The sequence below is a fragment of the Drosophila subpulchrella genome, chromosome 3L, assembly GCF_014743375.2.
Source record: "Drosophila subpulchrella strain 33 F10 #4 breed RU33 chromosome 3L, RU_Dsub_v1.1 Primary Assembly, whole genome shotgun sequence".
In the NCBI taxonomy this organism is placed as follows: domain Eukaryota; kingdom Metazoa; phylum Arthropoda; class Insecta; order Diptera; family Drosophilidae; genus Drosophila; species Drosophila subpulchrella.
This window is the reverse complement of record NC_050612.1, coordinates 9,515,193-10,000,000: the sequence shown is the minus strand read 5'-3', so window position 1 is coordinate 10,000,000 and position 484,808 is coordinate 9,515,193. Positions and strand designations below refer to the sequence as shown.

General features: G+C 41.3%; 83 protein-coding genes, 2 long non-coding RNA genes, 1 other non-coding gene and 1 pseudogene across 148 annotated transcripts; 40 read left to right on the top strand and 47 right to left on the bottom strand.

Annotated features, from left to right (window-relative positions):
• Positions 1–18,188: 18,188 nt before the first annotated feature.
• On the bottom strand, positions 18,189–19,138 carry LOC119554263. Its single transcript, XR_005219809.1, has 3 exons — positions 19,084–19,138; positions 18,408–19,023; positions 18,189–18,345 (listed from the first exon to the last, which is right to left on the bottom strand). It is a non-coding gene; the product is annotated as an uncharacterized LOC119554263 (long non-coding RNA).
• A 1,865-nt stretch (positions 19,139–21,003) lies between these two features.
• Positions 21,004–21,528, bottom strand: LOC119554415. Its single transcript, XR_005219822.1, has 3 exons — positions 21,514–21,528; positions 21,289–21,456; positions 21,004–21,224 (listed from the first exon to the last, which is right to left on the bottom strand). It is a non-coding gene; the product is annotated as an uncharacterized LOC119554415 (long non-coding RNA).
• A 2,523-nt stretch (positions 21,529–24,051) lies between these two features.
• LOC119554675 (iduronate 2-sulfatase) lies at positions 24,052–26,636 on the bottom strand. 2 transcript variants are annotated; one of them, XM_037865678.1, is made up of 4 exons: positions 26,068–26,636; positions 24,963–25,944; positions 24,690–24,863; positions 24,052–24,271 (listed from the first exon to the last, which is right to left on the bottom strand). In XM_037865678.1, the coding sequence occupies exons 1-4, from the start codon at positions 26,275–26,277 to the stop codon at positions 24,132–24,134; spliced, it is 1,506 nt and encodes a 501-aa protein (XP_037721606.1). In that variant the 5' UTR covers positions 26,278–26,636; the 3' UTR covers positions 24,052–24,131. The 2 variants fall into 2 exon arrangements, with proteins under 2 accessions (XP_037721606.1, XP_037721605.1); XM_037865677.1 differs by having other exon boundaries at positions 24,061–24,271; positions 24,924–25,944.
• A 376-nt stretch (positions 26,637–27,012) lies between these two features.
• LOC119554676 (brain protein I3) lies at positions 27,013–27,936 on the bottom strand. Its single transcript, XM_037865679.1, has 2 exons — positions 27,743–27,936; positions 27,013–27,689 (listed from the first exon to the last, which is right to left on the bottom strand). The coding sequence occupies exons 1-2, from the start codon at positions 27,807–27,809 to the stop codon at positions 27,388–27,390; spliced, it is 369 nt and encodes a 122-aa protein (XP_037721607.1). The 5' UTR covers positions 27,810–27,936; the 3' UTR covers positions 27,013–27,387.
• A 237-nt stretch (positions 27,937–28,173) lies between these two features.
• Positions 28,174–30,491, bottom strand: LOC119555095 (cell division control protein 48 homolog B). The gene is made up of 3 exons (XM_037866313.1): positions 29,610–30,491; positions 28,749–29,549; positions 28,174–28,684 (listed from the first exon to the last, which is right to left on the bottom strand). Exons 1-3 carry the CDS (start codon positions 30,463–30,465, stop codon positions 28,188–28,190), a joined length of 2,154 nt encoding a protein of 717 aa, XP_037722241.1. The 5' UTR covers positions 30,466–30,491; the 3' UTR covers positions 28,174–28,187.
• Positions 30,492–30,807: 316 nt separating this feature from the next.
• LOC119553697 (YTH domain-containing protein 1) lies at positions 30,808–33,985 on the top strand. The gene is made up of 3 exons (XM_037864253.1): positions 30,808–30,973; positions 31,135–32,037; positions 32,370–33,985. The coding sequence occupies exons 1-3, from the start codon at positions 30,958–30,960 to the stop codon at positions 33,605–33,607; spliced, it is 2,157 nt and encodes a 718-aa protein (XP_037720181.1). The 5' UTR covers positions 30,808–30,957; the 3' UTR covers positions 33,608–33,985.
• A 4,941-nt stretch (positions 33,986–38,926) lies between these two features.
• Positions 38,927–42,953, top strand: LOC119555286 (uncharacterized protein KIAA1841 homolog). The gene is made up of 5 exons (XM_037866595.1): positions 38,927–39,855; positions 40,241–41,180; positions 41,840–42,077; positions 42,130–42,355; positions 42,414–42,953. The coding sequence occupies exons 1-5, from the start codon at positions 38,927–38,929 to the stop codon at positions 42,763–42,765; spliced, it is 2,685 nt and encodes an 894-aa protein (XP_037722523.1). The 3' UTR covers positions 42,766–42,953.
• Positions 42,954–43,287: 334 nt separating this feature from the next.
• Positions 43,288–45,648, bottom strand: LOC119555291 (ubiquitin-conjugating enzyme E2-22 kDa). Its single transcript, XM_037866607.1, has 3 exons — positions 45,210–45,648; positions 44,815–44,967; positions 43,288–44,073 (listed from the first exon to the last, which is right to left on the bottom strand). The coding sequence occupies exons 1-3, from the start codon at positions 45,270–45,272 to the stop codon at positions 43,690–43,692; spliced, it is 600 nt and encodes a 199-aa protein (XP_037722535.1). The 5' UTR covers positions 45,273–45,648; the 3' UTR covers positions 43,288–43,689.
• Positions 45,649–45,996: 348 nt separating this feature from the next.
• On the bottom strand, positions 45,997–47,751 carry LOC119555289 (phospholipid scramblase 2-like). 2 transcript variants are annotated; one of them, XM_037866604.1, is made up of 3 exons: positions 47,610–47,711; positions 46,550–47,329; positions 45,997–46,484 (listed from the first exon to the last, which is right to left on the bottom strand). In XM_037866604.1, exons 2-3 carry the CDS (start codon positions 47,300–47,302, stop codon positions 46,245–46,247), a joined length of 993 nt encoding a protein of 330 aa, XP_037722532.1. In that variant the 5' UTR covers positions 47,303–47,329; positions 47,610–47,711; the 3' UTR covers positions 45,997–46,244. The 2 variants fall into 2 exon arrangements, with proteins under 2 accessions (XP_037722532.1, XP_037722531.1); XM_037866603.1 differs by having other exon boundaries at positions 45,998–46,484; positions 47,614–47,751.
• Positions 47,752–48,830: 1,079 nt separating this feature from the next.
• On the top strand, positions 48,831–65,676 carry LOC119555287 (ribose-phosphate pyrophosphokinase 2). 7 transcript variants are annotated; one of them, XM_037866598.1, is made up of 9 exons: positions 48,831–48,967; positions 52,615–52,843; positions 58,710–58,893; positions 59,563–59,631; positions 61,428–61,538; positions 63,730–63,854; positions 63,915–64,113; positions 64,173–64,307; positions 64,942–65,676. In XM_037866598.1, the coding sequence occupies exons 2-9, from the start codon at positions 52,623–52,625 to the stop codon at positions 65,032–65,034; spliced, it is 1,137 nt and encodes a 378-aa protein (XP_037722526.1). In that variant the 5' UTR covers positions 48,831–48,967; positions 52,615–52,622; the 3' UTR covers positions 65,035–65,676. The 7 variants fall into 7 exon arrangements, with proteins under 7 accessions (XP_037722526.1, XP_037722524.1, XP_037722529.1 ...); XM_037866596.1 differs by lacking the exon at positions 48,831–48,967 and adding an exon at positions 50,616–50,787; XM_037866601.1 differs by lacking the exons at positions 48,831–48,967; positions 59,563–59,631 and adding exons at positions 50,618–50,787; positions 60,730–60,753 and having other exon boundaries at positions 61,440–61,538.
• LOC119555290 lies at positions 62,471–63,662 on the bottom strand. The gene has a single exon (XM_037866606.1). It carries the CDS (start codon positions 63,535–63,537, stop codon positions 62,689–62,691), a length of 849 nt encoding a protein of 282 aa, XP_037722534.1. The 5' UTR covers positions 63,538–63,662; the 3' UTR covers positions 62,471–62,688.
• Positions 65,677–66,263: 587 nt separating the features above from the next.
• LOC119554444 (tubulin alpha-4 chain) lies at positions 66,264–68,363 on the bottom strand. Its single transcript, XM_037865356.1, has 2 exons — positions 68,207–68,363; positions 66,264–67,729 (listed from the first exon to the last, which is right to left on the bottom strand). Exons 1-2 carry the CDS (start codon positions 68,207–68,209, stop codon positions 66,344–66,346), a joined length of 1,389 nt encoding a protein of 462 aa, XP_037721284.1. The 5' UTR covers positions 68,210–68,363; the 3' UTR covers positions 66,264–66,343.
• Positions 68,364–68,719: 356 nt separating this feature from the next.
• Positions 68,720–70,921, bottom strand: LOC119555086 (metallophosphoesterase domain-containing protein 1). Its single transcript, XM_037866302.1, has 2 exons — positions 70,678–70,921; positions 68,720–70,048 (listed from the first exon to the last, which is right to left on the bottom strand). The coding sequence occupies exon 2, from the start codon at positions 70,036–70,038 to the stop codon at positions 69,130–69,132; it is 909 nt and encodes a 302-aa protein (XP_037722230.1). The 5' UTR covers positions 70,039–70,048; positions 70,678–70,921; the 3' UTR covers positions 68,720–69,129.
• A 134-nt stretch (positions 70,922–71,055) lies between these two features.
• LOC119553101 (protein furry) lies at positions 71,056–124,483 on the top strand. Of its 13 annotated transcripts, none has more exons than XM_037863260.1 (29): positions 71,056–71,353; positions 78,895–80,552; positions 80,616–80,956; positions 81,029–82,416; positions 82,480–82,711; positions 82,775–82,957; positions 84,606–84,749; positions 86,006–86,173; positions 86,242–86,391; positions 86,910–87,079; positions 87,172–87,326; positions 87,793–87,903; positions 87,967–88,121; positions 90,230–90,393; positions 111,407–111,526; positions 111,822–111,955; positions 112,039–112,137; positions 112,206–112,340; positions 112,409–112,580; positions 112,697–112,802; positions 112,865–113,200; positions 118,426–120,010; positions 120,073–120,579; positions 120,973–121,599; positions 122,226–122,273; positions 122,369–123,325; positions 123,389–123,634; positions 123,694–124,060; positions 124,125–124,483. In XM_037863260.1, exons 1-29 carry the CDS (start codon positions 71,308–71,310, stop codon positions 124,307–124,309), a joined length of 10,689 nt encoding a protein of 3,562 aa, XP_037719188.1. In that variant the 5' UTR covers positions 71,056–71,307; the 3' UTR covers positions 124,310–124,483. The 13 variants fall into 13 exon arrangements, with proteins under 13 accessions (XP_037719188.1, XP_037719187.1, XP_037719186.1 ...); XM_037863259.1 differs by having other exon boundaries at positions 71,056–71,362; positions 124,128–124,483; XM_037863258.1 differs by having other exon boundaries at positions 71,056–71,362.
• Positions 91,876–110,825, bottom strand: LOC119553103 (neuromedin-U receptor 1). 3 transcript variants are annotated; one of them, XM_037863273.1, is made up of 8 exons: positions 110,415–110,825; positions 109,400–110,312; positions 103,826–103,968; positions 101,055–101,293; positions 100,511–100,632; positions 98,405–98,523; positions 98,223–98,293; positions 91,876–92,469 (listed from the first exon to the last, which is right to left on the bottom strand). In XM_037863273.1, the coding sequence occupies exons 2-8, from the start codon at positions 110,069–110,071 to the stop codon at positions 92,372–92,374; spliced, it is 1,464 nt and encodes a 487-aa protein (XP_037719201.1). In that variant the 5' UTR covers positions 110,072–110,312; positions 110,415–110,825; the 3' UTR covers positions 91,876–92,371. The 3 variants fall into 3 exon arrangements, with proteins under 3 accessions (XP_037719201.1, XP_037719200.1, XP_037719202.1); XM_037863272.1 differs by having other exon boundaries at positions 109,400–110,825; XM_037863274.1 differs by lacking the exon at positions 109,400–110,312.
• Positions 114,298–115,152, bottom strand: LOC119553106 (serine protease 1). The gene has a single exon (XM_037863276.1). The coding sequence runs from the start codon at positions 115,150–115,152 to the stop codon at positions 114,343–114,345; it is 810 nt and encodes a 269-aa protein (XP_037719204.1). The 3' UTR covers positions 114,298–114,342.
• On the bottom strand, positions 115,571–116,391 carry LOC119553108 (serine protease 1-like). The gene has a single exon (XM_037863279.1). It carries the CDS (start codon positions 116,389–116,391, stop codon positions 115,618–115,620), a length of 774 nt encoding a protein of 257 aa, XP_037719207.1. The 3' UTR covers positions 115,571–115,617.
• LOC119553107 (serine protease 1) lies at positions 117,077–117,903 on the bottom strand. The gene has a single exon (XM_037863277.1). The coding sequence runs from the start codon at positions 117,900–117,902 to the stop codon at positions 117,126–117,128; it is 777 nt and encodes a 258-aa protein (XP_037719205.1). The 5' UTR covers position 117,903; the 3' UTR covers positions 117,077–117,125.
• Positions 124,484–124,547: 64 nt separating the features above from the next.
• On the bottom strand, positions 124,548–126,279 carry LOC119553105 (peptidyl-prolyl cis-trans isomerase D). Its single transcript, XM_037863275.1, has 4 exons — positions 126,087–126,279; positions 125,770–126,014; positions 125,237–125,557; positions 124,548–125,168 (listed from the first exon to the last, which is right to left on the bottom strand). Exons 1-4 carry the CDS (start codon positions 126,166–126,168, stop codon positions 124,665–124,667), a joined length of 1,152 nt encoding a protein of 383 aa, XP_037719203.1. The 5' UTR covers positions 126,169–126,279; the 3' UTR covers positions 124,548–124,664.
• A 1,086-nt stretch (positions 126,280–127,365) lies between these two features.
• On the top strand, positions 127,366–129,227 carry LOC119552887 (odorant receptor 67b). Its single transcript, XM_037862794.1, has 10 exons — positions 127,366–127,502; positions 127,564–127,663; positions 127,737–127,875; positions 127,930–128,121; positions 128,180–128,284; positions 128,336–128,504; positions 128,555–128,660; positions 128,722–128,823; positions 128,883–129,038; positions 129,095–129,227. The coding sequence occupies exons 1-10, from the start codon at positions 127,366–127,368 to the stop codon at positions 129,149–129,151; spliced, it is 1,263 nt and encodes a 420-aa protein (XP_037718722.1). The 3' UTR covers positions 129,152–129,227.
• On the bottom strand, positions 129,167–139,425 carry LOC119552886 (laminin subunit gamma-1). The gene is made up of 10 exons (XM_037862792.1): positions 139,339–139,425; positions 136,874–137,244; positions 136,135–136,268; positions 135,951–136,078; positions 135,271–135,885; positions 134,061–134,472; positions 130,849–133,434; positions 130,447–130,783; positions 130,005–130,305; positions 129,167–129,942 (listed from the first exon to the last, which is right to left on the bottom strand). Exons 2-10 carry the CDS (start codon positions 137,066–137,068, stop codon positions 129,731–129,733), a joined length of 4,920 nt encoding a protein of 1,639 aa, XP_037718720.1. The 5' UTR covers positions 137,069–137,244; positions 139,339–139,425; the 3' UTR covers positions 129,167–129,730.
• A 1,394-nt stretch (positions 139,426–140,819) lies between these two features.
• LOC119554527 lies at positions 140,820–158,153 on the bottom strand. The gene is made up of 19 exons (XM_037865473.1): positions 158,053–158,153; positions 151,718–151,854; positions 151,608–151,648; positions 150,669–150,980; positions 150,326–150,453; positions 149,937–150,041; positions 149,464–149,652; positions 149,243–149,373; positions 148,387–148,497; positions 147,680–147,774; positions 147,512–147,608; positions 147,359–147,451; positions 146,810–146,965; positions 144,903–146,748; positions 143,464–143,568; positions 143,227–143,408; positions 142,982–143,158; positions 142,536–142,858; positions 140,820–142,477 (listed from the first exon to the last, which is right to left on the bottom strand). The coding sequence occupies exons 2-19, from the start codon at positions 151,771–151,773 to the stop codon at positions 140,904–140,906; spliced, it is 5,721 nt and encodes a 1,906-aa protein (XP_037721401.1). The 5' UTR covers positions 151,774–151,854; positions 158,053–158,153; the 3' UTR covers positions 140,820–140,903.
• LOC119554525 (MORN repeat-containing protein 5) lies at positions 153,113–154,150 on the bottom strand. The gene has a single exon (XM_037865471.1). The coding sequence runs from the start codon at positions 154,053–154,055 to the stop codon at positions 153,186–153,188; it is 870 nt and encodes a 289-aa protein (XP_037721399.1). The 5' UTR covers positions 154,056–154,150; the 3' UTR covers positions 153,113–153,185.
• On the top strand, positions 154,331–155,155 carry LOC119554526 (serine protease 1). The gene has a single exon (XM_037865472.1). The coding sequence runs from the start codon at positions 154,345–154,347 to the stop codon at positions 155,110–155,112; it is 768 nt and encodes a 255-aa protein (XP_037721400.1). The 5' UTR covers positions 154,331–154,344; the 3' UTR covers positions 155,113–155,155.
• On the bottom strand, positions 155,495–156,831 carry LOC119554524. The gene has a single exon (XM_037865470.1). It carries the CDS (start codon positions 156,713–156,715, stop codon positions 155,573–155,575), a length of 1,143 nt encoding a protein of 380 aa, XP_037721398.1. The 5' UTR covers positions 156,716–156,831; the 3' UTR covers positions 155,495–155,572.
• On the top strand, positions 157,474–158,373 carry LOC119555246 (annotated as a pseudogene).
• A 1,505-nt stretch (positions 158,374–159,878) lies between these two features.
• Positions 159,879–210,780, bottom strand: LOC119553017 (capon-like protein). Of its 6 annotated transcripts, none has more exons than XM_037863068.1 (10): positions 210,539–210,780; positions 202,502–203,096; positions 176,045–176,116; positions 175,311–175,406; positions 175,072–175,239; positions 168,135–168,339; positions 165,364–165,476; positions 164,138–164,308; positions 163,945–164,067; positions 159,879–161,603 (listed from the first exon to the last, which is right to left on the bottom strand). In XM_037863068.1, the coding sequence occupies exons 2-10, from the start codon at positions 202,601–202,603 to the stop codon at positions 161,322–161,324; spliced, it is 1,332 nt and encodes a 443-aa protein (XP_037718996.1). In that variant the 5' UTR covers positions 202,604–203,096; positions 210,539–210,780; the 3' UTR covers positions 159,879–161,321. The 6 variants fall into 6 exon arrangements, with proteins under 6 accessions (XP_037718996.1, XP_037718995.1, XP_037718993.1 ...); XM_037863065.1 differs by lacking the exon at positions 159,879–161,603 and adding an exon at positions 161,994–163,693; XM_037863066.1 differs by lacking the exons at positions 159,879–161,603; positions 210,539–210,780 and adding exons at positions 161,994–163,693; positions 208,689–209,062.
• Positions 210,781–214,625: 3,845 nt separating this feature from the next.
• On the top strand, positions 214,626–216,353 carry LOC119555239. The gene has a single exon (XM_037866518.1). It carries the CDS (start codon positions 214,626–214,628, stop codon positions 216,351–216,353), a length of 1,728 nt encoding a protein of 575 aa, XP_037722446.1.
• Positions 216,354–231,949: 15,596 nt separating this feature from the next.
• On the top strand, positions 231,950–232,021 carry Trnap-ugg. Its single transcript has one exon. It is a non-coding gene; the product is annotated as a tRNA-Pro (tRNA).
• A 4,793-nt stretch (positions 232,022–236,814) lies between these two features.
• LOC119555218 lies at positions 236,815–237,439 on the top strand. The gene is made up of 2 exons (XM_037866481.1): positions 236,815–237,189; positions 237,290–237,439. Exons 1-2 carry the CDS (start codon positions 236,815–236,817, stop codon positions 237,437–237,439), a joined length of 525 nt encoding a protein of 174 aa, XP_037722409.1.
• A 237-nt stretch (positions 237,440–237,676) lies between these two features.
• Positions 237,677–238,293, top strand: LOC119555236. Its single transcript, XM_037866516.1, has 2 exons — positions 237,677–238,054; positions 238,147–238,293. Exons 1-2 carry the CDS (start codon positions 237,677–237,679, stop codon positions 238,291–238,293), a joined length of 525 nt encoding a protein of 174 aa, XP_037722444.1.
• A 514-nt stretch (positions 238,294–238,807) lies between these two features.
• On the top strand, positions 238,808–239,400 carry LOC119555407. Its single transcript, XM_037866764.1, has 2 exons — positions 238,808–239,191; positions 239,245–239,400. The coding sequence occupies exons 1-2, from the start codon at positions 238,808–238,810 to the stop codon at positions 239,398–239,400; spliced, it is 540 nt and encodes a 179-aa protein (XP_037722692.1).
• A 140-nt stretch (positions 239,401–239,540) lies between these two features.
• On the top strand, positions 239,541–240,190 carry LOC119555359. The gene is made up of 3 exons (XM_037866697.1): positions 239,541–239,756; positions 239,808–239,975; positions 240,029–240,190. Exons 1-3 carry the CDS (start codon positions 239,541–239,543, stop codon positions 240,188–240,190), a joined length of 546 nt encoding a protein of 181 aa, XP_037722625.1.
• Positions 240,191–240,692: 502 nt separating this feature from the next.
• Positions 240,693–242,231, top strand: LOC119554902 (40S ribosomal protein S9). Its single transcript, XM_037866004.1, has 4 exons — positions 240,693–240,766; positions 240,977–241,222; positions 241,487–241,673; positions 241,971–242,231. Exons 2-4 carry the CDS (start codon positions 241,000–241,002, stop codon positions 242,146–242,148), a joined length of 588 nt encoding a protein of 195 aa, XP_037721932.1. The 5' UTR covers positions 240,693–240,766; positions 240,977–240,999; the 3' UTR covers positions 242,149–242,231.
• Positions 242,232–242,638: 407 nt separating this feature from the next.
• Positions 242,639–243,842, top strand: LOC119553671. The gene is made up of 3 exons (XM_037864184.1): positions 242,639–243,061; positions 243,140–243,222; positions 243,281–243,842. Exons 1-3 carry the CDS (start codon positions 242,671–242,673, stop codon positions 243,605–243,607), a joined length of 801 nt encoding a protein of 266 aa, XP_037720112.1. The 5' UTR covers positions 242,639–242,670; the 3' UTR covers positions 243,608–243,842.
• Positions 243,843–244,177: 335 nt separating this feature from the next.
• Positions 244,178–247,193, top strand: LOC119555016 (leucine-rich repeat-containing protein 59). The gene is made up of 4 exons (XM_037866159.1): positions 244,178–244,452; positions 245,407–245,466; positions 245,541–245,807; positions 245,907–247,193. The coding sequence occupies exons 1-4, from the start codon at positions 244,339–244,341 to the stop codon at positions 246,462–246,464; spliced, it is 999 nt and encodes a 332-aa protein (XP_037722087.1). The 5' UTR covers positions 244,178–244,338; the 3' UTR covers positions 246,465–247,193.
• A 1,885-nt stretch (positions 247,194–249,078) lies between these two features.
• Positions 249,079–259,918, top strand: LOC119552978 (proton-coupled amino acid transporter-like protein pathetic). 3 transcript variants are annotated; one of them, XM_037862994.1, is made up of 7 exons: positions 249,079–249,259; positions 255,070–255,124; positions 255,196–255,260; positions 257,277–257,372; positions 257,437–257,587; positions 257,912–258,826; positions 258,902–259,918. In XM_037862994.1, exons 2-7 carry the CDS (start codon positions 255,110–255,112, stop codon positions 259,052–259,054), a joined length of 1,395 nt encoding a protein of 464 aa, XP_037718922.1. In that variant the 5' UTR covers positions 249,079–249,259; positions 255,070–255,109; the 3' UTR covers positions 259,055–259,918. The 3 variants fall into 3 exon arrangements, with proteins under 3 accessions (XP_037718922.1, XP_037718923.1, XP_037718921.1); XM_037862995.1 differs by having other exon boundaries at positions 249,079–249,269; XM_037862993.1 differs by lacking the exons at positions 249,079–249,259; positions 255,070–255,124; positions 255,196–255,260 and adding an exon at positions 257,145–257,202.
• Positions 259,919–262,503: 2,585 nt separating this feature from the next.
• On the top strand, positions 262,504–265,005 carry LOC119553603. Its single transcript, XM_037864061.1, has 5 exons — positions 262,504–262,933; positions 263,005–263,157; positions 264,069–264,318; positions 264,390–264,574; positions 264,635–265,005. The coding sequence occupies exons 1-5, from the start codon at positions 262,826–262,828 to the stop codon at positions 264,701–264,703; spliced, it is 765 nt and encodes a 254-aa protein (XP_037719989.1). The 5' UTR covers positions 262,504–262,825; the 3' UTR covers positions 264,704–265,005.
• Positions 265,006–265,733: 728 nt separating this feature from the next.
• Positions 265,734–266,752, top strand: LOC119553604. The gene is made up of 3 exons (XM_037864062.1): positions 265,734–265,903; positions 266,176–266,513; positions 266,571–266,752. The coding sequence occupies exons 1-3, from the start codon at positions 265,826–265,828 to the stop codon at positions 266,677–266,679; spliced, it is 525 nt and encodes a 174-aa protein (XP_037719990.1). The 5' UTR covers positions 265,734–265,825; the 3' UTR covers positions 266,680–266,752.
• Positions 266,753–267,066: 314 nt separating this feature from the next.
• LOC119555596 (F-box only protein 28) lies at positions 267,067–268,411 on the top strand. The gene is made up of 3 exons (XM_037867086.1): positions 267,067–267,217; positions 267,289–267,416; positions 267,488–268,411. Exons 1-3 carry the CDS (start codon positions 267,134–267,136, stop codon positions 268,221–268,223), a joined length of 948 nt encoding a protein of 315 aa, XP_037723014.1. The 5' UTR covers positions 267,067–267,133; the 3' UTR covers positions 268,224–268,411.
• On the bottom strand, positions 268,323–278,077 carry LOC119555595 (serine/arginine repetitive matrix protein 2). Its single transcript, XM_037867085.1, has 4 exons — positions 277,500–278,077; positions 269,877–276,363; positions 269,659–269,817; positions 268,323–269,582 (listed from the first exon to the last, which is right to left on the bottom strand). The coding sequence occupies exons 1-4, from the start codon at positions 277,643–277,645 to the stop codon at positions 269,271–269,273; spliced, it is 7,104 nt and encodes a 2,367-aa protein (XP_037723013.1). The 5' UTR covers positions 277,646–278,077; the 3' UTR covers positions 268,323–269,270.
• A 103-nt stretch (positions 278,078–278,180) lies between these two features.
• LOC119555711 (ubiquitin carboxyl-terminal hydrolase isozyme L5) lies at positions 278,181–279,655 on the top strand. Its single transcript, XM_037867389.1, has 2 exons — positions 278,181–278,358; positions 278,441–279,655. Exons 1-2 carry the CDS (start codon positions 278,283–278,285, stop codon positions 279,337–279,339), a joined length of 975 nt encoding a protein of 324 aa, XP_037723317.1. The 5' UTR covers positions 278,181–278,282; the 3' UTR covers positions 279,340–279,655.
• A 716-nt stretch (positions 279,656–280,371) lies between these two features.
• LOC119555710 lies at positions 280,372–295,556 on the bottom strand. 3 transcript variants are annotated; one of them, XM_037867386.1, is made up of 8 exons: positions 295,133–295,556; positions 291,907–294,812; positions 284,728–284,897; positions 284,543–284,616; positions 281,602–282,125; positions 281,171–281,340; positions 281,032–281,111; positions 280,372–280,791 (listed from the first exon to the last, which is right to left on the bottom strand). In XM_037867386.1, exons 2-8 carry the CDS (start codon positions 293,206–293,208, stop codon positions 280,616–280,618), a joined length of 2,496 nt encoding a protein of 831 aa, XP_037723314.1. In that variant the 5' UTR covers positions 293,209–294,812; positions 295,133–295,556; the 3' UTR covers positions 280,372–280,615. The 3 variants fall into 3 exon arrangements, 2 of the variants coding, with proteins under 2 accessions (XP_037723314.1, XP_037723315.1); XR_005219915.1 differs by lacking the exon at positions 280,372–280,791 and having other exon boundaries at positions 281,687–282,125; XM_037867387.1 differs by lacking the exons at positions 280,372–280,791; positions 281,032–281,111; positions 281,171–281,340; positions 281,602–282,125 and adding an exon at positions 282,531–284,050 and having other exon boundaries at positions 295,133–295,555.
• A 407-nt stretch (positions 295,557–295,963) lies between these two features.
• LOC119554595 (queuine tRNA-ribosyltransferase accessory subunit 2) lies at positions 295,964–297,396 on the top strand. The gene is made up of 2 exons (XM_037865579.1): positions 295,964–297,109; positions 297,166–297,396. Exons 1-2 carry the CDS (start codon positions 296,046–296,048, stop codon positions 297,356–297,358), a joined length of 1,257 nt encoding a protein of 418 aa, XP_037721507.1. The 5' UTR covers positions 295,964–296,045; the 3' UTR covers positions 297,359–297,396.
• Positions 297,385–298,870, bottom strand: LOC119554597 (GDP-D-glucose phosphorylase 1). The gene is made up of 3 exons (XM_037865580.1): positions 298,394–298,870; positions 297,635–298,340; positions 297,385–297,577 (listed from the first exon to the last, which is right to left on the bottom strand). Exons 1-3 carry the CDS (start codon positions 298,772–298,774, stop codon positions 297,426–297,428), a joined length of 1,239 nt encoding a protein of 412 aa, XP_037721508.1. The 5' UTR covers positions 298,775–298,870; the 3' UTR covers positions 297,385–297,425.
• A 229-nt stretch (positions 298,871–299,099) lies between these two features.
• On the top strand, positions 299,100–300,538 carry LOC119552510 (SAC3 domain-containing protein 1). Its single transcript, XM_037862128.1, has 4 exons — positions 299,100–299,303; positions 299,366–299,539; positions 299,599–300,135; positions 300,193–300,538. The coding sequence occupies exons 1-4, from the start codon at positions 299,248–299,250 to the stop codon at positions 300,473–300,475; spliced, it is 1,050 nt and encodes a 349-aa protein (XP_037718056.1). The 5' UTR covers positions 299,100–299,247; the 3' UTR covers positions 300,476–300,538.
• Positions 300,539–300,620: 82 nt separating this feature from the next.
• On the top strand, positions 300,621–304,116 carry LOC119552508 (neurotrophin receptor-interacting factor homolog). Its single transcript, XM_037862122.1, has 2 exons — positions 300,621–301,144; positions 301,232–304,116. Exon 2 carries the CDS (start codon positions 301,342–301,344, stop codon positions 303,397–303,399), a length of 2,058 nt encoding a protein of 685 aa, XP_037718050.1. The 5' UTR covers positions 300,621–301,144; positions 301,232–301,341; the 3' UTR covers positions 303,400–304,116.
• A 47-nt stretch (positions 304,117–304,163) lies between these two features.
• Positions 304,164–305,068, bottom strand: LOC119552513. Its single transcript, XM_037862130.1, has 3 exons — positions 304,884–305,068; positions 304,738–304,783; positions 304,164–304,611 (listed from the first exon to the last, which is right to left on the bottom strand). Exons 1-3 carry the CDS (start codon positions 304,935–304,937, stop codon positions 304,469–304,471), a joined length of 243 nt encoding a protein of 80 aa, XP_037718058.1. The 5' UTR covers positions 304,938–305,068; the 3' UTR covers positions 304,164–304,468.
• Positions 305,069–305,188: 120 nt separating this feature from the next.
• LOC119552512 lies at positions 305,189–306,302 on the top strand. Its single transcript, XM_037862129.1, has 2 exons — positions 305,189–305,317; positions 305,376–306,302. The coding sequence occupies exon 2, from the start codon at positions 305,432–305,434 to the stop codon at positions 306,134–306,136; it is 705 nt and encodes a 234-aa protein (XP_037718057.1). The 5' UTR covers positions 305,189–305,317; positions 305,376–305,431; the 3' UTR covers positions 306,137–306,302.
• On the bottom strand, positions 306,169–310,359 carry LOC119552509 (TOM1-like protein 2). 4 transcript variants are annotated; one of them, XM_037862124.1, is made up of 6 exons: positions 310,163–310,359; positions 308,150–308,601; positions 307,360–308,087; positions 307,172–307,301; positions 306,924–306,974; positions 306,169–306,751 (listed from the first exon to the last, which is right to left on the bottom strand). In XM_037862124.1, exons 1-6 carry the CDS (start codon positions 310,227–310,229, stop codon positions 306,551–306,553), a joined length of 1,629 nt encoding a protein of 542 aa, XP_037718052.1. In that variant the 5' UTR covers positions 310,230–310,359; the 3' UTR covers positions 306,169–306,550. The 4 variants fall into 4 exon arrangements, with proteins under 4 accessions (XP_037718052.1, XP_037718051.1, XP_037718054.1 ...); XM_037862123.1 differs by having other exon boundaries at positions 307,163–307,301; positions 310,163–310,358; XM_037862126.1 differs by lacking the exon at positions 310,163–310,359 and adding an exon at positions 309,165–309,306 and having other exon boundaries at positions 307,163–307,301.
• A 330-nt stretch (positions 310,360–310,689) lies between these two features.
• Positions 310,690–312,853, top strand: LOC119552504 (nuclear transcription factor Y subunit alpha). The gene is made up of 2 exons (XM_037862114.1): positions 310,690–310,827; positions 310,986–312,853. The coding sequence occupies exon 2, from the start codon at positions 311,061–311,063 to the stop codon at positions 312,267–312,269; it is 1,209 nt and encodes a 402-aa protein (XP_037718042.1). The 5' UTR covers positions 310,690–310,827; positions 310,986–311,060; the 3' UTR covers positions 312,270–312,853.
• LOC119552506 (trafficking protein particle complex subunit 3) lies at positions 310,704–313,990 on the top strand. Its single transcript, XM_037862116.1, has 3 exons — positions 310,704–310,827; positions 312,997–313,407; positions 313,507–313,990. The coding sequence occupies exons 1-3, from the start codon at positions 310,789–310,791 to the stop codon at positions 313,591–313,593; spliced, it is 537 nt and encodes a 178-aa protein (XP_037718044.1). The 5' UTR covers positions 310,704–310,788; the 3' UTR covers positions 313,594–313,990.
• On the bottom strand, positions 313,402–322,664 carry LOC119552503 (transcriptional activator cubitus interruptus). Of its 3 annotated transcripts, XM_037862112.1 has the most exons (6): positions 321,666–322,664; positions 318,849–318,999; positions 318,395–318,497; positions 316,577–316,727; positions 315,238–316,462; positions 313,402–313,579 (listed from the first exon to the last, which is right to left on the bottom strand). In XM_037862112.1, the coding sequence occupies exons 1-6, from the start codon at positions 322,466–322,468 to the stop codon at positions 313,571–313,573; spliced, it is 2,442 nt and encodes an 813-aa protein (XP_037718040.1). In that variant the 5' UTR covers positions 322,469–322,664; the 3' UTR covers positions 313,402–313,570. The 3 variants fall into 3 exon arrangements, with proteins under 3 accessions (XP_037718040.1, XP_037718039.1, XP_037718041.1); XM_037862111.1 differs by lacking the exon at positions 313,402–313,579 and having other exon boundaries at positions 313,846–316,462; XM_037862113.1 differs by lacking the exons at positions 313,402–313,579; positions 318,849–318,999 and having other exon boundaries at positions 313,846–316,462; positions 322,151–322,664.
• LOC119552505 (transcription factor Adf-1) lies at positions 317,411–318,389 on the top strand. The gene is made up of 3 exons (XM_037862115.1): positions 317,411–317,637; positions 317,701–317,836; positions 317,890–318,389. Exons 1-3 carry the CDS (start codon positions 317,499–317,501, stop codon positions 318,353–318,355), a joined length of 741 nt encoding a protein of 246 aa, XP_037718043.1. The 5' UTR covers positions 317,411–317,498; the 3' UTR covers positions 318,356–318,389.
• Positions 322,665–323,352: 688 nt separating the features above from the next.
• LOC119554312 (40S ribosomal protein S17) lies at positions 323,353–324,304 on the top strand. The gene is made up of 3 exons (XM_037865172.1): positions 323,353–323,454; positions 323,826–323,977; positions 324,042–324,304. Exons 1-3 carry the CDS (start codon positions 323,452–323,454, stop codon positions 324,280–324,282), a joined length of 396 nt encoding a protein of 131 aa, XP_037721100.1. The 5' UTR covers positions 323,353–323,451; the 3' UTR covers positions 324,283–324,304.
• A 340-nt stretch (positions 324,305–324,644) lies between these two features.
• LOC119554311 (SHC-transforming protein 2) lies at positions 324,645–326,250 on the bottom strand. The gene is made up of 2 exons (XM_037865171.1): positions 325,941–326,250; positions 324,645–325,879 (listed from the first exon to the last, which is right to left on the bottom strand). The coding sequence occupies exons 1-2, from the start codon at positions 326,120–326,122 to the stop codon at positions 324,829–324,831; spliced, it is 1,233 nt and encodes a 410-aa protein (XP_037721099.1). The 5' UTR covers positions 326,123–326,250; the 3' UTR covers positions 324,645–324,828.
• A 403-nt stretch (positions 326,251–326,653) lies between these two features.
• LOC119555388 (alpha-tubulin N-acetyltransferase 1) lies at positions 326,654–344,550 on the top strand. 2 transcript variants are annotated; one of them, XM_037866732.1, is made up of 7 exons: positions 326,654–327,205; positions 336,719–336,905; positions 336,995–337,150; positions 337,686–338,081; positions 338,632–338,794; positions 341,344–341,402; positions 343,451–344,550. In XM_037866732.1, the coding sequence occupies exons 2-7, from the start codon at positions 336,799–336,801 to the stop codon at positions 343,953–343,955; spliced, it is 1,386 nt and encodes a 461-aa protein (XP_037722660.1). In that variant the 5' UTR covers positions 326,654–327,205; positions 336,719–336,798; the 3' UTR covers positions 343,956–344,550. The 2 variants fall into 2 exon arrangements, with proteins under 2 accessions (XP_037722660.1, XP_037722662.1); XM_037866734.1 differs by lacking the exon at positions 343,451–344,550 and adding an exon at positions 341,513–341,571 and having other exon boundaries at positions 326,657–327,205.
• On the bottom strand, positions 330,276–331,548 carry LOC119555391 (phosphoserine phosphatase). Its single transcript, XM_037866737.1, has one exon. It carries the CDS (start codon positions 331,267–331,269, stop codon positions 330,454–330,456), a length of 816 nt encoding a protein of 271 aa, XP_037722665.1. The 5' UTR covers positions 331,270–331,548; the 3' UTR covers positions 330,276–330,453.
• On the top strand, positions 339,460–341,059 carry LOC119555389 (mediator of RNA polymerase II transcription subunit 15). The gene is made up of 4 exons (XM_037866735.1): positions 339,460–339,725; positions 339,785–339,874; positions 339,931–340,557; positions 340,619–341,059. The coding sequence occupies exons 1-4, from the start codon at positions 339,636–339,638 to the stop codon at positions 340,877–340,879; spliced, it is 1,068 nt and encodes a 355-aa protein (XP_037722663.1). The 5' UTR covers positions 339,460–339,635; the 3' UTR covers positions 340,880–341,059.
• LOC119555390 (E3 SUMO-protein ligase ZBED1-like) lies at positions 341,935–343,001 on the bottom strand. Its single transcript, XM_037866736.1, has 2 exons — positions 342,394–343,001; positions 341,935–342,340 (listed from the first exon to the last, which is right to left on the bottom strand). Exons 1-2 carry the CDS (start codon positions 342,805–342,807, stop codon positions 342,149–342,151), a joined length of 606 nt encoding a protein of 201 aa, XP_037722664.1. The 5' UTR covers positions 342,808–343,001; the 3' UTR covers positions 341,935–342,148.
• LOC119555392 (cleavage and polyadenylation specificity factor subunit 5) lies at positions 344,551–347,527 on the bottom strand. 2 transcript variants are annotated; one of them, XM_037866738.1, is made up of 5 exons: positions 347,161–347,527; positions 346,836–347,100; positions 346,157–346,322; positions 344,823–344,937; positions 344,551–344,759 (listed from the first exon to the last, which is right to left on the bottom strand). In XM_037866738.1, the coding sequence occupies exons 1-5, from the start codon at positions 347,304–347,306 to the stop codon at positions 344,738–344,740; spliced, it is 714 nt and encodes a 237-aa protein (XP_037722666.1). In that variant the 5' UTR covers positions 347,307–347,527; the 3' UTR covers positions 344,551–344,737. The 2 variants fall into 2 exon arrangements, with proteins under 2 accessions (XP_037722666.1, XP_037722667.1); XM_037866739.1 differs by lacking the exons at positions 344,551–344,759; positions 344,823–344,937 and adding an exon at positions 344,987–345,974.
• Positions 347,528–347,794: 267 nt separating this feature from the next.
• On the top strand, positions 347,795–352,691 carry LOC119553208 (actin cytoskeleton-regulatory complex protein PAN1). Of its 4 annotated transcripts, XM_037863465.1 has the most exons (5): positions 347,971–348,075; positions 348,168–349,038; positions 349,432–349,601; positions 349,719–350,754; positions 350,940–352,691. In XM_037863465.1, exons 2-4 carry the CDS (start codon positions 348,589–348,591, stop codon positions 350,707–350,709), a joined length of 1,611 nt encoding a protein of 536 aa, XP_037719393.1. In that variant the 5' UTR covers positions 347,971–348,075; positions 348,168–348,588; the 3' UTR covers positions 350,710–350,754; positions 350,940–352,691. The 4 variants fall into 4 exon arrangements, with proteins under 4 accessions (XP_037719391.1, XP_037719392.1, XP_037719393.1 ...); XM_037863463.1 differs by lacking the exon at positions 347,971–348,075 and adding an exon at positions 347,795–347,969 and having other exon boundaries at positions 349,719–352,691; XM_037863464.1 differs by lacking the exon at positions 347,971–348,075 and adding an exon at positions 347,805–347,937 and having other exon boundaries at positions 349,719–352,691.
• Positions 352,692–352,742: 51 nt separating this feature from the next.
• LOC119553209 lies at positions 352,743–354,122 on the bottom strand. Its single transcript, XM_037863466.1, has 2 exons — positions 353,970–354,122; positions 352,743–353,640 (listed from the first exon to the last, which is right to left on the bottom strand). The coding sequence occupies exons 1-2, from the start codon at positions 354,000–354,002 to the stop codon at positions 352,891–352,893; spliced, it is 783 nt and encodes a 260-aa protein (XP_037719394.1). The 5' UTR covers positions 354,003–354,122; the 3' UTR covers positions 352,743–352,890.
• A 2,469-nt stretch (positions 354,123–356,591) lies between these two features.
• On the top strand, positions 356,592–359,518 carry LOC119554484 (eukaryotic translation initiation factor 4E1). 3 transcript variants are annotated; one of them, XM_037865412.1, is made up of 6 exons: positions 356,612–356,766; positions 357,750–358,067; positions 358,162–358,544; positions 358,610–358,709; positions 358,968–359,055; positions 359,117–359,518. In XM_037865412.1, exons 2-6 carry the CDS (start codon positions 358,011–358,013, stop codon positions 359,278–359,280), a joined length of 792 nt encoding a protein of 263 aa, XP_037721340.1. In that variant the 5' UTR covers positions 356,612–356,766; positions 357,750–358,010; the 3' UTR covers positions 359,281–359,518. The 3 variants fall into 3 exon arrangements, with proteins under 3 accessions (XP_037721341.1, XP_037721340.1, XP_037721339.1); XM_037865411.1 differs by having other exon boundaries at positions 356,613–356,766; positions 357,526–358,067; XM_037865413.1 differs by lacking the exon at positions 357,750–358,067 and having other exon boundaries at positions 356,592–356,766.
• A 340-nt stretch (positions 359,519–359,858) lies between these two features.
• LOC119553649 lies at positions 359,859–370,884 on the top strand. 3 transcript variants are annotated; one of them, XM_037864135.1, is made up of 7 exons: positions 359,967–359,984; positions 360,043–360,599; positions 366,514–366,745; positions 366,884–367,037; positions 367,195–367,315; positions 368,587–369,263; positions 369,323–370,884. In XM_037864135.1, the coding sequence occupies exons 2-7, from the start codon at positions 360,520–360,522 to the stop codon at positions 369,934–369,936; spliced, it is 1,878 nt and encodes a 625-aa protein (XP_037720063.1). In that variant the 5' UTR covers positions 359,967–359,984; positions 360,043–360,519; the 3' UTR covers positions 369,937–370,884. The 3 variants fall into 3 exon arrangements, with proteins under 3 accessions (XP_037720062.1, XP_037720064.1, XP_037720063.1); XM_037864134.1 differs by having other exon boundaries at positions 359,859–360,599; XM_037864136.1 differs by having other exon boundaries at positions 359,860–360,599; positions 366,884–367,028.
• A 422-nt stretch (positions 370,885–371,306) lies between these two features.
• LOC119553014 (heat shock protein 27) lies at positions 371,307–372,447 on the bottom strand. The gene has a single exon (XM_037863059.1). The coding sequence runs from the start codon at positions 372,338–372,340 to the stop codon at positions 371,699–371,701; it is 642 nt and encodes a 213-aa protein (XP_037718987.1). The 5' UTR covers positions 372,341–372,447; the 3' UTR covers positions 371,307–371,698.
• Positions 372,448–373,883: 1,436 nt separating this feature from the next.
• Positions 373,884–374,915, bottom strand: LOC119553015 (heat shock protein 23-like). The gene has a single exon (XM_037863060.1). The coding sequence runs from the start codon at positions 374,659–374,661 to the stop codon at positions 374,101–374,103; it is 561 nt and encodes a 186-aa protein (XP_037718988.1). The 5' UTR covers positions 374,662–374,915; the 3' UTR covers positions 373,884–374,100.
• Positions 374,916–376,089: 1,174 nt separating this feature from the next.
• On the bottom strand, positions 376,090–377,114 carry LOC119553016 (heat shock protein 23). Its single transcript, XM_037863061.1, has one exon. It carries the CDS (start codon positions 376,867–376,869, stop codon positions 376,309–376,311), a length of 561 nt encoding a protein of 186 aa, XP_037718989.1. The 5' UTR covers positions 376,870–377,114; the 3' UTR covers positions 376,090–376,308.
• A 2,487-nt stretch (positions 377,115–379,601) lies between these two features.
• Positions 379,602–381,438, top strand: LOC119552995 (heat shock protein 67B1). The gene has a single exon (XM_037863014.1). It carries the CDS (start codon positions 379,724–379,726, stop codon positions 381,134–381,136), a length of 1,413 nt encoding a protein of 470 aa, XP_037718942.1. The 5' UTR covers positions 379,602–379,723; the 3' UTR covers positions 381,137–381,438.
• Positions 381,439–381,906: 468 nt separating this feature from the next.
• LOC119552996 (heat shock protein 26) lies at positions 381,907–382,943 on the top strand. The gene has a single exon (XM_037863015.1). It carries the CDS (start codon positions 382,106–382,108, stop codon positions 382,745–382,747), a length of 642 nt encoding a protein of 213 aa, XP_037718943.1. The 5' UTR covers positions 381,907–382,105; the 3' UTR covers positions 382,748–382,943.
• Positions 382,944–383,347: 404 nt separating this feature from the next.
• LOC119552997 (heat shock protein 27) lies at positions 383,348–384,211 on the bottom strand. Its single transcript, XM_037863016.1, has one exon. It carries the CDS (start codon positions 384,138–384,140, stop codon positions 383,538–383,540), a length of 603 nt encoding a protein of 200 aa, XP_037718944.1. The 5' UTR covers positions 384,141–384,211; the 3' UTR covers positions 383,348–383,537.
• Positions 384,212–384,786: 575 nt separating this feature from the next.
• Positions 384,787–385,726, bottom strand: LOC119553181 (heat shock protein 22). The gene has a single exon (XM_037863422.1). The coding sequence runs from the start codon at positions 385,474–385,476 to the stop codon at positions 384,952–384,954; it is 525 nt and encodes a 174-aa protein (XP_037719350.1). The 5' UTR covers positions 385,477–385,726; the 3' UTR covers positions 384,787–384,951.
• A 635-nt stretch (positions 385,727–386,361) lies between these two features.
• On the bottom strand, positions 386,362–387,190 carry LOC119553174 (rhodanese domain-containing protein CG4456). Its single transcript, XM_037863413.1, has 3 exons — positions 386,771–387,190; positions 386,550–386,709; positions 386,362–386,489 (listed from the first exon to the last, which is right to left on the bottom strand). Exons 1-3 carry the CDS (start codon positions 386,970–386,972, stop codon positions 386,429–386,431), a joined length of 423 nt encoding a protein of 140 aa, XP_037719341.1. The 5' UTR covers positions 386,973–387,190; the 3' UTR covers positions 386,362–386,428.
• A 618-nt stretch (positions 387,191–387,808) lies between these two features.
• On the top strand, positions 387,809–388,876 carry LOC119553173 (heat shock protein 67B3). Its single transcript, XM_037863412.1, has one exon. The coding sequence runs from the start codon at positions 388,074–388,076 to the stop codon at positions 388,671–388,673; it is 600 nt and encodes a 199-aa protein (XP_037719340.1). The 5' UTR covers positions 387,809–388,073; the 3' UTR covers positions 388,674–388,876.
• A 508-nt stretch (positions 388,877–389,384) lies between these two features.
• On the top strand, positions 389,385–390,151 carry LOC119554641 (adrenodoxin-like protein 1, mitochondrial). The gene is made up of 3 exons (XM_037865640.1): positions 389,385–389,540; positions 389,628–389,679; positions 389,744–390,151. The coding sequence occupies exons 1-3, from the start codon at positions 389,426–389,428 to the stop codon at positions 390,093–390,095; spliced, it is 519 nt and encodes a 172-aa protein (XP_037721568.1). The 5' UTR covers positions 389,385–389,425; the 3' UTR covers positions 390,096–390,151.
• On the bottom strand, positions 390,147–393,160 carry LOC119554640 (protein FAM76A). Of its 3 annotated transcripts, XM_037865636.1 has the most exons (6): positions 392,949–393,158; positions 392,546–392,610; positions 392,353–392,466; positions 391,904–391,997; positions 391,250–391,666; positions 390,147–390,902 (listed from the first exon to the last, which is right to left on the bottom strand). In XM_037865636.1, exons 1-6 carry the CDS (start codon positions 393,033–393,035, stop codon positions 390,510–390,512), a joined length of 1,170 nt encoding a protein of 389 aa, XP_037721564.1. In that variant the 5' UTR covers positions 393,036–393,158; the 3' UTR covers positions 390,147–390,509. The 3 variants fall into 3 exon arrangements, with proteins under 3 accessions (XP_037721564.1, XP_037721565.1, XP_037721566.1); XM_037865637.1 differs by lacking the exon at positions 391,904–391,997 and having other exon boundaries at positions 392,949–393,090; XM_037865638.1 differs by lacking the exons at positions 390,147–390,902; positions 391,904–391,997 and having other exon boundaries at positions 391,318–391,666; positions 392,949–393,160.
• Positions 393,161–393,512: 352 nt separating this feature from the next.
• On the top strand, positions 393,513–398,001 carry LOC119554287 (kinesin-like protein KIF18A). Its single transcript, XM_037865144.1, has 5 exons — positions 393,513–394,083; positions 394,145–395,225; positions 396,442–397,228; positions 397,446–397,577; positions 397,638–398,001. The coding sequence occupies exons 1-5, from the start codon at positions 393,779–393,781 to the stop codon at positions 397,742–397,744; spliced, it is 2,412 nt and encodes an 803-aa protein (XP_037721072.1). The 5' UTR covers positions 393,513–393,778; the 3' UTR covers positions 397,745–398,001.
• LOC119554288 (ribosome-recycling factor, mitochondrial) lies at positions 395,248–396,136 on the bottom strand. The gene has a single exon (XM_037865145.1). It carries the CDS (start codon positions 396,073–396,075, stop codon positions 395,311–395,313), a length of 765 nt encoding a protein of 254 aa, XP_037721073.1. The 5' UTR covers positions 396,076–396,136; the 3' UTR covers positions 395,248–395,310.
• LOC119554289 lies at positions 397,978–398,517 on the bottom strand. Its single transcript, XM_037865146.1, has one exon. It carries the CDS (start codon positions 398,499–398,501, stop codon positions 397,992–397,994), a length of 510 nt encoding a protein of 169 aa, XP_037721074.1. The 5' UTR covers positions 398,502–398,517; the 3' UTR covers positions 397,978–397,991.
• A 205-nt stretch (positions 398,518–398,722) lies between these two features.
• LOC119554980 (pyridoxal kinase) lies at positions 398,723–400,536 on the bottom strand. Its single transcript, XM_037866112.1, has 3 exons — positions 400,140–400,536; positions 399,967–400,066; positions 398,723–399,659 (listed from the first exon to the last, which is right to left on the bottom strand). The coding sequence occupies exons 1-3, from the start codon at positions 400,239–400,241 to the stop codon at positions 398,947–398,949; spliced, it is 915 nt and encodes a 304-aa protein (XP_037722040.1). The 5' UTR covers positions 400,242–400,536; the 3' UTR covers positions 398,723–398,946.
• A 511-nt stretch (positions 400,537–401,047) lies between these two features.
• LOC119552569 (small VCP/p97-interacting protein) lies at positions 401,048–401,969 on the bottom strand. Its single transcript, XM_037862193.1, has 3 exons — positions 401,797–401,969; positions 401,553–401,723; positions 401,048–401,488 (listed from the first exon to the last, which is right to left on the bottom strand). The coding sequence occupies exons 1-3, from the start codon at positions 401,857–401,859 to the stop codon at positions 401,474–401,476; spliced, it is 249 nt and encodes an 82-aa protein (XP_037718121.1). The 5' UTR covers positions 401,860–401,969; the 3' UTR covers positions 401,048–401,473.
• A 187-nt stretch (positions 401,970–402,156) lies between these two features.
• LOC119552564 (UTP--glucose-1-phosphate uridylyltransferase) lies at positions 402,157–410,421 on the top strand. 4 transcript variants are annotated; one of them, XM_037862187.1, is made up of 9 exons: positions 402,157–402,385; positions 407,723–407,909; positions 407,970–408,061; positions 408,293–408,298; positions 408,632–408,978; positions 409,050–409,275; positions 409,339–409,477; positions 409,544–409,953; positions 410,018–410,421. In XM_037862187.1, exons 1-9 carry the CDS (start codon positions 402,359–402,361, stop codon positions 410,123–410,125), a joined length of 1,542 nt encoding a protein of 513 aa, XP_037718115.1. In that variant the 5' UTR covers positions 402,157–402,358; the 3' UTR covers positions 410,126–410,421. The 4 variants fall into 4 exon arrangements, with proteins under 4 accessions (XP_037718115.1, XP_037718116.1, XP_037718113.1 ...); XM_037862185.1 differs by lacking the exon at positions 402,157–402,385 and adding an exon at positions 403,216–403,429; XM_037862188.1 differs by lacking the exon at positions 408,293–408,298 and having other exon boundaries at positions 402,159–402,385.
• LOC119552567 lies at positions 406,297–407,482 on the bottom strand. The gene is made up of 2 exons (XM_037862190.1): positions 407,028–407,482; positions 406,297–406,973 (listed from the first exon to the last, which is right to left on the bottom strand). The coding sequence occupies exons 1-2, from the start codon at positions 407,472–407,474 to the stop codon at positions 406,491–406,493; spliced, it is 930 nt and encodes a 309-aa protein (XP_037718118.1). The 5' UTR covers positions 407,475–407,482; the 3' UTR covers positions 406,297–406,490.
• LOC119552566 (peptidoglycan-recognition protein LF-like) lies at positions 410,305–412,600 on the bottom strand. Its single transcript, XM_037862189.1, has 4 exons — positions 412,382–412,600; positions 412,161–412,312; positions 411,060–411,444; positions 410,305–411,000 (listed from the first exon to the last, which is right to left on the bottom strand). The coding sequence occupies exons 1-4, from the start codon at positions 412,518–412,520 to the stop codon at positions 410,552–410,554; spliced, it is 1,125 nt and encodes a 374-aa protein (XP_037718117.1). The 5' UTR covers positions 412,521–412,600; the 3' UTR covers positions 410,305–410,551.
• A 606-nt stretch (positions 412,601–413,206) lies between these two features.
• On the bottom strand, positions 413,207–414,131 carry LOC119552568 (peptidoglycan-recognition protein LF-like). The gene is made up of 3 exons (XM_037862192.1): positions 413,943–414,131; positions 413,760–413,893; positions 413,207–413,708 (listed from the first exon to the last, which is right to left on the bottom strand). Exons 1-3 carry the CDS (start codon positions 414,070–414,072, stop codon positions 413,316–413,318), a joined length of 657 nt encoding a protein of 218 aa, XP_037718120.1. The 5' UTR covers positions 414,073–414,131; the 3' UTR covers positions 413,207–413,315.
• Positions 414,132–415,135: 1,004 nt separating this feature from the next.
• On the bottom strand, positions 415,136–424,023 carry LOC119552634 (peptidoglycan-recognition protein LC). Of its 11 annotated transcripts, none has more exons than XM_037862313.1 (6): positions 423,871–424,023; positions 421,231–422,209; positions 418,648–418,815; positions 416,696–416,850; positions 416,269–416,633; positions 415,557–415,830 (listed from the first exon to the last, which is right to left on the bottom strand). In XM_037862313.1, the coding sequence occupies exons 2-6, from the start codon at positions 422,039–422,041 to the stop codon at positions 415,692–415,694; spliced, it is 1,638 nt and encodes a 545-aa protein (XP_037718241.1). In that variant the 5' UTR covers positions 422,042–422,209; positions 423,871–424,023; the 3' UTR covers positions 415,557–415,691. The 11 variants fall into 11 exon arrangements, with proteins under 11 accessions (XP_037718244.1, XP_037718248.1, XP_037718252.1 ...); XM_037862314.1 differs by lacking the exon at positions 423,871–424,023 and adding an exon at positions 423,463–423,830; XM_037862315.1 differs by lacking the exon at positions 423,871–424,023 and adding an exon at positions 422,808–423,390.
• Positions 424,024–426,385: 2,362 nt separating this feature from the next.
• On the bottom strand, positions 426,386–430,776 carry LOC119552636 (peptidoglycan-recognition protein LA). Of its 3 annotated transcripts, XM_037862325.1 has the most exons (6): positions 430,646–430,770; positions 429,970–430,275; positions 427,623–427,838; positions 427,335–427,570; positions 426,653–426,859; positions 426,386–426,598 (listed from the first exon to the last, which is right to left on the bottom strand). In XM_037862325.1, exons 2-6 carry the CDS (start codon positions 430,265–430,267, stop codon positions 426,455–426,457), a joined length of 1,101 nt encoding a protein of 366 aa, XP_037718253.1. In that variant the 5' UTR covers positions 430,268–430,275; positions 430,646–430,770; the 3' UTR covers positions 426,386–426,454. The 3 variants fall into 3 exon arrangements, with proteins under 3 accessions (XP_037718253.1, XP_037718254.1, XP_037718255.1); XM_037862326.1 differs by lacking the exons at positions 429,970–430,275; positions 430,646–430,770 and adding an exon at positions 428,426–428,802; XM_037862327.1 differs by lacking the exons at positions 426,386–426,598; positions 426,653–426,859 and having other exon boundaries at positions 427,417–427,558; positions 430,646–430,776.
• Between the last annotated feature and the right edge of the window lie 54,032 nt (positions 430,777–484,808).

Sequence of the window (484,808 nt, the reverse complement as noted above, 5' to 3'; positions counted from 1 at the left end):
TATTAGGACTTATATTATAATTTAGATTATTTATTATAATATCATCTTCTGGAACTATTAGGACTTATATTATAATTTAAATTATTTATTATAATATCATCTCCTGGAACTAAGTTTTTTTCTCCGTGTAGCGAATGAATGAAGCAACAGCACTGAACTCGAACTCGAATACTCGCCGGCAGAAAGAGTCGCAAGATGCACTGCCTCTGATTGAAGTGTGCTATATTTAACGAGCGAGCTGATTGCGTGCAATGCAATTCTGCCAATTCGAGTAACTCCCTCCCAAGGAGAACCCCCATACCATCCCATCTCCCTGGCCATTTCGGGGCTGCTCAGACTGACAGTTGCTCTAATGAATGAAGTTGATAAGGGAGCGCTGCCGACCCAATGGGAAATGAAATGCACTGGCCACGGGCAGCCATCGCTATCTCCCATTGATCATTAGATTTCCGAATAAACTATTATTATGCACGCCGGCATTTCCATTTCCATTTCCCTTACCTCAACCTCCCCCGCTTTTCCATGCCGTATCGATATCGCCTTTCGGGCGAATTCCTTTGAAGATTCTCTCATTCATTGCACGCAATGAATCAACTTTCGATCAGTTTTGCGATATCTCTGAACGGCATGTGCATACAGTGATCGCTCGCTAATTAGTAGGATACCATTGGGATTTTCAAATGGCTGGCTAATTTTTGAAACATTTTAAAGTATTTTTATTGACACCTCTTTATATATAATCCGTATTTAAAATTCTGAAAGACAAGTGGACAGATAAGCATAAAATATATTATATTTTGTATATCATACTGGCAATAAAATATTAATAAATTTCTATAAATTGGGAATCGTTAATTGAACTTCATTTTTGGGAATCCTTTCCAAATAGATCCTTAAGTCCTTTGGCGGAATGTAGGAATGGTTAAATATCCGCAAATCCCTGAGCCTTTTAGGCGTTTCCCGATGGGTGATGTGGCCAAATGGAGTGGCCATGGGGGCTTCTCCAGGAGCTCCTCCTGTCCATCCGGGCATCCGCCCATCTGGCTGTCACTAGTCGCACTGTCACTGGCTGAAGGTGAATCTCTCGGATTGCCGGAGGAGAATCACTGATACGATTGCCAGCGGAGCTGCCCTAATGAGCAAGGAAACGGCGTTGATAAGCTATCAGTGTCCGTATCAGCAGGCCAGTGTACAAACACACAGGCATAGCTCCTTGCACACATGACCATAGTTTCATAGGCGGTGCAAGATTCGCATGCAGACATGCTGGAAGCTGAGTGCCGCAGCTCTTGAATGACAGATCAATGAAATCATTATGAATTCGCTGAAACCGAAAACTGCACACACAGCGTCGAAAATCGCGGAAAAAATGCCAACTCACGGCAGCTTTCGGGGAATCGAATGGATGGGCCTGGCAATGGCATCTTGCATCCGATGGAATGGAATGGGAACAGGTTCGAGATCCTCCAGCTCTCAGGTTCTCAGATCCTGCGGCGGCGGAAGTCGCTTGTGGTTTTGTATTTGTATGCATCGCTTGTTGCTCCTTTTGTCCCTGCACAGGAAAAAAAATATTTAATTTTATATCTTTATTTAATTGACAAAATTGATAAAAAGATCCTAAAGGAATAAGCTTGTTCAAAAAATCGTTTTTATTTATTAGGAAATATAAAACACCATTGTTTTAGGTGTAAGAAAAGCACGTTCTTAGAAACATTAAGTATATGTTGATATTTTTTGGATGTAAGACTTTTTTTAATTGGTGCTAAAGACAGTCTTTTCTTAATATAATAGCATGATCATCTTTACGTTATTTCCCATTTTTTCGGGGATTACTTATCAATTTTTTCCTGTGCGCCTTAATGTTTACTCCTTGACTGCTGCCGAGGTGCAACAGGTGCAAAAATCACAACAAATACTCACATCCGCTGCGAGCTGTTTTCTGGTTTTTACTGGGTCTCCGTCTCCAAAAGGGAACGGAAGCACCTGTGATATGGACGCGGATCGCACGTGATTTCCTTGGCCTTCCGATGGAAGCCCTACCCCCCCCCCCCCTCTCTTCCTTCTTGCTGAACAATTAAATTTGTTTTTATGGCCCAAGTGCTGTACATGTCCGGAGAGTTCGGGTTCGAGACCCAGTCGCCCCCTCCGATCTGACAAATTCATTTGACACTTTGCCAGCCTTATCGTTCCTCGATGTTGCTGCCGTAATTGTTGTTGTTGTTGTTGTTGTTGTCGAGTACCCCATAGATCTATGGAGCTATGGAGCTACAGAGCTATAGAGACTATGAAGCTATAGCTTCGGCTATAAAGCCCCAGCTAAAGCTGAAGTTGGAAACTTGTTTCGGCTTTCGGGGCTTTTGGAGTCGCATTCTCAACATGTTTGCCATGTTGTCTATGTTGCTCGCGTGTAGTTGTTGCTGCTGTTGCTGCTTGAAGCACATAATTACCGCAGCGCGTATTTAATCCGACAAATGGTTTCAACCTTAGTTGAACTTTGTCTATGGGCCACACTCAACCCCTTGTAGTTGCTGCTTGCTGGTGTTGCTGTTGCTAGTGTTGCTGTTGCCAGTGTTGCTGCTATGATGTTGCTGCTGCTGCCTGGCATTTCTAATATTCCATGACAGCCGCTTGAAGCTGAAGCCAAAGCGATTTCTGTGGTTACAATGTAATAAACCTTGACAAGCTTCAGATGGGTTTTTTGTTGGTCGCCGGAAGGGGAGCTTAGCCAAAAATCTTAACTCGCATGTTGGATGATGTCAAGTGCTTGCGGTGCTTAAATCTAAGTGTTCTAGGGGCATGCAATTTTAAGCTATTAAAATAAAAAAAACAATATTATTATGGGTTTCTGTAGGCAGACATAGACGTTGTAGTCTTTGCCAATGCTATAACAAATAATATTTTATTTTAGGTTCTCCAAATAACATCAAAACTGGCACTCCAGACCCTGTTTACCTAAAATCCAGAGAGTTTCTTTAAAACATTTCGATTTTTCCACTCTTTGAACTGCCAGACTCCACACCTGTCAAACCCCATCCCAAAATTGTAGACCCAATCCCATCCCAGAAGCAACATTGCAACATGGCCAAAAGATTCCCTCCCGATGATCCCAGCGCAATTTGCAACTGCAACTGTGTGTTGTACGCCACCCGAGATACTTTATCTTTTCCGCCCATCTATCTGCATAAATAGAGAGGAAGAAGATGCTGCCGCCGCTCCACATGTTGCTTCATTCATTCCCGATCCGAATCCGAATCCCAATCCCAAACTGACGGACTATGATAAATAAAGTAAAGTGCATTTCCGTCAAAACAAGTTTGTTCTATTAATATTTTCAATACTTCGAATTCAGACAGAGATGTTGTCGGCGGTTGTTGTTGTTGCTGCCGTTGTTGCCGTTGCTGTTGCCGCTGATGTTGCTGCCGTGCTGTTGTTGCTGTTGCCGCCGCAGTCGCGAGCAACTTTCACTGCAGACTCGACCGAAGATCACTAGAATCATTTTCTGGGGGCACTGGAAGAAATGCTGAGATTTTGAGGATAAAATTTCGAATTTTCAAAATCCTCCGGAAACAATAAAACATAAATCAGTTAGTTTTGTATAGAACATTTCCTTAAAAATTTTAAAAGGTATATTTCTGAAATGTTTTCTACCTTACACTTGATACTATTTTCCAGCAAATGTTCTGAAGCTTTTCAAGTTCTAGAAATATGATAACCGCAATATATTAAAAAAGTTATTGGTTCCCAAAATACTTAAAAATTATTTCTCCGTAGAATATCATTATTCAATTATTCATTAGATCTTCAAAAAAAGAGGTTACTGAATATTGGTCTCTCTAAATAACATAACTTTAAGAACTATTTTATTTTTTATTGGTTCCCAAAATATTTGAAAATTACTTCTCAGTAGAATATCATTATTCAATTATTCATTAGTTCCTCAAAAAAAGAGGGTACTGAATATTGGTCTCTCTAAATAACATAACTTTAAGAACTTTTTTTTTTTATGCCTAATTAAAATCACATTTAATTTAAGTCAATATTTCTCCCTGTGTATGTTTTGTGTGCGTTGATTTGTAGGGGGCGACGACGTGCTGGCATCGTTTTAATTTGGCCGATCTCCCCCTTTCGGAAAAGTGCACCGTATTTAAAGTTATTTTTATTGGAGCCAAGCAGCGCGACAATTCATCCATCATTTTCTGTTATGATTTTGAATATTCCCCCTTGGCTCGGCTTAACCCATGGCAGCCCCCTTGCCACATGGCACACGGACCCCCCCCCCCCCCCCCTACCCCCTCTGTATTTTTTTTTGGCATCTGCACTGAGAGGGGGGCACTTGTCGGCTGCCCCTGGCCCCTCTTAAAAACCCCGCCCCTGTTCCACTGAACAGCATCCGGTAATTATGCGACACGCTGATTAAAATGCGTTAAACGCACACCAACACACCGAGGGGCACATGTGGCTCTGTGTGTGTATGGGTGAGGTGGGTCTGGAGTCCAAGTGAAATCTTCGCCTGCATTAACGAGTTTTCCGTGACGCGTCGCTCCTCGCTTTCCTCAGCTTCTTCCTCTTCCTCTTCTGCTTCTCGTTTTCTTTGAGCCCGCTGCTCTTATTCTTTGGCCTCCACCTTTCCTTTCCTTTCCTTTCCACTGCTTTGCCTTGCTACACTTGATTTCCACAAACCCACAAACACATAAGCAGGTGCACTGGAAAAAACTCTGATGACAGTGCTAGAAATCTCCAAAATATTATTTATTTTTTTAAATAAATATTGAGTTTTAGACGATTCCTTTTAAAAACGGATTTTACGCAAAGTTAATTTTGCACATATCTTGTTGTTCATAAAGCAAAATAATTTGTATTTTGAAATCAGAAGGGATGTATTTTAAAATTTAATTTTAAGAAAATTAGAGCAGTACAATATATTTTTTTGAAATCAGAAGGGTTGTATTTTAAAATTTAATTTAGAGAAAATTAGGGCATAATATAAAATTTCAATGTTAAAATTATACAAAATACCAATGCTTTCTTCCGTTGAAAAATATAAAATTATTTATTATCGCACAAATATTTTTTAATGCAAATGTATTTAAACAGAGATCCCATTTCTTTTCAGTGTACCCCAAGAAGAGACTGCGTCTCCTGATATGCTGGCTCCGGCTTCTCTTCTCGTTCTCCGTTCTGTTTCTTCTGTTTTGTGGCGATCAGGTTACCTGCTTGAGAGGGGGGGGGAGGGGAAAGGAGTGGGGTGCGGTGATCAGGGGGCGGGGTAAAGGCGAGGGGCCGGGGCAGGGGCAGGTGGCCAGCAGAGGTTTTCGTTCGGTTCTGCGGCTGTTACCTTGCCGGTTGCATGGTTTTATCTGCAGTCGCTGCTCTTGTGTTTGTTGTTGTTTGCATACCCTAGAAAAACCGGCAGAAAGGGTCATGGGGTATATTCGTTATATACAAATCACAAATCATGTCAACAAAATGTTATTCTGCACTTAAAAAAGTGGTTATAATATAATTTAAATCCTTTTTATTCGGGTTTTATTAAACTACTTAAATATATCGGATTACAAAATATTTAAGTTAATGGAATTCTTCATTATTCTTAATACATCTTCACAGAAAAATGAAAATAAATAAATATGCACATTTAATAAGTACTCGGATGGTCCTTTCTCCTCTCTTCTTCTTGTTGTCGTCATCGTTTTCTTTGGCCTTTTTCTTTCACTGTGCACGTTGAGCTGTTGTTGCTTTTGGTTGCTCTTCCTCTGTTTTGTTTGTTGTTGTGTTTTTCTGCTATTGCACTGCACACGGCATTCGTCCTCCAACAAAAAGCGAGGCAAAGTGGTAAACAGAACAACAACACCCCTTCACCGCCCACCGCCCCGCCTCTTTCTTCAACACTTTCCCCCCCTTCTACACAGAAAGAAACTCAGGTCGATTGGCTTGTTCAAAAATATATTTTTGTTTAGTATACTTTCGAATCCATAGTTAATATTTGCTAAGCTAACAAGTAAATTAAGTTAAATCAATAATAATGAAAGGGGTTCTTATTTTAATGTTTAAATGTTTGATACCAAGTCCTTGGGCATTTCCTGTCTAAAATATTATAAAAAAAACATAACAATTGATTGAGGACACCTTGATAGCTTTTTCTTTCTGTGCACTTTCTGGAAGAACTCCCCGGTAATATAAAAGTTCTTGGGTTGCTTCGTCTCTGTTTTTTTATCGTAATTCTTCTAACTCGTCGTCGTCGTTGTGCGTGTATGTTGTTGTTGATTTTGTGTGTTGTTGTTGTTGTTGGTGTTGTTTTTGTTGTTGCTGGTGTAGTTCTTTATGTTGTTGTTGTCGTTTAGTATGGTTGTTGGTGTATTTGTTGGTGTATTTCCCTGTTGTTGTTGTTGTAGTGATCGTTGGTGTTGTTGTTGTTTCTGCTTGTCTCGTTTATTGATCGTGTTGCTGCACACACACACACACACACGCACGCACACACTGAGAAAGAGGTACTAACACACACAGTTGCAGTCACATACGCAATTCAATGAAGAAATGCTTCAAGTCAATGACCCGGAAATTGTGTCTAAAAAGCAAAACAACAGCAACAACAACAACAACAACAGCAGCAACAACAGCAGCAGCAGCAGCAACATCAGCAACACCAACAGCAACATAGAACTTTTACCTAGACATCGGCGCATGCGACTGACGTTGCAAGTTGCAAGTTGACTGCGCCAGTCCAATGAACCGACTGCAATTCGCAATTCGCAGCCCGCAGCTTTTTGCAACAATTGCACGCAGAGCGACAACAGCAACATCAACGGCAACAGCAACAGCAACAGCAACAGCACAGCAGCAACATCAACAACCAGCGATGACAATCAACGCAATTAATGCTCATCCGGCCAGCAGAGTAGTGATGCTGCTTGGACTTCCTTCTCCATCCTGTTTAACTAATATATCCACAGCCCTTGGAAATTGTCCACAGGTTTTAAGCCCATCCAAAAAAAAAGTTGCAGCACTAATTTATGGATTATTTTCTTCGGGGGAAATGCATATTATATGTAAGACTTTCGGTTAAGACTGTTTGATATCACAAATGAGACTCCATCGATTGTATACCTTTATCCGTAAATCAAGAACGGTTTCTACAAATCTTAAATTGTTCTTAAAATGTACACTATAATAACTCATGGAACTCCTTATAAAAGGAATAAATAACACAATTTGGTTTAGGTATGGGGTGACTTCAACCGAACCCACATAACTTAAGATATATTCTTTGTAACCACACCTACAGGTACACAGGTCAACTGATGGAAAACCCCAACCCCGATCGACATCCCCTGGAAAAGTCCCAACCCATCCCCTTTGGCCATTCTCAATTTATTGCATATCGAAAAAATTAAGCACAAAAGTTCAGTGCCATAGGCCAAGTCGTTGTCATCGTCATCGTTCCCACTTGTAATGAGAATTTATGTGCCGACAAGATGTGCATAAGTTCCCAAAGTGGGCAAATCGGGGGTAGAGACGAGGTCTAGCGGACCGAAAGTGCCGGCAAACATGCAAACTGCAATTAGATTTGGGGGCAAGTGTTGTGAGTTCTCCGGCGATGGCTATTTGGAGCAGGGCAATTGAGGCAGGAATATTGGAAGATATATGTATATGGAGTGCATCTCAAGAACCCCCTAAATAGATTTATTTTAAAATTCTCTAAAAAAAAGATCGTGTTTTTAAATTGCAGTAATTTGTAGATATCATTTAAGATGAAAATAATCCCCAAGTCCTTATCCATGTCCGTCCAATTTTCCCAGGAGTTTCCAGACCCAATCACCCGTAACCAAATGATGCGTGCAATATTGAATCACTTGGCCATCGAAGGGGGTCAAAGTTGCTGCAAGTCTCACGACACAATTCGCATATGGAGCAGACCGGGGAGACTTGGGCCCCTCAAGATCGGAACAGAACCGCCAGAAGAACCAGAGATGAGATTCGATTCTCCCCCTGTGGAGAATGGAGATGGAGAAATGAGAGAACGAGCTGAGAGATGCGTGCTCGACTTTACGTTTCGCATTTAATGCAATTAACCTCAAACTAAATGGCAATCACTTTAATTTGCTTTAATTAAGCTTTATATGCCTATGGAGGGGGCTCAATTCTCCGTCGGTGGAAGAGGAGGAGGTAGCCAAAAACGACGCCTACATCGGATGACGGTTCTTTAATTAATTACAGGGAAAGAGATGGAGATGGAGATGGCGATGGGTATGGAAGCACTGGCACTTGTCTTCCCCCTCCAAAACTCGACGCCCACTGGTAACTAGGCATGTTTCCTGTTCTCCTCGGCTCGGTTCAAGTGCCCGCCTTATAAGCCCTCCAGGATATGCCCCGGCATATGCAATACGCTATATGTGGTACTACTCCCATCCCATCTGAGCCGATCTGATCCGATCCCATCCCTGGTTCGGTGGAATCGACAAAAGAGCTCCACGCATGCGCACACTTAACGAACGCTTAACGGATGTTTCGGCTTCCCCTCCCCCTAGTTTTAAAAAGAATCCCTCATTGTGGGCCGACACTTGTAACACAAGCAACCCATGGGCATGAGTCCCGATCTGGGCCTGAGTTTGGGCCTGACATTTGTTTCCTACACTGAGGGAAACCGGAGCGAATGTAGGGCTATTCTATAAGCCCTATATAAAGCTTTAATGATATTTACGGAAGATCCAGATAACCTGGAAAATAAATGTACAATATCATGGTGAAAACATCTTTGTAAACATATATAAAGTTTAGAATCGCAATTCCAATTCTATGGTTAACAAAGAACATTTACATCTTGGAACTAAGAAGTGTCATGGGCCCAAACTTTCTTTGTTTTCTAAAAACCTTAAGATACATTTTAGAGCTATACATTTTTCTTTTACTTTTTAAAGTTTTTGAGATCGTCTTTTCGAGCAATATAGATAAATTTTTACTATTCTGAATCCATCATAATACTTTATAGACTTGCTTAAATCTTTGGATTATTTCTTTTAGTGCCCAGTTTTCCTGTCTCTGTTGCTGTTCGACGTCCTCCTCCTCCAGCTGCATCTCCATCTCCGGCTACTCCTACTCCACTTGAGATTCTCGTACGTGCCCAGATGCGTGGGAATGACGAGATGTCTGGAGAACTCCGCCAGAGAAAGAGAGAAAAGCCAGAGGGGGGGGTTGGAGTGGAATGGAGTGGGACTAGGGCAGTTGCTCATAACTCAACGCCAGGCGAAATTCGAGACTTGTTAATGCGCCAAATAATATGCGGCGACAGCTAGCCATCCGGCAATATACTATAAAAAGGGGATATCGACAAAAAGGCAAGGAATATGGGGACACTGCTCAAAAACAATTAACAAAAATCATTAATTTGTTGCCTAGTGTAGGGGCAAATTGAAAAGTCGAAGGAAGCATCGCGTCCATAAGAAATACGCCATGAACACGCCAACCGAAAGCGATCCTCGATGCGAATTTATGAATGTATCTTTCGGTTTCTTTCACGAGAACGGGCACGCAATGCAATCGCTGAAGGATCGCGTCTGGAATGTGGCTTAAATTATGACTTAAATGGCGTTGGCAGTTTATGCGGCTGCCCGTCTTGTGTAGAAGATGATCATGATCATGGCCATGATCATTATTATAAGGCCGAAGACGAAGACTTGGCGTTTTTGAGCGGAAACGGCGCTCTCGAGCTGCCGAGACTCTTAAGTTGGCTTTTAAGCCGTTTCGCTGGCTTTCTTTTTTAATGCTGTTTCGCCCATTCTTAAGAGCTTCTCTGCAATCTTCCCCTCTGGAAACCCACTCCATTCTCTGCACTCCACACTCCACCATCCATACTCCAAACTCCATCCTCCACTTTCTTGACTGAGTCTCCAGTTGTGTTTGCTTTATTTGGCTGACGTGAGGTTTCTTCTGCCCGGTTTCTTCGGCTTTATTTTTTCTCGTTTTTGGTCGTGGCTCGCATTCTTGGTCACATCCTTCACAAGGTCATGCCAAACACATGATGGGGAATATTCTCCATCCATGAGGTACTTCACATCTAGCATAGATGATATGCCTATGGCCCAGCATATCCACATCCACACACATGAATCGTATTTAAGCAAAGTAATCTCTGGACAAATAATTGTAGACGGTATGCGGTTTCTGTTGGCATTTCCATTTCCCCTGGCCTGGAGATCCGTCCTCATCAGTCCACAAACCGCCTGCTCCGCCCCTGGAATACTGAAATACTGAATACTGAAATGTTCCCCGATGTTTGCACAAATTGTTAGCGACTGCCGCAGAGATACGGTTTGTTTTGGTTGTTCTTGTTGCTTGGCTCGCTTTTCAACGCTCTGGCCCCGCGGTTGTGTACAGAAAAATTTAGGGAAAACGTCCACAAAAATCCACATAAATAAATAGCATTAAAAACATTGTATTTTAATGCTGGGTTTCAATGAGGGAAATGAAGATGCTGGCGATGAGTCGATGGTAATGTTGGTTGACCAAGCGGATTATGCTCGAATTCTACCGGTGAAAGTTGAGAATTAATAGATCTCACTATTTCATTGTAACGACGATGGTTCACTTATTTGATTTAATGAAATAGTAATAATAATATGAAGAGTGGTAATAAGTATAATATATTTAAAGGAAACAAAAGACTATAACAAATACAATATTATCAGTTTTAAATAGTTTATAATATCGGTGTGACACATTTTCGAACCGCTCCCAAGTGCCTTCTCTCTTCCGAATCTACCTACTCGCAAACCCAGCGAAACCCATCACCTTCCAACTATTCCAAGTATGACACCCCGAGATGACATCGACATGTTTTTCTTTATTTTGTGTTTAGGTTCTGTTCGCAGTGGTGCGCTTCACCTTTTCAGCTGTGGGGTGTTAATAAGATATCAAATATGCATGTGGCTGCGCACCCATCGAGAGACCCGGCCCAGACCCAATCCCATTCCGAATCCGAATCCCAATCCCAGTCCCAAAGACCGGAGACCAGAGACCAGACCCAGTTGAGACTTTGGCCCGTGGCCGGCGCGAGATCTCGCTAACGAGGCGCGTTTGAAAATGCAGCATATAAAAAATAAATAACCCAACGAAAATCGAAGAAACGTCAGCACCGAATCTTTGCGTTCCCTTTAGCTTCCTTGAGAAGAACTCTTATAGACATTGTTTTTACCACAGTAAAATATCATAACTTTAAGTGATTATTTATTTGAAATATATAACAGTCTAGGGTTTATATTCAAAATTCCATTCCATTCCAACTTTTGGAAATAATTTCTTCTATAGTTCTAGTTCAATCTAAACATCTAAATAATATTATATTAATACCGCCTTCAAGAGTATTTTGCAAACGGTAGCAGTCGAAAAGCCCGACCCAGCCGGCGTTGAATGTGCCCTGAAGTTTTGTTTATTTTCGGAGATAAAAAAAAAGAAAAATAATAAATCGACAGAGGCAGCGATTCGACTGGGACAGCTCCATAATAAATGCCCCAAAGCACTCAAAGCTTTTCTTATTTATTTTTTTTTCGCGCATACAGATACGACGTCGGATTTCTTTATTATACGATTTTGATTCGAAAATAATTCAAACGAATTTCGGGGCTGCCTGGCTTTTGAGAGCGCGTGCGCAACGGGCAGGCGGACAAAGGAAAACCCGCTGCGGATTTTCGACCAGTGTAGGCCACATAAAGCGTAGCACGGTAGCCGAGCTACAGGTTCGAGTGCGCCAGTGTGTTTGTGTGTGTGTGTATGGACGATGACGCTGGTAAAAAAATAATGAATAAAAGAAAACCTGTACACAAAAAACCAGACAAATAAACCAAATACAAAAGCCTTCTCCTCGAGGTCCGTCGTCTTGGTCTTTGGCTCGGTTTTAGTGCGTGCGGCTTAACTGCAGCGTGGCAAACTGGTCCGCCGATTGTTTATCCCCCGGGCCCCCTCCCCAGATCCCAAGCAGCCCCAAGCCCCCCCCTCCGGCCGCCTCCCAAATCGCAGAACCCAGATCCCAGCTCACTGAGTGGTGCTGCACAGTAGCCGCATGCTGGCTAAAGTTCTCCCTCCGCTCCTCCATCCATCCGCAGCCTCCATCCACAACACGATCGTGCACTCAGAAAAATTTCAAGCACCTAATGCAAATAATAAAATTACAAAATTGGATTAAAAAAAAGATTTTTTGTAGTTAAGATACTAAAAGTAATTATACATTTTCTAAGCCTACATTGTAGATTTTTTTTATATAGCAATTTTTATTTAAAGGAACCTTAATCCTTAGTATTAATATGCTTCTTTTGGAATTAAGAAAATAATTTTTAAAACTTGTCTTAGTACTTTAACCAATAATTAAAATCATAACCAGTTTGAAAATGTTACAATGTTTGGAAGAAATTAAAATTATATTTCTACCTTTATAAGGTTGGTCAACTTTTTTCTATGTTATTGAAGGCTTATATTTTTCAATTTTTTCTGGAAACTAAGATGGTAATGTGTATTTTTCTAAAATTTTAAGGATTTTAAAAATATTATTAATTTTTTATTTCTAACTCATGTTTTTAGCAACATATAGAAGGTATGAAGTTCTTAAAAATGGTTTTAACATAAGTGACGATTTTTTTCGCAGTGCTTGTTGTAGCTCCGTTTGCAATTCTCCTCTGCAGATTGTGACTCCGAGTCTGCGGCTCGTCAGCGATCGCAGCCTCCTGCGAGAGGCCTTCACGGCCCCAGAAACATTATGGCTAATAGTTGCCCCGATCCCTGATCCCCCGCCCCCTAGCAGCCCCTCAAAGCCCCCAAAAGGAGGCGTGGCTGCACTTATTATTATGCGCTGGGCTCTGTTTTTGTTTGGGTTTCTTGCGTTTTTCGTTGCGTTTTTTTTTCTGTCTGCGTCTGCTTTGCGTTTTCCAGAGAAATCTGGCCAGAACTTTTCCTCGTACGTCCTTTAAGGTCATTAAACGAGCCCTGCTTGTTAGGGACCCCAACCCATGGCGATGATCATGCCTTGGGACTGACTCATATTTTCATTTCCTTTCTTTTTCGCCAAGCTGATTGGCTTAATCATCGCTCAAGTTCGGCGTCAAAGGTCGCGGAAGTTTGTGAAAAAATTTAATGACATCGTTTTTGAAAAGTGCCAATGCGCCGACACTCGAAAAGGGTTGCGCTTTAATTAATTAATCAAATCGACAGTAAAAATTCCTTACTGATCTGACTCACGATCTTTTGAATGGGAACGAGAAGATTACACCTCCCCCGAGCCGCTGTTTTCTTTTTTTTTTCTTTTTTTATGTATGATGGTTTATGGTCAAGGGGTCAATTTGTAAGTCAACGTTGGGTACACTCACTTCTCCGAATTTTTTCCATTTTCATTCCTCTCCATGAATATCAACTTAATTAACTGTTAACTGCAAAGCCGTATAAAAATACCAAAAAAAAAAAAAAAAGAAGCGGACGAGCGGAAATGATTGCATATACGGACGGCTCTCCGAAAGCCCATGTCCAAAGTTAATTCCAAGTCGTATGTAATAATTATGTTGATGGAATATTCATAACAGGAAATCCCTTTTACAGTGCGACTGCGAGTGCGAGTGTTGTGATTAAAATTACATAGAGTCATGCACAATCAATGCAAATGGGAATGTAAATGTTGAATAAAAATTGTACGCAGCCCATTCACAATAGGCGTTGTTGTTGTTTATTGTTGTTGTTGTGGCGCAGTTGCTCACTGAATATCAAATTACTGGGCTTGGATTTTTGAAGAGGAACTCCAAGAGTGCACTATGGGCTACACTTGAACTGAAAAGGGGGATGAGAGGTTCGGCTAGAAAAGTTTATTTCATTGTGAGGGCACCATTATCCAAAAGGGGGAACCTAAAGATATCTTTAGGCATTGTTCGTTTATAGGTCATGTTTTTATGGTAAATATCATATCAGACATTTGGAGATTCAATTTAAATAGGATGGAATATAATACTAAGCGATTCTAATATATAACTTCCTTAAAAAAGCTTACATATATTATAATCGGATTTTGTATTGTTCTTAATCTAATAATATAATAAGAACTAATTATTTAAGTGTTGGTTTATCTTTTCCATTGTACCATTAAAAGTTATTAGCTCAATTAATATCTCTAGGTGCCGTTTCTGTGTAGCTGCATGGATTAATTTAAATAACCATTAATCAAAAGCCACTGGCTTACTCAACTTAAGCCATTAATATTTGAATAGAGCTACACCCAATGGCAAAATACGCGACTCCGGGGAGGTGTAAGCCGCATTGCTGCCTTGCACAGTAGTTATCGCATAAGCACATGCACATCAAATGCGATTTATTTATTAGCACCCCACAACATCGGGCCATAGTCGCCGGGCTATTACTTTATACAATGCCGCTGCTTATTTGGATAAACATAAAACCCCCAAAGAGCATTAAGCCTGAGCGATCCATGCGAGGGCCACACACACACAGCCCAACCACTCATATCCATCCAGTCAGTCAGTCATTCATCCAGCGATCCATGCCATATAGCCGTATAGCCATCCCATATCCCATCCAATCTCATACCATACCATACCATTCCATCCCATCCGCTGTTGGGCTCATTCACAGGCACTCGGCGTCGTCGCTTGCCTATTTCTGTATGCGTAACGCAATCTATTCATAAAATAAAATTAAATAAAATAAAAAACAGAGGAAAAACAACAGCGACCGAGGCGGCGGCGGCGGCGGCGGCGGCAGAAAAATACATATTTTCATTTACAAGACCGGAAGAGCACTTCCTCCCTGATGTGCTGGCTGTAGGCTGTACCATCATCATCAATCGCGGCACCCGCACCAAGATATAGTGGAAACCAAAGCGACGACAACGCACTGCCCCATGTTGATGTTGCTGCTGTGTTGTTGCTGTTGCCGCCGTGCTATTGCCGCTGTCGTATGCTAAATACTAAATACTAAATGTATGGCCTGGCCCGTGTCCGCCGTTTGAATATGCAACTTTGACTGGGGGCCACCGCCATATCCACACATCCACACATCCACAGCCATCCCATCCCCAGCCCCATCAGATCCAATGTGTTTAGTTCATGTTGGACTAGTCCGCTCGTCCGTCCCCCTGTCCGTAAGTCCGTTTGTCCGTATGTCCGCTCGTCCGCTTGTCCGGCGGTTCCGTTGTCCGCTCATTGGAAATGCAATGCCATGTGTGTGATTTTTATTGAAGCACATCCAGATATAAAACAAGATTTATGCGAAATGAATATATTCATGTTTGGCCGGGCCAATGAGCTGGTTAGATCTCTTTTGGAAAAACTTCCATATCCATTGGGAAAATCATTGTAAACAGGGCTATCAAATAGTTATTGACTTAAAAATAAACTTAACTTGAGATCTATGTTCGTAGTATTATAATTTAAGCCACGATCTGAAATTAAAGTAAGTTCGAGTAACAAAGTACTCAATCTTACAATTTATTTTAACTGTATTTCAATTTATTTGGAAAATATAAACAGATCAACCACATATTTAAATTTCTTAATTACTTTTGATATTTATTATTATCTTTATATTTAGTTAATTTATTTAGAAAAGAGTTCTTCAGCCAAGCATTCTTTGTTATCAACCCTTTCCAAATACATTCTCCATGCTACAACTTATTTAAACATTTCCCTCGATCCAGAATCCAATTAGAAATTTTCCAAACGTAGCTGGGAAAATATTTGAAATAACATTTAGCACAAAACTGGCGCCTTTGCTTTCGCGAATTGCCTTCGACTAAACCGAAGTGCTCATTAAATCGTGGCGTAAAAATTTTCGGGGGAAAATTCGACTAGAAATGTTGGTCAGTTCGCGAGGTGTGCGGAAAAGTCGAGAGGAAAATGGCGAGTGGGGCGAAAATAAATTCAAATTGGAAACCATGGCCATGAGGATATATTTACGGCATTCGATATTTATAGTTTGAACTCAAACAGGTGTAAACCGTAAAATGGCAAAACATTGTTTAAATCATTTCATTGTAAGCTCCGCGCTCCCCGTCTTAATTTTTGTTTTCGTTTTTTTTTTTTCAGTTGTCCAAAAGTGTAAACAAAAGTGCAAACAAATCGCCGAGGAGAGAATGGAGGTTCCAGGAAAAGGCAGAAATCCGGGGAATAAGAGGGATCCAAAGGGGGTGCCTCGTTCTCATTTATAATGTGTGTAGTTCATCAAAATTTTTTGGCACGCGGCCCCTTGCGGTGGCATTGTTCTGGTGTTGAGATATCCAGCCGCAGATACCGATACTCGCGGATACATCTTATATATATATATATATAAATTCATATATCTATATATACCAGATACTCCATACACGCTCACGGATCGCAGGCTTAATTTGAATTATTTGGCCGTAAATAAAGCACAATGGGAGCGGGAAATGGGATTTTTATTTCGCTGTCCGTCTTTGAATTGGTCGCCGTCTCCCCGACTGACAGAGCCCAGAAAAAGCATAAATATTTATTATCATAAGAAGCAGCAGCCCCGCCACTCCTCATCCCAGCAACGGCAGCAGCATCAGCAGCATCACTGAAAAGGAAAACGATTTCTCAATGTCTTTTATATCGCAGCCAGTCCAGAGCGCTGCGTTTCAGTCTCAGTTTCCATTGCCGGTTCTCAACCTTTTGTGCCACAACCAAAAAAAATAAGAAAAGATCAGCTCGCAAAGAACTCTGATCTGGCCAGGACTAACAGATACCTTATAAAGATTCTTGGAGTCAAATACCGAACCCAGAAAATATTGAATATTATCATTGATAACAACTTATCCAACCAGGATTTTAATTTTAATTTCATATTGTGACAAAACAAAAAGAATAGATCGTTTTTATGTTGACGGATAAGGAATATTTTTTTTACGACCCCAATGACCCTTATTACTTATATAAAAAGTCGAATTAATAATAATATTAATATCTTAGACAATAGAATATTTTTAACGCAGGTCCCAAAAGTATGCCACAAAATGTGCCTGGTTTTTAGAACAGAGAACCTATAATCCAACTGTTAGGAATTTCTTACACTAAATACCCATATACCTTCTTGATCGTTTTATATACAGGGTATTTGGCCAAGACAAAAGACAAAGACGCGCTCTTGGAACCGATCGAGAAACTTGTTTAGCACGCGTTACAGCGGCTGCCTGTTTTTCAGAGCGGGGGCTTTCAAACCGTTTGCGGTCGGTCACTCTTCAGAAAGCCCCCCACCCCCGCTCAAAAACCCCCACGATATCCCCGCAAGACCCCAACCCCGCCCACTTGGTTCCCATATATAGTGGAAGTGCAGGGGCTTTGAGTATATAACTTTACATATATTTGCTTATGCCAGCAAAGACGGCTCTCGGCTTAATCCGTTCGGCTAAACGTTGATTACTCCGATCCGGAATCCCCCCCTCCCATATACCGTATACCCCATCATAGCCCCCCTATACCATCTTAGCCCCCCGAAAGGCATCCCTGCGTGGGCTCATTGTGGAATTTCTACACTCATTCTTGATTGTTTCGTTTCGTTTTACGCTCTGGGCCAAAATGTGCTGTGCTCGGGCCTGCATTCCAGCTGAATTGGTTTTGCCCGCGACCGAAAAATCTCTTTCGACCTGGCCAAGCCCGATTTTGGATGGTCTCCAGCGGGACGGAGGGGGAAGATAATAAATTTGAATTTCAATAAATTATTTTGTTGCTACAAGACAGCCAGCAGAAGACCCTCTTTTCCACTTCATTTTGTATGCCATTCCCTTCTGAATGGTCAAAAGTCCGATCTTGCGTGAATTTCATTCAACAAAAAATTTTCTGTTTAGCAATTTCTTTCTGACTTTGTCATCTTCTTTTTCATTTTTATTTTTATTTAATTTTTTTCATTATTTGCCCCGCTATTGTTGGTCAAGATTGATTGCGGCAGCAGAGGGGTTACTTATCCGAAATTCACCGTAGTTATGGTCTGATGAAGTGATCAGGCCTTGACATTGATCAAATGCCAAGAGCACACAGATGCTGTGGGCGTAGGAAACACAATGTTTGTAGCTTACTTTAAAACAAAAATGTTGTATATGGTTTTATGAATCGAATAACTGCCTCTTCTGAGATCCCATTTCTACTTGATATGAAAAATGTTGTATTTAAAAAATATAATTAAAGGAAGTGACAATCCATAAACAAACATTCGTAAAAAATACTTTTTATTTGAAAAGTTTACAATAGCTTATCAGATGGGTAAACTATTAACTATATCCAATTTAGGAAAAAAACTAGGACTATAATGAAGGAGGCCTGTTACAATGTGGTTGACCTGGTGGACATTCTGCAAGAAAAACAATCACTAAGAAGACGAAAGGTAAGTGTTATGTTAAGAAAGTTTTTCATATATTACAAAGGTCTTACCGCACAGCTTAATAAGGGTTGCCAAGACCATAATGATTGGATTTCAGGAGTTGCTCTTAGATTGGATTCTTCTGTTTAAGTCCCCGCTTTTTATAGATTGAACAAATTAGTGCCGGAAACATTTTTAAATATGATTATGCGACACAAATTAGCTATTTATAGTGGGAGTTCTAAAAATGTCACATCTGTTAAATGTCAGTTGCATATTTCAAGGTTTTCTATAAGATTTTAAAATAATTTAAAATATGAACATACTTAAAATTAAAAGGTATTTAATTTTACTCCCTACTGCATAAGCTCTATTTTTAAAACAACCAGAGGCTGTGGACATACATAAACAAAAAATTTTGTATAGAATTTTACCCAAGTCGGCGGTAGGCTTGAGCCCGCTAACACACTAATTTGCTTTTCCGAAACCCCATTCTTACTTATTATAAAAAACTTTTGTATTAATAAAATGTATATATTAGGAGCGACAGTCAATAAACAAACATTCGATGGCAATTCTTTTTATTTGAAAAGGTTTACAAGATTATAACCATTTATGTAATAAATTGGGATTACTTTGCAGGAGGTCTATCACAATAAGGGTGACATTTTTGCAATAAAAAAATTACTAGGAATAAGAAAGAACAAATTTTATTAAGTACATTTTCATATATTACAAAGTTCTTACCGCACAAGTTGATAAGGATGGCAAAGCTCATAATGATTGGATTTCAAGAGTTGCTTTAAGATTGAATTCTTCTGTTTCGGTCACCGCTTTTTATAGATCAAGCCAATTAGTGCCGGAAACATTTACAAACATTATTAAGCGAAGCAAATTAGTTTTTTAAATGTCAATTGCATATTTAAATGTTTTCTTTAATAATTTTCTTATTAAATTTATATTTGTTAGTCCTTAAATTATGAACATATTTAAAATTGAAAAGTATTTATAAGTATTTATTAAAAACAAATAAACGTCAGTGAAATGAAACTACTGATCACGAGATCCATTACCTTCTCATCGCCAACATTTCTCCACACTATACTTAAAAGACCACTGGCTAAAATATGTTATACTTAAAGACCACTGGCTAAAATATGTTAGTAGCCATCTGCAATACCATCACTTCTTAAATTATTCATTTTATATAATTATTATGGTTTTGTTAGCTTCATGAATAACTACAAGACCGAATAATCAAATTAATATTGGGTTAATGAATGAATCTCCAGCTCGATCTTTGGTAACCTTGTTATCTGACCAAAAAATCAACTGTTCGGCTCAAGCTACTGAATTGGATTTCATTCTCAATCAAGTAAAGATCGTTTAGAGGGGCAAATTTTGTGAAAGATTCCTGTTTGCCACAGCTTGAGATCTGCTTCAGCCTCCGACTTTATATCGGTATATAGCCATATATAAGGCACACAAGTGCCGGACACCTGAGGAGCGGCATAATCCGGCAGCGGTATTAATTCATGGAAATTCCGTCAAAAGAAATTTTGAACCCCTCACTCCTCCAAACTCTCCTCCATCGCCATCCGTATTACTCTATCGCACACATGGTAACCAGTTTTAAGTCTCCTCTTCTATTTTTACTCTTTTTTTTGGCAACGGCGTCAAGTCAACTGACAAAGCTAACAAACAACCTTCGTCATTAGCCAAACTATGGCATGTCAACGAAAATTAGCATTTTTACAGCGGGAGGCCGGCAGCAACAACTATGTCTAAGAGTACAACTACACTTTGAAAAGAATATGTTTTTAAAGCTTAGTATATGTTTTAATTTCAAAATAAGGATTGCGGTGCTTATTTTGTTTAAAAAGAAGATTTGTTTCTGACATAATGTATTCCTCTTATAACTGGTTTATAAAAGGGGCTTAAGCTTTGGATATCAGTGCGATGTTTTTCTATATTGAAAGTATTTATTTTAAGTTTATTCTATTTTTAAAATTTATTGACCCATTCCTTACATTTAAATATTTAAAAGAATAAGTTTTCTCCGATTTTTTCCATCAACAAGTTAATTGATAATCCGTTTTAAGAAGACTACCAAATTCTAAACAATTTCTCCCGTTAAATTTTGTTTCCTTATGGGCATTAATATTTTTTCTGAGTGCACGAGAAGTATGTAGGGGGCCTAGAGAACCCGATTTACACTTGGATCTGAGCGCTATGAGATGTGAGCTGTTCGAGCATCGTCAGATGCGTAGGTAAAACGCCGACTTCAGACCGCTTGATGAACTATATCCACTTTGTACACATTTTCTAGTTGTTGTTGTCGCATTTTTGCCGCTCGGCCGACCGCCGCTGCCTCTGCCGACGCCTCTGCCGGCGTCTCTGCCGCTGCCTACGCATCTTTTGCAATTTCGTTTCAGCCGCCCACGCATTTGAGTTTGCTTAGAAATAAACGGCAAAGCAGCCTACAAATTCAAATTAAAGTTGTATTCGCATTATTCGCTATATTTTGTGACTACACTTGAAAAATATATTTACACTAATAACATATACAACTTGAAATTAAGTACATTATGTCATTAGTAACCATTATAAAAATTTCTTGGATTAAAAAAAAAATGTTATTTCTAAAACTCCCCGAGTAAACACACATTTTGGAATACTACATATTTTTAATTGTTTACAAGGTCTTACAAAACGTGTAGATCATACCAAACTAAAGCATAAGTTATGCTCGAAAACAGATATGTGGTTTGAAAACGCAGCCTAAAAAGTATTCCAATACCGTTGTGCCCTGCTCTAATATGAAGAAATAGTTGAATGGCATTTACCGCAATGTGGGGGAGGTGGACTTCCCGCAATAAAAACGATAGCTACTAGGATGAACAGTAAACATTTTAAAAAATAAGATTTTTTATTACTTTATCTAGGTCTTACCGCAAATTTTAATAAGGCTTGCCAAGCTCATAGTGATAGGATCTCAAGACTTCCTCTTAAGTTGTATTCTTCTGGTTCTGGTCCTTGCTTTTTATAGATCGTACAAATTAGTTCCGGAACATTTTTCATTTTTGTTTATGCGACGCAAATTAGTTAGGGAAATGTGAACTATTAAAAATGTCAGATTATGTATTATATAGTAAAATTTCTAATCCTGATTGTTACCTCGTTTAATTTCCCTAAAATGGTAGTTCGGTCGACTGGACCAAAATATGATCATTTTTTCCCCTGTGTATATGCCAGTCGAAATCAGCTCTCGTGGGCTTTATGGCCATAGATATATAATACAGTTTAGAGCCAGCCCGCCCGAGTGTCTGCCACATTTACCACGGCTCCCAGCCGGTATCCGAGTATCCGACTATCTGGGTATCTGGCCATGCTATCCATCTAAGCCAGCCTATCTGGAACTGTATCTCTATCTCTACTTCCATCTGTATCTGTGGCTGTATCTATCCGGCCATCGGTTAAACCTCTAAAGTGCCATAGATTATTATAACACACGCGCTATGCGACTGTGCTGCGGTTAGCCGCAAAACTCAAAACCGAAACAGACACTCCAAGCCAAAGGCCCCACACGAGCTATATGGCCATGTTATATGCAACTTTGCCGCCCCACTCCCCTCCCCCTCCCCCCCTGGCTGCATTATGCATAGCCAAATTGGGGTAAAAGGGAAATGGAGTGGAGACCCACCCCTTGGGAGGAGGACCACTAGCGCGAATTAAAGAAAAAGGCTGTCAACAAAGCAACGGTAAAGAAAATGAATGAGAGGAAAGCCCACAACGGAAATGGCAATGTAAAAATAAGTTATGGTAGGTGGATGTGGTAAATAATATTGCCCAGGGGTGGGGGACGGCAGGCAGATGGAGGGGTAAACACACCTTAAGTAGTTCTATTACCAACAGAGCTTTTAGTCATCTGCCTACCTCATATACCTATTTTAATATCTCTTGTACTTTATGGTTTACAAATATTTCATAAACAAAAACCCTTTACCTATTTAAATCCACACATCTAATAAAAAAATATATTTATTTTTGTTTTTGAAACGTTTTTAAAATATTTATAGCTAGTCATAATATATATTATGATATATCCAGTTTTTCGTTAAATTCGGTTTATTTGAAAACTTCAATATAGAAACTTTATAATGAATGTTTAAGCTTTTTAATTTAAACTTATCTAAAAGTATGAATTTATTGTTTTCCAATTTTATTAACAAATAAAATTACAAGAAATCAATGGCAATAAACTACAGTTTTCTTCGCAAAAAAATTGTACCACAATCAACCAAATTTAGTGAATGGAATTGTAAAAGCCACAAACTCTCGAGAAATATGACAAAAATCATAAAGCTGAAATGACCACGCCTTCTTTGGGACACATATTTTTCGAAATGCGCCGGCGCAAGTGTGTGTGCTTGAAAGTGCTGCCAAAATGCAGTTTAATCACCTCCAGAAAGACAGCCCACATGGCGAACCCAAAACGCAGCCCACACCAAATATGCACATTAGAGAGCACGTAGAGAAAGAGTGGGTTAAAGGCGGGGGTTGGGGAGGCGGTCCGCAGGGGAGGGGGGATCACATCGATCAAGCAGCGGGCTGCAGATTTAATTACCAGACTGGGAAATGCACAGAGAAAAATGTATTGTTATTTTGGGCCTGCTATTGTAAAGGAGATACTTGATCTTAGATAAAAAATCTTCATCATACACAATTCGGATATCTTATTCAAAAATAATATTTCTATTTCAAAAAGTATTGAAAATACTGTTTAAAATAAAATAATTCTTATATCTGAGAACATAAAATATAATTTTCATATGATAACAAACTATATTAGTTATTGGTAATGACTTTTTTTAAACTGTATTATAAAAAGTTTTTTTGGGCATTCCCATGATGATGATATATGATCTCCAATCATTGATTCATGATCTCCAATCATCATCATGCGAATGCCCCAAAAACCTTTTTATAATAAAGCTTTTAAAAAGTCATTACCAATAACTAATATAGCTTATTATCATAACAAAATAATATTTTATGTTCTCAGATTTAGGAACTATTTAACTTTAAACGGTATTTTCAATACTTTTTGAGATAAAAATATTTTGTTGCCTACTTTCAGGCACCTTATATTTTATTTCGAAAATTTGGAAGCATTTTTTATGTATCAGAATAGATCTTAATTTTTGTAGAAATGTCTTATAACTACCATGAAAATTTCTTTCTGTGCTTTGGTTTTCACTCGCCTGGCAACAAACCAAAGCGAAAATGAAAGCTCAAAAAGAGCTACGTCGCCAACGTAGCCCCCTCCTCTATGGCCCCACTCTCCTCTCCCCATCCTCTCTCGATTTGGGCGTCGACGTCGCTGCCGACGCCAACGCAGCGAGACGCGCGCCGCCAACGTTGAATGAAATTTCATTCACAAAAATTCACAAAAACGAAGCCAAAAAGGCAATGGACACCAGTCACGCATGCGCGGATCGGCGTGGATCGGATTGTATATTGTGTATGGGCTGGTGGGCAGGGAGCAGGGAGCAGGGGGCAGGAAGGCGGCCTCCAAGACGGGGGCATCGCAGAAATTACAGCGAAAAATATGCAGCATGTCTGGGCGTCTCGCAAGCGTTGTTGCCCAACCGGAAGTATTAAATTCCAATTATGGCGACAAGATATTTCGCCGTCTCGAGATCGTTTGTCGCGCTGCCTTTATTGCTTATGAATTTATTCAAAATCAGAGAGAGATTCCCCGAGGGGGGGGAGTGGAGGATCTCCGATCTCCACTAGCTGCCCACGACCTCCATCAAACGCCGGCGCAGTCGCTGGCGCACATCATCGAACTCGGGCAGCGGCACCAGGTTCAACTCCTCTCCAGAATCCAGGCGATGGTCGTACAACTCCTCGCCATACACATCGTGCCAGTCTGAAAAAATAAATACATAAAAAATTTATGTAAAGAAAAATTACATGAATAAACTTATAAACCACGAAATATTGTGTTTTAAACTATTTCTTGGAAAATATAATTTAAAACTTTTTTTTTAATTTTAGTCTTTTTTTCGAGAAAAATTATAAGGTTGAGGTAGAAACGTTTTATTTCAATCGACTCAATAGGATCTGTAACATTAAAATGATTGTTAATAAGTAACACTAATACGATTGAAACATTTTTTAACTAAAAAAAAATTTGCACAAAGTGTTAACTATGAAGATATTACAAAATAAATAATAAAATAAAATTAACGGTAAGTTAAAATGAGAAAAAAAATTGTGCTTGTTAGATTGGCCAGCTCTTTTATATTTCCTAATCCTAAACATTCTTTAATCAATCTCTAACTCACCTCTGCTAAAGTTCTGGGCATGAAATCTCACCCACAAGGTATACCTATAGATATCGGTTCTAAGGCTATAGCCCATGATTTTGATATTCCTCAGCTTGGGCTTGTCGCTATTTGGGTGTTTTGTGGGCAGCATTCCGGGTCGAGGATACTGACTGAGGGCCACATGCTCATCAGCTAAAAGGTAATTAGATATTTATCATAAAGAAATTAAATAAAATCTAAACACAAACTAACCTCTACCCAGACCCATAAGCTGGAAGTAAAGACTCTTACCCTCGCCGCAGGTCAACTCCTGGGAATTCTGGCAAGAAGGCAATTTAGGTAATCCCGCCAGATCCACTAAAGTGGGGAACACATCCAAGAGTTCTGTGATCGCATGGTAGTACTTCGTTTGGGTTAAGGGAAACTGCGGCGTTCTAATGATCAGTGGAACCCTGAGAGCCACCTCGAAGTTGCTGTACTTGGCCCATTCGGCGTGTTCGCCCAAGGACCAGCCATGATCCCCCAGCACCACCACCACCGTCTCATCTAGATTCAGTCCACCAATCAACTTGCCAAACAGATCATCCACATAGGCCACCGAGGCGTAGTATCCCTGTCTTATCTGAGCGGCCTGATGCCGGGATATCGGTCCATAGGGAAAGGATATATTGGAGTGCTTGAAGTCATCCCTAGCACGAACATCCGTATAGGGATTCCAGGCCACCGCCGGCATATCCGGTGGTTTTAAACTATCCTCCGTGTAATTGTAAAACTGCGAGAGTTTAAATCTTGACAGAAATTGCCGTGGAAACCGAAAGTTTATGTGGGGCTTGTGGAAACCCATGGCCAGAAAGAAGGGCTCTCGGTTGTTATTCTTCCGGGATTCAACAAAGCGTAAAGCCTCCGCCACGGACTCGATATCTGGAAGAGTCTTGTACGGCTGCGTTTGCAGCTCCACGGGACAGATGAGATTCTTCCGGAGAATTCCCTCCTTATCTGGACACACCGGCGAGTTCATAAACTGCTCGGTTCTAGGACGAAATGCAGGAGCTGACCAGCTGAGGGGATAGTCATCCGTGTTGTTGGAGGACAGGCCAGGATGGAATACCTTTCCGCAGCTGTAGGTGTAGTATCCGTGCTCCTTGAAGTACTGCGGCAAAGTGGTAAAGTTTCCGGTGAAAGTGCGCCAGTAACTGTAGAAATCATACAGATGCAAAGTATCCGGTCTTCGACCTGTGAGCAGGGAATTCCGACTGGGTGCACACAGAGATTGCTGTTAAATATTTAAAGAAAGTAAGTATCATACTATCATACTTTTAAAAGTATTATAAAGAAATATTAAACATATATGGTATTGTTAGTAAAGTATAGGTAAGTAGTAATTTTAAAACCCCACCTGACTATAAACCCTTGTGAAGACATGACTTCCCCGGGCAAAATCATCTAAATACGGAGTGCTGGCCAGCGGATCGCCATAGGCGCCAATTACTGGACGCAGATCGTCGAAGATCACCATCACCACATTGGGTCGCCGTGGAGGTGGAGGAGCAACTGCGTCCAGCAGCACTGGAAGTAACAGCGGGAACAGGAGACGAACACTGGTCATGTCCACGGCAAAGAAAATTCACGACTGTTGACTCGAAGATGCCGACACGGCGGATGTGGATGCCGGCGAATTTGTTGTGATACCCTGTGCCCATGAAATCCGATAGAGGGGTATATCCAATTTGGATTTATTCATAACATCTTGTATTCAATCTTTTAGACAACGAACATCGAGCTGCGAAAATATATCAAATCTTATAGTATATGACATTGAATATTTGATGATATAAAAGTAATACAATTCGCAAGTATATTTAAGGGTATATATGGGTCGATCTGACTTCCATTTAAAGCACTACACTTGTTTACAGTATGGAGAATGTGGACAGGCGGCGTAATTCAAAACCGCCCCCCATTATATTTCAATTGAATTTAACGGAAGCGCGCCTCGACGACGCTTGCAGTGCACAATATATACGTAGATACAGTAATCATCCAGAACTTTTATGAATGGAGCTTTCTATGAGTCAAACCTAACCACAACTGTAAAATGTAAAAATTCTATTAACTGAATATTTTTAAATGTGGGATGTTTTGCCCATAACTTTTATTTTACATTCGATTAAAACATGCTTGGCTTCGCTTTTAATAAAACAGTGCCTTTATATGATTGGAATTTAAAACTTATAGTTAAAATCAATTTCGCTTTTTCTTAAAAAACATTTTCGTAATTTACAATAATATATGAATCTTTTTCTGATAACTCGTTTATAAAATCACCTTTTGGAGGTTTGGGTTAAGCGGATTCTACTGTACATGACCAATCTCTTTATAAGCAATCGCCTGACAGTGACTGGAAATCGGGGGCACATCGCAAACAGCCAGGAATAATATTTACACATAACATTTAATGATTTGTGAGCTAACGATTAACAATAATAAAAGTATTGGAGCTTTGTGATATCAAAAGAAACAGTCATTATAAGGAATTGTAACTGGTGCCGACCCCGAAAGCCAAAGGGGGGATGTATGTATGTGTGATTTTAATGGAAAATCCCCTATAGAAGACCTTTCTGCAGCTGGAGCATACGACATCTCCCATGATTTTTGATGAAGACCACGCCGAAAGCGAAGTGGGATGTATTTTTGGGTGATTTCTGGGGAATTCCCTCTAGAAGACCGTTCCGCAATTGGTACAGCGTTTCTCGCGCATGGCCAAGCAGCAGAGGATTCCCAGCGGAAAGAAGAAGATGGCGCAGCACACGCCGCAGGCGGAGAAGGTATCCTCCAGGTAGCCAATGCGACAGGCAGGGCATCCCCCAATCACAATGATCTCCGTGGGCATGGCGACCGGAGTGGGCTGAATCACCACGCTGACCGGCGTCGTCTCGAATGCTCCGTAGGTGGGCATGTGCATGTTGGGGGGCGGAGCACTAGGTGCCCCCTGGTGTACGCCCGCTATCAACCGGGAATCTGGAATAAAACCGGGCTAAGGACACCTGATCTTTGGAGTACTCATTACCTACCTTGCGAGGGACTGTTCATGACCTCTTCGTAGCTCGGCGGCGCGGCGTCTTTACGGGTATCTGCCATTGTGGCCGGAAAGCTTTTTCCCGTGACTCACTGCCTATGTGTTTTGGCGATAATCTAGGCTTTTTTACTACGCTTAATTGTGTTAACTTTTTCTCTGTTTTTCTTTGTTTTGCTGCTGCACAGAGCTATCGCTGCAACAGCTGACAGCGATAACTGCTATCGATTTATCAGGGTGGGCGCGAAAATATTACTTACGGTTAAATTTTAAATTAAATAAGAATTATGAGTCTTTTGGACCTCTAACAATTCTATAAAATTATAATTGCAAACATGTAAATGAAGAAGATTTAATAGTAGTTAATAAAAAATCCTTATTTATTTAAGCAAAAGTAACAAAGTAACCAGCTACTACATCAATTTTACCTGCAAAAAATCGTTTTACAAAAACCTATAAGCAAACTTATAGTAGCCATCTATTTGACTTTGGGTGAGCGAGGATTTCTGCTTGGTCAGGACCTTCTCAAAGTCCTGAAGCTCAATTTCAGTGGCCTCAAAGTCACGCTGGAAAGCCTCAATTGCCGCCTCGTTGCAGAGATTACACAGGTCAGCTCCGGAATATCGATCAGTACGGGAGGCAATCTCCTCAAGCACCACATTCTCATGGAAAGGCATTCGTTGGGCGTGGAGTTTCAGCAGCGCCAGGCGGGAGTCCACATCCGGAGCTGGTACATGGATAAGCTTGTCGAAGCGCCCAGGTCGCAGCAGGGCATCATCAATCATATCCGGACGATTGGTGGCCGCCACCACGAGTATGTGCTGCTGACTGCCACCACCCACAATGCCATCCATTTCGGTGAGCAGTGTGGAGAGAATCCTCAGCTGAACTTGACCACCACCGCCGCCACTTGAGACTGTCCTTCTGCCAACCAGGGAATCTATGAAATGTATGAAATACATATTAGGGTCACATATAATTCCCATGAATCGCCTGAGACTTACCAATCTCATCCAGGAAAATCAGGCAAGGTGCATTCTTTCGCGCTGTGTCAAATATCCTCGAAATAAATCTTTCTCCGCATCCCACGTAGGGCGAGTAAACCTCCGCCGCCGAAGTAGCAATAAAGGTCATGTCAGCCTCTTTGGCCAGGCACTTGGCAATGGTGGTCTTGGCACATCCGGGAGGTCCATAGAGCAGCACTCCCTTGGGCAGACTCAATCCAAATCGGGCAAAGGCAGCACTCTGCCTTAAACCCGCTAGGACGGAGACTTGCAAGGTGCGTTTCAGTGATTCCATTCCTCCGATAACCTCGAAACCAGCCGTCATTTTTGACACCAGCACATCCGTGGACCGCGAGGCACTCGGTTGAGTTCGGAGCAGCGACTGACGGAAGATTTGATCCACATTGGATCCATTTTTGGTCATCAGTTCCTGTTGCACGCGGCGCGTGAGGAGTGTTAAATCCGCCATTACAAAACCTTGTGTATTCCTGGCTATGTGATCGAGTGAAGACTCCGTGAGTTCCAGATCATGTGCTTGGCAGAGATCCTCTACGAGCCGTTTGCGCTGCTCTTCGGTAGGCATCTCGATGGACACCTCGCGTACAAAACGCCTGCGCGCGTGTTCATGTAGAGAGTCTGGAGCTCCCGAAGTGGCCACACAAACAATGCCCTGAGGCAGTGCATCAATCAGTTTGTAGAGTTGCGCTGAAATGCGGAGGGAACTGCTGGAGTTCTTGGCATCTGTAACACTCGATGAGGGGCAAAGCAGCTCCAGATCCTCTATGAGTATCACAATGGTCACTAAAAATGGATATAATAATTAGTTATTTCATGAAATGTACGGAAGTCTTTAAGCCTTACATAGAGGTTGCAGTTGCTCCCTAAAAGTTTCAGCAGCCTTGAAGATTCTCCTCAGCTCCTCTTCTGTTTCTCCCGGATAAGATCGCAGCACTTGGCTGGCTGTGATGTAGAAGCAGTTGCAGTTGTGACGATGCAGGAACTCTCCGAGGAGGCGACTCTTTCCACAACCCACAGGTCCCACAACCAACGCGGTAGTAGGGAATCTGTACGAGAAACCACTCCTAGAGGCTTCCAGAAGTTGCTCCAAGTCCTCCATGGGCTGTTCGAAGCTGTATGGCAGGTACTTTAATTTGGAAATCAAAGGATAGGGCATTCCCAATCGGGTGTCCACCAGGAGCAGTTCAGCATCTCGGGATATTTCAAAACATTCGTCACCAGCAACCCCTGGAGCTTCGATTATTTCCACACTGGCGATGCCCAATTGGGCTAGACGTCTGTGCTGCACGGAGCATCCTTTGGTCAGCTTCAGGTGGCGCAGGAAGACTCGCACATCGTCTTCCAGATCCTCCAGAGAGACCTGAGGGCGTTGGAGCAGCTCCTGGGTAACTGTGACAACGCAGGGAATCCTTGCCAGGCAGGAAACCAGCTTCAGTGGCTCCAGAAGCACCAAACGCTGATTGGTGGGTGAGAATTGGGACGAAGAGGTTACCATGCCATCCAGGAAGCAACAAGTTTCACTGCCGGCACGCGGAGTAACCCAACAAACTGCGTAACTGCCATCGGAAAGGTGACAGCGACACCATCCCGTCCCTGGAGGATCCCCCACCGCGGGAACATAGCATCTCTGCGGCTCCAGATCGCTGTCGTCCAGCAGGGAAAGCGGAAAAGCCGGAAAATCCAACTGGTTCTGGTGCATTTTGTTTACCTCGCTTCGACTGCAACGATAACTTAATCGATAATAGCATTGCTGGGCACTCGAATGCTTGATAGCTAGATCTGGCTATTTTTTTAAAATTGAATTTGCAAATTTACATTTAATAAATGCAAGTCACACCATTAATATAGTACCCCAATAACTTAAAAATTAAATTATATTAAGACAAATATTACTAAGATAACATTTAATAAAACATAAAAGCCAAATCACTGGCCACCAATAAGTAGCTACATTTAGCTACTTTTCTTGTTGCAGATGCCCTGCATCCGCCTATCGATAGAAACCGCGATTGGCCGCTTGCAGCACATATAGTCGCACTCTTCTGACGCCATCGCCAATTCGTCGCCGCGCCGCTGACGCAGAATTTGTGTGTAAAACCTTGTAAAATTTGTGCAATTTCGCGTTCCAAATCCGAATTATTGCGGTGGAAAGTGGAAAGGAAGTGGCGCTACACCGGTGTCCACACAATTAATGCCGAGGGCAGCCAGTGAGTGTTGATTCAGCCGGATTTTGGCGACCGTATCTCACCTTGCCGATCGATCGGCGTTTTTTCTCTATATTTTTCTTGCTTTGTGTCTGTGTGTCTGTGTGCGTGGGTGCTCCATTCATCTGCGGCACTCCGATTTCCGATTACCGATTGCGGAGCAGGTAAACAAAAGCTGCCGATGCGCGAGATGGCGGACTTGGATGCAGTGCACCTGGGCCTGGACGAGAACGAGGCGGACATTGCCGAGGAGCTGCAGGACTTTGAGTTCAACACAAGGAGCGAGGCGTCGGAGTCGAATGGTGGAGACTCCACGGACTCGGAGCCCAGTATCAGCTCGGTGAGCACTGCCACATCCTCGCTGGTGGGCAGTGGCAAGCGGAAGACCAAGAAGCTGGCCAAGGAGAGCCCCCAGCCTACGGTGGAGGCCAAGTCTTCGAAGTCCTCCTCCTCCAAAAACAAAGGCAAACGGGAGCCCACGCCCGAGGATCTGAATGGTGGCAAGAAAAAGAAACGCACAGGCAGTGAGTCCAAGAAATCCACTTCCTCCGAGTCCCCCGAAAAAGTCAAGGCCAAGTCCCCGCCTGCCGAGGAGCGCCAGCCGGCGGCCAAGAAGTCGCGCACCAAGAAACCCTCAAATTTGAACGATTCCGTGGGCCACAAGAGCGATGCCAGCGAGGCGGAGGACGAGAAACCAGCTCTTCCAGCCCTGGAGTCCGATAGCGAGTCCTCCGACTCGGATTCGGGCACCCAGCACAAGAGGAACGGAGGCAATGGTGGCGGCAATGGCCGGGGTAAGCCCAATTCCAAGAGCTCCACGCCAGAAAAGGATTCGGGCGGTGTTGGCTCGCAGCCACATTCACAGAAGGGCTACGACTACATGACCAAGCTGAACTACCTGTTCCGGGACACGCGCTTCTTCCTCATCAAGTCCAACAATAGCGACAACGTCCAGCTGTCCAAGAGCAAGAGCGTGTGGGCCACGCTGCCGCAGAACGACGCCAATCTTAACCAGGCCTTCAAGGAGGCCAGAAATGTGCTGCTCATCTTCTCGGTGAACGAGAGTGGTAGGTTACAGTTTGGGTTTCCTAGTAGTTTTTGGTGAAACTAGCTGTCTTTGGTGAGGAAGTCTGTTCATTTCATATTTTATGTTTCTCATTTGTTATATTTGTATATCTTTATAAAAATATAATTATTTTTTAGTCATTCGTCTTTAAAAAACAGTTGAAAAGCTATGTTTCCTATCAAATGTGTATTACCAAATGTGACTTATGTTACCTTGATCTTTAATCAATTTCTTAGTAGTTTATACTTACCATTTTATGTTAATACTTGTAAGATATAGAAACCCACACACAATTCCAACACAAACATCATTGCAATCTTGTTTTCCATGCAGGTAAATTTGCAGGCTTTGCCCGGATGGCGGCTCCCTCCCGGCGAGACATTCCCCAGGTGGCCTGGGTACTGCCGCCCAGTATTTCGTCCAAGGCGCTGGGCGGCGTCATCGAGCTTGACTGGATCTGCCGCAAGGAGTTGTCCTTCAACGCCACCCTCCATCTGCACAACACCTGGAACGAGGGCAAGCCGGTGAAGATCGGTCGCGACGGCCAGGAGATTGAGCCCAAGATCGGCGGCGAACTGTGCCGCCTCTTCCCCGAGGACGAGCAAATCGAACTCACCCCAATACTCAAGAAATCCAAGGAGACGGCTCGAGTAATGCGGGAAAAGGGCATCCACGTGATCTACAAGCCGCCCAGGAGTCTCTCTTCGCGTGGCCACGGCGGAGGAGGAGGCCGCGGCGGTGGCAGAGGAGCCAGTCACGACCAGCTGGGTCCTATGCGTCACAAGAGGAGCTACCACGGACCACCACACCATCGCCCGTACCGTCACCATCATGGCATGGGCCTCCCACCGGGCGGTGGCTTCAAGAGAAGCGGTTCTCCCTACCGCCAGATGGGCAGTGGAGGAGGAGCACCACCCGGTGGACCGGGTGACATGGCTATGCCGTCGTGGGAGCGTTACATGTCGTCCGCGGCAGCTGCTGAAGCCTATGTGGCGGACTACATGCGCAACATGCATGGTCAACTACCGCCGTTGCCCTTCGTTCCTCCGTTCGCCCAGCTGCCGATGCCAGGAGCAGGGGCCGGAGCAGCTGGTGCCCTGCCACCGGGAGCGGCTGCCATGTACGAGCAGCTGCCGCCACCGGTGCGGTACTACGATGGACCGGGTGCACCACCACTGCCGGATTATCCGCCTCCACAACGGCCACCACCACCGGGCTTCGATAAGGCGCCGAGCTACGAGGAGTTTGCCGCCTGGAAGAACGCTGGCCTGCCCACAGTGCCACCGCCAGGCTTTCCCGTCTACGGCGGACCAGCCAATGGCGGTAGCAATGGAGCTGGCGGGGTAGCTGCAGCCCAGGCGGCTGCCGGCGGAAGCATGGGAGGTGGAGGATCCGGCGGCGGAATGGGTGGACCCGGTGGCTATCGGAATCGGGACGGCAACAACGGCTCCGCGGGCGCTCGTCGACGGGAGTACGGAAATCGCAGCGGTGGATCTTCGCGGGATTCGCGACCGTTTCGCGAGCGTGGCGGTGGCGGCGGCCAGCGAAACTATCGGGACAACAGGCGCTAGGCCGCATCGAAATCGATGTCGAGATCGAGATCGAGATCGAGATCGTGCTGCTGGCCTCGCTAGAATCGGAAAGTGTAATCCTAATCCTCTCGCGTGTGAAAATTCAAAGATAAATATTGAATGCGTTACGGTATAAGCGAAAAGTTAATATGATAAAACCGAAAAATCCTAGACCTACGAAAACCGGCTATCGTCTAAAGTCGATACAACTCTCTTTCCCCCTTTCTCTCTGTCCCGGTCACCAAACACCCCCCACCACCCACACTAAGATTTAAACAAACTTACGACTTAAGCAAATTTCAAAACAGCAGAGATCTTAATGCTAATTAAATATTTTAAACCACAAAAAGAAAAAAAATACAAAATGAAAGAGAGAAATTGTGAACTTTATTTACCCAAAACCAAAACCAAAACCAAAATATAAAGAGCGAGAGAAAGAGACTTTAAAGAGACGCCCAACAACAACAACCACAACCAACAACAATACCATGAACGAACTTAAGTTAACATGAGAGCAGTGATCAAACAGTGATGTGTGTATCGTGTGTGCCAAACCCCACAAAGCCCCCATTCTCCACCCTCAACCCCATAAAGTTCCAAAAACGAGAGTTGGACACAACAAAAGCAAGCTGAAAATCAAAGGGGTGCTACCAATTATGCCCCACAAAGACTTCCAAAGACCTAAACGGAGCCTAGCTCCCAATTGGGGATTATAATAGTTATTATCACTGCTACCTAACTTCAAAGTCGAGGGTCCAGTCGTTTCGATCCGATCCCAGCTTCCTTATACGTAGTATAAAACTAATGCAATCATTTTTAACACTTACATGTCTTGACAGAAGACCAAATATCCCAGAAACAGACACACATCCGCCTACATTTTGGCCCGGAGATCATCGCTCCGGGTCCCTTTGGCCCCATAGCAATCCGAACCGTAGCAATCCGAACTGTTTGACCCATTAGATGGTCACCATTCCCCATCGATTCCACTCAATGACTGCCACATTTTCACGCTTTACCCGAAGCTCTGACCGCCGACCAACACTCAAACACATTCCCGGACAGACCTAGGGAGTTTTTTCTGTTTACTTGCAGGATCTGAACCCATATCACTGGACCTGGAACCTGGAAGGATTTGGGAACCCTATACGTGCACAGAGGAAAGTTTGAGAGAGACTCTTAGAAAGACTGATGGCAAATAAAAACTTGAGCTGATTACAAATTTAATAAAACTTTGTACTTTATTGCGGTGTCATCATAAAACTAAGGTTTGAAAAAGGGTTTGGGGCAATTTAAAAGCTGTCTAAGCTCACTAAGATAACTGTTTTCATTTCGTGTAGGTACATATCTTACATGTTTATATATATTTTTTTGCAAATCTAATGACTGCTAACTTTAACTTTACATTTTTGTGTACTTAGTTTTTCCAGTTTACGTTTCCAGAGTATTTAACAATAATCAATGGGCGACTTGCACTTGAACTTGGATCTCTTAATGACTTAGCCTTATCTCGTGTAAATATTAAGGAGTTAAATAAAATAAATAAGAAATTCCTTTTACCTCGACAACAATCGAAGGCGTATGTAGGTCCGGGAGACATTTCCCAAGTATTATTATTATAAAAATGTTCGACTATAATGTAAAATTTACAGGCGAACTTAAATTAAGCTATAGCTACGTGGCCTTAAGCTTAAAAACTAGATAACAAATTTCAATATTCATTTCATAACATCATTTATCTATAAGTTAACAAGCTTATTAAATTTCATTAATTATATTATTAGAACTAAGGAATTTTTTTATTTGTGGTGCGCTGGGTATAAATATGGATTGTAAGGGGTTTTTGGAACTGAAGAGAGACAATCTTATGGAATCGAGATAGGAACATTCTATTAGGATGTGTCGAGGTGTTCTTATTTCGTTGTTGCATAGGGGGCAAAAGGGTATTGTGGGAGGGCGAGTAAAAAGATGGCTATGGGTTAAGTTAGTGTGTCCTAACCGAAGACGTACAATTTTTGTAAAGGTATGACGTGGGATGAATAGGTCGGCTTGGAGTCGACCATAACTGTACAAGGTGAGTTCCAAAGTAAACAGGACTTTTTGAATCTAGCGCCCTCTAGTGGCGCCATCTATATGTCAACTGGTGCGTTAGAATCTGCTATCGTTTATCGACTTCCAGTAAAAATTTCATGACATTTCATCTATTGGAAGTGAGGTTATTGCGTTTTAAGTGTCAGTATGTTTTTGTCATCGGTGCGAAAATTAGCTTCAAACAAAGAGCCAACATTAAGTTTTGTTTTAAAATTGGTAAAAATCAATTGATGAAACAAGTTTATGGCGATGATTGCCTATCCCGTAGCAGAGTGCACGAGTGGTTTCAACGTTTTCAAAGTGGTCGTGAGGACATAAATGACGATGAACATGTGGGCCAACCAAAATCCGTGATCACCGAAAATTCCATCGAAACTGTGCGTAAATTCATAAAAAATCAGCCGAAATCATCATTGAAATTCATGAAAACATCGATTTATCGCATTTTGACCGAACATTTGGGCTTACAAAAGGTGTGTTCACGGTTTGTTCCGCACAAATTGACTGACGTCCAAAAATTGCTCAGAATTCAACATTTGAAGGACATCATTAAAGAGGCAAAAAAAGACCCGAACTTCCTTTACAATAATTTTCAATATGATCCCGAAACGAAACGCCAGAGTGCTGAATGGAAGGCGCCGGACGAGCCGAAACCCAAAATCGCGCCTGGAGAAGTCAAAAGTGAAGACAATGCTGATTTGTTTTTATGATTCCAAGGGTGTTGTCCACAAAGAATTTGTTCCACCCGGCCAAAACGTTAATGCGGTATTCTACCTTGGAGTTTTGAAGCGTTTACTGCGCCGTATTCGACGTGTTCGGCCCGAATATCGCGAAGATGGAAGTTGGCGTTTGTGGCACGATAATGCGCCGTCTCATCGATCGACGCTTGTGTCCGACTATTTGACCAAAAATCACATTTTAACCATCAACCACTCCCCGTATTCACCTGATATGGCACCGTGCGACTTCTACCTTTTCGAAAAAAAGCATTTCCGATGAAAGCAAAGCGTTATGCAGACGTAGAGGTCATTCAAAAGGCTTGCACCGGCATAGTGGCGGCCATACCGGGCAACGAGCTAAAACACTCGTTCGACATGCTTTTGGACCGTGAAAAACGCTGTATTAAAGCAGAAGGAGACTATTTTGAATAAAATAAATTGATTTTGCCGAAAAAACTATGTTCTGTGCTTTTTCTTAAAGTCCTGTTTACTTTGGAACTCACCTTGTAAATGGTCCAAGCCTCGCGGTTGTTTACTTTTTGTATGGCCTTGATTGCCTGGATTTCCTTGTAGGTGATAAGGACGGGACATACCATCTCTGGCATGGTGATTGTTGTTGGGGTATTTTCTGTCCGTGCAGTTGATGCAACTTAAGTTGTTGGTGCATGACTCTCCCAGTTCGAGATTGAGGTGGGCTGGTTGACTGCAAGAAAGGCATAGTTCGGCGTTTTTGCAGTGCTTGGATGGGTGTCCGGAATCGCAGGCAGTTAAAGCAACGCATTACCGGTGGAATGTAAGTGCGTACCTTAACACGTTCGTAACCGACGTAAATAAATTCCGGGATATTTTGTAGCGAAAAAGTTATTCTTAATAATCCAGTGTCAGTTGGTTTGCGTTGTATATACTTGGTAATTTTTCTTATTTCGACTACTTTTTGGGATTTTAAGTTATCCAGGATTTCCTCGGTATCGATTCCATTTAGGTCTGGGCAGTATATTACTCCTTTGCAGGTGTTTAACGATCGATGTTCTGAGACTGTTACAGTGATGTCGCCGGGGATCATTTTTAAATTAAAGAGTTTGTCCGTTTGGGTCTGGTTTTTGGTTTTGATCAAAATATTTCCATCTCTAAGTTTCTTGCATTCTTCAACTACTCCTCCAACGGTTACGTCAATGATTTTTATACCCGTTACTCGTAGAGTAAAAGGGTATACTAGATTCGTCGGAAAGTATGTAACAGGCAGAAGGAAGCGTTTCCGACCCCATAAAGTATATATATTCTTGATCAGGATCACAAGCCGAGTCGATCTAGCCATGTCCGTCTGTCCGTCTGTCCGTATGAACGCTGAGATCTCGGAAACTATAAGAGCTACAATACTGGGATTAGGCATGCAGATTCCTGAGATTCCTGCGCAGCGCAAGTTTGTTTCAGAAGAGTGCCACGCCCACTCTAACGCCCACAAACCGCCCAAAACTGTGGCTCCTACAGTTTTGATGCTAGAACAAAAATTTTAACAGAAATGTATTGTTCTTATTAATACCTACCGATCGACCTAAAAAAAAGTTTGCCACGCCCACTTTAACGCCCACAAACTTCAAAAAATCGTAAGTATGAACGCGGATATCTCGGAAAACATCAAAGATAGAGAAACGGGACTTCAGATTTAGATTCCGTAGGCTTGAGCGCAGCGCAAGTTTGTTACCCGAATATGCCACGCCCACTCTAACGCCCACAAGCCGCCCAAGCCTGTGGCGCCCACAATTTTCGTGCCAGATAAAAAATTTTAACTGAAATGTATTGGTCTCATCAATACCTATCGATTGATCTAAAAAAAACTTTGCCACGCCCACTCTATCGCCCACAACGCTTAAATTTGTCTACCGCCGATAGGTGGCGCCTTTCAATCTCGCTTTGCTGCTTGCATATCTCCATTTTCCTTTGGTCCCTTTAGCTGAGTAACGGGTATCTGATAGTCGAGGTACTCGACTAAAGCGTTCTTCCTTGTTTTCAATGTAAACGGCGTGACCTTTGCTAGGGAACCGTCGTTGTTGTTGTCGGATCGAGCGATAATTAGGTACTTCCCGTCAGGTGCGGGGGGTCGTTTCCAGGGGGGTCAAGCATTTTTTCGTCTTCAGTTGACTACGCGACGGTTTTTGGCGACGAAGACAGTAGTTGCTGATTTGAATTGCTGATAAGAAATCAATAGGTAGGCGCGGGGTCGCGGGGGGTGGTTCAATTCGGAAGATTGAAGGTTTATTACTTGAGAGAACACAAGAATGGCACAACCGTTCGTATCGACTGCCGAAAAATTAATGTTATATTAATGTTATTAGTGAAGTAATAGACAAGAGTTCAAAGTTCGATGGTATAAATGCATTTGAAAAATCAATTGGAGTCACCAGTTGCATTGTTTTTTCCATTTTGTTTATTCTGAACTGCACTGTTGTTAAGAGCAACGGACAAATCAATCAATAGTGGCCAATTCCCATTGATTTGTGCATTGGCCAGGATGCAGAAATCGGGCTCCGACGAGGGAGCCTCCTCGGCTGGCCAGCCGGAGGAAACGCCACCGGCTCCCGCCCAGAAATCCATCGATTCGGGGAATGGCGCCGAGTTTCAAATCAGTTTGAACGAGTTTTTAGAGTTTTTAAAACTGTCCTGTCATGTGAACGATATGATAGCGAAGGCTACTTCCGACATGGGGAAACCACACACTAGGGAGCCGGTGCCGCCGATGGACGGCAATGCTCCTGCGAACGCAACCAAGAGGAATTCCAAAAAGGACGAGTTCGACTTTGCCCAACTGGCGGACAATCCGCTGGTCAACTCACTGCTGGGACTACGACGTCCCGCCCGGAATACCAGTATTCGCCACACGGACGAGAGTCGTTTGCTGCAGGAGGCGAAATCCAGTGTCCTGCGTTCGGGACACAGTCACCAAAGCCGCCCATCCCGTCTAGAGTCCACCTATCGGGGATTGCATCCCAAACTGGGCGAGCGACTGGATGCGGTCATCAATGAGGGTGTCCTGGATTCGGTGTTGGCCTTCATTTGCCCAGTTCCCTTGCCCACACAGCTGCAGAATGGCAAGAATAAACCCAAGCAGCTCCAGCCACCCAAGGAGCTTCCCACCCCGACATCGCCCACTCCCACTTCGAATCCAATTCCCCCGGCGGCTCCTCTTCCCTCAGGAATATCCAAATCTTTAATGGAGCTGGGCCACTCACATGGTCCCTTGCCGGCAGCTACTCCTTCGGCTCCCTGCTTGCAGCAGGCTCATCACGGAGGAGATGCACTGCATCCAGATCAGGCCACCAATAGTATGATGCGGGCAATGATCAAGGAGCCAATTCCCAAGCCAGTTGGTTTGAACGCCGGCAGACGCAAATCTCTGCTGCTGGTAAAGGACAGCAAGCATGCTAGGCAGGAGAGAAAGGAGTAAGTATCCTAGATCTGTGGAGAATCTGTTAGACAATCCTTTTTAAATATTTTGTTTACATATATTTAATTTAATTAAACATTAAACGAGTGGTTCAAATAAATACTTAAGTCTTTTAAAGAGGTAGTTAGTATTCTCAAGAATTTTCGGCTCCTTTACTTCCCATCTTCCATCCCAAAGCACTCTCCTAAAGAATTCGCGGTTCATTTTTTCTCATCCTCGGGTCTTATACATTTATAAGAGAAAATCCTTTAAATAAATAAAATAATCATTTTTCTCATCCTCGGGTCTTATACATTTATAAGAGAAAATCCTTTAAATAAATAAAATAATCATTTTAAATTGATACATTATTAACTAAGCTTATACAATTTCCTATGCCAGACCGGAAGTGGTGATCCACGTCTGTGACGAGGTGAAGAACACCTCCAAGGACTTCACCTGCCCGCAACACCTGCTGGTGACCAAGATGGGCTACTTTGCCGACGTGACTGCGGGTCAAAGGCTGGAGGAGATGGACATTTCGGTGCACTGCGACATTCTCATCTTCGACTGGCTGATGAAGTGGATCAAGCACAGTGCCCAGAGCCAGGATCTGCCAGTTCCCAACCAGAGCCCCGGACCCCAGTTGGATGGCAATAATGTGGTGCCCATTTTGGTGTCCGCCAGTTTTTTGCAGATGGAACCTCTGCTGCTCGAGTGCCTGGCCTTCTGTCATGCCCATCTCAGCGAGGTGGTTCGCACATCCACGAATCTCTCGTGCCTCAATGATGCCCTAGTCACCCGACTGGCGGCCATGTTCACCAATCTGGAGCTGGAGATGGTGAGGGATAAGAAGGAAAGAGTGACGCCTCGTCTGTGGACCAAGTTGATTCAGTCCCTCAGCGAACCAGATCCGGAAGCCCTGAGGGGTCACTTCTACAGCATGTCCGGGTTGTTTCGATGCTCGCGATGCTTCAATTGCGTGACCAACACCATGAAATCCTATGTGAGCTGTGTGCCCAGCAATATCCGGCTGAATCGCTGGGGCCAACTGATGAGCCACCATGTGCGGGATGCCAACTGGGATCTAAGCGTGTACATTGTTCAGCTGTTCAAGGAGCTCAAGTCCTGGAGGAAGGTGTACTGGAAGTTGTGGGGTCACTGTCACTATCTCTATTGCTGCACTTGCGAGGCTCACTTTCCGGTCTACCAGATGCACTGGTGCCGCTTCCATCCGGAGACACCCAACTTCCTGGGTCCCGTGGGCAATGCCGGACCCGCCGGACGCTTCTCCTGCTGCGGACAGCAAGCTTTTCGCTATGAGACCCTGCCGGGACCAAATGTTTGTATAAATTTAATTACAATATATATTTAGGACCTATGATTAAGGTCGGATTCTTCAATGTCATGTTAAAATTGATTTTATGATTAACTTTTTAACCAGAGGTTATACGCTTTGGTTATATTTAAAAGCAACGACAAAGGTGCGATTTCATCTAATTTTAATGATTGATAATACTTATCCCTAGTTCCCTATTATTGGTTAAATCAACAAAACAATAAATAGCTTTACTTTCTATCACAGATTACAAACTTACACATTAACATGACATTGAGCAATAAGGTTATAAGCTTTGGATATATTTAAAAGCAACGACAAAGGTCAGATTTTCTCTGATTTTAATGATTGATAATACTTATCCCTAGTTCCCTATTATTGGTTAAATCAACAAAACAATAAATGTCTTTAGTTTCTATCACAGATTACAAACTAAAACATTAACATGACATTGAGCAATAAGGTTATAAGCTTTGGATATATTTAAAAGCAACGACAGAGGTCAGATTTCCTCTGATTTTAATGATTGATAATACTTATCCCTAGTTCCCTATTATTGGTTAAATCAAAAAAACAATAAATACCTTTAGTTTCTATCACAGATTAAGAACTAAAAACATTGAGCAATCACACCTAATAGTTAATTTTGTACTTTTTTTTAGGGCTGTCAGTTCCGTGAGCACAGTGTCCTGGTGGAGACGGATCGTGAGCGCGCCATCCTGGCCATAGCCCAATTGGTGGGCGAGAACTATGCCTTGTGTGAGCAGCCACCGTTGAGGATCCAGGAACTGGCAGCCGCCGGCGAGATCAGTCCCAGTTGGCAGGGAATCTCCCTGACTCCCCAGAGATGTCGTCAAGGTCTCCTACCGCAGCTCTGCATGGACAGTGTGCTAAAGAGAGGTGGGTAGTTAGCTTCCAGAAGATATCTAAGGATACGATCTCTATTTCCCAGTCACCAACCACCGGGTGAGCCGTCGGATGCGCGGATCGCGCTACCAAATGGACACCAGCACCGATTCCGAGACGACTTCCACCAGCGAGGACGATGCCCGTTGTCTGCGTCCACGCATGCGCAATGTTCGCGATGATGATGAGGATTACAGCTCCAGCAGCGATGGTTGCGAGTCGGAGCATCGTCCTCCACCCAGGAAAACACGTGGGAAAAAATCAAGAAAGCGGTAAGATAAACAGGATTCAGATATTAATATACCATAATTACCTGAACTAACTGAGCAGTCCCACCGATGTGTCGGGTCGTTTTTGGTCCGGCGAGCTGTCGGCCCGCAGCAACCAGGATCACCAGCGAGATTTTGAGGAGAAGATCATGAAGCAGGTTGCCAACTATGTGACCAAAAAGACCGGAACGGATCAGTGCCTGGTGCAGAATGCCCAACCGCTTGGTGGCTCCTATGTGCGGCTGGAGTCCGAGTGGAAGGAGATGCTCAAGCAGCGGCACAGCCATCACAACATCCAGGGACCGAATGCCACTGGTCTCTCCTTGCCCCAAAGCAGCAACACCTGTCTGGGATCCGCAATTACAACCGGTGGATCCTCCGTTTCCGTCATGTCCAAGCAAAAGCACAAGTAGAAATCCATTTTTGAGTAGATGTTAATTGCATTCGCCGGCAACGATCGTAGACGAAATATTTAGTCACAGATAACTAGTCAAATATTTAGCGCAAATCATAAATATTCATATGCAAATGTAGAACAAATTAAATTATTGAAAATGTTGAAAAATATATAAACAATTGTATTGCATCCTAACAATGCGTTCCTGGTTGTATATTCATGATTAGCACAAATTTCGTTGATAATTTACAATGCATTGGGATTTATTTAGATTTGGCATTTGAGCCATAAATAAATTAGACGTGAATTATATTAATTTACATTTCTCAAGCTAGGGTAAATTACATTTTCCTTTCTTCAGTCTAGGCATGTCTTACAATAAACCGATTTTAGGTATTCAGTCTCTCCACAAACGAAATCATAACTTCTCATTAAGCATTTCTTAATATTTGTTTATTTATTTATTAACTTAACGCAATTTACAAAGACTTCGATTTGTTATACACTTCTCTTTTTCACATTTAATTTTTGTAAATTATTTTTTTTTTGTAATATAAATTATGGTTGAAATGGAAAAAAACAGTATTATTTAAGAAGGGGCCAGCAAATAAATGCGACTGCACGTAAGGAAATGAAACAGAACCCTGGGTTCGATTGCATAACACATGCTTGATAGGGCGCGGGCATGGCCTTAGGCTCAACCTTTCGGTGACCCACCCAGCGGCAAAATGTGCACAATAATAGAGCAAAAAACAAACAATTGGTATAGTTACAAGACAATGCCATTTTGTGGACATAAATTTACGAAAATGATTTTGTGTGGGTGTGGGTACTAGAATTTAGAGTGATTGCCGATCTGAAGGTTTGATGCTGAAGTTGCCGGTGTTCCTGGTGTTGCCGCCGCCGTAAATGGTACTGATGATCGTGTGGCTGGGGCAAGCTAACTGAACAGGCCCTCCGTGGCCTTCTCCAGGTTCCAGTTCTCCTTGGAGAGCACGGCGCGCGCCTCATGCTCGTCAATGCCCATGTCCTTGAGACGTTGGATCTTTGAATCACAATCGGGAAAGGTGTGCGGTCCGCCCGCATAGGCGTTCGTCCAGTGCTTGGCCGTCAGCAGGAACAGGTCGTACTTGTCCTTGAACTGATAGGCCACCACAGCGTCCTGCGGGTCATCTGGCTCGGCGGCGGCCAGGAGCGCCTGCAGGGACAGCAGTACGGTGCGCAGTGTCATCGCCGCGGCCCAGTTGTCCTTCAAGATGTCCAGGCAAATGGCGCCCGTCACCGACGAAATGTTCGGGTGCCATATGCGCGTTATAAAGCGAACCTGAGGAGTTAAAAGGATTGTCAGCGGTGTGTTTATTAAAAATCTTATAAACTAATGGTTTTTATTACTGTTCATGGTTTGTTCTACAGAAAATTGTGAGTCACATCTTTTAGTCTGTTTCTAAATCCAGTTGAATTATTCAGTACTTCAAAATCTACTCTTTTTTTCATGTTTCCAGATTTATCTATTAACACAAATTTGTAGTGCTGAGTGTTATTAATATAAATATTTCTATTATAATCTAATTATATATTTTCAGTTTATAGTTTCCTCCTTGTTTTTAAAATGTATAAATGTCTGTTGAATCATTGAGTATTTAAAAATCTACTCTTTTTTAGGATCCCATTTTTATCTATAAACACAAATTTGTATTTATCACAATAAATATTTTCAGTTTATAGTTTCCTCCAGTTTTTCAAAATGTATAGTAAAAAGGTGTTGATCTGGGGCTATATTCAACATTAATAGATCGCAATGCTTGCTCAAAGTTTGATTGTCTCTAGTAATAACTCTTGATGAACTAGCTTTGCATCCTATATATAGGAATCCTTTGATAAAATATTATAATAGAACATTTTTTAAAAAGAATAATTCGTTTTGCATGATTTCAGAGGATCAAATATAATTGAAATGCATCACTTGATCGAATGATCTTTCTGTTATATTGTACATTTTTGAATTAGGTATGATGTAGATAGATCTCGAAATGGTACTCTTCGCCCTGTAGTAGCGCCCACTCACCTTTGGCGGATTGAAGGGATATGTCTCGGGCACCTTGATCTCCAGGACGAACTTGCCGCCCTCGTAGGGCGTGTCGGGCGGACCGGCGATCTCGCCGCGCAGCTCTGTCCAACTGTCGTTGACCAGTTCGATTTTGATGGAACACTGGACGATCTGTCAGGGAGTACAAAACAATGTATTAAAAATACAAATCGGTGCGGAACGGGTGTTTACATATCACAACTCAATATCTAGAGAATCAAACACGAAACCAAGAAGCGCGCCAAAAACTGGAACCAAAGTCCGTGGACATGGACCCCACCCCCTGCAGCCCGGTTAGGGGTGGTGCAGTTGGCGATGCCCAGGGAGCGGGTAAGTGGCCCTCGTCCTTCGTCCTTGGTCCTCGGAACACTCACCTCCTCGCTGCGCATCACCTCCTTGAACTCCCGCTTGATCCGCGACACTGCCATGTTCGCCATGATGATTCTTCTGTTTCTCGGGCTCTCTCTTCTCTCCTCTTCTCCACCACTCTCTTCGCTGTTCTCTCCGTTCTACGTTCTACGTTCTCCTTTCGCCGCCTTTCCTCTTCTCCTCGCTGTTCTATTCTCCCACTGTTTTTGTTGTTGGCCCCTGTGCAATTTTGCGGATTTTGATTTTGTGTTGCGTTGCGTAAATTACGACTGGCTGGTGGCCTCCAAGGTCGCTCCTCTCGATCGGTTGTGGGGACTGTCGAAGCAACGAGCTCGACCAGCACACAATAAATAACAAACTCGATATCGATATCCTAAATTTCTGAAAAATGACTTTTTACAGCGCTCAGCACGACTATTTTGCCTGTGCTATTTTTTTTTTGTTTTTTAGTGTGACCGCCGCGCCGCATGCCAAAAATTCTGAAAGCTCTCCTATCGATAGGCCTATCGATGGAGGCTCTGCAAATTGGCGCGAAAAATCGAAATCGACTTGGGAATAAAAAAAAATTTGAATATGTTTGGGGAATTTGATATATCCGTCATTTTAAAAACATTTTAACAGTTTTGGGATACTAAAAATTATCAGGAAGTGTTATTTTTTTATAAGTGAATATTTCTGATCAATCTTTCTTCGAAATTATACATTTACTTACCTTTTGAGTTCATTCATTTGCACAATCCGGACATAATTAAACTAACTAAATATCTTCAAAAACTGTTTCTATATAATTCTCTTTATTTTAACAAGCTTTTACTTGGATTAGACCTATTCTATATGAACATGACAAAATTCAACAATATCAATGAAATATAACAAATACTGATATACATTATACATTTATAAATTTCCTGCCAGCGCGACAATAAATATTGCTATAAGTTTATAAACAAAGCTCACAGATAAACTTCGACTCAAGTTTCAGTCTTCCGAGGTTTCAGTCTCATCATTAGATAAGCGAGTTTCTCCACAATGAACACCATTTAAGTATTATTAAGGCAATTGAGACAGCAATCTGCAAACTTGAGACAACATTCACAAGATTTTTCGAAGAACATAAAATCTATTAGAAATGTTGCACCCAGTAGAACTGCCTTTAGGTTTATGTCCAAGTCCATTGGAAAGGTGAGCCCGAACATGTCTGCATCGGTGAACCATTCACGGCCAAGACCCGACCACTGTTTCGAGATCCTGCCTACCTTTTCACCATCAAGAGATATTACCTGATGAAAAATTTAAATAAATGTTGAAAGGAAAATATGAAAATTAAGGGAAAGACCAAACCCACATTAAAGTTGACATTGCGGCACATGGAGCAAAAACAAGCGGGTCCTTCGATGCGCAAAACTAGATCTCCACTTGGGTTTAGGATACGAAAACAGGGTCTGCAAATGGACCACTCCTCCTGGATTTTACCGATCACCATTCCAGGTGGTGCTGATATCTCAATGCTGTGCAGACAGCAGGGACAACAGATAGATGAGCAGCCCAGAGGACGATGCATGTGGATAACCTCGTTCTTGAGATACGTATCAAAGATCTTCATGTGGAAGGGTCTTTCGGGACAGCAGTTACGGGTGCAACAGTTGGTGTCCTCCACTGCATAGAACACCTTTTGTCCCAGGGCATTTTGGATGGAGTACCGGTTGTTGGTCTCGAATCCAGTGAGGGCCTCGAAAACTTCAACCTTCTGCTTAACCAGAAGCTGATCGACATTGGCCAGGTACTCCAATCCGCGTGGGCAGTGGGGTATTACAGTCTTGGATAATCCATCTGGTGGCATTCCGGCTCCTATTCCAGGTTGAGTGACTATGGGTTGATGTCCTGGTAAATAGGGATATTGCGCAAATTCCGAGGGATATCCATTGCTAGGTTGAAGTTCTTTAAAAGATTGGACTGGATAACATTTGACTGTTTCTGACGGGGGTGCTCTCAGACCATCTCCCACTTGGTTTGGTTTTCCAGACTCTTCTGGCGATGACACCTGGGAATCTGGGTCACTGGCCCCAGGAATCTGTACCGTCGCAGGGTTGGAATCCATGAAAATTCCAGTTTAAAGAACTGGGTTCTGAAATCAAATGGAATGGCACATTAAAAATGCAGCAAGAATCAACACCCGATTGCTAGATCAGGTTTTCAACATATAATCATTGAATATTATAAGATTCGATATAGATTTGGGATCAAAATCCGCCGCCCAGTAACCCCTATACCATCGCATCAATCAGCCGCAGCTTTTCATTGGCACATAACTAAGGTTATTTTCCACTACGTCTCTGATCTTGAACGCAGAATTCATAAAAATCGATGTTCTTGTGACCTCAGTGGTATGGTTCTATTACGCTCACCTACCTTGTCAGCGGTCGGAAATTCGAAACTAGTTTTGCCTCTTATAAACAAAAATAAGAAGTTTATTTTCTAAGGCGTAGGCCTCCCCTGGCAACAGACCGAAAATAATAGACAAGCATTAATTATGCGCAATACGATGTATGAGGAGTACCCAGGGTAAAAAGGGGTATATGTGGTGTAACAGATTGAAAATGATAGTTCTTAATTGGTAGTAAGCCATTCTATCAGAACTACATGTATTATATGTTTATGATATCATCATTTAAATTTGAACCAAATATTTTTCAGCCTACTACTCCAAACGTAGATATTTAGATATTATAAAAGATTTGCTGGAGATCTGAAGACCTACTTATAGGGTATGCTCTGCGTTTGGAAACCTGTAACTTATCATTCCCTTTTACTGCCGAAATTCACGTTTCGAGAAAAATAAAACGTGTCAGCAAAAGCAAAAGCAAAAGCAAAAGCAAAAGCAAAAGCGTGTGGGGAAGTTCTGAAACCAACACAGCAACAATTTTTGGATAAGAAACATAACCCAGTGAACATTTGGAGACTACATATATTAAAACAAGAGAGTTTAGAGATTCTTGGTCTCTTTGCCTTTTGCCTGTTGGCCACACGTGCTTGTGCTCCCCTTTTTGCGCCGCTCTTTCGTTTCGCCCCCCAAAACAAAACGAGTGACCGATGCAAACAAAAAATGCCGGTTCTCTCTTTCTCTCCATATGCAATGCTCTTCCACTCGCCTGCTCTCCTTGAATATACTCTTTCAAAGGATACCGTAATTATGATAAGAAGTATCTTAAAAAAAAGATATTCGATCTTAATAAAAGGAAATTAGTTATAAATTAAATTGAAAAAAATTAGTTTGATAATCCATATTTTCGTTATTTCTAAAGTGTCTTAGCTAAAGTTTTCAATAGGAAATCTTGAAATTCGATTAAAATATGACCCCTATATAATCTAAAAAAAATTGTTGGTTGTAAAATAAATATTTTTTTATATATTATATATATTATAATATAAAATTAATACAATTTTTATTCATTATGTATCTTTTAGTAATTGTTTAAGGGTGTATTACCATCGACTTGTGGAAGCTACCCCTACTTCTCGTTATCTCTTTCTCTCGCAGTCTGCAACTCCAAAAACCGAACTTCCCTCGCTCGAATTCAAATCGAAAGCATTCTGTGATTCATTCAGCTTTTGCATTTTCTGAGTGGCGGCTGCATGCAAGCGGAATCGAAAACTACAATCGTCACTATTTTTTTTTACCAACGTGTCCCAATCGCATGGCATAGTGATTAATAGTTTATAGTTTGTAACTGATTGCGACACTTTTCTGCTGCACATGTCTCAAGTAAGTCCTGAGTATTGTATTATTCCCGGTTTTCTCTACAATATCGTGTGTGCGTGCCCTTGTTTTCGTCTCGACTCAAAACGTGCGTCGCATTCGGCACGTGGTTTCCGCCCCTCCCCACTTTCATTATTTTTGTACGTACTGCCCACTTGCAACGCCATTTGCGTCAGTTTTTAGGGATAAAACACGGAGAAGAGTACGTCAGCATTTGGCATTAGTTCATTTATATTTAGACAATGGCACGCAAAAACAATTTAACAAATCGCTGTGGCTTTTCAGCGACGTTCTTTTGTTCAGCATCCCCAGGTACAGTTGCACAAACAACAAGATACATATAGCATCTCAGGGGCAGGAAAAAAAACAGAGACGAGCCCCCGTGGAATGAAAAGAAAAAAGTGTACTCGGGGTCTGGGACCTTGGCAGTCTAGAAAACAAAACATTCCTGGTGATATCATTGGAATAATTGTTTGCAGAGCAACAAAGGTTCCAGAACCAATTGAAATCCGTAAAAGGTTTAGGTGCACAGAGAAAAATTATGGCTACTTTTATGTATATTTTACATATGTACGCAAAATCATATTATATAATTATTGAAAATGGGAAAATATTATTATTAGTTATTGTCTTAGATCTTGACCAAAAAAAAAAGATTTTTATACTATGTATACACAAGAAAACAATATTGGCATTGACATTTTTATGAGACCTTGAAAATCTATAAACAAGTTAATAGTATCATTAAAAATACATTTCATATGTATCTTTCATTTCTGGCGTATCTGTTAAATGTTTTGCTAAAATAATTGACATTTTTGTCAATTTTTTCCTTTGTGAAGTACTAAATAAATTTTAAAATATGCCATACCATGAACTAAGATAAGGTGACCTAGAAGTTTGTTTTTATTCTAATTCGGCAATTCAAATAGTTACATTTTTGATTTTTAATGGTTTTTCAAAAACTATCCATGTAATTATTGTTTTTACATTTTCTTTCGACCAGTACATTGTACGTACATTTCACATTCTTCTTTAATTTCTGGTGTATCTGTAAAATGTTTTGTTAGAGTTCCTTTATATATTTGTCTATTTTTCCCTCTGTGAAGTACATACTTAACAAATTTTAAAATATGCCATACCACGAACTAAAATAAGGCGACCTAGAAGTTTGCTTTTATTCTGTTTTGCAATTCTTATATTTAATTTTTCTATTTTTAATAGTTTTTTGAAAACTATCCATAAATTTAATATTTTTTTTAATAAATCCTCCATTTTTGACTTGTGTATCAGTCAATAGGGATTTTTAAGATCCAAAACTGCAATATGACGTATTTAAATTTCAATGGAAATTAGCCATCCGCAAACAGCTGATTCATAGAAAGAGAGAACAAAAGCGCAGTTGCGGCATCCCAAAAGCTTTTTGGTGGCATCTGCGCATCATCCTTGGCGCTCTTTGGCGCTCTCTCTCCTGCTCTTTCCACGCGAGTGTGTGTGTGCACCCGGTGCGTATGTGTGATGGACGCATACGCCATGTTGTACGGCGCTCAGTTCCATTCGCTCGCTCAATTTCGCCAGATGCGGCGCTCTGCGGCTGCTAATCTCAATCTCCAATAGTCGCTAAAAAAAAAAAGCAGTGCACTTTTCCGTTAGCCTGGGCAAAAAACAGCTGTGAGTGCGACTTGTTGTTAAGCAGGCAGCTAGAAAAAGAAAAAAAATCAGTACTCCTTTTCAGTCGCCGCTCACCTGTCGCAGCAGCAATTTGATCTCGGGATTTGCGTAGTGAATAATGCCCGATAGGAAATGCAGCGAGAACGAGCAGAATGGTGCGTAGACTATGTCCTAGAACTTGAACTCACTTTCCCTGCTTTCCACTGTCCCTGAGTGTGTGTGTGTGTGTGTGATTTTCATGGCCAACTTGGAAAACCCGTGGAACAGCTGTTTGGCCCGTCTCAAAAGCTTTTCCTTTGGCGCGCGCCTGTTGGCATGCCAGCATATTTTCTATGTTCAAAAAAAAACCACATTTATAGATTGCCCGGGGTGATAATTAGACTTTTGTCTATCTAATAGAGTCAGTGAAAAAGTGTCACACAGTATTTATTACAAAGAGGTCTATATTATTGATCGGCTAAATATTAACTACTCGTTTTTATTCCTATTTTATAATATATAATATTGAATATTGCAAAAATTTGCCAAGATCCTAACATTACAATTGTTTTTCTTAGTTACAAAGTTGAAATAATATTTAATATTTACATAATATTTATAATTTTACATTCCTATTAGTTTTTTTTTTTTTAACTACTCGTTTTTATTCCTATTTTATAATATATAATATCCAATATTGCAAAAATTTGCTAAGATCCTAACATTACAATTGTTTTTCTTAGTTACAAAGTAGAAATATTATTTAATATTTACATAATATTTATAATTTTACATTCCTATTAGTTTTTTTTTTTAATAATAGATCGCAGAAACCTTATGTAACCTACTAATATTAAAAATACTAAAGTATTAACTCTTCTCTTTTATTCGTATTTCATAATATGTAATATTAAATATTGCATAAATATGCCGAGATCCCAACATTTTTCTGTGTTACAAAATTAAAAAAATATTTGATATTTTGAAAAATATTTTATTTAACAAAAAATGTACAATTACATATTTTTTATTAGTTTTCTTTTTTTTAATAAAAGATAGCAGAAACCTTAAGTAACCTGCTCTTAATTAGTAGGATACCTAAGGTTCCGACGATCTTTTAAAAAAAAAAATTTTTCTTATTTAAAGTGAAAGAAAATATTATTACACTTTAAATTCAAATTAAAAATTGTAGTACTAAAAACTTAAGCAAATACTACAATAAAAATACAAAATCGTGATTTATTAATTAATTTTTTTTTTATTATAGATCGCAGAAACCTTAAGTAACCTACAAATATTAAAAATATTAAAATATGAACTCTTCTTTTATTCGTATTTCATAATATGTAATGTTTAATATTGCATAAATATGCCGAGATCCCAACATTAAAATGGTTTTTCTGTGTTACAAAATTTTAAAAATATTTAATACTTTCCTTCTCTCATTTAACAAAAAATGTATAATTTGACATTCTTTATTAGTTTTTTTTATAAAATATTGCAGAAACCTTACGTAACCTGTTTTTATTTAGTAGGTTACCTAACGTTTCTGCGATCTTTAATAAAAAAATTTTTTTCTTCTGATTTTAAGTGAAAAAAAATATTATTTTACTTGAACTTCAAATTAAAAATATTCGCATTCAAAATTTAAACAAAAACTACAATCAAAAGCCAAAATCTTAGTTTATTAAACTTAAGAAATGAATAGCTCATTTAAATTATGAAAACATATACCGCTCTAGAAGACCGAAATCGACATCGATAGCTTTTCGGTTGCCTGGAGAAATACCACGTAGAAAATCACATGGTCTGCGGTTGAGATTGGGGTGGCTTTCCGCCAAAGAGAGAGAGAGAGAGAGGGAGCGGGCGAAAGAGCGCGATGCGCAGCGGGGCGCTCTCTTAGAGAGCGAGCGTACGCTCACGCGAGCACACACCGATAAGGCGGCGACGTCGCTGCCCGCGTTTTGGCGAAAAAAATTTATAATAAAAACTTCTACTCGTAGATTGTGTGATGCCAGTCGTTCGCTCTGCTAATCCGATACGCGCTAGAAGTTTGATCCGAGACAATTTGGAGAAACAGGCTGGTTGTCTAAATTTAATCCACTCCAGAATGCCGAACATCAAAGTGTTTTCGGGCACCTCGCATCCGGATTTGGCCCAGCGGATCGTCGATCGCCTGGGAATCGATCTCGGCAAGGTGGTCACGAAGAAGTTTAGCAATTTGGAGACCTGGTGAGTAGAGAGTCCTGCGATCCTGCGATCCTGTCATCCTGCGAGAGAATCGTATGGGATTCCCTCGACTGTGCGACCAACAAGTGTTAATCAAAGTGTTTCTCAAAAGTGTGCTAATTGGGTTTTCGAAAACCGTGTTTCTTCTGAAACACATGTGCTCAGTGGGTCCTTGACATTCGCTGAAGGTTGCCTGCCCTTTTGGGGCCGCAATCAAACTCGCAAATCAATGACCATTTCGATTAGCCTAAACTGGAGGATTTTTCCCCAATCTTGTGGGCCACCTTTGGCTTGATTTCTTTTTATTTTTATTGATTTAACAAGTGGACTGTACACCGTCTTTGTCGCTATGGCCCTGCGTTCGTGTGTGTGTGTGTGTAGTGCGGTGTGCTGGTATGAGTGAGAGTAACACACACGCACACAGCCACACAAAGCTCGGCCAATGTCGCGTGCAATTTTCACCGAAATTAAATTTAATTTAAAAAACTTAAAAAAGATCTAAAGTGAGGACTGAAAATTATTTTCATTTTATATTTTTAATTAAATTAGCAGCTGTGTGTAAGTGTGTATGTTTGTATGTCTAGACTTGCGGCTTGCACGCTTTTTGCTTCCCTCTCTCTTTCTCGCTATCTCTCTCTTTCGCTGCCAGTCAGCTGCTGATGCAACAACAACAACAAATAATAAATAAAGGCGCCCATGGTTTTCCCCATCCATTCCACCCAGCTATTCGTTATCAACTTTTCTTAGTTTTTTGTTTTTAATAAAATTAAACAAAAGCCACATTGGCAAACAATTAGAGGCAGTGTAAAGGTGAAAAAACGAGGCAAACGAGGAAGAAACCGAAACGAAAATAGAGGTTATAATACGCGCTAAGCTTTTTGACATGATACGCGCTCTGTCGGTGTGCGTGTGTTTTTGTTATGCTCGCGCACACACACCAAGGTACGAGGCGGCGGAAGGAACAAAAAGAGAGGTCTGAACGAAGTGCGAATACCCTATCGCAATTACTGGGTCTCCTTTATTTTGTATTAAATGTTAAGTGTTTAAGTGAAAAACTGAAAATCGATTCATGGGATGATACTAGGTTTTGATTTTAATAAGTCTAGCTTAAAAAATAATTGTTCATTCGGTTTTACATACATATAAATTTAAAACGAAAACCGAAATTTTGAAAACAATTCATGCGATCATTAAAACAACGTTTTATTTTGTGTAAACCCTCTTTCAAATCTGGCTTACCCCATTGCAGGGTATTAAATGCCTGCGAGTAGAGAACCACAACACGACGCTGTCACGTTTTTCATTTGCTGGCTGGGGCTGAGAGTGGGAGAACGCTCTCTTTAGGTGAGAATGAAGGGAGAGCGCCACATCAAGAGTCGGCAGACGTTGCGACGTCGACGCCGGACGTCGACTGCGGCAGTGACGCCCCCGCATATTGTGCATTGGGGCTCTCTTTAGAGCCCCATCTCTCTCTCTCTCTCTCTCTCTCTCTCTCTCTGGCTCTCGCCAAACGTCAGACCCCCACGTGTGCATAGTGGTTGTTGCTCCACTTTTGTTGTTGTTTCAATATTTCTGTTTGCACTTGTCGGCTTTGTTTTTGTTGGCGTCTTTCTCTCCCTCTCTGGCTTTTTCTGGTATTCTCTCGAACAGCAGCCAGAAAATCTTATTGACAGTTAAATGCGCTCTTTTTGCTCCAATTTACACTAGTTGTTGTTGTTATTGTTGGTGCTGGTGTAACGGTTCAACCTTTGCTTTTATTTTCTTCTTACTTTGTCTTGATTGCCTTTATTGATAGTAGCGAAACGATTCTGTTGTTGTTGGGGCGTCTGGGCCAGAGATCAAGCTTAGTCAAGATTATACTCAATTGAAGGGCGCCCAGATGATATCACCAAAAATTATACGAATGAGCACTGATTTTGTGCGCATTTCGGTGATAATGGAAGATAAGAGCATGACAATGAGGAACAAAAATATATAATAATAGAAACTAGAAAAATCGTGCTATTCACGTTTTTAGGTCACAAGTGATTCAATTGGGTAATATTATTATAAGTACCAATGATTAGAATTTCTTAAAACTCAACGTGGTAATACGATTTTCGGATCTGCTGGGATTTCATTTCAATTTCTAGTAATTTTTCAAAAAAAAAAAAATATACAATTATTAAATTGTGGGTTGTTAAGGTTGCTCTAATAATATTGGGAATTATTGTACTTTATAGTATATTGCACCCATTAACCAATTAAGTACTTAATGCGAATGCCATAAAAAGCATAAAGTATCTACCGATTTTTATGACTGCCAACTTAGAGAACCCACAAATGACCTTTGCCAAAAGGCCACGTCCAATTCCAGTGGCAATTCATAATTTTTTTTCAATAACCCCAAAGTGGGCTTTAATTTCCAATTTCGAAGGCTTTGCCACACGCAATTCTAAGCGGTTTTTCGCCACCCCCTCGACAACACACAACCCTCAACCCACAACCCACTGAAAAAGTCAATTACTAAGCGTTTTTTTTTTTGGTCGACTCTAAAGTTTGATCGATAAGGAATTTGCGTGTTTGTCTTGTGGGGTCGTTGGGTATCAACGAGCTTTTGAAAGGGGCCCGAGTTAAAAGTGATAAGGAACGTAATATGGTATAAGTACATACCATAAATCAACAGAAACCAGCAGAAACCAAGCGAAAGCGATTTAGATTCCGCCTAGACAGAGATAAGCTTAGTGGGAGACAATTGGCAACAGTTTTTATTTTCTTAGTAGGGTTTTTATGTACTAATCTTTCATAAACGTGTTTTAAATAAAACGTATTTTGGAACTTTTCTAGGCTAGGAAATCTGTACTAAAAACAACTTTTAAACACTTAAACTAATTTTACTTTGGGCCTTCATTAGCACTTAAAGTTATATGATATGATAACAGTTTTTATTTTCTTAGTAGGGTTTTTATAATCTAATCTTTTATAAACGTGTTTTAAATAAAACGTGTTATGGGACATTTCATTTGGAACTTTTCTAGGCAAGGAAATCTGTACTAAAAACAACTTTTAAACACTTAAACTAATTTTACTTAAGGCCTTTATTAGGACTTAAAGTTATATGATATGGGTGATATTTATTCTAGCTTAGTTCCATGATTTCCATATGATAACAGTTTTTATTTTCTTAGTAGGGTTTTTATGATCTAATCTTTTATAAACGTGTTTTAAATAAAACGTGTTTTGGAACATTTCATTTGGAACTTTTCTAGGCTAGAAAATCTGTACTAAAAACAACTTTTAAACACTTAAACTAATTTTATTTAAGCCCTTCATTAGGACTTAAAGTTATATGATATGGGTGATATTTATTCTAGCTTAGTTCCATGAATTCCATATGATAACAGAAGTATAAAAGAGAAAAAAAAATGTTCTAAACAAACAACTATGGATATAAGCAAACGAAATACAAAAAAGTGTGAAACTGGTGATCTCAATTAGAGAAGTTGAACTGTTTTTGGGTTTATTTTCCCCTTTTTTTCGGTTTACATTATCACATGAGCAGACAGAACTGCAAACGAGAAAAGAGATAAAAATACGTAAAAAACAAAGGAAAACAAAATGAATTTTTGCAAAAATGTTCTAAATGACTATGTATTTGATTTGGCCGAATAAAACAGCTGCTGAACTGTTGCTAGCTGTTTGGCAATGCGGCGGTTTTTTGGCCAAATGCCAACTGTCGGCCTTTCCACCGGGCTTCCCTTTGGTTTTCCGAAGATTTCCCGGCATTCTAACAATGTCATGGTGGCGAACGGTGAAAGTGTTTTCACTTGCAGCCCCGGCAATCTGTTCACAAATGCATGATTTAATGCCAAAATGCATCCGGCCAAGGTTGATGAAATCGCCGCTGCATTCAGTCGGTCATCTAGAGTTCGAGTTAAGAAATAAATAATAAACCTCCAAGTACCATCCCCATCAATAGAATTTTTGCTTATTTTTTATTATTGATAAGCCTCTGCAGAAATAGGTTGTACTATACTACGAAAACGTGCCACGCAATTGGCAGCAAGCGTGCTTTCCACGAATTTCTATCTGACAAAGATAACCCCTAAATATTGGACAAATTAATTACTGGCCACATTGGCGCAGGTCGCTCAATCGATAGTCGGTTGAGGGCCGATGCTCGAAACGCCATGTAATTGAATTAACCTTCAATGGAAAAACAAAACCCAAAATAACCATGAGAATACAAAGAAAAACAGCGTAGTACAAAGTGAGAACTAGTTGAACCAGTGTTTTTATTGAGTGAAATTGGTTGCTTTATGGAAGTAAACTTTTGAGCAGGGAAAAGTTTTGGTTGAGTTTTAGGAAATTCCTTTAAGACATAATATTACTTAGTAGGCTTTCATTTTCAAAATTAAAATTTTTTTTTTATATTTATAAATCCCATTTGGAAACAAGTTTACTTGAGATGTAATATACATTATTTACGTATGTTCTGGATTATTTATTTCCGCCTTTGTAATGCTGATTGAGCCACCCATTTTCCATCAAGGGTATCGAAAACCTATAGTCCAAGTTCCTAACTGAGTTCGGAACTCGAACCGAAACCAAAACAAAACCAAATGTAAACAAAATAATAAACGAAGCCGCGTCGGCGTCAGTGCTCAGTGCACATATTGCGCATACGCCATGTGTGTGCTCAAGAGAATTATTTTTTTTTCGATTAGATTGCAGTTTCTTTTGGGCTTCGACAAAGGTCAAAATTGTGGGCGTAGCAAGTGAGAGCCAGACTGGTTTAGAATATCAATATTTAAAAGGGAGGGAGGCGAACAGGATACTTTGAGCGAATTTGCCAAGACATTCGAGCTTGAGACAAGCAATGGAAAATTCCTTACACTCTTAGGGAGTGAAATTAATACTGACACATTGTTTACAAACAAGAAATTTATATTTTTTGATAACCTATTTAAAGATTTATTAGGTTTAATAATATTTTAGGTATTTAAACACAGAGACGAAATTTTTATAATCGGATGCTCTTTATATCATTATACTTAGATGATATTATCAATATTTTAGGTATTAGAGCACAGAAACTAAACCCTTGTAACCGAATAGGTTATCTTTTAAAATATAATAGAGTAATCCTTTTTAACCGAATGGGTTCTCTCATAAGATCTTATCATTATATCCAAATGATATTTTTATTTTATAAATATTTTAGGTATTTGAATACAGAAAGTAAACCTTTATAATCGAAGGATCTCTTATAGGATCTTATATCATTATAAATAAATTCAATTTATTTCTGATGGATTGTAATGGTTTGACAGTTCTTTAATCTTTCTCTTATAAGATCTTATATCATTATATGTGAATGATATTATTTTATAATATTTTAGGTATTTGAATACAGAAAGTACACCTTAATAATCGAAGGATCTCTTATAGGATCTTATATCATTATATATAAATTCAATTTATTTCTGATGGATTGCAATGGTTTGACAGTTCTTTAATCTTTATAACCGAATAGGTTCTCTTTTAAGATCTAATATTTTAAGTTGGAGCACAGAGAGTAATCCTTTATAATCGAATGGGTTCTCTTATAAGATCTTATATCATTATATCTGAATGATATTATTTTATAATATTTTAGGTATTTGAATACAGAAAGTAAACCTTAATAATCGAAGGATCTCTTATAGGATCTTATATCATTATATATAAATTTATTTGATTTCTGATGGATTGCTATGGTTTAATAGTTATTTAATCTGATGGTTCGAAAAGCTATACAATATTTGGTCAAACCCAGCTGATATTTTCCCACAGTGCACCCCCCACCATCCTGCCTTTCAACTGACCCCCGCTCTCTGTTTTTTTCCAGTGTGGAAATTGGGGAATCGGTGCGCGGCGAGGATGTGTACATCGTGCAGTCGGGATCCGGCGAGATCAACGACAACTTGATGGAGCTGCTGATCATGATCAATGCGTGCAAAATCGCCTCAGCCTCTCGTGTTACAGCTGTGATTCCTTGCTTTCCATATGCCCGCCAAGACAAAAAAGACAAGGTAGGTTTGCCTCAACACGATCCGGCCGCCAAAAAATCACACGGTATTATTATATTCGAAGGATCCTTTTTTCGGGATCCTAGCGTGCAAAGAAAAAAGCAATGTAAACAATTAATTCTAGATAATCCGATTATTACTCCAACTCAAAGCCCACACACTGTTTTTATTGGGGAAAAGTGGAATCGAAAAAGCGTAAACTTTTCCCCCCAAAATGTTTTTCCCCAACGTTTCAGCTCGATTGTTAAATGCTATATAACCGATTAATTTATCCTATATATACTTCTCTTTTTTCTGTGTGTGTCTGTGTGTTTCTAATGCATTTTGTTAGTCAAGTTAAATTTGATTTTCTTTTTCAAACAAAAAAAAAACAAAACAAAAACTGTTTGCAAAGAAGCTAAGCTGGAGAAAAATCAAAAAATAAAAACGCACGCAATTGGAAAATGTGGAAAATTTTTATAAATAATTTTGTGATATACATTTATCTATATTTTGCTTTGTGATTAAATACGTTTATAATTATTATTTATTCCCATGTGCCATGCTCGCTATCTCTATCTCGCCCTCCTACAACTATCTCCCTCTAACCGCGCGTGTGTGTGTGCCTTGGTGTTATTCTCTCTCTCTCTCCGTTTCTCTATCGATCTCTGTCTCTCCTCTTTCTCCGTGAAGTTGGCAGGCGGTGAGGAAAGTGCGGAAAGCAAGAAACTAGCCAAGAAAAACTACGATTGGAAATTTAGGGTATTTACCTTGTATCTTTTTCAACTACAACTAAACTCTCACCTAATTCACACTTTATGTTCTTCTATATATATCTAATGGGAAATTCTTTATTAATTTTCTTTCGATCAAAAAAAAATAAAATCACTAAAAACTGGAAGGGAATATCAGAATGGCAAACTCATCCTCGGAAACTCATACCACACAAAGGAATTTTTTGGCGTCTGGCTTAACAAGTTTCTCGTATCTCTAGAGAAAAGTTGCTTTTTGTCTATCTTGCATGTCCCTCCCTATAAACCCCGATCCCCATTCCCTGCTCATAAACTAATAATAAGAAAATCGGTAAAAATGCAATGATTACTAATTGGTGATAAATTATAAAAATAAAAATTTTCCACATATTTTTGTTGTCTGTGTTTGTTTTGTTTCGGCGGCTCTTCATTGCAAAAAAAAAATAAAAAGCTAAATATAAAATTTACATTAATCTATTATAATAAACCCCTAATAAATATTATTGTTTGTGTTGTTTCGACTGCTGTTTGTTTGTGTTGACTGTTGTCGTCTTGCACTTTTTTCTAGTCTTATCGGGACCCGACAACAGCCTCCTTTCGGGGGCTTAAAAATTGTTTTTCAATCCACTTGATTAAGTTTTTCCGTTGCTAGATAATCCTCATGTGACGTCAGACGATCGGATCGGCAATGGGGGGTACATACGTACATATAGACGATGAACCCTGGGGGTCAAGCGTGCAAAATGCACAAATATTTTTTCATTTCTGTAATCTGTACATGGGTTTCTTGACCTTCAAGATAATCAGCTGAAATGCAAGGAAAATATATAGTATAATTATTGGCACTGCAACCTGATTTGAATTGAGTCCTACCTCCACCTTGACTAACACCCTTCTTTTGAAACACGGATTACGACTTTGTTAACTTTTACTTATGTGATATACACTGTGACCCCCACTCCCACATTAATTTTATTTTTAAACTCTCAATTATTCTGAACTTTTTGTTTTCTTCTTTTTCTTTTTATACTCTTTGTCTCTCTATTGCAACAAATTACCCCAAAAAAAAAATATAAAACAAACAAAATTCGAATTCTGTTGAGCTTAGGAGTTTTCAGCCAAACAATATACTGTGAGTAGTTCGGTTAGTTCCTGTATCCCAGGCATTATTATATTTAATGCTGCTGCGGGACTAAAAAAAAAAGAATCTGCTTTAGATTATTTTTGTCTTAAGCCTTTTGCTTTGTTGCGTTCTTTAATGTTTTCTTTTGAGTTGATGAAACCAGGCGATGATCGTATCCCTATTTTTCTATCCGACCGATGTTTTGCATGCCTTGTTATCCGTTCAGTTTGGAATCCAAATAAACCATCTAAAACCAATCCCAAACAATTGAGAAAAATGGAAAATTTTCTTTGCACTTGTTTGCGTATTAACCGAACTATCTGTACTTGTTTATCTCTAACTGGCGTTGCACCTTATCACCTGGGTATACATCTATTTCATTCTCGCCCTCTCGCGATCTCAATTCATTATCTCTGGGGTGCTGCACCAAATCACATATGTCCTTTGTGTTGTCGCAACTGAATCTCTCTTCTTTTTTCTGTCTATGAATTATGTATCTCCATATGCAATCTATTGGAACGTTAACCTCTTTGTTGATTTCTGTCTATACATATGTGTGTCCATGTTCGATTTTGATTTCCATGGTTTACTCCTCATAAAATGCCTAGCCTTAAGAACTGAACCGATAACCTAACTACTAGTTGCGCTAATGGAAATCTTTCCTTGCCTCTCTTTCTACGCTGGCCAATGCACAGAGTCGCGCGCCCATCTCGGCCAAATTGGTGGCCAACATGCTGTCCGTGGCTGGAGCGGATCACATCATAACCATGGATCTGCACGCCTCACAGATTCAGGTAAGTCTGCCCTAGACTTAGGTATATGATAATTAAAATATTTAAGAGCGAAATAGCTTATCGATTTTCTGAAATAGGTTTGAGTTAGTTATTTTTTTATAGGTAAATGGACATTTGCGAGGTTTTATTAATAATAATAAAATGATCATAAACAAGAAAGGAAGTTAACTTCGGCAAGCCGAAGTTTGTATACCCTTGCAGCTATAATTATTAAATTTAAAAATACAAATAATGATATTCCCAATAGTATAAGATAATATGTCAAAAAACACCGAAGCTAATATTTGTTTCATATTATTTTCCAACCAATTTTCCGATCGTTCCAATGGCAGCTATATGATATAGTCGTCCGATTTTGATAAAATTGAATTCGAAATTCAAAACTAATAAAAAAATGTAATTTCCAAGCTTAGAAGGTTATATGTTAAGAAACACCAAATATTATTCCTATGGGAGCTATAATATATATACTATATACTTATATACTACCTGCAAAAGATATTAGACTTTTGGGAAAGTTTCAACCCGATAGCTTTAAAACTGAGAGACTAGTTTGCGTAGAAACGGACGGACAGACGGACATGGCTAGATCGACTCGTCTAGTCATGCTGATCAAGAATATATATACTTTATGGGGTTGGAAAAGTCTCCTTCACTGCGTTGCAAACTTCTGACTGAAATCAATATACCCTCTGCAAGGGTATAAAAACTAGAAAGACATCATCTTTAACCAACTACTTGGTAAAAAGTGCATAAGTGCCTTCTACAAAACTTCTTAGGCCACAAAAAAACCATATCTCATAAGAAAACAAATACCTTTTATAGTTATCTCTGATATCATTACATTTGCAAAGCCTTCAGTGCGTTTTTCCTATCGCACTTCGATTTTATTTATCAGCCAACTAATTACGATAAAGAAAATGTGATATGTCTTCTGAACAACGTAACAATTTCGCGTTCTTTAATGAGAAAATCAAATTAAAATACAAAATATATAGGCTACAGATATATCCGATAACATGCAGGTTTTGTTATGTTGGTGTGAAAAGTTATTTTTGATTAGAAGGATCGAACGGAACATCGAGCTTGAGTTTTGAGATTACGCATTGGGTTGGGATCTCGCCGGGCTGGGATTCTCCACATCGCTAGGCTAGTTGGAGTACTCGAAGTAGGGCTCTGAGGCGTTGTTAATATGGGTATGGGAATTTATACTGATCCTAGTATCGTCATCGTTATCGCTGAGCGTGGGTCGCATGGAAAGAATGCTCACCGACAGTTTTCCCAGTTGATCCATTAGCTCAGATATACGCTCCTCCTTTACCGCAATAATACTCTGCAAATAGTCGGCCTTTTGGAGGATTGAGGTTATGTAGTTGGATTTCTCGGTACTCTTCTTAACAACCTTCGCATAGTGGTCGTACTCTACTAGTTTCTTGGCCACCTTCTTGATGTGTCCATTAACCAGGACATCCACGTTCATGGTCAGAACTTTGGGTAGCTTATCACTCGAGGAGGTGCGTTCGATTATTTGGGTGAGGGAGCGATTGAGAGTGCGTTTAATGGAATCCTTATTGGCCACCCTGCCAACTACCTCGCTTTTGTGAGAAGGCGTTGGCGAAACACTGCGCATGGGACTCGGCCTGGGGCTACCACACTTGGTCACTGCAATCAGTTCCAGGAACAGCGTTTCTATGGCTCCTGGTGCGGCCGAAGCAAGTTGCTCCAGGCCAGAACGAGGCATATGGATGCCCAACTTCTTCAGAACCTTGTGGCTGAAGGTCTCCCAACCCTGGAGCTTCAGAGCCACACTACACTTGGGCGTATAGTTGTGCAGATCCACCAGACGCGGATGGCATCGCTTGATAATCTTGGCCACTGGCAAAACATCGGAGAAAAAACGACGAGTTCGCATGTCCAATACGATGCGCTGCTCCTTAAGCCATTGTTTCAGGTCGTCCTGCTGTTCAACCGCGCGATTAGGGGATTGGGATTGTGACATTTTGTAAAAATATATAACTTTTGGTTTTGGGATTTTATCTGCTCTTTTAAATTAATTTTAGGTAGATTCGATTTCGTATATGTTCAAAACAGTAATGTTCGATATACGATTTCTTAGTGTCTGACAAATATTTCACAACCGGCAATGACTACTTGATATTTAACTAATTAATGGAAAAATCTCCTTTCCCAGGGTTTCTTTGATATACCAGTTGATAATCTCTATGCCGAGCCAGCGGTACTGAAGTGGATCAAGGAGAACATTCCCGAGTGGAAGAACTCGATCATTGTGTCGCCCGATGCTGGCGGTGCCAAGCGGTAAGTTAAAATCTCCCTTTGATATCATATAAAATCTTAAATTAAATGTAATTTTTTCAGTGTAACCTCGATTGCCGATCGCCTGAATGTGGAGTTCGCCCTGATACACAAGGAGCGCAAGAAGGCCAACGAGGTGGCCTCCATGGTTCTGGTGGGAGATGTCAAGGACAAGATTGCCATCCTGGTCGATGATATGGCCGACACATGCGGCACGATTGTGCATGCTGCGGATCGTTTGGTGGAGGCTGGCGCCACCAAGGTGGGTTTGGGCTATTTCCTAATTAAATGTTCTTTTTTAACAATACATTTGTTGATCAGGTTTATGCCATTCTGACGCATGGCATTTTCTCGGGTCCGGCGATTTCGCGGATCAACAATGCCTGTTTCGAGGCAGTGGTGGTGACCAATACCATACCACAGGATGGACACATGCGTGATTGCCCCAAAATCCAGGTGGGTCTTAAGTTTTTAGATGCCAAAATGGTAGTTCTATTTAATTTCTGTTACTATATATTAGAATTAAACGATTTTTATTGTTTTAGTATGAGGTCATGTATCTTTTAAGTAAAGTATTAGACAAATTTTTGAAACATGATAAGCTGAAGATGACTTTATACTTTTCAAAACAATCTAATAGTTTCCACCTAGTCTTTGCTATTATTTATTGGCATTTAGAGAATTTTAACGTTTTAATGTGAGTTCTGCTAACCTTTATGTAAATAATGGACAAATCCTGGGAATATGATAACTGGAAGAGGACTTAATATTTTTCAAACGATCTAATGGTTTTCAACTAGTTTTAGTTATTATTTATTAAAACTTAGAGAATTTTAATGTTTTAGTGTGGCCCTTAATTAAATAATGGTAAATTTCTGGGAATATAATAACCGGAAGAGGACTTTATATTTTTCAAAACGATCTAATGGATTTCAACTAGTTTTAGTTATTATCTATTAAAACTTAGGGAATTGAAATGTTTTAGTGTGGCCTTTAATTAAATAATGGTAAAATTCTGGGTATATAATAACCGGAAGAGGTCTTTATGTTTTTCAAAACGATCTAATGGTTCCTTTATTTCCTCCCCCAGTGCATTGATGTCTCGATGATGTTCGCCGAGGCCGTCAGACGGACACACAACGGCGAGAGTGTCTCGTATCTCTTCTCAAATGTTCCATATTAAAGCGACAGGGTGGCAGTCGAACCAGCAAACGTTTAGAACAGCAACCAGAACACCGTTAGCAAGCTACCGCAGAACCCAACTTTAACAGCAATTTGTAATGCAACCCCCACAACCAACAACCACAAACACAACAATTTGAAAAAACAACATAATTTGCCATCATCATCGTTATATATTTTTTATTGATTAACTATTGTAATTAAAGCAAATGCAAACTCAGTAGATGGGAAATCGTCATTATGTAATTATACTAAATAGGAAACTAAAGATATACACTAAACAACACACACAAAAAAACAAAACAAAAAGTACACAAATGCAATGCCTTTCCTTTGTATATTAGGATCTTTGTTTAAACTAAACTAAACTTTTGCCGTTTTCTGATTTTACAAGTTAACACGAACGATAATTCCCAGTTGATTGGTGTAAACATTGGCCTGCTCTTAGAGAGAAATTTAGATTTATAGACTAACACCGTAGACGATATACACGTAAACCCAAAACCCGCGCATATACACACCTAAAAAAAAAACACCCAAACATACACTCACAAAAAACAAAAATTGTAATTTTACACTGTGCAACAACTTTTTGATGATTCTTTATTGTAAGTTCATGAAGAAAAAAAAAACGCAAAATACTTGCAAGTTCAAAATAAAATCTAGTAAAATTAAGTAAAACAAAAAATACAATTGAAAAGAACATAGCGAATAGGCGTTAAAAAATAATAAACAACAAACACAACAACAAAAAACGAAAGAAAAAATACAAAAAAATAATACAGAAAACTAATGCTAATATGTGGTTTTATTTTAAATCTTTGTTGATATTTTTTTTATTTTAGGTGTACCTTCAGTGGATTATATGGAAATTGGATAATTTTGTTTCCCTCTTAAAAACAAGAGCTTATCTGTTCTTTATTATGCAAATATTGACTCTTCCTGCGGGCTTTGTTAATAAAATTAATCTAGAATAGTTATTTCTAACTGATTTTGCTCTTATTGGGATCTTAATGTTCCAAGAACTGTTCTAAGTTCTGTTTTCGATCCTAAACTTCTATTAGATCGTTAATTTTTTGGAATCCTTTTAAAAATATGCCTCAATTATATTCCTTACAATATAATCGTAAGTTTTAATAGTGCTTTGATCATCATTATGTAATAAAGTGATATTATATCATTATCATATCATAAGAAAGAGATTCCCAACCCAATTAAACTCATGGAAGGTTAAACGCTTTGTTGATTTATTATTTACATATATTGATTGGATATTGAAGTGACTGGGCCTGGGGAATTAGTATGTGATCTCAAAACTCATCGAGATCTTCAGAACCGTCCTCGTCGGCATTGTCCAGACCGACATCCTCGAAGTCCCGCTCCAGGACGGCGATATTCTCCCGCGCCTCCGTGAACTCGCCCTCCTCCATGCCCTCGCCCACATACCAATGGACGAAGGCCCGCTTCTTGAACATCAGATCGAACTTGTAGGACAGATTCGAGAAGGCCACCGAAATGGCGGTGGTATTGGACAGCATGCAGCAGGCCCTCGAGGTCTTGGCCAAATCCCCATCCGGCACAAAGGCGGGCCGCTCATAGTTGATGCCAATCTTAAAGCCAGTGGGACACCAGTCCACGAATTGGATGTGCCGCTTGGACTTGATGGCCGAGACAGCTGCATTCACATCCTTGGGCACCACATCACCCCTGTAGAGCATACAGCAGGCCATAAACTTGCCCGCACGAGGATCACACTTGACCATCATGTTGGAGGACTCGAAACAGGCATTGGTCAAGGTGGTAATGGCATGCTGTTCGTGGGCCGACCTCTCGGCGGACATCAGCGGAGCATAGGCCACCAGGGGGAAGTGGATCCTGGGGAAGGGCACCAGGTTCGTCTGGAACTCGTTGAGATCCACATTCATCGAGCCACTGAAACGCAAGGAGGCCGTTGTGGAACTCACTATTTGGGCAATCAACCGGTTCAGATTCATATAGGCTGGCCTGTCCACACCCAAGCTATTGTTACATATATCATAGATGGCCTCGTTGTCCACCATGAACACACAGTCCGAGTGGTCCATCGTGGAGTGGGTGGTCAACAGGGCATTGTAGGGCTCCACCACGGCAGTGGACACCTTGGGCGAGGGATAGACGGCAAAGTCCAGCTTGCACTTCTTGCTATAATCGGTGGATAAACGCTCGACCAACAGGGAGGTGAATCCCGAGCCAGTTCCTCCGCCCAACGAGTGGAAGATGAGGAATCCCTGCAAGCTATCGCACTGCTCGGCGATCTTCTGCAGCCTTGAGGTCACCCTATCGATCACCTCCTTGCCAATGGAGTAGCGACCTCGGGCATAGTTGTTCGCCGCATCCTCCTTGCCGGAAATCAATTGCTCCGGATGGTAGAGCTCCCTCATGCAGCCATTCCTCACATCATCGATGACCGTCGGTTCCAGATCCACGAAAATGGAGCGGGGCACTTGTTTCCCGTTTCCGGTCTCCGTGAAAAAGGTCCGTGCATCATTGGCGGAGGTGTCGTGACCCACACTGGCACTGCTCCCGCTGGCCGTTAGCTCCTCCTTGGTCTTCAGACTCCCGTCCAGATTGATCCCGTGCTCCAGCAGATAGAGTTCCCAGCAGGCATTGCCGATCTGGATGCCGCACTGGCCAATCTGGATGGAGACCACTTCGCGCTGTCAGGGAGCATAGAAAAAAGAAATTAGTTGTAAATTCGCCATTGTTTTAGGTTAGGTTAGGTTGCATTTTCATTATACAAAAAATAATATCCCTACTCAAAAAACACATAGTTTTACTAATTATTAATTTAAATTTAAGTTTTTTTTATATTTTTGAATATTCAATATTTTTTAGATCCTAAAAACATTAAAACCTATATTTTTGCCCACAAGTCTAAAGAAACAGCAAAAGGTAAAATGGTTCTTGAGACACCAATAAGCTACAGCACACCCACCAAGTTTTTTAAAAGAATTTGAATCTTAAGATTTATTTTACTTGTTAATACAAGGCAGATTCTGATAAAACTTAAATAATATTTTAAGATACGGTTTTAATTTTTTCCTATTCTCCGTATTCTCTTTTATTAATTTTCACCATCCACTCTCCATACTTCTTAAAACTTAACCAACAGAAACGTATTTTTCCAATCTCACCATTTTATTTGTGTGCTTTCTTGCTGATCTAAAATTGGGGTATACAAATTAAAATCTTTCACGGGACCTTTATTTTAAATATTTTTTGGTCTCGCCACGCGAAAAGTGCAGCTTCAGGTTGGAAGGTTGGAGAGTCACTGGAAAAGCGCCGTTACAGGGCGCCAAAGAGAAATGTCAAACTGGATGACAGGGTTGTAGTCCAGTCCAGTAGTCTTTATTCCAGGGATTTCCAGGCCTCTGGCGGCTTATCGATACAAATTCAAATACATTTTATTTTAAGAATATAACTCTGTAATATACTTTAACTGTATATAAATCAAGGAAAAACACCTATCTATATGTATAAATGAATTAAAATGTGACGATCACGTTTTTAGTAAACTTATGTTCTCATAAATATTTTATTATACAGTTCTTATTAAAAAATCAAATCAGTCAAAAGTGGAAAAACCATTTCGAAATAAAATAGTATATACTTGTTTGAATCCAGGCATAACCAAAATATAGTTCTTAAATATGTTTTATTTATTACGTTTTATTTTACACCACAAAATATTAATGTGAAATTGGGGCACAAGATTGCAGAGAACACAAACTTTTGTTTCAAGTATTTTTTTTTAGAAAAATGCTAGTTCTATGAGGGTGTTCTAAAAACATACATGGACTTCTTTAATCCTAAAATCTCTTAAATTTGTGACAATTGTATGTAAGCTTCTACAAATCGGTGCAGTGTCTTAACTATTGTATGGCATCTTAATTATGATTTTAAGTGGGTTTGTAGAGAATGGTATCTCCATATTCAGAACACCAAATTCGTGCTTTCCAACTTCTGTAGACAAAATATCTTAATATAAACGTAAGGGGGGACAAAACTAAATTCATTGAACCGGCAACAAATGCGAGTAAATATCAATCTAGGCATTCTAGTCCTTGCGAAAGCCCGGGGGCAGCGTCACATCGAAAACGATGGGGGCATTGTTGGGTAGGTAATTGATGTCACAGGTGGAGGCGTTCACAAAGATGATCCTGCCATCGCTGGTGATGCCATAGCCTTCGTGTACGTGACCGAAAACATGATATTTCGGGCGCACCCGTTGCTGAACTGTGCTAAGGAGCTCCACGCATCCGGCTCTCACGCCGGAACAGCAAAGATCTCCATGACCCACGGGTGGCGTGTGGGTGACCAGAATATCGATGCCTTCGGGGACTTGATTCCATTTCTCCAAACAGGCTGTTCCTCGCGGGACATTGAAGGCCCAGCGGCAAAACTCAGGCTGCCAGGGTGAACCATAAATGCGAATGCCCCAAATCTCCAGTAGCTCATCCTCCAGATAGCGACAGTTGGTCAGTACATCTCGAACATTCTGCGTCTGCACGGCGCTCTCCAAATTCTCCTTGGCATTGCCCAAAGTGGGCAGATCATCGAGGATGGACATGCCAGTGTGTTTGCTGCTCGAAGCATGGCCTTTGGCCTGATTTTTCTGAAAAGGATGGGTGAACGTTTGGTCGAAGCTCAGCTCATGATTGCCGGCAATCACGATCTTGTGGCGATGGGGCAGTGCTCCAATCCACGTGTTGAACTCCTCCACCTCCTCCAGCTGGCCGCATTTGGTGAAGTCCCCCGCATGGATGAATATATCACCATCAGGTATGTCGAACTTTATGTAGGGGGTTAGGGAGTGGGTATCCGACATGCAGACCACTCGGGCCTTGTTGGGAGCCACCGTGGTGGTGGGTGGCTTCATGGTCACCTTGATCACCCGCTGCGTCTTGCTGATCTCCCTCCAAGCGGCCGTGGGATCCTGGCTAAGTGGATGTACTGGCACCTCCATTTTGGGATATCTGAAATTGTACACAGTGATCAAACTTCAAAATGGTACATATATTCATGGAACTTCTTTAATTTCAATTTTGTCAGCTTTAAAAAAATCTTGAAAACCTCGATTCATGTAAAGATAAAAACTGTCTTAAACTAATATACCAGCCAGTATTTTTCAGAACCCTCAAATGTGATATATCAAACATGTTTACCTTAATGTAGGCTCAAAACGTTAAGCTTCTTTATGTTTTCATAGTTAAAAACCAACTTTTAGTTTAACATTGGACAAGAAGTCGTCCCCTAAATGGGTAAATCAGTTTTTATAAGGTAGCACAAGCTTTTAAACGTGGTTATAAACGTTATCTTACTACTGTACTTATAGAGATGTTAAAATACTGAACTTTAATGATCGCACTCTGGTTAAAAATGATTAGATCTTAACTAATGAAGTTGGATTTTTAGAATAAGGACTGCAATTGGAAAATGGCAAAATAAACGTGGTCGTAAACCCCATGTTACTAGGGACCTGAAGATGTTGCAGTTCTGATAGCCAAACAATAGATACTTTGGTATAGCTAGACATAAAGTGAAGTCGATACCACTCAAAGAAGTTAATAAACTAAAATATATACTGCGCATTCCGTTTACTCACTGTTTTTGTTTAATATTATCAGAAATTCTCCTAGCTTCTTTGCGCCCCGTCGGTTTTTGATTGTTTTCCCATTGTATTAGGCCTTTAACCACTCAGTGCAATCGCCGGCGACATGGTCGTCCACTGATTATCACGCATTTACTTATGTTTAGTCAAGTATTTGCAGATAAATGCGATACTAATTTGATAATACCAATCAAAATACGCGAAATTGCCTGTCAATGTGTGACGTCATTGCCGGGGAACAGCTGATTGGCGATAGTAAAACGTAACGAAACGTTACGTCAAATAGCCTATCGATAGGCAGCGATAACACCAAGCCCTGGTCAAAACAAAAATCAGCTGCTTGATATTTCTCTGCTTCTTCACTACGTGTAAATTTTTTCGTTCAACATTTGCAACAAGAAAACCGTCTAAAAATTGCATAAATCAAATAGGAAAGTGTTTTTATAGTGTGCAAGTGTGTTAGAACACAAGCAAAGTGTTTTCTGGGTGTTTAGGGAACCGCAAAGTGGTTACCTGGTGAAATTCTACGCTTGGCTAGCGAAAAAATGGCCGCAGCTGCAACTTTCGCAGACGCGTCGTGTTTTTAGCCATTAATAATAAATCAGGGATTTGTAATTGCAAATAATGGATCAATTGGAGCTGCAGGAGGATTTGTTTGCCTTGGAGGCAGGTGCAGCAGGTGAGTTTTGACCTCCTTTTTTTTTACTTGGCAGCTGGGCTATTTTTGGGTCTTAAAAAGCCTTCGGTTTTTTTTTGTGTTTCTTGTGTTTTTTACTGGGCGCAGCTCTTGCCATTAATTGAACTTTTGTTTTTTAAATGTTTTTTTATTGCTAATTGTTTACGCCCACTTATTGTTTGTTTGTGTGCGTTTGCGTGCGTGCGTTATCTCATTGCATTTCACTCACTCCTATCGCTCTTTTGTTCTCCCCTCCCTCTCCCACCCACTCACACCTTCAGATCATTTGCATCTGTTTATCCGTTATCCGTTTGTTTGTTTTCTTTGTCTTCCTCATTTGCCAAGTGATGATTCACTTTGATTGCCGGTCAGTCTCTCTCCCTCTCTCACGCACACTTGCGCACCTAATCAAATCGAGTAATTTATGGTTTTGATTCACTGTACCCTCCACAGTGGAGCCAATTCCCATTGAAACGGATACGGTTTGTTTACTTTCGAGAACTCCTAAACTTAAGAGCCCAAAGTGTTTATATCTTCACAAAGAACCGCCGGTCTGTTTGGTTATCTTCAAAATTATTTACCTCTGCTCCCGTTTAAGATGAAAGTAAGATTTTCCATCAACAATACATTTTGGTTTGAAACTTTTGCCTTTAATCAGAGTTGTACAATGCTCGCTAAGGGACTTTGTCGCTAAGGAGACATTATTATAAATGGGAAGCACTTTTTATAGTCGGTAGGAGTTAGGAAGTCTGGGGAATAAAAGTTACTTTCGTTACTTAAAAATGAATTTTAATAATGAAAGGTTCCTCTATTTAGGAAAAGTTTTAATGACCAGCTTAACTTAACTTAAAAACTCCAATAAAGATACAATCTTTTTATAATAAGAATGTTTTCTGGTATTTAGGTTTTCTTTTTAATAATTTAAATCAGTTCTCTGGCATTTTTAGTCTTTAAAAAGAAAACAGTCTTGTAAGTTTAAGGATTTAATTAAAGATTTTTTAAAGTTGTATATTTAACTAAATGTTTAGTATAGAAAAATATCTAAACAATTTTTTAAATGATATAAGTTCTATCAAATAATAAAGACATAAATAATATAGGTAGTATTTGCCGCTGGACAAATGCACCATTACCCACAGTTGACATAATGCAGCTCAGATCTCTCCCTTTGTCTTCTTTAATTTATTGACTCAACTTTTCTCTTTTTTCTGGCGCACAGCAGTTTTTCATTATATTTCGAGGTTGATTTACCGCCACGTTAAGCCGGGACACGAACCAATGGGCCCTATCTCAGCGACCCCCAAAACACACACCCCCGAAAATCAACCCACCCACTCATTTGTACGCTTTTCATTCACAATCCCAACAAAAAAGGCGGGAAAAAGAGTGCCAAATAAACCTTGATAATGACATTCAGCTCGGAAAGAGGAAGAAAAACAAAACAAATGTCTGGGCGTCAATGGGTGGGTTGGATTTTAGCTGTGTTTCGGGTTTTCTATGCCACCACCTGGCAGTTATCCAACGGATTTTGTAGCGCAGTGTGGCAAAATTAGAAAATTCCGCCAGCCATCCAAAGTCAAATGTCGAGTCGTCGTTACCATCACCTGTGCGAAATTGCATAAGTTCGGGCTCCAAACGCTCGTACATCAGCCCATTTTCATTTTCATTCTCATTCCCATTCACCGTTCTCATTTGTTTGCCCGCCGTCGAGCCACAAAGTACCAGGGGGATCGAAAAAAAAAAATTATAATACAATAAATCCGCCGTCGAGAATAGTCCTATAGCCCCACTTAAGCCCCGAAAATCAAGTGCGTTCCCAAGTGTTTTTTAGCGGGTGTAAAGTGCGTTCCGGTCGCGTGTTTACCTTCTCGAATCGCGTGACTGTCCATCATTCAGTAGTACCCCAGTACCAACTCCTAGTTATGCGGTGGGCGTGATGTAATTTGCAATAAAAGCAGTTAACTAATTCGCCAAACCAATATTTAACCGATGGAAAGTGCTTGTGCTGTTGTGCTAGCCAAGTGCTAATTTTTCGTACATGCATTTCAACTGTATGGCAAACAATCTGGACGCGTTCATAATCAATTTAACTGTTTGTCGTTACAAAATGCCCCTCGGCTTTGTTTTCCATTTATTTGTTTATATATTTATTGTGTTGGTGAGACCAATTCGCGCACAGTTTGTTTAGAAATCAGCCAAGGCAGTTGGCAATTTCTGTAATGGAAAATACTTAGGTACGGTCAGGAAAGTGAATTAAACACAGTCGAACTTCGGTGGTACGAACCTTTTTCATGTCGATTTCTATAGGGTAAGTATATGAAACACTTCTAAAAACTTGGAAAATAAAAAATTTTTTCAATTTATGTTGAAATATTTTTGGATAAAGTTAGTTAATATACATCTTTTGTGATATTTTAAGATATATATTTTAAATTACAACTACAATGAAAGAAATTCATGGATATGGCTTAAAAATCCCTCTAGTACCTGTTATTTTTTATTTAAGTTAAAATTATAATATTCCTATAAATATGAATTCCTAGTTTGAATCCATAAAAACATTAATAAGAACTCATGAGATCTATTAATACATATGAGATGGTTAATACATATATTAAGATTTCTTAAAAAGTTCTATATTTTTCCGAAGTTATAATAAAACCCCTTTAAGACATTTTTGCGTTCGATCCAAAATCATATTTATAATATTGATATCTTAAATTTTATTCGAGAACACATAAATAGATAATATATATAATGATTAATTCATCTGTTTAGTGTTCCTATGAAGTCACCAAATATTAGTATTACATGACTATTTAGAGATAATTGATTACATTTGTTATTTTATTCCACCGTGAAGGTAAAAACTATTTTTATTTTCGATTGATAGTTCGATTTAAAGAAGTTCGACTGTGAATTTGAATCCCTTCATATAATCCCTCCTAGCCTTGAAATAAATTTCCGCGGTTTCGTAGCACACGGAATTCGGGTTAAGGACGTCCTTTAGAAGTGTTGCAGTTGTAGCTTAGCTCCAGCCTTGGCTGCTCTGCGGGTTTTCCACGGCGAGGGCGGAAAGTTTTCCACTTAGCACTTCTCTGCGGGATGGCACTGCCATGGTTCCCCCACAAATTGAAGCTAATGCGACAGATATACATATGAAATATATCCACTAGCCGTGCTAATCAGTTAGAATCAGCTAGAAACCAAGGAGAGCACGCAAATAAGTAAACAAACAGATGGTCTTAATCATCTCTCATTTCGTATCGTTTCGTACAACGCGGCGTATGGGTGTTGTTTTGAAAACAACTCAGCTGATTTTCAATTCGCCGCAGTAGGAAAACAGCTGTTCGCAGTCTTTCTCTCTCTCTCTTTCTCTCTCTTTGGCAATTGTTAATCATAATTTTAAATAGACAATAATCGTTTGTTTTGATTTCGGGCTTCCAATTTGCGAGCGTGCGCGAGTTGCTCACTTTTTGTTGATTTTTGTTGGTTTTTTTCCCGATATTTTTTCATTCTGCTGCCATTGACGTCGCTCGCTCTTTTTTTTTTCTGTAGCTCGTCCGTTTTTTTCGGTTCGTTTTCGCCGCAGTCGAAATTCGTCGTCGTCGCCGCCGTTTGCCTCGCATTTTGCACTTTGCGGTCCGCTCGAAATATTTATTTTGGATTTAACGTGTGCTACTCTTCTATATATACCCCTATATATAATATCCGTCTATATATGTGCTAGCACATATCGAGAAATCGCTTCTATCGGTACCCACAAATAATTGGTTTCAAATTGCCAACGTAATTTGACATCAGCCAATAAATAATATGAAATAATCAAAAGGTGTATAAGTTTCAAAACGCTGAGCTCATTATTTCTAGCTAATTAGCATAAAAATCGTAAAAGCTCTAACAGGGTTGTAAAAAATATGATTCTCTTCGATTATCACTAATACCCCGCGTAATTTAAAGTGAAATAAACCTGAAAAGTGACCCAGTGACATAGTTGAAAGCATCTTATCAGCAGCCGTATTTCAAATCGAATCAAATACAATCTCTAATACAATACAATAAACAATTGAAACTGCTACAATTAATAAATATTATTCGAGGGCTGTGTGGCAAGACCAAATCACGTGCCTCTAATTGCAATACTTGTTCGCGTTAATTAGTGTTAAATACACTCGCTATCGCTTTTGTTTTCTAGTCGGGCAGAACAATTGTAAATCTGCCCGAATATCATTTTCCCAGCTGCGATTCCCTTACAAATATATGCTCCACTTTCATGTTATGGAATTTTCAATGGAATCCAAAAAAACTAAAAGGTTGGTTATGCGTTTTTCAACTCCAGAACATTTTTTTGGTACTGAGAAAGAGATTAAAAAAAATAAAAAAATGGGGTGACAAAACTTGTAGGCAGGAAATGTTTGGTTTACAGACGATAAAAATTAAATGTGATAAACGATTTGAAGGTTTCGACTGTTTGTCGAAGTTCAAGTTTATGTGAACGGACTGAAGAACCACAAAACCTTACATGGTTTTGCTTTATAAACTTATCTTATCGGGGTGATTACGAAGTTCTTATAATTTTCATTGTTTTTCCAGTAATTTGCTCGCAGATAAACGAAATAAAAATTGATAGAAAAAAAACTTTAAAAGGGTTCAAGGACGTAAGTTGATGGATTAATGGTTTAGATAAGATACAAATTTGATAATCAATAACAAGTTGATTTATGGTTCCCATCGTTTCGCTAGCGAATGGTACGTTCTTTAAAATATATTTTGAAAGTAGCCAAAAATCGGTGTTTCCCCCAGATATATAAGTAGCTTTGAATTTATCTTGGGATTTCGCCAAATTCTCGGAATATTTTTCTTTAATTCTACAACGCCAATATAATGAGTTATTATTCTATACTTATCACCTCCTTGTTCTTAGCATTCATGCCAAAAGTCATTGTTTATTATTTTAACTCGTTTTTATTATGGTTCTTATCATTCCCATTGTTTTTTAATTTAAGCCTGCTTTCCTATCAATTAATCATAAATCAACCGATTTGCGTCGATTTATTTAAATGCGATCTGTTAAACCGTTTTTCAAAGCTTTTCCTGAACCCCTAACCTTTTTTCTGATATCCTCATAAATAAAAAGAACATTCTTCAAAAGGGGAAGGCAACAAGCCAAAATGTATGGCATACTTAAAGTGTTCAACAACGACGGAAAAAAAGCATCTTATAGATGTATTTGTATTTATTTCCAGCGAAATGTTAATAGTATAGAAGTTATAGGAAAACAAATAGGGCTATACTTTGTAAGGTATACTTGCAGAGTGTTTAAGTCGAAAAAAGTTGATTACCATCAACAAAGAAGTGGTCACCTCACTTTGTATTTCCATGAAATTCCTTTCTTGCTATTATTCAAATTCCAAAAAACCATAACTAACGGGTATCATTGGGTCGAATCCCTGTAAATCTGTATATTAGCCTTATTTTCCTGCCTCTGTTGCAGTTTTTATTTAAAACTTTTTACGTTTTATTTCGGATTTGTGTTGGCCCAGTGCGATGGATTAATCTGTTGGCAGAGAGATATTTGTTCGGGTTCGTCGAACATCTTATAAGTGGCGTGGAATCGAGTTGTTTGCGTTTTTGTTGCTGTTGCTATATGACACATCCAGAGAGCTTTTATAAGACGTACGTTTCGTTCGGGAATACGATTTGGGTGAGCGTGTTAATACGGTATTAATAATAGGGGTGTATATGTATGATGTACATATGTTTTCGCACTTTATTGTAGATTTCCTTTGGAATTTTTTGCTCTTCTTCACACACATGTGTTTAGTGAAATGTCAAACATTTCCCAAGCCATTTTCGTATTCCATTTGCTTGCCTGAGCTTCGCTGTCCTTTAGGCGGTTTCCTTGAAGAAGATTTCACGGCTTTTGCCACAAATTCAGGAATCAACCTTTGCTGTCCCCCATGTGCCTACCAAATTGCCTTGTACTTCAACTCTATCAATTATTTACGGAAAGCGGCGACGGTAACTATTACCCTGAACTTTAACAGACCTTCGACCGGAGCTCAAACAGCTGACTGCGATGCATGACACATGGCATATCGTTTGGATTACGTTTGCTAGCGATATCTATTATTTACAAGAGTACTTGACTTGGTCACAAAGGACACTGGCAATCGTGTCTTGGTCTATTGATTGAATTCGATTTTAAAGGCATTCTGGTTCGGACATTTTTCCAGGAATAAGTCATGAAAATTGTCCTAAATAATAGATCGAGGTTTTTGGTTTGGCAATCGACGGGTAACCTTTGTTCGGTAGCTTCTTATAGTTAATGGTATATTTTACATAGGAGTAAGGAGCTCCCCATGTGTGTTTATAAATAAAAGTAACTAAAAGTCTTATAGAACTTAATACTTTTCATGTTAACTGTTGACACAATAAAATATAAAAAAATACTACAAATTTCTATCACTCATTTTTCAGTTTTATTTTTTTCTGGGAAAGGAATTTCTTTAAATTTAAAGAAAATTCCCATCTACCCCTATATTATTTTCCCAGAATAGCAATGCCAGCAACATACATAGTTCTGAGAAACTTTCATTACGCACTCCGAGTCAACTTCCTTGGCGGGAATTTGATTTTTGCTCTTATCGCCGTACACCGATAAAAAGATATGGGGGGTGCCAGTGGAAAAACAAATTTATCAATTGTAATTATTATTTTGCATATTCTGCAGACTGCTTTTGACAGATGGTCGATGGCATTCCATCCAATCATCAGGCCATGTGGCAAAAATAAGTTTACAGGTTTTTCCAGGCAATTAAGATATAAAACCAACTTATTGAATGATAACTCGACACGATACAGTCCCAAAGTCCAGAATTGGGCCCATAAAGGGAGTTCGTTTCGGCTTCTCTTCCTAATTTGAGTTTATGTTTTGGGGCGTGTTCTTGCCACACCTCCACACTTGATGATGATTAAATTGTTGATGGTTGCTGATGATAATTTCTATTTACAGATTTCGTTTTATAGGCGTGTCCTAGAACCAAGGTTGGGTAAACAAATAAAACTACAGATCACAAATCAAAAACTCATACAGTATATGTCGCGTATAGCTAAATTCTAGAATGCCAAAACAATTCATAAATGTCATATGGTATATACTCGTATATCTTTACTTTATTGAATACAAAGCCAATTTTTTAATTTTAGTTCACAAAGTTGGCATGTGTTCATTTATGGTTTATTTATGGGAACTAAAAGAAATTCTTTGTTTATTATTTTTGAAAAAGTATCTAAGATTATATTTTTGGGGAGTTCGGTTTTTAAACATGGTACATTTAACTGATATATACTGTTATTCTTAGACAAGGGACAGGTTTTCTTTATGTTTTGAAACATACTTGTAGAATGATTCATTTTTGCGACTCGTCCGGCTATCTGAACATGTAACTCCATACCTATAAATAACTGATAAGTGTAATCCGTTTAATCATAAAAGCGATAATGATAATGGTTTTTGTTCTTTTTTTAACCAGGCACAAATCAAAACCCAAATGAGCAGCACCTGAGCGATCCGGCTGGCTCGCCCTCCACCGCCAGTCCCAGCAACAACAACAGCAGCAGCAACAACGCGATCGCCGCAGCAGCAACAGCAACAGCAGCAACAACAACAACAACAGGAACTGCAGCGGTGGGTGGAGCGGGAGGAGGCGGAGTGGGCGTGGTCGTGGTGACACCAACAAAGAGCCCCCAGCGTAACGCTTTCCAGGAAGATGCTTATCAGCAGGCCAACTTGGCTGGCGGCGATAGCGTCGATAACGTGGAATCGGCTCAACTGGATGGCAATCCGAGTGGTGGATCGCCGGGACAGCGTCACTCGATAAACTCGGCGGAATACACATCCACGCCGAAGACCAGTCGGAAGGGTCCGAGTAGCACCAATGCCAGTGGGACAACATCGCCAATTAATTACCAGCTGCCCGGCGATGACTATCCGTATGGCATAGAGTATGAGTCACAGCAACTGCAATACCAACAGCAGCAGCAGCAGCAACAGCCACAGCAACAGCAACAGCAACAGCAACAGCTACAGCTACAGCAGCAACAACAGCCGCAACAGCAGCAGCAGCAGCAACAGCAACATTTGCCAGTAAGCGGAGTGGAGCAATCGCCAGCAACGATTACCTACCAAAGTTTGCCGGCCAGTCGCCAGAGTTACGCTTCACCGCCAGCTCTGGTGATTCCCCAGCGGCAGTCGTTGCTTCCCTGGGGTGCTCACTCAAGGAGCTCGATCATCAACGTCCTGCCCAGTTATACCCAAGCCGAGATGCATGCCCTCGCGGCCAGCGTGGCCAGCGTGGAGATCTCGGCTCCACGACCTGGCGAGATTGTGATGCGCAATCTGTTCAGCGATTTTACCGCTCAGGCTGAGAAGAAGATCGAGCTGGTGATGCTGGAGAGTGCCGATAAGAATCTATCCAAGCTGCTGCAACGCGGTGAGGATCAGCAATTCGATCAATTGCTATCTGCTCTGGGTTCCGTTGCCGAGCACTGCCTGCCATCGTTGCTTCACACTTTGCTGGCCTGGCATCGTCGTCAGTTGTCCGATATGGAAATCAAGAATGACCTCAAGAAACCAGCTCCGAGTGGTGGCAGTTCCCAGGCGTCGAGCAATAAACCCACTGTGGACTTGGATTTTCAACTGCAGCGAAGGGAGGCAGCCGTGGAGTTCATTTTCTGCCTGGCTCTGATCGAGATACTCAAGCAGCTGCCCTATCATCCGGGTCACGAGGATCTGGTGCGCAGCATCGAGAATCTGGCCTTTAAGCACTTTAAGTACAAGGATGGACTGCAGAACAATCCGAATGCCCTGAATATCCACATGATCGCCGACCTGTATGCGGAGGTTATTGGGGTATTGGCCCAAAGTCGATTTGCCTCGGTGCGCAAGCGCTTCATGAGTGAGCTGAAGGAGCTGCGCGGCAAGGAGGTGTCGCCCACCACCACCCAGAGCATCATCAGTCTGCTGATGGGCATGAAGTTCTTTCGGGTCAAGATGGTGCCCATCGAGGAGTTCGAGGCCTCGTTTCAATTCATGCACGAGTGTGGTCAGTACTTTTTGGAAGTGAAGGATAAGGATATCAAGCATGCGTTGGCAGGACTGTTTGTGGAGATCCTGGTGCCTGTGGCGGCGGTGAGTTGGAAAAGAAACAAATTAAACAAATACGTAAGTAACATCCGTATTATTCTCTCATAGGCCGTGAAAAACGAGGTGAATGTACCCTGTGTGAAGAACTTTGTAGAGCTGCTTTATGTGCAGACTTTGGATGCCTCTACGAAATCTAAGCATCGTTTGGCTCTTTTTCCGCTCGTCACCTGCTTGCTCTGTGTCTCGCAGAAGACCTTCTTCCTCACCAACTGGCACTACTTCCTGGCCATGTGTTTGAGTAATCTGAAAAACCGCGATGCTAAAATGAGCCGCGTGGGCCTGGAGTCGCTGTTTCGTCTACTTTGGGTGTACATGATCCGCATCAAGTGCGAGTCCAACTCGGCCACGCACTCCCGCCTCCAGAGCATTGTGAACTCCCTGTTTCCCAAGTGAGTTGAGATGGTTTATAGCTGACTCTTTGACTTTTGCTAATATTTTCCTATTTAATATCTACCTTCCAGGGGCTCCAAAGGAGTTGTGCCACGCGACACTCCGCTGAACATCTTCGTGAAGATCATCCAGTTCATTGCCCAGGAGCGTTTAGACTTCGCCATGCGCGAGATCGTCTACGATCTGCTGTGCGTGGGTCGTTCCATCAAGCTGATCCTCAATCCGGAACGCATGAGCATCGGACTGCGAGCCTTCTTGGTCGTCGCCGACTCACTGCAGCAGAAGGCGGGTGAGCCGCCGATGCCCAGGACGGTTCCAGCCCTGCCATCTGGTAACACACTGCGCGTCAAGAAGACGTACATAAACAAGATGTTAACAGATGATACCGCGCGAAGTATTGGAATGTCTACGTATTTCCCACATGTACGCAGGGTTTTTGTTGATATTTTGAGAGCCTTGGATGTTCACTATGGTCGTCCATTGATGATGACAAATACGCAGAACCAAAACAAGGAACCGGATGAGATGCTGTCCGGTGAAAGAAAGCCGCGCATCGATCTGTTTAGAACGTGCGTGGCCGCCGTGCCACGATTGATACCCGATACAATGACTGCTCACGAGCTGGTGGACTTGCTGTCCAGACTGACGGTTCACATGGACGAGGAGCTGCGAATTCTAACCCACCAGTCGCTTACGACGTTGGTCATAGATTTTCCGGATTGGCGTCAGGATGTCGTGCACGGATACACTCAGTTTCTGGTGCGCGACGTCACCGACACCTATCCGCAGCTGCTGGAGAACTGCACGCGCATCCTGTTCAACTTCCTCAACATCTGGCGTTGTGCCATTAATGTAAATGGGAATAACACCACCATAACTCCAAGTGGCGGTACAAATGTGGCCAATACAGGACAACCCAAATTGACCACAGTCACTGCCACGGCCACGGTGACGGTGGTTCAGGGTACAGTGGTGCAGGCTGCAGCAGCTCCGGCACAGGACACCGCCAGCAGTCAGTTGTCCAAGCAGCAGCATCTGAATACGGCCAGCAGTGCGGCCTCCAGCATCACCACCTCCAGCGGCATGTCGAGCATCACGCAACACACTGTGCTGAACATGGCCAGTGATGTGGCCAAAAAGAATGAGATTCCACTGGCCACCACTCTTCATTTTGTCGAAGGCTTTGCCTTGGTGCTGCTCTGCAACTATCGCCCGTATCTGCGCAAGCTGGCCGCCATGATACTCAAGGAGGTGAAGAATCTAATGCGGGCATTGGGCATACCAGAAACAGAGCCACCGCTCATCGATGTCATGGATCGCTGTGTGCCGGCTATCGTGGAGAAGTGCCTGCCTATGCTGCCGCAGACGGAGAAGACTGCCATACTGAATGCTAATTGCATTGACCTGCAGTGGATAGCCGAGAGGTCCAGTGGAGTGTGGCTGGCCGGTCTAACAGATGGTGGAGTCCATATAAATCTATTCTTTTTATAGAGAAAACTAACATTATTCGCATTTCTTGCAGACAACTCAAAGTCATCCACCTCCACGCTCAACCTGTCACAGTCAAGTTCAACGGCAAATGCCTCGGCCACGGTGGCCAGCTCCCCACAACCTCCGTTTGATCCCTGGGCCACTTGTTTGTTTGGACTGCTGGAAAGGCAGCGCATCTTGCAGCAGTGTCCATCAGCAGTGGCACAGGCCTGGCCGATTTGTTTCACGCGCCTGAATGCGCTCTACAGTGTCATAGATCCCACGTAGGTTGAAAGAAGCTTACAAATGTAAATCTATATAAAAATGAATTATTATCTATTATGCAGCCCCGTGAGCGACAATCGAGCTTCATTGCTTAGAAGTTCGGCACCCACGAAGAAAGTGCCCACCGAGAGTCAAAAGGATTCCTACCTACGTCTTTGGAGAAATCAGGTGGCATGTGCCATGCGATTGGTGCCACAAATTCCTAGTGTTGCCGTTCGCTGCGCCTCACCTGATTTGAGTTTGAGGTGAGTAGGGGGAAACTAAAGGCATTTAACATTCATTTTCACAGAGAAAGAAATAACATAACATTCAAATGGTCATAGAATTTGTTTTTGTATCAATTGGTATTTTGAAATCATTTCAATGTTGTGTCGTTTTCTCTGTGCATTTATTGATTTATTTCACTAACGCCGCCCCGAAATTCAAAACAAACAAGACACTTCATTACTTCTGTTTGACTAATACTTCGCATTCAATTTCATTCGGCACGAATTTGCATGTGGTGTTTATATATACCAAAGTTGACCCGAGTGCTTTGTTATTAGAAATAGGTGTAAAATTGAAAAATCAAGTTTCACATGCAAATTAATTTTATGTTTTGTATTTGTCAAACTAACATTTCATTGCATTCTGTGGATACCACAACATACGGACATAAATGTATATGTTGGAATTTGAAAATGTGTTTTGTCTAACTCCATTTGCATTTTAATTGTGAATGCATATCGGCTTTAATATGTAATTATCTGTTATTGCTTTATCTGCGTTACTCACACGACACGTTGTATGTTTAGCTGGATTGCTTTACATGCGTGCACTCGATTGAATTTTGTAGAAATCATCTGTGAATTTATATAAAATTTTGCATATGGAAAATAATGCTGTACATCAGCCTGCTTAAACAGAAACAGTAGGACACCTTTGTCAATATTTGGCCACCCCATCCAAGCGCGTTATTAGTCTGTTTATTATTTTAGTGCCAAAGGTTAAAGGGTAGGGTTGAAGTTGAAAGCTTGGGATTTATGCTGTCGGAAGCTGTTAAGAACAAATCGAATTTAAAGTGTTTTGAATACATAAATCAAACTGCACTTAAGCCACTTACGATTTCAATGTAAATATTGCAATTTATTCATTGTAGGAATTTCAAGGGGGCTTACTTAAAATTTTAGAGGAAAGTGTTGAATAGGAATAAGAGTAAAGGGAAAGGAGTTTACTAAATAACATTAAAAAAGGGGCCTTTATTAAAGTAGATACAATGCGAAATAAATAAGTGTATTTAATCTAAATGGATGATCATTTAATTTTACCAAAGAGTTAATAATATAATTGTGTATATTGTCAGTGTGTCATCCTTTTCATTAATATTGAACATTTATAGCTACTTTTTGTTACAGAATGTTTAAATTTATATCTTGCTGCCACTTTTTCCACGTAGTATATCATTGTTAATCCACTTTGGGGCACCGTTCGTTGAAAATTTAACTAGACTTAACTGAATTACAATGCGAAATATTGGAACCCACCGCACACATGCAAAAAACCCCCCACAATACATTTCCATCACATCAGTGTGTAAATGTTGGCCGATGGAAAATGTCAATAAAATCGGGAATTTCACAAAAAGTCCACGACAACTGCCTGCCGCCCACACAAACCACTTTGCACCCATGTCCCCTTGAAGGTTATAGTCCATGTCCACACCAACAGAACTCATCCCGTGGGGAGCTGGGCATACAGATTGGCCAACTATTTGCCAAGATGGAATCTCTTTGTGCAAATGCGTACATTAAATATTGATCACATAAATCGTAATCGAATCATCACAAGTCGTTCAGCAAAAAAACCCATACACCCTTGATAAACAGATATCTATATATGGATTGTAATTTATAGTTTACAAGATCAGTCGGACTCGCGTTCGCTGTCCGATTCCCTGGACAATATACCATCCAATGTGTTTGGGCCCGAGGGAATCGTCACGCGTTTCACGCTGCCACTCTCCTATGGACGCAAAGAGGCGCGCCAGAAACGACTTGGGTAAAGCAAATAATACCAAATACCAAATCAAAGCCAAAACCAACTAATAATGCAACAAAATATTTGCAAACTCTATTTACGCAACATTTTTTTTTACAATTATCTAACTACGTTCTGTATGCAAAATGAGAATCTTTCTGTATTTATTATATTTTCTGTTGCCTGTCTGTGTTTTTTGTGTGATTAGCTTTGGCATGTTATTAAAAATGTCTTGAATTATTTTCAAAAGTTATGATCCTTGCCTACCAATTTGCATTCTTGATTTTGAGAAATTATAGTTTTTCACATATCAAATTGCACAGTACCTTTATGTTCAAATATTTTTCTTTGGTCACCATGTTTGTTATATACCCTTTATTTTATTTAACAAAAATACTTTTTAGATTTTTTATGTTTTCTTTACTTAGGAATACTTTTAAATATTTAAAATTACCTCCAATAAAACTCAATAAGTCAAATAGAGTATTTATTGCTCCTACCATTCAACGCATTTATGAATATTATTATGAATTTTATTTTACTTTGATTTGCCAATATATTTTCCCATTTGCATCAGCTTCGGTTTTCCTTGAGTTAGTTGTTGCCGTTTAGATTGGCAAGCAGTTTTCCTCACCTCCTTCCACTTTATTTTGTGCAACACGATTCCGAAATGGTCACTCCGCCTTGTTTGCAGTGTGCTGAAAATAATTTGAAGACAAGTTTGTTTATTTTTCATATAGCGCATGTCAGCCAGTACCGCACAATTCCCAAAAAACCACCCAAAACCCGCAAAAGCTTGATTTGGCTTCGTGTTCGCTTTTCAGCAGCAAAAAAAATTTGTATATAAAATTGTTATTTGCTTGCTGTAATTTATTATTATTCGTTCCGACCAACCCTCGCAAAGGGAAAGGGTCAGTTCAGAACGAACAACAAAAAATGTGGGTTTTAATTGAAAGAAGATTTCAAATTTAAAATTCATAATGTTTATCGTTGCACTGCTGAAAAAAAAATGAGGGACTGTGCAGCAGGGACCGTAACCCTGTGAATGTAAAGTAATTTCTGCAAATACGAATTGACAGGTTAGAGAGAATTTTTACAGACCCGTTTAAAACGCAGTAAACTTTATGGACTCTCGCTAAATAACGATGACCTTGCCAAGGCAGCAAAAAAAAAAAAAAAAACACCCACAGCCAGAAAAGCAACATTAAGAGAAATTACTGCCCCCGGAGCGTTCGCTGTTTGACACTAAAATCCATGGCCGTAAATTTGTTTTACAGCTCATCGCCGGACTCCCTGAACGCCGATCGCAGTGACAAGTCGGCGATGGGTAGTGCCTCACCGCATGCCCTCTACAAACTGGTGGTGCCCCTGCTCCGCTGCGAGGTGGTGGATGTGCGGGATGCCGCCGTGAATGCCCTGGGCCTGATAAACCACGATGCGCTCAAGTAAGTCTCTAAGCTAACAGCCAAACTTGATGTATCCCCTCTGACACAATGCGTATGTGTTCTGGCAGGGATTTGATGGAGGAGCTGGTGGTGTACATCCGCGAGGCGGTGGATCGCAAGCAGGAGAACATGCGCAGGAGGAGGAGACGGGATGCCCTGCGCCTGCAGGTGGTGCGAGTGCTGGAGAAGATTGCCGAGAATGGAACGTTCGGTGTGAGGTAAGGAATACATAAATCTTAATGTTTACTTAAAAGTAAATTAGGCCCGATCTCTCAATATCAGGTTAACGGTTTACCTATCTGTCAGGTTCTAGGTCCGGTTTCTTAATGTTATGTTAACGTTCCAGTTTGTTATCTCTCAGATATTTAGGTCCGATTTCTCAATATCAGGTTAAGCTTCTAGCTAGTTATCTGTCAGAGAGAGTTAACATGAAGTTAATCTTACATAATTGCTAACTCAAAAATGATTGAGGTCCATTTTCTCAATATAGTGTTAAGGTACTGGTTTGTTATCTCTCAGATATTTAGGTCCAAAGAAGGTTAAATTTAATATATTATATAATCGGGACCACAAGTTTGTATTCACTAACATGGTAACAGATTCTTTCCGATAAAGCAGTTCAACTCAATGTCAAGAATTAACATGACATTGAGAAATGGGCCCTAAGTAGGTTGTGTTTTCCATGCTTCGCATATTGTTTCTAATTATTCCGAAACTTTTCTTCAACCATTTGCAGCACCTGTGTCCTGGAACGCGATACAATGTCGCTGCATCCCACCTTCGTGGAGTACATCGAGGGCGCCGTGGCCTATCTAATGTCTGAGACGGACAAGGACAACCTGAGCATACGCGAAGTGAAGGCGCACTTTTGCAATTTCATACGCAAGATGATTAAGAACTTCTCACGTAAGTCTAGCGAGACCTCGAAGAGCTGTCATCGCCACAACTTTGGCGGCGCATCCTCCTGCTTTAACTGATTGCCCGTTCATTTCTCTCAGTCGAGTCCTGTGCCACGCTGCTGTCCCGGGTCCTCAAGCGTAATCTGTTCAATTTGTTTGCCGCTTGGTGTGGCAGCTTCTCTAAGCCGCTAGGCATTACCGTGCAGATTGGCCAGACCCTCGAGGAGGAGAAACTGCAGTTCAGCGCCCTGCAGGCAAGTATATAAAGAAAACCGCAAAATGGGTCTGTCTTAGCCAGGTTATTTTGCACCTAGAAAAGTTTTTTGAATTGGATCTTCAAATTACAATATTTTCTGTAATGAAACCACAAACATACCATTTTATTTCTATTATTTTTTCAAGCATTTGATATTTTTGTAGTTATTTATAATTTTTCAGGAGACCTACCAAATTTCTAACATCCAACTCGATAAAAAAAAGAAACAATTTTAAATGTACAGTTAGTAGTAGTAATACTACTACTTTATAGTTTTTACAATAAATGTATAGTATTAGCCTTTTCAGTTTCAATTTAATTTTCATTTTTATATTAATGTGAATACAATTTTACTAGGCTTACAGTAAATTTTCTTTTTTAAATATTTAATATTTAATTTTAAAAACATTTTAAGTAGTAGGTATCTAACTCTTTTCTCTGTATGTTCGTCTTTCCTCCCCTAGGCCATGTCAGCCTTGCTCTGTTGCGGTCACATCTTCTACACACCTCATCTGCAAGACGAAGGCATCATATACAAGTGGCTGGATCTGCTGCTGACCTCCAAGGACGAAAAGGTAAAGCGCCGCCCACTTATCCCACCACTTGAACCGCAATTAACGCTGAAGTCACTCCCATAGATTTACCAACTAGCGCGAGATACTGTGGTGCTGCTGCTGGAATCGAATCCGGATATGGGACAACTTCTGGAGTGGGTGATAGATCGGTGTTATACGTCGACCCCTCGCGAGGCAGATGCCTGTTTTCTGGCCCTGGCCTCGATCTTTAGCGCCAAGTGAGTGAGAAAGGAAATGGCACTTTAAACATAAGAACACGGTTGCCCCTTAATACGTAATCGCCTTACGTTGCTGGCTTTTAATTTGTTTCAACTTGTTCGACAGTCATGAACTCACTTTTCTCCCCACCTGCTGCCGTAATCGGTTGGCCCACATAGCGAGGTGGGGGATTGTGGCATGAAGGACCTGAATCCCGCTTACTTAAGTAGCATTTCACGTGTGTCTGCCAACAATGGGGTGCTCTTTAAATTTACGAACACACACATGAGTGGCTGACAGCCTATTTGTTCAGGCCAAGCACGTTTTTTATTTCCGCTACCTGTTCCGTTTTTTTTTTACTCATAATGGTAGCCTTTTCCGTATATATTGCTAGTTAAACAGTTGGGGACATAAAGCATAGCTTGCATGCCTCATTGCATTTAATGCAATTGTAGTCGGTAGGCAAATGTGTCACAGGCGATTTCATAAATAAATTAAACATAATTACTAGTTAAATACTGCATTTAACATTATAATATAATTTTTTTATAGTGCCATTACTATTTGCGTTAAATCATCGCTTTTGATGTCATTGTCATCATTTTAGCATATTTGCACAGCCGTCTGTCTGGCTAATGGGAAAAGCACATAGGTGCCAAATAATTCTGGTGGTTTGTTTACAAAGTTCTAATGGCAACGAATTACCTATGCTAGAACTCAGACCCACTGTCTCACCACATTTTAAGCTCTCCATTTGCAGTTTGTCGACATTTGTCGATGTCAAAGCTATTATAGCCAGAAGCTGTAGTAACGAGAGCCCCCTAGTTTGCGGTTCATCCCAGGTGGGGTCTGTGATTTTGTGGTTTTTCCCCAAAACCGAAAATCAAAGCCATGATAGAAGGCATCTTAACCACTTGACCCGACCATGTTTTCTTTGTCGGCTGGACAGACTTTTGGAGCATTGCATGTCTGAAGGTTCTTGGTTTTTCATACCTAGTAATGGGATTTTTAAGAAAAGAGGGAAAAGTGTTAGAACTATGTTTGATTATTATGATTAAAGATTTGCTATTTTAAATTCGAATACAATAAACTTTAAGTACTTTAAAACCCTAAAGGTATGGTATGGTATATGTTACCACATAAATATTAAAGTATTTAATGTTTAAAGTGAAGCAAAGAATACCTATAAAAACAATTTATTAACTTAATGCAAATTTCTTTTAACATGGTCATGATACTAGGTATCTCATAGTCGACTCTTGGGTCTAAAGAATTCACCTTTGTTTTTTTCTAGTGCTACCCACCCACATGCTGCATCGGTTCAGCGCGTGGCATTCCCAACTTTATTTTCCGCTTGTCCGGATTTTTTGTGTCAGGTGGTGTTGGCATGCTGTTGGCACATCGAAGCGAATACCATTTTAATTTTAATGGGCAGTGTGATAAATTCTTTAAATTCCTGACCAGATTAAAGGTGTCCAAAAAAGAGCAAAAGAGCCGACAAAGGAACTTGGCCGACAAATTGATTGATTGTATCTAAACGGTTTTGGGTCTCGGTTGCTTATCGCAGGCAATTTGCGGCGGAGAATTCACATTATTTGAATAGCCAGCCATTTGTCCTTGAACTTTGGTCCTTATGACCATGAAAAGCTCTAAATTATACGCATACAAGTTCTGCATTTTCCTTATTCTTTCAAAACCAGGGAAAATTAAAACCACAGCTAACTTTGTAGCGCCGAAGTCTTCTTGTGTTTGCGGTGATGCAAAGCGAAAATCGATTTGCGTAAATTATTCAATTCAGTTCAGAAGCAAGTGGGAGGTCCTGTCCGAAAGTGTTATTCCGCACCCTGGGGTAACAAAAAATAAAAAGAATGTATGCGGATGCATGTGTGCAAACAAGTGGGCTACGACATTTTAATGGATCTGTCGGGAATTGGATGGGGTGATGAAGGCTTTTCTGTTTTCCTGGCAGGTGGAGCAGCAACTGTTGATTCTTGGCATGTTGAACAATTTCCATCGTTATTTTGAATCCACAACCGCAGAACCACAAGCCAACAACCTCATTAGGTTACTTTGTAAGCCCGTGTCTTGTATTAAAGCCATTGTTTTTTGCATTTCCTTTTAATTACAGGGAGTATCCGTGCGACCATTACACATCGGTGATAACCGTAACCCTCCTGATGACGGGCTGTCCTCGGGTGGAGGTCCATGCCACGGCGTTGCAACTGCTGCAGATCCTGGACAAGCGATTCTTTGGCAGCGTGGTGGGCACTCTGCACAGCGACAACGAGAAAGGTATGAGTTTTTCATTCTGAAACGACAACTAACGCGGGGTAATGGCAATAAAGTGGAACTTAAGTGACAAGGAGAAGTTTTCAGTGGAATGGGCCATCTCCAGATGGAGATTCTCATATTTTGCAATAATCTGGAGAGCAGTTTTATTGCTCTGAGTCGTTTACTAGAACTATAATGGGAAAAACTGCAGTCCCAAGTAAATTTGCACTACCTTTTGTTGAAAATTCGAAATAATATGGTATCTTATATATTAAAGTTGAATGTTGAATCATGTGAATGTTGAATGTGGAATCATAGACCTCTAAGTGTATCTATAGATTATGTGGGTTACCCACAATGCTACTCTTAAGTCATTCATCATTCAAATCTTGAGTTTAAGATGAAATTATAGACCTATAGGAGTCTGAAAAATGTTGATCTAACCAATTTCTGGATTATGGCTTACCCACTATGAATAACCATTAGGTAATGAAACTCTTTTGAGGGAAAATATACCTGATATATATTATGATCCCCATTGTTGTGGCAATCTGTCAGAGGTTGAGCTACTTATAAAAGGACGAAAAGAAGCTCTCATGTCACTCGCACTCGTTTTTTTCACATTTCGTTATGAATCCCTCAAGGGGGGATCCCATTTTCATTCGTTAAATTTCCCAATGCGGAAAGTGTTATTTATTCTCCTTGTTCGTTGGTGCTTGAATTTTGCATTTTAATTTCATATGCGTACCCATCCTGTTGTTTTATTACCCAGAGTGTGGGTGTGGAATTTTTATTGCATTACATAAGAAGCTTTAAGCGGCTTTGTTTGCACAAATCGCTCGCATATTCGATGTTTTCCGATTATGTTAAGTTTGTTTATATTTAACGTTGGAGCGAGGGCCTTTTCGTTGCTTATGTGGGTATCTTTTTAAATACCCTAGAGCTTATGGCTAATCTCCGAAGGTATTTGTCTACCAAATTGAACCTGCAAAATGTTGCTTTTCACTAAATTTTCTTGGAAGTGCTGCGGATACTTTACTATTTTCGTAATTACGCCAATTTCAATGCTTGCACTGAACTTATTTTGCTGCTTTTTTGCGAAGCTGAAGCTGTTTACCCAAAAATATTACCCACCCACATAAAAATCCAGCACCTTTGACCTTTTTTTTTGCCTTTGCTGTATAAGCTGATGAAGTTTGTGTTGCCTTTTGTCCAGGATGCTGCAATATAAGCTTAGTCCTGTTGGGTTTAAAAGATAATATTAAGTCCCCGACATTGGGTCAGCAGAGAAATACGCTGAGCAGGTCGGGATTTAGCCATCAATGTGAACATTCAATTGCTTTAAGCTGCCAAATTTTGTAAATATAATAAACTAAATCAAATTAGGTTAAGTCAATTGAAAAATTATTTAAATGATTCTTTTGCGGCGAAATGGGGAATCCAATCAAAACTCCCTCTGGTCGGATTTTCATTTAACGAAATTAACATTTATTACTTGTACACATTTTCGTGTTGGTTGGTTAGACAGAAATACGTTTTTATTAATCTAATCTATTGGGTTTTACGTTTGACGTTTTCAAATTGCGTTTCTGTGGTTAGGTTTCAATTAGTTTAGCGTGCGGATTTGAATTGGATTGGTTTTTCTTATCTAACAGCTTTCTAAATATGCGTACAGTTACGGAAGCAAAACAAAAGTTAACTATGTTATTAGTACATGGTTAGTTAAACACTTAAATAGATATAATTCGGTGTATACATTCTAAAGTTTGATTCTCATTTAATTTTGCTTGGCCTTGACATCACAAACAAATATTTGCGTTTTTAATTCTTGACTGTGTAAACTAATTTTTACCTTCTCTTGCGCTTATATTATGTTTGCTGAAATCTAATTAAAAACGAAATTCCTGCTTATCCCGCGGCGTATTTCGCAATTTCCCATTTTTCATTGGCCTTTGGAGCCTCTTTGTTTATTATTATATTATGCTGTAAGCTCTGCAATTCACTTTAGTGGATGCAACTCGTGCATTTCGTTCCAACAATGCTGCGTCATCATTCGTCGACGGGTGGATGTTCCGGTGTTACGACAATATTCAGAAACTGAAAAGAAAAGCGCGGGGTAAATATATGAAAATGTAGTAAATTAATTTGCGGGAAATTCTTTGAAAAAGCATGCGTGTTTATATTAATTTGGTTTCACATCTTGGCTTTCGAATTGCCATAGCAATTGTTGATTTCTAAATTGACTTTTGGTGCGTAATGTTGGCGTGCAAAGCAGAAGTTAAATAATGAAATTTAATTATGAATTTTAAAGCAATAGTTAGGTTTGCTCATAGTTCTTTTTAGTACAACACAAGTAACTGCAGGGTATTTTAAAGTGTTCATTTTTCTATACTCTATATTTAAAGAGCTTTGCATTTCGGCATTTAATGCTAAATGCTTGATGAGATTATGTTCTTAAAAAATAAAAAACATTTCATAACATTTTCGTATTTTATAGTAATAATACCATTTTTTTAATCAACGGAAATTATAAAGCATTAGTTATTTTACTAAATCCTGATTTACAAATGTTTTTTTTGTCATCCAAGCGTTTCTGTTTCTACCCTATTATACCTGACATAAAAAGAGTTGCGATTTATGTTGTCAGCCGAATCAAAAGCCCAGCAGGGCGCACAAAAGTAGACTATAAATTCGGTACTTTGGGGTTTTCAATGGCTGCTCAACTGGCTTTTTGGCTTATTTGGGGTGCAATTTATTGGCCAGACGATAGAACGAAATGTCAAGACTCGAATACTAAACAAATCGGATTTTAAATCCCCTGTAAGCCAAGCGAGTCGAAAGTATTCATTGGGTTATTGTTAGCTAATTTAACAGAGAGAACAGCACATAGCATATTCATTTCGTGAAAATCCGAAATATTGTGTTTCATGGCAATCTGAGCTAATCAATCATCCGTGTGCAAAAGCACACAAAGCCGGGAAAAAGTGCCAATAAATTCAGTCCAGTGGCATTTTCCAATGAACACGATTGTTTGCCTTTCTGTCTTGTTTACATTTGTTCCTTTATGATCTTTGCGCTGGGTAATTATGGTTATCCTTCAAAGGCAATTGTATTTCCCAAACCCATTCAAATTCACCTCAGAATTACACTTTTATTCATACGCCTGGCACACTTTGTTTCCTTTTAATTATCTTAAATGTCTCTGCGGCCAGTCAACAAGGAAGATATATGTATAAATAGCATTTTGCCTCTTGAGAAGGATTCCATTCTCCTTGGCTTTTGCCTCAAAATTTTTTGTTGATTGCCATGTGTGTGGATATTTGTGGCCCGGCAAGATTAATGATGACGTTCCTCGAAAGTCCTTGAAGCCTGTCTGATGATTCCACGGCTTTTGTGTCACGCTTCTTTTTTTTTGTATTGCTTTTCCAGTAAGTTATTAAATAAATTATACAGTCAACCACAAAGGAACAGAATCTCCACGTCATCCCAAGTCTTTTCACTGCCATTTTTCAACGAATACGGAAGCCATCGAAATCATAAGTGAATTCTTGTGTTCTGTTGTTTTCTCAATGAATAGACGGGCTGGCAAAATTTGTTAGATTTGAGTCCTTTTTGGGGCCAGCCATTTGATATTCTGACCCAGCACAATCATTTTCCGGCCAAACTCAAGCCTCAACTAAGATAAATCGTTATAAATGAGTCCAGTTAACACACACTTTAGTGAAAGGTCAAGCGAAGATGATAGTCGTTAGTTTTCGGAGCTGAAGACGTGAGGAAAAACTTATTCCCCTTAAAAAATTCTGAACAGAGCTTAATTTATTATACTAATTTTATATGTCGATAGTGTGGACAAGCCTCTTCTTTTAGTATTTTTACCAGATACTTGAGTTAGTCTTAGCCAAGTACAAAAATATTTCAAATAAACCTACATACGAGTATACCACACAAAAAGCTACCCTTAAAACAATGTAAAATATAATCTTTATGAAAGAAGACCAGAAGAGAAAGTTTGAATTTTAATATTATTATGTTAGCCTTATAGACACACAAAAGTTGCCTTTTCTTCTGGCAATTAGCCATTAATTTTAATTTAAGCCTGAAAATACCTCTGGGTTCATTCGAATTTTACACACCTTTATGAGCAAGCTTCCCATCTAAATCACTTTAAAGCCAAGTAAGGTGCATTTCTAGTTATTTTTCGATGCTTGAATGGAGAAAGATAGCAAATGGCACTGTTTTCTCCAGAGAAAAGCGCTGATTGACTCGCCAAGGAAATAACCGGAGGGTATAGGGATTGGCATCCTGAGAAAGCGTGACTGGATGAGTTGGTAATTTATGGCCAATAAGCAACACCGTAATGAGGGCGCAGCGGGCGGATCCCGAGAGGCACGCCAATTGCCATTGCATTCAGCACACGTACCACATTGCGTATGAGTAATGCCGCGCGAAAAAGGAAAATGTATTTGCGAAACTAAGGCCTTCGCACTTGCCGCAGGCCGTGATTATACGCGGATTGGCTGCGAATCCAATGTGCGAACGGAACGATTTCCTCATTAGCTGCCGGTGTTTGATTTTTGGATTATCCTGACCTGTTTTCGATTTCAGCGATAGAATTTTGAACAGGGAAACTGGATCGATCAATTAAGTTCGACTTCATGAAATTAAAATTGAAAACGTATACTTAGTTTGAAAGAAAACAAATTCTTAGAGGTGTTATACAAAAGTGTAGTATGTTAACTTTTAAGATTCATCTTCTTTTAAACTTCAGCAAAAGTGTTGGGATTTTTCTTCTTTCAAACTTAAAAAAAAACATTTGGTTGATGAAAAGCAAGAAATTGTAGAAATTAAGTTGAAATAACCTACACAAACTGTTTTTGTAGTAACATTGTCAATATCTTTGATACGCCTTTCCATTCTGTTTGAAAGACTTTAATTAAAGTGCCACTTGCAGGCTAATTTGCGCGGGGAAAAAAGCAGAGAAATAAAAAACAAATAGAAATCATTTTAAGCATCTGTTCCATTGCGACAGTGTTAAATGTAATTTCAATTGTTGCAAATGCGAAAATCTTTCCCTTCCTGTTTTTACCCTCCAGGCGTGCAAACAAAACAAGGACACCTCGTGTATTTGCATGGTGTCAATATTTGCATGGAGCACACTCCTTTATCCCGTTTGATCCTTTTTGCCTCGCAGCTTCTGCCAGAAGATCCTTCGCTTTCCCTTTCACTTTCCCCCAGTTTTCCTTTTCATTTACATTCCCGTTTGAATTGTACTTTAGCCCTGGCTCTTTTTCTTCGCCGCGTTGACAGGATTTGGTGTGGCACAGTTTCTGAAGCTGACTTTAATTTTCCGGCTGCCCTATTCCCCGCTTTTAACGAATTGGCAAACACTTTTAATTAACAAGTGGAAAACCATACTGTAAAAGAAATATGCACCTTGACATTTTTATGGCTTTCAATATGCCACCGGAGGGGGCCAAAGGAAGATAGCTGTTCAAAAATGCTCTTGGCTTTAGTAAGAAATTAAAAATTTATGCTCACCGAAGGTAAGCCGGAAAATCGTAAAACTAAATTTTACGGCAGATGAATGAGGGTTGAGTGAAAATTTCGGGGTGGGTCGAATCCTCTTGAGGGAAACCCAGCTCAAGCCATAAAAAAAATTAATTTAAATTTATATGGAATCCATATTAAGGCACAAAACTATACAACATTGTTGGCCGACTTCGCATCGTTCAAAATTAATACCCATTGTACAATAATATTCATGAATTATTTCCAAACAAAGATAATACGATTAATTTAATGCCATTGAGTGAATTATAGTCAAACTGATGTATATAAACTTTTTAAGGAAAGGCTCTTAGTTTGCTGACCTGAGGGCATTTGTTGAAGATTTCCTTGAATGCATGAAGAAGTTCGAAGAAAGCTCTGAAGCGTAATGGAAAATCATTTAGCACTCGATTAGCATTTGCCCCAGTTTATTCTCTTGTTCTTGTCTGCAAAATTGCATACTTCAATTGCTTTGCCTTCGGGTTCGAAACAAAACTGAGCAATTAAATTACGATTTGCATTCATCGCTTAATGGGCTTCTAGTCCAGGGAAAATGTTGTTCATCTTTTGAGATGGCTTGTTAATTATTTAAGCTAAATATTAAATATAATTATATATTTATTATAAATATGATACATTTTTTCCCCGTGCACCCAATAAACCTTTTTCATTCCCGATTATCGCTTAAATCCAGCTTCTTTTGACCCTCCGATTTTTCCCCCTCCTGTGGGTTTTCCCCGGTGACATTGCTGACCGCTTTTCATTAACAGAAATCTCGGCGTCAGATGCTGATTTGTTTGCCCCCACTGTCAGAGCGTTTATAGGAAAAGTTTTACCCCCGGCTCTGGGCCAAAAGCAGCAACAAAACAACAATTAGTGTTCCGGCTTTTGGCAGAAGGAAAATGCATTGCTGGCTGGAATTTAATTTCAGAGAAGAAAGTTGAGTGGTCACTTTAAGCCCTAGCAATTTCTGCTGCAGACATCTGTTTGTGCCGGGTTGAGCTGAGTTTATCTGGGTTTTTGTTGGGCCCAAAAGAGTCAGCCTTGGAAATCGAGCGTTAAAAATGTTTATTCTGCATCTGCATAGCTTCTCTTTTCAGCAAGGCGCCGGAATTAATTGGGCAACATGCCAAAACTAACTAAACATTAAAAATATTGTATTATAAACAGGGCTGTGAACGCATATCATTTTGGCATTGGTTCGGATCGGGCATCGAACCTAAACGATTTATAAGGTTCCGGCTTGTAAAGCGGTTCGTCGATATACTGGTACACGATTCAGGCTTAAAACAGGCTGAACATTTATTGTTTTCCACTAATATAAAAAAATCTAGTATAACACATAATATTAAATGTTTGTCAATTCGTAGAAAAATAAAAAAAGGACTATATTTTTTTTTAGCCCGAACAGAATTTTCAAAATGTTCCGGTACACTTACATATTAAATCGACGATCCTGATAATGGTTCGGTTCGTTTTCTAAAAATATCTGATCCACTTCGGTTCTAGAGTTAAACAGCCCTGATTATAAATAAATTTTAATTGGTAACCTTATATCAGACCGAAGATCTAGCAACTGTAAATAAGTTCAAAATATTAATGGAACCGCGATGCGTAATTTTTTTCCAAGTGCATATGTCAAGTGCAGCTAAAGAAACCGCAGCCCTGTTGGCATTTTCAGCGGGATTTAACCAGCTTTAACTCTACAATAAAGTTTTGTTAAGAACACTAAAGTTTTGGATTTTTTGCTACTGCTGGCAGGAAGGAGCCAGTGAAGTTGCAAAGTTTTACACTTAACCTGGGGGGAACTCCCGTCTTTGTGTCTTCAAAATAAATATCTTACATATTTTCAGGCGAAATTTAAAGCTTTTCAAGAAAAGTTGAATTAAAAATGAATCTTTGTTGATGTATAAAGTAAGGCTTTTGGTAAACCAATTATATTTATATACTATTTTAATCCCAGCTTAGTGTGAAATATTTGGACACACATAACACTTTTCTTTCCATTCATTCAAAAAGTCTTATTGGAGCTTTTAGTTTTTGGTATAGTAAATTTATAAAAAGCAAGTTATCTAAGTTGCCTCAAAATATTATAAGGACTGCAAAGGATTAAATTATTTTGTATAGCAATCCATGCTCACCGTTTATGGTTATTAAATGTACTAGGACATTTTTTCCAAGACAACAAATTAAATTTAGAAGCTTTTATAGCACACAAAATCGCATTTGTCATATGAAATTTCCACATGCTTCTTTGAATGCATTATGTGCCTTCATTATTTGAGAAAAAATCGCCCACTCACCTGTAACTTGGGTGTTTCCCGCCTCCCGTTGGGTGGATGAAACCCTCCTGAAAATGCTCAATACGGCTTTGCTGTAAATTCGTGGAAAAAAAGGAGAATAATGGAAAAATGTATTTAAATATTGTTAAAAGACAGCCATATAAACATGAGTTATTGGGGTAATTTTGAGAACGATTTCTTACCGGAAATTCTGTCCGCTGACGCAGTAAAGCACGAAATTTATGCCGAAGTTGGTGATGAAGAAAGCGTGAAAAATATATTGAAGTGCAAGTGTCGAGTTCTCGTTTCTGGCCGATTCCGTCTGTGGATGTGTAAATACCAAGAAAGGAAATATCATTAATGGGAATTTTGTCAGCCAATTAGAAAGATGTGCGTTGCCGAGGTAATCCTTGGCATTAACAGCTTGTCCTGGGCCTTTGAGTTCTTAGTATGAGTTTCGATACTATTGAGACAAAATTTTACATAACACACTAATGGCTAAATCATTTCTGGAATAAATCATTACTCTTTCTCCCCCAAAGAACTCAAATGTTTTTGGCACGTGCCGCCCTTGTTGACCTGTTGATCCCAAAGAGAAAAGGACGAATAATAATTCAGCTCTTGGCTGTCCGTCTGCTGTCCTTACTTTTCCACTCAATTAATTTTGTGTCGCAATCAAAGTTGGTTTTTCAAATTGACAAGTGAACTTGGGTGTAAAAATCAATTTCTATGCCCTAACCGCATATGCATAAATCAACTAGGATTCAATGTTTAAGTTTTTGTGGGTTACATTCAGTGATGTGAATGAAGAGAAATATTAAGCTCAGCATATTATTAAAATGCTAAACCAAAGTGCTTCTCGTGATGTTCTCTGGGTCTTTTTATAGCTGGCATTTTCTTTTTTCTATTTATTTATATGCCAACTCCGACAAATCGTCTGGTATACAAAAAATTGCGAATCTGCTTTGACAACAGATGGCATGTATTAAATTCTCAGTAATTTAGAACGCCTCCATTTCGCGGAAAGCTCTAGTAATGCAAAAGGATAAACTTAAAAAAACGAAAGGGTAAACGACTACTGTCACTAGCATTATTAAAAAGCATCCTGACTGGATAAAAGCAAATTTAATTAACTTAAAAGAGCCCATGTTTTTCATTTGGAAAATGCATGCCATTTTCAGTAGTCAGCTTAATTAAACGGCATTTAATTTCATTTCAAATGTAAATTCATTTTTATAGTTTCCCTTTATTGGTATGATGAAATTACAAAACGGCTGATATTTTGCGATGACTATTTTGTGATTACCATTGCAGTTGGTACCCTGAGGTATTTATTGTAACAAGAAACTGATTTTATTTTTACGATTTGCCTCCGAAGTGCACAAACTAATTAAAGCCTAATTAACACCTATGTGTCTTTCGCCATGCCAACCAGTCGGTGCTCACTTGGCGAGGATATTAAAATGTTTTGCCCTTTGAAGTATGTTTATATGATGTGATATATGTATGTAAGCGAGTAAAAAGTCGAAGGATTTGAATTGGAAGCAGGGAGTTTCCCCCTTGGGCAGAAGCATCCGAAATAGTTTATGTTGCCATGGGAACTTTACGACTGTTGTTCTGCTTAGTTAAGATATGAGAGGGGTCAGAAATACAGCCGAGATTCACTGCCGTTTCTCGCATTTGTGGTCAGATAATTAGTAACGGACAGCTGACGACCAAGCCATAAGACTACTTATTCCGCATTGTTTTGGGCAGGCATTAGGGAAGCTTGCACTGGGAAAAAATATTAGGGAAATACGAAAAGCAAAAAAAAAAATTTTAGCATATGGTGTATAAAAAAAGTTGCATTGAATATAAAAATTCACTTTTCAAAAGATAGAATAGAATCTAGTTATAATATGATACTATTTATTTTAATTCAATTTATATCTCTATAAAATTCAAAGAATCAGTGCAATATATCATACAAATCAATATTTTTGCCCAACATTCTATCTATAGTAAGTGTTTTAGCTTAGAACTGTGTTTACCACAAGTTATCCTTAATAACCTAATATTTAAAAACCCCCTGCCATTAAGAACCAGATTTTTTCTTTGTGTACCTTCCCTGTCTACTTGTCTAACAGCACTAAATTTAGAAGCTTGCCCACGGCTGCTGATCCAATTATTAGGGTCAAACCAAAGGAGAGCCCCATCTTTGTCCTGGCAACCCACTATACTGTCTTTGTTTGGGCCTCCATATAATGGAGGCGGGGCCTCAACTTGACTGATTGGCCGAGAAGGGGGGCCATTATGTTTGCATCACTTACCTCCCAATAGGCTTCGATGCGCAGAAGGCAGCTGGGCAAATTGAGGCAGACGAAAACCGTTGAGACAATTAGCAGCATTTTGGTTACCTTGATCTGCGATGAGTTTTGCACCTTGCGACGAGCTAAAAGTAAAAATAATAAAACAAATTACAGGCAAGGAGTTAACTCAAGATTTTCTTCATACTCCTGCAGACTTCATAATTAGTTGCTTATTATATATATATATATAATAGTTGGCAAATTGTTTGACAATTTGTCAGTGTCACAAACTTGGAAAAAGACTGCAGATGTCGGAAAGTTCTTCATACATTTTCCCCCCAGCTTTCATCATCTTTTGTTTTATGATTTTTAATGTCAGGCGCGGCTGCAAAATGGTTGCAAACAAATTCACAAAATCACAAGCGAACTTAAATGGCTTTGGAAAAAGTTGTAGCCCTTTGCTTGTGCCAAGTTTCCAGCAAATGTCACCAGAACGACGAGTTTCTTAGAACTGACGTTTTCCAAATGAAAAACCAACCAACCGGGTTCTCGGGAGGATTCTCACCTGGTTTCTGTGTAATCTCGCCATGGTGTTGGCAATTGTTTATCTGATGTTGTTGCTGCTGTGGCTGCTGTTGTTCCTGCTCATCCGTCTGTCTGTTGGCCACATTGTGCTGTCCGCTTGGATGCGTTCCCGTCGACTTCTGGCGCTTCAGGGATGCCGAAAGGCGGTACGAGGCCACTGCAGACGCTCCGCCGGATGAGTTCGACGAGTTCGACGGCATGCTGTTCGCTTGGGGCTTCCTGGTTAGAGAAAAAAATCCAACCATATAATGCATTTGGGGCAAAGGTTGAACAAACATCAGGTTGCATTACATTTATGGCTTCATTAACAAAGAAAAAAACATAACGTAGCTTTTAGAAAAATCCCTAACTCCATTCTGTTCTATTCTCTACTTATATTTAACATATATACTCAGTGTTTGCAATTACTACTCCGTAGCAGCGAGATGAATACAAATACTGCTATGCTATTGCTATCGCTCCCTTTTTGACGAGAGCCGTAGCAGAGCCATAGCAGGACAACGAGAAAGTATGTGCTCTGCTCTGGTAGCAGTTTTGTCGCTTGAGAAACTGTAGCAATAGCGGTAGCAGAAAATAAAGTTCTGTGCTCTGCGTAGCAGTAACGGTAGCAAAAAAATTGGTAGCGAGATGAGAGCAGAGCACATGCTATTTTTTCATGTGCTACGGCTCTCGCTTGTGTTATTTTTTTTTTTTTTTCTGCACCTTTCTTATGCACCGATTTTCTTTTACTCGTCACTTTGTTGTTTAAAGAAAATAATTTGGCACTTTTGAGTTTTGATTGACTGCGTAAACATGATACCGGCAAAAAAAGTATCAACATTTTAAAATATTACGAGGAGATAGATTCCGACCACGTTAAATGCAAAACATGTTTCCGAGTTATAAAAAACGACCGTGTTTTTAATTTAAAGAAACATTTACAATTGCATGACATCCGACCTGAGCAGCAAGAAAATGATTCTGGTTGCATGCAGACCAAAAAAACCGTGAAACCTCAAGTAATTAAAGTTAAAATCAATAAAAAAAATTTAATACATTGGTCTTGTCGGAATCTATCTCCTTGTAATATTTTAAAATGTTGATACTTTTCTTTGCCGGTATCATGTTTACGCAGTCAATCAAAACTCAAAAGTGCCAAATTATTTTCTTTAAACAACAAAGTGACGAGTAAAAGAAAATCGGTGCATAAGAAAAGTGCAGAAAAAAAAAAAAAATAACACAAGCGAGAGCCGTAGCACATGAAAAAATAGCATGTGCTCTGCTCTCATCTCGCTACCAATTTTTTTGCTACCGTTACTGCTACGCAGAGCACAGAACTTTATTTTCTGCTACCGCTATTGCTACAGTTTCTCAAGCGACAAAACTGCTACCAGAGCAGAGCACATACTTTCTCGTTGTCCTGCTATGGCTCTGCTACGGCTCTCGTCAAAAAGGGAGCGATAGCAATAGCAAAACGAAATACTACGAGAGTAGCGTAGCTTTTCAAACGCTGTATATACTTCAAAATGAAAACAAGCAATTTGTTATGTTTATTAAGGGGGTATTCTAGTCTAGAGGCTCTAGTTTCGAGCCTTTTTTAACAATTAATTAAAACTAAACAATTGATATTTTTAATGTCGGGTTTTTTATCATTTGTTTATTTAACTTAGAAGAGTACATAAAATAAAATTTACAAAAAAAAAATTTTTTTTTCATCGAGTTATGCGTTCTTGAAGTAGAGGGGGAAAAAAAAGGACGTGTCCTCGTCGCCATGATTTCTACCCTTGTGGTCATCTTAAAAATAAAAAAAAAAAGATTCTTAATCAGTACGAATGTCGCTATGTCATGAACCAGCAAAACTAAAAAAAAAATTTTTTTTCATATAATGGCGGCCACTCAAAAAAAAGGTCGATTTTTTACTAATTTTTTAATTTTATCGAATTTTTTAAAAATATTACAAATTTTAAATTCTTATTTTTTGTTGGTTCATGCGATAGAGAGATATTAAAAGAATATTCATGCCAAATTTTAAGTAAATCGGCTGATTAGAACTTGAAATATTATGGCTACCGTATCAGAAAAAGTAGTTTGGAGAAAAACGCGTTTAAAGTTTTACGTTAAATTTCAGGCAGTGTAACTGATAGAATATCACGTATAACTTACATTCTCTTAATCAGCCATAATATTAAAAATAATTTGAATTTTGAAAAATCCGTTAAGGGAGATATTTTTGAATATCTAAACTATCGAATTATGAAAAAAAAATTTTAGAATCAAATTTCTAGACTAGAATACCCCCTTAAGTGCGCAAAGAAGCTTGAAAAAATGTTCTAAAAATTGTTTGTGCTTCAAAAATGTATGTAATTGGCTAAAAAAAGGTTTTTCTTTTACTCTGATATTTTTAATTTTCTTATCAACCACGAAAACTTTTTTCTAAGCGATTTAACTAAAATACGTTCTACTCTAAACGTTTCATACTATATATGAAATATTCCATAACAATGGTTTAGTAGTTCTTTAAATAGGAAAAATATAACTAGCCCTTTCCCTACTTTATTACACAAACTAAATTTACTGACTTTGAAGTTAACAAGTGTTTTCATATGTTCCAATCTTATAGACATGTGTGGCGATTGCAATGTAATCCCACATCAACTTAGACCAATAATGAAAATGTTTCTCAAGGGCGTGTCATGCAGATCGCTCTAACGGCCTTTCAGCCCAAAGGTCAATAACTAGAACAACAACTATCCATTACAGTACAGTACTCACATCTTGTGCATGGTCAGCGTTCGGCGAACGGTGGCGAATTTCCAGACCGTGCAACCTGTACAGGTGTTCAGAACGGCGATGGTGGTAAAGGGCACCGCATAGACGACAATCGAGTCCCAGTAGTTGAAGAGGGCCAGTTGTTCCTGCAAATAAAAGGAAAATGTTTTTTTTATTATCATTGCGGTGCTTGCAATTCGATTGGTTTTTTGTGCGGTTACGCCAACGGGGCGTATACGCAAACAGTGTTCCAAATTGAGTATACGCCACGTATACGTAATTTGGCTTTTGCCAACCCCAACTAGCTTTAATCTTGTTTCGTTTCAATTCAATTTGGTTGGGTTTTTTTGTTGTCTAAGCAAAGCCAAAACTCTAAGCCAAAAGTAGAAAGTAATTAAATTTGAAACGAAATGTGCAAAAAATCAGACATAATCCATTTGCATGTCACGCAAAGCGCAGTGGGAAATTAGTTGTGGAGTCGACTATTTCTGAAAATAAAATAAACTTTCTTTTTAACCGCCAGTGCAACCTAAAACCTCATTTTCTCGAGATAATAAAATCTATGGTTTAGTACAGAGAATCCCGTTTTAATTTGCATAATTTGCTTGGCCAAGAAATTTAATGGAATTATTTCAAGCTGAACCGATAAGTTTATGCTCTGAACAACAAAAGTTTGACCTTCTGGCCTGTTTCTTTAATCTCGGCTTACTTCCCGGAATTTTCTGCTCGGCCGAACTCTTTTCCCCCGGGACTCTTTTTGAAGGGGTAAACTATTTTCACTTCGTCCTGTGAATTTATATTCCACTTTCCCTTGGGTTAAGAGCTTTTCAGCAGGCAAATTCCTGCCTGCCTGCATATTTTCATGTCCGAAATGTTCAATCTGAAATCTTTCAGGACGCCCGAAATAATCTTTGCGAACAGATGTGGGCAGCCTTTGGCCTGTCTAATTTTGGGCCAAGCAACCTCATGTGTTTCAATCACAATTAACCAAAAATGGAAGTCCATAAGCGCATTATCATCCATTAAGGCCCATCCAACTGTTCACCCGTATATTACTCCAATCAAGCCAGCTGCTGGCCAGCCAGGAACTCAAGTTCAAAGTACTTTAAAGCACGAGTGTAATTCCCACTCCACACATCTTTAGATATGCAATCATGATCAGTGGGTTTTCTTGTAATTTCTAGCGGCTGCTTACAATTTACATAATTTGAAGTGTTGGCATTCATCAACTTGTGTTGCACAACCATTGAAATTATGTAAATCACCAACTGACAAAATCAAAATTGTTCATCAAGTAATTCAATGGCCAGAGTTTTCATTTGCAGAACAGAATCAGTGCCCAAGAATGTTTCCGAAAATAAATTTAAATTTTCCGCCATCGGCGCACATTTTACGCCCACACTAAAGTTAGGGACTTGATTACATTTTCAATTTTCCCCCTTATCGGTTTTAGAAAAGGAAGGGCTGGATGATGTATTGTTTCCCAACTTATTTTATATATACTCTTTAGTTATATTTGTTGCCCAAGGAGAAACCCTAATCTATTGATGGGACATTTAATTTGTCGACTGGCCACCTGGGTCAGATGGTTTTGGTCCGTAAACACCTCAGGGAAGCGCCCTGGAAAATCCCCCAAATGTTCGTCATAACCGTAAAAGCTGTCCTGCCTGACCCAACCATTCAATTTATTTGCTCTTGCTATTTACTTTCTATTCCCAGCTCAATTTTTTTCGTGGGTTTTGGCGCCTGTGTGTGTCAAGTGGATCAAAGTGTAATAGCTCGTAAATTTTCAATCAACTCACGATGATGAAGTCTGCTCTTTGTTGCTTCTAATACACGAAATTGTCATGAAAGTATAATTAATTCTTGGGGAAATGTCATTGCCGTTTGTTTTTATCCTTTAAAGCGTATTAAAGAATTATACGAGTATCTTATCGAATGTTTTAATGTTACTATTGAAACATGTTAAATTTTTCACTAGAACAAAAAGAATTTCCATGAAACCTAACAAATAAAAGGAAAAGAAACCCTGGAAAAGTTGCATAAATCGAATTTAAATTCGAACCCAAGAATATGTAACATTTTAAAGTGAAATCTAGTTTAATACGGAGCTTTTGTAAATGTTATGCCCGGCGGCATCCTTTTGCAAAATCCATTTCCATGCATATGGTATTTGCACTTTACTATTTCTTGGACACTTCCTGCCGCATGGAGATTTTCATGAGCTTAGTCGATTCCATTTGACATCACATCTGCTGCCAAGTTACATCAAAGGGTGCCTTCTTTATTGATGACTGCCGGCCATAATATCGAACTTAATTAATTATCAAGAAGAGCTTTAACAGAATGCTCTTAGAATAGAGAATTTAAGATATCCCAACGGCCCAATTGGGGTTCCCAATTTCAACGAATGCCACAAAGTAGGTATTACTTTTGCCGCAATTTGTCTATTCATTAGAAGTGTGCAGACTTGCAAAGCTTCCCGAGGAGCATCTGGCCACCTTTTTAGAGAACTGGGTGGCTCTTTCCCCCTCATCCAAAAGGCTATTACACAATGATTTGTTTCTTTCAATATGCCAACCGCCAAGTACATAACGTCTATTTACAGCTTAGAACTGTTGTCTGTTTCAAAATTTATGTCGTCTTCCCCCTCGAAACTGTGTTTTGCTGCCGTTTTGCAATATTGTTCACCGCACGTTGCAGCATCTATATATTCCGCTCCCCTCTAAATCATTCGGCTTTCAGGCGCATGGTTGCCTGCGGTATTCGTGCATAATTTCTAGCCGCTCGCCATCTGTGCCATCTGTTGACTGGCATTGGCATCAACGTCGTGGCTCCCATCGCTCAAACGAAATTGCTGACAACTCAAAGGTACACTTGGAAAAAAGTGTTGATATATTGGATAATATCGACAGGATTGATATTTCGATGTTTCATTAGATCTGAAGGTTTCTGCGGGGTATAATTCGAGTGTTTCCATTTTAAGAGCTGATTTCTAGTCCGCATTTTAAACTAAAAGTAGGTTTTAAACTGAAAATTTCCATACCCTTTCTAGGATTAAAATTTAATTTAAGCTAAGCATGCGTACGATAAATATTCCAAATTCCACTTAAATTATATGTTCTCATTTTAACTAAAAATAGGTTTTAAGCTCAAAATGTCCATATCCTTACTAGGCTTAAAACCTACCTATAGTTTAAAATAGTTTAAATCGGTTCTAAAAAGGAAAAAATTACAATCCGCCTGTTAAACTAATTGTAAGAAAGTAACATGCGGATGATAAACTAAAAGTAGGTGTTTTTTTAAAGTTTCCATACGTTAAACAGGTTTAAAACCTACTTTTAATTTAACAAGCTAGCCATAAAGTATTAAAATATTTACTAGCTATGTATTTTTTGCCTTATAAAAATGTAACACCTTTAAAGACAAAAAGTGTATATTTAAAAAAAAATTAGTTAACATTTTTGTTTCTCAGTGTAAGCTCGGCTGATTGAAAGCGGGTTTTTGCCGTTTGAGTTCCATCCATCATTCTACCAATCGAATGGAGAAACACACGTAGGCGCGACACTTTATGCTTCATTGGGGCCAATTTGGCTAATAGGCTGGCTGTCTGAAAGAGCCAGGCTTAACTAGCTGTCTAATTCACCTGACATTCTGTTTGCATTGCATAGTGTAAAATTAGCATTGAATTTCAGGCCGAAAAAGCTTCTACCACTAAGCGAAAGGTAAACAGTTGAAAAGCAAGTGAAATATGAGATTTATTGGGGCCTGAGAATTGGCATTGTCATCCTTGAGACGAACAGGACACACCCAGTCGGTCCGCGTGGCTAGCGGTGGGTTCGATGTTTTTTTTTAATAGCTTGTCCTTTTGTCCTGTTTGTGCTGCGGGCCCAGAAAAAATATTTGCTTTGGTTTACGAGTCGGCAGTGTCCTTTTGTTTTTTAGTCATCGTTGTTTGCACAACGCGTAGAAAGAGTACTACAGGCTTGTCTTTTATTTTGCAACGCATTTAACGCTATGGATTTCACCAACAACCCAATTATATGGATTTTATTTATTAGAAAAAAAGGAACAATTTTTTCCCTTACAGCCATAGGACACTTGCTTAAAATTCGGTTGACTGACTGTATTGATTTACAAAAGTTATAAAAACCTAAATATAAATTCAAAAAATGTTTTTAAACTATAGTCCTTTTATTCTCTATTTGGACATGACTTATTTAAATTTTTAATTTAAGAAATTAGTTAGTCGAATTTAAGTTAGGGTCATTGGCCATTCATTTAAGAATTTGGAAAACTATTAAACAATTTCTTGAATAACTTGGAGTTTATAATTTACAACCTTCATGACTGTAAATTCTATAAATTGTTATTGTATTTCTCATGTAAGAGCATTTAGTTCTTATACCTTGTACATCCAACATTCTGTCCTTTTTTTCTGGTTAACCTTGTTGCCATTTTTAGCTTCCTACTGTTATTTTTTGGGCAGTTCCTTGACCCATTCGTTAGCCAATTTGAGGCGGCCTTTTTTTTTGTCGTGGCCAATAAATGCCTAATTTGCTCGGTTAACCCACACAGCGGTTGGCAATCCGTCTTTTGGGAACCAATTAATTCCCTAATTGCTTTAGTTGTGGCCAAATTAGCGGCTACTTCGTCTCGGCATAACTTGGCGGTATTTATTGGGCTTAATTGACAAAGTGTCAATACCAAGTCTAGTAAAAGTGACGAAGGATTCGCGAACTCAAGAGCTGTCAAGTCAAAGGTTACATGGGAAACGGCTGTAAATGCCGGTGACAGATTCTTCAGATAATCCCTCATCCTCTAAGCTTGTCTTCATCTTTATCGCTTGCCTTAACTCAGTCAAAATCATGAGCTTTAAACATATTTATGAGATATTTGACAACAATTTTGCTGGCCATTTGCCAACACAAATGTACAATGCCATTCAAATTCCAATAACAATGTGAATGGCAGACAGAAATTCAGAAATACCAGCACATCCACGTATGGGTTACCTTTCAAGAAACCGAACATACTCGTAGGTGCGGGAAATGGTAAACAAAATTTCCGTTGTGTCGTTACCAGAGGCAACCGAAATGAAAAATTCGAGGCACTGGCAGAATGCGTTTGATGAAGTTGGATTTTGATGTGTGACAGGGATGAGACTGTTACAACTACCAAACACTACAAATTTTGAAAATTCAAGGAAGTTTTCGCTGTTTTTGGGGAAAGTATAAATTTACTTTCATCCCTTTTGAAGCTTTAAATACTAACGATGATAGGGCATTTTATTTGCTAGCCAAACAACTGTTAAAACAAAACCCCTTTTTGGTAACCGCATTTGGGATAATAGTTATATTCTGGAGCTAATAAAGAATTTTGCGTACTAACCACACACCCGTTAACACAAATCCCATTCATATTTGGCTAAAGGCATTTAAGAGAATATTTTTTTCTCAGAACTTTAGGAGGTCTATATTAATAACGAAAAATATTTGTTTAGAATACCGCAACGTTCAAATAAATTTCACTCTTTGTGGGGCAATGGTCTATTATACTATTTTCGAGCACACTCACTTTGTATTCCGGGTTAATATCGCAGATGGTTGCGTTTAGTTTGTGCGCAAACACCGGCTTGGCAATCACTATATAGGGCAGACAGTGCAGACAACCGACGAGGGTCAGGAAGAACAGCACGATCTTGGCCCGGCGAACGGTGCACATGGTTTGGCGTTTCAGTGGATAGATGACCGCTATAAAGCGCTCCACGGTGAAGGCCACCACAAACCAGACGGAGCAGAAGCTGGCCAAATAGCTAAAGAAGGTGAAGAACTGGCAGAAGTAGTTCCTATTGTAGACATTCAAGTCGAGGAAGTTCAGCCACTGGACGAAGAGTCCGGCCAAAAAGCATGTATCACTCACGGCCAGGGCGGCCAGGTAAAAACTGGAGGATAATTTCCTTAACTTGGTCCTGAAGAAGACAAACACGGAGAGGATATTCCCAATGCTGCCCGTGCAGCAGACTACGGGGATATAGTATTGGTGTACAAAGTCCCCTATAAAGAAAGCTATCCTCAGCATCTCCTCGTCCTCGCCAACCGTGTCATTCGTATCCATATGGGTTGCATCACCACTCGCATTATAATCCATAGTATTGCCTTCTCCTGAAGTTGGGGTAAAATCCGCGTCCGTTGTCGCTGATATATTGCCCATAAAGTCCATATCCATATTTGCAGTTGTTAAAGTCATTTTTTGTATTCTGTATTATTTCCAACACACTGTATACTCCAATTTTGCACGTTTTTTTCCCACTATTTCAATTATTCAATGGCATATATTGATTGCATTGCTTTTGACAATTGTTTAGACATTTCACAGGAAAGGTAATAAGTTTTCATATATATTTTTTGTTGGCCCACCAAACTATTTCACTCGACCAATGTCAATCATCCAGGGTTTCAATTGATTGTTGAGTTTTTCACACGAATGCCTGTTTCCGCGTAACTTAAAGTTAATTTAAATTTTTATTTTCAATACTTCCTACCGAAGTGTTCTTTCGGCAAACCTATTGGAACTCCCGTTGACTGCTCACCTAGGTGTTTTAAGTTCATTATCGGCCAAACATTTTTTGCCCACGATTCGTAATGATGTAAGCAAAGAATAAAGGCCAGGTAAATTCAAAAAACTTTTGCCACACATAAAAAGTTTTTTTTTCCGAAAAACTTCTAAGGGGTCTTGTTTTCACAAAGCACACTTTATTTGCGGTCTAGTTTTGTTTTTGAATTTTTTTTCGCAAGCCCATATTTTATGTGATTGCTTTCTGAATGGAAGCAATATTTTCTTCGATTAATTAGTTATACTCGGAACAGAATTCGATTGTTTACTCTGGAGAGGCGCTAGTTCAATTGATTTAGAAACAAATATTTTTGTAATATCCCGCCGGTTTTCGAATGCCCTGGTGAACTTGGCAGCAGATTGTGAGGCTGTTCTTTTTCTATTTTGGCCAGTTCGTCCAACCAACAGGACAATGAGCGCGCAACTAAGCCGAGACAATGGACGTGGCAGCCTTTTAAACCACTTTCATTTACCTCTTGGAAGGCGGCAAGTGAAAGCTTTTCCACTGCCACTGCGCCGGCGCAGGTTCATTCATAAAATCAACAGGTGACAAGGTCAGGGTTGACAGGAATGGCAACAAGTGTTCCTTTGGACCGTCGAGGGATTAGCCCAGCAGGATTCGCAGGAGGAGAACAACGCCACTGGGTCGTAGACAATGGGCCGCTAAACAGTCATTCTCCCACGGAATTTTAGCGGTCACATTGTCTTTGGGGGGGGCAGTAATGAAAACAATAACAAACCAACGCGCTTTTCCAGTTGCCGGAAAAGCTTCTTTCATTTGGCATTGGAAAGGCCAACGCCATGAGCGAAGGTTATACTTTATTCACAGTCCTCATTGGGACTTGCTCCGGAACGGAGCTTCAGAATGGGAACCCAGATTCGGGGTACGATTTCTGGTTGGATTTGAAAATTGCGTAAATTCTTACGAGTCATTTTATTAAATTGCCCTTTGGTTTCTAATCTTTTTAGAGGATGACAAGGTGGGCACCCTGGATGTCCTGCTGAGCAGCGCTTACTGTCGATCCCAGCGCTTCCTGTCCAAGCAACTGGCCCAGCTGCGACCGGAACTTACCATGTCCATCTTCTCAGGTGAGTAACTTAGTCTTTTAGAACCTATAAAGCACATACCACCGTTTATTATGATTTCTTTTTTAAACATTTAATTGAATTAATTCAACGAAAATATCCCGATTACATTTGATTTAAAGTATAAGTAATGTGCCTTTAAGAACATCTGTTGAAAGTTGATGATGTGCGAAAAAAGAAGGCACTTTATTAAAGATATCTTAAAATGGGCTTTCAACTTAAGCAGCTGTTTATAGTACATTGCAATAAGAGAGAGCCAATTAATATATGTTTTATTGAAATTGTTTCCATTTCGCAGAAATTACCCATCGCTTTCAGAGCGCCAGGGAGGATGTGCGCGCCCTGCTGCTGCAGTGCCTCCTGCCCTGGCTGCAGAACATGGAGCTGGTGGCCACCAGTGTGCCGCCCGCCACGCCCCTTTCCTACATTATGGTAAGCAGCGATGCATGAAATAGCCTTCTCATTTATTCCGGCGACTGACTGAAACCTTTTGGCTTTGCCCATTCCTTCCGCAGTATTTTCCGGATTCAGGGACGCGGGGACGACGCGAGGGTACCGGTTCAACAGAGGCAACGGAAATGATTCTCAACAACCTCTTCTACATCACGGCCAAGGTAAAGGGATATAACAGGGGATTGTAAAGCGGATGGACTTAAATATTTAATTTATATTTCCACTGCAGTTCTCCGACGCTCATCCACGCGACATCGAGGAGTTGTGGGGCACACTCTGCCAGTTTTGGCCCAATAATCTCAAGGTTATCCTCCGTTACTTGGTAATCATGAGTGGCATGGCACCTACCGAACTGCTGCCCTATGTAAGTGTTGGATTACAATGGTTAGCTGCTAGTACTACTAATGGTTTCTGCAATCCACTTTATGGCAGGCCAAGCGGGTGGCTCTTTATCTGGTGCGCAGCTGTCCGGATCGATTACTGGATGAGCTAATGGCTGAGCTGCAGACTGTGGAGACGCTCAACTGTCTGATTGAGCGCACGGAGACGCCACCATTTTATCGATTGACCAGCATGCGAAAGGCCTCCAGTCACAGTGCCGATGGTGGGTGCCAAAACTAAGCCATTAAAAATCTTTATAATTGAGTTTGTGAAGATTTCTTTAGAAGGCTAGCTCAGTAAACCAATTTAAATTATATTTGATTAATTATCTTGTGACAGGCCAAGCTGTTGGCGGGATTAATGACTCCAGGATTCAGGACTTGGCTGTTGAAAAGGGCACCATTCATACGAAACGGCACAGCGGCGAAGACCCCATTAAAATCGGGTAAGTCTGTGTAAAAAGTTTTTCTTTCTAAGAGCTTATATTAATGTTTATTTATCCCCCAGAACCTGCAAATCGGACAGTGGTATTAGGGCATATACCCACGCAGCCGCTGCTGCTGCCGCCGCTGCAGTTACTCCAGGTTCGAGTGGCAATCGTCCACCCCGAGGAGCCGATAAGATTCGAGCCGCCTCAGGACCTTCCATACTGCCCCGGCCGGAAGATATACTCATCAACGATCCAGAGCTGCGGCAGGAGGAGAATGTTGAGCTACGCGGAGCATCGGATGCCCCGCCAAATGCCCATCCGCATCCACTGCCTATGCCGGAATATGGTGGCTACTTTGCTCCGCTCACCGAGTTCCTACCGGATGTCAGCTTGCCCATCAGCGGATTTCACAGGTGAGTTTACGGCCTTATAACACCATCTTATCGCACGCATTCTCTCGAACCCCCTTTCTAATCGCTTGTTTTGAATTTGGCACCTCAGGGGGGATTATGCCACTCCACATCACGGTTATCGGTACAAGTCGGAAATGCAAAATATACTGGGTCTCATAGGGCCCTATAAATCAATCGTACCTCTTGAGTACCATGTATGGATAAGAATCCAGCCACTGATCAATAAATTAGTCCATTATAGAGCCCACTGTCAGCTCGCTAAAATAATATGGTAAACTTTCGCTAGCCAAGATGGGAGCAACAACATTAGAAAACAAGTCGTATCTTTTCATTTCTTTGGATTTAATAGTAACTTGAACAAATAAACTTGTTAGTTTATTTAAAGGGATTTCACTAGCATTGGTATTTTACTTATACGAGTGTATTACTTGGCTAAAACTATCACGACTTTCATTATCTATAGGCCACTCTAAGAAGTACTCAAACATTTGTTAATTTATTTAATTGCCTAGTGCTTCAAAATAAATTGAAACTAAATTGTACTTTAGAATGCGTGAAGAAATCGTAAAGATATGGGATCAAACATAAATGACAGACATAGCGTACAAATATTTGTAAAACAGCTAATAAAACTCTTAGCGAAAAGTTAACTAAATAGTAGAGCTATGAGGATGCAGATACTATGTCCTATTACACTGATAATTATGATGGTATTACACTCTAATAATTTTACTAAAGTAAAACAATAAAAAAGACTGTTTTCTCCATTTCATGTTTGGCCACGTTTTAAACTCTAAATTTAGAAAACAAGTGAACCAACCTAAGTCGTTTATAACAGCTTGTAATCTTGGCTTTGGACCCTAGTAAAAAGTTTAAAAATTCCATGCAGTAAAATTCCTTATTGCAAACTCTCTTGCGATTGTGCCAAATGTTTTGAGTTATTAAATTGCTCTTATTATTGGGTTACCCGATAAAAATGAACTTCTGAATTTTGTATCTTTAAAGTTTTGTAAAGTAACATGTTGATATCCCAGTTTCCCTTGATCGATTAGCTCGTATATGGTATAGTTAAAGAAAATTACAACTCTGTTTGCATTTTTCAATAGACTTTATTAGGAAAAGGAAAGGAATCCTCAAGGGATTTAGTAGGAGATGCCGGTGTGGTCGCGGATCCATCCCAGGTAGTCGGAGACGCGGGTGCCGCCGGACGGACCGCTGTGGCAGTCAGAAGAGCCGAAGGTGATCACACCCACCAGACGGGCGTTGTCGTGGGTAACCATGGGTCCACCGGAGTCGCCGCCGCAGGTTCCCTTGCCGTCGGAGTGGCGGGTGCACAGGTCGGTGCTGGCGACCGATCCGTAGGACTGCTCGCACTCGCTGTTGCTGATGATCTGGACGTCCATGCACTGCAGCCAATCGGCCAGGTTTCCGTTGTCCATGCCACCCCATCCGCACTCAACGACCCAGGTGTCCTGGTAGCGTTCGTTCTGCTCGTTCATGCTTGGCAGGGCAACCTTGTTGATCAGGCCGGTGAACTCCACACGGGGAGTGCGGATCAGACCGATGTCGGTGCCGCCACGGCTGGGCCAGTCGGGGTGGCTGATGAAATTGTCGCGGCGGACGGTCTGCCTGTAGGCGCCGTTCCAGCCCCAGTTGGATCCGTAGTGGATCTCGGCGTAGTCGGTGGTCAGGCAATGGGCGGCGGTCAGGATCCAATCGTTGGCAATGATGGTACCAGCACCAACAGCACCGCTGTTGCTGCCATCGTTCAAGAGGAACAGACCCACGATGTAGGGAGCCTTGCCCTCAGGTGCCGGGTAGCCGTTGACGATGCGACCCTCGGGACCCTCGGAGAAGGTCACCTGGTGGAGCAGGCTGGTGCGGTTGAGGCGGGCCGGGGAGCCAGCCACCAGGGCCAAGGCCACGGAAAGAGTTAGTAGGAACAGTTTCATGATTGGGAAACAACTGAATCAATCTTTTGCAAGCTCTTGCCTTTATACGATCCGCCGTCATATCGACATCATATCGCTATCACCTTTAAAAGTCCACTTTCATTCTGATTTATAATAGATTCACAAGTTTGCTATCAACTCGAGGAATTTTCTTGTCGAGAACCATTATAAACAATTAATTTATTTCTTAATGAAATTTTTAGTTCAAACTTTTTATCTGTCATGAATGAAAGCTAGAAGCGAAGTTTCTGTGGAAATAAATCAGATACAGCTATACGTTTGTATACTCCTCAATTTAATTCGAGCAACTAGATTGCTACCTGAAAGGCTTTAATGAAACTTAACTATAAAAGCTTTACACCTTTTTTTTTTACCATTATTGGCCTTTGGAGATACAGAGAGAATAGTTCAATAACTATTATTTTGCAGTTCATTAGGAATATATTTTGTGTACATTTTTCCAACTTAGTAATAAGCAACTCCCGACTTTTCCTGGATCCAGTCCAGGTGGTCAGTGACACGGGTATAACCAGATGGGCCGCCCTGGCAGCTGGCGGCGGAGAAAGCAATTACGCCCACTTGGATTTTGTTGTCATGGGTGACTAGTGCCCCTCCGTAATCGCCACCGCACACGGATTTTCCGTCAATTGGACTGGTGCACATACTGGAGTCGGCCACAGATCCATAGGTCTTGATGCACTCGCTGTTGCTAATGACCTGCACATCGATGCACTGCAGCCAGTCGGCCAGTTTTCCACTGCCAGTTCCTCCCCAGCCGCAGGCCACAGCCCACGAGTTCTCGAAACGTTCACCCTTTTGGCTGAGATTGGGTAGTGAGACCTTGTTGATAAAGAAGGAGAAACCCACGTAGGGAGTACGTATGAGTCCGATATCATGGCCACCGACATCGGGATATCCAGGATGACGGAAGAAATCCTCCCGCGTCACAGTGTGCTTGATCCTACCATTATCAACCCGAATGGCACCGTAGTGGATCTCCACCGAGTCGGTGGTCAGGCATTGGGCAGCTGTCAGGATCCAATTGTTGTGGATTACGGATCCTCCGCACCTGGCTCCGTTGCTCAGCCGGAGGCCCACGACGTAGGGCACCTTGCTCGGATAGGCGAAATAGCCGTTAACAATGATGTCTTTAGTACCATCGTGATGAGCTGCCGTTCGATTCCTGTGGGCACAGGCTGTGGTCACAAACAAAAGCAATACCAATAGCTTCATGGTCATGTTACTAATTGAATGTACCTTGCATTGGTTTCCTCTTTTTATGGTGCAAATGTTGCATAACGGTAGCAAATAGGTGTAATTAGTTACATAATATCTGTGTAATTATCAGGGATCCCGATATTTAATGGATGGTGTCATTAGCTAAGATATTCTTGGGGATTTTGCTGGGTGCTTTGGTTGATGATATTGTAATTTTGGATAGATGTTCTAACTTGTTCTATGAGTGCAAACTGTGCATATCGCTTAAGCTGGATTTATGAATCTATTTAAAAATATATATTTGTTTGCCTGAAATTATATAAATTCTTTCAAGAATGACAAATTAATAATATGCAGATTAATAAAGGTTTTATTAAATACCTTTGTTTGTCTATATTGATCACCTGATTCCAGGTTCTTCCAAAACTAATAACATAGATTAACTTTGAATATCTCACGAATGCCATTAAGAAAATCTTTCCATAATTTAATTATTAAACATTTCTAAAACTTCAGGGTATACAAATTTTATACTTTTTTTAAATTGTTTTAGTTTTCTGAGGTTTGTAGGTAACGTCACCAAAATTCTTAAAAAGACAATGAAGTTAAAAGTAACGAAAAGAGTTTAACAATCATTTTTTGCAGCATTCAGTAGAAATATATTCACATAATATATAGTTGTGGATCTGAATATATGTATAGGACATAGGCTAGATAAAGATTTTATTTCTATTTAGCCATAGTCAATTTCGAAGTTAGTAATAGGCAATTCCCGACTTTTCCCGGATCCAGTCCAAGTGATCGGCGACACGGGTGTATCCCGATGGCCCAGATTTACAGCCGCTGGAAGCGAACACGATGACGCCCACTTGGATGGCGTTGTCATGTGTGACCAGTGCTCCTCCAGAGTCGCCTCCACACACAGACTTTCCATCGGCAGCCCGGGTGCACATATCGGTGGAGGCCACCGATCCATAGGACCTCTCACATTCGCTGTTGCTGATGATCTGCACGTCCATGCACTGCAGCCAGTCGGCCAGCTTTCCGTTGCCCAATCCTCCCCAGCCGCAGGCCACGCACCACCAGTTCTCGAACCGCTCCCTTTGCTGGCTGAACTTGGGCAGCGCTACCTTGTTGATCAAGTTGGTGAAGCCCACGTAGGGCGTCTTAATCAGTCCGATGTCATGGCCAGCGCTGTTTCCAAATCCAGGGTGAAGGATGAACTTATCCTTGTTCACCGTATGCTGGATCTTACCGTTCCAGCCCAGATTTGAGCCGTAGTGGATGGTCACAGAGTCGGTGGTCAGGCAGTGGGCGGCGGTCAGGACCCAGGTGTTGGCTATAATGGATCCTCCGCCCACCGCTCCATTGCTAAGTCGGAGACCAACGGTATAAGGTGCCTTGCCCTCGTACGCCGGATACCCATTAACAATGATATCTTCGAGATCATCGTGATGAGCAGTGCGATTTCGATTCCTGTGGGCACATGCGGTAGCCACGAATAGTACTAACAACAGAACCTTTATGAGCATGTTGGGGAATAAATTGAAATCGTTAAGATTTTTCCGTTTTATAGAAGATTTACTGCAGAGGGTAATTAGTTTCCCAACTTCAGAGAGCTATCAGAACCTTAGACACCTAATGAGTCCCGTAATTAGCTGAGATATTCTTCCAAGGGTCAGATTTCTCCGTCTTTCCAATGGCTTTCCGAAAGGCAACCCAAACTGCACTTCTAGATTCCATAACTTGAGTAATTGGATTCCGATTTAGACGTGGGATACATCTATGAGTTTGTGGATGAATTCTCTAATATTATACATCAAATGTTTTCTTTAAATCGAGGGTCAAATTTTAAACTTATTTTCATGTTGGATTTTTTCGAATTTCCAATAGTTTTCATAATTGGGACCCAAAACTGTACTCCTACATTTAATAACTTCAGTTATTGGAGTCCGATTTAGTCGTGGGATTTAACGTTAACAATTTTACGTTAACAATTTTCTTTTAAACGAGGGCCATTGTTTTAACCAATTTTAATGTTCGATTTCCTTGCAGATGCAACGTGGCCGTTATGCTGCTCACAGACATTGTGGTGGATGGAATTCCTGGGATCGACTGGACCCTACATCTTCCGCTGATGCTGCACATCCTGTTCCTTGGACTGGACCACACGCGCATTATTGTGCGGGAGCATTGCAAGCAGCTGTGCGTGAATCTGCTGATCGTGCTGGCGGAGCACAATGACCACCTGACGGTGGCCCGAATTCTGCTGAACAGCGAGACCAGTAAACTGGACTTGGGACTCACGGTTCCAGCTCTGCCCGTGATTGATAACAATTTCACAGAGTTGCACCAGCAGTTCGACAGCTATCTGATGCACGTTAGTCCCCAGGCGGCGGCCTATGCCTTGCAGCATAATCTCTCCAGTTCCGCGATCATAGCGGCGCATCAGCAGAATCTTTCGCAAACCCCACAGAATCAGCAGCAAGCGGGTTCCCAGAGCGGACAGAATACCACGCCTCCTGGCTTGACAGCCACCCCAGCTGCTCTGCAAATAAATCCGAATAACTCGGAGAACTCAGAGGTGCCGCTGATCCATCCCGATGAGCATGCTCCTCCACAACCAGGCCCCAGTATGCCCATTGCCCATGTGATCAAGAGCCTGCTGAAGTTCCTCGCCCAGGACACATGCCAGCCACTGTGGAACTACGAGGATATTACGGCAAAAGTGTGGGCCGTAAAGTCTGCAGAGCAACTGAGCTGCTTCCTCAAGCACATGGTCAAGGTCTTCGCGGATAGTTATCCCCAAGCTCGCATTGCTGAGCGCTGGGCGCAGACTGCCCTCCAGTTGGGACTATCCTGCTCATCTCGCCATTATGCAGGACGATGCCTGCAGATCTTCAGGGCGTTGAATGTGCCGATCAACTCAAGGATGCTGTCTGATATACTCTCCAGATTGGTGGAAACTGTGGCCGAGCAGGGCGAGGACATGCAGGGATATGTTACGGAACTGCTGCTTACCTTAGAGGCTGCTGTGGATAGCCTGGACTCGGACTTCCGACCCCTGGACGTGATGAAGGATATATTTAAGAGTACTCCAAATCTGAATAACAAAGATGGCGGACCCAACTCTATTTTACCTGGCAAGAAATCCCCATCTGGCATGACACCACAATCCTCGAACTACTCAATACCCAGTCATGGAAGGAGCACCAGCTACTCGGTGTCTTACTGTGGTCGAAAGGCCAATAACTCTCCGTGTGACAAGCAGGTGGAGCTGAGAAACCGATCTTCGGGAATAGATCTGGAACGCAGCGTCGTTTGTAAGTTTGGTGTAGGCGGTGGGGGCGTGGGAGCTGGATCAGCGCTTTCCCGTTCCCGGAGCGCCCAGAGCCTCAAGATGCTGGGAGATACGGCCACGCAGGACGACAAGATGACCATATTGGCGCAGCTTTTCTGGCTCTCCGTTTCCCTGCTGGAATCAGATTACGAGCATGAGTTTATGTTGGCGCTACGCCTGCTGACCAGGGTGCTGCACCGCCTGCCCCTGGATCGCCCGGATGCGCGGGACAAGGTGGAGAAGCTACAGCAGCAGCTCAAATGGAATGCCTATCCGGGTGTGCATGCACTGCTCCTAAAGGTAGGTTTTTAAATTTCCATTAAAGATATCCAGATTAACGTTTTTTGCTTTCCCTCTTTTAGGGCTGCACCCACAGTGCCACCTATGAACCTACCATCACCCTGCTCTCTCAGTTTGCCCCTTTGCTGACCCTGCCCGTCTGTGATCCCACCCAGAGCTGCGCCTTCCCCATGAATGTGATCGCCCTGCTGCCGTACATGTTGCTACACTACGAGGACGCCAATGAGATCTGCATTCGCAGTGCGGAGAACATAGCTCAGGTATCTACGGAGCTCGGAGCAAAGCTGGAGAACTTGGGCACTGTGATGACCCTCTACAGCCGGAAGACCTTCTGCAAGGAGTCCTTCCAGTGGACCAAGTGTGTGGTCAAGTATCTGCATGACACCTATGCCCACATGGGCCTCCATATGGTGGCGTTCCTGATCGAAGTCCTGGAGAAGGGACCACAACAGGTGCAGGTGCCCGTTTTGAATGTGATTCACTGCATGCTGCACTACGTGGATTTGTCGGCTCCGCAGGCTCAGACCATCAATGCAGATTTGTTGAGGGCCATTGGAAAGTATCTGGATGTAAGTTGCAAATTTAAGTTTAGCAAATGGGTTTTCCCTCGGAAGTGCCTGCAAAAAGGTATCTTTTTCAAAGCTATCTGTTTGAAACTTTAAAACAGTTCCTATTATCATGTCATATATCTGCCAATCGAACGATAAAGATACTTGATTTTTGTTTATTCTAATTTTATTAGTCCAGTCACTCAATCTGTTTGGGTACGAATCTAATCTAAACAACCGAAAATATAATCAAATCAGTTGCTTATATATTTATTGCAATATTTATGTTGATAGAATATAAATAGAAATTTTATGTTGATATTAAATTTTATTACTTGAACCAATATTTATTTTATATAACTAAAAATATTTAAGTATATATTAAATGAAATCAATTTGTCTCTTTGTTTCTAGACGGTTAACTGGAAGGATTCGCTGAAGATTCTGAAGCTGATCGTGACCCGGAGCTCGTCCCTGCAGGTGGTGCCACCCAGTGACGGCAGCAGCGCCGGCTTATCGTTCTCTTTCTATGGCGCATATCCGGACTCGGATATGTTCTGTAAAAAGGAACTGGCCGGTCGCACCATGGAGTTCACCTTCGATGTCTCGCAAACGCCTCTGATCGGTCGTCGCATCCTGTTGAAGACGGAGGAGCCGGTGGCCACCGGTGCCGCCTCCACCACGGGCAGCTCCTCCTTGAATTCCACTTTGACGAATGCCACCACAGTGACGGTGGCGCCAAGTGCTGTCCAACAGCAGGCCAATGCCCAGATGCAGCAGCAGCGATCGCACACCAATGTGGCGGCCATGGCAGCCGCAGCAGCGGCACAGCATCAGCAGCAGCAACATGCCATCGGAGCCGGGAGCAGCGTGGTCGGAACACCCAACTCACCACGACGCAGTGCCAGCCTGTCGCCGGCGGATACGGTGCCGCTGAGTGGATGGAAACGACCCTGGATGTCGCAGTGTCGTGTGCGTGAGTGCCTGGTCAATCTGCTGACCACCTGCGGGCAGCGTGTCGGCCTGCCCAAATCGCCCTCGGTAAGTGATGCCCAAGATCCTCCCAGCCGGCCGCTTGTACATAGCCAGGTGCATGCCTTAGGCTCCCCTAGAGCTCTCCCCTCTTCTCATGCATTTTTGCAATTATTTACCTCTAACTCTTTTTCTTTCATGTATACAATACCAAATACCAATACCAAATCCAATATCAAACCAAACCAAAAACTAACACGCATTATCATCATTAACCAATCAATCCGATACCAAAATCGAAACATATCTAGGACGATTTCATAAACTCAATTTGCTCAAAGGTAAAGGACACGTTTCTATGTGCCGCGTCTAGTTTTGCTTTATGTGATTTAGGTTCTCGCATGTAGTAGCTTTTCTGAAATAAAATTTGATCATTTTGAACTTGATATTCACAGATCTTCAATTTGTATATCTGTCCTTATGAATATTTAGTAAGATAGTGTTAGTGTCAAGTTCAATTTGATATGAAAATTATTATAATCATCATTTTTGGTTGGCCTATGTTTCATTCCACACATTCCAGTCACACAAAAATACCGCCATTTGCTTTCCCTTTTCCGTTGTTCCGTTTGCATGTCGCATGTTTTGTTACAAACTGTACTTTTCGTTTATACTCTTTATGCGAACACATTTAGTCGTTGAGCACGTCACTACTAACCGGATCGATTGCGACCAGACAAAGCGTAAGCTTTATCTCTAATACTCTTCTATATAATCATCTGAATGTTTATCATAAGTTATTGTGAAATTTAACTAATCTTGTGAACTGTACGTATAGGTGATCTTCAGCCAATCTTCGGATCTGATGGAGCGCCAGTCCTCGGCAGCTTCTTCGACAGAAGAGACCTCGGGTCCTCAGGGCGATCTGAGCAGTGGTTCGAGGCGCGACGATGGTCAACCCGATTTCACCGTCTTCAAGGACTTTGATTTCCTCGAGTACGAGGACAGTATTGCTGGCGAGTCCACGGACAACTTTAATTGGGGAGTTCGGCGCCACCATGTCTTCGAGGGCGATGAGGATCGCTTGAATTGCGGCAGTGGCATTGGTGGCTCCATCAAGGGAGGTCACTCATCAGCCCTGGAGGACAGCTTCAGTGATAAGACTCCCATCTTAAGCAAGAGGAAGCGACAGATTGCAGATGATTCTTCGGATGAGGAGGCCGAATCCGAGTCACCATTGGATGAGGATCATCGTCAGTCGTTCTTGAAGTCTGGCTATAGTGCAGTGCCGCCCACTTCGCTGAGTCTCAGGGAGCGAAGGCGCCGAAATTCGGTGTCGAGGAGCGATACAAGTGGATCAAGTGCTGGAGATTTGGGTGACCTCACACCCTGCAATGCCTCGCCTCATCTACCCGGCATAATTCGTTTTGCAGCCATACGCGATGAGGCGGAGGAAAACTGGCGTCTCCAGTTGCAGGCTATGTTGGTCAATCAACCCTCGGCCCACACCTCGGAACTGCTGCAACAGTTATACAGGCTGATCAAGGAGCTTACCTTCAAGACTATTAACATTTCCAAGGAAGCCAAGAAATTCTTCACCGGCATTGGCTCACAGCTGGGCAATAGGATCTCCCTTTTCACGGATCTCCTAAGTTCTCGGGCGGATCCTCCCCAGGTTTGGTGCAGTGAGCTGCAGGCGACGACTCCCAAGCTCTTTGAAACGCTGCGTTTCAATGTTCTGGAAGTGCAAGAGCATCTAGAGACCTTCTTTGATCGCAAAGATCAGGTTTTGGAGGTATAGTTAATCAACTATAAAAAGGCGTCAGTCCTTAAATTTAAATTGCTTTTTTATGTTTAGTGTCTGGATGCCGTGAAGACCAGTTGTAAACTGTCTCTCTTCAACGAGGCAGATGTTGCTGCTTCTGGCCTGGAGTTGCCCAGCTCCTCCAGCGTAGCCTACATGCCCTTCGATCCAGCCTCAACTGAGGTGGTCCTCGACTTGGGCCGTTCCCTTTACAAGCTGATGTTCCAGCTGCTTCTGCTTATCGAATCTAATCACAAAATATCCTCGAATGTGGTGAATCATTTCCGTATCAACGAAGACGTGAGTGAAAAGATGGAATTTGAGTTTGAAACACCTTACTCTAATATATTGCTTTTCAGATGCATGACATATCCGATCTCTATGCCCTGGTTCGCGATGCCCTGGTGCGCTACACCTGCGAGGCCGAACTGGATTGCTTGGAATCCTCCACCTCAACGGAGGGCGAGCACACGCCGACGCCTTCTCCCGGCTTGCCGATGACCCACGAGGAGTTTGAGGCTGCCCTGAACGAACACATCGATCTGCAGAGGTGGCCCAGCGCTATAGCTCATGTGCGTCAGTATCGACGAATTTCGACGCTCAACGCCAGCGGTGATCAAAACCTGACCATATTTAGTTATAGCAGCCTGGACAATCGCCAGAAATGCGATGATATGTCCGTGATACTGAATGCATATGCGCATGGTATTATGAAGGATCGCACAGGTAATTATAGAAGAGCTTTAAATTATTAAAGATATGATATATAGAAATGTTCCTACTCTTTCAGCAGAAGCCTTTATAGTGTCCAAATCCGACTCGGAACTGTTTGAGATTTATGCCATTCTCTCGGAGAACTTATATCACGTATCCAGCGCCCTGACTAACATGGAGATCAGCATGAAGAGTTATTCGGCAGGCAGCGTATCAGGCAATTTGCATCGCAGCGAACAGGACATTGTGACAAATCTTTAAATTAATCTGTAGACTAAGCTATTCGCAGATCTAAGCTCCCTTTTATATGTAATCTTTTAGTATGTAAGCTGCATACTAGACACTTTGGTGTACGTAAGCGATCATTATTATTGAATGCGAAAACAAATGTGAGTTAGGTACGATCCAATATATTTATCAATTACAGCACAATAAGTCTATTCTCTCCTTCTAAAATGAATCATCTTGGTAATTACCTTTCTTGTGGAAAACCACTGACTGTTGGTAAAACAACAATATTTATTAATAATTATTTACATTCAATGAAGCCATTCAGGTCCGTATTAAACTAAAAACAAATTCAAAACGATCCAAGTAAATGGTGACTCGCTGCCAGCTAGGCAAATAGATTTTTAAGCGCATTTCGTTGCTGTCGGTTGTACTGGGCCAGGAGTTGCTTGGTGCTATTCAGTTCATTTAGGATCTGTTTGTTCTCGGGCAGAAGATTGTGCGCCTTCTTCAGATCATTGATGGCCTCCTCGTAGTTGCGCAAACCACGCTGTGCCTGGCCACGCCGGTAGAAAGCCTTGCTGCATTTGGGATCCAGACGAATCGCCTCGGTGCAATCATTCCTGGCACTAATATAGTTGCCCAGTTTCAGGTCAACGGCGGCTGAGTTTATGTTGTTCACCACGTAGAAGCCGTCTATTTTTTGCAGATCCGTATCGACGAGGTGCTTTTTAAACGGGTTAAGTTGTTGCCAGCCGAACTGTTTGCTAAGGTAATGATAGTATCGATTGGCCTTGCGATACTTTGCACGGGCCTCATGATAGCGGCCGAGACTGTAGAAGTGATTGCCCGATTGCCGAATGACCGTGAGCAGCTCCACCGCTGCGTCTGCCTGAAGTGGGGGTATTGGAATTGGGTCAGTAGTGCAGCTATGAAATGGAAAATCTTATCTTCACTCACTGTGAACTTGCCGAACTTGCGGGGCCAGTCCTGCGGATAGTGGGGCAGCTTGTCCGCCGTCTCGTCGCTGCACTCAAGGCCCCAATCCTCGCCAGAAGCTATCTCCCCGCAGTCCCGTATCACAATCTCCGCCGTGGGATCGCCCTCGTCATTGCAGTTTTGTTCCATTTCAGCTACAATACCCAGGCCGCGTAGGACACGACCTACGACTACGTTGGTTCCATTCAGATTCTCACAGCCGACGGCCGAGATGAAAAACTGTGAGTTGGTGGAGTTGGGCTTGCCGTAGTTGGCCATGCTGACTACGCCTTCTTCGTTGTGCTGGGGATGATTTATTAGTTATAGTATGGGTACAAAAGAGAATCTCTTTTAAGAAGGTATTAGACACCTTCAAGGTCTTTTAAGATTTTAAATCACTTGAAAAGGCTCTGGTAGAGGATAGAACCATCAAATTGGGGTCCATATTAATGGAACCTTTAAATGATTAGTAATCTTTGGAGACCTAGTTCGCCCCTGCTTTAAATTCGACCCACCGTGAGTTCAAAGTTCTCATCCTCAAATACTGGACCGTAGATGCTCTCCCCGCTGGTTCCATCGTTATTGACCACATCCCCGCTCTGGACGGCAAAGACGCGCTTGACCTTGTGGAATCGGGTGCCCTTGTAATGGAGTGGTTTGCCCATGGTACCGATGCCACATTCGCCCGTGCAAAGAGCACGGAAATTTTCCGCTGTCTTCGGCACAACATCCTTGCGCAGTTCAATTATCATGCGACCCGCTGCGAGATTAATACAGAAGATTCAACTGGTTGGCATGGCAATGGCCTCAATCTCGGTCAGAATCCACTCACCATCCTCCTTGCCAATGGAAATGTCCAGGTAAACCAGCGGATTGGTGGGTTTCACTGCCCGGAGCAGCTTGCGTTCGTCCATGTTCGCCCTGAGGGGCGGGCTCTGAGTTATGTGACTTATCACTGCCCGCCAACTAGACCAGGCTGGTCAAAATTATCACCCGATTACTAAGTTGCGAATAAATTTGTTTACCTTATTTTAATAATGTGGCTGTGGTAGGGAAATCCCAAAACACCTGCAGCTGCTCACGACTTATAGCCTCTGCACACTGACGCTTAATACAAATGTAGTCACTAATTATCATAAACAATTCTTTAATGGTAAAACTTTTATGGTAAATTATTCGGAATTTTGAAGTTTTGAAATAATTTCTTTTGTTTAAGTTGAAAAAAAAGATACTTTATCCATTGTGTAGCGGCGTTTAGCAAGTACACCCTCATAACCTACCAGCTTAATTTACATTGTAGATCTATTTACACAACAGCATGTTAGGTGTAGAATCCATGTATATAACTTTTAGTAGTTTGGTGGGTAGGTTAAGGGGAGCTTGGAGGTCATTTCATCTGTGTCGTCTGCTTTTTCGTTTCCTGCTATTCCTACACTTATGACTAGGGATCCAGATGAGGCAAATTTTGGGGAAGTGTTTGGTGATAAAGTTTCTAACAGATGTGGCGTAGTAGGAGTGGTTATTGTGATTGGTAGGAAACGAGACTCAGGAAAGAAAATCGGTACATATCACATCTTTGGCTGGAATTTTCAGGGTATTTCACTATCATCTCAACAAATTAAAGTATTGTATATTTATTCCGTTTTAAACGTTGGGCAACTTGTTGGCACATAATAATAACAGACTACCATTATAAATATTTTTCTTAAATTTTATATTCAAACTTTGAAGAAACTTTCAGCTTTAATTACTATACAAATTGTTGTTGTTTAAAGTGATGCTTGCTTCCTTTGTTCGGTTATCGTAAAAACTCCTTCCTACGATGTCTGACTTTGATTTCATTAAAGCCATTAAACACATATTATTGTGTCTTTGTTAGCCATACCCCTTCGATGAGGTCTAAATTTTTAATGCGTTTGAGATACGCCCATCCAATTCAGTTAATTATTTGTGTCCTGTGCCGAGTTGCACAATAACCACAACTTAAAACAAATTATTCCACTGGAACCGTATAATTTGGGCCACTAATTGAGACCAAAAAGCCGTTGCAAATGCCTTAAAAACATAGGATACGGGTTGTCTTTAAACAGTCTTAGAATAAACTACAAGGAATGCAGGACCAACTGGATCAGGAACTCGATCGCATCGACCATATTCCCAAATTGGGGCTTCTGTGGGTGGAGTACAGTGCCTACGCGCTGGGTGTTAATATTGCACCCAGGAAGCGTAGCTCGAAATACTGTCGATTGTAAGCAGTACTGTTCTATCCTTGCCTAGATTGATGTACTAACTATATCGTTCTAACCTAGAACTCGCATTGTGGTCTTGATTGTTAACCTGAGTATCATATACAGCCTCATCGCTTTCATAATGGAAAACTACATGATCTCTTTTGAGACCTATGTTGAGGTTTGCTTGAGATACTTATGTTATTTGCTGTGTTGTTTATTCCTTAATTTTTATCTATCCTATGTTCTATCAGGCGGTTTTACTCACCTTTCAACTGAGCGTTGGCGTGGTTAAGATGTTTCACTTTCAGAGTAAGGTGGATTCTTGTTCCAAGCTGGTGTTTTCTACAGAGACAGGTCAGGTCTTAAAGTCTCTGGGGCTCTTTGAATTGGGTAAGACAGTAAAATAGTTTAGAGGTATTAACTTTATCAAATAAATATTCACAGACTTGCCCAAAAAACAGGAGCTCCTGAGAGCAGTCAGCTTGATCTTGCTGGACAACTGGCGTATCATTGATAAGCAGGTTATGTTCTTCTTCAAGATCGTCTGCATGCCTGTGATTTACTACACAATGAGACCCTATTTTCAGTATATGTACGATTGCTATATTGTTAAGGAAACCTGTGAAATGACCCTGAGTATGTGAAATGTTGGAAAGATCTTTACTTTTGTTTTACCTTATTTTTAACATTTCAGCTTACCCAGCCATTGTTCCATATGTACAACTGGGAAAGTTTGAATTTCCATCTTATGTGATTCGCTTCTTTCTTCTGCAATCTGGTCCGTTTTGGTGCTTTTTTGGTAAGGAACTATTAATCTTTTTATTTCAAATCTTATTTGAGCATTTTTTAGCGGTGTTTGGCTTCAACAGTTTATTTGTGGTCCTCACTAGATATGAGTCTGGTCTTATAAAAGTCTTACGGTTTCTTATTCAAAATTCTACCTCGGATGTCCTGGTTCCCAGGCATCTAAGAGTTAAATATCTTCAGTGTTGCGTAAGGCTCTTTTCTCGCATATCAAAGTAAAACAGCTTCCTCTTTTATAAGCCTATTTTAACCAAATTTATTTTAGCCATCATGATCAAATTGAGAACCTCTTCAAGTATATTATCCTGGTTCAGTGCTCTGTAAGCAGTATTTTGATCTGCATGTTACTTTACAAGATAAGCACTGTGTTGGTAGGTTGATTGATTAGCTATATAATTTATGAATCCTTTAAGATCTTAACTCTTTTTATAGGAAGTTGGCTGGGTGTGGATGGGCATGATTATGGTCTACTTTGTCACAATAGCTTTGGAGATCACCCTGTACAACGTGAGTGCACAGAAAGTTGAGACCCAGGTGAGTTATATGAATATTATTATTATTAATTATTCTGTGGAGGAAATATCATATTTCAGAGTGAACTACTGTTCTATGATTGGTACAACTGTGGCTGGTACAATGAGTCCAAGGAATTCAAGTTCATGATCAAAATGATGATCCTGTTCTCACGTCGAACTTTCGTGTTGAGTGTGGGTGGATTTACCAGTCTCTCCCACAAATTCCTGGTGCAGGTATTGTATTTAAAATTGCTAATGTTGACTATAAAATAGTCAAAAACCCATTTCAGGTCTTTCGTCTCAGCGCCAACTTCTTTTTGCTACTGCGAAACATGAACAACAAGTAAATCAATCTAAACTTCTACAAAATTACAACGTTGGAAAAGTTATATTTTGAAGGGAAACTCTTTAAGCGACTTATACACAAAGATACATGGTAGTTGTATTGGCACATTAAACGTAGATGACAAATATGTTAAAATATAAGTGTTTAGTATAGGTTTCAGGTGGAGCTACGGCAGAGATAGAGATATGCGATTGGATTATCGGATTGGAGTACAAGGTCTTGTGTTTTTCATTTTCGTTTAGTTATTCTTTAACATATAATACAGTTCGTTGCTGGCTTGAAACTGGCGAAGCACAGTTGGCAGTTGGTTCTCGACGGGGGCATCCTCTTGTATCATTATGGTATATGGCATACAGTATGCGAACGATGATGCGTTAAAGCTTAACGTTGCTCAGTTGATCTCCTTGGTGGAACCTTGTCTGGTCACTAAACAGAATATTTCGGCTAAGGCACTAAAATTACATAATTTCATTCAACGACTACGTTCTATCATAAATCTGATTTGTTCGTCTCGTTCTGATCTGATCCTCGTTTATCGTACTTAGTTTTAATTGAAGTAGTTGTTATTGGGAGTGGACCTCTAGGGTTCCAGGCGGTTGCGACTGAAGCAGCCTTCGGGGAGAGCCTGGGAAATAAGGCCAATATTCTGGACCTCATCTTTGAGCTCCCTTAACTCGGCGTCGTACTTATCGATCAGATTCTTCTGTTTTGTGCGCTGTTCCCGGTACTTTTCAATGCGTCCTGTCAGGTTGACACGATTGATCTCACCCTCCACAGTGGCCAAACGATTCTCTGCGGGATTGGTTACATTATTTTTATCAAGTGTTCGATGTAAAGAGGATTCTTTAACCTACCCAATTTATCCAAATCGCCCGTGTTGATGTCCTTCAGGTTCTCCAGCTCATCCTTGATGGCCGTCAGCTCGGCATTGGCCTTTTCGATCTGCTTCTGGGCCTCTTGGGTATCGGCCTTGGCCTGACCCACCTTTCGCTTGGCGTCGTCCACCAGATTGTCGTCTTTGGTTGAGCTCTCCTCCAGCTTGAAGATGTCCATTTCGGTGAGCTTCACCCGGTGATTTAGTTGGTCGGCCTCATCTCGCAGATTGCGGGCGGCCACCTTGGTCTCATTGGCCTTGCGACGAATCAGCTCGGCATCCTGTAGAAAAATTTTAAAAAATTAGAAATGAATTTCTTTAGAACAGATGGACCCAACATGAATCATAATAACACATTAGTCAGTCAAGAAAATGAGAACGCGAATTCTTCAGAACAAGAGAAACACTGCTTAGACACCTACCTTTGAAGCCTGTTCGGCGTACTTCAATTGCGCCTCCTGGGCGTTCTTCTTGGCCTCGTTGGCATTCTTGTTGGCTCCGTCCAGGGCCTCCTCCGCCTGGCTGATTAGGCTCTTGGCATTCTGGATATCCTTCTCGATGTTGGGCACAGTCTGCAGGGCCTGCTCCGCACTCTCCGAAGTTCGCTGGACTTCCGACTGGAAGCCGGCCAGCTTTTCGTAGGTATTATTGGCCTCCTTGAGGGTGTTGTCACCCTGCTCCACTGCCTTGGTGGCCTTGTCATGGGCAGCCTTGGCCCGCGCCAGCAGATCGGAGTCTTCCTGCTGCTGCTGTTCAGCTCTGGAAGTTAGGATAAGGATTAGTTACAAAAGATCTAATAGAGGAAGTCCTCCCAGTGAACCCACCTCTTCAACAGCGTTTCCGTCAGTTCCTGCTCCGTTTCGAAATCCGCAAAGAGTTCGCCGTTGCTGTTGGACAAATCGTTGATCTGCTGGAGCAGCTCATCCGCTCGCTCGTTGGCCGCCACTGCATCCTTCTTCAGCTGACTGATATCGATTTCCGGTTGGGTCTGACGGTTGACATCGTTCAGAAGGGTCAAGGCGGTTTCGTAAACCTCGTTGGCCTTGCGCAAAGCCTCCTTGGAGGTCTGGATGACGGTGCCCAGCGACTGTTTGACATGACTCAGCTCTAAACCCACTTCGGTCTGCAGTTCCGTGCCGATCTTCTCCTGCAGCTCGATGGCACTCTTGGCCAGCTGATGGGCCTTCTCTACGGCATCCTTGGCATCCTTGGCGTTCTTCAGATCAAACTGAGCCTCCGAATCCAGTTTGATGGACAAGGCACGTGCCTCGCGCGAGATGTCCGAGATTAGCTCGGATTGCTGGCCAAACTGCACGGATTTCTCCTTGGCTTTGGCCAAGGCCTGGGCACCCTCGTCGCTCAGAAGATCGAGAGCCTGCTGAAGTTCCTTCTTGGCATTCTCGGTGATCTGGTCCAGAATTGTGTAGTTCAGCCGGGCCTTATCAATCTCGGCATTGGCATCCGACTGGAACTTGTCCGCACTCTGCAGGTGCTCCCTCACGGTGTCCAAATGCTTGTGCAGATCATCGATGACCTCGACGTAGGTCTTACCACCCTCACCGGAGTTCTCGCGAGCATCCTGGTCCAAGACGGCCACCTTCTCCTGGACCGCCTTCAGCTTGGCCTCGAACTCATCGTCATTGGTCACCGGGGTGCGGGCAATCTCGTCCAGCGTTTGGCTGAGATTGAACAACTTGGCGCGATGCAGATCGGCGGCATCTTGGACGAGGTTATAGCAATCGGGGCAATCGATGCAGCCCCGATGCCTGTCGTACTTGTTCTCCTTGCAGCGATCGCAGCGACGACCCTCGACATTGTCATTGCAAGGACACTGGCCATTCTGGTCGCACTGGAATCCCTTGGAGCCGCTCTCGTCGCATTCACATGGCTTGCAGCCCTCGCTGGAGAAGCCATAGAAGTAGTTCTCGCACTGATCACATCGCTGACCAGTGACTCCTGGTCGGCAGTGGCATTGCCCAGTGTACCGATCGCAGGTGGAGTTGAAGCTGCCCACCGGATCGCACAGACAGTTCTCGCAACCATTGCCCGAACGGATGTTGAAGTAACCCGGCTGACACTCTCCACAATCCCGGCCAATCACATTCGGTTTGCAGTGACACTGACCCGTGACCTGGTCACATCGCGTGATGCTCTGCTCGTCCTGCTCGGTTCCGGCCTCGTAGCAACTGCAGCGATCACATCGTCCATGGGGCAGGGCCAGGGGATCTCCAAAGTGTCCCGACAAACACTGATCGCAGTGCTCCCCGGCCGTATTGTGGATGCACTTCAGGCACTCACCCGTCGTCCTATTGCAATTGCCCACAGCATTGGGATCCACATTGCCATTGCAGTCGCAACTCTTGCAGGTCTGCACTTCGCCCAGGAGACCCGTGGGATCGCCATAGAAGCCATCGCTACACTGCTCGCAACGGGAACCAAAGTAGCCCTTGGGACACTCCGTACAAATAACCGTATCCTCGTTGATCTGCAGGCAGGCTCCATCATTGGGACAGGGACACCGCTTACAGTCGTTGGGAGTTCCACCCAACGCATTGCCATAGAATCCCTTGGCACACTGATCGCAATTATCCCCATGGGTATTGTGCTGGCAGATGCACCTGCCCGTCTCCGAGTCACAGATATCCGCATGGCCATGACAATCGCAGGGGATGCAGGGCATGAAGGGTCCTCCGCGGGCGGGACTGTGCCGGTAACCGGGGGCGCAGGACTCACAGAACTGGCCCAGGTAACCCTCCGGGCAGGTACATTGTTCAATCCAGGTGGCCGGATGACCAGCTGCGCCACGATGCGCCGTTTGTAGCTCCACATCGTCCAGGATGGCTTCACCCTGCACCGAGTACGTGGCCCTGATCTTGATGGCCGTCAGGTTGGACAGAATCGAGAGGAATCCACGGGCAGACTGGCTGGGCTGCCATTGGTAATCATGATGCTCGTGCAGCCGGAAGGTGTATTCCTTTACACCCTGATCGGGTATTCCATTGCCCTGGGCGAAAATGGGCAGCGAGATGCGGCTGCCGGCTCCCTCCAAAATCACATCACTCACTCCGGTATTGACCACCTGGCCAACTAGCTGCAGCTTGAACTTCAGATCCCTGTTGTAGGAGGCACGTTGATCCCCGAGGAAGCGATCCGGTGCCTGGAAGTACACGTGCTCGTTGCCCTGGGCAGTGGTTCCAATGCTCCGGCTGTATTGGTTGTACTTGATGTCCACCTCGCGTTGGTTCAAATCGGCGGCCGTCCAGCGTTCCTTGAACTTGTTGAAGTTGGAGGTCACCGAGACAATGGAGTAACCCGGTGCCGTCATGCACTCCGAGGTATGTCCGTAGCAGAAGCAGGGGGTGCAGCCAAATCGGTTGGTCTTGTCCAGGTTGAAGAAGCCGGGCTTGCATCTACGGGGGAGAATGGGAATATTATAGAGGGGTATATAGGAAGGTTTCTTAGGCCTGATTTCAATATGTCAGGTTAAAGTTCTCTTTAGTTATCTATCAGACAATTTTTGGATGTTCGGAAAGATAGGTTTATTTTATCAACGTGATGTTACAAGTAGTTTTACGAACGATGTTTCCGAAGTTTCTAACAACCTATTTCTTAAAGTCATGGTAAAGTTCTGGTGGTTATTTTTAATGGGAAAAATATTAAGTTAAGTTGTTCGGGATGCGAGTTCGAAAGAGGATTCCCAAGTCTTTGTTTCTTAATGTCATGTTAATGTTTTAAAAGATTCACAGAAAGTTAACATTAAGTTAAGTTGTTAGGTAAGACAAATTCATTTTCTTTATGCAATGTTAGTTTACGAGCTAAACATCGGTTGAAAGAGTAGACAAACTTTTGGTTTTCAGCTTGGTGAAATAAACACTAACATGATGTAGAGAAACTTATTATTTCCAAACACTCAATTTAACACAAAGACTAAAGTTAACATGACTTTGAGGAATCGGGTTAAAAGAGACTATGGGCTTATTAAGAAAAAGTGGATCAAAGATAAGGCAGAGCTATCTTATAGATTGCAACCACTCACTCATTGCAGCGCCTTCCCTCCACGTTGCCCTTGCAGAAACAGATTCCGGTCTCCGCATCGCAGGCGGGGGTGTTCTCGTGGGATCCCCGACTGTCGCAGCCGCACTGCTGGCATCCATGGGGTCCGAACTGGTAGTAGTTGTTCTCGCACCGATCGCACTTGTCGCCCGTCACTCCCGGCTTGCACTGGCACTTGCCGTGGCTGTTGCACTGCAGCGATCTGGAGCCCACGGGATCGCAGGCGCAGTTGATGCAGTAGCCATCTTCGCGCATGTAGAAGTTCTCCTTGCAGCGTTCGCAGTTGGGGCCATCGCGGTTCTCCCGGCAGTCCAGACAGTGACCTCCATGACCCGTCAGGTTGAAGAGCTGTGCGTCGAAGAAGCACTTGTCCGCCAGTCCATTGCAGTTGCAGGCTACGGAGATATAGTATATTTTATTGGTTTTCCTTTTGCTTACCCTACATTATTTATACAGTTAATCAGGTACCAATTCGGCACTCCTGGCCCTATAAGATTCGTCTCTAGACTGTAATCACTTAACCAGCCTTGGACAAAAGCCAGTGGTAATAAGAAGACTGCAGGCAAGCAAGGCACAAACATGACTGATGGGCTGTCTTCACTGCTCTTAACTTAGACTGCCTCTAACGGCAAAGTGGTCTGTCCTTATATAGACTGTTTAGACTGGACACTGTGTCCAGCTGATTTGAAAACCTGAAAACTCATCTCTTCACCCCAGGAAAATTGCAGTTAGAAAAAACAAGTTTACGTAACTTTTGTGCTGTAGGATATTCACTTTAAATTACATCATCATTTTAATTTATTCACATTTTTTTTCTTTAACAATTAAACCCCCTCCGAAAAAACCTTTAGTTTTAAAGTATATATTCATAACAAACTGTTTTTCAGTATGTCTTGTAAGAAAACCTTGGGTTCCAACCTATTCTTCTCTTATCCTTATCAAAACTCATTTAGGTTTTAAAAAGTGTTTTAAACTACTTTTAAAAACTATTTTTTATGCCATTAATATTATTATATTAATCTTTAAATATTAAAATGTTTTAATATATTACTATTTGTCCACGTGCTTGTTTTTTTATCGCTTTTGTCAGTCCTCAGTATAATTGTTAAGTTTTTCCAAAATTTTTGATTAGATGTTCAGGTTTTGTAAACATATAGAGATTCCCCAATTATTTTTACCTATACAGCACCTACCTTTGCACTCGTTGACTTTCGTTGAGGTGGACCTCTTCCATTTGAGGTCGTTGTAGAGCGGCAGGCAGCGGTCGCAGTCGGGTCCGTCGGTGTTGTGACGGCACTCGCAGACCACGGTCCTCTCGCCATGCATTCCCGTGCTGTGGACACACTTGCTGGCATGACCATTGCACTTGCAACGGGCACCCACAGAAATGTCACTGATGGCATAGAAGTAGGACTGCAGCACCTGGGGATCCCCGAAGACCTCGTCACCGAAGGTGTTCAGGCGGTCCAAGGTGATCCGGATATCTGTGGCCGTGACCCATTCCTGCAGCTCCGCACTGCGCTCGAAGTTGATGCCACTGGGACGACCCTCCAGCGTGGAGAAGACAATACCTCCGTCCCTCAATGGCGAGATATCACTGTACTCGCTGGTGCAGAAGGCATGGGCCTCGCCCTCCCCCTTGCGAATGGCCCTCGAGTCGGGCAAGGAGTACGTGTCTCGACAGGTGGCACTGTAGAACTGGTAGGGAATCCAGGGTCCAGTCTGCGAGGTCCTCTTGTAAATGGTAAAGGACTCGGGACGAGGCGACCGGAACAGAATGCTCACATACGTGATATCGTAGGATTTGCCTGGGGTTCAGGATAATTATTATAAGGATCGGTTTTTATAATATCAACCTTTGTATAAGTCCTACCTAGGTTCAAGGTAAGATTCACGTAGCTGGGGTGCTGGATGCCCTCGTACATGGTCTCCGACTGCCACCAGGTGGAGTTTTCCGCTTTATGCTTATCCGTCAGGAAGGTAGTATTGTGATCATTGAGTCTAGAATCAGGAAGGTTTTCATTTATTGATTTATATATATTATATCCTACACTCACCTGCAAAACTCGCAGCTTTTGTGATTTTGATTCATCGTTTGAACGCAAAAGTGGGTGTCCTTTGGCTCACCACAGGTATTAGTTGACTCGATGGGCAGTTGAAAGGCAGCATTGATGAACTCAGGCAGACATTTCTAAAGGACAATAACATTAAGAATGTTTTATTACTGATTTTTCATCTGTATCCTAAATAACCAACAAAAGTTCAGTTCCATTCATTCATTCATTGACAAATAAGAAAAGTTGATAGATAGAATTTACAAGTACTATAACATTTTCTAATACAATAGTTATGTAACTTCTAAATTAATAGTAAAACAACTATAAAACTACTACGTATTTTGTTGTTGTGAGAGTAACTATTTCTTTGGTCAAACTGAAAATTCCATAAGTTAATTTAACTACCATAAAAGTACATTTGACCCAAAACATTAGCGAGGTAAAGTTTAATTTATATCGTATATTACTCATTCCTAAAAGTCCATTAATATCAAGTAGTAAATTAATTTGAATGTTATTTTTCAATAATATATCGTTAGAGATCATTGTTTTAATGGCAGATTCCCAGAACTTCCTCTAATTTGTTCCATTCCCCGAAACTGTCGCTTTGTATGGCTCAATTAATTTGCATCTCTCGCTCGAATTGACCCAACCCAAAAGCAGAATGTCCAACCACTAATTCTCAATTCTCCACAATTGGTTTGTGGACAAACAAAGCGGGTAAGTTCCGCCCCCTTACCTGCGGTCTGCCATATGGATCGTAGCACTCCAGGGCGGGCAAGTATTCCACTCCCCGCAGCTCGTGGCCTCCGACGGAGTTGATGGGTGGACGTTGGGCGGCCAGGATGATGGTGGAACAGCAGGCGATCAGGACTCCAATGAGCAAAGGACGCGCCGTGGAGGAGCCACTGTGGCTCCACCGGTTGCGCTTCATGGTGGGTTTGGTTTTTGGGTGGCTCTTTAGCTACAGGTGGGTGTATTTCGCTGGGATATCTACAAGTTCTAAGACTATTTGGTTTTCTTCGTAGCTTCGAGGTTCCTTCTTCTCGTTTCGCTCTTCAATTCATTACGGATTATTTCCTACTGATGGTGCCTGAGCGACTTCATATGCTGGAAAATGCATGAGATTATATGATTATGAATCAGTTTAGATACCGCCGAAAATTTTGAAAACATGTGTGGTACATATTGCTCCGGAGACTGGGGCCGATTTTTAATTAGTTCGCCGAGCAAATCGCTCGAAAAATAAACTTTACTGTCCGCGGACCGGCAATGAGTTCATTTGCTTTTGGGTAAACAAAACGAAAACTCGAAAGGCAAAAACTGCAAATGAAAATTTCAAACAACAAGCAGCCGTGTGAGCTACAGAGACATAAATAAACTCTCGAGCATGAGTTCCAGTTGTACTGCCCACCGCCATGTGTATTTTGCTATTCGGGAACTTGAAGTAATTCTATGCGATGATTTCATCTACTCCTCTACATCTACTCATTCCCATTCTCAATTTCGAGCTGCAACCGCAACAATTGCGGCAGCTGCCTTTCAGTAATGAGGATTCTAATGTCTTAGTATATAGACTGCACTGGCTGCAAGGTTGGATCAATTTAGATTTTGCAGATCCAAGATTAATGTGTTTCTTTTTTATGAATTCAGTAGAGCAGAGGCACTAATTAGCAAATATTTACTTAGTATTTGCGGGAAGATGATATCACATCCTCGGAAACAGAATGCAATATGAGAGGAAAGCTGAAAGATTCCCTTGGGGATACAGGAAAATACCAGTTCACGTGGGTGAGATGCGGAATTCCAGGGTGTATCGTATACAGCTGAAAGGGCTTATAAAGAAATACTCCTCTGGAATTTCATTCAGTGAAACCAATATCACGGCTCTCATTCCAAATTTGAATTCCTAGAAGCGCCGGCTCGTTCTATTCCAAAAATATTTTCAGCTCGAAGTTCGGATTGGGGTTTTATTATATTTGTATACTATACACACACACAGTCCACAACCGAGATTTATTTGTCTAAAAACTGTTTGTTTGCACATAAATTCTAATTATAATCACTATATATTTTTATCAATGGCACCCATTTATTTCCTCTCCCGAGATCCCGTTTTACTTCATTGTCTTGGCTTATCAGGCGCTGAGTTCTTTACGGATCGTAACTACTCGAAATCTGTTGTCAGGCCGCCCGACTTTCAGATGAACCCTTTGCGAAGAGTTCAGGCGAGGCCAAGACACAGCCCACATAACACTGATACTGGAACTACACACTCCGCACACACATACTATATATAATATATGGTCGGAACGAACATCTACATCCGCTCCATTCAGATTTGAGATTCCCGTATTGCATATATAGAGGAGTGTAATGTACACTTATGTATTGACTGGGTCTTGAGCTGCGACGAGATACGCTCCTATGAAACCGAACACGAGTTCCTTTGGCGATAAGAATTTGGGGCTACGAACTAGATGATATCACACTCTATATAAAAACTACAGCTCTATGGCGAGTACGTTTCTGTTTTCCATTAGGCTTAAATGCGTTTTTGTTTGCACCTTTTGGGCTGTATCTTTATTGCTCGGTTTGTTTTTATCCACTGGTTTAGCCGCACGCACACTCACGAAAACAGCAGGTAGAGGGAAATCGAAGGAAAGCACTCAAAAAACACACTCAGATACTTTTACGAACTCCGTTTCGTATCTCACGGATGCACAGAGGGCGCAGCAACTGCGTTATTTTCGTTTATTTATCGGCTATATTTATATGGTAGATACATTTTCCGCAGCAACACATGGCACTTTTCGGTGATTTCCATAAAACATTTTCCAATTATTATTCATAGGACTGGCACCTTGGCACCTTTCGATGAACTGCAGTTATCCATCCACAATTGTGTGCACACTTTTCTGCCTTGTTGCATTTCTGCTGACTGGCTTTTTGAGTTGGGATTCTGTTGCCTCGTTTTTCGTGTAATTGTATCGGCACCTCGAAGGCAAGAACCTCACGGGTAAACACACCGTACACATGCGAGATACTTTTTATCTAGAGGGGCAGTGCTTTTCCTCTTGCGTTTTCTGTCTGACCTGGCCGACAGCGAAGTGAACGAAAAACAAACTAAAAGGTGACCCGAGAAAACTTGAGACTCCGAGTGGGCTCCGTTCCACTAGATGCACCACTGGCGGCAGCACTTACTTCGTCGCTCAGAAGACGCTGGCAACCGCTATCGAGGACGTCCAATGCTCAACTGACTCTCGAGGAATGCGAGACCCAACGGATCCGATTGCTCGATCTCCGCTCGTTGAGTGAAACTCTCTGCTCGCCGCTCAGTATCTGTATCTGCGGCTGTATTATTATACATATATTGTATCTGCAACTGTGAGAGAGCAGACGGATCTGGTTGGAGTGGTACTTGTGGTCGGGAGTTGGTCTGAACCTAAGCTCTCCAGTTGCGGTGATCTTCCCCATGGACGTACTTCTGTTTAATTGCCTCTCTCCTCGCCAAACAGCACACGAATTCCATTATTTGTTCATTTAGGCGGGCAAATATTTAAACTGTGTTCATCTTATGGGTTTTGTCTCACAGTAATTGCCAGAATATTTGCTTTGGATGCTGGCACGGAATGTTCTCTGCTCTACTTTCCGGCTAGTTTGTAGTTGGCAGGTTATCGCCTTCCGTGCTGATAAGAAGGTTAGCGACGTCGCACTTTCTGTTTCATTCAAGAAGCATTGGAAATGTAAAATGTTGTAGTTTTTAAACCTTTGGATTACTATAGTTGGAGTTTTTATATGTAAATAATATGCAATAAAACTTAAATATGCTAGGATTAATATTTTATTCGATGGTCTAGTCAAAACAAATTATGGTTCCAGTTTACTAACAAGGTCTTTGACATCTCATTTGTTTAAATCCGATAAGGCTTATCAAGAAATAGGAATTTAAGAATCTTTACAAAATAAAAATTTTTTCTGTTAGGCCTGATTCTTATCAGATGCAAAAAGTCAAGGAAACAAAACGTTCCGTACAACAATGAGAGACTGAACCTTTTTTTGAACCAAATTTTGTATGCTTTTATATTGAAGTGAGTACTAGGATTAAACTTAAGCTCTCTACAATTTTCTTATGTACAAAGATTTTCTTAACAAAGCCATTGGGCTGAGTACCTACTTTTTGGAATCAGAATAATATTTGTGTTGGTGGAAAATTTTAAAATTTCTTTGGTTGTTTATATAATAATAAACTATGATATTATATTATTATATATTAGAAGCTTTAAAGACATTTTATGTTTTCTTTATTCTTTAAAATTTATATTCAAAATAAGTGGCGCCACAAAAAGGCTGTTCTTGGAACTTGTATTATACTGCTTGAACTGCTTGCTTTCGTTAACCAACACTAATGTATTGGCGGGATTTTTAAATTCAACTAGTCCGTTGGCATTGCATTTAAGGTAAATTTATTAAATAAACCCTTGAAGAAAGGGGTACGTAGCACCAACACTTTAAATGATTTCAGTCACCATCAAATCCCCAGAATAAAAAACAATTTTAATTTAGTGCAATATAGAGTGGTTTATTATTATTTCGAAGGGAAATAAACTAATGGATCAAATAACTTATGATTTATAGACCGACAGAGTTTTATCCAAAAAGCCGAAGAACAAGATTCAAGCCAAGTTTTTAGTAGAGTAGGAAAAATGCTAATCTATTTAATTAAGAAGACAATCTGGCGATAAGGCACTTCTTCGGTAGGCGCTTCATTACTCCTCCTCCTTCTCAATGTCAATCTTTATAATTTTGACCGTGGGTCCCGGCGAACTACTTCTTGATTCGGGAAGTCCATTTTGGGAATTAGCTGCAGCTGCGTCCACAATGCACTCATCGCTGCCGGTGGTGCTGATCGTGATGGTGGGTATATTATCCGACCAAACGGAACTCTGCGAATCCTGTCGCATAGTGCGTCGCCGATGGGAATCGCTGCGTTTGGGGAAGGTAATGGGACCGGCCATGTCCAGTTCCTCCAGATCATCATCCATGGTGGCCGTGGGAGCAGTGGTGCTCGGGGGAACCACTGGAGGCTTGGGTGGCTTGGGTGGCTTGGTCGGCGGTCGGGAGGAGGTGATGCTACTTCCAAAATGCAGTGGTGCACTGGGCGTGGGAGATTCCGGCTCTGGAGTGGGTGGCATTTCCAGGGCAGTAGAACTGGACACACTGGACAATACTGATGGAGGCGGTGGTGGGGTGTAGGCCAAGTAAGTGGGCGTGGTGGGTCCGGGAGACTCATCGGAGACCTGCTGCTCCGCATCGTCCTTCTTGAGATTCACTGCCTCGCGAACCAGGGCTAAGAGATTGCCTATCTTCTTGCGACCCTGTCGAGAAAGAACCGACAATTGCCGCTGATGGTGACCCTGACTTTGACCCTGGCTGGGCGTGGGCGAGGGCAGACTCCTCTCCTGCTGGTCCTCCTCGCTGGTCAGGTGCTCCGGTGCACCAGGAGTGACCGGCAGATCCGTGCTTCTTTCCACACTTCGCTCATCGAACTTGAACACCTCGGGCTCTGGTTTCGGCACCACATTATTTGACTTGTTTTTGTGCTTGCGGAACTTGAACTTGCCCAGGCTACCGCCTCCTCCTCCTCCGCCACTTTCTTTAGATGTTGGCAAGGGTTTATCTTCCGCCTCCTGCGGCGGTTTTTTCTCGTCAACTATGTGGAATTTGGGGGTAACGGTTGTGGATTCCTCGGCATTTTGTTCCACTGATTCCACTGGCACAGTGGGTGTTGTTGGAGCCTCTGGTGTGGTGGGTGACTCCTCCTCCTGATTCTCCCCCTGCTCCTTGTGCCGCCTCAGCAAACTGGCGCGCCGCTCACTGACTATCCTGGAATTCGTATCCGGATCATGTTCATTGTCCTTGGGCGATTCATAGGGCGGCGGCTGTGGCTGCGTCGACTGCCTGTGTTTGGTGTCCTTTTTCTCCTTCATGCTGCCCCTATCCTTGCGCTCGTGTTTCTCCACCTTGAAGCGGCTCTTGGGATGGGTCTCCTTGGGAGGGAAGTTGCCAGCTCCACCCGAGCTAGTCCCGGCCACAATGGAACCAGCTCGAGCCCTTTCCTGCTTGGCAATCTGGACGATGTCTACGAGGGAGGGTTTGCGTGTCCGGCGGATTTGCTGCAATCGCGTCAGTCCAAATCGCTTGTCCTTGGCCTCCTCGTCGTGGGGCAGAGAGTCCTGGTGCTCGGTGTCCGTGTCATCGTCATCGCGCCGCACAAATGAATCCTCATCGGAGGTGGCGGATCCCTTGCGCAACGCCTTCTTCATGATGCGTGAGATTAGCTCTGAAAGAGGAAACAAATGACTTGTGAACTTTAAGTATCTCCTCCGCACTTGACTTACCTTTACGGGCTTGATTCTTGTACTCCTCCGTGTCGAAATCCGGCGGTTGGGTGGGCGTAACCGGAGAGCTGGCCTCCAGGACCTTCCTCCAGCGATTCGTCAGCGTGGTGGCCGTTGGTTCCGCCTGCTTGACCTCCGGCACCTTGAAGATCTTCTTGCGCTCCTCCTCGCGTTCCTTTTGCAGCTGGGTGCGCAAATCCTGGTTGGCCTCTCGCAGAGCTCCTGTCAGGGAGATCAGGTAGTATATGATGAGGATGAGCAGCAGGAGCAGGGGAATCACAGTGCTCGAGGAGGTCAGATAGTCCAGGGGTTCGTGGAGTTGCCTGAATGGTATTAAATTATATAATTTAGATATAAACGGACTGATAGTAATTCTTTAAGTTAACTATATCTGTTGAAAGTGCAAAAAAAATATATATTTTTTATAGTTCAATTTAAAAACTCACTTTGGCAGAGCATTCCTGGTGGTGTTTGTGATAAACTCGGCTATCCTGTTGTACTCCGAGAAGGGTCCACAATGCCAGGAAGGACGCAGCCACACAATGGCATAACCCACTGGCAGAACACAAAGGAATAACATGGTCAACAGGAGGGATAGATAGAAGTTGTTCGATTTAGAGGCCCTGCAAGGATTAGAGACAAAGGATTACATTGGGCCATGTACCATCATCAACCAGATGAGACCACTCACTTGAACACCACCTCATGCGGCACATTGCAGGTGAGGACTATCCAGGAGCGGAAGTACATCATGATCATCAATTTGACCAGGTTGATGAGCACCAGACCGGGTGAGAAGAATATGCCCATCCACACTTGGCCCTGGTTATTAATCAACGTCAGGATGTTCTCGGCTATCTTGAAGTCGCCATACTGAAAACAAAGCCTCGCATTAGTCACCCGAAACCGGAAGGAGTCCTCGACTCACCTGGGGAAAGGTCTTCTCCATGTCCCAGCACCAGTTTTGATTGACATACCGCACGAAGAGGGCGCGCAGAAAGTCAATGCAGAGAGGCGCCACAATGGACATCAGCTATTTTGAGGGGGTGGCATGGGTTAGGGTCGAAAAAGAGGGGTTTAATAAGCGCTTTGTAATGAACTTGGGGGCCAGGAAAACGGAATCTGCCGCTTAAAAGTTGCCACACGTAACCCAGACTCGTTGCATCTTGAATCCTAGTTTACGGCTGATTCTGTGGTCCCAATTCATGCACGAACACGTGCCCCAAGTTTGAATCGAAAACCAAACAAGATATAGATGTGGCTGGTATGGGAATACCCCTTGCAAGCCCAAACCGCACATGACCAAACTCAATTCCCCATTTCCGAAGCACTTTGTTATGCGTAAAGCATAAATGCGTTTAAGCCCTGCCCCGTAACTTGCCTAATTTATGTGCTCAAATCGTTTAATAGAGATTATGTACGCCATGTCAGGGGGGCATAATCAAATCGGGCACGAGACCCATGTCTCCATTTTTTTCGTGATTTTTTTTTGCCAGACCCTACGGCCTACACACAGTTTACACGAATGTCGGACAAATGTTAAGTACGAAATAAAAGGGCAAGTAATCCCTGGATTGAGATGCCTCAGCGGTTGTCTACGACCAATAGGGTTATTGACTCGACCGGATATCCTATCTCAGGAACATCGAAAAGTGCCAGACTGACCTTGAGAACTTAGGCAATTCCTTGAATTTGTTTACGATTAGAGGAAAAGTTCACAGCTATCCTCCCAATGGGAGGCCAATCCATACTCGACGTGGCAAATGGCCAAATAAAAGTTGGCATTCGGAGGGCCAAAGTTCACAATCATGCTTATGGCTTATGTAAATTTTTGACTGGAAATCGAAAAGTGCGGCCCAAGTTCCTGCTTCCTTTTTCCGGCTACCAGCTGCGTTTCACTTTCAATGGGCAAAAGGACTCCCGAGAGCGATTATTATGATAAAATGCTACCATTGCTCCTCTTTCTTTTTGGGAATCGTTTGGCCTTTTAAGTCAAGTGGATTTTGGTTTTGCTAGACGAGCGCAAAAATTTGATTTTCAAAATCCCCAAACCCTCCCAGAAAAGAAAAAGAAAAAAAGAAGGAAGACAAAGAGCCAAAGCGGAAGACAAATTTTGCATTAAATTTTCCGGATAATTTAGCTAAACGGGCTCTCACGCCCAGAAAGCTCACAGCTACTTCCTTTTGAGTTCAATCATATTTAAGGCTAAATAGATTTTGATACAGAAGCAGTTGCTTCCTGAGCTGGAAGCCGAGGGAAATTGATAGCAGCTCATGGTGATAAATTTGCTTTTAAACTGCGGCAACTTTGGCAGAGTTTATAGGAGCTGAAAACCAGAAACCTCCACCCCTCCCCAACCAAACTCACCCCATCGAAGACGATGACTTTGGAGAGCTCCTGGCCCAAGGAGGTTTCCCAGCACATGGTGGTCAGATTGGTTTGTATCTGCTTAATCGCCAGCTGCACTTCCTTAAGACGCTTCTGCTTCCGCTCCAAAGGAGTGAGTTTCACAGTGGTTAGCTGCTTGGAGTCGCTGCTTTGGGTGGTGCCATCCGGACTTTCGGTGGTGCTGCCGAAGATGTTGTTTCCATTGGGACATATGGTCACCACACAGTCCTCCAGGAACTCGCTGTCTATATAGGTAGTGCTACCTATCTCCGACATATCCACTATGCCCATGTAGTAAGGGGTCTTTGGATGTGAATCTGTAGTGGTGTACTCATCATCTTCCTCGGTGGTGCTACTGCTGGAGTCATAAGCATTGGTGGTGCTCTCTGAGGTGGAAGAATCCGTAGAACTCTCCGTTGTGGAGGTTTCCTCCTCCTCTGTGGTACTAGTATTTTCTGTAGTTGAGGTACGAAATCTTCTTCGGGGTCTTCTAGTGGTTGTAGTACTGGTAGTAGTACTAGTGGAAGAGGATTGCCTGCTCCTCAGACGCCTGAGATTCTCCCACTCCTCTTTGCTGAGAATTCCATTCAGGGGTCTTTTGGTCGGCGGTGTGGTTTGCCTAAAGGTTGGCCAATTATTGGGCCATCGACTGGGTATGGCATTTACCGCCTCGGTGGTTTCTCCTGGTTGACCACCAGTGACTGCAGAATCATTGCGATGTCTCCTACTGTACTTACTGGTGAAGAAAGGTGAGTCCGCCAATGCCCTTTTACTGCGAACTTTCGATTCTTCTTCGTCTACTTGCTCCAAAACTTTGGCCAGTGGATCGTTCGCTTGATCCGTACTATTCTGATCTTCATAATCTTCTCCATCTGAAGGTCCCGAAGAGTAGTCTGTTATGTCGGAGTAGTTATTACCTTCTGGAGGCTCTGATGTTCCATCTGAAGATGGTTCCTCGCTGCCATAGTCGTAGGATCCCTCTTCATCACCTGAGGTGTAGGAAAAGTTATCTTCTATCTGGGGTTTTTCAGTGGTTGTGGTTGTGGTTGTCGTTAGTTTGGTGGTACTGCTGGATGGTAAAACAGTGGTGTTTATAGTGGTTGCTACTGTGCTCGTAGTTTCAACATTAGTTGTTGAGTTGGGAATTGCAGTACTGGTTGGTGCTTCGGTAGTTAAGGGTATTGTAGTATTGGCAGTGGTGGCTAGTAAAGTGGTTGTCGTTAGCATTTCCGTGGTTGTAGTGGATCTTTCAGTCGTCGTAGTGGTTTCCTCAGTGGTTTTTATCGTTGGCGGTAGAGTTGTCCAAGGCGAGGTTGTTGTCGTGGTGGTTGCCTCCGTGGTTGTCCAAACACTTGAAGTCGTGGGTATTGTGGTGGGCAAGGTGGTCGGAATCATGGCTGGCGTTGTCAGGTTAAGAACCATTAAGGTTTTGGCCAAGTTCTTGGCACTAAGAAAGTTGCCTCTTATTTTTGGACACTTCATAGTCATATTATAGCATTTAAAACGCTGCACAGTGGTGGAGATTAAAGTGGCGGCTGCAGCTGTGGTCGAAAAGAGACCACCGGTGGAGCTTCCATTTTCCTCGCCCCAAGCTGCACTCGAGGTGGAGTCATCAAAAAAGCCATCCGATGTACTTTCACTATAGAGTGAAGTCGTGGGAGTCATGGCCCTTAGAGCCTCAATTGAACTGAGAAGATTCTTTAGCTCCATGGTATTTGTTTCGTTCTCCAATTTTAGTAATTGCAGTGGCTTTTCCTTACTGTTGATCTTGTAGATGAAGGAGAACATCAGCGAGTACAAATTCAACATGTTCAGTATCATAATGCTGCAAGGTAAGAGGGTTTCAGTTATGTTTAGCCATTTGCCATTAGCCCTGGTTATCTCACCGAGCCAATTGAAGGCGCAGCTGCTGCCTGGGATGCCAGTTCTCGAACAGTCCCAGGGCCTCGAATATCATGGGCAGGAAGAAGGAGAGCAGGGTCATGGTCACGTTCACCGCATTGCGACTCAGCCAGTTGTCGTGTTTGGCCAAATCCTCAGAGCTGTGGATACAGGGAATTACACGGAGAAAAATGCAGGATATTAAAATTTATTGTTATTCATAACAAAATTTTCTTAAAATAATAATACCTAATTCAAAAAATTGTAAATAATAGTAATTACGTTTTAAAATATTTGATTTATATAATAAAGGTTTTCCTGTGGATTTTCTTTCATTTACATTTGCATTAAGATTTATGTCAAATTGAATATCTTATTTATAAAATTCGTTGCTTAATTATGAATTATTAATGAATATTTATTATTTATCTTTTGAAAAGTAATCATTATTTTTCTATGAATTGCATTATGAATATTTTAAATTCAAATATTCACTGGTCCCTTAAATCAGGATGTTTTCCCCGCATTAATTCCCATTTCCCCGATCCACTTACTGATTGACCAGCAGCACCACCGTGGCCCCCGACAGAATCAGCAGTCCCATCACCAGGATATTGACCAGTATCCTCTGGAGTATCACACGCCAGCTGAAAGGACACGGAGCATCGATTATGGTAAGTAAATAGCTTCAGTTGGCCGCGGCTTACTTGCGATTATCCTTCTTCTTCTCGGCCTCCTCGAGCAGGGCTTCCTTAAAGCCCACCACCACGGATGCGATGCGATTGTGGGCTGTTTCAGCGTGTCCTGTGGGAAAAGATGGTGAAGATGCAAAAGTTGTGACAGCATCGCATGACGGAACTGGCTTGGCCACTTACCAATCATAAAGTCCCAGCCGGTAAAGAGCTTCCACGAGAAGACGCACTCGTCGTCCTTCGAGGAAAGTTTCGAGTTGCGCGAGTTTTCCGCCATTCTGTTGGCAGATCGAGAAAAGTTTTAGCCAAATCCCAACCAGCCATAATTTGTTCCTGCTCAGATTCCGGCAATCCCCGTTTCGAATCCCGGATAGCATTTGCAATTGGATTGAAATGATTCACGCACTCGAAGCACGTGCCACGTAAAAGTGGCAAAAGCGGAAAGGTCAGTGCCGGCTGCTCACTGTTGACATTGCTACTTTGTTCAATTACGAAATCAACATAATGCCGACAAAGCCATTAAAGCCAGACCCAGCCGCCCAGCGGTCAAAATGGCGTTTTGCCATTTCCGTTTCCTGTCCCACGCCCCCCGTCCACGCCCCTTTTCCACGTTTGTCTGGTCGTGTGCGTGCGTAAATCATAATGGCCAATGCTTTTTCGCATCCATTTTCTTTCGCCTTCAAAAGGGGGTCTGAAAGTTTTTCGGGCCCCCAGACACGCCCCGTGCCAAGATTTGTATTATTTAATCAGCGCTTCAGTGTTGTTTAATTAATTAACGAGCATTCTGACAGTTAGTTTGCTTTTTGCGGCTTCGATGGCCTGGGATTTAATGAAGTGCCTGACCAACACTGGGCCCCATGACCCCTTGACCCTTATTTACTTATACTCACTTTCTCAGCGTGGCCACAAAGCTGTAGATATAGACCAGAACGGCGGTGAGGAAATAGGCTAAGGGCAGCTTATATCCGGACGTGCTGATGCCGGATGTGCTTGAATAGTAGCTGGGGAAAGAAAACATGGGGAAGGATGATATGAGCATATTGCCAGCAATTAATAGAGTTCTCTTTTCCCGTTCTGAGAATTACAATAAAATAATTCTACACTTAAAAAAAAAACTATTAAATCCAAAGATTTAATACTATATTTAAGAATTTATCTCTATCATTGAAATGGATGTACATTTCAATTTAAAGAAATTATGAATGTGACATTGTTAGTTAAATTAAATTATGTTTTTATTGACATAATAAAGGACGTGTTGTCAATCGCATGTTAAAGTAAAATTAGTATATAAACCTATTAGACATATGCCAGTAAACGCACTTTTATTTTAACATGGGGACATAAAAACGGCCTTAAGTGCATTAAATTCATAAAGTAAATATTTATGTAATATTATACGTTGTTTTAAATATTTTAATATTAAATTATGCAATTTAAATATGTTTTAAACTATGAAATTTGTATATATAATGTACTGATTTCTCTATTTAATTTAAATATATAATTTCTTCCGTTCTTCTCAGTTAGAAAGGCAATTCAAATTTGTATATATAATATACTGATTTCTCTCTATTTAATTTAAATATATAATTTCTTCGGTTCTTCTCAGTTAGGAAGGCAACTCAAATTTGTATATATAATATGATGATTTCTCTCTATTTAATTTAAATATATAATTTCTTCGGTTCTTCTCAGTTAGAAAGGCAATTCAAGATTTAATTTTATCCAAAGAGGTCAGCTTACCCATAAAACATTGGTGAGTACTTCAGGTACCCCTCGAACTCCCAGAAGGTGAAGAGATTGCCGGCCACTCGGGCCTCCGGGTCGGACATCCTTTTCCTGGGATCCGTTTCGCCGTGTTTCGTGGCAAAGTACTGGTAATGGTAAAGCCGAGTCGATTCGATTCAAGTAAGCGGAAACATAAATGCGTGTAAAACGAATTGGCTACTCATGAGGACACTCACCTCGGGTCCGATGACAAAGGCGACCAGCGGAATGGCAATCATGATGTTGACCCACATAAGCCAGCGCAGGAATGTAAAGTAGGAGGCCACGCCGGAACCAAAGTGGGATTCGATTTCCTTGATGCGCAGCTCCCAGGGGATGAGGACGGTGAGGAAGCTGGTGGTCTCCCGTTTCCAGTGTCGCCATCGCTGGGGAGAGAAAAAAGGATTTATGTCTCCGAGGAATTGCCGCCTGCAAGTACGTATTTTAATTGGTTTTCCCCGGACAACCCAGCACCCAAGCGAACTCACATAACTCTGTGAATTATGCGAGTGCGGATTTATTGAATGTCCGTCCCGGTCGGAAAGTGGCCCATAAATTGTGCAAACATAAATATTTCTTATGCATGGCTTTGCCTTGGGCTTGTTGCATTCCACTTTTCGCATTCTGCAGGCGTTTCCGGCTGGGGGAAGGGGGTTCTTAAATCACTTACTGCCGCCATTAAAATTTTAAACCTCGCCCACAAGTCCCTGGTGCTGCGTGACATGGCGAATCGCTCCTGGAGCGCGCCCTCGTGGCGTGCCACATATGTTTTGGCCTGTCAACACATCCAAAAGGGCCGCCAGATCCGCCAAAGTCCAAACATCATTAAAAATGCCAGGGTGTAGCGATAGATGGGAGATAAAGAGTGGTGGTGTGAATGAAATCGAAAAGTTTTCGGATGGATAGTCGGGTGGGGGGGAGTAGGTCGTAACATTCTCAACGACCTGACAAGCGGCGTGAAAATGAACGCGCCCAGTTTTGGGCCCGAACTCCTCCCCCCCGATTTCACGCCCCTCTTAAAGAGATGGCTTTATAGAACCATCAACCAACCCAACCCACCTGCCGAACCAACTTGAGCTTCTTGCGGATGGGCCATGGCTGTAGCTTCACCGACTGTATGACCTCCTTGTGCAGGCGAATGTTCTCAAAGATTTGCTCTTGCGTGGACTCCTGATTGGTGCCCTCCTCTGCAAAAGGCACACAGATTACACATCACACATACGACCAGTATGCCGCCACGCCATCAAAACGGTCCGCACGTAGCATGAAAAATTACGAAAAACAGGCCCCCAGACGTTGATTAGCTGCCTCTGGAGGACCGAGACCCAGGAACCGCCCCCATCTCGTCCGCTCGTTAACTAAGCGAAATCTGTTCTGGACACTTATGGAGCCACACACTTGCCTGAACTTGTCGTATAGACACTGGAGCGCCGCCGCTCCACACTATCCAGCACGTGATCCATGGGACTGGATGCCCGTCGCGAACTCCGGCTGCCACGTTTGCCCCGATAGCCCCGCACACTGGCACGTCTCTGCATTATCGCCGATACGGAAATTGTGTAGCTCTCCTCATCGTCGATGTCGCCTCCGCCGCCGCCATCCTCGAATCCGACTCCGATTCCGGGTCCGACACCAACTCCCGGCGGATGCTGGCCAAAGTGGGGCTCCTGGTGGCAGCTCTCGGCGTCGCTGCTTTGATTTTGCAATGGGAAGTCTGTATGAGGGTAGAGCAGGTCATTAAGGTTTTACTTTGTATACAGCAATCAAAGAAAATCTATTATAACCAAAGAAAATTATATTCTGGCTGATTAAAATCATGGATTTTATATAAACGACTCCTGAATTGAAACCTTATTTTGATAATGTTTATTCTGTAAAAATATAAACATACATTTTTAAATAATTCCTAAAGGATCAAAATGTATTCTCGAACACTTTCGTTATTATCTTCTACTAAATGTTAATATTAATCAAAACATCTTTAAATATTTCACAAATAACACTTTTTTGTAAGGGCAAATCACGTATCAAAATGTAGTATTAAACATATATGTATACCCATTTATTAAATCGGATATTTTTTCAAAAGAGCACCTACTTTCAATAGTTATATTTTGAGGTAAAGATTAAAATTTTAAGAATATAACATATTTTAATTTAAAATTATTTGTGAAAAGAAGTAGTGGGAAACATTACTTAAAAATGTATTAAATATGATAATATTTCAATCGAGGTAAGGCTATGATTTTATTTTTACTGTCAAAAAACATAAAACATTTTTTTTGAATATTTGAATAGTTAAAACTGAGGATAAATTTATTTTAAGAGCGTTCAGACATACCGTTCAGTTCGTAGGACCTGTGCTCCTCCTGCGATGCAGCTCTTTAATAGGGGTTTAAAGAGAAATCATGTTCCATGGTCTTTAATTATCCTCTAGGCCGTGGCACTCACCTCCTGCCCCTTTGTCCTTTGTAGAATTCCCTCTTGGCATCGGCGCTGCTCTGCATCTGCCAGCCACCTCTATTCAAGTCGCATGGCGGTGCCCAGGTCACAGATAGTTGATGGGGCGAAGTGACTCCCGAGTTGTTCTACGAATTGATGGTGAAGGCTGTACTACCATATATTTTCAAGTGCTGTCCCGCGACAGCTAATTACTCAAATCACACTGGCACCCCAAGCGTGTAACCTTCACTCCTAATTGCTTGTTTATTAATTTCACTGGTGCGTAGACGATTAAGGGTAACTCTTGGTTTCTCAAAGAAAATCTTTTTTTTGTGGTTAAGTCCTGATTTGGCTAGTTAGCCGCTGAAGCGCTTTGGAGCAGCCTTGTGCGCAGACTGAACGGCTTAACGCGGTGGCCAGGCCAGCAAGGCGCAAAAGACCATCCTCCAAAAGGACAGCGACCAACACCAGCGCCCAAGGACCTCACACACAGACAGGTGGAACGTTAAATTTCTCTAATAATGAATGAATATGAATGGAGAACGGACAGGAGAGAACGGAGGAGCAGCCAACTTATCAAAGCCAAAACGTGCCCAAAACCCACACACACACACTCAATGTGGCGCCAAGGAATTTACATGGACGTGGGGGCCAGGACATCGGTGGGGGGATTGGGACAGGACCTGACTTCCTCGCCCAGTTGAAACGAAGACGAATGAGTGTAAAAATCGCCAGCGGCATGTGATAACAACGCCGTATCCGGGCGTAACCAGCCAGGACTTCGAATGTCCATTTAGATGGCATCGTGGGCGAGTGTGTATATATACATGTATCCCTTGATATTGAGTCACCTTGTATTCTTGGCCCGGCCATGTAAATGAAAATCAAACATGCAAGGGTTGATAAAAGAAAATCGCGAAATTCCTGGGTTTTACCCGGTTATCCTCTTTGCCTTTTTTTCTGTTGTCAGGGGAGTGCCCACTATTGAAATATATACGTTTTTACGCTCTCCTCTGTGTTTTGGGTTTCGCTTTCTCTGATTTCACTTTCGTTCCTATTTCTTTTTTTAATTAAATGAAGTTCTCGGCCGGCTTTAATTAACATCAAATTTATCTCGACGCCCAACGCGCACGTGTAACGATATTTTTCGGCGATTATGGGTTCATTACCCGCTGTGCCAGTGGCCTAGGCCTAAATCCAAATGAGAAATTTGAGTTTTCCAGGTTCAGGTTTTGCAAACTTGAAGCCAAAGTTCAATGCCGCTTTATGATGACCTAGTAAAGAAGCCACTAAAAACCCACGCCTTTGTTTAGGCCTAAGTGAGTTTCCATGTTCGACTGCAGTTTTCCCGATTTCGCCATAAATCTTGGGCCCTAACTTGGCCAAACCCAAATGTGGGTCAACTTGTACACAATATATTTTAATTTGAAGCCACATAGAAAGTAGAACCGAATATATAACGAAGATTAAAAGATCCTCAGTTGATGCGGCACACGCTGCTCTCACTCTTGGATCGCCTCCATTTGCTGCGGAACTCCCGATGACGCAACCGCATGGCCTGGACCTCCGAGGAGGTGGAGTCCGTGGTGCTGGCCAGGTGGAGTCGCTCCGAACCGAAGCTATCCAAGCTGCTAGAGCGTTGGCAGATGTGCAACTTGGGCATGTAGTGCTTTCGGCTGCAACCGGCATTCTCCTGGTTATTCCGGATGATCTCCCTGGCAAAACGGGCCATCATCTTCTGTTTATGATGACGGTTCCACAAGGGACCATGGGCACAGTTCTCCCGGATCCAACGACGTGCCTCCCGACATCCCACATATAAACTCTGATGACTATAAGTCTTCGTGTCCAACATAAAACCACGATTGCCCAGCAGACCAAAACCAAGGTCGAAAACATTACGCGACAAGACCGGGGGATCGGGTCCATCTTTGGTCTTGAACTTATTTGGCCCTACGGGTTCCATGGGTCCCTTGGTCTCCTGGTAGAAGCGACGATCCTCAGCAGTGCAATAGGGCCAGGATTCGAAACTCATCGAGCCATTATCCTTCATCTCAAAGTCCACGGGCAGCGAGTCATTAAACTTCATTTGATCGATCGCTATCAGTTTGCCATGTCTATGGGTCACTTGGTAAGTAACGCCCGAGGGATCTGGCACTTGAATGGAACCCCTTCCATGGAAACGATTGTTTCGGAACTCTCCTGTGTACCTGCTGCCATCCGGATAAATGTAGACACCAAAGTTCTGCATGCCCAAGTCATCGCTGGTTCCAATATATTGGGATCCAGTCATTAGGATGTCCACTTGCGTGATGGTCGAGGCTTTCGTTGTCCTCTGATACGACATTTTCACTTTAACAACTTGGATAATTTTTCTACTCAAAAGTAATGTACAAAAATAGGGTTTGCCCTTTAAGGCTGGGGAAAGTTGAGTGATTATTCAACGAAATATAGTTCGGAATATGTTATCAAATTTTGGTATCTCTCTAAATTTACACAAGTACCTTCCTCAACTTACTAGATAAGCCAACATGTCACGCTAATGCCCCACTAAAATTTGCCTAATTACCCCGTCGAGGTTTTTACTATATAAATAACCCAGTTAAACTAGAGATTAACAAAGTTTTTTTGGAGTCATGAAGCTGTTAGCTCTTCTTTTCTTGGCCTTGGCTGTCGCCGTTGCAGAAGCTAAGGAGCCCAAGAAGAAACACGAAGATCCTGATCACATAATCACCAATGGAAGTCCCGCCTACGAGGGACAGGCGCCCTTTGTGGTGGGCATGGCCTTTGGCCAGAGCAACCTGTGGTGCAGTGGCACCATTATTGGCGACACCTGGATCCTCACATCCGCTCAGTGTTTATCGGGCAGTTCCGGGGTGACCATCTACTTTGGAGCTACGCGACTAAGTCAGGCCCAATTCGCCCTTACAGTGGGTACTAGTGAGTATGTTACTGGAAGTCAGCATCTCGCTCTGGTAAGGATTCCCAGGATTGGCTTCAGCAGCCGGGTCAACAAGGTGGCTCTTCCATCGCTGAGCGCCAGATCCCAGCGTTACGAGAACTGGTGGGGCAATGTCTGTGGATGGGGAGTGACTACCTTCAATAATGGCCTGACCGACGCGCTGCAGTGCGTCGACCTCCAGATAATGCCCAACTCCGAGTGCGTCGCCTATTACGGATCCACCACGGTCTCCGATCAGATCCTCTGCACCCGTACTCCCAACGGCAGATCCCCCTGCTTCGGCGATGCCGGCAGTCCGCTGGTCACCAAACAGGGATCCACATTGGTGGGCATTTCCGCCTTTGTGGCCTCCAATGGTTGCACCTTGGGATTGCCTGCTGGCTTCGCCAGGGTCACCAGCGCATTGGATTGGATCCGTCAGAGGACGGGCATTTCCTACTAAAAGGGTCAACATAAAATAAAGATGCCCTATACCTGCACAGAAATTGTATGATTGTATTCTTAGATCTATCTGATTCAGGTTTTTAAGCCACAAATTTGTACAAAAACGTATTAGTAAACGTTTTGTAAATGGGACCAACGGATAATTAATATTTTTCGGCTAAATTTGAAGAATAGGGATATATTCTTGGTGTCCTATTTTAGGACTATTAATTGCATTCATTTTTACATATCTTTTGCTGGGAAAGGTCAAAAATAAACAACTTTTTATACTGGCGAAAGGCTTAGAATTTATCGAAACTCCTCTGTATTGTTGCACTTGATGCAATGAAAAAAATAATAATACATTTTCCTATTTTTGTTTATAACATACAACGTGAATTAATTTATTCCTCCCTACAGTGCGGAGTTAACTAAAATTTAAAACTGAAAACTACATAAACAGATACGATCTACAAGATCTACAACTCAAAAATGGAACGCGTCATGTCGAGGTAACTATTGTGGCGTATGAGATTGGACTGCACCACGTTGATGTTGTCCGCCACCCGCTTCTGCATCATGGCTCTGACGGATCGGTAGGTCTCCATGACGTCGAGGGGCAGTGAGTCCTCCCCGATGCTGTACGACTGGCAGCTGGAGGCGCCACCCGACTCCGGATTGCGCACATCCGAGGTACTCGTCCATTGGCGGGGCCTGTCCACCTTCTGCAACTCGGCGCAAGGATGCAGTTTGCGGTACTCCTCTTGATCCTGCTGCCGCTTGTCCAGCATCCTGCCGTAGGCACGCACACACATCTCCGTCTCCCAGGCGGGATCATTGTGCGGCATGTAGCGCCTTCGAGCCATTTGCAGAGGCTTCTCCTTGGTATGACCCCGCTTCTTGGTCAGCTTGTGGTAGTACCGCTCCCGATGGACTTCTCCATTGGGAGCATATATGGCAGTCTTTCGTATATGGTTCCTCTCCGTGGCCAAATTGTTGGCTATGATGCGGCGGCAGAAGTCCGAAGGTGGCTCAATCACCCGCGAGGTTCTAGCCTTCCTACAGTGTCGCTTGATGAAATCCTTATCCTGCTGACAGCCCACGTACATTCGGCTGCGAAGGGGACCCGGTCGGTCCGTCATCCAGCAGGTCTTACTGTTGAACAGGCCCTCCTCCACATCGTAGCAGTGCTGCGGGACCTCCCTGGGCAGCATTTTGGCCGTGATGAAGGCAGTGGGTCCCACCGGCTGTTGGCCATAACGCCGCTCGGCATGGTAGCGTCGATCTGCGGGCGTCAAATAGTCCCAATTGTCGCACTCCAGCTTCATGTCGCGGAACCTTCCCTCGACATGGAGGCCATCGGAGAACCACATGTCCTCCACCGTGACCAAGCGCCCATTCTCGAACTCACCTTTGACCGTAAAGCGATACGGTTGGGCCAGGCGCAGATGTCCAAAGCCATGGAACTGCCCCTGTTGGAACCTGCCACGGTACTCGCTTCCATCCGGATAGCGATAGCTCCCAAATCCGTCCATCACATTGACCAGCCTGTCCCAGGCTCCCTCGTAGCTGCTCCGCGTGACGAAGTGCCTCTGCTGGGCCTCCGCGTTCAGCTGCGACATTGTATTAGGGGTTTTTTGGGACTCTTCTATTCTTTTTTTTTTTTTGGACAAGGGTAGGGAATTTAGTGTGTAGTCGAAGCAACCAAACCAAAACTTGAACGTGCCAAATGACAAGCTCCTCCTGACCCACTCGAATTGGCCTGGCTTGTTGAGATTACGCATCAGCTTTATGACTAAGTAAATGTTTGGCCCACACACTCGACCTACTGCACACTCCCCAAAACCACTGGCCAAATGGAGAGAATGTGTCCTGGGTGTGTCTACCGCATCCACATCCCCACACCCAAACCCAAACCCATCCACCTCGACTCGGTTTTGGCCACTGTCGCATGTCTGGCCTAATGAACACTGGGATACCCGTTGTGCCCTGCAGAAGTTTGCTGTGTGATTTGCAGCTACCTGCTGCTTAAATAGCCCAGTGATTTAACTTGTTTATTAACTCCCATAAACCAGAGACCTCCAGTCATCTGAGATTTTGAAGGCCTATTTCGAGTTTAACGTGTAGAGTAAGCTTGTGAAATTATTTTAATTAGCTTAAAGTTTAACTGGGATAACTAAAGCCACTCTTGATCTAAGATTAGTTAATTGCGAGCATTTACTAGTCACGATAGATTAGTATCTTGGCTTGGTAAAATTGGGTTACAGCTAAAACAGACTTTTATATTTACATTAAATGGATTTTGAAACATGGTTTTGGTAAGAAAATTCTATATTATAAAATTGAGAGATATTAATTGTAATTTTTACAATATCACACAATGTATGCCAAAATACTAGTAAGTTAAATATTAAATACTTTTTGTTTTTGATTGAAACTATAAATTTTAAATGCTTGCATTGATTTTTGATATTGTATCCTACCAAGAATACATTTTGGCTAATTTTTAGAAACCTTGTGGTGAAAACACTTACGAATAATATAACTAATTCTGGCAGATAACAAACTAGAACTTTAACGTGACATTGAGAAATCGGCTGGCCAAAGTTTTTAAAATTACATGTTTTGAAAAACCTTTAGTTATATAAGGTTTTAGGTTAATTTCCTTCTTCAGGCAACCCTACAAGCGCATTCTGCGTTCACCTTGGCCAAAAGAAAACCTCTACCTGTCTACTGACGGCTGTGAAAAATGATTTTAACAGCCAACCTGGTCTGGCTGCATTGCTTGACCGGGCCAAAAGCGAACGGCAGTTAAGTGCGATTGGTGTTTATGGCTATTGGCAGTGTCAGTATCCTCTCCCATTCCTTGGCTACAGAACACAGCCATTCCGGAGGCCATGTCGTTGGCCAGGCCAAATCGTAAGCACTCCCGGGTGGGCCGTAAATCAAGCTCACTTACCTCACTGTTGGCGCCGGTGGCCACGTTGCTGTTGTTCCCGCTGCTGCTGCTGCCCACGCAGCGAAAATCGACGGAACCACCTGATGAGCGTCGCGGTTTGCCGATGTCCAGGCGCAGGATTCCCGGCTTGGGTCGCCGGGGAGCTGCTGCCGGGGGAGCCCCAGCTCCAGCTCCAGATGGCTCCTCGTCGTTCTGCATGTAGAGTGGAGTGCCAGGAGTACCGAGTACCGTGAACGAAACGCGATTATTCACCGCGCACACGTCCGCCGTGCAGCGCCAACGCGAACTGACTACATCCGTGTCCTTTGGCCAGGACTTTGAAGCAACAATTACGCGCGCAGCCACGGGCACTGGAAATAAAATGTGAATTAAACGCGCCAGCCACGCGATAAGTGTCAATGGCTGTGCCATGCGAATGTGTGTCCTGCCTGCCAGTTGGCCAGGAGGATGATGACGTTGGACAGGGCACAGGACACAGGACACAGGACACAGGACACAGCACATAGGACTCGGGACACAGGACACGCGGCACTTTCAACTGCTTCTCCTGGCTGTCACCGACTCACCGGGGCTCACATGACACAAAGTGAACTTCCTGCTTTCAGGGTCAGCGCGGCCTACCTCTGTGTAATTATGTCTGCCGCTGCCCCAAAAAGTGTCAACAGCTCGGCCCCGAAAACGCGACAAAATATCGCATGTCGCGTTCGCCATGTGAAAAATACAATGCCATTTTTCATTTTCACTTTCACTTTTCATTTTTATATTTTGCGCCTTCCATTAGTGCGATGCGTTGGCTTGTGTCCTTAATTATGAGCGCACAAAAGGTGGCCTCACGTTGCTTTCTAATTGTGATACCCCGCATTGATGGGGTGTATGGGTTTGGGGCAAGGAATGTTCATGGTATGAACTTTATACTAAATGAAATGTATCTAACGAGACAGCTGATCTATATTTGTTAGAATTTTGTATCTCTAAATCAAATTAAAAATCCTAAGAAGTGTCAGAAATAATCTTTAAAAAAATAATTCAAAATTGTATGATTTCATTTGGAAAATCCTGGAAAGTAATGGTCAAAATATAGAATATCTTACCTTGTTCAACTCGCATTGAAAATTATAAACAATCGGCTATTAAATATAAATATTTGTATTACTTACCCATTCTTACATAAACTGGTAAGTAAACCATTTTAAAAACATTCTAAAGTTAACCAAAAACCCCACTTCTTGAAAACCGCCGAAAAAAGATGCGTTTAACAAGTTGTGGTCCATCTAGCAATTATTTTCTCTTTAATTTCGGTTTTCGGTGGAATAAGAATGCATTTTAACGTACAATTACTTTAAATATTATATATTTTGTATATACTACCATTTATTAGTTGCGTAACGGAATAGCTATATTTAAGCTGTAACTCCCTAGTCAATTGACAGCCATAAATACTTTCGCCCCACCAGAGAATTTTCCATGGAAAACTCCCCATAAATACTTGCGAAAGCTGAAAATATGGGTGGCCTCCCTCCCAGTGGGGGGTATTACCAAGTCGAACCCATTCGGCTGCACACACAGATGGTATCTCCGCCACGACGATCCCACTTGTGCAGAATGCGCTTGTTGGCTGCCAAGCCCACCTGCTGGGCTGTGGGCTCCTCTTGCGGCATGTCCTCGCACATCCTCGCATATCCTTGCATATCCGTGCCCATGTCCTGCATGTCCTGCCCCTGCTGATATGCAATGCCTTTCTATTACATGCAAAGCGCGTTAAATTAATTGAACTGTAAAGTGTCAGCGGCAGGAGCCAGGATAAGGACATCTAGCAGCCCAGCATGTTGCATTTAATTTTTATTATTTTCACTTTATTCTATTGCGTTGAACCGGCGAGCAACTAATATTAATTCAACTTGGGTAAAGTAGCTTATAAAAAAGTTTTCCTATTTGTCGCAAATGTTCATGGAATGCATATATGCAAGTGTTTATATGTGTGTGTGATGTGACGTGTGCGTGTGTTTGTGTGGCCTGGTTTTTATGCTTAGTACAAATTTCAGTTTCAGTCTCAAAAATCGTTTGCATAAATTAACTAAAACCATTTTACGTAAATTAATTTGTGTTTTTTTCCTTGCATCTATAAATTTCGTACCTAAATGGCAAAAATGCCATAAAATCGTTTTGGAAAACCGTCTTTTCATTGTGATGCCGGGGCAATAAACGGAAAAGCTACCAAATAATGCAATAAAAACACGACAGAGTTTTTGATGATGATTGAAAACCATTTGGGCGGCTTTAACTCCACTCAAATTTGAATTGCAAAATTTCGCTTTCACCCCTCGAAACGATTGAAATGATGATTGTCACAGTGTTTTTGCATGTGTTTCTGCAGATTCAACTAACCTTAAGTTATCTGGTTTTACTAACCCTAACTTAACCCATCAAAGTGAAAGTACAATCTGCTGTACAACACCTTCGTTGCTGGCTAACTAGTGTCTAGCAACCCCGTTTTTTATAGCCAGCAAATCCCCATAAATTTCGAGTAAATCGCTTATACGCCACGTATGCCGCAAGTTCGGTTTGCACTTCCCCACGGAAGTTGACTTAAATTTATAGAGTTACCCGAATAAAACGGGAAAAAAGGAAGGAAAAGGGACCGCCAAGCGTAAAAGTAGAATCGATTTATGCATAAAAACGGTGAAGCTGGCAAAAATTTATGAATATCAAACATTTTGATCTTTTTGGTCCTGGAAAAGCCACCGCCTGCGTCTCCTGCTTTTCCTGCATTTCCGGTTTTTCCCGTTTTCCCTGCTTTTTGCCGTTGTTTGCTTAGCTTAATAACCAGTTTTTCTCGTACACGAAAAGTTGGTCAAGTTAAGCAGTACATGCTCTTTTGCCTTCTGGCTTCTGGCAGTAGGTGTGTGTGTTTTTGGCTGGCCGGGCTACGTGGCGTATGATTAATGTGCGTGGCTTGTACGCCTAATGAATTGGCCACATAGAACTATCTCACGATAACTGGCCCAAAATACTACCATTCAGTTAATACTTAAATACACATTGAGCTTACTTCTGTTGCCCGCTAATTGACTTATATCCTATGCCTGTTGCATGGCAACTCAATGATGAGCATGTCGTTCGTTCCGCTTCGTTTGGGTTAATTTGGTCCTTTAGTCTATTGGTCGTCCTAGGCCTAGGGGGAATTTATCAAGCCTACACTTAGGGCTATGCTAAAAACTCACTTAACAGCTAATAAACGCACACATTACGCACAAAATGCGGGGGCAACCTCAGAACGTTGTCACTTTGCCCAGCCGCATGCCGAGCAATTTACGACGCTTTTTGGCGCTCAGCTTTGTCCAAATGGTGCTGCTGCCCTCCACCAGCAGAAATTCATCGCATAAATCATCCGTCTCCTTGGTCTGGATGACGCCCCCGCCATAGAAATGATCCTCCTGGTACTTCTCCGAACGTGAGTCGCCGGATACAAAGCCGCTTTCCGGTCGGGACAAGGAGGCGGTGTGCCAGGGAAGCTGCTGGAACCATCGGGCCACTTTCGCCGTCGACGAGAGCTGCGGGAAATGGAAAATCGGTGGAAACGCGGGGCGAGTAAGTAAAGTCAGTGTGTAAATTTATGCAAATGAGTTATGTGCGCAAATTGCTGCCCACCAGCGGAATAAAAAAGTATACAGAAAACCAACTACCGAGTGGAGTGAAAAATGGCGACACTTGTTTTTGCTGCTGCTTTTCCTTCAGCCGACGGCAGCGTTTTTCATTTATCCAGGGGGCGAAATTTATACACTGACCGTGGTCCCACGGGGCGGATACTTAATGCGCTTAAAAGTATGCTGCATGTTTTTGTCGGAAAAGTCATTAGGGAAATTGCCCAGCCGGGCGTTAACTTTCAATTATTAACGACAATATATAAGTATATTTAAAAGGGGATAGAAAGGGAACCCCACTTGTTTGTACATAATTATTCGATTTTTATTATTATTTCTTTGTTGTCTGCCTGTACTTGAAATTGCAATTTACATTTACATATAACTCTTGGCCTGGCAAACTAATTAATGCAACTTTTGCAGGGAAAAGCCTATGCGGGTCACGCATAAATTCAATTAAAATACAACAATTTACAAAAATAACAGTATCGAACTTAAACAGTTTAGTTTAGACTAGACTCATTAGCTTAAACACTAGGCGTAGGTATAGATATAGATTTCATTTAGGGGAGAGAAAATACTTTCAAACGATTTATGGCGAACTTGAGTAAGTTACTTCGTTGCTGATATGCTAAGATTATGTTTCACAAATACTTTTACCTAAGTAAACCAAACTCGAACGAGTTGTGAACTTTGACTTTGGCACACTTTTGAGCTAGAGGCTAATGCTAAGTAGATATATAATATATATTTTACACTTATTAAGACGTTGAGCTGGGCAAATAATTGGCACATTACAGGCCAGCAATGCTAGGACACCTAAAATGCAAAACTAAAGTAGGGGCTTTTCTCCTAAATTAATACTGTTCCACCCACTCATTCACTCGATCCAGCCACTCGCTCTTTCCCTTTCTCTCTCTCTGGATGGTTTAACCTATGACCTGGTCCTATTTGGTGGTATGCCTGGCCCAGGTGGTCCGCTGCACCTGGCTCATCATCTGGCTGCGATTTGGAACCTTCTCGCTGGTGCTCCGGGTGATGAAACTGGGCGTGGCCGATAGCTTCCTCTGGTGACCCGCCTCATCGGTGACCCTCAGCAAAACCGTATTGAATCGTGTCTCCCGACTGCTGCTACCATTGCTGTTGCCATTATTGTTCTGATTCTGGTTGGGATGCTGGCTGCCATTGCTGCTCCCGGCACTTATGTTGTTATTGCTGCTCCTCAGCCGCGGTGAGGAGGGCGAGTCCAGGGTGGAGGAACTGCGACTGGTGTCCCTAGTGCTAGTGGATCCCCCACAGGCCAGCCCAGCCAGATTGCCATTCGACACAGCCGCCTTGAGTTGCTCCTCCAGGTTATTCAGATTCTGCTCGATGCTCAGGCGGATGTCCTCATTTAAAGAGGAGCTCCCGGCAAAGGAGTTCCTATTCATGGAGCCTAGTGGTGAGGGCGTCAGCGTTCCCGTGGCCGCCGGCGAGGTGAGGAAATTGAATCCTCCAGCTCCTGCGCCGGCATTGTTATTCGGCGTGGCCGGTGTGCAGGACAAGGGATTCACATAGAAGAAGGAGTTGTGCCCGGAGGCCGTGGGCGTCTGCTGACTCTGGCCAGGATTGGCATTCAGATTCAGGGACTGCAAGCGATTCAGCAGCTCCTGATTCACCTGGAACAGATCCTTGGACAGGGCATCCTGTTGCTGCTGCTGCTGTTGCTGTTGCAATTGATTGCTGATACTCTGGAGGGCACTCATCGAGGGATATGGACTACTGCCCCCCGCCATGGGAGGGGGCGTGGCCGGATTGGGCACCGCCGACTGCGATTGTTGTTGCTGCTGCTGCTGTTGCAAGTTCTGGAGATGCTGGCTCTGCTGATTGAGACCACTTAGCTGATGACTCAGCGAGGTCAACTGCTGATTGATGCTGCCCAAATTGCTGATCTGCTGATTGATCGTGGCCAGATTGTTGTTGTTGCTGGTGGCCTGCAGCAGCATTTGCAGCTGCGATTGCTAATCGAAGGGGGGCGAAAGGTCACAGGGCATTAAGTTCCACAGTTCTCTCAATCACGAAGAACAACAACGAGAACACACTATACTATAAACACTCGTGCAAAAACAAATGGCAGCCAAGATAAAACAGAAAACAAATAACATGCAACATGAACGCACAGATAGGATAGGCTCAAATTTACGATCGCATAACTCAAAAGCTTATAGAGCATATAGTAGGTAGTATATAGTATTTAGGGCAAGACCCTCACCTGTGGCGCCATTCCAATATTGGCCGACGTGAGACCCGCACTCTGCTGTTCGTTGTAGGCCCCCAGGGAAGCCAGGTGCTCCAGAAGCTCCCGGTTCTGCTGCAGCAGTTGTTGGGTGCGCGCCTGCAATGGGATATTATCCAAAAGTTAGCATGATATCATGATGATTTCCTTGGGGAGTTGGGGCACCCACCTGAGCCTCGATGCGCGCATTGGTCTCCGAGATGAGCTGCTCCCGCACCAGCATCAGCTGGCCCAGAGCCTGGCGCGTTTGCAGAGCCTGTGCCTCCAGCTGATCCTTCAGCTGGGTGATCTCAGAACGCGGAGAGGAGGGTGAGACTGGAGACTTGTCGTCCACATCGCACTGCAAGGAGATAGATATGATACAAAATAATATATTAATAATATAAAATACATTTCGTTAAGGGGGGATTATAGTTATAATAAACATTTTAAATTTTAGAAAAAAAATTCTTTCATTTAGTACATTTTCTTTATTAGAATAAAATATATTAAAGATTGGATAATGTTTCTAGTTGATAAAAAAAATATTAAAATAAATAAATTCATGTTTCTTATATTCTAGTTGAATATTTTGTAAGTATTAATGTATATTTATACAGAAAGACATCTAAACTTTGAGGACTAAGAAAAACTGTGGACTATAGAAAATTGTTTAATTACTTCTTATTTTAGACAACAAATTTGTCACAGCACTATTTAAATTTCAACTGGCTTAAAATAAGGTCATACACTCAATTAAATGGTGCATGTTGTCTAGAAGAACAAAGACGGTTCAAATGTGTTTTTGAAAATATAATAAACATTTTAATACATTTTAAGAAAACGTCTGGCAATTCTAGACAGTTTTTGCTAAATGTATTTATGAGTCTAAACTTTCGATTAATAGCCGCATTTCAGTGTCGCCTTTTTGAAGCCATAAAAATTTTAAACTTGTCTCCGACATACGGAATGTCATTAGAATATTTTATTGTAAAATGGCTATTAAAATGACACATTTAACAATCAAAACTGGGCAATTTTGCCCCTTTACAACCGAAATGTCTTTCTTTTATTCGCCGTCTAGCCTTGACAGTTCTCAGGGGCAACTGGAAATGTTATTGAATCCGAATATTATTGTTTCCCAAAATGTTTACCCTCTTCTGACCGCGTTGTTAGGTAAACAAATGGGAAATATTATTTTATACATTATGACCTAAACAGAAACACCAGCGATGGGGCCACATTGTATTTGATTTCATTTTCGGAGATTTCGGCTAATTAAAATTCGCCAGCGCCGGCATTTTAATTGCCCAAGGAGGATATGGCTGTGATTTCGGTTATTATTGGCGGGCCATTGGGCAGAATGATTATGATTATGATGGACATAAGTTACTCATATGTGGGTACTATACTCACCAGCAGGCTGTTCGATTTGCGTAGACTCGAATGCGATGGCATTAGCTCCAAGTGGCTGGGGCGCTGCGGCTGCGTGTGGTTCAGGTTCAGATCGGGTGTTATGGCCAAGTGCTCTATAAATAAGTAGAGGAGAATCGGATTTGCGAATTAGCTACCTGACTAGCTGGCTGGTTGGTAATCAAGTGGGCCGTGTAAGGCCGCCTGGGCCGACCGCCCCCCAATTTGTCAAGGTCGCGGGACACCCACGCGGCCCACCTGGCGGCCACTTTCGCGCTTAATTTCCCATTAATTACACCGTCTAGAGTTCAATTTTTTTGTTTTGATTATGCTCGCCTGTCCAATTAATAATGCTACAATTATCTAGAACCTCGCACGATCTCTATGAAGATAATCGAATAGGATAATGAAGATTGGGGCGTGCAAAGTTCGTCTGAAATTTCAGTTTGATTTGTTGGCAAATATTTAAAAAATTTCTTCTCAGAACCCAGGGATCGTGCGCCTTAAATGTGTATTTATTTTTATATAGCCAGTCAGTTTCGTTTCGCACCTGAGGCACGTGTTAATTGCCAATGAAGTGCTTCGAGTGCTGTAAAAATCCTTCACAGCATGTAAATTAATTTGGCGTTTCATATGGTTTTGGCAAATAATTGTTGGAATTCGCCTGCCTATGCACTGCAAAAAATATTGAACAAGGATTCCTCCCCCATCTGAAACACATGTTCTTTTTGGCTAAATTTAGACCACCATCTTTTGTATAATTTTTACAACCCAAATGACCCATTTCGCGGAACACATCATACTCAATTAGAAAGCTCGGCAAAACAGCTGCAAAGCTATTCTGTGACATGGAACAACAATTAGTAATCCAAATGTTCAGTTTTTGCCTATATCCAATCTATATTATATTGGCTGTTGGATATATTTTTGCAATTCGGCTAGCCAAAGACAATAAACGAGGTGTTGATTAACGTAATGGCGTGCTTATTACATATAAGACCAGCGGTCGCGGTCGAAAATAATAAACAATTTGTTTCTATATATATATACAGTTATATATGTATATACAGTTTTGGGGCTTAATTCTAATTTGTTTAGTGCTATTTAGTAAAATAAAGAAAAGTTTACATTGTTAAACAATCCAACAAAATAAAGATTTGCATATAAGGGTGACCTATTCTGAAGTTAAAATAGTTTCTTAAATAAATAAAATCCTTAAAACAAAAGTTACACAGTTAAAGGAAATTAAGCTTAGTATATAAGGATTTACTTTTTTGAAGTTCAACAAGTTCTTTAAATAATTGAAATCCTCGAGTATCTCTGAACGAAGGGAAAAACTAAGATTTCCTAAGGGAATTTCCCAACCCACTGTTAATAATAGCATACTTTTTGGCGCCTAGGCTAGGGTATTCAACTTTGAACCTCCCTAAACTGATATTCCCAATCTCAGAGGCATTTCGCCCAGACATAGACAAACACCCGTGCTCATAATTCATTATTTCTGTGCCGAATCGCTGGTTTGGCTACTCAAAAGTCAGCCAGCGCAGGCGGGAAATTACTATATAGCGAAAATTACAAGACCACAGACTCTGTGGATGAGATATTGGGATAAATAAATTATTTTTGGCACACTTCAGGGCACTCGCCCACACATTTTATGCCAATCCACCACGTGTGTGTTACGTAGTCTCGAGTGTCGCCTGGTAACAAATGCGGCTTCGGTTTTCCCCGAATGATGCCATGGTTATGATGAAATCTATCAGCAAATAATCCATCTCCGATAAGTAGCTACCTAGCGCACCACCACCTTTCCACTTGCTCGTTATTTATATTTATATTCTCAGAATTTCTTGCGAATGATGTCGCTGGTGGGTTTTAGACAAAAGATTGCAAAAAGAATTGCTTTTCTCGTGAGTTTCTTTAATATTTTGCTTTTTTCCATCTTATTTTTGGCAGCAGCAACGCGTTGATGACGTCAAACTACGCCTTGCCTGTGTAAAAGTGACTGGGGGGGGGGCTTTGGCAAGATGGAAAACCGCACGAAGATTATTGAAAATTGAAGCAATATGTGGAAATTGCTTAACAGCGACGAAGTGTATGTCGAAAGCTTCTGCCTCTGTTCTCGGTACTTTTATTTTTATTTTTATTTTATTTTTTAATATTTCCTTCTCATATGCGCAGTCATCTTTTGTATTGTATTTTTTTCTCTAGCAGGGTGTATTGCAAATTGTGTGTATACAGGAATATATGTACAGCACGTCTGCAGTTGCATTTTGTATATTTACGGAAATAAGGAGAAGAAAACAGTGTAAAATGTTAAACCAAATAAACAAGTTGCGATAATACACTATCCTTTTCCAAATAATAAACTATAACCCAATAAACATCTTTCGATTTCCAATGAAAATTAAACTTTTTTGCTGCCAATGTTAAAGACCTAGCCATTAAAATCACTCCCTTTGCTGGACAAACCACCCCGGGAGAATAAAATGCAATTTAAATGCAAATTCAAATGCCGTGCTCGCCGCATCGAACTGAATTCGAAATTAAAGGGCAGCCATTTGCATGGGAATGCAGAAATGAATAGAAAACTAATGCGACCAGTGGCCAGGCTCCAGAGTATCCAGATTCTGGGGGAATCAACCAGGAAGCAGCTGACGGCGACGACAGCCAGGGATTTTCATTTATTTATTGGCCAGGCAGCGACCCAACGTGGATTTTCTCCCCATTTTTTCCCATTTTCCAAGCGTGTGAATTATTTTCACGACACTCACCTTTCTTGGGCGTCTCGATGTCGCCGCCACCGCGTTCTCCATCTTCGCTCAGCTGCTGCTCGCTGATTTGCTCCACATCCAGGAGCTCCAAGGAGGATATGTCGGAGCGTTCGTCATTGGGTTCCAGGGAATTCTTATGAAGATTAAATTTGTGGCACACTTCAAAGGCTTGGCCCACGGTGCGAACGATGCGCATGGCCTGGGACTGCAAGAGGCGTAGAAGAGAAAGGGGATTAAGTTAATTGCATTATGGTGGCATCAAACAGGAGCCCAACCCCCAACCCCCAACCCCCTTAAGACATAGCCCGCCCCTCCCATTGACAGCAATTAAGCCGCCACTGAAAAGTGCACATTGCATATTACGCATACGCCCCGTTTGCCGCAATTGAACCCACCTCCGGATCGCTCGTCGCACAGCCGCAGGAAATTGCATCCTTTGTGCGATTATTGCATAAATTATCACAGTCCTCTCCCGTTGCTAAGCCCCCTCTGGCGCGCTCTAGGGGGGAGCTGCGACGCCTCTGCCTCGCCAATCGCTGTTCGTTGAGGATGAGTGGTAGTATTTGGTCTCCGGCTATGATGGGCTCCCTGAAGGATAGCTTCTTGCGTGGCTTATCGGTTTTGGGTCGTTCCAGCATAATGCTGCCGTTGGCACTGCCCCCTCCACCGCCGCCACTGCTCAGACTAGAGCTGCTCTGCTGATCGCTGAGACTTTTGCGCCTTTGCAGCTGATGACGCTGCTCGGATCGCTGGTGCAGCAGATGAGCTCTTCGCAGGGCCTCTGGCGAAGCCTCATAATGATCGCCGGGTAGACGTTTCAGCTTCAGTCGGGCCTTCAGGACATCTCCATTGGTTTGGCCTGCAGAGGATGAGGAATTGCTAACCTTATGACTGGACTTGGCCACAGGTTGCTCTTTCTTTATGATATACACCGTATTCTCATCGTCATTGAAAAGTATGTGTTTAGGCTTGTGATCTATATAGGTATCGTCTATGAAGCGAGGTGGCTGACTTATGGGTCCACCTCCTGTTAAAGGAACCATTTCCCTTTCCACACAACCTATGAGTTCCCTTATATCCAAGCTTTTGTTCCTGGACAAATGCTTCTGTTTCTTTTTGTGTGAGGGAACTGGGGATTGCGGTGGCTTGTTCTTGAGCTCCAGATGCTTATCCCCAACCAGGATATCCCGGATGAGGCCTCCCCCGCTGCGGAAGATGTTCTTGTGATAGTGCACCTCCGAGGACTTTTCCACCGAAGATACAGAGGCCTGCTGATCCACCGGCTGATTGGGGCTTTGATTCTGATTCTGGACCTTGGCCATGTTGACCTTGCTGCGACTCCGCGACCAGGGGAGAAAGTCAAAGGCCTTGGTGATGGGACTTCTGGGAACGTGGGCGGAGCTATCCGCGAGATGCGGATGGCGCTGCTTGTGCGGAGCAGCCATGACGAGGGTCTTCTCGTGCTTCATGGCCACCAGCAGCCTGGCCAGAGTTCGCTGATCTGCGAAAAGTATCCGCAATCCGCAATCCGCAATCGGCAATCGGCTATCCGCAAGGTCGTTAGCTCGCCAATTTGTCACTGCTCACTTCAAAGTTCAATGCTGTTCGCTGCTCACTGTTTTTCGCCGTTTTCAATCGGCCAATTAGTTGGCTATTAATTTCATAATTGCTTAGGGTTCTCTGGGTGGCTCCCTTGATCCAGGTTGTTCACACACAGCCGCCGATGCGCCATTTTTCACACCTGCCAGGTGCTATATATATTGTTTATGTTTCTCTTTCGCCCCTGGGCTGTTGTTTTTGCTGCTGCTGCTGCTGCTGCTGTTTCTTTTGCGCGTTTGTATTATTTTTGTATCGAATTATTTGCAACTCTTCATGTTGACTACATATTGGAAAAATATATATATTTTTCGGTTATTTTCCGAATATTTCTGCCGCCTGCATGCCCGTTATTTCTCGCTTTCACCCCTCAGCAAAAAAAAAATGAAAACTGTCAATCTGATGTGGGTATTGTTATGGTTCGCCATCAGGCGAAATTTATGTCAATCAGCAAGCGAATGATTTGCATGGGTTTGCTGTCAGTGAATCAGCGTGGTAGTTGCATTTTCATAAGCATTGAAATTTCGAAGGCCTCGCGTTGTAAATATTTTTAAAGGAATATTAAGCTCTGGTTTTATTTTATCGACCTATTTTTCCTTTAGCGTTAGCATGCCAATAAACTCTGCCAATTTTTGGGTAAGTCTGTTTATACAATTTTGAAATAATTGGGTTACAAAATGTTTTTTGTTATTTTCCGATTAGCAAATATCAAAAAATTATTATTAATATTTTGATTTTTTTCTTGTTTTTTGTGTATTTTTGTTACGTCAGTTCTAAACTAATATGTGACCTAGATACATACAAATAATTTAAAGGTAAACAACTTCTGTATGTTTATAAGTTAAATGAATGTTTTATACCAAATTAATGGCGCTTCAATCATATTAGGATATGTTTTTGGAAGTTTTTAGGTTCAGAAGGTTCTTGTTGAAAACTTAAATGAGCTAAGACAAAATCTCTCTTTAATACACAACTTAAACTGGTTATTTATATTTATCATACTCTCTAATTCTCAATTTTCTGAGCATTTAAAAGTTAATGAATTAAATGAAATAAGAAATAGGTCCCATATTTAACTGATAACCATTCCTATATATTCTCAGCATACAAAATTTAAATAAATCATTGCACAAGAAAAAACATCCCCAAAATTGCGGAACACTTTCCCACTACTAATTAGGGTTAGGCTGGCGAATAACTTTGTGGTTTCCCCTTTCAGGGGACTCTCGGGCAGAACTTGGCCAGCACTCAAGCACTTTGAAGGGCTACTTCAGTGGCGGCAGGTTGAGCACTCGCCCGAACGACATTAACAACACATCAATTTGAATTATTTTGACAAGCAATGACAGCACTTGTTGCGCAAGTTGGCTAACAAAATGGGAGAGTGAGGGAAAGCATGCTTGAAGCATGCTTACAACATGTTCACTTTTTGAGTATTTTGGGATAGGCAACTAACTCAACTATTTAACAGTTCTTTCAAAGTGCTTTTACAAGTGGCGTCGAATCGTCTCACTCGGCCATTTTATCAGCCAGTTCAACGTTCCAGCGTTGCGCATACGCCACGTGCGCCCAGAAAATCCGTCCTAACAAAGGTGCCAACTGATTGTCTATCTCAACTGAGTCTCCACAAATATTTATATCTCCCTCGTGTGGCTTGTGCAATTTCGCATAAATCAAATTGAAAACTATAAAAAGTAAACGGATAAAGTGTGTGGCAATTTACATTCGTTACAGCAAAGCCGAAATGAAAACTTAAATAAATAAGAACGAGAGGGAAAAGAAAATTGCGTGGCATTTCGTGGAAAACTACTTGAAAATTTATGGCGTTAAGAATGACTTTGTTAGCTTTGTTTTATGTATTTATTTGAATTTTAATTTTCATTCTACTCTGCAGCCCAGCAATCAAATCTGGCTGTTTGTTTGTTGTTCTTGTCCCCGCGCTGTCATAAGGGAAAATTTGTACAGGAAAATCTTTTGTGTCTGGTGGGTTCTGGCTTTTTAGCACCGTTTTTAATGGCACTGGCACTGGCATTGCCCCTGGCATCTGGCCGGTGTTTACAGTGGCCATAAGTCGTCGGTGGTCACGATGCCACATTCGCAGCATTCGCTGTTTACCGCAGAAGCCACTTCCGCAGCTGCAGTTCACCACTGGTGACCACAGTTGGCCACTGGGCAAACTGCAGATCGTAAATTCTGCACATTGTCACGTGGTCAGGATGGGTGTTATAAGGCCGCCCCTGCTAATGAAGTTCTCATCAGTCATGCAGGCTGCGGCACTTGAGAATTCAATTTAAATTTTTGCCTTAAAACACACAACCACAACCGAAGAATATAAAGTATTTAAATATTTAAGTTCCCCTCTCGAATAAAACGAAACACCTGCCCGCACTACCTGCCTCTTTTTCCTCTGCATTGTTCGATTTCAGAAATACTTTAAAGTAGGCTATAAAAATAATGGATCTATTTTGGCTTGAAGTACAGAAAATAAAATTAAATCAAATAAAACACAAAACAAAGCGAAACGAAACGAAACGAATGTCGAAGAGGGCAGGCAACCATTTTTGGCAATATGAAAATTGCTACGAGGAGGGGTTTTTGCGGTTTTTCCCGAGGCCTTGGCTTTGCCAGGTAAATGAGAAATATTTTCCCATTTCCTATGAACTATTCGAAAAACTTGAGAACAAAGTTATGTCCATGAAAATATTTCTACCAATATCTTATGTTTATTTGGCATTTTTCAGCTGTCAAATTAGCTTTAGCTTGTGTTTATCGTATATATATTGATATATAGATATAAATAAATAAGCTTAGCAGAAACAAGTCGTAAATATTTCAACCATAATATCACGTGTGCGTTCCAGTTATTGACCATAATTCTATTTATTTATGCCAGCCTCCTCCTTATTTCCGTGGACCCCCCCTGGCGGCGAGTAGCTCATTAACAATTAATATGCATAAACAGTGGATCTTGTGTACGTCACCGAGATAAGTTTGGCCAAAAAATGAATGAATTTACTGTGCCCCAAGGCAGCACACACAAAATGGTTCTTTCACAAAAAAACAAAAAAAATGGGGAAGTGAAAACACTCTAATTTCTGGTTTACTAAAGTCGTATTACTGTCCGCACTTTGCAAACTTTTTTCAAGTGGTTTGTGCTGCGGCTTTTCTCTGGTAATTAATTTTCCAGTCAATTTTCTGCTCTCGTGGCTCATTATTCAATCCTTAGCATTGTTTAAAAGTATTAAAGTTGTTCTTTTTTGTACTGGCCACAAGCATTTAATGGCGTCAGCAGTCCAAATGGCTAGAAAAACCCAATGACAAAACACTTTTGTGATTCGATTTTTTTCTTTCACATGTTGAAACATTTAATTTAATTTCTCGCCTCGCTGGGAATGATGATCTATGGGTGCGTTGGCATATTTTCTGAATTTATTTATTTTGCTGATAGCAGATGAACTTGAGTTTTATTTATCGTAGGCGTTGTTTTGCAGGTGGCAGAAATATCAAACTAAATTAAATTAAATTATTCTGTTTGGTTTCTTTTTCAGTGTGATTGGTTTGAGAACACTTCACTTCACGGACACTCACGCACACGTTGCATAATTCTTGGTTATTGGTTCTGTATCTTTGTATCTTTTGATCGCCACACGTCCGCAAAGGCGCGCCGTCTAGAACGCACTGGACAAAGACCGAAATGAGAGAGGAGATGGCCAATCGATCTGCTAGCCGGCTAAATGGAAAAGCTTTTCCCAGAGCTTTTTTCCGCTTTTCCGCTCAGCTGTTGGCACGATCTTTGGCTACATGCTGCATTTGTTTTGGTTCGGCTTGCCTTTCCAACGAAGATATATACTTATAATATAGATATAAGCCCCCTGAAGCCGGTTCAACTTGGCGAATGCGTGATTGCAGCTACTGTTGTGACGTCATTGCTTTGTGTTTCGCGGAAGTAAACAAAGTGGGCTCTTTGCATGTTTCGGCCATTTTCCGTTTGGGTTTCTTTGGCTTTTCTTGGCTCTCCTGCTTAGCCATTAATCATATATCTTTCATCGCTTTGTCTGGCCATGTTTGTGTTCATTTCGCTTCCAAATTGCGTTGCATTTGGTTGCTTCTTGTATGACTTGTATAACTAATGCCCGAATGATACTTGTATATCCCATGCCTCAGGTGCAACGCAGCTTTCCGCTGACGCACACGGCGTATGCGCGATTTTCAACACGTGCAGGCGCCGTGTGGCAGATAAAGCCCCCTATAAGTTCCACACCCCTTAACCTTAATTCCTTATGTCACTTGTCAGACATTTCGACAGGCCACAAACATTGACTTCTGCCTTCTGATGTATTGGAATTTTTTCCCCCGAAATCCACTTGGTAATTAGATGAGAAAAAATAGAAATGCCAACTTGACATTGTCTACCGACTGAAGTTGAAGGCCAGACAATTATAAAAAGAAATGGTATTTTAAAAATATAAATTTGAAACATTTGTGACTTGGAATTAATCAAAAACCGCATTGGGTACGAAATCAAAGGCGAATGCATTTCCCCCCGGGCGACCAAAACGACAAAGTAAAATCTGATTTATTTATTTGGCAAATCTCGGCAATAGCTTAATGGGGGCTATGTCGCCTATGAGAACGGGAGAATCTGGTCCATATAACACGGAAATGGATGTGCCGGCTGGCCGAACGACTGATGGACAGTTGCGCCTTACTTTTCGCCGGGTTTGTTTAGATCCATTCCCAGGCGCTGTAATGGCCAATGAAAAATTGGTCTAGACTCAACCGAATTGACAATGAAAAATAACCATGGAATCATTGGTTCAATAAACAGAAACCAAATGGGAAACATTATAAGGAAAGTGACTCAGCTAAGGATTAAAAATAAATGTTCTTTAAATAGGATTTCCACTTGGTCGATAAGTCGCTGTACCTAGAAAAACCTCTTTTCTCATTTATACTATTTAATTCAAACAGCATTTTGATCCCCATTCTAAGTAAATTACCCCTTTGTACAAAAATTAGCTTTTACAGCTAATTCTATAATATTGGATACCAGATCAAATAGATCGCAATATTGGCCCATCTAATAAACTGCACTTCGCTCTTTATGACGTGCATATTTTTTTGTTTATTTGCTAGTTGTTTTCGTTTCGGTTTTCCAATGCTGGATACTCGCCAAAATTATGCATACGAGTAGACATTTTGCACAAGACCAGAGTTTATATTTTTAGACATGGAATGGGTAATGTCAAGTAAGTCACATGTAGCCTGCATTATGCGAATTGCGGTCATAAACATTTCATTGGCCGAAGTAAAAGGCAAACATTCGAATTTGGAATCTCACCTTTTTGTGACTTTTGAAGACGGAACACTTGAACGTATCCGTGCTGGCATCGCGCGCTATATAGCTGAATATCTTGAGATCGCTGCTGTCGTGGGACACGTAGAATATTCTATAGATGGGATGATTGAGCAACTCGATTTCCTCGGGGTCATTGGTCCAGTTCTTTTTCTAAACAATAAATAAGTAAATTAGTTTTGAGATAAATAGATATCATAGTGTATAGACCGGCATTGACTTACTTTTCGACGACGCTTTTTGAGCACAACGCGTACGCCATTTACCGATATGTGGATGGTGACCTTTCGCTTCTTCAGATTCTGCACTTTGCACTCGTACTGTGGGTGGGAAAAATATCTACATAAGTTTTCTGGTTTTTAGAAGCTATATGAAAGGAAGCCAAAGTGGGGCCACGTAATTCCAGAATTTTCAATTAACATCTGACTGCCAGTGACGGCTCGCCTAATGGCAAAGACATGACAATAACAAGCGCCAAATTTACCACGTCTCGCCTAACAGACAGGGCTAATACACAATAACCACCCACGAGAACTCACACACACGACCAAGTCGACAGGGCTAACACGGTTTAAGCCAGGGCACGCACGACTTCTCCGAACGGAACGAAGGAAAAGGGAATGAATAAACAAGCCTCGTTACTTTTTATGCTACTAGAATGGTTTTTCTTTTTAGCCAGCTTCCCTTTTGCCTTTTGGCCATATAGGGGAATTTAAGGGAACTGTAATCAAAGTATGTGACGCTGGCAAACAGGGAGTGCTGCCTGCTTTTTGGGGATGGAAGATTGGGAAATTTAAAACCGCCTTCAGCCCGGATAAAAATAAAAGTTTCTTTAATTGGCAGCCGGAGATGCGAGTATCCTACGCTCTGGGATGTGGGCGAGGAAATCTGTTAACTTTTCAACTCGCCGGGATTCGAAATTCATTTGCGTACCACGCGGCGTATGCTTAATACTCACCCTTATGCGCCGCATGGCCTGGACGATCTCGGCTCGAGTGTTGGGTCGTGGCACCTCCTCCCAGCCAACAAACTGCAATGGAAAAATGTAAATTATTGGTTTTTGTTGATTGCTCAATTAAAAAAATTAACAATTTAGTTGCAGCACAAATTGTGCCTTTACGAATTCCCCAAAATATATGCCAAAAATGTGCTGCAACAAAATAAATTTAAATACATGTAGTAACCACAAGCGTTTCTGTTGCCAACAGCCTCGACACAGTAAGCTGCATTCCTATTTTTAGTTGGTTTTATTTTCTAAATTTAAGCGACGATCTGCCCTTTGCCAAGTTCTTCAAGGGGAACGCAGATGATCCATCAATTACCAAACTAAAACCTATTTTTCATCTCGCCGTCAGTCAACAAAATATAAAACTTGGTGGATTTGTGAAAATTTATGGCCAAAAATGAATGCAAACTGCGGCGACAGCAATTGTATGAAAATAAAAATTGCATTTTTGATGCACAATATTTGTCTTGTTTGCATTTTTGTTGTTTTTTTTTTTCCATTTTGTATTTGTTTTACGGCGAATGCAGCTCAAGGATAACAAATGCGTAGATATGGACCTAGATTTGAGAATTTTATTACAGTGACAACAACAATTTAAATGCAAAATGACATGACAACAACCACAATATGGCGAGAGTGAAAGAGACGCTGATGATGCCATCGTCGACTGACAGTGACAAAATGTGCAGGAGATAGCTGCCACGCCCCCATCGCCCCCCCAAATTCCACCATTTATATACGAACGTGTATGTGCGAATACACACTTTACACTTTTCCGAACAATAAAAGTAAATATACTGTGAAGAGGGTTCATTTTTCGCCTCGCCGCATATCCTTTTGGAGAAAGAATTTTAAAATATTTCTCCAGAAAGGGGGTATCTATTTATAGGATCCATATGTCTATTCTCTATGATCTATGTCAAATTATGGTAAACAAATCGAAAGTTTTTGCGCCACATTGCGTTTGTGTTTCTGCGAATGCTAATTCATGGGATGATTAATGTTCTGCCTTGTGGATATAAGGGATATGGCGTGTGCCGAATCCATATTTTTCTCAAATCAAGCCAAAAATAGCCCAAGTCAAATGTTGGATTTCAGCAGAAAATAGATTTTCGCATATTAATTCAGAAAATTATTAGAAAAAAGAAGAAAAACGTAGGTAAGGCCAGCGGTAATTGATTTCCACCTACAGCCTGATGAAGGCCATGTGCCCTAAATGTCTGGAAAGCAGTTCATTAGTCAGAACGGCAAATGTTTACTTCTCCCGAATACACTTATAATCATATAGGATTATGCAGATGTTAAAAAATATTTCTGAAGTATACAACCAACGTTGTCAGGACATATAAATAGATATTTGCATGCCATTACCATTGAAAAGGTTATGAAACGGGGCTTTAAATTTAACACAAAAGCCATCCGGCAGTAAGCCCATAAAAAGCCATTTACAAAGCGGAAAGCAGCCGAAGATGTAGCAGAAAATAAGGAAAAAGAAAGGGGAGTGAAATGGTGATGGTGGAAAAAGGAAAAAAGGCTGAAGCGAAACTCTCACTCTCGCCCACAAATATTTGGATTGCATTAAATTCATGCAAACACAAAGGATAAAGGATACACAGGGCGCTTATCCTCTCCAGCTAGACAAATCCCCGCGCAAATAAAATAAAGAAAACCAACTTCAGACTCCCTCTGAGCTGGCAAAACGTTTCGCTCACTCTTTTTCCTCGCTTTCCCCATTTCCCTATTTCCCATTTCCCTTTCCGATTTCCCCGCCCAATGCCATTCGCATCCTTTTTTTCACTTAAAAACCATTTCAGTGCGACGGCTCTATGCAAATAGCCGCTGGACTTTGTTCGTCGCTTCGTTTAAATTCATTTACTTTGATTAAAACCCTGGCCAAGAGTGGACCCACCCACTGGAGTAGTAAACTTTTATATTTCTTTCCAGGGGGCTAGACGCCTTTACGCACAGCCGAGTTAATACTGTATTTTAAGCCATAACTTTACCTGTGTACACAACAAAATATGTGGATTCGTTTCAACCATTTGCACTGCTAAATTTTTAATATTTTATGGCAAAAAATCTGTGTTTTTTCGACGTTATTCTGTCAAACAAAAAGCCACATACAAAAAAAATACTGTTTTGTTCAACTAACAACTTATTGATTTAAAAAAAAAAAAAAATTTCGTCGAATTTTGGAATTTTTTTACAAGGGGTCACATCACAATTTTTTTGTAAAATTGGGTCCAAAATTAAAATTTTCAGGCTTAAACGTTAATCGATGTGTAATTTTCTTACGAATTCAACGACATATCACATTCTATTTTTGGACAACTGGGTACAATATTACGAATAAAATACTGTTCATTTTTTGTGCCAAATTGGGATGTAGGACTTTATAAAAAATCTGAAATTCTTAACTGTGTATTTCGTCAAAATTATTTAGATAAATAGAAAAATAGAATAGAAAAATGATAAATTAGTGATATTTACTATAAGTTTAAGCACCGTTTTTTTTATTTTATAGTAGTAATTATATTCCCTCCATATTGTAATTTATGCTTTTTTAATATTTCGTGTTTGCTTTAAATATTTATTTAAATTGGCAAAGTACGGTGTTGTTTTCTTTATAAACATCTAGTTGTTTAAGACTTTTTTTCTCTGTGTAAACATTTTAGGGCTTCAAAGGTTTATGACCCGCATTACGTTTATTGGTCAATGTTGGAGATTCTGTTTTGATTATGAGTTTTATAAAACAACTCACGTTTTTTCTCCCACTTTCTGGTCCGTTTTTCCCTTCGATTAATTGCGAGCATTGAAATCGATTTTCCCCACTTCGAGTTCTATTTTCATGCATTTGTTTATTTATACTTGATCGGACGGGCGAAAGACAAGTGAAAAGTCAAAAGCTGGCCACGTTTGTTCGACTTCACCGTGTGACGTCAGTGGACGCCCAAGGTGTTCCTGGTAATATATAACCTGCCATTTGTCCCGGCAGAAAAGCAATTAAGCTTCGTTTAAAGTCATCCTTTAAATCCCGACTAAGATCATCAAGTAATAAAATGTTGAATTAAAAGATTCAAAGGGGGTGCAACCAGGAAAAATGAGATGGATTTCAAATGGGTTGTGGACCACGTTTAGCCCACGGCCAACGACAAACAGATTAGAACAGCTTAGTTGACCGGCAAAAAAATATACGAAAAATGAATAAAAGAAAGCCCCTTGGCGGAGCATAAAAAATCAGAAAAAGGATTTGGTTTTTGGCTCGCCTTTCAGCCTTTCGCCAGCGTTTCGGCCACGGCTAATGGCGCTTCGGGCCGGGCCGGCTTTCATGTTCAGCCCCTCATTGCCCCTTTTGCTCTTTTGGATTTGCCTTTCAACAATGCGAAACATTCGTTTGCACAGCGTTTTTTTCCCCAAGCAACGGCGTTGAAAACATAATTTTTCTCGGTTTATTTACAAAAAAAATAAAAATACACTTGTGTGTACACATGACCCCTGACCCTGCAGGCGCATAAATGCCGCAAGTTTTTGTCGCAATGCTGTCGGGTATTACAATTTGTATTTTTCCTTGTTTTTATGTTGGTCCACTAAAGGGTTTGAACAATAGAACTTAAGAAGCAAAGCATTATACTTTAAATTAATTCAAAAGGTAACTTTTATTTTGGACTTGCACACAGATTTTCAGAGATCAAAGGATAAGAATTATATTATTATTTTCGAATTATTTACCCATTACAATAAAATACTAAAAGTAAATGTACCTTACACTTTACACTACATTAACCCTTTTTATAAAGCCTACTTTCAGGCTGCCAATGCCATTAAAAGCTTTTGAAACACCCACAAGTAACACCTCGCCATAGTGAGAATTTTTAATTTTATGAAACTTCACTATTCACTTACTCATTTGCAACATTTGCAATACACATGTTTAAAAATAAAATAAATAAACATTGCATAGTTTTCAGGGCACATAAAACAATCGGGAAATGAAAAGAGGAAAAGTATGGTAAAGCTTTTTCTACCCCTCCCATCTTGTTGGCCACTAATTCAACATGTGTAAGAAATTTAAAAAATTTATTGGGAAAATGGAAAGAAAAATGTAAAGCTAAATGAAATGTGGAAGACACAACGAAAATAGATCAAGTCGTATAGCATTTATAAGCAGTAAACTGACGCTGTTTATTGAAACATTTAATTGGCCACTTTGAAAACTCTTCAATGGAAATTCGTTTTAAAATTGTTGATTGAAAATTTGATGTTTTCATTTGTTTATCGATGCGGGATGGCTAGAATAAATGAGTGTGTGCATAGGAATTTTTCTGATGAATGTTAGTCATTTTGAGTTCAAGTTGAAAAACATAAAATACCATACTTCCTCCAAGATTTTTTGAACTTAAAGTTTTTGTGATCAATATTTAAGTTATTAGTTTATATAAACTAAACTAATTTTAACCAACTCTTGAGATCTTGATTGTACTGTAGTTGCCTAAAACAAATGATGTTCAGATAAGCCACTTTTACTGCCTGAGAACGTAATACAGTCTTAAAGAAAAGCTAGCTGAAAACATTTAAAGAAGACACTCAACAGGCCAAAGTTAAACGTAAAACTGCAGAAACGAGGGGAGGAGGGGAGGAGGGCGGCCCTAAGAATTTTCGCTAATAATGTTAATTCCATTGCCACCCCCTCCACTTTCTCCACCTTCTCCACCCACCACCCACCAGCCACTTGAGCCAACTCCCACGAAACCACCGCAGATAATCAGCATCTCTGGCCTGTTCTGCACTTCCTTTTGCTTTTGTTTTGCTTTCATCTCGGGTTTTAGTTTTGTGCTGTCTTGGCCATCCTGTGTTCCTTCCTTCCTTTCTGGCTGTTGCGCAACTCGACTTCCTTTGGGTTTTCCCCACCCCAAAACAACCACCCAACCAGCCACCCATCAGCCCTCTTTTCAGGCCATTTCATTAGCATCATCCAGCCAGGAGCCAACTTAATGAGATGGCGGTCCAAAACTTTCAGCTGTCTTTCTGGTCTCTGTGTTATGCATAACTTTGGGCATTTGGCTTGTGCTTAATTTAAAACAATTATTTGACGAGCTGTAAGTGGCCAAGACCGCAGGCCAACTTGGCTCAAACCGAATCAAAGGTTGACCCAACCTGCAAAATAAGCAAGGCGAAACGTAAAGTTTGGCTTGAAGAGTTTTTCACCATCATCATCATCTCCAAATTGCAGTTGGCCAAAATGCAAATCGTTTGGCCAATAGCACGCCCATCCCTATTATATCTCAACTATGATAATTTGCTGGCCGTTAAGCGGGGCGAAATGCGCAGCTCGAATGCAAACTGCAAACAAATGAGTTTGTCTGGTCGAATAAATCATGTCGTGGGATTTGGGGTTAGAAGTGCCCCTTCTGCCCCCCCAAAAGTCCCTCCTTATCGAGTTTAGCTACTCTAAAGCAAAGTGCAAAGTCAGGCTGCCCAAGTGGCGTGAAGTGAAATGCTTTCTTTTAGCCAACACTCGCGGCAACAAGTTAAGTGCAAGTTAAATCAACATCTGAATTTCCACCGTGCTGGAAAACAGAAAAAAGAAGAAGCAGCTCAGAAGGTGCAAATGAAATGAGCGAAAGGGTGCACTGCAAAAAACTAGATATACTAAAATGCATTCTAACACAGAGAAAACTACCAAAAGTTTTAGGTGCAAGAACAGGGCTGAAACGTTTTAAAAAGTAAAATGTTTTATACACTCTTTTTTACTTATGCTATCTAAAATGCTTTATTTTACTTTTTAAAATATTTTGACCCTATATTGACACCTAATAATAATTTTCTCTGTGTATTTTAAAAGAGCATTAAATTCACTATTAAAGTCAGTTCTGGCAAACAAAAATGGACAGAATAATAAATAATAAATAAAATGGAAAAAAGAGAAACAATCATTTATTTGACAAAAAACAGAATAAATAAACAGATCTGGAAATTGTGAGTTAAACATAGTTTTTAAAAATAGATAGAATTAAATAATAAAACATCTTCTCTGAAAAAGGCCTTATTACTGTTTATTTGCGCTTAATATCTTCTATTGGGTACAAACCAATTTATTATCATACAAGTCTTCTTAATTTTCCAGTGTATACTCTTTATAAGATAGAAAACAGGGCATTTTAAAATTTTTAGTCTTACAGAGTTTTTCTAATTAGATGTAAATTAAAAATTAAAGATCTTTCCTAAAAAATATTCGATATTGGAGACTTGGGGTACAAGCTTGTTTATTATCATAAAAGTATTTCTTAATTTTTTCCAGTGCATACTGTTTCTACACTTTATTCTCTCCTTGTGGCCATAAGCCTGCAAGCATGTGTGTGTGTGTCTAGCCCCCAGATGGTTAAATAAAAAACCAAAGACTTGCTTTCTTCTGCATTTGCATAAGCCGGGAATCGCCTCTTTGATTGGCCCCTGCCAAAGTCTGTGATTGGATATGCAGGCATTACTCACCTAATCCATCAATGCCTAACTCAGGTAATAGTCAGTTTCCGGTGAAAAACACGCATAGAAATTATGCCTTGTGCTTTATGCACTTCACACTCCGAAAGCCATAAAACTCTAAGCTAATAATAAACGATGCGAAAGAAAAATGTTGAACCAAAGAAACACTGGAAAAGCGATAAACTATTATCTGTGGGGAGATAATAATAAAGAAAAGAGGGGGACAGTTGCATTCTTTGTTTGTTCTTTGTTACGACTTTCGCCTCACTTCATTAACTCCCCTCGCTCAATTGTGGAGTGTCAAGTTTTATTGGCCCCATAGTTCAGTTCAGTTCAGTTCGGTTCGGTTCATATCGGGGACCTACGGGAAAGTAAAACTTTCTGCTGTCCAGCGTTGACCCATATATACATATATTGCTGTATCCAACAGATATTTCGGTTCTCTTTAAACAAAGCGAGTCGAAACGAAATGCATTATGCAAATGCGGCTGCCACACCACAGCGGGCAAGAAATGCATCATGATGCGAGTATTTATATTATGATGAGGCAACCATGTCGGGAGCTATCTATCTGAAATATGTGTGTGTTGTGGGTAAGTGAAATGTTTTGTTCGAGCATAGGGGAATACAAGGGAATACACACAATGGACATGCCTTGTTCTCCACATGTAATTGCAAATCAAATGAGCCGAGATTAGACAAGCGTATCGTGTGGAGATACGAAACATCTTCATCTTTTGATTTATATGTATGTGCTCTAGCTGCGGCTTAGCTCAGCTGGAATAACATCTCCTCCGAAGTTTGGCCCCCATAACTCTTCCCAAAGTTTTCAAAAGGAAGTGCGGGAACCTCAGTGGCGGCAAAGTTCCCGAGTCAAAGGTAAAATCAATAAACAAGTTACCGTTTGGGCAGTGGGTTCTGGGTGTAGCTACCCAAGTTACCAACAACCCTCGAAACTGGCCATAAACAATTGTGAGTGCGAGTTCTGGGGGGCGACAAAGCGTATACAAGTGGAACAATAATAACAAAGCAGAAAATCAATTGGAAGTACTTAAGCAAACAATGGACCAAAGTAATGAAAGAACAGGCTAACGGCCAAAAAAAGAGGAAAACAATAAAGGCCTCTTCCACAGCCCACTTGCTTTCATTGAGTAATAAGTGCCCCGATTTAGCACAAGAAGATTACTTTGAGATCAGCCTTGGGTGAAGCTTGAACAACAACGGTAATTACCATTGTGAAAAATATAAATATTAATAACAACACTTAGATGTAATTCGATATTTTAATAGAAAAGCTTTCATGTTAGATTTAAAAAACATTTTTCCAACAGATATTTTATATATTTTTATTCTTCAAATTAACTAAAGTTCTAGTGAAACAAACCTGTGTGCTTAAATAACTAATGATTAATCCATCTTGTATTATATCAAATTAAAATGTGTTTCAACAAATGAAATATTAAAGTAAAATTAAGTCAGAAGCCTGTTTAACTTAAAGTAGGACAAATTTATGTTTTTAAAAAGCTAGTAATTTACATCTCCAAAGTGAAAGTTGTATTTTATAACGTTTATACTTTTTTCACCAAACAAGAAATTAAACTAAATTTATTAATAAACCAGTTATAAAACTTTACATATCTGCAAACAAAGAGTGTTTAATTTTTACTAATATTATATGATTAGTAAATAATTTTTCATCAAATTAAAGGTAAACCCAAAGCTAAATAATAAACCAGTTATAATAGTTTACATTTCAGCAAACAAAAAGAGTTTAATTTTTAAGGGATTACCAAAGTGTTCGAGCATGAGCTCTACGAGGCAAAAATAAAGCCAAAGCGCAAACAGAAATTAAAACAAGGGAGAACGCTATAGTCGAGTACCTCGACTATCAGATACCCGTTACTCAGCGACCAAAGGGAAATGGAGATATGCAAGCAGCAAAGCGAGATTTAAATGCGCCACCTACCGGCGGAAGACAGATTTAAGCGTTGTGTGCGTTAGGGTAGGCGTGACAAATTCATTATTCAATAGAATAAGTTAGCCGCGCACTTTGCTCTCTCTGAGCGCCGGCAGTGCTTTTCTCTTTGCCGCTAAGTTCGGCCGGCAACTATTTACATACACACACATACACGCGTAAAAACATTTCGCATTGTCTGGCTCTGACGTCATAGCTTTTTTTCTTGGGAGGTTTGTGGGCGTTAGAGTGGGCGTAGAAAATTTTTTTTGGGTCAATCGATAGGTATGGACAAGACTAATACATTTCAGTTAAAATTTTCTATCTAACATCAAAACTGTAGGAGCCACAGTTTTGGGCGGTTTGTGGGCGTTAGAGTGGGCGTGGCAGTCTACTGAAACAAACTTGCGCTGCGTAAGAAGCTCAGGAATCTGAACGCCAAATCTCAATAGCCTAGCTCTCATAGTTTCCGAGATCTCAGCGTTCATCCGGACAGACGGACAGACGGACAGACGGACATGGCTAGATCGACTCGGCTAGTGATCCTGATCAAGAATATATATACTTTATGGGGTCGGAAACGCTTCCTTCTGCCTGTTACATACTTTCCGACGAATCTAGTATACCCTTTTACTCTACGAGTAACGGGTATAATAAATAAATTGCGTGCCCCACACTCACACGCAAACGCAAACGCGAAATATGCGAAAAGCACGGGGCGTATGAGTAATGCGTCACAGCAACTAAACGAGCGGAAGCGTTTAATTAGCAGCTTTAATAATTCAATCAGCGTTATGTGTTCCCCCACCCCACCTTTTTTAATCCCCCCTTTGGTGCGTGAGTGCTGACCACTAATTTTTATACATCAATTTAACCATGTTATTATTATTTCTCGCCTCTTATTTGGCCGGTGTAAATTTCACAAGCAAGTGCTAAACAGACTTAAATGCTTGGCGCCATCAATTATTCCCATCTCAATTTCTAGGGATTTACTTTCTGGCTGGTCACACACTTTATTGAACGACCTTATTACTGGGTGGATGTGGGTGGTTGGTGACTTGCGGCAGCCTTTGAAATGAATCGTGTGGCTTTCTGGGGGTGGCTTTTTGGCCATTTGGGGAGCAGTGGAGCTCTTACTAAGCCAGTGGTTTCTGTTTTGCCACCTGCTGGGTTGCCAGGGCTCGGGGTTAATGAACTTCCCCTTAATTAGGTTAACGGTTAGCGGTTAGCTCGACCAAAAATACTACTTACAAAATGCAAATTAGTCAGTACATTATTGGTTTTATGCTGCTCACACCGCACACCGCACACCCAGTGAAATCTCCTTGGTCCTGTTGGCAATTTTAAAGCGTCAGCTTGGCAATACACGTCGCACGTATAAGGCAAAAATTGCATCGCAATAAATTTGCAATGACCACGGCAAATGGTCAGCAGCCGGAGGAAAGCCAGAGGAAAGCCGGAGGAAAGCCGGAGGAAAGGCGCCGAGAGTGTTTGACGCGACTGCTTAATGAAAAAGCAGCCAGGGCAGCCAGCAAAAACTGGCAAAGGCAAGGCAGGCCTGGTCAATTGCCATTGATGTCCGAGAACAGACAAACATATAGCTAGATGGAGAGCTACACTGAGCGAAGAAACGTTTAAATGAAACAGGATGTCATGAAATTTCATATAATGCTAATTATATAAAGCTCTCTTTATAGTTCTGAGAATCAATTCAGAGCTCACTCTCGTAAAGCTGCAGCTACCAAATTTTTTCTCGATATGCTAACTTTAGTAGAACTAATTTCCAATTAGGAAAACAAATAACTTATGAAAAGAATACTTTTTTGTGACAATAAAAAATTCTTCGCTTTGATGCGAATATTATCTTAGGCCAACAACTTTTTAAAAGAAACTGGAAATCTTAAAATACCATATATTGCTATATATTTAAAGCTCTCTTTATAATTTTAAGCATCAATACAGAGCTCAAACTTGCAACTATGCTCAATTTAGATAAGGTTTTGATTTTGAACTAATTGTTTTTTAAACGAATAATTTTTTAGGAAACAATTTTTATGGAAAAATAAATAATTCTCCACTTGGAAAACAAATACTATGTAAAAGAAATCCAAAAAATATTTAAAGACTATATTCTTTTTTATATTTTAAAAATTTTTTATTATGCAATTGTTATGACTTTTTAATTTCAATTTAAATATGAATTATATTTTATATACTTTAGAAAATATTTTTTAAAGAACAGTATAGTAACAGGAACCACCGAATAATTCTTCTGTTAATCTAAATGTTGCTTCTTAGACTTTTTCTCTGTGTCCGCAAATAGGAAAGACAGACAGCCAGAAATAGCTAGACGAAGTCGCAGTTGGAGGCTGTGTAAAAAGCATCAAAGCCAGCGCCAAATGTTGGCCTAAGCCAGCGACATGGCCATGTCCAATGTGCGTGCATCTTGGCTTTTTCTACCTGCAACGCCGCTGACTGACTTTTGCCCACTCCGCCCCACAGCGGGGCCATTCAATCCATGTCCAAATCGACGCTGCAGCTGAGCTTTGATTTGATGGCCGTGTGTCCCGTGTTCGCTTTCTGTTTCGCCTCCATCTCCATTTCTGCCACCATTTCCATTTCCATCGAGCATTTCACTTTGTGTCGCTTGCGAACGAGGGAAATCCAGAAACGTGGCCTCCGTCTCCGTGTCTGGAAATCGGTGGATCAGCCTAAATGACTGCATCCGCCGTGTGAGTGAAGAATCTGCTATGAAGTAATTTCATGCCATTTCAGATAGCCTAAGCGAAGTGGACCGCAATTATAATCAATTCTAGACGGGATTACACAGCACGAAAAAGGGGAACCGCCCATGTCTTAAACAAGAAAATGTATAAGGTTCATTTAAAATTTACTATATTAAATAATATTATATAAATTTGAAAATAAATGAAAATAAATATTTCAATAACATATCATTTCAAATTAATAGAATTTTAATTTGCTTTAGAAATATTTTTCTATATCAAGTAAAGATCTTTTTCTGCCCTAATATATAAACATAATGTTATTTGAAATTGATAATTGATATTTGAAATCATTCTTTACTCTATGCACTATTTTAATTAAATATTATTTGCAATTGACATGGCTTCAATTTATTTTAGGAATATTTTTAGACATGTTTTTATGATTTTTCACCAGTGCAATTCTGGATTCAAGTGTAAAACTAATTTCAGCAACGATGCCGAAATGATAGCAAACACACAGCTCCGATTCCGATCCAGTTTCGTTATTGTTCCGAGTCAGAAGCGTCAATTGCCCAACTAGAACAATAGCATCTGTGGTGCATCGGGCACAGAAGCTCTCTCGTGCAGTCGCCTTTCCCATTAGCAGAGCAAATATAATTACTAACTGGGCTAACTGGGGCAACAAAAATGCATGGAAATGCCAGGAAAAACCCGGAAAAGCCAAGCCCGGGCCAGCTTGAGCTCTTGGAAGGCTGTGTGGAGCGCATAAATGCATGTTAAAGTCAATTTATGCAGGCCAGACAATGCGGCTTAGAGATCCTCATGGCATCCACTTTTGTGCCAGGTACAGATTGCACACAAACACGTCGGCTAACATGGCTAACACACACACACACACAACAGCACATTCCCAAGGGGCCCAGGACACGTGCTTGTTAGCGTAATATGAACACCCCAGATTTGCCCGTTTGAATATGTTAAGTGGCCGCCGGGATGACAGTGCGTATGAGCGATATATGCATTCCAACAGCTCACAAAGGCATGCAATTTGCCATATCCCATACCCATGGCTCAAACCTAGCAATTAATTTCGGCTTTATTCCCCTGCTGCTGCTGCTGCTGCTGCAACAAAAGAAAGTCGGCTTAGCGAACCCAAAAATCTATGACAAATGGCCCGAACATATATCCACTCCCAAAGACAGAAGTTGCAAGACGAATGTGCAGCTTTTTCTCAAATTTGACAGCTGCCGACATGTGAAGGCAAGTCTACGGGGCAATGTTCAATTTTCCATCAAACTTTGGGTGTGAAATGGTTCGAAGAAAAGCGTTTTTCAGCGGGAAAGTTTCGGAAAAAATTTGTTGTTTCCAACTAAAAATTTTCCACTTCAATTGTCACCAGCCAAGACTTTAATTTACCTAACACAAAAATGTAGACAAAAATCAATATGCCTAACACGTGGCCGCCGGCGGAAATGTTTCAGGTCGTAAAAGAAATATTAAAATGGGTAATATTTTATTTTTTTTTTGGGGACAATGCCTAATGACACGCAACATGGGAGCTATGAGCAGAGGGCAGGAAAAAGGGTGTGGTCGCAAAAGAACTGGAAAACATTGGGCAAAGCTAGGTGAAAAGCCAAAAAGAAAATGTAGCCGCGATATCTGCCTCCCTGTAGCGATCTGTTAATGATACTTTCCCGGTGAAAATCGCAAGAAAAATGGCAAAGAAACGTAACGAACTCGAAACGAGGACACGCACATTATATAGCAATTTGTGAGCTCTGGAAAAATACAACAAAAAATACAAAAAACAAAGTAAACTTCGCCCGACTTTCGCGACTGAAAGGCAAAAAGTTTAAAAGCAATTTGGATTTGGGAATGGGGGGCCAGTTTTTAGCCACCTCACGCAACTTGAATTCCCCCATAAGGACATTGCAACAATTGTTTTTAGCCAGTTGTTCGTGAGAAAAGCCAATGTCAAGGTGTACGGAACAATTTTCTATTAATACCTGTCGACGAGCTATTTATTTTCGATTTAGTTTCCGAATGCTGGCATTGTGCATTCGATTGCCTGCTGTTGATTGTTTACTACTCATTAATAATTTATAAGACATACCTCGACGGAATGCCATGATTCACAAACCGAATAGCTGAAAACTTTTGACGCTGCACCAAAGTTCCTTTGCTAATTCGATTGTTCTGTAACATGAGCTAAATTGTTTGAGAGCTCGTCTCGAATGCGCCAGCACTTTGTGCCATTTTTAAATTAATTTTTGCACCCAACCTACGAAAGAGCATTTTTAGTCCTTTGCCAGCCAGCAGCAGCTATTTCAAAATGTCTGTCCATTTCTTTTTTAATTGACAAAATTGATTAAAATGTTGCTTAACATTTTGCACCAAACTGACATTTATCTTAATTGCTGGGAAAATGTCGTTTGGAAAATAGAAAAAGCCCGAAATGAAGACCAAAACCAATGAAAAGGGACACAGATCCGAGAGATGGAGCTCTTAATTAGATAATGGTTGTCAGGACAGTTTGCAAATTCAATTTGCTGGAGACAAAAGGAAACCAAAGGGATGTCAACAGGATAGGGTAGCTTTTATATTAAAAAAAAAGGTACTGCAGTGTAGAATTTATTCCGCTTAAGTGCGAAATTTGAATACTTTTCATTTGCCTTTTTAGCAATTTAATATCCCATTTGTTACACCGAATTTCTCGTTCATTCTGATGAACTAGCCCACCCGGAATACGTAATATCTTTCGCAACATTTTCATGGCACCATTGTCCATGGATTTAGTGGCCAAAGCTTTATTTTTAACAGCGAATATTGAAAGATTTTTGTGGCATTGCCAGAAAATATGATTTAGCTCTTTATTTATTTATGTGCCTCGGCTGCCATTGAGCGACTGCTGACACGCCATCCCCGCCCATTCGATATGAAGGTGTCATTTGTTTATCATGTTATTCGGCTCGGCTGTTCATATTTCTCTTAAATATTTCATTTTGCGGCACATTAAAGCGTATTTAAGAATTTATGAGCTGGGCGGGCCGGGCAATATGGGGCAACTACTTCCGCTGGATGTCGAGCATGTGGCAGACAAATGTTGTTCCACTCGACCAATAGTCTTTGGACCCCTTTGGCTCTGCACTGCATTGCACTTGACACGTTTTCAAGGAGCATTCCTAAGGACTTTGGACACTTTCCAAGGAGAAATGGAAAAATCGTTGCGGAAAATCCTGAGAGATTGCCGAGTGTGACTGGCGTTTTTATAGGCTGCAGTTGAATTATCGACACATTTCCTATTTCACTTTCTGCCATCTCCTTTGGAGATGGTGCCTGGCCTCTATTGACTTTTCCATCGCCTGAACCGCACACTCATTTAACTAATCAAAAGTAATTTTAATCAAAGGAAAACCCTCGCCGCAGGCCAAGGCACAGATAGCGGCAGGCAGACGGAGCGAAAGCAATTAAAGCCACGTGCAAAGTTTGCCAAAGGTTCCCCGGAAAACTTCTTCTAGGCTCCAAGGTGGGCGACTTCAAGAAGGATTGCTGCTCGATTTTTTCCCCATTTTCCGTATTTGTCTTGCCAAAGATCAGAGGGAAAAGTCCTGGCCTTTGCGAAAGTGGCCCGGGGACCTGGATTGGCAATCCTGGGGATTGCTGAATGGTGCGGGGATGTTGGGTTAAGCAAACTTAATTAATAAGGAAAGACGCAGCTGAAAGGCAGCTGATTGAAGGCAGGCACTGGGAGAAAAAGTGGTTGCTAAATTAGAATCTATTTCTGTACAACCACAAGTCAACATTAATTTATTTTTAATAAAATGTTAAATATTTAAAAATTTATTATGTAACATTTTAGAATCCTTTTTTTACACAGAAAATATTTTTTTTTATGATTACTCCTGTCTTTTAAATAATAAAACATATTTTGTGGTGTAACATTTTCTGAACATTTTTATTTTTACACTCACATTCAACACATTTTTATATGACTTACCATTTTAGGATTTTATAGTCAGTACAATAGAACTTTAAAGAGGGCTTTAAATGAAGAATTTTATAAAATACCTATTCACAGTGAAGTAAATTCTTGTTGGTGTGTTAGATTCCTGTGTCCTGTGTGCAATGAATCGAAACTCATTAAAAACTTTCGCTGTGGTTTCATAAAAGGCAGCAGCTGCCACGCCTCCCCATCGCCTCCTCATTGTCTTCTATTAATATGTCAAGGCCTGGGCAAAAACGCACACATTGTGCCGACAAATAAATTTGAATAATTAAAAGGCCCACAGAGAAAAACACACGCAAGGAGGTGTGTTAAGGAGGCTGAAATAGATGCGGAGCAGCTGTCCTTTTATTTTTGGTAAATGCCAGAACAAGCTGTGGCCCACTCAGAGTATTTAGAAAGGGGGAGAAGAAAGGAGAAAGCCAGTGGAACAGACAAATAAAACAGAGATAATCGGGCTGGCAAAGTGCACCACCCACGCAGAAAATACAATAGAATAGACCAAAGCGACAGCTTGACAAACTAATAACAAAAGGCAAGCCGACTGACAAACGCACTCGACTGGCCAAGGGTAAAAAGAGCTGGCCTGGCCAAGATCCCAGCTGCCAGATACCCAAAGATACCCCGCAGAAGACCCAGGGGCCGGGAAGAGTACTCCCTATCCCCAGGGCTTTCGGTTAGCTCATTAAAAATGAGAGCCACTGTTTTCCGTATGCCAACAAGTGCCAAAGTCACAATTTTAATTTACCCTAGACAAGAATGGCGGGAATCCTCCTCAAATGTTTGTCATGGTCAGGAGTGAGTTGTAGTTGTAGTCCTTGCTCTCTGTTTGCATAATCCTCCGCTCAAGTACCCTCATCCATCCATCCCAAAAACAGCTCAGCAACTCCTTGTCGGGCACACCCACATTACCAGCCAATTATGAGGCGGCTTACGGCCTCAAAAAGTTCACCAACTTTAAGCGACAGCTGAGAAAATGTATTTTAATTAAAATTCAAAGAAAAAATCCAGGGACAAGTTCTGGCAAAACGCAAATTTAATTGAGCGAGCCGAGGACAAGGCAGGATACATTTTCTTCACGCCTTATAAACTCGTAAATAAGCAGATTCCGATGTGGTTCTCATACCCATTAAGGAATGTAACCAGAAGCCCAAGAGATTCTTAAAGATTAAAAAAGATTTCTGCATACATGCATATTTTAAAGTGTTTTAGGTTTATTTTACTTACGTTAGGTAACAAATAATTTATTGGTTTCTTTCTTGGGATCTCTTAAAGATTTCTTTTTTACAGAGCTTATTTTCTGGTACAAATTCTAAATAATCAAAAGCAACCAAACACACTTCACATTTCCTTAATATTTTATTTATAGTAAAACAAGTTTTGACATTCCTATATATTTATGAAGTCACCACTAGTTACAAAAAATCAATACTTCTCATAATTTAGTTTCTTTAATATTGATAGCCCCACGAAGTTCCTGATTTCTCTTTGTCTTAACTGGCAATACTATTTAAAAGTCTATAAGAAAAAAGCCAAGCAGCAGAAATCTTTTAAAGTATTTTGCGGGAAATAATTTTCGATGAGAATGCAAATGAATTGGTGGCTAATTGAAAAAGCTTTCAGCACGCGCGCCCCGTCCGCCGAAAAGGTCAAAAGAGCGCAAAGGCGAAGAAAACACAAACATTGCGTATACGCGGTGTGGGTCGCACGCCTTTTCCTATTTGCAACAATTAGGCGCCAATCGCGGGTAATTATTAATTTAGCTTGGCTTTCAATTAAGCAATTTGGCGCCACATCCCCGCACTAAAAACGTTGATTGTTCCACAAGTTGATTTCTGGGCAAAGGGGATGACGAACAAACCCTGATGTTTTACGGTTAGGGAAAACTTGGCGGAACAAAAGGCGGAAGGCGCTATGAAAATTGGTCCATTTATGGTACCGTGTGTGTGCAATTTCTTACATTTTACGATTGGCAGGCGGCAAGAGCCAAAAATGCCAAAGTGCTGAACCCCCACCATTCCGCCAAAAACTTTTATGCTAATTTCCACCCACCGAAGCGGGGAGGCTGGAAAATGGGTGGAACTGAATCCCCAGCATCAAGTGGAAAACTTTCACAGTATCCAACGTCGACACAGTGTCGAAGAAATGTTTGTTTAGAATTTGGCAGAGCGTTATTTATGGCCCAATAACTTTTAACTTCACATGCGGCCCCTCTTGGCTGGGAAATGCAAATTAGTTGCCATTTGGCCAAGACTCACGTAGAGACGAGCGAGCGCGCACAATGGGGTCAAATAAATTTAATTGAAAAGCCAGGCGACCAGGTAAAAACTCCAGGCCAACCTCCTCCAAGAATGTCAATCGAATCGATCGACCACAGGCAGCAGACTTGCCAGTCAAAGTGCTTAATTAATGCCTAAATAATTGACAGCAGCCGGTATTTTCATTAATGTGAAAACCCCTCCTTCAGCTTTTCTCATTTCCCTCTTTATTGTCTGAAATGTCCACTCTGAAGGTTAAGTTCACCCCCACGCAGTTAGTCAAACATTTTCTCAGCTGTCTTTTTGATCATTTTCTAGGGCACACAATTAATCTCTCAACAGTGCTGCAAACATATCTGTTAGAACATCTTTTTGTATACCAAAAGATATTTTTGTTATATTTATAAAATATTTTTTAAATAAACACAAAAGCAGTTCGTTGAAACAATTACCTAAAAAAAAGTATTTTAAAAGCGTGTTTTTTGGTGAGAAATTAATGTTACAAAAATGGTTTTGTAAATATTTACAGATGTGAATAAAATAATTGTATTGTGGGAAAAAATGTGGATGTACTATAAAAAGACTAAAAATACTATGTTTTGGATCATTTTTAGTTTCTGTTCTACCTTTTCTCACATAATAAACTCTATAATTTTTAGGATAGGTTGGGAATCTTTGTTGATTAAACACTACCAGCAGTTAACAGAAGTCCCTTCTTGACATAACTTGATTTAAAAGCCATTTTTTTAACCAAAACTCAGTAGTACTTCCCCAAAGCTAATTATTGGCCATAAAGTTGATTTAAGCAGTTGACTGGCTTGCCACAAAAAAGCCATTCAGCTGTGCCCTTCAGCCGTTCTCTTTGAGTCCGCAATCCTCAATCGCTGCGCTGCATCTCTGCCCCATGTCGCCAGTCTCTTTGTGTGTCTTTGGCGGCAATGTCAAAGGTCGCTGTGAATGGTGGCACATAATTGCACTTGACAGCAAAACGACAGCAGCAGCAGTAGCAGTATCTGCACCCAGTAGCCGTCGACAGTCACCGAGATAAGGAAAAGTCAAAGCCCAGGGAAAACTGTGAAAGATCGCATAGCGAAATGAATTCAATTGCAGTTTTTCCGATGGCTGCAGCTCTCGTTGCTTGCCACTGATTAGACTGGGGAGAAGAGCTCTCCAGCTCCCGGCGCTTTTGATGCAGCGGCACAGATAATTTTCCATCTTTTTTACCCCGAGAATGAATGAAACGTGAGCGGCGGCAGTTAACGAGACTCTGGTGGAACCCTTTTTCGATTTGCTTTTGCTCGAATGGGAAAATTGGCAGAAAATGATCAGCGATCGCTTGTCATTACCAAAAATAACAAAATACGGGAGGGAAAGATAACGAAGAGTTTCTCGACTATAAAACCCCCTGTTTTCAGAAAATAAAGTGCGTTGTTATACGTAAACATATTTTATTTTCTAGATTGTTACCAATACTTAAATGTATAGACATAGTCTAATGGACATAGCCAAATGGCTAACCGTTAGATTTTATATGTGCTCTCTTGAACGGACAAATTAAAAAAGGCTCCACGTACACAAATATAACATTATCTAATTTGATGTAAGTTGAAGCAATGGCATAGACATTAACAAATTCTTAAAATATATGTTCGTGCTATATACTGTGTTTATGCGATGCCGAATTCACGCTTTCATTTCGCGATTTCAGCCGATTCGTGTGTGCATAAACGCCATTTCGTGAATTCGGCAACACACGAAAGTTGACTATGAATTCAACCTCAAAGCGTGAATTGGTGACAATTAAACTCCGGTAACTCTATATAATTATCGGAGTTGCCACATCGATATAAATACATAAAAACACCTTACATTTAACAAATTATTTGTTCATTTAGTGCCAATGGAAACTAGTTTTCATCTTTTATTTTGACGGTAAAAAGATGTTATACTGGCTTGCACATACTTTATCTTTAATACTAGCAAGTTTATTTCATGCGAATCGAGAAAAAATAATCGGTTTAATAATCGCTAACACCTTTTTCCACCGGTCCGGCACCTCTGTCAGCTGAGATTGATAGAATGCATGAATTCGGCGGTGTTGCATAAACAGGAGCAAATTTTATTTCACGCTTTTAAGAAATCATGAAACCCTTAGCATAAACATAGTAATAGACCTTTTAACTTTAAATGTTCTCTCTTGAACGGACAAATTAACGGACAACTGGATACCACGTGCAAGATAGTATATACTGTATTTAAATGGATGTCAACTTGGTTATAGTCTTTAATTTTATACTTAGAAAATCGATTATTCAGCCTACCCAATATATCCATCTTTTGTAAGGGTAGCGGATGTCAAAATATTGAACCCAAACTGCATTCGATTGTGCTGCTTCATTTGCTTTGTTTGGGCCAGGGCCAAGCCCAGTTGGCCAGCGAACAGCTGTCATCGGCCTGGGAAAGGGTTTGTAGTCAGCGGTCACTGGTGGTTATGGGCCTGGTTTAGAAAACGCTAGCAAAGAGCGTGCCACAGCAGCTGGCGTTGCAACTTCCGCAATTGAGCGCTTCGCTAGGCACCCACAATAACAACAGTCAGTATGCTGACCAGGCCAAAAGTTTGCACATTTGCGTGTGCTACCAATTTTGGCCAAAAACAGGGATGGCTGTCTAGTTTGTTTCGCGGGAAGTGGGTGAGAAAGCAATATTTTCTCCAGCGTTTTCGAGAGCCTGCGCGGCTGCCTCCCTGACTCATTCATTGGCAGTCATTGGAACCCGTTTGCTCCAGGTGCACTGTGCCAGGTGTAATTGCGAAATGTGAGCCAATTTGCAACAGAAAATTGTGTAATAGATAATAAATGAGCTGGTGCGGAGTGGAGCATGTGCCGCATTCATGGCCCAGTGATCAGCGATTGAATGAATCATCATTCAATGAGCTGGCAAGCTAACACCCTATATTAGATAAGCCCAACCAAAGTCCAAGTAATGGCCACTTAATCCTTGACGACCAGCATTAATGTGGCACTTGACACACATTAAACGCGAATACAGCCGAGAATTATGGCCCAAAGAAGCTCAAGTAGGTGGCCACTAATGTCCCTATCTACTGCTGAGCTAAGCCAAAGTGGAATAACCTAACCAAGAACGGTTATGGAGGGATAAAAACAAGAAAAATCGATTAGCCCAGCCAAGCAATCAGCCAGAAATGAGCGGAATGAATCTGTAATAATCGAACCGAATTGAAAGAGGAATTGGGTGAAGAAGAAAAAAAGTGAGGTACTCCGCACTCCAGTGAATTCAAATGAATCCCCCAGTCTATCGTAGCCACCAAATGGAAACCATTTCCGTTCTCTCACACACTCACATCGTAGAATATCCCTTTAGAGGGGACCGGAATCAAGCCATAAAAGCATTTAGCCGATAATTTGCCCTGAATATGATAACCTCCAAAAGCCATTCGGTGGGATTCGCCCACCGCCAAAAGAAAATTACATTTTCCCCATTGGCCTTTATATTATTTTCGTAATACTTTTAAGTAACTGCAAAATATTGAATTTTTTTTATTGGATTTCAGCCGCAGAGCGATGATGGGCAAAAGAAGAGATGCCATTAAATATTTATTGAACTTTATACCGTATGCATAAAGTCCAATATCAATGGCGACGGCTTGTTTGTTTGCATTATGCCCAATGTTATAGCCGGCAAATGCAGTTTTCGCAACCACAAGAATAATCAAAAATTTTTAAATGGAATGAGGGGATACAGGTCCCAACGATGCCATAGCATGTCCCACAGATGAGCTGCGAATTGAGCAAAAGTGTTGGCCATAAAATTCGGGCGGCGGTGAGGCGTGTTAATTATCCCATGTAAACCCAAATAACACACACGCGAGGATCTTTTCGTTGGCAATGGAAAATCCAGCTAAAACAAATGTTTATCAAGATATTAACGTGCAAATTGAACTTTACACAAAAGGTTAAGGCGAACACGAAACTGAAACGGAAATAGAATAAAAGTAAAAGAAAATCTGGAGAAAAGAACTCTTTAGGAAAGCACATAAAAGGACTCTCGAGTTTTATTTGCATTTTATGACTCATTTTTCACGCCTTTTTCTGGAGGGCCTGCTGCTGTCAGTTGCGGCTGATAAAAGCCAGGACCAAGAACCAAGGACCCAAGTTGAGTTGCAGGCCGCATAATCCTTTTCGGGACGTCCCTTTTGTCGTTGCCAATAATTTAAATATATATATATATTTGTTTCGGAAAATGCTTTTGAAATGCTTCCAGCCTCAAAACGGAAATGCCAGATAATTGAAATTGATATATGATGAGGCCAGAACCGAAGTTGTCCTCTTTTTGGTACTTCTAAAACAAAACAAGGTCTGCCTTTGCAGATAAACAAAGAGCCTGGAACAGCGGGATGTACATACACCGAAAAAAAAAACAGTCAAGGAAAAGCAACTACTGTTACATTCATTCTTCTCTATTGAGTATCGACTTGTCGTCATTAAGATGAGTATTAATTTAATAAATATCAAAGTACTGAGATTGGCTTAAAAATCATTCAGAAATTCAAATGCTACAATCTTTAATATAGAAAATAAAACGTTAAGTATAGACCTTGTCTGGAATCTTTACTTTAATTTCCTTACTCTCCTTAAATCTTAACTTTCCTCATCTTTTTTTTTGAGTGTTCTGCATAGATGTGGGCAGGGCGGCTATATTGCGTATACGCCTGAACAGCATTCATAATTTTGCGTACACACGGAAAATGGGTAAACACAACAGAGAAGCAGCAAAGCAGAGTGGAAAACCGAGGAAAACTGAGGAAAATCCAAGGCACACACACACTTTCGCAGCACGTGGACCACAGGCATGTGTGTGTGGCCGTCTCCGTTTTATTTGTTTTTTAATATTTTTACGTGCCCCCGTAATTTTCTTTTCTTTCGATTTATTTTTCGCCTCAATATTCTTTCGGTTGTGTGGAAAATTGGAACATATGCGCCTCACCTTCGCCTTAATTAATATTATTTTGTAAATAATAATTAATTTTACCTCGAGCGTAGAAATTTTCATTCCAAAAATAAATACAAATTTTCCAAGCAAGATAAAAATGATTTTATAGCAATTTTTTTCTGAGAGACCAGCGAACGAACTGGTAATTAACATGATTTCTATATAGACCGGAAATGGGTTTTATTTTCTGGAATGAAAATATACTCCTTTCTGGTTATTTTAAGCGGAAATGTCTGTTGGGCAGGCAGCACCCACTAAATAAATAAACTTTCGCCCCAAAATTTGAAAAAAAAATCGACTGGATTTGATCCAAACCATCAGCGGCAATCCACTTGACTCAAATAATTGATGAACCAAAGGGCAATAAATTCCCCATACGCAAGTCGGAAGTTGTTAAGCCCAAATAAATCCACTTGAATCGGATGCAATGGCATAAATATTTGATAGAGCGGCGTGTATCCTGAATAGCAAAATTGGCGAAATCTCGGGGCGAAAAACCAGTGTTAAGCATACGCCGTGTTGCCAGGCAAACAAAAATCAAATATAAAGGTAGGCACACGGAAGTGCGAAGAAAATATTTTTCGGCGCCAGGCGTTTTGCGTGAGCAAGTAATTTATACACCTTTTGAAAGATTTATGGGCCATGGCTTTGGGGCCCCGTCAATTCGCGAAATCAAAGCGTGAAATTCAATTAATCTAAGCAGTAAAGCCCTGCCAGTATCTGGAATTAAATGTGCTTCAGGACACTCTCGTTTGCTCTGCTGCACTCCTGGTGATTCATAACTCGCATAATTCCCACTCTGGACAATCTGACAGATGAATCAGATGAAGTTTATTCGCTGCTGACACAGCAGAAAAAGTGAGGATATTTTTATTGGGAAAACGCAGTGGGCTGGGCTTCGTTGTTCATCTTATTTGGGTTAGCCATCGAATGTATATGGCACATCGGTACGCTAACGGTACGGCTATTCACCGTTCTCGTCTCTTTGGCCAAAAGCCTGCGACTCGCCAAAAGCCAAAACAAACAAATAAACAAACAAACAAACAAAAAAACGACTGAAGCTGCAGCTGAAGCAAAAGCACAAACAAAGCGAGAACTGCAAAAGCATAACAAAGTGCAAAACTTTTTTTTCACTTGTTTTGTTTTGCTTATGGAAAATGCAAATAATAGTAAACTTGCTGGCGGGGAGGGTGGAAGTTGGGCGGGGGGTAACTAAGAGCACGTGCATGAAAACGCCAAGGAAAAACTTCACCACACAGGAAAAATATTCAAATGTTGTCACTCTAGTTGAATTTTGTGCCAATTTTTGTGCATTTCGTATAAATTTAAATTTGTATCTGAATATTTTAGTTTGCTATCTTCATGAGAAACAGAAAATAGAAGTTATGTACATATATTAACTTATTTAAACAAGCCAAATCACAAGTCAAATTTTAAATATTAATCTAAATAATTTAGATACTTTTATGACAATTTTAAGAGCGCTCTTATAAAATTAAAATAAAAACATAAATGCATTGTTTTTATTTTCACTTGCTTACTTATTTTTAAAAAATATTTTTAGTTAACAAATTTAGAATTGTTTAAGCTCTTTTCACCAGTATTAAAAATTAACAGCAGCTTATATTTTGTAAATTTCATTTTTTACAAACCTATTTTTAAGCAAAGCAAGAAAACAAGTAAGGAATACTTAAGATACATTTTCTGATCACTAACATAATTTAACTGCAATTTATTTGTTGTACATTTTTTGATTTGTTTTTACAAATTCTTTTAAAAGGAAACAAGTATGGATTCCTAAGGATTGGTTTTCTGGCCATACAAATTGCAGCGTACTTTTAAATTTCATTAATTTTTAGTGTTGTAAGGAAAAGGTTTTCAAAACAAAGGCTAGGCAATTAATCAAAAATCTAGTTTTCTTCCGTGTAAAACTTCAACGATTGTCAAAGCAGAAATGTTCGTTGTTTTTTTCGCTCACTCCACAATTCGACATAGAAAATTGACTGCATTTAATTGGCATTGCAACTGCCACAGGCCGATGCAACTGCAACTCCAAGTGCAATGCCTTGCCACAGAAAACAAAATTATGCAAAATGCTAGAGAGACTGTGAGTCGAAACAATGTTGCCTGGGATACGTGAGAATGATGCGGCTAATGTTCGAATGATTTGCATACAAAGTTGGGCAGGCCGAGGGACAAAGTCAATGGCCAGGAAAAGGCAGTCATGAACTTGCCACAACGGCCCACATGATTGGAATATTCCATGGGCCATATACCATGCACAGGCCTTTTCCCTTTGGACCAGGCTCATCAATCTTGCAGGCAAAATTAATTGAAATTTTGGTCAACCGCATGTAACTGATCGAATCAAAATCAAAATCAAAAGAACAATAACAGCAACAAAAACAAAAACAGTAGCAAACAGCAGGGCAGACAAACAATTTCCAAACATTGAACAGAAATAATAAACAAAAGCAGAAAGCAAAACATTGGAGGCAAATACAGCGGCAGGGAAAAAACGCATATAAAACTAAACAAATGCTCAAAATGCGATGCTGAATAATGGAGCTCGATACCCGGGCAATCGCACAGAAATGGAAATTTTGTTTACAATTTTTACTCCCCTAAAGGGAAAATATGTGTATATCAGCATATAAAACAAAAACAACCAGCCCCGGGTAATTGTGACAGTTGACTAACTCTTTCTGTTAGCGTGGAAAACTCTTTATTTGCCGTTTCCGTCAACCGCAGCAGCAATGAAAATAAATTAAACCCATGACCCCAGAGCAGCTGCAGAATTGGCCAAACACATTTAATTGCATTTACAAATTGTTTAGAACAGTTTATTCGCTCAAGTACACCAAATATAATATTGAAAATGCGAAATGATTGAAGTGCTGTTTGAGCAGAAACAATGACAAACACAATTTCAGGGCTTAAATATCCAATGAATATTATCTATCTTCACAAATTCGGATGACTAATGCAGCGGAGATTCCAGTTTACACATCAAGTATTTCACATCGGAATGTAAACAATTCGGCAGAAGAATGTTCCACACAAACAGATATAACTTATAAAGAAAGTGAAATATTTAAACTTTTGTATCCTCTAACAAACAAATATACTTATGAGAAAGCAAACCTTTAAAACTTAACTATTTAATTATTGGTTTAAAGTGAACACTTTTTTTGTTATCAATGATACTTCATTTAATTTAAGAGCGACCAATTAAACTTGGAGTTAATTAGCAGGCCACAAAATAAAAATAAATGAAAATGATTGCCATATAGGTTTTTACAAACTATTTTCGTTAATTACAATTAAATATCTCAATTAGAGATGAATGTCTATCAACTTTCACCAATAATTTTAAATTTGATTCGACATACAAACATACAAAATTTGGTTCGATAAAAAACGATGTGAGACCTTTTAAAACGATATAAAAGTAATTATTATTTTTTAAAAAAGGTATATTTAAAAGAAAAACGTAAGCTATTTGAAAAATATTTTCAACTGATTAAGTTAAATGGTAATATGATACATTTTTACACGATCTTTAACCAGTTATACATTTTATATTGATGTATTTGCAGGAAAAACTCAGCTATTCCTTAAATATTTTCAACAATTTGTATAAAACCCCAATCAAAGAAAAAAAAGTGTTTTTCCCTTTGTAAAACATGTTTTAAAGGTCATTGGCCTTGTTTACATTTCCGTAGAACAGCTGAGGATAATTGCGGAATCAATATTTAAAAGAAAATTGGCGTGTTTACCAAGCCTGCCAGTGGTTCCCATAAGATTAAACCATTGAAATATTTTATTGCTAATTTATTGGAACACAAAAACACAATTAATGGAGATGGATCTCTTAGGGAATGGAATGCTCGCAAGATGCCCAGAGAGATAAAAGACCCAAGAACTCCCCTGAAAATAAATAGAACATGGATATCTAAAGATTTAATGACTCACCTTGGCCTGAAAGGTGATGCCGTGGAAGAAGGCCTGCTCGGCGTGGAGCGGGACCCGCAGATCCTGGTCATCCTGGACCAGATCGTACGGCGTCGACGGCATTCTCAGATAGTTCAATAGCACCGATTCGGACCACTTGTAGTATCATGAAATGGTTTTCATCTTCCTAGTGCTACGCTTGTGCAGCTGATGGCGCAATTGCCATAAAACGCCACTTGGTCGACGCTTTTGATTTTGGCTTTGATTTTGATTTTGATTTTGGTTGGGATGATGGCCCTGTATCTGAATCTGTGTCGGCTGATTCAAATTCGAAGTCGGTTCCTGGCGCTGGCTGCTCCCGAGTTGGCTCATGCAAATTGTGGTGGGGCGACTAGCGCTCTGTGTGATTGATTTCCAATTGCCGTTGCTGTTGGCCAAAACCCCCCTCTCTTTGGCCCCTTTTGGCCACGTTGAGCTCTTGCTTAATCTCAATTTATGAGCTTGCGGTCGCTGGCAAATTGAATTGCGTCAGTTGGATTCTTTGGCCGTACTGCTCTTACGTTTTATTATGAAATCGGCCCATTCACTGCCAATTTGCGCTCTTTCTGCGGTGTATCTGCAAGTGGAAAGAAAACGAATCAGCCATTGAGAAAAAAAATAGTAGTTAATGCTGACAGAGTGGAAAGAGTAGAAAGTCATTACTTCAGCTCTCGAATCTGCGGGTTATATTCTGTAATCCATCGATCTGTCTATTAAAGTGAGTCATTAAGTCTATGGGTTTGAGTCAGCTTTGGATTCGCTGGAAAGCCGAATGCTAATCACGAGCTTTAATTGACTCACAGACTAGGCAAGCTCGTAGTGCGATGACACCGTTGCCAATCGAATTTTGAATTGGTTTTCGATTCGCATTGGAACTTGAACCCCAACGCCCACCGCCCAACGCCCACGTGTCGCGTTCGAGTTTTGAATTCGTAATTCAAATCGTTGTTTAGGAAGCGTCTGCACTTTAATTGAGCTGGATGGTTGAAATACAATATCGTTTATTTTCACTTGGTTATTGGTTATTGTCTCATGAAGACAAAACAAAAAGGCAGCCACAGTGCGCACTCGAAGTAGGAAACGCTCTTCTATTAGGAACATCTTTTCAAAAATTGAAAATATTTATTTAAAATATAGTAAGTTAATTATGATGACAATAATTCAGATCATTTAATGGGAACAAGTCGTAAAAATCCACTTAATAAAATCCACATATTGAGTACTGACTGTCCAAAGACGCAGACAAACTTTAAGCTCATTTACTATTTTGCCATTCTTGTCTCTTTTTTCGTCTCTCTACTTTGATTTAATAATTCACAAAGAGTCTGCAAATTCATTGAGATCGACTTAAGAATCAAATATGTATAAATAAAAGATGACTTTTGCATAATTTTTGCCAGTTTGCCACTCTCTTTATTAAAGTTTTACGTCAGTTCTTATTCTTTTATTCTTTTTATAATTATTCAGAATAGTCTGTACTTTCTTTGGGTTGCGGTTTCAATATATTTTTCACTCGACTTAAACATTTTTGATTTGAAAAATGAATGGTCAAACTACTTGCAAACTTAAACGTTTTTAAAACAAATTTAAACATAAATTTTCATTTAACAAAAGCTGCTCAGCATTTAACTCTTTGGCTCTTTTCTGTTTCTCTACTTATGCTCATCCAAATGATATTAAAATTCGTTCCATAAATTTGCTTTGCATTGACCCCATAAATTTTGCACAGATTCAAATTTGCTGTGTTGTTGCTTAAGGCTGATATAGAAAATAAATGTCAGAATGTGCATAAATATTTATATTTAAGGACAATAAATAAACGTGGGAAAACAATGTGTTATCTACAAAGTGATTGTTGATTGTTAAATAAGGCTATTATTTTGTTTTATTGGAATTTAATAAAGCTCAACTTTTCCTTTTCGATATTCAATATTGTGGATTTTCTCATGCTCTGCTTGAGCTGCTTAACAAGTTGATGGGGCCCGAAACAAAAGTTTGAACTTAACGTCAACAGCTGGTTAGCATCCCCGTCTCTTTCTCGCTGTTGCTAGCCATCTCTTTCGTTCGCTGTCTTTCGCTCTTTGTGCCGTCTTTGTCTTTTGGAGCCTCCGAGTTGGCGGAGTCATTTGAAAGCCGGGCCAGAGGGTCACGGACGTTTACGCGTGTAAATGACAAGGCAGCCAAAGCGCAGCTCCAATAACAACAACAACAAAAGCAAAAACAACTACAGAAATTACAAAAAAAAAATTACAAAGAAAAATAGCAACAAACACAGGGTACAGAGATGACTTTAGTTGTTGCCTCGTTTGTTTATCTGCCTCCTTTTTTTATTTTTCCTTTCGGGAGGCTCGAATTGCTTGGCACTGTCTCCCCAGTGAATAAATATGCTGAGCCAACTTTTTAAAGGCCCCGCCGAAACCCCCGATCTCCCCATCTCTTTCACTTTGCACATTGCCTCTTTGTCTCGCATTAAGTTATCAATTTGGGTGTCGATTGAGTTCAAATTGCCAGCAGCTGATACCGCTGAAACTCGGATTGGATATTGGGTCTCGAATGGAGGGCATTGGGTTGAGGTTGGCCGCCAGTTGACACTTTTCGGGGAGCGACATAAATCAGCTTTGTTTTGAGGTCAGCCTGCACTCAAACGGGGATTAGGGAGGTGCTTGTATCTTGACCCGAAGAGTTTAGCCTAATGGGTGCTTCTGTTGGGAAATCGCTTGGACTTGGATTGGTTTTAGCGGGGGAATACTTTGTGAGGTGAATACATTAAAGAGTAACGAAGGATTTTATTTGATCTTAAGTGTTACTTGGATGATAAAAGAAGTATTGAAAAATATTCTTTTTATTATTTAGCAAAAGATTTATAGATTTAAAATGGAATATCTTGGAACTATTAAGAAGCGAACAGAAAAGATATTTCTAGGTTTAATAGGGCCAACCAAGCTCCTTCTTTACAACACTATTCTTAGAATGTTTCCTTTTCTTATAATAAGTAGATGCCCAAGAGTTCTGCGAAAACTCTTAAGATATCTCCCAAAGTTCTTTTGAAGTTTTTCACCTCCATGAACATGTTCTTTGTAGCCCTTTGCCTTGCTCTATATATTTTCTCCTTGCTTCCCGACCAGAGTTCAATGTTCGTTCGCCCACAACCATATATCATCGTGTTGGGAGCTAAAGCTACCTTAGCTCCGTCGCCATTTTGTGGCCACCAGCACACACACTCCTACCTATATGGACAATAAGGTTCAAGTACCTCAGGAAAGCGGGCTGCACATGCGTCGTACTAGACGAAAAGCCAGCCAGCGAGAGGTACGAGACGGCACTTCAGTTGCCCAGCACTTAACACCCACCTCCGGCTGCCACTCCCCTTCCGCCCACCGGTGGTGCAACTACCAAAACCCGTACCTCCATGCTACGCACGTCGCCTCTTGGATTCTTCCATCTTCTGGTCTACGGGCAACTATCGGTTTCGCATTGTTCGGTGACTCGTGCTTCTTTCAACTGCACTTGGAAAAATATTTATGAATTTAAAATAAACAAAAAAAATTATATAAAATTTTTGTTTTCCCAAATTAAATATCAGCTTAAGATAGAACCATTAGAAATACATACTTAGAAGACATCCAGTGCACTTGGAAACATATTCATGACTTTTAAGTGAACAAAAAAAATTATTAAAAAAAAATTTTTTTCCCAAATTTAAAATCAGCTTATGATAAAACCATTAAAAAGCCATTTTTATAAAACCATAAGTTAACAATAATTCTGAATTTTATTGAGCTTATTGAATTAATTTATCCTAATCAAACTTTTTTTTTCATAAACTTCTTCCGAATTAATCTGGTTTATCAAATTTCCTAAGAATATCATATAAATATTTCAAGACCATTCTAATTTATATGACCTTTAAGTTGGTTTTATAAAAAGGAGTATAAGAACAAGGAAATAAAATTATGCAAAGTGCGCTTTAACTGCTTTCAAAATTGACTATTCAAATGAAACATGTGCCTACGTAAACAGTCTCTAAAATTACCATAAGTCTTTACTAAAGAAGACTTATAAAAAATTCGTCTGATGCAATAACATGTTTACCAGTAGCTAATTTTGGCAAGTGTACAGCAACTTCGTTTTGTTCTTGCGCCCGCGCTTGGTGGCAGCAAATGCAACTGCAACTGCAACCTAAACTGCCACTGCGGCTGCGCAGCCAGCAGAAAATGAAGAAAAAACAGAGAAACAGAAACCAGAGCCACAAACTCGAATATCGAATTGGCTGCAAGTGAATGACTTGGCGAGCCCTGAAAGGCGTGCTTCTTGGAAAAGAAGCATTCGAGATCAAACCGGTTCTCGACTGGGAGTCAAAGTCTTGGTAACTTACACGCTCACTTCCTTTCCGGTTCTTGCATACTCAAAGATATATATACACCGATATATAATGGCTAACAGCGAGTGCAAGCGGGATGGCCAGAAAACAAAGCCCCAACTGCAGTCAGCTGCAATTTGTGGCTCGTATCTGTTGGCCGTTTTTCAAGTTTTGCGCTCGAACTTGCAATTACGTATGGCAGCGAATGAAGCGAATCGCTTGCCAGCTTTTGTCATGCCCGAAACGAAAGAAAAAAGAAAAAAAACTAAAAGATATTTACTGCGCAGCCGCAGCAGCCTCCGCGGTTGCAGTTGCACTTGCCGCAAGCTGTTGCCGTGCAGATTATGCAAGAAAAAACGAAACTGGTCGCCAACTGATTGGTATTTTGAGTATTTTTTCGGAAAAAATAACTCAGCGCCTTACGCGGGAAAAGTTGAAAGGAAAAATTGCCAAGTTCCCGGGCGGCTTCACTGTATTTAAGTATTTTTCTCCCCATTCCCTCGAAATAAACACACACATGTATCTACGAACAACGGCAATTAAACAGATACAAAATGTGGCTAACAAAAGGCAGACGGAGCAGCTGCGTTGTCTCCTTTTTGGCCAAGAAAGTCCGGTTGTTAGGCATCAATCTTGTTTTCGATTTCACAGAAACTAACTGCCTGGCATGAAAAGGCAACTTGCTTCGCCTTAGAAGCCGGGAAGATGGCCAGAAGATCCCGATCTGCCGACTGGGTCTGGGTTCTGTGTGTCTCGCCATTGTCGCATGGCCACATATATTTATGAGGCAGACAATCCAGACATATAGCCAATGGTGGGGGAACACGGCTGGGCGATGCAAAACTTTTTGCCTGTGTATCTATAAGATACATTTTGTTCAAAGAGCGAATGAATGTGTGTATGTTTGTTGAGCACCTATAAATAGCAGCGGGCGGCCACTCAGCCTGTGTCTGCTCAACCAGCCCAACCTCAGCCCCCAACTACCCTCTATCTCAACGCACCTCACTAAAATTTTGGTCTAAACCGAAACACCGAAAAAAAAAACACAAACATAAATCTGTTGGGCAAAACAGCGATTGCCAAATCAACTGGGAGGAGGGTCCAGCATTGATTTTTACTTTTTTCGGGAAAACTGCTCAAACATTCATTCACCAGGGGATCATTAGCTAAGCGGTTTAAGGCCCCTAGATACAAAAAAATATAGTTCTAGAGGCTAGAGTCTAAGTCCCAGACTAACCTTGAATGTGAACTTTTCCACCCAGTTTCCAACTAAAAGATATTAATGATCAAACAAAAGAGGATGTAAGAAGCAAGAATCGAAATGTTGGTGGGTCAGTTATCAGCAATTTTGTCATTGCCCTGAAATTTATCGTTTATTATGCGTCCGCCTCGCCGGTTTCCGTGTCAGTCTGCAGTCGTGTGTATCTTGCAGATGCATTTCACCAGAATGCTGCGATGTAAACGGCAATCAAACAGTGCTCGCTCCGAAATTTTATACATATAGGTTCAGTTTTATATATATGTATTTTTGTTATTGTTGGGCAATAAATTATAAAAATAATAAACACGACTGTGGCCGTATTTCTCGTCTCATTTTGGCACACATTCAACTAATATATCTCGCCAGATCTGCACTGCAGCCCCAAAAATGTATCTAGAACGCGTCGCGTAATCAGTTTTTTAGCTGCGATCTGCAAAATTCTTTTCTTCACTAGTTTTTTTCAGAGTCTAAGCGAAAAACTTTCCATTTCTTTGGCGGCGTAGGTGGTTCGAGTAGTTCTCGAATGTCATCCGAAAGTGGGGACTCACCAGGGGACTGTTTTTTGTATTTTTGGGATATATAGTTTCACAGTTATCACTCTCACACACACTTGCACTCTAAACACCTACGGGTATTTAACAGGTCTGAGTTCGTCTTCGGTTCTTTTCTTTTTTTCTTAATCTCTTTTCAGGGGTTCGCTTGGTCGGAGGTGATTTCAAAAACTAACTGCCAATTCTCGGAAGACGAGGCTTTTCTACCTATCCCAAGCTCTCGGCTGAATGTTAATAAACACAGCGTTGTTTGAGTTTGGATTTGCTTGTGGCTTTTTTTTTTTTGGTTTTTTCTGTTCTTTTTTTTTTAGTATTAGAGTTGGCGCCGACTTGTTGCTTTGTTTGGCTGTGGAAGATTTTTATTTCTACCACGGGTATGAATATTAAATAACTTTTTTTTTGCCAGTTCTGCTTTCTTGCCGTTTTATTTGCAAATCACCGTTTAGATTCTTTCCTTACTTTCCAGCCGGAAATGGTTAGAACTTCACTTTCGTCACGAGCATAAAAAATTACAGTGCAGAATTGAGTTGAGAATGCCGTAGAACCCGTTTTCGAGAATGCATCACACGATAACACCAGTTTACAAAAAAAAATTGATGAAATACGCACTTCAGGAAACCTTTGTTTTCCGGTAAGATACATCTCCCTGATTAAGAAAAGGGCATTTAAAATTTTTTCTATGGTACCAATTTTTTTTAAAGTGTAAAAAACGTTTTTCGCACTTTTTTATTTTTTAACTCGAGTTGTGATAAACCGAATTCGGTCATTAAAGACTCATTTTACAGGTAATGGAATGCCCTTTAACTTTCTTGTACACATCGTTGAGTTCCATTCATTAGTTTAGAAGCTACACTTCGTCAAAGTTGAAAAAGTTGGAAAAAATGCAAAAACGCTGGCATAAATTGCTTCTTTAAAAATACACGCCTAAAAACCGAAATTAGTTTTATGTTGTTTTCTTAAAGGCTGAACTTTAACGGAGAATATAAGCCATTGATCACGACAATCCGTTGGTAAATCGATTTTTTACAGATTTTTAAACGTATATACCCAAGTTCAGTGTTCGGGAGCAGCGGCCGTTAAACATTATTTTAAATTTTCAGTGTTGGGGAACGTAAGATTTTGGTGCAAGTTGTAGTGCATAACGTCAGTTTCCTTGCTAATTTCTTGCTAAAAATATATGAAAATGATTTCCTTGTAACTGCAATCGCATCCTTTTTAGCTTGCCCAGCACTAATAGCAAAGAAACTGACGTTATGCATAACTACTTGCACCAAAATCTTACGTTCCCCAACACTGAAAATTTAAAATAATGTTTAACGGCCGCTGCTCCCGAACACTGAACTTGGGTATATACGTTTAAAAATCTGTAAAAAATCGATTTACCAACGGATTGTCGTGATCAATGGCTTATATTCTCCGTTAAAGTTCAGCCTTTAAGAAAACAACATAAAACTAATTTCGGTTTTTAGGCGTGTATTTTTAAAGAAGCAATTTATGCCAGCGTTTTTGCATTTTTTCCAACTTTTTCAACTTTGACGAAGTGTAGCTTCTAAACTAATGAATGGAACTCAACGATGTGTACAAGAAAGTTAAAGGGCATTCCATTACCTGTAAAATGAGTCTTTAATGACCGAATTCGGTTTATCACAACTCGAGTTAAAAAATAAAAAAGTGCGAAAAACGTTTTTTACACTTTAAAAAAAATTGGTACCATAGAAAAAATTTTAAATGCCCTTTTCTTAATCAGGGAGATGTATCTTACCGGAAAACAAAGGTTTCCTGAAGTGCGTATTTCATCAATTTTTTTTTGTAAACTGGTGTAATATAAGAATACCAATGTGTAGTACCTTTTATGCTGTATTAAGTGGGTGGGGGTTTTATGTTATGTTGTTGAATTTAAATTTTAACGGAAATTGACTCGAATTACGTGCGTGTGTGGAACGACGAAAGCGATATGCAACCGTTAATACTTTTTCTTTTTGATTTTGAAATGCAACCGGTATTCAGAATTTTTTCGCTTTTCGAAGCGACGCCAGACAAACGATGACGTTGCGTATACGTATACGCGAGTGTCTGACCACAAAGAACGCCGAACAACAACTGCGGCCATTCGCCTGTTTCGTCCGCCAGAAAAGCACTCTGCTACAAAGTGTACAGGGTGCTTTTCCCGCTTGCCTCCGAAAACCAGTTTCCGTCGCTCTCTTTGCCCGCTCTCTTAGTTTTCTTCGGGGCCCTCGGAAGCGCTCGCTCTCTGCGGCAGCGAAAAGCGAAAGCCTCTGGCCAATCAAAACGCAGCAACTACACGTGCTCGACGCTTGTTTTCCTTGGGGTGGTGAAAGCGGGGGGGTGAAAGGGGAGCATTGCCCAGCGTTTTAGACAAGTTTCTCTGTTTTGGTTTTTTGGCCGTGCGGCGAGAGGCTGGGGCTCTCTCTTCAAGTCGCCCCAAGATTCGCCCCACTGCCACAGGGTAAACATGGTCAAACATTGCCAAACATGGCCCAGAATAGTAGGGCCTTTATTAAACTATGGCAAACATGTGAAAAGTGTTTAGAATTCAAGCTGAAGAATTTTACAAAAATTAAATTACACTTTATTTACCATTGTCAACAGTTGTAAAGCTTTAACTATTCAATTTTTAAATGTCCTTAACATTTAACAGGCCTTTAAGTACATAGTTTTAAAATATAGAGCATATAAATATAATATTTTAAGGAAACAATAAGATATGAAAAAACGTTATATAAGTATAAATGTTAGGTAGTAAAATTTCTACAGATGATATAATAAATATTTAAAATAAATGTTATACAGAGAGAAATATTCAAGTACATTGCTCTTGAATTGAGAACATTCGTTCTTAAAAACTAATAAACAACAACAAAAAACAATAAGATATGAAAAAACTTTATATAAGAATAAATGTTAGGTAGTAAAATTTCTCAAGTTGATATAATAAATATTTTAAAAAAATTTATACAGAGAGAAATATTTAAGTACATTGTTTTTGAATTGAGAACATTCGTTCTTAAAAACCCTGTAAGTACATTTTGGTACCAATGTTCTCAATATTATAACGAAATGGTGAGAAGAGAAAAGTTAAACTGAGTTTATTTAACAGCTTTTTGGTAAGTATACACTACTGACTGGTGGAATCGTTTATTTGTTGTAAGTATTGCCAATTCAACATGATTTGAGCAAAATAAAAACATTTTCAATTTCATAAATATCGTTCTATTTTTAAGAACATTTTCAACTCAGATGAGAACTGAGAATTTTCTCTATGTAGTAGGTAGTAACATAAATATTTAAAATAAATGTTAGGTAGAAAAATTTCTCAAGATAATAAAATAATAAATAATATTTTATTCTCTTCAAAAATCGATAGATCTTAAAAAGTGAAAATAATAAATTCATAGTTTATTTTAATTTTAATGAGCCGGTCTTTAAAAATATATTTACAACATATTGTAGATATTTTTAAATTAACATTTTCTACTTTCCAACTCTTTCCTTGAAATTGGCAATATCAACAAAGACGTTTATCAGCTTGGCCCAAAAAAACCCTTTCAAATTCTCTCGAATCCAGGTTGACAACTAAATTCCCGTCATACCGAAAGTAACCCAATATATGGGCGGTTTTCGAGACAGCCACAACCTGAGCTTGTTGACAACTCAGTTCGCATATCTGCGAATATTCACGCATAATTCGTCCCCTTCTTCGGCGCGGTGTGGATGTGTGGGTGGAAAAATGGTATTCATGGAAGATATGCAAAAGCATGTGGCCGCAATCATATGAAGGGCAAAAGCTGGGGACCGCAAAAAGGATGACAAACAAGCGCAAACTCGAAAAGGATGCGGCCTGGTTGTCAGGCAAACGACACGGAACGCAGACAAATGCAGGGAGGATACAGATACTCATACCCCGCTTTCAGTTAGCCGCATTAGATGTTGGGATGTGCTGGGTATACGGATACGGAATGCGGTCAAGGATTCCAGCGCGACTTGCAGAATTGGCTGAGATCGAGGGGGGTTTGCATTCGAACTCCGGGCAAATATTTGCAGTATTTTAATTACTTTTTGTCCAGAGTTTCTGCAAGAGTGCTGCACAGGAATAGAGATTGGAAATTAAAAGCGGCAAGGAACAAGTTCAAACGGGCTGTCGCCCCCTTTTTTTTTCAGTTGGCCACTTTTTTAATTAAAAAAGCGCACAACTGAAAGTGGCGCCCGCAAAATGGCGAACAATTTCACAGCTTAACATGACTAACTTTTGCCACATGACGACAAGCTTTAAATGCTCCCGAGATACATTTCACTTAAAGGCATTCCTTTTCCTTTTTTTCGGGAGAAATGCGTTCAATCATTTAAACTTTTCCCCTTTGGCCTGTGTCAATTTTCACTTAACACATTGTCGAAAAATCTTAAGCAACCCTACTTAGGCAAACCCATCAACAGGGATTCGGCTTCGGGTTTCAAGTGGTGGAAGGAAAAACTTTTCCATTTTCCCGCCCACCTTTCAAGGAACTTTTCAAGGATCTAGAACCATTGACTGAAAAGCTTTAAAGCCGTATCAATTAATAACTTTTTTCCAAGCAACATTCGCACACATGTTTTCGCGCCTAAAAGCACGCTCATTATTTTATGCATAAATTATATTACCATGGAGGCGAAACCCATTTGACATAAAAATTTACTGCACATGCTGTGCGATGAGATGAACAGACGAGGCGAACTTGATAAGCTTCAGGATAAAACCAATAAATGTATTGTCGCAAAGTTGGCAGGGGGATTCCCAGCCGCTTTCCCGGCCTTTCTCGTCCTTTTTGTGTTAACGCTTCGTTAAGTCTGCGTTAATTTATGTGGGCGTGGCTTGCCTCTGGGCCAGGAGCCAAATGACTTTGAGAAACCAAATTGTCTTGTCTTGTATTTCCCTGTCCCGGGCAAAAGTTGTAGGCCGTAAAATCCGTCTCAGCTGGGGAAAATCAATCAGCAAAGCAAATAAATACAATTAATGTTACATTAAGCATACGCCTTGTTGCACGAAGTCCTTTTCTCCGCAAGATAGAGTACGTCGGGCATAATTTATGCCAAGCAACAATTCTTTGCAATTTTATGCATGTCAACGACGAGCGGAAAGTGAAAAACCCCCGTCTCGACTTTATGCAAAAACACGAAATGAGAGCAGAAGTCGGGAATATGAATAAAAAGGAAAATAAAATGGAAAATCAAATATGCACTCGCGTGAAAATTAAGGCGACACGCTCTTCAAGCACTTCAGCATTTTTCCCCCATCCTCTTTTTCCCCATTTAACTTGCTTAATTGAAGGAAAAGCATCCGGAAAATGGAGAGGCTAGGAAGCGGAAGTGGTAAAAACTTGTTGAAAACTTCAAGAGCAGTTTAAAGTTATGGTCTGTGGCTTTTGCTGAAGTTAAAACAATACATAATTCAGGTCAGAGCAATTAGTATTCTTGGTCTTGGCAAAACCCAAGAGGTATCAATCAACAAATGCAATACATGTTGATTTGAAATAAACCCAAAACCGAAACCAATTGCAAAACGGGCTTAATGGAGTCAAAAGGATGTGTAGGTGGTTAGATGTGTATATGCAAATTTGAGGAAAAACATTGAAAGCAATTTGCCTAGGCAATTAGAAACGTTTAAATATTCAAGGCAATACACAAATCATTCGGAAATATTCACCCGGAGATGGAAACTCAACCCTATAGCCACCCCCTATATTCCTCAACTTATAATTGAGCCTGTAAGTATGCACAAATTAAAGCCGTAAAACTTAATGCTAATGACGCCCATTTTTCAATGCCCTGCAATCCGTAGACCATTAGCAAGCCCTCAAATCATTTGTAACCTCCGCTAATTAGCGTTTATTTGAAAGATAATGCGGGTACTGCCTGGTTTTACCACCATTCTGGATCGCTATGTGGCCGCTGCTGGTTTCAGTTTTGCTGCTCTTCAACGAGACATCCTGGCTAAATCCCATCCTGGCCAGCATCTACAAGGACCAGCCCCATGAGACGGTTCTCCTGCTCAGACACAGCCTGCAGAGCAATGATTCTGGATTGGAGAGGTCGGTTTTTAGCTTCAACGAACAGATGGACTTCTATGTGCGGGGCAGTTTCAACAACGAAATGCTGGTCCTAATCTGGCAGACCGGAAATTCGGATTGGGACTCTGATTTGTGGCAGGCTCTCGACAGGAGTCTCTTGAATATGCGGAAGGTGAGAGTGTTACTCTTGAGGAAATGGGAAAATCACCCATCTGTTGACATTGCCAAGACGGCAGAGCACCTGCGTTTCCTTCACGTTGCTGTAATTTCCCAGGGAAATCGGATATATCGCCTGCAGCCATATGCCTCTGAAAGATGGTTGGAAGTGAACCCAAAACAATCACCCATCTTCACCAAAGTTAAGAACTACTCAGGCAGATATATACTAACTCTACCCGATCAATTTCCACCACGTTCCATTGTCTATCGTAATAGAAAAACGGGGGATCTGGAAATGACGGGCTATGTTTACAAATTCCTTTTGGAGTTCACCAGGATCTATAACTTTACTTTTCGTTGGCAAAGACCCATAAAGCAAGGTGAGCATTTGAATTTGATACTGCTTCGGAATATGACCCTCAATGGAACCATTAACATGCCCATTAGCCTGTGTGGCTTTGAGATGTCCAGTGAGTTTGGGACTTTCTCGGATATATACGATCTGGAGAACTGGTACATAATGGTTCCGCGTGCCCAGGAAATACCCACCGCCGATGTGTATGTCGTGATGGTTGGCGGTAATTTTCTCGTCGTTCTGCTGTTCTTCTACTGCATTTTTACCATTCTGGACACTTGTTTTGGACCCCTGTTGCTGCAGAAACGTGTGGATTGGTCGAAACTTATTCTAAATGAACGTATGATATCGGGTATAATGGGACAGTCCTTTAACATGAGTGCTAGAAATACAATCAGCTCAAGGGTCAGCAATGCCACTTTGTTTCTACTTGGCTTGGTTTTGAGTACCCTATATGCAGCCCATCTAAAGACGCTTCTTACCAAGAGACCAACTTCCCGACAGATTTCCAACTTTCATGAACTTCGGGACTCCCCAGTCACCGTCTTTTTCGAAGAGGCCGAGAGGTTTTACCTAAATGATTTTATGTGGCAGCGACCAATACAAGCCATAAAGGATAAGATTATTTTCAAAGAGACCGGTGAATATAGTGCTCTAAGGAGAGACCTGAATAGAACGCATGCTTTTTCTGTTCTATCCTCCGAATGGTTGATTGTGGCCAAAAGACAGGAGCTCTTCAAGCAACCGGTTTTCACCGTTCAGCCTGAACTACGGGTCATCAGGACAAGTGTTCTTCTATCGCTGGTCATGCAATCGAACTCCATTTACGAACACCACATCAATGATCTGATCCATCGGGTCCAGAGTGCCGGAATCGTGGAGTATTGGAAACAGCAGACACTTCGAGAGATGATAACTCTGGGCATGATCTCCCAAAAGGATCCCTTTCCGTATGTGGCTTTTCGAGAGTTTAAGGTGGGCGATCTTCTCTGGATATGGATTTTATTGGCCTGCTTTCTATTGCTGGCATTCTTCATATTCTTTTGTGAAGTTTTGCTTAATCACTACATAGGAAAATCCAAATAATCGACTGCTTCGCTCATTAAAAATGTTACTTGATTTTATCCAAGCGTTTGATTAATTATAAGTACCTGACCCGAAATTAACCGCCTAATTGGACTTGAACGATTCTGAACTAATTAGTTCATTTTATACAGTCAAATGAGCTTAACTCCTGATTTATGCTTGTGTTTACTAAATTGCCTGATTAAAACATTAAACTCTGCACAAAAAAATCTACCCTTTTACAATTTTTAAATAAAATTCATTTAAATAAATAGTGGTTTAATAATTTCTAAAAAAAAACTTTTATATTATTTATTTAAGATGATAAATACCCATGTTTGTTGCTTTATATAAGTCTTACAGATTTAAAATACCTGCTTCTTTAAACATTTGCTTAGTAAAACTGCCCATATACAACAGTACGAACTAGAACTTTCCGAGGGGGTTTACCAACCCACTTGTCCCCCTTAAAACCCACACCCATGGCCCGCATATTCCCCGATCCACTAATGGTCGACGGCCCTTTCCTCACGTTGACATAAATCAAACATTTCGTCGGGATTACTTTCAAAAAATGTCACTCCCCATCGCTGCTATTGGCGTTGACGAGGTTTAAGCGTTTGCTTAGTTTTTGTTTTCGTCTCCGTCATTCAACCACCCGGATCCGGGTCTTGGGTTACGGGAAGTGCGCCCCCATAATTGACGTTTACGCCGGTTTATCTTTAAGGGAATACGCCCAGCCATCCGAGGCAGACAAGCTGGATTTGCTGCTTGTTGGCGAAGTAACGGCATGTTTATGGTTAAATCAATAATGCCAAGGCTTTAGGTACATCGTTCTGGTAATTTTTGCAAAAATAAAGTTACCACTTTTAGCAGCATACAATCAAATTACTGATGCACTGCAAGCGGCGTAAAATTTTTAATTAAGCTTGACAACATTGTAGTTTCGTAAACTGATTCCATGCCAACGTAAACCATCCAGCGCACTGACTAGATGGAAATTTCATGTAATGCAATATGCAAATTAGCGGCTAGTGGGCCCACCGACCACGCCCACCACCCACCGCCCACCGCCCAAGGGGCGGGCACTCCCCTAATTGAACCGCATTTCGGGGCTAATTGCAACAACGTCAACAGCGACAACAGTCGAATTTCGAACAGATTTGGTTGCCATACAGCATGGTTCTCTTTTTGGGCTCTGGGGAAATCGAGGGACCAGCATTTCGGGCATTTCATTTCAAAGTGGGCACTGTCAAAAACCTGAACAAGCGAAATACGAATCCGACAGCCATTTACGAAACCCATAGAGGAATTTAAATGCTGAATTTAAAAGTATACTATGCAAATGCCTAATGACACTTGCTGGATTTTTGACAAACTCTATGGATTTATTTTAAAAATGTAATGAAACATTGATGAAAAGGCGTATACAATTTAACAATATTTTATGAATAGCCCTTGTTTTCGACATTTAAAACTATGAATATCCATCCAGCTAGTCGAAAAGCAAGTGTCATAAGACCTTAACTAGCTACAATTGTTTAAATATTCTGTGATTATCTAGGCTAATGTTGTTTAATCACAGCTTTAACAAAAAAACTAAAGTTTTTTTACTTTCCTTATGTGCTTTAAAATTAAAAAAAAATTGTGCTTTGATTTCCCATTATTTATATTATTTATAACGTGATGTTCAAATACCCTTAATCACTTAGCTCATGATATACCCATCAAGAACCATAAACTAAATTAGTTTTTTTGTTTATACCATTTAATACACCAATTAGATAAAAGAAAAACTACATTTAAAATTCAAAAGTGAAACGAAACAATTATTTGATAAAATAAGCCTTTCTGTGTAATGAAAAAGCTTGTACTTTATCCACTTAACCGAAACATTACATTTCAATTTATTATGCAAGGAGGCAAAAACAATTGTTAATTGTAATTATTCAAGCCACAAATTGGCCCATGCGTTAAATTGCTCCTGTTTTCAACGGGCAATGTCCAGTGAATCGTATTAAAGTGTTAACCAAATCGATGTGGAACAGACCACATGACACCTTAATTGAACTCGACCTGTGGAGGATTTAAAATAAATTAAAGTGTTCTATTTAAAAGGGATGCAATTTAATTTTAGGGCAAAAAATGTACAACGAAATATTCTCATATTTTTTTCAAGTTTTTATTTCAAGTAGCTTTTTGCATTATTCTATGCCATTCAACATTTTTGCTTTCCCCATGCCAAATGTTGTCCCAAAACTTTTCCCCACATTGTTGCATCCAAGAGCTACATCTGAATAAATGCTGAATGCTTTCTGCCTGGCCAAAGTTGAATAGCTAAAGTTTTTCTGAACAGCAGGTGGGCGTGGCACCCGCCTTCCTGATGCCCGTTGATTTAGCATTCGTTTGCATTTGTTTATGCAAATTGTGATGGCAGCATCAAAGCATCAAGGCAACAAAAAAAAATGGTCAGGCGTCACCAAAATTGTATACCAACATAAATTAATGCCGAATACTTTGTGATTCCATTTAACTTTCGAGCTAATTAGTCGTGAATTTTGGCGCACACTGTCATTTACATAAATTTACAAAAAAAATTCGGGTGGAAAAAGGTTCTGCGGTCGGAAGAAATTCGGGGAAAATTCGTTACATTCATTTGCATTGGTTCTAATTATGAGCTCAAGCAATTAGCAGCCTGGAAAAACTTTTCCCAGGCAGCTGAGCAAAAACAATAAACGGAAAATCAAAACAAGCTTAGTGCAGACACCTTTATTTTGGGAGGGAAATGAGGGAAGAAGAATCCCTCATCCCCCAGAGAAACTGTCAAAAACTCAATCAGAAAACTTTCATCTAAGCCGGGTTGGGGAAAAGTTGTTGCTTCTGATGGTCGGATTCGGATTCGCCCCATCCATCCCACCTAGTTTGGCATTATTAACAAGTTTTCTATATGCAAATCAGCTACAGCACAGAACTTTCAATGGAAGCAAAACAAAGCGACGGAATAGACAATGTTTACCCACTCAAGGCCATTCAGTTTTTTTCCCCCCACCTTCAGTTGATTTTCCTTTGGCTGGCAGTTTTCCATCAAAATGCGAAAGTAAGTGAAATTGATGAATGCTCTGATGACAATGGAGTGCCTTAGTTGTCACTGGGGGCTAGGTCTAATAAATGGATGCGATGGGGGATGGTCGGGCGACATTTATCAAGCAACTTCAATAAATTTAAGGCCCCCTATAAAAGATATATTTCTTCATAAGTTTTAGTTCGATAATCCCCCCCTTAAGGCCAGCTCATCTTTGTGACCTCTAAAGCTGGCCATTGATTTGTCAAAGCCTGGTCTTAAGTCCTGGTCCTGGCTCCATAAATCAATCTATGGAGAATTTTGAAAGCATTAAAAGCATTACAAAGAGCACCATTTCGTGGTTGTTGTAGTTCTTGCGTGCTGCTGCTGTCGCTGTCATGTCTTTGTCATGTTGAACAAAAGCCGCCATGGCGGCAGCATTACGTATACGCCCTGTGGCCCAAAGCGGAGATATAGAGACTCACACATGCAAAGCGACATTTCCAGGCAACCGAATGAATGCGAGAATGAATGACTGAATGAATATAAGGGCATGGGTTTAGGGGTAGGGAGTGTTATACATGGGAAACCTAAGGCCATCTTTTGTCTGCCTGCTTTTCCGCTTTTCCTCTGGCGGCTGTGCTCTTTTCGCCAGCCATTTGATTGTTTTCCATGTAGCTCCTTGTTATAAGCCAAATGCACTGTGAAAAGTAGCTGGGTACATATCACAAATCATATTCATTTGAAAATCTATTGTGTTAATTTTAAAATATTGTTTTTTGAGGGTTTTATGTGATGATATAAGTAATTGTAACATGATTGGGGTGATTATTTTATAGCTTATACTTGTACATCAATATAAATTCTACCCAAAATCAGCGTTGAAAGATTTTTGAGGCACCTTGTGAGATTTTCCTGTAATATTATGAATACGTAAATGTTTTATTAAAAGCCTTGTGATATACTTTTTATGATAGAGTAAGGTTGAATTTTTAACATTACTTAACGTGCTGTTTCTTATACATTTTTTCCAGTGCACTTTGACAACGGAAACCAGCTCGTGTCAGACATCCTTGAGGCTTTTCTGCTCATTTATATGCATTCGGTCCGGAGGACACAATATCGGTAGATATTTGCTTAAGAGCGTAACATTATCGTTTCACATCCGTAAGGTCAGCAAATGTCGTTGGCTAAGATTGGATTGCACATGTGGCATACAACATGTATGTATGTACCACAGGAGGCATCAAGAACAGAACCGAAACGAGCTTCATTTGGGTTTCGTTGGCGGGCAAAACAAGTTTGACAGCTCTCGGGCAACTGGGCAACTGATAGATACAGATAAAGTAAGTTGAGGTTCTCGACTGCATCCCACAGAAGTTCATTGCCATCGTCGGCGAAGAAGAGGGAAACCCAAGATATCAAGAGTGTGGATATATATTTATATATGGGAGACGATGCCGTGGAGCATTGAAAGTGAAGACGCAAATTGCTGTGGCTATCAGCGGTCTTGAACTTGCTAGACAAGTTTCGGTTCTATTCTCTGGGCTAAAAGTAAAACTTTGAAAAAAAGATGTACAAAGATAGATGCTGGTCCCACACCACAGAACATTTCAAATGCATAAATCGTATGCAGTCGTGCGAATTAAATAAAATGCCAGCTGCCATTATCCCATATCGAACCCACATAAATTGATGGCTGCTCGGCTGCTGCATCGTCACAAATAAAACATTCATTGGATTGACATTTTAAAATGCTTTCCATGCACACGGGCTGCCATAGAAACGGATTGTGGGGTAGATGGAATTGGAAATGGAAAATGAAAATGGTCGAAAATATGACAATGGAAAATGTATCTTTGCCATTTGAAATGGCATTGAGTGACCGCTGAATAAAATTTATTTAAACCTATGGTTAGACGCTTCCTGTTGGGATTATCAAATGTTAATTAGCCGAATGATATTTTCAATTCATTTGCGGAAATGCGGAGAGGCACTGAATTTACGAGCCAATGTGCCGAATGATTGCATATTGAATAATGCCAGGTGAAATGTATTTGTTTATTGTTTTTAAAATATTTATTTTGTCGGACAACATAATCGCTTGGTCCTATTAGATCTTTTGTACCTTTTTCACTCGTTTGGCTTATTTTTGAATCCAACTACTGTGAAAGTTATCTAATTACAATTTTATAACTTCAGTTTAGCTTAGGCTTTTACGTGTTACATACCCAACAGGCTAAAAATTTTTGAAGAGGCTAAGTAATTCTAAGTTGTTGTGGCGACTTTCTTACTTATTCAAAAGGATATCAATCACACAATTGATTAAATTTTTCATTAATATTTACACAAAAAATGAATTTTTTTATAATTAAGTAAATTAGCAGTAACTTAGATTCTTTTTTTCTCTCTATACGGAGTCTTAAAATTATAATAAAATTAAATATTTTTTTTTAAATATTTTTTAGATACATATATTACTTATTAAGTATCTTCTATAAGGTTACAGAAAACACTAAAGGGCTAAATACGAAACATCATAGCTTTTTCAATCACAATTCTTTTACGATAAAATTCATTTTACTCTGGCCAGCCATTAGGAATATTTATTATGATTTTAAAGTTATTCTTGGCTTCTGATTAGATTGGCACCCCTTTCCCAATTTCCCAGCACATTAAGCGCTTCATTACGCTCACATTCATATGCAGACGTGACATTTCAATTGGCCTCTGCTGGGGGCGAGAAGACTACATAAATCCCCGGTGCTTAGACCCAGTCAGATATCGTGGCTGCCTCACCTTAAACGCTTAACCCCCCGAAACTACAATGCGCATTCATATTCGCACTCACATTCGCACTCACATTCGCACTCACATTCAGTCGCCGGAGTCGTAATGCATTGCACGTACAAAAACCTTGCCGTAAAATGACGGCGAACTAGCAGGGCTAAAAAGTGTAAGAAAATCAGCAACTATATATATGGAGGGGATTTGGAAGGTATGGCGATGAGGATGGGGATCCTTTAGCATCATTCGCAGTGGGTGACCTGGCACATTTCGCTACTTAAAGCCACAAAAGCCACACACACAGACTGCGAAGATGAGGCGACGTCTTTAGCACCGCCATTGTTGTTAATTTTGCAAGGCTGCCAGGCAACTTTGCGCCGGAAACGGAAACTAGGAGCACTTGGCTCGTCCTAGCTAATGTGTCCGTATGTGTGAGACCCTGTCTGTGTGCCTGTGTGTGTGCCAGGATGTGGCCACGTTGGTATGTGAGCATTTACAGTTGAGTTATGGGCGCACATAAATAAAATGTCAGCGACAAAATGGCTGCCAAAGTTTCTACGGAAATTACCTGAACTACGTCGTTGACACGAAAATTGAGCCAGCAGCACTTTGACATTGTGTGTGTTTCCCATTGTTTTGCGTATCTCGCATATCACGTTCGTAATTCCCTGCACTTTTCGATTGAATTAAATGTGGCCTGAGCCACTGAGCAGGGTTTTGATGAACCGCTAAGCCTGCCGGAATTTCACAGTGCCCTTTTACCCGCCTTTAAAGCAGACAACAACATGGTGTAAGCCCATTAGTCCTGTCAAAATCAGGTTAAAAAAGGTCCAAACAAAGGCCGCAACCGCAGGCAACCCACAGAAAAAAAGGGTTCACTCTCATTCGGAACTTATCTATAAAATATTTACATTTTATTGCAGGCCTTTGAGTGTCTCTCTCTGGCTATATTTAAATTTCACTTTAATCCTTTAATGATTTTTTTTGTTCCTTTGAGGGGTGAATATTTTACCATTCTACCCCAATTTGTATCAATTTCAAACCCCTTTTTTTTTGGCAAAAGAAAATTGATTTTTGGCTTTTGTGCTTGGCGAATTTGTTTAAGATTTGAATAAATATGCAAATGTCTAGACAGAGTCGTTGGTTCTGAGCAAATATTTATGCCAAAGGGTATTTTAAAGGCTATTAAAGCCAAAGCAGCTTTGGGAAGTCAACCGAACCGCCTTCCTTCTGGACCATATAATGCAATTTTTTGGCCTTTGTTTTACGCTGCACTGACCAGGCCATAAAAAAGGGCAAAAAAATATAAGGAAACAGGGCAACATTCTTTGATATTTATTTGCCTTCTTTTTGCCCACTTTGCCGTTTTCAATTTACGTTTACAATAATTCAGCAAAACGTTCAAATGGCGTGCAATAAATTCGCAACATCACGAAATGGGAGGGAAAGTACTGGTACGATTTACCCTCACATACAATATTTATACATAAAATGTAAACTTTTGCAGTTTCGCTTTATTTTATTTGCCCTTTATTGCACACAATGGCAATTTATGTTATGCCATTCTCAACTGGGGCGTATAGAGTGTGCTACTATATTGTAGGTACGTAACTTAGGGGGTCATATGCTGGCCAGTGTAAAACAAATGCTGACAAGTGCAATTATCCAGGACCTGCTGCCCTCGTAATGAATGTAATGCCAGCAAATGGCAGTGTAAGTGCGGTGTATTCCACTCCGGAATCAGAGTGTTTCTGCTTGCCAAATGGTCAGTGGTTTGGTGGGTTTCGTTGGGGGGAGGTTTACTTGTAGGTGGCAAGAGGTCCTGATTCCAGTTAAGACCCTCGCGACATTCTGGCATCTGGCAGGGCTTTAAGATTAAAGCTTTCGCCGCCGGCTGTTGTGTTCTCTGTGTGGCTTTCCCTTGGTTTATTGTACTTAACCCACTTACATGGACGGAAAATAAACAGCCATTATTAAGAAAGTGCATCATATATAGGCTATAAAATGTAAAAGGTAATGTAGCAGAACATTTGTTTGGGCTTGGGTTAAAATAAGGGCCTTTATAAGATCAGAAATCATATTTACCTTTAACCTTAGATGTTTCTGTAAAATTGACAGCTACTTTATACTAAAAAAGTAACACTTTTTAAAGGTATGCATTATATTTCGGTAATTTAAATATTTATATACATATGTGTGATGCAAAACCAGACACAAGTTAAGCTTCTTTACTTAAAAGAATTTTTATAAGATTAGGAAAAAAACCCTCTTGGGTGTTATAATAATATCTTTGAGAAGCTGTGCCTTGCACTCCGTAAGATAGGTGTTATATCTCGATACTTGAGACATTTTTTAGATTTTAATAAGGATCCTACGTAACTTTTGTTTCATGACCAACAAAAATCTTTTAAGTATAGCTCAGTAGTCTTTATGAAAATGCGCTTATATTAGGTTTTTGTTTATCACCAGAACCAAATGCAGGATAACCCCACAAGGGGTTTTAGTTCCACCATCCCACCTTTTCACCTGTCACTCCCCGAAAACCAGGTCCCAACATCACCCACTAGTTACCAACGAATACTTAAATTTTAGCATCCATAAAAGTTGGCTTCCGTTTTAGCGCCTGTCCTAAATGAATTTATGTCACCGGCACTTCATTTAAAGGCCCAAAACAAAAAGAAAACAAGGGGAAGTAGAATAAGCTCCAGTCACTCCCCAGTCTTATATTGCGACCGATGCAAGTTTGCGTCTTGTGTTTGACATTAAATTAATTTGTTGCCTACAACTTTGCCAGCGGCAAATAGTGCCCATGGGTAGCCTTGCTTCAACTCAGTAGGACCATAGACTCCAGTCTCCAGTTTTCTAGGCTCCCGGAAAACTTGTTAAAGACGAAAATAACAAGAAAAGTTTTAAATCATTCGCCAGTGCCAATGTCGCAAAAGTTTTACCCGAAAAGAGAGCAGTCCAAAGAACAAAAACTAGAACGCAATCGGGAATGGAAATGGGTATGGGAAATGGGGGTATGGGTGAGTATAGAAACTTGAATGAACAAAAAGGCGTGTGTGTTGTAACTGCTAGTGTAGGCATTATCCATAACGTTCCGGAAGGCGTGTCAAGGTTGTGTGGGGGCCCTCATATACATGCTATATGTATATAGTATGTCTATACCCAGACCAGTAGACAGAATTATGGGGGATATACAACCAACATTCAGCAAGCGGGGTCATCATTGCAGTACTAAATCTTTGCCCTAATAGTCAACGCTTGGGGAAATGTTTATTGCTGTTTGTACTTAGCCAGTAACCCAAATTGATAACAAAAATAAACTTTGCCAGCTGTCCTTGGCCAGTGTTGCATTTGGCCATTTGGAGAGCATCTTTAGTGAATTGTATTTGCTTGTGGTTATCTGGTAAGTCGTCGGCTTAGAAAAGTTCATATTTATTGCCTTCATTTGGCTTCTAAAATAGGGATTTGTTTATTATTTACGTTATTATTACCGCACTAACTATTTCTAGGCGTCAAACTTTTATTTATGGTCATTACTTAAAAGTTTTCATATATGTATAACATTTATTTGTATGGTTATTTTCAAGAATTATACCAACTGATACTTACACATAGTTATATATTTTATAAAAACATGTGTTACAAATTTGGTAACAACTTAAAAGTTATAGATATTGATATATGGTTCATTATAGTAATTAATATAATTATTTTAAATTATAATTGTTGAAAAGAGTAGTAGACCAAATGTCCTATCTTTTAAAACAATTGTTTCCATTAGAATCACACATTACACTTTATTTAAAAAAACAATTGATTCCATTAGAATTACACACTTTTCGAGGCCTTCTTGAACTACGATACGCATCATTGACCAACTTGACCCAAAACGGAGGCACTTCAAATGTCGCAAGCAACATATGGCCACTACCTCCGTATCTTTTTCCATTTCGCTTTAGGTTGCCTCACATTTCTGAGCCATTAGCTGCAACTCGACCAATTTGTTGATCGTTTGCCTCCGCTATGTAGCGAAGTTTTTGTTTTTTTTTCTATACCCCGCATATACGCACCTAACCCCTGACGGTTTTTCAACCGCTTTTCCAGCAGCTTTTCCTCCGTTGCCCGGGAACAACTTCATTAAAAGCCCGACACTGCAGCGGAGTAAACCAATTACAAGTTCGAAGGGGGTGCACACAAAATGTGATTAGAGTGCAATGCCGGGGCGGAAACAGCAGCTGTGCTCCTCTGGCGGAAAAACACAGGACCACAGGACGAAGGACGAAGGACGAAGGATGCAGTGGCGACGCCGCTCATTGCAGACACATAAACAATTTTACGAGCAAAATTTTATAAGCAACAAACGAGGATGGAAGCTTGTTAAATGATTTAGGGCCAGTCCATGGGTCCACAGACCAGAGGTCCTCCAGCCAGGATCCAAAAGCATCTGCAATATGCTGCGACATGCACTTAAATCAATTTACTTCTGCCATTTGCTTGTGAGGAATCTCTTTTTCAACTGCACATGAAAGTTGGCCAAGGAAACTATTAAATCGTCCATGTCCTGTGTCCTTGGGTAGTAAATTAAATTTTACCCATAATAGAGTACGAACATAATAGAATGGGTTGTAACAGGAACTGGCAAAAGTTGTGCATATTTTTAGAGACATTCATCGAGACACTTTCCCTTCCATTACCCCATTTCCCTTTACTTTCTTCGAGGGACTGATACATTGTTGTCTTTGGCACACACAGACGCATATATGGTAGACTATAGTAACAGTATGAGATCCACAGAGGTCCTTTGTTTTGCCTGGCGGGTCATCGTGCAACTGCAGAAATTACCCAGCTTTCAGTGGCCTTCTTCGCAACGCCCCTTTATCTACCCCTTTGTTCCGGCCCCCTTTGTTTCGACCCCCCTTATTTCCTGCCGCCTTCTCTGCCTCCGCCTGTCATGTGTTTTTCCATTACCAACTGCAACACTTCCGGTGCCATTGTGGGATGACTTTTGTGCTGCTCACATGACGACGCCTGTTTTCCGGCTTTACTCTCTGTTTCCGCATCCTTGAGGCTCCTCGTAACCGCATTTTCCTGCACATTTTACACATTTTCCCATGCACATTTAATTATGAACGCAATTTTCATTTGCATGCTATCCCAGTCACAGATTTTTGTCTTCCTGAACACCGAAAAAAATGGAATTTAATCCGATTGCTTTTTATAATTTTTTTTTTTTAAGAAAAATGTATGTACAAGCATTCTGCTCCGCAACTCTGTCCGCGGTTTCAAGCTATAAAATCTAGAAGTGCAGTTTTGGGGGTTCTGTTCTGAAAGCCATTGGTATTCGGAAAATTCGAACGTAAAAATTTGTTAAATTTTTGACCCTTGTTAAAAAGAAAACTTTTAATGCAGAATATTAGAGAATTTAACCACAAACTCATAGAGGTATTCCACGTCTAAATCGGGATCCTATTACTCAAGTTATGGAATCTTGAAGTCCATTTTTGGGGTTCCATTCTGAAAGCCATTGGAATTACGGAAAAATCGAACATGAAAATGGGCTAAAATTTTGACCCTCGTAAAAAAGAAAACGTTAAATGTAGAATATTAGAGAATTCAGTCCCAGGTATCCCACTTCTAAATCGGGATCCTATTACTCAAGTTATGGAATCTTGAAGTCCATTTTTGGGGTTCCATTCTGAAAGCCTTGTAATTTTGGAAAAATCGTAAAATATAAGAGAATTCAACAACAAATTCATAGAGGTATCCCACGTCTAAATCGGGATCCTATAACTCAAGTTATGGAATATTGAAGTCCATTTTTGGGGTTCCATTCTGAAAGCCATTGGAATTACGGAAAAATCGAACATGAAAATGGGTTATAATTTTGATCCTCCCTTAAAAGAAGAAAATGCGTTGATACCCTTTTTTCCTGTATTCCTTTACATATATTGGGATTATATCAAACGAACCATTCATAATGTTTTCTAATAATAATAATAAATGAAAATCTTAAATTTGGTTAAACGTACAATATTTCTCATAACATTTCTGCTATCAAACTGACAACAATGAAGATGGTTTTTATATTTGTTGTTCACTGTACATATCCTGCTCTCTTATCCTTAATTTCCATAGAAAGCGCGGCTGAATCGGGTGTTAATTTAATCAGCCGGATGCGTTTAGTCATTTAGGGACGATTAGTGTCATTGAACCTTCGCCACCTGCGTGAAAGGTAAGTGAAGTGTAAGGAGCACTGGGGGTGGGGCTTTCGCGCATCTGATTAATTGCCAGGCCCGCGCATCTCATTGGACGCACATTACGCATACGCACTTGGCTGCAAGATTGATGACACACGGCCATCCGGCCCCGCCCCCGCCCCCGCCCCCTTTTTGATTGATTGTGTTCGCTGTGCAGTGTCCATCCGGCCATCATCAGCCATGCAAGTCGCACATCCTTCAGCTATTCATCAACAGCTGCCCCATCTAATCATGGCCAGCATGTTTTCATTCTCTCTAGGGTTTTTCCTTTTATTTCTTTTTTTTTTAATTTACCATTTTCCGCTGTTTGTCGGGCATCGCATATGCTCTCCTCGATCTTCCTTTTCTTTTTTTTTTGCCCTCATTTCAAGTCACTTGATTTTCCGGGCACGTCGCTCTAAACAATTGCGATGGCTCGAAACATTTTTGGCATTTGCCGCAACTATTTGTGACAGCCTGACGCCTGCGGCTTTGTTTCGCAAGTAAATGCACTTAAAGCCGACGAATTTCACGCTCAAAATGAGCCTTTTTAAGCATCCGTCGTCTAATTAGCATGCAAACTTCTGCGAAAACTTGAGACGACAGAGGGAGAATAATGTAATATAGTTTGCTGGGTCATCATCATCATCATCGTGTGTATTCCTGGCACGCGACGCCTCACAAACTTGGCATTAAATTTCAAATTAAATTGCTGCCTGCAATGCGATACACGCACGGGAGACACAAGGACTGCCACAAGGATGCTGGCAGGACATGTGTTAAAAATCAGCGTCGGCAGCATTTGTCCCCATCACGTATACGTCACGTAGGCAACAGCGGCAACAAGAACTACACGCCAACTTGTCGATTGGATTTCAGCTTAAAGCTTACGCTTAAAGCCGCACGCAACGAGAAGTTACGCATACGCCACGTGCTGCACATGTTGCGTTGTGAAAATAAACTTCAAACATTCATTTGCTCACTGGAAAAAAAGCGACACTCAGGTTTTTCGAACGGAGACCTCACAAATGTTCAGAAAAGTTTCTTAGAAGCTCTGTTCATTATGAGATAATATAGGAAATTCTAAGAAAAGATGTATTTTTTGAAAGTTTATTATATTTTTAAGAAGAATCAGAGTGTATAAATGTTCATTTGCTTTTCTTAGAAATAATATATTTTAGCCCCAAGTTCATTATTTGGTTTTCAAGTAGAGCCAGAACTTTATTTTCAAAATCTATAAATCATTTCTTCTGAAATCTTAATCGTCTCAAATTTGCTCATCAGTCTATTCATGTGTAAAAAGGAAACTATATGCGAATCTGAGAAATAATGTAATTTAGTTTTCCGTTTTAAATTTATAAATCTTCATTGTGCCAGTTTTTCTAAGAAATCCAATTCTTTAGTCAAAGTTCATAATATTGTTTTTAAGAAAAATCACACCTTCCTTATCAAAATTTTTAAAAGTTTTCTTCTGAAATTATTATTGTTGGGGGGTGCTTTTCTGTTTGTTCCTATGAAAATGAGGAACTTCTTCTAAGAAATAATGTATTTTAGTGAATGTTCATTTAAAATCTCTTCCAAGAAAAAACTCTCCCAAATTTATAAGCGTTTTCTTCTGAAATCTCGATGGTGGCTGGATTTCTTATCAGTGTGTTCGTGTGTAAATACGAAGGCAGGATGTTCATGCATAAATCTCTTTTAACTAATCAACAGCCTTCTGGGGTTAGCCAAAAAGCAACTGCCATAAAGTGAAAAGTTTAAACAGCACTCGAACTTCATAAAGTGCACAAAAAAAACAGCTCGACGGCTTTCGCTGAGGATAACGGCCTTATACGGTGGCTGTCAAAATAAATATAATAAAGCGAGAAAACGTTGTCAGCATTTTGAAGGGAAAACTTGGACGGGGGATGAGGGCAAAAAACACAAGCAGGAAGAGGGAAATGTCAAAATATTTAACAACAAGCCCATCATCATCATCATCAGCATCAGCATTGAAATGCCTGCCAAGGTGCAAATTCAATAAAGATAAAAAGTTTTTGGGCCCAAGACTTTTTGGGGGAGGATAACCTTATCGAGTCCTTGTCACGCCCGTCTTTTTGGAACATTTGCGTATGGCGGGAATTATTAAAAAATTTGCCCTTTGTGGGGCATAAATTTCTGAAATTGTTGCTGCACACGATGAGATGGTTTTCCAGTTCAGTGACAGCTTTTCATTTGTTTTTTCCCTGGCCAAACATTATGACAATCGTACACGCATACCCACACACCCACATAGGAAAAACAAATGGGATCCGGGTCAGATGTGGAAAAACAGAGACAGAGAATAAGTCGACACAAGTTTTATCTTTACGCTTGCCTGCGTTTTTGCGGTGCGATGTCCCAAGTCGGAAACAAAGGGCCAACAAAGTAAATTTCACGGCAATGAAGTGTAAAAATAACAATAGCAGCTTTCTGCCGGCCCCCGGAAAGCGTTTCTACCTGGTCCTTCGTCCTTCGTCCTGCATCTTCTCCCACATAGTTGGAATTTAATTTCACAACAATAGCTTTTAAGCCCCATATTTCGGGCGTTTTCCCCCTGATTTCCCGCAAGTTGACCAAAACTTTTGGTTTAAACATTTCCTTTAAAGTCATTCTGCTCGAAGGTTGCCTTTTAACGCACATTAAGCCCGAATGTATCCTCTGTTTCCTGGCATTTCCCTTCGAGTTCCTTTGCCGGCCATTTCTTATGGCCATTTGGCTTTTTATTGACTCTCAGCGAGACTCCTTTTTGGGGGACATTTTTTTGTGCTGGTACTCCTGGTTTTTTCTGGTTTTCCTGTTTTGTCCACGCTTGTCACGTGGCCAGATGCTCCACTCACAAGAAGCCAAGTCAAGATTGCGCTGGGCTCTCATTTTTTATTATTCCAGTTGCCTAATTGGAGGCAACGCAGTACGTGTCCTTGCGGCAATTAAAATTGCTCACATCCTGCACGTTCGTCCTTAAAGGCAATTAAACGGTTTTAATTAGTTTTAACGACAAGTACTTTGCACTCTCATTTGTCACTGGTCACAGGGTCTATTAATGGAGGGATAGGTGCTTAAGATGGTGGGATAAGTAAATTGTTGCTAAGGTTGTGGTCAAAGTTCTTCAAACTAATTGGAAAAGGAAAGCTTGAGTAAGCAAAAGGAAAACACTCCGAAGAATATTTTAATTATGGTTATGTTTGGGATACAAATATCATCCATAGAAGAATTATATACATATCATCATGTAAGAATTAATAAAATAATATATATTTTTTTAATAATACGTCTTAAAATATTTTCTTTCATTTTTAAACATTTTTAGTTTTTCAATACAAAATAATTTTACTTTTTTGTGCAAATGCACACTTTATCGAATAACACCAAACCCAACCAGTTTTGAATGCTTTGAAGGTCATTAAAGAGCTGCCTAATTATGCATATCGACTATGTATCTCTTCACCAAACCTGAAGATGCCTCTCTGCAAGCTTAAATCTATAAGATAGTTTAGGCTTTTTATGGCGGCTCAATGGTCTAGGGGTATGATTCTCGCTTTGGGTGCGAGAGGTCCCGGGTTCAAATCCCGGTTGAGCCCGGATAAATTTTTTGTTTTAATTTTTAATAGGATTTAAAACCTAAAGATGACAAACGTAGTAGGCCTCTTTGTACATTATTTAATCAAAAAGCACCTTAAGCCTTACATAATTAAGCCTCTTTGCATCTTAAAATGAATTTTCTATGTCTTTGGTTTTAAAATCATATTTTGTTAAAGCAAAAGCTGACTTAAATGAGATTTAATCAGGATTAAGTTCTAAAGTAAACTGATATTTGTGCATTCAGGACTTAAAACCAGCTCAATTGTTCAGCCTGAGTAAGCCAATTTCTCAGTCACATACTCCAAGCAATGATGAACAATTCAATTCAATAAATTGAGAGTCAATTTCTAATGTTACCATGTTCGTTCGTCATCTCTCCACCCATTTAATCCCCATCCTCATCCTCAACTTCTATATAGTATGGCTCCTTACCATTCCCACAGAATGTCTGTCATGTTTGTTTGCCCCGTTGTCAAGTGTTTCATATGCTTGTCGAATATATATCTATAGTATATATATTGGCAACACTTGCCTCAGCTGCCCTCCAACCTCTTCTCCCTATTCATCTGGATATATGTATCGCCTCTTCAGAAATACATGTCAAGACACTTGTTGTCAATGAAAGATGTTCGAGTACCGCTTTCATATTTGCCACTTCCCCTCGAAACCTACTTCAAAATCAACAGAAATATTATCAAGTTCAATTCCTCTCCACGGTAAATTAATGTTTATTGCATTTTATTAGCCGTATCTAAATGGGAATCTGGTTGATTTTTTTATGGGCCCCTCTAATCACCATCAAAAATGCCTCAATTAACATGCTCAGACGAGCATATATACGCAAGGACTCTTCACGGAAAATATGTATATAAAAAAACCAAAAAAATAATTGTTCAGCCAGTAAAAGAAAAAAGCAGAAAAAACAATAAAGAACCACATGTTAGGCTGCCAGGAACCGCACGTATTTGTGTGGGCCAGGAACACGTTTAAGTGGCCCAGAGAACAACAATAGAGGCCAAAACGAGTGAGAGCCTGCCAAACAAATTAACAAAGCTAAGAGGGGGTAAACAGAAATATATATACAAACTTCCCACGCATCACAGGGATCTCGGTTAGAGGACATGGGCTTCGTTTAGACACACTTTTATCAATATTCATCTCCTGCAGCGTCAGGACTAGAACATGGCAATTCAATCAGCGGAAGTCCCACAACAGATAGATGGAAAGCACCCAAAAAACATATTTGCCAAATCAAAAATTGCACTCAGCCGTACAACACAGCTCCACTCAACTACAATAAATTCGATTTTAGAACCCACTCGATGTATAGACCCCCCCCCCCTTACACCAGTTGAAAATGCAAAATGGTTACGAAACTTTTTTGGTAAAAATAAAAAAAAAATACTGGAGACACAAGCGCATCAACAACAAAATTGTCTGGTGACTTTTTCCAGAAATGGAAAATAATTGAAAAAACGGGAAAAGAAATAAAATCAAAATATCAAAACGAAATCGAACCGAAGCCATTGCCAAAATCGCCCAGCATGAGGAAAGAGAATAAAAACTTTTTCAAGGCAAATGTTGTGCCAACAGCAATATGGCACTATACCATTCCGATGAGATTGATGGCAGCAGCCGCAACTAAGGCGAAACTAAATGGACAGTGTTGTGGGCAAAGGGCGGCTGGCGAGTGCTTTCAAATAAACGAACTTGCCCCTCCAACTCCTGCTCGGACACTTGACCATGACCTTAGGCGCATTTTGACACGGCCAGCAACACACACTCAGGCAAATCGAAAAAAAGGGAAACACGGAACAGTGGGCCTGCCAAAGAAATCACTTTTGGAGAAAAGGACTTACCCAACACTTTGATGCCCTGCCAAAATCTTTAAATTGTATTACCCATATAAAAAATGTCGTATTTTGACATAAGGTCACCAATTATTTCGTATTTCATTTCATATTTTAGTTTATGATTATTTATGTGAATTACATTTTGTAAACTAAAGGTTTTTCTAACGAAATATGATTTTTTAACTTACAGAGCTAATTGTTTTCAAGAGGTTTATCTTATGATAAATACTTAAATATTTCCATTAGAATACCTTTTCAACATGAAATTAAAACCTTAAGAAAAGTGTATTTATATCCAGCAAAGTATATGGGCTGATATTTGTATTATAATATTATTATTCTTAATTGTAGTTTCAATTCGTTTAAATGCAAAGCAACTTAATGTTTCTTTAAAACTTTAACATAATGAGCTTGAATCTGATAGTCTTAAAGTGGCAAGTATCAGCCCCTTCCCAAAAGTATGCAACGCGTTCTGACAAAACATTCTGTTTGATAAGCTGCCTTGTCTTTTCAGAAGACATGATGGAAAAAGAACCATAAAGTAGTGAGCAAAGTCTCGTGCGAGCCCCACATAACTTCATCAAGTCTGGCCCAAACTCAGTGGTTCTGCTGGAAAACCACCTCGGGCCTCAAAAGAATTGGTGGAAGGAAAAGCAAGCCAAGCATACGCCACACATGATATCCATAAAGTAGAGCAGAAATTCTGTTGGCATACCCAAAACCCAAGCCCAACACTCACACACTCAAACTGAGGGCATTATTACATTTTTCACGCCAATAAAAACAAATACAAAAAAAACGTAAGGAAAACTTGGCCATGCTGATCAACTGCCTAAGCTTTTGAATGGCAGAGGTTGCCCTGGTTTTTCTCCTTCCCACTTTTTTCTAACTTTGCAATTTCCTCTTTCGGGCAACGCCATCCGGTTGAGAGTTCGACTTGGTCACTCACGAAAATTACTGAAATTGTATATCCGTTTCCGGTTGAAGTTGGGTCCTGACCCGAACATCCAACCATCCTGCTTTGTGCCCAATTTTTGACAGGCATATCGAGTTATTTATTGGCACATTTAGCCCTGGCCAGTCGAACAAAAATAGTTGCCACATAATTTATGGCACATCGCGCATACGCCGCATTGCCCTTATGTGTCTGTGTTGTGAAAAGGATGGCCCAAAGGCAAACTGTTTCCAATTTTTCACTCGATACATATACCGACCCAGTTGTAATCCCTTAAGCCTACACAAGTCAATTTGCAGGAATCGAGTATCGAACTTGTAGAACAATTGCCCAAGCAATCAGTAGGCAAATTGTCAAAGTTACAAATCTCTGCCGCAGGATTTATGCACAAAGAAAAAATATCTAATCCATAACCCATAACCCCAAATGGATTTACCCACTTTCGCTTATTTTTTAGAATACTTCTTAAGTGCTTTTACTTCAAAATGTATTTGTAAAAATCAATTTTAATATTTATAGGTTTAGTTTTATATCATCTTTAATAAAATATTATAAGAACGCACTCCACTAAAGAGTTCAAGTAGACATTTTTAAGGAAAGTATATCCCTTTTTACATCATGTGGTTTTTAGCATATATGTTAATTGTCTTTAAAATGTCTAAAGAGTTAAAACTGTATTTAAAAATATTTTTGGTAATATTCCTATTTATTATTTGGCCTCTTCAATTTCAAAAATATAATATAAGTACTTTTTTAAGCCCAACCCAAATTTTTCCCTAAACTAAAACCTTTAGAAAAGAAAGCATTGATACCATTTTATTTGTTCTCTGTGACTCAGAATCATTTCCCAAATCGCTACCCATTCGAATCGAATGCATCACTTGGCCGGCCAAAGGCCAAAGGAGCAGTTAAGTGGCAACTTTTCTTCCGGAGAACCGGGATGGGCTGGTCCTGTGGATTGCCGTAATCATTACGACAAATTGCCGGGCCACAGGCAATAATGATTAATAATGAGGCAGCTGCAGTTGCTCTGCCGCCACCGCCGCCGGAAAATGGCCGAAGTTTGTACTGCCGCTTGTGGCTTTATTAAAATAAATAACTAAGGTTAAGGCAGTTAAGGCGAAGGTAATCGCGAGGCGACCCTTGCTGCCACTTCCGCTTCCGTTATGAATAATAAACTTGCCGCCGTTCAAAGTTTACCGATGCCCGGGGCAAAGTTATAATTTGTCTAATTAAAAGTTTTCCTGATTAACCTGGCGGCTAACAAGGTCAGTTGGTGAGTGCAACAAAGCGTTTTGCCGGCGAAGACAACGAATCCTGCGGTCAGTTGTGGGGAAAAATTCAAAACACCAAGTTTTGTAGGGGGGGGAAATAGTCACAGTTTATCAACTTTGGCTGTGGTCCCCAAAGTCGACACAAAACCTGCGGCCAAGTGACTCGTGTGGCACATATCAACCTAATGCACATTGTTTTGCAGCTTTCTCGTTTTGTTGTGGCATTCCACGTGCATTTTATTGCAAAAGTTTATCCGGTCATGTCCTGCGGAGTTGTCATGTGCAGTGGGTAGACCGAGGAAATAGTTGCATCTAAGAAAATACAAAGTATGCGGGGGAAAAGAAAAGGTCCTCAGAAGTCGGTAAATATTTGTAAATTATTTAAACACCAAGTTATGTAACTCAGTTGAAACTTTACTCAAAACAAAAGCTTATTAGTTCGTTCAAGTAGGGAGTATATTTAAATAAAACCACTTCTTTCCACTTCTGATGGAAATCATATTTATTCTCATCAGCAAATATAGGCCAGTTGTGAAAGTTATTATAAATTTCAGTACCCTAATGGTACTACCATTAAATATATAATTTTTTTCCAGATTACTTTTTAATTATTCATCCATTTTTCCAAGTGAATAACTTTGAAAATATTTATGATTTGATGCTTAAAGGGTTAATAGATTTCCTAATGCATCAATTGAAAACAACAGGGCATGGAGAAAGGTCTCGTCATTGGAATTTGTTGGACTTTACTGAGGTCTACATTGGTGAATGGAGAATTTCAGTTGCAAAATGTGGTTTGCGAGTCCTTCGACACCTCGATTTCGGAATTTACCCGCTGCGAGATGAAGATTGTTCGACGTGGCGTGTCGGCCTTTTATATGGTTATGAAACTTAAAGTGCCTATCAACAACGTGGATATTAATGTGTCGCTGTTCAAGAAATCGAACGGTTATCGACCATATCTCTTCAATCAGACCTTGGATTTTTGTTACTACATGCGAAATCCCCAAGCGCATCCATTATTTTATATGTTGCACAGGGTAATTATACCAGCATCCAATATAAACCACTCCTGTCCCTACAATGTAAGTATTATAACACCTTATATCAAAAAATATAAAAAAAATTAAAAATGTTTATTATACTATAAGGCAAACTAATATTTATATTCATATTTTTTAACAGCACGATTTGATAATAAATAATTTGGTTTACAAGAAGAACGATTTGAGAGATCTACCCATACCCAATGGGGATTATATGATACAACTAAAAGTGGCAACCGATAAAGTGTATGGCGCTTCCACAAAGATTTACGCAAAAAGATTCGATTAATTAGGACTTAAGTTATATTTTGTACCCTCATTTTTACTATCCAAATTATTTGATGTAAAATGTAAATTAATAAAAGTTGTGCGATAAAAACCAATAATTATTTGAAAACAAATAATTGCTCAATTTCATAAATCGATTTAAAATTGGTTTTTTAATTGGTATTGGTGGTTAAAACCTATTGAAAATACAGTGTACAGAATCAGATTCAATCGAAACGTGTTATTGAAATAGTCCAGTATGGAGAAAATTCTGATAATTGGAATCTTTTTTAGTTTACTCTGTTCAGAACTCGTAAATGGAGGCTTTCAGTTGCAGAACGTGGTTTGCGAGTCCTTCGACCCTTCGATTTCGGAATTTAGTAGATGCGAAATGAAGATTGTTCAACGTGGCGTGTCTGCTTTCTATATGATCTGGAAGTGGTATAAAAAGCCAATCAACAATTTCAACGTTAATTTGTCGTTCCACAAAAAATCAAACGGATATCTTCCATTTCTTTTTAATCAGACCCTGGATTATTGTTACTATATGCGCAATCCCAAGGCTCATCCTTTAATTTACATGATGCACAAGCCATTTTTACCAGTATCAAACATTAACCATTCCTGTCCTTATGACGTGAGTTACGATATACGCTGAATTGAATAACTAAATAACATGTAAATATTGTATATGATTAACTTAAGTTTTCTCTTATTTTTTATTAACAGCATGATGTGATCATCAACGGATTTATCTTCAAAGAGAATGACATGAGGGATCTGCCCATATCCAATGGGGAATACATGATACAAGTGAAAATTGCCACCGACAAAAATTATATAGCGTGCATAAGAACTTACGTCAAAAAAATGTGATTGAAATACCTGCATCCTATTTCTATTATGTTTTAAAAATAGCTTCAACAGAGTTCATTAAAGATGTATTCACTTAAAGAGGCAACAAATTGTATCGCAAAATAAAGCAATCAAGTAAACGCATATAATTTTGAACATGTTATTTTTGGGTTGACTAGCTTTGAAAATTGTTTATAATTTGTTGTTTTAGATTTTTGTTGCAAAGAATAAATATACAACATAAATGACTACGAAAATCCTAATTTACGAGTCCACCGATGTTACGTTTTAAGCAAATGGGTTTTAACCGAAAATGGAAATTCAAAAATTTTAAAATATTACTACACAAGTAAAACACAGTTATGCAAAAAAAATTAATTTTAATGATTTGAAGCAATACTTTTACTGCTCACTGTAGAAAAAGAGATAAGTATCTTTATTTACGACAAATTATTCGGCATTGATTTAGTTATAATAGCAGTGAGCAATCCACTCGGAATGAGATCAAATTGTCACGAAAACGGCAGCACTCAACATGAAGTATTTGACCATTATCAACCTGCTTTTGACTGTAATATTATTTCCCGGCTTACAAGGAGCCCATTTTCGGTTCACCAACTTTCAATGCAACAGTCTGGATACGCAGTTTGTGGAGGTTAAGGGGTGTTCCCTGAAGATGGTGCGTCGAAATGTCGTGGGCATGAATTTCCATCTGGCTATTAAATACGACCAACCCATTAATAAAATTCAGATCAACCTGAGCATATTTCGAAAGTCGAATGTGTACAGGCTGTTTCTGGTGAATCACACCATTGACTTTTGCTATTATATGCGTAGACCAGAGCAATATCCGATTTTCTTTATGTTTCACGAGTCCTTGATGGCTGCCACCAATGCCAATCACACGTGTCCATATACCGTATGTATTCCAATATTATAGTTAAATATTAATAATATTTTGTTCAACAACAGGAGAGGGATATTTATGTGAGGCAAATGACATTCAATGATCGGACAGTGAGAGACCTTCTTGCCTTTCTACCTGAAGGTGAATACAAACTGGCGGTATCTGTTGGTGCTTTTGGAGTCTGGCGATTGCAGATTAACGTTTACGGACAGCGTGATTAATTTAGTGATTATTAAAATAATTAACAAACCAGTTCAAAACCAGTAAAAATCTATTTTAATCAATCAAAACAAACCAGCCGTTAAACAGTCTAAAAACGGAGCCAGGCAAATAGTTAAATTATTTCAGTCGATGAGGCAACATGAAAGATCACCTTTTGAATTTAGTACTCCCCATACTTATCATAATGGATTGGAGCGAGGGAAAAGTTTTCACGGTCAGCAAAATGGATTGCCGAACCTTGGATCCTTCGTTTACATATTTTAAAACATGTAAAGTTGTGCGCAGGGAAAATGGTCGAGCTGCCCTTTTTGTAAATGAGGTGTTTCTCTACAAAGATCCCATTGATGATATCATTGTAAGTTAAAAAATAAACTCTTTTAAAAGAAATAAAATATCAGCTTTTTAGCTAAACCTGGGAATGTTTAAAATTGTCAAAAATCGTCGCTTTCAGTTTCTAAATGAAACCTTGGACTACTGCCTTTTTAGTAGAAAGTTTTTAGCCAGTGGAGTTTTCGGATTTCTGATGACACCCCTGCTGAGAATTTCCAATGTGAACGCCACCTGTCCCCTGCAGGTGAGAATCGTTTGGTTAGATGGATTTATCTCTACTTAAAGTAAAACCTACAGCAAAGCATAATATTCAATGGTTTTCCCATCGATGAGAACACAATTAAAGAAATTCCAATCCCCAACGGTGTTTATATGTTCCAAATGCGAGCATCCATGATGAAAAAATGGAGAACGGACGTGAAAGTCTACGTCACTCGAGTCGATAAGTATTCTGAGTAACTTTGTATTTAAATGTTTAAATAAAATGATTTCCTGTTAAATTTCGTTAATTTATATCTTTTCATGTATAATTATTACAAGTTAATTAAGGTCTTTTAAAAACAGTACAATACAAATCTCTAACCTTTTTTTTTACATTGTAACTACATCGTAAATGTAAGCAAGTAAATTGACATTCGACACAAAATGTTCCAAATTCAGCCACATCTTTTTCCTAGAGAACTAACATTTTACATTTCTTGTACAAACATTTTAGCGGGAAAAAAACAAACAACAATGTAAGGATAACTTGATGTTTTTTGTTTAGCGATTATTGCTGTTTTATTTTAATAAAAAAAATATTAAATATATCTATTGTTAGAAAAAGGAAAGACAAAATTTGAAATCAGCTGCAAAAAGTAGAAAATAAAAATTCGCTGGTATTTTTAGCGGTATTCGATATATTAGGTGAAGAATAAATCACTATTCACTATATAGTATTTATTTTTATTCAAAAAATATCGATGTATTGAAGTTTCGATATATCTTTCACATCACCAACTTTTCTCTCTTTCCTTTCGAAACGTGAGCAAAACCGTAAGTACAAAATTAAGTGCTCCGCAAAAACTTGGAAAAAATAATTGTAAATGTGAAAATACATATTGCCTGATAGATAGATACAAACTTCTAGGCTTAGCGCTTATTAAAATGCCATCGAATGGAGTCAATCCAAAGTTTTAGCGAGACTTAATAGGTGGCTGGAAAAACCGCATGCTCACCGCCCTTAACCTCACTTTTCCATTGCAGTGCTCGGTTGAATTGTCGGAACCATGGTGAACGGCCGCATACCCTCGGTCTTCTCGAAGACCTATGTGACTCCCCGTCGCCCCTATGAGAAGGCGCGTCTGGACCAGGAGTTGAAGATCATCGGCGAGTATGGTCTGCGCAACAAGCGTGAGGTGTGGCGCGTCAAGTACGCCCTGGCCAAGATCCGTAAGGCCGCCCGTGAGCTGCTGACCCTCGACGAGAAGGACGAGAAGCGTCTTTTCCAGGGTAAGTAAGGGCTACATACAAGGTACAGTCGAACTTTCTCAAATGGTACTCATAAACCATACCATGTGCATAATATTCTTAGGAAAGTTCGACTGTATAAGAGGTAGAACACTGACATGATGAACTGTATTAAAAAAATATTCTGACACTTCTTGTCTGAAATAATCTTTGACGTTAACAAATACACACTGAAGACAGTTCCGTGACCAAGCACTTGATAGCTATTTGGAACCCCCCTTAATTTTATATCCTCTTCACCCACAGGTAACGCCCTGCTGCGTCGTCTGGTCCGTATCGGTGTCCTGGACGAGTCCCGCATGAAGCTCGATTACGTGCTGGGTCTGAAGATCGAGGACTTCTTGGAGCGCCGTCTGCAGACGCAGGTGTTCAAGCTGGGATTGGCCAAGTCCATCCATCACGCCCGCGTGCTGATCCGCCAGCGTCACATTCGGTAAATATCGCTTGGATAGGCGACCACAGCGTCGCCAGGCTCTCTCTCAGATATAACTCTGTTCTGTTCAGTAAGACCACTTGGGAGTCGAACAAGCTCCAATGCTTGCACCGGCTCTCAACGTCTGTAGATTGCGCATGTGACTAGGTTCACTCCAATCGAAATTGCAAAATGCCCGCCTAGCGTAAGTTGCTCTGAACGTTTTTCTTAGGCCCTAATCCAGCAGCCACCACTTGATGGTTTTCCTTTTTACCAGACTTAACTAATCTATATCTTGTGTTATGTCCATTTCCACAGTGTGCGCAAGCAGGTGGTCAACATCCCGTCGTTCGTGGTGCGCCTGGACTCCCAGAAGCACATCGACTTCTCCCTGAAGTCGCCCTTCGGCGGCGGCCGTCCCGGTCGCGTCAAGAGGAAGAACCTGAAGAAGAACCAGGGCGGTGGCGGCGGAGCTGCTGAAGAGGAGGAGGACTAAGCAGTGGTAGCCAGCTGCAGCCAGGAATCGCAAGGCGCAGACTTTTGATAAAATGCTGTTTGTTTTACACAATAAATGTAAAATTACCTGAAATTCTATGTTATTTCTGGGTATAAATGTAAAATTATCTGACATTTCATATTATTCCTGGGTATGTACTATTTATTTGGAATAGAGGGTACGTGATAGACGAGATATAAATCATAACAATTGTCCAGAACTAACTAATGCTGAAATGCCAACCCATTGGCATATTTGGTGGTTGTGAAACTATCATAATACCCACACATTGCTTAAGTCTTTCAAAATTATCAATATTTAACTAGAAAACTGTAAGCTATTTAAACACCTTTAACTGCGCCTAATAGTCAGTTAAATAGAAAGATATTTTAAATTTTTGAAATAAAAAAGGGCGCCTAAAAACAAATTACTTTTCGTAATACCCGACCAGGGATGAAATTCTAAGGTATCGATAAAGGGGGCACACAGCTGTTCCGTGTTTATGTTTAATTTGTTGTTAAAATGTCTGCTAAAAGAATTCGAGGAAAGAACTTTTCCGAGCAGGAAGAACATGTTCTAATTGATCTCGTGCTGTTGAAAAAGGATATTCTGCAGGACAAGAAGAAAGATGCCGCAACTTGGCGAAGGAAGGCTGAAACGTGGGAGCAACTGGCCGCGGAGTTTAGGGCACAAACAGGGACCGACCGAACGTGTGCTGCCCTGCGGGAAAAATACGATAATATGAAGAAAAATTCCCGGAATAAGTACAGAGGAGTCAAGAACTGGGACCACGAAAGGGAACTCTCTGTTGCAGGAAGTTCATGGTGTTCCAGGTCCTCAATGACGGATAACAATGAGGGACATATAGGAAACACCACCACCACCCCGCTGGAAAACCAGTTTGACAGCGACGGTAAGTGTTCTAAATATGTAAAAGGATTGTACTTTATAGCCAATATAACAAACCATACAAACCCAAAACTGTTTGCAGGAAACTTCCAGTTAATAAATGTAGCCAAAGAAGAAAATCCTTCAATCAGCTCGAAAAACTCAGATAGCTCCCAATTACTGCAGGTAAGTTCAAAGTAGTTTATTAACCAAGTTCTATAATATCCTTTACATTTTTTTCAAGAACATTGATGATATCGACGACCCCGAGGTATCCATCCTAGAGGCTTCTCAAAGATGGAAGGCGAAAAGATTAAGGGAATGCGGTTCTCCAACTTTGCCACAAATCAATAGATCACCCCGCACCGAAAAGGAGCAGGTTGAATTGTTTAAGCTACAACAGCAGTATTATAGAGACCAGAACTCCAGAGCCGCTGAACAACACAAATACGAAGTAGAGAAACAAATTGTTGAACTGCAAACGGCTCGATTGAAGAACCAATTACTTGAAATGGAAATCGAAGTAAAACGCGAAGAACTAGCTAAAATTAAGCAAACTAATTTAAGTTAGTTAAACTGTCCAAAGAATCAAAACTGAGACTTTTATGTTAAAAGTTAATACTCACCTGATTTATGTATCTATACGCGAACGAATCTCCATTTTGAACTAGAAAATCGACATTAATTACAAGTATTTAAGACAATCCATTGACAAGAGGACATTAGAATATATTGAAAAATATATATTTAGTTCGATTTCCAAATTTGGAATACTTTAAACAAATCAGACCCCTACCTAAGGTTCAGTTTTAGGTAAATATTTTCCAATTTTAGGAAAAAGACTACTATGTAGCTTATTGAATAAAATAAAGAAATCTGTTCTTAAGTTAATTTTTGAACCCTATAGTGTTTATGGAAAAATCACTTAAACAATTTTAAGCCATTGTCAGACAGAAGAAATCGGTCTTAACAGTATGAACGCAATACTTAATATATGCCTTGATTTATCTAATGTTTTAAAAAGTTTACTTTGTTATAATATTTTTCCTTATCAAAGTAAGCCAATTTGAAAAGTCAGTAGTATGCCCGTGTTCGTTGGCTTATAAAAAACTGCCGTTATCGTGATTGTGTTTGGTATTTTTCGAGCTTACAGGCGTCTTCGCACTAACGTAACTTTTAAAAATCACGTAAGGTAAACGTAAGTGAACGTAAGTTCGTAAGTTTCCGAGGAAAACAAAAAATCAGAGGAAAAATAACAGCTGGAACTAAATCGAAAATTGTGGATAAATAACTGTCGCCAAAATGCCGAAACCCGGTGACAAGGCGAAGGTGAAGGTGAACGTAAAGGAGCGGGTGGTGGACGAGTCCTGCGACCTGAGCCTCTCGGAACTGAGCGAGATACCGGTGCGGGAGATTGTAAGTACAAGAACAAGTACAAGTAATTAGCGCCGGTTCTTGGTGTCTCTATCTGCATTATCCCCCATCTCACTTCCTCTTGGGGGTCACGTCTGTTGTCTGGCGAATGTCTAGTCACTGTCTATCTCTCTTGCTCGAATAGCGGGGGCAGGGGATTGTGTTGGGCTGGAGAAGGAGAGACCCACTTCCTCTCTCTCTCTCCTCTCCATATAACTCTTCGTGTTGTTGTTGTTGTTCTGCCGGCTGGCTTGCAATTAACGCTGACGTTGACCCCCTCCCTCTTCTCTTGCTTCCACCCCTTAACCCTTGTGTGGTTGGAATTGCAGTTGAATTCGCTCGAGGGGGTTGATTTTTGGTCTTTGCCACCCCTCAAAAACCAAGAAGGTTGCAAAAAAAAAAGTAGAGCGAGTGTGGAAGTCGACTATAAAATACCTGGTACTTCATTTTGGATCCCAAAAATAATACGAATTAAACTAGTATACAAAATTAAGCAGCGAAGTATAGGTAACTAAATTAAAAAAGTGAAAATTTAGCATTGTTCCTATGGTAGCAAATACATGATATATTAATTTAAAAGGAAACATTTTTATCCTTCACTTCTTTACAAACATTTAACAAAAATCATAATGACCCAAAGGTGTAGAAAATGGATAATTTAATTAGTTACATTTTAGTATTAAAGTTAACTAATTTATTTTTTGTTTCCTATTAATTAGTACTATTATTTAGGAAAAACATACCCTATTTGGCTCTAAATTGAAATTGAGTAATGACAAATTGGCTAAAAGTAAAGATAACATAAATTAAAAGATCTCCAACATACCCTTATTCGTAACCAAAAAAAAGGGTGCAGGACAAGAGAAAGGGATTTTTAAGTTACTTTGTTCGGGGGTTTCCTTTTTCGGTCATGTTTTGCCACTGGTTCTCAATTCAGTTTGTCCTTGTGCTTTGCAGGCTTCGTTCAAGCGCGTCACTGTTTTGGATCTCTCCAGCAATCGCCTGGTCAACCTGGGAGTAAGTAGCTCCTCCAAGTCTTATCTAGCACACCATCTAAATGTCACTTTTTTGGGCACCCCCTGCTGGTTTAGAAAAACTTTTCGATTCTCACACGTCTGGTGCGACTGGATCTGAGCAAGAATCAAATAACATTCCTGCCCGAGGACTTTGGCCAGCTGGAGCAGCTGCGCCACTTGGACCTGTACAACAACTGCCTGGAGCACCTGCCCATCAGCTTCGGTCAGCTGCGTCGCTTGCGCTACTTGGATCTGAAGGGGAACCCCCTGACGCCCGCCTGGCAGAAGATTGTGGGCTGCTGCTCCACGCAAAAGGACTGCCAGCAGGCGGCCAAGAATACTGTAAGTGCTTGTCGACTCGAGTGGCCCTCGAGTGGCACAGCTTTGCGCCCGTTTTTCCCATCTAACTTATTTTATTTTCCCGTTTTCCTCATTATCCAGGTCAGCATTTGCGCCAACTACAAGCCGGAATTCATTGAACGTGAATGTTTGGCCGCCCAGGAGACCCTGAAAATGGCCGGAGCCGGGGACTCCAATTCTGCCAACTCTGCTCAAGCAAATGGCGGAGCAACTGGCGGAAAAAAGTCCACTAAGCCCAATAACAAGAAAGCGAAAGCCAAAAAACTCGCTGGGGGAGGAGACAGCGAGCTGACAATCAAACCAGTGAATGCCGGTGGACCATCAGGAAGTGGAGGAACTGGATCGGGATCCAAGTCAAGTCTGAAGAACAATCAAAAGAAAAAGAACTCGAATGGCGGCACATGGTTGAATCTACTCTCAAGGGCCGCCCTATCCTCACTGGTTACCTTTCTCGTCCTCTTTGTCATCAATTTGCTGATCATCTACATGATCATGTTCAAGAATCCCGACATCGCAGACAAGCTGGTGGAGTATATACCACATCAGTATCGTGATTGGATCCTGACCAAAACGGAGATCTTTCGGCTGCGTGTCACCGACTGGATCTCCGAATTCCGTACACCGCCAGAGGAACACTGACGGTTCATTTATTTGAAGCCATAGGGCGCTGGGCTTCAAATAGATGGTATCGCTAAACAAAATTCGGATGCATAGCGCGTGTATGGAGGCAGACTTAAAATTGGGATACGTGTAGACCACCTGAACGAGTTATATGACTGCTACTTTGATATACCATTATGTGTAATTTACTGCCATTTATTTTGATAGACTCTAAGACAATACGTCCATTGACAGGAGATTTTTAAAAGGATGAGAACCGCATGCACTCCGCAACTGAAGAGGCCACTTAAAAGACACCAAACTACACTCAATCACTCAACTTAATCGAACTCAGATGAATCTACAGCTAACCTAACCATAGCTCAAACTCAACTCAATAGTAACTGAATGGCGGTTCAAAACTGGCCAACGCATAGAAACTACAGACACAGTCAGACCAGACCCCCTTGTAATATCCACATCTATCAGATCGAATCGAATCAGTCACAAATAAAATACTTTAATCAATTGTAAGAATACCCAGTGCAATCTCCATTTTATTTGAAGTTCAAGCTCAAATTATATTCATGTTAGCCTGACCACTTAACATTTGTAGATTTCAAATCTCATAGGTTTTTATCGGAATACGCGAATAATGATTTGCAGAAAATCAAAACGAAATTTTAGCGGTTTCATATGATTTATGCGAATACAAATTATTGTACTGTAACAAATAAAAGATTTTTGGAATAAAATTTTACATTTTAACAAATGTGTTTTAGTCATTGGGGGTTTGTTCTTCTTATATGAAGAGTTTCATATTAAGGGTTTTATTTTTACTCGCAAACGACCAAGAACTCAAATGATAAGCGTGCATTATTTTATTATGGTACATAAAAAGGTGCCTTGTCGGTATTTATTGAAATATTTGCCATCTAAATCAAACAACTAAACTTAGTCTTATTTCACAGGAAATGGTAAACAAAACTTATTTTAATTAAGATTATTTCAAATTCACGCTTATCTATTGGTTTGGTCACGTTATCTAGTATTTATAGCCCCCATTGGGCACGCGAGCATTATTACCACATTTTTTTTATTAAATATAAGTATGAACTGCTCGGCCATCTGTTTTTATTACTCTCCTAGTGCTTGTCCAAAAAATTAAGAAATTTCCCAGAAATTAACCTTCCTAAAATATATGATTCCGATTATAACGAGATTATAGCATATAATTCAAAGAAGTGAGTATTTAAAAACTGGGTCTTGCAAAACATATTTGTGAAAAAATTACTATTTTAAAAGATAAAGCAGAAATACACATTTTTGTTTTTTACAGTTTGATAACGTTTTTAAAACGAGTTTCGAGAATGACTTATAAAGGGTTTATGTATAAAATCAAAATGTAATAAAAAAAAAGTAAAGGCATAGTATCCAATTTTTCGAAGATGAAATTATCTTTCAATAATTTATAATTATATTATTATTATATACATAATTTGTATACTTTTATTCGTGGTTTACCACTATAAAGATTGAATTCAGTATATTCCTTGCTAATGTCGTAACTAATCTTATAAATGTAATGAGGACTCAAGTACGGATATCCTAGCAAACCATTCCCATATTGTTATATCAAGGTGTTTCATGTTATATTGTTTATATGTACATACACATATGTATTTTTTTGTCTATTTGATAGCTCTACGTAATCAGTTCATTCGCATATCGCAATTAATTGATACATGACTTGCGAAAACAAACCGGTTCCATACTAAAGTGAATTTCATCAATAGAAAGTAGTAGAACAATGACGTACTCATGAGCGGGAGAAAATTATTACTAAACATCGTAAGAGAGCAAAAGCTTGGATAAATATTTACGAATATCATATCAATTGGTTCGGTTCCCAGAACAGAAATGGTTCCCACCTAATTGCTGATGAAATGCTGTTTATAAATTTCTTTGCAAAGGATATCACCGCTCTACCCTCACTCCAATTTTAAAGTTTCGTGTTTCCGGAGAATATGGAACTATAGAACTGGCCACGCTTATGCAAAGCTTGACTTAGATTTCGTCATCCAAAAGTATGGAGAAGGCCCTTGCCCTTTAGGAGTTGCTCACTGCCTCCCCCTCTCTTCGTGTCTTACTATTCATCTCTCGTTTCGCTTGCTCTCCTTAAATTCAGCGCATCCTTTTTGTCGTCCTTTGTTTTGTGCCTCCTGACTTTTGGCTCCTCTCCTTCTCTTTTGCCGGCTTGGCGCCCTCTCGCTCTCTTTGGTTCCCCTCTCTTCTCTTCAACCAAGCATTAGTGTTTTTAGCGGGAAAAAGTCAAATCAACTTTTGGAAATTTTCAAAACTATTTATTGGTACTTAAAACTTATTTCAAACCTAAGACCTTTTTAAAAATGTTATTAAAAACTTAATAATTTTAATTGTAAGTTAATTGATTTTTGAATTTGTAGTTTTTAGTCTATTAGCTAGTAAATTAAGATATGAATTCTGAAATTAAACCATTCATAAAAAAAAAAAAAGATAGATTGACAGACCTATACGAAGCCGGCTGCGTTTTTGGTTTGGCGCGCTCTCGCAACGGTTCTCGCCGAGTATTTAAACAGCCCGCCGCCGAGCGCTCTTCACAGTTACTCTTTAAAATTCGCGCAGTCCACCCGGTTCTCGTGGGAGGTAGTCCGATTTTTGGTAGCCAGCAGCGCTACGTTGAACTGTTGGCATTATTCAAACGATTATTTGCCAAAAACACCAAGGGCGATCGACCGGGAGATAAACTCTTTGATTTACGCGGCATTTCGTGTATCGCCAGCAATCCAGAAAAGGTAGAAATACGTAAGCGTTTTCGAAAAACCAGAAATTCTAAGCTACATGTACAGTTGGCGTGAAGGGAAGGGAAACGGAAAGAGATAGAGAAGCACATGGCCAAAAATTGGGTTTGTCTGAAAATAGCAGAGGCAGAGTGCAACTGTCTAGCACACATGTGTTATGTATTCGAAAAACATTCTAATGGAAGCCACGAAAAAGTGTATAATTAATTGACATTGTCAAAAAAAAAAGAGTGTAGTGTAGGTGAGAGCCCCGAAACCGAGAAAAAATCGGACCAGAAATAACCACAGTGACAATTATAACCACAATTAAAACGGAAACCTTTTCATAAAGCCCAACAATTTCGACAGTCAAAAAAAAGAGACACGCGTGCATTTGCGTCGTCAACATTAAAATGACCACGTTGCACCTGTCCCGTTATTTGCGTTCCCTCTTTCTTCAATTTCAATTTTGTACCAATTAATTTTTCGGTTCTTTTTGAAGAATTCTTTTTTTTTCTTTTTCTAACACATGAATGGAATATTAGCATTTTCATTTTCCCGAGAGCCCGCGCTTTCCACTGCAGTTTTTGGTGTTTGTTGTTTGTGTATGCGATAGTTCAATGGCTGCGAATAGGTTTCCCCATTTGACTTGCTGATGTTCCACGTTTCTCGCTAAACTGCAATACGTAATTTAGCTGTAATTGAGCACTTAACCAAGGGAAAGTTCCCTCCAATGCCAGCGGACCAAAAAAGTGGTAGAAAAGCACATCAACACAAAAAAAAGAGGGTTTACTATCAAAGCTATCTGCACACGTCAATGCAATTACCTCACCCACACGAACTAGTGCACCCACCCACTTTCAGACCGATCCAAACTGACTCATCAAGGACATGGCCAAAGGGAAATCAGGCCAAAATGGGATGGGTACACGGGAAAAAATATAAATCAATCATTTGGTATCAATATAGATATTACTAAATTTCTAGATATTTTAAAGACTTTAAATTTCTATCACTTGAGAACTATTGGTTCTAACTTAAAAATTTTATTACCCCTTAAAAATTGAAAAACGGTTACATATGACACAAATCATATCCATACCACTTCTAAAATTCCCTATATCCCTCGGATTCTTGGTAACATAGGGATTATTAAAAAGTAAAACACACAATTTCCCATTATACACATATTAGGACTTAATTCTTGAAGACTTATGATAGTTTTTCAGCATTTAAATGACTTTCTTTCGGTGCTGAGGTGTGCCTGTTTTGGCCATATCTTTACGATGTAACCATTTCCCTTTTTTACGCGCCCATTCTGTAGTTGTGTTATTGATTTTGGTGCTATTGTCGTTGTTGGTAATTAACATAACAGACATTTACAAGCAAAAGTCAAAGACGCAGTAAAACTGTGACGTCAGAGACTGGAGTCCAAGGAAAGCAAGTGGGTGAAATGGCAGTACCAACCAGAGGAAGAGAGAAAGCTACAAAAAAGAAAGAAAGAGAGTGGGTGCAACTGTTGATTGCGTGGGCGGCCTTCGAGACATTTGACATATTCTAAGAATAAATCTATTTTACACACATGCGATTTTGGGATTAGGAATTTTAAATTTAGCTTTGGGTTATAACAAAAGAATTTTCAGTGGAACAATGGGAATTCTGCGGGTTCCTGATTGTTACAGAGAGAAATTGAAAGTCGAGTATAGTTATGTGAAGAACAAGGTTAACTAAGCCAACTTATTATAAACATATAAAAGACTGAATAACAAAATCACTTTATAATCAATACTTTGTAATAATTAGTGAAAGTTCTGCTAAATGTAATATTGTTCCGGTAATATAATATAAGGGCATTAAGCTTGAGGTCTCTGCCCTATTCTTATCCCGCATTGACAGGTTGTTTACTGGTATTTTGCTGTCAATCGCCTCCGGTCTTTTTTCCACATTTGCCATCTGCGCAATTTGCCACCAGACATTACACTTGACCGCCTGCCATTCTTGCCTCCGCTGACCGGACAGAAACTGATTTATTTTTAGATGCAACTAATTTCCGTAACACCTGAGAAGGTCGCTTCTTTATCAGGTTTCCAAGTTCCCTCCAAATCGATTGGACCATTGAACGGCAGTCACAAATCGACGTTCAATTAAGACTTTCCAATAAAACGTACCGCTTTGCAGGCAGAAAATAATTACCAAAAAAATCGATAAAAACCAAATATTCATAGAGACTCTAAAACGATAATGTGACCTTTATGGCGGTGTGCGTGGGTTGTTATCAGGTTTGGCATTATGCAACGACCGCATGCAAACTCTCCAAATGCTGTTAATTATTTTAAACACCTCAAACAGCCAAATTGCATTTGCTTTCCAGAGCTTCTGTAGATAACACGAAACAGACAAACCGCTTACGACGGACAGATACTGGGGTTTTATTTTATAACTCGTGTCTCCCTTTTGATAAGGAGAATTTGTAGAAGCCCATTGGGAGCTCTATTTGATCAGCAGTTTCTCATTGAAATGCCACGGGCTTGTTGTTCATATGCATATGGAGTGTAAACCTCGTTCTGATGACGTATAGTGATCTCTGAGCTCATTAAAACGTCAGAAGACAGCTGCTTAAATATTTTTTGAGACTTAAAAATTTAGAAAGGGGAAAACAACTAAAACATTCAAAAATCAATTAGACTCTACAATGATTTAGAGAAAAAGATGTACTACCCTTACCACTCCTCTATGTATGTTTCCAGAACTTTTATCAGCCCTCTTTGCAGACGTGTTGAGTGTCATAACCTTGTTTGCTTCCACGAATCATGTTCTACTATCTCTAAAGTTCCGCAGAAAACCCTACCACAAAAAATAATTACTAAATGTACGGCGATTGCTGAATTCGCTATTCATTTCTATATGAGGCACCCAAAATAAACATGCATACGTAACGCTCAAAAGGGGGGAAATCAGAAACCTTTTTGTTGACCACTAGATAAGGAGAGTCAACTTTCCCATTCCAAAAACTCATGCGGCAAATGCATTCCACGAGTACAAAAAAAAACCCAAAAACTTTTTGGCTGATGAAATCTTAGAAAAGCTTTGCAGCACGACGCTGTGATGAACTTGAGTCTAAATATAAACAGATTTAGCCAAGAATGAGAGTATCGCGTTATACTTACGCAGAACGCACTCAAATATCGTGGGGGTGGAGAAGTGACGGCATTATCGGATAATGTTTTAAGGGTTGGGGTCCCCATGATTACACACTCCTTAAACTGCTTCCGCTGCAATTTCCTATTATTATGAGTCAGGCCCAACGATAAATATATGAAATTATCAAAAATGTCCCAAGCTCTTTAGAAGGTTCTTTTGAAATGGCATTATGTCTGCTAAGAGTATCTACATATAAAAATAAATCCTCAGCAACGCAGTACAAACACGTGGTTTTCATTTGTGGCTGAGGGGCTCGACCGGGTGGGTTTTGATTACATATATAGTTGCTCTCAACATGTGGGGATGCTGCTGAATAGGAAACCGGAGAGTTTAAGAGAAAACCAGATGGGTGTACGAAATATAAAGAGTTTGAATTTTAGGCCAGCTGTGTAGTTGCAGCAACAGCATTTTGCTGGCTATTCTCACGCTCACATGCCATTAACAAGATTCTTTGTTTTCATCTAGCATGACATACAAACAATGCGGCATTACTTCTCTGAATATTTTGCATTAGCGAGATTTTTGATATTCAAGGTTTTAATTTGGTTTTTAGAGATCTGTCACGTTTGGCAGGCAGATGATAATTGGCTAGGATTAAATATAGCAAAGTGCTCAGAAACCATTTTATATCTGAACAAATTGACAATTTGTGTTTTTAAGACAAATACATTGTATCATTTGTTAAACTAATTAGAGTTTTCAGAAGCTCTGGGAAATTAATATATATTATAATGAAGAGTAAAAAAAGTGTTATTAGAGATCTAATAAAATAATCAATACAGATTTTTATCATGTGATATTTAAGTGTTTTTTTTACCTTTTGAAGACTTGTCTACTCAAAGAGGATAAATAAACAGTTCAACAAACTATCGATCGTGCAAAAGTAAAAGAAAAGGTAAACGCATGTACACACCTAAGATATTTCAATTGAAATGATGCAATCGAGCTATTTTTCGGCAATTCCCGTGCCCTGTAATTGTTCCCAATGTCGGATCGGTTTGTAAATGTTTCGGTTTGATTTTAGCCGTGTCATGCTTTTTGCTCACGCAACCGAAATAAATGATAATAGCGAGACGAGCACATATATAACATGTATGTATATATATCTTGCGATAAATCGGCGAACCAGTTCGCAGTGGTTTTGGGGCAAAAAATAGTGAAAACTATGTATGCGATAAGAGCAAACATTTGGCATGACAAACACCAAGCACCTACAACTAAAAATATAGAAATAGTGAACAAAAAAAACAAAATACTACCAAATGTGTGCCAACATTTTTCGTTTTTTTTTTTTTGGTCTACACTGGGTGAAGGTTCTTTACTCGGCTGTGTTGCCAAAATATTGAGTATGCCGCACGCAGATATTGCGTTCTCTAAAAAAATTGTATTCATTCATTGAGCTATAATACCGCTCGATGTTGTTATTCTATATCTTATCGATGGTATTGAGTGCCATGTTTGTGATTTTGCTGTTGTGACGCTTTGGTTAGATAACGTAATATATGAATACCAATACCTTTGGCTACCTTGCATTGGTTGTAAATGGCTGTAAAAGTCAGCCAGCTTCGTTTTGTGGCCCCCAAGTGGGAGCTCGTGCTCTTCGCAGGGCTTATCTGTCTATCTAGACCCTTGAGCAGAGGTCAGGCCAAGTCAAGTGGGGAGGTCATTCAACCTTGTTGCGAAATCTGTCAAATATGCGGCGAAACATGGCCAAAACAAACGGCCAAAAGATATCTTTAGACATCCGAAACTGTCTACGCAGCGTCTGAGAGCTGGAAATTGATATGCAAAATGAATGTATGCACATAAATATATCATTTGTCATTTGCTCGAAAAAGAATGAGCTTAAGTGGCAAAACGCCGGCCCTCTATTTAAGTTCTCAAAAATGTACAACACCGTAGAGAAATATTGGTACACCTGAAACTCATTGGGGGCCAGTCTAAAGTACAAAAACTCACCCACTCAGCGCATACTCGACACATTTGCTATGTGAAATATGGCACATGTGACTGGGATTTAACGGATTAATAATAGAACTGGGACACAAAAACCGAAACGCAAAAAGGAAAAACCAATTAACCGAAATTTGTCATCGAGAACACAATACTAGCGACATCATCCAAAGGGACTAAAAATAAAACTCATTAGAGCAGGTTTTCAATGAACGAAATTATGTTCAATTTGCATACAAATTGCCGAAAAATGCTTTAACATTTTTATACGAATTTATTTCCATAAATTAAGGACAAGCGAACATCCTCAATTTGAAAGTGAGTCGCACAAAACAATTAACGGGCAATTGAACTTTTGCATATTGGAATATCTCAGTCTGAAATCGCAGACAATTAAATCAAATCAAGAGCGATGCTGTCCGTTCGTTTACCTAATAAAGGGGGATTCTATTAGTTTGGGTCTGGAAATAGCCGGTTTGGAAATGAAAGTGTCTGGGCGCCACAATCTCAATTAAAATTCATTATTAAATCAATAAAGGAATACTTGTTCTACACAGAACGAAATATGATCTTAAATGGATGGTGATCAATTGGATCTTTTGATGTTTTATGATTGATACCCAATAGAATTCTTAAAACTAAATGTATTTGTTTATTTAATCTCTTTGCAGTTTTTTTTCTTACTAAGGGACGGAAACAGCGGCTTTCAAAATGGTTAACATTGTGGTGAGCATTTCTTAGGAACTCAATTGAGCAATTACCTTTATTAATTGTTGGCATTTCTTTGGTCTTTTTAGGACAGCGGCTCCAAGCATGCGCCCCAGGAAATGGAGCAATTCCTGCCCGGCGAAGGAAAAGTCATGTGAGTGTTGTCGTCGTCTGGTCAATGTGCTAAAAATATTTCGCCTAAATTGCTGGTGTGGCATGTTTGCCAATTAAGTTTACGAGTAGATTAGTGTATTGCTGTCGCTAATTGGCCTTTGATGTGGCGTCGACGTCTAAATTGAGACTAGAAATGCTTTGTAAGACCTTAAAGCCAGGCACTCTGACACGGGCAGCTCAGATTGATTACAATTATCAATTATGGGCTTTAAGAGGGGATTGGGATCTGCAGCCGCCCAGCTATTAAAATATTAGATGTCTAGCCATTCGAGAGTAGTCATGATAGCCGGGCTAAGTTCTCCAGATAAATAACTGTATAATCAATCAGTCTCTTGCCTTATAATAGGCACAAATCACGTAAGCCTCTGTCAAGTCGAGGTGTACCTAATATGAATTCCGACCGTAGAACGCAATAGAAACAAATCAAACTCAAATCAAATCCACTTACGTACATCTAAGCGCTTTTGCTAATCAATAGTACTGTGAGTTATCTCCCAAGTTCAAGGTGCTGCTGCTGGCAGGTTTTCAAAAATATTTATGCATCCCATCTGCTGACGTTTAGCAAATATCGATTTTAGCTGATCTACCTTCAGATGCAAATATTATTGTTGAGGAAATAAACAAGAAAATGAAATGTGCAAAGCAGCTCCAACGAACGGAAAAGGCGTGAAATAAATTTGCATTTTGCATGACAATATCAGCAGGCACACGTGTTGTACACTTTAAATTTTCAAAAGATGACATTTAAAACATTCCTGCACTTTGACCAGGGAAATTCAGATCGTAAAAATTATACAAGTACTATATTATAAATAAATACTTGAATTTTTTCTGCTTTGCTCTTGTCATTAAAAAACTTATTTCGATGACGCTGCATTACTTATAGATTGATTCAATGAACTAGAGCTGATAACCTGAGTTTTGTTCTTGAACTGATAGGAATTTTCGTAATGAAAAATAATCTCATGATTTTAATACAGTACAATTGTATATTCCCGGAACTCTCATTTAAAAAGGGGTTTTGTATATCAGTAATTACCAGTAGCTGTGTAGTTTAGTATCCGTGTGCTAAAAAAGCGCTGTCATGCAAATGATTTACATCCGGGGCACTTTTAGAAATAAGCGTTTTAAAAAATGGTAAATAATACTTGTGGGGTTATTAAGGGTTTCAGCTAACTTAAACTAAAGGCATATATTCCAGATGATGGATGTTTCTTTATTTTATAGTGAATTTTGCAATGAGTAGTTAGAGTTCATATAAGGACTGCAACTTAATGAAAGTTTTTCTAGGTTATATCATTTTAGGGCATTTTTACAGTGTACATATTTTAGGTCAGAAATTTGTATAGTAATAAATAGTATATTATAAATTATAAGTTTTAAATTATATAAAGTAGAATATAAATATTTTCTGGTTGTTTCTTACGATAACCTCTGGTTCTGTAAAATCCATAGCATACCTTGGGGAGCTTTTGAAACCTGGGTGTGCGAAATATTTTGAGCATAAAGCCAGGCTGAGTTCTTCAGCTTTCGTGTGCAGTTTTCTTTTATGGCTGATGCAACTAAATCGGCAAGTCGAGTCAGTCACTCTGGAATGGATTGGAATCCATAGATTCCGTCAATTGGCCAGGCCAGGCCAATCAGAAACGGCCTGACCAAATTCGGCCGGCAAATGCCTTCGACTTCAGCGGCAGTTTTTTCTTTCCTTTTCTCTCGATCGACATTAAGTTACAAGTGTAGTATTTTGAGCCGACGGTTGCACGACAAGTGTAATTGCAGATGCAGCGATTCCGTGCAAGGGAATTTCACTGTCAGCATATAAGAAACCGCTGCTGTTCCGTGGCGAGTTTTAGTTTTACACAGACGATCGGCCCGAACAGCATGACAATGGGCGACTTAGAACCCACCAATGTGGAGTTGAGGTGGCCATATAAATGGAGTCTAACCTCAGAGAAATTCCTTAACTTATGGGTTTTACTCTCTTTTAAACTTTTAGGTACAAAATCCAACCCCGCAAGTCGGATACCGAGCAGGCCTTGGCAGGAAATGACTTTGATCCCTTCGCCCTGCGAGACAACGAACATCCCACAACGTAAGTTGTTATCTTACTATGTTTAAAATGTAAATTAATATTTATTTACCCCTTTCTTCTGTAGTGATAATGAAACTCTCACGCATTTGCTTAAGGCTTCCCTGGGAACTGGCATCCTGGGCATGCCGTTTGCTTTCATGTGCTCTGGTATCGTCATGGGAATCTTCGCCACCATTTTCACCGCCTTCATTTGCACGCACTGCAGTTACGTTCTGGTAAGTGTTGGCAATACAATTTTAATTTTAACAAGTAAATACCAAACTAGGAAGTTAAATTTAGTGCATTTTATAATTAAATTACTTGCCATTTTTGTAGTATTCCATTTTTCTGATGTGTGATTAAATTTGTGCGATCTTTATTATTTTATTTAAAATATTTAGTACCAAAAATAATAATTTTAATTTTTTTTGAATACTGAATACTTTTAAATCCAAAAATCTTCAGCTTTTTAGATATGGTAACTTTTCAAATACGTTTTTTTACCTCATCATACGTCAATTTCAAGCAATTAAACTAATAAGTGATTTCTGTTTTTCCAGGTTAAATGTGGTCACAAGCTGTACTACAGGACACGTCGCACCAAGATGACCTTTGCCGAGATCGCCGAGGCTGCCTTCCAAAAAGGACCCAAATGGGGCCGTGGCTTTGCCCCGGTGGCCAAGTTCTCCATCCTGTTTGGTCTGTTCCTGACCTACTTCGGTACCTGCTCGGTCTACACTGTGATCGTGGCCTCCAATTTTGAGCAATTGATTACCCACTGGACGGGAACGGAGGTGTCGCTGCAAGTGCTCATTTGCGCAATGCTGATACCCTTGATCCTGATCGCCTGGGTGCCCAATCTCAAGTATCTGGCGCCCGTCTCGATGGTGGCCAATGTTTTCATGGGCCTGGGACTGGGCATCACGTTCTACTACCTGGTGCAGGATCTGCCACCGGTGGAGAATCGCGAGTACGTGACCTGGCACACCCTGCCGCAATTCTTCTCGATCACCATCTTTGCGATGGAGGCCATTGGTGTGGTTATGCCGCTGGAGAACAACATGAAGACGCCGCGGAGCTTCCTCGGAATTTGCGGAGTGCTCACCCAGGGTATGTCCGGTGTGACCCTTATCTACATGCTGCTGGGATTCCTTGGCTATCTGCGCTATGGTGTTGACACCAAGGAGAGTATCACCCTGAATCTGCCAATCGAGGAGTGGCCCGCCCAGGCTGTTAAGGTGCTCATTTCCCTGGCCGTGTATTGCACATTTGGACTGCAGTTCTTTGTGTGCCTGGAGATCGTGTGGGATGGCATCAAGGAGAAGTGCAAGAAGCGTCCGACTTTGGTCAACTATGTGCTGCGCACAGTGATGGTGACTGCTGCCGTTGTTCTGGCCGTGGCTGTTCCCAAAATTGGCCCATTCATGGGTCTCATCGGTGCCTTCTGCTTCTCCATCCTGGGATTGATCTTCCCCGTAAGTTTATGTCACCAGTTCAGCCTAATAGTGTCAGTAACTAACTCTTTATTCTTATGTACACTTAATTTCTAGGTTGTTATTGAGCTCATTGTCCATTGGGAGACTGGTTTCGGTCAGTACAACTGGATACTGTGGAAGAACGCCGTCATCACCTTGTGCGGCATTGCAGCCCTGACCTTTGGCACCCAGGCAGCCGTCAAGGATATTCTTAAAGCCTACTACTAGTACTGAGATCGTTGGAGAATAGAGGCCCACAATTTAGGAGGAGAGGCTCCGCTTCCTAGAAACTATCTAACTATTGTTAGATGTAAAACTGCGCCCACATTTTGTACATTTTGTCTGTTGCTTAGTGTGTCTGTTTGAGAACCGAAAGGGATTTACTAGGGATTTCACTAAGCGAGTGCCTACTATATTAAGCACACTCTGGAGCACCACTATGCCGTTTTAGCACGTTTTAGTACACTTGCAATTATATAAAGTAGTAGAGAGTAAGCTAGTTGATAGCCGTTCAGAACACTTTTAGAACAGACCTATCAGATTCAAGCGGCATTCAAACTGGAACTGTACTAAGTGCACTTCATCGTTTCCTATTGATTTTAGTACGATTTAGTACAGAGCTATAAAAGACTTATGTAGCACCCGGCCAAAACTAGCTGCACTCCCACCCCATCCTCGCAACCCACCCTGTTCTATCTGTTCTAAAATAGTATTACTAAAAGCAAAAACCAAAACTAAAGCCATCTTCCCATGCCTTTTTTCCCCCCTCTTTTTATTTTGTTCCGTAGCCAATGATTTGCCTACATTATTTAACTTTTTAGCATGTTTAGTTGGTAAGCGTAAAAAAACGATTGTAAAGAAGCTTTTGCAATCAATCAGTTCCAAATATGATGAGCTAAATTACTCAAAGAATACCATTTTTATACGAAATCTAGCCGAGTAATAAGTTACATTGAATTGCCCCGATATTCATTATATGTAAACATATTTTTTTGTTGCATACATATTTTTGTATTTTAATTATAGCTATATAAAGAGAATACTTAGCGAAACTAAAAAGTAAATAAAACAAGATAAACACACATGTTAAAACATTTTATTTTGCATTTAAGATCCTGTGCAGACAACGAAGCAGATTTATTTGTAAAAAAATGAAGTCTATTGTACATATGTATATTGATATGAACGCAACGAGTTCTAAGTATATCTGCCCAGAAAAGTATTTAGAGTTGTCCATATTACATATTCAGAAGAACAAAGATTGATATAAATGTTTACTTTTTTGAAAAATGTTTAAAATGTAAACCAAACAAAGACATAAATATACACAAAAACTAAAATATGAGAGAGTAAGTCGAAGGAAAGTGTTTTTATCTTTTTATATGCTACCTGTAATACCCAGTTCTACAGCTTTTACCTTATAATTTATGTGACCCTGAACTTTTCTGTCATTTTTGGCCTGCGGGTTCAACGCGTGGCACTTGTTGCTATGATCATTTTGGAATAACCATCCCCTCAATGGCCAAAAACCCGTCCCGAGCAACTTCAATTGCCAATGGAGTGAATAGTCATTTGTTAATTGGTAACAAGTGCACAATGGACAGACGCGAAGCAAATTCGATTTGTGTTGATGTTAAATTCACTGAATTGCTTGTTCGATCCCACACAAAAGCCCATAATATTTGATAGGCAAGGGGGCAAGTTCAAACATTACGGGCATTTGAACTCGTCTTTTGGCCAATTAGGTAACCTCCAAGCCAAAGATGTGGTCCACAGAGATCGAGACGAGATGTCAGATCGTGGTCGTGGTATTTGGCCTGTCATCTTTTGTGACAAGATGCAAATTGGAAAGGCCTGGGAATGACTGGGGCAGAAGAGCCAACAGCTTATCCTTGACATCGAGTTTGGACCATTTGTGATGGGTTCGACGAGCGAGCCCCTCCAGGAAGCTCGAATCTTGGCCAATTAGCGACCGCAATTTGGTTTGGTTTGAAAAACAGCCCCAAACGGTTCGACCAAAATTTTCAATATGCCCGAGGTCCAAGGCTATGGTTATGACTTAAAATAATTAATCTCTCGTAGGGTCTCTCCTCAACAACTGGATGCTATGGACCTATGCATGTTGTTGCATCTTGATTGAGCCAAGGTCTGGTTTTTACAATCTACTAAACTGCAGAAGCTGACTCGCTTTTATTTCTTTTTTTCGGTTGGTTTCGACTGCTCTGTCTATTGTAATTTGTAATGTAAAACCTTTTTTGGTGGCGATTGTGCAATCGCAATTACTATGGGCTTTTTTGTGTTCGGCATTTCAATTCATCTATATGTAGGCGTTCTTATCGCCATCCTATATCTTTGTTTCGGAAATACTTTCTCCAGGTTTTGCATTCATCATTTATGTGAGGTCTAGTTTTTACACGCTTGTATCATATGAATTCAATGGCATATGCCTTTTGAATATTTAATTTATGAAAGGCGGAAGCGTGGGAATATGGTATTTTATTACTTGCTTATGAATACAACTATTAACTTTTTCAAATTAATTTTAAACATGATTTAACATAACTTGCGATAGTAAACTCCCTGATGGATAAAACATAAAGCATTATTAATTTCTTGCCATCACCTTGTATTAAGTTTATATGTTAAAAAGTTGATTTATGAGTTTTAAAAAATGTTGTGATATTTGTATTCTGTTTATCAATATTGCGTGTTAAATTTGATTAGTGGTAAAGCTTAATAGTGCTCGTACAGCCTTTTACTTACCGTTTCGAATCCTTTTCAAGGCACGTGTCTTGGAAATAAGTAAGCAACGGATTATATACCCAATTATCCTTCAAGAAAGGCCTTTCAAGCATTCACCCAGTGCCACTCCACTTTCACAAAACCTTCAAGGCCCCATTGCCAATAAACCGCATTATTTACAAAAACCCACTTTTCTGAAAAGAAAACATAAAAAAAACCTCTCGAGACAAATAAGCAATTCAAAGGTAAGTGGCGGGGTGAAAAAAAATTACACAAATATTTAAAATAACAACGAAAACAATCAATAAATATGAAACGTTTATGAAAAGTGTTGACTTGAGGGCGCAATCAACAACAACTGAAAATGGGCAAAAACAAAAGGTTCGGCAAAACGAAGCAATCCAATTTAGCCATTCACTTTCGAGGCAAGAAAAAGGTTGTAGTGCGACCATAAAAAATTGGCATGTCCAAGAAACCATCGCGTAATTATGTATAACAAAGATGTACGAACGGGTAACCCAGGGATCTCAGCAGACTTTCAAGTCAAGTAGCCGACCCATCATCCCACTATGGATTCGGATTGGGACTTAACTTTTGGAAAGAGACTACGGGGGCATGGAGATTAATTGAGGCAATTTGGCTAAAATGATTTTTCTGCCACTTCCAGTTAAAAACCGCAAATAACCCGAACTACAGCGAATAGTTGGTAAATATTAAGTGCATTTTGTATTTTTCAAAAAACCAAGTAAAAGCAATGGTAAATCATCCAGCAGGGCTCAGGGGCTAAAAATAAAACAGCTCTGCTGCTTTTCACGATGATAATGATGATGAGCTGAGCGCGTTGGCAGAAAACGTCGGTAGAAGCAGAGGGCACCCGCTAGTGGAGATCGGTTTTATGCATTTGCATTCATTATGTTTGGCACCGTCGACGCGACCACAACGTAGCTCCAAGATCGGATCGGAATAGGTATAGGTTCCGAAATCGAAATCGTATATAGTATAGTAACCACTTACCAGGTAGCTTTGGCAACCGTCGTCACGTGATCGTGTCGCGATCGTTCTTTCTGCTCGTCATTCATCTGTCGTCTCGTCTTGTGCAATTACCTGTCGAATGCCGAAGAATGTCTCGCATCTGGATTTGTGTACCAAGCTCTTAACGTTTGTCTGCAGAAGTCGTTGTCTACAGATCCGCGAGTGCCTGTCGATCAACTTGACCTTTCAGCTCAGCTCAGATCAGGAAATTTTTCGAATTCCTGCATGAAAATGTCTTCCCCATATGTGATCTTGCTGATCGCCTTGCTATATCTTTGCCTCAGTTCGTCCATAATTGCCCAAGACTCTGAGTTTGCGGAACGCAACCACAAGGTGTGTAGGCCCGAACTATAAGACCGTATAATACGATCATAAATAATTCTGTCAAAAAAACCAATTTCAAGAAACGCCAAATCTATCGGGAACAAGTATTGCCACATGCGGGCGGTAAAATACCCGACACCGCCTTTGAGACGGATCGCTTGTTTTTGAATCGCCTGCAAAAGGAGGGCATCGCAGTGCCAGATGGTATAGTGCCCGAGCAGCGGAATCCTCAGGTAAATATCAACGGGAGTCCTGACCTAGATCCTTTTTGGAAAGGCTTATGGTAATGATCATTACATCTCCAGCTCTAAGAACTAGGCTATACAGAAAAATATCCTTGAAATGTAATATTCTAAAAGGTTCATAGATCTATAGGGGGCTAAAACCATTATAGTCTTTGTGGTAAAAGTGGTTTTACATTAACAATTACTAAAACAAAATAAAACATTAAAAATAGAACACAATATATGTACGTATTACTTTTTTCTGTGTAGTTTATGTTGTAGTCTTAGTCTTCATTCCATTGTGATGGCTAAAAAACATAATCGTCCATACTTTTGTTCGAAGTAAGCAAATTAAGGACAGATCAATTAATCATTTAGTAATGATTTTTTTTATAAATCTAAACCGTTTTGTTTTTTTTTTTTAAGTTCAGACCTACAGTTTTGGCAGCATTTGCAAATGTAGCACAGTAGTAAAGATGTATTGTAAAAATGGTTGATTTATTTTTATAAGCTGTAGCTTAAAGTCAATGCATGGTTGTTAAATATCTTATAGCGGACATTTATAGCTTTTATTTTATAGCTGTACTTAAGACAAACTCAAAAATGTATAACAACAAGCACTGAAGTCTTTCAAATTGTAAAATAAACAAGCAATGTATCGCTTTATAGTTATAGTTCTAACATGCTAAAAAGCTAAAAAAGTTGACGTTTTATAGACTGTTAAAGTGTAATCATGTTATTATAAAAAAGTTGCGCACTGATAAAAAATGGAGAAGAAATGATACTAGTTTCATCAAGTCCGTAACTGTTTCTTATTGTTTTTATTGTTATTTTCCAAATCTATAAATATTGAGTTGATTTTATTTGATAGAAATACTTGTGAATATTAAAAGGCATTATATTGGATATCTTCCCGTCAGGTGTATCAGTACTACAACAAGCCCATGCGCACCGTCTTTCACATTGCCCTGAGTTCGGATGGGAGATATACGCCGCGGGAGGGTCGGTACCACTACCGCCAGGTGCCCACGGTGGAGACTACTTACCTGTACCCCCAGGCGGTGGGTCGCCAGCACGTGGTGGTGCCTCCGAAGCACGCCCTGCCCGTCTACAGGCAGCTCCAGTTGCACAATCCCCTCCTCAATCAGGTCAAGTTGCAGCCCAAGAAGAGTGAGTAGCAATTTAGACTGGCCACAGCGCGAGCACGAGCAGCAAAACAACCTTAACTTCCGCCTTTTCAGTGCCCAATTTTCTGGAACTTGCGCCCACGGTGGGCAAGAGTCAGTCGAATCCATTGGCCGGTTCGGCCAAGGCGCAGTCTTATCAAAATGTGAATCTCCTACATGGTCACAGTCCGGTGCTGCCGGCATTCAAGAAAACCTCCAGGGGCAGCAAGACCTATGTGGACAGCTATGGCACAACCCATGTGAGTCCAGTCATCCATCTTCCGCGGGCTTTGATGTAATAACTCTGTTTCTCCCCCTAGCTTTTCAGCGAGTTTGACGATCTTCTGAACAAACTGGACCTGCAGCAAACGGGCCGAAAGAATTATTAGTTTTAGTGCTGCAAATGCCCAAAATTTAGTAGAATTTATAGATATATCCATTGTACTCATCTGTAGCCAAGAGTTAAGTTTACGAGTTGTTCGCAAGCATTATCTAACCATGTGCATATCATTTCAAAACTTTTGCCATACGCCCGCTCACCGATTAGTGCACTTCCATTCCCATTCCCATGTTTGCAAACCATTCATGCCCAGCCCATACACAGAGAGAAATTTCGTTTTTAAACTCATCTTCGCAGAACAAGATTGCAAAAAAAAAGTATACACTTCTGTTATAATCAGTTGATGTATGATTTCACAGTCCCAGTGGTTTTGAAGCATTTACGATTGTGACTTAATAATTTTTAAAGAGTTAGGCATTTTTAGACAATTTTTTAAAAAAGGCTTAATAAATAATCTGTGAAAACTTTAAAGTCTGTTGATTTTATAATTGTTTAATAGTTTTTGAACGGTTTCATTAAAAAAATATGATCTATAATGATTAATTAACATTAACAACTGATTGTACAGTTCTCCAAACTTTTTATTTTAAAATTCCTTCTAAATAACTTCAAATTTTTTATTCATAATCGGAAGAAAGATCATCAAAAGATTTGTAAGTTTTTTGCTGTGTATCCAGTTGCATCCACCCATCGCTTGCCAACCCATCCACGTATTATAGCGTCTAAGCCAGGCCGAGCGAAATGGGAATTCATCGTTTTTAGCTAGTTAAGCGTAAACAATTTGTATCTTGCAAAATAAACCCCAGCCCGAGCTGCATTGTACTTTCCCACATCCAGTCATATATCATAATTATAATTGTGTGGGGACGAGGGAGCATCAAGCTACATAAGTAAGGTTCGTTTACTTTGGCAATAATTGAAGCAGAGCTAAGTAATTTGCCAATTTGGAATGAAAAAGCTTGGGCCAACAGCTTCCAATGCGAAAATCGAAACCGTTACGAAAATCGGATCGGTACCCTTGAAAGCTCAACGCTCAAGTGGTTGCCGCTGGAAAACTGCAGCTCAGTGTGATTTTCAAACCCAACTCGAGCGGTCGACTCTCCACAACTTCAAAATCTCCAAGCCACCAAGCTACCCAACGTAGGCGGAAAAGTTTTAGATATACGAAATCATGATGGCAAAGCTGGGCTGTTTCTCTATTTGGCTAATGGTCGTGATGATCGGAGCCGCTGTGGCCATCGAAGTTCAGGTGAGGATTGAGGATCGGGGCAATCTCGAGTGTATAATTATGCTGAGGAATCAATTAAGAGGAGCGTGCGCCACCCCAATTGACAAAGCTCTGGGTGTCTTAGCCACGTTCACTTTTGACCCAAAAATTGTAACATGCAGTATATGTAGGCATGTACATACGAGTATGGTTATAATGAGGCAGTGCCACGCGGGTATAAGGGGTATAAAACCGGATTGGGGCACGAGCTCTGGTTGTCTTATGCAATGTGAAAACATTTGATATGTTTACAGAAATTCGGCTATCTATTCAATCCACCGCAACCGGAACACTCGCAGCATCACGAGGAGAAGCAAGATCTGAACAAGATACCCGGAGTTCCGGGCGTGGACTATCCGGTCTACCATGAGGTACCGCACACCCACTTCAGCTGCCACAGTGTTCCGGCCACTCCGGGAATGTACGCCAATGTGGAGACGGGCTGCCAGGCCTATCACGTGTGCCACGATGGAAGGGAGGGTGAACAGGGCGCCAAGTTCCTTTGCACCAATGGAACCATCTTTAATCAAAAGGAATTCGCCTGCGACTGGTGGTACAATGTAAAGTGCGAGGAGGCCACTAATTTCTACCAGTAAGCTTGCAATTTTCTTGTTTAAATCAATTTTATATAATTTTTACTTTTCCCCAGCTTGAATGCCGATCCCGAGCACAATCCTTACTTTCCCAAGAAGAAACCTGAGCTGGAACCTTATGCTAATGATATTCATGATGCTAGCAAATTTCTAATAGAAGCTTAACTTTGTTATGATACTCATTTTGTTTTTACTTTTTCACATTTTGTAAATAAATCGAGAAAACATCTACCTTTTTCTAAATTATATAATTGCCGATCATCAGAGTACATTTTCAAAATAATAGAAATATAAATATTGCAATTCCTTTATATTTTTTTTTTGTTAAGCTCAGGTTAAATTATTAATAGTTTTTGGGGTGGTTAAAAGTTAAAGTTAGAAAATACGTAGAACCCAAAAATTATCAAAATATGTTCAATCTTCAAAACTGTAGAATTCAAATGAAATAACGGTACGGTATATACTAGATTGTTGTTGGTATATTTTGGATGACTGTGGTATTTCACAGAGATCGGAGGCGTTTCGGGATTTTCAACCATTTCCAATCACTGCCTTATTAAAAACAATAGCAATATTCTCGAATAAAATCCGTGTCTCGAAAATAGAATTAAGTAGAAAAATGAATCTGTTAGAGTTGCCACAAACGGTAATCATGGACATTCTGGAGATGATGCCCTACGACGAGGTGGCCAAAAAGCGAGAGGTGAGCTGGTTGACCTTGTCGATCCCAGGTGTCTCTGTGATCCGTGACTAAAACTAGACGTTTCCATCCAGGTGTGCACTGTTTTTAATTACCTCGGCCAGCAAATCTTGAACAAGGGATTCAACAAGATCATATTAGCCCATGCCAAGAACTTCAAGCGCATCAAATCCATGCTGCCACGACGGGAATCGGAACGAAGGTGAGTTCCCTATCGCTCGGTTTACATCGAGATCGTTCTGATGACTGGGTTATCTTTCGCACCCCCTCCAGGAACCACATTCTATCCCGCCACTCGGACATTCTCACCTCCATAGAGACACGCATATCGATGCTGACGATGACGTATTCGAAATTCATTGACCTCAACATCTGCTGCTTCATACCGGGTCGCGTTCTGGACGAGATCAACAGCATCCTGCGCATTCTGAGTACCTCCACCAAGCAGCTGCGACCGCACGAGGTTCTGCAGGAGCTGCGGGACATATCCTCCATGGCCATTGAGCATTTTGACGAGAAGATTGCTGTGAACTTTAAAATGGAACACCGGAAACAATTGGCGGAATCCACGGCGGCCGGAACTCGCCTCGTGGTCTGCAGTGCCTTGGGTGACATAAGCTTTAGTGGTGTTAGGAGAACCGGAATCAGTCGGCCCGTGGACCACGGCCTCGTGCAGCAGGCCATCGTTCAATTGGCCCCTCTCTCCGCCAGCAAGCCATCGCCGTCGGAATCCTCGCAAAAGGATCGCGTCTCCAAACACCTGCTCAGGCAGTACCAGCTCCAAAGGTCGCTCACGCAAAAGATTCGCAGCCTGGAATTGTCGCGCAAAGTGCAGGATCGCCGGCTGCAAGAAGCCCTCTCCAGCATCACCGAACTAACTACCCAGGTGTCGGAACTGAAACGGCAAATGGAAGATGTGGTGGCCAATATGCCTAGTTGCGCTGTGAAACGGCAGGCGGTGTCCAGTGCGGACTGCTTACCACCGGCCCTGAAAAAACCCAAGGTCTAGCCAAGGATAAGGACAACTCAATAGCTTTTAAGTACAACCACCCTCCAGACAATTGTAGCTATTAGTTGGAGTACCGTAGCATTAACTAAAGAGTGCAGCTTCGATATATCGCGTTAAGATTTATTGTTGCACTTGTTACTTAAATATTGTATTACTACTATATAAATACATTGAACATCTAGTGAAAACTTCTCATTTACGCAATCGCAATCGCCTGTCCTCGATGGATATCGTCTGTATCGTTTTTGGTTGAATGAACAGTGTGGATTGGGTTTTTTCCCCACACGCACAACTGCAGTCATCGATAGTAACTCTGGCTTTCGTGTAGTTCGTTAGTTGACGGAGATCCATCCCAGGACGGTCTCTTGCTATTGTTAGTGTTGAATCTACCGCTCTATGTGGGTGGACATCTGCGCTCCGGTGTTCTATGATGCTATGGTAATTACTCGTTAGCTTAACATTAAAAAAGGTAGTAGAAATTGCAACACGTTAGCATGGTTTCTTTGAGGGTCTCTGACTTAATTCGAAAGCTAACTACGTACATATACTAGGCTCTCTATATACAGTAACACAAATGGGGTTAATAACATTTTCGGGGAGGGGACATATTGCATAACAAAAAAACCAAATGGAAAACAAAAATCATTGCAAACTTCTTATCGATTAAATGTATAAACTAGTCAAAATTGAAAGCATTGCCATGTTGAAATGTAAACAGTTACATCCCTATATCCGATCGATCCTATGCTCTTATTATACAGTTAGTAATAGTGTCAGTTAGTCAACTGGGAGATAAACGTTGCATAAATATATGTGTGTGTTTGCGGGTCGCTGTCCCAACGATCCATGGATCAACTCGTAGTCATCACTATATTTCACCCAATTATCATTTTAGCTGCTCACTAGCGATGGCGAATCACATACGTATACACATTTCCTTATATGTACATCAGCGTGGTGTTCCAAATCCATAGTCTTATCGGGATCTCTATCTGTGTGTCGTCTGTATCTTTCTTGCGCCGCCGATTAGTAACGACGCCGACGATGCTACTTTTTCTTCACCGCCGCCTTGTGGTTGATCTTCTCCTGCAGCTGGCGTATAAGCTGCTGTATATCATCCACGTTGTACGCGTAGATTAGCTTGCATTGCTTGGCCTGAATGTTGCCGTTGTTGAGGTTCTTTAGCGCATGCTGAAGGCAATAGATGTTGCCGTCCTCGGTGCGCACCATCGATATATACAGGTTGGCGCGGCACAGGTCGCATTCGCTCTCGATGGACTTGTAAGGGGGCTGCTGCTGCTTCTTGGCCTTCTGGCCCTTCTCCGCCTGCACTTTTTCGGTGGAAGTTACGCCAGCAGCCTAAAAAATGAAGGAATTATTAAATGATTTAAAAATAAGCTCTTATTGAGTAGCATAGCCGGAAATCTTTACTCACCCTTAGTTGCTCCCTGGCGGCGGATTCCTTCTCGCAAACATCATTAAGCATTGGCAACATTTGATGCAGGGCATCGGAGTTGACCCGCTGATCATAGCCCAAGGCAAACAGCAGTTGCTCTAGCGAGAACATGGCTGGCTCACAGCTCTCATGGATGTCCTAAATCAGAAATTCATAAATTAGTTCAATCCAAGTTTAGAGCAGTTGACCACACTCACCCTGAAATCATCTTTGGCCAAATCCAGCCAGGACATGGTGGCAAAGTAAACGCTCTCGGAAACCACATAGCCAGTGGCCAGACTTGAGGTGTAGGCCCGAGGGAATACCACAATAAACTCGCCCGGCTTCTGCTCGATGCGACACAGCGATACCCCTCGATCCGTGAGCATGTGCGGTGGCACCATCACCGTATCACAGGGCAACCAGATTGTCTTGTTCTGGCAGTGCGTCGGGATCAGCGACGTCAAGGCCGATCGGAAATTCGCACTCTGATCGTCTGGTATTCCGTACCAAAGCTTGGAGGCACCAGTGTGCAGGTACTCGATCCAGGACAGTCCATGTGGATCCCTGTACCAGCAGCAGGCGGAGAAGAGCATGCCCACGTGGAGCGTTGGAACGGTGACGCCCATGACGGGACCCAGTGAGCGCAGAACGGAACCAGAATTGTTGGTCAGTACCTTAAGGTTCCACGGATGCCTTGCATAGTTGGAACCTTTGCCCTTGGGACCCGGACTGGGGAAGCCATAGCCCCAGCCCGAGCTATCGATGGAGCCCGAGTGGACGCACACATGGCTATCACGCACGGCCACGTGGCGCCAGAACTCCGCTTCCACCTCGTTTACCGTTGGATCGGTGCTCTTGAACCACAGCGCCATCGTGTTCCTGGCAATCCTGTAGAACTGGCTGAGGGGCATACTCCTTCCCTTCACGATGCACTCCATGGACACGCCGTCAATCTCCTCCTCGGACTCTTCGTCCTCGTCACTGCTCAGATCGTCCTCCTCGTTGGACACGCTCTCCGTGTTCACGAAACGATCCGCATTCCGACGCGCCCTTGCCTCCCTCTTGGCCCAGTCCGCCTCGACCTCGTCGAAAAGCTTCTGGCGCTCCGCCGGCGACAAGGTATCATAGGGCAACAGGTACTTGCAGTATATGTCGTCCAGCTTGGTCACCCGATCCTGGGCCAGCTTGGGTATGCACATTTCCTCCGCCACGCGGGCCCACTTCTTCTTCTCGATCACTTCCTTAAGGCCGCCCAGCTCTTGGACCGTGTGATACAAACGTGGCAGATCCACTTCCATTCCACCGATCCAGGGAGGGTGATTCATCACGATGCTCTGGGTGGCCAGGTATTTCTTGATTGCACTCAGCTCCTTGGCACTCGGACCCCAGCGATGGAGCATCTTGTGCACATACTGATTGTAGGCCGTGAAGCGCATCTCGTCCGAGATTCGACATTCCGGTTTGAAGCTGGCCGGCGGAATGATCTTGCAGATGCCAAACCTGGCCGCTATCGGTGTGATGCGCTCGATGAACTCAATGGGATCGGCGAATTCCTTCTCCGTTGGTCGGAAGATGGGCGCCTCCACCATTTGGGTGGGATCATCGTGTCGCGGGAAGGCCGTGTTGTTGGCCATCTTAATGGGCGTGTCATCCTTGTACTTCTTGGCCACGGCTGCTGCTGTGGAGCTCGTCTGCGCAGCTGTACGAGATTTCGCCGAGCCGGAGAATAGCGACGAGTTGGAGTTCACGCGCACCAAGCTGGATGCACCAGGTGCAGCTCCTGCTCCCGCCGCTGCCGATGTACTCGCCTTGGGCAAGCTCTTGAGGCTTGTGGTCGTTGAGGCAGCATCATTGCTCGCTGCATGTAGCAACGTTTTGACCAGCTCGTTGGTATTGAGCGACTCTGGCAGCGGCTTTGAGTTGGTATCCATCTGTGCCTTGGTCACCAAAGTGGCCTGCATCACCACCTTCTGATTGGGGCCATCGGGTCCCTCGCGTCCCAACTTTACGGCCACTCCTTGGATTCCACCATCGCCGCTGCCTCCCACACCAGCTCCTTGAAGAGGTATGTAGAAGGTTGCACCTTCTGCATCCGAGTCTCCACCTCCACTGGCTTCTACGGGTGGTGCAGGTGCAGGTGGAGCGGGAGCCTGCTGCTGTTGCTTTTTGGCTCCTCTTCCAGTTGTCGCCTTCGGTTTGCCCTCGATCTTGCAGTTCTCCGTGGGACTCAGCGTTAGTTGGACCGCCGTGGCTGCCGCTGCGGCTGCTGCTCGCTTCTTGGTTGGAGATCGTTCACTCAAAGCATTGGACACGGGAGCTGGGGCAGGAATTTGACTGGGCTCCGCCCGTCGACGATTGCCCGTCTTGGTGGATGTGTCTTCCTCCTTGCCAAAGGCATAGACCGATTCCCGTTTGGCTCCTGAAGCGCTTGGGGGATTAGCCGCTGGCTTGGTCTCCGCCTGTTGCTGCTGTGCCTTGGCGTTCTTTTGGTTGTAAACAGGCGTTCGCTTGGGATTGGGTGGAGTAGGTGCAGCGGGTGGAGAAACTATTGAAGTTGCACCTCCACCACCGCCGGCATTTCGCTTGCCCTTCTCTGGTTTCTGCTTGATGACTGGCGGTGGAGTGGGACTGCTCTTAGTTGGCGTGAGAGATACAGGAGTGGGTGTAGAAGAGACAGGAGTTGGAGGAGTCGCAGCAGCACTTCTTGGCTGAGCAGCAGCCTTACATGCAGCGGTCTTAAGCGACTCTTTTCCCTTCCGATCGTTGACTTTCTTGTCAACTGTTGCCGACTCATTGCATGTCATCTTCTGTGTGAGATTTACAGGTGTTGATGACTTGTCGTAGTCCAAGGCATCACAGTCCTTGCCATCCGCCATTTCCAGCTGCTCCTTGCGACTGGGCGGAGTGACCAGCACAGGCGTGGCCTTTAGGGATGGCCCCTTTGCCGACCAGGCACTCTCACTTTTCCCAAGATCACCGCGCGTATTTTTCGATGATGAACTAAAGCTTGCACTGAGCTCCTTATCATCTCTCGTGGGCGGCGGAGTAGTAGATTGCTGGGGCCTTAAGCTATCATCGAAATCGTCATCCAAATCGTCTTGGATTTCATCTGGGTTGGATGAGCACTCAATGAGCCACTTCTGAATCTGTTCGTGCGTCATGTTGACCTTTGCCTTGCGCCGCTCTTTGCTGGACAACTGGTCGCCAAAGTAACCCTCCGTGGGCACCACAGGCCCCAGCACAGGCTTATGGATAGAGCCACACTTGCCCAGGGTGCACTTGGTGTTGTCAGGTCCAGAACTCTGGGCCAAACTCACGCTGGCGATGCCAAAGATCTTGCCCGACTCTTCTTTGCTGGGCATCAGTGTTGCCTGCGCCAGAATACTCCCAATCTCGTCCTTCAGAGGATCGGAATTGGCCCCTGCTGCTCCTCCAGTGGCCACACTATTGCTGTGCGCAGGAGGTGGCGTTGACGTGGCTGTGACTGTGGCTCCAACTGTTGCGTGATGTGCCGCTGCTGACGACGTGGAAGCCACAGCCATTGGTGCAGCATTCACTGTAGCTGCAATACTCATGCTAAGATTCAAGCTGGACGTCTGGATCACAACCTGGCTGACCGGAGGAGATGGTGGCGGTGGTGCCAAAGGGCTCTTTGTGGCAGACGAGGGTGTGCCCACTGTGGTGGCCGTGGTTCCCGATGTGGGCATAAATTTTACAGGCGATGGACTTGGAAAGCTGCTGGTCGATGATCTTGGCAGTGGGCTTCGCTCGTACTTGGGCGTCAGAAAGTTGGGATTGATCTTGGGACATTGATACGCCTCAATGGGCGGCGGATAGGTGGTCGGCGGCGTCTGATATTTCAGCGGCGATGAGCCCTGGGAGGGAGTCTTACTCCCAGAAGGTGCTCCGCCGCCAAACTGATGAGTGGGCGTCGGTGGTGGACGCACATAGCCGGAATGGTAGTGGGGCGATGCCTGCGGCAGATACGATGAGGTCTTCTGGAAAGTCACAGCTCCACTGGCACTTCCCGGCAACGCATAGGTGGCGGGTACGTTCAGAATCTTGGACGTGGGCACCGGCGGCTTCTTCTCCATGGTCTTGAGCGGTGAATAGCTGGCATGCATGCATGGAAACATCGGCATACTGCCCAGCGTTGGCGTAGCCTTGGCCGTCAATGGGAGCATGGTCAATTGGGTGGTGCTAGTGGTGGCCGGTTGTGTACTGGACATAGCCAGCGATGGAGCCACCGAAACTAAAGGCGTGGGCACAGAGATGGGCGATGGAACCGGCATCATTTTGGGCGGTGGACTGGGCATCTTCGGAGGCGATACTTCCTTCTCCTTGGTCGCCACCACCGGTACTTTGATGGCCAGCGGTTCATCGTCCGAATCGCTAAAACTTTTCTCTAGCTTGCGCTTTGTTTCGTTTAGTTCCTCGTTGATGAGAAAGTCTTCCTCCTCATCGGAGTCAACTTTTGAATGTTCGGACTTGGCTTTGGGCTTGGCCTGCTGCTCGGCCATCTTGGTCAGGGAGCCCTTCTTCACCAGCATGCCCTCGATAGGCGGTTTGGGGGGTTGAGCGGTAACAGAGGCCTTTCCCAGCTTGGGCGGACGTCCACGTCGGGCTGGGGGTGGTGGCTTCTCCTCTTCGACTTCTGGAGGGGAGGGGGCCTCATCACGGCTGGCTTCTACCGGAGCAGTAACTGGAGAGTCCTTGGGTCGGGGCGACGGCTTACGGGATGATTTGCCTGCCGAAGGCACCGTCGAGGCCTCCGGCACGTTTAACTTTCCCGCCGCATTTCGTTTGATCTCGTTCTCCATCTTCTCCATCTCCTTGACGTTGGGTATGTCAGGAAAGCTGCTCATTGACAGGTCGTCCTCCTCATCATCGGCCAGCTGTAGTTTGTGGCCAATGATGCCCATGTAGATGGCCGCTGCTTCCTTGGTTTTGCGTGAGGGACGCTGCGATCGCTGAGGTTCTAGCTCAACGGAGTCTTCGGAAGCCTTGCTTTTCGCTGACTTCCGAGATCCGCGGGCATTGGTGGCGACTTTCTTCGAGGAGGGTGGCGCCAACTCCTGCTCATCAGCTGGAGCGTCCTCTGCTTTCTTTTTACCAGCTTTCCCTCTTTTCCCGCCACTGGGTGGCTCCTCCATCTTGCTCTCTGGGACAGGCTCCTTTTCCTTCTCCTTCTCTTTGTCCCTTTTTTCCTTGATCTTTTCTTTTTCTTTCTCCATCTCTTTTTCCTTTTCCTTCTGCTTATCCATTACTAGTTGCTTTTCAATTTCCTTTTCCTTCTCTAGCTTTTTAGCTGCCGCCTTGCGATTCCTGGCTGGCGGAGCAGCTGCAGCTGCCGCACCTTTCTTGGGACTCGCTCCTTTGGCGCCCTTTTTCAGCTTGATGGACTTGGCCAGCGGCTGCTCGTCGTCTGAACTGAAATCGAAGACATTCAGACTTTTTTTGCCCTTGGCCCCCGCACCATGTTGACTGTCTCCATTCTCCAGCTGCTGCTTGGCGTCTTTGGCATAAATACTGGAATTTGTCTTCTCCTTGGCCTCCTTTAGCTGCTTAGCAGGCTCTGGTTCCTTTTCTGGTTTGCTAGGTGGCGGTTCGGGTTCTTTTTTGGGCTCTTCTTTTGGCGGCTCCGGTGTTGCAGATTCCTCCTGGTGCGGCGGAACCTTAACGGGCTCGAAAAAAGCCCGCTGTCTTGTCATACGGCCAGAGGACTCGGGTGAGGGTATAAAAATGGGCGACTCCCGTTGCCTAACACGCTTAACGGGCGCCTTGTCCTTCGAAGCTGCCTGGGCTTCCAATGTGGACTCTGTTTTGCTCTGCTCTGCTTTCTTTCCCGCCGACGGTCGTCCTCGCTTGGTGGGTTCTGGTTTAACAGGACTTTCTGCCTCGACCTCCTCCCCATTGCGCGAATAGTATTCATCCAACAGTTCTTCATCATCGAAATCCTCCGAATTGTCATCATCTATAATGGGTTTACTTTCCTTAGCGCTTGCTCGATTTGAGCGGCGCTTGTTATCATTGGATGATGGTGCTGCTGCTGCTGCTGCTGCTACTACTACTACTGCTTTTTCAGGAGTAGCACTAGCTCCGGCTGCTATCCTGCCTCTGGCTCCTCGTCGGTTGCCATCGGTGACGACCTCCGCTCGTTTGCGCACCGCTCCCGGCAGCACGGGAGTAGGAGTTGGTGACGGAGTCTCAGGCGCTCCGGCTGCAATGAGATTGGTTTTATCACTGACTGCTTTTTCTGCTCTCAAAGGTTTCTGCTCAGTGGGTTCGGGTACAGCGACGACCGCATCCACCTTCTTGGCGGCTCCCTTGGCTGGACGACCCCGCTTCTTTTTGTTGCCTGCCAAAACCGCTCGACTGTTGTTGGCCTTTTTGGCATTGTTATTATTGTTGGCTCCCGCCACGTTGGCCTCCGAATCCTTGGACTTGCCCTGGTTGAGGAAATCCAGGTGAGCGGGCAGTGCCGGAGTGCCGCGAAAGCAGAGAAAGGTGAGGAAATCCTGCGCCTTGGGGCACTTGTTGGGCAGGATTTCGATGGGCGGCTGCGAGCTATCCGCTCCGGAGGTGCTGGGCCCGGATCCGGATCCAGCTGCCGCCGCTGCTGCTGTGCTATAGGCGAGGCTCGAGGAGCTGCTGGGCGCACTCTGTCCCTGGGCGAACTTTCGCTGAGCCTGGACCTTCGTTCTGCAAATGGAAGGTGACAAAAAAGCGTTGTGAGAGATTTATAATTGAAAACAAGGCAACAGTGTGCAAATTGGAAAAGTCAATATTAATTTAAGATCATAATAAAGCCATCGGGGCTTCGAATTACAAGCGAGCATAAACAGGGGTTAGTCGATAAGTAGCTCGGTTCAGCTAAAACTTGATTAAGTGCTTCAAAGCAACAAAAAAAATTTAAAAATATATGAATACTATTTTATTTGGCTACCAGTCTATCTATCTGTATAAAATACTTTAAGAAGGGTGTCCCCATTATGTGTTATACTCTTTTAATACATTTTAGGCTAAAATTCATTAATGGTTTAGTTCGAGGACAAATGTATGTTTGACCCTAGTTCTACATAAATAATAACTTAATCAAAACAATAATAATACAAGTAATGGAAACTGAAACATTTGTATATTGCTCATTAACATTAGAGATAAATAAAAAGAAAGAAAAGACGACTTTCGTAAAATTTTTAAAGTAAATAAATACAAATTTATACAACTTGGTTTGGTAAAAATTACAGATTTTTGAATTTTTTAAAAGCTATGCACAAGAATGACTAATCTCTATAATTATTTAAATTAATTTTCTTTAACACGCAGTTGATAAAAGTAAAAATATATATACAAAATAAGAGTGTCGCTAAGTGATCATTCGTCAGACGTTGCAAATACACTGAAAATTTGATAAAAAATAACCACGACGTTTACAAATTTACAAAGGTAAATATTGCCTAATTATCTCTGACGAATATTCAGCTTAGTGACTAACCACTGTATATATATGTGCACCTGGTAGGAGGGGGAGATCTGCCCCAGCTCCTCGCCCCCAAAAACGGCGGATGCGAAACACCCCTTCGTGGAGGAAAACAACAACGCCACGACACGCTGTTGACGCTGGCTTATACAACAACTGAGCACTGCCCCCAGACCCCCCGCCCCGCTCAGCAGTTACTCCCCCTGGCACCCACACTCCCACCCCCACCCCCACCCCATCTCCCTTTGCCAATCCAATCACCCAACGCTGCGACGTCATCTCCGCAGTGCCACACACGTATGTATTACTGGATGAGCCCTATGGTAAGCACCTTCTATGTGTTACTTAGACTCACCTCTTGGGCATTTCGGGCGAGGACTCGATGGCCGCCACCGCCGACGGAGGAGCCAGTGAGGAGGCGGTGGGCGGGACGGGCGGTGGCGGTGGTGGCGTCTCCGTCTCCTTGCGGCGACGCTTGTTGTTGTCTTTGGAGACAACCATTTTGTTGCCAACTTTTCGCGCCTCTTTTTCTCTCGCTCGCGCGCCTTCGTACTTTCAATTAGTTATTATTATGGTTTTTATTTATTATCGCTTATCCAATTCACCGCCGCACTTATGTATAGATTTGCATATATATTTTGTACAAACACATATATATACATATATACATGTATATATCTACAACAAATAGCGTTTTTGTTGCTGCCTCTGCTGCAGCAGGCAATTTTCGTATTTTCGCTTCATCTTTACGGCGATTTAGCGGTGATCTTGGCCCTCGAAATAAACACTAAAATGCTGATTATTGTCTCGTTGTTGTGTTGTGCACTCTGCGTTCACATTTCACACACGGCAAGGTGCTGCAAATTTCATTTTTATTCGCGAGATTTGCTTGCACATATTTTTTTCGTCTTCTGCTTCTTCTTACACCGCTTTTGCTTTGTGTCATGGCGGACGGGGGCGTTGCCAGACTTTATAGCCAGGGCTGGCGAGACAGGTGGCCAGATCGGTGGGTTTTGTTTAGATCTGGCAAGCCTTGTGCCTCTGTGTGAGTTGACATAAAATTTCGTACTGTGCAGTAAAAGCATTTTTTTTTTGGTTAAATCTACAGAAGAAAGATAATTAAGTGATTGCAAGAAAAATGGGTGACGGTGCTGGTAATTGGTGTCTCATCGAATCCGATCCCGGCGTGTTCACGGAGCTGATTCGCGAATTCGGTGAGTTATTGGCGCGCTTTGTCAGCGACGCCGGCAAATGGATTGTGGTAAAAAACTAATGATTGTGAATCCTTGCAAACAGGCTGCGATGGCGCCCAGGTGGAGGAGATTTGGAGCCTGGACAGCGAGTCCTTCAAGAATCTGGAGCCCATCCATGGCCTCATCTTCCTGTTCAAGTGGGTGCAGGAGGATGAGCCCGCTGGCAAAGTGGTCCTGGATCGGGAGAACATCTTCTTTGCCAAGCAGGTGATCAACAATGCCTGCGCCACCCAGGCGATCCTGAGCCTGCTGATGAACCTGGAGCACGAGGACATCAAGCTGGGCGAGACCCTGACCAACTTCAAGGAGTTCTGCCAGTGCTTCGATCCCTACAACAAGGGATTGACCCTGAGCAACGCCAGCCAGATCCGCACGGTGCACAACTCCTTTGCCCGCCAGACGCTCTTCGAGCTGGACATGAAGAACCAGAACAAGGACGAGGATGTCTACCACTTTGTGGGCTACATGCCCATTGGCGGCCGGCTGTACGAGCTGGATGGCCTGCGCGAGGGACCCATTGATCTGGGTGAGATCAAGCCGGAGCAGAACTGGATCGATGTGGTGCGTCCGATTATTGAGAAGCGCATGCAGCGCTACAGCGACGGCGAGATCCACTTCAACCTAATGGCCCTGATCTCGGACAGACAACGCATCTACGAGCAGCAGATCGACAAGCTGCTCAATCCGGCCCCCAATGCCATGGACACCGAGGAGGACCGCCAGACCGAGATCAGCAGTTTGCGCACCTACATCCAGTATGAGATCCAAAAGAAGAAGCGCTACAAGGTGGAGAATGTGCGGCGCAAGCACAACTACTTGCCCTTCATCGTGGAGCTGCTGAAGATGCTGGGCGAGACCGGCCAGTTGATGCCCATCTACGAGAAGGCCAAGCAGAGGGCGCTGGATCGCGAGCAGGCGCAGCGCAAGAAGGAGACCAACTAGGCATTTAAAGTATATACATCTATATATCTCCCAATGGGCAATTACAAATTGCTGCGATTTCAGAAATAAAACCGAAAAGAAATGTTCAGAGATTGCGTCGAGGAGATGGAGGAGGAGAGCCATTTAACATTGCTCTTTAGTAGTTAGGTGAAACTGCCTTTGTACTGTACTTTAGTTTTTACAATCAATACATCCTGCTCTCTGCCAGTTAATCGTACGCACATCTGCGTGTTAAGCTAAATATACCTAAATACCTATAGTGAGAAATTTAAATAGAACGCAAAGAATAAACAGTTTCGGTACGTAAAGAAAACGACTGGAGTGGTTTTTTGGTTTTGCCTTTGCTCGTATAGAATATATTTGGTATATATCATTTACAATTGCTATGTTTTTTTGTATGGTTGTATTTCTGCCTCTGCATTTGATTTTTGCGTATATGTATATTCACTTTGAATTTGATGCTGCTTGTTGTATATAATATGTATATTGTATATAGGAATATTTAGTTTGTTAATCGTCTGTGCGCCGCTCGACGGTTCTATGCTAAAAATTTGTCTTTCATCTTAAGAACTAGGCTCTACAAGTTACTTAGTATGCGTATTTAGGGAACTTTCATTGGGAGGTCTTTGATTTAGTTTTTCATGTTTAATTTTGGTGTTTTTCACTTATCATTTAGAGGCTACTACTAATGCGGCTCAATGGGACATTGGGTTTCTTTTTATGGGGATATGGCTGGAAGGAAACCGAAGCTAATATGGTTTGTATATAGTTCTGGCCAGGATTTGGCCATGTGGAAGTGTGCTGCACCCTAAGCGCTATGGCAACTACAGAAATATATATTTATGTGTGTATATACTCGTAATATGTATATGTTGTATACGGTTTACCTTGCGTATAAATATCTGGGTTTTTTTTTGGCTTAAACTAATCTTTCTCCTGCCTGTTGCGTGTTGATTTCTGGTTGGCTTAATTGAATTTCATTCGATTTAAGTTTAATTTTGTTAACATTTAGGCTAATTTTACTAGTGTCTCGTTTTTTTTCATCTCGGGGGTTTGGGGCACCTCTGATTGATCCCCCTTTAAATTTAGCACTTAGTTTTCAATGGATTCGCTCGCGGCGATTAAATTACTTTCTTTTTATGTTTCGAAGACACAACAGTTACTGGTCCAGTTCCAGGAAGAAGTATATGTATATGTATAGGGGTTCGGTTCTCATCTGATGATGGGGATTGCAGTTTTTGGATGGGGTTTTGTGGGCCATGGTTATGGGCAGTTTTTACCGGGGTCCGGCGTAACTGTACTGCAAACCCGTGTGCGTCAATTCGTTGCATACTTCGCTGCGCTGCGTGGCCGCATTTAGGGCGGCGAAGGCGTGATGGGGGCGTGGCGTGGGCAGGTGTGCTTGGGGATTATGCTGGGCCGATTCATAGGCAGTAAGATCAATGCTGGGGGCTGTAATGGAAGAGGAGTATTATGTCTTTTGTCCATAAAATATCAAAACTTAAATTTTATTTTATGTTATATGCTATCATATATATTATTATTATATAATATAATATATATAATAAATTATTATCATATATCATTATTATATAATATAATATATATAATAAATTATTATCATATATCATTATTATATAATATATTATATTATAGATAGCATATTTTTATTTTAGTCTATAACATTCTTACCAGCAGCATGCATGCGATTATAAAGATTCTTCCGTTTCTTCTTCAAAAGAGTGTCTAAGTTATAACCCTCCATGCTAGTTCTATAAGAAAAATCTTAAGATTAGGCACATTTTCTTTACAAAACCATTCAAGGACTCACTTTTCGGGCCTTCCATTGCCCAGCAGCTCCTTGAAGGCCACATAGATCTTGTTTAGCGTCAGATTGGATAGCCCCTGGCCCAGATATCGTACAAATTTAAGTTGTTCACATTTGGATAAAGCGCTCTCGTGGAAGTCCAAAAAGGGTCGATGATCGGATATCTGATATTCCTATTGAAATACAAGTATACAAACAGAAATACGAGGAGAAAAGAAATGATAAAACACGTTAAGATCATTTTACACTCTCAGAACGAGCTAGAGTTTTGTTCATTGCTCTTTTTAATATTGATGAGGATGCAATTTAGATATCTACATAGATGGTGTGCCAATGTTTCGAACGCCAATTGAGGGGGTTGGGCCAAAGAACAAATCTCCGCTAGACTACAATTGGTGCCTCCTGATAACTGCTTTCGATACACTTTTGCTCACATTGCAAAACTTGATGAAGTTTTCGATGAGTATGTACTTTTCATAATTGCTCAGACAATGCTGGCTACTACTCTGTATACCGAACTGTTTCAATAGCTCCTGCTTCTTGGGCGGCAGGCGGCTAATATGAGTGCAAACCCCATCCTCGATCCGGTGCGTTTCGTGCACGTCGAAGTTCTCGTAGATGATGAGCTGCTCCAGGGATCTGGGCGGTGGTCCCAAGGCTGGAATCGGAGGCGGAGGCAAAAGAGCCGGTGGTGCCCCACATCCATAACGCGGATCCATGGCCATCTGGTGCTGCTGCTGTTGCTGCTGTGCCGTCGAGGATGTCGCATAACCCGCTGGCATAGTATTGGGATTGATCCCCGTTCCTGCCACTGGATTGCTGCTGCCGCTGCTGCTGCTGTTGCTGTTGCTGCCGATGTTCGTGTTGCTGCTGCTCGTGTTGCTGTTGCTGCTGCTGCCGCCGCTGCCGCTGGCGAACTCCAGGGAGCCATCGTTGGCCGCCGCCATGTTCTTGAGGTCTAAAAGTAGAGAATCGTAATGCCAACACACTCAGGAAGCCATATTCCAAGCATGTTTGAAGACCAGCCGCGAGCTTAGAACCAATTTTGAAAAATATAAACCAATAAAATACTAACTTAACAATAAGCTAGAAAAAATCACAAGTATTAGGTTTTCAATTGTTTCAAATACATATTCCATGTCTTTTTTTTTTGCATCTCTTGATGTTCTTGGCTCGGGATGATCGATGTTTAAATAGCCCCAAGGTGAACAAAATCTACAATGACCATTCATTGCATCATTGCAATCGCTTTTTAATTGGAAACCCGCAGAGAAGGAAAGTTTTCCTCTTTCATTAATTGACTTAGCGCAAATGCAGAGGCGCGACGCAGGCAATAAATCTCAAGTAAAAACAACAATCAAAATCGATTTTCTTCCAATCGCTTCTTGCTAGGTGTGTTATATATATTTTCTGGGTTCGCAAACAATTTCCATATATATATGTATATGTATATATTGTATGTTGTTTAGTTAGGATTGGTTTTACATTAACATACATATCATTTGTTCTTGGCTTACTAAAATATATATTTATATATTACCATATTAAATAGCATTAGCATGATTTTCTATAATCGCGTGTGTTTGTGTTGGTGAGTGTGTAAAAGTGTGATGTGTATGTGTGTGTGGTTGTGTGTAAATGTAATAATCTCTTTTCAAGGAATAACATTGCATAGTTTTGGGGTAATGATCGATCGTTGTCCAACAATTTCATTATATCGTCGTCAAACGTAATACAAAATTTGCATAGTTTTATAAAAATTTGGCAAAAAGCTTGTGTAAAATTAGTCTAAAATAAACGAAACATAAACTAAAAACGAGGAGCACATTAAAAAATATTTGTATGACGATGCACATCAACGGAAAACTATAAACTAGGACAGGATGGTAGGATGATGGTGATGATGTTGATGATGATGGGGGATGAGCTGTAATCCTGAATCCTGAATCCTTTGCCATGTCCTTCTGCAACAGCCTGCCTATGCGTGTCAACAGGTGGCGCCACCACCGCTGTCCTTGGCGCCACGCCGACCCCAATCTCACATGGCCGTGGGCGGCAATCCTCCGCCGCCTCCTCCTGCGGATCCTGCGCCTCCTGTTGCTCCAGCTCCAGCTGCACCACCTCCTCCTCCAGCTGCCTGCTGTGCGCCCTGCGGTGGCCCCGGATATCCCATGGCCGCCATATGCTGGACATGCGAGTGCGGATGCGGATAGTAGTGCGGATGATGCTGCTGCGGATGCGGATGACCATGGCCGTAGGCAAAGTGATGGGCATGCGGATGGCCATGATGGCCTGCCTGATGGTGCGGATGTGGATGAGGCGATGGTGGATAGTGATGCGGATGGGGCAGCTGGGGATGCGAGCTGCGCGTTGGCGTTCCGGGCTGCAAGTGGTGCGGATGTGCGTGGGCTAGCGTGTGCGGATGCGAGTGCTGGGCATGCGGATGTGGGTGCGTAGGATGCGAATGTTGCAACAAATGCTGTTGATGTTGCTGCTGCTGCTGTTGTTGTTGATGTTGCAGGTGCTGTTGTTGTTGTTGCTGCTGCTGCTGTTGCTGCTGTGGGGTGGTGGGCGTTCCAGCTGCTGCTCCTGCCGGCATTGTAGGCGTGGCAGGCCTTGTGCGTGGTAGCGGTGTCTGTGTGGGCGTGGCTCCTGCTCCTCCCACTACCGATGTTGCTGCTGGTGTTGCTGTTGCCGCCGCCGTTGCTGCTGCTGTTGCGAGTTTCGGTGTTGCAGGTGAGTTGGGTGCCAGCAGCAGTTCCGCTTCGGATTGCTGTTGCTGTTGTGGTGTCTGTTTGACTGGTGTGGATGTTGTTGTTGTACTGGTGTTGTTGTTGGTCTTGTTACTGGTGTTGTTGGTGATGTTGTTGTTGGTATTGTCGCCTAGTGATTGAAAGCGTATGCGTTTGGAAAAAGAAGAAGAAAGAGGAAACACAAACAAATTGAAGTCAAAAATTAAAAATTGTTTTCCTTGTTTTTTTTTTTGAGCGCGCGCAGACTAAAATTGATTATTTTACAAAATTTTGCAAAAATAGGCAGGCCAAATTGTAGGTAGTTTCTGTCGTAATTTTTTTATAGAAAAAAAAAACGGAAAGTGCACGAAATAGAAATAGAAATGAGAAGTGCAAAGTAGAAAAATCATAAAAATGAATGTAAGCACTTCTAGTTTCGAGTGTATTTTTAAAATTTAGCACATTCGCCTCTCGACTTTCAGTCTCGTTTTTTTATTTTTTTTTTTATTAATTTTCCTCTGCATGAATACATTTTTGGTTGATGATGCCTGCTGCTGCATTTGCACTACACGGGAATCAGGGATGGTTGGGGGTCTTTGGGGGGGTATATCTACATCTATATTTAGATATAGATTCCACTTACCAGCTGTTGTGTTGGCCAGGAAGCGCTTGGTTTTGTCGAGTATATAAGGCAGATTGTAGCCGTCCTTCGTGTAGCTACAAAAAAAGGACATTCATCAATTATAATAGCATGCTTTTAGGCTACTCCAAGTTCGGCAGGATATTCAATTATCGGGGAAAGGGGGAGGATGTAAGGATGATACTCACATTTCCGTGCGTTTGGTGCAGAACAGATTCTTAAAATTGCTATAAATGCAGAAGAGCGTGAACGTCGGCAGTCCCTGGCCCAAATATCGAGCGAATTTGATCTGCTCGGGCTTATTCAGACCGCACTGATTCAGCGACAGCCATGGTCTGTGGTCCTTGATATCGTATTCCTGTTGGGGATAGTTAAAAAAAAGAGGAAACTTAGTACGTGGCATGGTATGTTTCCAGATAATTTGAAAAAATCGTTTTAAATCGTTTTAATCGGGTAAAAAGAAGTGTTATAAAGTAAGTAGATTCAAAATCCTAATGGTTCTGCAAAGTCCATTATCACATCTTAAGCATAGACATAGAATTTACAGAAACCAAACAACCAAATAGAAATGCAATTTAATTTCCGAAAAATTAAATTAGAAATTCAACTCTTGTTGGAAAGTAATTTTCCAGACATACCGGTTTTACTGGTTGGTAACAGCCCCTCCCCCAAAACCACCCTTCCATTAGTTTTAAACCAGCTTACACCTTTCATGTTAGAAGCCACCACCCCATTCCACCACGTTTTAGCATAATTTTCTCGACTTTTAGGCTGTTTTTCCACGTAAATGTACGTATATGTGTGTATTCATTGACGTCAAATTCTATGACTGCACATATGTATTTGCTTTACATAATGTACCCCATATATACATATAATATATGTATATTTTCAGGAAAAACCAAAAACGTACTAACCATCCCACCCACCCCCAAAAACCCATACACATGCGAGCGAAAACTTTGCCCACTACTAATCAAAACTTATAATTCGTGTACAACGCAAAAGTTTAAAACGAAAATTTTACACAAAAGCCAAAAACTTGCAAAAGGACGATGGGTGGGGGTGGTGGAAAAGGGGGAGGCTGGTGGGGCAAATGGGTCTGAATAACATGCCAAAGCAAAAGCTCCACACACATACAGACACTAACCCACACACACACTCACTCACACCCTTACAATGTATATTTTATAGTGTAAAAATATAGAATAGGGCGAAGCGCAAAAAGGAAGCAGAAAAGGCAGCAAAGCAAACCCAAATAGAAAAGCAAACAACATTTTCAATGAAGCCATTTTCCCCAAAAAGGGGGGGTTATTTGCAAAGGCCCCCCTTTTTCAAAGGGTTACCATGAAAGCCCCTGTGTGCATGTTAGTGTATGTGTGTGTGTGTTTCTGAGCGTCTGTGTTTGGCGAGTGTGTGTGCGTGTGTGTGTGTGGATGGTAGGCGCAGGCAGCGGCTTAATGGATGCGAGTGTGTGAGTGCGAGTCTTCGGCAGAGCAGAGAGTTCAGTTCCGTTCGTCGTCGGAACTTATCAACATCCTCATAATCAGGGTTTCCCAACCAACCCACCCAGGGTTGCCAGCCACCCAACCAAACACCCACCCACCCCCAGAAAGGTCCTCTCACACATGCGAATTGCTGACTGAGCTCCTGTATGTCCTTCTGTATGTATGTGTATGTGAGTCTGCATACATTTTGGGTTTTGATTATGTTAAAAATCAATAGAGCAAAAAGGAGTGACGTGCCATCTTGCTTTTTTGGGGAATAGTAAGCGAGAACTTTAAACTCCTGACATCCATCCAGCAGCCACTCCACAATCACTTCATTTTTTGTTCTCCCCCCTTTTTCAGCGCTGACAGGCAGCCGACACCTGGCCACTTCTCCAGGTGTCTCATTAACAAGCAACTATGCGGGGGCATTTGGGGTCCAGGGGGGTCCACGGTGGTTTTTGGGGGCTAGTGCCGCACTGTTGCTGCTGTCAAGCCGACGGGCCAAGTGGTACGACTGCGAGCCCCCTGCCCACGCCCATGGCCACTCAACTGTTTCACAGTCAAAAAGCACAAAAAAAAACATTTCTTTACGAACTACCAACTTTAAGACACCCTGTATTATTAAAGGAAATACAAGTTTTATTATAAAACCCATTCGTTATCATTATACATTTAAAGGGGAGTATTATTTGATTCCAACAATACAACATTTTATTAAGCTAAATATAATAAGTTAGTTAGTTGTATAATTGATTTTAGGTATATTTCAAAAAAGTACGGCTTATTAAGACTTCGAGGTTAAAAATGTAGAATCTAACCCCATTTTTCATATTTTGTTGCCTACTTTTTGGGGTAAACTCCAAGGATATGAAACTTTTTTGATTCTGTTTGTCTGTTTTGAACGTGATTGTTTTTAATTGGATAGATACAACCTAGTAAAATTACTATCTAAAAATCTATCTATCATGATAATCAGGATAGTTTAAATAAAAGTAACCGTGATGGTAAACAAGCTTAATAACCTATGAAAGTGGTCCTTTAAAGTGTTTCTATCATTCTTGAAGATCTATTATAGATTAAAGTTTTCAAACCGACTGATCTACATATTATCGGGGTACATCTTTCCTAATTACAATATACCCTAGTTACTTCCACTAACGGGTACAAATATATAAAAAACAAGGAAGAACGCTATAGTCGAGTACCTCGACTATCAGATACCCGTTACTCAGCTAAAGGGACCAAAGGAAAATGGAGATATGCAAGCAGCAAATGCGCCACCTACCGGCGGTAGACAGATTTAAGCGTTGTGGGCGTTAGAGTGGGCGTGGCAAAGTTTTTTTTAAATCAATCGATAGGTATTGACGAGACCAATACATTTCAGTTTAAATTTTTTATCTACCATGAAAATTGTGGGCGCCACAGACTTGGGCGGTTTGTGGGCGTTGGAGTGGGCGTGGCATATTCGCGTAATAAACTTGCGCTGCGCTCAAGCCTACGGAATCTAAATCTGAAATCTCGTTTCTCTATCTTTGATATTTTCCGAGATATCCGCGTTCATATTTATGATTTTTTGAAGTTTGTGGGCGGTTTGTGGGCGTTAAAGTGGGCGTGGCAAACTTTTTTTAGGTCAGTCGGTAGGTATTGATGAGAACAATACATTTCAGTTAAAATTTTTGTTCTAGCATCAAAACTGTAGGAGCCACAGTTTTGGGCGGTTTGTGGGCGTTAGAGTGGGCGTGGCACTCTTTTGAAACAAACTTGCGCTGCGCAGGAATCTCAGGAATCTGCATGCCTAATCCCAGTATTGTAACTCTTATAGTTTCCAAGATCTCAGCGTTCATACGGACAGACGGACAGACGGACAGACGGACAGACGGACATGGCTAGATCGACTCGGCTAGTGATCCTGATCAAGAATATATATACTTTATGGGGTCGGAAACGCTTCCTTCTGCCTGTTACATACTTTCCGACGAATCTAGTATACCCTTTTACTCTACGAGTAACGGGTATAAAAAGAGAAACAAACAGAACCAGGAAAAGAAGAATGAAAGCAGTGGCAATGTGTTGCGGTATTTTGTTCTTGCTTTCGCTGCTGTTTTCCGTTTCTGTTTTCATTGCGTCTCCTTGTGTTCGCTTTTTGTTTTCTGTTTTTTTGTTTGTTTCTCTTTTTTTTGCAAACTTATTGGCAGACATGGTTTGTGTTTGTGCGTGACGTAGTGTACGTGAGTGTGAATGTGCGGGTGTCTGCGAGTGTTTCGGGCGTTTGTTTATGTGTGTGTGTGGCGGGATTGCGGTTGTTGTCTGTGGTGTGATGCGGTTTGTTGTTGTTTGTATTGAGACAAGTGTGAATTGTTTTCCTTTCTGCTCTTGTTGTTGTTGTTGCTGCTGCCGTTGATGTTTCTCTTGTTGTTGTGGGTGTTGCTTGTGCGTGGCGAGAAACAACAAAAGCTGAATGTTTGACTGTTGCTGCCATGATTTTTTGATTCCTTTTGCGAGGGTTGCCTGTGCGTTAATGTGTGTGAGTGGGGGAAATTTTCACACTTTCACTCTTTGGTGCGTGTGCTCCTCGTTTAACAGGTTTGCAAAAGGGTTAAGGGGTTACACAGCTCTCAGCACCACCCGTTTTCCACCTTTTCATTAGGCAACTAATTTGGGGTTTTTTAATTAAGGTAAACCCGTTCTAAATGCGCTCTAAATTCCGGAAAAAAAGACCCCACACTAATTTAATGCCGCGTGTGTGTGTGGCCCCAAAAGGCGACAAAACGTTGCACAAAAGCTAAATATTTGATGTGTGCGTTAGAATTATACAAACACACATATGTGCGCCTGCATATATGTACATATGTATGCACATATATACACATCTAAAATCCAGTATATAGTCATCATATGCGGCAAGTACAGTTATATCGGTATGTGCCCGCATACATATGTATAATTTAAAATTATAATCAATGCCCCATATGTGCGCCTGCTTTTCTACGTATGTTTAAGTGTGAGTGTGTGTGCGCGTAAATTGTGCGAAGCCGAGACATTGTACCTGCCCAAGCCCCACCCCCTTTTCGCCCATTCACCACCCACTGCCCCACCCCATTTCTCATCCTCGCTTCCACTAAGCTGTCCTTTACACACACACACACACATATAGGGCCGCAAAGTTGGGCAAACCCGAGTGCACTTGTGTGGGTGAGCTGACTGCATGCGCACTTAGTAGCCTTCAACGCTGCCGCTGGGCGACTCACACAACCACAGCCTCACTTACAGTCCAACCTCCATAACTCCAACACCTTTAAAGGTATTATTCTTTTTATCTTATAAGTCTTCTTTCGCTCATGAGAGCTTGTCTAACTTTATATCTAATGTTTTTAAAAAAAAAAGTTGTTCTGGTTCTTGAACTTTAAGAAGAGTTTTTGATCACTTATGTATGTTTCGGTATTTTTAAAGTCAGATTCTTTTTAAATTCCTTTAATTGTTGAATTCGCCATTAGCAATTACTAAATTTGGTTTAACTACAATAAAGTTCTAAAAACTTTTTTTTTTTTTTATTTAAACTAACTATATATTTAATTGTTTTTTACAACCCTTTTAGGAATAGGTAATTTGACCTTATTGTACCTATGATACCTATTGTACCTACCTTGATGTAAATTGGGACAATGCAAATGGAATGGAAACCCGAGTGTTTCCCGAATTTGAAACCTTATTACAGTGCAATGTGTTAAGGACAAAGGTAAGATGCTCGAAACTTATGTTTCTTTCGTCCTTTGTAAAAAGAAATGGAAGTAATCGGGGAACAATGCACCCTTTGAGACTTGGGTATTATGAACATATATGTACATAGATATGGAAAATGGATATCGGATCTCCAACTTTCTAATATCATGTTAAGAACAAAGCCTTATAAAAGTGATTTACTTTTTTAATATAAATCTTCGGTTCCTTTTTACCAAGCGTTACTGTACTAATGGTTGCTCCGATAGAGACATGTATAAAATGTGTTGATAAAATACAGACGCACACATACACACAAACACACCGAAATCGAGAGAGTCGGAAAAGGAAAAGGACATGCCCAAGCAGCTAGCGGACAGTCCGACGTCACCCCACTCCCCCCCTCCAAGTAACTTGATGATTGTATGTATGAAAGTAAGGAGTGGAGGCCAAAGAATCTAAGGGAGAAGAAGAAGACGCCGAAGGACGAGCAGATGAAGGAGGTAGGGGGGGAGGGGCAACATACAATTACTCAATAGCAAGCTTTTGGGGGTTGCCCACACCCACACCTCATACATACACAACTACACACACACTTTGGTAGTTCAGCCTTCAAGTAAGTTTTGAATGTGGGGAAGGAGAGGGGCAGAGCGTGGGGGGCGGGCAGAGAGAAAGTGGGAGCCAGGAGAGAGCAGCTACCGCAGAGAGAGAACTCAACAATTTTGAGTTAGGGAGCCAAGTAGGTAAAAGAGAGCATCTTAGAACTAAAATGTTGTAATAACGTGGGGGGTTTCAGCTTCCTCTTCGTTTCGCCTCCTTCGTAATTTTCCCCCCAACAGTAGTTGTTGTTGCTTTTGTTGTATTATGCCATCAATGCCATTTTGTACATAGTTTGGTGAACGTTTGTGTGTGTGCGAGTTTGGGGTAGAGGGGGAGGGGGTAGGGTGGTGCGATGGGTGCCCAACAAATCTAGATGTGACTCTGTCTGTGTGTGTGTGTGTGATAAAGCGGAGCGTAATGAGCGTGGTGAGTGTTTGGGGTTGACTGCCATAGTGTTGAAAAGGGCGCCAAACGTGTCTGCGTGTGTGTGTTTGTGCGGGTGGTGGTGTGGTGGGGTGGCAATGGGGATTTAACTCCCCCCGCATGTATAGGTGTTTAGAATCCAAACACATATGCATACATACATACATACATTGAGCACACATGATTACAGTTGTATGCTGAATTTGTGGTTGGCTGCAGTCGACGCCGACTGCGGCGCCGGCATCACTGCTCCTGTTATTACAATTTATAATGACATTTGTGTGAGTGGGGGGCAAACGGAATCCTAAATGCGTGTATGGGTATGAATGTGGGCGGAAGTTCGCCAGTGTGTGTGATATAGGATATAGATAGGGTGCATGTTTATATTATGAATATCCCAATTTGTATGTACTATATATATATATATATTGAAGTTGTTGCAGAGAATAGTTTTACATTTTAATGTAAGGATAGAAATACATATTTCATAAGATCTATAAAGTACACAATATTATTACCTAATAATCCCTACATACCTATTTTTGTGCGCCACATCATCAAAGTAATGTGACATAATATCAGTTAGATAAGACCAATGATAGATTGACCTTTAATACAGGCCTTTAATTGAGTTACTTATCAGTAGTTTGCTGTTATCAAGTAACTATCTATTGACCCCCTGTTTATATACATTTATTAATATTTTTACGCGTGTTTTGTGTCGAATCGAAACTTACGATCGTTATAAACCTACAAAAAAAAAAGAATACAAGTGCCTTCACCGAAAGATTTACGAAATGTTTAGTATTATAAATCAATTTGTCTCCCCTTTTCGATGTAGACTATATTACTTAGTTTCCTAGAAGGTCTCTCAACAACAACTGATGCAAATGTGTTGGAAAACGGAAGTGTAGTTCCCATGGCCACCCCTAATTAGACCCCACAACGTCCTGCTCCCGACCATCATTACAAATAAATACGTAATTCGTACATATGTGCAAATATTTAAATTGCATATGGAAGTGGGAGAGCGTTTAAATATTCACACACACTCGGGCCAGAGAAATTTGAATCGCTAACACCCCGAAAACCTGTGAGACCCAACCCCTTTTTGTAATTTTGGGAAGCGTAACTCACCTCGCAGAACTTGATGAAGTTCTCCACCACAATCGATTTGTCCGTCAGCGTCATTTGGCCAGTGAAACGGACTCCCAGCTGCTTCAGCGTATCCTTCTTCTTCGAGGGCAGCTTGTTCATATGCTGAAAGATGCCCTCCTCCACCTTGTGCGATGGATGCACCTCGAAGTTCTCCTTGATCACAAAGCTACCCAAGAGTTTCGGGGCATGCGAGGATGAGGAAGCCGTCGAGGAGGAGCAACTGGCGCCGGTTAACAGACCTCCAAACTCGCCCGCACTTCCGCAGGCCGCTCCCTCGGATGAGGTGTTCGAATTGGAGGCATTGAGGTGCGAATTGGGAAATGCTAGCATCTCCAGTGAGGATTCATTCGAATTGGAGGATCCATTGGAAGCCATGTGCTGGAGGTCAAAGATCGTTTGCTTTGAATCGTGATCGAAGACATCCAGGGCGGAGGTGCTGGTGTCCACCAGACTGTTGGAAGCCCGCGAAACGGAAGACAACAGAGCGGCCACTTTGCGGGAGGCAGAGCGGGATTTCTGCGAGGTGCTGGTATCCAGATCGAGCAGACCGCTGGCCACAGGCGATTGGGCAGGCGGTGGTGGGGTGGTGCCTGCGGGTATGCCCGGTTTTCCTGGCTTTTCCGGGCAGGGGCTGCCTTCGCTGACGCTGCCCGCTGACGTGGGTGTGAAATCCGTGGAGTGGCGCAGATATTTGATAAACTCAAAGGATCCATCAAAGTGCTGGGGCACTGAACCGCCCGGGGAGGCGGTGGTGCTCTGGTGGCCATTGGGCGTGGCCACCGCTGTGGGCCAGCGATTGCTCGGGGGGGTGGCGGTGAGGGGGGTTGATCCGGCTGCTCCTACGCCAGGATTCGACGTCGGAGCCGCTGCTGCGCCGGCCTCGACGCTGGCAGAGGCGGCAGCAGCAGCAGCAGCGGCGGCGGCGGCGGAAGCATAGTGTGCGGGATTAACGGAGCTACCTGAGTTAACGGAGGAGGAGTTTTCCCGCTGCGACGTCGCCTGCGTTGCCTCGTAATTGGGAAAGTCCGCTGCTGAGGCTGCGACTGCTGCTGGATTGCCATTGGGTAAATGTGTGTGGGAATACTGTTGCTGATGTTGTTGTTGCTGCTGCTGTAGCTGCTGCTGCTGTTGCGTCGGCGCGCCTGCGCCGCAGCCAAACACTTGAAATTCCTCGAAATTAGTGCATTTGAGCTCGCCATTGCTCAAGTACTTGGAAAACTCTGAAGGATCGTTGAGCGAGTTGAGGAAGAAGGAGCTAAAGTTGCTCGATATGCAGGACATTTTGTTCAATTGTTTTTTGTATATTTCGTTTTTTTTTTTCTCTTTTATTTTTTTTGGGTAATACTGTACGTTATAATTTATTTAAAGCTTAAAATGGCACATGCGATATTTCGAAATTTTCTCTCGTTTTTCTCGTTTTGCCGCTGCTTCTGCGGTTCATATTTTATTACAATTTTCCACACACACTCTCGGCCAGGAAAAACACATGTGTGTTTCTGTGTGGGCCTCTCCCGCGTACGTGTATGTATGTATGTATAAATTTTTCTTATTATAGCAAAGTGTAATTTATTATTCTTATTGCTCGCTCGCGCACTGCCTTTCGCTCCTTGAAAAAAGGCCTTTTCCAACGTATGTGGTCGCTTCTATTTGTTGTTGTTGTTGCTGCTGCCGCCGCTCACACACGTACTAATACATGTGCGGCAAAGAGCCTGGAAATAGGCGCTTTTTGAAACTGGTCTGGTCTCTTTTGGGGCCTGTCTTTTTGCCTATTTTATTATTATTATTATTACTTGGCCTTTTTGCACTATTTTCACTTCCTTTTCGGCCTTACGTTCGCGCCCACTTACACACAGACAGGCGGTAGGCTCACAGACACAGACACGGACACACGAACACACACACACACAGAGAGCGAGGCGCGGTCGGCAGCGGCGTTGCTTTTTCCGCTTCCTCTGTTTTATATTTTCGTTTTTCTCGCTAGCCTCTGCTTTACTTTCAAAACAAATGCCGCTAGTGCTTCTGCTTCCATACGGAAAAGCGGAAAATCTTATCGTTGTTGTTACAGTTGTTGCAGAGTGTTTTCACCGCCGCGAGAAAACACGACATTGCCGCAACGAATTCGAAAAGCAAAATGAGCGAAAAACATCCAAGCGAGCGCTGCGACAGCGATTTATGTTCTCCCGCTGCCTCTGTCGGCGTCGCTGCTCTCTTTATGCTCTTGCCCTCTCAGTAAATGTGTTTATGGCAAGTCCTTTTCGTGCTCTCAGTTCGTGAACAAGTATTTTTATTTTCATGAATTTTGCACCACATAAATAGAGGTCCTTTAATGTAAGAGTTATTTTAATTCAATAATATGTGTGTCCTTTAATGAAAGAGTTATTTTAATTCAATAATATGTGTGTCCATCAAAGACTTTGAAAATTATTACTCCCTTAATTTTGTTTTCCATTTGATTTTATTTTTCATTCATAAACTTTCATATAGCATAAACAGGTATTTCGGAGTACATAAACTTTCCCGCATGAACAATATTCCTCTCGCGCTCTCTCTCGTCTTCCGCTCCGTGTGTGAGTGTAATCAGTTGTAGGTGTTTGTAGTTGTTGCTGCGCTAGGAAACGTGTATTTCTTCCTGCGCCATGCTAACCCTTTCTATATAAACCTGATTTAATCTTTGATTATTGTGCTCTCGCTGGGGGATTATGGCTGCCGCCGTTGTTGCTGGCTTTGCTATTTTTGAAAATTCCACTAAATTATCCGTTGTGCTGCCCGCTCTCTCCTAAGTTCCTGTAGTTGTCTTTTTTAGTTATTGTTGTTGTGCGTTTTGGGCAGGTAAAACAGTTCATTTGCCTAGGGTTGCCACATCGTTGGGCGTTTGGCAGGACCACCTGGAATGCGCATAAATGTTAAGTTTTATTGCCGTTTTTACAGTTCTTCCACATTTACGACTCTTTCGGGTCGTAAAACGCTCGAACAGGTAGCGATCTCGCCAAGGCCACGGCTGTGCGGGCGGTTGGCAACCCTGGCAGCCAGGAGGTTTCAGAACTTCCAATGGAATTTTTTTTATTCAAACAATTTTTATAGCCGTTTTGTACGAATAAATATTATAATTGCCGCGGCAGACTTCGTTAATTATAAACACAACGGCGGCCGCAAGGAAGTCGTCAATTTAAAAAAGCTGTCTCTGCGTTATTGTTATTCTAATTACCTCTTTAGCTGCTGATGTTGATGTTTTTGGCACAATTTCGCTTTCGAATTCAAAGCAATTTATTAGTCAAATGTACATAGGGAACTTGTAAGTACATAACATATTTTATTTAATAGGCTTTCACACGCGGTCAGCCAATTTACATGTCTGTACATGCCAGCGCACATACATATGCGAGTAATTTTTCAATTAATTTTAATTATAAACTTAATTAGGAAATCAATGAACGGCGCAAACTGAACGGAACACACACATTTTACCGCTGTGCGAGGGAGACAGCGAACATCCGATTCCACACACAACTAAAACAATGACAACAATTGCCGTCAAGTGCGCTGCGCATACAGCATAAAATCATCCACTCAGCGCCAGTGGAGCCCCAAAAAGCGAACAAGCCCCCAAAACCGAAGTGAAAAGCGAACACGCCGAAAAGTCGAAATCAACTGAGCATTTGGGGAAACAACAACACGAACGATGAGAATAGGGGCGCCAACCGGCCAGGGTTGCCAGACTGCTTGCACAGCAAAAGTTTGCTCCCAAAATTTCGAGCTGTTCTCGTTTTCCATTTCGCCATTATTTTGAGGTGATTTCAAAGTTCCAGAAACAAAAGGTTATTATTACATTTCAGTACTCGAAATTAAGAATTATGTTTTAAATTTGGCAGCAATTTTTAGAATCTTTAAGTAATTTTAAATATTTTTAATTTTTTAATATTTATTTAATAATTTAGTGGTTTAAAATAATGAAAATTGGCACAGATGTTTTGTAAGGACTGTGCGAAATCTAGCTACAAAAACTATGAAATGTCAGCACTGGTAGACAATTCTAGCCAAATGTCTATCGATATCGGTGACCAACGTGCGGTTGGTATTAATCATTCCCATTCCAAAGATAAATAAAACCTCCGGCCGGCATGAAATTCGCGATCGAGAGCATCAGCAAGAACTCCGGACGCCTGGGTCAACTGCGGATCAAAGATGGAGGACCCGAGCTCAGGACTCCGCTTCTCCTGCAGACAACTAAAGGAGGTAGCATTCCATGGCTCAGTGCAGATGTGTTCGAGAGTCATGTCAGCCAGAAGCCACAGGTGCTCCAGTTCACGCTGTCCACCATGGACCAAATGACCGAGGCACTGACGCAATGGCACAGCAGTGGAGATCGCGGACTTAGCGACTATGTGGGATTCCCCGGACACCTGAACATCCTGCTGCTGCGAGATCCCTGTGAAACAACGCCTTCGGGTGGCAACGATCGCGATATACAGCCACTCTTCACGAGAAGGGGCAAGGAATCGCTCACTCCCGAGCGCTACATGGAAATGGTGGCCAGCTTTAAGCCAGACGTCTACCAGGGACTTTGCGATGCAGACACAAATGCGGAGAGTGCGAAGAAAAGGGTTCAGAAATCAGTCGATAGGACGGAGAAGTTTATGCACTACATCTACGAGCACCGCGGCAAGGTGGAGTCCACACTGCTAGCTCCCATTGTGGGCGGTTACTGTACCTTTGCCCGGACGCAGTCCATCAAGCATGCCCGCGAACAGCCAGCGGGCAGCTATGGGGGTTACATTTTGGAGGGATTCCACACAAATGGTTTGGGGGCCACCACTTTGGAATCTTCCAAACTACTGAGTATTGTAGAGCACTGCATTAAGCAGCTGGAAGAGGACAAGCCTAGGATAATGACGGGCGCTTACACGCCCCTAACAGTTCTGGAACTCATCCGCCAAGGAATCGATGTGTTCGACACCTCCTATGCCTATTGTGCTTCCCTGAACTTCAAGGCTTTGACATTTGGCTTTGTGCAGGATGCAGTGGAGCATGTTCCCTTCCTAGACATAACGGATGAAGCTATAAAGGAGGATTTTAAGCCACTACTAAGCAACTGCACCTGCCTGACCTGCCAGAAACACACGCGTGCCTATCTGCATCATCTGTACAAGACTAACGAGCTCCTAGGTCCCATATTACTAATGGTGTAAGTGGCTTATCTTTAAATATCCAAGCCTCCATTCATTTATTTACTTCTTTCAGTCACAACCTGCATCACTACATGACCTTTTTTGAGGCAATTCGTCAGAGTGTGGCCAACGACTCGTTGTCGCAATTGATAGAGCTTGTGAGGAATCAGAATGGCAAATCCCAGGTGGATTATTCCATTTCCGCTAACACCAAAGTTATCAGCAAGGCCACCATGGGCAAGGGATTTGCAGCGGCCGCTGTGTAACCTGACAGGCCAATCAAACAGTAAAGTTAGTCTAGAAAGAAGCGTCTGGTTGTTTATTCTAAAAGTTCTATATCGTCAACGGTTGGTCCCAAAGCGATTGCTCACGTCCTTCGACAATATGCGTTATTTCCTCATACAGAGCTTTTGGAGCATCGCCAGTGACAGTGCGTATCCTGAAGAGTACCTGCAGTTCTGTCAGGTTCTGCATTTTTTCGGGATCTGTTGAGAATAGCAATTTAAGATAAAACTAACAGTTCTTACACATGGCTTTCTTACCTGGCAGCGGAATGTAACCAGCCAACTCGCAGAATCCCACATTAAAGTCGGCCAAATCCTTATTAACGCAGTATTCGGAGCGGGCAAATACGAATACCTGAACGTTGCCGCTTTGGCCGGGTCGCCGATCCTGTGTGATGAATAGATTGTGTGGCATATTGTTCTGGCACATCCACATGGCCAGCTTGTACAACTGGTCTACCTTCTCCGCCACCTGCTCATCGTTATCATTATCTTTGAATACTATGCATATGCCTTCCGTGGGCGCCCTACGGCTCAAACGATAGACATAGCCGCCGGCCAGCTCATCCAGCGGGGCTTGGTCTATATACAGATCCTGGGGCATTTGGAGTAGGTGAACGTGAAGGTGATTCACGGAGGCCAGGGCACCAGGACTATTATAGCCCATGCGCATGTCCTTATCATCGATACTCCGCATGAAGGTGATGCAGAACTCCAGTGCCTCGCGGGTTATTCGTTGGACATGGTTCTTTTTCACCTCCGGGCAGATCAGAGTATGGTACTTGGTGATGGGACTCTTGTTGATGATCATCTGGACTTCGGGACTGCCATAGGCGTCATCAATTGTCATTATTACTTCCCGAGCATCCACTTTGTTGAAGTTGAACATTAAGGGCTTAAAGGTTGGATTGAGGTTCTCGATGGTTTGCGGACGGCGGCGCTTAAGGGAACGTTCTGCATTGAGCTGAAGGAGAAGGGTAAATACAGATATCTATAGGGCAAAGATAAAGTTCTGACCTCCGTGTAGAAGCCCCAGTACCCTGGTATTTTCCGGCTCTGAGGGGACTTCTGCAATTGATATGAAAAAAGGCCGGGAACCTTGTGCAGCTGCTCCCAGCGCACCTTCATGGCGTTGAGATAGAGCTGCGCCCTGCCCTCCAGACACGTCTCGTACTTGACCTTGCTCATGGTTCGCTTACGGCCCGGTCGCTTTACTTCCTGACCATCATTTTGCCTGCACTCCACGGATCGGAGGATTACCAGTGGTAGCAGAGTTGTCACCCTCAGGGAATACCTGTTGCTGAAGCCGGCGGCAAGGAATCTTTGAAAGTGGGCACTGAAAGTCTTAAAAACATGGTGTTTCTTCTGTAGTAGGGCTCCAAAATGTCGTAAAAACATTCCGTTTTAGCTAGGCGGGGAAAAAGAACACGGAAATTTAGTACAATTTTAAAGTCGAGACAACCTGACAACCCAGCCCCCCAAACAGCTGATTGCTGACTTCAGTGGCGTGGCAAGGGGGTTTGAAAAATTCCATTTCCATTAAAGTTTTTATATTTTACAGATGCACATTTATTAGCTGATCTTTTTGAGATATGTAACCATTCATATACATATTTTTTCATATAATCCGAAGTATAATTATAACAATTTAAGGCCATTTAACCATTATTTGTAAGGCTAAACAATTTTTATAGAAGCACACATAAAATATCAACCTTTTTGTCAATTGTCCAAGCTTTGGGGAATGGAAAATAAATTGTAATTTCCTTGGCCCCAGTAAGAATAGTTTAGCCACACCCCTGATCAACGATTTCTTCAGCCCTGGTTTGTTTGTGCGGGTGAATACTGTTGTATGAAATATTTATAAACAAATGGCCCAAGTTCAAGGTTCCTGCGAAAGCTTCTGTCCTGCGGGGGAGGCGAAAATGTGGGTATCTGAACTTATAATCCATATATGAAGAACATAATGGCTCATTTAAATAAAATCAGGCGAATTCGCGAGAAGCTGTTGCACTACTTCGAGCTGAAGAATGGGCAGAAGAATACTCCTGGAGTCCTGGTCAAGGAATTTACGCGCTCTGCCGCCGATGTCAAGATGCCCCTGCCCAAGGAAATGCGCACGGAGGCGGCACTAGTCAAAACAGTGGAGTACCTACTCAAGGAGCAAGTATTTTGGGTGTTAGTACAATTAAGTGAGCACTGTTAATCAAGGAACTTTATAGCATAATTCTGGACACTCGGAAGCCCTATCATCAGGCCTACGACTTCATCTTCGATCGTTTGAGGGCTGTGCGCCGTGAGATTGTGATACAGATGTACGATGCTCGGCAGAAGATCCGGCTGTTGGAGCCCATTGTGATGTTCCTGGCCTACAGTCGCTATCGGTTGTGCGAGGAGTCCATCGAGAAGTTCGATCCCAAGATATGTAACCAGCATTTGCAGGAGTGCCTCACGGGAGTGCTCTGCTGTTACGAAGAACTGGATGGACAGGAATCCTCTGCAGAACCCACTATCCGTGAGCTGGAGCGCCGCTGCTTCATAGAGTGCCTGTATCAGGTGTTCAATCTTGGATCTCCCGAGTCTTTTACGCGGGCCCTCAGCTTACCGGACTGTGTGCGTCAGGATACGACCTTTAAGCTGTGTTTTGGGCTCTGTTTGGGCTTTCAGCAGGGGAACTTGTATAGAGTGCTTACGGCTTTGCCTCAGTTACCCCACATTCTGTGTGCCCTAGCTGCCACCAAGTTGCAGACTATTAGGAGGTACTATAAACCATACATACTCATCCAAAAACCCAATGACTCCTTGTTTTTTTGCAGGAGTTTGCTTCAGATTTTCACGCATGCCTACAACAACAAACAGCTCACGGTGCCGGTTCCTTACTTGTTGCGTTTACTGTTAATCGATGGGCCGGCAGGACTCCAGGATCAGTGTCGGCACTATGGCATATCCCTAAGTGCCGACAAGAAGGCGGTGCATTTTAATAGGACTGATTTTAACCACAATGCCGATCTATTGAAACCCCAGCACGAGCGCTTTGTGGAGTCAAAACTAAAGCGTATTTATTTACCCGAAGTCCTACTGCTAAAGAAATTTAACTAGTTAATTAGGCACACAGAATTGTAAATAGACAATAAGTACATTAAAACCATGGTAATTAATTTATTTATTTTTTGTTATTGCGCATTTGTCTTGTGTCGGGTGGCAACTCTGCTGGCAGAACAACAAACCTATCGCCTATCGATAGACAGAACGCCGCCGTATTTACAGCTAATAAATGCTTCCCAAACTAGAGGCTAATAAAATGCAATTACTGCAGTGTAATTGTTAGTAAAATTGTGTTAATTAAAGAGTGGAAGTGAGGAGAATTAGTGATTTAAACTATATATACCGCCTGAGATATACACAAAGCGCGCGCAGGGTTGCATTGTGGCGCCTGTCGTTGCCTCCTCAGTCGCACACACACACACGCTCAGTGCGAGAGAAAGTAACGAGCCGTTTCTGGAAAATACAATTCCGCCATATTTACCGGCAAAATTCAAAATATTTACACCGCCCGAGGTGAGCGGGATCAAGTGGTCAACCGAATCGAGGATTAAACCGCCGTTGGGCAGCAGGAGCGTGGCGGGCGGAGCGAGCGGTACGCATCATTCGCCGTCTGCCGCCGCCGTCGCCGTCGCACAATAAACGATAGGCAAAAAAGGCCACGAAAAGGGGTGGAGGAAAGGAAGAGGAAGAGGGGGCCCAGTACAACAATACCGACAAAAACAAGTACGTACGTTTATTCCCCCCACTTGGCAAGGGGGAATCTTGGATACGGATTTTTGGCCAGGTACTAATTGCCCACTTTTTTTTTAGTCTCGCAGCACGCTCTCGCACACACTCGAAGATATACACACACACACACTCACACACGCGCGCGCGGATACAGACACACAGACAGAGGCACAGACGACGGAGCAGCCGCGATGACAAGTCATCATCATCACGTCGGCGTTGGCGTTGGTGGGAACTTCCAGCCGCAGCTGCACCAGCTCCGGGCGCCCATCGTGAAGAATCTATCGCTGGCTGCGGCGGCGGTACCGCTGCCCCTGACCTCGGCCCCCTCGTCGGCGTACTACATCCCATCGGCGGCGGGCACAATTGTCGAGCAAGATCCGTACACAGTTTTGGCGGGCGATCCGATGGGCGAGGAAAACGAGAGCTTCCTGATCGAGGAGATCATCGACGACTATGACGATGAGGCTAATATCGTTGTGGACACCGGCGAGTTCTTCGAGCACTATGAATACTATCCGGTGGATCGGCTGGACAGGCTCACATCGGTCACAGTGGCGGCAGCGGATGCACTGCCGCCGCCTATCATCATGCAGCAGCCCAGCGACGATGAGGAGTACATCGAGGAGGATGGTGATGGACAGCACATGACCTCCTCATGCGACGGCGACGGTGATGGCGAAGAGGAGGCCGAGCAGGACGATGGGGCTTCCACGCCGGCCATGACAAATGCCTTTGAGATCGCATCCGAGATGCTGACCACCATCGAGGCCACCAACATCAAGGAGGAGCAGCTGGAGAGTGACTTCTACATGAAAGCAGCCGAGGATTCAAACAGCTCCAATGGTCAATTGCAAGACTTTAAGCTATTCGGTAGCAGTCGCGTGGAGAGGCCCATTGGGAATTCGGCCGCGAAGCGCTGGAAGCAAACAAAGGTACCCATACGCATTACCCAGGACGAGTTCAATGTCACCCTGTGGTCATCGCTAAACTCGGAGGATGAGGAAGAGGAGGAGGAGTTGGAGGAACCACCGGGCTCTGCAGCCACCACATCCGTGACATCCGCCTCCGCCGCCCAGAACGAGGGCACCACCAGCATGCCAAAGCTAATTATTGACGAGCGCATCCACGATGTGCTGAGCGATGGCATTGGCAACGAGTACGTCATCCTGCCCGATCCATTCAGTGCCTCTGCGGTCACGGACGTGGAGGAGGTGGTGAATGCATTTATGGGCGATGTCAAGGGCGAGGAGGACAGCCAGCCGCTGAGCGAACAGTTCATCTATGCGGACAACCAGCTGGAAGAGGCCTACGGCAATATCGAACTAATCGAGAACATGCCGAACAATGTCGAGTTGATGCAGTCACTGGGACCAGGTCCTACTCCTGTGCCGGTGACGCTAGCAAAGACCAATGGATGTGTGACGACTCCGCAGGCGGCTCTCCCAAAATTAGTGCTACAGAACAGCAGCACCAATGTGCGACTGAAAAGTGCGGGCAATCAAACGAAGGTGACCAAGAGGCAACTCACGGCGGCAGCTCAGGTGGCGACACCGACGCCTCCACCGCCCCTGGTGGCTTCCAGCAATTCAGCCCGACCGCGGCCCACAATAGTCAGCAAATCACCAGCAGCAATACCGGCGAATCAGTCGACTGGCAATCAAACGGGAGCAGCTAGCGCCGCCGCCGAGGAGGATGAGGAGCCCAAGTTTCGCTGCACCCATCGCGGCTGCAACAAGGAGTTTCGCAACCACTCGGCCATGCGCAAGCACATGCACACGCACGGACCACGCGGGCATGTGTGCAACGTCTGCGGCAAGAGCTTTGTGGAGAGCTCGAAGCTGAAGCGTCACCAGCTGGTGCACACCGGCGAGAAGCCCTTCGAGTGCACTTTCGAGGGCTGCGGCAAGCGCTTCTCGCTGGACTTCAACCTGCGCACCCACGTCCGGATACACACTGGCGATCGACCCTACCACTGTCCCATCGACGGCTGTTCCAAATGCTTCGCCCAGTCAACGAACCTCAAGTCGCACATGCTGACGCACACGAAGCCCAAGCGGAAGTGGCCCAGGGCGCCGCAGGTGAATGTGAACCACCACAACAACAACAACAACAACAATAACAATAAGACACCGCTGGTGGCAAGATACGGACGTCTGGAGTTTGGCGAAGATCCGCGTCTGGTGTACGTGGAGCAGAACGAGGAGATGGCGTCGGTGCTGCTGGATGGCACGTCCCCCACATCCTAACTAGTAGTGCGCATAAATGTATCGCTGGTATTGGCCTGAGGTGGCTCCGTCGAGTGACCAGATTGTACAGTTAGTTGTAGCCAGTTTTTATCTGTATCTGTAACCTAACGAGCGGAGCGACAGGACGCGATTATCACCTGGTGAACACATCCGCCTGCTCCCCGCCCCCTAAGTAATTAGCGTAAGAACTTTTTCTAACAAAATAGGCTTGCAGTGCAAAAGGAAGTTAGATGGTAGCCATTGATTTATTTCCTGCATGGATGGAAAAACCGGATATAAAGCAGTTCTAAGAGTTTAGCTTGTAGCGTAGGCTAAGCGAGCCCCCTCCGTCTCCCTAAAAAAAACCGAACCGCGAACCCCGAAAAAATCAGCCAAACTGCCCTCCCCCTATAAACCCCAAATTCGATCTGATCCCAACCGTGTGCGATCTTCGCTCGAATAACAAAAAGCGCACGTTCTTTTCTACAAAAAAAAAAAGAAGTAAACTAATAAGAAAAATACACAAAACTAGTTCTACCATATTCAGTACGCATACACCAATAGGCTATCTATATATTTTTGTAATGAATTGTAACACTTAGAGCATTGAAGTATGGATTTAGCAAGTTCAACGTCTGTTGGCGCTAACAAATAATTCACAAATGGAAGCACATCAGTTAAGTCGGAATAAACAAGGGAATACCTCTTCAAAATTTAACAATAATAAACCAAGAAAACAATGCAACACTCGTTTGTATCATTTTTTGAACTATTTCACAGTGCGATTGTGTAAGCGTTAGATTTATTAACTGACTTTAAACGTGTAACTACATCTAGAGAAAACTACATTAAACGGTGAGGCAGCTATTGATGGGACAGCTGCCGTGTGTTGCCCACTTCAGATTCGGATCGGCAGGCGATTAGATCGCCCCTTGGGACATGTGTCGCCTCAGTTTTCGTTCCATTCATTGATTGCGGTGTATAAAACGCGTGCGGATTAGATAAAGCTTCGCGGCGAGGTACAGATACGCGGATATTTTGGATATTTGGAACGGATAGCAGCACGCACAGGTGGGTGGTGGGGGGTCTTTTACGTGACCTTGATGCCCTGTCCTTGAACCCCGGGTATAATATCGGCCATTGAGGCACTGGGGCCTATTAATCCGGCCAGCGAGAGCAGTACAGAGTAGTTGAAGTACCAGAACACGCAGAAAAGCACCATGAAAATAACGTCTGGAAAAAAAGACGAGAGCAATAATTACCCTGATAAGCGTGAAATTTCTCTGGAAGCATGACGAATCCCTGATATTCCCAGAATTTTTCGAGGGCTTGGTATTTGACCAGTAAAACAACACTTACGTATCGTTATGCGCTCCCACTTCTCCACCATGTACAGCTCGGTGACCTGCAAGTTAATAAGCATTAATTTCATTCAGAATTGCATCGCTGTGATTCCCAGCTTCTCAAGTGGAATATTTATGCGTAATTTTATGGCCATTACGCACCATGAGGTATCGGAACCACCAGTAGCTGGCGAACTCCACGAGGTTGTCGAGCATTGCGGTTGAATTGAGTTGTTTAAAACAGCAAAAATAGGGTAAACAATAGGGGCGCAGGGCGACTAGTTTTTGATTCCACCCACTGCTTTTGTACTAACTTAAACGGGGTGTCCAGTGTTGGACAGTGCTCGCGGAAAGGTACTAGCAGCAGGGTTGCCAGGTTGTTGTACTTATAGTGCTGGCACTCTGACACAAGTATCTATCGATAACGAGGTGTTGTTGAAAAAAGGATAGGGTGTTCCCTAAACTTGTGGAATACAACAGAAAAAATTTGGAATAAAGGAAACGTCCTAAAAATTGTACTCGTAATATTGTAATGCTTAATATAAAGATTTGAAATTTACGAAAATCTGAATTTTTGGACAATAAAATTTGTACAGGTGACTAAAATACAACGATTCAGCAATTCTTCCATATCAAAATCAAAATACAAAACAGCTGATGCGGCACATAAATTGTTTACAAATAATTGTGAAACTCGAATATTTCTGAAAATGTCAACCTTTGTGGTTAAGTTACTTCAGCGCTCCCAACTTTCGCATAGCCAAAAGGACGTAAAGCCTTTTATCTATGTCCGCAGCAACTGGATGGACGACGAGGCGGAATTTGACTTCCTGTCCACCACCAATAATCAGAATTACCGGGGAAGTCTGAAATACGAGGAGTTACGGACTGCAGCCAGTGATTTGGAGCTATCCTACGATGCCTTCTTTGCCGAATGCAAAAATGCCATGACCACGCACATGGGAGTTCAGGGATTCGATTACGAACTGGAGGATGGGGAGCAACAGTTCTTCAAAATGTACAAATGCGAGGGATACGAGACGCTGTACTTGGAGGTTCCACTGAGAAAAGTGTCCAATTGTTATCAGCTACTAGATGCCGCCATCGAAGCTGGTCAGCAGAAGGCTCAAGCAGCTCCAACTGCCGAATCGGAAGATCAGAAAACCACATCCCTGGCTGAATATGAAAAGTATGTGAGAGACTCCAAATTGAAAGAGGAGGAACTTCTCAAGAAGTTTCTGCTCCTTATAAACAGCAAAAAGGCGCACATTAGGGATTTGGAAAACCAGCTAGAAGAGCGTTCGAAAAAGCCCTCAAAGGGAAAAAAGAATAAAAGGACTTCCACTGATGAGGAAGAGGACGAAGCCTTTGGAGCACCCACTCAAGCCATGAATGTAGACAACGATTCGGATTAATCTAAAATTATGTATAATTAAAACATCCCATCTTCGGTATGTGCTTGAAATGTATTTCCGTTTTGGTTTTAGTTTTTCTTTTCGATCGTTTGATTTTGTAAAATAAATTAGCTTTATAATGTATGTATATATGTATAAATAAACAACAAATAGACTTGTAACGTAATACATAAAATTACCATCAATATGTGTAGACGTGGCTTACAATTAGACCAACAGAAGATCGTTTCTTTTTTTTTTTTTGGAATATAATCAATAGTTGTCGTTGCAGTTTTGTAAAAATTAAAAGCATTTTACATAAAGTGTTAATATGTAGCTGCTATCATATAGACGTTATGCATAAGTATGTTAGGGTGTGTATAACATTTGAAAGAGTAAACAATTAGAGCCGATGATGGTGCTGGCGGAGATCACTCAGAGGGCGAGCAGATCCTCCTCGGCGCCCGGTTTCTTTGGTGTCTTTCGTAAGCTATCGGCTCCCACCGATCCTGTCGTGGCACTACTGGCGGCTGAGTTCGATGCATTGATCGTTGGAAGATTTTCGGCGGCAGCGGCTCGCTCCTCTAGGAATTTGTCAAACTCCGAGCTGGTCAGTTCCTCAATGCCCTCGATGTGCTATAGTGGAAACCAAAAAAACACTCATTAGTCATCTTATTATTATGGTCAGTATCAAGTGCCAGAAGCAAAGAAGCAAAGGAAGATTATGTAAATCGAGAAACTAAAGCCGAGTGTGCATGGTAACATGAGCTTAGAAAAAAGACAAAATGCGATTCGTATGGCTACTTACTGAGCTGCCCAACCACGCCTCCATCTCGTCGATCTCATTCTCTTTCGTCGACTGTGTGGGCGCCAACCGAAACGAAACGATAATCAAACGCAATTTGCATAGAACAAAAAAAGAACCAAAACATTTTTCAAATTTAAGTACAAAAAAGTGTAAATCAATAGCCGAAACGAGGTCAAAAAGTAAGGGGAACAAATCGAACGCCATTAGTTAGACGGGCTGCCTTTTGGCCAGTTACTCACTTTACTTACCACCGGCGGATCGCCGGCTGATCGTTGGGCCTGCTGCGGTTGAGTCTGTTTGTAAGGCGAGGCGACGGTGGCCGCCACACTTCCTGCAGCAGCGTCCACGGAGGGAATGTCCCTAAGCAAGTCCGATTTACTAAAGTATGAATTGGTTTTTAAAGGCAGTTTACAATTGGGTTTAAGTTTATACTCACTGGTTGCCATCGGTGCGCGACTGAGCCAGCATATCGAACTCATCGGCAGGTCGTGGTGCCCCCCTTTGGATGCCGGCGGGTGCTCCTCCACCCAGGCTGAGCTGGCCCAAACTCTGTGGCAGTTGGGCGGCCTCCTCGCTGCTTTCAATCAGGTCGATCAGCAGCTGGTCACTTTGCGGCGTATTGCTAACAGCAGTTGTTGTGGGCGGAGGTGGCAGGGTGGCCACTGTGGCGGCTCCTGCTGCCCCCACGCCGGGCAGACCCATTGCAGCGCCCAGCACTGCCGAGGGCGAGGTGACAGCAGCTCCCTGGCCCTGTGAGCGAGTCTTCTCGTACCGCTGATGGCGCAAAAATACATTGTTCAGCTCGTCATTAATGCGCAGGAACTCCGCGGTGAGCTCGTCATCCTGGACGCGTCCAATCAGATCCACGATGCGAGACTGCATCTCCTTGCAGGTGGAGGTGAGCTCGTTGAGCAGGGCATAGTCATCGGGCGACTCCTGGCCGGGCTTTAGAACACTAAGCATTTCGCTCAGGATGGACATATTGTTACTGACGATCTCCAGTTCGGAGCGCAGCTTGGCCGCTTGGTCGGGTGTTAGGTGCAAGGGACCTGTGCTGGGTGGAGCAGCGGCTGCAGCGGCGGCGGCGGCAGCGGCAGCCATGTGTTGAGGCGAGATTGTGTGCTGCTGGGCGGCCACCAGTTGAGGAGGCAGCTCGGGAACGCTCTGAAAGGCGGAACAATCGGAGTTATAATGGTTAAAGTAATGGTTTTTCGCTAAGCACTCACCCTCTGTGGCGTGTAAATGGGAGCCATGGCATCCAGATCGTTGGCTGGGAACTCGATGCCCTTGTTTTTCAGTTCCATGTACATCTGGGTCACTCCATTGAGATCCGGCTGGTTCTTGAAGGCATCCGCCCAAATCTGTATAAGGCTGAGAACCTTCTCCTGCATGGCAGCTGGGGGATCGTTTTTGGGGCCGATCAGTTTGACCAACTCGTTGATAAAGTCCTTCTGGGCCACCAGGACATGAAAGGCTTTGCCGCAGTTCTTCACGCACGTCTCCAGGACGGTCAGCGTGTACATCACCACCTGGTTGTTCTTGCCGGCATTCTGGGAGAGACGCTTGCGAATGGCGCGCATGGCATCGCGGGCCGTGTCCGAGGATTCGTTGATCATGTCGCAGATCTCCATGTTGGCGGCCCAGTTCTCCGAGGCCAAGTTGGCATCGGTGGCGGCCTCTGATGGGGTGAGATAAAGTTTAAAAGGGAGTAAGTAGAAGTCTGATAATAATGATTGTAATCAGTAGACCAGGGTCTATATATGTTGTCATTAAATCATAATGATAAAAAAAAAGATATCATATATTCCTATATGTAGAAATTAAGTATCCTTTCGGTAGTATATAGAATTCAAAAAGAAATAATTCCTTTGAAATTTTATGTTATGAATTAGAAGTTACACCTCTTGGAATCAAAAAAAGTTCAGATATTCAGTATCAGATTTTCTTTTTCCCAAAAAATTTAATCTTTATGTATCATCCTATATTTATAAAAAAAATTTCAAAATATTTCAGGTCAATCTATTATTTTTTTTTATACATAAGAGAACTCAAATAAAGAAATAAGATTGATTTCAAAATAATGTAAAGTTTATTTTGCGGTTGTTGATCTATAAGATTCAATTATTTTGATCGATAATCTCATTAACAGTGTGAAAACATGAGCTAATTACTTGGCTTCCTTTGTTTGTTTATATGTGGCCAGCTGGGTGTTGAGTTTTTTAACAGGTGGGTGAGTATTACCTTTCTGTTTATAAATTAAGCTCTTCCAAGTGCAATGACTTGCTCAAATTGAAACGCACAAACAAAAGGCAGAAATGCAACTCGTTGAAATCCCAAGAAATGCAAGCGGTTAAAATGCATTTCTCGGATATCGGATAGGAAATTAGATATCTGGAGATATGAGAAATCGGGTAGGCGAAACGGAAAAACAAACCGCAGGGCAACAACAAAATATGAGCAAATAAAATGAAGCAACAAATTAGTAAGGCACCAATACAAGTGCAAAGGTGCAGGTACATATGTGTGCATGTGTGCGTGGCCCGTGTGTAGCGGCAAATGGAAATTATGGCGAAAATGCGAGGCAAAGGGGAAAACGAAATAAATTAACACATATTTTTTTATGTAACCCAGCGGCCAAAGGCAGCGATGACTAATTGCCATTACTACGGGTGGAAAAAATGGGGAGGGGGTGGGAGCAAAAAGCAATCAAACAAAACAAGAGCGCATCAATAACAATACCGAATGACGTGTGTGTGTGTGCTTGTGCGTGTTAAAGGTGAGCAAGCAGTTCCATAAAAAAACAGACAAACATATTTATCTACTCAGTCACACCTGCGAATTGGAACTGTACACCCACATAGGGGTTAATCTTATCAGAGGCCCCCGTTGCCACCGCCTTTGAAATCAAATCAGACTTTTTTGCGGGTTGATAACCACTTTGCCATAGTAATAGTGTGGCAACAACAAATCGTTATATGTGTGTGTGTGTGAAAGCAACAAATCAAGAAAACAAAAAAGCAGACGAAGAAAGTTGTGAAAATTCAATTTTCCAATGGCCCAGTCTGATTGGGACTGGCATGAAAGGTCTTCTAATCAGACAACTGGCAATCTAAAAGCGCAAAAATTCACGCATATGCGTTGTATTTTAGGAAAATGTTACGATTTTACACACCCCGCATCCGGTGGGCGGTGTTTTTTTTAGGAGGGGTAGGGCGAGGGTGTATGTATGCTAAACTCACCTATGCGCTGGCCAACTGCAGTGGAGAAAACATTTCCCAAAGCGCCAACGTTGAAGAATGAAGCCATCGTGGAGCAGATTCTAGGTGCTGTTCGCCGACTGTTTGCGATGCGGTTGAAATTCTCCTTTATTTACTTTTTGTCACCTGGAAAACTAACCGTATTTTTAGCGTGACCGAAGAACCGTACCGAATGTTACTATCGTTAATTTCAGTATTTTTAGAGTAGAGTGACCGTTTCTTGTGTAGACGATAGTACGATAAAATACCGAAAATACCGATAAATCAACCGCTGTCATTGCATTCGATTGTGCATATATCGATACCGATAGTTATACTTGATATCAGGAGGCGTTAAAACACCTACTCGATTGTTTCTATGTGGTATTTTTATTATATTATTAAGGTATTTTGATAGCGCCAATACTCTTCCTGCTTATATAATATTACCAAGTTTTATTCTCTCTTAAGCAGTGACTTCGGGCGATAGTGACTGCTACCGATATGTATAGTGCCTGCAGCCCTGGGGGTGACTCCAGACCGTAGCCTGGCAACCCTGCTCTGTAAAAGTCGGAAAAACAGAGAATTCTATTTTCAATTGGACTATTCGCAACGTAAACAGCCGGAAAATGTCGCGACAAGCCTCTCGTTTGGACGCCAAGAAAGTGGTGAGTTGATCGAGGGACGGGGGCAGTAAGTGGGTGATCGGTATCGTTAGCTCTAGATAGTTAGCCCTAGTTGTAAGGTTAGTTTTTGCATAGAGCACTAAGAACGAATCTTTTGACGTGCCACCCACCCTCAAAATCGGCTTCATTCGCTTTTCCAGTAAGTGTGGTGTGTGTTGAGGGCTTGATGTTGAGACACGACAACAGACAGGCACAAATCGCCCAGCAATCGGGCTATGGAAAACCATTTCAGCGCCACCAGCCGTCCCTCAGCCACGCCCAGAATGAGCTCCAACGCCTCCGCCGTCGCCGCTGCCGCCGCCGCCAACAACAATAGCAGCAACAACAACGCAACAACCGGCAACAATGTGAATGTAAACACGGCAGCCGGAGGAGCCACAAATGCCGGCACCACTGCCGCTGCTGCCCAACCCATCCAAGTGATTCCCATGCCAATGCTGCCCACCGGAGCGGCCCAAATCATAATTGGCCAGCAGGCACAGGGCCAGACGACGGCGACGGGTCTGCAGCCTCAATTGATACCCCTGCAGGCCAACCAGATCATGCTGCAGGCGGCGGCCCAGCAGCAGCCCCAGATGCAGGTGATGCAGCTGCCCGATGGCCAGACCATCTTCTATCAGACGCCCACCATTGCCGCCCTGGATCCGAATGCAGCGGCCAACGCAGCAGCAGCCATGGCCGCTCAACCTGCGCCCCACTACCTCAACATCAACGGGCAGCTGGTGCAGATCACTCCAGCGGCCAGCGCTAATCAGGCAACGCCCACCGCTGGTCAGCAGATCATCATGGTGCCACAGACGGCCATGGCAGCGGTGAATGCGGCAGCCGCCAATGCTGGAGTGGGTGCAGGTGTTGCCTCTGTGGTGACCCAACAACAACAGCAGCAGCAGCAGCAACAACAACAACAGCAGGTTCAGGCCCAGAACCAAACCCAGCAGCAACAACAACAACAGGCGGCGGTGGCTGCGGCAGCAGCGGCGGCTGCGGCCAGCGCTGCAGCCAATAATATAAGCGCTGATGTCAGCACAAGTACCACTGGGACCAATACGAACAGCGAGGACGAGAGCTCCAAGGGCGAGGCGGATGAGGAGCCGCTCTATGTGAATGCCAAGCAGTACAAACGCATCCTTATCCGGAGGCAGGCCAGGGCCAAGCTGGAGTCGCGCATACCCAAGGAGCGCTGCAAGTATCTGCATGAATCTCGCCATCGGCACGCCATGAATAGGGCGCGGGGCGAGGGTGGCCGCTTTCATTCGGCGCAGGAGAAGGGCGATCAGGATTCATCCGGTCCGGATAGCGGCAGCATGCCCATGGCGCCCAGTGGCGGCGTAACCCTCAGCCGAGGAACGGCGAGGGCGCCACCTAAACTGATTGCACCTCATCAAACGCCAAGCATTACCATAACGGCGATCAAATCGGAATAGTCGCTGTCTAGCTGTAGATACATACTAGACTAGATCATAACGTATAGTCCTAAGCCAGTCACTCTGTGTTTTCCACTTGTCCCCAATCACACCTCATAAGTCGGCTCACCTCTTTCGGTTGCAATTTTTACTTGTTCATTTCGAATAACAAGCCCAAGCCTTGTTGCCATTTCACATTTCGAAATAATTTAGTTTTATTGCCAAATGTTGATTATCTTTTTTCAAATTTACATCATTTATTTTTTAATACAAATTTACAAATTTCAATAGTGAAAAAGATTTATATATTTTTATATTTAATAGGTTTTATAATATTTGCGATAAGATATGTAATTATTTTGATAGACAAATTATGTTTTATACTAAAAGTATGTATTCCAAATTAACAACTAACCAATTGTGCAATTATTAATATCAATTTAACTAATCATTTTGAAATGTAAATGGGAACAAGGTTTAAATAGTCATAGAAAGCTGAGCACTATAATATACAAAAAAATCAAATCATAAGACAAATTCGAAGAAACAAATAAGGACATAAGATTTCATAATAAATACAAAGATTTGTTTATACACTTAAAAAACTAAAGTTTTCTATAGAAGTTTGTAATGGCTATAGTTTCGTATATGGTACCGGCCCATAAAACGTTTTGTTCTGGTTCTGGATTGATTTTTATTTGCTGACTGCTCTCCTTTCTTCCTCGTTTGTACAAAAAACAAAACACAGAACTCGGAGTTCCTGACACTCACCTACGGGGCACTCGTCACCCAGATGCTTCGCGACTTTGAGAACGCCGAGGATGTGAACAAGCAGCTGGAGCGGATCGGCTACAATATGGGCATGCGACTGGTCGAGGACTTTCTGGCGAGGACCTCGGCGCCCCGCTGCCTGGAGATGCGCGAGACGGCCGATCGTGTCCAGCAGGCGTTCCGCATCTACCTGAACATCCAGCCCACCATCTCGAACTGGTCGGCGGCATCCGATGAGTTCTCGCTGCTGTTCGACAGCAATCCGCTGACGGAGTTCGTCGAGCTGCCGCCGGACCTGACCAATCTGCGCTACAGTGCCATACTCAGCGGCTGCATCCGCGGCGCCCTGGAGATGGTGCAGCTGGAGGTGCAGTGCTGGTTCGTGCAGGCAAGTCTTGTGGAATACTCTCTCTTACTCATATTATTGTTGGCTAATGGTCTTGTATGCGTTTTTGTGTGTGCGTGTGTGGCTGGGTGTCCTTTGCAGGATCAACTGAAGGGCGACAATGTGACGGAACTGCGCGTTAAGTTCGTGCGGCGTCTAGAGGAGGTCATACCAGCTGGCGAGGATTAGAAAACAACAAGTGTGGATCAGTGGATCAGAGCGCGTAGTACTATGAGTTCTTTAGGGGGGGTCAATAAAAGCACATTCTGTATAGAGATTAGCATCTAGTAATCTGCGTTTTTTCGGTTTCCGAACTGCCCTCCACATTCCGGAGCGTTAAGCCTCATCAGCAAAATGAGCATCAGCAGGAGCAACAAGCAACATCCACAGGAGCAACAGCGGCAACAGCAATATTGGAGCAATAAGAATCGTTACAACAAGTTTAGTTTTATGTTTTATTCGACTTTATACAGATGATTTAACTTTGGGTATATAAGAAAACAGTAGAAAATATGTTTCTGTTCATATTTGGCATGATATAAAGCGTCATAAACTCGATAAAAATAAACAAAAGTATTTTGTTATATTTGATACAGTTTAACAAATGAAACCCCCCCATAAATATTACGTCCCTAAAGACATGGATCGCTTAGGATCTGGGGTAGTAATAAATTATAATTGTTAGTTTTAGATAAACTCAAAGATATTTAACGTGTTAAATATTAAACAAAATGTACAAAAACAAGAAAGAGCTTTGGATTAAAAGGGAGCTGACGGCATGTTATCAACTGTCTCGTTATACATATGAATCAATTGACTATATACTACATAGTTTGCCATGTTTTATTCCCCGATAAGGTCGGCATATCTTCGTACAATGGATTTATGGCAATGTCTCGTTTATCGCCGTCAGTTTGCAAAAAGCTCTATATTCGCTCGTCGGAAACTGCTTTGGGTTTCTAGATAATTTGGGGCTCGTAATGATTATAGTACGTTTAGGGTAACTTTTGTAATTTTTGTTTGTAGCGCGGCCAGCCTCCGCTGGGATCACATATAGTTGAATCGTTTCGCTTAAATGCACTTTGACAATTTCAAGGGTTTTTAGGTCTCTTTTTCTGGTTCTTTATGGGGAAATACTTTTTACAGGCACAATACTTGATTGATTACATGATTGGATTCTGTGGGCTCTTGGGTTTGGCCTTTTGGGTTTTTTTGGGGCTTTGGGATTAGTGTACATAAGTAGTTCTTAGTTTAGTTCTGCTGTGGACAAAGCATTAGGTTTAGATTCCGGCGCGTCAGAACTTTGCGGAGCGCTTGCAGCGTTTTAATGCAGATCACCACGCAGCAGCCGTTGGCCACGCCCTCCGCCGGACTCTTGCAGGTGCAGGCGTTGCCCTTGACGGCGGCAGCGGGAGCTGAAGGAGCACTGCTGATGACGGGTGGCTCCTGTGCTTTTCCCTGGCCAGAGCAACAGCCCGAGGCTGGAGGAGGAGCGACTGCTGGCTTCTGGTTGCCCGAGCAGCAGCCTCCCGAGGGAGCGGGCGGAGGAGGAGCAGCAGCACCTCCAGTGCCGCAACAGCCACCGGAGGAGGGTTTACTCGGCTGAGCACAGCCGCATCCGGTCTTCACGGGCTCGGGAGCCTTGGGCTCTCCGGCACAGCAGCCTCCAGCAGAAGGTGCCGGCTTGGCGGCTGCACCACCACCGCCGCCGCAGCAACCTCCGCCGCCGCCGCCGCCGCCAGAGGAGCCACCGGTACCCATGGAAGCAAGGTTTTGCAACAGCAAAGCAACATCCTCGATGTTCTGGTTCATTTCCGCCTCGCGTTTACTCACTTTTTTGGTGGGCGCCACGCTGCCGCAGATGCGTTTGCCACCGCTGGAATTCATCGTTGTGGTCGTGGTCGTCCTGGTGGCCCTTTGAGCAGCTGCAGCACCACAGTCGCCGCTGTGACAGCTCTTTGATTGATCGCACTTGCAGTTGGTGCAATTGCAGATGCCCGCATCCGCTGTGATCTGCTTGAGGGTGGGCTTATTGTCCCGGATGTCCAGTTCCACCAGGCCGGAGGCATCGCTGGGCACTTGGGAGGCCTGCTGCAGTGTGGCCTGCAACAGGGCGCTGTTGTTGTCGATGGTCATGAGGATGTCGTTCAGCAGTGACTCCGTCTCCATGTCCTCCTCGTTGTCGAAGCTGTCCTGCTTTAGCAGCTCTTCGATATTCTGCTGATTCAACTCCAAGGTGGGTGTAGGCAGCGAGGGCTCTACGTTGGCGTCCACATCCATGGTCTCCGCCTGCGGATCACCCATGTTGCCGCTCACTGCATTGCCGAATGTGGGCTTTAGGTCCACGAAACTGGGCATCTCGGTGGGCAGGGCCACGCAGGCATCCGTTAGCGGAGCCATGGGAATGATGGGCTTGGAGACAAGCACGCCGGCGTCTATCCACGGACTAGGTATCTCCTCCTCGGCGGCATAGGAGAGCTGGTAGGCCTGTGATGTTTCCGGCAGGATCAGAGGCTCGTCACCCTGTAGGATAAACACATTGGACAGCTGATCCTGCTGCGTCAGCGTCTGCAGCACAACTCCGCTGTCCGTGCTAGTGGTTTCGGAGCAGTGACTGCCTGGATTTAGCACCATTATCTCCGGCGTCGGATCCTCTTTTATGAACTCCTCTTCATCCTGCTCCTGCTCCTGCTGGGGATCCTTTTGCTCCTGATCCCTTTGCTGCGATTTCAATGGCCTCTTCTTGCGTCCCTTGTTGACCAACTGCCGCTGGTGCGTCTTCTTATGGGACTTCAAGCTGTGCGATGTGCTGAACGACTTCTGGCAGCTGTCCTCCTGGCAGGGATACGGCTTTTCGCCAGTGTGCGTTCGCCGGTGCGTCTTCAGGTGATGTGAGGCGGTGAAGGCCTTGCCGCAGTCGTCCTCCGGACACTTGTAGGGCCGCTCCTGGGTGTGGGTGCGCATGTGCTTCTTCAGGTCGCTCAGAGTGGTGAAGCACTTCTGGCACAGCTCGCAATTGAACGTCTCGCCATTGTGCAGGCGCAGGTGGGCGTGCAATCTGTTGGTGGATCGGGCGACGTAGATTGGTGAATAATAAACCCTGCAGCCATTGGTCTATTCCGGTGGCTATCGACCTATCAGTCCGCCGGAGTGGATGTGGATGAGTGCTCACCTGTAGCGTGTGTTAAAGGCCTTATCGCAGCCGGTCACCTCGCATTCGTATGGCTTCACCTTTGTGTGGACGCGGACGTGGATCTTCAGGCTGTAGGAGGTGAGGAAGGCCTTCTGGCATCCATCTTCCGGGCATTTAAAACTGTAGTCGCCTGGAAAGCGGGGAAAACAATGCATTACGTGGTGAATATAATATATGTACATATGTATGTAATGCAATGCACATTGTGCATATTTGCATGTAGAAATGTATGACAATGCCATTAGGCGTCGCCACAATAGGTTTTAGGGGAAGTACCATTTGTTGACCAAATAAAGTTGGTTCCATTTTTACTTAAATCACTAAATTGAAAATATAAACTGAACTTAAATTTAATTATATAGAGGGATAACACACCACTTTGTCAGTAATGCATGTATTATATAGGTAATTCAATTGATTTATATTTTCCTAACCTTTTGACCTTATTTTAAACCTGAATTTTGGGTGTGAAACATATTAGGAAAATAAAAATAATTTGTGCTTAACTTTATGTATCCAGACCTTGAGCCATATACAAAGTATTGTAATTATGCTTTACTATAAAACAAAAATCTTAAAAAAATATTTAGGAAAGCCCAAAACTTTTCTATTTTGGTTAACTCGCAAGTTGATCGTTAAAAACTATGCCTTTTCCTCAGAACTGGAATAAAAGCAAGTTTTTAAAAAATTCAAATTCATTGTTGAATAATATATGCTATGTTTTTATGAGGTTTAAGGGTTTTCATCCCCTATTCCATTTCATTACCGTGCGCCCCTGCAGCACCAGTGTTGCAAAACACTTAAAGCTCGCCAGCTGTTTACCAGCGTTTCCATATTTTACGCAGCGCACGAACGCGTAAGTTTTGTGCGAAAACTTGCGATTTTGAATAGTCAAAACAATATGGATTCGATTGACGAGGTGCTAATCAAAAGCGTCAAACAAAATGTTTGCTTGTTCGAAAAAGGCCAATTAGCTATTCACACGAAAGCCGATAGGGAAAAGGCTTGGATTTTAGTGGCCGAAGCTTGCCAGAGACCTGGTAAATACAATTTATTTTTACAAAAAAAGAAATCTCTTCAGTATCTTTATTTGGTAATTACAGTCGAATATTGTCAAGTAAGATGGAAGACCCTGCGAGACCGCTATGTGCGGGAAATTCAGAAGCCCAGTCCTACGCCGAGCAATATACACAGGGTTGAAGACCTCGAGTTTCTGAGGGATCACATAAGGCTAAGGAGGTATTGAACTGTTTAGGCTAACTTAAGTGACATTATAATTTTTATTTTTAAAGGCAAAGGACAACTAATAGCACTTCGGGACCCGGAGAAACCGAAGAAAGTCAAGCATACGAAGAACCCTTTGAAAAACGTGTGCACATCAACGAATATCCACACGAGGAGTTTATAATAGAGTATAAGAACGACGGGGAATATTTCAGTGAGTTGGACAACTCCAGCGTGGAGTTCATTGCGGAGGAATCAGTCTGCCAAACTGGCAATGAAATGCCAAATGAACCGACCTCTGAAAGTTTTCCCAACTCGACTGGCCTGGACCTAAATCAGGCACAATCCAAGTTTCTGGACGTAATGAATCTCATCGAGAATGCTTTGAAAGCAAGGTCGGCGGAACCGCTGGACCCCTTCTACAAGTATCTCGAAAGTGTTTTGAGTAGTGTGAACGAAAGTTCTCGCAGAGATATACAACTAAAAGTACTTAATTTTGTTAATGACGAAATCAAACGGACTGGACACACGTAAATTTATAGATTAAACACCTATATATATAAGGATACCTACCCGTGTGCGTCTTTAAATGCGTTCGCAGGTTTCCGATTGTGCTGTAGCTGCGATAACAGTTCTCATAGTTGCATCTATAGCGACTGAGAGCCTCATCCGAACTCTAAACCATAGGGAAAATATTGCAATTAGATATCAATCTAAAAATATCAATGATGTAGCTAGGAGGTTAACAGATGTATGTACTTTGGAATGAGACAATTACGATCTGATGGAACCATGCGGGACTTTTCGAGTGATACGTTAGGGGACAGCCAATACTAGTTCGCATTACTACGCACCGCGAGATGGTTAACAAAACTTGGTTACACAGGCCTACGGCTGAATCGCAGGAATCGGAATCGGAATCTCCACTAACACTAGGATTAGGATGGCGAGTCGCTACAAAAAGCGTTAGGCAACGCAAGGCACGTTAGACACTTGGCTAGCGGATGGTGATTGGGTGTGGGGATACCTCGTAGGCCAACGCCATGAGCTGATCGTTCTGGTCCTGCCTGCCCTCCATCTCCTCCTCCTCCGCATCTTGGTGCAGAACGCCCGGTTGGATGCAGTGGGCCAGCTGCTCGTCCTCGTCCGGTTCATTTGGATCGTACTCATCCACAAAGCTGGAAGATCGGAACGATTTGGTGGGGGGGTTGGGAAAGACCAACGGGGGAATTTATCGAATTTGCAGTTGGAAACAAACAGAAAATCGCATCGGGCGGGGGCCATATGTATATTCCACCCGATTTGTGTGTCAGTGGGCCGTTAAGATCTTTGTATATAATTATAAACGCAACAAGTATATGTATATATATACAGTGCACATATTGCGATTAGTGGGGTTAGAGCGTCAGCAAAAAACATAAACAGCAAACAAAGTCATTAAGGCGATATAATTTAGCCATCCTCTGGAGACTTTTCGGTCCTTATTTATCAGATTAATTAATATTTAATGTTGTCATGGTCAAAACACACAACAAATGCCAAACAGAAAACAGCAGACGGCAACCGAAACTATAAAGAAAAGTCGAGGGAAATAGTACAACAAGTGCGTGGGTGCTGAGACGGCTGGCAGGCTGACCGAATGACGGGTGGCGTGCCCGTCCCCCAGACCCTTCTCTATGGGGGCTCATCCATCGCGATGCCCCCTTCTAATCGCGGGAGTGCTGAAAAATGAGAAATATGATTGAGGGAACACTACTCATGGCGGTAAAAATAGCAAAAAAAAAGGCGTCTTTGCCGAATCGGTAGGATGGAAGGGAAGGGATGGTACAAAACAACACACAAGGCACGGATGAAAAATTGAAAAATTATTGTACCGCAGAATAATGAACAAACCAGGAGCAACAACAATGTTGAAAAGAGTGGACTAACCCCATCACAACAGATCATTTGGACTTAGGAACAGACAATTTTAGTTTATGACTATTTGAATGGGTTTTGAAGGACCATAACCAATTAATTATGTGTGTCTATATATTTTTATTTTCCTAAAACTAGCTAGACGAGCTGAACTCTAACCCCATCACAGAAGATCATTTGTACTATAGAACAGAAATGTTAATTTAATGACCATTTGAATACGTCTATGTTTATATATTTTTATTTTCCTAAAACTAGTCATATTATCTAAACTCTAATCTTTCAATTACCCTTCACTTCTTATCAGTAGATTTTTGTATCATATCTATTGAAATTTAAGTAAACATGGTGTAAACCCTTCTGGTTTCATGACTTATCGCAACAATATTTGCCTAGTTTCAACTAAATAGATGTATTCTATTTCAAAAAACTTAAAAAGTAAGCCCTATCAGCCAGGCATGCTATTCAACTTATACTAGAGAACAAAGCCCTGTGACACATTAACGATCTTTAGCCTTTGGGAAATAATAGATTCAATAGAGAAAACTTTTTATAGTGCCAAATCGAACTTTTTAATGGGAATGTTCTGGTCATGGGGGTGAATTTCACAACGGCAGCGCTACAATTTGATATCGTTCGAAAACCGGCTTCTTTTACACCAAATGTGAATGAGTTTTGGGAAAATTTCGACCGTCGAGCACACAATGTATGTAGAAATACACATCTATGTATGCATATATCCATCTATACATTCTGGTCGACGATTGGGGTGGGGGTAGAAATCTAAATGCGTTCATCGGCGCAACTATTTTTAGCCCAAACAAATGATTTCGATACAATCATCAGCCAAAGTGGAGGAGGCCCAAGCCAAAGCATGCACCCATTATGATGCCCATTGCCACACGGCATTAAAAGTGCCCAAAAAAAGAGGGTATACCCCAGTCGAAACGATTGCAGCAGGCTGAGAACACAAATCAGGCAATTAGCAAACAACTTGCAAGCGATTCGGACACTGCGTTGTAATAAGTGGACATTGGAATGGTTGAAATTTGCCAACAAATTCTCGACAAGGAAGAAAATATGAAAATTCAATTTGGCTTTTTTCGGGGGAGCCAAACAAAAAGTGAAATAAAAGCAAAAAAATGCCGGACACGTCACGGCCGACGCTAGGCAAATGTTTTCCTTTTTTCTCTCTGTGACTTTTTGTGTGTGGGCAGTGGAAAATTAGCAGAAAAGAGGGGCGGTTGTGTCCCTGGGCGGGGGTCAGAATGCGGAGGGCACACCTGACGGCCCACTATAATTGGCCAAATACGACAAAAACACGGCACGGCTAAGCACTAATCTACTCATAAATGACACTAAAAATATATGCAATTATTATTCGGAACCGATCTGGCTTTCAACAAATGTTTTGCGATTGCAAATCAAAATAAAGAATATTTTTCTAAGGCAATCGAACGCTTTCAAGGTCTGTCATGAATTAAAGTATTGACAAAAAATGTATTTAAAAAGCATTTTCTCAATTATTTTTCTGTATACTAATCAAAATTCAATGTTCCATATTATAAATTTATTTAATTAATTATGCATTCAAAGATTGTATCGAATTCAATATTTCAAAAAGAATAATGATTTATTTTTATTTATTTTATTGAAATTTCTAGAATTTGGCTTTAAAAAAATGTATAGCAAAGTGATTCTTTAGATATATGTGTGAATAATAATACGTATAGTTTTAAGAATTCCAAAAATTAAAGACTATAAAATTATTTTTAGACAAATTATGAATTTAATGCATTTTTGAATTCGAATTTGAATTAACCAGAGAAGGTATTGAAATTGAAATCTATAAAATAACATGCCTAAGCAAACAAACTACAAAAGTCACATGCAACGGAGAAGGGTAAACATGCAAATGGAGTGGTACCTCGTCTCAATAGTGAAATAAGCCGGAGAACTTATCTGGGAGCCCCTGGAGTTGAGGTTTCCAGTTCCCTGGGCATTATCACAGTTTGTTGCACCCTCGCCGGAGGTGGACACCATGCTGAGGGAGACCACAGTGGGCGGCTGGACCTGGACGAGCTTCTGGTTCTCGAACTGGTATTCCAGCGTGAAGCAGATGTCATCCAGATTGAACACCTGGGCACTGCTTTCGCTCAGACTGGCTATCAGTGGAACCTCCGCATGGCTGGAGCTGAGATTCTCGGTGGTGTGATGGTATGTGATGGGTATGACCGTGATGGGCATGGGCGTTAGTTGATCCGGTAGCGGGAAAACTTGGTCCGCTTCCGCCGGAACTACTTGTTGTGGATGTGCGTGAGTTTGTGGGTGAGTGAGTTGTTCCTGAAGGAACAGGGCACTGTACGAAGCCTGGACGTCCTCCGCATCCAGCGAGGGCCCCAAATTAAGCACCTGTTGCTCGCCACTGGTGGATTCCGCCGCCTGGCTGCCGTAGATGCTGTAGCTATCGCCGTGAATGATGCCCAGGCCATCGGACTCCAGTTTGGGGGTGAGCAATTGGGCCAGTGGTCGATCGAAATCCAGGGAACCGGAGCAGGAGGAATTCGAGGCGGCGGGCGGGGAGCCGGAGAGCGAATTGCGCGACGAGTTGGTATCATAATCCCGGCTGTCTGATAACGAATTTCCATGACTATTAACCGTCTTCCAGTCGCTTTGATAGTATTGCTGCTGCTGCTGCTGCTGCAGTTGTTGTCTTTCTTGGTCGTTCATTTCGTGTTATTATTATTTATTCGCACGCCCACGCACACAGCAGAACACGCCTGATAAATCGCATATATGCAGTTGTTGTTCTCTTTCTCGTTCTGTTGTCACTGTGCAATATATATACACATATATTGCTAAAGAAATTAGAGATCGCGAGATCGAAAAGCACACATCCGCGATCGAAAAGCACAAACAACAACGATAAGAATCAGAGTGACCCAAGGCGGGATTTTCCAAAAATATCACCGCAGTGACAAATATACTAAGCTAGCTAAGATATACCAAAAACGACAAAGTCGATAACCGTTTAGCGGTGACTCGCACCAATATGGAGAAACCTAACACAGCTCGGTTGACTCCACTATTTCGAATTTTTGGTATATTTGCGACTTTTCGATAGGTAACTCGATAGGTAAAGCGAATGGACGCGAGCTCAAACGCTGTCCAGGCTGTCGTTTGATACAAAGATTGCTACCATATCCTATTTCTAATGTTATTACCTACTTTTATACGTGCTTTTATTTATTTTTTTTGATCTCCCCTGAACTTTTGAAATTAAATAAAAAGTTTTAGCAATAGAGCAGGAGTGACCATTTACACTGTTGAAATATCAAACAATTGTCGGAACTAAAACATATTTAATAAAATTTTTTTTATATATTATTATGGCCTAAAGTTATTACTAAGGTATAAAGAACTACATACATTTCATATAATTGAATTTTTTTCCAAAAAATTCACAGAGTTGCCACGGTTCAAGTCAACGCTTATTTCGACCAATTCATCCACCTCCACACTTATATTTTTATGGTATATTTGCGGTATATTTTAGTATATTTTTCACACCCCCACCCTGGTCACACGACATCCTCCTTTTTCTTTCGTTTCCGGCGAGGTATGTGCACAAATTTCATTTCTCCACGTTTTCTCCTAAAATAATTGTAAATTTCTCATTTTAGCGGTGATTAAAATATCCATCGAGCAACAGAATGGTACGTAGCAGCTAAGAACCGGCAAAAATCAAACCCGAAAACGTGCAAATAACCCAAAAATGTCAGCTAAACCGGGAGCTACCCACGTGCATAGTAAAATTTTGCTACCCCAGAAAACAATTATTTATGTGCCGAGTCTTAGATGTGGCTTTATAAGACCGAACGGAATGCAATGTAAACGAATAGTTCTTTGTAAACAATAATCAGTGCTGGCCTATACAAAAGGCACCGGGAGGTGCAGCAACTATTTGAAAATCATGTGAAAAATGCTCAAATGTAAAGCATAAAAGGACAATTCCTACCAAAGGGATACGAAAAGCAGTGAAATGTCGTGAAAACGCTTATTAATCTTAACTTACCATCGTCCACAGGGTCGCGTACGAACCAAGACGGTGAAGAAGGCCGCTAAGGTCATCATCGAGAAGTACTACACTCGCCTGACGTTGGACTTCCACACCAACAAGCGCATCTGCGAGGAGGTGGCCATCATCCCCACCAAGCCCCTGCGCAACAAGATTGCCGGGTGAGTTTTGCAAAGATTAATTTGTATGTCAGTCGGTTTATAACCCTTTAATCATCTCTTTCAGCTATGTCACCCATTTGATGGGCCGTCTGCGCCACTCCCAGGTCCGTGGTATTTCCATCAAGCTGCAGGAGGAGGAGCGTGAGCGTCGCGACAACTACGTCCCGGCCGTCTCCGCTCTGGAGCAGGACATCATCGAGGTCGACGCCGACACCAAGGAGATGTTGAAGCTTCTGGACTTCCACAACATCCGTGGCCTGCAGCTCACCCAGCCCAACACCAACAACTTTGGTCGTCGCAACTAAGATTTCTATAGCGCGTAGATGATGATGTTCTGATTTGCATGGGATCACAATAAACAAGCTTGTGTGAAGTGCATTTAAAGTGTATTTCTTAGCATTCGAGATGAAAGTATTATTGGAAATGGATATTACTAAGCAAAGTTTCAAAACACTCAAAGTGGGGACTATATAAGTGGAGATATAAAGCCTTCGTTGCCATCAAACAACTTGTAAAGTTATTCCCATTTAGTAGGAAGCAAATGATTGCCTTTTTTAATAGGCCTGCGAATCCATAGCATCTCAGTTGCAACTTAATAACCCCAAATCTGTGTTCCAGTTTATCATATTTATTCGCATCCGAATGGAAAATACTGTAGACATGCACATATTTGTAAATATGTATATATTCAATCCATAAATATATGGTTTCGTTTTTATACAGACGATATATAAAAGATATTCTCTACGAGTGCACAATATTTAAATCTAAGGGTGTACGCAGATGCTAATATTTGTATATATTTATGTATATGAAGGGTGGTAAGTATACGTATGATAGTGCCCTCCGGTTCAGGAAGATGCTGTTGCAATGGAAGCTGCAGCCTGATCTTGTTGTGGTCTTCGCACCGGAGTACGCAAGACCAGCTCGGAGTCCTCCGATATAATGGGCAGTGAATGTGCCCAGTGGTAGTTGATCAGGTGGCTTATGCTGTCAAAGATGCGATCTTTGGTACGGACCACGCCCTCAGGATCGATGAGCAGGAGATGCTTCGGCGTCTTGCCCTCCAATCCGGTTAGCACGTACTGGCCCCGCTTTCCCTGTGACTCGCGCACCAGGAAGTCGCCATCCTGCTGTAGCAAGCGCTCTGAAATTGGTCTCGAGATGCCCGCATGGAACCACACCTCCGCCGTTAGTGGACACTGCGGTCCATCGAACACATCGCGTACTGTGGCCAAAACGGTGTTGGGCGCCGTGGTCGCTTGAAGGGGATCAAAGTGACCCAGCTTATTGGTCGTTTGATCGGGTGGCGGGGAGTTGAGGTCGATGAGGTTGCTGCTCAGTCGATCGCGTGGCTTCTTTAGATTCAGCTGTGCCACACGCGGCGCATGCGGGTGCAGTGGCTGCTGCACCTGCTGCTGCTGTTGTTGTTCCGGCAACTCCGGTGGCAGCTTGTTTGGCAAATCGTTGTAGTACTCCTTCACATTCTCCTTGCAGCTCTGATTGATATTGCAATCCCCGGAGGGATCATTGAGGCGACTGAGCGCGTTGAAACGCAGGGCAAAGGCCTTGCCAATGGTCACTATTAGATCCTCGCTTTGACCGCCAGCGCATTCGAGGACATAGCAGGCCCGCCATTCATCCTCGTTCTTGGCAATGTAGGCCAGGAAGTCGAGGGTGTCATTGTCACCGCCGGAGGCGAATGATATGCGCGGCATATTGTGATTGGCAATCACCTCGCCCGTTTCCACGTTGCTCAGGGACAGAGCTCGGCTGGAAACGTTAATGATTATGTTGGTGCCGGCGTGCTGCATGCTGGGGCGATCCGATATGAAGCTGGTTAATCTCCGCTTGCCAGCAGACTTTAGGCCGGCCGCCTCGCACACCCGGTTAATGCACTCCCTGTTAAAGCATGGAAAACAGACGATAACTCATTTGTGATTCATCGGCAGAGCTCACTTACCGCGCCAGCTGCGTCCGGGTCTCAAAATCCAGGGATTTCATTGAGGTCTTCACCTCCACGCAGCCCGTGTATCGGACATTGAATGCAACACCCACGCCCATTATGACGTCGTCCGGATAGATGCAGCCGTCGCTGGTGGTCCCGGAACCGCTCCGGTTGCCGGCGTCGCCATTCTTCGGCATTTGTGCGGTGACTGTGGGCGTGTGGCAGCGTTGGGGCGTCCTCACTGGTCCTTTTTCCGCTGAACCAGCCTTTGTTATTAGTAATTTAACTCGGGTATTACTCAAGGTGGGACCGTATTGGCGAAAGTGTGGCCGCACTGCCATGTATCGCCTATCGATGGTAAGCCAGGGGTGGAGTTGCCATACCTTGGTGTCGGAAAAAGGGGGGTTTTATTCATTGCAAGTCTAACATAATAATACATACGAAAGCATTGTGAACCAAATAAAAGAAGGAATGTACTTTTATGGTGAGTAATTACTCATCTTACAAAGACAATTGTTAATTATGTATGATTATTTTGATAAAATTCGTTCTGCTTAAAAAATTCAAATTATAAGTAATGCATAACAACGGATTTTGTTCCCATGACAAGCTCAATTTCAAAGTTGTTATTACAAGGCAGAATTTATAAAAAAAAAAAACGCCTCAAGAAACTCCCATCACCAAACTATCGATAGCCCGATCAACAGCTTGCCACCACTGGGCGTTGCAAGCCAAAGCTTCGCATCTGGCTCCAAACTCAACACTTCACCCCCAAAAATCTGTGCTAGCCGCAAACGCCGTTCAGTTTTTAACCGACTTTCGTGCAATACCCACGCGTCACGCTTACGGCCATACGGTTCCTCACTCCGATTTTCCGTTTTCCACAGCGAAGGCGGCGCGTATACATACACAAACAAACAAAAGCAACAAACAGCGGCGAATTTACCAGGTGTGTGGAATTATGTGTTAGAGCAAAACAAACGCGAAATACGGAACTACGCGAGACACAGAAGAGATCTCGCAGACATTTTTTGGCCGTATTGAAACCAAATTCAAAATCAATATTAAAAAAACCCCCACCTCCCCCGCGAGTGTGTGAGTGAGATAGATAGATACGAACGCATCTCAACGCGCAGCATCCGTAGGCGAAAATTGCAGCAGCAGCAGAAAAGCCGGAGTAGTGCATCCCGTAGTGCCACTGGAAACTGGAACGAACCGTGAGATATTCCAAGATACTTTCCAAGTCCAAATCCCTCCGAGGTTGCTGCTTGAACGTTGCGGTAAGTCAGCCTTCGTCAAGCTTTCTGTTTATGTTTTATGCCATATTTTCATATCCATTTCCATTTCCATTCCGCTGCCCACCGCTTTCGCGTTCGTGCCGCTGCCGTGTGGCTCAGTGGGCACATAAATAAAAAATCTTTACGTCATGCGACGGGGCTCTGAAGTCATGACCAAAAGACAGCAATGGCCACTTAGATGTGTCCAATAGGTGCGTCATTTGCCTGGCATCCACAGTGGAAGTTCTGTAATCCATTACGTAGTGCCCATTAAGTTACCAAACGAATTTCTGGTTCCTATCTGTTCCAAATGACAGCAATGGCCATTGAAATATGTCCAGAAAGTGCGTATTTCTTTCACCAACTCATGAAGTCCCCTCTATAAGTTCTCATTTGAATTTCGGGTTGTTCTTGTCAAGTCATTACAAAAAGACCACAGCGGTCACCGTAATATGAAAATGAAAAAAAAATAAATCGCACGATCTTACAAAAGAAGTCCCTGTAACTAATAATTTTGAAAAATACATTATTCAACCTACAGTGGTCGGCATAAGTATTTTGACAAAATAAAAGTTAAGTATACTCATAACTTGAATTTACTTCTTGTAAACTATAGGCATCAATGGAAAGGTAATTTCAATGCCGTTTGAATGATACAATACATTTCTTTACCCATTCAGTACTTATTGAAAAGGACGAATTTGTGTAAATCAACTTTGAAATTTAAAAAAAAAACTTTTTTCCTCGTCTTGAAAACTTAAATTTTTTGATGCAAAAAGTTTCTTCAAACAAAAATAATAGTAACTGCAAAAAGAATTTTTCAAAAATCATTTTTCTTATATTTTTTATGAATTTTTGAAAATGCTTAAAAACAGGCATTTGAGCCATATTTTTGTCTTTTTCATACAAATTTTTTCCGACATTGTCACCTTCAAAAAATCATAAAAAATATAAGCAAAATGATATTTGAAAAATTCTTTTTGCAGTTACTATTATTTTTGTTTGAAGAAACTTTTTGCATCAAAAAATTTAAGTTTTCAAGACGAGGAAAAAAGTTTTTTTTTTAAATTTCAAAGTTGATTTACACAAATTCGTCCTTTTCAATAAGTACTGAATGGGTAAAGAAATGTATTGTATCATTCAAACGGCATTGAAATTACCTTTCCATTGATGCCTATAGTTTACAAGAAGTAAATTCAAGTTATGAGTATACTTAACTTTTATTTTGTCAAAATACATATGCCGACCAGTGTACATAAAAAAAGCATATCCACAATTTTCACAAAAATATTGATTATTATTTGTCAGCCATCAGGGGGTTTAAAATCGGAGAAAAATATTTCGTTTTTGACCTAATATTATCAACATTTTAATGCTTATATGATCTCTTAGACCATTTTAATGGTTATTTGTTTTCAGGACTTTTTTTTTTATTTGTAAAGTAAAATTAAGAATTTTATTAAGTTTCATGAGAAGTCAACGCTAAAGAATTTCTACTGTAGCTTCAATAAAGCGTTTAGAACTTAAATTTCATAAAGTCTTATAAGAAGTTTACGTGATAGAATTTCTACTGTAGTCCCCAAAAAGTAAGTGATTCATTAGGGCTGCAGGGCATAACGGATACCATTTAAGCCAGCTTCATTAGGAGGCTGATCTCATCGGCGGCCGCTTTCTTCCCGTTCTGCGTTCGACTGCAGCCTGGCCTTAATTCACGCCCCTATGCCGTTCCAACGGCAGTCCAATCACGCCTAATATGGTCCACATTTAAGCTGGCTCAAAGCGTTTTCCGCCGGCAATTAAACACGATGACGTTGGCCGCCAAACCACCCGTTCCATTCATGGTTTGCCGCCCGACGCTTGGCACCCACGCTTCGGCCTTGCCTCTGCTTTTGCTGTGTGTTTTTTTTTTGCTTGCCAACTGTTTTAACTCCGCCGGAGTCTCGATTACAGCAATTGATAATTGCTGCAGAGGCGTTGCTTTCTGGTTTTTACGGCCTTTGGAGCCGCCAATTGCTGGCACCTTCGTGCAAAAATCGAAAGGAAATCAAGCTTGGGCAATAAAACGGTTGGTCTTCAATCGCAAGTGATGAAAAAGCTGTTTATGAGAGCTAGGTTTGCTGTTTTTCTCAGCTTAGAGTGGTTTTATAAATAAATCATTGATAGATAGATCATTAAAAACAGCATCAGGTATTTAAAATCTTATAAACTTAAACAAATTATACCACAGGGCCAATAAAAAATGTTGAGGTTTATTAACCTTTAGAATCAGCTGCTGGCTATACTTTCCCTCGAATTTGTAATGGTTGGTCTATCATTCTACTGTAACTTTGTTCTACATTTTCTAATTGCGCTCAAAGGGCGTATAATTATAGATTTCGGGGTGTAATAGGCTTACTGATTTTTATAGACGTCAGGTGTCCAAGGTAAATCCGTGTTAGGCTTGAACTTATTAGACATGAAAACATACCTTTCCAAAAGCATAGGGTCACTAGATTTTTTTTTTTTTTGTAACTTAATGGACGCTAATTGCTCCACAAGGCTTAGAGTTTCAAACTTTTAGGATTTAATTGGCTTACTTAATTGGCTAACCTAGTTGTTAAATAAAAACAGTTACCTTTACCATTACACTTTTACGAGAAAATAAATTCCACAAAATAGTACTCTAAAATAAGCATATATTTAAATGCTCTTCAAAAGATATATTATTCTGTCGAAAAAAAAGAAAAACTTTAATTTATATTTTTTAAGTTTGAATTGCATTTTCGAATTCGTGAAACTCTGATAAACCTTTAAAAGAATGATTATAAAGTACAACCACATATCCGAAATTGCTTCCGTTTCATGCACCATAATACCATAAAATATAATTTCATGTAAATTTATTTTATTGGTACCTTTTCACTCAAAATATATATATATTTTTTTGGTTGCTTATTTCTTAAGACTTAAATGGTATTAACTTTAATATTTTAAGCAACGGGGCACCCAGTATTTTTACAACTTCTGCTGCGGTTAACATTTTCTGCTAGACTAACAGAGTAACAAAAGTCACCTCGTGCCATTTCACTTGCTTGTTTTCCATTATTTTACTATTGCTTTTTATTGTTATTTAATTACGAACTATAGTACATACATTACACACATACTTGGACTTATAACATGTGCATCACTAAGAGCTATAACACGTTGATTTCAAATACTAAATTCGCCACTCCCCCGCCTTTGTTATATATATATGTATGTATAGTATCTTATTGCCCCATCAGCTGCTCAAAGTCCGTTACGTAATACTGGGCCCGGCGATAGACCTCCGGTCGTACGACATTGCCGCCGAAACCAATAAAATAGTTTGCTGGCGGTACGGCCTCCAGATCGGTGGCTCCATCGCCGATCATCGTGATGAGGGAATCATCATTATTCTCCTTCTTCTTTATCAGTGCGATGGCCTCTGCCTTTCCACCGGAACGCGAAGTGGGCTGAGTGATATCAAAGCTATCGTATTCACCCATATAATCAAACAGCATCTTGTTGGCATAGACATCTTGTAGCGGAATACCCAATTCATTGGCCACCGGTGCGATGAGGCAATCGAATCCTCCAGAGATCAAATACACCTGTTTGTCCTCCGCCTTCAGGTGCGTCACGAAACGCTTGACATTTTTGCTCAGTGTACTGGGTCGTTCGTGGATGAAATCCCTTACTTGCTGCTGCGTGGGCCGTATGATGTTTAGGCGGATTTTGAGGGCATCCTGGAAGGTCATGGCCCCGCCCATCGCCTCCTTGGTGACCCTTGCCACCTCGCTCCCTTTGCCGCAGTATTCGGCCAGCTCGTCGATGCCCTCCTCGCAAATCACCGTGGAGTCCACATCGAAGCAAACGATTTGCGATTGCTGGATGACCTTGGCCGCCAATTGGGGCTGTTTGGGCGGTGTTATGGCCGAGGCCACGGTGGTTTTGGCCGCTCCTCCCGAGGTGCCATTACCGTTGCAATTCATCTGCTTGGTCAGCAGATTATGGCCATTTGTGGCTGCTGCAGGACGCGACAAACTCAAAACGGAACCGCTCATCTTGACCGGCGAACACGTTGTGATTTTTTAGAGTGGGTTTTTTTTTTTTTTGGTGTTATACCGCTTTTTGACGTAAAAGCTTTGGCTTTGTTTGGTCCCCAAAATTTTCCGCTGTATCTCTTATATCTTGTGTGCTTTTTTCGTGTATGTTTTCTCGTCTCGTTTTGCACACGCGCTTCGCGTTGCTGCCCAGCTGTTATTTGTTTTTGTTTGATAAGTGGTTTGGTTTCTGGGTTCCAGCGGGTTTTCTTTAGTCGAACTGCTCGCGATGACTGATTTTTCACAAGTGACTCAAAAACATTCGATCGCCCTTTTAAGAAAACCCGCTCAACGCACACAAAAGCGGGTTCTCTCTTTCTTGCACCCTCTCTTCTCACTGACCACACAGAAACAAATTTTTTGGAATACTCATTGAAACATAAATATATTAAGTATAAGCTTAAAAAAAATTCAACATTTTTGGAAAAAACATTGGGATTTGAAAATGCTCTTCTGTTACCATCTTTTCTTATGAAATTCACACTTTAATTTTATATATTTTTTATTTTGATATTGCTCTGGTTTTTTTTTCTGTGTATCGATCGAATGATAGGCACTACCAGTGTAAAAGAGAGACAGAAATTTCTGTGTGCTATACATTTACAACTATATTTTTACGGTGAGTCCACCACGACTTGACATCACCCTTCCTTTTTATCCGAGAATTACTCTCAATTCATATTTAATCAGTTTCAATTGAAAGAGAATCGCCTTGGCTGGACATGAACCTTTGAACCCAACATGTGCTGCATGAATGCCACAATGTCTGCTTATCACAAAAAATATAAACAATAGGAACAATTATGGTTTAGCTGTCATTAAACCCGCGACACTCGAGTGCTTAGAAGAACCGCCTGAAACTGGATTTGCCAGCAGCAGACCATCGAGCCTTATCGTTTGTGGCACCATTTAACACTGGGCGATTGCCAGGAGGCGGGTTCGGGTCCAGACATCGGAAGACTACCTCAAAAATTATCGGCAAACAAATAACAAGTGTGGCATTTACGGCTTCAGTTCGGGGAATTTGTCTGGTGAAATCTGAAAACAGTCCAACTTCTATAACACGAACTTTGGGTCCTCTAGAAGTAAGTCGAATGTTAATTTCTATCCCCTATTTCAAAAATGTTTTTGTTCATTATCCAGTAATAGTGGGCTTTGAACTCTACGTTTCAATATGTTTTCTAGGTTTTAAATAATTTTCATCATTAATAACATAGTAAGTTTTTAAAAGTAATTTTTAAATTTGTAGTACGAAATATTACTGTGTTTCAAATGGTGCTTATCAGTTCTAAAGCGCAGTGTACTTTTTGTGTCTGGTTGATCCCCCTGTTTTTCAATACTTTCCTTTTTGCATTAATGCTTAATCACTGATGTGGAAAATAACCGAAATCACAGCTGATTACTGCTGGTGTATGGTCTAGGTATTTTTAAAACGGCTGGACTTATATTTAAACTGTTCGATTCTGATGCAATATTAAGCTAAGTTGCATACATTCGTTATAACTTATGGTAGAAGGGAATCTTCTCTCGTTTTTTCTCTCTTGATAGCTTAAAAATTGTTTTTTTTTTTTAGTCTCCAGCAATTACATACAACAACAGGCGCGTGCAATGCAAGCGACAAAAACAACAATGACAGCTGAAAATGCAGTTTCCTCTGCGATTTTCTGGTTGTTGTTATCGTTGCTATGGCAATTTTTCGCAATTGTAGAATAACAAGTTGTTTTGACCGTTCGCGATCGTTCGTTTGTGGTAAACAGAGAAAAAACAACATTATAAGCTTCGACGAGACCGCAAAAAGGTATTTCATTGCCAGCGATGACACGTTATCGATAACGATAAACAATTCATTGCGTGCTGTGCGTGCATGTGCATGTTTGAACATGTTCTCATGCATATTTAAAGCTTAGCTGGGCCAACGACTTCCACTAAACAAAGCCGTAAACAGTTGACTGCTTTTAATTGCCGTTGCCTTGAGCGACCATAGAACGTAAGGAAGAAGGGAAATCCAGGCGGAACCGTACCTTTACCTTTACCTGAGCCTGTCAGCGGCTGCGGCACCTGTCGTTTACTGTTATTTTTTGTTGTTTTTCAGTTTGAGTTTTCCCTTGCCTTGGCAACTCGTCTTGGGATTTTGAGTGTTCGTTTCGGGTCTGCATTTATCGATTGACCTTGTTGCTGCATAAATTTCAAACCAAGTCCATTTTCATTTGGTGTACTTTCCATGGACATACAAAGTATAGAGGTAGGCTCGTCACCTGATCCGAACCGCATGGTTCCCGAGCTGGCTAATTTATTATGCCCATTGAGTGCCTGACGCGATAATGGCTTCTAATTTTCCCAAAAAAAATTATTGAGCAGTCCAGTCCACTTTGGTTAGAACTATCCATTGTAGTATTTGGACGCTAGGAATGGATGGCCCAGGAACTCTTTTCGAGAAGTTTCTTAAAACTAGTGTTTACAGGATATTCAAAATAATTGTAATTCTCATTATTTAAAATTAAGGCTAAAAGCTTCTTATGTACTAAATATTGAGATGACCAGGGATTCCCCTGAGGATTATAAGGATTCAAATTAAGAGGATCCTGTAAAATATGATTTTTGAAAACCAGCACGAAAAAGTAAGACTTATAGAACTTTTACTACACTTCCATTTATAGCAACATGGGATTTAGTCAGGCAGTTGGTAGCTAGCTGTCTGGTAATTGAGCCCCCTGGGCCACACCCCCACCTACTGGCGCCCACTTTCAATGGAAATGCCTGAGGCTTGCATAATGACACGACAGTTTGTGGGATTGTTTTTCCAGCCGACAGCTGATAGGCTCGGCTTAATAGCTATAGTTCTAGACAGAAGGCAGTGTGAAATTGCTGTATTAATTTTCATCACCAGGCGAATTAATCGGGAAATGACTATTTATATTTGGCTCGCCAATTGTCTGCACCTCTCGATTGATTTGTTTTTCAATCGTTGTTTCCATGCCGAATTGTTGTTTTTGCCTGCCTGTCTACTGATTAACCGTTAAATTACATGTGACGATCCCCCTTTCCTTTCTAACACTTGAGTTGTTTACGGCTGCACGCGATTTTAATTCCGCTGATTAACTCTCTCACGCTCTCACATATTCAGAGCACACCTTTTATAATGTACATATATGTATGTATGAATATGTATGTGGGAGCAAGAGAGACAAGCTCACTTGACACATTTACAAGTGGAGCAAAAAGGGGAGCACAAGAACTGGAGAGAGTTCCCCTATCGCTCTTGCTCCTTACATGTGCATGTGCGGTGCGTGGTTTTCTTTGTTGCTCTCCTTATTTTTTGTCGTCTTGAATTTTTGTTTTGCATCGCTTGCTGTTGGTTCATAAACAGTTACAAAGTGGGCTGATTGTGTATGGCAACGTCAACGGTTATGCACTGGAAAAATAAACAGCCATTGCAATAACAACAACAAGGTAGTCCCCTTTGCTGGGGGCCATCTACATGTGCACCCTACAGTCGAGGTCATAAAAACAGCACTGCGAGTTAGAGATGTTCTTTGGATTTGCTCGCTGATTATCATTTAAATATTCTTTAAGATATAATAACCTTTTTGCTAAAATATTTTAACATTCTAGCCTTTTCTTAATATGTATTTAAAGCAGTGCTAACAGTTTTTGAGTCAGTGAAGGAAAAATACCCATTAAGCTTAGACATCCAAATTTTGGTAAAAATATCCTTTAAGAACTGATTTTATCACAATCGGAGAGAAATATTGTTGCATTCAAAACCTTATCCCCAAATTAAGTTTTTTACAGATAACTTTTGTAACATAATTAAAATCTGCAATTCTTAAAATTTTGATTTTTAACCAAAAGTTGGATACAAAGACCTTTAAATCGAATCCATTATGTATAACTCGAAGTTCTCATTTATTGAACTAGGTTCGAGGTATGGAAATTCGATCAGTTTTTTTTTTCAAAATGTAGTTCGCTTTCATTTTAGGACCTTTAAATTTGAACTCAACTGTAGGTGTTGTTGATATGTAAAAACGAAATGAAAACACGTCATTTGCCGACAATGGCTTTTTTTTGCTATCGCATTGGAAACTCGAGCAGCGCAGCTAACTGCGACGCCGGCAGAGAGTTGTTTAACTTTTCCCCTGACAAAACCGTAACAAAGGGAAAAAGTTTTGTTGCCCGCCCCATCAAAGGTAATTACAATTGAAAGCTCTGCTCTGCGTTATCGTTGTTCTCCGAGTTCTCAGAGTTCGTTGCACTTGCACAAATTAACAAAAGCAGTAGTGCAGGCATGCAAGCGACTAACGTTTCGTCCTGACAGACACGCCCCTTAAGTCCGGAAGTTATATCCCTATTCCTGTCGCAGAGGATTCCCCACCCAAACGCAACAGTTTCGATTGTAATCCGAGTCTAATGCGATGATTTAGGTCAAACGGGCGGGGTCGGCAGCAGAAGCAAAACAAATGCTGATGCCGAGGCTTTGCCCCCAAAAGTACACTTGCAAAAAAAATGTTAAGTTAGGAAATTTTATTCTAATATGAAAGTAAGAAACACAAAATTAAGAGTTTTATTATAAAAGGATGCCATTAAATTTACATTTTAGGTATTATAATTACTTTTGAATAATCCTAATAAAACTATATTTCCGAAAAGGTTGTGAGCCATGGTTATTTATTACATTTCCTAACACAAAATTAAGAGTTTTATTATAAAAGGATGCCATTAAATTTACATTTTAGGTATTATAATTACTTTTGAAGAATCCTAATAAAACTCTATTTCGGAAAAGGTTGTGAGCCATGGTTATTTATTACATTTCCTAACCTCTAATCTACTTAGTTCTTTAAAAATTGTTTAAATTACCCTGTAATTCTTTCGGTAACCTACCAACACTATAGATTTGTTCAATTCAATGGATTCTTAAGGAAGGTTTAAAGACAAAACGCCCTTTACTTTATTTTTTCAATGATTAAAAAATTTTATTTTATAACAATCAGGGTTATTTTTTTACATTTTATAACCTCTAACCTGCTTAGTTCTTTAAAAATGGTTTAAATTACCCTGTTATTCTTTCGGTAACTTACCAACACTATAGATATCTTCAATTCAATGGATTCTTAGGGAAGGTATAGAGACTAAATCCTTATTTTTCCAATAAAAAAATTATTATTTTTTTACAATCTTGTCTTTCTGATCCTAATTTCTTGAAGTACCCACGTGTGGGCCTGCATCTGCTGAATCATTGACAAAGGCGGGCCCCAAGCAACAATGATTGGCTTGATTGCATGTGCAGCAATTCCCACAGCAAAATAGACAAAGCCGAAAGCCGAATCGAGCGGCATCAGATAATCAAATTGTTTGCGCACCGCTTTCGCAACGCTCCATTAAATTCGCAATTCTCATTTCTCAATTGCAGGGGCTGTGCACATTCACACACACACCCACCATACCAAGTACATCAAATAGAGACTAAAAGAACAATCGAGGGGCAGCATAATGGTGGAGTTCCGCTTCGATATCAAGCCGCTGTTTCCGCAGCCAATTATCAAGGTGGCATCGAACCTCCTGCCGCACACCTTTCGTGGCGATCGGCGTCAGTCCTTGTGAGTATTGAAATTGTACGCGGATTGGAGATCCCAAAGGGCTCGATCCGACTAACCGATACGCTTTCCACACTAAACCACGCACGCAGAGATGCCACCACCAAGATGTCGGAGATCATCGACCGGCTGGGCCAGCTGTCGGCCACCTCGCAGGGTCTCAGCAAGCCGGTGACCACGGCCCAGCGCCTCAGGATGTCCGACAACCAGACCATCTATCTGCTGGCGGATAGTGAGGCGGGTCATAAGTAAGTAGGCTAGAGGAGAGATCATTACCTTTAATTGTATGTCTAGATTTGTTTTTAATTATATCACAATTGAAAAGAAAGCCTGTTAAAAACAACATAGAAATACCATGAATCATTAAAATAAGATTTTAAGTAATTTATTAATAAACAATAGAAATAGTTTTTATAATGATTAGTCCATAATAATCTATCTATTAAATAGTTTAATGCCCTTTATGAAGTAAAGGCACTCGAACTCTCATTAAATAATTACTTAAGTACAAATAATGATTAACTATATAATGATCTTTCGCCCAGAAAAATTTGAGAAAATGTCTTATCAGTTATTTGAGAATAAAAAGTTTTTAAAATCAAGATACAAGTTCTTTTAAGTTTGTTTTTCGAAGTAGTCTCCTGAGAATTGGAAATTAAATCGATCTTTGCAGAACCTTGCTAACAAGAGAGTTTAATAGATTATAAATAGTATTAAATATTATTAATATATTTTTTTTAATACTAAAAAAACAAAACTTATATATGTATTAACCCTTTCCAGTGGCGCTGTCACTGGTTTGCTGAAGGTGGGCACCAAGGATCTCTACTTATTTGATGAATCCGGACAGACTCGCAAGGTGGAGCAGGCTCCATCCATTCTGGACTTTTATATCCACGAGTCGCGTCAACGCGCCGGCTTGGGAAAGCGTCTCTTCCAGACGATGCTGAACGAGGAGCAGTGGACGCCACTCAAGTGCTCCGTTGATCGTCCATCCGAAAAGCTACTGGGTTTCCTGAGCAAACATTACGGCTTACAGCGAATCATTCCGCAGGCGAACAATTTCGTACTCTACGAGGGATTCTTCAACGATGCAGCCCCTGCGAATGGACATGGTAACGCCCATGGAAACGCCCAGTCGCCGCAGCGCACCCAGAATGGCCTGCACATTACAAACAGGTGAGTGGATTGGTTCCACGTAGGAGGCGTTGATATCCCCACCTGGCGCAGTCCCGTGGCAATTAAGGCGTTGCTTTCGCTGCTGCAGGAAACATTTCACTTTCGGCCTCAGTTGGCCATTTCTTTTGGCCCCATTTGCATATCGTATGCAAATCGGACTCTAGATTTGTTTCTTTGTTTGTTTGTTTTGCCAAAGGAAGCCCGCTGATCGATAAAACTCGGTCCGGGTGGATTAATAACATTGCTTTCATGGTGGCCTGTTGCTTGCTTTGCTTCTTTAATCCTCTGTATACATCTTGTTTTATTATTCAAGCGAAATATCTACAGAAAAGCTTGTAAAATCTATTCCAAAAATTCATAAAAAATATTAAACGCTTTCTCAAGGAAATAACAAAGAAGTATCTATTCAAAAGTCACCTATACATATATAAATCGCTTTCTCAAGTTTATAGATAGGCTTTATCACTAATGCTCCTTAACTCTTTCTCCACATGATACGCTAACTGTTAACCAATGATAACCAACGATAACACCTCATCACCGTCAACAGTCCTAACACACAGCTATTTGGTGCTACTTACCTGGGCGAGGATTCTAACCGGCGGCGTGGTTCCCAGCAGCAATCAACACCGAATGCGCTGCTCCAGCAGATAACACAGATCTCTCCGTCCGGACGATATGGGGCCCGACGCCCCACCTGCAGCATGGCCGAGGTACTGAGAGATATAAATTGATCGCAGGCCTATGGGCTTTTATTTCGATACTGGTGATTTGTGTAATTACAATTCGAATTTCGAGTGAATTAAACCTTAACATCAAGGTGAATTATGTTAGTTAGTTTTAATTTATTAGGGACTTAGACTTAGGGATTTTTATTATGGGAAGCTTTAACTGATATAAGGTTATTTTAAGATATGATATAATATCATGGCAATACCCTCTTAGACACAAAACAATTTTATGTTGCCGCTTTAATTACTCTTACATAAAAAAATGCTAATATTAGTAAGATTACTATAAATAGTAAAATGAGTATTAACTTAAATAGTAAACTTACTATAAATATTAAGATGAGCTCTACTATAATAATAATAGAAATATTACTTAATAGTAAATTTACCATACAATAGTGAGTTGTGTAGTCGAATTGACAATTTGATGGGTTTTTCCGTTTTATGCTTGTATAGATAGAACATCTATATGAAGAGAAGGTCATTGGTTGGAAAATACTTTGCATTTGGTCAAAATACTTAACCCCTTAGCCACACAAAATCGAAACCGTTTGTGCTGAATGGGTTACAAAAAATCATCATCTAGTTGGCCTGGTGTCCGGCTTTTCAATCTGTCAATTCCTAGTCCCCCACACAGACCCTGCATCAGTTCAGTTCAAATTTATACTCGCTAGCAGTCGCATAGCTCTTTCGACTTCCTGTATACAAAAATATATTTGTATTTTATACTTTTCTTTTCTAACTCAAAAAAATCATCAACTTGTTTCGTCGCGATTTGTGCCAAGTTATTCGTGCGGCTTACTAATTTCCAGTGATTTAATTTATGGATGCCAAACGTGGTAATGCCTCTGGGGCACGCCAAGGAGGCGGCGGCGGCGGTGGTGGCTATCATGCCTCCAAGACGAGCGTTGCTGTAAGTTGGTCAAATAAAACTCTCCTCCAGATGATGACTGAATAACTTGGTTTATATAGTCACGCCATGCCGGTGGAGGAGCAGCTGTGGGCCACAAGCAGGCCAGTCAGGTCAGTCTGACCCCGAGCCAGGCCAGGAACCCGGAAAATGTAAGACGCCTAGCTAATTTGGGGGTCATAAAACCAAATGATAATCCTAATCACAGCCTCGCAAGAGTCCCTTGGATGCCCTAAGTCGCAGCGGCCCGGTACGCAACCAGAATCCCTTCCAGCGTCGTTCTGGTTTGCAAGATGTCGATGAGGCCTTCCTGGCTTCGAATGCCTTTGCTCGCCCGTCGAGGGTTCGTCATTCCGGCCTGGAGAGGGATAATATGGCGCAGGCTGCTGCAGGAGGAGCCCAAGCTGGACAGCAGGGTGCGGCGGCAGTGGCTCCCATTCGAGTTCCTGGTGGACAGGATCCCAATCAGCAGCAGCCGCAGTATCAGCAGATGCCTCCAGTGGATGCCGTGCCCCAGCAGCAGCAACAGCAGCAGATGCCTCCGGCTGCGGTGCCCTCCCAACAGCAATTGCAACAGCAGTACATGCAACAACCTGCTGCCGGGCAGCCCACTCGAATGGATCCACCGCCCTCGGGACGTGCTCATGTCCATCAGCAGCAAATGCTGCACCATCAACAGATGCAAAACCAGCAAGTAATGCCACCACAGACTGGCTACGAGCAGCAGCAGCAGCAGCAAGTGATTCAACCAGATGCCCAAATGCAAAATAAGTATGCAAACCAGCAGCAGCAACATCAGTTGCAGCCGCAACATCAGATGCCCCAGCATGGATATGTAAATATAACCAAGTTTAAAGGCAATCTGCGAGGCGATTAAATAACCACCTGACCCACAGCCCACCCAGCCACCGGCAGCCGGTGCTCCAGCAGCAGCAGCAGGTGCTCCACCAACAGCCGGCGGTGCAGGAGGATTAGCAGCTGCTCCAGGAGCCGGAGGAGCTGCCGGCAATAATGCCGCCCGAGAAAGCGGTGGTGGTGCGGCTGCAGCCCCACCGGATGCAGAGATGTGCACCACTTGCCCGAACTGCCAGACCACCATTTACCTGGTCCGAACACCAGAAATGGGTCACGGAGATGCCGGCTTGCCTGTTCAGTAAAATATAAAATCAAGACCGAGTGAAATGCACCAAATTTCGAGTGCCAGACACTACGATTTCTTTTTTCGTTTTGACCGTTGTTTTGTTTTAACTCACCGACGGTAGAGAGGATTACAACACTGCAACCTTTAGGACAAATCTGTAAATTAAACGCTTCCAAGTGAAGAAATTCAAACGTTATACTCGGGCTTTCACTTCCATTTATTAGAGTGGGTCAAATGGGGTGGAATAACTCCGAAATCAGGGGGTGGTTTTTGGCTGCGTGCCAAGTTGGTGTTTTTTTTTTGGGGCAACACAAACTAGTTTGCGTTTTGTACCAAGGATTTATATGAGACCTAGCAATTAATAGAGAAATTCATTGAATTGTATGGCCCACGAAATGGCTATTAATATAAGTTAATATACCGATCTTATCTCTAATTATTTTCACCCCGAATTCGGACTAATAACCTCTTAATTTTCAGATAATTCATGCTGGCAACTCGAAGGGCGGAAAAGGCAATGGCAGTGCAGAATCGAACAGGTAAATGCCCTCAATTAACACCCTTGGTAATATCAATTTTCCCTAGCATTTATCATTTCATGTATGGTCTTCATTTGGGTTTCATTTTGTTCTTTTCGTTTGTCTTTCAGAATCAAATAGATAAAAAGCCAACCCACAAAAAATGCACACGGCTGCTTCACATACAAAAACAAAAAAGAAAATAGAAATCAAAACTAGATAAACTGAAATATCAACATTATAACCATTGTACAAAGCTTTGATTTTAGCCAATATTTATTTATATTTTCGCCTAGTTAATTTAAAGAATCGATGAATTTACTTATTGTACGAGTACGAGCAGAAGGAGCTAGGGATGCAAAAACATCGATAGTGAGTACATCGATGTTTTCAACATCGATGTTTGTAAGCATCGATATATCGCTAAAACATCGAAATTTCGCGAAAACATCGAAATTTTGCTAAAACCTCGAAATTTCGCTAAAAACATCGAAATTTTCTTCAATTTATGAATATATACCATAAAACCCTCCAAATATTAATTAAAATATTGTTTTTATGAAACTTATTATAAACTTATATTTATTCAAACAAAACAACAACAATATTTTCAGAAACAAATAAAAAAGCATAATCTTAATACATATTTTAACGAAATCATAAAGAAAAATGGAATCACATTATTTCAGTTCAGTTCACTTCAGTTCAGTTCAGTTCAGTTCAGTTCAGTTCTTACTTATCTTACTTATCTAATCGATATCTATATCTTAACTAATAATCCACTGGTTTTTCTGTAAAAACAACAGCATGTTCAAAGTTTTAGGTTTAAGTCGAGATCTCTTTTCGTCCGCGATTTGTCCTGCCTTGCTGAAAGTCCTTTCCGAGTCAGTAGATGTCGCAGGTATACATAAATATTTTAACGCGCACTGCGCAAGATTGCTGAATTGAACTTCATTAACCTGTAAGAAAATAGGGTTATTCAAGAAGAAATGTAAAATATTAAAAAATTTACCCTCCAGTATTCGAGCGGATCTATTTTCTGATGCGCATTCTGTTGCTCGAAATATTGCCGCATTTCGATTATTGCATCGGATCTCCAAGTTCTTGGCTTATTTTTGACTTTTTCGGCCATAAATCCGTACAAATCAGAGGGGTGTGTTTTCTCGGCGGCCGGTTCCTCATTTGGACATTGGTTCTGCACATCTTTGAAGACGAAAGTCAAGTCATTTTCCAACGCTGCTACTGCTTGTTCTGCATTCATCGGATTGTAAAATCCTTCCTTTTTAAATCTTGGATCGAGAATCGTTGTCATCCTCGTAGCAGTTCTAGATTCATAGGGGTAAAGTCTGCTTCTCAACTGATTTGTTAAAAACAAGCAAGTGTCAGCCCCTACACTCGTCTTCATTTGCGGCTTAAGCGTATCCATTTGAATTAAAAGGCCCTGCACTGTGGGTATTATTAAGGATACCGTTACTTTTTTGGCAGCTGACGTATTCACTGTTGCCGTTTCAAATGGCTCTAAAACGGTGCAGATGTCTTGAATGATAGAAAATTGTTCCTCACTTAACGGTAGTGGCGCCTTCAAAGATTTTAGTAAAACTCCGCAAACTGCCACTTGCTTTGCGTGTGTATCTCTTAGTGATAACATCGATGTTCGAAAAAAAGCATCGATACATCGCTGTTTTAAAAAACATCGATAGTATCGATAGTGACATCGATGTTTTTGCATCCCTAGAAGGAGCTGCACTTGCCGCATGCCACCACCCACCACCAAAATCAAAACCACCACCCACAACACAAGAAAACCACAGCAAAAAAAAAGAAGGGAAACCCACTAAATCGGAAGTTTTACACAAGACATACATACAAAAATACCTGACAAATTGTGATTACAACATGTATAACTTATCATTTAACATTTAACTACATTATTGTTGGTCGTAACTTATTTTCGTTTTTTTTCTCGAGCAATAAAATCAATGATGTTTAATTAATTCAATTTGTATGAGTGTTGTTTTTTTTTCCAAATTATAGAATAGATTTAACCCCTTTGAAAACTTTTCCAACAGCGGCAATGGTAACCACGATCTGGCAGAGATTGCCGACCAACTGCAGCGACAGAGTTTGGCCGACTTGGAGGCCAACAGCTATGAGCCGGAACTGGAAGTTGAGCCGGAGGTCGAACCAGAACCCGAACCGGAGGTGATTACTCCCCCGTCGCCGCCGCCCAAGAGCCACACTCCAACTCCTCCATCCGTGCGATCGCCCGAGGTGGTCGAGAGCATTGTGGGCGACAACCGGAGACCTCCGGCTTTCCAGCTGAGCAAGCAGCACACGGGCATGAAGAATCGCTCGTTTGGCGTCGGCATGGCCGTAATGCCCAGCAGCAAGATGGAGTTCGACCAGATGGAGCGCGAGGATTTCGGCGTGGTCAAGATCAACCGTCCACCCGGCCATGATGTCACCTCGCCGGGCCAGAACAACACGGATGCCATGTCCAACGCGTCCTCCGGCGGCGGCCTCACCGATCAGGGCTATTACGATCTCAAGTTCTATCACAATAAGTTGTGGTAAAGGCCACAAACCGTAAAAACAAACACCAGCATCTTTTGTACGTGTGGCATAAGCATAATTAACAAAATTAATCTAGAGACTAAGAATGTATTATCTAATCAAAATATCACACACCAAACGGTTCCTGTACTTCAGTTCGATGATTTTGTTGTGAGCTTCTTCTCAGACTTTTGTTGATCCGTTCATTTGTTACAAGCCACGCACTCCGAAGAGCATACGTAATCTAGAGACTCACGATTTAATGTTAACAATAGCAAATTGAAATGTACGTAGAGTAATTGCTAGAGATAATTTTCACAATATATTTTACTTGATTTACTAATAATCTTGCTTTGTACCGTGGAATCCCAACAGCCCCTTAATGTAATCCAACACGTGTGTATCTTCCAATTACAGAAAACGCGAATATTTCGAACAAATCTATGGCGAGTACATGCTATAGGGACAGCGCCAGTTGGCCAGTACCCATCTTCATAACTATACTCAACAATTCTCAAACATTGTCTAACATTTAGTTGATAGAACACAACCCCCAACAAATGCAAATTGAGTAAAGATGATGATAATATACAAATAAAGCACACAATTTTGTCGACTCTATTGGCCAAGTAAATGGGCCTGGCTTTCCATTTTATCTGCAATACAATTATGTACGTTTACACACACACACATGAAATGGAAATCTACGGGCTGATCTGCGGTGCTGAAATCTGTAAAGTAGAGCTATCGTTGGTGCTGCTGCTGCTTAAATATTGCCGGACATCGGTCCATCCCGTCTCCTTTTACATGTAGATGAAGTTAAATCTGTGGAGAAAAGCATAAATTAGTGAAAGATCTGGGAAGGGATATCCAAATGGGAGAACTTACCTGCAGAGGGCCTGCGGCAGGGATGAGATGATCGGTCCATAGCCTTGCGAGTTGTCGTATAGCTCGAACAATGGCGCGGCAACAAGCTTATAATTTTTGGGTACAGCAAATAGTGCTAGATTACGGAAAACGATAGAGACAGAATTCATGTATGTAGAGATATCAAAAGGCATTCAAATTCACAGAATATATATTATCTAGGGGTATTACATCGGTTGTACAATTTACATATTAAAAATCGATTCGCTGCCGTATGATATAAAGAGAGTCGTTTTACATTCATAGTTGGATTCGTTACACTAATTACTAGGATTCGCTGCGACTGGCAAAGCGTCTGGCCACTTTGCTGGACCAGCGAAATCTCCTCATTTCAGATATGAACATAATTTCAATTAAGAGCAACATTATACATGATATGTGCGGTTCGTTTTGTGCGCTGAAATGCTTCAGCAGCTTGGCTTTCAATACATTTCAGCGCACAGCAGGCCAAAGAAAGTATAAACAGAGTATTTTGCTTGTGTTTACATAAACGAGTGCTTAATTTAAGGAGCGACTGGCGACCTGGCTGCACTGCATGCACGCAAATCTGCAAAACACGCGAGATTTGGGCGCATTGCTGCGACAGCCAGCAACGTTACAATGCTCTCTGCTGCCTGCCCGGTGGATCTTGGTTTAATTTTGGATAAATACACAACAACCTTAAGATGAACAACACATGACACTTGACAAAAAGTATGGGTAGAAGTTAGGAGATAAATAAATATTGGTAAATAGAAGAATAACATGGCTGCGCTCAGTCTCAGTCGACATATTTACAAAATTAAGTACAAGAACAATCTTTGAATTTCGAATGACAACAAGAGAGTCGGAAAGAACAAAATATGCCAACACGCAGTTCTGAGCAAGAATACAATTTGTTTTTAAATTTGAGACGCGTTGTACAATTCGACTAGAATCAAAACTAACTAAAGGACGTCGCCTGCGTCCCACGCTTTGCGATCTGTTTGTTTCTTTTCTGTTTGACTTGTTCTGTTTGCTCGATTGTTGTTCTATGGCATTGCACTCTTGAGAGTAGAGTTGGGTAGATACGACACACACACGGCGCTAATGGAACAGCTCAGGGTACATCGTAACTGGCGTTCCCGTCCGTATCTAAACAGCATTGAAAAGATATGACATGAGGTTTGTTAGCGTATTCGGTTTTTGGCAAAACAAAAACAATCTGTAGGTTATAATATAAGTTACATGGAGAGATGGATATTCTGGTCACACGGTGTGCTCGATAAACTGTGTACCTACGCCTTAAGGCCCGGAAGCCCCTAACGGATATTTACCCTTTTCATGCAGCTGAACGAGGAAGAGCCGCTTGTGCTCCTTGGGCTTTGTGATGTGCGGCGGAATGTACGGATATTGCGGTGGCTCGAAGTTCGGCCGCCACCAGTTTCCAATGGTGTCCTCGACAATCCACTCCTGCTTCACGCCGTCCTGACGACCCAGCGTCTAGAAAGATTAATCAAAACCAAAGACGGTTAGGAAGTGTATACAAAAAAAAACTGAGATATACTCATAATTTGTACATTGTAAGCTTGACTTTTAAAAATATATAAATATGTAAAAATATAACATTAGATTCCAAAGATCGAAATCTTTCTTCCTGAATAGACGTATTATCTAAAAACCCGATTGACTTAATGATGAATTAATGAAGATCAACTAATATTACTAAAGAACAGTTTAGAATACTTTCACTAAAGTCTCGGGAAAACAGCTTTCATTATGTACATATTTATGGTAAATCCTAAAGATTGAAACCTTTCTTTCTGAACAGAAGTATGACCTGAAAGACTACATGATAAATGAATGCACTTTAATAAATATTTCAAGAGTTCTTATTAAAGTATCTGTAGTAGATAAATGCTTTCCTAAAAATTGTATTGACCGGGTTTCTCCCTGAACAGAGATGTTTGACCTGCAATCCCGAGTGACCCACTTAGGGCTCTATATTCGGCTCACCTCGGAGAGCAATCGCTTCAGACCCTCTACTTCATCTTCGCCAGCGTTTAGCTCGCCTCCAGGGAGTTTGAAAAATGTGGTGCCCAGCTGAAGGAGCAGGACATGTGGCAGTCCGTGCTCGTGGACGAGGAGCACTCCCTCGACTGACCGCCGCATTCCGATCCGATCGAACTCCTCACGCATCCGCTGGAATCGGGAGGGAACCGATGGATCCTTTTCGAAGAGCGGCTCCTTGGTGCCGAATGTGTAGTTGGTCAGGGGGTACCTAAAACATACGATCCATTTATGAACTGTAGATCTTCTATGGGTACTAAGTGATACCCACAGATTGATAGTGCGATTGATGGTCAGCGCCTGGTTGGTGTACTTCTGGGTGCCGTTGTTGTTGCTGCTGACCGCATCCGCTTGGCCTTGGCTGCCGCGGCGGGGCCAACCGGAGCCCGATTTGTTTGAGACTTGCGAGGACGCCATTTTGTTATACACACACCCCCGTTGGGAAAATTGCGGGGTGAACTCGCGGAGTTTATCCAAAGATCAGTTGGTTGGGCGGTGGAAACCAATTAACCAACAATAGTCCAATGCTCCACTGTTTATTTACAATGTTGGCTATGGGTTGTAGCTCACTTTAAGCCGTTTTATTCCAGTTTTTCGTCCAGCGCTTGTGCAAAAAATTAACCGGCTGGACCAGGGATGCAAATGTATTGATTATGAGCGAACTAGTTCGTGGAACTAGTCAATAGAATTTATCGATTTGCGATTTTGTGATTAGTGGGGATATAAAAGAATTAAATTGCTTTAATATTTTATTTACTTACATTTCTTAAATTTTTAATTATTAAATCAATTAAAATATAACATTTTATTTCCTTAGCAGCGACATCCCTGGTTCCTAGTGCCATCTGGCAGTGCTGCACTTTTCCTGCTGCCCCATCTGGCCACCCTGGCCCATTAGTTTTTTGTTTATGTTGGGTTGTCGGAAAAATCGGCTGTTTTCCCGTGTGTTCGTCTGCCATGAAAAGCTGCTAAAAAGCTAAATATAAAAATCAGCGCAGCGCACACGCTCGGCTGGCTGCATTGTTTTCCCATTTTAATGGGAAATTATGTGAGTGCGAGTTAGGAAAACGCATCTTGTGTGTAAGTATGTAACTGCGCCCGTTTGTTCGTGTGCGTGAGTGTGTGTGTTCTTGTGTGCATGGTGCAATGGAAAAGTGATTATTATAAATGAAAATCGGTGAAATGTGTAAGTGTGGCACCGCAAACGCTTTGAACTTTTCCATTTTCATGTTTTCACCTCGTCTTCTCTTCTCTTCCACCCCCACCTCCCCCTTGCAGACAAGCAACTCCCACTTGTACGTGTGTAAGGCAGAAGGGTGTTTTGCATTCGTGTGCGTGCCAGATAAAAGACTTTGAGGAGGATATTAGTGTCAACCGACGGGTGTATAAATACGCAATAGCCCCTAATATGCAGGCAGGTCCATTAATTACGCCAAAGGTCAAAGGTTAGGCACGAAGCCAGGACCCAAGGAGCAATAATAATAATAATGTTGTAAGAAGGCGGCGAGCCTGAGAGCGAGAGAGAGCTGGTGTTTTGGTGTGAGTGCGTGGTAGAACAAAGAGGACGAAAAACACGGCCAAACGAATTCGCCGCAAGGCGAATTAAAGCTAATACCAGAAATTGAAAGAAAAACAAAAGGATATCTTATTGCAACTGATTTAACTAAAGACTGCTAAGCTATATAAAAAAACCATAACCATGTCTGCGGCGGAACTTGAGGCGGAGGCTGCCGCCCAGGAGCAAAAACCCCAACAACAACAACAGCCACAGCAGCCGCAGGGCGAGGAAACACATACAAACACTGCCATCAATGAAAATCAACAGACCACAACAAATAGCTACAACAACAATTTGGATACGGAAACCCAGCTGCAGATGCACCCGGATCCGCAGCAACAGGAAATGGAGGGCAACAGCAACAACGGGATCTCGGGACTCGGCCTCAGCCTGATGAACTCCTCGCCGCCGCCGCACAGCTACCGACACTCGCGGGCCTATCGCCACTTCAAGAACCCGCCGCAGCCCCACATGTGCATCCGCACCACCACGGAGTCCAGCGAGGAGCTCTTCATCAACGTCCTCAGCTGGACGCGCATTGTGATACCGCAGGAGCCCAGCGATCCCATTCCCCTCTACGGCGGCATGCGGGTAAGTTCCCATTCTGGTCAGAGAAGAAACGATCCTTGAAACTTCTATCTATCCATCTATTAAGAATTGAACATATTTTGGTAAAGCTAAGGTCAGACGATACACAAAAGTAATTTTTTAATGAAAAAATTTCATGCTCACACATTTTATTCAAATGTTATCTGTCAAATTCACAAAATTTTATGAAAATCTTGGATCGTCTGATCGTAGCTTTAGGTTGGGTAGGTCAAACTAAAAAACCCTGACTTGAATTGCTTTTGTTGAAAGATCTAGAGAGAGAGGTTACCAAAAGCTTTGCCTAAATATCATAGAATTTTGGTTTACTCTTAGATAACATAAATAATACCCAAATATTTTGTATTAAATAACATATGTATTTATTATTTTTGGAAGGTGCCTCCTGGCAGTCCTCGTAGTCCCCCCATCGTCTTTGCCGTGATGGCTAATCCGGAAGTACTCAAGGATTCAGGACGTCACAGCAAAGATCCTGAAGAGCGACGGGCCATGGTGGAGCTGATGTGCGACTTTGTGGAGGCTATGAATCCAGGCGTAAAACTAGTCAGGTATTATTCTAATCTAATTAATTACGGGTTACATTTATCAAGCTAGGAAGTTAGCTCAAAAAGCCATTTGTGCAGTCCCCAAATACAAAAATTAACATGTAATTTTCATCCCCCTAGAAACGCCGTAATACTCAAGGATAGGGACATCTCGGGCGAGCTGAAGGACGTGTGGAACGCCGTTCAGGCGCAGCGCGATCGCGAGCGGGAGGAGCAGATGATGCAGCAGCGCCAGCAGCAGCACTACCAGAACATCACCACGCAGCAGATGTTTCCCAAGTCGCCGGATGCGGCGAGGGCAGCTAGTGCTGGTGCTGCAATGAACGAGGCCAGCTCGCCACCGGCTCACCTGTCTGAGCCGCTGCTGGCAGAGCACGGAAATGGCAATGGCAATGGCATCACCCTGGCCGTCTTTGCCCAGCAACTGGACAACAAGGTGGCCAGCGAGCAGGCGGAACAGCAGGACCAATCGGCATTGCTGGAGGAAGCTTGCGTGGATCAAACAGATGCGGGAAGCTCAGCGAATGGATCAGCAACTGTGCTGGACAATCAAGCGGTGGTGGAGGTAACCGAACCAGAGGCAAAGGTTGCTCCACCGGCAGCCACCAATGGTGCCAGCACACCCACATCCAGTCACTCAACGCCCCCAGCAGCATTAGCCACCTCAACTCCACCCAGTCCAACTCCAGCTCCTGCTGCAGCTGCTGCTCCTCCCGTTGCCACACCAACTCCTCCGCCCGCTGCCCCCGCCAAGAAGGAGAAACTGGGCGGCTTTTTGCCCAACGGCTGCATCTTCCCGCGCTTCAAGAACAACAAGCACAAGGACAAGGACGGCAGTCACAAGGAGGGCAAGAGCAAAGAGAAGACATTGCTGAATGCGCTGAAAAAGAGCAAAGATAAGAAGGTGGCGCCCAGTGAGCAGCCGACAGAGAAGGCCACCGCCGCCTCCGACAATGGAACCACGCAGTACGAGAAGAACTGCATCAACAATCTGGAGTGCGAGGTGCAGAAGCTGGATCTGAACAGCGGCAGCAATGGCGACAACAGCATGTTCATCAAGCTGAAAGTTTCGTCGGCCAATGCCACAGCAGCGGCAGCGGCGGCAAAGTAGAGATAATCCTGAATTTACACAAAAACACACAAAAAAATCTCGTAGGTAAGTGGGAGTTAGGAGACGGCAATCGCCAGTGAAATGGGTCACTGCATCAGCACTTAGAGTCAGGCTTAGAGTCGTGGATAGAGTCGCGTGTAGCATATACAAGATTTATATATATATATATATATACAGAAGATATATACACTCACACACCCGTTTACAACGTTGGTCAATTTTTTGGATAGCCACTCAGAAGCAGAACCAGAATCAGAACCAGGACTAGATGAACTAACAGTTGTGCCATGCTCCAGCTCATAGACATTTTGTAGACGACAGCGCTTCTCCCAGGATCTTCCCCGGCATTTAACTGACAAAATGATAAACGTATTTACATAGTTCAATATATGTATGATTCGCATACAGTTTGCCTTATATACAACAAGCCCAAAAGAGCGACAAGAGCCTAGCAAGAACCAGTTGATAAAAAAAAATCACGAGAATTAATGTATTTAACATGTAATCGTCGAATGAAACTCATGCGCCAAATGAACATCTCAGCACACCACCACATCTTAGACTAACTACTAGCTCCATTCCCAAATTGTCTCATCAACATCATCATCACCATCGGGAACCACCCACCAACCACTAGACATTTCCCAGTCCATATCCGTGCAAAAGTATTAGGAAACTTCGCAGATCCAAGCACCCTAACCCTGGATCGATTGATCTCCACGCTTTGAAGTTGAGGGGCTGTACGACGGGCGGGGAGTTTTAAAAAGCCGGCTCTATAGTGCCACAACTAACTTATGTACCTTACAGTATACAGATCCGCAAAGTCGCTATTATGTTTTATTTTTTAAAGTTTAACTTTTAGTTCCTCCTATTGGGTAACGAAAGGGGAACCCACGTCTCCTTCTATTTATTTTCTGTGCGTGCTTGTTGTGTTCTAATTGATACTGTTGGAATGTTTAACCTTTTTACTGTGTTTATTGTTTAATGTGCTAACCCGATCCCTCAACTTCAAACGAAACCACTCACACGAATCATATATTATAGAGAGTAAACCACTAGAATTCGAATAAATATTCGGGAAACTCCACTAAAACAAAAGAAAAAAGGGAAAACAAAAAGTTTCAACTGCAATATCGGACTGAAAAATGCTGCCATATGAAAATATATATATGTGTAATGACTTTGTATATAAAGTTAGCTACATATTTCCATTAAAGAACGAAATTTCAATTGTGATTCAATCGAAAATCTAATTTTGTTTCCACATCGAAGAATTTTATTGAAGAACTCTAAAACACATACACAACGTATACCGAATAAAATATAATTTTGTTTGCTAGGAAAAAAACCTCACGTAAACGGAAATACCAACTTTTATTTCTGTGTTTAGTTCTTATTTTTTTAAGGTGCCATACAGGTAGAGTGTATGAGAACTAATCAAAATTGATTGCATCCAATTGGTATTATCCCTAAACCCAGAGTTTCCTTAATTGTGAGTTGGAACGCAAAAACCCTAAAGTATATGCTAGTTTTTAACTGGTTGTAAATGAGAGAAATGCTCGTGTATAATTAGTATTTAATTCAAGCACGAACCCAACAACAGAAACAGCAACAAACATAACACTATAAATACAAATTAAACTAGTTTAAGATTCAAGTCTTCTAAGCGAAGAGCAAAAAGCAATAATTTTACTTGAAAAGAGAGACCGGGCAAGAAAATTATAACGAAAATGCGTGTGGGGCAGCAATAGGGGTGTACCGGAAAAACTCTAGAAAATTGCAACTTAAAGATGTCTTTAAGTATTTCATAAATTTATACAGTAATCTATGTTTACTAAGTTTACCAATCAGAGATAAGGTACTTTTTTTGGCTCACCCTAACCTCTAAGATATCCCGAGTTTTCCGGAACACCCCCATAAAACTTCTACAACAAACAATCACACACACTTGCGGTTGAAGAGCCCACAAATAAAAAAACACACATTTTTATATGTATATGTATGTAATAATAAAAGATCGTATTTGACAAAAGTGTAGTTGAAGCTGTGATTTATTTTACGAAGGGTTTCAATAAATATGTGGAATAATGTTTTTGCTACTTTCTACAGAACGACCTATACAAACAAGGCGATCCATGGATGCGATGGATCTGCCAAAATCCGGAAGGATCTGTCCGGATCTTACTCATCCTTGTTGTTGACGGCCCGCAGACGTTCCAGTTCGGCACGCTCCTCCTTGTTGCGCAACAATGGGACATTGTAGTCGAAGGCATAGAAGAATCCCTTGGGCTCACCGGTCTCCTCGGGACCGGGAACATATGGCTGCTCCTCGTGGACGTAGGGCTTGATCTCGTCCTCTGTGGGCTGATAGCGACCCTCCTGCTGGTACTCGGCGGCATAGGGATCGGGATTGTGTCCAGCGGCAGCGGCCAGTTCACCCCACAGCTTGAAGTGCTCCTCCTCGGCCTTCAGGACAGCCGGCGTCTTGGTGGCCGGCTGCTTGAGATGCGCCGGACGGTTGTCCTCCACATGGAAACCGGTCTTGTCGGCATAGTAGTTGGCCACAAAGTCGCGGCCATGCGGTTGGACATATTTGTACGATCCGGTTACCGTGCCCGCCTGATCGCGCTTCTCGTTCTTGCCCTGGTTCCAGTCCCTGTAGCCATAGGCAAACTGACCCAGACCATCCTGGCCATGGTACTGATGGGCATCGTAGTGCTCCTCCACAAAGTCCTCGGGATGTTCGATCACACGACCCATGTACACGAACTGTCCCTGCTCGTTGCGAGCCTCGGGCAGAGGATTCTCGCCGGTTTTCGGGGCATACTCTATATCTCCAATGCCCCGCAGTTGGGCGCTGTTCAGGAACTGCTGAGCCTCCTCGGGGGATATGTTGATCTTAAAGATGTTCTCGCCACTGGCAGCGGTGGCCTAAAATAAAAAGAACATCAAAAAATTAGGACAAGCTTAAAATGATGGCTTAAATGTTCTGGCCAATTTAACACGCTACACAGTTTTGGAGAGGAGATCACAAAAAACAAAAGATGATGTCATAACATTGATTAAAGTCGCATCTCATATGTAACCCCTTGGTTTGCTTAACTTTTGCACATTGTATAACTTTAGTATTTACTCTTTGCAATACCCGCACACATTTGACATTTATAGAGAGTCACAACCCGGATTTTAATTGAATGGTTCGGATCTATTCAGAGATGATCGTAAATATCAGCTTAATTATGCAAATTCTCTGCATTTACCAGCAACAGGGCAGCCAAGATGAAGCACTTCATTATGGATTTCGATTGACAGATGAGTTATAAGTTGGGAAGGTATATATCCAGGTATCACTACGTTTTTACTGTTCTGCAGTTGGCGGGTTACTAATAACTGAATCTTAAAAGCCACTGCTTATATACTAACTTTCAACTCGACTGGGTATTGTTGTTTTTTGCGTTTTGCATAAATCTGAATGAAGATGTGCTGGGTTGTGTGTTTCACTGACCAGCAGACTGAGCTTCGCCTGTCCGGTTTCTTACTCAGCTTTAGAATCTCTATCTCGTATCCCACAGCCAGTGGCGGCAATTTGAAGTTCATTATCAACGTCGCTCAAATTCGCACTTCTCACACTCAAGCTACGGATATATTTTCAGGGAGATGCGGAGGCGAATATATAAAAACATCATTAATTGTATGCTTGCCGCTTGGACAATTAGTTATCTAATTGCTTTGTGGTCTACCCATCTTGTGGCTGCCTTTTTCAGAACCCTTTTCGACTCGATTCAAGTGGCATTTTCAGAGCTCGTTGGCTGTCAGAGTCAAGTATCTTAAAGATACTTTTTTGCCTCTTGGAATTTATTGCGCGGTCAGGCATATTCGGCGGTTGGATTTCTTAAATCTGGTTTGGATTATCTTATCTTGATGGCTTGGCTTTTATTTTAATAAAATTTGTTAGAAATCTACATATAATGGGTCAAGAATTCCATTAAGGTAAGACTTCTTTGTATAAGCCTTTTCTACTTGTAAGGAAATGGAATATAATCTTTTTAATTTTCTATAATACAAAAACTCAGGTAAGATTAATGTAGGATTATAATTTTTACAATTTATTTAAGTAGATTAGGTACCCCCTAGTCGAACCTTTAGATCTCCCACTTTGTACTCTAACCACTTGGCTATGATTTATTTACAATTAAGCATCTTTGAGCAACTCAATCACTTTTTACTTTTAATTAATTCTAAGTTTACTGCTATAAGTTTAACTTTGGCTCCGGGTTTCCTGTAGATCGGCGGAAGTTTTCTGTTTAGACATGCGCCAAGCACTTGAGATCCATCCGTACTGCATAATTAGATGCGATGTGAGTATAATAGAGGATCCGATCAAATGTCAGTTCAATAAGACCGGCTCAAGTGTAATTAGAGCCCACGGATCTTGGACTTTGGGGAAGGGTTTTCGGTTTCGATCGTGCCAAAGCCAAGCTCTTGAAAGCCGCTTATTAGGCGATTACAAGGGCAACTGCGCAGTTGTTCGTTTACAAAATGACTTAACTATTTAAATAATAAACACGCTTCACGTTCCAGGCTGGGTCCGTAAACATCTTCAATCTGCGGATTGCGACTACTGCAGCAGTCTATTTTGAAAGTCAAGCGTATCCAAAACCAAAGCGCCACATCATCATCTCATCGGTAGTATCATCGCCTCAAAAGTAGTATCATTCTCATCTGTTGCCGAGTGTTTCCCGCTGTGTTTTTGGGATCTTTTGGCTATTTTTAAAGCAGACAAAGGCGAGCCCGCCTCGAGATAGAATTTTGTTGGTTCCAAATACTAAACACCTTTAGAAGCAACTGAAGTTCTGGGCTATTTATGATTCACTAACAGGTTAGTCTGTCTAACTTATGTGGCAAAAACATAACCCCTGACGTCAAAGCAATTTCGCTACTTTGTTATTTTATTCAGATATTTTGTTATTCTGGTGATTTCTGGAATCCGCTTTAAAAACAAATAAACAAACTACAATCTTATTATATGGAAAACTCATTGATTCACTCTTAAGTTTGTCATTTTGTTATTGAATTCCAATTGATGATGCCAGTGTCTAAATAAAACGAAGACCTAATTTCAACCAAAAATCAGGTTTTCTGGGCCTGTCTTAAAATTTGGTTGTTAATTATTTATAATATATTGTTATTTTTTTGCTGGCTTTAAAATATCAAATAATTGCGTATGATAAATGGCGCTGACGTTGTTGTTGATGGCGATCGTGCTGTGGGAAACAGATGAAATGTCAATTAAATTTGCATTTATATTTTCGATTGAAGCTCTAAGATTGACTATGGATGTCTATCTAACTTCCTTATGGTTTATAGGTAAATTATTTAAAAGAGTTCCCATGTAAGCAAATTATTTCTTGTATTATGGTAAAGTCTGAATAATAATAATGAAGAACAAGGTATTATTGTTAAAAATGCGTAAAATCAGTTTAACTACTATAAGATATATTAGATATTAGATCAGATACATTATATACTAAGTCTTAAACTTAAAGGTATAGTTAAATGAGGTTAAGTAGGCATAAGCTTAATCACTCTTCCTTAAAAAATATAAATTAAAATACTCGTTTTGATTGCATATTATTATGAAAGCCGCCATAAAGTGGCTTTTTTACCTATATAAAAAGAATTTGAGTTTTTAAATAGCTTTACTAAATAATATCCCTGGAAATTAAAATGATTAATAGATTAATACAAATTCGAAAGCTTCAAACAGCTTTTTAATTTTAACGGTTGTTAAAGTGTCACAGCAACTAGCCAATGACAACCATGACCAGGGTTGCCTCACCGATTAATCGACAGCTGCCCCTGTGCTCCCATCACTAGATCACCCCCTCTGGCTCTGGTCACACTGTCTGGCCACCAAAAACCCAAACTTAATTAAAGAATTTAATAATTCTAATAATAATTAAGCTCAGTAACCTACGCAAAGCGAGTGCGTAACCGAACCGCGATCACTTTCGATATTTTGCCATCGAAATCATGGTAGTGTTGGAGACGGAGAAGGTAAGGCGATAGAAGGCAAGCCGCATGGTTCCGATTTCGATTTCGGCTGAGCCGTGGCAGGAACAACAAAAACAGGGTTGTTGCACAAGAGGGGAGGCGACAGTCGAGCGGAAAAGTGTGCAGTTGGCGTGGCATCATCATCATTGTGTTCATCGATTCCTTTTTAGTTCCCCCTCGAAATCATTTCGCGCACAATTATTGCTAGTTAATAATCGCTACTTGCACGCTGTTGTCTACGTCATAACTATCGCTCTCTCTGTCTGTTTCTATCCAGCTATCTCGCTTTCGCGGTCACTCGCTCTCTTTTCTCCTCTCGCATTTGCATACCACACGTTTCCACTGCTCTCTCTCTCTCTCTCTCTTGTTTCTCTCGTTTTGGCTGGAATTTGTCAAGACATATCGGGCGCGTGTGTGTGTGGGTTTCTGTTTCTTTTTGCTACATAAATAGGCGAAGCAGAGAGACAAAAAAAAAGAGTGAATTACTGCAATTAGGCAGTCGCGAAACAACAGTTAAATCATATTTTTTGTCGGCCATTGCAGTCGCAGCCGCGAGCACCGCCAATAAACCGTTGGTTTTTCTTTCCTTCTCCACTTTCCACCTCCTTTCTTTGACGTTTTTTCAGTTAAACGCGCCGCTGCTTTGAACTCGCACACGCAGTCTCGAATTTTAGCCGCAACAAAGAAAAAATTATTAAAAATAAATTTTAAACTCTTTAACTCAAATTAAAACATCAATTCCAATTCTTTCAATCTCAACAGGCAATCTGTGTTTTTATGTCAAATACGTGCGCGTGTGTGTGTGTGCTGTAATTCCATCGCCACTTTCGATTCGGAGTTTGCTAGGAACATTTGTTCGCCTTTTATACTAGTAGACCCACCCCCCCAAAGGGAATCAGGATATACTCCACATACACTTACACCCCCCTCAAACAACCAGTCAATACCAACAAGTTTAACGAGTTTTTTGTATTATCATTACTTAGTTATTTGGTTATTAAAACACAAGTGAAAAGCGAACTGCAGGGAAGATATCAAGAAACAATCCAAAATCCACACACACTCGAACAGAAATCAAAAGCTTCGCTCTCTCGCACACACACACGCACCACCACAACAACAACTATCACAAACACCACGACAGAGAGCGGCAAGTGAATCACGGCGAATCTGATCCGAATCCTCTCCGGGAACCGAAAAAGAACTGATCCTACCATCAAACGCATCCAAAAAACACGGCCGCCAACATGCAGAGCGACTTTCACAGAATGAAGAACTTTGCCAATCCCAAGTCCATGTTCAAAGTAATACTCTCAGTGCGCCTGTCGCTAAGCCAAGCTAATCTAATCTCTTGAATCCCATCCCCGATCTCTTTTTTTTTGTTATCTTAAAACGCAGACCAGCGCCCCCAGCAGCGAGCAGGGTCGTCCGGAACCACCCACTCCGGCTGCCGTTCCCGCCAAGGCCGAGGTCAAGGAGGTCAAGCCCAAGGAGGATGCCCAGGAGGCTGGTGAGCCCGCAGGAAACACTGCACCCACCAATGCAGCCGCCGTCGCCGGCGACGATGCCGTGCGCACCGAGCACCTGTTCAAACACCCGCTCATGAACGTCTGGACCCTGTGGTACCTCGAAAACGATCGGTCCAAGTCCTGGGAGGACATGCAGAACGAGATCACCAGCTTCGATACCGTCGAGGACTTCTGGAGCCTATACAACCACATCAAGCCGCCATCAGAGATCAAAGTGGGCAGTGACTACTCGCTCTTCAAGAAGAACATTCGGTGGGTTTTTGCTTTTAATCGTATCTATTACATAAACCTTCTTAACTGTGATTTCTGAAATGCAGTCCCATGTGGGAGGATGCTGCTAACAAGCAGGGCGGTCGCTGGGTCATCACACTGAACAAAAGCTCCAAGAGCGATCTGGATAACCTATGGCTCGATGTGGTAAGTATACAGAAGAACAACACGATATGGAAATAACTTGACATTCAAATACGATGGTCTATTTGAGATTACATATTTCATGTTTTCTGTTCATTTTTGTACTATTTGTACGTTCTATTTTTAGTTTCCTCTAATTTTAATAATAATGAAATGATATAACAGGCTTAACTGTGGATTTTTAGAGTATTCCGTCCGTCTCATATTAGATCATCATTATATTTTCTTTATGACTTACACCATCTCTATTTTCCCTTACAGCTGCTTTGTCTGATTGGCGAGGCATTCGATCACTCCGACCAGATCTGTGGGGCTGTCGTAAACATTCGCGCCAAGAGCAACAAGATATGTGAGTAGTCACACCCCCAACTTCTTTTGAATTCCTTTGTTGAACGCCACCTGCCTTTCAGCCATCTGGACTGCCAACGGAAACAACGAGGAAGCCGCCCTGGAGATTGGCCACAAGCTGCGCGACGCCCTGCGTCTGGGACGCAACAACTCGCTGCAGTACCAGTTGCACAAGGACACGATGGTCAAGCAGGGCTCCAACGTCAAATCGATCTACACTTTGTAGGTCCGATCTGGTCAGATCCCTCAGAGTTTAGTTAGTTTGTGTTGCCTTTATTTATGGTTATAAACAGCATCAGCGATTGATCGTAACTCTTGTCCAAGACCCGCGTAACGAAACCGAAATGAACCCCTTTGTTATCAAAAATCGGCAAACATTAAATCGATCCGCTTTTTGTAGTCAGTGTCAATAATGGATTTAACGGAAAAGTATAATAATAAAAACCTACATTAAAACCGGATAATGGTCTTTGATTTAGTATACCATTGCCATGTGATGTTTTATTTAGTAAGGAATTAGGTTATATAGAACTTCCAAATTTGAATTTTTTATAAGCCAAATTCTGCAGTTTGATAATGTGGTCCTTTTATGGTTCTAAATTTCAAAACTTCCTTATTTGGAATTTAATTTAGATTTATTGAGTACGTTACCATTTTTAGGGTGACCACAATGTGCACGCTATCGTTATATCGATAACAATAATAATTGGTATTAAATAAGTATATAAATACTCAAAAATCACGATAACGCTTATCGATACAAGCATCACATCGACGCATCGATGTTTTCATCGATGGTTATCCACCTCTAAAGACGGTCTAATAAAAAACACAAAATTTCCTGCGAGCGGACGACCAATTTGAGAACGGAACACAAAGAATAGCTTTTCACTCAATGAAAATGGAAAAGCAACACCGCCTGCCGCTCGTGTATGTGTCTGTTTTGAGTTTATTCAAATACGTAAACAATATGTGTAATTCCTAAAAGGGTAAAGGCAGTTAAACAGCTCGATGCTGGCTTAAAAATACAAATTTCCAATCATTCGCAACGACTTTCTTCGCGCATAAGCAAAACGATATAATAATAGACCTACCAACACAAACAAACGCACGGCCAGAAGTTCGTTGGCGTTGAGAGGAAAAATAAAAAGAAAAAAGAAAAGAAAGGAAAAGAAAATAAAAATAAAAGTGCAATAGATTCGGTTTACATATTGTGCAAAAAATCGAAGTAGCCCCTGCCAACAGGGTCGCTAAAAATAAAGACGGCGACAGGCTGTGTGTTTATCGTTGGAAATAAACAAATAACCAGCGGAGAATCATAACAAAAGCGCAAGACTAGCCAGCATAAAAGACAAAGGAGCCCCCGTTTTTGGGGTTGAAAACCCCTCGGTTTATATTGCGGACCAGGATCGCAACGACTATGAGATACCCTGCCGTCTAGTTTACAGAGAAAGTTACGAACAAAATGCCTTGCGACAACGCCAAAACCTCTTCGGATATCGAGCATGTGGATTGGAACTCCGGTCAGCACTATGCAAATGTCAGGTGAGTCAATATAATTTTTTATTTTTGGGCTCTTAAACGCCCTTGACATGAAAGAAAAGAGTACCCTATAAAATATTCAAGTTCACCACAACAAAAAAGAGAAATAAGTGCAAGCACGCAACTGAAAAATCGTGGGATGGTTGACATTCTTCTTGGCATTGTCCATTGTTTATTTATAGCCAGGAAACGGACATGATTTAAATGTTTGATTGTCTGTCACTTGGGGAAACGAGGTAATTAAGTTCTCAACGCAGGTTGTAATTGCTAAAGGGTCGAGAAACCCAGCTGTCCATACTTTGAGCCAAATCCAGATATGTAGATAAATGTACCCCACTTATTAGCAGAAAATGATTCATACCCAGGTGTTGTCACTTTCAAATGCTCCATTTCGTTATTATTTTTTATTTTATGCTCTCCATCAACTTTAAGATCTTAATCTATCTAATCCGTACTCAACACCTGCTAATGACAACCATTAAACATCAGTTAATAACATTGACTTGTACTTACCATACTTGTTCTGAGCCGATCGGCATTTCGATTGAAATGCAAATATGGGCTTTACATTGCTGGTAAGGTGACAAGTGCTTGACACGTTGTTATCTGTTTAAACAATTATAAATTTATAGATCCCTTGCGGTTTATTTATAGTGTAATCAGAAGTGAGAGTGACCATAATTTAATATATTTTAATGGAACAAAAATATGATAAGATATCTTTAAACTAGATGTTGCCATACCTAAATTCATTTTTATAGAGCAAAAAATGTATTGTATAAAGATCAGTCGTACTAACAAAGAGCTTGATCTTTAAGCAATATATTGCATATTGAAATATAATTTAATGAAACAACAAATTTATAAAAGAGTCGTACTAACAAAGAGCTTGATTTTTAAGCAAGATATTGCAAATGATCCAATCAAATCATATACTTCTATGTACCAATACCAATAGAGAAAGCTTATGAGCAAATATTTATACATAACACGTTGTATATATGTTTATATACTATCGATTTCCAAGACAATGTGTTATTTACTCAAAAATATTCAAATATTATTAGCAGCTAACCAGTTTATACTCGCTTGTGTGTGCCCCTTGCGAAATGTTTTTTTAAAAGTTCATAAATATCTGCGGCTCTTGCGAAGCTTTAATTCCTTTATTTATGTATGTATGCTTAAGAAAAACAGACCAGTCAACACCCTCGCTGTGGGACTGATGGGGCTTATCACCCGGCCATCGCAAATCTAATCTGTCGTTGGAGTGTGTAAATGTATCTCTCTTCTTAGCTGGTTTTTTTGTTGTTTCAGGTGTCGTTGCTAAATAAACATTGGCAATTGTTGCTGTTTATGTGTGGCGGCTTGGGCAATTACGATCAAATATTTGTCGAGTATAATGAAAATGTAAAATGGAGCGAAGCGGAAAATATATACCACTGATAAGATGCGGCTTTTCCCAAAGTATTTGCAGTCGCGCAGCCCGCAGTTCGCATAGGTTTACCAAACAAAGGCGAAATATATATTTGGCGCCCCGCATTGGTTATAACTTTTGCATTAATTGCCTCGAACTCTTAAACCAGTTGGGACTTAAAAATAAGTTTTACACAGCACACCAAAAAAATAATGCGCAAAATATCAAAAAGCGATGGAACAAAGCGGAGCAGCGAAAACAAAGCGCAAAACAGTTGAATTGGTGGACCCCGCCTGACTCCGATGTCTCCCTTCCGTTCGTACCCCTCGGAATCACCCGGTTTTTGTGAAGATTACTTGTTCCATCTGGTCGGAGGACCGGCGGAGATGGAGAGGGCGTGCCCTGTTCCGTTGTTCTGGCGTGGAATTTAATAAAATGCGCTAATTTAGTTGTAATTAAAAGTGGGCACGGTTGGGGCATCAACTGCTCAAGAGACTAAAGTCTTACGCAAAAAACATGGAGGGCCCCGAGATAAAAAGGTTTACGAGGGAATTACCGAACGAACCTTGGATAATTATGCTATTAAAGATCTCTTTTTGGGTCAGACCTTATGATGAATGGTTACGATTATGGGTTTAGTTAATTTGTATTATCAGCTGTTCCCAAGTTTTAGTGGGTAATAATACATTCCTGATTACAAATGAATAGTTTCTCCATTTTATATGTTAAATATTTTGTTGATAAGAACATTTTCATATTTTAATGTGCTTAATGATAACGTCATTATTTTAAATATAGAACAAGGGGTTGGTGAAAAAACAAAAATATAATGCTGATAAGGAACATAGAATTTCACATTAGGTTAACGAATATCCATATTTGGTTACCAAAAAGCAAGCGTTTCGGAGAATTTTCCATCGGAAGAACTTTGTCAGGGCCAGCACAAAATGCCTTAAAAAACTACGATGAGCAGTGAATGCTTAACTGCAACTTGCACTTGAAACCCTAAACCCGAGAGCGAAAAGGTTTTTTATTTTTAGTTTCGCTGAAATAAAGCACCTGCCTCGCGTTTTCTCTCTTTTACCTGGTAATGTGATAGCGTTTCATATGTGTGTTTATATAGTACATACCTATATACCCTTTGATATCGCTTAATCAAATTGAGGAGGGCAAAAAAAAAAACAAAACAAACAGAACAGAGCACAAACACCGATCAATAATGTGAGAAATCATTTCGAGGGTACTCATTTTGTTGTTTTCTTTTGTGTTTTGTGATCGACAAGAATTTACATATGTACAGAATGTATTTATGGATTTGAATCGACATTTCCGTTCTAATTGAGTTGAAATTTGTTGTGTTCAATGTCGAACAGGCAATTTGCCCTCCCGAAAAGAGCCATAAATGCCAAGTCATGAGGCTGTTTGAGTTTCAGTCGAGTGGCTCCAAGAGGTGTGGATATGGAATGGCCAGCCGGCGACTGTCTGCCGTCCAATGAAGTCGTAAAAATTGCGGCTTACGCATGTCCTTAACCTGCAAGAAGGGGCCAAGAACCAAGAAAGGATAACGTTCCATCCCGTGGATAGACAAACATGTGTACTTGCGGCTGTGTACTTTATGAACCACTTTCTGCTTTCTGCGGTGTTCCATCGATCCAAGGCCAGTCGTCGATTGGCCCCAAATAAAAAAACACAGGGCAGGAGTGGAGAGGACGTGTCCAGTTCCATGTCCATGACCATGTCGACAGCCACAACAAATGGGCTGGCAGAACCTTTGACTGGTCTGTCCTTCGCCTCAATCACGCACTGGCTGCCTGAACTCTAAAAAGGATACAGGGACAGACGGACTGACAGGCAGACACACGTACAGCGGTACTCCAGATAGTGCAGATTAGCAGGGGCAAAAGCTATAGTACACTGCGGAGAAATAAATGGAAATTAGTCCGAATTTGGAATGATTTGTATAACACATAATTATAATTTTATAAATAAATCATTATGATTAACTTCAAATATACTTGTAACAGCTATACTTATATTAGTATATAATATTTTTGATATCATAAAAACCTCAAAAACTGATAGCATAAGAAATGTATGAAAGGTTGATCAGCAGTTTCGAAAACTGGAAGTACTTCTGTAAGTAATGTAAGGCCCCAAGTATTTTGTAAACCTAAGTTATCTTAGTAGAATGGCGTTATATTCTAAGTTTTTTAAAATAACATAATGTTTTTTTTTTTTTTTTTTTTTTTTAGAAACATTGTTATTTTTAAATACGGAAAAACATATTTTTCGTATAAACTTTTATGTTGACAAGATGATTAAGGCTATTTTGAATCATATCCCCAAATATCCTTTTTTCCCCCTGTGCATTCGTGAGGTAGAAAGTAAAAGTTTTTCACCATCCACTTTCCGTTAGTTAGTTAGATTAGATACTCCGCTCCGACCCTCCAGACCCCTCGCATACCCCTCGCAGGTGGTGAGTGGGCGTGTGCCAGCCATAATGATAGGGCGGCCAACGGAGCTAATTGCCTTGGCCATAAAGCAGCACCAGATTGCCGCAGTCCAAAGGGAACCGCATCAGAACTTAATTGATATGTGTTCTTTCTGGGCAAGGGGTGCGAATGGGAATGTTCGCTTTTCACAAGGAAAGTAAAAGGTTCCCACAACACTCACTAATTCCTCTATCAATTTTTAATAATTTTGCATTTGCTCACAGTCGGTTATAACTAGAAATATAATAATTGTACACTTTATAGAATATCATATTTTCTAAGAAATGGACTTTTTTTTTTGTTAAATAGCATTTAACATAATGTTGAGCTGAAGTATCATCGTAAATGTATTTTTCCTTGGAAGTACAAAATATATATGTATGTATATGTTGAAATCGAGAACCAAATAAAAAGAATCTGCTCATTTTTAAATTTTGGAATAACCTATATTAGTAATACCTAAAACCACAAGCATTTCTGGCAAAATGGCTAAAAATGTATTTATTTATAAATACTATCCAATGAAAATGAGTGTTTTTCATATTAATTGTACTACAACTCTTCCATTTTAAGAACGTGGGATTGGGTGTTTTATAAAATTCTGGAAAACTACCGCTGTTGTGATTCATTGTACACACTCATTTCGCCCATTCAAGCAGCAAGTGTCAATGACTTCTTTTCAATTTCACTGGCATCAAACTGCATCTGCCTCATCATTTATTTAAATTCATGCTTTATAATGAATGCAAAATGTGATATGGCTTCACATGCAATAAGATTTCATAAATACAGACGCAAAGTTTTCCAGCTCTGAAGGCAAAAAAAAAAAATAAATAAAAAAGTCGTTAAGATAAGAGCAATTCTCACACATTTATACGATTAACACATACTTAATGACATGCTTAATTCGATTATATTTTTAATTGAAGTTTTGATTACAGCGGGGAATAGTTAAAATGATTGCATTGGTCATAGGAAAACTAATAAATATTCATTGACTACGTTTGTTAGTTGGTCTGTTACATACGATTGAATTGTTTTGTAAATTTATCTAATTCAATCAATTTTCCCATAAATAATGATGTAAAAATTCAGTTATACCATCATTATATACCTCGATCACAATTGATTAATGGCTTACAGAATATACGATGTTTAATTATAAATAATACCAATTCGGATGAATAAGCTGTATTTTATTTCTAATAATTGATTTGAGGTAATGCTTACGCATTGTTTTTAAAGCTGACAAAAACGCCGTATTTCTAGGCTGCAATTATATCTAAACGCGCACAAAATGGCCTAGTATTTGGGTTTAAGTGGTCTAGAAGAAGACGTCACAAGTACGATGACCTAAATACTCACATTTCATTTGACAGTTATAACTACACATTTCTAAATTTTAATTTATTATCTAAAGACCTTAAAGGTGAACTTTACAATAACTATAAAAAACGTTTGTACTATATGAATACGTTTTGGGGTATTCCAAACTTAGCCTCAGATGTTTATAAATCCATGAATATATTAGTATTAAATACTAATATCTTATAAATGATGTAGTGACGATACTCAAAGCCTTTTCTAATCCCATTTAATTTGACAGTAATAACTATAAATTAATGATATTAAAAGTGTATTTTATAAAAATATATTACAGTTTATACTTTGTCAATAGGTTGTTGGGAATTCTAAACTGAGGGAAGGCAGGGAAATCTAAGGATATTATATTATATACTAATGTCTTATATATGATTTAGTGACACGACTCTAATCCTCCTCTAATCCCATTTAATTTGACAGTAATAACTACATTTCTTAATTGTCATTTATTATCTAAAGATATTAAAAGTGTGTTTTATAAAAATGTAAAACAGTTTATACTCTGAGAATAGGTTCTTGGGAATTCTAAACTGAGGAAAGGCAGGGAAATCTAAGGATATTATATTATAACTAATGTCTTATATATGATGTAGTAACATGGCTCTAATCCTCCTCTAATCTCTTCCAGATTCGGATCGGGCAGCAGCCAGGCCTCGCAGAACAGCGGCGACATCTGCCGCATCTGCCACTGCGAGAGTGATCCGCAGAACCCGCTGCTCACGCCGTGCTACTGCTCCGGAAGTCTGAAGTACGTGCACCAGGCCTGCCTCCAGCAATGGCTCACCGCCTCCGAGACGAACTCCTGCGAGCTCTGCAAATTCCCCTTCATCATGCACACAAAGATCAAGCCCTTCAACGAGGTGGGTTCGGTTGTTCTTTTTGATATGATTGCTGAATGTCCAGCTAATTTATTTCATTTTGTCTTTGCATTGTTTGGCTTCGGAATCGATTGTATTGCTGTTGGATTGGCTTGGATTCGATTGGATTGGCAATTGCAGTGGCGCAGCCTTGACATCTCCGGCATTGAAAGGCGGCGGCTGTGCTGCTCCGTGCTGTTCCACTGTGCCGCCGCCCTGTGCGTCATCTGGTCGCTGTGTGTGCTTATCGAGCGGGCCGCCGACGATGTCCAACGTGGCCTAATAGGTGCGGGGTGTTAGTATACTCCGGGCTCTCGGGTTCGGACATGTCAAACAACCGCTGAGCGAAATCCGTAATTGTTTAATTGCTTGACCTGCCTGAACCCGGGCTCTTATTATACCCACTGTTTACTCTACGGATTCTGATTACCGGTTTCCACTCGCCATTTCAGACTGGCCCTTCTGGACAAAGCTGGCCGTTGTAACCGTCGGCCTCACCGGCGGCATAGTCTTCTTGTACATCCAGTGCAAGGCATATCTGCACCTCTGTCACCGCTGGAAGGCACGCAACAGGTCAATATCACGGATCACTGCTTAGGGATTTTATAAATGTTAAGATTATGGCTCACTAGGATTTTTAAACAGAAAATTGCAATGAGTAATTGCTGATATGTAACACAAACATTTAAGTGTTGAATCAATGTGTTTAGGTTTCTGTTTACGTTTAGATAAAGTGTTTCATGTAACAGTATTCGAATATACTTCGTTGGAAAAATGTAATTGAAATAATATGTTTTTCAAGATATTTAAGGAATTTTAAAATTGTGAGAAGTATTTCTTGATGATTATAATTGGTGTAGGTTTCACTGTTAGTCAGAGAAATCGTAAGCAGTTTGCAATTTTGTTGTCTGAAATAATTTATAATTTATGTATTTGTTATCCCATACAAACCGATGAAGTTTCTTATCTCTTTGTGTGCTATAGACAAAGAAAAATAGCATTTCTAGTCAGCGGAGACAATCATAAATCCGTATTTAAAAATCTGAATTCTCTGTTGGATGAGTCCATTGTTAAAAGTCTTGTTAGTAGTAGTCTGATATTTAATTGAAAACGTACTCGTATGCGTTTCTGATTAACGTAGCTGACGCTTCTATATGCCAGATTTGGTTTTGAACTTTTATATTGCTTGCATTGTTCGTACCATTTATAACACAAATCACATTATCAATTAGTAATAATTTTATTCAAATTAATTCGATTTTAGCTTAGTTTTCTGCACTTGCAATTTATCATTTTTCGCCAAATTGTAAATCAACCTTGTCTAGAGCCAGTTTAGTGTAAACAAATAAGATGAGAATACTTACTAATGGCATTGCTACGGTTTATTATAGACAAATGTGTGCGAAAGATTGAATACGATTGGTTTTAACAAGGAAATCTTTGAAAAATTCGAATAATCATCGCAAATTGTTTGTATTTTTGTTATACCTATATATTTCCGATTCCAATGTCTTTGTTTCCTGTTTTCATTTTTAATTATTGAAAATTTATACAAAGAGTCACTTGCGAAAAATGCGATAAAATCATTTATTATAAAAATCTATCAGAGCTGAGGTTATAAATAAGATAATGATTTGTTTATTTGCTATAACAATTTTGATTTCACATAAGGCAATTAGATGACTTAACTTTGAACAGCTAATGATTTGTATTTATTTTTATTTATAAACATAATACCAACTTTTTATTATTAGTAATCTTTGTGTAATCCCATATTCATCAAAAACTCATGTTTTGCATAAGAGTCATGAAAATTTACTGATTATCTAACATTTCTCTTACAGAATTCTGCTGATTCAGAATGCGCCGGAAAAGATTCACCCCCTGGCACCTCCATCTCCGGTGGCCGCCCATCATCAGCACTTCAGTGAGCCGCTGGCCCATGCTGGCTCGGCAAGCGGACCGGTGGAGATCAACGCCAGCGGTGCGGCCGGAGCACACTGTGCCCACGAGGCGAGCTGTGCGTCAATGGAGAACGGTGGTGGCGGTGCGGGCTTGGGCCTGCATCAGCAAATGCAACGTCTCTTGAACGCCTCGCCGCATCACATGCTGCAAATGGCCGCGGAACTGGAGGTGCCACACAGCAGCAGCAGCGCCTGCACGCAGACGGAGGACGGACATGGCCTCCAGCGGCACCAGCAGATGCAGCCGGGGGGCCAGCAACTCGGCCAAGTGGCTGTGGCCGCCAACATCGAGTGCTCCCAGTCGCAGCACAACTACGACCGCGACTGGGCCCTCGATGACGTTGTCTCACAGATCTCCTCATTCCGTCCCTGTCCCCAGGGATCGGGTAGCATGACGCCCTTCCACGATTCCATACACAACGTGCTGGAGCACTCGGAGGGCTCAAGTCGCGGCTCGGCCACGGATCTCTGTGCCGGATCACGGCAGGATCTCAGTGCCAGCGGCATCTCCACGGACACGGGTCGCGAACATGCCCTGCAGTTGAGCAGCTTTAGTGGTGAGTGGCTGGGAGATTAGGAAGGCTGAGCTAAACTAACCCAAATTATTTCCTTACAGGCAGTGGCGAACACAAGGCACCATCCATCAGCTCTGGTGTTTCGCATGCGGTGGCCAATGGTCTCGGTGGATTCGTCTATAAGCCGCACCAGACAAAACGCTACTCCAACTCGTCCATCTTTCTGGAGAACCGCGATGTGCTGAGTGACCAGACCAGTGTGGGTCCAGACACTGCCGTGCATCCCTACGATTACAGCACGCCGCCAAAGATCGACTACCGCCACTCGGGCATGATGAGCGTGGATTTGCCCATTGGCTGTTGCACTACCGATTGTCTGGGAGGTGGTCAGCAGGCGAAGGAGGAACTGCGCCGCTACTCGGATCCCAAGCTGAAGCCCGGTGAGGCGGATACCGTGCTGGATATTGATCTGCCCACATCGCCACTATCGCCGCCTGCAGCTTATGCCTGCCAGCAGAAACAGCAGCGGCAGTCCCATAAACATCCACATCCGCTTGTGATCTCCTCATCCTTTGACCGGGGCGTGGACGGGGTCAGTAGCAGCAAGAGCAGCAGGGGCCATGGTCCTTCGGATGCCCAGGTGGATCGATCGCGACTCAGTTTCAAGTCGTTGCCAAATCTCAGCAGCAGCTGCGAAAGTCTCATCCAGAAGTGAGGGACGAATCCTGCAAAACTGGTCTGATGTGAACCACAATGATCTACGTGCGCTCTCTCTATCACTCCCCATAAAAGCCCTCTGCTCTCAAGTATTCACCGCTGGTCGACGGAGACCCCGAGATCCACATAGGAAGTAAAAAGGAAATACTATTTTTTATACCGCACACCAAGGGGCTTCAAAAGCCAGATCGTGGCCAGCGGCCCAAGAAACCCTATGTTCTCCTCTTTATATAGCAAAGCCCATAAACAATTTGAGACTGCAATGATTAAAACAAAACACAAAAACAAAAGAAATCTTAAGAGAAAAGAATATTTAGAAACCGGCAGATTACGTATCTAGATTTAGTCGCTAAATCGATGTATAATTTATCCTATATTTGTGTACTGCTATCATCCAGCCTCTCCGAACCCATATATCTATGTCTACTAAGTTGTCCATGCCAAAAAGCCCAAAAACCCAACCAGAGACAGTAATTATTTAGTCCAAGTGTAGGATTGTGTGTTTTGTTTCTTAACTTCTAAGTCAAATGAAATTTTAAAAAATTGATCTGTGATTAAGCGTCATTGAATATACATACATACATAACGTGCATAAATGCAAGCAAAAACATATTGACAGCAGCCGCAGCAGTAGAAAATGCCGAAAAAAAAACATTTTTACTTAACATCAACTAAGATACAACCAACAACAGCAACATGACAACCACTAAAAGCTTTTTCGCGGTTAACAGCGAAAGCGAAATTGAGATACATCCGTATCTCAAGACCCCGCTGAGAATTATGAATAAAAGCCGATTTAGATATAGACATAGCCTAAACAGTAAATACTTATGATCGCTACAAGTTACGAGCATAAAAACCAATAAGAAACCAGAACGGGCAACTAAATTTTTTATTATGTATTAAATATTTAAATAAATATGTGCAAACAATTGATTAAACTAGTTGAGAGGGGTATTTTTAATCGGGGCTTAGTTTTATACATACGTAATTCGAAATAAATTAATATAGAATGTCAGGAATCGTACTTACTTCAATTGGAAAATATATACATATATCATCACCATCAATACATCAAATGAAATAAGCTAAAATGTGAAAGCCAAGCCAATAATAGAAAATGGGGATGGAGGACCCTAAGCATAATTTAAAAAATTTCTTTTCAATTACTTTAAAAAATCCTAAAAATGACAATTCCATTGAAACGTATTTAAAACGTCATTCAGAAAGGTAACCAAAATCAAGGACAAGGACGGAAAATGCAAGTAAAGCCCCTTCGAAGTGAACATCCAGTAAAAAACAGGTTTACCTGAAATGCAAATTAAGGAAAGAAAAAGGGGAGAAACAATTAAAAACACGCCAGCTGATTTTTTTTCGCATATTTATTGGTTTTTTTCACAAAAGAAATGCAAAGTACTCCCGAGTGTTGCGCCTGTTCTTATTACAAAAAGTATAAACTCAAAGGGAGCATTGAATTCTCCAGTTTTTAGCCTAATCATACAGACTAAAATGTGGTTTTTTTTGTAATGATAAGTGGATTTTAAAATCGCTTAGGTCTAAGATGTGTTGATGTGTGTGTGTGGGGGGTTTTTTTATAAGAGAGAGTAATACAATGGGTGTGTTTTGGGTAGTATCCCCTTTTTAGTCTTGCACTCTCCGAGCAGAGCTGCAACACTCTCTTCCTTTTTCTTCGTTAAATTCTTCTTCCTATTCTTCGCCAGCGAATCTTGGTTGCTTCTTCTGCTTTTTCTTCGCTTGGCTTACTTGCCAGTCTCCATTTTCTCGCCGCCGCCATTTTCGGCTTTTCCCTCTGAAGTTTCGGGCGCCTTAACGCTCAGGTGGGCGGGTCCCGTCTGCTGGATCTGGACAATACGCTCCGGCTTGGCCTGCTCCTTGCTGGGCGGCGGTGGGGCCTTGAGGGTCAACACCCCGTCGGAGGAGACGGTGGACACCACATCGTTGGGGTCAAAATCCTTGGGCAGCGTATACTTGCGCACAAAGTGGCGCTGGATCATGCCGTGCCCATCCTCGCGCTCCTCGTGCTTGCCCTCCACCACCACCGTCTTGTCCACCACCTTGACCGTCAGCTCATTGGGCTTGAATTGCGACACATCCATGCACACCTGGAAGCCATCTTTGCCCACGGCGGGCAGCAGGGAATTGGGACCACCGGCCGCCGAACGACGTGGCACCAACTGGTGATGATGATGGCCATGACTCCGCTCGTAGGGCGAGAAGCGGCGACGACCCAAGACACTGGGGGCCAACATCAGACGACGGGGATGGAACAGATCGTGGGCATGGACTCCGAACCCAAAGTCATCCTCCAGCAAGTGCTCCCAGTCGCTGCGGTAGTCGTGATCCAACTCCCGGGCCAAGTGAAGCAGTGGTACAATGGACATCTTTGCTTTTTCTTGTATTTAAATCACAATCCTGTCTAGACAAAGAAAATACTTTTTTTCGCTTTTTTGATGAAGCTTTGATAGACTTCTCCCTTCAATTTTTGAATTTCGACTGTGCTCCATCGACGCCGACGCCGGCTTTTTATACCGACGCCGGGCTCACACACACTAGTGCAATGCAACCAGGGGCGGCTGTAAAGTAATTTAAAGGGGGTGAAGTAATCATTTGCTATCGGGGAAACGCTATTAAATAATTAGTTATGGAAAAAATCAAAAACTAAAATAATTATAATTATTAAAAAAAATTAATATTAGGCATGTGATTATTTATGAAGGGTAAAGAAATGTACAAAGAAAAATTTATTAAAGGTATTACAAAAATGGTTAGATTTTAGAATAACATATATAACTAAAAAAACTTAATTTTTGTATCAATTCCAAAGACATAAATTTAGTTAAGTGATTACTTATTTCTTTATTTTCTTAGCTCTTAATGGGAAAACAAAGATATTATTAAAAACATTTTTTTTTTGGTCTTCTAAGTTGTTTTTTAGTTTGACATTACAAACCCCTTTTGGGTTGTTCTAGCCCCACGCCCTTGAATTCAACAAGGTTCTCTCTCGCATTTTCTCGCTCTTTCTGGCACAGCCGGCATTTTATAGAGAGAGCGAGAGGAAGCTAGAAAGTTCTTGACATTTCTTTTCTGGGAGTTTCTCTGTGCAAAAAATAAAGCATAAACAACAGTTAAACGACAGTACATACATTCGTACTTAAGTGCAATATTTATTTAAAGCATTTCCTTCTCTTATCGGAATTTTAAACGCTGTCTGTGCAGAGTGCAACGGAGCTGATATTCTGTGTTTTCAGTGGACCAGGTGCATTGAACTCCCGCTTCGCTTCTTGCTGCTTCCCATGTTTGCCGTTCTTTTGTTTGCAGCAAACATTTTCGCAGCCTGCTTTCGCTACTGCTTCGCGAAGTCGGGAACCGGGGCAATTAAAGATTTTTTATTTATTATTTATAGTCGCTTTCTGGAAAATTCATGTACACATGACTATTATTATTTTACATTTGTATCATACGTATGTATGTATGTGGTACATACTATGTACCTCTTTCGACCTTCGGACAAAATTACAAGATCAAAATATGTATTTGCCCCAAAAATAAATGTTTTCTGAGCTTTCTTTAAGCCAAGGTATCGCCTTTGTAAATTTCAAATATTTTCAGTACGTTCATATTTACATATGTAATACAGAGTGGTTCCTAAAAAATCCATTTATAAGAAGCAGTAAAGATACAAAACTAACTACAGGTTTATTCAACCAATCAAAATCCAATGCTTTGAGATACTTTTTTTTAAATCGTAATAAACCTCGATCAACTTCTCTTTTCTAAAAGTAAAACCTTTAGATCTATTAGGCAGGCCGATTCCTTGCATAAATATAACAGAGCCCCTGAGATACTAATGTATGTATGTACATATAGTTCTTTAAGTCTTGACAGCCCTAACACTCAACCACCCAGAGAAAAGTACCAAAGAAATTTAAATTTGTAATAGTAGATAATTTATTTTTATTGTTAAAATTAATTCAGCCAATTTTAGTAATTTAAATTTTAAATTCCAAATTAAGATTAAAGCAGGACACCCTTAATGGCTTATAAATAGTATGGTTGGGTGTCCCCGGTAAACTACAGCTTATATGACAGATACATGACTTTGATAATGGTTAAATACAGCGAGTCCTTGGGAATGGATCCCCTACTTGTCCTTGCCGTTGTCCTGCTCCGGCTGCTCCTTGGGATTCTGCATCACATTGAGGTGGGCAGGACCCACCTGCTGGATCTGGACGATGCGCTCGTTGGCCTTGTCCTCGATGGCCGGTGGCTTGGGGACCTTTATGGTTAGGACGCCATCGGAGGACAGAGTGGAGGCCACCTTGTCGGCCTCATAGCCTTCGGGCAGGGCGTAGCGCCTGACGAAGTGACGGGTGATGAAGCCATGGTCGTCCTCGCGCTCCTCATGCGTTCCCTCCACCAGGACCGAGTTGTCCTGGACCTTGACCACCAGTTCGCTGGGCTTGAAGTGCGACACATCCATGCAGACCTGGAAGCCATCCTTTCCGATCTTCGAAACGGCTCCCGAGGCTCCCGACGAAGAGCCCACCTGTCTCTCCAGCTGGCGCAACTGCTGCTCCATGGGCACTGCGAATGCCAGGTAGGGATTCCTGGACCGCTGGCAGTAGTAGGGTTCATAGAAGGGCACCATTGACATGCGGCCCAGATCGTCGGCAAGGCTCAGCAACAGCGGTAGGTTTGCCATTTTCAATAGGGTTCTTTAAGGTTTCTTTTTATAAAATAAGATTCTTTAGGAAAGACTCTTTTTCAAAGTACTTCTTTTTTTTATAAGTAACTTTCGCTTTAGCTAGGTAACTTTTAATAATATTCTTCAATTTGTATCTTTTATGAGATTAGATGCCTTAATAAGATACTTTTCAAAGTACTTTTGTTGATAGGTAACTTTCGCTTTCGCTTTTGCTTTAGCTGTTATCGCTTCGGTTGTTTAAATTCAACTGATGCCGGCTGGACGAAAGTGCCGGCTATTTATACAACCGCCCGCTTAGGTTGTATGCGTGCGCTGTTGTATCTGTGCGAGTGGCGCCGCTGTGTGTGTGTGCCGTATCTGTGCGCAAGGGGGCACGGTACAAGCATCTAGGAGGGCCACGAAACTTCTCGAGCCTGAAAATATTGCAAAAAGTTCTCGAATTTGCAGGAATTTCGAATAATCTGTATCAAGCTATTAACTCTAATTAATCTGAAAGAATAATGTTCTTAAGTAGAGAAAATTAGTTTAAAGGCACGAATCTATGATTTCTTAATAAAGAAATTTGTTTCGATGGGAACTGACCGCTGTTTTTTGTATGACAGTAATGTACTTTATTCACTTTCTAAAAACGATGTAAAAATAACAAGAAGGGTTGTTGTGATTTTTATTTGAAAATGGCTACTTAGATCTTCGTTAAATTTTAACCAATTAGGCGGAAATAATGCATTTTTGTTAAGCGTTAATATAGTAGATTTGTATTTTCTTCCAAATTTGCTGATTGTTTGATACTTTGTGGACAAGATTATAAAGAGCGTGATTTTTGACGTTTAAGATCAAAATTCTCAGTAGGTCTTTTAAATTAAAAATCAGAAATACCTTTTACTTACGGTCCTTGGGTTTATGTTTCCCCTTAAAAAGAAAGTGAAAGTAAATTTGAAAGTGAAGTATGAAGTTAGGGAATTTTTGAAAAATAGTTAAAAGCTTAATAGCTTACTCTTTAGAATTTTTTGGGAACCGTGTCGTCTCTGAGTAATAGATTTTAAAACAAATTATAATTGCATAACTTAAGGCCTTTTATATTTTTTTTAAAAATTAAATACACATGAAAACGATTTATTAAAATTGTTTATTGAAAAATTTAATAAATGAAAGTGCAATCTGATTAATAAGGCTAGATAAATCCAAATCAACCAATCAAATTCCAATACTTTGAGATACTTTTATAAAATCGTAGTTAACCTCGATCAACTTTTCTTTTCTAAAAGTAAAACCTTTAGATTTAATATGTAGGACGGGTTGGTTCCTTGTATAAATATAACAGAACCCCAGGGATACAAATGTTAAGTTTCTTAAAGTCTTGACAGCCATTAAACTCAACCACCCAGAGAAAAGTACCATAGATATTTAAATTTTTTATATATTTCTTAAATTTATTGGTAATATTAATTCAGCCAATTTAAGTAATTTAAATTTTAAATTCCAAATTAAGATTAAAGCAGGACACCCTTAATGGCTTATACATAGTATGGTTGGGTGTCCCCGGTTAACTACAACTTATACAACTTATACAACTTATACAACTTGTATAACAGATACATGACTTTGATAATGGTTAAATACAGCGAGTCCTTGGGAATGCATCCCCTACTTGTCCTTGCCGTTTTCCTGCTCCGGCTGCTCCTTGGGATTCTGCTTGACATTGAGGTGGGCTGGACCCACCTGCTGGATCTGGACGATGCGCTCGTTGGCCTTGTCCTCGATGGCCGGTGGCTTGGGGACCTTTATGGTTAGGACGCCATCGGAGGACAGAGTGGAGGCCACCTTGTCGGCCTCATAGCCTTCGGGCAGGGCGTAGCGCCTGACGAAGTGACGGGTGATGAAGCCATGGTCGTCCTCGCGCTCCTCATGGGTTCCCTCCACCAGGACCGAGTTGTCCTGGACCTTGACCACCAGTTCGCTGGGCTTGAAGTGCGACACATCCATGCAGACCTGGAAGCCATCCTTTCCGATCTTCGAAACGGCTCCCGAGGCTCCCGACGAAGAGCCCACCTGCTTCTCCAGCTGGCGCAACTGCTGCTCCATGGGAACTGCGAATGCCAGGTAGGGATTCCTGGACCGCTGGCTGTAGTAGGGCTCATAGAAGGGCACCATCGACATGCGGCCCAGATCGTCGGCAAGGCTCAACAATAGCGGAAGGTTTGCCATTTTCAATAGGGTTCTTTAAGGTTTCTTTTTATAAAATAAGATTCTTTAGGAAAGACTCTTTTTCAAAGTACTTCTTTTTTTAAGTAACTTTCGCTTTAGCTAGGTAACTTTCAATAAGATTCTTTAATTTGTATCTTGTATGAGATTAGATGCCTTATTAAGATACTTTTCAAAGTACTTTTGTTGATAGGTAACTTTCGCTTTTGCTTTCGTTTTAGCTGTTATCGCTTCGGTTGTTTGAATTCAACTGATGCCGGTTGGACGAAAACGCCGGCTATTTATACAACCGCCCGCTTTCATTGTATGCGTGCGCTGTTGTATCTGTGCGAGTGGCGCCGCTGTGTGTGTGTGCCGTATCTGTGCGCAAGGGGCACGGTACAAACATCTAGGAGGGCCACGAAACTTCTCGAGCCTGAAAATATCGCAAAAAATTCTCGAATTTGCAGGAATTACGCATTATCTGCCATTGAAAGTAAGAGTATCGCTATGGACAATGAGCAATCCAGAGGGGGATGAGATTAAAAGGCCTGTTGGAGTGATAAGTCGCTGCATCAGCACCGTCAAATATTATGTGTATATGCCAGATAGAAAGGGACAGCGACCTCGAAGGATGGAGTTCTTTCGCGAAAATTCGAGACTATATAGACATTCTGTTTTTTTAAAATGAATCTGAAAGAATAATGTTCTTAGGTAGAGAAAAGTAATTTAAAGACATGAATCTATGATATATTGATGGAGAATTTTGTTTGGTTAATAAAAAGAAAGGTATGTGTACATTTTTTAAGAGCGTTTAGTGTAGATGGGATCTGGCCGATGTTTTTTTATGAAAATAATGTGTGCTATTCACTTTCTAAAAACGATGTAAAAATAAAAAGGGTTCATGTGATTTTTATTGGAAAATTCCTACTTAGATCTTTGTTTAAATTGTAACCAATTACATTTTTTTATTTTTAGGCAAGCGTTGATATAGATTTGTTTTTTTTCTCCAAAGTTGCTGATTGATTACTACCTTGTGGACAAGATCATAAAGAGCGTATTTTTTTACTTTTCAATTCAAAATTCTGACTAGGCCTTTTAAAAGAAAAAACACAAATAACTCTTATTTGCCGTCCTTAGGTTTAAGTTTCACTTAACGAAGAAAGTGACAGTAAATGTAAAAGTAAAGTAAGAAATTACGGAACTAAAAAAAAATTGTTACAACCTTTATGATGTAATTTTTTAGTTCAATTAAAAAAAATAATAGTTTATTGATTTTTCTTTAAAATACGTATACTGTTCTACTGTTGAGGATTTTTTGGTAATCATGTGGTCAGCGAATAATAGATTTTCAAACAAATTTTTAACGTATAACTTAACGCTTTTTGTATTTAAAAAAAAAACATACACATAACAGCGATTTATTAAAATTGTTTATTGAAAAATGTATCAAATGAAAGTACAATTTGTTAAAAATAGAAAAAATACATACGGGAATGTATGTACATTGTAAATAAGTAGTAGCCCTCCAAGCTAAAGAATATGTTATTATAGAACTCGATCCGTCGTTCTTATATCATTCAAGTTGTTATTTATGGCCCCATTTTTTGTTGCTTTTCCTTTCCCCAGAGTACATGCGGTATGTGCCCGGGGTTTACACAATCCAACGCCAACGCAATGGAAGTTGTCTATTCGAAAAGGTGGTCACATAATGTACGAAATGCTCCGGCAGATATCTCCCCCCGGTTGGGTAAATAAAGGCAAGTACATTGCGAGTTTGAGTGCGGAATAGCATATAAGGGGGCATCTCAAACGCAGCAGTCTCTGAAGGTTTTTGCTCTTTTCCCCACTGCAATGGGCATACAGATACATATATATCTTTTAGTATCCCGGAGTTGAGTTCGGGGCCCCACTAAATTTTAGCAAAGTCTCCACTGTCTGGCAATCGTCTGGATGTTGTTGCTTTTTGGAGCTTTTCAACCGGTTACCATCGTGGCTTGCACTTGGCTACATATGTAACAATATACAAATCCAGCATATCATCATCTGTACGATGGGGTACACATGTAGATACATATGTATATGGCCAGACCATATGTATGGGTTGCTCCAGACGCTGACAGTGCGCATGTTTACGCGACGCCGGTGTGCGATTGCCAATCCTCCAGCTCCAGCTCCAGCGGATTTGTAGCTTCCAGGCGGCGGCCCAGCTGTTGTTGTAGTTGTTTATCGCCGGCGACTCGGCAACCGGCACAAAACTCTCAGCTGTTCGCTCAATGCCGGCAATGGGAATTCAGCTGCAACACGACCACTTTACATATACCCCGTCTATATGGGTACATTTGTATACATATATATAAATATATCTCCAGTGGAAGGGAGATGGCATCTCTGGAGGGGGTTTTTCGTGCATATATCCCTCGGTTCCAAGCCGGTTTGCCTCTTTTTTCTGCAACGCTGCAGTTTGTCTGGTTTCGCACTGGAATACGAGTACTTTCTTTGTTCTTTGGCTATCTGGGATATAGGAAAAGTATCTCTTATTTCGGTTTATATACCAGAAAATGGCATAGTACATGGCCTGGCAGGCTGTTTTTATTGCTATCCCTTCCCCTGGGCGAGTTCTCTGGAGGAGTTTCGTAGTAGTTTCGCCTGGGAGCTGGCCTGGAAGGCGACTGGAAGTGACCAGGTTTTCCATTCAGCGCTGCACGGTCGCTTAAAAGCGCCGGCATTCAGCCATAAGGGCTCAAACGCAGTCCAGTTGGAGACCAGAACGGATCGCCGCCGGTTCCCAGAACAAACTAATCCCCCAAAACTACTAAAAACTAAAAAAAAAAAAGACTCTGAAAAGCACCGAAAGCTAAGGGGAAAAAAAGTGAAAATGTCGCTGATACCGTTTATACTCGATTTGGCTGAGGAGCTGCACGATTTCAATCGCAGTCTGGCCATGGATATAGATGATTCGGCCGGATTCGGGCTGTATCCCCTGGATGCCACCTCACAGTTGCATGCCCCACAGATGAGTCGGGGGCTGGGGCGTGGAAATGCGATGATGTGGGTGCCCATCAAGGGTCAGTCGCCGGTGCAGCAGCATCGTCATCATCCGTACAATCGGGTGGCCGGTGCGAAGACCGCTTGCTGCAATAAGTCGCTGTTGGAATTGGAAAAGGAGCTGGGCAGCGAGAAGGGCACTTCCGGCGGAAGTGGCAGTGCCAGCCAGCCGACGGCCAGCAAATCCGCCTACTCGGTGGTCAATCGGAATGGCTTCCAGGTGAGCATGAATGTGAAGCAATTCGCCGCCAGCGAACTGACCGTCAAGACCATCGATAATTGCATCGTGGTCGAGGGCCAGCACGACGAGAAGGAGGATGGCCACGGGGTGATCTCGCGCCACTTCATCCGCAAGTACATTCTGCCCAAGGGCTATGATCCCAACGAGGTGCACTCCACTCTCTCATCGGATGGGATTCTGACGGTCAAGGCGCCGCCACCGCTTCCAGTGGCCAAGGGAAGCCTGGAACGGCAGGAGCGCATCGTGGATATCCAGCAGATTTCGCAGCAGCAGAAGGATGCGCAGCCGCCGAAGCTGGCTGAGCAGCAGCAGCAGCAGCAGCAGCCAGAGCAGCAGTCGGCGGCAGTTAGTGTTCCCGTACCCACTTCCATTACCATTTCCACTCCGACTGCACCCACTTCCACTCCGACTCCCTCGCTCTCGCTGACTCTCTCCGAGAGCAATGGCAATGGTCAGGAGGAGGCAGAGATGGAGACGTCGTCGTCATCGGAAGTGGCGGCTCTTTCGCCCTCTCTTTCCAGCGAGGCTGCTGCCACCGCTGCCGCCGCTGCAGTGGAAGCCGCCCCTTCCAGTGCCAACAATGGCGTTGCAGAACCAGAGCCCCTGGAAGTGGTTGCCAAAAACGAAGAGGCTGCCAAGGAGGAGGAACCCAAACCCACACCCACACCCACACCAAAACCCGTTATGGCCAGCGAAGAGGAGCAGAAAGCAGAGGATGCCAATGCCAACGAAGTGGCCATCGCCTCGAATAACGGTAATGGAGCCACCACCGAAGCACCCGAGGATGTGGAAATGCCGCTGGCCAAGAAACCCGAAGTTCCCACAGAAGCAGACGAGAGCAAAGAGGAGAAGGCGAAGGTGGAGGTGGAGAAGGTGGAGAAAGCGGAGGTAGAGAAAGGCGGCGAGGAGCTGGCCGCCGTGGATGCGGCCATACTCCTGGCCAAGAACCAGGGCGAAAACGGAGCCACTGCAGCCAAGGGAGCTGAGGAGCTGGCCAAGTGAAGACTGAATAACACAAAAATAAGAAAAACAAAACCAGTTAATTAAGATCAAATAATAACCAGCACGAGTAGGCGTGCGTTTTATTCCATAAATGTTTCTTGTGTTTTCTTTTGCATTTCACAAAAAGAGCCGAGAAAGCTGACGGGAAAAAGCACTCAATTACTAAGCGTGGGAGATAGCGGGCGATAAATGTATGATTTCCTAAAAAACATATGTGACAACAACTACAAGTATTCCAGTAAAACTTAAAGACAGAAACACGAAATAATGTACTTAACAATAAAGAGGAAAAACAGAATAAAGAAAAATGCAGTTTTGTTTTGTTTGCCGTTAGCCGGCTTTCTCTTTTGCACGCAGCCTAGGAAATTGCGAGAACTCTCTTTACTCTGGTGTTTGCTGGACTCTTCTAGAATTTTCGCCCTCCCCAAACTTAACTCTCCCTCTCTCACTTACTATCACCCACACATGCGCTCTCCGCTCTCTTTTTACACAGAAAAAAATATTGATTGTTTGGCGTTCTTTCTCTCAGTTTTTTAGTTTTTTGAGATGTAGTCTAATTTAAAAGACTTCCAATTGTTGAATTTTCTGGCGAAAAGTCCCAAAACAAACTTATTTGTTTGTCTAGAAACGGTGTTCATCAAAGTTACCCTCAGTTTTAGTTGTTTTCTCTCTGTGTGCGCTCTCTCTCTCCGCTCTTCTCTTTTTCTCGCTCATTCCAGACTCTTCGAGAAAAGCTCAGCGGGCTATAAAAGCAGCGCTGGCTGACGAAGAGAGCACAGATCGAATTCAAAAATCGAACAGCAAACAAGCCAACAAGTCCAAACAAGCAACTTGAACTTTAAAAAGAAAGAAAATTATAAAAGGAAAAGGAATAAAATACCTTTGCAAGTCACAAAAGTTCATTCAACCTAACCAAAAAAAAAGAAGAAATATTTCCGCGAAAGTCTAACCTAAAAAGTCAAAACCAAAATGGCGCTATCTACTCTTCTTTCGCTGGTGGACGAACTCCAGGAGCCCCGCAGCCCCATTTACGAGTTTGGCCTGGGAGTGAATCCCCACTACCTGCAGCCCCATGGCAATCAGCGTCGCCGCTCGATCAACGGTTGCCCCTGCGCCTCGCCCATCTGCCCCTCGTCGCCCGCCGGCCAGGTGTTGGCCCTTCGTCGCCAGATGGCCAACCAGAACGACATCCACTGGCCAGCCACCGCACAGGTGGGCAAGGATGGCTTCCAGGTGTGCATGGACGTGGCCCAGTTCAAGCCCAGTGAGCTCAACGTCAAGGTGGTGGACGACTCCATCTTGGTGGAGGGCAAGCACGAGGAGCGCCAGGATGACCATGGCTACATCATGCGGCACTTTGTGCGTCGCTACAAGGTTCCCGAGGGCTACAAGCCGGAGCAGGTTGTCTCGCAACTATCCTCCGATGGCGTGCTCACCGTCAGCATTCCCAAGCCGCAGGCCATCGAGGACAAGTCCAAGGAGCGCGTCATCCAGATCCAGCAAGTGGGTCCCGCCCACCTCAACGTCAAGCCGAATCAGGCCAGCGAGCTGAAGGGCAAGGAGAACGGAGCCACCAACGGCACCCCTAAGGCCAGCACCGGCGCCAAGTAGAGCCGATCTGGAGATCATCGAATTCCTGTTGTATTCCTAAAAATCATTAAGAGCATTAACTCCATATTGTACTCCCAAAGCACCCATCATTCCCTCACAAATATGTGTGTTCCTTATTTATTTCATTGCATTTGTAACGAGCTAAAGACTTAAAGAATAAGTTATTAAATCACCTGGTGTGAAAAGTTAAACTTCATTTTGTTGTCTTTATTTTTCGGGAAGTTAGATTGAAAGAAAAACCTGAACTCTATATTTTATACTTCTTGTAAAGAGTCTTTATAAAGACCACAATGCTTGTTTGGAGTATGTCAAAAATTAAGATTAAAACAAATGTTACTGCAATAATTTCTGTGATGCTAGTACTTGCGATAGCTTTTAATTTATGCATTTTCCATTAATTAGTAGCTATTAAAATATCAGAGATAGGGAACTATATAGCATGATGTATCTTCTAAAGAGTTAATATTCTGAAGATCAACAATTTTTAATTAGTGTTTAAAGGAAAGTTCCGTACAAGTATAAGGAAGTATTTTACCACCAAAAACATTGACGCCTGCATTTGGGCGCGACGGGGCCAAGACCCCTCCGTAAACCCCAGTGTTTCTAGAAAATATTTATTGCGCATTTTATATATTACCTACGAGTACAATTTGTATTTTATTTATGTTTGAATCCAATTCAAATGATCGGCTGCACTTGCTTGCTGTCCGAAAATAGTTCACCTTGAGTTAGGCGCTTTTGATGGGTAGATCTTTGCGTTTGGTAAACACATCCATGCCGGGATCGTGGTTTATTTCCAGGGCAGGGCCAGCTTGCCAGTCTCATGGACGCGGACCAAACGCTCCCCGGGAGAGTAGTATTTAGCTGGTGGCGGTGGTGGAGCCTTGATGGTGAGGATGCCATCGCTGGATATGTCCGAGATTACCTCGTTGGCATTGTAGCCGCGTGGCAGGAGATACTTCCGCACAAAGTGCCTCTCCACCAGGCCATTGGATCCCTCGTTCCGACGATTGTGGTTGCCCTGGACAATCACATAGTCGTCATTGGTCTTGACCACGATTTCGTGCGGATGAAACTGCCGCACATCTATGTCCACTCGGAAACCCTTCTCATCCACATGGACTCGCTCGCCGGAATAGTAGTTATCCCACCGCATGGGATGGGACCATTCGTAGGGCGTCGATTGGATCAACTGATTCCGCACCCGCCGCGACACCAGCTCATCCAGAGGTCGGAGCAGGTCGCTCCTGCTGGTATGTGTCGAAGGCCACCAGACACGCGGATCATCCCACAAATACGGATATAGTTGGAAGTCATAAGGTGGCTGGTAGAGCGGACGAGGACGATCGAATTCGCGCGACAAATCGCGATATGTAGTGGGCACCAGAGACATTTCTCGACGGGATTAGGGCAACGATCCGCTAGCGTACGGGTTTGAAATTCTTATAAAACTTGTCGCCGCCGCCGTCAGTTCTTTTATAGATGGTCGACTGGCCTCGCCGTACGCGGATTGCGGATGGCTGATGGCGGATGGCGGAGACGGTGGATGAGTCATCCGGACGAGGCGCATCGGATGGGTTCTCGCAACGAATCGGATCGGCCAAGTGCAGCGGCGAGGCCAACGAGGTGCACACGACAATATTACGGCCAGTTGGACCCGCGTCAAGTGGCTACGTCACCGGAATCATCGAAGGAAGCGGAAAAGGTAGGAGGCATGGGGCCAAGGTGCCAGATAAATATAGACTAAAATGGAAAGTATTTCTGGGGGGTCTTTAAAGTATTTCCATCTAAGGCAAGGTATCTTTAGATTTCCAAGAGAAAGTTTCAATAAATAATGTTTTAAAACAAGAACTGAAATAAGTACCATGTACACAGTATATTGTACTTATCATATAATATATTTCCATCTAAGGAAAGGAATTGGTTCAAATAAAAACGGATACTCAATATACATATGTAGGTACATATAAACATTATCATATAATATAATATCATATACCATGTCAAGATCCCAACCCAAAAATAAAGACAGTATTTCGCTTAATAATCTTGTGAGCATGTATTTTCTTCTACAAATCTAAAAGGTTTACGAATTAACCTATTAATTTTACAAGTCCTAAAATTTTCTTGGTAAGGATGGATAGATCTAACTATAAATAGGGGCTTCACTAGCATGTGTTTACTTTTAATAGGAGCTCATTATATCACTGCTGTTTGTTCTCGATCTTTGGCTCATCAGCGGATTTCTTGGCCGGCTCCCCGGTCTGTTCGATGGGCACCTCACGCTCCTTGAGGCTCTCCTGGACCGCCGGAGGATTGGGCACACTGATGGTCAGGACGCCGTCGCTGCTCAGACTGGAGGTCACCTTGTCCGCTTCGTATCCTTCCGGCAGGACGAAGCGTCGGAGGAAGTGCCTGGAGCTATAGCCTCCCTGGTCGCCCTTCTGCTGCTCCGATTTGCCCTCCACCAGGACAACGCTCTCGTCCAGCACCTTGACCTTCAGCTCGCTGTAGTCCTTGACGTCCAGGGTGAGTTTGTAGCCCTCCTTGTTAATGGTGGCCGGTGGGGCGAACTCCTGCTCCTGCCAGCGGGCAATCTGCTGCCAGTTCCTCGGAAGGGCCACACTCCAAACGGGCGGTTCGTGGAAGAAGGCCTGGAAGGGCGAGGAGAGGCGTGGCATCCGGGTCATCTCCTCAGCCATACGCCAAAACATCGGTAGGGAACGCATTATGATCTGGTGCTTATACTTTAACTAAAGTGTCTTTTTGTCTGATGAAATTCCGGAATTGGTTGCTTTGAAATATTCGGTTATGTTTTGAAATAGAATATTTCAAGTTTTTTATTTCGTTATCTGTCTTTTTAAATCTTGAGATCTTGAGATATTTTATATTTTATTATCGTTTGTTGTAGTTTTTTAGCTTTGTTATTTTTTATCAAGCTGGTGAAATTTAAGTTTATTTTATTTTTCGCGAGTTGTTGTCTGTTGATTTGATTTTGTTGAACTGAGAGAACGTTGCTCCACCAGTTTCTATTTATACTCTTGGCAGAGAGGTAGTCCATATAATCTAGAAACCACCGGCATTCTCTCGAATTTTCTTTGCCCTTTGCTGATGCAATCTTCCGCTTTCCCTGAAATCGAGTAATGGCACTTAAATAGGGGTGGTTCTCTGGCCTTTTAGAGAAGTTTGTAGAAGTTTCGGGTACTCTGGGTTCTCGGAAGGTTCCTTATTTACCTTTTATTTTAGCGCTCAACGAATTTCTCTCTTTTTGGCGCCTTGAGTCAGGTCAGTTTTTATGGCGAGGGAAAGAGAGAGTTGGATAGAATGGCTCTCTTTCTAAATGCGAGTGTATAGGTGTTGATAAGCTTTTCCATGGGCGTAGTTCAAAAAAGGTACATTTTATGGTATTCATAATATGTATTTTTCTTGTCATAAAAACAATAGCGATTATAAATATACATAAATAATTTATTCCATATATATTAAATATATTTTAAGTTTGAAAAAGATATTTTACATTGGTAGGGATAAGTTTGACCTATTTATTATTGAAAGAAAGCTGTTTTGCGTCATTTTATAAGTTCATATTTATTCCAAAACCCTTTTCCCACGTGTTTTTTATTTACTATAAAATTTATTTACTATATATGTAATTTAAAATCCAAATAGTTATAAATTCGGCTAAGCTTTAAGTCCCTCTTTTTGGGCCCATTCAATCCACGAGCCTTTGTAGAGCACCACACTGAAAACAATACTCAAACCATTTATAATATTCCGACCAATTTAAGATCTTTTAACCCACTTGCAGTATCCTTGGTTCTTAGCAATTTGCTCTGCTTCTGAGGCACGTTTTCCCGAGCGGCAGGTGAATATGATCCTAGACTCTTTTCCCGGCTTGGATCGTCCGTATTTGTTCTTGAAAGAAGCACCATCACAACTGAGGGCTTTGTCCAGTTCATCCACTAAATGTAAAAAACAAAAATGAATATTTACAAAAAATAGAATGGAAAGTGTTTATTTTACAGGGAATATTAAGGCTGGCTGGAATAGATCCCGTCTGCTGAAGCTCATCCTTCCGCCGGACGTCGATGAGATAGACTTCCGGATGGTTGGGCACATCCTTAACCTGTTCGTAGGTGGCCATTGTAGTAAGATGCAGCACGAATTTCACTTGCTTCGCCAGCTGGAGAACAACTGACTTGCTAGCCGTCCCCAAGAGATTCATTTATGGCGCTCGAGATTCGCGATTCGGGTGTGTATATTTGCTCAAGTCGGCTTATCGCAGTCTGATTATTGTGGTGTCGCCTTGTTTGTTTAGGTAGTTTTCATGACGCCGGCGCTGGAGATGCCGCTAATTGTCCGCTGAAAACGGCGCCGGTCGGGGCTCTCGATCCGATTTCACTTTGAATTTCAAATTCGAAACGGTTGGGATAGTCTTCTATACATAGCATGCTATCTGCCTACAGTCTGGCTAGCTTGATATTGGATATTTTTTGGTTGTAAGTTGAGCCAAATTAAATTACTCCTTAAGATCGATTAAAAAATACATATCAGCATTGGAAATCAAATTATTTATGGGTAATATTTTGTTCTAGCTAATTTTTATTTCTTATAGAGAATGAAGTGAATTATTTGTCTACAATTATTTAAAATCTTTAGCTTACAAAATAGAAGGAAGGAAAATCTTGTTTATTGGAATATTCGTCTAAAATTTCGAATTAATTTTAAAATTTTATTAAATCGAGTATCATTTCATATCCATTTTTTTTATCAATGTATGTATATGTAGTAAGTGGGTAGGTATTAACTACTAGGTAAGTAGTAGTAACATGTTAAAAGCAGTTAAGAAAGATTCATATTCATTTATTAAAATTAAAAAATTATTCATATTATTACAAGATTCTCTCCGCTCAGTAGTTAATGTTACAGAGGTTCCACTGTACAGCAGCATCCGCTATGTCGGATCAAATTTGAATGCTGTCTGCGGTTTAGCCAGCGGCACTGGCACATCTCCAAAAGCTTGGCCACCAGAAGGTTCCCAGAAGTCGCCCCAGAATCATCCAAAAACCCCGAGTTGCTGCTCCAGAAAAGCTCAACGGCAGTGGGGGAAAGCTCCTCCGGCTCTATAAAAGGGTGCAGCAAGTCCGTAAAACTCCACATTCGAGTCAGAAAAGTCAAGGTGAATTGTGGGCCCAATTGCAGCTGAGATTGTGAATTAATACCCCCGCTGGCAAATCAACCCTTGGACACTTTATAAAAAGGAAAACAGGTCGTCGGTTCATCGAACTTCCGCTAGATACACAGAGAAGCTAAGAAAAAGAAAAAAATGCCAGATATTCCCTTTGTCTTGAACCTGGATTCCCCGGACTCCATGTACTATGGCCACGATATGTTTCCGAATCGCATGTACAGGCGAATGCATTCGCGGCAGCATCATGACCTGGATTTGCACACCCTGGGCATGATTGCACGGATGGGTGCACATGCTCATCACCTGGTGGCCAACAAAAGGAGCGGAGAGCTGGCCGCCCTGGGCAGGAGTGGTGTGCCCAATAAGCAGGGCAACTTTGAGGTCCACCTGGATGTGGGTCTCTTTCAGCCCGGTGAACTGACCGTCAAACTGATCAACGATTGCATCGTGATCGAGGGAAAGCACGAGGAGCGGGAGGATGATCATGGACATGTCTCCCGGCACTTCGTCCGTCGTTATCCGCTGCCCAAGGAGTTCGACTCGGATGCCATTGTCTCCACTTTGTCGGAGGATGGAGTTCTCAATATCACAGTTCCTCCACTTGTTGCCAAGGAGGAGCCCAAGGAGCGGGTCATTCCCATCAAGCATGTGGGTCCATCGGATCTCTTCCAGAATGGCAACGGGCATAAGGAGCCAGCCGCTCCAGCTTCCGCTCCAGTTCCGGAAAGCAAGTAAAGAGCCCCCAATGGTAGCAGCATTAGCAGCCAAGTGATTTCCCAAGACTCTCGTTTATCGTTGCACTTCAAAAAGTCATCAAAATTAAGCACGCGTCGAACTACATTTATTCATTTACTTATAGCTACATTTTAAAAGTCCAATCCAATTTTAAGACTAATCGAAATTCAGTATTAATAAAGGAATATGAATGTCTCAGTTAATGAACGAGTTTTATTATAAACATATCTAATAAAGTAATAAATACCATATATGCGACTTTTTTATGGAATCATTAACTTTTACAGAAGAATTCCAAGCCCTAAAAAAGTCCTTCAACTTTATGAACTGTGAATTTAAAATTGTCTATATTGTAATTTTCCGTTGTTCAATTATTCTCGCTTTGAAAGCTGTGCATATTTAAATTAGGTCCCAGATGGTAATCCCACTTAAAAAAGCTTTGGCTAACCTTTTCCCAGGTGAAAGCCAGTAAACTTCTTGAATTTTAAATGAAAGCCCGCCAAAAGCATAGATATCGATAGTTTTTAGTCACAGTTCCCAAAAAATCTTATTTTAGTAACAGTTCTTTAAAAATAAAAATGAAAGTCCCCAACACAATATACAGAAAAATTAAAAAAAAATACAAGGGCATTGAACTGAAGAGCATATAAATTTTAAGAACCTTTTTTCTATTTCTATTATAATCTATCCCTTGAAAACCCGTGACATATCGCAGGTTGCCCACCTCCAGCTAACACTGTAACCTCAAAAACATGTTTTGTTTACTTCTGCGGCGGTCTGCAGTTCGTAATACCTGCAAATTAATTAGTAAACAGATAGCCAAGCCCGCGTTCTACACACCCAGTAATGCCCTGCACACCACAATACGTAAGTAGAGCTTATCAGCCTGAAGAATCAGAGGTATTTTACTGGCCAAAACCCCACTAAGATTATGAAATTCGGATGACTTTGCAGCGCGGCGGCATGGCGAGTTCGAATGGCAGGATCCCAAGTCCCCGGAAGAAATGTGAGTCCTTCGAAGGGCTACTTATTGTACACCCAATAACCAGAGAATTCTCTACCTAAACCAGAGTAAACATCACATATGTGGACAAGGATGGTAAACGCACCAAGGTCCAGGGTAAAGTGGGCGACAATGTTCTCTACTTGGCCCATCGTCATGGCATCGAAATGGAGGGCGCCTGTGAGGCTTCGTTGGCCTGCACCACCTGTCACGTCTACGTGCAGCACGATTTCCTGGAGAAGCTAAAGGATGCCGAGGAGAAAGAGGACGATCTGCTGGACATGGCTCCATTCCTGCGCGAGAACTCCCGCCTCGGCTGCCAGATACTGCTGGACAAGAGCATGGACGGCATGGAACTCGTGCTGCCCAAGGCCACCAGGAACTTCTACGTCGATGGGCACAAGCCCAAGCCCCACTAACAAAAACACACCATTGTTATCTTACATTATTAAATATAACGACTGTTGAAATACCACTTGGTTCTTTCCCAACTTGTATATTTCTTAAGATGTAAACAATGCTTCGGTTTTGTGTTGTTTCATCATGAATTAAACTAAAGAAGAATTCGTTAAGTTGAGCCTATCAAATTACATTTTCTAACTGATGATTGGGTCACATTTCTTGGAGGGTGGGAGAAGGGACAGGGCTCGCGCGGCAGGGATGAGCGACATAAAGGGGGCGATATGAAACAATCTTGTAAAACCTATATTACAATTAAAGCAGAAGTACAAAAATATAAATTTGTATAGCGAAAAACTAAAAGAGCACGGCATCCAGACTCTGTGGATCCTGAATCCTGGTCTGCCGCTCATGCAGCTGGAAGTCGTTGCCTCTCAGTTGGACGAGGGCGTGGGGCTGCTGGAGCCCGAACGCGAACGTACACTGGCCCGATCCTCCTGCTCACTGCGCTCCTCCTCGCGGTCGCGACTCTTCTCGTCCTTGTCCAGATCGGCCGGCTCCGGCTTGATCTGCTTCTCCGGCACTGCCGCTGTCAGGATCTCCTCCTTGGGCGAGAGGTTCTCCCGCTTGATGGCCTCCTTTTCGGCCTTGTTGAGGGCTGCCGTCTTCTTGTTGCTGCTCTTCTTGAGCACGGCCAGCTCCTTGAGCACGCTGGCAATCTTGCGGTTCAAGTTGTCCACCTTCATGTCGTGCAGTCGCTCCACCTCCTTCAGTCGGTTGCGCATGTCATTCTCCTTCTCGAAGTTTTTGCCCTTCAGTTCGGTCAGCTGTGGGAAAATATTTAAAATTATTAATATTGCTATACAATTTTGGAAATTCTTTAGGGACTTACGGACCTATTAAGTTATATTTTGGTTAGCTTATCTTGATTCTTATATTAAAAATTCCTAATCTTCAAATGAGAGGAGGCAATTGGGTTATACTTCACATATATTTCTAAGGTATAGATTCTCTGATCATAAAAAGCAGACTGGTTTTTGGACATGTTATGTTCTAGATTGGCACAGCTGCTGAGGCAGATCAAAAATGTATGCATGACCTTTTCAGGGTGGGAAACTACCTCCGCAAGCTTGATAAAACCCTTTTCATGCCCTGCTGCCCTTGCATCACCCACCTGCTTGTCCTTCTCGAGCAGCTCTTTGTCTTTTTGATTCAGGCGCTTCTCCAAACTGGCGATGCGCTCCTTTAGGTATGTGATGGCCACCACATGGTCCGAGGAATTGGTGTCCACGGTGATGGCAGCGGGCGCTGCAATGGTCCCGTTCCCTCCATTTCCGCGCGATATCTTGTCGGGCAGATCCAGACCGGCTCCGCTGACCGCATTCACGCCGGAGCTATTGGCACCGCTGCTGCTCTTGCCCAGTTCGTTGCGCGACGGCTTCTTGGCCGCGGCGCTGTTGTCTCTGTGCGAGGACGACGTCTTCTCGTGCGGCCTTTTCTTGGACATGGGTATTCGGCCCTCCTGCTGGGCCTTGAGCAGAGCTCGCTTGTAGGCGCAGGTACACAGCCAGCAAAGGAGTTTGCCATTGACCTGAAGGCGACAAAAGGTAAATCGAGAGTTTTACGAGCGGTTACAGTAAAGGCTTAGGTAATAATCTTAGGCTAAACACCGTCTCTTATGAACGCAAGTACATGATTCTCGGGTACAGTTCACCCAGCTCAAGTTTTCTACATTTGTTAGGCTTAATTTTAGGGTTTCTAAGATTAGGGGCTGCTTCCGGGGCGAGCAATCCTCCAGTTTGACCGTTGACTGTGTCTGTGAGCTGACCTTTTTGTTCTCGTCGCGCCTGTCAAAGGCTGATCGCAGCTTGCATTCATCGCACTGCACCGGCGGTCCGTACTTTGCCTCGTAGCTGGCGCATCTATATGTGTATGGATGCGATAGGGTTTATTTTGGTTGGTTGTTTTTTGTTTGTTTTTTTTGGCGGGCAGAAAAGAGAAGAAGAGAAATGTTTTGCGTTCATAAGAGACGGTTGAATTGGCTTGGTGTTCCGAGGAAAGAGATCGGCAAGAAGTATCTGCAAAGTCATGTACTTTGAAGGCACAATTTGGGATCGGGTATCATTTTTCCGAGTTTCTATTTTCCTCGAGTAAACAAATAACGAAGCTCTGGCATTGTGCATTCAAGTTACAGGGCCTCTCTGATTCGGTGGAAAGAACTACCATAGGATCTAACTACTCGATCGGCTTACGGATTATATAGAATACAGAACTCACCGCATGCATTTGGATCCCCCGAAGGCGGCCACAATCTTGCAGCACTCGCAGGCACTGGGCTTTCCGTACTTCCCCAGATAATGTTCGCACTTCTTGCAGGCACTCTGTGATTTGCTGCGAATCATATATATATCGTTTTTATATAGTATAGTTTAGGTATAGGTATAGGCTATAGCTGCATTATCGTACTTACGTGGCGGGTTGAAACTCCGAGCGGCAGTAAGTACATTTACCAACTGAGGTAGAACCACGGCAGCCCTGAAAAAATATGCATATTCAAGGTTATCCGGTGGCTTATTAATGGGTTTTTATATAGTCTCGTATATTTTGTTTGTTGTTTAAATCATTTTTGGACGCGACGCCTGGCTGCTTCTTCTTCCGCCCTGAGCATTTTCCCCTGCTTTTTTTGCGCAGCAGAATTTTTTGCCAACGCCGCGTCATTTTCGCCCGCTGGTCAAACAAACAAACAAACCGAAACACACACTTTATGCTGATATTGCATTTTCTTTGGCGTCGGCTTGGGATTTTCTTTATTGTTTCAAGTGTCCGTCGGTTCGGTGTTTTTTTTTCGCCTTTTCGCTGGGTTCGCTTTTCACCTTGCATAGTTGTTGGCCGGAGGAGAGCTCCTCGTACGGATGGCGCGAGAAACACTTGGAGCAGGCGAATAATACTTTTGCACTCATTATGTTTGGTGTTCGGGGGCTTTGTTTTCGTCTCGGGCTAACTATCTTTTGTGCTGGATCCTATAAAAACTTGTTGTTTCTGCTGCTTTAAATAAAATGGTTCTTTTTGCTAGCGATGGCAGGGGAAGCGATAGGCGCAGCGATAGGCGGCACATCGATATGCAGTTGGGGGACGTAGCTATCGATACCAGATCTGGGTTGCATTTTGAAAGTATATCTTTTGTTTTTAAATTTGCACGCTCACATAAAAAATATATATGATATAATTGCTTAATTAATCAAAATCAATAAAAAATAGTTGGCACTAAAATGTAGTAAGCTGTTTATTTGGTGCTTAATATACAATTTGTAAGTAAAAATATTTCATTTGGTTTGTAGAGTTGTAAATAACATACTTTTAAATTTAAATATAGCTCAGATAAACCAAAAAAACAGTTTAATTCCATCTCAAAACTATTGTTGCAGCCCTGCCGAAACTATCGATCACCGCCAAAGCAACCCTGAATTAACAGTTCAAAATCGAGAACGAGCGCGCAAAAGCAAATTGGATAAAGATGCCCCCAAAGCGCAGGCGCCGATAACCCCGATTCAAACAACAACGATCACTTCAGGCTGTACGAGAAAATTATATGTGCGAGGATATCGAGAAACTGGATAAAATCAGGGATAAAAACCGAAAATAAGCTAGGAAATCTAGCAAATACCTAAAAAGTGACGGGGAGAGAGCATTATAAATATTCGAAATGCCTTCGGAGCAGCATACGAACATAAAAGTGGCGGTTCGCGTACGGCCCTATAATGTACGGGAATTGGAGCAGAAACAGCGGAGTATTATCAAGGTCATGGACCGATCGGCGCTACTTTTCGATCCCGACGAGGAGGACGACGAGTTCTTCTTCCAGGGCACCAAGCAGCAGTACCGCGACATCACCAAGCGGATGAACAAAAAGCTGACCATGGAATTCGACCGGGTCTTCGATATAGACAGCTCTAACCAGGATCTGTTCGAGGAGTGTACGGCGCCGCTGGTCGACGCGGTGCTAAATGGGTTAGTGATGGTCTATATAATTTTAAACCACCTCTTAACATAATTTCCTTTATTTCCCCAGTTACAACTGCTCAGTTTTTGTTTATGGAGCCACTGGCGCAGGAAAAACCTTCACAATGCTGGGCAGCGAGGCTCATCCAGGTCTGACCTTCCTCACCATGCAGGATCTCTTCGATAAGATCCAGGCCCAGAGCGATGTGCGTAAGTTCGATGTGGGTGTATCCTATCTGGAGGTCTACAACGAGCATGTGATGAACCTCCTGACCAAATCGGGTCCCTTGAAGCTCCGCGAAGACACCAATGGCGTGGTGGTCAGTGGCCTTTGCCTCACACCCATCTACAGCGCCGAGGAGCTACTCAGAATGCTGATGCTGGGCAACTCCCATCGCACCCAGCATCCAACAGATGCGAATGCGGAGAGCTCTCGGTCACATGCCATCTTCCAGGTGCACATCCGGATCACGGAGCGCAAGACGGACACCAAAAGGACCGTGAAACTATCCATGATCGATCTGGCGGGCAGTGAGCGGGCGGCCAGCACCAAGGGCATTGGAGTGCGGTTCAAGGAGGGAGCCAGCATCAACAAGAGCCTGCTGGCGCTGGGAAATTGCATCAACAAGCTAGCCGACGGGCTGAAGCACATTCCCTATCGCGACTCCAACCTGACACGCATCCTGAAGGACTCGCTGGGTGGCAACTGCCGCACGCTGATGGTGGCCAATGTCTCGATGAGCTCGCTCACCTACGAGGACACCTACAACACCCTAAAGTACGCCAGTCGAGCTAAGAAGATTCGCACCACTCTGAAGCAAAATGTCCTGAAGTCCAAGATGCCCACCGAGTTCTATGTGAAGAAGATCGACGAGGTGGTGGCCGAAAACGAGCGACTCAAGGAGCGCAACAAGGCGCTAGAGGCCAAGGCCACTCAGTTGGAGCGTGCCGGCAATAATGGTTTCGATCCCCAGGAGCTCAAGTCGTGGTACAGCAAGATAGACGCTGTATATGCGGCTGCCAGGCAGATGCAGGAGTTTGTCCTTGGCATGCGCAGCAAGATCAAGAACATCAACTACAGGCAGACGCTGAAAAAAGAACTGGAGGAGTACCGGAAGCTGATGTGCGTGGACCAGCGAGTGTGCCAGGAGGTGAGTTTCTACAGAAATTCCGTTTAACATGTATGTATTTAGATTTATTAAGGCTTTTGAGGCGGGATCAGTCTTGGTCTTAGGTCTAGTCGCCCAGCAGCTCCTTCTGCTTGCTGGCCAGCAGCTTGTCCGCCTCCGAGATGAAGCGATCGGCTATGGCGGTGACCTGAGCCTGGGCGGCAAAGGCATCGTCCTTGCCCAGTTCCGGTTGCTTCTTCAGCTTGCGGATGTGCTCGTTTTGAACGCCACGAATGGCATCGCGGTATTTGACAAACAGAGCCTTGGCATTCTTTGACAGATTCTCCCTGTGCTCCTTGGTTACCTTGGGGATGGGTATAAAGAGTGTGGTGCCATCCTGCTGGGGATTCAAGTTCATGCCGCTCTTTTCTATGGCCTTTAGGACATCGGGAATCGTTTGCGGGAAGCCGATCATATTAACGATAATGGTCTTGGGGTTTTTCCTTGAGATTTGGGCCAGTTCCTGCAGCTCGTGCTCCTGGCCATCGACTTTTATGCGCAGTGTGTCGATCGCACCGCTGGTGGAACGCAGCGACAGGTGCTTTACAAAGTCTTCCCTCATCTGCGCCACGGACTTCTGCATCTGGTTGTTCAGACCATCCAGGTTGAGGATTTCGCGCAGCTGCTGCTCGTTGATTTCCACCTTGCCGGGTTTTCCCTTGCCGCCTTTTTCCTTCTTTTTGTCCTTGCCCTTTGCATAATCGCGCGCCACTTGTAGATTTTCCGCATTTCTGGGATTATTCTGCAGGATTAAAAGCAATCTGGGTGAGGTGTTCGTCACTCTGGTCTGTCGCAACCCAAGGGTGGCTAAATGCATTGCGTTTCGCAGCATTTTATTTAAATTTATGCTATTTTGTTTGGATCGAATGCGGCAGTGATTTTCGATTGGACAGCATCAGCTGTTTTTTGAGACTCGTAAAGAAATTCGAAACGTAAGGGTTGTTTACGTGACTTCAGCTTTACGGTGGCGGGTTTTTTTGAATAATTAATATTAAAATTAACTATTTTTTAAAACATTTTAAATAAATATTATTTATTTAATCATAAGATGTTTGAATATTGTACCTTTTGTACAACATTATTATTTTAACCATAAAGGGCTTTTAACCTTTTTTAACTAGACTACAACTTCACTCGAAAATAAAAAAAATTTGGTAAACAATAAGATACATTTTAATAATATTAATTTATTCCCCAGGACTATCGACGCTTTGCGAACTACATGAGCACGCTGACCAGCCAGATGGAGAAGTACAAGGATGAGCTGCCCTCCTGGCTGACCAAGATGGAGAGTGCCTACCAGGATCTGGAGAGCCTGAAGAGGGAGGTGAACAAGTCGAAGGCTTACCAGATCCTCATCGTATACGTGAAGTACAAGGATCTCGAGCTGCAGCTGACCAAGCAGAGTATATTTAACAACCACGTGAACGCCATTAACAAGGAGCTGGTGGAGAACTTGGATTTGATGCGAAAGTCCTTCCGAGTCGCCTGCGAAGTGCTCAACCAGACGTACGACCGCCTCGAGGATGGACAAAAATTGACGCCGGAAATTGAGGCGGTGTTCGAGCGGTTGCACCGGAAAATGCGGTTCGCTGATTCTGAGGCCAACACCAAAATGGCTGAGATGGATCCGTTGGTGGTGCCTGAATCTCTGCGCAGTGCCCCAGAGGATGAGGAGCCCTCCTGCAGCCTTACGGCCAGTGCCAAAAAGCGGCAAAGGCAGGCCGCACAGAGCGACGATGATCTGCATTTGAGTATGGAGGAGTTCGATAGCCAGGACACAGAGTCGGATTCCGAAGAGATGCACAGGACCTTCAAGAGGCCGCGAAATCTCAACGAGACGCAGGTCCTTGGTCCATGCAGTAGTAGCGCCCGGAAAGCTCTGACGGCAACGGTGACCAAGCCGCGAAATGTCCACCAGCGACTGGTCAGCGATCTAATATCCGAGCAAAATGTACACGGCGGCAACGAGAAGATCAAGAAGGGTAGGGTTCTGCTGTTTAAATGTATTGTATAATATTTATAAACCATTTTTGGAAAAGTTTTTATTTTGCAAAACATAATCTTAAAAATATTTAGTATTTTAAATATATAAGCAAGTTTCTATTAGTTCTGTAATGTTAAAGGTACCTTATATGATGATCTAAGCTATAAGGAAAAAAGATCAATGTATTTACACTCATTACTGTTTTCCTATTGCAGCTCTGCTTAAATCCAATCACTTTACTGCCAAAGGACTTCAGAGAACGCTGGCGGCTGCTTCCTTGGCCAAGGAGAACGTCAAGTACAACGCCAACTATGTGCGCAAGAGTCCGCGAGCGCTGATGGCCAAAGGTATATTTTACTTCAATAGTTAATTTGATTTATGATAATAATATCCTTGTTTTCTAACAGCCCTTGCAGGCACCTCCACGCTTACGAGAAAACCCCTGGGATCGTCCAGTAAGGAGCCGCCTTTGGTCAAATTCAATCGGGCTGCCTCGTTCCGCCTGAAGAAGTAGGACCACACAATCGTTCAGTTAGTTTCAATTTGCGTTTGCCTTGAATAACCGTTTCTTTTTCGAGGTCCATGTTCAAATTAACAATAGCTATAACCATAGATGTTGATAGTACACTAACCCCTCCAAACTTTAGCCTCTTTCTGTTCTTTAGACCCATAACTTTAACCTTGAATTTATTTATGTACTTTTTTATATATATATATATGTTTTGATAAGTTAAAAGAAAGCCTTGCGTTACGCGCTATATCTAGAAATATACAGCCGTTTCCTTGCCCTCACCCGGATTGTGTCTGTCTCGGTGGTAGTAGCTTTGATCGTCTGGCCAGGATTGGGGATTGGCATTTGGATGTAGAGCCACCCGGCTGGTACTGCCGCTTCGATGAGGAGCAAGCCCCAGGAGTCCCAGCAGCATGTAGAGTAAGGCTCCTAGGTTCACACCCAGGAGGAGCAGTCCCGGTGCCAGCAGGGGATTCAGAATGGACAGGATGGCAGCCGGCGGCGAGGGAGCAGCCCATGCAGCCGTAGGAATTCCATCGTAACCGTACTCTACTCGTCGCCAGGGCTTCTTATCGCCTGCAGGAGGTCTCTGCTGCTGATCTAGACCCACCTCTGCGGGTAGATCCAAATCCTGCCGCTTGCTCTCGGCCACCGGAGTGTAGCGGGGCACAAAGGCCTGCTCCACCGGCAGCTTTCCCTCAGCCCCCACGGATCCACTCGCGCCGGCCAGACAGGCAATGAAGATAAGCGACAACCACATATCTTCTGTTTGCTATTTCGGGTTTGTTTTTCTCGCCGGCCGACTACAATCTTATATAGCCACTTGTTTGGTCGCCAAGGGCAAGAGCCGTATCGTGTGGGTCTTTTGAGATGTCAACAAGTTGTCGCTCCTTGATTTTACAATGGTAATATTTTTTTTATTTGTATAGTTAATAGTTATATTAATGCATATAAAAGTGTAACTTAAGGTATCAAAGCTTGTCCGTATTTGAATATGTATTTGATCTGTGATGTTTATCAATTAGGTATGGTACTTAACTTGTCACTCTTTAAATTTAACATGATCATATATCGTTATAACAATGCATATAAATGCTGATCTTAAGGTATCAAAAGGTTATTGTCCGTGAACAAGTACAATGAGCAAATATATATATATGTTAAGGGTAGTCGTTCCGCTCCAGGTTTTAGATAGGTTTCCCGGTCTAGTTGAGTCGCTGCGCCTTTAGAAGCACCTGGGGCTGCTCAATATCCGCCTTGGAGTGCACCAGCTTCAGTTCCCGTTCGGCTGCCTTTACAGGTCCATTTCCACCGTTTGGCAGAGCAGCCACCGTGCGTTTAATCACCGCCTGCAGACTGGCGATGGTCTTCTCAAAGACATTGGCTATATCCTTGCTACCATGACTGTGGGCCAGGAAAAGGGAGGCGAAGAGATCCCCGGTGCCGGTGAAGACCAGATCCTTGCCACCCTGCTTCGGGATGTCGATGGCCAGACGTGGTCCATTCAGCTGGCTCAGGAAGGCCCGGAGAACTCCCGGCTGGCCAAGATCACTGCTGGAGATGACCACTGTCTTGATGCCACGCTGGTGGAACCAATCCATGGCCTCCCAAACGGCCTCCTCACTGCGCACTTCCTTCTCCGTGAGCAGCTCCACTTCGAACTGGTTTGGCGTTACGATGTCCGCCAGGGGAATGATCTCATCCCGGTACACAGGAAGCAGCTCTTTGGGCACATATAGCTGGCCATTATCGCCCATCACGGGATCACAGACGTACACCAGACCAGGATTGGCCTGTCGCAGCTTCTTCACAATGTGACCCACCTGGCGCAAGAACAGGGGATTTCCGATGTAACCGGTCAACAGGTGCGAGTAGAGCGGCAGCAGCTCATTCTCTTCCAGACCCTCGAAAATGGTGGCTAAAAAATTATTAAAATCATAGTTTTAAAAAAATTATTAAAAATAACTACTTTTTATCAATACATATAGATACTAAAAGTTATTTTAAATTTATAGTTAGAATCAATAATAAAAGATACTTCAAACCTGTTTTTCTAGTTCTAGTAATAGGATCAGTTTAATGCAATCACTATAGTAATTTTGATAGGATAACTGGTATGTATATACAAATTTCTTATCGTTAGCCTTTAGTGGAAAGTACTGTTATCGTAAAACCCACACTTTAAATGTTATATCTAAAAAAAAACTAGACATAGTTGACCTTACCCAATTCCTTTTCGTTGGAGACCGGACCCTTGAAGGTCTTGTAGCCGGTATGATTAGAGAACTGGACCGAGTTCAGGGGGTCCACATCGAAGCCCAACAACTATTGGAAAACAATTAATTAACAAACGTGAGTGGAAATTCCCGAGAGATATACATAGGTTAAAATAACAGACCTGCAATGGAAAGGTGGCCACTTTGTTTCCCACATACCCGTGGACCACATGGCTCTGGATGGATAGTACCCGCTTGATTCCCGATGACGTTGCCTCTGACATTTTCTCTGACGATTTCCCTGGAACTTTTCTCGTCGAGTGCCCGCCGATTAATGAGCGAACGAAGCTACTGGGTCTACAAGTCACACACGCACACAGAGATAGCTTATAACCATGTTATCAGCCAGGGAGCGGGTATTGATAGCTTCTCCAGCTGATAACTAATAGTTAATAGCCGAGAAGTACCCTCTCAGGCCGAGATTACTAATGTAATCAGTGAGCGGACTTCGTGTAAACAAAATATAAGAGATTCGACGTCTATAGATTAACGTGTTGTCATTGCCCGGCCTTGAAATGCAATCACATCCATTACAACACCCCCTTTTATCACCACCCCCATGATGCAGTGTTACCAGGTGGGCATAGAGCCACCACCAGATGCGGTTAACCATCGGTTCAAACTATCGACATAGCCAGAAAACAGATCTGGATCCGATACTGAATACAATTTTTATAGAAGTATATTTGAAATATTTAACTTTATTATACCTATCTTATCCTTACCTCATATTATAAATAATTTAAAAATTTGTTTGTGAACTTGTTGTTTTAATATATACAAACTATATTTTTAGACGGTACTGAAAGTATTCCAACAAGCTTGCAAGTTACTTACTTTTGAATTTGGGAGCTAATATACTTCCATAATAAAGGCATTATAATCCTATTTGCAAACCTATGTCAATATGTTCTGGGGAAAAGTAGAAAAATGTATATATAGACAAGATACACAATGATACTATGAAAAATAAATTTGAAAGACTTTTTTCTTTAAAAAATAGTCTGCGAAACTACATTTTAGTTTATGATATGTGTGTAAAACGTGTTTATTTTCTGATTTCAGTGCTATGTACAACATAATAGTAAATTTTTTAAAACAGGAATGACAAAATGAGCTAGATCCTTCACTAAGGAATTTCGGTAATCTTCCGGATTTAGTCAAACTAATCCGATTGTAACATTTTTTTTTTTGGATTTTATGATCACTGATTACAATTTGGTTTACATTTTATTTTTGGTTGTACAGTTTGGTTGCCAGCTAAAAGTTCTCATGTTGGTAGATCAAAGGTGGCCGTTTACAAAGATCAGACATATAAATAGAAAGACCGGAATACAAGGTGTACATATATCGTACAATACAAATGCGGCGCAGTACAAAAGGCCTGGACAAAAGGCAGTTAGCATATGGGGGAAAAGGTGGATGTGCTTTATAAGCTTTGGGTTCCCTCCTCCTTCTAGCTCGTTTGCCACTGAAAATATATAGTGTATATTAGTAAGGGAGCTTGTGGGATAGGGATTTTTTTAGGGTATTACCCTTAGATTGGATTGTCCTTGACCCTGGCGGGCTGCCTCCTCTTCCCGGCGCTGCAGTTCCTCCGCTCTTTGCTGCTGTCGCCGTACGCTTTCCGGATTCTTAATACCCCTTTGTTCATTCTCCTGACGACGCTTTTCCGCCGCATCCAACTGCTGCTGCCGGCGCTCCTCCTGGAAAAATCACACAGGTTTTTCCAGTTTTTCCTTAAATTCAAAGGGTTCTTTTAAAAACACCCAAACTTACAGGGGATGGCATTAGATTAGTTTCCTCGGCACTCTGGCCACAGCAAGATAGACAGACTCCCATACTGTTTGAATCTTATGATATACTATTATTTCTTAAAAAATTAAGCCTTTTTTATGGTGCTTTGTTTAGATTTTCCGAATAAATAGGGCTTCTTTAGGAATTTTGCGTAGTTTTCGCCCTCTCTTTAACCCTTTGTTTTGCTGTCACAGCTGATTGGTTAACAGCGTGCTGTTATGTTAACTTTTCGAGCTGTTAAGCGCAACAGCTGTTCTTTAGTGGCGAGGAAGAAGAAGCAGCAGAGAACGCCGAGATCTTTCAAAATTGGACCAATAAATTAATATCGTACCGCCCGTTCTTGTTGTTAGTATCGTCGATTCGGAAGAGCGTCAAAATATCTTGGGGAAACCAATTTAATCACATACAACTGCGGGTTCCGTGTGGTTTTTCATTCGCTTTCCTCTCGTGTGCTTGTGTGTGCCGCAAAAACAACTAAATTAGTGACGCTTAATTGCTAAATTATTCAAGTGACAAATTTACTTTAAAGAAAAAAAGCCTTAAGATGTTGGATGTTCCACATGAAGCTAAGGTGAGTTTTTAAGTTTACAGTTTAAAATTAAGGGGACAAGGAAGAAACTCCCGTTGCCTTCCGCTCTCTCTCCCTCTCCCGTTCCAAGCCTCTCTTGCTGCGCTTGTGTGAGTGCAGCTTTCACATTCCAGCGTATGCAACGCATTTTGCCGGTTCCAGTTGGGCTCTGTTTACGGGCCAATTTCCTTAGTTATAATTGCCCTCTTAACTCGTTTTTTTGCCTTTATTTTTCTTTGCCTTATGTACTGCATTTGCTTAGCGCTAACCTTCAACTGACCTCAAAGTACGGGCATGTGTCGCCGCCCTCGTCGCTGTGGGTTTATATGTAAGTGTGTGCGTGTGTCTTTTTGGGGAAACCAAATAAAAAACAAAATTTGGCTGGTATTTGTTGTGATTTGGAATAATAGTGGAATATATCTGCTGGATTCTTATCACTGGAACATGCCCCTGGAAATGTAGTAGTAGAATAGGCGTACGGCTTGTTTTTGTTTTTGTTTTACTGATAAGCGCCCGCTTCTTCCTCTTCCTCTTGCTCTCCCCCAACATCTACCCATCCCCCTCGCTCTTGCTATTAAGTGCCGGCTTGTTGTTTCCTCTTGTTCCTTTTGTTTAATTTTTGTTTTGCTCAACACTCATACACACACGCATTTGCTTTTTCATATATGTATATATTTTTTTTGCTATCACTTGTTGCTGGCTTCACTTCACTTGTCGCCGCGTTTTTCAGTGCCGTTCTGCCGCTGCCGACGTTTACGTCAACGTCACCGCGCCGCTGCCGCCGAGAGTTGGAAAAATTTCGTATTGAAATTCAAATTTCGTTTGGATCCCAGCTTTATTTTCAATTGCACACTCGACCAGCGAGCTTCGTTTTCGTTTCTGCGTCTCTTTCCTCTCACGTTCTTACGTTCTTACCGCGAGTGCAAAGCAAAACACTAGAAAAGGTTAAGATTCCCATAGTGAGATTTTATTATAGGCAGTAGTGCTACATAGTTCACAATGCCCTCCGGTATCAGACCCATCGATGTTCTGCTGGAGCGCGCCGGTGTAAGTTCTCTATAGATTCTACTGAGAATCACTTTGTAACGCAATATTTGGGCCAAGTTCAAAGAGTAATCTTTATAGCTCTTTAAACTGGAAAGTCGTTATGTTTTCGGGGCTAAATATAACCCATTAAAACATGAAAATAAGCTGTAGTTCATTACCGAATTGAAAGTCATAAAAATATTAAAGCTGTCAATAAAAAAGAACGTCAGAAATCTGGCAAACACACCTCTGTAAATAACTTCTTATCATGTAACATATTTAATACGTAAATTCAAAATGTTATCAGTTCATGCGACCTACAAATAAAACAAAAAACTTTTGTGTTCCAGTGTCTACAAACTTGTATTTCCGCCAATCACAGAACATTAATTGTATCACCACTTAATCAGCTTTATTTATAAATTTCTAAAGAAACCTTTTAACTAAAAACAATTCAATTTCGTTTATAAAGGTGTTCTCCCAATCATAGCGAATTTCTTTTCTTGAAACTGAGTTCGTATCTTATCTGGAAAGCAACATCAGACAAGGTGCAAAATCATTTAATTTACGTTAATTAACGGATTCACAGACTGGTTGGTAACTAGGAGTTTAGGACTTCAAGTTGTAAGATCAATATTCGTGGACTTTAAAGAATTGCATACTTTTTGGGGATACCGGAAGAGTATTAGGGTGTTATCCTTTTAATTTATGTCCGATCTGTCCGATATGAAATTTGGTATGTGGGTGGGATCAAGAAAAATATGGTTAGCTTCAGGTCGGTTGTCTTTATATATTTACCATTTTTTTTCCTTTCTATAATATACTTAAGACTGATATACTCCTATAGTCTAAGAGTACTAGGTTCCAAAATATAGACCACTTGCTTGTGTGATCTTTAAGGTCTCCCAGTTATGAGTGTATTATGAAATGCACAAGCCTTTTACCAAAAAAAAAAGAACGGCGCCAGCAGAAGCATCAATGAAACGTTAGCAAATTATCTTGAGCATGTTGACCTTGCCGAAGTTCAAACACCTGCCCTCTGACTTTGGCTTATCGTTGGGGCTTGAGGCTCGAATGGCTCATCGGCGGCAAGTGCGGTTGCTTTATAAATAACCCACATGCAATCGTCTGGCATCGTCGTAGGCGCCGTGGGCGTGGCACGTGTTTTTTCACTCTACCCTCTGCTCATTATACCGCCTTTTGCGTAATGATTTCGAAAAGTAAACAGCAAAATAAAAGCGATTACAGCAATTATTTTGCATAAGTCAATTGCATTTGTCTGTCTTGATTGACAAGTCTTCAAAACGATCCGACCGATAGGTGGATTTCAATTGATTTTCTTGTGGAGTTTTTCTTGCCTCTTCATGGTTTTGTTTGTGTTTAAGCTTTGTTTACCCCTCATTTATTGGGTTTGCCATCTGCAAGAGCTAATGACAACCTTCTTTAAATGTCAATGTCAAGTCCATACATAAATTGTAAATATTTACCACACCATTATGGCTTTTTTTACGATTGCACATTTTCCAAATCATTATTACCAAGCTAATATTCGATAAGTAGTGGCCTTGTTACGAAAGGTCCGAGAAAAGAACATGATAAGAAGGAAGTTAACAAAGTTGGTTGAACTACACTGGTCGGCATATGTATTTTGACAAAATAAAAGTTAAGTATACTCATAACTTGAATTTACTTCTTGTAAACTATAGGCATCAATGGAAAGGTAATTTCAATGCCGTTTGAATGATACAATACATTTCTTTACCCATTCAGTACTTATTGAAAAGGACAAATTTGTGTAAATCAACTTTTAAATTTTTTTTTCAAACTTTTTTCCTCGACTTGAAAACTTAAACTTTTTGATGCAAAAAGTTTCTTCAAACAAAAATAATAGTAACTGCAAAAAGAATTTTTCAAAAATCATTTTCCTTATATTTTTTATGATTTTTTGAAGGTGACAATGTCGGAAAAAATTTGTATGAAAAAGAGAAAAATATGGCTCAAATGCCTGTTTTTAAGCATTTTCAAAAATTCATAAAAAATATAAGAAAAATGATTTTTGAAAAATTCTTTTTGCAGTTACTATTGTTTTTGTTTGAAGAAACTTTTTGCATCAAAAAATTTAAGTTTTCAAGACGAAGAAAAAAGTTTTTAAAAAAAATTTAAAAGTTGATTTACACAAATTTGTCCTTTTCAATAAGTAATGAATGGGTAAAGAAATGTATTGTATCATTCAAACGGCATTGAAATTACCTTTCCATTGATGCCTATAGTTTACAAGAAGTAAATTCAAGTTATGAGTATACTTAACTTTTATTTTGTCAAAATACATATGCCGACCACTGTATATTTCGCCATTCTCAACGTTCTTAGCATTATGTTAATGGTCAAATCTAAATTTGATTATCAGACCACGCTATTGTGCTATTGATATGACGAAAGAAATTACCAGTACATGACTTGAGGAACGCCCAGATTAACCGATTAGATCTCCGAATAGTAAAGCAATGATGAGGTCGTCTAATTCCCTAAGATTAGTTATCAGGCTGGGTGATAATAAGGGGCGCTAGTTGACAAACTGGCGATTTAGCAAATTATTGCACAACTTGCCAGAGCAGTTGCATTTTTAGAGGTCGTTTCATGGGACATTACGCTGGGATTCTAATCCCGGATGGCTGAGGCTTATCTCTATAATCATCCTTGACCAAATCGGAATGTCGAACTCATCATTAAGCGGTTAAATAGTCAGATGATGATCAGTGGAAATTTGTTCAGCCTAATTTGAATACGTAATAATGTTTAAAAATAAACGTTATTATACCTACACAGTTGTGAGGTAAGCATTTTTGTTATGAAATAAATATTATTTCAAAGATGATGTCTTTATTTTATTTTCCAAGCAAAACAACCTTCACTTAAATAACTAAATAATTTTAACCATTTTTTTAAAGAAAAAGATGGATATAGAATACACAAAATGATCTTTCGAATAGTTTCTTTGGTATCAAAACATAACTCAACTCTCTCAACCCTTAACCAAGAAAAATATATCCGATTACATTATTTAATGAAAGATAAAGTGTTGTCAATCAAAACTTCCTGTGGTTGCATTTTTGGGGCACTCCTCATGATATTTCGCTTCACAGCTAGCACTATGAACTCTAAAATCTTGAAGACTGGGCAAATACTTGAAGAATATTTTCTTGTCGAAGTAGCTAGAGGTTTCCTCGGGTTCTTCAGGTTCTCCAGCCAGGCGTTTCTTCAGCGATTCCTGCATTCCCCAAATTATGGGTTTACCTTTGCACATTAGAAGTTTAAAACAGCCGGCCTTCTTTCCCTCATCTGGTTTTTCCTTGGACTCGATCATATCAACGATGTATTCGGGCAGATCCCGATCCATGATATCCCTAATCAGTCGTTTGCTATGCCTATCGGAACGCTGCATAAACCAATCGATGGGCGAGCCCATGGAAAGGGATCTCGGGCGCTGGTCACTGGGTTCGTACAGGGATTCCGAGGCATCAATCTTTGATCCTCCGCGAGTCATTTGCATCAGGGAACTTCCAATCTGAAGAAAATACCTTTAGGTTAAAGTAGAAAAATGAGAAAGTTTTAAACTTACCGCCTGGGCAATCATAATCAAGGCATTCAGGGCTAGTGCTCCTATTCTGCGGGTATCAAATCCCACCATCCTCAGCATATTGGTGAACATATCTCCGGAATTAAAGGACAATGGAGGTGGTCTCCGCGTGCTGCTGCCCTCCCCCGGTGGCTCCTCCTGGGCATTTTCTGTTTCCGACTCCTGTTCCGATTGATCCTCTTCCGGTTCCTCTTCATTCGGTGGCCCTTGTAGTCTTTTCTGCACGTAGCTTACCAAGTTGGGAACGTTTGTCATAGATTGACCGGAGAAGGCCTTGGCCACCAAATTGGCCACATCAGCGGCGGTGTTAATGCCAAACATTTGTCCAGCCATTTTCAGGCCATCGTTAAAATTATCCATCACACCCGAGGAGACCTCTTGGCCACCCAAATAGAGTAGCAAACTTAATAGCAGCCAGCGACTTGTCATCACCAGGCTTGGGGGAAAACTGTCGCCGATTCAGAGTGATTTTGGTCTTTGGCAACGCCCTCGTCTGTGTGGCAGCCCAAGCTTGTAATTGGACTTACGACAGCTCCAGTCGAAGCAACAATTTTGTCAGCGTTTCCTCCACTAATTTTGTCACTTGAGTGCATCTGCCGGATGCGCTTTGCTAGCCACACTAATGGCAGCGGCTCAAAAGTTTCTCCAAGTGTAACTTATGGTGTTTCTTTTTACAGGTGCGCGGCCACTCGCGAGCACCGTCCGACTCAAAGGAGTTCCACGAGGTGACCAAACGGGATGCCCTGCGGCTGCTGGAGCACGATGTGGACCGTCTGCTGGAGACCACGGAGAAGGCCCGCCAGCCTGCCCTCAAGGCGGAAATGGAACGTTTCGCCGACCTGTTCGGACGCTTCATTCAGGAAGGTAGGTTCCATTGAAATACTCCTCATTTTATGGTCTAATACATAATTCTCTATTTTTCAGAGGGTCCCGCTTTGGACTGGAACAAGATCCAGAAGCTTCCGGAAAATGCCGTGGAGAACTACTCGAATCTTAAGGCGCCCAAGAACGAGCAGGTATGCAGAGGGCCTGTCTATAGACCCCTCCCAGTTATCCCGCCAAAGAGTCACAACTCGATACCGAAAACCATAAAAACCGAATCGAATTCATCCTGATGATATTACAACTCTCTTAATTTGTTTTACCAACTTTGCATATTTTCATGTTCTTTGATTTGAATACTGAATATCTGAATATGGCTATGTCTGCCTATAAATACTATGCATTATCGTGTGTATCGCACCTAGAATGAGGTAAAAGCGTTTTCCCTTACCTAAACTTCTACGCTTCACGGCTCTCACTCACTCAATGTCTCTGCCGCTCTTGCTCTGTTTTTCTATAAAAAAAAGATGAAGAAAACACGGCTCGAATCTAACCTAATTGGGCTTTGGACGCTTTGTTTAGATTTTGGACCTAGTTTTGTTTGTAGTTTTGCTTTAGTTTGTAGTCACACTGCGCTGTAGTACTAAACCTAAATGAAATTCGGCTATCACTGCAGCACAACCTAAACCTCTGCTCTTTAACACACCATCCTAATGATATTCAATGACTAAGGACTTGTAATAATCATTTCGATTTGCATTTAGATCCGCAACATGCTGGACAAGTTGGTGGTCATCAAGCTTAACGGTGGTCTGGGCACCTCGATGGGTTGTCATGGTCCCAAAAGTGTGATTCCCGTGCGTTCGGATCTGACCTTCCTGGATCTGACCGTCCAGCAGATCGAGCATCTGAACAAGACTTACGATGCCAACGTGCCGCTGGTGCTGATGAACTCTTTCAATACCGACGAGGATACCGAGAAGATTGTGCGCAAGTACAAGGGTTTCCGGGTGCAGATCCACACCTTCAACCAGAGCTGCTTCCCGCGCATCAGTCGCGAGCACTATCTGCCCGTGGCCAAGGACTTTGAGATCGAAAAGGACATGGAGGCGTGAGTTTCTTTAAATGTCCTGTAATAATGTATCTGTATTATAAGTACATATATATATTTCTATATTTTAGTTGGTACCCACCTGGTCACGGTGACTTCTACGACACCTTCCGCAACTCTGGTCTGCTGAAGAAGTTCATCGAGGAGGGCCGCGAGTACTGCTTCTTGTCCAACATCGATAACCTGGGCGCCACTGTGGATTTGAACATCCTCAACAAGCTGGTGGGCGAGGAAAGGGCCAAAACTCCCGTGGAGTTTGTCATGGAGGTCACCGACAAGACCCGTGCTGATGTTAAGGTGAGCGGTGGTTTAATATACTATAGAAAATGTGTATAATAATATAATTTTTCCTTCTCCCAGGGTGGTACTCTCATCCAAATGGAGAACAAGCTACGCCTGCTGGAAATCGCCCAGGTGCCCCCAGAGCATGTGGATGACTTCAAGTCGGTCAAGACCTTTAAGTTCTTCAACACCAACAACATTTGGGCCAACCTGGCAGGTGAGTTAATTAACAAATTGGTTTCAAAACAAGCCTAAAATGATACATTGTTCTCCATTTCCTTAGCAATTGATCGCGTTCTGCGTGAGCGCACCTTGAACATGGAGATCATCGTGAACAACAAGACGCTGGAGAATGGAACGCGTGTCATTCAGCTGGAGACTGCTGTGGGTGCGGCCATGAAGTGCTTCGATGGCGCCATCGGCATCAATGTGCCCCGCTCCCGTTTCTTGCCCGTGAAGAAGTCGTCCGATTTGCTGCTGGTCATGTCGAATTTGTACACCCTGAAGAACGGCAGCCTGGTGATGTCGCCACAGCGCATGTTCCCCACCACGCCGCTGGTCAAGCTGGGCGAGAACCATTTCTCCAAGGTGAAGGAGTTCCTGGGCCGCTTCGCCAACATCCCGGACATCATTGAGCTGGATCACTTGACCGTGAGCGGTGATGTCACCTTCGGACGTGGTGTTTCCTTGCGCGTAAGTTTTAAATGTCTTTAGATTTTTCTTCCTGTATGCTAATTCTGGACTCTAATTTGATTAGGGCACTGTCATCATCATTGCCAACCATGGCGACCGTATCGATATCCCTGCCGGCGCCATTCTGGAGAACAAGATCGTATCCGGCAATATGCGCATCTTGGACCACTAAACCAAATCCACTGCAATTGGATGTCGTCTCACTAACTGTAGCCTAATTTTCTAAGTTCTATGTAGTAGCCATGTTCGCGTTCCAAATTTCTAATTACGAATTTCATTTAGCCAATTGTTGTAAGCACAAAGTGTGTCATCTGTATATATCGTTAAGTAGAAGCCAGTCATGGTTTTTTTAAATCAAAAACGAATCGCAATATGTTTTCAAAAATGTTAGTCGTAGTCGTTCGAATGAGATATAAAAAAGATAGCAGCTGTTAAAACTCAATAAAGGCATGTTTATTTCTATAAATACATAGGAGATTGTGACGTATTCCATATGAGATATCTTCGTTGACATAAACTAGTTCTTAAATTAATATCACTTTGAAAGATGGCACAGGAATGGCACTGGTATGGCTTCATTCCCCCTGCTTCCAGTTTTCTAAGACTTTTCTGAGTCGTCAATTAGACTATAATCCTTGCTAATGTGACCCAGTTTGATGCCCTGAAGTATTAGGTCCAAGGCTAGCTTTTTATTGCTACTTGAAGGACCCACAAAGGCCACAACTAGTTCTTTGGGATCAGGCCCATCTCCTTTTTTTAAGGGTTCACAGCTGTGATTCCAGCCCCTGCCCTCGTAGATGTGCCCATCTCCAGCCGCCACGAAATTATAGTTAATGTCCTTATATCCTATACTCTCGATATGAAAGCTTTGCAACAGGCGCACTCGGAAAACGCATTCGGCTTGGGTGGAACAAGATTGAGTATTGGTGGACACGAATCTCACGATCTGAATGGGAAGTTCTAGTGGGGTGAGTGGTACTGTTGGAGGTTGGGCTAGCCAATAAGGTCTAGTCACAAACTTCAAGGTAGCATTGCTAAGGAGGCGCACTGTAAAGGATTCAAAAATAAGTATTTTTTGGATTATTTTCTTCTTTAGATTTCCTTACGTGATGTTGCATCTGGCGTAAAGCGTGGCCACTTCTTCATGAGTTCAAATAGTTTCTGGCCAGGACTTTCGGTGGGACTAACTTGACGGTGGGCATAAATATGATAATCTGGATGCAGTCTATGGAGTCGTACGCCCTCATCCATTAATCGCTTGGCAGCTTCAATTTGTCGAGTCGATGGTTCCACATTCACAAAAGTCCCGATGAAGGCAATACTGATGGATATAGCACCGTATCCATTGGCATGCTGACCCCGAATGTGCCAGCCGCGTCCCACGTAGACTTGACCATCGCCTCCCACCAGGAAGTTGTAGCCAATATCCACCCAGCCCAGGGATTTCATGTGGTATGCCTGAATAATCTGCATCCGGTATATGCAAACATCCTGGGAAAAAGTAGAGTTACGATATATAAGTTAAAGGTCTTGACATCTTAACACTTATTTCGTTTTGTAAGTTGACTAATATTTGCTAAAACACTTTAAAAAGTGTACAATTAGTTCAAGATAAAGCGGAAGAAAGGGGGTTTTTCCGAAAAGTATGCCGGCTTGTGGCATACTTGGGGTTTTTTTTAATAAGCTTTGTTGGTTTTATGATAGGGGCTTCACCAAAACATTTCGGGTTTTAATAAAAAAAGTTTCCTACGTTTTTCAAAAGAAAACGATTTTAAGATGACATTTAATATTTATAAGGTATACGAACATTAATTGTAGTATGATATATGTATATAGTTAGTTAAATAACGTCGAAGTAACGTCGAAGACCTAAACTTCAAATAACCAGAGCTACAATTTAAAATGTAACAAATTTAATGACGCAATTTTTGTGGTATAAATAACCTGGTTATAGGCGGATCCAGTATTTGGTTGTGGGGGTGACACAAAATAATTTATTGAATTGAAAAATAAAATTTGGAATAAGCCCGAGGGGGTGGGTCTCTTCCCTACATCCCCCCTCCGTGGATCCGCGCGTGAATCTTGTATACATCTTACTTTTAACCTTAATATCAAGGCTTCTACCTAAAAGTAGGTTAACTAATTTACATTTTCGTGATTTCTAAACTGTTATTAATGTACCCTAAGGCCGAGAAAATTAGACTCACCTCTTGTTCGCATCCTTCTGTTGCCGTATGGTGAATGATCACGTTGGAGACGGGCAGCTTAAGGTGCGGGTACTTTCCACTCGGTGGTTCCCCCTGCCATTCGCTGCGATCGAGTATGTGCAGGCCTTTGTTCGGAGAACTCGTGGAGTGGGCTAAACCAGGTTAACAATTGAAATGCCAATTAAATTTCAATCAATGTTCGATCCGCTTAGGTAACTTACTCATCGCCCAAAAGCAATAGCCGGCTACCAGAGCCACAAGCATCAGAAGAATTGCACAAAGATAGAGAAGCTCGCGGGGAAATCTTTTTATAACAGTTTCTGGCTCTTCTGGAGGAGCAACTGCCACGGTTTTCTGCATCTTGAGATGTGTTGGTTTCAACCCCACCACAACGATCGTTCCACTCCAGACGAATGTCCGATCCCAACTGAACTGAGCCCGACCCATTAGCAAGTTGGTTGATTGTTGTTTACTTCTGTTGACGGCTGCAAAAAATCCCCGACGCTCAAAACTGCGCAGCGGCTGCGCAGTTCGCAAGCTCGTTGATAAGGCATAAGTGTACTATATATTTGCCAAAGCTCCCAAGCTTTATACATGGTGCCATTTTTCGCAACAGGGTGAGTGATCTCTAAACGCCGCCCACTTGAGATTAGAGAGAGATCTTAGATTGGAGTGAACAGTCCAAGAAAAGGGAACCCCCGTTTGTCCAGGGGGCGTGTACTAGCTCTTTGATCTCTCCGGTAGTTTTGAAAGATAGTAGCTCAACTTCACATCTTTGGGTCCAACTCATTTTGCTTTCCGTTTTCTTGGAACCAATGTCCGCTGGCCCGAAAAGAACGATTACAGTTATCAGATACATTTTGACCTTCTGACACAAATATAATACTTCATGATTTTTTCTCACCATTATTTGGAATTAAATTCATTACAAACAAATCGTTTGTTTCTAGCATTTAATCCAATATTTTAGGACTTCTAACCTCTGTAACCAGTGTGGCAACTGCTTTACTACCTCATATAGTTTTTGGTCAGGACCGTCGTATTGATTTTACTTTGCTACTAATTGTTCTTTCTTTAATAGCGGATAAACTTTGAAAAATTATGACACATGGACAAATCGTTTTTCTTTTGATTTCATTTTTTAAAGCAGTCGTATTAGTCTAAGTGCCTGATAATAGTTGACCAACGGGGCCACAGCTTCATCAAATCATATAGTTTTTGGCCAGGACTTTCAGTGGGCTCAAACTGACGCTGGCCATATATGTGATAATCCTGACGCAACTTCTTTCGACGAACTCCGTCCTCCATCAATCGCTTGGCTGCCTTAACTTGTCGTTCTTCAGGCTCCACATTTGAGAAAGTTCCAATAAAGGCAATGCTTATGGATACAGACTCATAGCCTCTCAGTGGTTGAGCCCGTACATCCCAGCCACGTCCCTCATAGATCTCTCCATCGCCGCCCACCAGGAAATTCAGGCCTATGTCATGCCATTCCCGGTCTCTCATGTGGAAATCCTGAACCATCTGCATGCGGTGTATGCAAACATCCTAGGGATAGCAAATAAGTATGTGATCTTAAAGTATATCTATTTGTATTACCTTTGTTTCGCACTGCTCGGTGGCTGTGTGATAAATAATAACGTTTTGGGCTGGCAGATTAAGAAAGTCCTTTGCAATGGGTTCCTCAGCTCCCCACTCATCGCGCTCGATTATGCACAGATCATTTCGGTGACCTGAACTTAACTGATGAGTATTTATGATCTTTAATTTCATCACACTCACTTCTCATCCAAATGTAGTAACCCATTGGTATGGTTAAGAACAAAATGAGGAAAATGGCAAAGTACATCCTCTTGGCGTTGACTCTCTTTTTCCCATTTCCTTCAAGATCGTTCAGCTCGGGATTTGCCATTTTGTAGAATTATCGGCAGTAGCCCAGTCAAAACAACAGCTGAATGCGCACTGAGGAATTAGTCAGGCACATAAAACAAATATATATTTACCTTTCAAAAAAGCTTTGCGTTTCTTTATCTGCAATATTTCTTGAACAACATTATTTTTGTTTGTTTCAAAATATATTATACATGTATTTATAAAAAATGCAATATCAACACAAACAATATCAGTAAACACAGTCTATTGCATTGGTGTTAAAGTGCGTGCGAATAAAAAGTTTCCTACAGCTATAGTACTTGAACATATACATACCTATCTATGTATATATTTTTAATCAGCATCAACTGATGAGACGATCGAAATCTCAAGAATTTAAAAGGCAGATAATCGGATTGAAAATGTAGTAAATTGCAATAGGAAAAATCTTTATATGTACATTTATATGTATATCTATAAGAACCTGTTTTAACCCATTCGTAATCTAAAATTAGTTTTGGGCAGGGACATTTTATTGACTTTATTAAGAATAAATAAGAATTTATTAAAATTATTTATACAGTTTACGTCAGTTAACGTCTTTCAATACCAAAAATGATTTTTAATATTACGTACGTATGAGAAATATTTTAAAATTGCATCTTAAATTTTTTCTGGTTTTATTGAACCGTTGGGAAAATCTCAAACCGCCATGCTGACCGCAAAAATGTCGATTTTTTTGTTTAATCATCAAAGAATTTGCGTAATGGAGTTATCTTTTTATTAAATGTGTTTGAAAAAATATTTTAAAATACAATTAAGAACCAAAGACAAACAGACGTTTGCGATGAATATAATCTACATACATTATAAATGTTCTTTATATGGTGCTATCACTCAAGGTAAACGAGCCACAACAAATAAGATAAACAGGTAAAATTAAAAACGGGGAGTTCCCTGATCTCTCTTTCAACGAAAGTAGGCCTGGCATTTTACCGTCCACTTTTCCGGTTCCAAGCAGCTCCAGACAGCATTCAAGAAAAATCCCCGCTTCCAGTTATCAGCTAGATTTTAACCCCCTGATATGATTGAAATACATCAAGTTAATCACTTTGCTTTATTTAATATCACATTTTTTCAAACAAATCGTAATTCTAGCTAAATCGAATATGCCACACATTAAAGGGAGAACACCTATGCTACAATATCAATACGAAAATGAATGATAACATTCTTATATCGGAGATGCGCATATCTTAAACTATTATTCACGACCAATGAGTCCAGTTGCCGAAGCTTTGGTAGAGGGCATCCGCCTTATATTGGGTAAGAGTTGGCTCCAATTTACTGGCCGCTGTAAATCGATAGTTGGGATCGATCTTTCCCAGCTTAACGCCGCGTTCCAGTAAAAGACGTGTGACGCTGAGCTGCTTGGCCGACGGCTTGAGGGTCTGGAAAGATCCGATATAGGCGAAACTAAGACTCTTCGAGTTATAGCCGGCCATGTGGGCGCCCACTTGGTCCCATCCACGTCCCACGTACACATTGCCATCGCCGCCGATCAGGAAATTGAAGACTATATCGTCCTCCTGCACCGACTCTATATCGAAGGACTGACGCAATCGTACTCGGAACACACACTGCGCCTGGGTGGTACAGTCATCGGAATTTGTGGGCAGGACTATTACCAATTTCACGGGCTGCTCCAGATCCGGAATCTTCTTCTGCGGCGGCTGGGCTAGCCATTGCTGACGCTCCACAAATCGAAGTATCAATCCTCCACCAATATTGTCCAGACCTGTCGATTATTCAGGGTTATATTTAGTTTTCAAATAACATTTGTAACATATAAACATCCATTTTGAGTTTTGGTTAGTAAATTTAAGCGGCTTATGTTTTAGAAAATAACGAAAAATTTAAAGCAACACTTTTTATGCGTGTTAGTAACCAATAACTAAATTAATTTTATTATTTAATCCATTTCCCATATTATTAAGCCGCTTTTTTAAAGAGTAAATTAGATTTCCTATAAGCATGCATGTTATATGACCATTTCCTCTTGAGTTTATTGATGTTGATAATGAAGTAAAAAACTGATAAGACCGTAATTTTTTAATTTGGTGAATAAAGAATCTTTCAATAACTTTTTGTTTGGCACCTTTATTCGATCTTAATTTGAATAATTTAAGTCTACTGAATCATATGCAAATCTGGCCAAGTCTTTGTCAGATTGTACCAGTGTGGCCAAGTTTGGATGATCCTGTAGAGCTCCTCAGCGGGCCTTAGGGTTCCCGTTATCTGCCGATGTCCCAGGAGTTGGTAATCGGGCTTTAGTTTCTTCAGGCGAACACCTTGTTCCAAAAGCAACTGACAGGCCTCCAATGATTTCGGCGTTGGCTCGTTCCGTCGGAAGCTACCAATAAAGCTAATACCGATGCTGCTATCGTTGTTGTCCCGCGTATGCGCACCCACGTAGTTCCAGCCCCGCCCCTCGTAAACGCGACCATCCCCGCCCACCATAAAATTGTATCCTATTTGACCCCAGTTAAATGAGTCCATGTGCTTGCTCTGCGTCACGCGGACCCAATAAGAGCAGGATTCCTAAATTAAAAACGGGTTCTTAAGTGGTTCGAAAATATTGGATATACAATATATGTACTTACTCTCGTGTCACATGTTTCGGTTGGAGTATCGGATATTATTACCCTGGAGACCGGAAGATTCAGGGGCTCTAGCGTTCCCCTAGTCACCACACCGCCCCAGCTCTTTATACCGATCACAACTAGTTTTCCGTCGACATGGACTTCGGAATCATCAACTGGTTCAAAAAGAGCAGCTGTGTTAGTCAACCTTTAAGAGTTTTAAGAAAGGCGGAATGCAAACTATTTCGAAAATAAAATATTATCATGAAGAATGTATGACTAAATTCAAAGATAACTATATGAAATTTAAAAACACTATGTGAATAATACTGATATTTTCAAATCTCAAAAGATTGGATTCAACTAATGTTAAAACAAAATATATAATATTTAATAATAATTCAAAAGTTTAAATTAAAACACTTAACATTTTTACAGATTTTCTGAAAAGTTTGCATTCTTTCTCTCAAAATCCTTTAAATAGATTCATACATACATCCCTTGATCGTTATACAATACTTATAACGATCAGTTTTATATTCCATTCAACTCAACGACTTCCTTTTCTTTTTGAATTTTCATGAGGGGGGTTTGGGGGAATGAGATCGAATAAAGTGCATCTGTTGGTCATATTTCTACAGACTCTATTTACTTGTAAAACATATAATACATAACTTATTAGATTTCATGTGACCAATGCGGCCACGTCTGGATGATCTTGTAGAGTTCCTCTCCGGGACTTTCGGTGGCGCTGAGTTGCCGATGGCCATAGAGCCGATACTTGGGTGTTAACTTCTTGAGTCGAACACCCTCTTCCAAGAGCAGTTGGCAGGCCTTCAACTGCCGCTCGTTGGGCCTCTGCTTCGTGAAGGTTCCTATAAAGGATATCGCAATCGTCCCTGTATTATAACCCTTGGTATGGGCGCCCACATATTCCCAGCCACGTCCCTCGTACACACGTCCATCGCCGCCAACCAGAAAGTTGTAGCCAATGTGATCCCAGCCCCAGCTGTCCATGTGAAAGGACTGGACGACATTCACACGCGCTGAGCAGACCTCCTTCGATGGGGAGTGGTTAGATGTTGACATAAGTAATGATTGTTACGAATGATCGGGTCATGGAATATGGATTCTACTCACCCTTGACTCGCAACCCTCGGCGGCGGTGTGCGAGATGACAGCCCTATTGACGGGCAAATTCTGCGTAGCGAGCTTATTCTTCGCTGGCCTTCCGCCCCACTGGGCCACCGTCACGATGACTAAGGTGCTATTATCGATCACATCCAAGTCGGCTGAATGGAGAGTTTTGAAGTTAGCATGGCACACAAGCGCCCAAAACAACAGTAGTGATCACTCGAAAACAAAGTAATTCAAACGCCAATGCTAAGTTTTAAGATCCAAGCAATTAAGATTCTTACAGTTTTGGACAACCTAAAACGTTTTGCACTTTTTCACGTTTGCTCTTATATTGAAAGTTCCGGAATAATATAAAAAACTTTATTCCTACCCTTCCTTTTAAAGAAATTTCTGGCATTTTAAAAGTATTCCTAATTGTTTTAATATTTAATCACACTACCATTGTTTCATGGGCAAGTGTTAAGGTAATACACGAGGTCGATTCACTGGCATATTCCATTCAATTAAACTTTAGGCCACGCTCTTGATTCATGGTTCACTTCACAACACTGATCAGCATGGATCACATAACGCGCAATTCGAGCAGCAAGATGGATGATGTTCCGACACATAAAAACACAAAGTTTCTAATGAGTTATTATATACAAGATGATATTAGTATGGGTTATTTACATGCTGGTTGGGTTGGTGAGTTAGGATTTGGTTAGAACACAGACGCCAATTCGATTTTTGATTAGTCGGAAGCTCTTTCGCACATATTGTGGGGGACAAAACTGTACCTATTGTTGAATTGATTGGAATATTTTGTCTGGAATCGTCGACATCGCTGTGCTTACTTTGGTTCAACGACTTGCCGAAGAGGTTTGTGGTGGTGGCCAGTACGATGCCTAGCAAGATGGTTAAAAGGACAAAAACCACCGTTATTGTGACAGCCTTGCGACCTATAGTGTTGGGCAGAAAGGGGCAGAGGGGTGGTGGCTGCGCCGGATCATCCAGCTTGGAACCTGCAAAAGGGTCGCGAAAATGTGGGTTAGTGAAAGGTGGTAGAGGGACTAGAGTTTATATCTCTAACAAATTTTCAGGAAAAGATTCCTTAAATGTGGAATTAAAATATGTTTTTCGAAATCTTTGACTAAAGGTTGGCTTGGCAAACCAACTTAAAAGAGTTTTTGAAGTAAAGTACAAGGTTTTAAGAGTAGGTTCTAGTAAATTGTAAATTGTTTTCATATTAGCATTTTCATTGACCCAAAGTGTTAAAATATTTATATGGATAAAAGCCAAACCAATTATGAAATTGACCTTTATTCGAAATCTTACGCTTTTCTAGGCCCTTCTCTAGGATCTCCAATCGTTTTTCATGTTCCCTCAAAGAGTTCTCCAAACATTGTATCAATTTCGCTCCAGTTTTCATCTTGCCCAGACAGATGTCGCACTTCCACCTCAAATTGGGTACCTTATCCAGCATTTTAAGCTGATCCTCACTTAATTCCGAGCATTTACGATGACAGAGCCGCCCACATAGCCCATTATCACACTGGATCAGACCAGAACTATTCACGATCATCTCGTGACACTTCAGGCAAATTTTAAGCGCGTTCCTCGACATTGCCCGATCGCTCCATATGAACAACTGAAGCCGATCGGTGGGTACTTTTCCCGATCCGTGCGTATGCCTGTTTAATTCTTGTTTTTTCACTTTTTCATTTAGCAAGTATTTAAGGCATACAAAAACAATAATGCAAAAAATTCCCCACTCTAAAGAGGCACGCGGGTATTTATTGCCAGATCCAGGGGAATCACCTGTCTATATAATACGAGTGTACCTAACTGCAGCTAACTAAATTTACACTTACTCGCCTGGTTTACTTTAGCTTTCATTTCTTACTGGCGCTTTAATTATGGTAATTGTGAAAACCAATGAGGTAAACAATGGCATGTCGGCAGCTGCTATTGTTTTTTCAAGTATTTATCGCAAGTTTACACCAATTTGATTAACGGCCTAAGGTACCTTGAAACGGCAGAGATATTTTTGTTTTCGTGAATGAAATTGTGTTTTTCTTTTGCCCCATAAATAGATCAGAATCAGAAAGGCTTAATACTTAAGAACAGGCTGAATAAATTTCTTATAAAACATGGCTTTCAGGGATTCCCAAATCTTTTCGAGCAATAACTTCCCTCATGAATATAAGGCCCCACTTGTGTTTTATGGGAGACCAATTTTGGTTCGTGATTTTCCATGCAAACTAGTGAATTTTAATAAGCTTCGAGTCAAAAAAAATATTTTCGTGTTAGATTCTCTCTTTAAGTTATACAACAAAGTACAAATTTCATATTGTAAGTCAGCTATATACCTTGTAGTTAAGATTTTCTGTATAATTAAAAAATAAAGGAAACTTATAAACTAATTTTTACTCAATTCCTTTTAATTGGGATTCTCTGGAAAATTTTCCTAAATTAATTTCTTGGTGTCTGTGCCCTTGAGCAACTAAATGCATTTATGTTGTTATTCTAGTACAATGTACGATTTGTTCTATGCTTTGTGGGCCATCTGCTAATCTACCATTCACAGCACGGTCGTTAGACTAGGCTAACTGTCTGATTGTCCGACTGGGCTGGGTAAACAAATCGCCACACACGCTAAGTATCGCCCAATAAAGCAAACAAAACGGAGGCAAGGTGAAGACAGAGAAGGAATGTAAACAGAACCAGCAGGAAATATCAACGATAATATATATTAAGGATATACATATAGCAAAAGAAGAGATCATTTATATATGAAGCTACAATAATATTGAGTAAAATATTTAATCGGAAATAGAACATTAAAAAGAAAATGATTGTAGACAAAGTAATTTCATCATATCATCAGTAAAATATAAAACATGAAATAGGAATGAAAACTGTAGGATCGGGAAAAAAACCATATTGTAGATATCAAAACAAACATAAGTACCTACAAATTGCACTCCTATGTCTTTAACTTTAGGGTAAACAATTGAATCGGAAATATAAAATAGGAAAGAACTACATTAATATTAAAATATATATTATCTATCATTGAGTAAAAGATTTAATGGGAATTCAATTAATAAGATCGTAAAAAATATAAAAATAATATAGGTAACAATTTCACTCCTATATTTACACTTGTTACTCGTTAAGTAAAAGGGTATGCTAGATTCGTCGGAAGTTTCAATATCTATCTTCATTTCAAAAATTGTTCAAATCGGACCATCCATTAAAAAGTTATAAACAAATAAAGAAATCGACGCTAGGTGGCGCTTTGCTGCATATCTCCATCTCCCTTGCACTCCCCTCAGCTGAGTAACAGGTATTTAATAGTCGTTCTCTCTTGTTTTACGAATAAATTTAAACTATTCCTAGTCAGCTATAATATTTTGAACCTTCATATGACTTACCCGGCTCATTCCCATTTGTGGTTACACCCCCATTGAAGGCGGGATTATCCTGTCCATCGCCCGGTCCTTCGCCCGCTTTCCACTTGTCCCGATTGTCGATGAGAAACTGTTGTATCGTCACGGGTCCCTCGTAGAAGTGCTTATCACCGAAGGTCACATCCGTGGAGTTGGTCAGGGCGATGCTACCGATTCCCTGGGTTGCTCCGCCCGCCGGGGAAGTGGGCGTGGCCAGGGCCAGATTGCCATTCAATATCTGCTTGGCAACGACCCCAGCTTCCAGGGGATTTGGAGGTGGGACTTCCGCCTGACCCGGCGCCACCTGACGACTGATCACCGTTAGACCCTGGTTAAGGTCGCGCAGGTGGGAACTGTTGGGCGGGTAGGTGACCTGGTGACCCAGCTTCTGCACCGTATAATCCTCGGCATCGCCCTCCGAGTCACTATCAATACAACTGGAGTCGATGGCATTCTCATCGATGGAGACAATGGAAATGGTGGTACTTCGTATAGAAACCGTCGGCGATGATGAAGTCTTTCCAGCTTTTTCCTTTGTTATATTCACGGTGTGCTCGATGCTGATACGCTTGGTTTCCGCTTTCGCTTCCGATTTTGATTGGGACTGCCCTTCATCAGTCCCCCGATCTTTGTTCTCCTTCTTCGGACGGAAAGATGCCGCATTATCATTCAGTATAACACCCGAATCCGTGGACGAAGTACTGCAGTTTTTTGGAGCCGACGGATCGGTAACTCTACGTTTCGTATTGGGACATTGGATCATTTCCTTTTCATTGCTAAAATGCATGTCGGGCATTCAGAACAGTCACGTAACCAGATATTTATTTCTTCTGGATCTCGGAACTTTATGTGTTGGCCTTCCTATTTAGCAGATTGGGTAGAACATTTTCGCTGAGGGATTAGTTTTTTTATGGCAGATCGGCTGACTGGGCGCAGCTCTACGGAAACATCACATAATGAGCATCTGCAAATAGGAATACATTTTTTTTATTCCCGGTTAACTGGTTGATAATAAGCAAGTCAAATGATAAATTTCGAAGAGTCTTTGTTTGAAATGGGCTTAAATGGGTCTAGTTGTGAAATTGCACTCTGGGTTCTTTGGGTTTATTGTATTACGTTTTATAGATAAAATGTTTTTAAGAAGTTTGATTAACATATGTTTTGGCTTTCAAGGAAACTAAATTATTTTATTTTGTTTTAGGAGCATTGATAAACAAGTAGGTTTATGTTATGGTTTCACTTTATCAAAGGAAATTGATAAAACTTATTTTGAATTTTTTAAAATTTATTTTTAGAACTCTTTATTAATATTTTCCACCACTTTAAAAATTGTTATATTTGATTATTTCGCTTAAAATAATTATTTTGTCGATATAACAGTCCATTAGAGCATTCTATTTGCCGGTTTCATTGTGCTTTATAAGTATAATTATCACTTTTAGTTCATGTATACATGATTGCTGATAAGCTCTATTGCCTGAGGGCCCGTCTATAGAGTTTTTAAAAGGCGAATAAAAAGCCGTGCGGCTGCTGTGTAGCAAGTTTGTCTAATTGAGACTTACGGGTTTCGAATAGTGCTCGGATGTATTCAGTTTATATTGTGCACCCCTCAATACGATTCATAAAGTTGGTCAAAACGCTCTCACGAATGCAAGGCTTATGCAAATTAGCTATAATCATTGACGTAGTAAATTTACTTAAGTGGATTCCGAGAAATACGAAGCGCAAGACACACTTTCTACTAGCTGCAAGCTACAAGGGGGTGCTATATATGCTTAATTTTGGATATGCGAAAGTCTCAAGTGTGACGTCTTCAAAAGGTTGAAAGATCATCATGGACATATCGTATGACGTCTTTGTGAAAGATACTAAAGTTCATCAAAAGGTGTGTCAAATGCAAGACAGTAACTCTCTTTTATAGAGTTCTTAGAATTCTGATAAGCCCGAAAGAATATCGAATGGGAAATGGAATGGGGGGTTCGAGGGATCCGTCGACTATATATGTTAGTACCGATGTGCTAGAGTTGGCACAGAGCGCGCTTTTGAGATAACACGGAATGGAATATGGAATACCGAATACCGAATACCATATACCATATTACGAACAACGACAACGGCTACAAATGATGAACGGAATGGCAGTTCGAGTTTACTGAGCGCACCAATACACGGACATTTGAGCGGCGGCCATTGTCACTAACACACACACACACTCACTGATCGTTATAATATGGGTATCTCTTTGTTGTTGGTTGTGGGCTCTGTCGTCTGGAGAATCGATAATAATTAACAACTCTGTTGTTGTACGTGTTTTTAAAATTATCATTAAATATGGCCTATGTGCAAATTAATTGATTTTTGATCGGTGTTTCGATAGCTTGGTTTTCCAGCTATTATTTCGTTTTCTTTTGGAATTTCGAAAGGGTTATTAACATTCCATGGAAAATAAACGTTTTGTAAACAGCATTCCCTTAAATCGAACTAGTTTTCACTTAGGCACTGCTTTAATTGATCAATTATTTGTAATTTGTTGACATATTTGTGGGTGCTTTAGCCGTATAAAATTTGGGTTCTTTGAGGTGTGTAATACTCTGTATATATATATTTTGCATTTTTTTTACGCACTTCCAATTGCCGACAAAACCGATGCAGCACGTAAATATTTGAGCGTCTATACTATATAAAAAACTTGTAAGTTGAACTTTTTTATATTTTTCGCGCCAATTCCGAATGGTTGAGCAGCGGCGCGTTCGAGTGACTCTGATCAACTGAGCGGCGATCAAATCGCGGAGGTCTGAAAAGCTGGAGCGTCTAAAATATCGCCATGCGGGAGCGTGTGAGAAAGAGAGAGAGAGCAGAGCGATGAGAAAATAGAGAGGGACAGGGAGAGCCGTCTGGTCGGCTTTTTGTTATTTAACCAAAGCGGTTTGATTTGAGTCTAATTTTGAGGCAGTCCAACTCGTTACAAATTAGCATTTTAGTAAATGGTTTTTGAAAAGATTTTCATAGACCTGCTGGAAAACCTTGTCCTAAAAAATTTAAAAAAAAAATCCAAATGGATACATTTAACCAATAAAAAATATATAGACAAATAGGACTATCTTATAGATAGTAAACAAAATCTTCTGAATTTGGAAAATTAAAACGACTATATTGACATAATACAAAAATTTAATTATTAAAATTAGCTTTAAAATTTATTTTGCTAAAAAATGTAATCTTATAAATTCGATTTAAAGTTCTATCATCATCTATTATGTAAGAACTGATTTTCTCCTCCGAAAATATATTTTAAAACAAGTTACTAACCAGCTCTGAACTACTTTTACCCGATCGAAACGGGTTTTGTAATGGAAAGAAACCGATCCGAAGAATCCAAAAGAATTTCGATAACTGCATTTTCAGACCTGCATTTTTCGGTTTTTCCGCGCGTCACCAAGTTGAGGAACCTGTTCTCGGTTTTGGGTTTTTTTTAAATATCTTCCAGATATTAGTCAAATTTATAATGATACTTCTAGCGTCGCCCCGTGGCTGAAGATCGGGCTCTCCAGCTCCCTGCCCACCTGACGATGACTGTTTGTTTTTGTTTAGTTGTTTAGTCGTCCACAGCACACCGACATCCATACAGACACATAGGCGTATACGTATTATATATAATTTTTTATTTGTTCAACCAATAAACAACACAAATCTCCGGCTCTCTCCCGGCTCCGAGCACTTTTGGTACAGACAGTGCAGTGTGGGCAAAAATTTGAACATTTTAAATTGCGCTACCATTTCCGAGAATTGTTTTGTTTGTGTCCCGCAATTGGTTTTTGGCTATTTCAGTTCGTGGTACAGGCATATACATTCAGAGCTTTTTCGCTCCCAACTCCCAGTTTGACCCATTGTAATTACGTTGAAAAATATTTAATGTAATTATAGTGGTACGCCGATCGTTGATAGTCTGAAAAGGGCACCGGGAAACTGTTGATCGTAAAGAGCTATCAATCAGCGGAACGAATTTCAAATACGCTTTTATCCGGAAATTTTAAAAATAACTGAACTAAAAGCGTGATCAGTTTTAATCGTTAGAAAATATATACAGTTTCCGATTTCTGTTTCCATGTGTTTTTGAAGCACTGATAAGCTTTTGAAATTTATTAGCTGTTTGTATATACAGTTCAAGTTCAAGCTTGAATATCATCTTATGATTTATGCCTTTTGTAGCCAGGCAATGTATTCCTTGTTGACCCATTTTAATTGCGAAAAATGCCAGTAATTATTGTAAATCATTTCCAATGAAGCAGATAACAATTTCCTTACATGAGCTGCAAAATCAATCACTATATCTATTTTTATACATCTACCTTTACACATTTTCTTCCCCTAATTATTATTAATTATTTTACTTTTACTTGGTTCCCTCTTGGCATTTGTTTTTTTTTTTTTTGGCTACACGTGCCGCAATTCTCGTCATTGTTTTGGCCAAAAATTCGTTTATTTTATTTTTTCTTGGGTTTAATTAGTCAACGAATGTACGTCACTCTCTAAGGGGGTTGAACTGAAGGTTAGTGATGAGAACAGGGTTAAAGTACACGCCCCAGAGTTTTGAGTATCCAAAGTATTATTTGTCAGCGAAGACGTCATAGTTTTGGGCAAACGTTTTGATAAATAAACGAATGTACGTCACTCCTTTGGGCTTTGAACTGAAGATCAAAGATGATGGATCCCACAACTGGGAGTATCCAATATATTTATACACATGGGCTATTTGAAGCCATGCTGTAAAAAAATTAATGTTATATTGAATACTCATTAAGTTGAAACCCAGATAACTGACAAAGGCAGTCACAGCAATCACAACATCGCTAATACAAGTGAAGTGAAGCTACCGATAATGATGTTGTACTGGCGCACAAAGGCTGTCATATACAAATACACATAAAACCCAGGCCTGTCTATAGAATAATGGTATGTATGGGGTACTGGTACTGGTACTGATAGGTTGACTGCGGCTTGGGAATTTCCAGCTTTTTGAGCGACAGTTCAACAAGCCGATCCAGAGAGAGTGAGAGATCAGTGCTCTATAAATAAACCGCCCGCTCCCAACCGGTTTGCTGTGTTTTCGAGCCAGCATAACCGATTTAAAGAAAGCCCGTTTCGCCTTAGTACAAGGTATTAAATATAATTTGTGCTTGGATACACTTAGGTGGTAAGAAGTCTGTAGCTATTGCTTGGCATCCCACGGTTCCGGTTTCATGCCCAGTTCGATGCCACACGCCCGGGCCCCGTCCATTCCGCAGCCGTAGAAGTGCGGCCATTTCCGGATTTCTTGATAGACGTAAGCCCCCGGACTTCTGGTCGTCTTGGTCTGGAACATTTGGAATATTTAATAGTGAAAATGGTTTCATACCCTCTTTTTTACCTGATTTTGGGCCACTAATTTGTAGTCCACTTCGACATTTCTGTTGGCGACTGCATGGGCCAGCAGAAATTGGACACCTTCCAATTGTTTGGCAGAGGGCTTAAACCGGCCGTAGTCGCCCATAAAAGTAATCGCCAAAGTTTGGTTTGCATAGGTGTTGGCCCAGTCCCAGCCGCGGCCTACGTAGATATTGCCCTCCTCCGAAACCTGGTCGAAACGAATACGGAAATTTGACAATTTGCGTAAGCGGAAAGCAAAATGCCCAAAATGGCACGTGAACGTGCCGGGAACACAAATGCTCGCGTCGGGATTTCTTTTTATTACACTTAAAAATATATATTCAGAAATTTAACTTGTTTTAAGCATAACATTAAAAATTGTTGATATTTTAAAAAAATATATTATGATCAATAGCAAAATATTGTGGAAACTTACTCATAATAAAAACATTTTAAAAAGACTAAAAGAAGTCATGCAATTGTTTTTAAAAACAAAAATAAGCAGATATTTATACAATTTTGGAAAACAACTTAAAAAAATTACTTGATGTGGAAAAAAAACTTTTTTTTAAGGAAAAATTTATGTATTTAATAAAAATATCCCTTCTTATTTTTAGTCTTTTTCTGTGTTTAACTAACACTCATTTCTTAATTTGAAGACATAAAAACAACAAAAAACTCACATAAAAATTGGACTGGATGTCTGGCAGACCCTTTTCGGCAACTGCGGAATCCTGGATGGTTCGCATCTTGATGGAGCACTTGTAGATGTTCTCGCAGGGCAGCGATTGGACACCAATGTGGGTGATCAGGACGTAGGGAATGGGTCGCTTAAGGGGAATGGTCAGGGCAGGCGTGGTCTTGGCGGCTCCCCACTGCTCTCTGTCGATGACCAGATGGCCGTTTCCTAGATTCGGAACTGAGAATTTGGTGAATTGGTTATGGGGACAATTCGAGTCCCGTGCACTTACACGTGTCGTGGTCGTAGTTGTTGCCAAAGTAGATGGCCTTGTTGCTGGGCAACTCCGGCCGGGGACGATTGAGCTCCACATAGAGCACCACCAAACCGGTGGCCAGGACCAAAAAGATCAGCGTGATCAACAAGATGGTATTCCGGGTGAGCCGCTTTGATGGCGACTTATCACGACTACGATTGGCGTTGCCATTAGCATGGTTGCTGTTGATGCCTGAATTAGCGAAAGTCAGTCAATTAGCATTTCGTATACACAGCAAATAAAGATGGTATCTTAAAAAAATCTTATAGATTTGCCTAACAAAAGTCTTGGATGCTCTTTTGTTTTGCGGTCTTATGATATGTTAGTCTTTTGTATTGGTTTCTTGATGTATTGTTTGCTGTTTAAATTAACCTTTTTCTTGAAGTTCTCAAAATATTATATTTGGTGTATTTTTAAAAAGAACGAGTCAAGGTATAATATACCATATAGGATTATATTCCGTGTGTTGATAATATTATATACTCATAAACCATCATATATTTTTATTGAAGTTTAATGTTCATTAGAAATGAATAATCGTAAAGACTACAAAAGTGAAAAACCCGTGATTCATAATATTTCATATATATCTTCTGGAGTTTTCCTACAAATATCATCCAATCAATCTTCTATATATCTAAACCCAAAAACTATTTATAATTTTTTGTCTGTGTACGTAAGAAAGCAACTTGTTTGACACACACACTTGATAGCTGATACTAAATACAATTTTCGCAGTAGAAAGTGATATATTAGGTGATGATATCTATTGCATATACTTGATGAGTCCCGGGAGTGTGATTGTTGGGTGAAACTGGGTTCCGGGGTACGTCTCCTGCGCGCCGTGCGCTCCGAGTGAACTTTCAGCAGCAGTTTCATGGCACTTCGTTCAACGGTGGTGGCGACACTTAGCTTATCACAACGTTTTTGGAACTCGGCACGGGCACAGTCCAGGGCATTATAGGCGATTTCTTTTATGAGTAATTGCCCGCTGAATCATCGGAATTATCACAGTGGCAAGGGCTGCACAAATACTGGGTACTGCAGCGGTCTGGATATTAATTGTTTTATAATGGATTTGACCGATAATCGGACAGCGGAGTGCCACTGGTACCGCCACCGCACCTGAACCCGTCGCACAAACAACTGAAATGCGGCGCGGCTGTCGATGGAACAGAAACAGAAACAGAAATACGAATGCCAAAAGCGCGCTGGAACGACAGCCATCTCGCTCTACCCTTGGTTGACATGTTTTGTGTTTGTTTGCGTGCAGAAAGGCGGCAGAGGGGGTGGCCAAGGGGGCGTGTAGGGGGTGCGTCATGATACCGCCGGCCTTCTGTTGTTGTTTTGCCATATCACATTTTACACACTTACGCTTTGCACTCTTATTTCTCGTACTTCTCGCTCTCTCTCTCTCCCCCTTTCTCTTTTGTACTACGTGACGTATGCGCAATATGCGATGTGCATCGCAAATGTCGAAAGATTGATCCACAAAACACTGGATAGCCGTAACTCTCTCTCGCTCTCTCTGTATCTGAGTGCAACTGAGCGGGGTGCTCTCTTTGGGCCCGAGTTCCCGTGTTTATGGGGGTTCCAGGAATCCCGCCAACCGATTTGCATTTCAATTAGCTCGGTTATTCACTTATCTGGTCTGTTCTTCCCGCTAAATTATTAACCCATATCTGATCCGTTGTGGACGATCGTGCTATGGAACTAATTGACACTTACAGTTCTGACAATATCTGATCATAATCTCTTTTTCAATGTAAGCCTGCCTTGAGAACTCACGAAAAATATTTGTCAAACGAAACTGGGATAACATACCTTATTTGGAATCAGAACAAAATTAAAACCTGTTGAAATATGGAGACAAAATTGACGGTTTGACATAAACTCGTAATTAATTAAGTAAATCGTTTGAAATTTAGAGGTTGATTACCCAGTAAAATTAATTTTATTTGGCTTTAAAGCCCACATCAAGATTGCTCTTCATTTTATAATTAAGTTTTTAAAGTTTGTTAGTTAGTTTACTAGCAATATATGGTAAAGTCTAACACCCTTCATTATTTACTTTAAAAATAGTAACAAAGTTCAAATTAGTAGGTAAATGTATACCTAAAATTGAGTTCGACAGAATTAGTTTTGAGTAAATAAATACTTCGCAAAAAAAAGTTAACAATTTGCATAAACTTTAAATGAATATTTTTAGAAATTTATTTATTACTATCAGATACGATAGTTGTCTGACTTGATTATTGGTTTAAAGTTTAGTTTTAGATTATAATTGATAATTGTTCAACTACATTCAGGATCGGGGACTCACCGGCTGCCGTTTGCATGGCGTGCGCCTCCATATAATCCATATAGTATATGGATACCGGTCCCTGGTATTGGGTCATGGGACCGATCACCACGTCGGTGGAGTGGTTGAGGTTAATAACGCTGGACGGCTGGATGGCTGGGTTTGTGAAGATATTCTGTGGTATGGGCAGGCCCGAAGATGAGCTCGTTGAGGAGGCCGAAGTGAGGTTGTGCAGCCTCTGGGCGGGACTTGGTCTTTCCCGACCCTGGAGAGTCCATAACGCATTGTCCCGCGATGGGTTGCCATTCTCCTCAAACATTGTGGAAACTGTTAAAATAAAAAAAGATATTTATAGTTTTCCAATAAAACAAATATAAATTATTTATACATATTATGGGTTTTATCCGCAATCACATTAACCTTTGAGTGCGGTTAAAATTTTTTTTAAGATCTATAAATATTACTCTAGGCATAACTAGTTTTAGCTATTAACTAATTGCGTAAAAATAGACAAAAACCATGACCTTGGCTAAGGAGATATGTGAGTCAACTTTATAAAATCAGGTTTGGCTTAGAGAATAAAATATAACAGTTTTTTTAATTTATCAAGATAGTATTATTGGATCCACTAAATATTTACTTTAGATGTCCTGATAATGTTTATAAAGGGGCTTATTCCCTAGAGAAAAATACCGACTTAAAGATGTATTTCGAAGATATATTTGCTTTGGGTGCTGATGATCGGGTTCGGGAAAATCCGAGACTGTTTCCGGAGTGCGGAGCTTTGTGTACCGCCTGCGTGCCAGCCGAACGACAACTGCTCGACGTTGCATTCCCCCGGGGATGAAACTGAAAAATAAACAAAAATATCGAGTCCTCTCTCTTGGCTTATTTACTCGGGCTCCGCAATGATTGCGATTCCATTGTCTCTCACTCTCTGATGCAAAGTTTTGCGTTGGTCTTTTTATTGTCATGGCATAAAAATCAGTTGAACGGGAAATTTTTCAATTAATCACTAATATTTTGATATTTAATGGCAGGCCTATGACTGGCATTGATTTGCATAAGGGGTGGAATATTAGCGAAATAGTAGCTCTAGTCTGGAAAAAAACACTCTTTCTTCATAGATGCACATTAGTCAATGGGAATATAAATAAATAATGCTGTTATTGGGAAAGTCAGCCGGCTTAATATATTGTTTATATTTAATAATATTAACAAAGCTGCAAGTGCCGCCCTCTAGTGGCTGTTTATGCTAGCTATTAAAAGCTTTTGTTGAGTTGGCTAAAAAGCCGATTAGGTGGCGTGTTAATAACGCATACGCCCCATTGGACCCGTTATTAAATTTGATTTTTTTAAATGACATAGCTTAATACGAAAGTATATTTAATATTAATATTTAAAGAGGATTAGTTATAATACATTGTAATACATGTTTGGTCATAGTTAGTCCTACTTTTTAATTTTACTGCTTCTTATCTTAAGTCCTGGCCAACTTTAAGCCACCTCTTCTTTGTAATCCTTATCAAGCGCATCAATTTAATGTGCTCAACGCTCAGCCAGCAGCCACACGAGATGTCAGCCACTCGCTGCACGCTGTGCGAGCTTCACTTTCGCCACACGACGGCAACTGCAGCACTTGACTTTGCCGTGGCTCTGGGTCCACGTGGACCGCCCCCTCGCCACCCCTCTAACCCCCTCCCCAGACTCTGTCAACTTCGGCTACTGGCTTTTGGGCGGTAAGCGGTTTCATGCCTCACGGTGCTGCACAGAGAGAAAATATAGAAGCGGACGTCTTCTCAGAATTTCATTTTATTTTCTTACATTTTATTAAATTTTTAAATATTTAATTTAATAATAATGATCGTATACCAAAACACATGCTCTTCCTATTTTACTTTTTTCAGAATTTAAAATAAATTTAATAAACTAGAGCATTCAATAGTCATATTCTATGAGTATTGCCAAAATTGAATGGTAAAATGTAGATAACAGAATGAGTACTCTGCCATAAAAATATAGACAACAAAAATATTTCTTCAATTTTTTAATAAGGGTTAATATTATTTAAAACTGATAAATGGACCATTAATAATTTTTGACTATTAAATATACTTTAATAAAGAGCTTATCTTAAGTTTTGTTAAAATGCGGGTATAAAATCTTAATATATTTATAAAAAAAGGGTCACGCCACTAACCTGAAGACTCATATATTAACATTTAATGATTTTTGATGGCCGTCTGGCACATATCCTAAGATTTGAGCATATATTTTGAGCTTATATGTAAATTCACCCTTTTATTTTTCAAGTTGCATTAACTTTCTTAAGTATTTATTTGTTTATTTATCTAAAGCTAACTATTGGTGTTAAACTAAAAACTTTCTTTAATAAAGTAAGTCAGTTAGTTTAAATCTAAGCTAGTGACATATGGTCACTAAAACTTGGCGGAGTAGAATAAAGGTAGTCTTTCCCACATCTCTTGTTGATATGAAAAAGTGTTGCAATCTGGGGAATATTTCTCTCAGTGCAGTGCCTGGTGGACTGGAGAGTGGAGACTGGAGCCTGGTGCCTGGCTATTAACACGCTGCATGGCACGCAGCAAAAACAAAGCGCATACTTTGACGTCTGCCCTCCTAATGACGACCACGAGAATAACGACGACGTGGCAGCGGTAGCAGCTTCCCAAGGGGCCACGACTTTATTCATGTTCAGTTGGCATTAGTCGCCCCTGTTTCCCCTTCCATTCATTTACCACTACTTTCCCACTTTTTTGTGACCTGGCCCCCAACTTTTGTTTTATTTTACTTTCTTTTATTTGCCAGTGTCTGCGGGAGTGTGGGGATGGCAGCCATTGTGCCACCAAATGCAGTAAATGGGTGGGGTGGGTTGGTGGGAAAAGCGGGAAAGCGGGCGCGAAGACGCAGGTGAAAACCCCAAAGTGCCCTAGGACAGTGCGAAGTGCTGAGTCAAGTGTCAACTGCAAATGACATTTGCATTTCGCTGGCAGCCAGGGGGGTTGGACAAGGGATGGATCAGGGGGTACATCCTGGGATCCTGGGGATCCTGGCGAGAAGGGGGCTTGAGCTCTGGAACCACTCCGGTGGCTTCTGGTGGTCGGTGGTCGGTGGCAACGCGTCAACTACGACTGACATTTGTTTTAGTTTTTCTTCCGCTTTGCGCAAGCCATTTGGCAGTTCGTTGTGTTTCCTGGCCAACAAGAGCAATGGGCAGCGGCGCCCTGAAATATGCAACAAAAGCGCTGCACAAAAAATGGCTCTGTGGAAATTTAAACTGTCAGGGGTTCGCTAATACGTTGCAGGCCTTGACTTGCCCCTTCATCACGACTCTATTTCGTGGCACAGCTTTATCTGAGAGGATTGCATAACTGGCTGAAGCCTGAAACAAAATAAAATATCTTGTTATCCCTTGTTTTCCAGTTCCTTGATTTTTAAAGACCCCCCAAGACTGTTCCTAATTTAGAACTGATTAGACTTCGGTTTATGAACACACAACAATCCAATTGATTAAGATTCGCCCCGGAATCCTGCGTCTGTAATGCAATTGACCCAGACAATATGCAAATTAGCCATGGTCAGGAACTGCACTGCATCTGCGGTAGCTGACCATGTTAAATTGTGGGTATAAACTACATTAGAGTGCATATATGTACGTATGCACATCCATCTCACTCATTGTTCGGCTTGAGTAGATGTGCATAAGTAGAAAGCGAAGCGTTGCATGCTTGAAATAGCCAGCAATTTATCGATATTCCAGAGATACAAGTTAAATCTGCTCAAGGCCTTGGTACAATTTTTACAAGGATTCCTCTAAGGATTAAATTTAATATCCATTATAAACGTGCACTTTGTGCAGAAAATGGCAAAAAATGTATCTAATAAAAGAAAATATTGAAATGTAGGTTTAATGTCTTTCTCACATTTCAAGTAAATTATCATAGTATTACTATACAAATTGTAGCTTGGTTGGCCTTGGTACTTCGCCAATAGCTATGTATATTAAATTTAAAAAGGCAAATATAAGAAATTCTTTTAATAAAAATCTTAAAGAAAATGTTTTTATTATTTCTGTTTTATCTTTAGGACCATCCTTCTGGAATAAAGAACGTTTTCCCCATTTAATACCTTTTAAAAGTGCACAGAGAAGCACGGGTTATCTTTCAAGTAAAATGTATACTTATTTTAAAATTCCTATTACTTAAAAAATTTTTTATTTTCATTAGATCACTATAAAGCAGTCATTTCATCAAAAATGCACCACTACAACACCCCTTTGAAATGGCTAACCATTTGAAACTGAAATCGAAAAGTTCGCTCAGGTTCTGTTCGAGTATGTAATGGCAAATGAAGTCCCTCCACTTAGCTGGCATTCCCAAAAATAAGTACAACAAATGGAGTTTCGAAACTATTTTTGACTTTTTGGCCATCGCCGGCGGCGGCAATCGCTCGATGTTTCTGCCCATTGTGTTTATCGTGGAACGTGGAACGGAGGACGTTTCGATCTCCTATGGCTGTCAGAGTGAAAACAAACAGAATCAGACATCTCAACCAAAACCAAACCATACCCACACCAAAAGTACCCCCAAAAAAAGAAAGAGGGAACCCCCAACACCACTCCCACACAATAAAATCGAAACTTTTGCATTGTACATGTAAATTGCCATTGCCTTCCCCAATGATGCTCCTGTTGTGGCTGTTGTATTTGCTGGGCGTTATGCAAAAGGAAAACTTTTCGCACAGCGCATAAAATTTTATTTGTTGCTACTTTTGGGCTTGCGCTTGATTTGGCAGCTCCTCACACTCATGCACATGTATGGATTGTATAATGTATGGGCCTTCCTCCACACTGATATTTGGCATATTTTGTGCACATCAATATCTCGCGTGCTAGTTGGCATCCATTCCAATACCCATGCCGTTGTCGCACAGAGAAAAATGTTCTCAAAACATTTCTTACCTCAAAATTTTATTATAAGATCATTCTATACTGAATAGAAAAATGTTTTCTTTATTTAGATCTTTTTATAAGATCGGAATAGATAAAATAAAATCAACTTCTTGCTTACAAAGTATTACCTTAATTTTTTTTTTAATTAGAGTTTCAATATAATCCGTATAAAAATAGTGAAACAGATTTTATTATTTAAATATATATTTCCTTGACATCCAAACCATTGAGCATTCTTTTCCTCTGTGCAATACCAACTCCGATACCAATTCCCATATCCCAATACCCCCCTGATCCCAAGTTACCAGGGACCCGCGGGCGTATTGGCTGCGCGTTTTGTGGTGCACCATTGAGTTCAAGCGCGCGAGTGGGTGGCTTGGTATGGGTTGCATATGTGGCACAAACGTGCACGGAACCCAGTTGCAATATCACGAATGTGCCTGTGTGCCTATTTCATTCTTCAGCTATCTGAGTTTTGGTTTGCGGCATTTAAGCAAATGTTTTCAGAATGCACTGAGTGTCGAAGTAAATTCCTCCAGCAGCTCTTCTCACAATTATCGCAAGTACTTACAGACTTTGGTGCGTGACTTTGGTTAGCTTGCTCGCAATTTTATCTAATGATTATGTATGATTTTTAAGCTGCTCATATATGTATATATCCTATAGGATACAACTTACATACCTATATAATAAGAAATGTTAACATAAAAATGTAAGGATTTTAACATTGCCTACCTCTTAAACTAAAATGAGAACACTTTTAACTACGCTTCTGTTCCTAGGGGTTAAAAGTGGACTGAAGGTCCTCATGCAATCCTAACAGAAATGTTACTGCATGGGGGTGGATCCACAAGTTCAACATAACATCTACAAAATATTTTACATTGCCATAAAAACCCCCTGCTGTTCCTTTAAATACAAAGACCAAACCTAACATAACAGCTGCAGAAAATCAACCCTCTATAAAAATATCCATAAACTACCCCTCCTGTTATGTTATGGGACTTTCCACCCCCATTTGGTAACATTTCTGTTAGAATTGCTAGAACCATTGGACCCCTAGACTTTTATAACTAACTTTGTTATGTTATATTTTTGCACCCATGGGAATCTGAAGCATTGTAATGTTAAATGATATACCAGGATATTAAAGCACTTTGTTATTGTTGTTAATGATTAAACATAACATTATATGCAAAAAATATTTGTTTTCAGAAATCATAAATAAATTCAAGCTTAAAAAAAATTATATTTGTTTAATAATGTTGAATCGACTGTTAAGAAAATTGGATTGCATATAATCCGATGACTTGTTAATGAATATCCAAAAGATATATTATATGTTCTCCTAAGTTTTGTCTGCCATAAATAACCCACCCCTTGTCAGGACTTCTAATTCCATTAGATTTTCAATCTGAAGATTTTAGTAAATTTTGTAATATGCCTAATTGAATTTGGCATAAACTGTTTACGGTTCGGCCGATTCCATCAGGATCGAGTGTCCTTTGTTGCAATCCTGGCTACTGGGACACCAAGGCGCCTTATTCCGCTTACTGGCCACGTGCAATTTAATGTCTGCTTCTGGTCAATTTCACTGAAATGTAGTTCAAGTCGGCCAAAAAGGGGCGAAGGGCATGGCGGATGCCATTTCGATAATTAAATGTATGCACATGTGTGCGAGAGTGCACACACATACACACACACACACAGTCATGGGTGTATGCACCATTAGTGGTAAAATGTTGTGCATTTTTACAGTGTGAGTGTGGCTGGAATTATGCAAATTGAACCGCAGAAACGCTTTTAAAATGTTTTAAGTGCATTTGCATGAATATTTTGGCGGCGCACACATGCAGAGTAACACAGGGGCCAGAGAAAAAAAAAATAGGAGAGTGCACTGCCGTTGCTGCAATGTGTGTCAACCAATTTTAGTCAAATTGAAATTTGTAAGCTCGGCGACCTTCTCGACTCGCCGCGACCCCTGACCCCGGCCCAGAATCGGAGTGAAAGCATTTTCCGCTTCTCACTGGCCTTCTGGGTCTTCTTCTTGGCTAGCTTTCCCCTCATTTGGCTGATGAACATCCGGAATTTTCGTTTGCTTTTTTTTTCGTGCATATTGAAAATGAAAACCACAACAAGGGCACAGAAAAACATGACATGCACAATGAGAAATTATTACAGTGCAACAATTGTATTTTTAAACATTTATACAAATTTAATATATGATAAGAAAAATTAAAAAAACATTTTAATCGATATTTTATGTCTTTTAAATTTTTACTATATTTTTTTTTTAATTTAAAATAGTACAATATATATTTCCAATATCTAAAGTGTTTAAAATTCAAATATTGTATAAATAAATAAATATAAGATATATCCATTTGATAATTACTTTTCTTTTCTTATATCCCAAGTTTTTCTCTCTATGGGACAAAATAATCATAGAAATAAATATGTACCATGTCCGTGGAAATGGCCCAAAAAGATGTACGCCGGACGGATGATCCGTCCCGCTGGCTGGTGTCGTATTCTCCGGCAGGGCCAACTAATTGAAGTGCACTGAAGCAGAACCGTTTGCCAATCTCTGTGATAAGCCATGCAGAATCGTGCTGCGAGGCGTAAATTAAAAATATAAGAAGCGGCCGACAGGAAAGTCAAAAAAAAAAAAATAGTCTCAAAGAAAAGAAGAATACCAAAATGAGACTGAGGGCCGCTGAGATACGATGCCAAATGCGCTCGAGTTGATTAAATTCGGTATCAATCACAAGTTTATGGCCTCAAAAGTCGGCTAAAGATTTTGATGGATTTTCCAGGCGATATTTAAGCCCAAGGCGGAATTTGCGAGGGGGGCGGGAGAAGGAGGAAGGGTGGTCAAAGAGCCAGCGAATCCGAGAGGAAATCATCGTCATCGCCGCTTGATTGCTCGGCCACGTTTATATCTTTATATATCGCCAGTCGCAGGATGCTAGCCGGCGCATTGGTATTGGTGCAGCTCCTTCGGTCGGTCAGTGCAGCCGGAAACGGAAACGACGGAGTCTACACAGCAACATCGATGGCAGTCGCCGCTCAATTTGGTAATGAAGTCCTTGTCGCCGTCGTTATCCTTGTTCCCAGCGATTTTGTTCCAAATTCCCGACCATCCTTTCTTTCCATCCGACTTCATTATGTTTTCTTTGGCCCAAGCTTGGCATAACAGGAAAATCATTAGGCCATGCCGATTTGGAACGCCTCCGGTGATTGCCGAGGGGCAACTACTACTACTACTACAAATACTGTACTGTAGTGGAATGCCAGCAGTAGCTGGCAGGACCTTCTGATCCTGTTCCTGCTCCTGATGCTGCAATTTTCCTTCTACTGGACTGCAATTAATTAAATTTTTCGCCCCCCATTGTTGTTGTTTTTTGTTTTGGCCGTCTGTCGCAGGGACTGGAAGGCGAAAAACCGGCGAAACGTTGCCCATGGTTGCAATGCGTGCGGCTTTAATAAATTTACAAAATTCATTAAATCCTTTGTGCAGCATGTGGGCCTGGTCGCTCTGTACTGTGGCTAGCGCCCTTTTTTACTGCCCCACGACCCGCTCTGGGGGCGTGGCATGACTGGCAAATTAAATCGGCCCAGTCCAAGTGGCAAAAAGGGGGCCAAAGTAATATAGCCATTTGTGGCCTTAATAGCCAAGTCCGGTGTAAGGAATTTAATCAGAGTTCAAGTGCACAAAACGACGGAGATTCAATGTATTTCAAGTAACATCAAAACGAAATAAAAGACATATTTAAATAAAAGAATCAAAAGCAAGCAATAGCAACTACCTTTGTCAATTAATAGTTGTAACTAACGTAAACAATTATGCAATGTCCAAAATTCATTCAACAGCGTACTTAAAGTTTGTCAAGGCAGCAGACTGATATCTCCATTTGATGACCTGAATTTTAAGGTTCAGTTAAAGATTAATAATCTGAATTTAAGAGTATTAGGTCATCAAAGCTCCATGAGCTCTTAATACGATTTTAAAGAAACATTTACTACTAAATAAAATGTCTTTCATGAATTTTTAATGAAAGCTAGCTTAAATTAAATTAATTGTCTTAATTAACTGTAACTGTAATGTTATGCGTACAAATTGCCTAAAGTGGTCTTAATAAGCCATAAAACATTCTCAAAAAAATGTAATATAGCTAATTATTGAATAATTACTAGGATCAAATTTGTACATAAATTGATGGAGGAAATGAGCTAACAAGTTTTGGAATTTCACAAATAATCGTGACAGCTGGATGTTTTGATTGATACTGTAAACCAGATTAAACAATTGGTAATTAGTGGTATTCAATCGGAAAAATACAACCATATGTTTTGCCTCCGCTAATTATTTTCGCAAAGCCTGCTGGAACGAATATAATATCGTCATGGTAGTCTATTGGCTGTCATGATATTTGTATCATTCAATTAGGCCGGGGACATAGATGGATTTATGGGAAAATTGGGAGACAGAAAGGAATTTGCTAAAATATAAACATCAATAAGCTCTCGGCTTCTATCTGTTATGCCATTTGCCTTGTTTTTTCTTGGTTTTCGTTCTTTTTTCTGCGTCTGGCAAATAAATCACATGCACTTATTTATTTAATTAGACTAACTTCTTACAAGCGCTACAATAGACACACATACGAGTACAGATGAACTCACACACGCTCACAAATTGACTGGCTGACATGCCACGAGATTGATTAGCTCAGCCGCAAGCTTTGCTTTGCTTTCCTCGATTTTTCCTCGGCATGTGTAGTTGTAGCTTGTAGATTGGTGTAAATTGTGCATGGAAATGTAACTTCTGCTCTGGGAAACTCCACACTGAGAGAAATGTGGCTTAAAAGGGGCTTAAATATGTTTTTTCAGTCAGAAGGAGTACGATAGAGATATTACAAATTTAATAATCGCTAAGAAATAAATAAATATTATTGATGATCTATGGTGATATAAAGTTATACTTAAGTAATAATATTTATTTTTAAAATTCATTATAATTTACAGATAAAATGGTTAAGAACTTCCGCAGTTAAATATATTGTCCACTTAAATCTTTACAAAATTTGAGATCTTAGATCTATGGTTATATAAAGTTATACTTAGAAACTTTAGAATATATCCATATTTAGTAATATTTATTATTAATTATCATTATAATATACTGATAGAATGGTTAAGATCTTTAAAAGTTGTGCTTAAATATATTGTCCGCTTAAGTCTTTTCAAAAATGGAGATCTTAGAACTACGATCTAGATATCGATCTTGATAGGCTCTACTGATATGTGTTTTTTTCACTGCACTAAAATCGGTTCGGTTTGGTTAGGTTCGGTTAGGTTCCTTTGGTTGCTGACATTATAAATTACCAAGCAGCAAGAAGCACCCGCAAGGCAAAAACAACTTGAACTCATTAATGTAAGTGATTTTTCTTGCGGGCGCTCGTTTACATGGTGGAGTCCTGCATCCCCATTCCCACCCCTTGGACTTTTCCTCCAGACACTTCCTCGTGATCTTGGACCGGTGGGGGCAGGGAAATCATCTTTCAATTTCAATTGATTTTGCTTGTTGCCATTGCACGTTGATTGATTGCAGCGATTTCTTAGGGAAATTCTAGCGTACATTCAACATTTTTACTTACGGCATCTTCGTTTCGTCTTATCGTCTAAGTAATTGCCATTGCAGGGCCTTTCCTTCCTCAACTTTTCCTCCCTTGGCTCCCTGCCTCTGGGCCAATTATTTGCCAGTTTAATTTACATAAATTAAATTTGTTGCCAGCTCGGCTCTTTCGTTCAGCTGCTTTTTTCTTGCTTTTGTCTTATTTTGTTGGCTTGTTTTTCGGCTGCCGAATGTCTTTGGGCTTTTATGACCACAATGGACATAATATTTATGACCAGGGGCCAGGGTCCTTAGGCCTGTTTCCTTGCCCGGTAGATAGTCCATGGCCACGGAGCCGCTTTCGCCTATGTTGTCTTTTATTGCGCCAACTTTACGAGTGGCAACTTTGGCACTTGTCAAATGACCAGCCCCAAAGGGGTCCCCATCATGCCACATATCACCCAACCAACTATATTGGGCACGAATTGTTTTACGACTTGGGCGCGTGGCGGCTCCAGGATATGAGGAACTAAAAATGGGGTAGCTATTAGGAACTTGACATATGATGGCTTTATAATGCCAACAAAAATGTTTTATACCCACTCCATGAAATATTAACTGTTTAATTTGAAGTTGAAGTCTCCTAGGTAACTAGGTTTCAATGCATTGAAAGGATATTTACTAGCATTACAGATTATGGTTAAGATATAAAGTAAACAAAGTTTTTATTAACTTAATTATACACAATATTAAACATTTTTGTAAGATATAGAAAGTACTGGGCACTGACTTTTTAAAGTCACATCGCTTAAATACTATTCATATTGTAATTTTTACTTCAATAAATATCGATATCTACTTAAAGTATTTGAAAACATAAGGAAAATGTCTTCAAAAGTAAGCAGCTTGTAACTGCTTTAAAACTATAGAACTTTATAAGGTTAATATTATACATTTTTTTTAAGGCAAAGGAAATATTAGCTACTGACTTTTGGAAGTCACCAAGTCTTAATAACTGTTCTTATTGAAGATTTTACTATAATAATTATGAATTTAATAAAAGCCACTTTAATGAAAGTACTTCAAAACACATGGGAAATGCCTTCCAAAGTAAGCAGTCTGTCATTTACTTTAAAACTGTATAACTCAATATTATACATTTTTTGTTAGACAAAGGACTAATCGAAGTCACATCTCTTAATAACTATTCTTATACTAATTTTTACTATAATAATTATACATTTAATATAAGCCACTTTACAGAAAGTACTTCAAAACATATGGGAAATGGCTTCCAAAGTAAGCGGTATGTGACTTCCCATTACTTTAAAACTTTACAACTTTATAATGTCAAAATGGCGGAATCATAATTGTTTAATTCGAAGTTGTTGGCACAGCGAAATCCGGCAGACATTGTGGCTTCTACACGTGTCACTTGGAGCAAGTTTACATGTTCGCCCCATTTATTCCCGCCCACCCTTGAGGTGTTGTCTATCCACTATTTGAGCCAGCATTGCGCCTATTAACGGGATCGCATGCATGGCCTTCTACAATGGGGCCCGCCCACAAAACTCCAACCTCCGCCCATCGACGGTTTGTGCTAATTGAATCAGAGCGCGCGACGGAAACGGAAATGTCAATGGCAGCTCAAAAACGGTGACAACGGCGGTGAAAACAAAATGTGCGTGCCTTTGTCTGTGTGTGTGTGTGTGATTGGGAGTTAGTGGGTGTGCGTGTGTGTGTGTGTGTGCGTCTAATTGAATATTGAACGAGGCTTTTAGTGTTGACTTTATTAGCGTTGCCACGTTGCCCCAAAGTGCCGATAGAAAACTCAATTAGGCAACGAAAATGTTCATAAAAATCAAGTGCCTGTTCCATAACTACATATATATTTTGAAAGCACCCCCTTCGCCCAAAAAAAAAAATAAATTATAAATTTTGTGAAAATGATGCCATGTAGATATCTTTTGCCCGGGGTCAGTGCTGAAATAACCATTAAGTTAATTAGTACACTGGCCGCAATCAATGCGATTGCGATTGCCGCTGCAACGTTCACAGCATCAGTCAACAGCTTTGGTCGATGGGCGTTTCGGCGAAGGAGGGGGCGTGGCACAAAGGCAGCGTTTTAATTGCATTTACATGTCCTGCGGCAAACTTCGTTTGCTTTTCGCCTCCATCTCCTGTTCCCTGTTCTCCTTGTTGTCCTTGTCATTGTTTTTGTGCCCTGCCATTTGCTGCTGGCTTTGTAAAGTTTATTAGACAGAATGCAGTGTATGTTTTTCGCCTCGGGGCGACCGCTAAATGTGCCAGTCCAATATAATTATGCGCCATTTAAAATGCTCTTAATGTTGCGAAAATGCTGACAACGCCACGAACGCCCATTGTGCCCACTTTGCCAACCGCCCATTGTCCCACCGTGCGGCCACGCCCCGCTGCACTTGTCGCCCGGGGAGCGGGAAAATGGGAAAAGCGGGAAAACGAGCCAGCGAGCCATAGCCCAAATTTAATTGACATGTGTCCGGACAACTCATGTCCGCTGGTCTTTTGTCCGGCACTTTGCAGCACACAGGAAAAAAACACTAATTTTCTATTGTCATTAATTGAAGTCATTATGAAATGGGTACACCTTGCCATCCATATAGAAAAAGTAGTTCCAAATCTTTATAGATCTTAAAACAAGTGTCCCATAACATACATTTAAACATACCAAGTTGTTGCTAATATCTTTTAATATCTTTAACAAAGTTGTTTGTTAATATGATATGATGAGAAAATATTCTACACTAAAATCTTTTAAAAAAGGGGGTCACTTAGCCATGACTAGAAAAGGAGTAACCTTGAATCTTTATAAATTTTAAAACAAGTTCTTTAAATATGGTAAAAATATTCGAATTTCTGATATCCCAGAGATCTATGTTAATTTTTTAAGAAAATTATATTAAATTCACTTAAAGGTTATTCCATTCCAAGTGCATTGTTATAACTACAGTGTTCTTTAACATCCCTATATCTTTTATCTCATATCTCTTAGGGTTTTTAAAAATGAGTGATGTTTCTGTATCTATAAAGATTGAGTGGTATTAATATCTAATGAAAGATATTTCCCAGTAATAATTTATCAAAAATAATTCAAAATAAGAGATACATTTCTTACAGTGCAACTGTTTGCCGAGGGCTGAAGTTTGGGGGCTCCTGGCCCGTCATTATTTCGCTTGGCGGCCCATCGAAGGTCGAATAAAATCGATGATGCGTCTTTGTTGTGACATTGCCGAGGCCCTCGGACTGGCATTAACATTAGAATTAATGGTGCAGAACGTTTTTCTCCGCTTTCCGTTTGTTTTTCCCTCTTTTTTTTCATGTCATGCCCCTTGTGTCGACTGTGATTTGCGGGGAAAAATGTGTCTTTAATTTGAAAGTTGAAACTTGAAGGGGCAAGAGAGCGAAAAACTTATGTGTGTTTAATTAAAAGAAGAAAGTTTCTACAGCCCCTTTGTAACCTTGACAGGTTCCAGATACGGATCCGGTCAATTAACATGTCAGAGCCTCGAGCTGTGATTGAATGCCAAGTTGTTGGGACCAAGTTACCTGGCCATCCGATTGGGCCCCTCCGAACTTCCGTTCTTGGAATGCTGCATATATGTAGGTATACCAGTATTTATTAAATGGCTGCGTGCTGCACACAAGCCTGTAGATACATATATGCATGCATAATGCTCTGGGGGCGGAGATATCGTCATTAATATGCCGGCATAATGTGCATTTAGGTCGGCTATTTCTGTGCGTGTGTGTAACTACGTCAGCTAAAGCTTCATAACAGTAATTACGTATTTGGGCACTCGGCTGTGGGTAATTCCAGATCTAAGCTCACATATGACTGCATGCGCCACACTCGGCAGCTTAAGCATTTCTCATTTATAATTTGAGCAAATTAGTCCGGAATTACAGATACTATGTACTGCATACTACACTACTGACCTCGCCAGTTGATAGTCTAAAGTTTATTTAATATTTTATGGCGCCCCGAAACGATGGCAATCCATTCGAACAATTAATCATTACATTTGTTTTGACGGCCCGCCCAAGCTCATGCATTAAAAATTACCACATTTAAGCTGCTGAACGAGCGCATCTATCAGCAGATACTCAGATACAAATATTCTGTCAGATAGGGATACCTAATGAAATGGGCATGTGCTGCCTTTCCGGGAAGTTTCTGGGGGGACTTTCGATTGCATTAAATGAAGCATGACAACCTTTATACCCAGACCCTGGCATCCATCTACCCATCCAACCAACCATCCATCCATCCAGGCAGCCGATAAGTAAACATGTGTCAATAAATAAAACCATTTACTTGACGCCCCAACTTCAAAACCCAGCCGCCTGCATCCTTCTTTTCGCTGTAATGCCCCTTAGATTCAATATTGTCTAAAGGGGGTTGGGCACATAAAACAGCAAATGAAGCGAAAAACTGGTAAAAGGCTTTTAAAATTCACTTAAAAACGAACAATGGCCGCCCCGCACATCTGGCGAATTTATTTCGTTTCGACTACTTTTTTATGAATCAATTTTCGTGCGGGTTAAAGTTAATGCCAGGCTTGTTTTAGTGTCGCCAAATCGGTTAAATGGCTTAAAAGTTTGCGATAAAATAAATTGTACAAAAAATATGCACTAAGCGTTTTAGGCCTCTTAATTTTCACGCTCGCTTAGCTCAGTCGTCTCGCCAAGTTTTATACTTGTTTTTATTTTTGGCTTAAACTTGGACTACTTGCCAGTCACGTGCGCCTCTAAATAGGCAATCAATGGCAGTCATAATAAAAGGTTTGCCATATATAGTTTTGTCCGGGATATGTGGGCGTGTCACATATTTATGGCCTGTTTATTGTAGGTGGATATTGGCAACGGAACTTCGGTTTGGTCCACAGTTTATGGCATCACAACTAACAAGCCTTAACGACTTAATAGCCAAATTCAATATTATTGCAATTTTCCACTTGCTCGCATCTCGCGGATGGGATTCCGTTTTGGATTCCGATTCTATAGACGGGGGAATTCGAGGGGTTTTTCAGCGTGTTTTTTGGGATCTCTGGCCGAAACCGGCAGTGAGCAGTGACAGCAGTGACCGAAAAAACTTTTGCAATTCAATAAAAATGCAAATTTTTTTTTCACTCACTGCAGTTGGTTGCAATTTTTGGCAGTTTTCATTTCGTTTTTAGTATATATTTTTTTTTTTTTTTGTGAATTTTTTTTTTGGTCTCACCCCGAGTCAGTTATTGTTGTTATTATTGTTTTGCCATGCTTGGTGCGACAGTTTGGGGAAAGTTATGACAAATTGTGAGCGCTTTGCCTTTCGTAGAAGCTCTCTTTATGGGACAAAGTTGGAGCTCTTTGTCAAATGAAAGTGGGGATACTGCGAAGGCGAGTGAATGGTGGATTGGGAGAACGCAAAAGAAATGGGGGTTACTTTCGAGTAAATTAAATTTAACTCAAGGATATTTTAGTTCAATTAAAAGAAAACTTATATTTAAAAAAGTTAGGAGAACTTGATCTTAAGTTAAATTATAACAATTTTTTTTTTTTTTTACATTGTATCTTTATCTTTTGATTCCAAGGAAGGGTATTTTTTCTTCGACTTTATGTTAACTCTTCAATTTTACTTTCTTGCTGAGTAATTTAATTTAGTGCAGTTATGCAAAAGTCAACTAAAATAAATAAAAATTCAAATGTACTTTCTCTCTCTCCATTTTTTTTTTGGTTGACAAACAAAATGGCGTCTGGTCGTCTAACTGGAACGCCAAAAATTCACTTTCGCGCATTGAAATGTAAATCAAATTTGGCTTTAAAATGCCGCAGCACAGATTTTTCCGTTAGCCATTGGAACACACGAAAATTCAGCTGACGAAGTAGATGGTTATGGGATATGGAATATAGGATGTGGGCTATATGTATATAGGATGTGTGCGCCCCCGGGCCACGCCCATCTAATGCTCGAAGTGTCAGGCAGCTGGCGGAGGGTCATGAATTTTCATGTACTCGCTGACAAAGTCGCTGGATGTGCAATTTTTTACGTGTTCCCATCACGAAATGTCAGCGTGCATGGGAATCGAGCTTGGGGACAATTTATAATGCAAATGTCAAGCGGGGGCAGTTGTCTTTTCGAACCCCCTGCTTTTTACCCCCTTGAGAGTGCAAGAATAAAATGGCCCCCCGGGTGGGCGTGACCAAAATTGAATTAAATTTTCTTTGGCGTTCACCTTCGCCGAGTTCAAGAGTTTAATTAATTTTCTTTTGTTGTGTGGCCCTAATTAAATGATTGAATTTACGCATTCAGCCCGCCGAGATCATAAATCATTAGCAGAGCCCCTTTTTCGAGGGCGTGGCCGCTAGTCGCGCCAGGTGATTGATGAGGCGGCACATTCAGCCAGGTGTAAAGGATCCCCATCCCCTCTTTTGTTTTTTTTATCAACCTGTGGGATTTCATTTCACTTGCACGAGGCAAATGTAAATCCAAGTTGTTTGCAGTTCATTCAATCATTTCATTTCTGCTCGCTTAATTGACAATCGAGTATAATGTAATTTCTATAATTCAAATTACTATTTGCACACACACACACTCATCTGAATTTAATTCGATTTAATTAACTACCAGCAATAAGTTCGTAAAAATCGCTTTTTGTTTGGCAGCCTCAAAGTCATGTCAAACATTTGTGTTTATCAAAATTTCATTTAACCATCGCCCGGGGTCAGCAATTCAGCAATAACAATCAACAAGAACAACATCAAATTCAACATCAGCCATAAATAACCGCATATATGCATACATGTTTACAGATAAACACGGTGTAGAAAAACACATTCCACCGGTTGGACAGGTGCAAATAAATGGCAAAAACATGGCCCAACCGATTGTTTTGGTGACCACCACAGCTAAAATGTTTGGTAGGTGATATATTAGCCAAGTCTGCGCTCATTGCAAATTAATTAATATCATAAAAAGCCAATAGGCATTTGCGGTGCCTTTGTCGTGCATTTCATTTTGGCCAAAAACGCGCGGCGAAAAAAAAGTTAAAATGCCTCATTTAACCAATAGTTTCTGTTTGTTTTATTTCATGCACTTGCATCGAATTAATTTGCGGAAATTGAGACAGTATTTATGGGCTCAATTGTGTGGCAAAAATGAATTCAAATTTAATGCATTGTTATTTTTGGCAAATATTTCGGAAAAAAATCAAACCATCAAGTGTGGCTTTAACTTAATTTTTTTTTTTTTTCATTTTTGGCAGGAAAACGAAATGTCGCTTTAATTTGAACGCTTTTTTTCCTGTTGTACGGCTGTATTTACTTTTTCTTTACCTATTTTTTTTCGTGTTGGCCAGAGGTTGCCATAAATTTTCGCCGTTTTGCTGTTTAACGAAAATGTAACATTTGGCGCAGACATTTTAGCAAGAACTTTTCCACGTTTCGGTTTCCGCGGGTGATTTATGTAACTCCAAGTGGGGCTGGACCCGCAGTGGGTCTATAATAAGGTGGTCCAAGTTGCGATAGGTTAAGGCAAGTGTCGACAACTGTTGATGCAGTCTGAGTAATGCCTGAGTAATGGGATTTGCATTAAATTGGCTGGGGTTTTGAAGTGCAAAAATTAAATAGCATACTTAGCGGGGCAGTCGTTCGAGTGGAATTCATTTTGCGGCAGACAAAATGCCATTAATCAAAGTTTTCCTTATTAGTTTTATTTTTTTCTTTCGCCGATAATTAGCAATTTAATTGAATTTAAGTCACATTTCAAATGCAAGATATCTAGGGAATCGCAACCCAAACCAATTTCTAATTAGCACGCAATGCGTAAACTGCTTTGGTGCCTTTGACGCTTACGCTTTTGGCCAAAAGCCTCCTTCACCACCACCAATACCATTGTCACTATAACCCACCCATACATGCGCACAGCAGGAAGCCGGGAAAGCCGGGAAACACCTGAACAGGTAGCCTGTGCGTGATGTTTCAACTTAACGCAATTAACATGTCCAACTTAATTGATGCAATAAATGTTTGCCCTCGTGTGGGTGCGTGGGTGTATGTGTGTGTGTGTGTGCACACTGCGTATACGTGTTGCCAAATGCGGAAGCCTTTTGCGTGTTGCCAAACTCAAATAGCAGGCTTACACCGAACGCCCTTCTGACTGTTTGACTCCACGTCTGTGACTGCGAAAGGGATGTACCATTTGCCGTTTAAGCTGCGCGTTTGCCCAACAAATTTGAATCAATTTGTTGAAATTGACTTTAGGCGTTCACTTGATTAATTACCATTGTATTTAAATTCCGGCAGGGGAAACGGCGTGTGTGTGGCTGTGCGATTTTATGGGGTATTATAAAGAGTTAATTAACGCTAATTAAGTTTATCGTTCAGCCCATCGATTGGATAAACAAAATATCATGTCATGACAAATTGCTTTCTTTGCGAATTTTCAACCACAAGTTTGGCGCGGTAATTGGTTTGTATTGATAAAGCGACTTAAACCACTTGGCAGCTGTCATAATCCTGATGTTAAACTTTTGATAAGATGTATAGATTTAATTAGTTAAAGAATTCGTTGAGTTTAACAATAAATGTAACTTTCTGAATGAAAAATGGTCACACTCTGCAACTTTCTGCATTATAAATGGTCACATTATTGCTTTTTTTGATACAGAAGTGCCCTTGGTCACACTGTTATCATTCAAAACAACTTTATTGACGCTTATTAAGTTAATCGCCCACAAGAAACTATCATCACTTGAAAAATGGCTTTCTTTGCTAACAGGCATGCATAATTCCTGGCCACAAGCTCAGCTCTCAATATGGCCTAGACCACTTGGCACGCCCAGTTGTTGCAGTTGTCATATTTGTGGCTATCATGCTGGCCCACACAAAAACACCAGCTAAATATTATATATATATATATATAGATATTCCCTGGTGTGCTGTTGCAGCAAAGGACGTGACTGGCAAAAATGCAGGACAGCCAGGACCCACAAGTGCTCCACGCCTGGCAGCATGACATAGGAAATAGTTTTTATACCTGCCCCGTACTGGCTGCTCATTTTCTGATCCTCTGACCTCTCCCTGTCGTGTTGTCAACTCATGTTGGCAATTTTCACCTGTTCGTTTAGTCAGCCGCAGCTTACATGCTACAAAATACGGAAGGTGCTTTTGGGGTTCTTTTGGGTTGCGTTTATGATTTGCGACATGTCCTTTGCCAAATAAATCAAATGCAATCAACAGTCCTTCAATGGTCACCTTTTCCCCATTATGTCGCCTGCTTAGCACCTGCCGTAAAAGTAAAAGAACTCCAATGGAAATTCAATTTCTACTCCAATAAAACGCAGCAGGGGCCAGAAATGGCCAAAAATGTAGACCGGGGGTCCATTGCAACTGCAATTCCTGGTAAAGACAAACGATGCAGGCGACAAACAATCTCGTATTCTCTATTAAATATTCCCTCCTTTGGGTTCCTTTCAACTTTGCCGGAAGGATGAAGTTAAAGCGACCTTTGGGAATTGGGAATTTTCCATATCCATGTAAGGTTGGGCTGTGAGGTTTTTGGAAAATGATCGATTGGCTTGATTAAAAGAAATTTGCAGCAGATTGGTCAAAGGTTTATTTATTATAAATTTAATCTTTAAGTTTACTTAGGGTTTATCGTGAAACCCCTTAGAGCATTTATCTGTCGGTTATTTTTCCTGCAATTTTCACATCTCCTTTTTCCAATATTAAAAGGAAGTTGGACTCTTTCCGAAATTCTGTTTGCTCCAGCAGATTGAAGGCTATGTGCCGGCGACACTTGAGTTGCATCCGGACATCGCCACGCCCACTTTTGGAGGAACAAATAGAAATGTTTAGCTGGAGGTCTTGGCTATGGGGCACAAAGCTTTGATGGTGCCGGAGTGTCCTTGTCCTCATCCCCGAGAGCTCACTGGGATATCATTACCAAAAGCGATTCGAATTCGGGTGGTTTGGTTTGCCTTGGTTTTGCATTGGTTTCCTTTTTTCTCCTGATTGCTTTGGGTTTTTCCTGGCTCCTGTTGTATTTTTTCAAGCATTGCCTCGAATCGGTTTTTATAATTTCTTAAAAATACAAAGCAAATATTGCATAAGACGATGTGTCCCAAAAGCGCAGCGGGAGCTCTCTATCTGTCTCTTTCCCCGCCCGTATATCCCTCTCTTTCTCACTCTTTTTCGGCACTTCCCTTGGCAGCATTGACAGTTTGGACAAAAAACTATGGCGAAAGTGGGTAAGGCAAAGGAAGAAGAAGAAGAAGGGGGAAACGATATGAGCGGCACTTTCGAAATTGCTGGCAAAACATGCAACTGTGTGTGTGTGTGTGAGTATCTGTGTGTGTGCGGGGAAGTCTCTTGTATTTTATTGAAATTGATATTCTTGGCAGCAAATGCATTGGTGCCGAGCATATTACTTTTATTATATGTTGTAGCTGCCTAGCTGTGTCTTTCTCATCTGCCTTTTTTCTGCAGTCTGCAGTCCCCGCTGCCATTAGCACCCAGGGGTATATTGCATTCGCAGTTGATTCGAATATTTGTCGGAAGCAAAGTGAAAAACTCTGATATCACAAAGTGGGTTAGTCTGGTAAGTCTCAAGGTATTTAAAAATAGATATATATTTTTGAGGTTAAACAATAATGTTTAAAAAATGGTTTCCCAAGTCTCTAGGTATTTATAAAAAAGATTTTTTTTTAGGTTAAGCAATAAGGTTTAAAAAATGGTTTCGCAAGTCTCTAGGTATTAAAAAAAATATTTTTGAGGTTAAGCAATAAGGTTTAAAAAATGGTTTCCCAAATACTCACACAAATATTTTCTCCCCCTTGTCTCACCTAAATGTATCTCAAATTTATAATGCATTGTTTAAAACTGAAAACCCCTAGGTATTTATAAAAATATTAATATCAGAAGCTGGAAAACGGGAGAATATTTAAAATTTATTCTGATTTCGATATATTATAATAGTATTTAGTTCTAGAATCAACAATGAGTACTTGAACTGTCAATATTTTCTTTTTAAAATCAATAAGCGGCTTCCTAACCATTTTAATTCCATCTAAAAATCAGCATATAAGGTATTTAAAAGTCCTTAAAGACTCTTCGTATGCCCACTCCATTTTCTTGAAATAATTCCCGCTTTTGTTGTAATGGTGAGAATAAATATTGAAAATGGCAAATGGGAATTGCACACAATGGCTGCTTGATCTCGCGCTCCGCCCTATAATATCCATATCGATAGTGTGCTATGTTATTGTCAGGCTGTTAGTTTTGGCCCTGGGAGTGCAGAAGTTGCAAATGAGTCGGTCGCATGTCGGCAGGATATTTTAATATATTACGTGTGCCTCAGAGGAGAATCCACTGATATGGAAAGACATTTCCATATTGCTTGATTGGGTGTTGGGTACATATTTATATTTTTTCTTTTTCCTTAATTTTTTTTAGATTAAAACTTAGAAGCCCACAATGTCATAATCATCGAATTAAATCTCAATTGTGGCGAGCAGCAGGCACTTGTCAGGCATGTAAATTCACTTGCAAGCCAATGGCTTTGGCGAATCATTTTAAAATTAGTTCGCCTGGAATGGAAACTAGGATTGCATAATAGGGCGCACACAATTTGGTTAAAATGTTAGGCCCAAACCAGGGGCCCCCATGTCCATGATGCGAAACATAAGCAAACAGTTCATTATGCAAATGCAACATGAAACTTGGCCTGTGGAGCGGAGAAGGGGAGAGGTGGAGAGGTGGATCCTGGATGCAGGATCCTGCTTTATGCCGCTCAGTTTTGCCTGTTTATTGTGCAGTGGCAGAAGGCAGAAGGCAGAGACAGGAGCACAAAGCGGCAGGATACGGTGGCAGGGGCATAAAGGATGCCGGCGAAGTGCAGCCAGATCCAGGTGAGTCGCTGCAGCGGCAGAAAAATAATTAGAGCCTGCCAGGTGGGCACGCATTGTGCCCAGGACCCAGGACCCAGGACCCAGGACCCAGAGACACAAAAAGGGGTCGGCGAGAATTCGGTGGGGGGTAAAAGTGAGTCGGGGTATTGTTTACCAGCTACTACGGGCGGCTCCTGTTTCAGCTCCACTCCTTTTCCCTGCCCTCTGTTGCCAGTTCGTTGCCGTGACAGTTTCAATGTGCAAATCTGCATAAATGCGCATTTTAATTTTGTTGCACATTTTGCCGGCTGCCTCGTCTAATTGAAATGCATGCAAGAGGGAAACGGCGGAGGGCTACATGCCTATATAGCCCGTTTGACTTCCCTGCTGCTTTAAGTTCTACCTTTAATGCCGGACCACACCGAAAAAATAACCTCTAATAATATTGGGCTTTATATATTTTTTTTTTTATATTTTCATCCCTTTTTTTAATTTTAAAACTTAAAGTATAAGCAAACTTAGTATTTAAAATACTTGGCATCCTACAAAAAATATTTTTTCCAATAAAGTTATAGAGCTCAACCACATTTTTTGAATTTTTATTGAGACATGTTTGTCATGAGGTGCTTAAATAAATCCAGTAAGCTATCCAAAATTGAAGAAAGAGTAGATTGCTATTAATCACAAAATTTTAGCTAAGGTTTAGTATAATAATTCTGGTATAACTAAAGGAGGACCCAAGTTCAACACCAACCAATATATTTAGAATTTGTCTTTCACAGGATAATCTTTTTGTGAAAAGCTGGTCTGAAAAAACAAAGAATTTTTATTGGATTTAGAACATAGCTCTTAATAGCTAATGTTATATATTGGTATGGGTTCGATAGCATATTTTTTTCCTCTGTACCAACACGTTACGCCCATCAAAGCCGCTTTTACGACCCTCTCCCCCGCCCCTTCGAAGGATGTCTGCGCCTCTTTTTCGGCTGGCTGGCCATTAGCAAAACCCTTTTGCGTTTATTTACCTTTATTTTTTATTTATGCGTTTGCATTTTATTATTGAACGGCCACGCGACATGAATTTCAATGAATGTCAACCGAAACAGACATCGTTTTCCGCCCGGAGGGCAATGGCATTCCGGCCGTATCATTGTCATAAAACGAGCGTGTCATCACAAATGGCAACAAATTTGGCAAATTGCCAGAAATAAAATTTAAATTAGCAGCCCAAAACGATGGGGCCTATTAAACGAGCCAGTTCCTCAAATCATTATCTCTCGGCTTGATTTTACCTTGCCATCCTTTGTCTGTTCGCTGTCAAAGTAATAAATAATCGTGTTTAGACTGAGGTGGGGGAGAGTTTCATGGCTCTTTAGGCACTTGGCAATTCATCAAGTGGCGAAATGGTAAGAAGGAAAAAAAACTCTGGGCACTACTCAAAAAGTGTCAGCCATGATTTAATTTTATTCCATTTTTATATCACACACACACACAGAAGCAGGGGCAGTGCTCATTATGCAAATTGCATGAAAATTCACATAAGCAGCTCACCAAAACTAATTTGTCACTGTCTTTTGCTTGTTAGTCAAACGGGCCAAAAAACTGGAATGAAGCTGAGAGGGCCAAAATGTGTGTGTGTGTGTGGGCCACGCTTTTGTGGCTTACATTTTTATCACTCTTTTGCGGCTAGAGTCCTGTGGGGTGTCACTTTTGGGCCAGGGTGTTTGCTGATAAACGACAGACAGGACAAACATGCAAACAATTTGATAAAGTTTGCAGTCAACAACAAAATCCCACCCACACTACTTGGCCCAACTTTAATCGGGCACTAATAAAATGCTAACTGATATTAATGACAAACTTACATTTCATTTTGGGTGTGGGTATGGGTCTCTCTACAAATTTTAAATAATTTTTATGGCTGCCACAGACTGACGGTTACTGCTGGGGTTTTCCCAAAAGCAAACAGAGTCACGCAATTTGCATAAACAAGTTGGCCGAAATCCCGCCCACTGCTAAACCTACTACAGGCACAAAAAAAAAATGTAAAATAAAAACTGAACTGAAATGAAATTTACTCGCTGCAAACGTGAGGCCGATCATTTTGACGGTGTTGTGCGATATTTGGTGCCTCATTTGAGGCGGAGTATTTGATTCCCATTTTGCTGATTTCCCCCGATTCTGAGGGTTGTCCTGCCCACCACCAACCTCCAGCGGCCAAATTATAATTAAACGCTGCATACTTGCGGTGCTGCTTTCAATTTAATTATCGCACCCGCTGCACAAAAGCGAATTTCAGCACTAATTAGTGAAATTTTGTTTCTAGTGGAGAGGGTTCGGTTTTCGGAACTCATTGACTGCACTCTGGAGAGCACCTGTGCATACCTACCTACCCACTGTTTTCCCCAAATCGAAATCAATCGAAATTGTGCACTTGCTCGTTGCCAGATATTATGGGTATTATTCGTGCTGAGCATTTGGTCTATTGATTAGCCGTAGGTACATATTGCACGCCATTAACTAAATTGGCATTATGCAAAATTAAACAATTTGAGGGTATTCCAAAAAAGGTATTTGATTATTGTACTTAATATTGAGTACAACTTGAGATACGTGGAAATATTAGTATTAGGGAGGTATATAAATTAAATCAGCTTTTAGAATTGCATTTGGTTTAGTCCTATTAAAAATAATATTTCATGTTTTATGTATATCATTTTAAGATACCTACTTAAGCTTTTTATCTTACACTGAAATTTTCTTTCAATATTCAGATTGAGTTTAAATTTTGAAATAAATAGTTATGAAAAATAATAGAATTGAATTGTTTACTAGACTAACTTTAAAGGGTTTGAGCTTAAATATTCAACTTTTATGGATTTATGTAGACCTTACATGTACCCACTCCAATTTTACTTTATCTTCTTTTTTTCTTTCTTTGCCAAACTTGCCATACGAGTTCATGTCAAATCTTTGCAAAAGTTGTTGGCATAATTTTCCGGTTTTTTTTCGCCTACTTTTTGCTGGTTTTCCCAGCCTGCTTGTGCGAGATTTTGGCCCACTTCGCTTTGGGTTTTCCCTCCGCCAGTCTGTAAGCCCAAAGAGCTTGGCTAGCTTGGCGGCTTGTGTATAAACTTGTCAAATTCAACTGTCAAACGCACCTGTCAAGCGTAACAATTAGCACGGCGAGCATGCTGCAACAGCAACAGTAACGGCAGCAACATCAGCGACAGCAGCAACATGAGCAGCGACAACAGCAACATCGTCGCCTGGCGTTTGGCAGTTGGCAGTTGGCATTTGGAAGCGGCCAACAAAGGCTTCCACTGAATCCCCGAGAAGCCGCCGTGGGGAATTCCGGTGGCTGGCTGGCCCGGCTGACTGGTCTTTCGGGCCAAAAGGTGGCAATGATTTACGACCGTTTGTCGAATTTGTCAAATTTTCTCCATGCAGCTTTCATTTGTTTGGTTAATACACGACAAGAAAAAAATATTTCGAATTTGGTTACAGCCCTGTTTATTTCAAATGACTGTACCTTTTTTATAAACTTCGGAAAGATTAATTAACATTTTTGTTCTCACAAAAACCAGTGGAGAAACCCTATCAAATGAGAGTTCTTGATGGTCTAATCAAAAATCGAAGAAAAGTAGAAATTGTACTATAAACTTATGAAAAAAATTAAATAAGTTATAAAATAAATTTAAGTAACCATGCCATAATTATTTACTATATTAAATATTATACTCGATCTAATACAAATTTAATCATTTGTTTTACTGTACACCATAGTATATGCTGTATTAAATTGGTGTAGTAAGTAAAAAAAACTCTCGTAATATCTTGAAATGTACAACTAGTATATAAAATTTCGTAACATCCTAAGAAATCATACAAAAAGACTCTAAGCCTATAGAGATCCTCGAAATGCCTATATGATTCCTTGAAGTTATCCAGTGTCGAATGAGGTTACACCCTTTATTTTTTCTTCGGCTGTAATTTGTCGCACGTCCATTACTTAGCCGGTCAATTAGGTGGTTGCAGCTTCATTCCGCGACCATTGTCAATTGCAAAAACTAACGCAAACAATTTGCTGGCTCATGCTGAAAGCCTCGTCCCTTGATGCTGTTGGCCAAATTGCTGGCCGTTTTATAAATGGCGGCAATTGCGACGGAAATGTGCCGCGCTCATGGCGTTTTTATGCGGAAATGACATTGTTAGTACGGTAGCGTTGAGGAATTTGCATAATAATAAAGCAAAAGCAAAGGCAACAGCAAAGCTGGCCCAGCACAGTGGCTAATAATATAAAATTGGGTGTCGGTCACTTAGGCGATGCAGGTCCATTTGCATTATTCGCTTTTTTGGGCCAACAAGCCCTACGGGCATCGCGTAGACCTGGCCAATTACCTAGGTAACAGGCAAATGAAATCAATCAAAAATATTCCACGAGCTCAAATTGTTTGCTTTGGCATTCTGCTTGTTTTCCTTGCCGTGCAAATTACTTCAACAATGGAAAATAGCAGGATGGGTGAGGCGAAACAGAAAAAATAAACATTACTTGGCAAAGTTTCATGAATTTCCAATCGGGCCCTCGGGCAGGGGTTTTCCCTGCGTTGCGTAAAATTTAATAAGAAATTATTGGGGCGGGGTAACGCTTAAAGAGTCTCACCAATCAAAACCATTTTTACCTTCAAATTTTGAACTTAAAATTTTATTCCTCGCTTTTCCTTGCCTTTGGGGCGTTTTGAGCAAAAACTTTTGCTGTATTGGTAAGTATTTTGATATCAAAAAGTTATTTGGCCCCAGACATTGTGAATGCTTTAAGGCAGAATTCTGTGTAAAATGTTTGCTTTTCATGTTGACCTACAAAAAAATAAAAAAAAGTCCAAGTCTGCGGGTGGAACGGGGCACGTAAAAATGCGTCACGCAATTCATGAAACTGCACAAAAAAGTCCAGGACGAAACAGGTGTGGTCCTGTGTGTTTGGCAGAGTTATGACAGGAGGACACAACAAAAAAAACTCAAGATTTATGTGCAGGAGTTTTACAATTTGATCGTCTGCTGGTGACATTCGCTGTTGCTCTTCTAGTCTTAACTCGCAGCTCGAAACTTGCAACTCTCAACTGTGAACATGTCGTAAATAAATTCGCAAGCATGACAAACTTTAAGTGCAGGTTGCACGCGTCGTATACGCATTTCGCGCAATTAGTTTTGTTGCTCATTCGCCGTGGTGTACATTCTATCTGCCGCGCTCACAATTTATCAATTTTCATCAATCAATGTCGATTGGCAAATCTCTGGCGTTGAACTGGCGGCGCACAGAGGAGCCATTTCCTTTTTTTTTCTGTAAAACAAAATTATTTTTCAATTTTATTTTTTCACAAAATAAATGGTCGCCATTCGGTGACATGTGCGACTCCCATCTGCCCTTTCTTTCTGGCTGTGCAAACGTTGATTCATTAAAATTCAATTTTCGCTCTTGTCCGTGTGTGTGTGCGTCGTTTAATTGAACCCTGTAACAGATTGCGTTACATCAACATATAGATTGTATAAAAAAGGCGACCTTGAATTTAGCTAGCCAAATTGGAGCTAAGCCTGGGTCAAAGGTCACCATTTAACTGAAATTTCTCCTCTTTTCTATCCACCCACTATTCAAGTGCTTGCGCATTTTAGGAATAATATTTTGCTTGCGGTTTTTTAATAAACTTTTACAGCACTCATAAAACTTGGCCAAGAAGTTTTGTGCGCAAAACTTTTGTGGCCAAGAAATTGATGTAAAAAGCTTCAAAGCTTTTTGCCTTTGCCTTTCGATTGGAACGCGGAAAATTAAGTTGCAACTTTGCAAGAGATTAATTCAAGTAGGAAGTAACAAAAACGTGATGGAAAAATATTTATGCCCAAATCCTAATCGACAATTAGATGATGGGGGTTGGGGGCCAAACTAATATTTGCGGCCAGCCGCAGAAAATCAAATGTCGATTCCCATCGCCATTATTCTAATCCCCTCGGCATGTTGGCCATCCATCACTTGACTTGTTGAAAATGATTTCAATCAAATGTTGCTTAAGTTTTGTGGGCAGGTAACATGAGAAATTAAGTTGCCCCCGATTTCCTCCGTTTTTCGGTGGGCTTTGTGGGGGTGTGGGATTGTGATTGATGTGCGTGCGGCTTGAGCTTATGCCCCAAGAATTTCCCTATGTAAGATGCTGCCCCGGAAAATGAAAATGCGTTCGAGAGTCGGTGGAGTGGAAACTTTCAAGGAGCACCCGACAACGATGACTCCTGTTTGGCTTTGGCCAACGGATTTGAGTATTTTTATTTGTCTGTTTGTTTGTTTTTCGCCTTTGTCTTGGCTGGCTGCTTGGCCTGCTCAACCCCACCCCCCCAAAATCCCACAATCCCTGGTGTAGTGTGTGTAGGTGCTGTGGCGTTGACGACGACGACTTGGCAGTGCCAAACGTCAAGCATCATTGGCCACAGCCAGCAGCTGGGGAATTCCACTGGAAAAAAAATAATACTAAGAAAATAAAGTGTAAAAATTCTTAAGAAAAAATGTATTTTTATAAAAGTGTCGAAAAGTATGCAGTGTATAAAATAACAAAGTATTTTAGAAAGTATTTTTAAATTCATGGCATAAATTGTTCCATACTTTTAGATACCTTCTTAAACTATTTAAGAAAATATATTTTTTTAAATTTATTATTTATGAAGGTGACCAAAAGTATGCAATGAAAATGAAAACGTCGTGTTTTGAAATAAGTCCATGGAATTTCCGTAACCATTTGTTGCGTAATTTTAGACAGATTCTTAAAATATGTTATAAAAAATATTTATTTTTAATTTCCTATGGAGGGTGCTACAGAAATCTCAAAAGTTTTGACTTAATTTATAAAGGTGACCAAAAGTATGCAATATAAATTAGAACATCGTTTTTTCGAATATGTTCATGGGACTTCCGAAAGATGTAGCTTATATAGTATATGTAGATCTAAAAATGGGAACTTTTTGGATTGTTGAATTTTGTTTTATTTGTTTCTCTGTGCTGCAAGTTGAAAAAGATCGGGATAAGTGTGGGTGTATCTTTAGGGGGCTGCAACAGCCGCAAGTAGAAGGAGCATATCCCGGTTCCTGAGTGTCCCGATTCCTATTTCTATTTCTGTCTGCGTCTCCTGCATTATTTGCTAATCTGCACAACGACAAAAACGATTTTCAAATTCTATGGTCTGTGTGCGTATTTATATTTTATTTGTGCAATTCTAGAAGCATTTCGGGGGGCAGCCTCTCCTCTCACCCGGCTGGATTTACATTTTGATTTGTTTAGCTTTTTCCTTTAGTTTTTCTTGTTTTTTTCCCCTTATCGCTGAAGGACCAGAGTTTTGGCAGTTCTTTTCCCTGCATTTGACAGCAAGTGCTGAATAATGTAATTGATTTAGATGACTTTAAATGAATTTTACAGCGGCCCAAAGTTTTGCTATTTTGAGACAATGCATTAACAATCTTGCGTAGCACCTGGCAGCTCGGCTCACCCCGGCCATAGAACGCATTACTCATGTTTTGTGGTGGCGAAACACACAGATGCCATGGGAAAAAAAGGAGGAACTTCAAAGACATGGCCCCGTGTCTCGGTGTTGAAGTGAAAAATATGTGAAATTTAATTTTCCTAAGTGATTTTTCATGTAATTCGGCACCTGCTATTATTTCTTTTCAATTTTTTCGTTGTTGTCTACTCTCGTATACTTGATAACACTTTTTTCGGTTCTGGGCACCACCCCACCCTCCCCCTGATCAATTGTTAATGCCATGTGGATGTATCCTTGCCATTCTGGTTTTTTCCATCAACAAAGTCTACAACCCCCTCAATTCTTTTTCTTTATAGTAGACATTTCAGCGCCTTGTGAACTTGGTAAGAGGCCAGCCATGCATCACTGGGAAACTTTCCTTCCGTTACTGTCGTTGGCTTGCCAGAACTTTTGGCAAGAAATATGAAAATTACATTTTCTATATGTTCTCTAGGGGGTTGTGGGGGGCTTTATGGTTTGTGGCTGCTTTCGGGGCAAATGAGCCCTGCAAATGGTGCATGCAAAGCGTGTGTGCCCCTGATTGCGCCCAATGATTGCATGACGGAGCGTTTTGGCCATGACATTTCTCCGGCTATTCCGGGAATTAGGTTAGCAGATGCAGCAGCACTGGTACCATAAGTAACTGCAGTGCCAGCTGAAACAGAACTAAAGCAGTGGCCCATTAGGCATCCCACACACTCACACTCGGTTATCGCACTCACACCCACTCACGAATTTGACCCCACGTAGCGCCTGTGACCCCACGCACGCCGGAAAGTATGCCACAGAAAGTTTAAAGCTCAGCCAAGTTCATAAAAATCATCGCAACCGAAAAAACACAACTAAATGAAATAACCGGGAGTCGTGCTCTCTTTATGGGGTATACGGAATTTCCCCGAAAGTAATTACATAATTTTTTACATTTTATTTTACTGGAAATTCGGTATGCATGCGTTATTTAGGCAATATTCAGTAATATGATGGGTTTATCATTTGCAAAATGAATAAATACATAGCAATTTTGCATTTTACCAAATCAAATGTTGCAGTTCAATTTTCTTTGAATATTAAATAAATTAGCTGAAATAAAATTATGCAATCATCATGGGGTTGTAATTACACGGGGGCATATTTGCTACATATTTGTATGAAAACATAATTTAAAGCTGGTATTTTTGGCTGAGTGATTTGAGGAAAATAAGAAAAACATTTGTTGAAATAAGCTGCTTGGTGTTTGGTGAACACAAATACATGAGTTTTTCTATGAAGCAAGGTATATTAATAGTTATAAACTAAAATGCTGTATTTTTTTCATGATCACTAGCGGATTAAGCCATATAGCAATTTTGATATATTTATTAAAGCAATGTATTTCGATACCCTATTTACTAAAAGAGTATTTCCCAGTCATTTTCCTTGGCTTGACTTTTCACTTGTGTTTTCCGCTTTTTGGGGTCGAGTGCGGGTAGAAGGGTGTTGAGTTGGAAGAGAGGGGTGAACCTCATAAATTTGCGGCGCTAATGCCATAATACCGTTTTATGAAGATGAAAGTCGTGCGTTTATTTCATTAAACAAATAATAACAGCCGAAAATAAACCGCAGCAGCAAGGATCCCAACGCTACCGACCCCATCTCAGGACCCAGACCTCCTTTTTCACCCCCATTTTTCCCAGGACATCCCTTCCTATCCAACGGCTTAATGAGTTGCTGCCGGCACATGCCTCATTGAAGGTCGAAAGGCTTACTCAAGATACACTCCCCGCAATTGAATTTCTGGCAGCACATACATATACTCGTAATATATATACAAATAAGAAGTGGGGAAAACTGTGTAAATATTTCTTATGGCATTAACGCAAATTTGTTAACAAATTTGTTTGTGCCTACAAATGAATTAGCCAACATATCCAATTAAGTCGCGGCTGATTTCCAACTTGCAGAGGTCTCAATTTTGCAGCAATGCGGGGTAAATAAATCTGCCCACCCCCCCCCCCCATCAAATAAAATGTACCTAAAGAAATTTGAAGTTCGAGCTACGACTGGGTATCATATTTCAAGCTGCTTGTTAAGTGCATGTTTTATGATTATTATCGCAATAAAAACTCCCGAGCATCAGCCAACAGGCGCCTAGGAGCCTTTGCCACAAACAAGTAAATGATACGCCCCAGTCGCAAGCTCCAGGATTCCGGGCAGGATGCAGGGCTCACAGGACTCACAGGACTCGCAGGGCAGACAGGTGGGCCCTATGCCTGGCCTGGGCATTATAAAGGCAATAAGATTTTCAAAATACGACAATTTATGCAATAAACTTTGAAATTTATGCCATTTCGTCGGCACAGACGCAGCAGACATTCTGTGGGGAGTCCACAACCAAACCCCCCCCTCCAATTTTTCCAGGACTAAGCCAGCTCTTTTGCTCGGTGCCTTTTTTCTTTATTGCCGGGCAGAGTACTTATGTACCCACTGGCTGACGTCTTAAAGTCAATCCTTGCGCTAATCCCCGGCAAGTGCGTTCCCATTCCTCGCTACCCCTCACTTTTGACTGTGTTTTCCCCAAAACTGCAACCTTATTTGGCGAAAACGCTCCCCGGGCTTCCCAGTTCATGTGAAAGTCGATTGTCGCTAATGTAAATTTATTTGCGCTGAAAGTTCTGTGCTTTTTGCGCTCGGGATTTGCATGAAATGAGATAAGCAAGTGGCATTTTGCCTGGGAGGCTCAGACTTTGTCGTAGCTTTCTTTTGGTTAATAAAGGGAAGTTTTAAAAAAACTTTTGCATTTATATATTAGGTCCTTATTTTCGCGAAAAATTATATCTAAAAAAATGATATATTGATAGTTGTCTTTTTGCAAGAATTCTTCATACATAAGAGCTTAAAAAATATTTTTGCATACTTTTAGACACTTTTAAATATATGAAGCACAGATTTATTTTTAACTATTAGGAAACGGACAAAAGGGTAAGTATGAAATATTAAAACTACATTTACATAGATAAATTAATAATTATTTGCAATTTTTGGAGATAAATAACTTAAAAGATATTGAGTTTTATCCTTACTTTTACCATTTGTATAAAGAATAAAAAAATAACCCTTTGTAAAATGATATACTAGGGTGGTCAAAAGTATTTTCACAAAACAAAAGTTAAATATACTCATAATTTGAACTTACTTCTTGTTAACTTTGGCATCAATGGAAAGGTAATTTAAATGCCGTTTGAATGATAAAATACATTTCTTAACCCATTCAGTACTTATTGAAAAGGACGAATTTTTGTGAAAATGTCCTTTTTGAACTTTTTTCCTCGACTTGAAAACTTAAATTTTTTGATGCAAAAAGTTTCTTCAAACCAAAATAATAGTAACTGCAAAAAGAATTTTTCAAAAATCATTTTGCTTATATTTTTTATGATTTTTTGAAGGTGACAATGTCGGAAAAAATTTGTATGAAAAAGAGAAAAATATGGCTCAAATGCATGTTTTTAAGCATTTTCAAAAAATCATAAAAAATATAAGCAAAATGATTTTTGAAAAATTCTTTTTGCAGTTACTATTATTTTTGTTTGAAGAAACTTTTTGCATCAAAAAATTTAAGTTTTCAAGTCGAGGAAAAAAGTTCAAAAAGGACATTTTCACACAAATTCGTCCTTTTCAATAAGTACTGAATGGGTTAAGAAATGTATTGTATCATTCAAACGGCATTTAAATTACCTTTCCATTGATGCCAAAGTTAACAAGAAGTAAGTTCAAATGATGAGTATATTTAACTTTTGTTTTGAGAAAATACTTTTGACCACCCCTGTATTTGATTATAATAAATGGAATCCATTCCAAAATCGTTGTTATTTGCCCAATATCCTTTTTTTCTTCATTTTAAATTCTATAAAAAAACCCAATAAACCCTAAATTCGTTCACTTTCCTTTGCTGTCCATTTGATAATTAAAATTTTGTAGCCTATTTTCGGGTGGATCACTTTCGTTCCCCTTTTGTTGGCTTTATTAACTTGCTAAGAAAAAAGAAACGCTAAATTATATGACTGCTGTAGGTGTTTATATAGCCATAGAGCCATAAACAGTGTGCCGCGCTGGCTATTGCAGCTTTTGTTCACCAAAAAAAAGTATAAAAAATATATTGCCTACTTTCCAGCAGAAGTTTTAAGCACCCCACATCCCGACAACCATTCGTCAGCTGAGTGTTGTTTTTTTTTTACCCGGGGAGTCTCCTTTTTTGGGATTAGGCCAGCGGCCGACCGCCCCTAATCTTTGGCAAATCAACACCCCGAAGAGGGCAAAAAACATTTCGGTCGAAATCTTTTTGCGCCAGCACACCTGCACATTTCATTTTGGGCCCATTCGGCTGGCCATTTTGGCTAAGCTACCGCTTTCTTTTTCCTTTATTTTTTTTCTTGACAATATATTCGCACCTTTTTGCTGATTTTTATTTCGATTTTATTTCGGCATTCGGCATTTTATTGACGCCCTTTGCCACGCCCCCTGACAGGCGGGGGCAACCTTACCCCGTGATTATTACTATGACTTTGATGCCCGAGGACATTTTTCTGCTTCTGGGCCCAGATCATAAACGGCCAAACGAGCCTTTGAGCGTAGTAATGTTTTTTTCCTCTTTAGGCCTACATTGCCACGCCCACTACACACACACACATGTGCGAGTGGGCGGTTGGGTAATTTCCTAATATGACCATAAAATATGGCAACAAATTTTATGCGCAAGGAAAAATCTCAATTATTTGGCAATCAATATTATAGAGTCTACAATGACATTTGGCGCCAATAAAGCGACTATAAATTATACAATAAATGTCATGGTCAATGTCCTTGAATCGGGATTGCTTAGCATAATTTAAATTTATGTTTGTAAACTACGCCCAAGGAACAAGGCCACCGACAGTTTGACCGGAAGCCGGTTTAGTTCCTTTCGGTCTGGAGTCCTTTTTTCCCCCAAGGACTCGTTAATCAGCGTTTTTTACGCTTGCGTGCTAATGATCTGTCTGTCAGTGTCTGTGTGGGTTATATTTTATTTATATATAGGTGTGTTGGCCAGGTGTTGTTGTGACCGCCGTCGTTTCTAGGGATCTGCGGTTAAAATTAAGTGGTAATATTCTTGGGGCCAGGCCAATCGTGACTGTGGCAATTGATTTACCGCGGCAAAAGGTTGCCATTCTGAAAAGTTTGAAAAGATGGTCTATAAATTATGATTATCTTATAAAACGAAAACTACGACTTCTTCAGAGAATTTAACAAGAGAGGATCTCAAAATGGTTAAAAACCCTAACATTACCAATTAACAAAATACTATAACAGCTTATTTTAGAAACACATTTAGCTAATTGCTAACTTTAAAGTACAGCTTTAAAATATAAAGGAAGAGTTGTTCCTTTTGTATGAATGTTCTTGGCTTATTTAGGACTGAATAAAATTTAAGGAATGGGTTTTAATAAAAATACTATATATCTGTAATCTTGGTACTTCCTATTTAAAGTTCGTTCCTATTAAAAACTGAAATCTATATTTTTGAAATAATACTATATAAATACTATACAATCTATAGTCTTGGACGTTAAAGTTGGTATTTCTAATGAAAAGTTCGAACTAAGTGAAGTTAGAAGTTATCTGGAACTGTATTATGTAGAGCAAGATATAGTTAGGACTACCCTGAGGATCCCGAAAGGTGTTTAATGGCATAATAGCGGAAAATCAAACAACCTACTGGCTCCAAGGAAGTTGCAGGTTGTTCTCTCGACGTCTCCAAACACTGGGTATGTCTGTCATTTTGACACACTTTCAGCAATTACAACAATGTTTGTTTGCACACTACTGTGGCCACTCCCCCCGCCTTTGGTCCTTTACCCCTCCCTCTTTCCCCCTCATCATGCTGGGTGATGATGGTGACATACTTGCAAACACCTACATAACACGCCAAGCAACATTTATAGCAATCCCCCAGGAGGGGGCGTGGCCACCGTCTCGTTGGGTAACTCGATTGCTGTTGCATATTTGATTTCAATTGAATTGCCGTTGAGTGCTGCGCACACACCACACACACTCTCATACACACACCCAAGCACACACACACACACGCATATGGGGCAATGCAACGCTTATTTGACAGTTGATTTGACTACATTTTCAAAGTGATTGACATTTGGCACACAGTATAGGCCAGGGAATGGCCATGGTCTATAGCTCTGGAAATGGCTATGGAAATGGCAATGAACGAGGGCCATCGATAGCCTCAAACTCATTCCCTCATTTGGGCAGTTTAGATCGGGGCGGAGGGTCCACAGATGAGGTCAATATAAAAGTATCCACTTGAGTAAAAATATTCATATGTTCAGATGTCTAATGCAAAATCTTATTTTAAATGTATTTTTATTTTAGGAAAATATTTCTCTTTTACAACATTTTTGAAAAATACTTTTTATTGACCATTTTTCAAGGTCCTATAAGTATTACTTGACTTTTGACTTACTAACTGGATTTAAGTCATGGTACCCTAAATATGGTTTATTATATAAGTACATAAAATGTTGTTAGGTTGTAGGCAATTTTTTATATTAGTTGTTGTGACTTTTTGAAACATATCTAGTCAGTCAGTCAAAAATTAAGCAAGTGTTATGAGCCCTTAATTATTAAGGAAATATTCTTATATTTAAATTTTAACTCTATGCCATTTTTGTTTAATTCCTATGTTAAAATTGATTTTTTAAATTATTAATTAAATACCTGGTTACCAAAATGTAACTTAACACCCCTAAAATATTCTAAAACATTAGGCTTTATTTTCCTACCCCTCATTGTGCTTTAATTCCCAGTTTCAGGACTCGCTTTAATGCAAAACTTATGGCAAATCATTTGAAATTGCTGCTGGCCGAGTTGAAATTGTTTTGCGTGCTGCTGCATAGTTTGAAGCGCATTAGGCCAAAAGCCTTCTGGCTTCCAACGGGCCACAAAACTCGATGGAGGAGCAGGAGGATGAGGAGGGGAAACAAATTAGACGCCATCACTGTTGCTTCGGACCAACTGGAGGTCAGGAGAATGGGACAGGCAACGTCTACATGCGATGCCTGTAACTCATAGCACTTAAGGGTTCAGTGGGGTCGGGTTCCGCATATATACAATGTATATGCGAGTGGAATCCCCTGGCTGTCCATAAACTCATTTGCTTATCAGCAGCAAGAAGCGATGTGCGAAAGCGCGGCAAATTGTTTCGCCAGCTAGGAAACTTGTTTTGAAATACTTTTCCGTTTGCTTTTAGCCCGAAAAACCAGAAAAGGATCCTCGAGCAGTAGGAAAAGCAAAACCAGAACCAGAACCAGAACCCGCCCAGTTACCAGAAACAAATGATGCAATAGAATTTTATGAGCCACACTAAATGTGGCTAATAGATTTCAACAACGTGGCAATAGAAAAGATACAGCCAAAGTCTTAGCCAGGCAGCCTTAACTTCGATGTGTGTGTGTGTGTGTGGGCTTGGCGCTTTATTACAACAATTTATTTTTATATTTGTTTGGCAAGTTGCGTAGAAATGGGCCAATGTAAGCGCATTGAGCCACTGAAAATCGCTCAAAAACTTCCAAAAGGGCGTAGACCGCCCAAACACACACACAAGGATATTCGCCCAGGACTTACACTAATGTGCATACTTGTGGGTTAGTTGTTCTGCCAAAGTATTTAGCCGAAAGTATTTTAATTTGGTAGGGGCAACTTTTTTATGCCCTTCATAAGTTTGTGCGGCTTGGCTCGCATTTGAATTTATGTGACTTAATATTTTGTCAAATTCCTCAAGCTTCCCGGGCAAATGATTATCAATTTGGCACTGCCTTCCGGGGAAAGTGGATTTTCTCCACACACACACACACACACACTTTACCCCGCAGGAAAAGCACATAAATGCGACACTCATTTCACTTGATGCTACCTTGGGGCGTGATTATGAATTGTGAGCGCAGATTTGATGTTCTGACTTCTTCCTATGCAAATGGCGCAGCCATCAAAAATTCTGCCAAAAATTCCCAGAAAATAACTGAGAAAAATAAAGACTGAAATGAAGCCATTACAAAGTTGGCTAAGAAATTTAATAAGCTTCCATGAACCGGCAGCTGAACAAACAGCGACTAGAAGCCCGAAGTCCGAAAACCGAATGGCCCAGTCAACCTTTTAAGGTAACCGGAGCGCGGCCAATTTGGTACGCAAAAATATCATAAAAAAAAATACAAAATATAAAAATCTCCTCCTTTCACCAAATCAATTTTCAGCCAGAGCGAAAATTCGGAAAAATTCAGTGCAAGCTGCTGGCCAAACAAACGACCCATGTCAATTACGAGCTGAAAGCAAATATATTACAATATCATAAAAATGAAAACTCAAACAGCCAAAAGTCGACTCGGAATAAGAAAGAACTTAAGTCCCGTCCCGCTTTCGACTTCCAATTCCTGGGATACCAGTTCGTATTGCCGCCAAAAGCGCAGCACAAACAGAAATGAAGAGGGGACCAAAGTAAAAAAAAAATGAGGGGTGAAATGGGATGGAGAACACTTTGTAGCAAAGACTCGAGTTACCAATGACCCTCATTATACCCTGAAATCGAAGGGTACACTGGGCAGTACTTACTTATTTAAATATTTGAATACCATCCTTTGCCTACGGCGTTAAAGATACTTGAAATTAAAAGACTTTTCCCAGCATCCCTAAACATTCATTGTTTTCATTTCATGATGATTGTTTGTTTGGTGCACTCTCAATTTCTAAACTGTTTAAGAAAGTACGTTTTTGGAATTTTAGGAAATTTTCAAATGAAGGTTAGTTGAAAAGGATTTAAAGAGAAGTATTTTTAAATATTTTACAATCATCTTGTTGTCAAGATTTTATAGAGGCTGTAAAATTATAATCTAAATCAACATGTTTTTCTCTGCATCAGTAAGTATTCTTAGTTTTCTATTTATGAAAATTATTTATTTGATGTATTCTAAATTTCTACATTGTTATAAAACACAAATTTGGAAAAAGTATACAATTTGTTAAAAATGTATTCCGTTAGTATTTTCTGTTTCATTTAACCAAGCAATTTTTAAGGCTTTCTAAGCTTTAAAAAATCACTTATGCACGCAGAGAAAATCATTGATTTTAAGTGAATTGAAACCCCTTGATTGCGATACCTCAGGGCATTCGATATTCCGCATTTAACTCAATATCGCACCCATCCTGACTTTTTTCCAGTCTGTTTATTTTTAGCAAATTGCGCGCATTGACTAACTTTCGCTGAGCACGAAACGAAACGAAAGTTGCGAGGGGCCAAAGGCCAAAGTCCAGTAAAGCCAGGACTGGCAATCAAATGTTGCCGATTTTACTTTGTGTTGAGTGCAACTTAAATAAATGATCGGAAAGCGGAAACAGCGCCAGTTTCTCCACTAGAATCGCAGTGATTTAAGTCCAGTGAGCCGTGTTCATTTGAAACCTTTAAAGTTGCACCGATTTTCCAGCTGAGCCATAACTTTCCTATGTCAAATGACCAGACACGAAAAGGGGGTGGAGGATACATGGGGGCGTAACGCGGCCAACTGGCTTTTGGCCATAATGAGCAAAGCCCAGGAGGAGGACCAGAACTATGGCCAAACGATAAGCAAGCATCCAGGGCCCCAAAATGCATTGCTCCTGTTTGCCATGAGGTCTGAAATCTGAAATCTGAGGTCTGTACCATGTGCAATGGCGCACGAGGCTGGGAAGCATGGGCGATAATTGAAACTATCATTAAGCCAGGTCAAATCCTTTGCCAAATAAGATGGCTCCTGTCCTTTGCTTCCCCCTCCCCCTATTTTTTGCCACACTTGTAAGGCGCTTTTGTTGTTGGTCAGGTAAGCTGGTCAAGCCCATCAATGGTGTCCTGGCAAAATGATGGCCAGGAACTTCAAAACTTTAAATCTGCTGCTGGACTGCAGCTTTTAGATATTTTATCTCTTTAGGTGCACTGGGAAACGACGAAGTTTGGTTAACTATTTTCTGAAATATTATTTTTTTAAAGTTCTTACATTTAAAAATATATTAATACTATCACTACAGTTTCTAAATAAATGTTTATGCCATTTCAGTTGCCTAAGAGTATGCAACACTATCTTGTTACTCAGAAATACAACGAATTCATTTAGAAAACCAGGTATCTTTTAATCATTGCATACTTTTAGACACCTAAAATTATATTTGAAAAAGATTTTAGTAGCTTATGTGGTATCCGCTTATATTTATATTATAAAAAATAGCAATTGATTTTAAAAGATTAAAATGAATAATATTTGTGTAGCAACAAAAAAACATTTCGAGCTTGAACCACAAATAAATTGCAAAGACCAGTATGGCTTAAATTTCTATTTAAACAGTATATTTTCTGAAATCTGAAATATGTGCTCCTCATTTATTTTTTCCTCTGCTCATATCCAGCTGATCCTGTTAACTTTTGACATACCTCCCCAGGTGGGCGGAAACACCAGGCCTGTTGGCTTATGAAATATGCAGCAGCAGCACTCATTGGCAGCACATTTATGCGATTAGGTGCAACAGGAAGAGGGACAGAAATAGGAAGAGGAACAGGAACAGGAACAGGAGCTGCCAACTACCAACTGGCAACTGCCAACAGCCGGCTGTCAGCCGACACTTGGATTTCGAGGACCCAAAAGCCCAAGGAAACTGCTGCGTTGACAGGACGCATAAAAAGCTACCCTCTTCACACACGCAGCGAAATCAAAAAAGGGCTCCCAATAAAAAGGCAACAAGCCACTGACAGTTGTTTTTACTCCGCTTTTTCTTTGGCAACTTTCTTGGGTGGGCAGAAAAAAAGGTGACAATGGTTCTGGGGAAAAAGCGGAAAAACGGCCTGAAAATGGCCATTTCCGGACCTCAACTCGTTTTTCCGGATCTGCAACATATGCGATATTGCCGTGTGTGGCCAGCCAGCTTGTAAGAAACGAAAATGAAATCAAAACTAAACAACTGCTAGCGTCGGCCAAAAAGCAGGGCCCATTAAATTATTAATGCCGAACCAATAAGCTGGAAATCGCTTTTGTGTCCATTTGCAAATTTTAAATCCTTCGCCCAGCACACACGTGTAGGACACTTGGAAAATTTGCCTAACAGATCGCGTTTGAATTTATAAAATTTTTCTTTCGTTTTAATCAATTTATAAAAAAGTTTCTTCTCTCGTTTTAATCAACAACACCATAATGTGATTGTGAAAAAATACAAAAATATTTCAGAGAGCAAAGTTGAACTTTTTTTTAACAGCATGAATTGAATTTCATTTTATTATATTTATATACAATGAATAACAATAACAATAAACAGCGATGGTGATGGTTTTTTAAACTAGTTATTAGTATTATGATAAGGTTACACAAAAAATCAAATCAAGTTGTATTCATAAAAAAGGTGTATCTTCGTTTTATTAACAAATACGCAATTTAAACAAAATTGTTGGGTTGCTATATAATGAAGTTATGAAAATGGATTTCAAAGTGTTTTTTAATAACCCAAAATTTTAATTTTGGTTGGATAATTTCACGTAAAAGTATTTACTTGTTTAATTAAGGGAAAGCAACCTTACTGCACTCAAAAAAATGTACCAATATAATAGTTTAATTTAACCTACCCAACGAATTATCAATTTATCAAATGAAATAGTTACTCCCCTAACAACAAAACACACAACGTACCATTCCACGGTAGTTGTACTATTGTATAGTAACCAAAGCAACAACAAAAGCCACATCACTATTTTGAAAACTTCCTAATCTTTTTTATAGTTCCGTATACGTATTGGTAAATTTTATCCATATAATTTTTTTATGTGTAGTATTAAGTTTGAAAAACTATGTTATTACAAATTAAGTTCCCTAATTTTATAAAATTAAACCTCTTTTGTTATTAGGAAACAAAAATAACTACAATTTTCTTGAGTGTATGTTTAACAATGACTTCTGGCCAATGGACCGCAATCGTTTGGTGGTTGTGTAAGTGGCTCGATTTCTGATTTATTCAGCAATTTCGCAATGGCTCTTGCGAGCCACTCGACTGCTAGTCTCACCGCTGGTAAATGAAGCATTTATTCGGAAATAATCGGCATTAAAATAATACGCAAATTCCCATGGCCAGTGGAACCGAAAATCTGGCATAATCATTAACTTCCGGGCGGATAGCTGTGTGTGTTTATCTAGCCAAGTGCCGAGCGTGTCTGCGGTGGCCATCAAACAGCGCCAGAGCAAAGATGATGGGCCAGGATGTGCCAGGATATCCAGGATATGGTTGCCAGCCAGCACCGCTCCTGGTTAATGCACTCCAACTCGTTTCGATTGGCAGTAAGCCCCTTTTGCTGTGCCGCATTGTGCAAATTACAGCTGATTGAGTTTAAGCTGCAAATGCACTCGTCCTGCCGAAGGACAGCAAACCAGGAGCGGCAACGGAAACCAAAACAGGATCACAGGAGCAGGGGCTATAAACCGAAAATTGCAGCAGTTGTTGAGCATCGCTGGAGTGGCTTGTTTGCAAATGGGCTAGCATAATTTTTTCGGAGCGCTTTTGTTGCCCCTTCCGTTTGCCATTGCCATTGCCAATGCCATTTTCCCCATTTCCTTTTTGGGGCCCTTTTGGAGGGCGGGAAAATTGATGAGTGGCGAGCGTGGAAAAGACACGTAGTCTTCGGCGATTCTTCTGCCCGTGACAGCAACAATAAAAGTTAAAAAATGTTGCCAACAATTTGGTACGAAATGAAATGGGCTCGGGCAACGAGTCAATCGATCAATGGACCGCTGGACCGAACGATGGTCGGAAAAGTCTCCTTGATTTTGACATATTTTCGTCACAGTCTTCATTTGCTTCTGCCCTTTTCGCTTTGCCCCGCTCTCTATTCATTTTTTTTTTGCCTTGGCAAGTGTCCTTTAAAGTGGCAACACTCGGCGAAAGTTTAATTAAATTTTCACAAAATTGTTTGCCCTGCAATAACAAAGTAGAAAAGTTGCAAAACTACTGCAAGTTCTTAGGCAGCTTGCTAATTTGTTTGACAAACAGCGCGGTTACCGTTCGTTGGGAAAACCTTTACCCCCGTTTGCCACCCTGCTAACCCTTGTTAAAAGCCGAGGGGTTTTCAGAAATGGGCTTTGGCTTGGGCTTAAGCCGGCAAACCGCATTACCACAATTAAAATTAGAAAGCAACGTGCTGGCACTTTTTGTGCAATTTAAATGTTTGGGCTTTGCGTTGCGCATACGCCACATAAGCCGCTCAGGAAAACTTTTTGGCCCTTTGTGACACACCGGAAGTACTGGAAATTGCATCGAACATGATAGCCGCCTTCGCTTTTTCTGCCCTTTGATTTTGCAGAATTTAATTAAAATATGCTATCTGCGTTGTAATTACATTTCGATGGCTGTCCACTCAAGTGGCGCCTTAAAAAATGATGCCAACTGCAACAGAACAATTGCCCTTTCCCTTTCCCTTTCCGCCGACTCTTGGCACATAATGAAAAATGCTGACATAGTTCTGTTTGCCAGCAAACAGCAAACAGCAAAAACAAAAACAGAATAACAAACAGAGAACAACGAACAAATTCGTTCACTTTTTTTCAACTGCCACCCAAATCGCATTTTGTTTGTTGATTTCTGTTGTTTGTACCGTGCATGTTATTACTGTCGGTTGGCAAAAGACCAACGATTTTATTTATTAATGTCGCTGATTGCCATTTGTGCCACATGCATTTTTCACTCCCGATTCGCGATTCACGATCCACGATTCACGGGTCCATGGGCAAAAAATCAAAACCAAGCGGTCCGCAAGGTAGAGGCCAAAAAAATGCACGGGCGTCAGACAAATTGTTAAAGTGGTAAACTGCATTTATTATATTTATTCATGTCAACGTTTTTAAAAACCCGGCACCTGGCAGAAATAACATCGTGTGTGTGGAAATGCCGTATACCCAGTAGTTTTATGGAAGGAGCGAAAAAATATTTAAATAATATCGAATTACCATTTTAAAGGAACCTGTGCTTACGACATCACTTATCGATGATACAGATTCAAAATATATTGTTGCATACTTTTAGACAGCTTAATAAATTATTGTAAAAACCTAATAATTTTAAGGAGATTTAGGCTTAGAGATTAATATATATTAATCTATAAAAACAACATGTAATATGGTTTTTTAAGAGCTCTGAAAATATGCTATAAGCCCCTAGGCTATCCAAACCTAAAATATAATGTTGCATACTTTTGAATACTTTTATGAAATATTTTGTTTTATAATGATTTCATACGGATTTAAGTTTTAAATTGTTGTATATGAAAGGAAAATGTAGTATTGTCTTTATTTGGTATTTGCTACCCTGTTTTGGCTCTACAAAAACTGCAAAAAAAATTGGAATTGGCTGGGTTTGGAGCTCATGAAAAAGCGATGGCACAGCCGCCAAAAGTAAAAACCATTGCCAGCTTGATTATGCTGCTTAACGGCGCGTTCTGATTGACATATCCATTCTTGAATTTGTGCCAGCAATTGCAGTGACCCCCGGCTATAAAGCTGTCCCATTTTATTTACTCCACCCCAACATTATTGATTTCAAAGCACCCTGCATTGATTTCGGCTTCTGCTACTCCTTTGCTCACTAAAAAGTTCCCCAAAATTTCTACTCGCCACAAGAAACTCGCGCAACTTTCATTTATCATGAATAATTTATTAATTTCAAAGTTGCCGCTGTGGCAAAGGAAGCGGCAGCGGTGGCAGCAGCATCAGCAGCACTTGTTGCAATTGTTGTTGCTGCCGCTGGCTGCCTCAGCTTTTTGTTTAAATTTTCAAATGACAAAACTTTGCACATGGCAAGCGTTTTTTTGCGCTTTTGGCATTGGCCAAAGTTTTTAATTAGTCTTTGATAGGAAAGCCACCAAAAGCGCTATGCGATCCCGATCCTTGGCCATAAAATGTCCCAGTTTAGTGGAGTTTTCTCGGGTTTTCTGTGTATGTGTGTGTTTCTGTCGCGTACTGGCAAAATGGGTTAATCAAAGTTCGGTGCACCTGGGGCCGCTTAGCTCGCTCTCTCAGATTTTAGATTTCTGATTTCAGCTTTTGAAGTTGCCGCACCGGTTACCGGGTACCAGCTTCTTGTGATGTGGCCGTTGGCAAAACCATAATTACGCATACGCCATGTTGCACGCAAAAGGCAACCGCCGTATGGGGCGGGCTGGAAAATTGTCAGTGTAAATTGCAAATTCATATCAAATTACGAGCCAGTCGGGATCGGTCGAGGAGGAACTTGGCTGCCATGTCAGTTTGTCACACTTATCGCAGCGGCAACGGGACGTATACGTTATGCGAGTCCTTGCAGCGGCACATCAAGTATACGTCCCGTTGCAACTCTCTTCCTGCAAGTGCATCGGTATTTGGGTCTGCTCATTCGGCTGCTTCTACTTCGTCGTCGTCTGGCATTTGTTTAATGTTTTTATGTTGCATTTTTGCCTGAAATATGCACACGCTACTTTTATTGCCAACTCCCCTCTGGCAGCTCTCTGGGATTTTCGTGCTCGCCTGCATTTTACACATGGCAGCCCCATAATATCAAGTTTGCAGAGACAGCATCGTTTTCCCCTTTTTCCCCATTTTTCGCCCCTCGGCCCCTTGGCTCTCATTGTTTAGCTCTAATTGCTTTTTCGCTTAGTTTTCATGTCGGTGCTCGGATGGCTTCTGCTTCTTGATTTCCCTGCCGCATCGCATCGCATTTCCGCTTCCTGTCCCAGCTACATCTATATATGTATATATATATATATAGATGGAGCTAAAGCCCACACCCTTGGATGGCAAAGTGAAAGTAAATACTTAATTATACCGAAAAAAGGATGGCGCATTTCTTGCTCGGCTTACAAGCGGCTTACATGCTCTGCATCCTGTGTAGAGGGGAATTGCTGAGGACAATTTAAAATCCAGTTAAAGCAGTAGTTGGTCATTTGCGCTAAAAGTATCTCATAAATACAATGAAGCCGTACATCAGTTTTCCACCCACTCCAGCACTCAATTATCCATCTCTGTCGTCTCGGGGCGAATAAAATCAAGTATGTGCCATGGCCATCTTCAATTGCAATTTATTTCCGACAACCAATGCCGCACTTGCAGAACTCTTATTACCTTTCATTGGCTTCACTTCGATTAGCTGCAGCCAAAGCCATAAAACTAAGCAATTTGCATCTAGCACACTTCACTCTCATCTCATCCCATCCAAGCGGCGCTTTTCCGGGCTCTTTAAGTTCGAGCTTGATCCCCAGCCAATTTATTTTTATGCAGCAAATTGCAATTCGCTTCCCTTCGTCGTCGTCGTCATCGTTGTCGTCCTGAGGATTTGCTGTCATTTGCGTACTTTATTTCTGCCGCTGGTCAAAGGCAAAACTTTCCTCTGAGGCACTGAAACTTTCTAATATTTTCAGCACCTCAGCACAAACGATAAGATCTCTCGCACGCTCTCCTCAGTTTTTCCCCGCCCTGCGTCTTAATTAGTTGAATTCTATGCATTTTCCACTAGCACACCCGGGAGTTGGGGAAATTGGCCAGGGAAAAATTCTAACCAGCAAAGGTAAAAGCAGGTTAAAAAAAATAGAAGTACGCAGGAAGAACAAGTTTCGCTCTTTTGGCATAACTTTGCTAATCTTTTGTTACGCCAAAGTTTCGATGTAGATAAAATGTGGCAAATAAAAATTGTTCAGGCGTGTGCTGAAATTCCCCTGGGTCTTTTCCCCCTGGCCAGCGAAGTGATGACAATTCTGGTAGTAAGTAAAGTCAGAAAGTTCAACAACTGATTTATTAAAACTACTTGTGTTCTTAAAAAAGATTCTTCGTGAAGGGAGTTTTAAGATCAGGTAAAAAAAATATTGAGTAGACATTCAAGGAAGGGTAAACGTTTTTCTTTAAATAAATAAAATACACAATAAAATAAAATTCTCAATAAAATCATTAAAATTTTCTAAACATTCCAGCAATCTTTTTATCTATATGCTTAGGCTAGAAAATTTCTTTACCCATTTTCGAACTGATAAATCGTGTTAACAAACCCCTATCGTTGTCGCATCGTTTATGTGCATTTTCGGCATTTTTCCGCACTTTCCGTCAATGCAACTGACAAGTTTTCAATCTCAGCTCGCCGGCAGCGTCAAAAATAATTGCAAAATGCATCAATCAGCTGTCAGGACTACGACTCGTCTGTCCTTCAGTTTGGGTTGGAAAAGCAAGAAAAAAAAAAAAAGAGAAAATACTGAAGTTTAGCAGAAGTTGCCGTCGTCGGTCTGTCAAATGCAGTCGCTGTATTAATGCCACGACAGTTCATATTTTGACATATACCACAACCACGAACACAGCCACCGCCAACTGAACATATTTCAATTTGTCCGGGGCGACACTTGAAGGAGTCGTAACTGCTCATTAGCCGGGATTACGTCTAGACCGCATTTCCGATAATTACTCTTGTATTGGCAGACGGCAAAAGTTTTTCGGCCCGAAACTAAATCGAGCACAAAGGCCACCACAGCAGCCGCAGAATCGGAGGAGCCGAGGAGCGGAGGAGCAAAGGATCTACAAGGCGCAGGACTTCAGCCTGGTATGGTCCTGGTCCTGGGATTATGACCAGAGGACAAAGCGCAATCAGCAAGTTGACTGCGGTTTCTCGGCTTGAATCGTTCGACTCGTCTCTTCTCCTAGTTGGCCAGCTAATGCGGTCGATGGCGCCGTCCTCTGATTGATTTTTACATGCCGCTTTGCGGGCAATACCCATCCCGCTCTGCCCCTTTCCCCTGGGCCCTCCATTGTAATACTTTTAATTGACAATTGCGGAAATGCAAGGATACAAGGATAAAAATCCAGCTGCCGACCGCACAAAAGTTTTCAATATTTCAGCAGCAGCCGATGGGCAGTGGACAAGTGATGGAATGAGACGGCAGTTCAATATCCAAAATGGCATCCACATGTAAACGGGAAACAAGCAAATTGGTTAACAGAAAAACCGCAAAACCTTTTAATAATGGACGGTCTGACAAGGGAGGGAGGGCTTCGGAAAAGGGAGAAGTTCCCATAAAATGTGTGTAATGACCTATTGGAATTTTAGGGAATATAGTGCCTGGAAGATGGTGAAATTAAAGAATGAAGACAACTTATCCTTTTAGATGTAACAGGAGAGAATGCTAAAGTCGATAAGCTCGACAATCAGATACCCATAACCCATTAGATATATAAGCAGTAAAGCGACTGTTCCCATGGTATATGGTAATTTTACTATTTTTTGTAGAAGTTTTACTACTTAATAGTAGTTTTAGTATTTTATACTTGGGACCAACTCTTAAAATTCTAAATGTGAACAATAAAATAGTAAATCTCGCAACAAAAAAATAACAACTCGTTACTATTTTATAATAGTTTTATAACGTATTAGTAGTATTACTATTTTATAGTAATTTTTCTTTTTTTAAAGTAAATTTACTATTTGTAAAGTTGTTTCATTATTTTATAGTATGGGATCTTAGTGACATTTATAGCATACGTTGTATGCCTGCTTCCGTATTCCCCACATCTGTGAAAAAAGGGATAAAAATTTATATAGATATGCAGTGAAATAAAAATTAATTTTGAAAAATGTAGGTGCTATAAGTTAACTTATGAATATGGTTTGGAACATAAGTTAAGTAAGGCAGTATGAGTTGCAGCACAAATAATCTTGCCCTAGGACTCCCACGCCCAAATGTCACATTTAATATTCCTGAAGCGTTTTGAATGTTACGCAACACGATTCGTACGCCCAAGACAGGCCCGCAATTCCCAAAATATCAATTATAGGACCGAAAAATACGAGCCATCTTGCGATGGTCGAGGGGGGAGTGTCAGTCGGTCGGTGGGTCTAATATAACGGGTAATTAAGGCATACGCAGACAGGCGGACGCCGCAGGACCAATTTCCCCGGCGGTTCTCTCCGGTTACCGTGCCTCTAGGGTTTCCCGGCCGCATTCGAAATGCTGGCAACGTAATTTGGCAATTTACGTGGACGCTGGCCGGCACTAGTAACACAAAACTTATATGCGGGTGTTGAATTTCAATAAAATATGCAAGGTAAGTGATATGGCAGCCCGGCGGACTGGCATTACTTGCCACTCCATCTTGCCACGCCGTTCCGCTCCCATTCAACCGGGCCATTGCGGAAGGATGGTTAAAATAAATTAAAAATGGTGAATGCATATTTTGCACATTAATTGAAGATAACCGCTCATTAAGCCCGTCGGTACAGTGGTAAAAACGAAGCTGCACTCGAAGCACGCATGCCGCGCCCTAATTGGATAACACTAATCAACATGGGTGCGGGACTCTACTTAAGCCATTTGTTCGTACTTGTCTTCAATAGAATAAAAAAAAATATTTTTTGTTAAGATTATCATAACTTATTTATGACTAAAGTAAATTTATTCACTAAACTAATCTCAACAAGAAATAATAATTATAACTATAGTTGAGCCCGATCTTTCCTAGCTCCAAGTGCCTATAGGTCGAATTAGTTTTATTGGCATTGGTATACATTCGTATACAATGTATTCTATAACTCCAGGTCTCCGTATCTAAAACTTTTGTTAATGACAGATGGTAAAATTTTAGGGAAGGTGGAATTGAACCCAGAGCATCTTAAATGAATATTATAAGAACCCCTTTAAATTTTACATAATTTGTAGCTTAATATTCCATGACTTTCGATTTTTTAATTGATTTCATAATTAATAAACCATAACTCTGGTGGCCAGTGTAATCCACTTTATACTCGCTACTCCATTGCCATGTAAATTGAGGCGCTTTAGCCCGCCCTCATGCATTTTCATTCAACTCCGTCCGATAATTAAGATGTGAGGCAAGTGGACGCCAATCATTTCGATAAATATTTAAAACGACAAACGCGGTCGAAATAAATCAATGGAAATTGTAAGGCAGCCGTGACGGGCCCAACCTCTATGGGGAACCAAATAAATAAACTCATTCCGGCAGATTTATTAGCACGTATTTGGTATACTACCTATGTATTTGCAAGCCGGGCGGTCTGGAAAATCTAGGCCCTCATTATGTTAAGTGATTTTCGTTGCCTCGACCACTTCCGCCCCAAAATCCAGAATTGCAGGAGGCGGCGGGCAATTGATTTGGCGTTTGCCTTTGATCGATTAGAGCCATCAAAGCAGCGCCCTCTGGCCCGGCCGCCTATTCCTATTTACTTTTGGCCATGAGAAATCGCCGGACTCGGCCGGAATGTTTGCCATTTCATCACGGAACGCTCCACTGGGCCGCCCGTCGAGCGAAGTGCCAGTGCACGTTTGGGCCCTCATTTGTTTTTATGCCGCAGTCGAAGGGATCCGAGGAGGGGTCTAAAAAAGCGGACCTCTAGCCAATCCGGAAGGCAGGAGCTCAAAAATGTGCAAACTTACACTAGGGATGGAAGATTCTCATGTGTAAGCACAGAGATTTTACAACTTGGAATAGCAGAAAGTCAATAAGCTTGTTACAAACTTGTTATATTTAGTTCTCGTCTGAAAAATGTGGACTTATTATTTTTCGTTTATTTAGTAGAAAATACGAGCAAACTAATAAACGTTTATAAACTGCTTTGTAATTTTGGGTACTTGGTATATTGCATTTTTTTTTCTTTTATTAATAACTATATTGAAATAATAAAGATTCAAATTATTGAGCTTTTGATTTCCGTTTATCAAAATAGTTTGGTGTTATTATGGAACTAATTTGGAACTTTCTGCGACTTAGTTAAGACATAATAAAGATGCATTTTTAGTATAGAATACAAATAATTTTGGGTCCGAAAAACATAGGATTATTTTGAAAATATGATATTATTTTATGAAAACTTAGAAAGTCAACACTCACGAGTTCATCCATAGCTTGAATATTTTCGGTGTTTTTTTCTATGGTTACACTTTTGGCTGGCCCTTTCTTTATTTGCTTAGAGTGTGCATTTTGGGACGGGCAGAGGATATTTGGGGAAAGAATGTAGGAGGCTATTCGACCCACCATTTTTGCCCCTTACCATTGCCATCTAATGCCCTTTGTGTACTGGGTAAAGTTAAAAACGGCGCTAATTTTATGACGGCCCAAGTTTGGCACTTGTCAAATGGGAAATTTCATACCCCAAGGGCTGCTTGGCCCAAACCTCTCACGCCTTGGCCCAGTGGTTTTTATGCTAATGTTGAGAGTGAGTTCTAGTGGGCGGCTGTGTGGTGCAGATCTTTTGAGGTCTGCAGTGGTCTTTAAGCCAACACGGGGCATCCTTAAGCCGTCCTGGTAGCTCCGCCAGTTGGCGGTTGGTGGGGCTGACTTGGCTGTTTGTGTGTTAATTACTGCGGCGTGTGCGGCACTCGTGAATCATGACTTCCGACTTCCCAGCCAACCCACCATTCCGCCATCCCGCTTTCTAATTATGTTGCAGTGGAGTTGGTGGCAGTGGCAACCAAACAAACGGCAAGGCAACAATTCAACCGCAAACGCATTTAGTTCATGTTGCACACACAGCCCGAGAATCCAGTAAATAGTTTACCGAAATCAGCATTAGAAGGCCTAGCTACTTGGCCTTTGAGCAGTGATGCGGGGTTTTTAGGTACATCTAATATGTGTAGGTACTTGTAGGTATACCTTGATATAAAAAATGATATATTATGAAAATTAGTCTAAGAAATATATAGGAAAGTGCTTTGTTCTTTTTCAACATTTCCAAAAAAAATATTGGGGATCCATACATATCACTAGGCTTTTGTAATTTCTATTTTATTATAGGTGTCTAAAAGAATGCATTGAATAAATATAATCGACTTTATGAATGAATTTAAAGTCTTTCTGAGTTTAAAATATATTGTAGTATTCTTTTAGATACCTAAAATAACATTTAAAAGTGATTTCTAACCCCTTATTTGTATAGTACTCTGAAATTATATAATTTAATATTTATAATTTAATATAATTTTAATATAATTTATTTATTTATAATCATTATACCCAACAAAATAAAATAGAAACCGTTAATGTATAAGTTTCTGTATACATTATAGTTTCCAATCCAATCTTAAATTTAAAACTTAGGTAAAAATTTATTTATAGGTACCACCTACCTTTCTCATCTCTGTCCTGTGGGCGTTGGGTTATTCCTGGGTGGTTCGTGGGTAGTATTCCATGTCACTGCAGTGCACACGGCGACCTCATAATAAAGGCATCCTCTGCCGGCTGTTTGTGTGTGCGGGAGTGCTTTAGCATTTCTCAGCTGCCGCATGTGGCAAGTGCGGTAGACCGTCAATTTGTGCAAATGCTTTCAGCTACCTAAGTCAGTTGGCTTCGACCGGGCAAAGAACCAAGCCGGCCGGGTTTATTTACACAGCCAAATTTGTCTTAATTCATTTGGATTAACGACTAGCCCGAAGAATGGAGTTCTGACACCCCGGCGGGTGAGAAATAATTCATTTACTCAGCCAAATGATCCATCAGATTCGGATTCAGATTCAGATTCATATTCACCCACCCAAGAAAAGAAGGAGGCGTTTAAAATGTTTATTATTATGCTAGTTTTATTTACCATCTTTGTTTGCTTTCATTATGCTTTCACTTTGGTTTCGGGCAGTTAAATGCAATTCGATAACAATATGTTTGCTAAATATTAATAAATATATCAAATGTCCCGCTTCGTCAGCTGCTCATTTCCATGTATTGACTTTGGAAATATTTTACAACTAAATTGAAATTTATACACATGGCTATGCTAGACTGTATATGTTTGGGCTTCTTAAAAAAAGGAATCTCAAAGGGTTTCCGGGCAACGTCAGAACTCAATCAATTAAAATAAAAGTGGCACTAAATAAAAAGACATACACTTTTTATGTATTTAAATTTGATTTCAACTTACGGCTATGCTTTTTTATACTAATTGTTTTCGGATCTCTATAATATTGTAGTCATGTTGCCGTGGGCAAAATTCGCTTGATTTGCCTATGCTTTTTGTGGCGGTGTCAATTGAGTTTTTTTAATATTCGGGTTCGGCTCTGTCTCTGGGATTTATTATCTGATTTGATTCGTAGTTCCTCCTAGCAACACATTTCTAGTTGTCCGCCTGCATACGTATTTGTAGATGCATATATAAATACTTATTTGCTTAGACAGTTTACCATTTATATTTATAGGTATTTACTCTTGCACTTGCACATACATATATCTCGGTAGTTTTATTTGATTTTTCTGTTTACTATTGATATTAAATTTATTTATGCACTTTAGCGGCTTTGTTTGATTTTAGTTTTGATTTTGTCATAGATTAAATAACTAAAATTGAGTTTAAATGCAATTCACCTGCAACAGTTGTTGTTTGAAGTCGTCTCCCCAGCCTGGCTTATAAAACATTTAGGCACCCAGCAATTGGCAAAACCATAAGGAATGGGAAGTGTAAACCAAAAATTTAAAAGGTTTTTCAAATTAAATACTCTATTCAATTTTATGCACACACAAATTTGAGCTAACAACGATAAATTCATAAATATTTTACAATAGTTTTAAGTTTTTTTTGGAAATCAATTTTTTATGTTCAACTTGTTATGTTAGTTGGGATAATCTTAGTACCATTTTGAATGCCGTTTGATATGACTTGATCATTGTTATGGTATTTCGCTTTCTTCTCTTATTGTTTTAATGTTCAACTTTTGCCCATCTATGCAGCTTTTGGCATGATTTATGTACAATAAAGAACGTGACCCATGTCAATGCAAAGTATACTAAGTATATGCTAAAATTTAACTACAGTAAGAGTACGTTTTTTGTGTTATTTTTTACAATTATTAATTACAGCTACATCCTGTTTGCTTTGACCAATTTCAATGCGGAAGTATGCGACTCTTGTTGTTGCTTGATTGGCCCTACAATCCAAGCCATTATATCTAGCCTATCCTAATAGTTAGTAGCTACTCACTAGGGGCCAAAACGAATGGAGTTTTAGAACAAAGAAATAAATAAATAAATCTCGCTCATAACAGAAATGGATTAAAAACGGAATAATCTGTGCAAATTCTTCCCACTTTTCGCAGCTCAGAAATCAAAACAATTTCAATTAAAATAAATTTAATTAAAATTCTGCTTTCTAGCCACTCGTCTCGTTTTTTTTCAGTTGTTTGTTTTGTATTCACGAGTCCAACTATGAGTAAAACTATTTTCTTTATTTAGCGCTAATTAATTTATTACAATATTTGTGTTGGGCCCCCTCGTCTGACACTCGCTTTGTATTCATTAGCGTTTTTTTTTTTTTGTTAAGCCAGTATTTTCTGTAATTTAATTATAAACAAATATGCGACAACAAATCCCGCAATGATAATTGAGGAGCAAATAAAAAAAATGAACGTGGAATATCCCGCTATGAACACTTATCCCATGTTTTGTGCGTGTTTTCACAATTTTCCTTTTAGCTATTGAGTTGCGGCGCATTTGTTGTTTATTAAAAATATTAATCAGTCATTTGAATGCAATGAATTGCAGTGTTTATATATATGTGAGTATGTATTATTTTGTATTTGTGTGTTTATGGTTATTTCGTGTTTTGCTTGTTGTCCTTGCCGCCTCATGTAGGTTGTCACTTGCTTGTTTGTCCACCCAACTCTCGGTATTTTCCCGCCCCACCTGCCAGCATCCCATATTATACCATCCGATCCTCAGCTCAGCTGACTGTTAACAGTAATGCAATAATTTATACCACTCATTTGCATTGCACTGCTGACAGGCTAACAAAAAAAA

Bases quoted from the DNA above. Each gene is read 5' to 3' on its own strand.
- LOC119554675 (XM_037865677.1), bottom strand. From the start codon at position 26,277: ATGACCAGTGTTCGTCTCCTGTTCCCGCTGTTACTTCCAGTGCTGCTG. The intron at 25,945-26,067 runs GTGGGGTTTTAA...AATATTTAACAG, and splicing joins TCACAAGGGTTTATAGTCAG to CAATCTCTGTGTGCACCCAG. The intron at 24,272-24,689 runs GTGAGTTAGAGA...TTATTTTTTCAG, and splicing joins TGCCCAGAACTTTAGCAGAG to ACTGGCACGATGTGTATGGC.
- LOC119554676 (XM_037865679.1), bottom strand. From the start codon at position 27,809: ATGGCAGATACCCGTAAAGACGCCGCGCCGCCGAGCTACGAAGAGGTC. The intron at 27,690-27,742 runs GTAGGTAATGAG...GTTTTATTCCAG, and splicing joins CATGAACAGTCCCTCGCAAG to ATTCCCGGTTGATAGCGGGC.
- LOC119555095 (XM_037866313.1), bottom strand. From the start codon at position 30,465: ATGCACCAGAACCAGTTGGATTTTCCGGCTTTTCCGCTTTCCCTGCTG. The intron at 29,550-29,609 runs GTAAGGCTTAAA...ATCCATTTTTAG, and splicing joins GGAGCAACTGCAACCTCTAT to TGACCATTGTGATACTCATA. The intron at 28,685-28,748 runs GTAAGTCTCAGG...TACATTTCATAG, and splicing joins GATTTTCCTGGATGAGATTG to ATTCCCTGGTTGGCAGAAGG.
- LOC119553697 (XM_037864253.1), top strand. The intron at 32,038-32,369 runs GTAGGTTACAGT...TTTTCCATGCAG, and splicing joins CTTCTCGGTGAACGAGAGTG to GTAAATTTGCAGGCTTTGCC.
- LOC119555286 (XM_037866595.1), top strand. From the start codon at position 38,927: ATGCAGAAATCGGGCTCCGACGAGGGAGCCTCCTCGGCTGGCCAGCCG. The intron at 39,856-40,240 runs GTAAGTATCCTA...TTCCTATGCCAG, and splicing joins GCTAGGCAGGAGAGAAAGGA to ACCGGAAGTGGTGATCCACG. The intron at 42,356-42,413 runs GTAAGATAAACA...CTAACTGAGCAG, and splicing joins GGGAAAAAATCAAGAAAGCG to TCCCACCGATGTGTCGGGTC.
- LOC119555291 (XM_037866607.1), bottom strand. From the start codon at position 45,272: ATGGCGAACATGGCAGTGTCGCGGATCAAGCGGGAGTTCAAGGAGGTG. The intron at 44,968-45,209 runs GTGAGTGTTCCG...ACTCCCTGACAG, and splicing joins AGGTGATGCGCAGCGAGGAG to ATCGTCCAGTGTTCCATCAA. The intron at 44,074-44,814 runs GTGAGTGGGCGC...TTAACTCCTCAG, and splicing joins ATCCCTTCAATCCGCCAAAG to GTTCGCTTTATAACGCGCAT.
- LOC119555289 (XM_037866603.1), bottom strand. From the start codon at position 47,302: ATGGATTCCAACCCTGCGACGGTACAGATTCCTGGGGCCAGTGACCCA. The intron at 46,485-46,549 runs GTGGGTTTGGTC...ATTTTTCATCAG, and splicing joins GCCGCAATGTCAACTTTAAT to GTAATATCTCTTGATGGTGA.
- LOC119555287 (XM_037866596.1), top strand. From the start codon at position 50,751: ATGCCCGATAGGAAATGCAGCGAGAACGAGCAGAATG. The intron at 52,844-58,709 runs GTGAGTAGAGAG...GTTTTTTTCCAG, and splicing joins TTTAGCAATTTGGAGACCTG to TGTGGAAATTGGGGAATCGG. The intron at 61,539-63,729 runs GTAAGTCTGCCC...CTCCTTTCCCAG, and splicing joins TGCACGCCTCACAGATTCAG to GGTTTCTTTGATATACCAGT.
- LOC119555290 (XM_037866606.1), bottom strand. From the start codon at position 63,537: ATGTCACAATCCCAATCCCCTAATCGCGCGGTTGAACAGCAGGACGAC.
- LOC119555086 (XM_037866302.1), bottom strand. From the start codon at position 70,038: ATGGAGGTGCCAGTACATCCACTTAGCCAGGATCCCACGGCCGCTTGG.
- LOC119553101 (XM_037863258.1), top strand. From the start codon at position 71,308: ATGGATCAATTGGAGCTGCAGGAGGATTTGTTTGCCTTGGAGGCAGGT. The intron at 84,750-86,005 runs GTAAAGCAAATA...TTTGTTTTACAG, and splicing joins GCGCGCCAGAAACGACTTGG to CTCATCGCCGGACTCCCTGA. The intron at 123,326-123,388 runs GTATAGTTAATC...TTTTATGTTTAG, and splicing joins GCAAAGATCAGGTTTTGGAG to TGTCTGGATGCCGTGAAGAC.
- LOC119553103 (XM_037863272.1), bottom strand. From the start codon at position 110,071: ATGACTTTAACAACTGCAAATATGGATATGGACTTTATGGGCAATATA. The intron at 98,294-98,404 runs GTAAGAAATCGT...ACGAATTTACAG, and splicing joins GTCAGCGGACAGAATTTCCG to CAAAGCCGTATTGAGCATTT. The intron at 92,470-98,222 runs GTGAGTGGGCGA...TTTTCTTTTCAG, and splicing joins GGGAAACACCCAAGTTACAG to TTTCTGAATATTGTCGTAAC.
- LOC119553106 (XM_037863276.1), bottom strand. From the start codon at position 115,152: ATGAAACTGTTCCTACTAACTCTTTCCGTGGCCTTGGCCCTGGTGGCT.
- LOC119553108 (XM_037863279.1), bottom strand. From the start codon at position 116,391: ATGACCATGAAGCTATTGGTATTGCTTTTGTTTGTGACCACAGCCTGT.
- LOC119553107 (XM_037863277.1), bottom strand. From the start codon at position 117,902: ATGCTCATAAAGGTTCTGTTGTTAGTACTATTCGTGGCTACCGCATGT.
- LOC119553105 (XM_037863275.1), bottom strand. From the start codon at position 126,168: ATGGACGAACGCAAGCTGCTCCGGGCAGTGAAACCCACCAATCCGCTG. The intron at 126,015-126,086 runs GTGAGTGGATTC...TTAATCTCGCAG, and splicing joins TTCCATTGGCAAGGAGGATG to CGGGTCGCATGATAATTGAA. The intron at 125,169-125,236 runs GTGAGTGAAGAT...CCCCCACTTCAG, and splicing joins GCAAGTTCGGCAAGTTCACA to GCAGACGCAGCGGTGGAGCT.
- LOC119552887 (XM_037862794.1), top strand. From the start codon at position 127,366: ATGCAGGACCAACTGGATCAGGAACTCGATCGCATCGACCATATTCCC. The intron at 127,664-127,736 runs GTTTGCTTGAGA...ATGTTCTATCAG, and splicing joins CTTTTGAGACCTATGTTGAG to GCGGTTTTACTCACCTTTCA. The intron at 129,039-129,094 runs GTATTGTATTTA...AACCCATTTCAG, and splicing joins CCCACAAATTCCTGGTGCAG to GTCTTTCGTCTCAGCGCCAA.
- LOC119552886 (XM_037862792.1), bottom strand. From the start codon at position 137,068: ATGAAGCGCAACCGGTGGAGCCACAGTGGCTCCTCCACGGCGCGTCCT. The intron at 136,079-136,134 runs GTGAGTGTAGGA...TCCTGATTCTAG, and splicing joins AAAAGCTGCGAGTTTTGCAG to ACTCAATGATCACAATACTA. The intron at 133,435-134,060 runs GTGAGTGGTTGC...TCTCCCCCGTAG, and splicing joins GAGGGAAGGCGCTGCAATGA to ATGCAAGCCCGGCTTCTTCA.
- LOC119554527 (XM_037865473.1), bottom strand. From the start codon at position 151,773: ATGCAGAGCAGCGCCGATGCCAAGAGGGAATTCTACAAAGGACAAAGG. The intron at 150,454-150,668 runs GCAAGTGTGTGG...TGCCTTTTGCAG, and splicing joins TGTCTATACGACAAGTTCAG to AGGAGGGCACCAATCAGGAG. The intron at 146,966-147,358 runs GTAAGTGGATCG...CTGTATCCACAG, and splicing joins GTGGTGCTGCTGGTCAATCA to CTCTGAGGATTTGGCCAAAC.
- LOC119554525 (XM_037865471.1), bottom strand. From the start codon at position 154,055: ATGTCGTATCAGAGGACAACGAAAGCCTCGACCATCACGCAAGTGGAC.
- LOC119554526 (XM_037865472.1), top strand. From the start codon at position 154,345: ATGAAGCTGTTAGCTCTTCTTTTCTTGGCCTTGGCTGTCGCCGTTGCA.
- LOC119554524 (XM_037865470.1), bottom strand. From the start codon at position 156,715: ATGTCGCAGCTGAACGCGGAGGCCCAGCAGAGGCACTTCGTCACGCGG.
- LOC119553017 (XM_037863063.1), bottom strand. From the start codon at position 169,603: ATGAAGCACGAGAAGACCCTCGTCATGGCTGCTCCGCACAAGCAGCGC. The intron at 164,309-165,363 runs GTGAGTATAGTA...ATCTCCTTGCAG, and splicing joins GCAAATCGAACAGCCTGCTG to TGCGATGTGGACGACAAGTC. The intron at 163,694-163,944 runs GTGAGGGTCTTG...CCCTTCGATTAG, and splicing joins ATATTGGAATGGCGCCACAG to CAATCGCAGCTGCAAATGCT.
- LOC119555239 (XM_037866518.1), top strand. From the start codon at position 214,626: ATGTGGCCGCTGCTGGTTTCAGTTTTGCTGCTCTTCAACGAGACATCC.
- LOC119555218 (XM_037866481.1), top strand. From the start codon at position 236,815: ATGGAGAAAGGTCTCGTCATTGGAATTTGTTGGACTTTACTGAGGTCT. The intron at 237,190-237,289 runs GTAAGTATTATA...ATTTTTTAACAG, and splicing joins ACCACTCCTGTCCCTACAAT to CACGATTTGATAATAAATAA.
- LOC119555236 (XM_037866516.1), top strand. From the start codon at position 237,677: ATGGAGAAAATTCTGATAATTGGAATCTTTTTTAGTTTACTCTGTTCA. The intron at 238,055-238,146 runs GTGAGTTACGAT...TTTTATTAACAG, and splicing joins ACCATTCCTGTCCTTATGAC to CATGATGTGATCATCAACGG.
- LOC119555407 (XM_037866764.1), top strand. From the start codon at position 238,808: ATGAAGTATTTGACCATTATCAACCTGCTTTTGACTGTAATATTATTT. The intron at 239,192-239,244 runs GTATGTATTCCA...GTTCAACAACAG, and splicing joins ATCACACGTGTCCATATACC to GAGAGGGATATTTATGTGAG.
- LOC119555359 (XM_037866697.1), top strand. From the start codon at position 239,541: ATGAAAGATCACCTTTTGAATTTAGTACTCCCCATACTTATCATAATG. The intron at 239,757-239,807 runs GTAAGTTAAAAA...TCAGCTTTTTAG, and splicing joins ATCCCATTGATGATATCATT to CTAAACCTGGGAATGTTTAA. The intron at 239,976-240,028 runs GTGAGAATCGTT...TAAAACCTACAG, and splicing joins ACGCCACCTGTCCCCTGCAG to CAAAGCATAATATTCAATGG.
- LOC119554902 (XM_037866004.1), top strand. From the start codon at position 241,000: ATGGTGAACGGCCGCATACCCTCGGTCTTCTCGAAGACCTATGTGACT. The intron at 241,223-241,486 runs GTAAGTAAGGGC...CTTCACCCACAG, and splicing joins CGAGAAGCGTCTTTTCCAGG to GTAACGCCCTGCTGCGTCGT. The intron at 241,674-241,970 runs GTAAATATCGCT...CCATTTCCACAG, and splicing joins ATCCGCCAGCGTCACATTCG to TGTGCGCAAGCAGGTGGTCA.
- LOC119553671 (XM_037864184.1), top strand. From the start codon at position 242,671: ATGTCTGCTAAAAGAATTCGAGGAAAGAACTTTTCCGAGCAGGAAGAA. The intron at 243,062-243,139 runs GTAAGTGTTCTA...AACTGTTTGCAG, and splicing joins AAACCAGTTTGACAGCGACG to GAAACTTCCAGTTAATAAAT. The intron at 243,223-243,280 runs GTAAGTTCAAAG...ATTTTTTTCAAG, and splicing joins ATAGCTCCCAATTACTGCAG to AACATTGATGATATCGACGA.
- LOC119555016 (XM_037866159.1), top strand. From the start codon at position 244,339: ATGCCGAAACCCGGTGACAAGGCGAAGGTGAAGGTGAACGTAAAGGAG. The intron at 244,453-245,406 runs GTAAGTACAAGA...TGTGCTTTGCAG, and splicing joins AGATACCGGTGCGGGAGATT to GCTTCGTTCAAGCGCGTCAC. The intron at 245,808-245,906 runs GTAAGTGCTTGT...CTCATTATCCAG, and splicing joins AGCAGGCGGCCAAGAATACT to GTCAGCATTTGCGCCAACTA.
- LOC119552978 (XM_037862994.1), top strand. The intron at 257,373-257,436 runs GTAAGTTGTTAT...TTTCTTCTGTAG, and splicing joins GACAACGAACATCCCACAAC to TGATAATGAAACTCTCACGC. The intron at 257,588-257,911 runs GTAAGTGTTGGC...CTGTTTTTCCAG, and splicing joins CGCACTGCAGTTACGTTCTG to GTTAAATGTGGTCACAAGCT.
- LOC119553603 (XM_037864061.1), top strand. From the start codon at position 262,826: ATGAAAATGTCTTCCCCATATGTGATCTTGCTGATCGCCTTGCTATAT. The intron at 262,934-263,004 runs GTGTGTAGGCCC...ACCAATTTCAAG, and splicing joins TTGCGGAACGCAACCACAAG to AAACGCCAAATCTATCGGGA. The intron at 264,575-264,634 runs GTGAGTCCAGTC...TTCTCCCCCTAG, and splicing joins ACAGCTATGGCACAACCCAT to CTTTTCAGCGAGTTTGACGA.
- LOC119553604 (XM_037864062.1), top strand. From the start codon at position 265,826: ATGATGGCAAAGCTGGGCTGTTTCTCTATTTGGCTAATGGTCGTGATG. The intron at 265,904-266,175 runs GTGAGGATTGAG...ATATGTTTACAG, and splicing joins CTGTGGCCATCGAAGTTCAG to AAATTCGGCTATCTATTCAA. The intron at 266,514-266,570 runs GTAAGCTTGCAA...ACTTTTCCCCAG, and splicing joins GAGGCCACTAATTTCTACCA to CTTGAATGCCGATCCCGAGC.
- LOC119555596 (XM_037867086.1), top strand. From the start codon at position 267,134: ATGAATCTGTTAGAGTTGCCACAAACGGTAATCATGGACATTCTGGAG. The intron at 267,218-267,288 runs GTGAGCTGGTTG...GTTTCCATCCAG, and splicing joins AGGTGGCCAAAAAGCGAGAG to GTGTGCACTGTTTTTAATTA. The intron at 267,417-267,487 runs GTGAGTTCCCTA...CACCCCCTCCAG, and splicing joins CGACGGGAATCGGAACGAAG to GAACCACATTCTATCCCGCC.
- LOC119555595 (XM_037867085.1), bottom strand. From the start codon at position 277,645: ATGGTTGTCTCCAAAGACAACAACAAGCGTCGCCGCAAGGAGACGGAG. The intron at 276,364-277,499 runs GTGAGTCTAAGT...TTCCATTTGCAG, and splicing joins TCGCCCGAAATGCCCAAGAG to AACGAAGGTCCAGGCTCAGC. The intron at 269,818-269,876 runs GTGAGTGTGGTC...TTTCTGATTTAG, and splicing joins TGGCCAAAGATGATTTCAGG to GACATCCATGAGAGCTGTGA.
- LOC119555711 (XM_037867389.1), top strand. From the start codon at position 278,283: ATGGGTGACGGTGCTGGTAATTGGTGTCTCATCGAATCCGATCCCGGC. The intron at 278,359-278,440 runs GTGAGTTATTGG...CCTTGCAAACAG, and splicing joins GGAGCTGATTCGCGAATTCG to GCTGCGATGGCGCCCAGGTG.
- LOC119555710 (XM_037867386.1), bottom strand. From the start codon at position 293,208: ATGTCCTGCATATCGAGCAACTTTAGCTCCTTCTTCCTCAACTCGCTC. The intron at 281,341-281,601 runs GTGAGCAAAAGT...GTATTTCAATAG, and splicing joins ACTTCATCAAGTTTTGCAAT to GAATATCAGATATCCGATCA. The intron at 280,792-281,031 runs GTAAGAATGTTA...CTTCCATTACAG, and splicing joins TAATCGCATGCATGCTGCTG to CCCCCAGCATTGATCTTACT.
- LOC119554595 (XM_037865579.1), top strand. From the start codon at position 296,046: ATGAAATTCGCGATCGAGAGCATCAGCAAGAACTCCGGACGCCTGGGT. The intron at 297,110-297,165 runs GTAAGTGGCTTA...TACTTCTTTCAG, and splicing joins GGTCCCATATTACTAATGGT to TCACAACCTGCATCACTACA.
- LOC119554597 (XM_037865580.1), bottom strand. From the start codon at position 298,774: ATGTTTTTACGACATTTTGGAGCCCTACTACAGAAGAAACACCATGTT. The intron at 298,341-298,393 runs GTCAGAACTTTA...CTTCTCCTTCAG, and splicing joins ACTGGGGCTTCTACACGGAG to CTCAATGCAGAACGTTCCCT. The intron at 297,578-297,634 runs GTAAGAAAGCCA...TATTCTCAACAG, and splicing joins TGGTTACATTCCGCTGCCAG to ATCCCGAAAAAATGCAGAAC.
- LOC119552510 (XM_037862128.1), top strand. From the start codon at position 299,248: ATGGCCCAAGTTCAAGGTTCCTGCGAAAGCTTCTGTCCTGCGGGGGAG. The intron at 299,540-299,598 runs GCAAGTATTTTG...GGAACTTTATAG, and splicing joins GTGGAGTACCTACTCAAGGA to CATAATTCTGGACACTCGGA. The intron at 300,136-300,192 runs GTACTATAAACC...GTTTTTTTGCAG, and splicing joins AAGTTGCAGACTATTAGGAG to GAGTTTGCTTCAGATTTTCA.
- LOC119552508 (XM_037862122.1), top strand. From the start codon at position 301,342: ATGACAAGTCATCATCATCACGTCGGCGTTGGCGTTGGTGGGAACTTC.
- LOC119552513 (XM_037862130.1), bottom strand. From the start codon at position 304,937: ATGCTCGACAACCTCGTGGAGTTCGCCAGCTACTGGTGGTTCCGATAC. The intron at 304,784-304,883 runs GTGCGTAATGGC...ATTAACTTGCAG, and splicing joins GGTGGTTCCGATACCTCATG to GTCACCGAGCTGTACATGGT. The intron at 304,612-304,737 runs GTAAGTGTTGTT...CTTTTTTTCCAG, and splicing joins GTGGGAGCGCATAACGATAC to ACGTTATTTTCATGGTGCTT.
- LOC119552512 (XM_037862129.1), top strand. From the start codon at position 305,432: ATGTCAACCTTTGTGGTTAAGTTACTTCAGCGCTCCCAACTTTCGCAT.
- LOC119552509 (XM_037862123.1), bottom strand. From the start codon at position 310,229: ATGGCTTCATTCTTCAACGTTGGCGCTTTGGGAAATGTTTTCTCCACT. The intron at 308,088-308,149 runs GTGAGTGCTTAG...TCCGCCTTTCAG, and splicing joins CCATTTACACGCCACAGAGG to AGCGTTCCCGAGCTGCCTCC. The intron at 307,302-307,359 runs GTGAGTATAAAC...TTCATACTTTAG, and splicing joins TCGCGCACCGATGGCAACCA to TAAATCGGACTTGCTTAGGG.
- LOC119552506 (XM_037862116.1), top strand. From the start codon at position 310,789: ATGTCGCGACAAGCCTCTCGTTTGGACGCCAAGAAAGTG. The intron at 310,828-312,996 runs GTGAGTTGATCG...AACAAAACACAG, and splicing joins GTTTGGACGCCAAGAAAGTG to AACTCGGAGTTCCTGACACT. The intron at 313,408-313,506 runs GCAAGTCTTGTG...TGTCCTTTGCAG, and splicing joins TGCAGTGCTGGTTCGTGCAG to GATCAACTGAAGGGCGACAA.
- LOC119552504 (XM_037862114.1), top strand. From the start codon at position 311,061: ATGGAAAACCATTTCAGCGCCACCAGCCGTCCCTCAGCCACGCCCAGA.
- LOC119552505 (XM_037862115.1), top strand. From the start codon at position 317,499: ATGGATTCGATTGACGAGGTGCTAATCAAAAGCGTCAAACAAAATGTT. The intron at 317,638-317,700 runs GTAAATACAATT...TGGTAATTACAG, and splicing joins CGAAGCTTGCCAGAGACCTG to TCGAATATTGTCAAGTAAGA. The intron at 317,837-317,889 runs GTATTGAACTGT...TTATTTTTAAAG, and splicing joins GATCACATAAGGCTAAGGAG to GCAAAGGACAACTAATAGCA.
- LOC119552503 (XM_037862111.1), bottom strand. From the start codon at position 322,468: ATGAACGACCAAGAAAGACAACAACTGCAGCAGCAGCAGCAGCAGCAA. The intron at 318,498-318,848 runs GTATCCCCACAC...CCTATGGTTTAG, and splicing joins TCATGGCGTTGGCCTACGAG to AGTTCGGATGAGGCTCTCAG. The intron at 316,728-318,394 runs GTAGGTATCCTT...CCCGCTTTCCAG, and splicing joins GCATTTAAAGACGCACACGG to GCGACTACAGTTTTAAATGC.
- LOC119554312 (XM_037865172.1), top strand. The intron at 323,978-324,041 runs GTGAGTTTTGCA...CATCTCTTTCAG, and splicing joins CTGCGCAACAAGATTGCCGG to CTATGTCACCCATTTGATGG.
- LOC119554311 (XM_037865171.1), bottom strand. From the start codon at position 326,122: ATGCCGAAGAATGGCGACGCCGGCAACCGGAGCGGTTCCGGGACCACC. The intron at 325,880-325,940 runs GTAAGTGAGCTC...ATGCTTTAACAG, and splicing joins ACCCGGACGCAGCTGGCGCG to GGAGTGCATTAACCGGGTGT.
- LOC119555391 (XM_037866737.1), bottom strand. From the start codon at position 331,269: ATGAGCGGTTCCGTTTTGAGTTTGTCGCGTCCTGCAGCAGCCACAAAT.
- LOC119555388 (XM_037866732.1), top strand. From the start codon at position 336,799: ATGGTGGAGTTCCGCTTCGATATCAAGCCGCTGTTTCCGCAGCCAATT. The intron at 336,906-336,994 runs GTGAGTATTGAA...CCACGCACGCAG, and splicing joins GGCGATCGGCGTCAGTCCTT to AGATGCCACCACCAAGATGT. The intron at 338,795-341,343 runs GTACTGAGAGAT...CTTAATTTTCAG, and splicing joins CCACCTGCAGCATGGCCGAG to ATAATTCATGCTGGCAACTC.
- LOC119555389 (XM_037866735.1), top strand. From the start codon at position 339,636: ATGGATGCCAAACGTGGTAATGCCTCTGGGGCACGCCAAGGAGGCGGC. The intron at 339,726-339,784 runs GTAAGTTGGTCA...TGGTTTATATAG, and splicing joins CCTCCAAGACGAGCGTTGCT to TCACGCCATGCCGGTGGAGG. The intron at 340,558-340,618 runs GTAAATATAACC...CCTGACCCACAG, and splicing joins AGATGCCCCAGCATGGATAT to CCCACCCAGCCACCGGCAGC.
- LOC119555390 (XM_037866736.1), bottom strand. From the start codon at position 342,807: ATGGATACGCTTAAGCCGCAAATGAAGACGAGTGTAGGGGCTGACACT. The intron at 342,341-342,393 runs GTAAATTTTTTA...ATTTTCTTACAG, and splicing joins ATCCGCTCGAATACTGGAGG to GTTAATGAAGTTCAATTCAG.
- LOC119555392 (XM_037866738.1), bottom strand. From the start codon at position 347,306: ATGGCGTCCTCGCAAGTCTCAAACAAATCGGGCTCCGGTTGGCCCCGC. The intron at 347,101-347,160 runs GTGGGTATCACT...CGTATGTTTTAG, and splicing joins ATCAATCGCACTATCAATCT to GTACCCCCTGACCAACTACA. The intron at 344,938-346,156 runs GTAAATATCCGT...TCCGTAATCTAG, and splicing joins CGTTCAGCTGCATGAAAAGG to CACTATTTGCTGTACCCAAA.
- LOC119553208 (XM_037863463.1), top strand. From the start codon at position 348,589: ATGTCTGCGGCGGAACTTGAGGCGGAGGCTGCCGCCCAGGAGCAAAAA. The intron at 349,039-349,431 runs GTAAGTTCCCAT...TATTTTTGGAAG, and splicing joins CCCTCTACGGCGGCATGCGG to GTGCCTCCTGGCAGTCCTCG. The intron at 349,602-349,718 runs GTATTATTCTAA...TCATCCCCCTAG, and splicing joins CCAGGCGTAAAACTAGTCAG to AAACGCCGTAATACTCAAGG.
- LOC119553209 (XM_037863466.1), bottom strand. From the start codon at position 354,002: ATGAAGTGCTTCATCTTGGCTGCCCTGTTGCTG. The intron at 353,641-353,969 runs GTAAATGCAGAG...TTTTTATTTTAG, and splicing joins TCTTGGCTGCCCTGTTGCTG to GCCACCGCTGCCAGTGGCGA.
- LOC119554484 (XM_037865412.1), top strand. From the start codon at position 358,011: ATGCAGAGCGACTTTCACAGAATGAAGAACTTTGCCAATCCCAAGTCC. The intron at 358,068-358,161 runs GTAATACTCTCA...CTTAAAACGCAG, and splicing joins ATCCCAAGTCCATGTTCAAA to ACCAGCGCCCCCAGCAGCGA. The intron at 358,545-358,609 runs GTGGGTTTTTGC...TCTGAAATGCAG, and splicing joins CTCTTCAAGAAGAACATTCG to TCCCATGTGGGAGGATGCTG.
- LOC119553649 (XM_037864134.1), top strand. From the start codon at position 360,520: ATGCCTTGCGACAACGCCAAAACCTCTTCGGATATCGAGCATGTGGAT. The intron at 366,746-366,883 runs GTGGGTTCGGTT...TGGCAATTGCAG, and splicing joins AGATCAAGCCCTTCAACGAG to TGGCGCAGCCTTGACATCTC. The intron at 367,038-367,194 runs GTTAGTATACTC...TCGCCATTTCAG, and splicing joins TGGCCTAATAGGTGCGGGGT to ACTGGCCCTTCTGGACAAAG.
- LOC119553014 (XM_037863059.1), bottom strand. From the start codon at position 372,340: ATGTCCATTGTACCACTGCTTCACTTGGCCCGGGAGTTGGATCACGAC.
- LOC119553015 (XM_037863060.1), bottom strand. From the start codon at position 374,661: ATGGCAAACCTACCGCTGTTGCTGAGCCTTGCCGACGATCTGGGCCGC.
- LOC119553016 (XM_037863061.1), bottom strand. From the start codon at position 376,869: ATGGCAAACCTTCCGCTATTGTTGAGCCTTGCCGACGATCTGGGCCGC.
- LOC119552995 (XM_037863014.1), top strand. From the start codon at position 379,724: ATGTCGCTGATACCGTTTATACTCGATTTGGCTGAGGAGCTGCACGAT.
- LOC119552996 (XM_037863015.1), top strand. From the start codon at position 382,106: ATGGCGCTATCTACTCTTCTTTCGCTGGTGGACGAACTCCAGGAGCCC.
- LOC119552997 (XM_037863016.1), bottom strand. From the start codon at position 384,140: ATGTCTCTGGTGCCCACTACATATCGCGATTTGTCGCGCGAATTCGAT.
- LOC119553181 (XM_037863422.1), bottom strand. From the start codon at position 385,476: ATGCGTTCCCTACCGATGTTTTGGCGTATGGCTGAGGAGATGACCCGG.
- LOC119553174 (XM_037863413.1), bottom strand. From the start codon at position 386,972: ATGAATCTCTTGGGGACGGCTAGCAAGTCAGTTGTTCTCCAGCTGGCG. The intron at 386,710-386,770 runs GTAAAATAAACA...TTTTACATTTAG, and splicing joins AGCCAGCCTTAATATTCCCT to TGGATGAACTGGACAAAGCC. The intron at 386,490-386,549 runs GTGGGTTAAAAG...TATTGTTTTCAG, and splicing joins AAGAACCAAGGATACTGCAA to TGTGGTGCTCTACAAAGGCT.
- LOC119553173 (XM_037863412.1), top strand. From the start codon at position 388,074: ATGCCAGATATTCCCTTTGTCTTGAACCTGGATTCCCCGGACTCCATG.
- LOC119554641 (XM_037865640.1), top strand. From the start codon at position 389,426: ATGTTTTGTTTACTTCTGCGGCGGTCTGCAGTTCGTAATACCTGCAAA. The intron at 389,541-389,627 runs GTAAGTAGAGCT...ATGACTTTGCAG, and splicing joins TGCCCTGCACACCACAATAC to CGCGGCGGCATGGCGAGTTC. The intron at 389,680-389,743 runs GTGAGTCCTTCG...TACCTAAACCAG, and splicing joins CCCAAGTCCCCGGAAGAAAT to AGTAAACATCACATATGTGG.
- LOC119554640 (XM_037865636.1), bottom strand. From the start codon at position 393,035: ATGAGTGCAAAAGTATTATTCGCCTGCTCCAAGTGTTTCTCGCGCCAT. The intron at 391,998-392,352 runs GTGAGTTCTGTA...ATACACATATAG, and splicing joins GGGGGATCCAAATGCATGCG to ATGCGCCAGCTACGAGGCAA. The intron at 390,903-391,249 runs GTGGGTGATGCA...ATTTTCCCACAG, and splicing joins TGCTCGAGAAGGACAAGCAG to CTGACCGAACTGAAGGGCAA.
- LOC119554287 (XM_037865144.1), top strand. From the start codon at position 393,779: ATGCCTTCGGAGCAGCATACGAACATAAAAGTGGCGGTTCGCGTACGG. The intron at 394,084-394,144 runs GTTAGTGATGGT...TTATTTCCCCAG, and splicing joins GTCGACGCGGTGCTAAATGG to TTACAACTGCTCAGTTTTTG. The intron at 395,226-396,441 runs GTGAGTTTCTAC...TTTATTCCCCAG, and splicing joins ACCAGCGAGTGTGCCAGGAG to GACTATCGACGCTTTGCGAA.
- LOC119554288 (XM_037865145.1), bottom strand. From the start codon at position 396,075: ATGCTGCGAAACGCAATGCATTTAGCCACCCTTGGGTTGCGACAGACC.
- LOC119554289 (XM_037865146.1), bottom strand. From the start codon at position 398,501: ATGTGGTTGTCGCTTATCTTCATTGCCTGTCTGGCCGGCGCGAGTGGA.
- LOC119554980 (XM_037866112.1), bottom strand. From the start codon at position 400,241: ATGTCAGAGGCAACGTCATCGGGAATCAAGCGGGTACTATCCATCCAG. The intron at 400,067-400,139 runs GTCTGTTATTTT...GTTTTCCAATAG, and splicing joins TGGCCACCTTTCCATTGCAG to TTGTTGGGCTTCGATGTGGA. The intron at 399,660-399,966 runs GTAAGGTCAACT...ATAATTTTTTAG, and splicing joins CTCCAACGAAAAGGAATTGG to CCACCATTTTCGAGGGTCTG.
- LOC119552569 (XM_037862193.1), bottom strand. From the start codon at position 401,859: ATGGGAGTCTGTCTATCTTGCTGTGGCCAGAGTGCCGAGGAAACTAAT. The intron at 401,724-401,796 runs GTAAGTTTGGGT...TGATTTTTCCAG, and splicing joins CTAATCTAATGCCATCCCCT to GAGGAGCGCCGGCAGCAGCA.
- LOC119552564 (XM_037862185.1), top strand. From the start codon at position 403,382: ATGCCCTCCGGTATCAGACCCATCGATGTTCTGCTGGAGCGCGCCGGT. The intron at 407,910-407,969 runs GTAGGTTCCATT...TCTATTTTTCAG, and splicing joins CGGACGCTTCATTCAGGAAG to AGGGTCCCGCTTTGGACTGG. The intron at 409,276-409,338 runs GTGAGCGGTGGT...TCCTTCTCCCAG, and splicing joins AGACCCGTGCTGATGTTAAG to GGTGGTACTCTCATCCAAAT.
- LOC119552567 (XM_037862190.1), bottom strand. From the start codon at position 407,474: ATGACAAGTCGCTGGCTGCTATTAAGTTTGCTACTCTATTTGGGTGGC. The intron at 406,974-407,027 runs GTAAGTTTAAAA...TATTTTCTTCAG, and splicing joins TGATTATGATTGCCCAGGCG to ATTGGAAGTTCCCTGATGCA.
- LOC119552566 (XM_037862189.1), bottom strand. From the start codon at position 412,520: ATGCAGAAAACCGTGGCAGTTGCTCCTCCAGAAGAGCCAGAAACTGTT. The intron at 411,445-412,160 runs GTGAGTCTAATT...ACTTTTTCCCAG, and splicing joins CAGAAGGATGCGAACAAGAG to GATGTTTGCATATACCGGAT. The intron at 411,001-411,059 runs GTAAGGAAATCT...AATCCTTTACAG, and splicing joins TACGCCAGATGCAACATCAC to TGCGCCTCCTTAGCAATGCT.
- LOC119552568 (XM_037862192.1), bottom strand. From the start codon at position 414,072: ATGGCAAATCCCGAGCTGAACGATCTTGAAGGAAATGGGAAAAAGAGA. The intron at 413,894-413,942 runs GTGAGTGTGATG...AGTTAAGTTCAG, and splicing joins TTACTACATTTGGATGAGAA to GTCACCGAAATGATCTGTGC. The intron at 413,709-413,759 runs GTAATACAAATA...TGCTATCCCTAG, and splicing joins CCGAGCAGTGCGAAACAAAG to GATGTTTGCATACACCGCAT.
- LOC119552634 (XM_037862313.1), bottom strand. From the start codon at position 422,041: ATGCCCGACATGCATTTTAGCAATGAAAAGGAAATGATCCAATGTCCC. The intron at 418,816-421,230 runs GTAAGTCATATG...ACCCTTTTGCAG, and splicing joins CACAAATGGGAATGAGCCGG to GTTCCAAGCTGGATGATCCG. The intron at 415,831-416,268 runs GTACAATCTGAC...AATAATCGACAG, and splicing joins ATCCAAACTTGGCCACACTG to GTCTGGACAATATTGGTGGA.
- LOC119552636 (XM_037862325.1), bottom strand. From the start codon at position 430,267: ATGTTTGAGGAGAATGGCAACCCATCGCGGGACAATGCGTTATGGACT. The intron at 427,839-429,969 runs GTGAGTCCCCGA...TCGCTAATTCAG, and splicing joins CGCCATGCAAACGGCAGCCG to GCATCAACAGCAACCATGCT. The intron at 427,571-427,622 runs GTAAGTGCACGG...CCAAATTCTCAG, and splicing joins CAACTACGACCACGACACGT to TTCCGAATCTAGGAAACGGC.